Raw genomic sequence first — 576,716 nt, 5'->3', positions numbered from 1 at the left:
GTCAGAAAACTACAGTTAAGATTTAAACCCAGTCCTCTGACCTTTATATCCACTGTTCTTTCTACTCTATCATATTATGAATTGCTTTCTTTTGTGTATGTGTTATGGGAAGGTCATTTTGGTACAAAGAATTGCTAATTTTGTGTCCTTTTCCCACATCATAAACTTTGGTCAAATGTCACTTTAAAAAAAATTACTTGCTTTTTAAAAAATATCAAGAAAAAATTACAATTCTGACTTTGGGATTGTTTTATCACTAATTTCTACTTTCATGAGCTTTTAAATGTTTCCATCTGAATAGTGAGCATGATATTGACACCTTCCAGAGAAGTAGCCAATAGTAACTCAAGTGGCTTAAGAATGCGAGCTTTGACAACGCTGAGTCTGAAAATTTACAAATCTTGGCAGGTGTATGTGACTTTCCCAAGTGAGAAATGGATCCCAGAGGATACTGCCTTGAAGTGTTGCCTCTGATCCTTATACCCTAACTATCCTTTCATCAGGTAAGCTCTGAACATCTTCTAAATAAATATGGTTATTTTTTGCTTCCTGAATTCTTTTTTTAAATTTTAGTTTGGGGAAACCGAAGCTTTGAGAGGTTGTGACCTTTATAATATCACCCCACAAATCACCGTCATTGTTGGGAGAGGTGTCCAGGACTCCTGCCATAGCTCAGTGCACTAAATATTAGTTCATTTGTCTTCCTATTGGAATTGCATAGCTGAATTTTCTTTGAAGAGTTCAAGGCAAAGAGGGTTGAGGTCAAACTTCTTGTGGCTGAGCTGTGCGTTTCAGAAAAAAGTTGAAATCTTCCATGTGGCTATCCTGGACATTCCATCCATGTATACAAATAAAATCTGGAAATCTCTTTTAGTTTTCCTCTGATGTTTTCCAGTATAATTTCAACAAGTCAAAGCTTGTGTTTCCTTAAAGTACTTTAAAAAAACTGAACCTGTGATTTCACTGGTATAAGATGTTTCAATTTATAGTCATAATTATCTATAGCACTGAAAGGTCAAATAATTTGTCTATGGCTATACAGTCAATATGTATTTGAAGTGGGCCCTGAATCCAAGTGATACCAGCTTAGGGCCTCCTCTCAGATTATTATAGATGCAAGCTGTCCCTCTTTCTTTAATTTAATGTAAAATTCACTCTCTTTTTAAGGGCCTTTTTATAGGAAGAATTGTCATGATAAAAAAGGACAGAAAATATGGGAGCCAGAAGGAAGAGATTTATATCAAATTGTCAAAGGATGTAAGATATTGCTTCTATTATAGATGAACATTTTGTTATCTAATAGGAGTAAAAAAGAATTTTTAAAAATATATACTGCCTATATTATGTATATAAAGGAATGCATTTCTCAGATGGGATTTGGACAGTTGGGGAAAAAATGTGGTATAGCTTCAAATCTCCTTGCAAATTATATGGAATAATAATTCTCTTACGTGGAAATAGTTAAGTTATAAAGAGGCAGAGAAAGCACTATGCCAGGCTGCCTGCTTCCTTAAATATAACCACAGCAAATATTTTCTCTCGTTAGTCCAGCCTGGATACTTAGAATTGCTCAGCAGACAGCTGGGCTAAAAAATGAGGAAAAACATCAAATCATACTTTTAAAAAATTTAAGGCTTATATACATATTATCAAGTCAACATTTCTTCCCACCCCAGTCTTTCCTTATATATTCTTATTCCCCTTTTGATACAACTCATCTCACTCCCTTCCTATTTAAGGTTGCCCTTGATGGCTTTTTTTAAAAACCAGATTTCTCTTCTATAAAAAGATTATGAACATATGTGGGGGGGGTTAGAGGTGGAGGAACACAGTGACACAGGATGGTTCTGCCATAGTTTTCCACTATTTGGAGATATATATACATATATATATATATGTAAATTTAAATTTTTTATCATGCCTCTTACAATATGATGAATAAGATTGTTCTAGTTGGATTGCCAAGACTTGACCCTTAAAAATGCTGGAGCAGCAGATTTCACATTGTCCTTGGTAAATAATTTGCCTTCTGTGTAAATAGTTTTGGTGTATATAACAATTCATTAAATTCTTTTAGTAAGTAGAGAAATGAAAAGAATGTCCTTGCATTAATAAATCATTAATTTAAACTCTATAGATATTATCTTAAGAGGCAAACTGGCATTTTGGTTTGTGCTCTTGCCTTTAGAGTCAAGGAAAGTCAGATTCAAATCTTGTCTCCAATAACATTTTGGCTGTGGGTAAGGCATTTCTCAGTGCTCCAAATTACAAATGAAATATAGATTTGTACTGGTAGAGGAAATGAGCACATTGCTAGATCCAACTACAGTAGTCTACTTTCAGGTTCTCAAATAGGACATTCCATTTCCAATTTTGCTCTCTTTGCATTCAATATCCCTTCTCTGGTTCCCCTTGCTTCTTTCAAAAATGAGCTCAATTCAAGGCAATCCCAATAAACTTTGGATAGAAGAAGCCATCTGCATCCAGAAAGAGAATTTGGGGATTGAATGTAAATCAATATATGCTTCTTTTTTTGTTATTTTTTCCTCTTTTATGGTTTTACCCTTTGTTTTGATCTTTATCTCCCAACATGATCCATATAGATCATGGCAAGTAGTCATGGCAAATATTCCAATAAATATTAATTGATTTTTATTTAAAGATCCAATGGAAAGACTTAAGTCAGATTTAGGTTATGAACATAAGAAATATTGCTAACTTTTAGTCTTATAGTAATTTTTTCAATGGAATCAAATGATGTTTTTCAAAGTCCATACTTTTAGTGTATTTTAAAAAGTTAATATACATGTATAATCAGAAAAAAAGCCATTAATAAAATAAAAAATGAGATCAAGTCCCACCTTCTTCCTCAAGGTTTTTCCAGACCTGCTTTGTTACTATTTCCTTCCGCTCTTTGCTTACCCCCTGTCTATTCTCTTTAAATCATATCTATCTATCTACCTACACAATACCTCCTCCTGGGTAATGTAAACTCTTTGAAAGCAGGGGCCATTTTTTGCCTTTTTTTTGTATCCCCAGCTTTGAAGCCCATAGTTAGTATTTGATAAATGCTTGTTGACTGACTTTACTGATGGTAGTTGTCAGAATGGATATAATTATAAAGAGAATTATCTGTGATCAGATATCATCTGGAGAAGGTTAGATTCAGATTCTTTAGGAATTTAAACTTTAAGAAGGGATTAGAAATGGATAAGATGTTGACTTTATTTTCATTGACTAGTTATGCTACTGAAATAAACAAAGTACATTTCATTGACATTGCAAAGGTCACTCTGAATAACGAGGTGTTTATATAAATGGCTTTGGCCATTTATATATGCTTTTAATATGTTTTATGTCTACAAAAATTGTCAGATTTTTCATGATTTTTAAAAAATTTGTAAAATCTAGTTCACATTCATGTTTTTGATCTAACCACTTATTTTTGGTAACACATCATCTGATCTAATTGCCTTGAAAATGATTTATTAATGTTTTTAAGCATTTCACTTTCCCTCACTTTCCAGTGACCTCTTCTCAATCCTTTGTTATAACAAAACACAGTCAAGCAAAGAAAATCAACATAATCTCCATATCTGAGAATATATGCCTTACTCAGCATCTGTTGTCTAAAACATATGTTCTCTTTTCTAATAGTGGACCCTCGGTTCTCTGAGGTGTACTGCTTGTATACAACATCAATAAGACAGATTAAGGTTTATTCTGGGTCACATAATGAGAAAGTACAATTAAATAATGGATTTGACTATTTAGGGAGGTATGAAATCTTGATTCCTAAAGAACTTAGATTTTAGATATATTTTGAGTGGTTTAAACATTTCTATATTTAAAGAATATATTATATCAGCTCAGATGTCTTGTAGAATCAAAAATTCTAATTCTGTCTTTTCAGCACCTTTTTGCAAGCCCCCCAAGGGTAACATATTGTCATAAAAAAGGATGTTGAAATTAAAGAAAGAAACAAGAAAGACAGAGAAGATGGGGCAAGGGGTGGAAAGACAGAGATGGTGAGGAAAGGAGAGAGAGAGGGAGAGAGACAGAGAGACAGACAGAAACAGAGAGAAGAGAGAGAGAAAATGAGAAAATGAAATAAACACATACACACAGAGTTTGAAAAGACACAGAGAGACAGAGACAGAGACAAACGCAGAGAGAGAGAGAGAGAGAGAGAGAGAGAGAGAGAGAGGAGAGAGATTTATTATTCTGCAGACTCAAGAATATGGCTTTAGTGATTTACCCAGGAGATGAAGACTGTTTGGTTCATATTGGAGAATTGCAGAAGAATGCCTGGTAATTCAGGTTGCTAAAGCATTTAATTTGCAATGAGAAATCCAACTGTGATACAGACCAGGCATATATGTATGATAGTTATTACATTCTCTTTTGAGAAGAAAGCTGTTATGAGCCAGAGGGTGGGAAAGAGGACTAGCTAATCATCTACCTTCTTCTTTTCTACTGCAACTTGCTAAAATTTGTTTATGAAGAAACTCTGACATTGAGTAGAGAGCAAATTAAGTAAGGACTTTGAATTTACATCAACTGATACTGAGTGAAATGAGCAAAACCAATAGAACATTATGCACAGAAACAAGATAATATGATGATCAATTGTAATGGACTTGACTCTTTTCAACAATGAGGTGATTTAAATCAGTTCCAATAGATTTGGGATGGAAAGTGTCACCTATATCTAAAAAGAGAACTATGAAAACTGAATGTGGATCAAAGCATAGTATTTTCTCCTTTTTTTGTAGTTGCTTCTTATTTGCTTGTTTTTTTTTCTTTCTCATGTTTTTCCCTTTCAATCTTTTTTTTTCTTGTGCAGAATGATGAATATGGAAATATGCTTAGAAAAACTGCATATGTTTAATCTAAAAAAGTATGGACTTTGAAAAACATCATTTGATTCCATTGAAAAAATTACTGTAAGACTAAAAGTTAGCAATATTTCTTATGTTCATAACTAAATCTGACTTAAGTCTTTCCATTGGATCTTTGAATAAAAATCAATTAATATTTATTGGAATCCTGCTATATTCTTAATGCTATGAGAATTACAAGAAAGGAATATAGGTACCATGAAGAATATATCTTCTTTCTTGGGAAATCAGACAAAAGTATATGAAACAATTGAAAAATGATTATTTGTTGTATTGCCAAACTGTTACTGACTCTTTTTGTAGTGGCAAGGAACTGGAAATTGAGTGGATGTCTATTAGTTGGGAAATGGCTAAATAAGTTATGGTATATGAATGGAATAGAATATTATTATTCTGTAAGAAAGGTTGAGCAGGTTGATTTAAGAAAAGCCTGAAAAGGCTTATATGAACTGATGCTGTGTGAAATGAGCAGAACCAAGAGAACATAAGCACACAGTTACAACAAAATTAAGTGATGATCAACTGTGATAGCCTTGGGTCTTTTCAACAATGAGGTGATCACTTCAATTCCAATAGAGTTGTGATGGAAACTGCCATAACACATCCAGAGAGAGAATTGTGGAGAGTGAATATGGATCCAAGTATTTTCACCTTTTTTTGATGCTGTTATTGGTTTGCTTGTCTTTTTTTTCTCTATTTTATTTTCTTTGTGTGTACAACAAATATGGAAATATATTTAGAAGAATTGCACATGTTTAACCCATGTCAAATTGCTTGTTGTTTTGGGGAAGAGAGAGAGGAAGAAAGGGAGAAAAATTTAGCCCACAAAATTTTGCGAAGATGAATGTTGAAAGTTATCTTTGCATTTATTTGGAAAAAATAAAATACTATTAAAAATAAAATAAAAGGAAAAATAAACTGTTACTAGCTTTAAGGGAGACTTCAAAGACCCCTCAGAAGGGGAAATAAATGGGATCTGCAGTAGTTGTAGATGGTTTCTTGGAGAAGGTTAGAACTTAGTTGGAAGAATCAATAGCATTTGTATAAGCAGATGGCAATAGAAATGACTCCGCAGATGGATTCTTTAATTGAAACATGTCTGTTCAATTCATGCCAACAGGTATTAGATTAACCTAAGTTAGAAAGAAGCTTTTTTTTTTCTTAAAGCCAGATTTATGATAGTAACTAAAAGATGTCTTCAGTAGAACCGATTAATTACATGATAGAATGTAAGTTCCCTATGGACAAGAACTATGAATTATGTTTAAAAAGATAAAATAAAATTCCTAGAATATCTATTATAGTGCTAGGCATATAAAACATGACATAAAATTGATTGTTTGGTAGTTGGCTTATTTATAGAAGGATGCCATCTATTAAAATAATTAGGAGGTATGGATTAGTGGCCTTTCCTTTTTGCTATGTTTCCCCATCCCACCCTACCCCTCCACTTATGTGTATACTTAGGAAAATCTTTTTTAGATTTAGAAAGAATCTTAGTTCAACTGAGTTCCAGAGAGTTTAAGTGACTGATCCAAAGTCACACAACTAGTATACAGTCAGCCCAAGAACCTAATCCAGATCCTTAAATTCCAACCTTTCTTTTCCCTGAACCATATTGTCACTAATTCGAGAATTTTATGTTTAAGGAAGCTACTTCCCATCCTAGATCTCGACACAATTTTTTCTTTTTCAAGAGCTAGAGTGGTGGTTGAGGGTTGAGCTGCCCCATGGGGGACCAGCTGGCTTGATTGTCAATATCAGTAATGACAACTGATAGAATTTCTGGGCTTGATTTACAAGTGATGTCGAATTTGCATTAGTGTGGTAGGTTTAAAATAACAGCCATGCATTAGACGGTATTCAGATTTAATGGAAAAATAATGATGACATTAAATCAGATTTTCTTATTATGGAGTGTTTTAATTTGGTGGCACCACTTTACTTTCGTGATCTGGCTTGTACTGGATTTAGGAAGGTGGGGTCTTCCTGCTGTTATCTGACCTACATTCTGCCTTTTAAACAACAAGTTCACCTTTTCCTTTTTTCCCCCCTCAGAAAGTGCTTTTCACTTTTTAAAACATAATAAATTAATTTAAAAATAATAAAGACAAAAGAGGGCATTGTTCTTCCTTACTTTATGAAACACTACTTCTAATGTGTTCTTTTTAAAAAGAGGAAATGCATCATTAAAGATATTGCATTATTTATCAGAAAGACTAATGAAATCCTAACTACAGTAACAATATACTTACAGCATAGTCCTGCCTATAAAACTCTGGTTAATCACCGAGGGAGAAGTGCCACTTTTTCTCTATTGCTTACAGCCCCAAACATCCTCAACCTTTGTCTAAAAAAGGGTTAGAGCTTTCAAAAATACTACCCATTTATGCTTCTAGGGAATTATGTTGTATTCCTCCAATGAGAGTTGAAGACTTCAGAGAGACATACTGAAAGGTTTCAAAGTGCTACAAAAATTATTTAAGGAAGGAAGGAAATGAGTACTTATTAATAATCTACCATGTACAGGGAATTGTGCTAAATAGTTTGTAAAGTTGTCTTATTTGATCCTTCCAACAACCCTGGGTCCCTATTTTACAGTTGAGAAGATGGTATCTCCAAGGTTAGTGACTTACCTGGGATCACAGAGCTGAAAAGAGTCTGAGGTTGGATCTAAGCTCAGGTCTTCTTGACTCCAGGTTCAAGGCTCTATTAACTGCACCACTTAGCCTCCTCTAAGATGAGTGCCTTGGCTCTTGCCACCAACTATCTTTCTCCTTTTCTAGTCTAGTTTCTTTCTACCTCAAGTTTCAAGCTGTATGGACACTCTTGCCTTCTCCCCATTCTCTATTACTACTATATTTCTTTTTGCTATTCCTTTCTGGGTTATTCCCAAGTATTTCTGAAATAAAACTTAAGAGGAGTAATTAAGGCTTTGTCCTAGGATGTCAAAACCATTAGTAAGCTTCCTGTCCAATTTCACTCTCGATGAGTTGCTTGCTCCCTAGAACCATCCCTTTCTGTTACTCATTCCTCCCTATATTCTCACTACTATCCATGAACCTGATTTGGGCTGCCTTAGGTGCCAACGTTCCCAAGCCAATTTGCTTGTGTTTTTCTCTTGCTTCAGCCTATATACCTTCTCATTTTTTCACACTTAAACCCCAACTTCCTACCAAATCATCTTAGGATTTATGACAGCTAGGAAGCTTGGAGACAATTTTTAAAGTGTATGTTGTACTTGGACTTGTCTTCTCTCCATACTGTCATCTTTTTCTAGCTTTTATACCTTCTTCCCCTTTCCACCTACTTGAAAGCAATACAAGTAACAAAAAGAATAAGCATAACTTATGAAAGAATGAAGGTATATGTGGGCATGTGGGCATGAATGTGGGCATGTGTGTGAAAGACAGACAGAGAGAGAGAGAGAGAGAGAGAGAGACAGGAGAAAGAGAGAGACAGAGAGAGAGAGCAGAAAGAGAGAGAGAGAGAGAGAGAGAGAGAGAGAGAGGAGGTGATAATAGAAGGTAAATAAGGATGGGAGTAAGAGGGATGAAAATATTGGAGAATTACCAGTTCAAGATTATGAACTACACTTAGAATATTAGCTCCTTGAGGGAGGGAACTATTCCATTTTTGTCTTTGTGAACTCAGTGCCTGGTAAATAATAGCTATTTGATAAAAGCTAATTTACTGATGTTAATATGCTATGCTGACGATGATAATGATGAAGACAAGATGATAAGTTGAGCTCCATAATTTTACCAATTTACCAATGAAACAAATACCCAATTCTATCTCTGACTAAAGTTGATGAGACAAATATATTTTAATGGATATGTAAATGTGAAGAAATTCTATCCATAAAAGGAAAATGAAGAGGATTATCTAGGGGATCTAAATCTTCTGGGAATTCTGAGGAATGTTGGCTCATTATTTGTAAGAATCCCATTTTTTACTTCTGTTATGCTTTTCATACAGAGATTGCAAATAATATGATAAATATTAACTAATTAAGGTGCATCATTCCCTAGAGAATAAGAACAGTATAGAATAAGGAATAATAATGGGCAGGGAAAGAATTAAGAAAAAAAAGAGATTTAAATTGAAGATGCAGAAAGAATTCAAGTAAACAGTATTAAATTACTTGTGTTGGACCTGAGCTAGAACATCTGAATCAAAATCCCAGATTTAAGGAAAGTGCTAGAAGATCTTGGTTATGGTGATAAAAATAACCATATAGTAAATCAATGTTGACCTAAAATGTGCCTATGTATGTATGTATATATATATATATATATATATATATATATATATATACGCATACATGTACATATTAAAATTAACTTTCTATTTTTCATATGTCTACTTTTCCTAATTTGCATATTAAATTCTCTATGTTTGTTCTTTGTTCTTAAGATGACTATGACATCAGGGAGGTGATGCTATGACATACAAGTGAATTGGATTTAATGAGGGAGGACTGGGCAAGGTTACCCACCTCACTTTCCCCTCCATAGCTTTCTGGGTCCAGTGACCAGATAGAGAGTAGGAGAAAGGCCTGAAAGCAATGGGAGACCTTGGTCTTTTTAAGCAAAGTTCTTTAACTGATCTCACTTTGACTGAGCCAAACACCCATTCAGTTATTAAAAATAGGTAACAATTGAGGCAAAGAATGGCCTCTTTCGAAGTACACTTTAAGTTGTTGAGAATTATTATCTCCAACCGAGATATCTCTTGCATAGTTTGCCTTCTTTCTTTTTTATACTTTCTAAATGTAGATGGAATTTTCTTCCCCTTCACTCCTGAGTTTTTCTTCTACTCTCTGTCCCAGAACATGCCTATAGATATGAGAATTGTGTCCAAGTTGGGAGACAAGAAAAGCTAGTCTGTTGACAATATTCTCCTCCCCATCCTTCTGTGACTCATTCTATGCTCAGAATGTTCATGTCTTTTGGGGGTCCTGCTTCATTTCACAAAAGTCTCATCACCATCTCAATTCAACTTCCATTGAGACTTTAAAGAATGTTAATTTTTCTGATAAGTAGAAATCACATTGTTTTATGCTAAGATTAAAAATCCCTCCATTTGGGGAAAATTTGAGCTAAATTATTGTACCACTATCATTTATATGTAAAAATAAGAATTAAGGAAGTCTTATTAAGATAATTGCTTATAGGTTAACTGAACCTATAAAATGTTAGTGATTTTTGAGTAGTGTCCAACTCTTTGTGACCCCATTTGGGATTTTCTTGGCAAAGATACTGAAGTAGTTTGCAATTTCTTTCTCCAGCTTATTTTACAGATGAGAAATGGAAGCAAACAGGGTTAAATGACTTGCCCAGGATCACACAGCTTGTTAGTATCCAGGACCATATTTGAACTCAGGAATATGAGTCTTCCTGATTCCAGGCCCAGCACACTATGCATTGGCGCCACTTAGCTGCCAAACCACTAAAGAAATTAGATATTTGTATTAGACACTTACTAAAATGCCAAGCAAATCAAAGGTGATTGATTAATCTTGCTAATGCTGACTGGCTATCCCATTCTCCTGCTCAACAATCTTCAATTGCTCCATATTACCTTTCAGATAAAACACAAACTACTTGGGTTAGAATTTAAAGATTTTCTTAGGCTGGCTCTACCATCCCTGGCAGAATTATTTCACATCACTACTTTTCACTCTCTGTTCCTGATAAGCTAGTCTAGATCTTTTCCTCCTTCAGCCTTAGTAATTCTATTTTCTGCCTCTATTCTTAACATTTCTGCCTCTATTCCCTTCACAACTGCAATAGATTTTCTCTTTATCTTTGATTGTTGAAATTCTTTTGTTCCTTTAAATCAGAAGGAAACCTTCTTTCTGCCATTTGGATATTTATGACATTATATTTGCCATACAAAAATATCAGCTTATAGAACTCAAGCAGTGGGACATTGTTGTACTTAACTTTAGGCTCATCATTGCCGTGGTTGCCTTAGCAAATGATTTCAAGGGTCTTATATGATCCAGAGTCTGACATTCCCATCCCTGCTTTAGAGATTGATTTAAAGTGTCACCTACTCCAGGAAGACTTTCCCATTTCCCTTAATTGTTAGTGCCCTCTCCCTCAACAGATGATTGCTTATCTGTAAGACTGTTGTACATCTCTAGTAGGGCAGGAACCATCTTTTGGTTATTTTTGTTTGCTTGTTTAGTATCCCTACTGCCTAGCATGGTGCATTACATATGGCACATCATTAGTAGCTATTTGTTAAATGAAGGAATGAATGATTATTTTAGACTCACGTGAGTGAAATTTTGCTGCCTCTGTGGATCAAGTGAGCACAAGGTTATAGAAGGAATGGCTTTCTGAAAGAGCAGCTGTTGTGTCAAAACTCAAAGGAGGAAAAGATGGAAAAATGACTCAGGAACTGGAACCAACAGAAAATCATTTATGGTAAGGGGCACACTGGGGTTCAAAATGCGATGAAAGGTGCCAAAATTGCACATTCAGCCTTTTGTCTTCATTGGGTAATCCTTTTGCCTACATTCTCTTGCTTGCCAATGTCTTTACACTCTGTGGCACTTGGTGATAAGATCCAACAAGCAGTGGACCATGACTTTGATTCCAGGAAAAAAAAAAGAACTTAGGGAGAAAATGACAAACCATATTCACAGAATAAGTCAATGTTAAAGGACCATCATCTTGCATAATACATATCAGGAGGGAGTGGTTTAAGTAGCAGAGAGAACATTGGATTTGGAGTCAGGGAACTTGGATTTATAACCTGACTTTACTTACCAGGTATGTGATTTCACCTCTTTGGGCCTCAGTTTCCTCATCTATAAAATAAGGAGTTTGAATTAGATGAACAGTATGGTCTCTTCAAGCTCTGATTCTGATTCCCCTTGCATTCAATCTGGAAGGAAATTATATCAATTCCTTGAGAATGGAGGGTCTCAATGAGGCCTTCTTCTTCCCACTGGAGGTTTGAAAAACCATCTGGTGATGGAATCAGCATCAAATTTCACTTTGGGCCATATTATCCCATCAGTTCTGTTCCTAGGAGAATGTCAATGGTGGAAATTGCATTAACTCTTTTGTCACTAACATAGCAAGTTTAGTGAAGTTATTTGATTAAGAATTAGCTTAGAACCCAATAAACTAGCTTATTCATTATGTACAAAATATAACTAATGTTCTCATGGGTTTGGTAGGTGACAAACTCATGACTGGATAGTAACGTTCCATCTTCCTACTTCTCTTTTTCTGGGCAGTCCTGAATTGTATGAACTCTGCTGATGTGACTGACTTATTATCCATCATGACACAGATTATTGCTTTTTCTGTGGAATTCACGACTTTCTAGATTTTAGGTACAAAACCTTCCAAGGTATCCCATGCTTTTCTTTTCTGATATTTATTCAGTTTATTTTTGAAATTTCTTTTCTTAACTTACCTGAAATGGTTAATGTAACTTCTTAAAGTGTCCCAGGGAGGAACCTCTGCTCTGAGAGAATTCAATTCTATATAAAGCTGCCAAGATGTAAAATTCTCTGATAACTCAAAACAAATGTCCTGTTTCTCATTTTTAATAAAATGAAACTGTCCTAAGAATGCATGACACAATAACCCAAATATATGTATGACCTTTTTACTATGATAGACACATACAATGTATTCTATCCATAATCACAGATGATATTTGATCTTTGGGTCAGAGTCATACTTTATTTGGAAAGTAGGAAAATGAAAATTTAATCTTTACATGCAATTTCCAGGTCTTGCTCTTTCTATAGTGAAGTAATTGATAGATATGTTATATTCCTGGCCCAAACTTACCCCTAAAGGTCCTAATTCTTATTTTATCCAAGACATATCATGCTCTGTGTTAAGACTTCTCACTCTACCTCTCTTACTTACACATCTGTGTAAGTTACATTGCAAATACTCTTGGAATTCACTCACTTCTGTGGATGAAATCCCTTAAATATAACTTCCAGTTTGCTGTAATTTGGCTTTTTGAAACCACTCCCAAACTGAAGTCTTTGTAAAATATGTGGTTTATAAAGAGAGACTTCCCCTGAAATGGAATCACACTTATCCGCATGAAGATGGAGATCATAAAAATCAGAAATGAGAATCTTTTTTCTGGAGGTGAGCTCATGGTATGAGGTCATGCTCTGCTGATCTGAGAGAGCATCAGTGCATACTGGGATAATCAATCAGGAGATAAAGATTTTTTTTGGCAAAAAAAGCTTTTTAGAACTGCAACATGCCAGAACTAGATATAATTTGCAAACAGGAGCATTTAGAGGACTTTATATCAATCACAGATAATCTCCCTTTCCCTAGGATTCGATATTGGATCCCCTTTGGCCCAGTGGTGAATATTTTGATTGAATCTCTGTTCTTTATGACTTTCCCATTGTTTATTATCAAAGGATCATTCAGCAGGATTATTTCTCTTATATCTTCCAAGGAATCCTGAATGATTTTCATATATGGATAGGCTATAACTTGCAAAAAGGGCAGTGAAGCAGCATTTCCTTCTATTGGGTCAAATGCCTCTTTATAATTCAGAAACAGTAAACACAATGGGATCTTACATTCCCCAAATCTTTTAATATTTGTGAAATGGCCTCCAGACTGACTGGAGACCAACCATGTCCATCAACAGAGAATATAGAAAGCTCTGACTTTCTTCTTCACCTTCCATAATTTATCAATAGATACTAAGAAAAGAATCCAGCATCAACTGCTGCCACTGAGGGGAGCCATGGCTTTTCCCCCTTCTCATCTCCCTCATCTGACCCCACTGCCATGTTCCCCATTGCTCCCTGCCCTGCTGCATATTCTCACAAGGTTAAGGATGCCCCTTACCAATTTAATACTGACCCCTAGATCTCTACCATTGCTGGATATATTCCTGGTATCCAATCTATTCCACTCTAACAGTATCTCTTTGGTAGCTCAATATGATCTGTTATTACTTCCTAAGACCCTCTGGGTCTTACCATTTGCTCTCCTACTTTCCCTATCCAAGTACTATTGAACCTTTCCATCTGCCATAAACTAAACATAAATCCTCCTTAATGTGTTTTCTCTCTCCCTCAAAATGTGATCCCTTTGAGAGGAAATTGAAACAGTGACTACTTCAATTTTCTATCTGTAACCTGAGTGCTTAGCACAGTGCTCAACACATAGTATTTAAAACGCATTTTTTCTATTCCATTTCAATTCATGTATAATGACTCTTAAACACTGTATTTATTTGAGGTAGGGTAGGCATATTGGTTCACAGATTCATCAACAACATTTTTTTAAGATTCAAAGGCCTGTGATTATCCTCCCCAACCCCCCATTCTAGATATCTTACCCCCATCTTTTAAATATCTTGTAAATTGCTCCCTCGATGGCTTCACAAGTATATCACCTGCAGAATGAATTTCCTCTCCATATTTTATCTAGTTTGACGGCTATTTCCATCTCTGCTCTCTTTAATGCTATTTCTGCTTCCTCTATAAGCACCTCAGGGACTTTGATGTTATGGTCCAAGTGTGGTGATTCTACTATTCTTGATGTAGAAAACACTCTCTGTACTAATAGTTTTTGCAAATCTTTTCCATTTTTCTTTGGATTGCAGTTCTCTTTCTGTTTTAATCCTTGCATCCTCTGGGATAACTTTGCTTAGTTAGATATTTCGCTCAGTTTGCTTTAGACAGATTTTATCCTCCATTGCTTCTCTGTGCTTTATGAGATGATACTGGTCATCATCCATCATTCTTCATAGTATTTTATAAATGAGTTTGCATTTTAGCCTGATATTGTCTTTGGCAGCCATCTCTGTGTGTTTGGAGAGTAAGTGGAGTGTTTGATCCCTAAAGTGTTTTCTGGGTTCTTTTAGATACCCCATTGTGATAATTAATTTACATTGCTTCAATAATATATTACATTACTTTTGCCTTATGTTCAAATCTAAAGTTTTTTTCTCTCTGCAACTCCTGGTTCTTTCCTTGGGAGTCAAACTGAACAAATCTAATTTCTTTTCCCTCAACAATCCTTCAAGTTAGTTTGAAGATAGTTATCATATTCCTCTACTTAAGTTGTCTCTTATTTTTTTCTAGGTTAAACAAATCCAGCTCCTTTAAAGGGGATTTTTATGAGAATGGGTAGGAAGATTGAAGTAAAGGGGAATGGACAAACATTTTTTAAGCGCCTACTATGCACTGGGAAGCTGTTGTGCCAATTTTTTCATAAATATAATCTCATTTGATTCTCACAGTTACCTAGGGTGGGAGTAGGTGTTATTTTTATCCCCACTTTACTCTTGGGGAAATAGTTATAAAGTTAAGTAATTTGCCCAAGGCCACACAGCTACTAAATGTCAGTTTGGATTTGAATTCAGATCTTCCTGATTCCAGGCCCAATGTTCTAGCCACTGTGTCACCTAACTGCCTCATATGGTATGGTCTTGAGGCTTTTAACAATCATCCTTGTTCTGTGTTCTTCAGCTTATCAATGTTCTTCCTGAGATATGATGTGATGAAGATAAAATACAGGAGGACTGTCACATTGCTAGTCCTGCATGCTATACTTCTCTAGCTATAGTATAAGGTTCATATCAATTTTCTTGGATGTCCTATCACAATGTTGAATCATTTTGAAATTACAGTCCACTGAGAAACCCAGATCTTTTTTAAATGACCTATCTTATACTTAAAATCCCCCCCCCCCCGCCTCTCTCTCTCTCTTTCTCTCTCTCTCTCTCTCTCTCTCTCTCTCTCTCTCTCTCTCTCTCTTTCTCTCTCCACATGACAATTTGTCATTGTCAAGGAAATCTTTGAAATTTTCTCTCCATCCAGCCTGCATTTAACTGCTGCTTCTTATTTTTAAGAAAAGAGGAATATCTTTCCAATAATCATTTTCTTTTTTCAGTAGCTAGGATAAAGCTGCACTGATGATAAACAAGTATGATTAAATCTCTCAGAAAATTCCTCTGCCTGTGACATTTAATGTATTCTTAAGATTTATAGTACAGTACAGTACAGTATTCGTTTCTTTCTAAATAGCACATACTGTGCTATGTACCCCACTGTGCATGGAGAATTAAATAGGATTCTGTAGTCACTAAAAAATGTCATTACTTAATATATACATTTATTTATAATTTATAGGAATAGGGGAAATTAGTTTTATCAACTTGAGATTCCATTCAGTGTTGAAAATTCATAGTTTTATTTCCCATTCAGGAGTTACAAATTCAGTGTGACTCTGGAAAAAGCTTCAGTTCTAAGCTGCTAGAGGGGTGTGTGTGTGTATATATGTGTGTGTGTGTGTGTGTGTGTGTGTGTGTGTATGTGTGTTGAGGAGGGATGGGAATGGATTAAAAAGAAATTCCCAGGCAGTTCCAGAAATGGGAAAAAATCTTAAAACAATGATGTGCTGTCCATGGTGGTGCAGAGCTGCTCTCTGCTACTGGTAGGCTGAGACTAGTGGATGCCTTGAGTTCTAGAGTTTTGAGCTGCGGTAGAGCTAACTTCCTCTCTTAGATCATTGCCTTGACATGGTAGAAGAGATTGCATAGCTCAATGAAAGCATGAGTTATGCCTTGCATTGGTTACTCAAGATGGACAGGTCACAGTACAGAATACTGACAGAAGGTGATCTGTTAGAGAAGGAATTGGCAAACCACTGCAGTATCTTTGCCAGGAAAATCCCCTGGACAGTATTAAAATGATAAAAGACACAACCTTGAAACATGAGCCTATCAGGTCAGAAGGACCTGTTCCACAAAGAGTTGATCATCTCTGAACAACAATAACAAGGACTAACTCACAAAGTCCAGCACTAAGAAAGGGAACCTTGGAGAGCAGAGAGGTGTACTAATCTCCCTATGAGGAACAAAGTAATCAAAGCTGAAAATGAAACAGGTCAAAGTTTCCAGATGATTAGAAGTGGAATCAGACTCATTGGCTATTCACTGCACTTCCAGTATGGGAGAGATTGGGAAACCTTTTCCAAAAGAAAAAAAAGAAAAAGACACAATGCTATAATGTTTGCATTACTAACCTTTAATTAGAAAAACATGGTATTTACATTAAATTATCTTTGAAAAACAAGGGTTTAAATGGAAAAGAAAATATTTTGCAAAACTTGGCAAAGTTTAAGGGAGGTTAAAACTTTATTTTACTGAAAGAGAAAATAGTATCCCAAACCAACCCCCAAACAAATGTCCTACTAGTGGCATATCTACAAAATCTTTCCTAGTTAGGAGACATTGGAATTGTAAAGGAGAACTAAAACTTTCTAAAAATAACCCAACAAACACAAATTCTCCAGGTTTTGTGAAAATGAAAAAAACAGCAGGTTCTTTATCCTCTACTCTGTCCTCTGAATGTTGCAAAAAGGGATTAGGGTAAAAGCTCCAGGTCCATTGTATTCTTTCCCTTGTGTTTGGCCTGAGAAAGAGTTGGTCTTGTTGCTGCTTTGTTTTTTGCCAAAACCTTGATGGAGTCTAATTTGGATTTTCACAAATTCTTGTGGAAGTTTTAAAAGTATATTAGTTTTTGTTTATAATTTCACTTTCTCTTCGACTAGAAAGAGCCAATTTAAACTAGATATCTAATTGTTAGTATTCTCTCCCTCCTCAAATTATCTTTTATTATTTTTGTGTACACATTGGAACCCTTCCCCAATTGTCTTAAGTTCCTTGAGGGCGGGAATTGTTTTCATTAAAAAAAAATTCCTAACATCTAGCAGAGTTCCTTGCACATATTAAGTGCTTATCAAGTGTTTATTTAATTTAATTTCCAGATTCCTATTCATTTTCAAATTTCTCATCTCTCTCTGCTAGAAGATATTTTTGATTGATTCCATTCTCTTTGATGACATAGGAAGGGAGCAGGTAAAATTGGAAGAAATGACTTCAGGTTTTTTTTTGTTTGTTTGTTTGTTTGCACTGGATCTCCTTTTTCTAGTACTATTATCGTGGGCTTTGTTTCCAGGTGTTTATATAGATGGGAGTTTATATCTTGCTTGCTTGTACCCATCCCTACCTAGTACATAGCAATACAGAACAAGCAATGCTAAAGAGTATTAGATCAGATTCTATCTAGTATAATTTATCTGATTCATTCTGAGAACGAACCTGCCTCCTTTTCCACTTCCAGAAGGAGAGTGCCTGTAGGCAAGGAAAGGAGAGAGACAAGGGTATTTGTCAATGTTTTTTTTTTTTTTTCTTTTATTCAATTCTTCTTGTACAAAATGACTAATATGGAAATGTTTTAAACATTTGCACATGTATAATCTATTATATCAATTGGCTTATCCCATCTGAGGATGGGGGTGGGGAAAGGAGAGAGAATCTGGAAATCAAAACTTTAAATAAAAATGTTTTTAAAAATTGAGGAAAAAAGAATACCTGACAAAGTTAGTCAGAAATCCCTGACATGACATAATTATTAACAACAGTTTTTTTTTATGGTGGCAAAGAAATTAATTTTTTTTTTTTTTAGAATTTCATCAATATGTATTTATTTTTTATTTTTTTAATTTAATAGCCTTTTATTTACAGGATATATACATAGGTAACTTTACAGCATTAACAATTGCCAAACCTCTTGTTCCAATTTTTCACCTCTTACCCCCACCCTCCCTAAATGTCAGGATGACAGTAGATGTTAAAATATATTAAAATATAACTTAGATACACAATAAGTATACATGACCAAAACATTATTTTGCTGTACAAAAAGAATCAGACTCTGAATTATTGTACAATTAGCTTGTGAAGGAAATCAAAAATGCAGGTGTGCATAACTATAGGGATTGGGAATTCAATGTAATGGTTTTTAGTCATCTCCCAGAGTTCTTTTTCTGGGTATAGCTAGTTCAGTTCATTACTGCTCCATTAGAAATGATTTGGTTGATCTCGTTGCTGAGGATGGCCTGATCCATCAGAACTGGTCATCATCTAGTATTGTTGTAGAAGTATATAATGATCTCCTGGTCCTGCTCATTTCACTCAGCATCAGTTCGTGTAAGTCTCTCCAGGCCTTTCTGAAATCATCCTGTTGGTCATTTCTTACAGAACAGTAATATTCCATAATTTTCATATACCACAATTTATTCAGCCATTCTCCAACTGATGGACATCCATTCAGTTTCAGTTTCTACCACTACAAAAGGGCTGCCACAAACATTCGTGCACATACAGGTCCCTTTCCCTTCTTTATAATCTCTTTGGGATATAATCCCAGTAGTAACACTGCTGGATCAAAGGGTATGCACAGTTTGATAACTTTTGAGCATAGATCCAAACTACTCTCCAAAATGGTTGGATTCGTTCACAACTCCACCAACAATGCATCAATGTCCCAGTTTTCCCCATCCCCTCCAACAATCATCATTATTTTTTCCTGTCATCTTAGCCAATCTGACAGGTGTGTAGTGGTATCTTAGAGTTGTCTTAATTTGCATTTCTCTGATTAATAATGACTTGGAGCATCTTTTCATATGTCTAGAAATAGTTTCAATTTCTTCATCTGAGAATTGTCTGTTCATATCCTTTGACCATTTTTCAATTGGAGAATGGCTTGATTTTTTATAAATTAGAGTTAATTCTCTATATATTTTGGAAATGAGGCCTTTATCAGAACCTTTGACTGTAAAAATATTTTCCCAGTTTATTGCTTCCCTTCTAATCTTGTCTGCATTAGTTTTGTTTTGTACAAAAACTTTTCAGTTTGGTATAATCAAATTTTCTATTTTGTGATCAGTAATGATCTCTAGTTCTGCTTTGGTCATAAAGACCTTCCCCTTCCACAGGTCTGAGAGGTAAACTATCCTATATTCCTCTAATTTATTAATAATTTCATTCTTTATGCCTAGGTCATGAACCCATTTTGACCTTATCTTGGTGTACGGTGTTAAGTATGGATCAATGCCTAGTTTCTGCCATATTAGTTTCCAATTTTCCCAGCAATTTTTATCAAACAGTAAGTTCTTATCCCAAAAGCTGGGATCTTTGGGTTTGTCAAAGACTAGGTTGCTATATTTGTTGACTGTTTTATCCCTTGAACCTAATCTATTCCACTGATCAACTAATCTATTCCTTAGCCAATACCAAATAGTTTTGGTAACTGCTGCTCTATAATATAATTTTAGATCTGGTACAGCTAAGCCACCATCATTTGATTTTTTTCATTAATTCCCTTGAAATTCTTGACCTTTTGTTTTCCATATGAACTTTGTTGTTATTTTTCTAGGTCATTAAAATAGTTTTTTGGGAGTCTGATTGGTATAGCGCTAAATAAATAGATTAGTTTAGGTAATATTGTCATCTTTATTATATTTGCTCTCCCTATCCAAGAGCATTTAATATTTTCAATTGGTTAGATCAGACTTAATTTGTGTGAAAAGTGGTCTGTAATTTTGCTCATAAAGTTTCTGAATTTCCCTTGGCAGATAGATTCCTAAATATTTTATATTATCAGTAGTTACTTTAAATGGAATTTCTCTTTGTAACTCTGACTGTTGGATTTTGTTAGTGATATATAAGAATGCTGATGACTTATGTGGGTTTATTTTATAACCAGCAACTTTGCTAAAGTTGTGGATTATTTCTAATAACTTTTAGCTAGAATCTCTGGGGTTCTCTAAGTATACCATCATGTCATCGGCAAAGAGTGATAATTTGGCTTCCTCATTGCCTATTCTTATTCCTTTAATCTCTTTCTCAGCTCTTATTGCTATAGCTAGCGTTTCTAATACAATATTAAATAGTAACGGTGAGAGTGAGCAACCTTGTTTCACTCCAGATCTTATTGGGAATGGTTGCAGTTTGTCTCCATTACATATGATGCTTACTGATGGTTTTAAATAGATGCTGCTGATTATTTTAAGGAAAAGTCCATTTATTCCTATACTCTCAAGTGTTTTTAATAGGAATGGATGTTGGATTTTATCAAATGCTTTTCTGCATCTATTGAGATGATCATATGGTTTTTGTTAATTTGGTTATTAACATGGCCAATTATATTGATAGTTTTCCTAATATTGAACCAGCCCTGCATTCCTGGTATAAATCCTACTTGATCATAGTGTATTATCTTGGAGATGATTTTCTGTAGTCTTTTTGCTAATATCTTATTTAAGATTTTAGCATCAATATTCATTAGGGAGATTGGTCTATAATTTTCTTTCTCTGTTTTCAGCCTACCTGGTTTAGGTATCAGTACCATGTCTGTGTCATAGAAGGAATTTGGTAGGACTCCTTCATTCCCTATTTTATCAAATAATTTATATAGCATTAGGGGCCAATTGTTCTTTAAATGTTTGGTAAAATTCACATGTAAATCCATCTGGTCCTGGGGATTTTTCTTAGGGAGTTGTTTAATTGCCTGTTCTATTTCTTTTTCTGAAATGGGACTATTCAACAATTTACTTCTTCCTCTGTTAGTCTAGGAAGTCTGTATTTTTGGAGGTAGTCATCCATTTCACTTAGGTTATCAAATTTATTGGCATAAAGTTGAGCAAAATAATTCCTTATTATTTCTCTAATTTCCTCTTCATTGGTGGAAAGTTCTCCTTTTCATTTTTAAGACTACTAATTTCATTTTCCTCCCTCCTTTTTCTAATCAGATTTACCAAAGGCTTATCTATTTTATTGGCTTTTTCATAGAACCAACTCTTAGTTTATTAATTAGTTCAATAGTTTTTTACTTTCAATATTTTTAATTTCTCCTTTTAATTTTAAATTTCCAATTTAGTATTTGATTGGGGGTTTTTAATTTGGTCTTTTTTAGTTTTTTAGTTGCAAGCCCAATTCATTAATCTTTTCTTTCTCTGTTTTATTCAAGTAAGCCTCTAAGGATATAAAATTCCCTCTTATTACCCTTTGGCTGCATCCCACAAATTTTGGTATGATGTCTCATCATTGTCATTATCTTGAGTGAAATTATTAATTGTATCTATAATTTGCTCTTCACCCAATCATTTTTAAGATGAGATTGTTTAGTTTCAATTACTTTTGGTCTATTTCCCCTAACTTTTTTGTTGAATGTAGTTTTATTTGCATCATGATCTGAAAAGAAAGCATTTACTATTTCTGCTTTCTTGCATTTAATTTTGAGGTCTTTATGTCCTAATATATGGTCAATTTTGAATAGGTTCCATGAACTGCTGAGAAGAAAGTATATTCCTTCTATCTCCATTCAATTTTCTCCAAAGATCCAATATACCTAAATTTTCTAATATTCTATTTACTTCTTTAATTTCTTTCTTATTTGTTTTCTGGTTTGATTTGTCTAATTCTGAGGTGCAAGGTTGAGATCTCCTACTATTACAGTTTTGTTGTCTATTTCTTCTTGCAACTCTCTTAACTTCTCCTTTAGGAAGTTGAGTGCCATACCACTTGGTGCATATATGTTTTAATATTGATATTGCTTCGTTGTTTATGCTACCCTTTAGCAGGATGTAGTTACCTTCCTTATCTCTTTTAATTAGATCAATTTTTACTTTTGCTTGATCTAAGGATGGCTACCCCTGCTTTTTTGACTTCACCTGAAGCATAATAGATTTTGCTCCAGCCTTTTACTTTTACTCTATATGCATCCCCTGCTTTAGATGTGTTTCTTGTAAACAACATATTGTAGGGTTCTGACTTTTGATCCAGTCTGCTATCTGCCTCCTCTTTATGGGGGAGTTCATCCCATTTACATTTACGGTTAGAATTACTAAATCTGTATTTCCTGCCATCCTAATAACCCCAGATTGTGTTTTACTTATTCTTCCCTCCCCCAACCCTCTTTCTCCCTTTTAAACTTATGTACCCCTCTTGTATCACGATACTTATCCTCTTTATAATCCCTCCCTCCCCCCCTTTGGGTCTTTCCCCTTCCTTCCCTAATTACTCTTTTCTTTTCCCTTTTCCTCTCCCCCGTTTTTAATGAGGCGAGAGAGAATTTTCTCTAAAACAAATGTCAATTATTTTTTCTTTGAGCCAACTCTGATGAGAGTAAGATTCACACAATGTTCCTCCCCCTCTCTAAATTCCCTCAGATATGATAAGTTTCCTTAGCCTCTTTGTGGGATGTGGTTTCCCTCTTTTTATCCCTCCTTCCCACCTTATTCTGCCATCATCCCTTTTCCATATCTACTTCTCTTTTTTATGTTATATCAGTACAATCAAATTATACATGTATTCTTTTTGTATATCCACAACAGAAATACAATTCTCAAGAGTTATTTTTACCTTTTCTGCATCTCTTGAGTTCTATTGTTGGAGATCAAATTTTTGGTTTAGTTCTGGTTTTTTCTTCAGAAACAAATGGAATTCATTTGTTTCATTAAATGTCCATCTTCTTCCCTGGAAGAAAATGCTCAGCTTAGCTGGGTAGTTTATTCTTGGCTGCATCTCAAGTTCTTGTGCCTTTCGGAATATCATATTCCAGGCCCTTCTTTCCTTTAATGTAGAGGCAGCCAGATCTTGGGTGATCCTTATTGTGGCACCTCGGTATTTAAATGGTTTTGGCTGCTTGTAAAATTTTTTCCTTAATCTTATAGTTCTGAAATTTTGCCACAATATTCCTTGGGGTTTTTATTTTAGGGTTTCTTTCAGAAGGTGTTCGATGAATTCTTTCAATGCCTATTTTACCTTCTGATTCTATTACATCTGGGCAGTTCTCTTTGATGATTTCTTGTAAAATAGTATCTAGGCTCTTTTTTCATCATAGTTTTCAGAAGTCCAATAATCCTCAGATTATCTCTCCTAGATCTATTTTCCAAGTCTGTCGTTTTGTGAGTAGATAATTCGTGGTTTTTCCAGTTTGTCATTTTTTGTTTTTGTTGACTGATTCTTGCTGTCTCAATGAATCATTAGTTTCAATTTGTTCAGTTCTAATTTTTTAAAGAATTATTTTCTTCAATAGCTTTTTACTTCTTTCTGTATATGTCCAATTGAGTTTTTGAATGTATTGTTTTGGTCTGTGGAATTTTTTTCCATTTCACTAATTTTTTTTTTTAGTGAATTATTTTCTTTTTCAATTCACAGATCCTACTTTCTTTGAGTTCTTTGTCTTTTCAATTCACAAATCCTACTTTCTAGTGAATTCTTTTTTTTCAATTCACAATTCTTACTTTCCTGAGATTTTTACTTTTTCCAATTCGTATTTCAGGAAGTTGTTGCTCTCTTGTAAGGCTTCTCTTTCCTTTCCCCATTTATCTTCTAACTCTCTTTTGAGACTTTTAATGGTCTCTTCTATGAGAGCATTATGTAAAGGAGGACAGTCTGATGCATTTTTGCTGTTTGAGGTCTCTTCAGGTTTGCTGACCTGCTCTTTTTCTGCATAGAAGCTGTCGATTGTTCTTTTCATCTTTTTATTCATGTTTGAAAGCCTTTAGGGTAGGTCTCCTAGGCAAGGGGGTTACCAGCTTCCTCTGCAGAGCAGGGAAAGATGTAAACCGATTTCTGGCTCCGAGGTATGGGAGTGCTCTGGGTGAGTTTTCCTTCCCCAACAGGAAGTGGATTCAGCACTGGCCGAGCTATTAAACTGCTTAGTAGGGCTGAGTGGATTATCGATTGCCCTCGGCTAGAGACTAAGTGGTGAAAGTGTCACCGCCCCAGGCCGGAGCCTCTTTTGGGACTGTGAGTATTAGCAGCTGACTGCAGACTGCCACAAACTCTGCCTAGCGTCTCTGCCTGATGCAAATCGGCCCTGGAAAAGCTCTATGGCCCCAAGCCGAGCTCCCCACTGCGCAGATTGGAGGCTAACCCGGGCTGCGTCCTCCTGCCGTGCAGGATCACAACTGCCCCAAGGAGAAGCCCCGTACTGCGGGTTGGGGCTGCGCGCTTGTGCTGAGATCTGTGCCTTCACCCTCGGTTTGAGACTCTCCTCGGAACCTAATTTCTCTCCCCGTCTGCGCCGATCTCCCCCCTGGCCCCGGAACCAACCTTTTTGGTGAGACTGCAGATTTTCTTCGGCCGGTGAGTTGTTCTACTTCTTATCTTTACGAATTGTAGCAGTCAAGACTATTTTTGAGGCTCGATATAATATTGATAAAGAGGGTAAGAGAAGAGCTTAGAAAGTCGCGTGTGACTTCTCCGCCATCTTGGCTCCACCCCGTGGCAAAGAAATTAAAGGAATATCCATCAATTGGGAATGGCTGAATAAGTTGTGATGCATGAATGTAATAAAATACTATGGTGCTATAAGAAATGATGAGCAGGCAGATTTCAGGAAAACCTAGAAAGCCTATGATATTTAGTCACGCTAACAGAACAAGGAGAACTTTGTACATAATTATATTGTGAGATGATTAACTGAGAATAACTTAATTCTTCTCAGCAGTTTAATGATCCAATACAATTCCAAAAGACTCATGATGGAAAATGGTATCCACATCCAGAGAAAGAACTGATGGAGTCTGAATGTAGATTAAAGCCCTACTATTTTCTCTTTCTTCAGGAGTTTTTTGAGGGGGAATTCTTTCTTTTGTTCTGTTTCTTCTTTCATAACATGACTAATGTGGAAATATGCTTAACATGACTGCACATGTATAACTATAACCTATTTCAGATTACTTGCTGTCTTGGGGAGGGGAAATAAGAGGGAGGGAGAAAAATTTGGAACTCAAAATTTTATAAAAATAATATGGAAAACTATCTCTATATATCATTGGAAAAAGTATTATTTACATTTTTACAAAACCCTTGATCTAGATTTCTTTCTTTCTTTCTTTCTTTCTTTCTTTCTTTCTTTCTTTCTTTCTTAAGGAATAAGATGGATTTTTTTTTGTTTTCCTGAACTTAAAAATTTAAAAACATGCTTAAACAGAATAATTCTTAATTAGAATTATACATTAATTTCTCAAGCAGGTTCCAGCCAGCCTTACCAGATTTACTTCCTAACATTTCCCATCACTTGCTCTATGTTCCAGGAAAATTGGGTGATTTGACTTTCAGTAAACTCAGCCACCTAACTCTGGCCTTCTTATATTTTCAAAGGCCAGCTGGTACCCATACTTAACCTATACTCCTTCTACATCTACATTTTAAAACTTCTTAGCTTTCCTTAGGGCTCAGCTTGATTTTTCCTCCTGTTGCAAGTTTTTCCTGATCCCTCTAGTAACTAGAATTCTCTTATTTGCATTATTTTGAATTTGCTTATCTGTTCATTGGAGCTTTCTTCCAAAAGAAGATAATAATCTCCTTAAGGATGGATCTGTTTTTGTTGTTCTTGGCTCTGTTATTAGTACTTATAAACCCTTACATATAGTCGAATATAAAAATATGTTGAATTAAATTTCCATATTAGATTGAAAGTTGGAAGGTATCTTAGACTTTTCAGGCATAAGACCACCTCATCCAAATCACATTTAACAAATGGAATTTGTTAGGTCAGGAAAGATAAAAGATTTGTTCAGAGTCATTTAGCTAGGCAGCTGGTGGTTTAGTAGGTAGAACATTTGGCCAAGGGACAGAAAATTTTGAGTTCAAATTTAGTCTCAGACAAATTATTAGCTCTGCAACTTGAGGTAAATCATTCTGCCTCTGTTTGCCTCAGTTTCTTCAACTGTAAAATGGGGATAATAATAGTGGAGAGGGAACTCCAAAACTCTGAAAATCCTTAAAGGAGAAAATCTCCTTCAACTCCTCCTCAGTGATGGACTCCACCCCTAAGGACAAACAGTTTCATCTTTGTTATCTGGGTGGGGTCAGCTCAATCCTGAAACCCACTGAATTCAATTCAAATTCCAGCTTAAAGCTGAAACCCAGCCAGGAGCCAACTTGGGACTCTACCCAGGAGCCCCCTTCAGCTTGTAGCCAAAGCCCTCTATTATAAAAGAGCCAAACTAAAACCTTCTCTTTGTAGAGGTTCCAAATATGCCAGCCATACCATGCTTGGCATCCCAAGAAGCTTTGCCCACTGGAATATTCTTTTCCAGTGCCCTCTTCTCTTTACCCTCACCTATTTCCTTAACCAGACTTTAACCTTACTTCCAATCCCCATAATAAGCCTCTTTTATCAATCTAGGTTTTCAGGTCTGTAAATTCTTTTACAGAGAACTATGGCTTGCGCCAAATCCCAAGGGACTGCAGGGGAGACAAACCTCTCCATTTGATTCCCTGAACCTTGAACCCACCACTAGACCTCATTTAACTCCCTGACTACCAAAAGCCCTAATTTTATTTGGGTTCCCCAAATCCAAACCTCATTAATAGCACCTACCTCCTAGGATTGTTGTAGGGATCAAATGACATAATAATTGTAGAGTGTTTAACATAGTAGGTGTTATTTCTTCCTTCCCTACCTCCCCTCCTAAAATTACATAAGTAGTATGGTTAAGAATTGGAACTTTCCTATGCCTTAATGATGTAAGTGTCAAAATAAGTGACAATTCAATTATACCATAAAGAAACCTTTTTCACTTGAATGCAGATGGCTTCGGAAGAATAAAATAAAATTTAGCTCAATGATCCCTATATATTATCATGGGGGCAAAAAAAATGAGCGCATAAATCTTTATCAAATGCTATTCTTTTTAGACAATTCCCAAATTTACATGTTTGCTTATTTTTCTTATTAAAAAAAAATTCTTCCCATCAGTAAATTATTAAGAAGATGGATTCAAGTAATCTTTGTTTGGGCTCCATGACTCTTAGTTCCAGAGTGAGCCTGTTTTCACTTTGTAATTCCATTGCCTCCTTTGCTGGAAGGGACCAGTGTAAGAGCTTGATCCATTATCTCTTGGTGTTTCCATTTGAAATTACATTGTTGTTTAATTTCAAACACATAGTGTTGATCCACAACAATTAAACACAAGATTCATTGGGTGGCCTTTTCTGGCTATACCTCTCAAATCAAGTCAGTGAGCCTTACATAAATAGAAAATATGAATATATGCCTATGAGGACAATATCCCCTATTACCATTCAGGGGTTTAGACTGGAGGAAATCTGTACTAGAGCTCACATCTTTTTATGATTGCTTTTTTATTTGTTTCCTACACTTTCAGACTAAGAACATAGAGCTCTCAGAAAGGCATGATAGGATCAGGCTGTTTTCTGGAGATCTCAGCCTAAATTACAGATGTTTTGGCTCAGTTAATAATAAACTGTTCTTTAGCCTATTTTTAAATTTTAGTTCATGAAGTAATAGGAAAATATAGCAACCTTACAGTACATGCCTTAGTTTCAAACCCTGTTCTCATATTTTACATTTTCTGATTTTGGCTTTGGCTATAAATGGGGTTAGCTGGAAGCTGATTAATGAAAAATCATCTGTGTCTTTCCCTTTTCATAATTTACCTTTGATACTCTCTCTGCTCTGTGCCAAGTCCTGTGGAATTTATGGAAGTTCTCTTCTGTACCCACCCTAAGTTCTCCACTCAGAGACTTTCTCTTTCTAACCTTGAAGTCTCTCATGACCTTCACTGCTGATCACAGCATGGTTCAGTGGAAAGATCATTGTTTTGGAATTACAATAACAATAATCCTAGTTCTTTCCCTAATTACCTATATAATGTTGACAATCTTTTCATGTTTCCAAGCCTCAATTTTCTTTCATCTGTAAAATAAGGTGTTTGGACTAGATGCTTTCTAGAGGATCTTCTAGTTCTAAATCTATGATCCTACATACGCTATTTTCTTGACTGACATTGTATGCTTCCCCCCCCCCCCCCTTCTCTTCCACCCTCCCCAGATACCAAGAGTTTGCCCAAATCATATTCTTCTCAGTTAGTTTTACATTTTCTATTTCTCATTTCTTCAGAGATGTCCAGATCAGAGATTAGCTAAAACTAGTTTCTCCCATTTAATAAAGATACTAAGGCCCAGACATGTACAGTGGTCCATTTAAAAGGTCATCCAAGAAAGAAGTATCAGACCTGGGATTTGAATACAGGTCCTTTGAGTAAAAAATTCCATGGTCTATCTATTTTTTCTTTTTAATAGTTATTTTTTTCAAATACATGTAAAGATAGTTTTCACCATTCATTTTTGTAAAACTTTGTGTTCCAAATTTTTCTCCTTCTGTTTCATATTTCCCCTTTCCTCAAGAGAATAAGCAATATGATATAGATTAAGTTTTTAAAACATATTTCCATATTTATCATGTTGTATGAGAAAAATCAGATCAATCAAAAGGGAAAAAAATAAGAAAAAAAACACAAGCAAACAACAACCACAACAGCAAGAACAAAAGATGAAAATACTATGCTGTGATCCACTTTCAGTCTCAATAATTCTCTCTTTGGATGTAGATGGCATTTTCCATCCCAAGTCTATTAGAAGTGTATTGAACCACCACATTGTTGAAAAGAACCAAGTCCATCATAGTTGTTCATCACATAATCCTATTACTGTATACAATGTTTTCCTGGTTCTGCTCGCTTCACTCAGCATCAATTAATATGTCTTCCAGGCTTTTCTGAAACCAGCATGCATATCATTTCTTACAGAGCAATAATAATCCATTACATTCATATACTATAACTTATTCAACCATTCCCCAACTGATGGACATCCACTCAATTTCATAATATATCCATTAATCCTTATTTCCACATCTGTTTCCTAAAGTTAAAATGAGCCAATTGAACAAACAAAATTCCCTACAATGACAGAGGGTCAAAAGAGAACCATAGAGTCCTTCTTTTCCTCTCAGATAAAATGTGCATTGTAACAAAAACTTTCCAGCAGAGCTGGGACAGGATATTTATGCATCTCAGGCAAGATCTGTGGACTTTACTCTTCCTCACCTTCATATTTGAAAAACTAGACCTCGTATCCATCAGAGTTTTTAAGCTTTCTCTGTAACACCTTTGATGTATCACAAAATAATTATGTGTCACAGAGAAGGATTTCCTATCTTTTAAAATACAGGTATTAATTAGAAACTTATCTCTGCGTAGCTCTCCTATTGTATTGCATCTTTGGTGCCTGTCTGCTTTTTCTTTATTCTTTCCCACCATCTCTTTTCCAATAAATCCTGTTTTCTTATTACATGGCCAAAGCATTTAGGCTTCCACTTTGATATTTAACCTTCCAGTGACTAACCTGAATTAATTTGTTGAAGTATTGACTGATTTGATCTCCTTGCTGTCCAAAAGACTCTCAAAAGTCTTCTCCAGCATTACAATTCTAAAGTATCAATTCTATGGTATTCAGTTTTCCTTATAGTCCAACTCTCACAGTCATACATTGCTACTGGAAAAACCAGAGATTTGATATATTGAACTTTGTTGACAAGGTGATATCTCTGCTTTTTACTATGTTGTCTAGATATTCCATAGATTTTCTTACAAGGAGCAAACATCTTCTAATTTCATGGCTGCAGTTGCCATGTGCAGTGATCTATGAACTCAGGAATATAAGATCTGACACAGCTTTCATTTCCTCTCCTATTTGCTAGGAAGTGATGGGATTAGTGGCCAAGAATTCAGTTTTTTTTTTTTTATGTTAAGCTTCAGGTCAACTTTTACATTTTTTTCTTTCACCCTTATCAAGAGACTTCTTAATTCTTCTTCCCTTTCTGCCATCAGAGTAGTATTGGCTGCATATCTGAGAAAGGGGGAAGGCAAAGAATGAGATGGATCATGGAAGCAACAAACAGGAACTTGGACAGACTTCAAGAGATGGGAAAATCTATTTCTCCTCCTCTCCAAGGCTAAGGTAAAGATACCTGAGATATAATTTGTATTTTTTCCACTTGTAGGGTTTTTCATTCATTATCTCTTCTCTCCCTCCCCCACATTTTCATCTATAATATAGTGAAGTTTATCTGAGAGGAAAACAAGTCTCTAGATAACTTGGAATGAGATACAGCTAAGGTAGATAATTCCAAGAGCACTTGTTAATGTAAGTGGTCTTCTCTCATATATTAAATCTCTCCCCCAGTCTTTTCTCTCTCCTTTCTTTTCCTAGAGAAGTTTTATTTCACTTTATAAAGTGATTACAGGTAGCAATGGTGGATACATGAGAAGAAAAATTTCTGATTCTAAACAAATTTACTTATTTAAGGAACAAAATTAAGAAAGGCTTAAGGAATTTAAAATTCAATTAGAACTCATGGAAAACAGCATTTTGACATCCCACCTAACACTTGAGGTTTCTTCTATATTCCAGTTTGACTTCAAAGACAGAAAAGCTAATGTGAAAGTAAGTGAAGAGAGTTTATAAGAAAGCATTTGGCATTTCTAAGTCTTTGTCCTTTCTCTTTTGTGGCAAGTTTGGTTTTGGGGAGGGATTTTTTTTTCCTGTGGCAGTTTTTACAATCTGTGATTGCTGTAGCTTGAGAGTACTTTGATTTTTCTGATTAAACTGCTTTGCTTACTACAACCTAAAGCCCTCCAAATCTGTCCACAATTAGATTTAAAATCAAAAAGGTTTATGAGGGAAAGAGAAGAGAATAAGTATTTACATAGCTCATACTATGTGCCAGGCACTGTGCTAAAGACTTATAAATATTATCTCAATTGAATCTCATAACAGCCCTGTAAGCTATTATTATTTTCCTCCTTATTTTATAATGGAAGAAATTGAGGTGAATAGATGTTAGGTGACTTGTTCAGGATTATGGAGCTAGCTAACTGACTCCCAACCTAGCACTCTATTCACTAAACCACCTAACTGCTTATTATTAAGTCCCTGAGACCACATGAATGGTCATATCCTGATGACTTACCAACTAGATGTATTTTTGGATGGAGATAGTGGAGCCTCAATCAGAGTAGCTAAGTACACTGTGGCCTTATTGTATATCCTTGCTATCTTTGGTTCAATATCTCACAAGTGCTTCTTTTTGTCCTAACATTACACCTGAACTAAAAAGGTATTGGAGTTAAGGTGGGAGACAGAGCCATACTATTAGAAGGCAGATTTTCAGGAAAGCAAAGTTAAGTACACTGTTGTTCCCCACTTAAAGTCATCCCCCTTTAGTAAAAACAAAACAAAACAAAACAAACTCAAAGACCTAAAAGGAAGCTTAAAGACATCATTTTAATGCATTTTATGTAGAAATAAAAAAGAAAAAATAGATGACAAGGAATTGCAAACACACAGCTGTTTCAGAGAAATGCCATTAGAAATGCCAATACATTGCTGAGGGATAAGCATTTCTCCCCTCCTCACTCTCTCCACCCTTCCCATGTTGTTAAACTTTATTTGGTTATCTTCAGCTCTCAAATTTCCAGCCATTTCTATTAATGCCTCATTTTTTTTTTTTTAATGATGAATGCAACAAAAGTGGAAAGGAAGCATTAAAAAAAACAAAAAAAAAAAAACAAGTTCCACTTGATACACAAACCTGAGTATCATTGGCTTCTTTGTGGTTATGGGAAATTCTTCTAATTCTATCCAGAATCCTATCATGGGAATATGGAAACCATGTTTAGGCAGAACTATTCTACTGAAAAGTCAGATTTTTTTCTCTTCCCTATTTATTTTGTTCCTCCACATATAAGAAGCAGTCTGGTGCAATGGAACACATACTACATTTGGAGTCAGAGGGCTTGGCTTTGTATGCCAAATTGGTCTTTTTTTCTTTTGTCCTGACTGTGGGGGAGTGAACTTACCCCTCAGGATCTTGATTTATTTTTCTGCAAAATGAAAAGATTTGCATCTTCTCTTTCATCTCTAAAATTATGATACTATATGATATATGTGTATGTGTACATGTGTAAGAGAGAAAAAGAGAAAAGGAGAGAAGGAAAGAAAGAAGAGAATGGAGGAAAAAGGAGATGGAGAGAGATATACAGAGAGAGTATGTCAGTCAACAGACATTTACTATGGGCCAGGTATTGTGCTTAGAGGAAGGTAGTGGCTCAATGGATGGAGTGCTGGGTCTGGAATCAGAAAGTCCTGAGTTCAAATGTGGCCTCAGACAGTCATTAGCTGTGTGATCCTGGGAAAGTCATTTAACCCTGTAATCCACTGGAAAAGGAAATGGCAAATCACACCAAAACTTCATGGACAAAATTGGCATGTTATGGTCCAGGTCATAAAGAGCCAGATTGAGCTAAAGGACTGAACCACGATAACCAGGTAGAGTGCTAGGATACAAATGAAAGTGAAAAGAAAACCAGCCCTGTCCTCAAAGAGTTTACATTCTAAAAGGGGAAGACAACTGTAAAAGGCAGATGAGTCAGGAGAGGAAGAAAGCTGGTTCCTCCTCAAAACAGAGGTCTAGGGAGAAACTCACCAGTGGAGAAGGTGGCTAAGAGTTAACAATGGTGGTTTAGTTAAAGCTTTAATGCTCCAAATCTATGCTCTTAGAGAGAAAGAGCATGAAGGGAATAAGCACTTATAGATAACCAATTATGAGCCAGATATTGTGCTAACCACTTTTTACAAACATTATCTTGTCTGATTCTCACAACAATGAAGCTAAATAGGTGCTATTGCTAACCTCATTTTACAATTGGTAACTAGGGGCAACTAGGTGGCACAGTGGGTAGTGCTTCAGAGCCGCAAGTTGTGTGACCTTGGGCAAGTCACTTAATGATATTTGACTCAGTTTCCTCATCAGTAAAATAAGCTGGAGAAAGAGACGGCAAATCATTCCAGTGTTTGCCAAGAAAACTCCAAATGGAGTTATGAGTTATGAAGAATCAGCATGAATGAACAATATAACACAAAGGAAACTAAGGCAATCAGATGATGAGGTCTTGTGTCAGGGATTGCCAAAGAAAGTCTGAAGTACTGATAAGATTACTCCTTGAAGCAAGCAGGGAAGGGCACTGATGGGATCAACTCAACCTTATAGTCTCACCCCTTGTAGGGGTCTTGGATAGCCCCGTTTTACTGTATCTAGTCAGAAAGTCAAGTTATGTCAGACCCCTGAGGTTAATTTTCCCTATGCCATCTTTGCTGAATCCCTTTTGATTAGCCCACCATGGTATTCTGCCTTATAGTGCCTTTCTTTCTATATCCCCCTCCTCCATGCCTCATGATATCTTTATCCTTTCGTAGAGCTAACTGACTCTTTTAGAGTACTAAACTCCTTTATAGATTTAGCCTGTCAGTCAATGATCTACTTCTTCATGAAGCATTTCCTTTCTCCTGGTTCATTGTGAATTCCACTAAGGAACCTGTCTTTCCCCCTGTTAATTGTGAAAAACCCCTTTCCTTGCTAACTTTATGTTTTCCCAAATCTATTTCACATTTAACATTCCTGGTGTCTATTAGATCTCTTCATATTGTCTTTAACTTCTTCTTGTAAATAAACCTACTTTTTGGCAAAGAAAAATGACTGAACCCCAACATTTGGTGCCTTCGCCAATCTCATCATTTAGTGCATTGTTCACATCAATCCCATCAAAGAAGTTAAGTGAATTGATCATACAACTAGTTGTCTGAGACAAAACTTAAATGCTGACTCCAGCCCAGATCTCTATCCACCATACTACTAACTTCCTTGAAGCATACCATGATCCGTTCTCATGATTATGAGTTTTTCTAAGGCCCCTTCCAATTCTGATTCATAAATTTATTTCATATCCATGAATATTATGTCCAAGAAAAGTAACAGATTCCTTTGAATTTCAGAGGAGGGCTTTTCCTTTGATTTTAGGAAATATACTTTTGGAGTTGTTCCTCTGTCACAGAATCTGAATAGTCTTGTGAGTTTCCCTTCCTGACACTTTCAAAAGCTCTCATTTCCCTCTCGTATTTTTGTAAAGTTTTGCAAAGTTCTTGTCACTTAGTGAATCAAACAGCTATAGAGCAACCACAGCTTGAGATGGTTAAGAGCAGGAGATTCTCTGAGCTTTGATTTTTTTCTTTCAGAGAAATTGCTAATAAATTACAGCGTTTGTCAGTACCAGCCCAGTAATAATAATAATTCACATTTAAAGTGTCTTAACTTTTCAAGACTTTTGTTTTCTGATCTATAAATTTTGGGGGATGAATTGTAATAATGGAAAGGGTGTCTTAGCTGAAAATTAGTGTCCTGGAGGCTGTTGTAACCAGGAATAGATTGACGACTCAGAAAGATGTCAAGTTTTTTGTTTTTGAGTAATCTCAGATGTAACCAAGGACTTCAAACTATATAATCTAAACACATCCAGAATACAAATATATATATATATAAATCCTACAATAATACAAACTGTTATAACTTTAGAAGGAATATACCAAGAGCTTAGGGATCAGTCAGGAAAGGTTCACATAGAAATTGTTTCTGGTTGAAACCTGTGAGATTTCTCACAAAGAAGAACCAGGGTCTCCATAGGTAGAACCAAAGACATAGTGCATTCCAGGCATGGGTCCAACATCATGTATGAGGAAGAGGAAAGAGACCAACTTGGCTAGACACAGTGTTCTTGAAGGAGAATGATGTACAATGAGATAGAAGAGGCAGGTTAGGACCTGATTGTGTAGGTGTAGGGCTTAAAGCAGATGAATTTACTTTTGATCCTAGAGATAGTAGGGACATCCTGCAGTTTATTGAGGAGGGGAATGACAAGGTCAGAGCTCTACTCCAGACAAATCACTTCAGCAGTTTTGGGAAGAATGGATTGAGATGGAAGAGATTTGAGACAGAGGAAACAACTTGGAGGCCTTTGGTCATTTGGAGGCAGCTGTGGTCAATGAAATATCTAGCTAGACGAGAATCTTACTTGGCTTTCACATAAAGCTATAATTTAAACCAATAGCATAAACAACATTGTTAACATACTCTAATTTTAGAGGTTTTTGTTTTAATTGTAGGCATTACTCCTCTTTGTTGTTCAGTCCTTTTTAACTCTTTGTGACTCTATCTAGAGTTTTCTTGGCAAAAATATCAGAGTGGTTTGCCTTTTCTCTAGCTCATTTTATTTACAAATGAGGAAAATGAGGCAAAATGAATTAAGTGACTTGCTGAGCTAGTTTGGAAATATCTGAGGCTGGATTTGAACTCAGATGTTCCTGATTCTAAATTCAGTGTTCTGTCATCTAGCTGTCCTATATAAATGTACCTTCTTATTATAATACTAATTATAATTACAATGTAGCTGATGATTCAGTGGATAGAGAACTGGGTCTGAAGTCAAAAAGTAAAAAAAAAAACCCTCAGGCTCAAATCCAGCCTAGGACAATTCCTAGCTATGTGACCCTCAGCAAGTCACTTTACCTCTGATTATCTAACAAAAAGGAGCCACTGGATCCCTGAGAGAAGGAAATAGCAAATCATTGTAGTATCTTTACCAAGAAAACTTTATTGACAATATGGTTCATGGGATCATAAAGAGTCAGACACTACTGAATGAATAACAGCAAAAAATGACAATTACTATTTAAATCTGTTATTTAAATGCTAGCTTGGTTAACTTTGGAGAGGCTCATAATCAGATTATGAAGGTAAAACACAGATTATAAGGACTTTTTCATTTAAAAAAAATCTCTAAAGAATGTTTACTAAGTCATGACAGAGCTGTAATTTACAGGGATGTTGACAGTATTAAAATCACACATTCTTGAAGAAAATATAGATGTGATTAGAACAATTAACATTTATCACAATTTAAAGTTAACAGAGCACTTTATATACATGGTTTCAATCTCATGAGGTTGGGAATATTATTCTTCCTGTTATATAGATACGGAAACTGAGGTTCAGAAAAGTAAAATGAGTAATTGTTGGTCAATTGGCTAATAAGTATCTAAAAGGGATTTTTGAATCCATTTCTTTCCTTACAGATTATAGACCTTTTTTCACATGTTGCTTCAACAATTTGGAAGCAAATGTTGGTTTCCAAGAAGTAAAATGTTCAAGGACCTACATTTGAAGCCAAGATAGATGGTTTTTCTTGTTATTTTCCTAGCTCAGTCTTACCAGTGGACTCAGATGACTGGAGGAGTAAAGCTGATGGCTTTGCACAACCCTGTCTCACTTAAATTCAATCCCCTTGCCAGTCAATACTCCTAAATCATTGGTCCTCTTTGAAAATGCAGGACAAACAATAACAACAATCCCTGGAAAAGATAGTTCTTAACTGGGTCATGGGTGACTTGTCATCTTTAATAGGTCTACTGATTTGTTTTCCTTAATATAAGAGGTTTCTTACAATACTTAACACTTGTTTCAAAGTTAGTTTTTTCATCTCCATGTGCTGTATTACTAATTCCTTAGTTTATCATTCTTTTTTTTTCCCCATCCGTTCTCAGAGAAGTAGTCATTAGCAAAACTCAATTTGAAGTAAAATGGGAAAGCCAGTATGACTTGGTAAAAATATAAATTAGAAAATTAAACAATAACAAAGTTTTATTAATTTATTTACTTTATTACTTTCATGTAAATTATATATAACATTACAAAGTAATAATCAAATGGGACAAATATGTGAAATGAGAAAGTTGATAAAATATTACAATTCACAATGTTTACATTATATAATGAGGATTTGTGAACATTTAGGTCTTAAATTATACAATAATTATCAGAATGAAAAGGTGAAGGTTTCTGGAAGAAATTCTCAATCTCTTCTGTGTTTGATGAGGGCTACTGATTTTAGACTACATTTTCTTAATTTAAAAGTATAATCTGAAAATTCATAGAGGAAAAAAATTCACTTATTACCTGCATGATTTTGAGAAAATAGTAATTTCTCTGGTCCTCAGTTTTTGCATTTGTATATGAGAACAGTTGAATTAGATGACTTCTAAGTTCCCTTATTATTCCAAATTTACAATCCTTTTAAAATTATTTTTCCAATTATATTTGGAATCAATTTTTGACATTCATATACAAATTTTTTGAATCCCAATTCTTTTCCTTCTTCCCTTTCCCTCCTCATTAACAAGACAACTAATTTGATAAAGGTTATATATGTGTAATCATGTAAAGCTTTTATTTCTATATTAGTCATGTTGGGAAAGAAAACACAAACAAAAAAAACAAAAAACAAAAACAAAACCCAAGAAAAACAAAGAAAGTATTTTTTTAAAGTATGCTTTCCAGATTCCATTGGTTCTTTCTTTGGAAGTAAATAGTATTTTTCATCATAACTTATTTGACACTGTCTTAGATTGCTGCATTGCTAAGAAGAGCTTAATCATTCACAGTTGATCATTGTACAATATTGATGTTGCAATATTCTGATGGTTCTGCTCACTTCACTTTGCATCTGTTTATATAAGTTCAGTTTTGCTGAAAGCACCCTGCCCATCATTTCTTATAAGACAATAGAATTCTATTAAAATCATATACCACAAGTTGTTCAACCAATCCTCAATTGATGGGTATCCCCTCAATTTCCAATTCTTTTTCACCATAAAAAGAGCTAGCATAAAATGATCTGTACTTATAGTTCCTTTTCCTTTCCTTTTTAAAAAACCTCCCTGGGATATAGATCTAGTAGTTTTGCTGAAACAAGGGGTATGAAAAATGTTATAACTCTTTGGACATTGTTCCAAATTGCTTTCCAGAACAATTGAATCAGTTTATAACTCCACTAATAATCCATTAATGTTTCAGTATTCCCATCTCTTCTCCAACATTTATTTTTCTTTTTTGTCATATCAACCAATCTAATAGGTATGATAGAGTTGTCTTAATTTGCATTTCTTTAATCAATGGTGATTTAGAGCATATTTTCATATGACTGTAGATAACTTGGATTCTTAATCTGAAAACTGTCTGTTCATTTCCTTTGACTATTTATCAATTGGGGAAGAGTTGTGTGTGTGTTTTTTTTAAACTTATGAATGACCTTTCTGATTTATCACAAATTCTCAAAGAGTAGGGTCAAAATTAAATAGGTCTTTACCCATTATATAAGTGTTTTAGCTTTGGTTTGGACTTCACCCATTCTGAAACTGATTGGAAAGCTTTCCTTAAAGCATCTGTTTTATTATTCATATGCTTTTAATAGCATCTCAGTGATTGTTTTTCAGATGTGCCCTAACTTAAGTTAATGCTGAAGAGATTCCAAGCAGTTCCCCTCTTAAAATTTTAACTAGAGAAAGAGTTGAGAGACACTGCAAGTTTTCTTGGGCAACACTGATATTATGTCAAAATAAAAATGGGTACCATTTCCCATGTTAATTTACAAATTTAATCTAGTCACAAATGTTTTAGATTCTTGCAAAAATATCAGACTTAGTCACTGACTGCAGTAAATTTAAGTAACTCATTTTTTCCTCTTGTCACACTTTGGACTGTGAATACAAGACACTGTAAGAACAAAAGTGAGAGATTCACCATCCTGTACTCTGCTTTTCCAAGCAGAGGGAATTATTGCTTGTTGAGAAACAACAAATTGAAATAAAGATAGTGGGAAATAAAAATACAAATACAATGGACACAGAAGCCAATAAGGTCTAGTGTACTGGTCCCAAATTGTTAATCTTCACTTGGCAGTGGAGAGGCCACAGGATTTGAAATGAAGAAGATGAGTTCAAATCCCATTTCAGACATCTTTCTCACTCTGGGTCCCTCAGATTAACTTTTCGGCACCTCATTTTCCTCATTTACAAAATAAGAAAGCTAAACTTGATGGCCTCTAAGTTTCCTTCCAATTCTAAATTTATGATATTAGAATCTGGATTCAAATTAGTAGGTAGGTAAAAAGTTACAGAATTTTGAGAAAAATAGTGAGATGTGACAGCTGATGGGGAGTAATGAGAAAATGTTAGCCTGCCAATTACTTGAGAACTGGTGACATGATTTGTATGTACGTGTAAAGCAATATGAAAAAATGCTTTTGGTCCATGCTTATTTAACTGACCTAGATGGGCTCCTTAGGAGCATTATTGTTTGATTGAAAGAAACCTGGATTGTACTGAGGACTTGTCCACTGAGTCAGTGAGTGATCTTTGAGAAGTTACTAATTTTTCTGGCCCAAGTTTTTCCATATGTGAAACAGAAATAGAATCACAGATTTTTAGAACTAGAAGGAAATTTAAAGGTCATTTAGTACCTTCAATTCATTTCATAGATGAAGAAATTGAGATTGTGGACAAAGCAATTCTCCTTTGTAAAGCATGGAACCATCCTTCAAGTTCTTATCTTTTCTAGTGTAAATTATGAATCTATTGCTAAGAATGGTTTACATTTTTATAGGAAAGGCCCAGATTTTAATATTTATAGCAAAGCTTAGAGAATGAAACATGGATGTAATGTGATCTTTAAAACTGGTGAGAAAACCTGTCAAAACACAAAACAAAACATCCCTAAAATCTCAATTCCTAGGCGAGGCTAAGGTTGGCAGATTGCCTGAATTTATATGGACTGAGTTGCAATAAGGAGAATTTTTAAAAATTGAAAATAAAAATAAAGCAGACTTTATTTTAAAAATAAATATAATGCTATCGGTTTTGGATAGTAAAGTGGGGCTTAATTATTAATATGTCACTAATGCCATCATATGAAATGGCATTACCAGGGGTAGATACAAGAAGGGTAAATTTTAAATTGAGTGTTTATACTAAGTATGCTGAACCCCCAGGAGTATAGGAAGACACTAATCTAGATCTGGTCAAAGCTTCAATGGCAATTAAACTTTGAGTCAGACAATGGATGGCCACTGCAATTGCAATCTGATTGAAGTACGGAAATCAATGCCAACCCCTCCATCTGAACCCCCTACCAAAAACCCAAAACAAAACAAAAAAGATAGAAATTAAAAAGAGTAGAGTAGAGAAATTTTTGCTATTGTTGTTATTATTATTATTCAGACTGGTGATGTCAAAATGTCATGGGTAGAAGAAAAATCTCAGTGTGGTAACTTTTTCTACTAATACAGAACAGCAACTACATCATATCATTTATAGTTTTAGAAATTGCCTGGAACACTGACTAATTAAATGATTAGTCTCTGGTCACATAGCCAGCATGTGGCTGAGACAGGATTTGAATCCAGGTTTTCCTAGACATCAAATCAAGTTTTAAGTTTTGTATCCCAGATGACCAACCAGCTAGTAACTCAGGTCCTTATCATTTGCCTACTACTATTAACCTGGTCTTCTCTGCCTGGACCAGATGAGAATACTGGTCCTGTGATCTAGACCTCCAGTCTTAGTTGTTCCTGAATCCGTGCCCAACCCTGGAGAAATTGATCTACTCATCTTTGGAGTACCTATCCTAGGACCCAAGCTAGCTGAGTGGTGACTGAGTGTATGCAAACTGACCCAATTAATAGATGATATCTACTGACAAGTCTTAGATGCTAAGTCTTGCTTCAGCTTCCCTTCCCATTTAACCATTCATTTTACTACTTGCCTTCTCCATTGCCTGCACTTCTTCCTATATCACCAGAACAAAGTCCTCTTCTCTGTATGCATTGTTTTCTCCTATTAGAATTGATACTCTTAAGGGTAAAAGCCACTTCTATTTTATCTTTGTATCCCTAATTTAGCACGGTGCCTGGCAGACAGGAAACATTTGAGAAGTGATTTGCCCAGAGTCACTCAATTAGGAAATGTCAAGTGTCTGAGCAGAATTTGAACTCAGGTCCTCCTGACTGTAGGGACAGTGTTAAGAAATGCTTTATTTATTTTTCTGTTTGTCTGTTTTTATTCATTCATTCATTCATTTGTTTGTTTATCTATCTGTCTGTCTGTTTCTGATTCCACAGCTAACCCTCTCTCTATTGTTCTGGGCTTTTTCTCTACAGGGACTTTAAATTGGAAATATTAGTACTTACATTGCCATCCTCAAAAGGTTATTATGAAAAAATATCTCATGGCTTTCATCTAACATTAAATTGTATAATTCATCTATATATTTAAGTTAGCACTGCTTTCTGTTTTTCTTTGAACTGAATTTGTGATTTCATGTATATGAAAAAGTCCTAGGGAGAAAATAACATCTTCCACTGCAGAACAGCAAGAATTCTGCCTAGGGGGTAATAAAGGACTGAATGATTCACCTAAGGTCATGTAGCCAACTTGGGACAGTGTTCTTCAGGTCATTTTGACTCTGAGACTTTTTCTCTAACCACTATAGAAGGCTTCTCCACACATCATCATCGTCATCATCATCATCATCATCATTATCATCATCACCATCATCATCCTTTATCAATAAATATCAATAAATTTATCAATAAATTCCTTTATCAATAAATAATTCCAGCATCTGAGAATCAAGAGAACAAGATTTGCAGATTCCAGATTCAACTTTGACAACTGAGAGATTTTCAGAAAGAAGAAAACAAGAAAAGTTTCTTCAGTGTAGTTATTTATAGACTAACATAGTGATAGATCCTGAGAGCAATATTAAAGAAGTGTAAGACATTGCTGGCTACTAACAACAACAATAACAACAACACATAAAGCACTTTAAGGTTTGCAAAGCATATGATATATACTAACTCAAACCTAAAGAACTGTCAGTCTAGATAGAAAGACAAAACTAAGGAGTTAACATTAAGGATGCATCCAAAGCAAGATATAATTAAATGGTATATATATGGTTGTAAAATTTCAGAGGAGTAAATTCTTAAGGGCTGTAATAGTCAGAGGAAGCTACATTTTGGAATTGAGGCTTAAATTGAAACTTAACATGTCTATATCTATCTTTGAAAATATAAAATAGGGAAACTAATGTCTATCCTATGTCACTGAGTTTCAATGAAGATCAAATGAGATGATTTTTGTGAAAATATGAAGGTGAGTTTTTTGTGTTTTTTGTTTTTGGTACCAGATCTGAGATTTCATTCATTTTTTTGGATCAGACCTATAAGAAAACTCCTTCTACCAATTCAAATTGTCTTTTTTTTAGTATGTATGTGTGTGTGTATATATATTATATATCTGTATATACATACTGATATTTATGCATATGTATTTATATATGTATATATTATATATATATATATATATATATATATATATACCAGTTCCTTCCCAGGGTATGGATAGGATTTTTCATCATAAGTCTTTCAGAGCATTTGTGGATGATTGTACTACTGAAAATAGCAAAGTCATTTACAGTTGGTCATCTCAGAACATTGCTTTTACTTTGTATATAGTACATTTCACCTTTCTTGAGTTCATGAAGAACTTTTCAGGTTTATTCTGAGAGCATCATGCTCATCATTTCCCATAAAACAATAATATTCCCTCATAATCACACACTATAAATTTTAGCCATCCCCCAATTGATGAGCATTCCATCAATTTCCAATTCTCTGCCCTGAAAAGAGAGATGGTATAAATATTTTAGTATTTTTAGTTCTTTTTGTTTTTTTTCAATCTCTTTTGGGATCCATGCCTAATAGTGGTATTGTTACATCAAAGGATATGCATGAATTTATAGCCCTTTGGACATAGATTATATCTTTTAGATCATTTATCAATTGGGGCAAGATTCTTTTTTTAAAAATAAATTTGACTCAGTTTCCTTTGTTTGACAAATGGGCTTTATCAGAGAAATTTGCTTCAAAATTCTTTTTTTTACAATTACTATTGCTAACTGTATTGCCTCCTCATTTATTCTATTCTCTCTCCTTTTACCCTGTCCCTCCTCAAAAGTGTTTTTCTATTGACCACTCCCTCCCTCAATATGCCCTCTCTTTTATCACTCTTCCCCCTTCCAGTATCCCATTCCCCTCCTACTTTCCTGCAAGTTAAGATAGAGTTTTATACCCATATTAAATATGTATGTTATTTCACCTTTGAGACAATTCTTGCTAGAGTAAGATTCAGTCATTCACCCTCTCTCTATCCTCTTCCCCTCCATTTGAAAACCTTTTCCTTGCCTCTTTTCATGGCAGATAATTTATACCATTCTACTTCTCCCTTTCCCTTTCTCCCAGTATTGTTTAGGTGCCAAAATATAATGTTCTGGTTAGCTTTCCGGAGGTCTTGGGACCAGCCTTGGTCTTAGCAGAATAATAACAATGAGAATGGTCAAGAATAGAGTCCAAAGTCTTTATTGTCTTCTTCAGTCCCATCTGAACCAGTCTCTTCCAAAGTGCAGGAGGCAGGAGAACCACCACAAGGTGGATCAAAAATGGAATCTCTGGCTGACTTTGTCCTCAGTTTAAATACCCTATTACAAGTACATCATCATAGGTGTCCATCTTGTAGAATAGGTGTCAACTTATACAACTATACTAAGTACTAAGTGCATGTAAACTAGAAAATCATTATCTTAACTCTACTGAGTTAACACCTTGTTTTAGGATTAAATCAATCATACTGTGCCTTAAGTATATTTCTCCAGAGTCCCTGCCCTTTACACAGTACATTCATCTCTCACCCCTTAATTTAATTTTTAAGATATTATCCCTTCATATTCAATTCATATCTGTGCCTTCTGTCTATATATATTTCTTCTAATTGCTATAATAATGAGAAGGTTCTAATGAGTTACAACTATCATCCTCCCATGTAGGAATGTAAATAGAGAAACCTAAAAGAGAACTTTAGATAGAGGGCAAAGTCCAAATATAAATGAATGAATCACTAAAGTAGAATGTTAATACAGGATAATATTAACAATTAAATCAGCTAAGTGGCCCAATGGATAAAGCAGAAAGATTCATCTTTCTGAGTTCAAATTTAACCTTAGACATTTACTAGCTGTGTGAACCTCAGCAAGTCACTTAACCCTGTTTGCCTCAGTTTCTCATCTGTAAAATGAGGTGGAGAAAGAAATTGTAAATCGCTCCAGTGTCTTTGTGAAGAAAACACCAAATGTATAAAAAAAACTGAACAAAAACAACTAAATAACAACAATTAATAGGGTTTCTTCCCAGAAACTTTCTCAACTCTTTTACATAATGTGGTTAACTGATGTGGCTATATATAAGGCTGTATTTAATCTTGTCTAAATACAGAGAAATTCAACAGGGCCTAATTCCTCCTTGATCAGTATTGGAGTTTTTTTAGGAAAACCTTTGACTTTGCAGTCACTCCAAGCAGTGGTTGTGAATGAGCCTAAGCTGGACATTAGAATGTCTTTTCAAGCAGCAAATGACCAAGTACTCCCCTTGGAGTCAGGAATATCTGGCTAGTTGTGATTCTTGGCTAATTCACCTAATCTCTGACTCAGTTTCTTCATCTGTAAAATGGTGATAATAATAGCATCTACCTCTCAAGATTATTGTAAGGATCAATTGTGATATTTGTAAAACTCTTTGTATACTTTAAAGTGTTATATAAATAGTAACTATTAATAGAAAAATATAGTTTAATACTGTTACAGACTGCTGTCCTATGGATTTTCCATACTTCTGACATATTCGTCAATAAATAAAGTAGGTTATTATGTTGGAATGGAATCTCAGACCAGATTCCTATTCAGGCAGAGTTGGAGTAAACACATATTTTTCAGTCTTTTTTTTTTTTTAATGCTATTAACTGCTTGCTATTAACTAGTCTGGGTGGATTGGCACCTGCTCCCTGCCTGAATGCACACCCCACCACCATCCATTAGCTACAGTGTAGCCTCCCAGAGGGATGGGAAATATATAAATACACTGGGAGGGTTTGGCTGCTTCAACAGAGACCACATCCATCTATTTGGACGGCTTTCTTTCTCAAGTGTAGACTATTTACTAAACCCACAGTTTTCTTCCTCATCTCTTTTCCCTCTTACTTTTTCCTTTATTTTGTGTCAGTGTTGGTCTACGGTAAGTGCTCAGATATTTATAACCACTGTCAAAATAACCCTTCTCTTTGAGACTTTGGAGACTGCTACCATATCTTTAAAAGGAAAGGAAGGGTTCCTTCAAGAGTCCTACTCTAACGCTCTTAAAGATATGTTAACAATCTCTAAAGTCTATGTGAGAGGGCCCAAGATAAAATCACTTATACAAACTGAAAAATCTCAGAATTAATTATTTGAACAGAAGTCTGTTTCTAGTTTTTGTTAGGTCCTAAGGTCAAGAGGACCTGAACAATAATTTGAACAGTCTTGTTGCATGTCTCCTATTTGGCAGTATCCATGTGGGCAATAGTAAGTGTTTAAGTGTGGGTAGAAGGGTCACCATTACTTAAAAGCCTAGTCTGATTAGACATGACCAATTCAGAAAAGCTATTTAAGATTATGTTTAATAATATCTATGTATTGGGGTATTCAAATGATTATTATATGCTATATCCCAGATCTCTCCTTCAATAAACTTTTATTAAGTACCCAAACAGTCACTGATCAATGAAAACATTTCCTGTCCTCAGAGAGCTTACATTCTACAGACAACCACGGTTATAATTATTGCTCACATTAAAGGATTACAAAGAATTTTCCTCATAACAACCTGCTGCAGTCTACAATGCAAGGCTTATGCTCATTTTGAAGTCCATGGCACAAGTATTATACTGTTTTTGCAGATGAAGAAAAGAAGACTCAGCATTCAAATATTCCATGTATTGCTTACCCTACTCTCCTTCATATGTTTACTGTCCAGTTCATTCAAACTGGACTACCCGTCTCCAATTCTTATTCTGTCTTTACTTGTCTTATGTCTACTCATACTATATCCCACAGCTACGATTAATTCCTTCCTAACTTCTCCTTACCCCCCTCCCCATTCAGGAGTATGCTAGAACCAAAGCAGATTGATTTTAATTATTATATTTTTCAATATGAGTAATTATACCTCAGAACTTAGCCAAAATCAGACCTTGATTTATTTTTGTTGTTTTGTCGATTGTTTAGACTTAAGAAAGTGATGGCGAAAATAGCAATAAATGCAAATAAAACTTTAAAATGTGGCATTTGAACATTTCCCCTTGAGAGTCAGTTGTTAAACATTTATCAGTAAACTTTTGTCCCCATTCCTCTATTTCCAACTGGCAAAGTAATTTCCTTCCAAAGTCCAATTCTGTTATAAACTTCTCCATGAAGCCTTTCATAGTAGAAGTATTTTTTCCACATATAATTGTTTTCTCTTACAATCTCTCATATAACTCATAGGCCATCCAGCATCTTGGACATCTTGCCATCTGTTCCACCTCTTGCTCTAGAAACAGCAATCAAATCATTTTTACCATTGCTTCTTGAAAGGGCATAACAATTGAATGCCCTATTGCTCTTTTCATCATCTCTATATGTAGCCATCCCAGATCTAATCTCCTTCCATTGGACCATTCCTTTGTATGTTCTGTCATTCCTTATTAAAATGTAGAGTCCTTGAAGGCAAGAGCTACCTTTGTATTTTTATCCATTTAACCTAGAACAATTCCTGGAATATTGCACTCATTTCAAAAACCATTCAGTTATTTTTTTCCTGTATTTGCATTGAGAATATTCTGATTTGTAACAATTACCTGTGAAACCTGAAGTTGTCCTGAAAATGGCCAAAGTTGTTTTAGGTCAGTCACTACTAAAAACCTTTGTTCATAAACTCCCATGGATGTTACTTTTGCCAGATCAACAAGAAGTTAATTCATAGAAAAAGGTGCTTAAACTGCCTAGCAAAATAATTTTTTTTTTTTACAAATGTGGGTCTTTTCTCCTCCTTTATGATTTTTTAAAAATATATTTTATTATAGCTTTTTATTTACAAGATATATGCATGGGTAATTTTTCAACGTTGACAATTGCAAAACCTTTTGTTCTAATTTTTCCCGTTCCCCCCCATCCTCTCCCCGAGATGGCAATACATGTTAAATATGTTAAAGTACATGTTAAATACAATATATGTATATATGTCCATACAGTTATTTTAGCAAAATAAATTTCAAGTAAAAATCCCTTCATGTTCACAGATTCCTACATTATTGTGGAAAGGAACACACAAGGGAACATACGTGGCCAGAGTGCCAAGTAGGAGAAAGACAAGTCACAAACCAAGGGTAGCATCCCTACACAACCCCTTCTCTGCTTCTAATTGCTGCTTCCGTTAGTGACAAGTTTGGTGATATACCCAAGCTGTAAACTATTGTTCTGCAGGCTGATCAAATGGTTCTCCATGGCCTTCTTCACTACTTTTTTATGTGTCATTCACTCACTTCTGAACATTTTTGTACACATTTTTTATTCCCCCCCTTTAAAAAAAAGATTTCAAAATTCTCAACGACAAGACTTGTATTCATTTGATCTTTGTATTCCCTCTACCTGACTCAGTGCCTTTCACATTATGATATTAATTTAATAAAAGCTTATTGAATTGATTTGGGTTTTGAAATTGTCCAAACAGTGGTAGAACCTGAGAAAATCAGAAAATATGATAAAAAAATAAGGATTTTTATGCCAGGTACTGTGTTTGGTGCTTGATGATGGTTGTCACAACAGTCTCTGACCTCAGAGAAAATAGCTTACCTTATCAAACTACTTGTTTGTAAAAATGAAATATTTCTTTCCTTTTAAATTAATATATGTAGCTCACAAACTACTGGGTTTCCTGAAATTGTTATTAAGGATTTCAGACATACTTGTGGTCATTTTCAGGCATTAAAACTTATGTTAGCAGCAAATTGTCTCACCTTGCTAGGTAGGATCAGAGCTTTAACGTTGGTACATACTAAATAAAGTAATCCCTGTTATATGATTGTGTTCGAATGCCGTCATTCTGTCCTCCTGTGTCCTTCCTCAGCTCTCCACTTGCTGTATTATCTGGAAAATGATTTAGGGTGTGTCTGTTGCCAAGATACTGAATACTCTTCACATAATAATATGCTAAAAGAATAATTGGAACTGGCTCTGGTACTCCGAGGTAAGGATCTGATTAATAGATATGTGGCAAGTGCTCAGGCTATTGAGAAATACGATATAAATATACAGCAAAGTGAGAAATATGAAAAGAGCACTGAGACAAGTTCTGTCAGACAGGGCAAGCTGGCAATTTGGAGCAAAGGACTGAATTTTGTAGAGTCATCGATGGCTGGTCATCAAAACTTAGGTAATCTATTTTCACCAGGGAAAAACAATTGAAGCAGATTCTCTCTATCTCCTCTGTCTCTGTCTCTGTCTCTCTCTCTGTACCTCTCTGTCTCTGTGAATCTCTGTCTCTGTGTCTTTGTCTGTCTGTCTGTCTGTCTCTCTCTCTCTCTTTCTCTTTTTTCCTCTCATGTTCTCTTCATTCTTATACTCAGCCTCTGCTATTGTTAGCTTTATTAGATAATGCTTGACTTTTGATTTCTTCATCAAATGTTGAAAATGCAGCATGTCCCTAAACTAAACACAAAAGAAGGGGCTGGAGAACTGCCGGTGATGCCGGTAATTCTGTCTCACAGATTTCTCAATTGTTTTTCCCAGAAAAGGGACAGTTTGGCGCAAGGTAATGGTAAATGAGGATTGCAATGACAATAATGATTTTGTAATTAGGAGCCTGCCTTGCTTTCTGAGCAAAGAAAGGTCCCTCTAGAAGCTATGGCATGGCTAAACATGTCCCTGGATGTAACCAGAGGGCCCTGAAAGTGTGAATTAGGTGAAAACCGAGGGACACATTAAAAGAAAATTAGTAAACCAGTGAAGTCCTAGAAGATGGTGATTACATTGAAAGACAACATAGTATAATGGTTAGAATCTTGGAGAGAGTAAGGAATCTTGGAAGAGAGAAAGTTCAAATCCCTTTTCTGGCACATATTAATTTCATGATCTGGGCAAGTTACTTAAGCTTCCTGAACCTCAGTTTACTCATTTTTCAAATGATGAGATTGGACTAGATGGATTCTAAAGTTTCCTTCAGTCCTAAGTCTATGATACTATTATCTGATGAGATTCTCTACACTAAAAGTGGGAGATTCTATTGTAAACTAGATTAAATGTTGTTGCTTCCTTCTCAAGACTATCAAGAAATAAAATCACTATTCACCAACTATCCCCTTCAGTTCAATTTAAAAAACCTTGAGTAAGTACCTCCAATGTGCCAGGCATTGTGCCGGATAGTACAGGTACAAAGACAAAAATGAAAATAGTTCCTTTTTTGAGGATGCTCATGAATATCAAGAATTAGAAGCAACAACCTTTTGGTCCAGGCTATAGCAGGATCTCCCACTTCTATGTCTAGAACTCTGAAACTATGAACCTTCTTTGAGCAGAATAAATTTGGAGGCAGAAGGTTTGGATTCAATTTTTATTTCAGTCACTTACAAGTTCTGTGCCCAACAGATCATTAAATCTTCTTGTGACTCAATTTTCTCATCTGAAAAATGTGGAGGTTGAACTTAGTTCAAAAGTAATTTCTAGCTCTAAATCCATAAACTCATGAATACATAGGTAGTAAAATAAATGAAAGTAGAGTTCTTGTCTTCTTGTCCTACATAAATCCTTAATTAATCTGGGTGATAGATTTGGGCTGACTTGAAAATCAAAGTGAAGGCAAATACTTTGTCATGACCTATTGGCCCTTAAACCACAACCAAGAATAAATCCCCATCAAGCATTATTTCATATTGACCAAGCATATAATAAGGCATTGCTGATGATTCAGTGACCTTGTTAGCACATCTTCACAATAACAATTGTGGTTTTTTGAAAAGACACAAACCCCCAAGCTTCATTGTAATATTCAGTAATGCTTGAGACATAGCACTTTTTCTTCTGAGGATTTAAAAACCTTTCACAAGCATTATCTCATGAATCCACAGTGTGATGGCTGTGAGGTAGGTGGCAAATATGAATGACCCCATTTGATATAGAGAGAAATTGGGACACTGTGAATGTGACTGGCCCTGGGCTACATAGAAAGTCACTGGCAGAGCTAGGAATAGCAAACAGGTCTCATTGACTTGTAGGCTGGTCCTCAGGACAAGAAGTCTGTATTCCTAAGAGCTCAGTATTATCTTGTTGATTGGAAGTTTTCTAAGGCATCATGATGCTTAAGCTTTTTTCTCATTTAATAATTTCCTTACTTAACATACATGTAGTGATCCCCTCCCCCAGTACTTTCTTTCTTTCTTCTTCTTCTTCTTCTTTTTTTTTTTTTACATTTACATTTACTTTCAGTAAAATGTAAGTTCATTTAGGGGAGGGGTTGTTTTGTTTTCATTTTTTTATTCCCAGTTTTGCATATTACTTGCTTTTGTGAATTGAAGTGAATCTATCTTATGACTATCAAGGATGACCCATAGACTTAGATCTTAAAGATCCCCTGCTAGACATCATTTAGTTCAATCCCCTCATTTTATAGATAAGAGAGGCAGAGTGACTTGGCTATTTTCTCCCTTAAGAAAATAAGCTCCTCACTAGTAAGGATATATATTTTTTCATTCTTTGTCTTTGTATTCCCCAAAGTCCCACTAGTAGCAAATAGCAGATCCCACCCTTCTGATTCAAAGTCAGGACTTCCAACGCCAAATCCTGTGCTCTTTCCACTGTTTTGTATATCCCTAAAGCCCCTCAGAAATTGAATGAGCAAGATTTCTAGGCTGACAAAAGCAACAAAATTCATAGAAAAAACAATCACTGAAAATCCTAGGGAAATTTTATGGAATTTTAAAAATTATATTCCCAAGAGCTACTATAAAGAAAAGCAAGACATTGATGAATCACCAAAGAACCTTCAGTTAGTGATAAAAATTTTTTAAAAATCTTTTCCCCTCTCTTTTAAGAGTACTCACCTAAGAGGCCTTTTCTGCAAAGATCTAGCATTTTAACCAAATGCATGTAAACTGAAATTGCAAACCAAGATCATTTTTTGTAGTAGCAGTCCTGGCACGAGATATACTGTAGCTCTTAAGCTGTCTCCAAGACCAGTGAAATGTTTGACAGGCAAGTGCACCTTGATGACATTATTTGATCCAGAGACAAAAGAAACTAGACTTGCTTGTGATGCAGACATTGATTGTACTTAAGAATTCAATGTTTTCTACTTCTTTTCTTTGGTGTGGAGGGGGAAAGGATTGAAGAAATGTGATTTATATTTTAAAAGATTGCCTCAGTGAAACAACTTCTTATCAGTCCAAGGAAGAGCCTCAGAATGAGACTAAAATATCCATCTCTATATCATTCACCATGCTTTTATTACCCAATAAATGCTAAAAAATATTGGTTAAAGGAATACTCATTTCAAGTATGGAAGCTCTAAGAACTCAGACCAATACAATGATCAAAAATGTTTCCATAGAATGAATGATGAAATATGATGTCCACTTCCTGCCAAAGAGGTGAAGGACTCAGGTTGCAGAATATGACATTTTTTAAACATAGTCAGTGAAAGAATTTGTTCTATTTTATGAGGCATGTTTTTTTTTTCTCTTTTCCAGTGAGGGTGATGAGTAGGAGGGGAAAAAATAGAGTTCCGTTAAATAAAGCTACATTTAATTTTAAAAGAATGAATACTCATTTTATGCTTCTTTATTTTATCCCGAGAATAATACCACAAGGAACTACATGGGGGATGAGTAACCCAAAAATCTAATTGGTGAGAGCTTTTTGCCTATGAAGTTAAGAGAGGGAACTTGATCCCTAAATTGTTTTAGTAGAGTAGATATGTTCTATGGCCATAAACACCAGCCAGCCATTTTGAAAATGTATGACAAACATTATGTGGTAAAGACATGGCTGAGTCAATACCAATTCATTACAAATTCTATTACAAACCATAAAAATATAAAAAATAAACAATTATCCTACTGACAGTGGTTCTTTAGACATATCTTTGTATATGACTGGTCTATGTACTCTCCTGGGAGGAGCCATTCAATCAGAGGGAGAAGCCAAAGGGTACTTCCAATGTGTGGGAAGGAGCTTCAGGATGAAGGGTTGGGATATGGTAGAAGAAATCAATAATGGAGCCTAGAGAGGATTGAGGCAGAGCAAAATCTAATGAAAGCACAGATTTTGAATGAAATGATACAAAAATGAGGTAGAGGCCATGGAGTCAGCATGGAGACATCTTGGTGTATTTTGCACTGAATGTAAACAGGCAAAGAGTAATCAGATCCTTGGTAGCACATAGAACAACTCAAATTGTTTTTCTACTTTTTCCCCTTAGCTTGCAGGAAAAGGACAAGAGAAAATTTTGTACAAAAGTTTAGAAAAGAAGAGGTTTAGTTCTGAATTATTGGGCATGAATTCCATTTAATAGGCTACACCTGGACTAAATATCATGACCCTAAAACTTTACTATATGAAGAACAATTCTCTACTTAATAAATATCAATTACTTTTACAAAATGACTGCTCTTCTTATCTCAAGTAATGTCAAACTCTACAACCCAGTCTGGTTCAATGTAGCATACAAGGGAATCACAGACAACTCCCATATTCTGAGCTTGAAAGAATAACTAATAAGAAAAGTAGGAAAATAAGGAGGAAAAGTTGGTTTGAAATAGGAGATGATAAACTCAGTTTCAGAGTTCTTGATTTAGAAATGTAAGTGGGACATCCAAAACTGTATCTAAGGAAAATCTAGTTGGGGGGAGTTAGGTTGGTGAGGGCAGAGCCATGCATAGTCTGCATGAGGTACAGTCAAACTGGATGAATCAACCTCCAGGGAATCTAGCCTGGTCTCCCAATGACCTTCAACCCATGGTGGAGATAAAGGATCTAGATGAGGCAGTGACAGATGAGGAGAAAGAGGGGTGGTAGAAAAAGGTAGGCTCCCAGAGGGAGATGCTTAATTGTTAATTAACTTATGGAATTCTTAAATGGGAGCAGATATGCCCAGTTCTTTGGATACTTGCCAGGAAAGACCATGACTTCAGCAGGGAATAAGGTTTCAATCATATTTTAAACAGACTGAATATTACAGGGACAAATGGCCTAGAAAGTACAGATACATATGGAGAAAGGAGGACGCAGAGGTAGATGATATTGAGTCAGGGATGGGATGGTAGAGGAAATCAGACATCATGAGGAAGAGACTGAGAAGGGAAACAAAGTCTCTTATATAACCATGAATTAGAGTTGGGAATAATATGGATCTGGATGGAAAGAGAGGAATACTGAGGAAATGAGTTTGGATTTTCATTTTTACAATGTTTTGCTAGGTGACAGATTGTTATCCCTACCCCATTGGGGTTAGTTCATTAATATATTCGCATCATCTCAAAGTTATCAGCAACATTCAATGCTCTGCTGGTCTTATTGTGATTATCTGGAGCTTATCTGAGGTTTTCAAAGGATGGGCAGTTAGCAAAACCAAAAGACTCTTACAGTAAGAGCTAGCTGACATCTCCTAAGTTAGCAGATAGTCTCAGAATATGATTTTTAGTTAATTTATGATACAGTTTTCAAGTAACTGTTATCTTCTTTGATCTATGGGATAATCTGTAAATGACTTCCAGATTCCCTTTGCAATCTTACTCCGGTTACTGTTATTTTATATTAACAATTTGCAAACTTACTCTAATAGTTAGAAGGGAAAAGGATGGTCGGGGAGACCAGAATAAGATGCAATTTCAATACAGATATTATGGTGATAAGACCTAAGGTGATATTCCAAGTTAGGTGAGAAAATGGATAGGTCATGCACATCATAGAGGTCAGTGAAGAATGATGGGCTAGAATGCCATCTGAATCAGAAGTAAACTGATTTTCAGCATTCTGGGGCAAAATTCCAATTTCTCTACTCAAGTCTGAGTTTTGGGAAGAAACTTTTGGGGTCATCTGACTAAAGAAAATAAACATACAGTTGGAAACATGGGACTAGAGATTGGAATGTTTCCTTTGAGTTATGTCAGGATTTACCAAATCTATGCAAAAGAAAAAAATGTCAAAATAACATGTTAAGGAACTGACTAGTATAAAAATTCAGAGATGAGACTTTGATTTATAGAGACTTTGACTGGTTATTTTAAAAATTTCAAGTGTGCATATTTAAATTAAAAATGAAAACATCCATTTTTCTAAGAGTATGCCAAGTCAAAATTTATTGTTGCTATTATTTGTCAGTCGTGTTTTGATACTAGATTTGTTTTACATATATCTAAATATAATATCCAAAATCAATGAATTGGATCTTTAAGGTAGTTGTTAGAATAAAGCATCACTTAATTCATAAATGTTGCTTATTGAAACTGACGATCCAATAGAACAATAAATGAATTAATGAATAAAAAGATGGATTAAATGGGATTGTAGATTTTTTTAAGTACTTAGCCAAACATTCTTTCTAAAACCATTTGAAATGTTCAATACTTTGCATTTCAGTCTGGTTCTCATACTCTGAATTTAAGTGGTGGGTAATGAAAGGACAAGGAAAAGAAGTCACTGGATCTGAAAAAGCTTAAATAATTATTGTAACCATTTCTTTGAGGTGGTCTCTGAGCTTCAACTTTCTCATCTATAAAATGGGTATGTGTGGACTCTGAAAATACTCCTGGATATTTAATATATAATTGATAGTTTCTTTTACTTTCTGAGGGCTTCATGATACATTGGAAAGAGCATTGAATTTGGAATCAAAGGACATGGGTTCAATATTCAGGTCCAGAATCATAACTAAGGTTTTGCTACAGTTTAGTGAAATTTAAAAAATGCAAAATTTAGTAGGTGCTCTCTTTTAGTGGTATACATGACACAATTGTAACTAATTTCCTTTCCATTCAATTTGACATAATTTGTATTATTTACTCGTATTATTTTCATATCATGGATTACAAATTCTATTTGAATGAATTATTTGTATTATTTATCTCATGTGTCTTTTTGTGTTTCTAGGGCCCAGGGCCAAAAATGCTAGTTCTAGCTATTCTACTTTTTACTTTGCTATGGCCTTGGAAAGCTGGAGAAAGAAATGGAAAATCCCAAATGGGCTTATGAAGAGTTGAACATGATTGAAAAAAAAAAAAAACTGAAACATCAACTGACCTTGTATAAGTCACTCTTTGAGCCTCAGTTTCCTTTCCTCATTTGTAAAATGAGAGGACTAGACTAGATTACCTAGATTATCTGTGACCCTAATAGTTTAAATTTTGCTCCAGAAATATATATTATATCATATCACACCTTATCATCAATTTATCCTATCCTTTCCTTTACTATTCTATCCCATTCTATCCTATCCCATCTCATCCCATTCATGCTATCCCAAATTGTTGTAGATTAGAGATGGAAGGCACCTTAAAGGTCAATTAATGCAACTCTTTCATTTTACAGATGAGGAACTGAATCCTAGCAAGAAGTCCAATGTCTTGTCAAGACATAGAAATAAAAAGTAAAAGAGTTCTAATTAGTGATTTTAGTACTGGGGAGTATAAGCCTAAAAATTAAACCTAGGTTCTCAAGCTTCAGATCCAGCACATTTTGCACTGTATCTTAGTATCTCTAACAATTTTAATGATCTAGAAAGTGGCACCAACAGTAGAGTTAAGAAGGAAATATCCTAAATATCCTTCAGGGATGTCATAGCAGTTGTAGATACTTGAGCCTTATTGTTTTTAAAATTGAGGCATGATTTTATTTTACTTAATTCCACTATCTGGCACTGGATCACCTTCAATAAGTCTAGCAGTCATATGCTTCATTTTAGACAATTAAAAAAATGAAGAAACATTACCTCCTTAGAGAAAACGATTACACCCGTTTTTTAAACTCTATAAATATATTATGTGTGTTCTAAATATATGGGCTTGGTAAAGAAAGGTCTAATGGATGCATTTTATCGTAAACAAAGGAGATTTACATATTCCCTTATTGATAGTGGCATTCTATTAATAATTGAACCACAGTTTCAGCCCAGGATCTTATTCTTCAAATGTGGTCTGTGATGTATTGTGGAATATGCTTTGTGTGGGGAGGTACTATTAGAGATAAACATTATTAGAAATTCACAACTGACCGTTCATTTTAAAACATCATGTATTTTAAAGAATTACTCATTGGAATCACAAGTAATACAAAACTCATGTGAGCCAAAAGAGGGAAAAACTGTTGTTTTTTTTAATAGTAGATGAAAATGCACACTCGCCAGCATGTAACTGTTCAGTTAAACTACCAAAATGACTAACCTGAAGGTATTTTTGATAGCTTCTTATGAAGATAGAAATGATAGGATTAATAGGGGGCATTTGGCATAAATTTCCCATCTTTTTAATAATCACTTGAGCATCCTGGAGGGCCAGTACAGGCAACTCAATTTCATCTAACCCTTAATGTAAATGTTAAAAAGTACAAAAGATTTTTTGCAAATGTTAAAAAAGAATATGCAGGCATTAATTTCTTATCCATCCAAATTCATCTGCTCAGCAAAATGCCTGGCAGATAGTATATAAAAACAAATATTGACTGATTATACAATCAGATAAACAAACACAAAAAAGTATAAAGAAGTAGGTCTTGAATAGAAAAGAAGCAACAAAAGTCTATGTAGTCTTGGAGCACCCTTACAACTCTCTGGGTTCCAGCTCCCTGGAGGGTTGAGTAGAAAGGAAGCAATGAACACCTTTGAATGATGTTTTTCTAATCTTGTAGTCATAATCTTCTAGTCCATATGACTGGAACTGGAAGGAATTTTATAAGTCATCAAGTCCAATCCTTTATTTGACAGATAAGGAAACTGAGGCACAGAGAAGCTAAGTGACTTCTCCAGAATCACACAGCTACTAAATATCTGAGGATTTGAACCTAAGACTTTCTAATTCCAAGTCCACTACACCATATTACTTCAGTCATTTTTTGCCTTTGTAATTTAGAGCAGAGATATCAAACACATATGTGGTTCTACAACTCTTCCCCAGCAAGGCCCAAGCCAGATTAAAATTCAATTGGGAAAATATTTAACAAAGTAAATAAAAATAAAATAAAATAAAGCTGATATTACATTTTAAAACTAAGTTAACAGGAAGCCTAAAGAGGTTCTTATTTATAGTTTAGTGGCCACCATTTCTATGTGAATTTGACACCACAGGATTGGAGGACTGACTCTGCTCCCTTCTTTTCTGTTCTCTCTTGATAGCTATAAAATACAGGGGAAAAGTTAATTTTCCTCCTGAATGAAAGGAAGAATTTGGGTGATGGGAGAAATACAGTATTGAGGAGGTAATAAAAATAGAATATTAGTAATACTTTTTTTTGGACTAAAAAAATCACAAAATAAAACAGATTCTTATCTCATATATTTAGTGTAATACAGTGGAAAGAGCACTAGGTTTGGGGATATAGGACATGGGTTCAGTTTCCCATTTTCCCAAAAACTTATGTAACTGTAGCATTTGTACTCAATGATCCTTAAAGTACTGAACTAAAACAGGTACATTTTAAATGTCTATTAGAATTCAAATCTTCTTCCTGCTGATTCAGAGCTCTATCTATCAGATCATATCACCTTCCCTTTACTGATAAGAAGGTTGTCATTGTCAGTTATGGTGGCGTGCAGATTACTTAAAATAAGCAATAATTTTGATATGGTTTCCCTTGTGACAGCAATGATCATGTGTATATGTTTCTATGAAAACTCAGCTGTTTCAGGATATCTGATCTTGAATAGATGCAAATAATTAATATGGTTTCCCTTACCTTTAGTTCTTTATCAGTTGAATACAGGATTTCATTTCATACAGTTTCCTTGTGTTTTTTTGTTTTTGTTTGTTTGTTTTGTTTTGTTTTTCCCCACTTAATGGTATTTTTTTTCTTCCAATTACATGTAAAAATAGTTCATTCACTTTTATAAGATTTTGATTCCAAAATTTTTTCTCCTTCCCCTCTCCCCAAGGCAAGAAGCGATCTGATATAGATTATATATGTACAATCATATAAAACATTTTCATACTAATCATATTGTGAAAGAAAAGACAATCAAAAAGGTGAAAATAGTAGGCTTTGATTTGCATTTAGCCTCCATAGTTCTTTTTGTGGATATGAATAGCATTTTCCATCATGAATCTTTTGGAATTGTCTAAGATAATTGTATTGTTCAGAAAGTTAAATCTATCAAATCTGATCATTGCTGTTACTATGTACAATGTTCTCCTGGTTCTGCTCACATCACTTAGCATTAGTTCATGTAAAACTTTGCAGGTTTTTCTGAAACCACCATTTCTTATAGAGTAGTATTCCATTACATTCATATACCACAATTTGTTCAGCCATTCCTCAATTGATGAGCATCCCCTCAATTTCCAACTCCTTGCCCACACAAAAAGAGTTGCTATAAATATTTTTGTACATGTGGGTCATTTTTCCCTTTTCATGATCTCTTTGGGATACAGGCAGTAATGGTATTATTGCTGGATCAAAGGGTATGTGCAGTTTTATAACCCTTTGGGCATAGTTCCAAATTACTTTCTACAATGGCTAGATCAGTTCATAGGTCCATCAAAAATGTGTTTGTATTTCAATTTTCCCACATCCTCTTCAACATTTATCATTTTTCTTTTCTGTCATTTGAGCTAACCTGATAGGTGTAAGGTAGTAGCACAAAGTTGTTTTAATTTGTATTTCTCTAATCAATAATGATTTGGCACATTATTTTATATGACTAGAGATAGTTTTAATTTCTTTGTCTGAAAATTGCTTGTTCATACCCTTTGACCATTTATCAACTGGGGATTGTTATGTTTTTAATTTGGGGATTTTTAAAAAAAACAGTGGACAAGCAAATGAGCAAAAGTTGTCTATTTTAAAGAGCACATTTTAATGATTGTTAGATATTCTGTATGCTTTTTAGTGTAAGGAAATAAGATATTTCAAAGATAATTCAAATTCATAATGAAATAGCAAGTTACACTGAAGCTTAAGAATGTGTAGTTAAATAAATACCAAGAACTGACAATGTATTGCTATAAAACATCCTAAACAATCACCTAAAAATTAGCATCATGTTCAGAGGGACCAGGCAGCTGAAGATGTTGTTGATTCCTCTATAAGTATTAAGACAGATAGTAGATAAAGTACTGGACTTAGAGTCACTAGCTATGTGAACTCGGGCAAGTCACAATCTATTGGTCTCAATTCCCTTAACTGTAAAATGGGGATCATAATAGTACCTACCTTACAAAATTATTGAACAGCTGGGTGGCACATTAAATAGAGCATTGGGTTTGGAATCAGAAAGACTCATCTTCATGAATCCAAATCCAATCTCAAAAATGTATTCGTTGTGTGACTCTGGGCTAATCACTTAACCCTGATTACTTCAGTTTCTCATCAGTGAAATGAGAAGGGAATGGCAAACTACTCCAATATTTCTCAATAGAAAACTCCAAATGGGGTCACAAATAGTTGGATACAACTGAAAAATGACAACACAAAGTTGTGAGTATCAAATAAGATAATTTATTTAAAGTATTTAAATACTTTTTTTACTTAGCATAGTGCCACATAGTAAGAATTTAATAAATGCTTTCTCCTGCATCCTTTCCCCCTTCCTTTCTATTATATGATTTAGACTTCTTAAAGTTGGGAGAATGAGAAGGTCATTTTCAAAAAGCTGTGAACTATGTCTATGAAGAAAAAAATGCTTGTCACAAAGTACCAAAGTTTAGGGGAAAGTAATTTTTACTAATCAAACTCAATTTTTAATTCAATAATATATCAAAATCATTATCAGAAGACATCTAGATGAACCTATAAGACCTGGACAACTTCATCAGACAGTCCCTGCTCTTAAGGAGTTTGTCTAATGGAAAAGAAAATGTGAAAACAACTATGGACAACCAAGTTGTATATAGGATAAATTGGAGACAACCAACTGAGAAAAAGTCCTAGGTCCAAGTGGGTTTGAAAAAGGCTTTTTGTGGAAGGTAGAGTTTTACCTGAGGTTTGAAGGTTTGAAGGTTTGCTTCCAGAGAAGCAAAAAAGCTGAGATGAGGAAGAATAGCTTTTCAGGCACTGGGGACAGCCAGTAAAAATGCCAAGAGTTAAGAGATAGACCATTTTGAGGAAGGCATAGCAAGGAAGCTAGTGTCGCTAGATTACACGGTACCACAAGTGAATAAAATGTAAGTAGGTAAGGTAGGAAACGATTAGGTTATAAAGGACTTTAAAAACCTAACTGAAGATTCTACATTTGATCCTGTAGGTGACTGGAAGCTAAAGGAGTTTATTAAAGGGGAAAGAGAGATAAGTCTGTGATTTAAGGTGATCAATATGACAATTGAGTAGAGAATAGAATGTGGAAAACTTGTGGCAGGGAAATTGACCAGTCCAGGTCAGGGCAATGGTCCAGTTGTGAGATGACAAGGCTTTGATAATGAAGGGCAAAGGAAGTATCTGAGGACAAAAAAGAATGCATACAAGAGATATCATGGTGTCATGATGACAAAATGTGTCAAAGTCTTGTGAATAAAGATTAATAGCAAAATAAGCATGTAATATTGCAAATTATTCAATTTTAGAGGTAAAATTTTTATGAGTTATTGTACCTCAATAAATTGCACTATTATACATTGCCCCATAGATTTTGCACACCACTGCAGAAACCTCTTTGTTCAAAAGTACTGGAATACTAAGCAAGGGCTAAGAGGATCTCAATTTCTTTAATCAGTAATGATTTAGAGCATTTTTTTACATGACTATAAATTGTTTTGATTTTGATTTCCTCATCAAAAAATTGCCTGTTCAAATCCTTTGACTATTTATCAATTGGAAAATGATTCACATTTTTCAGATTTGACAAAATTCTTTACATATTTGAGATATGAGACCTTTATTTGAAAAATTATCTATAAAACATTTACCCTATTTTTCTGCTTTCCTTCTGATCTTGGTTACATTTGATTTACATGTATAAAATATTTTTAATGTAAAAAATGTAACAGAAATTATCCATTTTCTACCTCATATGTTCTCTGTCCCTTATTTAGTCATAAATTATTCACCTATCTATATCCATAAGTCTAGGAGGCAATATCTTCTATGTTTTGCAAATTTTCTTGTAACCTCTTTATATCTAGATCACATGTTCATTTTGATTTTGCCTTGGTAAATGGTATAAGATATTGTTCTGTGCCCAATTTTTTTCCAGACTGTTTTTTTCAGTTTTCCCAATAATTTTTACCAAATAATGAATTCTTACCTGTGAGAAGGCTGTATACTGTAACAGCAATACTGTTTTAAGAACAAGTTGGAATGGCTAAGTCATTTTGACTATTATAAAATGTCCAAATTAACTATAAAGGACCTATAAAAAAAGATGCTATCTATATCCAGAGAAAGAACTGACAAATAGAAGTATGTATGTAATGATTTTCCATGTATACATACATACATCTACACACATATATGTATAAATATACACACATATTTGTGTTTAATTATAGCCATTTCTGGGGAATAGGGGAGAAAGAAGAGAAAAAAGGGATAAATAAAACAAATATTTAATGTATTATAATGATAATGTAATTATAACTTTAATATATATTTAAAAGGAATGACAAGTTGTACATAATAGATTTGCAGTTTCATTTATAATCATCTTTTTTTATTCTATTATGTTTGGGAAATGTTTGTTTTATTTAATAAATTTAAAATAAAATAAATAATCATCATCTTTGAAAAGTGCCAAAAGGGTCAGTCCTATTGATAACAACATGAAATCTCTTAGTTCACAGACTTATTTGTTACTAAATCAGGATACACATTGAAGGCATGATAGGATTGTAGTATACAGGGGTAAAACCATAGGGATTAATCAGTCATTTTTGGATGTTTTTGCCTCTGATGCTTTTGTCCCAGCAGATTTATAAAAGTATAGATATTTCTAAAATTTTTGCTTCATTTGTTTATAATTTATTCCCTGCCAGCTTCCAAAATAGAATTGAATAAACAACACATAATCTTGGCAATGTAGAATTACAGTTTTCTTCACAGAATCACAGAATTTTAATGTTGTTAGGGTCCCTGAAAGTCATGTAATCCAATCCACATCTGAGTAAGAATCCCCTCTCTACAATATTAATGAAAGATCTTTGGTTAAAGATTTCTAGTGAGGGGAAATCCACTATATCGCAAGGCAACCTAATTTGTTGTGGTGGTTCAGTCATTTCCGATTCTTCATGGCCCCATTTGGGTTGTTTTTTTTTTTTTTTTTTTGGCAGAGACTGGAGTGTTCTGTCATTTCCTTCTTCAGCTTATTTCACAGATGAAGAAAATGAGGCAAAAAGGGGATAAGTGACTTAACCAGGGTCATACAGCTAGTAAGTGAAGAAGTTTTTAAATTCAGGAGGATGAGTCTTCCTGACTTTAGGCTCAGCAGCTCTATCCACTGTATCATCTAAGTTATCCAAGCTTTAATTATTAGAAAGTATTTCTTTGTATCAAAATTAAATCCACCTCTCAGCAACATCCTTAGTTACTCCTAGTTTTACTTTAAGGGACCAAGGAAAATATGCCTTGCCCCTTTTGCATAAAACAGCTAATCAGATATCGCTATCTTGTCACCTTCCAAATCATTTCTTCTCTGGATTAAATGTTTCCAGATTTTTCATAGCATCATTCTGAGGCTCTTCAACATCCATCCTCTGTAAGTTTTTAGCCATTCAATGTCCTTCTTGTAATATGGTGCCTTCTTGTAATGTGGACACAGTATTCCCAATACAGCTTCTTCAAGTCAAGCTAGAGTGAAATTATCAGTGTCAGTGATATTTGAATGCTAAATCTCATATTTACATATTTAAAAAAATCAACATTACAGGTATAATATAGGGAAACATGGCTAGACAGAAGTTTGGAAAAAATCTGGGAATTTTTAGTAAGCTATAAGCTTATGGTGTGAATCAAGAACGTGATATAGAAATCAAAAATGCTGATAACAATCTTAGGTTTTGGTTTCCAATGCAAATGAAAGAGGGAGAGAAAGCAAGTACAACAAAAAAGGGAACTGAGCTGTGGGGAGACCAGCCTCTGTTTCAATCTTTTGTTTCTTATAATAATAATATATTATATATGGTATATATAATACTGATTATAATTATCACTAGCATTTATAATAATAATGATACTAATAATCACTAGCATTTATATTGTGATTTAAGATTTTAAATCTTAAAAAGTAAAAGCACTTCCCAAGTATTTTATTTTATCCTCATAACAATCTGGATTTGTAGTTACTATTATTAATCCCATTTTATAGCTGAAGAATCCAAGGCAAATAGAAGTATGGCTAGTAAGTTCAGCCAGATTTAAATTCAATTCTTTTTGACTCTAGGTTCAACATGCTATCCATTCTACTACTTAATATGTATGGCCAACAATAACCTTCCTAGATGCTAAGTCACATCAAAAAGTAAGTGATCACTTTTCTTCAGTGTTCCTATGATTTCTACTTCATAAAAAAATTTCACTTGTGATAGAATTGGGTCTGGAATTATTGTTCATCTTATTTTTGCCTTCACCTTTTGAGCAATTGGATTATTATATCCAGTTAAGAAAGTCTGAATTGCTTTGCCCTTGGCAGGGAGAGAACTTCAGCAGATAATGAATCTCCCATCAATACATCATGTTTCTATGCTAGGCTTGTGATCTTTTTCTTGGTTATGTCGCAGGACATAAGAAATCAGCAAATTTTTAAAAATAGCCTCAGAAACTAACCAAAATGCTCGTAATATGGGTAACAACCAAAGGGAAACAGAAATTCTATTGCAAGAAGGCAGATTTGACTGTGTAGATATCACTAAAGTTTAATGGGATGGGACTCACAACTGGGATATGACCCTAGATGGGTATACCTTTTTCAGAATAAATAGGATATGTAAGGAGGAAGATAATATATATTGGGGTGGTGTATGCACATGAAGAAATTCATGAATCAGGGTTAGAGGGATGGAAAACATGCTGGAAAGCATTGTTAATGGAGGTAGAAACAGAAAGAATATTTTCATTGGACTCTTGAGATGTAGAGTATATCACAATGTGTAAGAGTGAATAATATTTGGAACTTGGAATTAGGATCATGAAATGAATCTCCTACTTGTGGATAGATGGAAGCATTTTGCTTCTTTCTTTTCGGTTTATTTTGATTAGTCAGTCAACTAGCACCTACTGAAAATCTATTATGTTCCAAGCATTGACCTAAGCTCTGGACAATCAGAGAAAGGCAAAAAATAGTGTCTGTCCTCAAGGAGCTCACAGACTAATGGATTATTAAATCTGAAAGATTCTGGATAGATTTTTTAAAATAGGATTTTCTATTTTTAAAATTTTTTAATTATAACCTTTTATTTTCAAAATACATGCAAAGATAGTGCAAAATTTTGTATTCCAAATTTAATCTCCTTCCCTTCCCCCTGTCCCCTCCCCTAGACAGACAGTAATCTAATATAAATTAAACATGTGTAATCTTCTAAACATATTTCCACATTTATTATGCTGCACAAGAGAAATCAGATCAAAAAAGCAAAAACTTGAGAAAGAAAAGCATAAAGGTGAAAATCCTATGTTGTGATCCACATTCAAAGCCATAGTCCTCTTTCTGGATGCATATGGCTCTCTCCATCACAGGCCTGAATCACCTCATTGTTGAAAAGAGCCAAGTCCATCACAGGTGATCATCATGTAATTTTGTTGTGTACAATGTTTTCTTGGTTCACTTCACTTAACATCAATTCATGTATGTCACTCCAATGCTCTGTAATCTTCAGTTGGGTGTGGAACTTTTTGTCATGTTAGTGTCACACTGTCTGATAGCTTCATAAAGAACCTTGTAGTCCTGGCTTCTCAACTGAGCTTTGGAAAATGTGCTTCTTGGGTAACAAAATTGAGTTTTGGTTTGTAGCACTGTGGCATGAATAAACATGCTTGGCTTTGTGTATATCACCCCTGGTTTAGCCTAATAAGTGAGCTTGCTCTCCTTCAGGTTTATAACTAGTTCATTATGTTAGACCAACTTTTTTGTCATTTACATGTTTTCTTTCATATATGATCCAAGAGAATATTCCTCACACATGTCATCATCATCATCATCATAAATCACTACCATCAACAAAAATAGATAGAAGGATAGATAGATTGACTCATCGATTGACAGCAAAGCACACACTAAATGACAAATAGGTAATCGAGTTGCTAGGTGGTGCAGTGGATTGAGTACCAGATTTGAAGTCAGAAGACTTGTCTTTACAAATTCATATCCAGCTTCAGACACTTGGTAGCTGTGTAACTTTGGGCAAGATACTTAACTCTGTTTGCCTCAGTTTCCTGTAAAAGGAATTAGGGAAAGAGATGACAAGCCACTCCAGTATCTTTTCCAAGAAAATTCCAAATGGGGTCACAAAGAGTAGAACATATCTGGAAAGATTCAACAGCAATAACAATAAGAACAACAAAATAGGTGCTACAGATTGTAAACAATCCAGGATTTAAAAAGAAGAAAATCATCATCATTTAAGAGCTGGAATACTTGAAAGAAAATTCTCTAAGATGGAGTGGAGTTTGAACTGGGATTAAAAAATAGTTGGTAAGAACTTAATGAGTGAAGAGAAATGAACAATCTAAATTGAGGAACAATACATGAAGTGTTTTTTTAAACAATTGCATCTGGGCATATGGAGCTGACAATATATGCTGTGCTCAGTGGTCAAAGAGAAGACTTGTATAGCTGGAGCATGGGATTTGTGGAGAGGAATAGTAAGTGTGAAGGCTGAATGGATATATTTGTATCAGATTATTGAGGGTCCTGAATGCAAAGTAAAGAATTTGGATTTTATCCTATAAGAAATGGGAAATTGATTAAAAATTTTTGACAGCATCAGGATTATGTATGCAAAATGTGTATATTGTAATATTTTAAGAATAAGTTCTTATTGCAAATACTTCAAGGATCTGTCATTTTGTGTAGGCCCCTTTTTTGTGGATTTCTTCTACCAAATTCAGATTACAACTTCTCCCTAATTTAACAGATGATCTCTTGAATTGATGCTGTCAATAATTAATTGCCTGTAGCCAATTTGATGATAAATCTCTCTGGATTTATTGAAATTGATTTGCAGAGAAGAGATGAACTATCTATCACTGGACCTTTATCCAAAGCCAAAACAGTAATATCAATGATAATAATAATATTAATATTATATGTATGATTTGTGTGTTGGGAGTAAGGTATGATGCTGGTGATGGTGTATTTCCATACACATTATTTAACCTTGCCAATCTCATTAAATATTTATTGTCAGTTGGGTGCATGATGCAATTCAATAAACAATTCTGACAAGATACAGCACTGTTTTCTATTCAACAAACATTTATTAAGTGTTTACAATGTGCAAAATTTCTTCCTTCATGTTTCCAGATCCAGAAAGTCTTTCTATGAGATTTTTGCGTAAATGAAGTTTTAAAAAAAGCCCTGCTAGAATAAAAGAATGAGACAAAGACTTAAGAATATTCTGAGAGTAATATAGGACCACATCTGAGGAACCTCTACCTACATTATACAAGTGGATTGGTAAACAGAAGGATAATATTCTTGATGGCCAAGCTGTTTTTAATATCAGAAATCTGCAGCTAAGTTGGAGAGAAAGCATTGTGTGGTGAATTGGAGGGATGGTCTATGAATTAGGAAGATTTAAGTGTAAGTATAGCCTCTGAAATATTAGCTACATTACCATGGAAAACTCAGTTAAGTTCTGAAGGCCTTAAGCAGATCTTTGAGACATAAAGAAAACGGGAGGAATTTTCTTATCAGGAAATTTCCTATACTTATGGTATCAGACTCAAATAAGGGGCCAGTAATCCATACAGAAGAATCCTAGTGGGCTGCCTTTTGACTTGCTTCTAAAATGTGTTGTTTTCTATGTTTTATTGTATTTTTATTTATTTTGTTAAGCATTTCCCAATTATATTTTTATTTGGTGGTGATTTGGTCTTGTTTTTATTTCCCTTTTTGTTTTCCTTATCTGTATTGTATTGGAGAACATAGCAGAATTTAGTGGAAAATGTTCAGTCAGATCATCTGGGTTGGAATCTTTGTTCTAATACTTAAATAGTATGTATGATATGCAACAAGTCAATTAATTTCTCTGGCCTTCAACTTCTTTACCTACTAAATAAGGGTTATAAACTAGATAATTTCTGAGGTACTTTCTAGTTCTAAATTTTTGATCTTTGAATAGATTTCTGTTTACTTGCTCAGTGTGTACTATAAACCTAATTCAACCAAAAAGCTTAGAAAATGGGAAGATTAGGAGAAACTGAACTTTATTGTAAAATGCAAGTAGTGTTCAAGCAGTCTGTCTGTCATTGATCATCTGTCTGAATGTAGAACACTTTCTGGCTTTAGTAAGGTCAGTCTACTCGACATAATTGATTCTCTCTTTGATAAGTGAGGATCTTGCAGTAATTCAGACTCACAAATTGGAGCATCATTTCTTTGTGTTTGGTGCTAGAGCCATAGAAGATTGGGCTGACCTCAGGATATACCCTAGACATTGATTTGGTGAATTGATTTCTAGTAGAGCTTGTTTTCTTAGCAATTGTCTTTTTCTTTTAAAACTGGAAAATAGGAAAAATAATATAGTCATACTATAGCTCAACAGGAAAAATACTGAGCTAGAGGTAAAAAAAAATTCTAGTTTGGATTCTACTATTAACTAATTGTATAATGGTGTGCAAATCATCACATCTCTCTCAGTCTTAGTTTCTTCATCTGTAAGGCCATCACCTGAACTCAATGATTCAAAAGTCTCTTTGACCTCAATAATTTCAGTTAAAAAAGTGTTGCTGATGATTTTTTTCATACCACACCAGTGCCTATTATTAGTACCTTTCCTCTACTCCTTCAATTTAATCTCCCCCTTGTAACAAAGGAAAACATCAACAAAATTGATAAAAAATAACTACGTTTGACACTATATGCAGCATTGTACACTGGTAGTTCTCCATCTCTCTCTCAAAGGAGGGAAATATATTTCAATATCTCTTCTCTTGGATCAGTCATCACAATCAGACTAAATCTGACTGGATGCCTTCACTGCTATTTATTGTAATTATTTTCTATATATTTTTTAGCTCTGCTTATTTTGCTCTGTATCAATTCATACTAATTTTCCCATACTTCTCTGAATCATTCACATTTGTCATATCTTACAGAACAATAATAGTCCATTATATTTATATATCACAATTAGTTTGGCCATTCTCCAATTGACAGACAGTTACTTTGTTTCCAGTCTTTTGCTATCATGAAAAAAATGCTGGTGTGAATATTCTAGTCTTTAATGATGATTGGAGCCAATTAGTGTGTAAACCTTTTCTCTAGAGCATGCTAATGCTTGCTTCCCAAGTCTTTTGTTGGTTCCTCAAGCATTGGATACATGATACAGATTTAAAAAGATTGGCTTTATTACCATTTTGTTTTTTTCTCCATTGGTGATGGGCAAAAGATTAGTCAGATAACTAACAATTCTGACTTTATGGGCCAGATCACGATGTAGTCTTAGGATCACAATGATCTTCTTAGATTAGTCAAATTTGCTTGATTCCTGTTAAACATCAGATCTAATAATGTAGCAATTTTTTTTTTAAACAAGATCCCTTTAATAGAGCAGTGATTCCAAATCTGTGGGCCTCAGGAGCATGGAAAACTGTGGACCTATTGTAAAAGGTCCTTAAATCCAGATGCGCACCAAACATTGTTTTTGCAATCTTTATTTAACTATAACAACACATGCAGTGTGATTCAGTACAATAAAATAAACATTATAAAGACAGAATAAATAAAATGAATGTTATCCAGATAGGGAGATTTTCAAATACATCTAGCTATTTTGGTAGTTAATAAAATATGAATTCATTTCAAAATGAATTTAAAGTAACTTTTTATCATTATGTATTTTTTTTCTTAGACCAAAGGAGATTTTTCGAGAAGCAAATTGTGAGGGAATTGAGAGAGTGATTCTCAAGCAAGAAATAAGAAAAATCGTGGAGAATTTTTTAGTTCTTTTTTATTTTAAAACTTTTTTTATTTCCAAACATATGCATATATAGTTTTCAACATTCACTCTCACAAAAACTTGTGTTCCAATTTTTTTTTTCTCCTTCCCTTTTGTCCATTCCTTCTCCTAGATGGCAAGTAATCTGTTAAACATGTGGAATTCTTTCATACATATTTCAACAATTATCATGTTGCACAAGAAAAATCAGATCTAAAAAGAAAAAAAAAATTAGAAAGAAAATAAATTGCAAACAAATAACAACAAGAAAGTAAAAATGCTATGTTGGAATCCACCCTCAGTCCCTGCATTCTTTTCTCTGGGTGCAGGTGACTCCATCACAAGACCATTGGAAATACTGAAATGATTATCATTTAATCAGAATTGATTATCACATAATCTTGTTATTGCTGTGTACAATCTTTTCTTTGGTTCAACTCACTTCACTTAGCATCAGTTCATGTCTCTCCAGACTTTCCTGAAATCATCCTGCTGATCATTTCTTATAGAACAATAATATTCCATTACATTCAAATACCATAACTTATTCAGTCAATCTCATGGAGAATATTATTATCAAAAAATTAACTGAGGGAGCATCTGTAACTATTGATCCATGTGCTTATTTTCCCAGTCCATTTAAAATTTCTATGGAAATAATCTCTGGAGGCAGTTTTGTTGGAAATATTAGAGAAGAGCTAGATCTTTGCAAGTGATAATCCACAGTGGAACATATCTTTTTCTTCAGACAATTGACTGAAATATGAGACTGAGATGCCCAGCATTTTATTTGATATGGAAAAATGCTTTATTAAAAACTCTTCTCCAACAAGGTATTCCTCACGCATAGTCCAAACTAATGACTCCTTGTAAAATGTAACAACAGAAACAACTTTGTTCAACAATCCTCCTATGGTTAATATTAGATGAAGCATGAAACAGGGAGATTTAAATTTTCCCAAGGTATTCAACATTACTAAGGAGGAGATTCCTTAGACTTCACTTTGGAGGAGGGATTCCCTATGGAGATCTATTTGATATTCCAAGATGTAAATGACATTTTGATGATTTTTTTTTTTGTCAGAGCCACAGAATACTTAACAACCTTCAAAATTAAAAAAAATCATACTAATAGGTTTAGTTTAATTATCCACATAGGAAAAACCAAAAAGATAAAGTGTCTATTATTCAGACTACAATATATAGCTAGATGGATAACCTATAGATAACTAATACATATATATATATATATATTATATATATCAATGAATAAATAACCTGATCCATTGGTATAAACATCTTGGACTGACACTGTAAATAGATAATAAGTTGAATGCAGGGTGGAGAATGGATAGTCTTTCGAAACTACAAACTTCTCCCCAAAACAAAGATCCATCCTTTTACTGCCAATATTTTCCCACTGTTACTTATTATATAGGTGTGAATCAATTTTTGAAGGACTGAAATTGTTGGTCATCCCTAGAGCAATGGAAAGACAAGTATCTAGTGGGTGGGAACAGGCTACAAAATATTACAGTGAATTGTGAAAGGGAAAGTATGTCTTTCAAGAAATATATATAGTAAAAAAGAAGATGAATTGGTTATGGGGTGAGACCAAGGGATAATTGGTATTTCATTGATATCCTTGCAAGGAGATTAGAACTCAGTGAATGACCTGAGAAGGTTGGATAGATCCACTATGATAAATTTATGGGAGAACATGAGTGAGTATCATATAGGATGAGCATCATTATATGAGATGTGATATACTTCATTTCAGGGACTACCTAAATTGATAACATCCATTTGAATATTTTCTTAATCAAGGGATACCAATAATACAACTAGTATTATTGTTCACATTTTTTTAAACATTTAAAAAGCTATCTCCCATTCAAAAAATTTTGGTTTGTGGAAGACTATAGTCACTAAGACCTAGTTTGTATTTCTTTCTTTTTTTTTTTTTAATTAACTTGAGACCTTTGTATTTGAGCAGATACTTATAGATAATAAAATCATTAGCACAGATCATAAGCCTACCACTTTTTTTGTTTGTTTTTTTGTTTTTTTTTTATTATAATAACTTTTTTATTGACAGAACCCATTCCAGGGTAATTTTTTTACAACATTATCCCTTGAACTCACTTTTGTTCCTATTTTTCCCTCCCACCCTCCACCCCCTCCCCTAAATGGCAAGCAGTCCTATATATGTTGAATATGTCGTAGTATATCCTAGATACAATGTATGTGTGCAGAACCAAACAGTTTTCTTGTTGCACAGGGAGAATTGGATTCAGAAGGTAAAAATAACCCGGAAGAAAAACAAAAGTGCAAACAGTTTACATTCATTTCCCAGTGTTTTTTCTTTGGGTGTAGTTGCTTCTGTCCATCCTTGATCAATTGAAACTGAGTTAGATCTTCTCTTTGTCAAAGACATCCACTTCCATCAGAATACATCTTCATACAGTATCATTGTTGACATATATAATGATCTTTTGGTTCTGCTCATTTCACTTAGCATCAGTTCATGCAAGTCTCTCCAAGCCTCTCTGTATTCATCCTGCTGGTCATTTCTTACAGAACAATAATATTCCATAACATTCATATACCACAATTTACCCAACCATTCTCCAATTGATGGGCATCCATTCATTTTCCAGTTTCTAGCCACTACAAACAGGGCTGCCACAAACATTTTGGCACATACAGGTCCCTTTCCCTTCTTTAGTATCTCCTTGGGATATAAGCCCAGTAGTAGCACTGCTGGGTCAAAGGGTATGCACAGTTTGATAACTTTTTGGGCATAATTCCATCTTGCTCTCCAGAATGGTTGGATTCGTTCACAACTCCACCAACAATGTATCAGTGTCCCAGTTTTCCCACATCCCCTCCAACAATCATCATTATTTTTTCCTGTCATCTTAGCCAGTCTGACAGGTGTGTAGTGGTATCTCAGAGTTGTCTTAATTTGCATTTCTCTGATTAATAATGATTTGGAACACTCTTTCATATGAGTGGTAATAGTTTCAATTTCATCATCTGAAAATTGTTTGTTCATATCCTTTGACCATTTGTCAATTGGAGAATGGTTTGGTTTCTTATAAATTAGAGTCAGTTCTGTATATATTTTGGAAATGAGACCTTTATCAGAACCTTCAACTGTGAAGATGTTTTCCCAGTTTGTTGCTTCTTGTTTGCATTAGTTTTGTTTGTACAGAACTTTTTAATTTGATGTAATCAAAATTTTCTATTTTGTGATAAATAATGGTCTCTAGTTTGTCTTTGGTCCTAGTTTGTATTTCAAGATTTAATGATTAGTGTTTTTAAGAATGAGAGGATTAGTAAATCATTGACCAAGTCTTTCCAAGAGTGTATTTACATGACCATTGTTACTTTTGTGATGAGCGATACTGTTGTTGTTTATCTTTCATTTAAAAAAAAGACTAATGACATCTCAGGGGATATCTTAATTTGCACATGAATTGAGTTTAAGTGAGGCAGAATTGTTCAAAGTCATCAGCCTCATTTTCTCTTCCAGTCACTGAAGTCCAGTGGCAAGACAAAAGTCAAGATTACTGGCAATGGCCAAAGATGCACTGGATGACCATGGCATCTTCAATGTCTAACCAAACTCTAAGAACTCTAAGTTAATGTTATTTTAAAAATTTATTTAAAAAATCACCAAAAACTATTTTTATCTTTTTTATTTCTTTTTTTTTTAATTTTTTTTTCTTTTTTTTTTCTTTTTTTTTCTTTTTTTTCTTTTTTTTTCTTTTTTTTCTTTTTTTTCTTTTTTTTTATTTTTATTTTTTTTTTATCTTTTTTATTTCTATAGAATTTCTCACATATTATTTTATGTTTCCCATAAATGTGAATTGGAAATGGATTTGAACAGACAATTCCTTGGCAAGCAAGAGAAACTATTAGTCTATATCTCTCTCCCTATAATAGCTTATAAATTAATAAAAGTGTTTCTGACAAATGAGCTAAAACTCAAACTGAAGTTTATATTCTTCCAAGATGGTAGAGAGGATTCGCTGCTAATCCTTTTACTTTTTCTATATGAAATAACTTCAGTGAGGTTGTCTACAGTACTATGATGTGTTTGCTAATTTGAAGTTCTAGGAGGGTGGTGTAACTTGTGCTTGTTGCCTTTGATTGAAGTTTCATAGACAATGAAGAAGAGAACCATACTCCAGTGGTTCCCAATGTACATTTTCTCAACTGTTATCTTAATGACAAGAATCACAAAGATGTCTTGTGCTATTTCCTCTGCTGAGTGTTGAGGAATAGGTAGAGGATAGACTAAAAACAAGCTTGAGTAACTCAATGAGTTTACAGAGACTTTGTGTATTTGGTCACATCTGTGTACAAAGCATAGAGATATGTTGAATTCTATATTTCTCAGACATAAATCCAGAGAGCTGCAGGTTCTCTTCATGATTCTTCTATTGCCTCCAGCTTCTGTCACCTCTCAGGCTCCATGATTGAGTTCAAATGTAATAGCAACAGAAGTATGTTGCCTCTTCATCTATCAAAGCTATCCCATGGATCATATGGGGAAGGGAAGGGAATGGAATAAGTATTTATTAAGTGCCTACTGTGTATTGTGCTAAGCACTTTACAAATATTGTCTCATTTGATCCTTTCAACAACCCTGTGAGGTAGGTGCTGTATTATTTCCATTATATGTTTGAGGAAACTGAAGCAAGCAAAGGTTAAATGATTTGCCCAGGATTTGGAATCTAGTAGACTGAGGCTAGATTTGAATTCAAGTTTCCCTGACCCTAGATCCAATCAATATTCTATCCACTGTACTGCCAAGATGCTTCATAGTTCTCTTGGGTCCATGTGAGACCACTAGCCATTATTGTCAATTCTCAGGCCTCATGAGTATGAGCATATATACTACTTCCATATGCCTTTTCCTCTCACTCTCCAAAGCTGCCATTCCCAGCTTCTCCCCACATCTAAGGATTAATCTTTATTACATTTTGGTTCCCTTTTAGACTTTCCTACTTCCTTTTTCTCCAGATAGCTCAAAGAATCATCTTATGTAGAGCCCAATTGCTCTGATCTATGAGAGTCTGAGCCAATTACATCATTCCAAGATGCTGAGATCAAATTATTCCAATATCTTCTTAAAAGAATAAAGACTATATCTATTTATACTCGTAAATGAACCTTTTCACTGTCTGCTTTATGCTTGTGATTATCCATTATAACTTTAATGCTCTTTATTCATTGAATCATAGTATTAAACCTCACAGGTGATTTATTTTATGAATTTTTATGGGAAACTAAGGCCAAGGAAATTATGATTTTCCCACGTTCACACAGCTATTAAGTGACAGGACCAGACTTTGAATCTGAGAGCTTTGTTTCAAAAGTTACTGCTATTTCCAAAGTACTATGCTGTTTCTAATTCAGCTACCATAAGAAGTCTTAAAATTTGGAGGCATAATTTTGAATCATGAATGTTCTCTCACCTGAGAATTTCCTATGCTAATGAAACCTAGGTTCAATTCCTGTCCCTATTCCCCATCTATATCATAATGTTTGGCACATAATAGAAGCTTAAAAATGCTTGTTGATTGGCTAATTAATGAATGCTTTCTGGAGATTGAAGGATGGATCAGATGATTCCTTTCATCATAGCCTTCTTCCTCTTTTCTTCTTCTCTCTTTTTCTATCTCTTCCTTGTCTCCCTCTCTCTTTTATCCTTTTGTCTCTATTTAATAAAACCACTCCCTTCACCTTTATTAGCAAACTGGGATGTGGAAATGTTCTGGGTCTCACTGGAGTCCCATCTTCACTGCAGTAATACTCTGTGTAAACCAGTGATAGATGTATTATTCCTTTCCTGGGTACCCAGAGAACCATAAAATCATTTCAAAGTTGGGACAAAGTTTAGAAGCAATTATATCAAGAAAAGGATTCCTTTTGTAATGTACTTGTTGAGCAGTCTTCCAGATTTTGCTTAAGGACCTCAAGCAAGGTAAAATATACTTCCTTTTCCCACCTGAGCCCCTTCCATTTTTGGTTAGGAAATTCCAATATTAAGAAGTTATTCCTTATATCAAGCTGAAATCTGATTATCAGAAGCTTTCTCCCATCTCTCCCAATTCTGCCTCTTGGAGTCAAAAAGATAAATCCATTCACTCTTTTACAGAATAACTTCAAATATTTAAAGATCATCATTCCATCTTGACAAATTCTCTCTTTTACATGCAAAGTGTGCCTCAAGGAATTCTTGGATATACTCTATATGGAGAGGAATATAGTATTTGGGGTACTAGACTTGCAATCTGGAAACCAAACTCCATCTCAGACACTAATTATGTGACTTTAGTAAAACCACTCAACCTCTCTGTCCCTCAGTTTCCTCACCTATAAAATGAAGGAGTTGGACTTAATGGCTTTTAGTTATAAACCAATCATTCTAAAACTTCTGAGATGTAAATTATACATCAATATCTATTGATGAGACAAGAATTAAAAGCACAAAAATTGAAATGGGAACCTGGATAGTAACTGTTTCTTTGTGGACCTGCTTCCATGTCACTCTTGGAGTGATTTGAAAAAACAGCTTTATGTTAAACAGTGACCTATTATGTGCAGGCAAGAGGAAGTTAAGAAAACTCAGGGGAAAAGATGAAGAGCTTTCAATTGCACTAATGAAACTTATGTCAGAAGGAAGCAGCATGGTACAATAAAAAGAATGCTGAATTTTAAGCCAGGATATCTGAGATCTCTGCCACTTAAAGATTTGGGCAATGCAACCTCTCTACGTCTGCTGTCTCATCCGTAATTTGAGAAAGTCAGACTAGACAACCACTTTATTCTCTTTCTGGACTAAAATCTAAAATCCTACGAGCTTATTTGAACCCTAACACATTTGTCCCTCACGTTCCATCTATCCCCTCTGGCCTCATTAGCTACAATCTTTTTTTTTTTAATAAAGCTTTTTATTTTCAAAACCTATGCATGGATAATTTGATGACATTGACCCTTGCATAGCCTTGTGTTTCAGATTTTCTCCTCCTTCCCTCAGCCCTTCCCCTAGAAGGCAATCAATTCAATATATGTTAAACATATCAAAATATATGTTAAATCCAATATGTATAAACATATTTATACAATTTTATTGCTGTACAAGAGAAATCAGATCAAAAAAAGAAAGTAAATGAATAAGGAAAAATGCAAGCCAAAAACAACAAAAAAAGTGAGAATCTTATGTTGTGATTCACATTCAATTCCTACAGTCCTCTCTATGGGTGTAGATGGCTCTCTTTATCACAAGATCATTGGAACTGACATCAATCATCTCATTGTTGTAAAGAGTCACATTCATCAGAATTGATCATTGTATAATATTGATGTTGTGTACAATGATCTCCTGGTTCTGCTCATTTCACTTAGCATCAGTTCATGTGAGTCTCTCCAAGCCTTTCTAAAATCATCTTCCTGATCATTTCTTATAGAACAATAATATTCCGTAATATTCATATGCCATAACTTATTTAGCCATTCTCCAGCTGATGGGCATCCACTCAGTTTCCAGTTTCTCGCCACTACAAAAAGGGCTGACACAAACATTTTAGCACATCTGGATCCCTTTCTTCCTTTAGGATCTCTTTGGGATATAGGCCCAATAGAAACACTGTTGGGTCAAAGGGTATGCACAATTTGATAACTTTTTGAACATAGTTCCAAATTGCTCTCTAGAATGGCTGGATCTGTTTGCAACTCCACCAACAATACAGTAGTGTCCCAGTTTTCTCTCATCCCCTCCAACATTCATCTAAATCTTTTCCTGTCATCTTAGCTAATCTGAGAGGTGTGTAGTAGTATCTCAGAGTTGACTTAATTTGCATTTCTCTGATCAATAGTGATTTAGAGCACCTTCTCATATAATTAGAAATAGTTTTAACTTCATCTGAAAATTGTCTGTTCATATCCTTTGATCATTTATCAATTGGAGAATGGCTTGGATTCTTATAAATTTGAATCAATTCTCTATTATTTTAGAAATGAGGCCTTTATCAGAACCCTTAAATGCAAAAATGATTTCCCAATTTATTGCTTCCCTTCTGATCTCGTCTGCATTAGCTTTGTTTGTATAAAAACTTTAACTTAATACATCAAAATTAGCTATCTGGCGTTCAATTATGAATTCCAGCTCTTCTTTGAACACAAATTCTTTCCTTCTCTAGTTGTGAGAGGTAAACTATCCTGTGTTCCTCTAATTTATTTATAATATCATTCTTTATGTCTAAATCATGAACCTATTTAGATCTTATTTTGGTATGTGGTATTAGGTGTGGATTGAGCCCTAATTTCTTCCTACTAGTTTCCAATTTCCCCAGCAATTTTTGTCAGATAGTGAGTTCTTATCCCCAAAGCTGGGATCTTTGTGTTTGTAAAACACTAGATTGCTATAATTATTGCCTATTTTGTCCTGTGATCCTAACCTATTCCACTGGTTGACTACTCTACTTCTTAGCCAGTATTAAATGGTTTTGATGACCGCTGCTTTATAATATAGTTTTAGGTCTGGCACAGCTTCATTAGCATTTTTTCATTAATTCCTTTGAAATTCTTGCCCTTTTGTTCTTTCAGATGAACTTTGTTACTATTTTTCTAGATCTGTAAAATAATTTATTGGGAGTTTGATTGGTATGGCACTAAATAAGTAAATTAATTTAGGTAGCATTTTCATTTTTATTATATTAGTTTGGCCTACCTTTGAGTACTTGATATTTTTCCAACTGATTAGGTCTGACTTTATTTGTGTGCAAAATGTTTTGTAGTTGTGTTCGTATAGTTTCTAACTTTCCCTTTGCAGATTGATTCCCAAATATTTTATATTATTGACAGTTATTTTAAATTGAATTTCTTTTTGTATCTCTTGATGCTGAACTTTGTTGGTAATATACAAAAATGCCAATGATTTATGTGGATTTATTTTGTATTTTGCAACTTTGCTAAAGTTGTGAATTGTTTCTAGTAGTTTTTTAGTTGATTCTCTAGGGTTCTCTAAGTATACCATCATATCATCTGCAAAGAGTGATAAGTTGGTTTCCCCATGACCTACTTTAATTTCTTTAATCTCTTTTTCTTCCCTTATTACAAAAGCTAACAGTTCTAATGCAGTATTGAATAGTAATGGTGATATTGGGCAGCCTTGTTTCAACCTAATTTTACTGGGAATGGTTCTAGTTTGTCCCCATTACATATGATGCCTGTTGATGGTTTTAAATAGATACTAGTAGTCATTTAAAGGAAAAATCCATTTATTTCTATATTCTCTAGTGTTTTTAATAGGAATGGTTGCTGGATTTTATCAAATGCATTAGCTACAATCTAAAACAGAATAATGATAACTTTCTTGATCACAAGATGGCAGTCTTACTTCTGCTCCATTACTGAATGTAGGAAATGATGTGAAACAGAGCAGAAACCAAATGGCTTCTGTCTCTCAAAAATATTGACAAATAAACTGTAATCAAGTAGAGGAAAAAAGGGAAAGGAAAATATTAAAAATAAATGCAAGAGATTTGATAAACAAGGATTTTTTTAGATGTCTGGCTCCATTAGTAGTTCTTTTGCACTTGTGCCAGAGCCTTGTGGATTTAAGTCTCACACTAGTATTTAGGATCCAGTCCAGACATGAGGCCATAGTAAAATGGTGCAAAGAAAAGGAGGTAGAACTCCTGCCAAATGTATCTGGATTTATGCACTGGCATGATCTGAGAACTTGGTGGAGATACCTCTTTGTATCAGTCCTAATTCAATTTGACCCATCTCAAACAGCCTTTCTTAAGTAAAAATGATAATAAGAATAATAGCCAGCATTTATTTGAAAGTTTGCAAAGCTCTTTCAAAATATTAACTGATTTAAGCTTTTCAACAACACTGAGAGATAAGTATTATTATTATCTATTTTAAATGTGTGGGAATTGAGGCAAATAGGATTAAGTGATTTGTCCACGATTCCATAGCTACTAAGTCTCTGAAATCAGATTTGAACACAGATCTTCCTGACTTGAAATCTGGTACTCTCTCCATTGTACAACTGGGTACTTAGCTAAGTGGTTCAGAAATGAGTGGTTCAAAGTCCTGGAAAGATGAACTTCATCCTCTTTTTCCCTAATTCTGGTGGCTTGCCATGGAACAACAGGGATAAAATGCTAGGCAAGAAATCAGGTATATCAGAGTTCAGATCTAGCATACTAACTGTATGACCCTGAGTAAGTCATTGTACTAAGTACCCAGGACAGAGAAAATGATGTCTGCCCTCCTTCCAACCCCAGTGAATTTTTATTTTGTTCTAGAAGATATGATATGGAAACAAGTAAGGGGATACAGGATAATTTGAGGAGAAAATGAGCACTGACAACTAAGTAAAATGAAATTAGATAGGGACTCCCATTTAATTTCTGCAGTAGAACTTTCCTGTACCAGACAGTTAAGTGGGTGCTAGAGTTGCTGCTATTTCTCATATACAACTAAAAACTATTCAACCCAATCCTGTTCTTTTTATTTCAGATAGCTAACAGGATGCAAAGATGAAGGGAAGACCTGATCATCAGGGTCACACAAACTTTCTGTAAAACCAACCTCATCCTAATGGGAGATGAGAAGGATTCTGGTGAAAGGGCTGTCCTAATAAACAGCTTTGTTACAGTTTCTAACAAGGTTAATGATCAAATGCAGCCCCAGCTATGTAAAAGTAGTGCACTTCTTGGAACTATAGCCTTAAATGTGCTATTTAAACTTCAATCAAGACAGCAATCTGGCTATAATTCTGGGAATGAGTTGAGATTTAGACCGCTCCTTGTTGGGTTACTGAACAAATTGTCATGATGTCAGATAACTGGGGAAGCCACTCAAATAAGGAAAGAAACATATTAAGTACTTCCTATGTGCCAGGCACTACGCTAAATGCTTTACAAATAAATTATTTGATTCTCACAATAGACCTGAGATAAAGATCCTACAATATCTATTTCCAGTTGAAGAAACTCTGGTGGGGTCAGAGTCAAACAGTGCTTAAGTGACTTACTGAGGGTTACTTGGTTAGTAAGCTAGATTTGAACTCAGGTCTACTTGACTCCATGCCAACATTCTATCTTCATGCCACCTCTTAGGAAGTTAAAGACTTGCACATTGTGAATGTTCCATGACAAGCTACCAGATTAGCAGATTTAGGGCAATAAGAGAAATGATGTTCATCATTCTAGCCCTTTTAAAAAAAAAAAAAAACTGAGTCTAAATTTCAAATAACTGGACATAGTCCTGAAAGCTCTCTCTTGTCCACCAATGTTGACTGGATGTTGTAAGAGCTATTTGTTCATCTGTCAGGGTCCCCTCTAAGTTCATTTCTAGCTTTCAGATTTTAGGAATCCGTGCCTCTTTTTATACGTTAATCAATCCATCAAAACTCATTAAGGAAGCACTTCCTTTAACCAATCATGAGGAGAGCCCAAGAAATACAGGAAGGTAGAACAATTTCTGTCCTCAAGGAACTGACATTCTTATAGGGAGACAGCATATAAATAATTCGATGTATGCAAAATAGAAAAAGAATTGATGGCTTGTGTCAGTGAGTCACTTTAAACACTTGAGGAAATCACTTAAAGTCACTGGATGAGTTTCACCCCTTAAAACTAGAGCAAATATCATGTTGTGCTGGAAAGATTCCTGGGTTTAAAGTCAGAAGAGCAAAGTTCAAATTCTGACTCTGCCAATAGAAAACTGTGACTCCAAGCAAGTCATGGTACCTCTGGCTCTCAGTTTTCTCACCACAAATGGGGGGAGGGGGGAGAGAAAACAGGATAGTGACATTAGATGGTCTGTAAAATACCTTCCAATGATGATGTTTTTATGATCTCTTCTAAATTACATTTATAATGTATCACCTCTGACAGATCTTTCCTGATCCCACCTCAAATGCTAGTTAGTTCCCCATTCCTCATTGTCTGTCTGTCTCTGTCTCTAAGTCTCTATCTCTCTGTCTCTCTGTTTCTGTCTTTAATGTCTCTCTGTCTCTGCCTCTATCCCTGTGTCTGTTTTTAACTTTCCCTGCCTTGTCTCTTGTCTTTCTATGTCTCTCTGTTTCTATCTCTGTGTCTTAAATACATTCATTCTCTTTCTGTAAGTCTCTATCTCAGTCTCTGTCTCTCTGTGTCTGTCTGTCTCTATCTCCCTCTTTCCAGAACAGCTAGATGGCGCCATAGGGTATAAAGTGCTGGACTGGAGACTCATCTTCTTGATTTTAAATCCAGCTTCAGATACTTATTAGCTATGTGACCTTGAGTAAGTCATTTAAACCTGCATGCCTGAGTTTTCTCATCTGTAAAATGAGCTGCAGAAGGAAATGGCAAACCATTTCAGTATCTTGCCAAGAAAACCTCAAATAGGATCACTGTTGGACACAATTGAAAAAGAAATCTTTGTGTATATGTAGATAAATGTATATGTATATATGTATAATAAACACATGTATATATGTATACAAATATATGTACATGCATATGAATATATTTATGTATATGTATATTAATATAGATATATGTACAAATGAATGTGTATATATATTTCCATATCTATATACATACGCATACATACATATAAACAGTAAAATATGTACATATTGCTCCCTAGGAGAATATATGCTCCTTGACGTCAGAGAGTTTATTGTTTTTGTCTCATTTTTGTTTCATTCATTTATTGATATCCCCAGAGCCTAGCAAATTCAGAGCATAATAGGTCTTTAATAAACCCTTGTAGATTGATTATAACATGCCTTCTTCACAATATATCCTTGTGGCTCAGGTGTTACAAATATTATTGTGTCAGTTTTATAGCAAAGGAAAGAAAAAACCAGAAATTAAGTTATGTGTTCAAGATTTCTTAGCTGGTATTTGTCAGAATTAAGATTCAAAAACCCAGGTCTCCTGAATCCCAATTGAATGTGGCTTCCTAACTAAGGCACAAAAGGATTAAATTGATTCATTAAAATCAGTTTCCTCCTTTATTATACTATCTGACTTCTTTTTATAGGTCAGGTGCATTTTTCATCTGAATTCTGAGTCCAAGCAAAGCTTATGGGTTAGAAACATAAACTAAAAAACATAGGAAATTGAAGATGGATGGAGCCCACAGAAATACTTTTCATTCCCTTTTTAAAAGAAGGTGGTGATTTGGAGAGGAAAGAAGAAGATATAAGAAGTCCACAACTTTCCCTGTAGATGGTGATAAAAAGAACAGAAGTCAGTTTTCAGGATTTACGATAATAGAACAATAAAGTCTCAGTAGAGGATAGAGTGAAGGAAGAATCAAGAAGTTGTTCAGCAAGAAATTTGGCAATATAATTAAGTGGGCTTTAACTTAGAATTTAAGGAAGAAAGAGAAAAATGTACATCTAAAACTGTGACACATTATAGAAGAACACAAATTCTTTACTTACTAAAAAAAAAAAATTAAAATAGAAGATGAAATCATCAGTAATTCCCAGTAGGCAAGAGGAGAAGAAAAGTGGTACAATAGAGAGTACTGGGCTTGGGGTAAGGAGAAATCTGAGTTTGAATCTTTCCTTTGACTTTTCAATTCTTTAATTCTGGACAACTGAGGCAACGTCTCAATACAATTGCATTGTAGTGTTTTTTTCACTTATATTATTATAGTTATTCTTCTTGGCATTTTTGTGCTTTCATGTATCCATTTAGTAAAAATCCATTTAGTCAGTTGTTACATAGAAGATGGTCCAAAAGGAGAAAGAGTAACACAGAAGATAGTGCAACAGAAACTCCTGCCAAAAGAAGGTGGCCCCAACTTCAAAGTTTCCATGGGCTAGTTGGAATATAATTCTACAGAAGTCAGCCCAGGTGGGATTAAATGATCTCAGAAACGAAGTTCTGGAGACACAAAGAGAAACAGTTCTAATGAGAAGGAAAATGGGAGGCTGCCCAATGAGATTAACACGGATGTGCATGACATTCATCAACCCACTTGGATATTTTAAAGCAATGTACAGAAAATCCAGGCAAAAGGGAATGAATGCAAAAGTTTGGTGTGGGTCCAGCATAGTATGCATGTATTAAAACTCACTGAACTGGAACAAAGAAAACTAGTTAACAAGAAGAGAATTTTTATCTCAAGTCGGGGAATAGAGGAGGATGAAAAGAGGAATAGGGGTAGATGAGATGATGAGAATTAATAAAGACAAGATGGCAACTGCTTAACTTTTAGTTATCAATCTGTTTTCTTTGTCAAGGAGGATGATTTGGGGGTTAGAAAGGATAGAAAAAATGATGAAGAGGAGTTGATACTCTAGATAATGAAGGGAATAGTGAAAAATCAATCACTCCACAAATTTACTGACAAGATGCTACACCCTGTTTCTTTTATCAGAGCAGAATTTATCTGAATGGAATCATCTCATCAGAGGTGTGAACAAGTGTGAAAGAGGCCTGTTCATCAATCAATCAAAGAACAAAGACATTTCAACTAGGTATGATGGGAAATCTAAATCTAAAAGTTACCTTGAGAGCTTCAGGGCTACTTTAATAAGCATCTACCTGCCATCATTTTGAATCTGTGAAATCTTGGGCTCAGTTAACATCTCTGACATTAAATATTCAAAAAGAGTGATTTTTTTTTAAACAAGTAAATTCATTCTTTCGAATTTTGTTTATAAAATGATACAATATAACTTGCTTTTTTGAAAAAATATTGGTGGTAGGGGAATCACTTTTTACAAAATGGGGGGAATGTAATATCAAGTATATGATTAAGAAACTAGAAATCTTCCTTTTGGATCCAGCCTTTTCAGATACCCAGGGGATCTTGGATAAATCATTGGGGAAAAAAATCCAAACAACTTTCCTCAGTTTCTCACTGGTAAAATGTCATAAAAGTGTAGGTTTAGAGCTGGAAGGAATCTGAAATGCCATTGAGTCTGATCTCACTTTAGAGATGAAGAAACAGAGTCACAGAGAAAGTAAAGTGATTTACATTACTATAACTATTTCATCAGTCATTCAGTTAGGTGAGAACTCAATCTTTTCCCTTTGAGGGATATTCTGAATATTAATAAAATAAAATTCTTGAAGCATTTTGTAGTTCTTAAATATAAATTATTGTATCATTATATATTTCATTATGTAGTAATATATATTATATTATGATTAAGTAATGCTAATATAATTATATACATATCCATGAAAGGAAGTGTGACATAGTGGATAATAAGTTTGCCAGGGACTCAGGAAAACCTGGGTTCAAATCCTGCCTTCATAAGGCAATTTTCTTTCCAAAATTTTATGTTGTATTTGTAAACAAGACTCATGACTAGCACTACTGGCTGTGTGACCAAGCCAGAGAACAATGTAGTACAAATAAAACATTTCTGAGAAAGATACAAGGCAAATCTACTTAACTGCATACAGTTCCGAGCTATTTTTTATGGTTGTATGTTAGAATCCTTCTACCTATCTGTATTGATAAAGAGAGTTTCTTATCTAGAGTATACAAGATAAATCGTAGGTCCATTAAATATTCATAAATGCATACACATACCCCTTGCTCTCTTTGTATACACAAATATACATATACATTTATATGTATATAATGTGTATAATATTGTATAGGTTTGACATGTATAATATGTATTTGTATGAGGATATAATATATATGTATATATACATATATTTCCCTACACTAAAATTCTATTTCCGTGCTTTATCATAAAAAAGGAGATTACCCTGATTTTCTGAAGATTTTATCAACATAGTAGTACCTTTGGATGTGCCTATCAAGCTCATGAACCCAGCATTTTATTGGTATTATTGACTTCCCATGAGGAAACTGATAAAGATTATCGCCTACTCTATAACAAAGCATTGCTTATGGATATTGAAAAATTATGTGATTATCTGGGATCACCATGACTATTTGTTAGAGGCAAAACTTGACCCTAACTCTTTCTAACTCAAAAGTTGGCTTGTTTTCTCCTATGCTAACCTGTTCTCTCATGAGATTTTATGTTGCAGTGGTAGAGTGGCGTGGTAAATCAGATTGTTCAGCTAATTCTATTCATTTCTCTCTATCTCTACCATGGCACCACAGGCTTATGGCTTAAATGTGTTTACTGGAATAAATTCCCTTTTTTTCCTTCTTCAAAATGATGTAAAAAAGATTCATAATTCTCCCATTTTTTTTTTTTTTTTTGAGTTTCCAGTCCCTAGACAGATACAGTCCTCTGGCATAACACACTATGTAAAATCTAGCATTCTTTCTCCTCTAAGGAATCTTCTTCCTCTCCTCCCCCCACTCCTTCCCTACATTTGCTTCTTCCTAACTTCAAATTTATTATTTGTTCCAGGCACTGAAGTAAGCCTTAGAAATAGAAATTAGAAAGAAAAATACAGATCCTGTCTGCCCTCAAGGAGCTTACAAGATAATGAGGGAAGATAATACACAAAAGGAAGCTGAAGAGAGTAAGTCATGGACAATTTTGTTTCTTGGAATCCAAACCAAGCAGAACTCGTGATGAAAGTGAAGAATTATTTAGAAAGTTCTAACAGTTCAAAGACCTCTATAAAGGAAAAGTTTGGAAGAATTTAGTGGGGGAGAATCACGATGGAGTGAGAAACTGTTGAATATAAAAGATCGAGTCAATTAGCATGGTGATATTTACCAGTTCCCAATAAATTCGCCCACACTAGCAAATGTCTATGGGCAACATTGTTTATATTTTATGATGTAGATCGAAGAGAGAAAGTGCAGGTTATTTTTAATCCAGTTGGGACCCATCTCTGATTCCAGACTAGCACAGTAAAATTCAGGTATATTCTGTCTCCTCTCCCCACCATTTCATTTCCCACCTTCATTACCACTTTCAGCACTGCATATCTATCAAGGCAGCATGGCACTCTTGTCATGATCTCATTGTGGTAGGTTAATAACCACACCCCAATTTTTCAGATTTTACCCTTCATAGGCCTCAAGTGATTGATATGTTTGAAGGGAACTTAGAGAATATGATGTGTCAGCTTAATGATCCAAAGTCCACTATCATCTCACTAACTAAGTGCTTGTGTGATAAATATTAAAATAAAAGCAACTACTTTTTAAAATCCTTTTTATGTCTTGTCAGACTTTTGGGGAGGAGAGTGCTTTGTAAACCTTAAAGAGCTCTATAAATTTAAGTTATTGCTGTGATATTATTATTATTCATAGCAGCAACTACTTCAATAATATTTTGCTACTTGGAAACTGAATGTATTCTTTCCACAGACCAGAAAAAGAATATAGTACAAATGCAACATTTTTGAGTTTATGTTGGGGGCAGGGGGAGGGGAAGGGGCGGAACTCAAATCTATCCACCTCTATTACATTTTAGAGGAACATCTGCTTAGGTCCACCAGTAAGTCAAACAATTACTTTTTCTCTTTTAAAAATAATTTTATTGATATCTTTTGTCTTTATAATCATCTCTTCACTCACCTTTCTAGAGAGTCATCCCTTATAATATAGAAGAAAAGGGAAGGGACGTTCAACAAAACTATCCAACATATTAAAAAAGTCTGATGCTTAATGCAGTCTAACATCCATAGTCCCCCATTTCTGCAAAGAAATGGGGAAGGCATCTTCTCATATTTCTTCTTTGGGACCAAGCTTGGTCATTATAATATCAGAGCATTTAATTTCCACTGCTTTTTTGTTTTTTATTTCTTTTTTAAAATTTTTAAAAATTAAAAACAAAATAGAAAAAAAGACAGAAAAGGAAAATAAAAAAAAAACACCTGTCATGTGCTCAACAGAACATCAAGGATTCAAAATATGTAATGATAAATTTCCATTTCAAAAAAGATACATAATAATAGAAAAGATTATGTATTCATGACTGTGTTGTTCTATTGACATTTTTGTATTCATTGTGTATATATTTATGTATATGTATTTGTGTATATGTATTATGACTATGTATATATACTACATGCACATTCACACACATATTTATTCTCCCCACCCCACCCTTATCATCCACTTACTTTACTTGCATCAGTTCCTGTAAATATTTTCATACTTCTCAGTATTCATCATATGCGTTTATTTTTATTTATTAAATGCCTACCATGTAATAGACCTTGTACTAAAATGTAGGAAAAAATACAAAAACATGACAGTTCTTGATTTCAGGAAAAGTGCATTTCACTGTAGGTAGCAAACAAGTTCAACATATATAGAAGAAATACAGGTTGGGTTTGAGGAAGGATGTGGGAATGAATTGATGGCAACTGATGAAATAATCAAGAGAAAAAAATGTAAAGAGGGCATAAGACAAAGTCTTAGGGTATATTCATGCATAGGTGATAGGACATGAAAAAGTAACTAAGAAGGATTAATTAGATCAGTAGGAGGAGAATCATGGCAAAGCAGTGTCACAAAAATGTGGTGCAGTGGCAAAGGAAACTATGACCTGCATTTAAATGTCAGCTTTTCTATTTACTACCCACGTGATTATGGGTGTAAATAGAAAATTTTTCCTCTGGAGGTTCAGTTTTCTCATCTGCTAAATGAAAACGTTTGGTGAATCTTTTCTGTTCCTCTACCCCTAAATTCTAATTCTTTCATAGGGCTATATGTAATAACAATAACTGACATTTAAGAAGGACTTTAGAGTCTGAGAATTGATTTCCACACACTAACTCATTTGAGTCCAGCACCAACCTCTGATATTAGGACCACAGGACAGGTATGATTACTCCCATTTTATCATTGAAGAAACTGAGGCTGAGGGAGATTTCAATGACTTTGCCTAAGGTCACAAAGTTAGTGTCTGCAGGGACATTCCACCGAAGTGCACCCAGATGTGCACTTCTTTTACTAGGGCAAGTGAAGAAAAGACTTTCATAGACTACTTGAAACTACCCAAAGGCCTACCCAGCTGAATAACATTGAATAGCATTTAAATAAACCCTGCGGTTGAATTCACTTTCACTTTTCAGCCCCTTAGCAGGCACTTCTGTGCAAATGCAAAAAGGGGAGGGGGCCTCAGATTGCTTTATTGAAGTTACTTGCGTTTTCCTTTTCCTGTCCGTTTTAAGAAGTAGCTGGCCATCTGTGGAATCCGCTTTGACTCCGAGCCTTTCCGCGTGTCTTCTTTACCTCGAGGCTGAATTACTGGCTAGTGTTAAATGTATTGGTCTTCTGATTTATAACCAAAGTGCAAAGGATGGTTCGGGATTTACCTCAGATCTCTCAATCCAGTCTCACACCCCCCATCACAGCTCCCTACTTTGGGTTTTGCTAAGGCCTGTACGAATTTTGGGACTGGGGGCTGGGAAGAAGACGAATGAGGTGAGCAAGCAAGGGAGTCGCTGAGGGATGCTCACGGCAGCGTAAGGCACCGCTGGGCACGCATCTGGCGCAGGAGCAAACAGACCGCAACCTCTCAGTAGCACCGGAGGTTTGTCCAAGGCAGTGGGCGAGGATTCTCTCCCGCACGAGGGCGCTCCGGTCTTCAGACGTCTCAGGCACTGCGGCGGCTTTTCCTAGCTTCCTTTCAAATTACTGCGGAAAAAATAGACTCCCTCTAAGAGGCACGGATGGAGAGACGTTGCATTCTTAAACATGGCATGCTGATGCCGTCCATTCGTCATGTCCCCGCGCCCTTAAAATGATTATACTTCAATAATTATCAGTAAAGGCAGAGGTTTATTTTTCTCAGTCCGTTTTCCCTGGACGGTTTTCTTTCCCCATTACTGGCAGATAAGGGTTCGATGTGGGAGCGCACGCACCGACCCTCGCACACAAGGGTACGCACACAGAAGGTGCACACATTCGCGGCGGGGGTGGGGAGGGATTAGGCTCAAGAGAGATCTCCTTTGGAAAGATTGGCGTGGCCCTTCCTAATGGCACTGCCTGGGAACGGGCATTTGTTTCCCAAGGAGGACTCCTTTCAGCCTGCCAGTTCAAATAACACAAAATAATCGGGGCTATAGGCCAAAGTTGCCGCAGAGCTCACGGGGAAACCAAGAGATGCCAAGCCAGCTGCGTTTCCTTCTACAGCTTGCTCCTCGAGCCTGGCGATCTCTCTCTTGGGCAATCGGGACGATTCGAAAAGCTCTATTTGTCTAAAGCCCCGAGTTGATTTTAGATATCCTTCCCCCCTCCCCCCACACCCCCCACCTCCACCCGCCTTAGGCTGAAGAGGGAAGGCGCGGATCAGTACACTAGCAGCTTTATATTGAAGTGTTAAACTGGGTTTCTAGTGCACTTTACAGATGAATACACACACACACACACGTTTTTCCACCTTACGACCGCTCTCTCAGTGTCTTAGGTAGAATTGAGAAAGGAAGGACAGAGAGAGGGGCAAAGGGCGGATTTCACATATGAAGAAAAAGAAATAGATGCTACTAAGAGAAAAGGCAGGGTGAACAAGAGATTGGGAAAGAAATATAGCACCAGTATATAGTCTATCATTTTATACGTTTCTATATAATTTATATACAGCGACATACGTATATACTGGATGAATGGTGTGTGTGTGTGTGTGTGTGTGTGTGTGTACGCGGCCGCTCTTGTGTGTGCGTGCGTATGTGTGTGGACTCCCACATGCTTAGCGCTATCTGGATCTGGGCAGTAGCAGCAGTACCTCCCCTACTCTTCCCGCCCCCCCTTCTCCTCCCCCCTTTCTGTTGCTTTTGTCTTGAGGGTGTTGTGGGTTTGTGTGGTTGGGTGTTATTTTTTTTTTTTTTTGGTGGATTTTTTTTTTATTTCAGACTAATTTTCTGGAGTTTCTGCCCCTGCTCTGCGTCAGCCCCCACGTCACTTTGCCAGCAGTAGCAGTGGCGGCAGCGGCGGGGGCTCCTGGAATTGGGCTGGAGCGGGAGCTGGGGCTGCTTCATCCTCGGCTGTGCGAGGAGGAGGACAGAGCCTCCCGCCGGGAGCACTAAGCCAGGCAAGAGGCGCCGCCGCCGCTGCCGCCGGACTCCGTCTGTCTGGGTGAGGAGCTAGCTGGCGCTCGTGGGGCCGCTGCCCGCAACTCGGCTCCTTGCTTGCCCGAAGGGTGACAGCAGGAGGGGCCGGGAAGTGGGAGCAGCCCCGAAGGCTTCCCCAGGTAGGACTGCTGGGCGCAGCCACCTGCCGGGGCGCCGAGGCTGCTCTGCGTGGGGCTCCGCTGCCCTGGCTCCTAGCTCTGGCACTGCGGCCGCTGCGTATTTTGCAGCATCATCTGGGGGAGATTCGTTGCGAAGCCGCCTCCCGAGCTCAGCTCTGCCCCAGAATCGCGTTCTCTCTACCCCGGCATGAAGTCGCTGAGGGGTGTCCCATGTTCTTTAATGTACCTGGTTCTGAGGGCTCCCGGGGATCCAAACGCCTCCCCATGGCCCGCAACAGGGAGGGGGGTGGTGGTGGCGGTGCAGGAACATCCCCCTGCGAGTAGCATTGGGTCTCCTTTCCCCAGGGGTCGGGGCCATGACCCACCCCTAGGGGTGGCACTAAGGGTTGGATGGAGTTGTGGGAGGGAGCATGTCCGTCACAAGCAACGCTGGTCCCCTTCTCCATCTCATCCGTGTTATCTGTTTGCCTCACAGCCTCAAGGTGCTGCGGCCATATCTTCCACTTCACATCTTGCTTCTGCTCAAGACTCAGCCCGGCTGTCTTCATCCCGGATTTGGCACAGGCGTGAGCCCCCAGGAGGGCAACCGAATCCCCACCCACAGAAGGCGCGTGGATATGCAAGAGCGGCAGCATCTCCAGTAGTGCCCCCTGTGAAGAGGCTCAAGATGCCCCAGCTGCTCCCGCCGCTTTAAGCAGTGCACACCGGGACCCGACACACGCACAGAGTGCCGGGAGCAGAATTAAGAACGACCCCGTGGGAACAGGCCGGTTGGGGGCAGCAGGAGGCGCTTGGAGAGGGGGGCGGGGGGCGGGGTGGGGGGTGTGTTTGGGGGCTAGAAAACATTTGAGCTTTGGCTGGCTTCTGTGGTTAGGGATGTTGTCCTGGAAGAAGTGTCATGGACTGGGCATGGCGCGGCTCTTGGGTTTCTGCTTGTTGGTTCTGTTTTTCTGGAGGGGCTCCCAGGCTTGCCCCACGTCCTGCACATGCACTACTACTCGGATCTGGTGCAGCAATCCTTCTCCGGGTATCATGGCCTTTCCAAGACTGGAACCAAACAGTCCCGACCCAGAGAATATCACAGAAATGTAAGTATTTGTTACTTACTATTACTTCCTTAGCCTACACCTTCTTTGCATTATCCATCATCACCTCCCAAACCACAAAGTCTGGCAGGTAACCCTCTATTAAACTACATCCCAAATCTGCATCTGAAGCAGCTGATTATTAGATTTGTCTATCGAAACCCTATCCATTTCTTTAATCAGGGACATAACAGGAAAGCAATAGTTTGTTTTTAAAAGGAGGTTATGGTTTTTTTTTTCTTTTTCATTTACATTTCTATACCATGTAATGTATATTTTCTATTTCAAGGACTTGTATGTTCATTTCATATACAATATGTATCTATGTATGACTTGGGTTTGAATTACTTTTGGGGGTTGTCTATAAGATAGCATGCGTGTTGTGCAAAACAAAGTTAGAACAATTCTCCATAGAAGAGGAGACCCCTGGAAAAGAAAAGAATTACTATCTGAAATCTGTTGAAAGAGATTAGTATCCTTTTTTTGAGTTTTGGAGTTAACCAGTTTTCATATTTCATTTCCATAGATCAAATTTTGCCTGGGAGATTGTGTCTAGGGACAATTTTGAAAATTATCTGTAAGAGGAGAAGTTCTATGTATTGAAATGCACTTGCTCAAAAGGGAAAATGTGATAGTTGGAAGCCTAAAAGCCTGGTCTGATTTAATTTAGACTTGACTTCCCAGAGATATAATTTTGAGACCATTTAGATTATAAATCTTAATTGCCCATTGAACAATTTCCTGGGAATAAGTTGGAGGATAAAACTGTGTTAGTGCTAAGATGAGTGTTGGTATAAGAACACTGACAATAGGAATTTTCTATTTTTTCAGATTCTGTTGGGAAGCCAGATTATTCATTCCCACATCCCCTTCCATGTTGTCCTGTCAGAAGTCACTGCTAGGCTATCTATTACTGATCAATCTCTTCTACCAAGTCCTTGATCACCTCTGTTAGGTGAATAAATTCAAGGTTTCACTAATTCCTTTTGGAATCTGTAATAGGATCTTTACCCCTATCTTTTGATTTTTAGACAAAAAATAGGATCAATTGTAAGTAAGGTTTGAGCAGAGGCCTTCTGGCTGGTAGTATACATGAATATTTCTTGTGGTGGGGGCAGTCATCTTTGCATGTCAGTAAGGGATTCTCCAAATTTTATTTTTCTTAGCTTGGCTGTTGCTTACTTCACTTATTCTGTGCCATCCTTATTCAAAAGACTCCATCAGAAAGAAAGGGAATTTTCAGGCCTAATTTAGCTGAAGTGTTCATTAATGAAGGCCAAATGGGAAAGGTTATTTAATACTTTAAGATCTCCATCTCTTTGACAGGTATAGTGGACCAAAACATAGCTAGAAAAGAAGGATACGAGGTTTAGCTATTTTATTCTATTGCTGATGCAGTGGAGTTTCTTGGTCTCAGTATAACATTCAGTGTAAATGTGTCCTTACCAAAATAGAGTTAAAATTTGATTATTTTCTCCTCAGGAAGAGGAGGAAAAGTATATGCTATTTGAACATATAAGTCTTTTCTTGATTCTGAAGTGTCATTATAAAGTTCATAGAAACATCTTTTCTCTCACATTGAGGAATAAATATGTAACCCAGAGGGGAAAAAGTATCTTGAAGGATTTTGACCTTTAGTTGATTTTCTCAGCTCTTAATTGAAAATAAAAAGCAGGAAAGCTAATAATTAAGTGAAATCTTAGCCTATAGTATTCAGAACTGACCAAAATTCTTTATTGGCATAGAAGCTCCTGAAACAAGTTCATATTTAAAACATTCTATTTCTTTTATCTACAATAGTAGCTTTTTAAAAAAAAATATTAAGAGCTCTTTCTTTTAAACAAAGCTATTATCACTGTTATCCACTCCACAGAGGCATATTGCTGATTGCTTTCTATGATTTTATTTCCCTTTGGATTTGTAAAAGCCTTTGAAATGCAGGGAAGTCCGAGTAAGACAGTAAGGACAGCATAGGGATAAAGATATAGGAAAGGAATTCTTTTGGTTCTATTGGTCAGGTCTGAGGCCTGGAAGTTTTGGAAATTGAGAGTTACATTCTTTGATCTGCTTCCTGATTTTGTATAACCTTGCCTCAATCAGTTAACCTCTTGCTGCCTTAGTTTCTTCTTCTGAATAACAGTTAATGATGCTTCTTTGTAAAGTGAAATGTAGAATCATTTGAAATTTGCTACTCTTTGAAAGTTAAAAAAAAATAGGACTGAAAGAGTTTGTTTGACCTTCAAAACTTAGACCATGTTACTTGATTTTTCTTTTCACTGTTGGACATTTAAATATATTTTTTTTATCCCTCGTGGATACCAGATCTCATTATGAAGTGAGTAACATTTCATTGCCATGTTATTGAGAGTCACTGTTGCATACTCAATATCATTTTGAAAAAAAAAAGTCTCCTCTTCTTTTTAAAGTCTCAATTTGGCTTTTGTTCTTTATGACAGAAATACCAGCCAACAGAATGTGAATAAGACCTTCAAAAGCATAAATAATAACATTGTTTTAAGATTGTAACTATTTTAGCACTTACATATGAAAAGTAAGAGACTAAGTATTATGCAGGCACAATATACACCCTAATTCCCCAGAGTTGTTTAATAGAAGAAAATGAATAACATATACTTGTACACCTACAGATGTTCAGGACATAGGATTTACTTTGATTCTGATGTACAGTTTGTAATCAGTTATTTCTTTTCCATTCAATGATTATGTTTATGGACCTTTAATGCGAACATCTTTGCTATTACCATGTCAACTTTCATACTATTTTCCATTAACACTATGTAAATAACTTATAACACTTTAGAGAATTAAGTTAGGTTTTTTTTTTTTTTTGAGAATGATTACAATTCAAATGGGTTTTCTTTTTTTTTTTTTAAATAAACCAAATATGACCAAAAACTAAAGGTGTACCTCAATTTAAGAAATTCCAACATATGAAAGTTTAATATACACAAAAGAAAATAAAATTCTCCTAGCCAATTTGTTCAAAAATTTTATTCTCAGCCTGTGATTTTTGATATTTTAAATAAAATATTACGATTCACAGGAACATACCATACTGTACCAAAAAAGGCATACCTGGATATCCAAATCTGTTTTAGATAGTTTTATTATACCAGTACTAAATTCAATTTTAGAATATCATTGTAACATGTAGAAATAAAGTAAAAACTTTTGTTTGAACCCTTGAATGAGCTACTTAAGACTTTTTAAAACCAAGAGCCTAAGTATTTTGAAAGAAACAAGTACTATCTGACCAAAGCTTTAAAGACATGGACAAAATGGTTCACAAAATTACAAAGCTATTCCAGGATTTCTTTGGAAAAAACTGCTTCTTTTCTAAACTTTGTTAGCTAGTAATAGCAGATATTTTATTGCAGCTTAAGATTTACAATGTGATTTAGGTATCTTATCTCTTTTACCTCAGAACATTCTCTTGAATTAGGATGGTATAGATATTATTATTCCCATTTTGTAGATGAATAAATTGAGACTTAGAAAAGTTGTAATTTGTCCATATTCAGTTTGTGTTGGAAGCACAATTCAAAGCTAGTTTTTCTTTATTCCAAGTTTAACTCTTTGCACCAAATCAACTTCCCCTTATCATACTGGATCGGTCTAAAATTTTGTCTTGAGACAAAATGTCCATGGTCTCTGCTTTTAAAGTTCTTAACTGTAGTTTATTTTTAACTTAGTTTAGCAGTTTTAACGTTGTATCTCTAATAGAATGGCAAGTGCAACAAATTGTTTTTAGAAGTGTAAAAAATAACCTGCAATAGGGTATAAGATTTTACTTCTCAATAATGCTTTTCAAATCTACTGAAGAGCCTAGAGTGCTGGATTGTGTATGACATACATTTCAAAACCTCAAAGTAAATTTCTAGTGTAGTTGCATAAACTACTCTAGACTTGTTAATAAATAAGGCAAGTTTAATTTCTGTCATAACCGATTTAAGATGACTTATAAGCCTGTTGAAAAACATCTTGTTTCATCAGTAAAAATATTGACAGTATTAAGCAGAATATATCACAGTTTTTGCATGTGTTGTTCTTCTTGTTGTGGCATATGGCTGATCTTGGCAATATGGAGACTTTATTACTTTTTGTGAAAGAGTTGAAAAGACCCCATGACCCTTTTCCTTTCCCCCCATACTTCCAAATCTCCATCATTGGCTATATAGGAAAATGTTTGAGTCTCTTCTGAAAGTGATACTTCCTTGTGGGAGTTGGGGCTATAGAGTAATAGAAGGCCCTGCATTATATATTGTTACAAGAGAGTAATGGAATGTTGAGACAAAGTAGGGACAACTCCCTAGAATTACCAGAGTTCAAGGTTTGTAACTGTTTTCAGCCCTTTCAATATCCAGTTGTAAAAATGTATGGTCAGCTGAAAGTTGCAATCCCTTTTTCCCTTAGGACCTTCTGTAGATTCTGACTACATTTAAGTTAAAGGAGTGTTAAAACTTAAGAGGGTTTATTTTTGGAGAGAGGGGATTAGGATATGTATTTCAGGTGTCCCTGCCCTCTGTCCTTGAGTTTGTGGTGCACATTATAGAAACTACTGAATCTCTTAAGATTCCTCACAGTTTTATCATTTTATATTTTAGGAATCCTAAATGTGATTCCTATTATTTTATTGGTTCCTTTTAATAGAAGACATGCCAGCTCATATTTCAAACTTGTATTCTGCTAATATTTTACCTAAAGTGGCTTGGCCCTGTAATAATGAATCCAATATTATTGGTTAATTATTGGTTACCATTGCTCGCTTCCATACCATTTGGAAAGTGCAACATGCAAGTATTACAGATTAAAAGTAAGAGAATCTAAATAAATAGTCATGTGCAATCTCAATAATGTAAACCACAAAATAATTCAAAAGAGTATATTCTACTGGAAGATAGTAAACTATAATGGAAAGTGATGGATCTGCTTTCAGGATATCTGTGACTTCAATCTGGTCATCAAACTCTCTGAACCTCAGTTCACTCATCTTTAAAGCAGGGATAATATTTGTCCCACGTATATCATGGGACAGTTGAGAATTCAATTTATTAATATATGTCAGTGTATTTTATAAATTGCAAATTACCATGCAAATATAAATTATTGATAAGACATGTGGCTATAGGACTTGAATTTGAGGAGATCTTGATTCAAATCTCACCTCATACAGTACCTAATTAGGGGATCCTAGGCAAGTCAGTTTATCTTTTATTATTTTCCTCACCTGGAAATGAGAGTAATGAATATTTGCATCTCTCTTAAGGAATTATTTTGAGGAACAAATAAGACTTTTGTAAAATGCTTTGCAAAGCATTTACAAGTAAGCTATTGGTAATATTATGTTTCTTTTGAAACAGGCCCTGTTTTGTGAACATTACTATTGTTACATAAAATAAATGATATTCTTTTGGCAAGTCAATTTAAATAAAAAGGAAAAAATGGAATAGGACAAAGGAAAAGTTTAAATAATATGATAATAATAAGAATTGATAATTCTGAGCTCTCATTGGATAAGTTATACAGAACAGTTTCTTTCATTCAGTCATTCCTGTGGTAACCTTGAACTGTTTGAGAGATCAGAGGTACGTCAGGAAACTTTCAGGAAAAATCAGGAAAAATGGGAATGAACTCCAGTTTCTATTGATGGACTGAGATAAGTTTGAGAAGAATAATGTTAATATTTTTGGTTTTCCTATGAGATAGCCACTGCCACAGCCAGTAGTGATTATGTAATAATGCCTTCCTGCTATTCAGTGGAGGAACTCAAAGCACTTGACATTAATTTTCTGGTTAGTATCCATGACAGACAGCTAGAATGCATACAGTGACGCGCCAAGCATGCACGCGCATGGGTGTGTGTGTGTGTGTGTGTTTCTATATCTATATCTATCTACCTAAAATCACTTCTTGCTTCTGGACTTTCCAGTTATTCAACTAAGGTTGCTGACTTAGTTCAGCATTGAACTCAAGAGAACAACTTGAAGATTAAATTTTTTTAAATCAAGAATTATGGTTTACATGGTTCCTATGACTTGTCCCTGGAACTAAGTAATAGTATAATGATGATAGCACTTCTATTCATACACAGCTTCTCTGTTAGATAGCTTCATGTGTTTTACAAATATCTTCTAATTTATACTTAACAAAGAACTTTGTAGTAGTTAGGGAATATAGATAAATGGAATAGAATAATTGATGTAATAAATAGAATAATAGATAATCCTTTATTTACTAGTGGAGAAATAGGAGGTTAAAGTTGCCCAGAGTCATGAGGAATTTCAAGATTTAACTAAGAAGACACTCTAAACCTGATTTCCAACCCAATGTTCTCTCCAGTAGAACAGTATTTATCAAATTGGAAACATTTGTCCTAAAAAAGTCATTAAGAGAGTTTTCAAGCACTAAGGTAATGTTCAGCCATGTCCAAGTCTTTGTGACCTCATATGGGTTTTCTTGCAAAGATACTGGAGTGGTTTGCCATTTCTTTCTCCAGTTCGGATGAGAAAACAGATAGACAGGGTCAAGTGACTTGCCTAGAGTCACACAGGTAGTAGATGTCTGAGGCTAGATGTGAACTTAGGTTATCTTGATGAGTCTCCTGACTTCAGTCCCATCAATTTATGCATTATGACACCACCTAACTGTCCAATATAACTATTTAGTGGTGAACTTTACAAATTAGTTGGACTGGCCTTTTTCAATTTGGTCCTGCTTCCTCAGGTAAAGTAAAATTTCAGGCAATGTATATCAATAATATTAATACCTAATAGTTACCTACTCCTTTAAGGCCTTTTAAAAACACTTTTAGTGATAATCTTCATAAAATGCATTGTATATTTTACTGTATTTTAAAATAAATACCATTTATTCTTTTCTGAATGACTTAGTCATCCTTATAAAATAATTTATTGTATGCCAAAAGATAATGCCAGGCTAATTTTTTTCCTCCCCAGGTTAAATAGTTAGGAAAATTCAAATAACACTATAGATTTAGCATACCCAAATTTCAATCAAGCACTTGACAAAGTTTTTCAAACCATCCTTATGGATAAGATGGAGAAACATGGACTAGATGATAGTACATAGCACAGTAAGTTCAGATCTGTTTAAATGACTCCACCCCCAAAAAATTAGTTAAGAAGTATATGTCAGCTTAGAAGGAATGAGACAAAATGAAAAGTTGGGGAAATCTTAAAATGTTACAAATAATTATGTAGCATTTAAATCAAAATTCAATTAAGTATTTAAAATTTAAGCATGTTAAAAAGTCTTGCTTAAATTCTTGCAAATGCTATTTTGTTGTTGTTGTTGTTGTTGTTATTAATGGAGCGTTCCAAAGATTTACCCTATATTATTTCATATTTTTATCAATAAGTTGGAAGAAAGTATAGATGATATATCTATTAAATCTGCAGATAACACAGAGCTGAGAGGTTTAGATAGCATGTTGAATGATAGGATCCAAAAAGATCTTACTTAGAATGATGGGCCAAGCTTAGTAAGAAAAATTTAATGGGGACACATAAAATGACTTCTGTTGGGTTCAAGGAATAAGCTTTACAGCAACAATGATTATTGAGGCATGGTTAGGCTTCAGTTCTTGCTAAAATAAAAGATAGATAGATAGATAGATAGATAGATAGCAGACTCTTCTACCCTCATTTGATACTTAGTAGTTGTGTGACTCTGGACAAGTCACTTATCTCTGTAAGATATGTATAAAATGATATGAAAAAGGAAATGGAAGATCATTCTATTATCTTTGCCAAGAAAATCCCAAATTGGTTCACAAATCATTGGACATAACTGAAAAAAAAGAGAAACAACACACACTCATATGTACATATGTATATGTATATATACTTATACATATGTACATATACATACATGCACACATACATACATATGAGTTATGGTGATTTGTAGCAGTGGGCTACAAAAGTATTTTGTCTAAAATAAGAAAGGTGATAGTTCCATTGTTCTCTGCCTTGATCAGACTATTTTTGCAATATAGTGTTTACTTCTGATCAGTACATTTTAGGAAAGATGTTGATGAGATGGGAAATGACTAAGATGGAAAAGACCTTTGAGGCCATATGAAAACTGACCAAAGAAAGTGATTAGGAAGGTTTAACTTAGAGATGAGAATACTGGTACAATATTATTTTGCTTGACTTTAGAGTGCAGAGCTAGTTGCAGGGGATGGTAGTTTCTTTTTTTTTTAATTAGAGCCTTTTATTTTCAAAACATATGCATAGATAATTTTCAATATTCACCCTTGCAAAACCTTATGTTCCAATTTGTTTCCACCTTTCTTTTCCCTCCACCTTCCTTTTCCCTCTACCTCCCCTAGAAGGCAAGGAATCCAACATATGTTAATCATGTACAATTCTTCAATACATATTTCCACAATTATCATGCTGTACAAGAAAAATCAGATCAAAAAAGGAAAAAATGAGAAAGGAAATAGAATATAAGCAAAACTACAACAAAAAAGTGAAAATTCTATGTTGTGATCCACACTCAGTCCCTACAGTCCTCTCTTTGGGTGCATATGGCTCTTTTCATCACAAGATCATTAGAACTGGCCCGAATCCAGGTGGTAGGTTCAAAGAAACAAATTAGGGTACATATAAAGAAAATTTCCAATAAATAGAGCTATCCAAAAATTGAATATGCTTGGGAAGTTATGCATTCTTTGCCATTTGAGATTTTCAAGTAGAAACTAGGGATGTAGAGTTGATTTTTATTGAGGCAAAGATTGAAAAGGTTGAATTCTGAACTTGACGTCTGAAGACTTAAATTAACTTCTGATATTTACTAAGCTATTTGCCCTCAGGTTAGTTCACAGAATTATAGATTTGTCAGTTTATAATAGGAAGCAATTATTCAGTCAGCAAATCAACAAGCATTTATTAAGTACCTACTGTGGGCCAGGCATTGTGCTAAGTAGTCCATGTTAATTTTACAGATAAGGACACTTGACATCCCGAGAGATTAAGTTATTTCCTCAAACGCACAAGGTAAAGATCTGGTTTCTAAGGTCCCTTGATTTCCAAATCCAGAACTTTTTCCATTGCCCCAAACTGACCTCTTCACTTCTTTGAGTTCCTGCTTCTTCATTTTGGAATAAGGAATTGGAACAGTGATACTTGCAAGAGCTAATTCACAGGATTGATGAGCAGATCCAATGAGATTGTACTTGTCAAATGCTTTGCAAACCTTAAAACACTATACATATGCCCAGTTATCATAATTACCCTCATTCTGATTTTAAGTTTGATATAATTCATATAAGAATAGTCTTGGGATAAGTTTTTATATTACTATTGTTCATTTGTTTGTTGGTTTGTGAACATGTACAAATGGACTAAAAAAGGTCATTTTTTGGGGGGGAAATTGAATAAAAATTATAGGAAGTAAGCTTATCTTTTGTAGGCTCACTGAAAGCATCCTTGGAATCACACCAATGACATATAAGATGATAGGGATTAATTGTACCTCATGGTTTCCCTATATAATTTTGATTTCTTCTAGGTCTCTATGTTTTGAAAGTTTTTCATTCTTTGTAATTTGGAGATTATGCATACCTGCTAAAATGACATCTATAAAAATACTGTTCTTAACCCTTTATTAATAAATGATATCCAGTGATCACTGGCAACAATTTTTTCATGAAAATGCTTTTTTAAAGGATATTTTGAGGTCTATATTTGTAGTATAGAAATTTATCATTTCTCAATTTATGAAAGATACTGAACTTCTTCTGAAGCATGTTAACTTTTTTTTTTTGGTACTCTCTGAGGTTCCTTCTGGCTGATTCTATTATGTTTTAATTCAGTAAGGACTATTCAAGTACTTAAGATACAGATTCTTGATGTGGGGGGTCTATGAACTTATTTTAAAATATATATTGATAACTATGTCAATAAAATGATTTTCTTTATAATCCTATGTGTTCTATTTTATGAATTTAAAACTATTATTCTGAGAAGGGGTTGATAGATTTTAACCAGGCTGCAAAAGACTTCTGTGATAGAAAAAAAATGTATTATGTTTCCTGAATTCCTCTACTATTTCATCTTCCTATTCTTATGGTGGATAATATATGCCAAATTACTAATGTTTTTTATAGGCAACGAGATTTAAATGACTTGCCAAAGTCACATTAGCTAGTAAGCGTGGCCATATGTGAACTAAGATTGACTTACTTGACTGACTGCAAGGACAATCATCTATCACTGTACTATCTAGCTGTCCTATCAATGACTTATTATTTCTGATTATACCCCCATTGATTTTCACCCAAATTCTCTCTGTCATGCTTCCCTTTTCCCTGGTTCTTGCATTTTGTCACATAAATTTAATTTCTTAATATATGATATATAATGTTCACTTTACCCCACTTCACTTATTTTGCCCATTTTATTTGATTTTTAAAAAAATAAAGCATGTTCTCCTAGGGTCATATTCTGGTCAGGAGTATCAGTCAACTGAAATTCAGAGATACTTAGGAAATCATATTTGTCTTATTGTGTTAGGCTTTTTAGTTCATCTTGTGTACCAACTATATATTTTTTCATTTTTGTATTGGTATAAAAGGCCATGGGATACTGGTACTTCTTAAAGATTTTCTTTTGTCAACTTTTTGGTATCTCACATGCTATTCATTCACTGAAGCTATTCTCTATAGTTGGTGGCAATCCAGTGATGTGCAAAATGGTTAAATTTATTGATTTACACTGTAAAACTTATTTTTATGTCTTAAAAACTTTAAGTATGCAATATATGCTTCTTTCATGGTAATTACTTCTCTGACATGGCTTAGCATCAAATTCATAAGATTTTGTCACATTCTTTCATTCTTTATTGTGAAAGCACATTTTTAGAACAATGGATATTGATTACACAAGTTTTCAGGGCTTTAAATCTGGTGGGTTCTTATGCCATCTTCATCTCTTGGTAAGCTTTTAAACCTTTTATAGCATTGGTGTGATGTCTTGCTGTGCTATTCCATCTCCATCTGGGAATTTCTATAATTCTGGAACAATTCTGCTTCTCATCATGTCAATGTTTCAATGGAGAAAATATTTCTCCCCACTGATTAAAAAAGTAAAGTAAAAGTGAAAATTAAAAAAAAATCTCTAAAATATTTAAAGGGAAGATTAATAACAGTTAACATTTTATAGCTCTTACTGTGTGCCAGGTAATGGGCTAAGCACTTTACAATTATTGTCATTTGACTTTCTGAACAACCCTGGGAGCTATTAATATCCCTATTTTACAGATGGTAAAACCAGAGGTTAAGTGACTTGCTCAGCATCACACAGTTAATAAGTATCTGAGGCTGGATTTCAACATTGGTTTTACTCTTATCTGTTACACCACTTGCTGCCTGAAAACGATGATTAGATCTTGTGGCTAAGGGAAACTTCTGTTTTCAGTTTTGGTAGATAGATTCTTGACTGAGAAAATGAATTTCATAATTATAAAATACCTTTCCTCAAACTTTAATGCTTTAGTTTTTGTATTATTTTGCTCTTGACAAGAGTGTTTTTTCCTTTTCTTTTGATTGGTTGTTCTTGTTATTGGTCTTTACATTATTCTAATTTCAAAATGTTTACACTATACTGAAGAGGAGTCATTAATAACTCTTCTAGTTTCATGAGAATTAATTTAGTCATTTCACAGCACCAGTTTGTTAATTTGTGGTGTTTTTTAAATTTTCAACCATACTTTCATTTATGCTTTGGTATGACTGATTTTGTTTCTTCATTGACTTGAATATCCTTGAAACACTAAGCTTACGCACATCAAAAAATGTGTTATCTCTAACAGTTATTGAAGTGTGCTCTTTTTTTTTTTTTTTTTGCCATTCAAAAATAATTCCTTAGAGTAATACCTATTCTTAAAACTACAGAATTTGAACAACAAGAGAGCAATGCAACACATATGTCTGGAACAGAATTAATCATTCATTTGAAAGAGAACTAAGTAAAGTTATGGGAACTAGTTCCATCTCATTTTACTTGGTGAAGATCAGATTTCTGTCATCCTAATGTCAGAAATAGCACACACACGAGATAATTGCTGTCACCATAAAAAGCACATCAAAATCATTGCTTGTTCCAAGTATTTTACACAGCATATTAAATTAAAAAGTTATATCTCTTCTCTTTTCTTTTCAATTTCTTATGACTAAATCAATTGATCTTTATCCTTTTCCTCATCCTTTTGAACTCTGCATTATTTGATATATTATCTACTTTTTCTCTGATACACTTTCTACTTTTAAATTCTTTGAGACACTATGCCCTTAAGGTTTTCTGTCTTCTTCCTTTTAAACTTCATTGACATATTTTGTTTTTACAGCACCCCCCCATTTTCAAATATGTCCTTCCCTTCTCCTAATCATCAAGCCATCTTTTTTTAACCAATATTTTTTAAAAGGAAAAATAAAAATCAGGTCTATCAAGTTAATCAGGCTATCAACCAACTCTGTTAGCATATGCAGTATGCTAACATTTCTCCAAAGAGACAAGGGAGGTGTATTTCCTTAGCTCTTGTATAGGACCAAACTTGGTCATCATAATTTCATAGCATTAAATTTGGGTATTTTAAAATTTCTATATTGTTGTAGTCATTGTGTATAATGTTTTCTAGTTTTTCTTGGTCCTGCTTAATTCACTCTGCATCAATTTGTATATTTTCTCATTCTTTTCTGAATTCTTCATTGCTGCTTATGGAATAGTAGTGTTTTACTGTATTCATGTACTCAGTTTTTAAAAGTTATGTTCCAATTGATAGACAATTTCAAAGTCCTCACATATTAAACATTTCTTTTGGGAAGAGTGAAACCTTGTGTTGGATGTTAATGGAACAAAGTACAAATAATTTTTCCTTCTTAGTTTTGTGATGAAGTATAAACTTAATAAATGAAAATATGTTTTGGCTTATTCTGGACCCAATAGGAAAGTAAAGCAAAGCAAAATGGACTTTTTATGAATGTATCTTCTTTTCCCACACCCTTTAACTGCATTGATTTTTTGAATTGAAGACTCAGGATTATGACAAGATTTGTAGTTTAAGTTTTATTATTTCTTGACCAGAAATGAATGCTGAATAGAAAATTATTGGTTTCCAAAGGTGTTAAATAGTAGAAAGAACTCTGGATTGATGAGAACTGAGTTTTAATGTTAATTCTGTCCTTGTTTGCCATGTATCTTGTGGATTTATCTTTAAAAACTTATGGATTTATTCCTCTTTGGATTCTTTCATAAATATATATATATATATATATATATATATATATATAGTATTTCTTCATCTTCTTAAGAAAGAAATATTGTGAACAATTTAGCCTCTTAGAGACTCAGAGTCTTCCACATCATGGATATAAATGATGCTGGATATATCAGTTTTAAAATTCTTTAAGCTGAAGGAAAAATAAAAGTATTGCTACTAATGATTTCTCACTCTGGTTATAGGAATCAAATGAGATAATGCTTGCAAAATGCCTGATAACTATAATACCCACTATTTATATAGCATTTAAGGTATATAGAGTTTTATATATGTTAATTCATTGGATTCTCATTATACATCTATGATTAGGTCATGTTATTATCCTTATTTTACATATGGGGAAACTAAGGCACAGAAAAGCTATGATTTGTTGAAGGCCATTCAGTTAGTTTAGGTCTGAGTCACAATTTAAACTTCCATCTTTCTGATTCCAAGTTCTGTGCTCTATTCACTGAATTGCCTAGCTCTATCAATTGTTGCTAACAATAATAAATATTTTTGAGACAAATTGCTTGATCATCTATTCTGTCAAATAATGTTCCTTCCTTTCTTCACTTGAACCCATGTGATGGTGCCCTACTCCAATCTTAAGGAGATAGCTGAAGGGCATTTTAAAGAAACCATTACAGATAGTCCTGTAATTCAGTCTTACAGTTTTCTCAAAAAAGCTGGAAGAAAAACAAAACATATTTAAGATAGCTCAGATCTTTTAATAAAAAATTTGCAAGAGTATCAGATTCTCCTCTCAGATACTTTGTGAACTCTTCCTAACTCCAAGGATATTGAGCTTTTGAGAGAAAGAGAAATGCTTCTTTCAGATGTAATGTCTCTTCTCAACTAAATTATAATGGCCTTGCTGGTACGGTCCATGTTCTTGGAGGTCTGTCCCTCCTTAGTTGTCATTGATGCTGCTCAGAGAGCTGGAAAAATAGAAGTATGCATTAAATGAATTTTTCTATATATACATTTGTGTGTAATGCATCTCTACAATGGGAGGGGAGGAAAAAAGGGAGGGGAAGAAATTTATGTGATAACTTTATTTAAAAGCTATTTAAAATGAATAACAAATTGTATATAATACATTTGCAGTTTCACATGCAATCATCTTTTTAAAATATATATATGTTATTGAAATGCTTGTTTTATTCCATGAAGTAAAAATAAAATATTTTTTAAAAAAAAGAAACAGTTCAAAGCCACATTTTTCCTATGGAAAGCCATTCCTTGATCCTCCTAGTTGTTGATGTTCTATCTCTGGTTCTTCCAGTAATTTGTATTTACATTTCATTTCCTTGTCTATAAACAGGTATCTTATTCATAGTAGAATGCAAACTCTCTGAGGGCAAGGACTATGTCTTTTAGTGCCATCCTGATTTTTTGAGGGAACATGATTTCATCTGTTTAAGGAATCTATTTCAATGAAGATCAGTAATTGGGTGCAACTAAAGAGACTTAAAAGAGTTGTGAGGGAAAGTAAATATGTAATGAGAGATTAAGTAACTTGCTTAGAATAGCACAGCCATAGATGTTAAATGCAAAACTTAAATGCAATTCATTCTAACTCCAGTGCTGATCTTTTTTTCCTAAGGATTCTTTACGTGGGGTCTATGGACTCCCAAGGAGATCTCTGGATAGATTTCAAGGAGTCAGTGAACTTGGATGGGGAAATAAAAAATACACATCTTGATCTTCATTAACTGAAATTTAATAATTTCTTCAATAAGGAATACAAGCAGTAAATATTATTTTGAGATAGAGCCAGCCCATAGATTTCCCCAAATTGCCTAAGTGGTTAACGACAAACAAAAACATTAAAAATCTGCTATTCTGTCCTTTACTTCATGCTGGTGCTTTTACATACACATAATCAGAGCTTAATAAAAGCTTGTTGAGTTGAATAGAATATCCTCTGTTTTGTAATCCCTGAAGTTCCCAGTGACATTAAGATCTCAGTGTAAATCTAGATAGAGATTTGCTAGTTGGTTGTAAAAACTGGTTGATTTGAAGGATATAGTGGAGTCTCAAGAGGCACTACACATGACAGAGCTCCAACCCTGATTAGACAGAGAGTGCACTTAGCTGAGAAAATGAAGAAGGACAGAAGAGAAAACCAAGAGAAGAGCCAGTCTAAAGAGGCAAAAGGAACAGAGAAAGAGATGAGTTCAAAGAGAAATAGAAATTATTGGGACACATGATCTTCAGCAAACAAATAGGTTTAACGAGTAAGATTTCTGTCTTTTCTGCCATGCAGCAGCTAATAATGTAAGTTCCTTTGGATCAATTTCAATTTTCCCTATGACTGAATGTATATTGCCTTACTTAACAAATTCCAATGTGAAATTTCACTTATGATTTATCTTTTTAGTTTTACAGCTACATATTGTTAAATCAGAAAATATCATTGTTGTTTTTTCTTTTATATTTCCTACATTTCTCCTATATCTTTTACCCACTTCCCTTCTTATAATTATTAAAGAGCTATCCCTTATTATGTAAGTTTTTTTTAAAAGAAGAGAAAAAACAGCAAAAACAGTCAACACATTGAAAATATCTGCAATGTTCTACACCCATGGGTCCTCCATATGCAAGGGAGTGGGAGAAGACATTTTCTTATGTTTCTTATTTGGGGCCAAGTTCGGTCTTTATAAATTTGCAACATTAGTTGTGATTATTTTGTAATTGTTGTTCTTTCCATTTATATTGTTATAGTTACTGTATATGTTGTTTTCCTGACTCTTTTTACTTTACTTTGTAACAATTCTAAGTTTTTCCATTGACAATAATATTCTTACTTCTTTCCCTCTACCCTCAGTCCCTTGCTACCACAAGATATGCTCTTGGCATATCTAAGTTCTTTATACTCGTAGCATGTCCTTTTGAGATATAGAATAAGTGGATCAAAGGATATGGACATGTTATTCACTCTTTGAGTAAAAATTTCAAATGTCTATTCTGAATAACTAGACCACTACACTGCTTTATTCACAAAATATTAGTGAGACTTTTTTTTCCCTGAAGTCCCTCCATCAATAATTATTTCCAACTCTTATTATCTTTGTCAGTTTTCTGAATTTGAAGCAAAACTTCAGATGTATTTTGATTTTTCATTTCTCTTATTATTTGTGATTTGGAGTAATCTTTCCTATGATTGCTAGTAATGTGTATTTTTTTTTTTGAGAACCACTTGTTCATATTCTTTAACCACTTAACAATTGGTGAATACCTTTTAGTCTTATGTGTTTGTGTTAGTTCCTTCTCATGATAGTTAGACTTTTTTCAGAGATATAAATATTTTCCCAAATTTACAATTTCCCTTCTTATTCTAACAACATTGTTTTTGTTCATTCAAAAGCTTTTCAATTTTATATAAATGAAGTTATTTTATCTTTTGCAATCACTTCTATTCCTTGATCAATTCTTTCACTTGCCATTGTTTTAAAATGTACTTGATATTTGTCTCTTCTAATTTTTTTGTAGTATGATTTTTTTAAGGTTGCATAACTATTTTGAGATGATAGTGATTTGTTGTGTAAGATATTGGTCTAAATGTGTGTGCGTGTGTTTGTGTGTGTGTGTGTGTGTGTGTACCCTTTTGGCATTCTGGTGAAGCTTGGACCCATTCTCAAAACAATGATTTTAAGTGCAAAAAATACATAAGATAGCCAAGGAAATAAATTATAATGTAATATAGTTATCCCCCCCAAAAGTAGTTTTTCTTTCAAGTTCATAGACCATAGGTTCAAAATAATTTCTGCCAAATTCTTTTCCAGTTTTCCTAGCAATTCTTTTCAAATACAGTTTTTCATCCAAGTACTTTTTATAAATATTTAATAAACAGTTTTACTGAGTTTAAGTATTTCTGATTTCTTGCTTTTCTTATCTGTTTCTCTGATCTACTTTTCTATTTTTAACCAACATCAAATAATTGTGATGATTGCTATTTATAATATAATTTGAAATTTGAAAGTGGTCTTTTCCATTCATCCCTATTTTTGCATCATTTCCCTTAGAGTTTCTATTTTTTCTTCTCTAAATTGATTTTAGTTTGTTTATTCTATAAAACACCTCCTTGACAGTTTGATTGAATCACTAAATCTGTACATCAACTTAGGTAATATCATCATTTATGTTATATTGGTAGGGATGTTCATGATCACGAATATCCCTACAATTTTAAAATCATTCTTTATTTCTTTAAAAAGTCTTTTGTCATTTCATTTTTAAGATCAAGTATATTAATGCATTTTATGGTTATTCTGAATAGAATTTTAAAATTTCTTTTAGGTGTGTATTGTATTATTGTTATATGATTTTTTGAATTTATTTTGCTTTCCAACATAGATACTAATTGTCTCAGTTTCTTTGCTAATTCTTTGAGATTTTCTGAGTAAACTCTCAGGTAACTTGTACAAAGGACTAATTTTGATTCCACTTTGTTAGTGTTTATACTTTCAAGCAATTTATTTCTCTTTTCTTATTGAAATTGCTAGTATTTGAAAAGCTGTCTTAAAGAATAGCTGAGAATAAGGCATATTTACATTAATTTTGTATTTTTTGTGAAAGATTATAATGCTTCTCTTATATTTCATCTTTTAAGATAACATTGATCCATTTAGTAAATATTCCATTTGGAACTTAATATAATAAGACCATATTAATGTTTTACTTACACACATATCAATCTGTCTCTCTATCTAGCCATCTATTTATATATATATATATATATATATATATATATATATATGTATCCATCCATCCATTTATCTATGTATCCATCCATCCATTTACCTATTTATCCATCTATCTATCTATCTATATTTTGTTCAAACCCAACAATTCATTTGTGTGAAGCATTTCTAGCCTGGAAACTTCCTCTACCAACATGGATTGATAACACATCTATAACTCAGTGAGTTTTCTAGGGGATTGAAATTCCTTGCATTTTCCTATAATGATAGAATACCATATACCTTACTGCTCTGTAAACCTGGATATGCTCATTGCCTGATAAAAGCTCTTCTACTTAGGGAATACCTGAAATGCAAGATAGAAATCCATCAGTTAAAGAGTTATAATAATCTTTTCTGTGCTACTATTAGAACTTCAAAAATCCTCTTATGTTAAGTGAGCTTATACTGACTTTCCATGTAATAGAAATCCATAGTTTACACCAGTAGCATATATCCAATGTGTTTGTTGCCATATTGGTTTTTTGTTTTTTTGTTTTTTCACAACAGAGATGGGAAAAATGCAAGAAAAAGTAAATGTGCCAGAGAGAGTTAGTTTGAGAAGGGGCTGCTAAATACCATCTTTTAACCTTGGAGGCACTCCATATTTCTCTTTTACCTTTAAAACTTCCTATAAAAAATTTAACATCTTTTAAAATTCTGACCTGGCTGTTTTCTGCAGAGTCAGTTAACCTTTGCTGATCTTCTCTCTTTGGACTCAGATAGTAAAGAGCAATATCATGCATCTTTTCATTGAAAAAAAGTTGAATCTTTTAACAGTAGTAAACACAATTAAGTTTTTTCTCACCATCATTGTACACATTTTCTTGACTTTATCCTTAGTTTATACACACAAACATCTGTGTGTATATTATGTGTATATACATATATGTATGTATATATACATATGTGTATATATTTATGCATGTATTTTCTTTTAAACATGGTGAGGTAGCCCTTAATAGTAAAGATTTTTCAAGGACTTTGTATAGTTTTTAAAAATTATTTGTCTTTCTCTTTCTGCAAAACTGCTTCTCTTTAGTGGCTATCTTTTACTTACAGTTATGCTCCTCCCTGATAGCTGTCACTCTAGAGGAAAACTAATCCCTAATCTGGAATGCAAGTTTTGATAAAGATTAATTTGGGAGGTCAAATCAGTTTGGTAAAGATTGTCCCCCCCCCATTCTTTACTTCTTTCTCTTTGGAGTCCAACAACCTGTAAATAATAACCCCTAACTGGTATCAGAATAATAAAAGACCTCTTCTGTTTTCTTTTTCACTATTTTCTTTAATATTTTCTCTCTCTCTCTCTCTCTCTCTCTCTCTCTCTCTCTCTCTCTCTCTCTCTTTCTCTCTCTCTCTAGTTTGGTGTTCATCATTTTCTTTGTGCTTTTGTATATCCTGAGATCTGAAGCAAAAATATTAGAACATGAATAACATTTCCTCCTGTGAAATTATTTTGTTCAAATGGAGGCCAAAGGCAATGGAAAGGTTATTTGTAAGTAATTTCTGTTGACCTCCATGGTGATTAAGATTCTTTTAGATTCTTTTCTGAGGCAGATCTGGTTTCAAACAGTGGAAATTCTTAAGTACTAGTTATAAATGGTAAAGTTAATTGAACTGAAGGAAAGGAGAACAAGGAGAATTTGCATGTGGATGTCAACAGTTTTTGAGAAATTAACCTCTTGTTAGTCATTCTTTGAATATTCTCTATAAAAAAGAATATTATTTGAATATTCTCTCAGTAAACAAGAATAAGATCACAATTGGGCTGTTAAAATCTTTCTGTGGTTGCATTGATCTTAGAGGTAGGTCCTTGAAAAGCCTGAGAAGATGAGGGAATGAAAATATAACAAATTTTAATTTGGACTAATCCTTTTTACTTTGTGATCTCTTTGTATCTTTTTACGTGTGCTGTTAATTAACTGTGTGATCTAAGCCAATTAATTTCACTTCCCTCATTGTCCTCTTCGGTAAAATGAATGGATTGGACTAGATTTCAAAAGTCCCTTTTAGTGCTAACATTTTATGAAACTACCATTTCTAATTTCTCCTAAAAATCCAAGGGAAACCTTCTGGTATGAATAATATACTCTAGAATCATACAAAATACAAAAGTGATAGCTAAATCATAGCATCATAGATTTAGAGATGGAAGACACCTTACAGGTGACCAAGTCCAACTCCTTCATTTTATAGTTGAGGAAACTCAGATCCAGATAACTGTGGTGACTTCCTCAGTATGATAAAGATAATAATCAGTAGAAATAAAGTTTTATCTCAGGTACTTGGCTGCAGATCTATTGCTTTTTCTTCTTTATCAGACTGTCTCCCACAGACAGATTATTTCTTTAAAAATCCTTACAAGTAGCATTTATCTAAAACCATCAGCAAGCACCATATGTAATGAGGACAAACTAGAACCATTCCCAATAAGATCAGATATGAAACAAGATTGCCCACAATCACCATTACTATTTAATATTGTATTAGAAATGTTAGCTTTGGCAATAAGAGATGAAAAAGGGATTAAATGAATTAGAGTAGGTAATGAGGAAACCAAATTATCACCCTTTGCAGATGATATGATGATATACTTAGAAAACTCTAGAAAATCAACTAAAAAACTACTAGAAACAATTCACAACTTTAGCAAAGTTGCAGATACAAAATAAATCCACATATATCATCAGCATTTTTATATATTACCAATAAAGTACAGCAGCAGGAGACACAAAGAGAAATTCCATTTAAAATAACTATCAATTATATCAAATTTTGGGGATTATATCTGTCAAGACAAAGTCAGGAACTCTATGAACACAACTACAAAACACTTTCCACACAAATAAAGTCAGACTTAATCAATTGGAAAAATACCAAGTGTTCATGGGTAACACAAAGCCAATATAATAAAAATGACAATTCTACTTAAATTAATCTACTTGTTTAGTGCCATACCAATCAAAGTTCCAAGAAATTATTTCACGGATCTAGAAAAAATGATAACAGAGTTCATCTGGAAAAACAAAATGTCATGAATTTCAAGGGAATTAATTTAAAAAATGCCAATGAAGGTGGCCTAGTGGTGCCAAACCTTAAACTATATTATAAAGTACTGGTCACCAAAACCATTTGGTACTGATTAAGAAATAGAGTAGTCAATCAGTGGAATAGGTTAGGTTCACAGGACAAAATTGTCAATGACTATAGTAATCTGGTGTTTGACACACCCAAAGACCTTAGCTTTTGGGATAAGAACTCGCTATTTGACAAAAATTGTTGGGAAAATTGGAAAATTGTAAGGCAGAAACTAGGCATTGGCCCACACCTAACACTATATAACAAGATAAGGTCGAAATGGATTCATGATTTAGATATGAAGAGTAATATTATAAGCAAATTAGAAGAACATAGGATAGTTTACCTCTCAGAGAATTTGTGATCAAAGAGAACCGGATGAAACTTATTATTGAACACAAAATAGATAATTTTGATTATATTAAGTTTAAACGTTTTTGTACAAACAAAACTAATGCAGACAAGATTAGAAGAGAAACAATAAATTAGAAAAATATTTCAATTCTGATAAAGGCCTCATTTCTATAATATGCAGGAGTCCTCAAACTACGGCCTATGGGCAAGATTTGGCATCTGAGGACATTTTATCCCCCTCACCCAGGGCTATGAAGTTTCTTTATTTAAAGGTCCACAAAACAAAGTTTTTGTTTTTACTATAGTCTGGCCCTCTGTCTGAGAGACAGTGAACTAGCCTCCTATTTAAAAAGTTTGAGGACCCCTGATATAGAGAATTGACTCAAATTTAAAAGAATTCAAGCCATTCTCCAACTGATAAATCATCAAAGGATATGAACAGACAATTTTCAGATGAAGAAATTGAAACTATTTCTAGTCATATGAAAAGGTGCTCTAAATCACTATTGCTCAAAGAAATGCAAAGTACCACTACACACCTCTCAGATTGGCTAAGATGGCAGGGAAAGATAATGACAAATGTTAGAGGGGATGTAGGAAAACTGGAACACTAATGCATTATTGGTGGAGATGTGAAATGATCCAACCAATCTAAAATCGTGAATTAATTTAGCCATTCTGGAAAACAATTTGAACTATGCTCAAGAGGTTATGAAATTGTACATCCTTTTGATTCAGCTGTGTTTCTGCTGGGCTTATATTCCAAAGAGAACTTAAAGGAAGGAAAGGGACCCACATGTGCAAAAATGTTTGTGGCAGCCCTTTTTGTAGTGGCAAGAAACTGGAAATTGAGTGGATGCCCATCAGTTGGAGAATGGCTGAATAAGTTATGGCATATAAATTTATGGAATATTATTGTTCTATAAGAAACAATCATCAGGATGGTTTCAGAGAAGCCTGGAGAGACTTACATGAACTGATGCTGAGTGAAATGAGCAGAACCAGGAGATCATTATACACGGCAACAGCAAGATTATACAATGATTGATTCTGATGGACGTGGCTCTTCTCAACAATGAGATGATTCAGGCCAGTTCCAATGATCTTGTGATGATGAGAGCCATCAACACCCAGAGAGAAGACTGTGGGAACTGAGCTTGGATTACAACATGACATTTTCACTTCTTTTGTTGTTGTTTGCTTGAATTTTTTTGTCTTTCTCATTTTTCTTCCTTTTTGATCTGATTTTTCTTGTGTAGCAAGATAATTGTATAAATATGTATGCATGTATTGGATTTACCTACATTTTTTACCATGTTTAACTCATATTAGATTACTTGTCATCCAAGGGAGAGGGTAGGGGAAAGGAGGAAAATTGGAACACAAAGTTTTGCAAGGGTCAGTGTTGAAAAATTATCCTTTCATATGTTTTGAAAATAAAAACTTTAATAAAAACCCTTAAATAAAGTGGAACTAATTTTCTTTCCCACAAACCTATCCCTTCTCCAAATTTTCCTATTTCTATTGAAGAAGGCATCATTTTTTTCATATCATTTGAGTTAATAATCTCAGTCATCTTTTATTTATCCCTTTCTATTATCTCTTACAGAAGCTCAGTTGCCAAGTCTTATTGATTCCATCTCCACAACATTGCTTGCATCTCTCCTCATCTCTTTGGCTATCCATTATAGTTTAGCTCCTTATTTCTTCTTTGAATTACTATAACAATCTTATAATTATTCACTCTGTTTATATATCCTCCATTTTCCAACTTATCCTTTTCCCAAAATAATCTTTCTGAATATTATCATGGCTTATTATTTCCTCTAGCATGCAGCATACCATAAAATTCTCAGCTTGGCATTTAAAACCCTTTGGCATCTGTTTCTAGTTTATCTTTCTCTTCCTTATTATACTCTCTTCCTGTGCTTTCCCAGTGTGTCCCAGTATGTGTCCCAGTAAGATTGACCAACCTGTTCTCTGAATTCAGCATTCTATCTCTTCCTGCCTTTACAGCTTTTCCTAACTTACTACCCTTTCTTTCTCCCCTTATCTCACCCATATCTCTTAGAATCCTTAATTTCCTACAAGACTCAGTTCATGTGCTTCTTCCTATAGGATGTTTTCTGTTCATTTCCTCAAATTATTTAGCATTTATTTATCTTTTTACACATTGCATCCCAGAATAGATTGTAAGTTCTTTGAAAGTAGGCACTGTTCTTCATTTTTTGTTGTATCATCAGTGCTTAGTGAAGAGTCTTGCATATAATAGGCTCTTGCTATATTCATGAATTGAAATAAAATGACTATGTTTGGTGCTGGGGATTCATAGTCCTTAACCTGCAAAGAACGCATAAGCTACAACAACATATTTACATTCAGAAATGATTCAGGGTAGAATGTGATTAGGGAAAAAGAGCGATCACGTCAAAGTGCTCTAGGAAAATTGGAGGAAGAAAAGAATCCTTTTAGATGGGGCCATCAGCAATTAATTGCTAAATGGAGATGATGGTGCCTGAGTTAGGCCTTGAAAGAAGACATGGATTTCATTTGGTAGAAAGGAGAAGGGACGAAGGGAATTTTAGGCATAGGGGACCACTTGCACATATGCTCTGAGGCAGGAGATGGAAGAATGAGATGAGGAATAAGCTAGTTGTGTGGTTTTATTGGAACATCCAGGAAGTATTTGAAGAGGAATGATGGGAAATAAGCTTGGGATAATGAATTGGAACCAAATTGTGTATGGCCTTAAATACTGCTTTGATCTTAATTTATATTAAAATTTCTACTTAAGGAGAAATTGTAGAAAATTAATAAAATCACAAATAATCCACAAAAGTGGGTAGTTACCATAATAGGTTATTATGTTGCTCTGTAGTTCTGATAACTTAAATGGTAGAAGTACTTCTCATTTACATCTCAAGCCATATCATTTCTTAATAGCAGCCTAGAGAATAGAGCCTACATCTGTTTAGGTCATCCTAGTGAGTGGAAGTACATGTACATTTTTACTCCATGAGACTATGTATTTTATTTGGAAAGCAAGTTTCTCCTTTCTTTTTTATATTCTCCTTATAACATGAAAGATTAATCTTTCTAGTTATAACAATGGCTGACCTTTATTTATCTCTTTAATATTTTTAAAATGCTTTGTATATCTCATATGTGCCTTTAAATGATTTTATGGGATAGTCATGATTATACCCATGTTTCTAATACATGTCTAATCAAATTAAACATATTTCCATATTTGTCATGTTTGAAAGAAGAAATAGAATAAAAGAGAAAAGCCATGAAAAACAAAAAGTAAAAAAAAAATCTGAAAATAGTATGCTTTGATCTGTATTCATATTCCATAATTGTTTCATCAAGAGTCTTAGATTTGTCTTGGATCACTGTATTACAGAGAAGAACTAAGTCAGTCATCGTTGATAATCACCTAATCTTGTTGTTACTATGTACAATGTCCCTCTGATTATTCTCACTTCACTCAACATAAGTTCATGTAAGCCTTTCCAGGTTTTTCTGAAATCTACCTGTTTATCAATTCTTAAAGCACAATAATATTTCATGATATTCATATTCCATAACTTGTTCAGCCATTCCTGAAATGATGGGCATTTTCTCAACTTCTAATTTGTTGCTATCACAAAAGAAGTTGTTATAAATGTTTTAGTACATGTAAGTCCTTTTCAAATGTTTATGATCTCTTTGAGATACAAACCAAGTAGTGATATTGCTGAATCAAAGTGTATGCACAATTTGATTGCCATTTGGGCACAACTCCAAATTGCTCTCCAGAATCGTTAGGTCAATTTACAACTCTACCAAAAATGTATTAGTGTCTCAATTTTTTCACATCTCCTCCAAATTTGTAATTTTTTCTTTTTTGTCACATTAGTTAATATGTTATGTGTGAGGTGGTATATCAGAGTTATTTTAGTTTGTATTTCTCTAATCTATAATGATTTAGAGCATTTTTCTCATTTGACCATAGGTAACTTTAATGTTTATACCCATTTTGCTGATGAGAAAGAAACTAGGACCCAGAGAGGCTAAGTAAAGTTAACATGAATGAATAAAAGAAAAAGCATTTAATAAATGCTTACCATTATGTCCTGCTTTCTAGAACTCCCAAGTTGGGGTAACAAAATGTACTGTTGCTTTCTAGAGTCCCCTCAACAGGGTGATTAAAATATACCATCCTAGTTAGTGGAGAAGTGATAAGGCAGGACTCCTGAGGATGATGGGAAAATGGAATCCATTTATTACAAGGTCTTTTCCCCTTTTATACCCTCATATCTTTAAGTAACAAAAACACTGAGCATGTGCCCAGTATATACTGCACAAGTCGGATCACATAAACAACTTATTATTGTATGTAGTTTGCCACCTAAAATCTTTGCCACCTGGTATCACTCTGCTTCAATCACAGCATGGGTTGGCACCACCCCCTGACTTTTCAGGAAGGCTGAGAGCCCTTAGGGGAGATGGGGAACCGAACCAGACACTGTTAACAGGTTCCCTTTAGGCTGAAGTGTCTTATACCTCACCCGCAGTTTCCCCACTATCTGTGACCCTCTGTATCTTACTATGTGCAAGGTATGATCAGACCACTAGTAAGTGGGAGAGGTGAAATTCATTCCCAAGGCCTTCTTAATTCCAAGCCTTAGTACTTTTGTACAAACTGCTTCAATTTGCCTGTCCTCTTCTCTGCTAATTCTGGTAGGATATCTATGCCAAAGAAACATAGGACAATTTGTGTCTAACATCCACTGAAGAGCTTTCTATTTTTTTCCTTTCCAAGTAACTTAACATAAAATTTTACAACAGAAGGTATAATCTGACTTCGCTCTTTTCACTTTCTGTATGAAGGAACTGAGCCCCAGAGAAATTATGAATTTATAAAGGTCACTAATATAGTTATTTAGAGATAAGCTGTTAACTCTTTATCAACATCTTTTCTATTATAGTACACTTTCCTCCCCATTCTTTTTCTCCTTTTGTTAGTCTTTTTAGCCATAATTGTATTTATAGAGGTCTGTTGTAATTTGGAGAATTCTTACAATGTATGATTTTAGATATATAGAATCACTTATGAAGCTTATACAATCTTTTTTTTTTAGATTTTACTTTTATTGATAGCATTAAAAAGTCCCTCTCATTTCTGAACGTATCCTTCTCCTTTCTGTTACCCAAAGTACAATCCTTTGTAATAAAGATGAAAAAACAAAGAGTGGAAAAAGCAGTTCATTCAAATTAACCAGTATATCAATTCTGTGATAGTTTGTTCAGTATTCCACATCCATAATCTCTTAACTTTGAAAGCAAGAGATGAGAGTAGGGAGAAAGGAAGTATATTTTGTCAATCCTTTTCTGGGACCAAATATCATGATTATAATTAAATAATTGTTTATTTTTTTGCTGTTATTATTGGTCATATCTTTCATCATTGCGTATATAGTTTTCTCTACTCTGCATTGTACTCATATATATCTCCCCATACTTCATAGCATTCTTTATGTGTCTAATTACTTGTAGCATAGTAATATTTCATTACATTAATGTACCATAATTTGTTTAACCATTTCCTAGTCAATAGACATCTACTATGTTTCTAGTTCTTTACTATCACAAAACTGATTATATATGAATAAAAAATATTTTTATTTCTCATAAGACCTAAGGCAGATTTACCACCATATTTAATACCAATACATTTACATACATATCCTTAGATATAAAAATGAGAGTATTCTATTAATGTAACCATTTTGTTTTTTCAAGATCTTATTATTTTTCCGGGTTGATTATGTAGAAATTTAAAAAGTTACTTATTGAAAATAATTCAGTAAATACAGCACAGAAACAAAAAAAAAAGTTAGAAACAATATACATGTAATAGCTACACATTTAATAACATGAGCAAATACCCAATTCTTAAACATATTTTGTAACAAGTCATCCATCTAATTTCAATTCTGGTGGCGTTCATACCTTTTCTGAAGCATAGATTTGGATCTAGCTTGGTAGGAAAATGGCCTGAAGCATTTCATTTGTTAATAATATAATTAGAAAATGCTCATTTATTAATTTTCATAACTATTTCCCAGCATCACAAACTAAAACTGTGCAGCTATGTGTCTGAGAACTCAACTGACATTTATAGGGAGAATATAAACCATTTCTCACACAATAGGAATGCTTTGGCAGTGGCAATCATTATTCTAGATGAAGTGCCTTGTTCTACACTTTGCTTTCTCTCCAGTGGCTGATATTGATACCTTGAGGGTGTTGACAAGGTCCCTCTAGCATTCAATCTGTTCATATAGTCCGAAGCACATTTGCCTGACAAGCATAGACATCAATTAAAGGAATAAAATAGCTACTATTTCTGTTGTAGCAATAAGTTAGATATAGCATCTTGACTTTTTAAAAGAAAACTATATAAAACAGAGTTTTGGGGAAAAGAACACATGAAATTGCCTGATATATTTGTCTTCCTACTCAGTTTTCTTAACTTGGAATCCTTATATTGAGATTCATCTCAATTCACTATGCATTTAAGTACATGCTTGGCACAGTGCTGAACTGGGGAATAAAGACAAAATCAAAATATTTCCTGCCCTCAAGTAGAGTACATTCTAAATTTTTAAACCAAAATTAGTGAAAGGAATATAGAAAGTTGATAAGATTTTGGACAGGTTACCCTCTTTTTGTTGCTGGTAGAGTATTGAATTTTCAATGAGAATTCCTGGGTTTACATCCTGGCTCTGACATTCACAGAATGTACAACAAATCATTTATGCCTTCTCAATTTCCATTCTTCATCTGTAAAATGTTGTTTTTTCAGTTGTTTTACTTATATTGAACTCTTCACGACCCATTTATGATTTTCTTGGCAAGGATATTGGAGTGCTTCCCATTTCCTTTTCCAACTCATTTTATAGATTAGAAAACTGAGGCAAACAGGATTAAATGATTTATCCAGGGTCACACAGTTAGTAAGTGTGTGAAGCCAGATTTATATTTAGGTCTTCCTAACTCCAGGCAAAGACTCTTCTATGTTCTCTCACAGCCCTAGCTATAAAATACAGACTTAATGAGATATCACTTGTTTTTTGATAAGGAAAGCATTCATACAGGAAAATGTTTTACAAAAATGAGTGCATTTTACTGTTATTTCCTTTGATGATATTACCCAATTTTTTTTAGATAATAAAATCAAAATTATAAGAAAAGCTTTGTATTGCTTGTATGTGGAGCTGGATACCGATGGGACAAAGATGCATTGGAAAATAGACTTATTTACTTGGAATTGCAGAATTATTTCATTGGTTTTTAATTAATTGTGATAATATAAAATGTTTCAGTTTTTTTTTTTAATTTTCACTTCCCCCCAAACAAAACAAAGAAGAAAACCAATGATCCTACAAGTTTCTGTTTTAATCTGTGTGAATTTCTTTGTAAAGGACTAACATGGAGAGTCTGCTATAGAAAAGCATTCAGTGGTGTTTAGTAACTTATGACAAAAAAAGTCTTGGCAAATATTGTGATATATTTGATAGACATTACCATACTGCATCAATTCTGTAACTGGTTCTAAGTAGGTACCTTATAATCATAGGCTCAAGGGCTTAGAGACAAAGGAAACTTTAGAGGTCAATCATCATTATAATGTATTTATCCAACAAATGATGCCACTGGTGGACAAGGTGCTTTGCTTTGGGTGTCAACAGGCTTACTTCCTAGAACTGACTTTGTTTAGCTGTGTGACATTTCCTCTTGGTGAACCTTAGTTTCCCTACGTGTAAAGATAAGCATCCTAGATCTCTTTTAAGTCTCTTCCTGCTCCAAGATTCCATGATTCTAAGTATTTTTTTCATATTTACACTCCAGTTCTGTGCATAAGGCTGTGTATAATGGGTATACCTAGAAAGATGCAAAGTATGAAGCTACAGCCATGTGCCCTAGGAGCAGGTGTTTGTCCATATGGCACTCTTGGATTAGCTGGTACAGAAATTATCTAAGCAGATGAAAGCAGAAGCTTATGGAAATTCATTCCAGAGATATTTTAAAGCACAGATGAGAAATTCAGCCTGAGACAGACCTAGACGAAACTTGTCTAGTGGGAGCATAATAGAGGAGATGAACTTTGGAGGCCATTTTGAGCCTTGTATTTCTGTGACTGAAGATTCAGAGAAAATTCAGCAGATATCATGGGATTATGCCTATGCATCATTCATTTAGAGCTGAAGGGCACCTGAAAGATTAGCTAGTCCAACCACACATTATAGGTGAAAAAAATAGGGGAGGGAGTGTAATAAATAATAGAATTAAGCATTTCATTTGATCTTGGCAACAACTTTATGAAATAAGTGCTGTTATTATCCCTGTTTTACAGTTCAGGAAACTGAGGCAGAGAGCAGTTACATGGCTTGTCCAGGATCACACAGCTAGTAAGTGTGTGAGGCTAGATTTACACTTAGGTCTTCCGATTTCAACTAGTGGTGTAGTGGATAGAGCACTGGGCTTGGAATCAGGTACTCATCTTCAAGAATTCAATTCTGACCATACACACTTACTAGCTGTGTAACCCTGGATAAGCCACTTAATCATAACTCCTTGCCTCAGCTCCTCATCTGTAAAATGAAAAAGAAAGAAATGAAAAAAGAAAACGTCAAATGGGGTCATAAAAAATCAGACATAAATGAAATGACTAAATAACCACTTTCTTAATTCAGACCAGCTCTCTATCCAATGGGTCATTTAGCTGCACAGTAACTTCCTCAAAGTCACTCAGCTCTTCAGTGACAGAACTGGGAAATGAACACTTATTTAATAGGACTTTGCAAAGACTAATACGGAAATGTTTTACATGATTGCACATGTAAAATCTCTATCAGATTGTTTACTGTCTCAGGGAGAGAGAAGGGTAGAGAGGGTCAAAAGGAAAGAATATGGAACTCAAAACTTTAAATAAAAATGTTTAAAATTGTTTTAATATTTAACTAGAGAAAAATATTACATATTAAGAAAAAACATTACTTTGCTTTTAACCAGCTTAAAGTTAGTGGGTAGTTTGAATATCTTGTAAACTTTTTTACCTTAAACTGATTCTAGATCTCAATTTATTACCTTTGCTAGTTTCAGAAATGAATTTTGCCTTTTCTGTGATTCTCTATATTGTGTTACTTCCTGGTGATGATCAGCCTCCGTGTTGTAATATATTTTACTTGCTATGTTATTGTCAAATTTTGTTATTTCACATAATCATCCCAAAACTTTTATTTAGGAATTTTGATGAGCCAAGTGCTTGGGGGAAGGGAGCAGAGAGTTATTAGTTCTTTCCAGATTGAAAGTGCCTTAAGAGTAGGAATGATATTGATATTTTTCTTTGTCCTGCAATGCTTATAAGGTTTAATACAACATGGAGTACTCAAATGTTTGGTAATTCCTATTTTATTCTCTGAAAGATGAAGAGAAAAAAGTCCTAATTCCTTTTATCTTTCTTTTGTTTTTCTTTTTTTCCTTCCTTCCTTCTTTTCCTTCTTTCCTTTTCTCCTCCTCCTCCTCCTCTTCTTCTTCAGTGTTGTAAAAATATGGTGAATGAACATTTTTGTCTAAATTTATTAGGGTGACCCTGAATTCAGAATACACATTACTACAAACTTCCCAGAGCACAATAGAGGCTTTGAAGTGTAAGAAAAATCTGTGATAAAAGCATGGGAATCTGGCAAACAGTATTTTTTTTTTTTTGTCCTCTTGAATTATAAGGGATAAAAGGATAACACAGAATTAAGAGTGATCTTAAGTGAATGAAGATGAAAAGGGAAACCCAGTCAGGACAAGGAGAACAGGGAGCTAAGTAATAAGTACCAGTAGGAAGTGTGAACATTTCATTTTTTTTTTTTTCTCATGGAATCATACACTTGGAATTAGAAGTGACTTAGACACTTAGTTCAACCCCTTGTTGTTGTTGTTTGTCTTTCATTCTCAAAGAGGATTATGACATTAGGAAGGTGATTCCAAGTGAATTGGATTTAAGTGAGGGAGGGCTGGGCAAGGTCACCGACCTCACTTTCCCTTTCAGAGCCATTCCAGCTGCAAAATATGGAGATGGTCCTGCATGAACACCTTATAGATGAAGAAATGAAGACCCAGAGACTTGAATGACTTATCCAAACTAGCACAGTTAATAATGTAGCCACGGGTCAAACTCAGCTTCTCCGATTCCAAATATAATGCTTCTTTCTTAGTACTCTTAGCAAAGATTTTATTACTTTTTACAACAGAGATTCTCAACCTGGAATCTTGAATTTGTTAATTCATTTCCTTTGTATTTTATTCAGTTAAAATCATTATTGTAAAAAGCAACCTGCTTCATAAACCAGTTTGTCCAAACATTTCATGTCTCAAAAAGTTGAAGTATCTCTACTTTAAGATATTGATTTCTTTCCTAGTCCTTCACCTTTTCCTTCTTTCTGCCTTTACTCATGCTGTCCCCATATAATCAGAATATACCTCCCTTCATCTCTCAAACTTTTAGCCACCAAAATCCTTCCTAACAAGAAGGAATTTGTGACCAAACAAAAACTAGAATGCATTATTGAATACAAAATAGATAATTAAATTTAAAAATGTTTTGTGCGAACAAAATCAATGCCTACAAGATTGGAAGGGAAGCAATAAATGGGGGGAAAAGTTTTACATTCAGGGGTTCTGATAAAGGCCTCATCTCTAAAATATATAGAGAATTGACTTAAATTTATAAGAATTCAAGCCATTCTTCATTTGATAAATGGTCAAAGGATATGAATAGACAATTTTTCAGATGAAGAAATTGAAACCATTTCTAATCATATGAAAAGGTGCTCCAAATAACCAGAAATGCAAATTAAGACACCTCTGAGGTACCACTACACACTTCTCAAATGGGCTAAGATAACAGGAAAAGATAATGACAAATGTTAGAGGGGATGTGGGAAAATTGGAACACTGATACACTGTTGGTAGAATTGTGAAAACATCCAGCCATTCTCGAGAGCAATGTGGAACTATGCTCAAAGGGTTATCAAATTGTGCATACCCTTTGATCCAGCTTGTTTCTACTGGGCCTATATCCCAAAGAGATCTTAAAGGAGGGAAAGGGACCCACATGTGTAAAAATGTGGCAGCCTTTTTTATTGGCAAGAAAATGGAAACTGAGTGGATGATCATCAGTTGGAGAATAGCTGAATAAGTTATAGTATATGAATGTTGTAGGATATTATTGTTCTGTAAGAAACAATCATCAGGATCATTTCAGAGTCCTGGAGAGATTTACATGAACTGATGCTAAGCAAAATGAGCACAACCAAAAGATCATTGTACATGGCAAACATTAAAGTTAAGCAAAATTAAGCTCAATTATGATGATCAATTTTGATGAAATGATTCAAGCCGGTTCCAATGATCTTGTAATGATGAGATCCATCTAACCCCCAAAGAGAGGATTGTGGAAACTGAGTATACATTTTCACTTCTTTTGTTGTTATTTGCCTGAATCTTATTTTCTTTCTCATTTTTCTTCCTTTTTGATTTGATTTTTCTTGTGCAGCAAGATAATTGTATATATATGTAGGCCTATATTGGATTTACATATATTTTTTTACCATGTTTAACATATTTTGGATTACTTGCTATCTAGGGGTGAGGGTGGGAAGAAAGAGAGAGAAAATTTTGGAACACAAGGTTTTGCAAGGGTGAATGTTGAAAATTATACCTGCATATGTTTTGAATATAAAAAGCTTTAATAATGAAAAAAAATCAAGAATGTACAATCCAAAAAAAATTATCCTTCCTATCCTCTTTGGTCCAGATCAGGTACCTCCTTTTCATGAAGCATTTTTTAAAAAATTGTCAGTCATCTTTCACTGCATTTTTAAATCTCTCCTTTCTACTTATAATCTAATTTGAATTATGCTAATTCTATGTATCAATATTATTTCCCTAACTAAATTGTAAACTCCTTGAGGTGAGAGGTCTTGTTTTAACCCTCTCCTACCCCACATATAACAATAGACTGTAGGTAATTGAGAATTATCTTAAGGGATTAGGAGTTTAACAAGTAGTGAGGAGAAGGATGTTCATTCTAATCATGAGAGAAAGACTATGATCATGGTCACAGGCAGGAGATAATATATTGACTTCGTAACAAAAATATTAGTGTAGTTTAGTTGGAACTTGAAGTGGAGGAAAGGAATGTTTTTCAAAAATTAAATTCCAAGAGTATAACAAAAGAAGATGAAGAATATAATTCTGATTACATGTTGCACAATTGAGCTTGAGGTAAAAGGGAGCCAAGGACTAAATTCTGTCTGGGCTTTTACCATCCATTCAAATTAATTCATTTGGAAAATTAGTAAGACTAGTGACAGCCAAAGATAGGAAGACTGAACATTTCTGTGCTTGTCACTGAATAGTATTTTGGTTTCTTAGAGAAGAGTTATTTTAGAAAAAGTTTCATCAAGAAAGCATGATTTGACATAGGCTTTCTGCCTCAAGAATTATTCAATTTTAGGATTGTGTGTGAGGGATAGGGAAATTTTTTTTTAAAGAATTGCATAAGAAAACCTAGAGAGGAGGTTTTAAGAATTAACTGCTTGACCCAGACTTTATTTTTTTTTCTTTTTTTTTTTTTTTTTTTTTTTTATTTAATAGCCTTTTATTTACAGGATATATACATGGGTAACTTTACAGCATTAACAATTGCCAAACCTCTTGTTCCAATTTTTCACCTCTTACCCCCCCACCCCCTCCCCTAAATGGCAGGATGACCCGTAGATGTTAAATATATTAAAATATAACTTAGATACACAATAAGTATACATGACCAAAACATTATTTTGCTGTACAAAAAGAATCAGACTCTGAATTATTGTACAATTAGCTTGTGAAGGAAATCAAAAATGCAGGTGTGCATAAATATAGGGATTGGGAATTCAATGTAATGGTTTTTAGTCATCTCCCAGAGTTCTTTTTCTGGGTATAGCTAGTTCAGTTCATTACTGCTCCATTAGAAATGATTTGGTTGATCTCGTTGCTGAGGATGGCCTGATCCATCAGAACTGGTCATCATCTAGTATTGTTGTTGAAGTATATAATGATCTCCTGGTCCTGCTCATTTCACTCAGCATCAGTTCGTGTAAGTCTCTCCAGGCCTTTCTGAAATCATCCTGTTGGTCATTTCTTACAGAACAGTAATATTCCATAATTTTCATATACCACAATTTATTCAGCCATTCTCCAACTGATGGACATCCATTCAGTTTCCAGTTTCTAGCCACTACAAAAAGGGCTGCCACAAACATTCGTGCACATACAGGTCCCTTTCCCTTCTTTATAATCTCTTTGGGATATAATCCCAGTAGTAACACTGCTGGATCAAAGGGTATGCACAGTTTGATAACTTTTTGAGCATAGTTCCAAACTACTCTCCAAAATGGTTGGATTCGTTCACAACTCCACCAACAATGCATCAATGTCCCAGTTTTCCCGCATCCCCTCCAACAATCATCATTATTTTTTCCTGTCATCTTAGCCAATCTGACAGGTGTGTAGTGGTATCTTAGAGTTGTCTTAATTTGCATTTCTCTGATTAATAATGACTTGGAGCATCTTTTCATATGACTAGAAATAGTTTCAATTTCTTCATCTGAGAATTGTCTGTTCATATCCTTTGACCATTTTTCAATTGGAGAATGGCTTGATTTTTTATAAATTAGAGTTAATTCTCTATATATTTTGGAAATGAGGCCTTTATCAGAACCTTTGACTGTAAAAATATTTTCCCAGTTTATTGCTTCCCTTCTAATCTTGTCTGCATTAGTTTTGTTTGTACAAAAACTTTTCAGTTTGGTATAATCGAAATTTTCTATTTTGTGATCAGTAATGATCTCTAGTTCTGCTTTGGTCATAAAGACCTTCCCCTTCCACAGGTCTGAGAGGTAAACTATCCTATGTTCCTCTAATTTATTAATAATTTCATTCTTTATGCCTAGGTCATGAACCCATTTTGACCTTATCTTGGTGTACGGCGTTAAGTATGGATCAATGCCTAGTTTCTGCCATATTAGTTTCCAATTTTCCCAGCAATTTTTATCAAACAGTAAGTTCTTATCCCAAAAGCTGGGATCTTTGGGTTTGTCAAAGACTAGGTTGCTATATTTGTTGACTGTTTTATCCCTTGAACCTAATCTATTCCACTGATCAACTAATCTATTCCTTAGCCAATACCAAATAGTTTTGGTAACTGCTGCTCTATAATATAATTTTAGATCTGGTACAGCTAAGCCACCATCATTTGATTTTTTTTTCATTAATTCCCTTGAAATTCTTGACCTTTTGTTTTTCCATATGAACTTTGTTGTTATTTTTTCTAGGTCATTAAAATAGTTTTTTGGGAGTCTGATTGGTATAGCGCTAAATAAATAGATTAGTTTAGGTAATATTGTCATCTTTATTATATTTGCTCGCCCTATCCAAGAGCATTTAATATTTTTCCAATTGGTTAGATCAGACTTAATTTGTGTGAAAAGTGGTCTGTAATTTTGCTCATAAAGTTTCTGATTTTCCCTTGGCAGATAGATTCCTAAATATTTTATATTATCAGTAGTTACTTTAAATGGAATTTCTCTTTGTAATTCTGACTGTTGGCTTTTGTTAGTGATATATAAGAATGCTGATGACTTATGTGGGTTTATTTTATAACCAGCAACTTTGCTAAAGTTGTGGATTATTTCTAATAACTTTTTAGCAGAATCTCTGGGGTTCTCTAAGTATACCATCATGTCATCGGCAAAGAGTGATAATTTGGCTTCCTCATTGCCTATTCTTATTCCTTTAATCTCTTTCTCAGCTCTTATTGCTATAGCTAGCGTTTCTAATACAATATTAAATAGTAACGGTTAAATAGTAACTTGTTTCACTCCAGAACTTATTGGGAATGGTTGCAGTTTGTCTCCATTACATATGATGCTTACTGATGGTTTTAAATAGATGCTGCTGATTATTTTAAGGAAAAGTCCATTTATTCCTATACTCTCAAGTGTTTTTAATAGGAATGGATGTTGGATTTTATCAAATGCTTTTTCTGCATCTATTGAGATGATCATATGGTTTTTGTTAATTTGGTTATTAACATGGCCAATTATATTGATAGTTTTCCTAATATTGAACCAGCCCTGCATTCCTGGTATAAATCCTACTTGATCATAGTGTATTATCTTGGAGATGATTTTCTGTAGTCTTTTTGCTAATATCTTATTTAAGATTTTAGCATCAATATTCATTAGGGAGATTGGTCTATAATTTTCTTTCTCTGTTTTCAGCCTACCTGGTTTAGGTATCAGTACCATGTCTGTTTGACCCAGACTTTAAAAAGTTCTTTTAGATTGGGCCATGTGTACAAACCCTTTGATCCAGCAATAATACTATTAGGGCTATATCCCAAAGTTAAAAAAAAAATAGGAAATAGGACCCATTTGTACATAAATCTTTATAGCAGTTCTTTTTGTGCAGTCAGACAATTAGAAATTGAGAAGATGTACAACAATTGAGGAATGGCTGAAGTAGTTGTGGTATATGAATGTAATGGAATACTAATGACCTATAAGAAATGATAAGCAGACTGATTTCAGAAAAAAAAACAAAAAAAAAAAAACCTGGAAACACTTAAATGAACAGATGCAAAGTGAAATGAACAGAACCAGGAGAACACTGTATACACTAACAGCTAGATTAGCTGTGAATGACTTAGCTATTCTCAACAATACAATGATCTAGGCCAATTCCAAAGGACTCACGATAAAAAATGTTATCCATCTCCAGAGAAAGAATTGAGTCAGTCTGAATGCAGATCAAAGCATACTATGTTCCACATTTTTTTGTTGTTGGTTTTGGTTTGTGTTTTCTTCACAAGATGACTAATGGTGAAAAAAAGAGTGGTTGATACTCTTAAGGTTGCTGTGACTTTAGCCAGATGTGATCAGTAATGGAACAGCATAGTACTGGTTCAAATCAACATGTGTCAAGGAATATGGAAGTCACCATTAGGTGGCAGCCCAGCATTCTATTTTATCTTAGTCTTGTTTCCTTTTAGAGCTTGGGGTCAGTAGAACCAAGGTCAATGGATTATGACAGGAGAGCCAGGCAATTTGAATTTTTGTGTGCCAGAAAATTAGGTAACAAGGTTTGTACTCACCACACTTCCTCACACTTTTACCAAAAAAGTTCAGTATTTTCAATGTGTTTCTTCTTCTTGTTGTTCTTCTTCTTGTTGTTGTTCTCTTCTTCTTCTTTTTCTTCTTCTTCTTCTTCTTCTTCTTCTTCTTCTTCTTCTTCTTCTTCTTGCTGTTCTTGTTCTTGTTCTTGTTCTTCTTGTTCTTGTTCTTCTTGTTCTTGTTCTTCTTGTTCTTGTTCTTGTTCTTGTTCTTCTTGTTCTTGTTCTTGTTCTTCTTCTTCTTCTTCTTCTTCTTCTTCTTCTTCTTCTTCTTCTTCTTGTGTCTGTCTCTATGTCTCTGTCCCTGTCTCTTTGTGAATCTGTCTCTATAATTCTCTCTTTCTGTCTCCCTCTCTGTCTCTGCTTCTTTTTGTCTCTTTCTGCCTTTCTCTGTCTCTGCCTGCTTCTCTCTGTGTCTCTGATTCTTATATGGCTTCATCAACTCAGAAATTAGCAACTAGATGTCCCAGTTCAAAAAGCACATACATGTTCACCTGGGCCACCAGCAGTAATTTACATTATTATAGAATTATTGATCATGAGGCTATAGAACTAGAAGGCAGGCAGGCAGACATCTTAATCAATCCAATAAATATTTATTAAGTAGCTCCACACAATAGAAAACACATTGGTTCTAGATTCAAAAAATGTTGATATATTACTTGCCTCTGATATCTGAATCTCAGGTCATTTAGTACAATTCTGTCATTTTGCAGATGAAGGATGCTTCCCATACAAGTGATACTTAACAACTCACAATCATGGATTACAGATTGGGTCCTAGGGAGTGGGAGTACTATCCAAGGTTCAAAATGCTAAGTGGGGCATAACTCCTACAATCTAACCCTGTAAGTTACAATAGCTAAGAGTAGAGCAGCTTGGCAATGCAGTGAATAGAGCACTGGACTCGGAGTCAGGAAAACCTGAGCTTAAATCTTTCCTGAGACACTTACAAACTTTGTGATTCTGGACAAGTTACTTAATCCTATCTGCCTCAGTTTCCTTAAAAACTCAAAGAAAGAAATGCAAAGCATTCCCGTTTCTTTGTCAAGAAAACCTCAAATGAGGTCATAAAGACTCAGAAATGACTGAACAGTGACAAAGTCATTTACAAGATGGTGTAATAAATTTGTATAATCCTCCTCTCCCACTTCCAACCTGGGGTACACTCTTCTACAAATACACATGACATTGGTGGGAAAAGTAAGCACATACTTAGAAGAGGCAGTACATTTATAAGAACACAGATAGTTAATGAAGTTCACATCTTTAGGACTCCAGAGTCCTGATGTAAAATTCCATGGTTACTATTGAGAGGGGAAAGGAGAAATATAATCTTCCTCCTGGTGCCCTTTGATATAATATAATTTTTAAAAAAGGCAAAGAGTAATCATTTCTCAAGAGTTGAGGTTTTCCCTCATAAACTGGCAGTCCTCTAGGCCAGAGCTTCATTCAACTTGTGATTCTTTTTTGTCCAAGAAATTTTAAAACAAACTTTAGGTATATAAAATAAGTATACAAATCAAACATTTGCTGATAATAAATCGTAATTTCATGATCCCCACATTCAACTGTCAGACCCCACATGGTGTTCTATAGAGGGTCACAGTCAGTGGGGAAACTCTGGGTAAGGTATAAGACCTTTCAGCCCAGAGCAAACCTGCTGACAATGTCTGGTTCAGCTCCCCATCTCCCCTAAGGCTCTCGGCCTTCCTGAGAAGTCAGGGGACAGTAACAACCTGAGTTGAGATTGAGGCAGAGTGATACCAGATGGAAGAGTGATACCATGTGGCAAACTATGTACAATAGGAAGTTGTTTATGTGGTCCCACGTGAACAGTATTGTTTTTGTTCCATTATATAAAGAGGAAAGTTCTTGAAATAAGTGGACTCCATTTTCCCACCATTCTCTGGAGTCTGGCCTCATCACTTCTGCACTAGGAAGGTATATTTTAATCACCCCGGTGTGGGGGCTCTAGAAAGCAATGGTACGTTTTGTCACCCCAACTTGGGGCTCTAGAAAGCAAGACACACAGGGTTCTAAAACATAGTTTAATAACCCAAGTCCTAGACTACCAAGCATCACCCTGAGCTCTCCTGCCTTGACTGTTTCCACAACTGAAAACTTTATTTAAAAAAAAATCTTCTTATGAACTTGTCATGCTAACAAACATGAACATTACCATATGTAAAGAAAAACATAAAATATTATGTATGATTCAAATATTATCTCTATTGTATAAAACTTGTTTTTTAAAAAGTATGTAATCAACATCTTAGTTTCAATGTCTCTTTTTGTTTTCTTCTTTGCTTTAAAAAAAAATTAATTAACCCTTTTCCTCCCTTTTTCCTTATCTTTTTTTCATTGTCTAGGAACATTTATACCATGGGCATTTGTTAGATTCCATTCTTTTTTAATTTTGTGAAGTTTATGTGATTTTGGAATCAATTATTCTTAGAATGTTTAGTAGAATTTGCTTGTAAATCCATCTGGCCTTGGATTTTCTTCTTTTGGGAGCTTGTATGTTAAGACTATTCAATTTATTTTTCTGATATTGCATTACTTGAATTTCTGGGCTATATTAATCTGAGTATTTAATATTTTTGTAAATGTGCATTCATTCCATTAGTTATCATTGGCATATAATTGAGCAATATAGTTTGTCTTAATTCTTTATTTGTTATGACTTCTCCCTTTGCTTTTTTCATAATTGTCAATATGTTTTTTTTCCTTTTTAAACAACAACACTAGCTTATGATTTATACATTTTAATTAGGTTTATTCAAAATACAGACACTAGTTTGGTCAGTTCAGTGATTTCTTTTTTTTTTTTTTTTTTTTTGCTTCTGTTAAACTTTTCTCTGATTTTCATAATTTCTATTTTATGGTTAGTCAGAGCTTTTGATTTTCTGCTGTCTTTTCATTTTTTTTAATTGCGTGGAAAACCATTGATTTGTTCTTTCTTTTGTTGATAAAAGTGTTTATACATAAATGAATATGTACACATATGTGCATATGTTTTTGCATGTATATATAGTCCGCTAAGTATACTGTGACTATTCCAAGACTTTTAGTATGTACTATACTTGTTACAAATTTTCTTTGAAGTAATTATCCTATATTTTTGTGATTTTTTTCTTGGATGTACCAATTCTTAAGGAATATTTGATTTTTGTTTATATTTTTGTGCTTTCTTCAAAATAATAATAATTTTACTGCTTTGTATCAGTGTAAGATGTTTTAATATTTCGGCTTCTTTTTTTGGCCTTAGTGTAAATGTTTCACTTACATGTGAGAAATGTATATAATGCTTTCTAGTCCTATGTGGCAATCACCAGAAACATAGCATTTCTAATTTATTTCAAAATTCAATTCAAGTCTGTAACTTCTTTTTACTAAAATATAATAAATTTTGTTTTAGTTCTTTTATTTAATCAGTCCTTTATCTTTCAAATACATTTCTTGTAAGCAATATGTTGCTGGATTCTGTTTTCTAATCCATTCTGCTATCCTCTTACATTTTATAAATAAGTTCATCCTATTCATGTCCATTGTTATTATTAATTGAGAATTATCCTTCATATTATTCTTTTATAATTTTCCCTTCCTTTGTTCATGTCTCTTCTACAGAGAATTGTTAATGCCTCATTCTTTACAAAGAAAAAGGTGAAAGAATAGTGTGATCATAACTAGTAATCTGTAATTGAAGAGATATACTTCCACTATGCTGCCTCTTTTCTCTTATGCTTGCTCATATCCTGATTAGTTGTTCTTAGCTTTTCTTTTTATTTCCTTTTAATTCTCATTCACAAATTATTTTCCAAAGCTGAAATTTGTTTGTCTTGTGACTATTCTCTCTTTAACTCTATCTTCTTTACCTCTTCCTGTTAAATTTAATGTATTTCTATGCCAAAATATTAAAGGAAACATGTATTCAATCTTTTCTTGAGTAGTTCAGATAAGAATGAGATTTGTGTAATTTCTGCTTCCTTCACCATTCTTCTATGTATAATCCTCTTCTCATTTACTCAGACTATGAGAACTAGCAATTTTCATCTTCTTTCTCCTTCCCTTATATAGTCATCTTTCATTATATGTTTTCTTTCCCCTTTCAAGACCCTTAAAAGAAAAAATCCTTCATCTTAATTCTCTCTCTGGCTCAAGGAAATATTAGTGTTCTTCATAGACAATTGTTTCTTTACCTTCTGTTTGACTCTAAGTTAGCATATAACCCCTTCTTATTGCTTACATATATTTACAACATTGTAGTTTTCCTTGACTCTTAAATGAGAATTTTTAAGTTTCTACTCAATTTTTCTCTTTTCATCAGGTGTTTTTGAGTCTTCTTTGACATTAAAGGTTCTTGTTTATCCCTTATTATTGTACTTAATTTTGTAGGGTAAATTATAGTTGATGGTATACTGAAAGATAGAAGCATATTGTATTCTAACATTTTCTCACATTATAGTAGTAGCTACCAAATTTTATATGATTCTGACTGTACTTCTTTGCTACTTGAACTCTTATTTTTTTTCAGATTACTTGGGCTTTTTTCTTTGACCTGGAAGCCTTAAATTTCAGTGATAATAGTTACTAAGAGTTTCCATCTTTTTTTTTTTTTTTTTTAAGAAAAATTAAACAGTAGAGAATTTTTTTCTTCTCACTTTACCTTCTTGTTCCAATAGATCTAGGGAGTTTCCATTTATTATAGCTTGAAGTAATAACCATTTTGGTTTTATTTTTTGAGGTTTTAAAATGTCATGGCTTTTTTTGTGTAATGGCTTTTAATATCTGATGATTCTTAAGTTATCTTTCCTTGACCGATTTTTCAGGTCAGTTCTTTAAAAAGTGTATATTTTTTTGTTGTGTTCTGATTTCTAGAGCCCCCAAGAAGAGTGACAAAACTTACCATGCTATCTATAGCCCCCTGTGGAGGGGTGATTAAAATATACTGTCCTAGTGGAGAAGTGATGAGGCGGGAGTTCCGAGAATGGTGGAAAAATAGAGTCCATTTATTTCAGGGACTTTCCCCTTTTATATTCTCATACCCTTATGTAACAAAAACACTGGGCATGTGCCCAGTATATACTGTGCATGTAGGACCACATAAACAACTTGCTATTGTATGTAGTTTGCCACCTGGTATCACTCTTCCACTTGGTATTCCTCTGCTTCAATCACAACACAGGTTGTCACCACCCCAACTTTTCAGGAAATCTGAGAGCTCTTAGGGGAGATGGAGAACTGAACCAAACATTGTTAGCAGGTTCCCACTGGGCTGAAAGGTCTCATACCTCACCTAGAGTTCCTCCATTATCTGTGACTCTTTACATCTCACCCTTTCTTTTGTTTTAATTGAAGCAGGTATATATCAGTGGTTAAATCCATCACCATGGGAGGAATCACACAGGCAAGCTGTAATACAAGCAAGAAGTAATATGAATAAACAAAATAGTATAAAATATTTCTACGAGTCCCAGAAGGAAAGTGTAAAAAATAACTATGAATTCACAACCACACATACACTTCCTTCAGAAGCCAAGATATAGTTCAAAACCAATCTATTGACCATCACTTCCTGTGTCAGGGAATCCAGTGATTCCTGCAGATTTTGAAATCCTGCATCAATCTCATTAAGAATTATTTTTGATGTTCATGAGTCAATTGCCTTAACTGCCAGGCTCTTTCAGTGGTGGGCACAGTCAGCAATGGAACCACCCAATGTTTCTTAGGTCTTCTCCTTTGTTTTGAGGGTTTTCTCTTTTTCTGTCTCTCTCCAGTGGACAAGGCAGATACAGCTCATTGGCACCCATTGGGTTCCTTCTTCATCTGTTGAGATACAAGCAAACCCTCTCCCCCAAGCAGTTAACTTATCTGGTCCCTTCCAATCACCCCTCTCCGGATCTCTCCACATCACCTGGCAATTATCTGAAGATACTGGAGCTGCTCACACTGGACACTGCCCTTCTGGCGGATTATGAAACCTGTCTGCCGGAGCCAGTGTATCTCCATCAAAAATCAAAAAATTTATATTTAAGTTTAGAAGTTCTCTAGGGTTACCTGTGGCTCCCCCTCTCTTTTGCTTTTTGGAGGGGCATCTTGATGTCTCTATTCCTTCTATGTCAGACATATAGGTGTTTGCCATAATCTTTGGCTAGTGACAGGGATATTAGCTACATTTTATATTTTCTTTTTATTTTTCAGTCTTTGGATTTTATTCTAAAATTTGTTTGTTCCATTCCAATTTTGAGGGTATCTATTATTCCAATAAAAATTTAAACCTTAAATTCTAAACTATTCATTGTCTTTCCCTGTTATCATGTTTAATCTCTACTTTTTTTCCAGATAATATTGTGACCAAGCCACAATTTCCTCCAAGGCTTTGTTTGTACTTGTTGGGTAGTGACTATTTTCTTCTAAATTTGTCTTTTGGATATCTTTGGATCCATAATCCATAATATTATTTTATATTGTTTGAAGTCTTCCATTTATACATATCTCTAGTAGCCAATTTGTTGGCTACTTTGTGTTAGGGCCACAAACCTTGTACTCTGGTTAGGGTCATCAGACTTGAGTGTCTGATGTGATTACCTTGATTTCCTGGCTTCTTGCTTCCGGCTTTCATTTGCCTTGTTGTGTCTCTGTTCTGAGTTCTGTCAGATTTTAGCTCTTCCTCCACCCCTACTTTTTTTTTAATGTTCAGAACCCTGAGTTTTTTAGTATGTGCTGTAATATCTGAGATTGAATGGTGTGAATGTTCTGAATGTTCTTCCAGTATCCTTGGGGATTTCCAGGTTAAGAGGTCTTGACATCCCACCCTATATCTGTGGATATGTAATCACATTATTTTGGGGTTTGGTAAACCTTGGAACTTCCTTGTGTGAGAACTACAGTATTTCTGCTTCTAGGTATGAGTGCTATGAATTTTAGGAAAGATAAGATGATTAAGTAAAATAGTGGATTTGGAGTTAGATGACCTGGGCTTATATTCTAGTTTTGCCGATTATTACTTGTATGACTGTGGGCAAGTCACTTTCTGCAATGAAGTTTCCTCATTTGTAAAATGAGGAAATTAGATTAGATGACTTCTAAATCTCCTTCCAACTCTACAAAATTTGAAGGTTTTATATTCTAATCCCTCTTAATCCTAGTGCCTTCCCTTTGTTAATTATTTCCAGTTTTTCCTATATTTAGTTTGGTCATACATGGTTGCTTGCATATTCTCTCTCTCTCTCTCATTAGATTGTGAATTTTTTGAGAACAAGGACTATCTTTTACTCTTCTTTATATTTCCAGCACAGTGCCTGGCACATAAGGGGCTTAGTACTAGTACATATTTAAAAGTAGAATTTAATAAATGTTTATTTATTGACATTGACTGACCATCAGTAGGTTCAATGACAATCTCTTGTTTACCCTAGCAAGTTCCTGGCTTATTTGTGAATACTTATGTTGGCTTTTCTCTCAGAAATCCTATAATAGAGCCTTTAGGTTTTTGAAGTTCTGGATTACACAAAGGAATTTAATATAGTTTATATTTAAATTTCTTGATCATTATTTGGTCTGGTGCTTTTTTTGGATATCTTTTTCTAAAGTACATGTGTTAGAACTGTTCTCTTTTGATACCATTCATGTAATCATCTATACTGGAACTCTACATGTTTGCTTTTTAAAGGTCACCAATGCATGGTCACTCTTTGAGAAAGAGGTCCTGACCAATTCTCTTCCCATTTCCCCATTATACAACCATTTGCTACCTTGACTTAGAATCACCTGTGTTAACTCATCCATAGCATAGACATGGGAAGGCTATACTGATCATGTAATGTAAAGAAATGTGGTCTGTAGTATTGTCTGTGTCCAATGTTACTGTTGCATGAAGATATCTATTTCAACAGAGAATCAATAATGATTGGAAGGAATCCCATTTTTGTTAGAACAGTAATTTAAATGAAAAGATAAATTAAGAGGAGAAAGTCACTTTAATTACTTTATTATAAAATACATATTTATTTTTTTTATTTTGAGTTCCAGAGCCTTTTCCTCCTTTCTATCACTCCCTCACCCAATATGAAGGCAAAGAAGATAATAACTATACATGTGAAATCATACAAAGTATATTTCCATGTTAGCCATATCATAAAGTAAAGCAAAAAAATGAAATGGAAAATTATACTTCAGCTTGCACTCACATTTTGCCATTCTCCCTCCAGAGATGTGTAACATTTTTTTTTCTTCATGAATCCTTTGTATTGTAATGGATCATCATATTCACCAGAATAGCAAATTTGTTCATTATTAATTATTACATCATTGTTGTTACTGATTCTTCTCTGGTTCTTTTCACTCCACTTTTTCATTATTTTGCATAAGTTTTTCTATTTTTTTCTGAAACCATCATTATTTATAAAACAATAATTCTCTATCACATTCATATGTCACTACTTGCCCAGCTATTTTCCTACTAATGATCATCTATCCCCTCAATTTCCACTTCTTTGCCACCACAAAAGAAAACTACTATAAATATTTTTGTACATAGAGGTTCTTTCCCCTTTTCTTTGATCTTTTTGGGATGCAGACCTAATAGCTATATTTCTAGATCAAAGGGTATCCACAATTTTATAGCTCTTTAGGGATGTTATTTTACGGGATGGTTGGACTACTTCATAACATCATTGACAGATCATTAATGTACCCATTTTCCTTCATCTCCTTCAGCATTTGTAATTTCTGATAGGTGTGAGGTGGTAGCTCAGTTATTTTAATTTGGTTTTCTCTCATCAACATTGTTTTAGAGCATTATTCATAACACTATAGAGAGATTTGATTTGTTCTTCAGAAAACTATTTGTTTATATCCCTTGATGATTTATCAAATGGGAAATGGCTCTTCGATAAATCTGCCTCACTTCTTAATATATTTGAAAAATGAGGTCTATATCAAAGAAACTTGCTATAAAATTTATTGACATTACTTTATTGTCTATAGTACACTTTAGCAAAGTGTAATTTCCCTAATTATCTCTTTTAATTTTGTCTAGTTTTGCTTTTTTCTTTATCTGAAATCATGGTTGTTACTCTTGCCTTTTTCACTTCAGCTGAAGCATAATACTCATTTTAAACTCTGTGTGTGCCTTTCTGTTTTAAGTGTGTCTTTTGTACATGACATATTATTAGAATGTGGTTTCTGATCCATTCTGCTTTCTGCTTCCATTTTTGTGAATTAGCTCATCTCATTCATATTCACAATTATGATTACTTACTATATATTTACCTCCATCTTACTTTCTTCTGTTTGCCCTTTTATCTTTATTTTTACTCCATATCTCCCCCAAAGTCTAATTTGCTTCTGACCATTGCATTCCTTAATCCATTCTTCTTTTTATTCCTCCTATATATTTTACCCCCTTCCCGTCCTATTTTCTTATTAAGATAGATTACTATTCTCAACTGAGTGTGTGTGTGTGTGTTTGTGTGTGTGTGTGTATCCCTAAGGATGTCTCAGTATCCCTTTTTGTTATCATGTCTAGATATTTAAAATCCTATACCACCTATTTGCCTTGGTGATATTATTTTCATGCATTATAGACCACAGTGCTTATATAGATATCTTTTTGGTTATTTATTACTTCCCATATCGCTATTCTCTTTTGATTTTTTTCCAAAAAATTGCCAAAATGCTCTTACCATACACCCTTGGGAGCTGTTCCTGCCCAACATTACTTAAATGTGTCAAAAATCAGAAAATTGGATGGGAAGAATGTTCCACAAGTAGACAATGACTGCAGAATTCCACAATTGCTTTGTTCAATCTAAATGGACTATATTATCAGCTCTTCAAATTTTTTCCTACACTGAAAAGCTAAATCTAGCTTGGCATTGTAGGAAAATTTCAAGCCTATATAGTAAGTTTTTATATAAAACAAAAGGAAATTGGATCAAGGATTTGTCTGATTGTTCTGGAATTCAGGATGTTAGCACAGCAAGAAAGGAAACTGAAACCATGAAGGTAGAGCCATATTTGTGTCACTAGAGAATTTAGGGGGCTTGCCCAATGTAGGACCACTTGTATTTAGTGTATCTGTAGAGGAGAAGTCAGAGGAACATTACTAGTGGAACAGCTACAATCCCCTTCTGGAATTCTTTTAGAGGTAGGAACAGTCTTAGACAGCACCAATTGGGTATACAGCTTCCTGAAGTTATAAGTTTATCAACTTGGTTTTTCTACTTAAATAGAACCCCAGCAATGCCAGAAGTTCTGGGGCATTAATTTGGCAATAATAGCCTTACTAATTCCTTTCATGATTTGGTGCTTCTTTTTCATTGCCTTGCTATGTTAACATAAGGTAGGATGTTCCAGTCTTTCCCAAGCTGTCCCCTCAACAAAAAATAGAAAAGAACGTAAGGGAAGAGGTTGAAGAAGAATAAACTTTAAAGTTTGCCTCTGTAAACAGACTAACTATAGTTAAGGAGACTATAACCAATAAGCCTTTATTAAGCATTTACTATGTACTAGATATTGTGCTAGACCCTGGAGATACAAATTCAAAGAATGAAACAATGTCTACTTCAAGGAGCTTTACATTCTTATACTTTGTGATATATTTAACACTAATAGAATTTTAATTCAGGAATTTAGAGGGATATCCAGTTGTTTTTCAAATAGAATCTTCTCCAACAAGCATTTATTAAGTACTTACTATGTGTTAGACATTGTTAGGTTTGAGGGATACAATAATGAAAAACTACCCCTGTCTTCAAGGAAATATCTTTTATAAGTGGTAATCACATGTAGGTTGATAGGTATATATTAAAGGGAAAGGTTACTCTAATAACTGGCAGGATCAGGAAAGGTTACATATTGGAGGTGGCACATAAACTGAACCTTGAAGGAAGAGATTCTAAGAGGAAGAGGTGAGGAACAATGGGAAAGGGCATAAAGATGGGAGATGGAACACAAAGCCATTTTGGTTAGATCTGAAAGTAAGTGAAAGGGAGTAATATGTAATGAGACTGGGAAGATATGTTGGTCCAGATTTAGAAGGACAATGCTGAGTTGAGAACTCTGTATTTTATTCTACAGCAACAGAGAGTTGCTGAAGGATTGAACAGAAACATAGTTACACTTGTATACACTTTAAAAATTAAATATCAAGAATCTCCATTCTGCATTGAAAAATAGGTCAATGATAACAATTCAATATGATTCCAAAATGCATGCAAAATCCCATTTTTTGACCTCCTCATTATAATTGCTCATCTCATTGCTCATTTCATATTGTATAAAATGACTTGTATGCATTACAAAATGGATAATATGTTTTTTCATAATAATCCTCTGAAATAAGAAGTATAAATATTTTGTCATTCATCCAAGGTTAAGTTCTGTCTTACATTGAATTCATTATGACTAGATTCTATCTTGGAGATCTCTTTTAAAGTATATCTATTCTTTTGGGATTTCTTCTTGAAACATTTGAATTTGACTTCTGTCTAGATTGCCACATCAAAAGTAAAAAAGATCCTTATTTCCCAATCATTGAAAAAAAGCTAATGAGACATTGAATGTGGAATAGGATTTATTTAATTTTGGGACAGCTAATTGGCATAGTGGAATTCTCTCCCATCTTCATGAATTTAAATCTGGCCTCAGATACTTGCCGTATACCTTGGTCAAATAATTTAACCCCATTTGTCTCAATTTCCTTCTCTGTAAAATGAACTGGAGTAAAAAAAAAAAAAAAAGGAAAACCACTCCAGTATCATTGTCAAGAAAATTCCAACTGAGATAATGAAGAATTGGACACAATAACAATAAATTATTTTAATTTAGCCAAAAAAAAATCCCATACATGATTTACATCTGAAACCATAAGCCATTAGGGATTGAAGGACCTTCCCTAGAGAATAAGGTGACCCGCTAGACTTTGGACTCTCCTCTCCCTCTAAAGGAAAAAAAGAAATTGGTTTTAATAGAGAATTAAGCAAATTACCTTTCCAATGAGTGCTCCATCTTAGGGACTTTTTAATAGTTTTCCAGTCTTTTAGTATCACCCTGGGTGAACCAACCTCCATCCCCTTTACAAAGCAAGAGGATATATTTGGAGTTAAAAGAAATGACTTCTGCTTTCCTATTTTAATAGCAACATCTTCCTTTTTCAAAATAATAAACAGGTCTTAAGAGAGAGTCTAGCTCCAAGAGAGAGCTTAGTTCCAATCCCTATTTAGATAGAAAGTAAACACTTTCATTTAACAAATAAACTAAATAAAATTAATATGCTATTCTTTAATATACAAAGATTATCCTGTTGATCTACCGTAAATAGAGAAGGAATGTGCACAAAACCACAGAATCTCAGAGTTGAAAAAAGACCTCAGAGGCAATGTATTTCCAGACAAGTGGTTATTCATTTTTTGCTTAAAAACCTCCCATGAGGAGGAATCCACTTCCTCTTGAGGCAACCTATTCTACTTTTGGATTGCCCTAATTGTTAGAAAATTCTTCCATACTTCAAGCCTCAATAGGCTTCTTTGCTATTTTTACTCAGTCCTCCAACTTCTGCCCTCTGGGACAGTTTGTATCAATTCAAAACATAGTTGTCTTTCATTGAATATAATGGAATACTATTATGCTCTAAGAAATAATGCAGGAGATGCTTTCATCAAAACTTGGGGGGACTTTTATCAACTGATGTGGAGTGAAGTTAATAAAAACAGAAGACAGTTTATAACACTGTAAAAATGACTGGTTTTGAAAAACGAATCCCTTTTATTTCTAATGGCATACATTTTTATTGAGTAGCAGCAGATAAAGGTCAGAATGGAGAAAGTGGGCAACTAGTAAGGGTGTAAAATGTGTGGTGGGTGCAATGAGGAGTGCTTTTTAGCTTTACTTTTTATAAATGTGCATATTTTATTTATCAGAAAATTTTGTCACATGATCTTCAGGCATTATTTTGTGATGAATCAAGGTATATTTAGGTTGAGGAGAATGGGAATTTTTCAACTCTTGCTTAGGGTGAACATGTACTTTATTCTAATTCAACTGGCTAGAAAAGAAGTTTTAGAAATCAAAGAAGGTCTCAAAAAAGAGGCAAGAAATAGTTAACTTGATAGTCCAACTTGATACACATAGAGTAAAGGTTTTAGGAGGTAGCATTAAGGTTAAGGGCAATTAAGGATATTATTAGTGATTTCAGAGCTTATCAGAAATAAGGTGTAGACTTCTGGTAGAAAAAGGAAAAGGAGAAGCGAATATAAACAAATAAAAACACTTTACAAAATTAATGGATCAACGGGTGCAGTTTTTGTCAGCCATTGAACATTTTTTAAGCATCTACTATGTGTCAAGCATTATGCTAAGTATTGAGACACAAAGAAAATAAAACACAATCCCTGTTCTCAATAAGCTCATACTCTAATTGGGGAGACAACATGAAAAACTTATCTAGAAAAAAGTTATGTACAAGATAAAGTGGAGATAAGTATTAGAGGGGATTATCAATGTGTTTTTAATTTATTTTTAATTTTTAATAATTTTATTTTTTCCAGTTAGATTTAAAACAATTTTTTGCATTTGTTTTTAAAAGTTTGAGTTCCAGATTCTCTCCTTTCCTCTCCATCTCCACCTCCCCATTAATTTGGCATATAGTTAGGAACTATCTAAAACATTTTCATAAAAGTCATGTTGTTAAAGAAAACGTAGATTCCTCCTTCAAAAAAATCCTCAAGAAAAATAAAGTAAAAAAGAGAGTATACTTCAACCTTTCTCTGAGTATGGATAGCACTTTTCTCGATGTGTTTTTAAAAGAAATAAATAATGTAAATAATCCATGCTAGAACTTAGAATATCTTCATATTTTAAGCAGTAATTCAGGAGTCCAACCTGTGGACCTAGTAGCACTTTCTTAGAATTGCAATAACAACAACAACAACAAAAAACGATTAAGTAGGCCTCAGGTTAGAGCTTCTGCTTAGGAGCATAGCTTGTAGCTTTTGTTCCAGATGCTATATATGACAGGTGCAATCTGAAAATTATTTTATCTATTTCCCTTGCAGATCAAGTAAAATGTGGCTTACTAATAAGGGAGGGGAGCATTCCCTGTTAAGATTGGGATATTTCTTAATTAAGTGTGAGTTAAGTTAGGGCATTTCTGAGGAGCAATTATTACATAAAACATTTGTGTGATCTGCTATAGTACTACAGACCTTCAGAGGTCAATCTCTTCACATATCTGTGAACCTATTATATACTTTTGTAGAATGTAAGCCTTTTGAGGACAAGGACTCTTTCACTTATAACTTTGTACCACCTAGTTCTTGACACATTTTTTTATATATGATAGCAGCTCAAATTTTTGCTGAATTTAAGGATCTCTTGTCTTCAGTGACCAGAGTAAGCTTCATGGAGAGTTTCATGGGATTTATAGTTGGTAGAAACCTTAGAGAGAATTAACTCCAACTGCCTTATTTTACGAGTGAGGAAACTGAGACACAGATTAAGATATCTGTCCCACATTGCACATATAATTGTAAGCAGAATAGACTGGGTTTAACATCTCATGGGCCATAATCATTTTGTAATTAAGGAGATGGAAATCCAGATTGATTTATTGAAGGTCAGATAGGCAGTAAAGTCAGAGCTGGAATTGGATCCTCAATTCTTAGCAGACTGCTAGATTATGTTTTCTATATAATTTAAAATTATTTTTCATGTTCAAGTAGTTTATCACTGTTCCTAAAACATTTTAGAGACAAATTTATATTTAGGTATCCTGATGCTGCTTTAAAAATGCTTTATAAAAGTTTGATGATAGTAATTTATTTTAAAAATATTTTTATTAAAGCTTTTTCAAAACATATGCATGGATAATTTTTCAATATTTACCCTTGCAAAACTTTGTGTTCCAATTTTCCCTTTCTTACCCTCACCCCCTCCTCTAGATGGCAGGTAATACAATATGTGGTAAACATAGTAAAAATATGTTAAATCCAATATATGTATACATATTTATACAATTATCTTGCTGCACAAGAAAAATCAGATCAAAAAGGAAAAAAATGAGAAAAAAATAAAATGCAACCAAACAACAAAAAGAGTGAAAATGCTATGTTGCGATCCATACTTAGTTCCCACAGACCTCTCTCTGGGTGTAGATGGCTCTCTTCATCACAAGATCATCGGAACTGGCCTGAATCATCTCATTGTTGAAAAGAGCCATGTCAATCAGAATTGATCAGATGATGGCAATTTATTGGAATAACAATAATGATTTATAAAAATAAGAATAACATTAAAAAATTATCATAATTTTTTTACAAATTCTTTGTATTCAAAAATTAGAGTTGTAGTTCACTTTAATTTAACAAAGCATTTATTAAGTTTTTATTATGTACTCAGAATTATGCTAGGCCCAGTGAGAACACAAATAAAAAGACAACAGTGAATGTACATTCTCTCTCAATTAAGGTAAATAAACAAATAAATAAATGAGGTTAAAATAAATAAATTAAAATAGTGCATCCATTTGGTTACGTTGATATGAGGTCAATATTTTATTAGGAAATAGGGAAAGGAATAAGCACTTAAAAAGACCTACGTGTACTAGGCAATGTACTAAAAGCTCCTTTACAAATATTATCTCATTTAAAGCATTCTTTTAGCTATTGTGATAAGAATGAATAGGTATCTCTGGTTAGCTTTTGAACTATGACTGGTGATTATGTATATACATATAAATATGTGTATGTGTGAGTGCCTGCATGCATGCATACAGTGTCTGTATATATGCAATATATGTTTACAATACAGACATAGAATGATATATTACCTCTACCCAATACACATATATTACATCTATATTACACAATACACATATACATATGTATTCAGTTTCTTATAGCTTCTCAGTACATTAAAAAAAAACTAATATAAACTGCCCTTGTTAAATCTGAGAAGTGATTTCAAAGATTTGAAAAAAAAAACTTCCTGGTAATTGTGTTTCCTTAAAATTTTTCTATGTGATCAATCAGATTCTTATTAATCAATTGTTCACATTATTTCTTTCCTAATTAATTAAAACCATTTTCCAAACATACATTTCCTTCTTCAGATAAATGTAATACATCTGAGTGGCAGTGGTGGAGAGATGAAGATAAATCCCACAAATAAATCTGTGGATTACCCTCAGGGAAATTATAATCTAGCAATTTGGTAGTAGGGTTAGGGCAGAACTCCTGTTCTGGAGTATTTAAAGGAAAACTTGCTTCTTTTACTTCTTGCTTTCTTTTGGTTTGCAGCTCAAGAACTTTGAATGAGTCATTTGAAACGCTAAAATGACTACTAATCTAGAAATTTTTCTCTGCATTTTGTTGCAGTTATATTGCGAAACAGCCAAGGTTAGAGACCATCATTGAAGATGACCTGGAAGGATATGTGGGGCTTAAAAATCTGTGAGTGTTCAAATTCCTGGCTTCTATCTCAGATGTTTTTTGTTTTTGCTTTTATTGTAACTCATGCTCATTGAATACTAATACCTCCTTAATTTGTTTCTGTAGAACGGTAGTGGAATCAGGACTAATAATGGTGGCTCATCAAGCATTTCTGAAAACCCCTAATCTTCAGTACATGTGAGTAAGAGCTAATTCTGTGGTTTTCTGGGATATGATGGATACATCTCTTCTCTAGCCTCTGTTTTTCATGTATTTCTCCCAATCAAGACCTTAAAAAAATTATTTTATTGGGGGTGGGGGAAAGGAAGATTAGCATAGCTGTGATAATGACCTACAAACATCCGATCTTATTTCATTATATTATGGAAAACATACTAGAAGGGCATTAGAAGCAGCCTGTTTATTCTCCTTCTTGAACTTCTGGGTCATTTCCATGTTGTACTGAGCTGAAGCCAATTGGCAGAGTCTCATGCGAAAGCTGTTTCCCAATAGAGACTCCTTGATTCTTTCTCCCTGGAATCTTTATATGTTCCTTGGAAGAAATCAGACTTCTTGCATTGTGGGAGAAATTGACTTGGAGCATTTCCTAATACTAATGGTCTTTTCTCCACATTGGGCTTTTCACAACTACCTTCATTTTCCTAGAACGACCTGTAGTACATTGATAAAAGAGGAGGGGGAGAATCAATCAAGAAGGTTTGTAGGCTCATTAATAAGATAAAGTGCTTTGGCCAAGTCATGTTGATGTGTAGCTGACTGTTGTGAAATATAAATATTATAGAAAATGGAATAGAAACCCTATTAGCAGCGTGTTTACTGCCTTTTCCTGTTAGATGATGGTCTAAAGTCAGTAAGTTATGGTTTTCCCTGTGAAGTTTCCTCAGTAATAACAGAGATTCTCCCTCTATGATCAGACTGAAAATGTCTTTTCCTTTTGGAAAACTTATTATTACCCCATCCTGGTTTTTATAGTAACAGAAGTTGCTTTTAATGATACTTCTTGACTTCCTCATTTCCAATTTTCTCTATTGTTACCCATGTCAAATTATTTTTGGAAGATGAGTTAATATTGGCTAATTTAAGTTTATGCCATGCAGCCTCTTACTTTTATTTTAGTTTTCTTTTTTGCCCAGACCTGTGATTTTATTGGTGTAGGTAGTTATGTCAAACTCAAATAGAAATAGGGGTCACTAAACTATACATAAAGATCCTTGAGGGTTGCGTCTTGGCTAAGAAATCTACATTTTATTGTATTGTATTTTATTTTGTTAAATATTTCCCAATTACATTTTAATCTGTTTTGGGCCCACTCTGGAGTATTTAGGGACATGTGTTTGATAATTCTAGTGTAGGGAACTACACTAGAGTCAAGTGCTCAGGTGACCCTGCTAATATTTATCAAAGGAAAATATTGAACCTAGAGCTTTCTGATTCAGATTCCAGCTTTAAATTATGTTTCATGGAATGAGGCTTAACATGGAGTTATTGAAGGAAGATTGGAGGCTGAATCATTTGCGGAGTAATAATCTCTTTTAGATTACATTGACCAAATGTTTTATAGGCATTTGTTTTTGTATGGCAACATTGATTTTATAAAACCAAATATCACAACTTCATTCATATTTTGTAGGAGTCAGAGAAAACGATGCTTCTTTGAAAATGAAGTTTATAGCATTAATATATAAAATAGAAAGTAAACAGTAAGATAAGACCATAGAACTTTATTAACACATTTCCTCTGAATACTTTTTGGCAGCTGCTCTGCCATCATTTGCCTGTACACATCTAATGTCTGCGTAGGCCTTGATAACATAAACAACAGATTAGCTGGATAGTAAGAAAAGTCAGAATGCTCTAATACAATCACTTAAGTGTAATTAATAGCCTCAATAGTTGGGTTCTGGAATTTTCATTACAACTGACCTTAGACCCAAATTACTCAACAATGCCATTTAACTAGCTGTTTTGCCACACACATCACTTTTTCTAGAGTAGTGATTCATAAGCTGAGATCTATGGCTAACAGTAGTGGGCTTATTCATCCTGCTGACCGGTCAATCCACTTCATCTCACAGGAGCTGGAAGGGACCTTGGAGGTTATTGCACTTAAATTGCAGTTTTTTGCACATAGGGAAAAGAGGCCTTCGCAAGTCACATATTTGTTCTGGGGCTCATTAATATATGAGGCTGAATTCAAATTCTGGTCTTCTTGACTTTAAGCCTGTCTTCCTGATGTTTTTGTTCTTTTGTTAAAATATTGTGATTATTAGTTCTATGCTATATTTTCCCTAGCAATATAAAACAGAATAATTAGAGTAGTAAAATGTATAAAGGGGTCTTTATATGACTAAAATGAATCTAAAAAGATTTTCACAGCCCTTCAAAGAGCTTGCATTTTAAAGTAGAAAATTTAGTAAGACAGACATGTATCAAGTTTCTTAAAGGGCCAGTGTGGGGAGGAATTAATATTTTTTAAAACAATCATGATTATTATTATTATTAAAGATTTGATCTTCCTGTCTCATTCGGGCCTCAAGCACAGTGGTCACTCATAGACCAGATGCTAATAATTGATTGGTGTGGAAGTTTTAACCTGATCTGTTTTTCTGACCTGAACCAATTTGTCTCTTCTCAGGCAGTTTGGTGGCCCTTTGTTCCTAGAGGTTCACTATACTTGTGGTTTATTGATGATACCTCATCAAAATTCTCTAACTCAAAGTTACTCATTAGCTTCAGCCTTTCCTAACAGTAAGGGTTAAAGGTGTGTACCAACATGCTCAGCTAAGGAATTGAATTTACCACAAATTCATTGAATAAACTATATTCTACTAATAATAGTAATTTTTTCCAGTGATATAAGGAAGCAAACAGCAAGATTGTAAAAACAAGAAAAAATAGTGGAAAACATCACATATGTAGATAATGCAAGGTGTTTTTCATTAATAAAAACAACATTCAAAATGAAGCCTATAAGTTTGGGAGAAGAGGAAGATCCACTTAAATTATGAGGGCACAGATCTCAGCAATCTTTGACTCAGATGGGAGAGTAAAACCAAATAAATGGGTTGGCTTCTTTAGAATAGTAGGTACCGCTAAGGGCAGGGACCATTTCTCTCTTTGTCTGTGTGTCTCCAATGTTTAGTGTTGTTGCTGTTTGTACTTTGTTCTCAAAAAGGATCAATGACATCAGGATGTTGATGTCTTGACTTAAAAGTGAATTGAATTTAAGTGAGGCAGGGCTGTGCAAATCAATTAGCCCATGGCTCTCCTCTAGTCAGTAGAGTCCAGTAGCAAGACATCCACCAGGACAACTGGAGATGTCTCCAGGGGATACTTTGGCCTTTTTAAGTTAAGGTCTTCCCCAAGTCTCACTTTGTCTGAAGCCTCAAAGTTTAGTACAATTCTGTGACCTGGGAGGAGTCTAATAAACGCTTGCTCAATTGAATTGGCATCCTTGTGCCACAAATTATACTGCCACCACTGGATAACTTTTTAAGGTGGTATAGGTTGGCACAGTGAGGGACAAATGTGTGATTAAGAAACTTGAATATTTTAACAGAAATTGTTATTGGAATAGTCTCTTCTACTCAAAGGATTTCATTAGCAACTTGAAAATCAATTAAACAATCAGTAAACACTTATTAAGGATTTAATGTGTGCCAGGCACTGTGCTGATGACTGGGGATGCAGAAAGAACTAAAAAAATTCAATATACTTGCCCTCAAGGAGCTTACCATCTAAAGGGAGACAGAACATGCAAACAAACATATACAAAGAAAATTATATAAGGGGTAAATGGGAAATCATTAATGGAGAGAAAGCACCAGAAAGGTTTCCTATAACAGATGTGATTTTGGCTGAGATGTGAACCAGGGAAGCCAGTAGGTGGAGTTGAGGAGGGATAGCATTCTAGAAATGGGGACACCTAGAGAAAATGCCTGGAGCTAAAAATATACACTTAGAACATTTCAATCCAAATTATATCTTGGAGGAATACAAATTGGATTCTCTTCCCCTCCCCACCTTCTGCTCTCATGTTTGGGATATCAAAGTCATTGGCCAGGGTATTTGTAGTTCTTTCAGGATGGGAATATTGCATGTATAGATAATGATACATTCTTTAGGTCACTGGAATCCATGCCAGATCCCCAAAACTCAGTATAATTTCAAGGGTTAGGAATAAAGGTAGTAATCTTGTTTTAGAGAGATCTTTTGGAAGGTGCTAATTAATTACCTCATTAGTGTGTAAGAAGTTGTTTTCTTTCTATGTGTCTCTCTGTCTCTTGTCACTCTGTCTCCTTCCATCCCTTTCTTTGCATCTCTCTCTTTCTGTGTTCCTTATCCCCTCCCCTTTCTCTTTTGCTTTTGGCCAATAATAAGTATAGTTCATAAAAATCGTATCATACTTTGGCCCATAATATTAATCTTCATTGTGCTTTTGGCAACTCTATAGAATGTGCTGTTCTTATTGCCTCTATTATCTAGTAGATTCTCAGCAGATAGGAAGAACTTTAGGGGAAAAAAACCAGCCTTTCTCTCATTCTCTTGCTTTTTAAACACCCTCTCCAGAAGTCTGTTTTTGTAGAGGAAAAACAAATTTTTAATGAAAAATAAAAAATTGTCTCTATCCTATAGATAAAACAAAGCCAGAAAGGCTTTCCAGGTTCATTTGCTCAAAGGAAAGCAATTATTAATTCCTTTAAAAAAAAAAAAGAAATAAAGAAAAGAAAAGAAAATGAAAGAAAAGTTTTACATGGGTCTATTTTGCATTTTTCCATGTGAGTGAATAATTTGCAAATAATTTGGAGAGAGAAAACTACAACCTCACTAGACAATGGTGTGCTTGGTGTGTTGTAAATAGTATTATCATAGAATTAAGTGAAAAATGGACACACCACCGAATTTCACCTGTTCATAAACTTAGCACAAAGTCAGCATCTGAACTTTTTATATTCTTGTCTAATGAAATATTTAAGCTGCCATTTTCTTTATGCTTCACTTGCATAAGTGAACTGGATAGTTAATATCTTAATATTCATAGACATAAGCCACCTATTAGCATCTATGTTTTATTACTTTGTAAGAATTCATTATTCAGACCACCATCATCTAGAGAGCAGTCTAATTTTATCCATAAAATACTAAGTCAGAATCAATGCCAGTGGTGATATTTAGAGTGATGAAAGGCTACAGCTAAGATCTGTTCATAACTGGAAGAGATTGTTTTATGAGGCACAAGATCCAGTTACTTGTCTTTAGAAGGATTCAGGCACAGGCTGGATGCCCACTGGAGTGGATGCCTCACTTAAATCCAATTCACTTTTAAGTCAAGACATCAACCTCCTGATGTTTTGCCTTAGTATGCATGAATAAGTTCTACTGAGTTAGACAAAGCTTCTCAAGTCTCTTCTCCAACAAGGAGAATAATTCTCCACAATTCACCAAGTTTTGATCAAGAAACATGCTAATATTCCAAGAGGTATCCAAGTATAAGAAGGAAAGATGGATGGTTAGATAGCATATGTAGTTATAGAGAGCTGGCCTTACAAAACCTGGCTTCAGGTCCTGACTTTGATCCATACTGACTAGGTGACTCTGGATAAATCAATACCCCAGACAACTTTCTAAGATGAAAAGTTATAAATGTTTATGGTGTAATAGTTTTCAAACTGGTTTAGTAGTCAGCTGTTAAATTATTGGTGGGTATGAGTGAATGCTCATATATTGGAAATCAGCAAATGCTACAAAATAGAAAATTATTTATTCTCTTTCCATTGTCTAGACTTGAGAAAGTGATGGAGAAAGTGTTAATACTGCCTATTAATCCAGAGAGATGATTGTTAAATATATTTACCAGCACACCATTGACATTCCTGTACAATGGTTGAGTTCTTTGTACTTTTAAAGAACAGATCTGATGCCCTCTCCCCATCCAAAACAAAAACAACCCCCCAACTTTGGGACCTCTGGGCTATTTTAGTACAATGTGATTACTGATTTTTAAATAAACATTATTTTCTTACATTTAATTCCCATATATAAGACTAAAGCTCTAAAATTTGGATGTGTTTTATATAAATCAAAATTTCCAATTCACAAAGTAGATTAGCAGTCAAGGCTAGTATTTCAGAATTCATCCCTCTGCCTTCTAAGCCTTAATCATAGGAAATAAGATCTAATAGAATAAAATAACTTTTGAAGAGAATGTCTTCATGGCTTCAATTACTTGCTATTTATTACAAAAAACTCAACTAAATTTTCATTTGATAATGGATGAATACCATTAGGTTCCATTATCAAAAGAGTTTAGGAACAACTCTTGGGCCAAGGACTCACAGATTCACAAATATTAGCGATGATCTGAGTTAGGCCTTTTTAACTTAAAAAATTATTTGGGGGTGGGAGTTATGTGTATATCATGGATTCCTTTGGCATCAGTTCCCTCATTTATAAAATGAAGGGATTAGATCAGATGAATTCTGAGGGTCCTTCCAGATCTCAATCTAAGCTGCTATGATCCCTTTTTCCTTAGGGCATGTGACACATTTAAGTAGGAACTTGGAAAATTCTATGTTCAGAAGGTACTATGTAAGTGTTAAATATAAGTGATGTTCCTTATTGTTGAAATATTTAAATTGAGTTGAGAATGAACATTTTCTTTGGATTGTTCTTTTATTCCTTAAGAATCTTTGCAGATATTTACTAGATCATCTAAAAGATTCCTTTGTCTGTGTAGGGGTAAAAAAGACTTTTGGTATAAAAGAAAAGTTAAGAGTAATAGGGAATGTCAATTTTCCCAAACTAGTGGGATGGGATTAAAAAAGGGGATGGGGATTTTATTTATGTTATTTGCAAATGAAATAAAGATCATGTTTGAGACCAGGAAGCCATTTCATACAGTTAAATAAAATATTCTGAAATATCCTGAGTTTGAAACTTTAACCCTAAGATGCATTTGTGTTTTGATTTCTTTCAGCAATTTTACCAAGAACAAATTGACAAGTTTGTCTAGGAAGCATTTCCGTCATCTCTTCTTGACTGAGCTGTAAGTAATAATGTGTTTTGGAGAAGCTTTTTAAAAGGGAGAGCTACTTACATTTTGTGGGGGAGAAGGGAGGTAGTTTCATATAATTCTTGAACTGCAAGACAACTAAGAAATAATTGAATATTTAACGTGAGGACACTGAGGACTTGAAGGCTACGTGATTTCGTATTGTTAAGCAAACCACAGAATAGACTACTGACCAATCTACTTAATTGTGGGTAGGCCTTTAAGGATATTAGGATCTCAAGCTCTTTATTATCTGCTCCCTTCTTGTAAGCAAATTTTATTTCCCTATACTTCCCCTCCATTATTCCTAGAGATTACTTAAATGAAAAATTGATTAATGGCAATTTTACCTACATGGGTCTTGGTACAAAGGTTTGTACCATGAGAACTGGCTGGGAAATCCCACTTAGTATTAAGCATCTATAGTGAATCCCGAAAAGATGCTAATGTCTTTTTTCAGAGCTTGAAACTCTGGGCATATTTGTCTAAAGAACTTTTACTCTATAGTATCTGGAGATTCAGCTGGTTATTCTTGGTGTTTGGATGGTTTTTTGTGTGTTTGTTGGATGGGAACAAATGCTGTTGTCCTAGGGTAGTGATATTATACCTTGTATATATTATAAAAGTTGAGTCTTTTCACAGACTCTGTTGGGTTATGTTGTCTTTTGAGGACCAGAAAGATTTGCAGCCTGGTTCAACAACTAAATAATGCCACCTATAAATTGAATGCCAGAGATACAAGTTTGCTTGGAGGCAAGTCTGTCTCCAGATTCATGTCTGAGATGATAATGCTCTGAGATCCTAGCCTCACCTACAAAAAGAGATTTGGGGTTATGTGGGACAGTAGTGAACAGAAAAACAATCAGACACTCTCAGAGTAAGAAAAAGCAAAAAGGGGTTTATTACAGTCTCACAAGAAAGGACATTTCCCATCTGACAAGGTGTTTGTCAGTAAAAGGAGCGCAAAGTATGAACTGCAGAACACCAAATTAAATAAAATAGAAGCCCCTCTCCCCCCTTGACCTTTTTTCCCATTGTCTGGGGGAGTCCAGGCTTATATCCTAAATCTGGAAATCTATCCCAGAAACAAAAGAACACAAGTCAATAATAATAAACTTTTAATTTAAATTTCCCTAGAGAAGTGCTATACAAGCAAATATTTTTGGATAAGAGAATTCAAAGCCATCATCTTTAAAAGAAATACTTCATGTGGCATTTGGGGGTCATAATCTCCTCATTCTTACAATATGAATGAATGAGAAAGCATTTATTAGACGTTTACTAAGTATTTGTCATTGTGCTAAATGATGGCTATACAATGATCACTAAACAGCTGATTCCTGTCCTCAAGTATCTTCTATTCTGATGGGGGGAGATAATGTATATAGGAAAAATCCAAGCAAGAGAGTTTTGTTCCAGAGAGGTGGAAAGGGGATTAGGACTCAGATTCATTATGGAGGGTGTTGATCCATATGGGAAGGAGGACATAACTGGGGCACAAAGAGAACTATGTATCCTTGATGGCTGGATGGATAGGAAAAAAAAATTGAATTGTAGACTTTTGTCTGAGCCAGCCAGTAGACAATTTGAGCTAAATGGGTTAACTTGAATATACATAATCACCAAACAAGTTGAACAATCCCAGGGTTGGAACTCCAAAACCATTAGGTTAACTTCCCTAGGAACTAGAGCAGGGACTCAGGAGGACCTTGGGCACAGAGGTCTCAGTATCAAGTCTTGTGTGGAGGGTTCTGGTCCAAGTGGAAAGGAACAGAATGGCACAGCAGACAGATGGTCAGATGACCTTCATGGCTGGTGGTTTGATCAGCTGGGAAGTTGAAGTCGGATCTGCCTTCCAAGATCAGCCAATAGATATAGTGGAGTGAGTAAGCTAGTTTGCTGGCAGGCAGTCATCAGTCAACTGATTCCCCTTCCTTTCCTATCCTGCATATCCTTAATATTTTTATGTCACTTCTCATATGCAAGTTATCGATGGTGACAAAACACAGTTTGTTTCAGCCCATTGTGTGTTTTTGCATTACTCTTTGGGGTTGTTCATAATTGATGTTCTTCTGAGATCACATTATTCAAAAATTGTCCTTGAAAGACATTCCTGTGTCAGTCATCTCTTTCTATTCTGAAATTTATTTGTTTCCTCTTTCTCATGAAGAATTTTGACATGTAAATACAAATTGAAGACTCCATAATGAGCTACCTCTTCAAACAACTTTTTTTCTTCCATGTAGGAATTGACAACTATATACTGAAAAGCATCTGACATTTTTATCTAGGCCATAATATATGGGGAATCTAATCAAGGAAGAAAAAAAGAAAAATCTATAATCTTTTGGGTTTTTTTTAGAATACTTAAGAATCTTCTCAGCCTATTGATAATTCTTTACTGGGGTTGAGGAAGACTGAATTGTTTCCTTATTTGTGCCATTGAATACATAAATGACTTTTCTATATAAAATGAATCCTCTGAAAAATGTTAGTCAAACCATAGAAATATGGTATTGGCTAATGAGATAAAGTTTGAAGGAATCTCAGTTCTTTGAAAGAGAGATAGGAAACAAATACAAAGTATCATCATTATTCCTTGTGGTGTACCTTAAAGATCAGAGATCCAGCAAAGCTGGAATTTGCTCATTTTTCAGATTAGGAAATTGAGACCCAAAAGGGTGAACTGACTTGCCCAATATCATATATTTAATAAGGAAAATGGCTTGCTTATATTGCTTTCAATCTTGTAAAACCTTTCACACGCAGTCTTTCATTTGATTTTTATAACACTTCTATCAAGTAGATGCTTTTTATTTATTTATTTATTTATTTTTACAATTGAGGAAACAGGCTCAGAGAGCTTTTCCTAGGGTCACAGAACTAGGAAGAGGCTGAAGTAGGATTTGAATACAGGTCATCTAAATCCATATAGCCAGTACTCCTGCTCTAGTGTATATAAAATTGTCTTTTGAAAGGAGAGATGGGAGCATCCTCAAAGATCAAATAATTATTTCTAGTGTTTAGCTGTTTAAAACATTATATGATAGGTTGTGTTGAGTGTATAACCTTTCAGGCCACAATAGTGTTTTATTTACTCCTTTTACATTGCTACTGGGGGAAAAGGGAAGTAGCCAAGGGAAAAAAAAATAACAACACAAAACCACAAGAAAAATCTTTAACTGCTTATTTACAATCCTCAGTGGTCTATTTAAAATGAATCCCATTTATGGTAATGTGACTTTAAATGAGGCCATTTTAAACAGTTACTTTGGAGCTGTCTGACATTAACCACAGGGCTACAGATTTGGGTGGAGAATAGGGCTTGGCCTAAGACACTTCATTCACAACAGTGGCTTTTAGACTGGGTAATAAGAAGCTCAGGGCTCCCTAGAGGCAACTTCAGAGTTTTTCTTTGGTTTTTTTCTCTTTCAAGAAAGAGTGATTCTGGTGGTGATATTTCATTTGCATTTGCTAAATCCCCTCCTAGTCTCTCCAACAGTTTGATAGCTATGGTCCCAATTCCTGGTATGAAGATTAATTCAATTCTATTTAACTACCATTGATATAATACTCTAAGTATAATGCATGGCACTTGGGCTTTAAGGATGCAAAGATTCAAATGTAACATCCCCTGATCTCAGGGAGCTAGCTTTCTGCTGCAGCCAATGTAGAAATCTCTCCTCACATCAACTGAAGTTTTTAATTGTCACCTACTTGACAAAGCAATGCAAAGGATTCTTTTGCATTTATGGAGAAATAAAGGAAAAATAGTGAACATAATTGATGGGATTAAGATAAACTAGGATAAAAATGCCCTGAAATGTGCAGTACATGGAGTGGGAGCTGAAATATATAGTGAAAAAAATTCCCCATCCCCTAAAATTGTTCTGCTATTGAACTGCCTTTGATAATTTCCTGAAAATGTTTTTTTAAGTTAAAATGTGACTTTTAATTGTAAAAACTATTTTCTGTAACTAAAGTCATCTCAACCTCCACAAACCATTTGATTCATATCTATCTATACAAGTTTGATATATACGTCATAGAAATTATATGTGCAACAAAACACAACAAATATAAGTACCATTTTCATCTGATCATTGGGGTTAATTCCAAACTTCTTTGGGCCCTTGGAATTACTCCCAATTAAGCATCAGTAGAATTTTCAAACAATATCATTCTGATAGTATTCACCCTAATGAGATTTTCCCAAAATTTAACTGAGCCCCTTACTTTTCATTTATCCTCTTTCAGTTGTTTTGTTGTACTTAAGTGTCTCCCATGATTTTCTCTGTTCACTCTATCACTAATTGATCCTCCTTTATTATTTCCATCTTTTCTGAAGTCTTTGACAATCCTTACTCCTTTCTTCTGAGAATATCTTCTGAATTCTTATAAATTGCTCTTCTGAATCCCTAGAAAGTCTTTTTGTTTCTCTTCCTTTCTGGTGACTCTTTCTTTCTTCTTCTTTTTTTTTTTTTTTTTTTTTTTTTTTGCTGAGGCAATTGGGGTTAAGTGATTTTTCCCAGAGTCATACAGCTAGGGGCTGTTAAATGTCTGGGGCCAAATTTTAACTCAGGTCTTCCTGAGTTCAAGGTGACACTTTCTATATCATTATGATGACTTTTTGCCATGTAGAGAGGTAACCTGTGGTGCAATGGTTAGAGTGCTGGATCTCAAGTCAACAAGACCTGAGTTTAAATTCTGTCTCAGATACTTCCTAGTTGTGTGACCTTTAATTTCCTCTAAAAGACAATAATAATAACCATACCTACCTTTGAAGAATTGAGATGAAGATCAAATGAAATGATATTTGTAAAAGCACTTAGCATGTTGCCTGGGCATACAGTAAGAGCTATATAAAGGCTTATTCTTTCCTCCTTTTTTTTTTTTTTTTTTTTTTGTGAATGTGGGTGTACCTTTGAACTCTAGCTATGCAGTCCTCCATTAACTGGCCCTGCTCTATCACTCCAAATGCATATTCTATAAATCTCCATTAGAAATCTTGTGACCTGGATTTGACTTCAGTGTCCATAAGTCTGAATCCTGGCTCTTTGCTTACCACTAGTGTGACCTTTGGTAAACCACTTAACCTCTCTATAGCTCAGTTTCCCAATCCAGAAAATGAGGAGGTTGAGTTGCATAACTTTGAAAATCCCTTCCTGCTCTAAATCTCTGATACAATCATCTTGCACATTAAGTCATGGTTATCCTTTCTTCCTAGAATTTCTTCTAATTTCTTTGTGTCAATCTTCCCCTTTCTTTGAAAGATCCATTTCAAGACATTTGCCTCAAAATAAACTTCCTTGATTAATTATAACACCCCCTTTGATTACTGAACAGCCCCCTTCTTTATAGTCTGTAGTGCTTACAATCACCGTTGGTGATAAAGGATAATTTAGAAACCACTTTGACCTCTCATTTTATGAAAGAGGAAACTGAATCACAGAGTGGACTTTTCTATAGTCACATATGTGGGGTAGTGACCAGGCTTGGATTAGAACCATAGTTTCCCTTCCTTCTGTATAGATTATAACATTTGATCTATAAGCTGATATTTTTTACATGCAGTTGATTTGTTTCCCAATATAACCAATCAATCAACATTTTAAAATTTAAATCAACACATTAATTATTGTATGCCAAGTGTTGTGCTTAGAACCAAGGTCAGAAAAAGAAACATATACAGTACCTGCTCTCAATTCTAATAGCACATGTATATTTGTAAAGTACTCTAGGAATACTTTAGCATACCTTGTTTAACTTTTTTATAGTAGGTAATTAATAAATATGTATTGATTGAATGAATAAACTCTAGTGATTGCCTTCAATTTTTTCCCATGCTACATTTTTTTCTAACTTCCTTACATGAGGGGATTGTGGGACTACATGTTTTGAAAAACAGGCTAATTGGGTGATTAAAGTTAGACTAACCCTGTATAAATATAATGCAATCCACAAATTATGTCACATTCCAAATTTAGCAAGTCAACAGACATATATAGTCACAGATACGACAGAAACAATTAAGTTAGTGAATCTTACTTAAGTTTCATAGTTTTCTCTTTGACTTTAGTTTCCACATGTGGTTTTTATTTTTATGTTGTTTACAATACTTTTTAGTAGGTAGAAGTGGGATAGATATTTTCACTATACATTATATGTTAATTTCCAACAAGATGGAATGCTTAACACATACTAAAGTTTGATAATTATTGAGTGGAATAATTTATGTTTTTTTTTTAATTTCCTCAATTTAGCTCTCTTTACTTTTAATAATCCAAACTTCCTTTATTTTATATAGATAATACATTGATTTCTAAGAATTACTGACAAGAAACAATAATACATTTTAATAAAGCTCACAATGTTCTTTGAATGCTGGTGCAATTGAAACAAAATTTGATATCATTTCCTCTCTCTTTTTTTTTTAAGAACTTTAGTGGGCAATCCATTGAAGTGCTCTTGTGACATCCTATGGATCAAGACATTCCAAGAGACTAAATCCAATTCAGAGATGCAGGATTTATACTGCACAAATGAAAACAAACAGAAGATTGCTCTGAAAGACCTGAAGATACCCAACTGTGGTAATTAAACTTTCTGTCCAATACTTGTTAAAGTTTCCTTTCATTTGAGCATAGCTGCTTTGGATATGAGAAGGAAGGAAAACAGATTTGATTACTGCAATTAAAAAATGTATAGAGTGTGATATTAATGTCTTTAGAAAATTAGGTGCCATACAGAGAAATCAGATGGCATCAACAAATCCAAGCATTTAATATGGACAAAAAACATTGAGGTTGATGTAAGGTCATGACAAAGGAACACTGGGTGATGGAAGGAATAGCATGGGCAAAGACAATTCAATCCAGCCTGAGCACTCAGATTTCAGAGTTGTTCTTGGTGACTTATGTCTGATTGATTGGATACTGGACCTACATAAACCACCTTTTGTAAGTGTCACTTTTTCCCCCACTTATCTGCCCTTAAATTTTCTATTCCAGACATTTAATTTCTATTTAAGCAACCAGAAAAGAATGCTTTCCTCCTGTTTCTCTTTTCCCACATACAAATAGTTTTGGATTTTAAAATAAGGTCCAATTATACCAATACATGCAGAATCTGAACACACAAGACATACAGACTCACATATGTGTCATTTTATTCTTCTTGAAGAACAGATATTTATTGAGCATTATAGTATGTTATATGGAAATCAGACTCTCCTTTCTTTAAAAACCTCTAAAGAAGGAGAATTTGAAATCTTAAAGTATTTCAGGACATAGCTTAAAAAATCTAACAATAACATAATAAACTATATTTTTACATGTACAAATTTTCCTTGTATGTTTATAAACTTGTATATTTATAAACTCCTGTGGAATGTAGAGTTCATGGAAGACAGTATACCAAGTGACGTATTTATTATATTCTGGTATATTTTTTAACAGGTAGACATATTTAAGAAATTTAAGAGAAGAATTTAAGAAGTAAGCCTTGAGGCAGCTAGGTGGTACAGAAGATGGAGGACCTGAGTTCAAATCCAGCTTTTTCCACTTGACACTTGGCAAATTACTTAAACCTGCTTGCCTTGTCAAAGGGGAAAAATGACTCTTGCCCATGAGGAGCTTACAAAATAAGTTGGGCAAATAAATAGCAAACATTTAATTCTTTGTTTTCATCAAGTTCTAATACAGGGATTTTTAAATCACTTTTTGTATCATGGACTCCTTTGTCAATCTGGTGGAGCCTTTTTTCAAAATAGAGCTTTGAAATAATTGAAAGAAATGTTACATATCAGCTAGAGGTTAGAGAAAATAAACATGTAATTTTTCTTCCTATCAAAGACCCTAGATCTTCTGAAGTCTGTGCACCATGAATCATAATTTAGGAACTCCTATCCTAGAGTTTGGAGGCAAATTTTATTTTAATATGAAGCCAGAATTATATGTTTATGTCCAAGGTTAGTTACTCTCTGAGGTTGTTAAAAAAAAAAAAAAAAAACAGGGGAGGGGTGATGTTTCTCTAACAGGACTTGGAGAACAGAATTAGGAGTTTCCTGTAGTCCTTTCTGCCAGAGGATGAAGACAAAGAGTTGACATATGATAACATGCAGGGGTACCTCCTCCTAATGGAGAGAGTGGGCATTGTTTATCCTGGCAATTTGCCTCAGCTTTCCTTAATTTTTAGCAGCTTATTTCCTGACTCATACCACAGTGGTTGCTCTCTGCTGTGATGTACTGAAGAGAGAAGTTGCCTAAAAGTTTGACAAGTGCAGTGTTGTGTCAGCTGGCTTTTTAGTCAACTGCTCAAATTCCTACCAATTTTTTTTTTTTTTTTGTTATTCACACGACTTAGGGGAAAGAGGAATGGAATTTGAACTCTATTCCCAATTTACTAAGATGTCACAAATTATGGTAATAGATGTACATTTATATAGCAAATCACAGTTAAAAAGAATTTTACAAACATGATCCTCACAATGACCTTAAGAGATTGGGAGTGAAAAGTAGTATTATCCTTTTGGGGCAGATGAGAAAAATCAGGTTCATATTCAGCCCTGCCTTGTCTGACCCCCTTCGCCTTCAAACCCCATGATATCCATTTTACCCCAGATTCACACTATTTGATTTTAGCATTGAAGCTGGTGAAAATGTATGTGTAATTCTCCTCAATGTTTATTATTCAGAGGTCATTTCGTTACAGAGAAGGGAATTGTTAAATATCTCCAACAAATCTTTCTCTTCTGTTTTCAAAAATCTCCAGGGAAGGAAGATGAACTCAAGGGAGAATTCCAGTAAATGCATTTAAAATCCTAGAATATCTCAGGATACTATTTTTAAAAATTAATAATTTAGGGCTGTAGTTCTCAAAATATGATCTGGGGATATGTGTGACTTCTTGAGAGACTTTCAGGGGTCTGTGAGGTCAAAGCTATTTTTATGGTAATATGAAAACATTTTAATTTCAAATAATGGAAAACAGCAATAGATATAACTCATAAAAAGCTCTGGGATGCTCAATAATTTTTAATAATGTAAACAGATCCTGAGATTTAAAAAGTTTATGAGATGCTTATTTAGGACTTTGGTTTAAAAGAAAATATTTCCATTTAATTACTTAGTAAATAACAACACATTGGGGCAGCTAGGTGGCGCAGGGGATAGAGCACCAGCTTTGAAGTCAAAAGGAGTTCAAATGTGATCTCAGATATTTAACGCTTCCTAGCTGTGTGACTCTGGGCAAGTCACTTAACTCTAATTGCCTCAGCAATAAAATAAATAAATAAATAACAACACATCACACAGGTATTCTGTATGTGTAAATAAAATGCTGTCTCTCTTAATGCAGAATTGACACTTCTTGCCCAGTCTCAGTAGGAATATACATTTTGAGTTATTAGTGAGAATGTGATGTTGTTTGAAAGAATGAAGGACTTTGAGTAAAGAAGACCTACTAACCACATGACCCCAGGGTCTGGTGTGGAGCCTTAGTTTCCTCAGCTGTGAAATAGGGACTATTTACCAAATGTGAAATCTACTTTGGAGAGTTTTTGTGAGGCTTAAATGAGATAAAATGCATAGTGTCTCGCAAGCTTTAAAGCACTGTTGAAATGTGAGCTGTTATTATTAGCATCCACATTTATACAGAAGCAATGCCAGTGTTCACAATTGTCAGAGGGAAACTCTATAAAACTTAATGTACTGTGTTATTTGGCAGGCTCTTTTGTCTGCCTAGTGTCTGGGTGTTCTAGGTCTTATTTTGTATTTCTATTCTTCATTTAGCTTTATCAGTTCCAGCTTTGCTACTATAAAAAGAGACCATACAAATTGGACAGTGGTTATTTGTAGTGTGTGGATTTCAATTCTATTTACCAAACTTTTATGCTGAGGAAATTAGACATTAAAATACAGCAGATTTTTAGTTCAATTACAAAGGTAGCTCCCAGAGCAGTTCTATCTAGTTTGGCATTTTGCACATTGTAAATTCTTAAAACTACACCAAGGGTCTATTTTTCAGTATATGGCTTGGTTTCTTAGTTTGTCTTTCTTTCTGTCTTATGGTAGAAACCTTTCTTCTAAAGTCTCATCATGGCAAAGTCAAGCATTTGCCGCTTGTGTATTTGTTCTTACAACTAATTTTTCACAAATATATATACTTTTAAAATTTTCAATTTAAATACTTATTTCTGAGATTAATTTTATTTAATTAATTTTTTTGAGTTTTAATGAGCAATTTAATTTTTAATTAGCAAAAATCAATTTTCTCTCATTCTCCCTATTAAAAAAAAAAGAAGGCCTTGTTACTGATACGCATATTCAACCAAAACAATTTCTCTTATTGGCAATGTCTAACAAATACATATTTGTTCATTGAAAAGATAAAACTAATTTTAACAATAAGCATTTAAATTAGTAATTTAAAAAGTATACTTGTGACAAACAAAGGTGATGGATTCAGGATGTGGAATGAGAACTATGATGAGAAACTTGAGAGTAAACTTTTTCTCATTTCCTTCATTGGGGAAAAAAAATACTTGTAACAAATGTGCATAGTTAAGCAAAACAAATGTCTTCACTAGCTAAAAAACATAGTTCTCATTCTTTAAGTTCATTAGTGCTCTGTCAAGAAGTGGGGTTATATCTTTCATCATCAGTAATCTGGAATCACTGGAGGTCCTTTTATTGATCAGAGTTTTTATGGCTTTCATAGTTATTTCTTTTTATAGCGTTATTATTATTGTATCAGTTTTGATTGAATATGTATATGAATAACAAGGCCTTTTTTTCAATTGGGAGAATGAGAGAAAATTTATTTCTCTGATTGGCAATGTCTAAAAAACACATTTTTGTTCATTGAAAAAATAAAGCTAATTTTTAACAATAATATATCTGGCCACTGGACCCAGAGGCTTTGAAAGGGAAAGTGAGGTAGGTGACCTTGCACAATCCTCCCTAATCCAATTTACTTGCATGTCATTGCATCACCTACCTGATGTCATGGTCCTCTTGGAGAATAAAGGACAACTAATAACAGTTACTCTACTGCTTCTACTCACTTCACACTGTCTCAGTTCATAGTGGTCTTCCAAAGTTTCTCTGAAAACATCTTCTTTATATTTTCTCATGGCATAATAATATTACATTACATTTTTCTACCATAATGTATTCAGACATTCCCTAAATGACAGAAACCCATTTAATTTTCAATTCTTTGCTACTACAAAAAGAGATGTTATAAATATTTGTGTACATATTGTTCCTTTCCTACTTCCTTTGATCTCTTTAGTGTCCAGATTTGCTAATGGTATTGCTGAGTCAAAGGACATGCACAAATTAGTAACCATTTATTGCATAGCTCCAAATTACTTTCCAGAATATGCATACCAATCTATAGCTCTACTAATAGTGTATTAAAATACTGGTTTTCCCATAGCTCCTCTCATATTTTAAATTCTGTGTGTGTGTGTGTGTGTGTGTGTGTGTGTGTGTGTGTGTGTAGGGATTTCAGAGTTACCACAATTTATATTTTTTTAATTATTAGTGATTTGGAACATTTTTATAGCTATTGAAAACTTGGATTTCTTCCTCTGAAAACTTATGATTTATTTCCTTTGATCATTTATCAATTTTGGAATGGCTCCCCTTCTTAGAGATTTGAATAGTTTCCTTATGTCACTTAGAAATGAAACCTTTAGCAGTGAAGGTTGCTGCAAAGATTTTTTTCCTCCATCTCTGCTTCTTTTCTAATTTTTATTGCTTAAAAACTTTTTAATGTTGCATGATCAAAATTGTTCATTTATATTTTGTGATTCTCACTATCCCTTGTTTGATCATGTATTCTTTTCTTAGCCAAAGAGAAAGGTAATTTCTTAGTTGGTCCTTTGACAAAAATTGGCTGTTTGATCCAGGTAAGCCATTTAAACTTTTAGGGTTATAGTTCACTTTGTATGAACATAAGTTATAGGAAGGTGCTGGAATTTCCTCTTTGGAAAGTTCATAATATCAGTGACAGTATAAATTCTTATATTAATCCCCTAGAAAGTGAATATAAAAATGATAATAGCTAACATGTATGTAGTATATACTATGTGGTAAGCATTGTATTAAGTACCTAAAAATAGGTACTATTACCCCCATTTTACAGCTGTGGAAAGTGAGGCAAACAGGGCTTAAGTAACTTGCTTTGAGTAATACAGTTAGGAAGTGTCTGAGGCTGGATTTGAATTTTAATCTTTCTGACTCCAGGATCAGTGACCCATTATTAGCTCATAGAAGGTAGTTTGTGGGGCAGAGAAGCGATTAGGAAAGGTTTCATGTAAAAAATGATACTTGAACTGAATTTTGAAGGAAACAAAGGATTCTGAATCAAACATTCGTATTCTTTCCTCTGAATTATTTAGGAATTTATCATTTTCCCTTTATGTGTTAACTAGTTTTCTATATTTATCATCAATGAATTTTGCTAGTTTATTACAAGTCTCTTCTTTCATTTTTTAATACCCTTTAGAACTGAGGAGAGATTTAAGCAGTGCCATTCCCATCAGTAGCAGTCAGAAACACCTAGAATACTTTAAAACATCTGTCTCCCACAGAGAATATCCCTGAAGAGAAACATGTTGTGATGTGTTTCCCCACAAGATACTTGTGAATCTTAAAAAAAAACTTTATTAATCATAGAGCAACAAAACACATTACTATACAATTTCAATGCCAGTTGAAATAACGGGCAGCTATGAATGCCGATTTCAAAGATTTTTATTCAATCAAGCAAATTTCTTTTTCTTAAAGTGTGAAAAATTATACTTTTTCTATTACTAAATCTGTAGTGAGAGAATAAATAATTACAAATTCATATTGAAATAGAATGGTCCATCTCTGTTTCTTCCTGTTTCTTTAATGGAGATGTTCATTAGATAGTGTATTTGTAAAATGGCTCACTCAGAGTTTCATTTAATTATGTATCAAGGAGCAAATCTTCACATCAAAGAACAATGCTTTATTTTCTTTATACTTTTTGAGACAGCTAGGTGACACTGTGGATAGAATGCTGGAGATAGGAAGACCTCAATTCAAATCTGCCCTTAGACACTGCCTAGTTGAGTGACCCTAGACAAGCCACTTAATCTTTTTCTGCCTTGTCTCTTTCTTTAATTGTAAAATAGGGATCATACATTCCAGGATTGTGGTAAGGATCAGAAGAAGTAGTATTTATAGAGTGCTTAGCTCCAGTGCTGCCACTTAACAAGCACTTAATAAATACTTGTTTTTCCTTCCCTTTCTCCCTCCCTACTTCCTCCCTCCCTATTTCCTTCCTTCCCTCCCTCCCTCCTTTCCTTCCCTCTCTCTCTCCTTTCCTTCCTTCCCTTCTTCCTTCCTTCCCTCCTTCCCTCTTTCCTTCCCTCCTTCTCTTCCTTCCCTCCTTTCCTCCTTCCTTCCCTCCTTCTCTTCCTTCCCTCCTTCCTTCCTTCCTTCCCTCCTTCATTCCTTCCCTCCTTCTCTTCCTTCCTTCCTTCCTTCTTTCCTTCCTTCCTTCCTTCCCTCCTTCCCTCCTTCCTTCCCTCCTTTCCTTCCTTCCTTCCTTCCTTCCTTCCTTCCTTCCTTCCTTCCTTCCTTCCTTCCTTCTTTCCTTCCATGTAGAAGAAGGCTTCATTGGGCAGCATAATGTACAAGATGATATAATTTGAAGTGAAGTTTACAAATATACTTTAGAATGTCATTAATCTTACACATGGAATAACTATTCTGGCATCAAAACATTTTATACTCAGCTGAATTATACCCTATATTATAATAGCTCCACAGTGACTTTAAGGATGTAATTCAGTGGATGGGTGAAGCTTCAACAGTTATTTTTTAAACAGCAAACAGCCTCTTGAGAAAAGTCAGCTATAAATTCATTTCAGCCTCCCTACTATTTATAATACATTCCTTAAAGTTTATAGTGTTTAGGATTTGAGCCTCCACAGACCTTATGTACACATGCAGACATTAATGACAGCAGAACTTGATTCACAGGTGCATAAACAAGAGATAGGTTCCCTTGGGTTACATGCATTTTTCAAACTTAGTTTTAAAGTCTAACTTCTACCATAAACTGTGCTTGACAATACAACTTGATAACTTGATTTTCTGCCTTCTTTTTTCCCTCTTCTTCCTTTCTCTCCCTATCCCTATCTCTCTGTCCCTGTCTCTCTGTCTCTCTCTCTCTCTCTCTCTCTCTCTCTCTCTCATTTCTTTTCCCCATCCTCTTTCTCCCTACTTTTTACCCATCTCTATTCCATCCGTCCTCTCTCTTGTTCTTTCTGTTTTTCTTTTCTTTTCCCTTTTTCTCATCTCTTTTCTCAATCTGATTTTCATCATTATAAAGAACTCTCAGTGTGGAAACTCACCTCATTGATGTGGATCATCAGCATCATAGGCTTAGAACTGGAAGAGACCAATTTACCTTTTAGCTTATGTGTAACTTATGATCTTAGAGATTTGTCTGGGGTCACTGAATGTTTTAAATAATTTATGTAATTTGTTCAGGGTCACACAGCTAATAGGTATCAGGTATGGGACTTGAGCTCATTATCCTGATGATTGCCCTGCCTCTATCCCCTATGCCAGTGGGTTTTATATTTTTAGTCTCAGAACCCCTTTATACTCTTTAAAATTATGAAGGATCCCTACCAAAGTTTTTGTTTATATGGGTTCTATTATCAATATTTACTCTATTAGGAATTAAAACATTAGTAATATTGTGAAAATAGTTTGGATCTTGTGTGTTCTTTGAAAGTGTCATGGGAACCTCAAAAATACTTAGACCATACTTTGTAAAGCACTGCCCTATATCACATTGTTTCTTTCTTTCTGTTTAGCACATTCATGAAAAAGATATCTTTGTTTCGTCTGGTACCAAGGAAATGTAGCTATGGCACTTCCATTCTGTTTGTAGTTATAATAGACTAATAAGAAATATTATTTTGATGACTTCTTTGCATGGAAATCTCATTGGTATAAATAATATTGTTTTCTTAGACTCTTGGGGGGGGGGAATCACTTATGGTTGATACTCAAAGATCATGGTTATAACAGGCAAAAAAAAAGTTGTTTTTTTTTTCTCCCAGAGGCTTTTACATATCATTCCAAAGATGAAACAGAAGCCACAGTTTACACACTAAAAAAGCAAGCAATTCAGGAGTATAGACATTGTTGCTGTATTTTGTTTTTGATGATCATACACCAAATAAAGTACTTTTTTTTTCAGCAAACTCATTTTTAAATTTTCCAGTTCAGAAGGTACTTGACTATTTTTTCTGTCATGAAACTGGCCACAAAAGCTAAGAAAGCTCTCTATAAAACTAACAAATAGAATCAGAAAGACAATTTGCTATTTTATTTCACTTAGTCCAGGAAACACTTAGTCAATCCTTTCTGTAGCCAAGTATTCAGCTGCCAATTCTAAATAGATCAAGTACATTCTGGATTAAGTCCTGGCAGTGGGAAGAACCAGAGTGATAGAGTTCTTTCCTGCAGGTAAATACACAGGAGGAGATACCAAGGTGGCAGAAGATTGATGAAGGAGGTTATGGATTTTTAAAGCTGGGTTTCAGTGAGAATGAAGCAAAAGATCCAAATGGTTATTTGTTTAAGTTCTTTACATCAGCTCCAACATTAGGAAGTCAGGAGATGATACATACTTTAGAAAGCATTGTATAAATTATTTAAGGAATTAAAAAGCAAAGGCATTATCCAACTTTTCTCGATAATATTCACCAGATGGAATGAAGAGCCAGCATAAAGAAAACAATGCCCATTGCTGTTCCAACAAGATGACAAATAAATGCAACTTGAATTTGGCATTAAATAGAGCATTAAGCCTGTGATTTTATTGTTGTAGGCCCTACAGTATAGGGAATTCCCTGATGAGTAAACCCCTTCTTCTAAGTCAAGGTGGCATTTTTTTTTTGAGATATGTGGTCAGAGAGTTGCCTAGAGTACTCAGTGATATAATGTTTGCCCAAGGTAACATGGCCAGTATAGGTCAGAGGATCAGGTCTCCTGGTTTCAAGGCCAGGTCTCTATCCACCATGCCATGCTGCTTCACTTGACATTAAATACTAGGAGAAGAATTAATGTACTATATCAGTAACTAAAATTGTATGGACTATTGTGATCTCAGCTTTCCTGTTAATTAAAAGAAACTACAAATAATAAAAAATTAGAAATTTTTCTCAAGAAATTGAAAGGATAAGAGGTGGGGTTAGGCATAACAACAGAGTTGATATGTAAACCAAAATTTTTAAAAATTATCCAAAATAATTTATAATAATTAAATTATTTTATAATGTAGTATTATAATAAAATACTTTATAATTTGCCTTTCTAAAATGTTTAAATATAGTTCTATAATCTGACTTGACAATTCACTTGACAACAAAATATTAAAGTCACATTCTGAAAAACTGAGAGGAATAGATGTCTGGTCTCCCTAATCTTGGGAGACCTATTCTTGAGTCTAGTTGATTATCTTCCCCAAATCTGCACCCTATCCTGTTCCAATCCATTCTGGGAACTGTTTCCTTCTTAGATTGATGTAGAGGACCAGAATAAATAGAAGTGCCCTTCTGTTTTAAAAAAGATATAATTTACATGAATTTTTTTGTTTTCTCATTGACTAAATTTCACTCCTTCCTTCCTCTCCCAGAGGACCAGTCTTTATACCAAATAATTTTTAAAAGAAATAATAAAAGAGGAAGAAAAGGAAAATAATCAACAAAACCAATTATTACTTGAAAAAAATCTAACAGGATATGCAATATTCCACATCTATGGACCTCCTGTATCCCTACATCTCTCATATATTGAGAACTTTTCCCTTCTACTTTTTTTTAGTAGAAAAATTAGTAGTGGGTGTAGTAGTAGTGGGTAACCAATAACCCACAGAGTATAGTAGAATGGAGAAAAAAGCATGAAACATGTGAGCATGTACATAATCAACATAAAATGAGACAGTATACCACAACAGAGAGAGTTGGCCTTGAGCTCAGTATCACCCAAATTCAAGTTATGCCTCTGACAAAGAGTAGCTGTTTAATCCTGGCCAAGTCACTTAAACTCTGGTGTTCTAGCCTGTTATCTGTACTAAGCACTTTCCAAATGTGATCTCATTTGATCCATTTAATTCTGGGACATTAAACAACAACAGGTTTTTCTGGATGCTGAGTATAAATTTTGGGTATTTTTTTTTTCACCTTAGTCTTACAGATATCCATGTCCTGAATAGTTTTATACTAGCAGAGCCATCCCATTTTTTGTGCCCACTGTCAGCTTTCCCATTCCCAGGCTCTAGTCCTTACTATGGGCAAGGAAAGCTTTTTTCCCCCTCAGTTCTTCAGGTCCTGTTAAGTGTTATTCTAACTATACTCCCTGGTATGATTCATGTTTAAGAGAAAGTACAACTGGTATTTTGTTTCTTAACAGCACCCTGCAAGAATGTTATGGTAAAAGAGGAAAGGAGATATCTAGTTAAGTAGCCCAATTTTAGTGCAAAAACACACCAGGTTAAAAATGTGTTCTGTTCTTCAATTCTGTTACTTCAGTTATCTGGCTGTCTGATTATGGATCCAGGAAAGAGAAAGAAATAGTGAGTGAACCTGTTATTTCACTAGAACAGGGAACTCTGTAGTGGAGAAATTCCCCCATCAATGTAGGTTGACATCATTTCTGAAACTTTGTCTTAGATGCTTGCTTAGAGGATAGATGCCAGATTCTTGGGTGTAGCTCTAGTTAGATGAATGTTTAATTGGGAAATGTGCAACAAAATAAATAAAAATACAACACAACACAATAATTATCATTTGTGGTCTCCTAAGTCAATATGTTGCCTACATGAGATCTGTTTCTATTTTAATTTGACATCACTAGTTAGAGCAGCAATACTTTATTATTATTTTAGCCTATCTTTCCCTGCCCATTTATTGAATATAACTTTTATTCCATTATGGTCTGAAAAAGAAACATTTCCAATTTCTGCCTTTTTGCAGCAACACTTTAAATGACTTATTCAGGATCACCTAGATAGCATATTATCAGAAACCTAATTTATGTGGTAGTCTTCTTGACTTTGATAAATCTCTGTCTGTCTATACCATACTGCCTCTCAAAGGCATGATCTGAATTCCTACTCTAAAGAATCCTTTCTTCTTTATATTTTTTCTTCTCTGCAATTAAGTGCTAGTTCAAAATTTCAAAGATTTACTTGAATTACCATGAAACCAATTCGTATAAAGGTAATCAGGAATGATAGTTGTCAGTTAATAAGGTGGAGGGGACTTTCATGGTCTTGGAGTTCAACTACATTGTTTTCCAGAGGTGGGGACTGATGCCAAGATTGAGTGGCTTGCCCAGGGTTACAAAGCTAATATGTATCAGAAGCAAAATTCTTACTCAAGTGGTCTAGATCTTGAAGCTGGATCTTTATCTATGGCAGTAGGAAAATTGGAATATTAGATAACTACTTCATCTTTCTTCATTTTAGAGATGAAGATTATTATAACAACTTGATAGTAGGATAATAAGTAATGATACGTTACCATTTTTGGATATGGATTTTTGTGTATGCATATTATATTTTGTTGCAGATGAAGTGGACAGTGAAGTATAATGGGAAGGGCACTGGGTTTAGTTCTGACTTTTACATAGGAGCTACATAAAGTTGGGCAATTCTTTGACCCTTGGTCATTTGTAAAAATGAGAGTGATAATACCATGTCCTACTTAGCTCAGAGATTTGTTGTGAGGAAATACTTTGTAGATTATTGAGTGCTACATAAATGTAAATTTTTGTTACAATTGTTTGATAACAGTGAGTTCCAGGATGGCCGGGATTCTTTCAGTCTCTCTTTACATTTCCAGCATTTAATACAGTATCTCACACATAGTATATTTTCAGTAAATATTTGTTGAACTGAAGGCGATCTTAAAAGTAGCATAATCTGTCAGAAAAATCCAGGGCATAAGAAAGAAAACACCAAAGTATCTATCTGTGAGGTTAGTCCACTCATCTCTAGAAGTCCACAGTAAAATTTCGTGGAGTACAGTGGATGAGATCTATGATGCTTATTGTTGGGATCATATTACAGTAAGAGCAGAAAGCTTGGGAAGAATTGCTTGTTCTTCTATTGAGTACTTGTGCCAGTTTCAAATCCTATTAGGCAAGGAAGTGGTGCCTGGCAAATTATTCATTCTGCCTTTTCTTATTAATGCCTCTCAATTCATTTTTATTGAACTAATTAAACTTAGAGTGATATTTCAAGTACAGATTTTTTTTTCATTACTGAATCTTAAGCCAAAACATTAATGTTGAAGATTTAGCGTGAGTCATATGCTTACTCATTTGTGGAAGACTTTTCATTTAAAAAAATCTAGGCTTTGCCAACTTTGCATCAAGTTTCCTTTGGAAACTGTAAGGGCAGGATGGTACAATTTTGCTATGATTAAAAATAAAACAAACAAGCCCAAAGATTACCCTGGCCCCTTCCCATTTCCTCTCTCCCTGCCCCTCCTCCCACCAAAGGAAGCTACAGAAAAAGAAAACAAATTCCTAGATTGTGGGCATGCCATACCATTGCTATGGCAAGCTTGAGACTTGGCCTGGAAAGAAAAAACAAATCTTGCCTAGGGCTTTTAAAAGGATAAGCTCAAGATTGAAGGCAAAACTAATGTTTATGCTTTAGTGTTCCTTAATAAGGATGTTGTATTTATGACTCTTTTCTCACTTTTCCCTAAACTTTGTGATATTGTTTTCAGGGGGATAGATCTCATCCTGCTGACTACAAGTGAATTGTTCACTTTGTAAACAATAACTTGGTATGGACATTTCTTCTTCTTGCTTTAGAATCCATATGCTAACAGATAGATCCATCCCTGCCAGAATATGTTCTGTTATGGCACAGAATCCAATATAGCATTGGCCTATATAGTACACCTGAAAATGTATCTTAGTCTAGTACATTGTCCTGTATTCTTCCTAGAGGAGGAAAAAAATGAGGGAATACAGCAAAATTCTCCATATTTATTGGGAAAAATTGTACCGTAGGCATAGCATTGCTAGTTTAGAACTGTCACCAATTAGTCATAATATATAGCACAGAGTATTTTAGAAGGATATTTAAGTTATGCATAGTGAAAGTGAGCAAGTTAAAACATCTTACAGATAAGGAAATATCCTCGAAAGCTGCTGTAAGAAGGATGATGTTAAAGAATTTTGTGATTAAAAAAATAATGGGATGATCACATAAATAAGAGTGAGGGATAACTGCTGGACAGAAACAAGTATTTGTTAAAGTACCTACTAAGTGCTAGGTAATATGCTAAGCACTTTAAAAATATTACCTCATTTCATCCTCACAAAAACCCTGGGAGCTAGGTGTTATTACTTTCTCCAGTTGAGGAAACTGAAGCAGACAAGTGGAACAAGGTTGCACACTGTCAGATTTGAATTTCAGTTTTCCTGACTTTGGGCCCTGAACTCTATCTGCCCATTGTCACCAAAGTTGCCTGGACACCTCCCAGCTACACTCTCATAATCTAATGTGAAGATAATTCAAGGAAAGCTCTCCTAGAACTCTGAATGGATGATTGCTTGTGGTCAGATTATGGGAGGGCACAGAGGATGAATCAATATGCATGCATGAAATATGTATGCTTAGAGGGAATGCCCAGAGGTAATCCTTTGGAATATTGAAGTATGATGGCTTGACCCCCCAACATCCTCTCAAATATTCTCAGTGAGCTACTTCACAGAAGGCTTTCAGTGTGTAATAATGTAAAATAGAAAAATCTGATAAAACCAAATGAGTATTAATGACAATAAATTAATTTTCCTGGGTCTGTATTATTTATTTTTTATTCTCTGAATCATGTCTTCCTTAACTGTCATATGATAGTATTTTGTGCAATCTGGCAGCCTGGTGAATAATCCACTTCAAAATTGTTTTTATTCTGTGCTCAAGTTGCAGTTTATTTGGCTAGTGCGACTTTGTATACTATTGTTTTTTACTTAATTTTCATTTAAATAACATATAACTTTTTGTAATTTTGAATAACAGAAACTCAATCTGTTCGTAGAATTATTTGTTCATGCTAGTTTACTTTAGTGAGTAGTGTTATTAAAAAAAAGCAAGGTTTGAAATGTAAAAAGTAATGTTTATTTCATTTTCTGCAATTGTAGAAAATTGCTTGCTTTCTTTTTCAAATGAACTTTCTTACTTGAGGTACAAATATCCTAAAAATAACTGTCCTTTTGGGTACTGATGCAACTTTATTCATGATCTAAATATATGGATCAACGAAGTATGAATAGGAAAAAATATTCTTTAAGTTTTTACTGTATTCCAAGTTCATGCTAAAGTTCTTTTTTTATAGAATTTTATTTTTCCAAATACATGCAGAGATAGTTTTCAACATTCACCTTTGCAAAACCTTGTGTTCCAAATGTTTTTTTCTCTCTTCTCTCCCCTTACCTCTTCCCCAAGAAAGCAAAAGCAATTCAATACAAGTTAAATGTGCAATTCTTCTAAAATATTTCCATCATGCTAAATTCTTGAGATATAAACAGAAAAGTGAGAGATAGTCTTTACTCTCGAGGAGCTCACATTCTGATTAGGAGAATTCGTACAGTATGAAGTTTTGATTGTAGGGCAGACAAAAGTAGAAAGGATATAGTTGCAGGACAGGTCATAAGACTCAGGGATATTTAGATTTTAAAGCAGATGATCATGTAGCCTGGCATATGGAAAGACCTGCTGGTTCTTCTCACTGAAGTCTTATGGCTGGCAATTCTCTTCTCATTTAAACAGTATGAATGACCTTTTCTGCCTTGATACTGTTAGGAATAGAGAGTGCACCCAAGGATGGCAGTAGGGCAGAAACTTTGGGATCCCTCCCATAGGGATAGGAATGGAGGGACCTGATTTCAGCCAAGAGGAACAAAAGGGAAGGAAGCATTGGCAAGAAGGTTGGAGAATAAGGTTCCCTGCATATCTGCTCTTCCTAGGTGCTGGAAGGAAAATGTTTAATAGGCCTATTCCTTGTAATATCTGTCCTCATCCTCTTTGAGCTTTCTTTCTGTAATATTTGACATTTCTCATCGTCTGAAAGAATCTCTATCCTGACATTTTTGTGATACTGCATTCTCCAGGTTTTCTTCCTTCTTATCTGACAACTCTGCAGTTTCTTTTTTGAATTACTGTCTGTTGCATCTCCCAATGCTCCTCTAAAATTTTCCATGGACCTTGTTTTTCCTCATTCTCCTCCTCTTCCTCTTCCTTTTTCCTCCTCCTCCTCCTCCTCCTCCTCTTCCTTCTTCTTCTTGTTCTTCTTTTCTTCTTCTCCTTCTTTTTCTTCTTCTTCTCCTCCTTATCCTCCTCCTCCTCCTTTTCCTCCTGCTCCTCCTCCTTTTCATTCTTCTCCTCTTCCTCCTCCTCCTCCTCCTTCCTCCTCCTCCTTCTTCTTCTTGTCCTCCTCCTCCTCCTCTTCCTCCTTCTCCTCCTCCTCCTTCTCCTTCTTTTCCTCCTCCCACTTCTTCTTCTCCTCCTCCTCCTCCTCCTCCTTCTTCTCTTCCTCCTTCTTCTGCTTCTCCTCCTTCTCCTTAATTGTAAGCCCTTTGCAGACAGGCTATTTTGTTTTAGTATTGTGGTCCCAGTGACTTATGAATAACAAATATTTAATAAATGTTTGTTGGATTGGATTAGTCATATGTCATATCAAATCTTTCTCTTTTAGTAGAAAGTGGTGTGGAAATACAAATGAAAAAAATTAGTATATGGTTAATATTTCTGAAAAATATCTTAGAACTAAAAGCTTATTCAGTATTAGTAATCTCCAGTCATTCAAGATTTGAAACTCTAGATGTGGAAGGGTTACTTTTCTTTTTTAATATCAATATAGCACTTTTGAACAATGGATGCCAAATTAACATGGTTATATACAATCTGTAAGTACTGTAAATAGTATTCCCAAATGGCAACAGAGGACTTTTTTCGTGCATAGGCTACAGATTCTTTCACTAGGATTAGAAAGAGAATGTCAGAGATGTCAAGATAGTATCTCATTTCTTGTTGAAGGGAAGCTCTTTGGAAAGCCTCAGTGCAGTGAGTGTATAGAGTGTCATGTCCAAGGGGACATACCTCATCTTGGAGCCAGTCTTGGTGTGATTCTAGGGTATTATTTCCGGTCCCTCAATAGGAAGTATGTTTAACTCTGTACCCGGTTTATCATTGCTCAGCTTTCTTCATAAAGGCACTCACATCTGAGATGACCCTGGGCTTGGAATCACTAGCAATGATTGTCACCATGACAATAGCTGATGGGTTAGCTATGGCATAAAGTTGGTAGACTGAGCTACCATTGTTACTGGGTTAGCAGAATTCCACTTAGTCTTTCTGTGGTGGTTATGGTGCTCTTCTTGGTGCCTATCACAAACTCAATTTTTAATCTCTACTTTTTGACTTATTGCAACTGGTCCCTTTCGATCTTATGTGCTTTAGCACAGGAATAATTGGTGTCAAGTTCATCAATTGAACAATATTAAGTAAGCTTCTCATAGACATTGGGCTATCAAATTTTTTTTTTTGGATAATGTAATTCACATACATCTATTTATTTATCTTCAGCTATTACAATTTCCATAACTTTTCCTGGAGATGATTTGAGCATCTACCATGAGGTTCTGGGGTGATTTTAACCTAATCAGGAGACAAATTCCTGACTTATAGAGGAGGCAACCAGCTCCTTTCCATGTCTCTTTTCCAGTTCTGAAAATTCCTTTAGCTCATTAGACTAGTTTTTCAGTGTCTGGATCATCATGTTCCAAATGCCTGATGTTTCCTTCATCTTCTTCCTCATAACTATCTTCATGTCACTTAAATGGAAAAAAAGCATCATCTCCATAGGTTTTGGACACTAAACCACAGTTTCCCTCTGCTTTGACTCCAATGTCATTGTTCAACTCAGGATCTGCATCCCCATTGTAAACTGCCAGTAACAACAGAACATTCTTCCAGGAATCTCTCTCCAGATGCCCATACTCCCAGATGCTTGTGCTGGGACATTTTTTTGCCTATTTCAAAGGAATGTGTTCTTTCTACAAGAAGTCCAGCAACATCTTCACTTCCTTCTTTTCTGACCTTTTGTCTCTGACCAGGAGCCAATCAAAAAAAAAAGTGAATTCTTTCCTCATCCCAGCCCCACCTTCCCCAAAGTCACTTGTTAAAGAGAATAATAAATAAATATTTTACTCTAAAGCTGGAAGTGATGTAGGAATCATCTAGTCAATTGTTCTTATTTTTCAAATGAAGAAATTGAACTCCAATATGTTCATGATAAAGAATCTAAGGATTTTAATAGTCTTGAAAAAGTATAGGAAAAAAAGAAAAGAGACTTGTAATTTAACCAATATTTTTATTTTTTGGTTCAAAGCATAGCATTTTAAAAAAAATTATTTTTATTATTATATCTTTTTATTTACAAAACATATGCATGGGTAATTTTTTCAACATTGACCCTTGCAAAATCCTCTGTTCCACATTTTCCCCTCCCTTCTCCCCACCCCCTCCCCTAGATGGCAGGTAGTCCAATACATGTTAACTATGTTAAATTATATGTTAAATCCAATATATGTTATACACAATATTTTTTAAATAAAGGAATATTGTGTTTAGGACACTGGGTTAGACATTATGAAAAACACAATTTTAGGCACAGATAAGCAAAATTTATTACTTTGTAATGATTGTTACAAGCTCTTTGTAAAGTTTTATTTCTAAAAGGTATATTCAAAAACTATGATAGGTGTCAATTAGGGAATGGCTGACTGCATTATGGCATATTAATGTAATGTAATATCACTATACTGTAAGAAATCATAAAAAGAACAGATTCTGAAAAACAAGGGGGGACTTTTATAGACTGATGCAGAGTGAAATGAGCAGAACCCAGAGAGAAATTTAAATGACTACAACATTGTAAAGCAAAACAATGTTGGGATCCCTACAACAACCAATTGTGAATCCACAAGACTTATGATTAATCATGCTTCCTATCTCCTAGAAGAGAAGTGATAGAAGTACTGATTAGATGTAGAATAAGACATATTTTCAGATATGGCCAACATGTGGTGGTGTTTTGTGTAAATTGACTTACTTGTTACAAGGAAGACTTTTTTTTTTTTTTTTGAGGGGAATGGTTTTTAGAAGAACGGTGGGGGATGGGTAAATAGGGATAATGATTCTTTAAAAAGTGAAGGAAGAAGTAAAAAAGGATCAATTTAAAAAATGAAACTCAGAAAGGAACACATATAAGCAGGGCAGTATTGGCACAAACTATTTTGCTAAATTTGAAATGTATAAAAGAAATTGTAATAGAAACTCATGCCTTTAGTTGTAGTATTCTTTTTTTTCTGTACTTTGTCTTGGCAAATGTTAGTATTTGTTGATGTTGGTCAAATTCATAATAACAAAAAGGGAAAAATTTTAAATTATGGCAGAGCCTTTTTGTCCATATTAAATGTGTAACACTTGGATTTGGATTCTTTTTATATTTCAATATAAGTATCAGTGACTGATCTCCAAAGATTAGATAATTCAATGTAGTGTTTATTATATTGTTTCTCTTTTTCCATAGAATTTTACTATTTAAGTATGTGAATTTTTTTCCTTCTTGTTCTATAGTTGTGCCATCAGCAAATTTGATCTCACCCAATCTCACAGTTGAGGAAGGGAAGTCCATCACATTGTTTTGTAACACATCAGGACATCCAGCTCCTGATGTATCCTGGGAAGTCGGTAATCTGGTTTCCAAACATATGGTAAGGTTTATGTTCAGCTGTGAAATAAGTCAGACACATGATATTTCTACTTGAGATAGTATTAAACCTGGTGATCATCATTTAATATTTTCCAGAATACAAATAGAAATGGAAAGTGAGTTTTGACTTACATTTATTTTCCATCTGTTTTTAATCAAGAGAGACCAGTGCAGATTGTGTGATACAAGCAATTTGCATTTTAGTTTATGTACACCCCATAGATGGCAAAGTCTATATATCCACAGTGAGGTCATGGTGACAACATAAGCCAGGTGAGTCAAACTCCTTGTAGTCTTTTTCCTTGGAAAAAGGTAAGTAGTAAATAAAGGAACATTTTAGCTATACCACCTGAGAATGTGACATCTGGAAAGGTGAAAGTAACTCTTTTATGCTTTTCTTTATGATTCTGAGCTAGGTGCAGGCAGGGAAGCATTTATGACTTTCTTTTTTCTTGCTTTTGCAAGTTGAGGAAACACAAAATCATTTCACTCTGGGACTTTTACTAACAATTGATTTTTGTCATTGTTGTTCTGTCATTTATTTGTAGAATGAAACAAACAAAGCATCATCGGCCTCTTTAAAGATAACTAACATTTCATCTGATGACAGTGGAAAACAAATCTCGTGTGTGGCAGAAAACATTGTAGGAGAAGCGCAAGATACTGTCAACCTCACGGTGCATTGTACGTAAATAGACGTGCATAAATTTTCAGTAACAGATGATCTTGGCCAAAACTTCCTTTACAATTTTGGCTTTCAGGTTGTTAATCAGCAAAACCTACAAAACATGAGGAGTGTACATAGCTAAGGTTATTGGCTTCCTTTACTTCCAATTACTTCTACTTTCTTGGTTTCTGTTACTTCATAGAACCTTCTTTAAAGTATATTTTGATTCCTTTTCCCCCTTCTTTTAGACTCTTTTACACTTTTGGACTTGTCCTATTGGTTTTTTTTTCCCTTTTCTTTTTAATATATTTTTTGAGTCTGGGATTTTTGTCATATCATTAATATAATCTATGGTTTGAATCCAGATGATCAGATTGCTATAAAAAATATTGAGGTTTTCATTCTATCAAAGGAAGGGTTAATATCTGGGAATATTTTAGGCAATTGTGTGTGTGTGTGTGTGTGTGTGTATTTATGATACAGTAAACACCCATTAATTTGGAATTGGATTGGTTAAGGTATATGTATAGGTCTGGGATGTGCTTAGAGCCAGCTGTATTTGGCTTATGAAAGACTATCATTACATTTTCACTGTGAGCATTTACATTTTGGAAATTTACAAATGTTGCAAATCAAGTGTTCATTTGTTGTTTTGTTGATTGTTTAGGCTTGAGAAAGTTGTAAGAAAATGTTAATAATGCAGATCAACTTAAAAATGTGTCCTGTATACATTTTTTCAGAAAGCTGGTTGTTAAATACTTACCAGCATACCCCTGTCTTGCCCAATAGGAGATTTTTTTTCAAAAGTAATGAAACTTTATTAAAGCATTATCTATTTCATGAATGAAGATACCATTGTCTTAACAGATAAAATAAGGTAAGACATTTTAAAAATAACATTTTTAGTAGTCCTACATAATATGTCATAAATATGAAAGTCCCAAGTTATGTTACCCTGTTTGAACATTTTACTTAGGATGATTACATCTGTTTTGTTCAAATTATTTCAAATTTTGAGTCAGTAGGGGTAGTAATGGTATTTTTATCTACATTTGAATATAGACTATTCATGTACATACAGATTAGTTGTGCATATATACATATGTGTATGTATATTGTCATATTGTATAGATGCTATAAATTGCATTACCATGCTGGATAAAAAATACTAAGTTTTGGTTCTCAGATAACCATCATGTTCAGACACCATGTTCAGCCAGTAAGGAACTCATTGTTTTTCTTTATGAAAGCATTTACCTACATTAGTTGAAATGAATTGAATCTGAATCCAATCTTATCCATGACCCTGTGAAGAGAATTCTTCATCTTTAGTTCTGCTGATCGGATTTCCTAGAAACTGAGCTAAATGTTCAGCCCTCTCTGGGCATGATAGAACTGGTTTGACCTGGAATAAGAGCAAATTTGTGGAAGGTAAAACACTGATCTCAGATCTTCTATGTGAAAGATAGTTATGATAGCCAGTTTGAGGCACTGAATTTTTACAGGTGAATTCTGTATGATAGAATAGATATAGTTCTAAAGTATTGAGGTGAAGTGATTTTTTCAAACAGTAATATTCCTAAAGCTTTTTAAATAAAAATATTTTAAGGAAAGATATGACAATTCCTTCTGTTACCTGAAGGACTACTTTGAAAAAATGAATAATTGTTGTTTAATTGATCTACTTTATAAGGGCACATTCTTGCCAATGAATTTTCTTAAAATAAGATGTACAATTTATGAGTTTAAAACTTTGGTGTACATGGTTAGTTCTGTTAAATGGACTTTTTGCCGGGCTAGAGAAAGTAATTGGCTTCGTTCTTCAATTTTTTTGTGCTGTTAATATTCTGTATAATAATTGCCTGGACTAAAATATGTAGGTAATACTGAAGGATGAGTTCTTCAGTGAGAAATCCATGTTTCAGCAAAAATTCTGTTAGTATCCTTGTGCCTATTATTGTCAAGGATTATGGCAGAAGTTTTTTAGCCTTTTTTTGTTAAATTGAGATCTTTTGGCAGTCTGGTAAAGCTTATGGACCCCTTCTCAGAATAATTTTTTAAAAATGAGTGGCTTAGGATTTAGGAAGAGTAAAAAGAACAAGAAAACTAATTACAGATAACACCTCAATCATTTCAGCATCTCCATGTTAGAAAGATGTATACCATATATAGTTAATCTGTATAGCAAACTTAGGACTTCTTATTATGACTTAAGAAAAATTTAATGTGGGTAGGTATATCTATATGTGTGCACATATTTGCACATGTGTGCAGGAGGACATATTCATAGTCCTATGCACAGATATTTGTGTGTATGTATGTACAGATATAGGTACAGAAGTCAGAATGATGGGTAGCAAGATCACTGGACAGGAAAGCAGATGGTCTGAATGCCAATCCTTGGGTTTGCCATTGGTTGGATGACTTTTAGGTGACTCACTTAAAGTTTTATGGCCTTACTCTTAAATCAGGACAAGAAATTTGAATTTATGGGAGTTATCTGAGAATGTTTGGATTTTTTTTTTTTTGCCATTCCCAACAATACTTTTTTTTTTTTTGGATTTTTTTTAAAAGCACAAATAAGACTAGTTCATTCTCAGACTTGAAATAACCTGTAACCATTTTGCCAATATCTAGAGATGAATATAGACATGTAGAAAAATAAGGTTATTGTCATTTTACTTTTGAGATACCAACACAAATCCACAATTTATACAAATGACATGCTGGCTTTAAATGATCAACCATTTTTGCTAGTATGAAATATTAACTTATTATGCCTAATAATCAAATTAAGCATTAGCAGCAACTCTTTCACCCTGTAATTATTTATATATATAGTCCTATCTTCTCAAAACTTCATAAGAGCTAGAACTATGTTTCATTTATTATGTTATCTCCCACAGTGCTCAGCAAACATCTGTTAAGTTAGTGAATGAATGTCATTGTCCTTTCTAGTGTTCAGTTCAATTAAATAAAAGTTTTTTAGCACCTACTTTGTACTGGGCATTTGGCTAGGATCTCAGCATACAAAAACAGAAAAAAAACAGTCCACTTTAAAAGCTGCTATGTGTATTGCATAATGCCATGCTGTTTCCTGTTACTATACTTATAGAGTTGTGTGTAGAGGGGTGTGTGTGTGTGTGTGTGTGTGTGTGTGTGTGTGTATTGGGGTATATGTATAACAGTCTCCTTAGACTTTATACAGAATTTCCAGTGCTTTCCTTCCTACTTCTGTTCATGGCAAAACTTCCAAGAAATAATTTCTTTCAGTATTTTGGTGCTCACTGTCTTGACTAAATCCAGGTAACACCAAGAAAACTATAAGTCATAAATAAAAAGAAACGTCAACTAAACTTCTCCCAGGTTTTAAATTCCCTTTGCAATCTATCCAGGCTTAGTACTCTATGAATCCAGTGTGAGGGTGGGGGTGGGAGAAGATTGAGGGAGCCAATGTGAGGGTTTGCAAGTAGAGTAAAAAAAAATCTTTCCATGACTTCTTTGAGGAAACCTAACCCAAATTTGATGGTGATGCAATAAAAATCTAGTGGTTTCCAAAGTTGCTGGTAAACGGCATACTCTAATGTAATAATTAATGAGAAAATTCCCCCAGCATGAGCACAAAAGGGGGAGGATATTTCCAAGGCTTTTGGTGCTATTAACTCTCTCTCTTTTAATTTAGTTGCACCAACTATCACATTTCTCGAATCTCCAACCTCAGACCACCACTGGTGCATTCCATTCACTGTGAAAGGAAACCCCAAACCGACGCTGCAGTGGTTCTATCAAGGGGCCATTCTGAATGAGTCTAAGTACATCTGTACTAAAATACATGTTACCAATCACACCGAATACCATGGCTGCCTTCAGCTGGATAATCCTACTCACATGAACAATGGTGTCTACACCTTAATGGCCAAGAATGAGTATGGCAAAGATGAGAAGTGGGTCCAGGCTCACTTCATGGGCCGTCCTGGAATTGATGACGGTGAGTTACAGGGCACCTTTGTGACTGTATACAGATTCAGATCCCTAATAGTCACTGCATTCTGTTGTTGTAAAGATAAAAGGGTAGTTGGATTGGATTAGTAATTTGTGAGTTTTTGCAGCTCCAGGGGAAATTTAATAAAATACATCAATCAGATCAACCTTCTCTGGCAAATTAAAAAATAGGTAGGGTGCATTATCTAGCTTCTTATTTACTCTGGGGAAGCAATTCATTCCTTAAAATGGTTGAGCAGATCTCAGGCTTCAACTGTTTCATTATCAAATAAATCTGGCTTGGCTACCCTAATTGAGAGGAATTTGCTGTATCAGTATCAGGTATAGGTTATAAAATTGAGTAGATTTTGAAAAAGTATTATCTATGATATCTGGCAAACTTTCAGGGTATAACCTGGATCCAGCAGTGGGGTTTCTATTAGAAATAATTCATTGTCTTTGTTCCATTCTGCTTCATGTGGTATCATAGAATGAGGTGCTAAGTCTACAAAGTGAAGCCTTGAGGCATTTGTAAAAATGGAAAAGCATAAGGATGTGGGAAGAGAAGCTTGAGCAAGTAGACTATTTAAGAGCCAACTGGAAGTATCCTTTTAGGCAAAATAAGGCAGAAGCTAATGGGAAAGAAACGTAGATGATAAGAGGCAGCAACTAATGGGACAGTAGTTCCACATAATGTGATATATACAGGTATGGTTTGATATAAGTAAATGTAAATATGAAAATATGAATTTATAAAACAGATAAATCAGAGGGTTATCATTATTATTACAAAATACTTTTTTTGTAATTTGGAGACAGATCTTGGAGGGTCTTGAGTGTCAGTACAGTATAGTTCAATAAATATTTATGAAATTTCTGTTGATTGTGCAGAGCATTGTGCTCCAAGAAGAGATAGATACAATTCAGAGGACATAATTTCTGTCTTCACGAAATGTATGAGCAGAACTTATTCTATATTTAGTGACTTCCCATTGAAGCTTTATGAGAGGGAGTGGTGGTGACATGAACAGAACTGTACTTTAGGGTATTCAATCTGGCAGTAATGTATAAGATGGATTGGAGCTCAGAGGATCAAAAATGACAAGGAGTTATTAATATATCATTCATATGTGAAATAATGAGATGCTGACCTAGGGTGAGATGGTGAGACTCTGGAGGAAGAGAGAGATGCAAAACATTCTTCTGAGTTGGAATCAATGGGACTTAGTGATATAATGGATAAATTGGGAAGTGGAAAGAGGGAGTAGTCAGAGGTATTTCTGAGGTTTTGAGCCTGAGTGCTTTCAGGATGTTAATGCTATTAAATGCTTGTAGAAATGTCACTCTAATGAATCATGTTTTTGAGGGAAAATAAATTTTGTTTTGTACATGTTGGATTTGAGATGTCATTGAGATAGAAATATCTACCTGGAAACTGGAATTATGGATCTGGAGCTCAGGAGAGAAGTCAGAGCTGGAGTCCTCCTGGATATTATAGTTGAAAGTAAAGGAGTGGATATGATGTCAGGGCAAAGAGTATAGCCTAAGAATAAGCTAAGAAAAAAAGCTTCTTAAAATTTAAATGGTAGGAAGAGATAGAAAACTAGAAATGGAGAATGGAAATAGAACAGTCACAGAGGCAGAAAGAAAAACAGAAAAATCCTGTCATGAAATGAACATAGCAAAGAACTATGCTAAGCACCAGCAATTCAAATGAAAAAGCAGAAACTGCCTTCCAAGAGTTCCCATTTTAAGTAAGGGAAATGACATCTATAGGAAGTTTTATTTAGAAAGGTACCATAATAATGCATCATCTCTTCCATCATTTCTAACCATATCTCTTTGTCATATTGTACTGTTTGATGGTGTCAGAAACTTTGGTGACAAGAACTGGTCTTCACTGACTCTGTAGCAACTAGAGAAGCATTTTCTATCTCTTATTTTTACAATGGACACCAGAGGAGAAGAGATTTTCATGAACCAGGAATGTTCAGTCTGTCAGATAGTGTAGAGGGATCAAGGAAGATGAAAATAGGATGTATCCTATTGGATTTAGTGAGTTTTGAGAAACTTGTTTCAGTAGAGTGGAGGATAGAAATCTGGTTGCAAGGGGTTGTAAGAGGAAAGTATCAATTTTTCTAACTAGAGGAGTAGTAAGGCAAAAGAAAGAGGAGAGTAGTTTGATTGGATTGTAGAACTTGAGGAAAGTGTCGAGAGAAGGGTTTATTCCTTACTCCCATTCCTAACCCCATTTAAGGAGACAGCAAATTTTTGAAAATAGAAGAAATAATCAGTGGAGAGGGAAAACAAAGGAATATAGAGAGAAGAGATAAATGATGGAATATGCAATGGAAGATTTAAAGGTCTGGGATGAGACTGATTCTTCTCCTCCTTCCCCTCCTTCTCCTCATTCTCTTCCTATTCTCTCCCTCATCAAATTCCCCCTCCTCCTCCTAACTTGAATTTGTAAGATTTGCAAAGCTCTTCACATATATTATCTCATTTGATAATATTAACACAAGTGAAGAGGAATGCCTTAATAGAGTCATTTTAAATGTCTTGATTTACAGCAGTTCTCTTTACACATAACTTTATTCATCAATTCACTTATTTATTTTTACATAACTTCTCAGGAATACATTTATTGCACAAAGCAAGGTACATCTGTATTTATTTCCCAGATACTGCCGGCAGTTGTCTTTTCCATTAAATCTTCCTCTTAAGTAAGTTTGGCTATATAACTGCTTTTACAATAGTAAATCTCCTGCTGACTATTTTTTCTTCTGTGTTTGGGAGAACACATTTATAACTAAATCCCAGGTTTTTTATTTATAGCCACTTCTTGTTTGAAGATTTGGGGAGTGAAACTTCAGTAAAAGTTAGGGTATTAGGGTTAAAAAAAAAATCCGAAAACACCAGTGCATTTTTTGTAAGATTCTTTTAAGTGAGAGCCAGTAATTAAGATAAAGGCACTACAATTCTCTTCAGAATATAATTTAACTGTTAGTACAAGACCAATGTACAATGAAATAGGAATTTCATAAAGCTGCTTTATAGCATTATTAGTCCATCTAAACCTCAATCAACTAATGATAAAAATTGCTTTTTCTTCTAGAAAATGACTTAGTTTCTCAAATTTCTCTTTAGAAAACAATTTCGATCCCAAATATAACCTCTTCCTTTTTTTTTTTCTTTTTTGCCCTTTTGTTGTTATTATTGTTACTTTGGGGTCCACAGATAATGATGAGGTGGATAAAGAGTATAAGGAGGAGGATAATAATAGCTAGCATTTGTTTAGTTAAAGTTGCTATAGCCCCAACTCTCAGCTATAGTTAATACTATGGTACTATTAGGTAGTGGTATGTTCAAATTCATAGCATGTGACACATGAATTAAAAGCAAATATTTTTAATAAAAAAGTGTGAAGGTCATTTAAATTGGATCGTTTTAAACACTATAAAGATTCATTACCAAATGACTGTCACTTCCAATTGTATCCCTAGAATGCTAGTTGCCTTTCAGTTAACCCTTTTGTCTCCTTGCCATAGTGAGGGCAGGAACATATCTATTCACTTACAGGTGTCGGATTAGTTTCATAATTTCCATTTTAGCACAGATGCAGAAGAGAAAGTTCTAGGTTCTAGCACTGCATTCTTGGCACAGCATCCAAAAGACCACCAGAATCCTAGGCTTATTTATCTCTGTCCTTTTTTCATCCTCTTCCCCTTTCCTATTTCTCATGTTCACTCTTTTTAGATGCTATGTTGTGGTTCTCACCTGTCTTCCAGGTCTATCCCACCTCTCTCTATTAGACAGTCCAAGACTTTTGCTTTCCTGAGCATTGTCCAGTGAGCAGCAGCTCCACCATTGTTGGAACTGTGGGCAAAATAACGTTATGAGGAAAAGCATTGCTTGAAGGCAGTAGAAATTATCATCCCTACTATATAAAGTCTTTGAAATAAAAAAAAAAATCTCTGGAACTTTGTAGGACCTCACCCATCTGTGAGCTCAGTATAATAAATAAAACAAAATAGAAAATAAGCCCAAGGTTATTATTTGCTTAAATACATTAACTACTACTAGGTTACAGCCACAACCTAGAGGTGAATTAGCATTTGAACTCAGTCCCCTTCCAAAGGCCTCTTATGATATAAATTGCTTGTGTGCAGAGGCCATTGACTGATTGATAAAATCTACCTACAAGTTTATATAAGGTTCATATATAAAAGTGATATTATCTTCAAAAATTATTTCTCTTTTGTCCATTCATTCATTCATTTTTATCCCATTTCCTTCTTCCCTCCCTCCCTTCCTTCCTTCCTTCCTTCCTTCCTTCCTTCCTTCCTTCCTTCCTTCCTTTCTCTTATGCAATAATTTCCTGATGTTTTAAAATTAAAACCAAATGCTTCTCCTTACATTTAATTCAGTAGTTCTTGTAAAGTGAAGTTTCATTCTAAATCCCACATAGTGAATAAGGACACATTTCACCCAAGCCCACACCCAGGCTTATGTTTCTTTCTATACATAGCTGGTAGCATTAAACACCAGCTCTCTTATTCTCTGGGATGGGGTATCTACATTCAAGTGGAAACTTCAAAGCTCCTTCCTTATGTTCACCTCTGCTCACGTATCAGAAATAGGAAAAGGAAACAACAACAGCAATAACAACCCCCTCCCCCAATTAACAAACAAACAAAAAAACTAAAACAAACTTGGTATCAAATGAAAGTAGGTTTCTTGTATTAGTCAACAACAAATGTTTATTATCCACAAGAAGAGCTGGAGACACAAAAGAAAGGCAGTGCTTCTGCCCTCATGGAGCTTATAACTGATTCCATATTCAATCATATTCAATTTATTATCAATTGATTCTATATCAAGGCAAATATAATTCTGTATTGTCTTTTATAAGCCTATAGTAGGTCATCAGAAAAGATAGTTGCTCTGTCTCTTATTTGTAAAGAGAGAATTCTAGCTAAAACTGTTGACCTATAGGGTGCCATTCCCAAGGCTAGTAAAAACAAGCACTTGGCATTTGGGTAGGTCTTTTTTAGAGCAAGAGTTTTTATCCCTTTTTGGTGAAATGTACCTCTTTGACTGTTTGGTGAAGGCTGGACTTCTCAGAATAATATTTTTAAATACATAAAACAAAATACATAGGATTACCAAGGAAACCAATTCCACTGAAAATATAAAAATCAAATTCATGGTCTGCAGGTTAAAAACTCCCATTTTGGAGCTTTTTAATGCAAAATCCTAAGTGTTTTAGGCCATGTCATATGTCTTAACCACAGTCCTAATTCTAAAGGACTTAATTCTGCCATTTGAAGCTCTACTGAAAGAACTTAAGATTCTGTGGCATTAGCAGGACCCCAGAGATCAAGTCACTTTCTTCCTTGTCTGGTCTCTGTTGTAAGTCTCGGCTATTAACCAGTAATGGGGAGGAAAAGCTTCTTAGCTCCTGAATTGAACATAGCAGATTCTAAGTTTAGATACTGAACTCTGCTCTTGTGGGCTTTCTGTCTGCACAATTTTCTATCTCAAATGAAAGATGCAAAGAATTGTTGGTTCTCTCTTAGCATTCTGGGATTTTGAAAGACAAGGTAAAATCTCTCACTTGAGTGGTCTGCAGTCCATATTTATCACCCATCCTGAAGTTTGTGCCATAATAAAGAATGAAGATTTTAAAAAAAAACTTGTAGGGAGTGACCAAATAGAAATGGTTAGAAAGCTGAAGAAATAGACTTAGAGTTACTCATTAGCTGTAATTCTAATAATAAATTCGGACACCAGAGTATGTATAGCAAGGAGCCTTGTTGAAGAAGTTTCAAGTTTTTATAAGATGTGTGATAGAAAGAGCACTGGCTATCTGGTTTTGCATTCTAGTACTACCACTTCCTACTTACAAGGCTTTGCACAAGTCATTTTAATCATCATATGTCACAATTTTCTCATCTATAAAATGGTGATCATGATTCCTACCTTACCAACTTCACAAAGATCTCACAAGATCATTGAAAGAAAAACACTTTGCAAACTTAATGTGCTATATAAATGAGAGCTGCTATTATTCAGTTTTCTCAGCAGTGAGTGGGAAGTTGATGTTTTAGACTTGGAACTGTAATATAAATCAAATGCTTATATTAAGAAAAATTAAATTTCTTCCATTCCCTTCAAATGTTTGCCTGGTCAAGAAATTTTTACCCAATATTTTCCATACTTAATCAGTGTCTTGACCAGGTCATATCTGCTACAAATAAAATTTGTAGCTTGAATAAGTATAGCATTAGTGCTGAGGTCAAATTCTGGTGTTTTCTATTTTATTTTGTTTTGTTTCTTTGCTTTTAGGCTGGCCTGTTTCCCCCTACATCCCCACTTCTGGGATCTGTAATGTCCTTGATTGATATCATGATACTGAGTTATGAGCAAATCAACTATTGTGTTGAGAACAAGGTTACTTAAAATAAACTTGGTTCCAGTTTTAATAGTGACTGAAGTGGGGCATTGGAATAGATTTTCTCCTCTTTGAGAACATCAAAGCATTTCAGCTGTTGATAAGTGAGGAGGGGTTATAGTGGCTTGTTAAACAGTGGAAGTAGATATCCTTGATTCTCTAAAGGTAACATCATTAGTAATTTTGATCAATTTAAATCCGATTCTCAGAAACAAAAGGCAAACACAGGAAAGATGATGTATACACACACACACACACACACACACACACATATATATATATATACATATATACATACATACATACACACACATGCACTTTCTCAGGGCAGAGTTGATAACTACAAAAACTAATTAAATTTTGAAGAAGTTTGAGTCCTCTAGATATTATTATTGACAAGCATTCCTTGTTTCCAATTTCTCTTTTTGTTTTAATTTTTATTGATTACTTTTGCTTTTATATCACTTATAGTTCCCAATATGCCTCTCTTTCCCTCTTAGAGGTCTTTCATTCCTTATAACAAAGAATTTTTAATACTTTTTATTTTTCCAAATACATGCAAAAATAATTTTGCATATTCACCTTTGCAAAACCTTGTGTTCCGGATTTTTCTGCTTACCTTCCCCCTCTCCCCTCCCCTACACACCAAGCAATCCAATGTAGGTTAAATATATGCAATTCTTCTAAACATATTTCCAGATTTGTTATACTGCTCAAGAAAAATCAAATGAAAAGGGGAAAAAACTATCAGAAAGAAAAAAAACAAACAAAAAGATCCACATTCAGTCTCCAGAGTTCTCTCTGGATATGGATGGCTCTTTCTATCCCAAGTCTATTGGAATTGCCTTGCATCACCTCAATAAAAAGAATTTTTAAAAGAGGAAAAAAAATCCTTTCATTAAACTAACCAATATATTAACTATGTCTGACATTGCATGTAGTATTCCATACCCATTTTCTTTTAAATTAAAATTTTTCAATTAACAAGTATTTATTTTCTTTCCTACCTACTTCTGCACCACTCCCACCCCCCTCAACTCAATCCCTAATAGCAAATATGCATAGTAAAGTAAAATGAATCCCATATTGGCCAGGTCCAAGAACATATACCTTGTTTTGCACATTGAATTCATTGCCTCTCTGTTAGGAGGCGGGTGGCTCTCTTCATCATCTTGTTCCTCAGTTTACCTCTTGTTGAGTTATGTATAGACTTGACATCAATCTCAGTCTAAGATTATTCCCTGAGCAGTCTCTCATATTGTGAAGGTTTCTTGAAACAAAAGAAAGCTTTTATTTTTGAGATCTTATTTTGCCATTAATCAGGAGTAAAAGTTTCTTTTTTTCTTTTTCTTCTTTGTCTTATGCTATTAAAAAGTTAAAAAAAAAAAAACACCATAGAAAGTAAACATGTCTGTTGGAGAATTTCTCAGCTCCATTCCAAGAGCTGCTGAGTCTACTAAATTTAGAGGTCAAATGAAATAAGTAGCTAAACTGAAATGGAAGGAAGTTTATTAGTCACTAAAAGAAAATGCTTGCTGATAATGGTCCCCTCTTATCCCTTCTTACAAAGATTCACCTTTTCAGACTCTTATTGTACATAGCCAACCAGCAGCATCCTGTGGCAGGTAAGTGAAACTTAAGTAACCAATGGTTGTTAGGTTCCCATATTTAGAAAGATTATTACTGGAATCAACAGCACCTCCCAGATCCGATGATCACAAGGATATTGGAGGAAACCCCCACCCACACATTTTCAAGTTGCAGGTATGGATTTTTTTGAGATGGGTGCCTTGTCATCATGTCAGGCTCATAATAAACATTCTAAATCATATACAACTTTTCTAGCATGGCCCTATCTCCCCCACAATAGCCATTTGGATGCTTTGCCTGGCACCGCTTCCCTGGTCATTTCCTTGGTTTTGTCTCACTAAGAGGATGAGGATGCGTAAGTCTGCCCTAATGCCACTGATTAGGAAGAGAAAGAAGGAGCATCTCCATAGGGGAGGAAGGAGCTAGAATGGATCCTCTGGAGGTTCTACTCCTTCTGCCTAAGCAGCTAACCCAGGGACATAGTCTGGGCTACACAGAATTATTGGAGTTTATCTTGTATGCCTGGTTCTGGTGGCCAGCTCCTTTCTTACCCCAAAAAAGAATAGCCAGAGTTAAAAGAACACAGTTTTTGACTTGTAATTATTTTGCATGCACAAACTTTGAGAATGTGACTATTAATTTTTTGTTTTAATGAGAAAATAACAGAATAGCAATATATTGCAGACCAAGTTTATTGACTTCACAAACCTGTTTCTGCTGATTATTTTTCTCTTTGACTTGATTCATTTTCAAAACTTGTTATAAGCCAATCAAAAGAACATCATTGCCCAAGAGCTGTTCCTTGAGTTTTAAATATATCTGAGAATGTTAAGGGCAGGGAGAGGTGAAATTGGAACAGAAAGTTGAAAGGGAGAGGGTGAAATAAAGAGTAGGAGTAGAAGAGATGGAAAGACAGAGAAAGGGATAAAGAGAGAAAAGAGGAAGAGGGGAGAGAAGGAGAAGAAGAAAAAGAAGAAGAAGAAAGAGAGAGAGAGAGAGAGAGAGAGAATATAAGTAAGAATTAATGTAGATGCATAGGATAAAGGTGCTTTAGACAGGTGGAAGTAAGAATATGTGTTGAATTTCTTCAGCTGAATTCTTCACTTTCTGGATTCTGAGTATATGATAGGTAGAAAATGCAGATGCCGATACAAAAGAACATAAATTATTCAAAGTCTCTTCTAAAGTTGTGATGTATCTTATTTAGCTTACAGGCAAAAAAAAATTTTTTTTTAAAATTGTCCAAGATGAAATTGATCCAAGGTATAGCTACAATGGGAATTTAATCCCACATATGTTAAAAGCACTTTGGTGAACATGAAACGGTGCATGACTACTGACCAGAGAATATTGGTAGTCAGTGAGATTGTTTCTATAGAAATTTCATAGAAATTAATGGAGATGGTAAGCATCAGATTTAGACTTTGTGAGATGGTCAAGAGTTCCATGACAGGATTTTCTGGTCAAATGGTGCTGGCTGTGATGTTTCTTGAAGAGTAAATGTTTCCATAAAAAAATGAATAGAAGGATAATTTACAAGTAAACTTCAGGATGTAAGCCAATCTAAATAGGGTACCCATAGTATTATATTCTTATTTGGGTCATCACATTTTTTAGCCTTTAATAAATCAGAATAAATATCTATCATTTTTACTCAGACAGAATCAAAGGACACAGATTCAACTCTCACTTCAGAAACTTGCTACTTTTGTAACCTTGCACACTTAAGTCACTTAATCTTGCTGCCACTCGGTTCCTTCCTCTGTAAAATGAACTGGAAAAGGAAATACCAAATCATTCTAGTATCTTTGCAAAAAAAAAAAAATATCCCAAATGGGATCACAAAGGGTCTGGCATGACTGAAATAACTGAACAACAACAACATGATCCTTTGAGTAGTACTATAAGAACAAATTACATTAAATGGGAGGTAGTACAACTTTTACTTTCTATTTGTTCCCTAAAAGTAGTTTCTTTTTGGAAACTATATCAGGAAAAGAACACCTTGGAAATATCAAGAAACATTCTTCTATATACTTCCTCTTCTCTATCCCCCCCCCCCCCCCAATGTAGGATTCAAACTTCTTTCTTGAGGACAGGAACTGGCTTTCAGTCTGTCTTTGTATCTCTAAAGTCAAGAAAGTTGCCCATCATATTGCATGAATAATTTTTGAATTAGAGCATATTAGAAGATATTTTATTAAAATAATAATATAGCCCTTTATATAGACCAGTGCTAACTGTAACATTTATATTTGACCTTGAAGAGCAAAATCAGTGTGTAGAATTCTAAGAAGTTAAGTTTATTCATTTAATAGTCATTTTAACAGAAGCTAATTAATTTAATAGTATATGTAAAGTACTTTGCAAACCTCAAAACACTATACAAAATTAGTTATCATTCTTTCCGTCCATAGAGAATTATTCATTATTCCCATTTAGTTTAGTAATAATTTATGATGAGCTTGTTATTGTCAAGACTGTATGGCATCCTGATAGAGAGCCAGAAGATCCTGACTCAATTCAGAGGACTTGAATACCTCTTGGTCTCTGACCCTGGACAACCTCTCTATGTCTTGGGCAACTCATTCAGACTGCATTGCTAGAGGAAGCTTCCTTATTGACAGTTTTCTAGACAAAACAATTGACATAGCTGTTCCAAATATGATCAAATTACTGTGCTGGGTGCTGAAAGCTATTTTTAGTGTAAAATGCTGTAGTGGATAGAGCACTGGAGTTGGAATTAGGAAGACCTGAGTTTAAATCCCATCCCAGACTCTTATTATCTGTACAACACTGGATGTATGACCCTTAAATTCTTTATGCCTCAGATTCCTCATCTATAAAAATGAAGGACTGTATTAATTTGCCTCTAAGGGCCCTTTTAGCACTGAATCTTTGATCCTATGAAATACCAAAGTTAGATTAAGCAGTCCCTACCTTCATAGAGTTTCCATTTGAGTTAACATGTTTTGTATAAATAGACAAGCATAATACCCAATGATTGCCTTAAAGATTTGCAGGAGAAATGGCATGATATCTGAAAGGGTAGTCTTTTTCAATTCTCCCAAATGTTAAAGTTTCCCCAAATATGGGGAATGAGAAAATGTAAAGTTCATCTAAAGCCTCTTTCAGATTTTCTGCTAACTCTTGTTTCATACACCAGAGCAAGATGTGTGTCACAGGAGAAGCAGCCAGTTCAGTCTGCATCTCTGCTTTAAATACCTGAGTGTGTCCTAAAGAGTATGGTTAGGACTTAAAGTTATAATAATTATGATAATTAAGATTTATACTTAAATAGCTTTTTGTTTCCCAGGAGCACTAATGTTAATTAATTATGCTTCAGAAAGCTCCTGTGAAGTTGGCAAAGAGAATGCTATTATTTTATCTGTCTTTTGGAAGAGTCATTTGATGTAGGAAAAGTTAATTGACTTTCCCAGTGCTACAAAGCAAATGGGTGATAGCCCTGTGCACAAAATCTAGGTAGCCTGAATCCCCAGTTCTGGTGTTTAATCTTCTACTAAGAGAAGCTTCTACTGAGGAAGGGAGGAGAGCAGCAGAGTGAAAATGGAGGTCAGCCTCCAAGTCAGGAAGTTCTGCCTCTGAGAGATAATGGCTTTCTAATACTGGGCAAGGTTCTTAATCTCTCGTCCTAGGTAACTTTCTAAGATTCATTTTTGGAGCAGGTGTCACAGAGAGAATGCTTATGTCAGTGAAATCATAGTTTTGCTGTGAAATAGAGATAGAAACAGAACCATGGAGAAAAAGAGAGCAGGAGAGAAAGAGAGAAAGAGAAACACAGACACACAGAGAGACTGAAACAGGCACAGAGAATGAGACACACACACAGAGAGATGCACACAGAGATAGAGACAGAGAGAGATAGATAATAAGGGGGAGGAAGAGAAGGAGGAGAAGGAAAGGCAAAAAAAGTGAGATTATAGGATGGATTTAGAGATGGGAAGGAACCTTAGAAGTCATATAGTTTAACTTCCCAATTTTATAGAGATAGAAAACTTCAGATTTATATCTTAAGGGACATTTTTCAAAGAGCAATGAAGGGATAGCCAAAAAGAACAATTCATTGTTGATTTATTCTGTTGTTTTATCGTATGGATTTCTGAAAAGTTTTTTTTTAACTCTACTAAAAATCTGAATTGAAATGAAAGAGATTTTTTAATGCATTTGCAATAGACTGAGACCATAAAGTAGAAAACAGATGTTTCTTTTAGTTATATGTTGTTTGGCTTTCTTGTTTGGGTTGTTATTTATACCTTGGCAATAGAATGGAAAATACATCCCTGTGTCATGCCATCTCTTTTCCAAAAATATTATTGTTTTTATCCTACAAATGTTTTTCTTTTAAATCCAGGAGTTTTCCGACATACGGTTTATTCATTAGATACAGAAGAAATGAAAGGCCTTGGCTAGCATAATAAAAAGAGCTAAAGTAAATAGTTCTGTGGTTTTCTTAAATTTTCCTATATCATTTATTTAGTTGGGAATTAAGATGATGGTGGCTGGATTTGCTTTATCCCCAGCATTGTAAGTTTGTAAGTTTGTTGCATCCCTTACACACAGTGGCACTTAAATGTTTTTTTTTAATTAAATCAAATTGAATTTAGGACTGAGCTCTTGGTGCCTCAGCTTTAAGGATAGGGATTAGAATTGGAGCTATACGTTCATGGATGTCAGAAGCTACCATTGAGGAAAGTTTTCTACCACTGCAAGTCAGCATCTTCTTTACAATTCCTAGTATTAGAGAAATGGCTAAAGCACGAACATATTAAATGATTTGCTAAGGATCAGACAACCAATATGTGTCATAAATGTGTCAGTAACCTAAATGTCCAGAGGCGATACACAATATAATTAAGGGTGCCCATGGAAGGCATTTATTCTCTCATGTGGAGGTCATCAAGATTGTTATATGTCTGAATTCTGCCTTCTTACTCTATGGCTTTGCCAATGCTAAATATTAGTTTTTTCATCAGAAGGTAAGGAATAAAATTGGAAGCCAGTTATGTCACAGCTAGAACTGAATCATTCTTTTCAGAAAATAGAATTTGACCATGAGAAAAAGTACTTTTTATATTATTCCCTAATATAACACTTCCCTAACACTTCAACAATAAGAATAATTATTTAACAGTTGGTTAGTTTCTACACTTGCACTATATGTGGGCATTGGGACAAACTTGGTCCTGTTTCCTCTTTCCTGACTCTTTGAATGATTTTCATTGTCCCTTCAGTGAGGTAATAGAACTACCAGATTTCCAAATTTCCTTCCAGAGGACCATGATTCAAATCTGCCACTTACAGCAGCAGAACCTCAGTTAAGTCATTTAATCTCTGTGCCTCATCTCTGTCATCTGTAAAATGTGAGAGCTGGACTTTCTAGCTCTAAATCTATCATCTTATTCTTGCATAAATCTTTAAAGTTGGATTACTCATAACTACTATGTATTAATTCAGCTGCCAGAAACTTTAATACTTGAGATGACCTTTTATACTTGAGATGAACAGAAAAAAAATTAAAAAGAGGAGAAAAAACAAGTAAACCAGCAAACAAACAACAGCAAAGGTGAAAATCCTATTCTTTGATCCTCTTCATGCAGATCCTTTCCATCACAGGTCTATTGGAATTGCCTTGAATCACTTCATTGTTGAAAAGAGCTAAGTCCATCACAGTTGATCATCACATAATTTTGATGTTGCTGTGTACAATGTTCTCTTAGTTCTCCTAACATTTAGCATCAGTTCGTGCATCTTTCCAGGATTTTCAGAATTCAACCTGCTGCAGCTGTATTTTTAAAACAAACAGAATTACTAGGAGATGATGAGAGACTTTTTATCTATACAAGCCTCAAAAAGAATGATAGTGATGAAATTATAAGGCTTGCAGAGTAAACATAACTGAAGTTTTCATTTGATTTAGTTCTTGCTACAGTCAAACTACTGAATTTGATAAAAACTAATGGCCTGCTCTAGTCCTAGTGAAACTGTTCTCATAAGTCCATCTCCAGAGATTTTCCCCCAGTGTGATAGATGCCCTAAGACTTAAGAACAGTGACAGTGGATAAGTCTGTGGAGTCTGTCTTTGCCAGACTCAGAAGAGTGAGCATGTTAAGGGATGGGGGTGGGGAGAGTACTATGTTCCTAGACACTTTCTTCTAATTTCATGATTTTGTGCTAACTTTAGATATCATTGCCAAGAAAGTTAAGTGACAATAGTTTTCATGGAGATAGAAAAAGTGAGTTAGAAAATAGAATGCCTCTCAGAAGGTATAGGCTTTGTTATCCTGGCTATATATAGTAAGCAAAACTTGCATTTAGATTCATAGCACTAGAAAAGGACACATTTTGAAAGAAAAATTGATAACAAAAATACAGAAACAGTGAATTATATTTCAAAACTAAAGGCTAATTTGTCTGTTTTAAAGTATATATATATATATATATATATATATATATATATTCCATCTTATTTTCCTTAAATGATTGTTGCTAGAGTAGATTTGCCACTCCTAAGATTTTTCTCTGGGTGCTGTTTGGAAAATATGTTTATTTGGGGTGCTCTCTTAATTCAACAAGACTAAAATAAACTTATATGGTATTTAGCAAGCTAGGTTAAAATTTTGTCTTAAATGATGCCATCCCTTAATCTTCATAGTATTAATATGTAAAAATGGAAGATTTTTCAGAAACCATTAAGTTGTAGAAACTGACTGGTTTCTGACTAAAAATGGATGACACCAACATTGGATAATTTTTTTTCTTAGCAAGTTGAATCAATTCTTATAATTCTAGACCATTGACAGAGAGATGGGGACTTTTCTGAAGGATGTCTTGTAAGCACTGGCAATGTCAGAAATTGACAGTAATAGAGGTGGAGCTAAGAGAAAACATGTATGGGTCCATTCCATATATCCTCCTTTCTTCATATGCTACTAAGGTGAGGAGAGAGAGAGGATTTTAGAATGTTTTTCCTATGACCAGCCAATGTTGACTAAATCTCAGTAGCAATACTTGCAAATCAAATATTTTGTAGACTGCAAAGATACTTCTACCCTAGGAAGTATCTCTACTTATGATGAAATTTTCTTTTTCTAAATCTGTGAATGCATTAAATAAAACTCCTCATTGTAGTCACCATTCTCTGATAAGTAAACTTTTTCTTAAGACAATAAGGATTGTCTCACTTTTATATCACCAGTACTTAGCATAGTATTTGGTAGATAGTAGAGAATTAATAATTATCAACTGATTGGCTGATTTACTGAATGTGGAAAACAATGAAATTTCTTTAAGTCCACAGTAAGTTCCCCAAACAGAACTTCTTGTGTTGTTGAAGATTGGGTAAATATTCTTAGTTTTTTAATTTCTCCATTTAATTTCTCCATTAGAATTATGTTCTAAAAAATTTCCCCTTCCTGAAGAATAAATGGATACAAAGGAAACCTTAATCATACATTGATCGAAAAAGTAGTTATAGTATCTGTCATATTTGAAGAGAGAGTATAATTGATTTCTGAGAATTTAAGATTTATAAGAATTGATTTACAAGCTTTGCTTTTTCAATTTGCTTCAAAAACATTTTCCCATCATTTCCATATTAAACATTTCTACAAAGATTTCCATATAGATCTGGCTGGAGAATAAGTCACAAATGCTCCAATCACCTATTATTATTTGAAAAAAAAATTTTAGTCATATCCCTTCATAATACCTTAAAATGCAATTCTCTAAACCCTGTGATATCTTCAAAAGAGAAACAAAAACAAATTTTAAAAAATCAAGCTAATGATCTCTTATCATTGTGTTAGTATTTTGAAACTCCCTTTTTTAAAAACTTTATTTCTTTATGGGATGTGGATCCTGCATCTGTGATATAGCTGGTAATCCTTCTATACTTTAGTTGGCAGTATACAGGAGTGGTTATGCTTGAAAATATTCACTTCTTGGGGATTACCTGTCTGTGCTTAAGTTGACTAGTTCTCAGACAATGGACACAACATTCATCATAGAACTTGTGATTCCAGCTTGGAAGAATCTATCAGAAACTACCCTCTTGGCATAAACTTGGAACAGCCAGGGTCTCTTCCATGCCAAGTTAGAGCACTTTAATAGAGGAATTCCTTCCTAGAAAATGTTTGTTTACAATCATTTTTTCTACATAAATAATATCAGTAAATATATGTTAATTTCTTAGGTATAATTCTTTTAGTCTCAGGGTTTGACAAATGGAATGCATTCATTTTGGGAAACCGAAATGAAGCTGAAGTGTAAAGTAAATGTGTACTTTTATTATAGTGACAATATTTAAGGCTGCATTGGTAGGTACTAATCATGTACCTATCTATGTAAATAAATAAAATATGGTAAATAAGAACAATAAAACCTCTCAAATGGGGTAAGTAAAAATAAACAGAAAATTATTTTTGTTATCTGAAACAAGAGGGCTAAAATAAATAAAATTACAATTAGAATAACTATGGTATAGAAAGATGATTATTTAATAATTATGCTTTAATTTGCCATTATGTCTGCAGTTCCTTCCCCCCCCTCACCTCAGAAGTAAATGATATCTTTGTTATTTTGGGTGTTACTTTAATGTGAAGCAAAGTTGGCTAATATCAGCATCTCTTGCAAAATAATGTCATTGAATATAGGCTAAGAAGCCTGTTTTGAATGTTAGAGGGCCAGTAAAGACTAGCAACCTTGTAACTCCAGAATGTGTATTTACAAACTTTTCTTTTCTTTTTGTTTTGTTTTGCTGTTTAGGTACAGACCCAAATTACGATATTGACCTTTATGGTGGCTATGGTATTTTCTTTTCTGAATTTTTTTTTTTTGCAAAACATGTATGATTAAAATGAAATCTAAACTAAAAGATGAACTATTACATTCAGTTAAACATACACCCCAATTGCTATATGATTTTAAAGTAATACTTTAATAATATTTAATATTAATGACCCATTTTTAAATACTATTTAATTGCAAGTGTAGAAGCATGCAAAATGGCACTTTCCCCTCCTATTTCTGTTCTTAGAAATTGTAAATTAATGTTGTATGATAGAAAGAAAACATGATGAGGAGTTAGAAGTCCTGGGTTCTAGTTCTTCATTTTAATGCCTGTTCTTTTATTATGATTGTGTGATCTTAAGCAAATCATTATCCTTCTCGTATTCTATTTTCTTTATTAATTAATCAATGAACAAATATTTATTAAGTGCCCCCATGTGCCAAGAATTGTGTTAAGCACTGGGAGTGCAACTATAAAGAATCAGTAAAATGAAGGGGTTGACCCAAATGACCTTTAAGCTTCTTTACAAACTCCAAAATCCTGTGACCCTATAAATTTTTTGGCCATTTGGGACCACCATAGAGCATTAATTAAGTCCTAGCAAGGTCCAGATCCTATATTTTATTATTGTTTTAAAAAAAACAAAGAAAAGTCCATGGCAGAAAATAAGTTTAGGACAAAATAGGGAAGACCTGAACTGTTTTTTGATATTTCAGTTGAAAAAAGGGTTGTATTTTTCCTGAGTGTGAAAGCTCATCTTTACTAGGTTTCCAAACCACCCCTGTATTTTGGGTTGGGATGTAGCTGAATGGGATGGGTTGCTGGGAGAAGTTGATTCATGATTTGACAGTTACCAAAGGTTCTTAAAACATTGCTTTTTTGTACCATACTATATATGTTGCCCAACTGATGCTTTTTTCACTTGGCAATCGTGTTGCCTTGATCTATTTTGAATTTATTCAGGTAGTCATTTTTCCCTTTCTGCTTCCCCTTAAATAGAGGAATCAGAGGTATTATAGGGGTGTTTTGGATGATTTTCTGCACGTGTTACTTTGTGATGTGAATTGTGTGTACATAACATGTAAATTATATATAGTTTTTAAGGTCCTGGAATAGTTTATAGTTGGAATCTCAAAAAAAAATTTAAGGGAGGTAGGGGATTGGGGAAAATGTGCAAATCATGACCTAAATGTTTCTTTTTATATTTCTTTTAAATGAACCATGTTGCTGGTGTCTTTTCCAGGAACTTAAAACTTTTCTTTTTAAAAAATCATCATCTTGGCCCCAGATTGTATTTCTTCAATTGATCTTTGGGTCAAAATGCTATGTTCTAGAAGCTGTTGATTCACTTTTGGCATGCTTTATCCCCATATGCACTGGATCCAGTGAGCTACTGGAAATAATGGGATGGAGTACAACAATACTGGCTCAAATTTGATGAGGAAAATTATTGGGTCTTAAGATCACAAAAATGCCTTGGATGAGAAAAATTCTTTGAATAATTAAATAATTCTTCAAATAAATAAATATGAACTGATTGGACTGTGGTGCAGTGCAGAGACAGGGTAGTGTAGTGGGAAAATCCCTGAATTGAACACTGGGTTCTTGTCCTGCTTCTGACATCATATAGGTAATTTTAGCAAACTGTGTGATCCTTTAAGGCCACAGTCTCCTCATCTGTAAATTGAAGAGATGGGAAGGGATTTGGATAAGAGCTTCTCAAATTTATTTCTAAGATTCTGCATATGATAATTCTAGAATATTCTATATAATTCTGATATCTATGATTCTAGAAATCAGTATTTTCCTTTATGTATTATATTTAAACTCCAAAGACATCTGTGCTAAAACCAAATTATATTCCATAACTCTGGATCTTATGGGGACATTTTAGACAATAAAACCTAGGAATATTTTCATTAAGATTTTGTCAGAGCAGTTTCCTTTGTAATTTGTTCAGTTTTGATCAAAGACACTTATTTACTAAGAAAAAGATATTGGCTAAAACAGAACAAAACAACCTTGAAAAAAATTGTTTAGCTGTCATAGAGTTGCTAAATATTTTCCTTGTTACTTATATTACTGAAGAAGGAAACAGCTACTAGTAGACCAAGGACAAGATGATGCTTTGTCTTGAAAAATGAATTAATAAGCTTGAAATTTAAATTGAAGATGCATTTGAGGTATAAGACAGTTGAATTTTTTTTCAAAATATATTAATATATTGGAACAATTTTCCTTCCCTCGTATTATTCAGAAACCCCCAAATTGACAACTAGACCATTAAAAAATAGAAATCTATCTTTAAGCTAATAACAAATTTTAATGATTTCATTTGGAGTTTTTCTACCCTTCCAATTCTTACTTCTTCAATCCATCTCTCCTCTAACCCCAACTTCCCCCTTCCAAGGCTTAGAGTCAGGAAATGGGTTATATAGTTCAAGCTGCCAATTATTTCTTGTAGGACATTAGTCAAATTACTCCTTGAGCCTCAGTTTCCTCATCCATTAAAATGATCATGAATGACTAGATTAGATGATCATTGAGATCTATGAAAGCATGAAAGTTCAGTTGTCCTATCAATCACTATAGCTTCCTCTTTTGCCTTTATTTTGTGTGATGAGTTAATAGCCAAAGTTATCTTATTATGCACAAGGAAAATAAATCAACTTGAACTTGACCCATTAAAAAACTGATTAAAAAAACATCCTGGGATAAAAATAAAAAACTTTTGGCTTTATGTGATCTCAACATTGCACTGGATTTGTTTAGTAAGCTTAACAATGCCTCTGCTACAAAGGAGAATATTAATTCTCAGAAAATTGTCATGTATTTTAGTTGTGCTTTTTGTTTTACTAAAGGCTTAGAGTTTTGTGGTTACTGGCAGAATAAAGACAAAATCTTTTTTGCTTCTCCCTCCTTCTCACTCTCTTTTTCTCTCTATTTTAAGATTATGAGACCACACCTAATGATATTGGAGATACTACAAATAAAAGTAATCAAATCACTTCAACAGATGTTTCCAACAGAGAGAATGAAGATAGCATCACGGTGAGTATAAATAGAAGTTTCCTGATTTGGGACTATGCAGTGACTGAATAGCATAGTGATGCATTTTTGATGATTGCATCTAGGACAGAAAAGGTTGTTGGTTTTTTCTCTTCTTATACATGATTGCTTATATGCATGTGCCTTAATAATTGAAGGGGAAACAAGTGATTTCAAAAGAAAAAATATAAGTTTAAAGAAAATAAAATGAAGACATTTGTGGTGTCATGGATCAAGTATTAGACAGTATTGGGAAGATTTGGATTCAGATCCTATCTGTGCTTACTAGCTATAAGAACTTGGATAATCTTCCTAAGGTCTCTGTTTCCCAATTTATAAAATGAAAGGTTCCATGGGCTTATTCCTAGTGTCCCTTAGGGCAACCCATATCTGACTAGGAGACATTTACCATGTCTTGTGGTAACAAAGTGCTTTCTCTTATGGCACACTATTTCATTTTGGGCAGCTCTAAGGATCTGGGGATCTAAGGATTTGGACAGCACAGAGTAGTTGGGTGTTTTTGCTTCTTATGCAGCTAATCTGTGCAAAGCATAATGCAAGATATTGGAAATATCAGGATGAAAATCTAAACTGACCCTTGGCCTTTGGAGCTTCCAGATTTGCAATCAGCCTTTCTTCTCATTGTTCCAACTTATGCTTTCCTAGGCCGAGTTGAACAAGCCCAATCTTGCTCCATATGAAGACCCCTCAGATATGTGAAGGGAGTTATTATGTGCCTCATCAAGATTTTTTATCTATCGACTAAACACCTTCAGTTCTTTGAGTACTTTCTTGTCCATTCTACTTGATGTATTCCAACTTGTCAGTGTCCTTTTAACACTCAGCACAGGGCCTGGTACATAACAGGCACCTGATAAATGCTTGTTGATGTTATTTGACTTGACTAAAATGTGGCCTCTGGAATTGAACATAGTACTCCAAATGAGGTCTGACAAAGGCAGAACTCCAATTTGTCACTGATTTCATGATCTTCTTGGAGTGTTTACTAGTTGCATGATCCTGGGCAAGTCATTTCAATTCTCAAAGGCCATTCACTTTATCTTTCAGAACAAATGCTGATAAGCATGAGGAAAGGAAATTTAATCATTGGAGGTTCTCTACACCATTCCAAAGGGGGGAAAGACATTTTATTAATTAGGACTATCCTTTTAAGTTTACTGAGATCATGTTTTTTTCTTTTTAAAATTATTTTTCTAATTATATATACAAACAATTGCTGAGATCTTGTTGATACCAGATTCAGTTATTTAATAGCTATTCTTCTCAACTTCATATAATCTGTCAGCTTGATAAGAGTGACATCTTTCCCTTCATCAAAGTCATGGATAAGGGCCAAGGATCCTTGGGGGCTTCCCACTGGAAATGTTCCCCCAGTTTGATATCTATTTTTGTGGGTTGCTATTTTGGAACTATACCAGAAAGTAGCATACTCTGGACTACACTGATTTCGGTACCATTAGAGATATACATGGGAGGTGCAAAAACAAGATTTTACAAAAAATTTTCAGTAATGTGGATATACTTCAGATTACTGCTGTGTAAATAATACCTCATAATGCAAAATATCTGGGTTAACAGTTTCTGAGCTAGAAAGTCAAAAAAAAAAACAAAACTGGGAAACCCAAGTCAATATTTCCATCCCTTCCCTCCTTTGTTCATTCATTCTCTCCTTTCTTCCTTTTTCCCTTTCTCCTTTCCTCTCTGCCCCATTGAGTGTAGGACTTAGAATCAGCAGTCTTAGTTCAAATTCTACCATATATCATGGAAAAGCTGCTTAATCTTTCAGCTTAGTTTCCCTATTGGTAAAATGGTGACAATAATAGTATCCACCTCACAGGGTTGTTGTGAAGATAAAATGTGATAAGATGCATACAGCACTGTGAAAGCCTTAAAATATATAAATGCTAGTAATTATTATTATTATTATTTATGAAATTCTGTATATAAATGCCAACTTAATTCTCTGTATAGTACATATCAGAATGCTTCAAACGCTAGAAATTATAATCTCATCTCATATATAGGAAGTTGCAATGTATGTGTCTTTTTTTTTTTAAATAGCCTTTTATTTACAGGATATATACATGGGTAACTTTACAGCATTAACAATTGCCAAACCTCTTGTTCCAATTTTTCACCTCTTACCCCCCCACCCCCTCCCCTAGATGGCAGGATGACCAGTAGATGTTAAATATATTAAAATATAAATTAGATACACAATAAGTATACATGACCAAAACGTTATTTTGCTGTACAAAAAGAATCAGACTCTGAAATATTGTACAATTTAGCTTGTGAAGGAAATCAAAAATGCAGGTGTGCATAAATATAGGGATTGGGAATTCAATGTAATGGTTTTTAGTCATCTCCCAGAGTTCTTTTTCTGGGCATAGCTAGTTCAGTTCATTACTGCTCCATTAGAAATGATTTGGTTGATCTCGTTGCTGAGGATGGCCTGATCCATCAGAACTGGTCATCATCTAGTATTGTTGTTGAAGTATATAATGATCTCCTGGTCCTGCTCATTTCACTCAGCATCAGTTCGTGTAAGTCTCTCCAGGCCTTTCTGAAATCATCCTGTTGGTCATTTCTTACAGAACAGTAATATTCCATAATATTCATATACCACAATTTATTCAGCCATTCTCCAACTGATGGACATCCATTCAGTTTCCAGTTTCTAGCCACTACAAAAAGGGCTGCCACAAACATTCGTGCACATACAGGTCCCTTTCCCTTCTTTATAATCTCTTTGGGATATAATCCCAGTAGTAACACTGCTGGATCAAAGGGTATGCACAATTTGATAACTTTTTGAGCATAGTTCCAAACTACTCTCCAAAATGGTTGGATTCGTTCACAACTCCACCAACAATGCATTGTTAATGTATGTGTCTTGATGAATATAGGGGAGAAGTAAACTACTTTCAAACCTGACTTGGAATTAAACTGCACCTGCTAGAAAATATAAATATGTTCTGTTTGAGCTTGATATAAATAAATCTATATAAATAAATATACATTTGCAAATCAAATAGTTAAATTAGAGGATAGTTATTTTGATTGACAGAAAATGCTTAGCTTTATAAATGTTATCTATTGTGAGGTTCCTATAAGAATCTAATTTCTCTTATGCAGTTAAACGTTGTGTGTAGATTATTAATTGCTTGACAAGGCCCAAGCAACCTGGGCTAAATTAGTTGGCTTCTGGCAAGTCTCAAGCCTTGGGCCTCAGTTTCCTCAGAAGTAAACAAAGAGATGAGACTTGATGTTCTCAAGGGTATCTTCTAGATCAGTGTCAAGGACCAAGAAATGGAAAACTAAGACTTTGGGATCCACTGCCTATTGCAAACAATCTGAAAAACAAAATCATTGAAATACAGAGCTCATGTGCAAATGTTATTTGATTAAATAAATGATTAATAATCAGTTTTCTTCCCAAGAACATTTCTTTTTGTACCTTGCACATTTTTAGGATGCCATTTGGGATACAGATTGTGCAGATAAATCTGCATTCATACTGCAGTTTTCATAGGCTTCCTCCCTAGTCATCACAGGCATGGAAATTTAGTTCAGATCTTCTCGTTTGCCTTTTCTGTGCACTCTGGCATGTAGATATTCATTTTTAGTATTCCAGTTCTGATCAAGGAAGTTGGTTATCTTTCCCCTTCACATTGAAACCTTTAAAGATGTCCTTAGAGTGTCTTGATTCCCATTTACCCAGAAGTAATCAGGCTGAAGCTCTTTGAGATTCACTTGTCTGGTCAGTTAGAATGGAAACACACTGTCAAGGGATATTCTGTTTCCAAAACAAAACTAAATCCCCAGTAGTAATAGCTATGACTGGATCTTAGAAAGTTCTGTGATAATAAGTAATGCTAATAATTAAGTACCTGGTGATGAAGTTTACATCCATAGACCACCAGTTCAGTTTGAATTAGCCTGAATTGATGAGTTTCATCACTGAAGTGGCTGCAAGTTTTTTGGAATTTGTGGTAATAATAACAAAAAAAATTATACAAAGATGAGGGCCTTAAGACCATATTACAGAGGGAATCATTTGAAAAACTAGATATATTTAGCTTAAAGAAGAGAATTTTAGTATTTGAAGAGCTTTTCTATGTAAGAAAGATTAAATTTATACTTCTGTCTCAGAGGTCAAAACTAGGAGCATTGGGCTGAAGGTAGTGGTAGTGAAAATTTAAATTCAAATAAGGAAAAGTTTTGTAACTATGAGAACTATTCAATAGCAGAATAAACTGCTTTGGGAGAAGGTAGCATCCCCCTCACTGAATATTTTCATTAAAAAAAATTAAATTATATTTTTCAATGAACAAAAATCTATCTTCTCTCCCTCTCACATTCCCTCCCTCATTGGAAAAAGAAAAACAGTCTTGGTAACAAATAGGCATAGTCAAGCAAAAGGAATTCCCACATTGGTCATGTCCTCAAAATACTTATGTCTCATTTTGCACTTTAAATTTATCACCTCACTGTCAGGAAAGTGGGTAGCATGCTTTTTCCTGTACAATCATGGTTGATCATTGTGTTATCAGAGTACTAAAGTCTTTCCAAATTGTTTGCATTAACAATGTTTTATTTTTAAAAATAAATTTTCATTTATATATTTTGGTTTGTACATTGCTGGAATTTTTCCCAGCACTCCTCTGCACCCTTTTCATAGAGAGCTATTTCATATGACCAATAATATATTTTTAAGAAAGATGAAAAAAGATGAGGAGAAAAAAATCACCAAATCAAACAATACAATGAAAATGTTTGAAAATATATCCAATGTACCATACTTGTGAACTTCTACCTCTACAAAAGAGGAGGGTAAAAGTGTCTTTTCACATCTCTTCCTTGGGGACATACTTGTTCCTTCTAATTTTGTATCCATCTCTCTATTGCTTTGTGGTTGATCTTCCACATTAGGCTGTTGTCTTGCATATACTGTTTTCTTGCCTTTGTTGACTTCCCCTTGACTGGGCTTTTTTCTTCTGGGTTTTGCTCACTTCATACAAGTGTTCTCAAGCTTCTCTGAAACCTCCCTTTTCGTTATTTCTTATAGCACAATAATATTCTATTCCATTCATATATTATAATTTGTTCAGTCATTTCCCAATTGTTGGATATCCATTAGGTTTCAGTTTTTTAGCAACACAAAAAAAGAAAGGTGACATGTTTTTATACATTTAGTTCCTTTTCTTATTTTTGGATCTTGTCCTGCTGGAGATTTTAAAGGATGCCCACACTTTGGATGTGAGCTCCTTGAGAAGAGGAGCTGTCTTTTGCCTTTCTTCATATCTTTAGAACAATAGCTGCTCATAGAAGGTGCTTACTAAATGTCAAGGGGATTCTAATTCATATAGGTGTTGGTCTACATAGTTTTCAACATCCTTTCCAACCCTGGCTTTTGTGATTTTGAGATAACAGATTTTTTATTAATAAGTCATGGCTTCTACTTATTTAATTATCTCTAACAGCCCATGGTTGGGATAGAACTGGAAGGTTTAATGTTTTATTTTTTCCCACATTATATTTTTAAAATATGTCCCCTTTGAAAATTCAATCTGCCCATATTGGTGTAATAGATAGAGAGCTGTCCTCAAAGCTAGGAAAACCTGGGTTCAGGTCCCACTTCTGACACATATTCTCTCTGTGACTCAGAACAATAACTTAATCTCTCAGTGCTATAAGCAACTCTAGACAATTTGCAAGACTACAGTATAAAAACCAGGTATCAGCTAGTATTGATAGTGGAAACTTCTTCTCCTGGGAGTTCCTTATACAATATATTCTTAGGCAATTGGCCTTTTTTTTTTTTTAACAGGCTTTAATTTAGTTGAAGACCAATCAGATTATTCAGACCTTATAAGGTTGTTGTGAGAAATGCATTTTATAAACCATAGAATGTTACAGAAATGTGAGCTAATGTTGATTGTTATGGTCAACTAAACTCTTAACTCTCTCTGGGTTCTTTCTTTCAGGTGTACGTTGTAGTGGGAATTGCAGCATTGGTATGCACTGGTTTGGTGATAATGCTGATTATTCTTAAATTTGGAAGACACTCCAAGTTTGGCATGAAAGGTAAGAAACATTGCATGTTTTCCCCTTTTTGTGTGGATAATATGATTGAGGCTAATTTGTTGTTCAAGACTCAAGATTGCTAAAGTTAAGATGACTAGATTCTAAAACTATTGTGGGAGCCTAGTTATCATCCATGATATAACAAATTATAACCATTATAAAATTTGTTGGATTCCTTGGCATAAACATCTTTTCAAATGAGGACTGATTTACAAGGCAGATATCTTGTCATTTGAGTAATATTCATGATGGTCATAAATGGCCACATAGACAACTGATGCTTTTGAGTCTTCCCTTGTTTCAGAACACAGGTCAAAGAGATGAAGGTAGACATAGAGGGACAGTTCATGAAAGTACTTTCTCTGCACCAGGAAAGATCTTTTTCTTTGCATTGGATGATGAAATCCTTGCATATGACACTGTTTCCCTGTTGTTTCTACAAGGTTCCCAGTTCTTGATATATGGATAGTAGAGTTGGAAAGAAAAAGAAAAACATGCCTTAGTAATTATTTTGGAAATTGTTGGATGAGAATAACTTTTTAGTGAGGAAAAAAATTGATGCTAGGATGGTCAGAGGAGGAACTATTTAATTTTCAATACAATTCAATAAACATTTATTAAACACCAACATAATGCCAGGTACTGTGCTAATGATTACTTGAGAATTGATGGTTGTAGAGATTTCCAAATAGCATCCTAAGCCTTTTGGGACATTATGAATTTTAGAAAAGCCTGGATCAATGTTTGTCTATCACATACATAGTAGAGAATTTTGACCATTTTGGGAATTATGACTCAGGTTTTAAATCTCATATTTATATATTATATACATGGGAAATTTTTTTCTACTTTGTGTATTTTGATAGATAGCCGCTTATGAGGGGCAAATTGATAATTTATGCTAAGCGGTTTAAAAATGGTTTTGATTTATTTATTCTTTTACCCGTGCTTGAATATAGGCCTGAGCAGTTATTTATATATGTTTGTAGTAGCTGGCATGATGCATTAATGTAATTGCTAATATTCTTCTTAATCATTCATATTTTTGAAAAAACTTGGAAGAGAATTTTTAAAATAATAATAACATAAGCCTGTGAAAAGGGTGTCTTTCATATGCTCATCTTTCACATTCTTTGTTTTTTACCACAATCCTGAAATCTCACCAGTTGTGTGTAAAAAAGGGCCTAGAGAAGGCTTCCTACCCCACTGCAAATCTCTTCCTCATGCTTACTAATGTATGGTACTCCCTTTGTGGTGGTGGAGGAGGAAGATTTTATTTTTTTAAATTAGACACAAGTCTTGAAGTGCTAATAACTCTGAGAGAGAATATATTAATATAAATATATTCTAATTGACTGATATATGTTTATTTTCGGTAGTAGATTTTGCCAAGGAAAAAAGCATTTGTTTTTCTAAAGATGAAGAATATAGGAGTGCGGAGTGGGGAGGAAGGCTAGGGTACATAGTATTGCCTTGGATTAAACTGTTTAAGAACTGTTATATAAAGGGCTAGATCACATTTCAGAGATAGGTTTCTATAATATCTTCACGGGTATTTTCAGTTTTCAACTAATAATGTGTTTTCCTTCATATACCTTGATGAAGTCTAGTGTTTCATTTCCTTACACTGATGGCTCCCCAAGGCATAAAAGATTGTACTTAGGACAAACCCTAGCTGGCCACTTCAAACAATTCAGGGCTTTCAATTCAGATGAGATGTGGTCCTGTCTCCTTCCTGATCATGGGATAATGAGTGTAGGTGAGAATGAATGTGATCTTCTTGTGAAGAGAGGTAGATATGGATAAGAGCAAAAGAGGCAAACAAGATAATAGATCATCAGATGGGGCTGGGGAGGGGAGGAAGAAGAAAGAGAAACCTAAATGTTAGTAAATAGTGTCAGCAAACAGTGAGGTTTTTATAAGATGCCTCTTTTATATAATCGTGATCTTAAGGTTAGTTGTTTAGATTCCAGAGAATCCAGAGTTATATGATACCTATTGAAGTGGAGTATTGATGATATAGAACAAGACTGGATTGTAGATTCAAGATGACCACCTTATTCATGTTTAGGTATCTATTCTTGTTCTCCCTCATATATGAGTTGATCTTTTCCCCTGAGTTTTCTATCCAAGGAATCTGGAATGTAAGAAAAATATTAGCATTAACAGGATCAGGAAATTCTTCCTATAGAAATTAATATTTTAGATTATCGTTGAGGAAAACCAGGAAGCAGTGATGAGATTGAGGAGAGAGTTTTGAGCAAGTTTCAAGCCGAGTTGGGAGAACACAAGGCATGATATCCAAGTGACTATGAAATTCCCAATGAATGATAATGCTTTAGCCCAGCCAAGAAGCAGCACCATGGAAATGCAGAAGAAAAGAGTCGAGGTAGTTTTGGGAGCTGGAAGATGGTTGGGATTTTTGTGTTACGTTTTTTACACCCTAAATTCAATATATTAAATGGAAGGGTCAGTATAATCTATCCTTTCTTTGGGTGTGGAACCAGACCCTTACATTTCTGCTGATCCACAAGACTAAAAGCCCATGCAGAGAGGGAAGTTAAGTAATATTCTGCTTCTAATGAGGCAATACAAGTAGAGTTGCGTTTGGGTTCTGGGTCCCTCTCTATGTGCCACCACTGTTTTATTTCTGAGAAGGCAGCCAATATAGTGGGTGGCATGTGTGTGTGTGTGTGTGTGTGTGTGTGAGAGAGAGAGAGAGAGAGAGAGAGAGAGAGAGAGACAGAGAGACAGAGAGACAGAGTGAGACAGAGAGAAAACCATCAGAGAGAAAGAGAGAGACAGAGAGCAAGAGAGTGAAAGAACAAGAGTGAAAGTGAGAGCAAGAGAGAGAATTTGTATATATGTGTATGTTTCCCATTCAGTAGATCTCATGTGTCTGTGATTGAATTGATATGCTAACCTAGATTCTGGACTAGGTTCATGACAGATTGGAATTTGCTTTTTATTTTCAGTGATAATATTGGGAAGAACCAGATATCCTTTATACCCTTTTAAACAAATAAACCAATCTTGATATAATCATCTATTGTACTAGAATTTGTAAATCTTGTCAAATGTTAATTACCTGAAAATATGAGATTAGAAGCTATCAGGAAAAGGATAGGTAGATTCAGCGTCAAAAATATCTGAGTTCAATTTATAAGTCTATTTATGACTCTTGTTGGCTGTGTGATCATAATCAAGCCACTTAACCCTCCATACATTTAAGACTGCATTATAGAAGGGACAAAATCACAAGTTAATGATGGTTTCTGTTCCCATTTGACTAATTCTATAGTTGAGGCACAGAGATGAAAAGATTTATATCATAAATACATCTTAAAATAATCTTCTAATTATTTTGAAATCATTTGCAGCAAAGAATTCATTATTCTCAAAGTTTTAAAGTTAATGGGGCAAAAACTTAGGAGATTTAAATTCCAATCAGGTTAAGTGTGAGCTGGAAGCAGTTTCAGGATCTGGGTTGAAAAGATGTTTGGATCAGATTTGGAAAGGAAGATTTATGTGCCAGAAAACACAGTTGTCTTAAACATCTGTAAGAAACTACTTCTATAATATTTTTAAAGGAACTATAAAACAATGATTTATGAAACAATGTGAACACAGCATTTTTTGAGATCTTTTTGAGACAACTTACACTTCAGAAAGCTTAAAAAAACAAAATTAAGTGAACTTTCAGATAGATGTGTTAGTCATTTTATTTTGTCAACTTTTGATAAGCATAGTAGATTGATGGAAACCTTTATGTAAAGAAAAAATATGGATTTGGGTTTGACTTTTATCTCTGCCAGTTTTTAGTTGTGCTATTAAAAGTTTATAATTTCTTCCAGCCTCGTTTTGTCAGCAGTAAAATGGAGTAGTTATACTTGCCTTTAGCTACTCACCTCATAGGGTTGTTATCCCCCAATCCCAATTTCAGGAATTAAAAAAAACATATAATTAGTGTGAGGATTCTCCCTATCAACATAAATCACCATCTTTCCATGCCTGAGTAGACAATTTCATAAATTGCTTTGGCCAAAAAAAAAAAAAAAAAAAAAAAAGCAATGACATGGGACTAAATTTTTTTTTTAAATTTAATAGCCTTTTATTTACAGGATTTATACATGGGTAACTTTACAGCATTAACAATTGCCAAAACTCTTGTTCCAATTTTTCACCTCTTACCCCCCCCACCCCCTCCCCTAGATGGCAGGATGACCAGTAGATGTTAAATATATTAAAATATAACTTAGATACACAATAAGTATACATGACCAAAACATTATTTTGCTGTACAAAAATAATCAGACTCTGAATTATTGTACAATTAGCTTGTGAAGGAAATCAAAAATGCATGTGTGCATAAATATAGGGATTGGGAATTTAATGTAATGGTTTTTAGTCCTCTCCCAGAGTTATTTTTCTGGGCATAGCTAGCTCAGTTCATTATTGCTCCATTAGAAATGATTTGGTTGATCTCGTTGCTGAGGATGGCCTGATCCATCAGAACTGGTCATCATCTAGTATTGTTGTTGAAGTATATAATGATCTCCTGGTCCTGCTCATTTCACTCAGCATCAGTTCGTGTAAGTCTCTCCAGGCCTTTCTGAAATCATCCTGTTGGTCATTTCTTACAGAACAGTAATATTCCATAATTTTCATATACCACAATTTATTCAGCCATTCTCCAACTGATGGACATCCATTCAGTTTCCAGTTTCTAGCCACTACAAAAAGGGCTGCCACAAACATTCGTGCACATACAGGTCCCTTTCCCTTCTTTATAATCTCTTTGGGATATAATCCCAGTAGTAACACTGCAGGATCAAAGGGTATGCACAGTTTGATAACTTTTTGAGCATAGTTCCAAACTACTCTCCAAAATGGTTGGACCCGTTCACAACTCCACCAACAATGCATCAATGATGGGACTAATTTTTTGACTAATCCTGTCAAATATAGACTGGGCTTGTCCTTGAAGTGTCTTTAGTTTGGTAGACACTGCCAGAGCTTTACCTCAACTGATAGTCAGCATCTATGCTAGTGCATAGTAGGTACTTAATTAATGATTGCTAATTAATTGATGGCTTTTCAGAACTTTGGATCTCCTCTTCCAAAATGAGACACCATAGTCAAGACTTTAGTAGAGGATGCCATTGATAAAATATAGATGTGTGGTAACAGTAAAAAAAATGAGATAGTGTCCATGAAAGTGCATTTTACACTACAGTTTTATGTAGATGTAAGTCATCATGCAACAGTGTGATTTTTAATCTGTCACATGAGCTATAGTCCTACAGTCATGCAATGATGGAAGATATGCCTCATTAAAAACCTATTTGACTGCCATTGTTTCTAGTAGTTTGTTGCTTGGGCAAATCTTTGTACCTTTTAGGCTAAACTGTTGATTGCCTTTCCAATTCTTTCTTCCACAGCTTTCATTTCTCTTCCCATTTTCCTTCTATCACTTGCATTTTGTTTATTACAACAATTTAAAACTTTCTTTTAAACTCTTGCTTCATCTCTTGCAGGACTTCTAGTTGAATTTTTGCTCAAGCCATATTTATTTCTGAGGCTTTGCCTAAAAAAAGCTTTGGAACTTCTCTTTTCTTTTGGGCCTGTGCCTTGAGCTTCTTTGTCATTTGTCATTGTCTCCAAACAGTAGAATGGCCCAAAGATTTAGCTTAAAGTTTATCTTGATACCCTTTGATAGTATGACAGATTGGATCAACAGTTAACTTCATGGTCTCTAGTAGACTACTAGTAAATATTTGTTGAATTAATTCCTTGAAGGTCATGATGGAACAGAGACAGAATGATAACACAGTGTCTGGCATATAGTAAGAATTTAATAAATGGTCATTGACTTAAATCTCTTTGACCAAGATGGAATGTTAAGAATTCAATTTTTATAGATAAATCCCAGTGTGGCCAATGAATACTTTAACCATATACAAGTGGTAAAAATAGAAAATGTAAGGATAAAAAACAAATGAGTTTTTTCTCTCATGTCTTTAGATATGGTAAGAATTTTTTCTCTTTTTGTATTCCTAAACCATACAGGTATGCTTTACAAAGCAAGTATGTTTCCATTGGTAACAGTATTTGGGAGTATAATCTGGGTTGATTTATTTCATTGCAAAACATTGTAAATATGTATCTAACCTTTGAAAACAAACTAAATTACCAAAATCAGAGAGCCAGGAACATATTCAGAATGTTTTTCCTAAGACTTTAAACTGATTTAACATCAATGTTTTAGAAAATGCTTCACCTGCATTTTCCCCCACAAGCCTGTTAAGAAATGGTGAAAAGCTTTGTTGTTTGTGTATAATGTGGTAGATTCATGCTTTTAGCCTAATGGCTTTCACCTGAGTAGCTTCACTCATAGTCACAGGTCTTAGTCACAGCATTTACAGCTGGAAAGGGCATTAGAAGCTGCCTTCTCTAAATCTCTTATTCCATTATTTTATACATGTGGAAGTTTGCCCATGGTTGGGAAAGAGGAAAATGAAGGAGGGGTAGACAGGTCAATAAAAGTAATATATAGAGAGGTGATACACAGAGCGGTAGATATGTGGATAAATTGATAAAGATGGTAGGTAGAGGGTAAATAGAGATGATACATATAAAGATGTCAATGGTTTGATAGAGATAGTAGATAGAGGATAGATGGATAGATAGGTAAAGAATTAACTAAATTCTTACTCCATGCCTGGCACTGTGCAATGCATGGGAATTGAATATGAACAAAAAAAAAAAACATAACATCCCTGCTTATATTTTAATGTAAAAAGACAATATATAAAATGCTGTGAAAATCACAGAAGATGGGAGGAAGTTGAGGCAGGGTGGTGGTGAGAAGAGAAGGTACAAGTAGTCACAACTAGATCCTGATTTGTACTAAATTTGACACAATAAGTCTCAATCAGTCTCAGTCTAACCATAGTCTCCTAAGTCCAGACAGAGGAATCTTTTTACTTAAGCCATCCTGTTTTTCTAGAAGCTGATCAAGGCACAGAGGAGCCTTTAAAGGAATGAATTTTATTTTTACAAATGTCAGCGAGATTTTTTTTCTTCTTGGATAATTTTTACAACGAATACTTTTTCTGATTTCCCTACACATATCATAGACATTTCTTAAAATAATTTTCTAATTAAAAACCACACCCTATTCTTGTCTCTTTCCAAGTTTTTTTCTCCCCATCTTTCCATTATTTTCTTTTACTGGATTTGTTTTCCCACTTTTCTTGTGCCCTCTAATTTTATAATCTTTCTTTCTCTTCCCCTTAGCTTCCCACTCATCCCCAGTGTCTTTTTTTTTCTTTTTGGATGAACTTTTAAAATGTTTTGTACTTTGTTCTGAAAACCAGAAAATGGAGAACATAAGAAGTTAGCTTAAACTCTAACATATGCTTTGGTTTTATCTTACTTTATTTTGGACAAGTAATATTGAATGACTATGGGAAGAAATGTAGCTTTAAATTAGAAATATTGTCCTTTGGCATTATAGCCTGTTTAAATAACTTGCATCATTCAGCAGTGGATAAGCTGTTAACCCTTGTCAGCTGAATCACTCCAGATGTATAAATTGTTAACCCTTGTCTGCTGAATCAATCCAAATGTATAGTAAACCAGGTGGCACAGAGAATAGAGCTCTGGGTCTGGAGTTGGGAAGACCTGAATTCAAAGCTGTGTGTTCCCATAGTTTGTTTTACTTTCTTTATCCATAAAATAGGGATAATAATAGCCCCTACCTGCTATGGTTGTTATGAGGCTCAAATTAGGTGAGATAAGAATTGTAAAGTGCTTACCCTGGCACATAGTAAACACTATATAAATGTTAGCTACTTCTGTTTTTATTATTAATCTGCAATTATATATACATATAATGTGTGTGTGTATGTGTGTGTGTGTAGACCATTTAAAAGTCTGACTTAAAGAGGATTTGTCAAAACATTTAACTTAGTACATACAACCTTAGACCTGGAGTCAGAAAAATCTGAGTTCAAATTCTGTCTCTGACATTCAATGGCTGTATAAATATAGCCAAGTTTTAGGCAGTAAGTGCTTCAGTAGATAGTAACTTGAGGTCCAGAAGGCCAAAATTCAAATCTTGCCTGAGTTGCTTATCTACAGTGTAACCCTAGGCAAATCATTTAATTTCTCTTGACCTCAGTTTTCCCATCTATAAAATGGGGACAATAATGGCACCTACTTTCCAAAGTTATTGTGAGAAATAAAAAAAAAATGACACATGCAAAACACTTTGAAAATCTTAAAAAATTATATAAATACTAGCTCTGATTAACTCAACCAGTATCCTTTAAGATCAAACAGATAAAAATGTATCTATTTCTTTGAGATGTAATGAGGATCTACTGAATTATTGTATGGAAAATGCTTTGAAAACCTCAAACTAGAAACCTAGCCAGTAGCTATATAATTGTTAAATATTATATAAATATTTTAAAGTATTACAATTTATGAACTAAAATGCAATTAGACACATATAAATTAATGAAAATGATAATTCATAATGTTTTAGCCATATCTTACCACAGTGTCAAGAGAAAAAAAAGAAACCTCTCACCTTGCTGGATAGATCTTCTGGAGATGAGTTTAAGGGAGAACTGAGACAAGGGTCCCAAAGGCTGGGCAATAATGGATGAGTAATGTGGTCTACATAGTTGGAAGGAACATTGGAAAAAATGAGATCACCAAATCATGGAGTATTTGAGCAGTTGATACAATTCATGATAGGTATGCAGAATGTCAGAATGCATGATAAACATGAAAGTCTTGATGCACAAAACTGAATTGAAACTTTTTAGATAATAAGAGACACTATCACTAAGTTTGAATTTTTCTAATTCTGAATTTGGGTCTCTATTGGTTATATTTTATTGTTCATGAAATGATGAGGCTGTTCAGGTCAGATTGGGATTTCTGAGACACCTGTCCTATTCATTTAGTTATTTGGTAACTATATACAAGAGCTCTACTAATTTCCTTTGGAAAAGGCTTTATTAAAAGAGAAAAAAAAGAGTTTCCTTATTTCTATATTACCTTGGGCCTAGAAGTTATTGTAATGCTTACTGGGTCTCCTATGCTGATATTTTCTCTTTCCATGCTGAAACTTAGAACTGTGAAAGTTCTTTATTCCCAGTAGAACGGTAGTGGTAGCATTTAGGGTTTGCAAAATGTTTTATAAATATTTTATCTTCACAACTCTGGGAGGTATCATTATCTCCACTTTACAGATAATGAATCAGATATTAGAAGTTGTGACTGGGGTCGCCCAGATAAAATCTAAGGCCAGATTTGAATTTAGGTTTTTCTGACCCCAGGTTCAGGGCTTTCTAGGACCACCTAGATACTAAGTCACATTAATGGGTTTTGTTTATTCATTTGTTTGGCGTGGGAGAAGCAGGAATAAGTAGACTGTTAAAAAAAAAACAACAACAACAACTTAAAAACTGTTCAGGCTGGACCCTGGACTCCTTTGCAATCTTGCTAAGATTCCATAAAAAGCTTTGAATTTTGAAGGAAAGGTAAGGTTTAAAAACAATATCATCCTAGCCCAAATATTTGATGAATGATCATGGTAGAAGAAATAAAATGAGTAAAAAAAGGTAAAAGGCATGAGAGACAGGGTAATGTTTCAATTTTTGGTGATGACAGAAAAACACAGTAATTCTAGTAATGTGACAATTGAGTCTGTTATTCAACTAAGAGAGTCAGTTCCTCACTCTGTTTCCTCCTCTGTTTCCTCTGTAAAATAAAGAAAATGATAGTTAGTTTGAAGAAAGCAGAGGAAGTTTGGTATAATAGGAAAGGGAATGCTGGACTGGGAATCAGAAGAATCAGGTCCCAATACTGGATTCTGCTAGCGAATAACCTCAGTTTTGTCCTGATTAAAATGGGGAAATAATACTTGAATTATTACCTTTACATAGTTGATGTAAAGAAAGTGTATTGCACACTAGTAAGAACCATTTAAGTTTAAATTGTTGTCTTGTTATTGCTTTCATCTGAGAACAAGGACTTGGACCAGATGATCTCAAAATCCTTTCCTTGTAATTCTCATATTGCTGATTCTCCATATAAAACTGTTCTATGTAGTTAAATTTGTTGTGAGGATTTTTTAGTTGTTGTTTGGTCTTTTTGTTTTTGTTTTACTTTTTTGGTCTGAATCTAGTAGTATTATCTGTGTGGAAAGAAGGAAGGAAACAAGCATTTATTTATATATTTATTTATTTGGGGGAACAAGCACTTATTAAGTGCTCACTGTGCACCCAGGTACTAGGCTAAATGCTTTATAATTATTATTTCATTTGATCCTCACAACAACCTGGATTATTATCCCCATTTCAGAACTGAGGAAACTGAGGCAGACAGAGATTAAGTAATAAGTCTTTGAGGACAAATTTAAAGTTATGACTTCTTGACTCCAGGCTTTTTCTGCTGTGCTACCAACTGCCTCTAGACACCTGAGCATTGTGGGGTTGTTATTCTGAATAAGAAATCTCCTTCACACTAGTCTTACATTCATTGTCTAGGAGAAATGAGAGGTTGTGGCTTATTTGTAGTCCCAGAGCTAACATATATCATAGATTGGAACTCAGGATCTCTTGACTGCAAGGCCTTCCTTCTGTCACCTCCATGCTTCTTTCATATTCCTTTTGGTGCCATACCAAAACAACTTCAGTGAATTTTAGGTCTTTAGAAGGGAATGATTGTTTATTTGGGGGGGAAATGTTGAGAATTGAAGTCAAATCTTGATTTTTCTATTGGTGCATTTTAATTTTTGCTTTGTCCCAGACAGGCTTTACTTTCCATTTCATTGGAGAAACTCATTTTCATGGATTCCTTGCCTTATTGACATCCCTATGGAGGTTTTATTCACTCTTGCTTTACATGGAGCTTGTAGACCAGTAGGGAGGTCCTTTGATGCACAAGTCTGCCACAGAGGGCTTTGGAGAGAGATCGCTCTGCTTGAACTGTCTCTTCTCAGCATCAAAGAGTTAAACAGCTGGGCAGTCTCCCAGGTTTTCCTAAATCAGGTTTTCATGATAATTTTATCAAATTGAATTCCTAGAAGAGCAAGCCCATCCATATTCAAAGGCCACATGCTTCAAAGCCAAATATAAATATTTTCTGGATTATCTGTGTGTACTCCCCTCTATTATTGCAGACAATTGAGAGTTGAATTATTTTTAGTAAGCAAATGGTATAAATATTTATCCTCCTCATCTTTTAGGGGTTTTATTTTTGATTCATTAAAATTATTTTGTGGTGATGATCTGATTTCTTTGGGGCCAGATTTAATTCTAATTTATTAATTCTTGGACCTGTCAATTGATGATAAAAGGCATAATATCTACAATCCTTGTAAAGTTTCTTACTCTGGGCGTTGTTTACTTTTCTGACAAAAATGTCTGCACAACTATACTGGGGAGAAGGTAGAAGTGACTTGAAATACATTACTTATAAAGAGAGAGAATGACTGGCAATTCAGTTAGAGATTTGAGCTTCTTTCTCACTGCTTAGACCTTTGCCTTTGTTGAATATTTAAGACAAGCAATGTTATAGAATGATTAGAAAGCTGACATTGAAACAAAGAACAGATATTGGTTGTGTGACTCTGGACAAATTGTTTAACCCTTTATACGCTAGGCAACTCTTTAAGATTTGCAGTTGCAGAGAAAGTGCTTAAATTGCATTGAGAGAAGGAATTTCTTCACATGGGAATTTCCTATGCTAGTGAAGTCATAGGTTCAATTCTCTTTCCCTGAATAAGTTCAAGGAGATTTGTGGTTATGCATGACTTTTAAGTTTTCATATGACTTAGTCTTCTGTTCTGTTTTGCTGGGGAAGGGGAAAGTAAAGGAGAGGTTTTTGTATGAAATTTTTTACTTAGAACTTAAAATAATAGATAACAAAATAATCTTACTTTTTCTATACTTTCTTCTTCTGTCTCTACCTCTTCATCTCTAATCAGTGACTAGTTTCTATGAATACTTCATTGGGGCTGTAGAAAGATAAAGATGAATGGTCTGTGTCAAAATTTTGTAGAGTGTTGCCAAGCAGAGATTGAATCCCCCAAATGTTATAAAGACATACTTCAAGAATATGTATGGTTGGAAGAGGAAAACAGCCCATATGTGTAGCGTTATGCAGATATCTGAGAAATATTGTGATCATACAGCAATTTAAGACATCTTCTAGTGCAAAGTCCTATTTTTACAGATGAAGAACCTTAGAAAGGTTAATTGGCTTGTTCAGGATCATAAAGGTAATAAGTCAGAATTGGGATTTGAACCTTTAGCCCCAAATCCAGCACGTTTTTCACTGTATTATACTGATTGTCTTAAAAGACCCAAAAGAAGGCCTCCAGCATGTGGAGTAGATATTTTTGTAGAGAGTTTATAACATGATATGGCTTAAAAAATCAGACAAGATAAGGAGATTGTGGTCTTCAGTGGTGTGGCAAATACCAAAATATCAGTGGGATCACAGATTTGTAGAAACATCATTCAGGGTACTTTTAGCACTTCAGCACTATAAAATATCTTACAAGTATTAATTGCTTGACAGAATTGACAGAACAATCTAATATAGTTAAGTATGAATAATAGTATATCCTATAAATGATCCCTGACAAAATTTTGTCTTCAACTTTCTTCTCCTCTACTATTTAGCTTCCTTCAGAGTCATTGACTTTATGGGGTGGTCATGTTTTTTTAAAATGCACATATTAGCTTTTAAAAGCCACAGTTAAAAGAGAAATCTGTCATTTACCAGATCACATTAAAAAAAAAATCCACAATTTTGGACCATCATCTCTATTACCCACATGGATAATGGAAAGTCTGCTGCATTGGCCCTCCATCCAATGAGACTCAGGTCTCATTCTGTTGAACATCCTTTTCCTATCACTCATTTACTGAGTTGCTATTAACTTAAAAGGCAGGAAAGATTCATATGAAGCAGAGGAGAATGAGAATCTGGCCCTGTGTGCTGAATCCATGTCTAGAAGTTGTTATAATTTAGAGATCCAGACCTTGAATGATATCAACAGTTGCTTTAGCAGATAAGTTTCACTGCAGATCTTTTATAGCTGCAACATTCATTTGGAATTTTGTTTAAAAGAAACAACACAGACTATCTCTAGGCCAAATCCTCCTCTAGAATTTCTTTCATCCCTGCCCTGAACACTAGTTTTGCTGATCTCTAAAACAGAATTTCTCAGATGCAAAATAGACCCTGTCACAGGGTGACAGTCATTATTCATGATTTGTGTTGACTAGAAGGTATTTCTATGCCTGAGAATCTGAACACCTCTGGATCAACAAATCAATATTGATCAGGTGCCTACTATATGCAGATCACTTTTCTTCAAGCTGTGAAAAAATTTATATATACCTCCATTCTGTATCTCAAAGTTTGAATTCTAACTAAATGATAAAGCATCTGAGATCACTAAAATGACCACATTACATAGAATAACATTGGAAAGTTATGAGGGGAAAATCCCCTATTTGTGTGGGCAGCATATAGCGAAAAAAGCAATACCTTTGGAGACAGAGAATCTGTTTGACCTTCAACTTTGGTATATGACTTTAGGAAATTCACTTAACTTGTGCACTACCACAGATACTTCATGGAGGAGATGGCATTTGATGTCTTTCTTTTTTTTTTTTAATAAATTGATTATTTCTTTTTAAATAATATTTTATTTATCCAAATATTTGCAAAGATAGTTTTCAACATTCATCTTTGCAAAAAAAAAAATCACAAAAATGTGATTAAGAAATCACATTTCTTAATGTGATTTAGTGAATGACAGAGTTCTCTTTTAATTATAGCTTTTTAAAGCTAATATATGCATTTCTTGAAATTTGTGTTCCAAATTTTTCTCCCTCTCTTCTACCATCTTCTCCTAGAGAGAAAGCAATCTGATATAGGTTAAACATATGCAGTTCTTCTAAACATATTCCATATTCATCATAGTGCACAAGAAAAATCAGATCAAAAAGGGGAATGAAACATGAGAAAGAAAAAAAAAAAAAAACAAGCAACCAACCAACCAACAACAATAGCAAAAAATGAAAACACTATCTTTTGATCCACATTCAGTCTCCACAGTTCTCTTTCTGGATGCAGATTGCATCTTCCACCACAAGTCTATTGAAATTGCCTTAAACCAACTCATTGTTGAAGAGTGATTGACTATCTTTCAAGAATGGGTATGGCTTGAGCAAAGGAGGATGAGGAAAGAAGGCATTCCAGGAAGAGGGAAAAAACTTGAGCAAAGGCACATAAATATCTGTTTAATGACTGCTAGTAATGAGGAATAGTAGGCAGATGCCAGAACTGGAGAAGACATAAGGGATCAGTTGATCCAACTGAATCATTGTACAGATAAGGAAACTGAGGATGAAAGAAGTTGGCTAGAAAAATATGAAAAGGTAATAATATGAGAATTATATGCCATTTTACAGTATCTCCTATCCTCTTTTGCATGACTGTTGTTCTAGAGAGTTTGATTATAAAGACCCACTATATATGTCAGTACTAAAGAGTACTATAGAGTTCCTCTATATATGTCTTTATGAAAGAGTTTTATCTCTTAAATAGAATGGATTTTATTTTGTAAGGCTTTGTGGGGTGCTATTCAAAACTTCTAGATATGCTGAAATACGGATCAGTTTACATAAAGTCTTCTGTAAAACCATTGTTAGCATTTTGTACTTTCTAGTGATTTCTAATTATTTATTAGCCAGCTTGGTAGATAGTGCTGGGTCACAAGGTTATTGTGAAGATTAACTGACCCTATGTAATGCTTATTACTGAAATACCCGGGCACTATGATCATCATTCCCTTTCCAAAGACATGGAAATAGCTATACAATAACCTAAATGATTTTCCCCTTGAGACTTCAAAGACGGCTGATTGGATTAGAGCAGTAAAGCTTAGGCTTTCTGCATCATAGATCTGTGCTTACCCTTCCATTTCACCCTCATGCTATAGGAGTGCATATTTAAATCTCTCCCAAGAAGTTTTGACCCTACATACAGCTCAAATGGATGTGCATGTCTGTGTGAATGTATTTAACTCCAGCAGCTGATTTCTTACATAATATTGGAAAAGGCTGCACCACCACTTTTCAAGGTGGCGAGACTCTTAATTCAGCCCTTTCTCTGAACAATAAAGACATCAGGCACCTTCTGAAGTCCTGTCTTGTGCTAACCATTTAGCAATTTTTAATGCCTAAAACCACAATGCTATTAGGTAGAAAAGCTCATTTTGTTGTGACTAGCACACACATTTCAAGATAAATTTCACATGAAGACTCTGCTTACTGTGTGATTTGGAGATTTTTTTCCCCTCTGAGAAGTGAGCAATTAAGGGGAAGAGGTGGGGGCAGCTTCCCTCAAATGGCTTATATAAGTTGCTTCCAGTTTCCCCATTAGCGTTTTTACTGTTAAAGGTGGAACTGACTAATAAAGATCTTTATGATATTATAAAAAGTTTAAAGTTTTTGTTATTTAAAAACTATCCCAACCATTAACTAAAGTGAACTTTATATTTTTATTGGGTCATAAATCCTCAGTTGTCATACTTGTTAATGAATGGTGTGACATAAAGAAAGAAGGTCACTTTACTATTTACTTAGCATTTTAGTCATTGCTCTGGTGTTGCCAAATTATGCTCCTGTGACGTGGCAAATATCTCCCTACTTGTGCCATTGGTTATACCCAATAGCAGATATTAGGACTCACATTTTCCCTTCTTTGTGAAAATGAAAAAGATAAAATAAAAAAAATTTTGCCTATGCAGAATAATGCCTCCTGGGCACTAGTTTGGAAGGCATAAAATTAGAATATGGAATAGTAATGAGATGAACTTTGTCTCTACAGAGGCGACTAGGCAGTGCAGTGGATAGTATACTGGACCTGGATTTAGGAAGACATGAGTTTAAATTTTGCCTCAGATATTTCCTAGTAATATGTGATTTAGTCTCCCTCAGCCTCAGTTTACCCATCTGTAAAATTGCTATTATAATAATATCCTAATGCTCAGAGTTACTTTCAGGATAAACTATTTGTAAAGTACTTTGTAAGACTTAAAGCACTATATAAATGCTAGCTATTAAATTATAATATAGATGTATCACATATATTCTTTATTTGCTATTTTGGCCACATATAGCTATATCTACATATTTACACACATGAATATATGTATGTATGTATGTATTTTTTTTCTCCAGAGAGTCAGAAATCTAGTGGCCAGCGGACATGGAATCAGATGGAAAACTAAAGTAGTATGGTACAGTGGAAGGGGCATTGGCTTTTGAATCTAAGGTCCTGTGTTCAAATTTTACATTTGACTTACGAATAATGTGACATTGAATATGTCCCCCAAGCTCTCTGGGCCTCAGTTTCTTCATCTATTAAATGAAGAAAGTGGAAAAGATGGCCTTTTAGGTCCCTTCTATTGTTGTTTAATCATGGTGGAATCTTTGGATCCTGTTTGGGGTTTTCTTAGCAAAGATAACGGAATAGTATACCATTTCTTAAACCCAAACTTTAGAAGGTGATTGTCACTTGCTTAATCAGAAAGGATTTATTTAGTATTTGCCGAGTACCAAGCACTGGAGAAACAAAAATGATGCAAAGATATGGTTAGTCAAGGAGTTCAGATTCTGATGGGGGAGTCAGCGTGGAAACCCCTATGCTCATACAAGGCACATCTAATGTAAAGGGAGGCTATTCTCAGAGCAAAGGTACTAGTAATGGGGAAACCTGGCAGGGGCTTTTGTGGAAGGTAGACTTTAAGCTGAGTCTCAAAAGTGTAAGCTCAGAGCATTCCAGGTAAGAGAGATAGTCAGACTTGAAAATGGGACATGGAGTGTCATATGGAAGGGACACAATGGGGAGCAGGCCCCTGCTACTGGGTCATAGAATGCACACAGGGGAGTTAAATATAAGAAGCTTTTTGAAGGGTCAAATAGAAGGTTTTATGTTTGTTTGTTTTTTCATAGAAAAATAACTGTATTTGTTTTATTGAAAAGGAATGCATAAGGATGAATTGTTTACATTTTAATAAATAAGAAACAAAAAACCTCAGAATCCTAATGCTATTTTTGTTTTTAAATAGCATTTTATTTTTCCAAATACATGCAAAGATAGTTTTTTAACATTCACTTTTGCAAAACTTTGTGTTCCAAATTTTTCCCCTTTTCCTCCCTCCTCCCCCCAACACAGCAAGCAATCTGATATAAAGTAAACATGAATTTTTTTATTCATTACACTGTATACACACACACACACACACACACACACACACACACACACATACATACACAATCAGATCAAAGGCAGTAAAAATACCAGAAAGGAAAAAAACAAGCAAACGAACAACAACAAAAAAGGTGAAAATATTATGCTTTGATTCACATTCAGTAGGTTTTATGTTTAATATTGGAGGTAACAAGTAGCTATATTAGAATTTGTTGAAGGGGCCCTAATCTGACTTATTCTTTAAGAAAATGATTTTGGACAGCTGAGTGTAAGATGAATTGGAGGGAGGAAAGAACTGAGGAAGTCAGATCCAAGAGAAGTAATGAGGGTTTGCCTCAGGGTGGTAGCTGTGTGAATTGGGAGAGAGGGACTTACATATTCGGAATCAGGTTGTCGTTGAGATTGTGAGCCTTGGTACCTTGAAAAATGATGTTGCTCACCAGAGTAATCAGAAGGTTGGGAAAAGACAAAGATTTGAGGAGAAAGATAATGAGTATTGCTTGTCACTCTTGTTGAATTTGAAAAGTGTGAAGTACATCCAGTGTCCAAAAAGTTCTTTATGATACAACATGAGCTCAGGAAGGATTGATATGTCATTCTGGGATTCATCTGTGTATTGATGATAATTGAACCCATACGAGCTGGTAACATCATTGATACAATTTTGAAAGAGAAAAGAATCTAGAATGGAGTTTTGGTGAACATCTTGGCTTAGTGGGCATGACCTGCATAAAGATCCACCAGAAGGGTATATGAATATTATGGAATATTACTGTTCTGTAAGAAATGACCAACAGGATGATTTCAGAAAGGCCTGGAAAGACTTACACAAACTGATGCTGAGTGAAATGAGCAGGACCAGGAGATCATTATATACTTCAACAACAATACTATATGATGACCAGTTCTGATAGACCTGGCCATCCTCAGCAATGAGATCAACCAAATCATTTCCAATGGAGCAGTAATGAACTGAACCAGCTACGCCCAGAGAAAGAACTCTGGGAGATGACTAAAAACCATTACATTGAATTCTCAATCCCTATATTTATGCCCACCTGCATTTTTGATTTTCTTCACAAGCTAATTGTACAATATTTCAGAATCTGATTCTTTTTATACAGCAAAATAACGTTTTGTTCATGTATACTTATTGTGTATCTAATTTATATTTTAATGTATTTAACATCTACTGGTCATCCTGCCATCTGGGGGAGGGGGTGGGGGGTAAGAGGTGAAAAATTGGAACAAGAGGTTTGGCAATTGTTAATGCTGTAAAGTTACCCATGCATATAACCTGTAAATAAAAGGCTATTAAATTAAAAAAAAAAAAAAAAAAAAAAAAAAAAGATCCACCAGAAGGAGAGAGAATAGTGTCATTAAAACCCATAGAGGAAAGAGGAAATGAGGAATGAAGAATAAGAATTAAGAAATGACCATTACATTTTACAATTAAGAGATTTCTGATAATTTAAGAGAGAGCATTTTCAATTGAATGGTGAAATTATGATGAGAGAAGAAGAGGAGCCATCTATCAAAGATGACTTTTTCAAAAGTTTGGCCAAAAGTGGAGAAAATAGGACTATATCTATGGGAGCTACCTCGATTAATACAGTAGAAAATGTATCTGTCACTTAGTAGATAATACCTAGGGAGTTGTACATAGTAGTTAAGTGAATTGTCAAGTGTCACACACTGAGTGTCAGAGGGTAGGTTTGAACCCTAATCTTCTGGATCCCTAATCTAGCAATTTCCTATAAACTTTGTTTATATACATATGTATATATGCCATATATTCAAATGGCTTAGTTTACATACATGAAGATGATACTTAACAGCCTTCATAGCACCTATTCTTTTTGCACTATTTTATATTTGTTTAATAAAGGACATCAGGGCTGTGAATTATTTATCTATAATCCATTTAAACATTGGACAGATAGTGTGTCTGGGACAGAAAAGTGTTCTGGAACTGGTGTCAGGAAAGTAGTTCAAAATGTTACCTCATAGTCTCTAGTTAGGCAGTCACGGACAGTTCATTTAACTTTTCTGAACATCAGTTTCCTCATCTGTAAAATATGTTGGGTTATTCCTCATAGAAACCATAGATCAAATGAGGTATTATATTTAAAATGCTTTGTAAACTGTAAGTGCTGAATAAATAGGAATTATTGTATCCTTATAATCAGCTCACAGTCTGTGCTTATAGTCAAAGAATGTATTTCACAGAGGAAATGAGGAAAATCTCTACTGCTTTTGAATATAGAAAAGTGTTCAGTAAATATTTGTTGGTTGATTACTTAATTGAACACTACAGATGTTCTCTTTTTCAGAGTTAGGACCTTTGTTATTAATTTGCTACTAGGGTCAACAGTGTTTGAAAGCTATGGGAGGAGTTGAGCCATAGTCCCTGATTTATGCTTTTCTGAAAGCTGCTGAGAAGGCATTTCTATGTGATTTCCAGTTAGAGAATGTTGCTAACAATCTTAAGTAATAAGAGAAATTTTGTGTGGAGGGGGTGGAGGAGAAGCAAGTGTGATGCCGGATAGCATAAATAGTAGGCTAATCCAGGAGAATTGGGAGGTTTTCTCCTTCCCTATTTTTGGAATTTATCTGAGTATGAGAGCTCAGGACTTGGGCATAGATTCCAAAGTTGAAGAGAATTATAGGAAACTTTCAAGAGACCATTTGAATAAATACCATTCAAGAGAGACTGGGAAATACAATTAAATGATTTAAAAATCCAAACATGAATATCTAGAAGAAAAAGGTAAAAGATTCCAAAAGGCAAATTTTATAGGGAAGTAGATTTGGGTTTGATATAAGACAGAATTTCCTAACCATTACCACTCTTCCTCATCCCACCTCTAGCCCTATTAATTAAAGCTAAATTCAAATCCCATTTTTTCAAGAAATCATTCCAGGCCCATGCCACTTAATACCTGTGTGTCTTTGGGCATGCCATTTCATATCTATGGGCCCTAATTTACTCATCTGTAAAATGAGGAATTGAATTAGATGATTTCTGAGTTTTATTTCCACTTTAAATCTCTTTTCTTATGATTCTACAATTGTTCTGCAGTATTTTTCCCTTCGTGTTATGTTCCTAATGTCCAATACAGTATCGTATAATAGGCACTTAATAAAGGTCTGTTAAATTGAATTGAAATATTAAGGGAAGTCTTCATGTGAGGAAATGAGTTCCTTGTCAAGGGAAATGCTGAAGTTCAAAGTGGAAGACCATTTTTTAAGAATACTATAGAGCCATGGTGTCAAAACTTTCAGCAGAAACCAGAGCTACGAATCTATATATGAGTTCATTGTGGACTGCCTATTGACTTAGTTTTAAAATATAATATTTTTATTTATGTTGTTTAGTACTTCCCAATTACATTTCAGAGTGGTTAAGATAGCTGTAAGGAAAGTTGTATAAAGTTTCTTTAAGATTCAATGATTTTATAGTTGTTAAGCTTGGAGAAAAGAAGATTGGCTGACAATTTCAAATGAATCAAGTAGTATTTTGCTGCAGATGATTATTAAATATTCTCTATTTCCACTCAGATTGGGAAGAAATGAGTTTATAACTATGCAGTGGCTTTAGGTTAGTTATAAGAAGGAAGTTCTCAAATCTGAAAGCAATAAAACTTTGAAACACATGGCAAAATAAAGATCTCCTTCTTTAGGAGTCTATGTAAATAAGATAGGTAATTTAAAAACCTGAGATGGTTTGAATTTGGATGTAACTGAAACTTGGATTAATAGACCAAATGATCTCTTGAAATACATTCCAGCCATGTGAATTTGTTACTCTCTCCTGCAAATTATGGGAATACCAAATAAAGCAGCCATTGCTCAGCTCAGCATGTTTCTCAGGTAGAGAAAAGATGTTACGCTTAATCTGATTATTAGAGTTATTTTTAGCAATAGAGCCAAACATTAGTCTGCCATAGACCTGCCCAGAAACATAGCCTTGAATTGCTATAATTAGTGGTAGAATTATAATGAGTTGCAAATTTAGGAGCTAGGATACGATATTTCATTTATTATATCAAGAACCTTGTAGCTCTTCATTACACTAATGAGATACTTACCCATTTTCAAAATGCCTTAGTGGGTATTCTCTGTGGCGATGAAGAATGAATGCATCTATTAGATTCTGTCTAATAGACAGAAATCAGAATTATATTTCTGATAATTCTAATGCAGAAATGCTTCTTTCTTCTTTCCTTTTTCTTCTCTTCCTTTTTCTTCTTTTCCTGCTTCCATTTTTCCTCTATTCTTCCTTCCTTCCTCTCATATTCTTTCCTTCCTTATTTTTGAGCATGGGTCTCCTGAACTTAAACCAGAAACTAGGTCCATGCTGGAAGTGAAAGGATCACTCATCAGCTCAGTCACACTGCTGATCAGTAAATGTGAGTGAGTAATGGTGAAGAATACCTTTTACAAATGGAATGCAGCTTCAGGTTGTTCTTGTTTTTGTTTTTTTAAACATAAGCGCCTCTATAAGCAGGCTAATCTCATCTCTCCCACTTGCCTTTCTTCAGGCTCACTATCTTGGTGCTGGACACCCTAGTGAATTGGCTTGGTGAATTACAATTCAGAACTCCAGAGCTCACAAGATCTATCAGCAGCAGCCTCAGTCACCCCCAGGAGCAGAGATTGTAGGTTTACACCACACCTGGCTGGGGCAAGGGTTCTTAACCTGGAGTAGATGAACTTCCCCCCACACACTTAATGCTTTGATAACTATTTCAGTATAATTATTTTTCTTTGTAATCCTATAGATTTTATTTTCCACATTTAAAAACATTATTCTGAGAAGGAAATATTTTCTAAGATAATGCAAGTTTCAATGTAGACATTGAGCTTGACTAACATAAGTGAACAATCCTCCTACTTCTCTGAATTTAGTCCAGACTGTTCTAATCTTGTCCAATCCCTCTTTGGGGTTAGTTCCCCTCACCCCAGTTGAGAAATATGTTAACCGGACTAAAATATGTTGTCTGTCTGTGAGAGTCATGGAGTAGCTTTCATTTTATTTTTTAATATTTTATTTTTCCAAATACATGCAAAGATAGTTTTCAACATTCACCTTTACAAAGAATTGTGTTGCAGTTTTTTCTCTTCTTCTCTACTTTCCCCCCTTCTCCAAGACAACAAGCAATCTGATTTGGTTCAATATTTGCAATTCTTCTAAACATATGTCCATAGTCATAATGCGAGACAAGAGTTCATTTTAGAGACACAGTTCATCTTAGACACACTTATTCTCTAATAGTCTTCATTTTTATCTGCTGCCTCCAATAAGTCAAGAGCTTATGTTTAAAAAAAACAAAAACAAGAACAACCTGAAGCTGTATTCCATCTGTACAAGGTATTCTTCACCGTTATTCACTCACATTTAGCTTACTAGAAAGGAAACCCTTGACTTAAACATATTTGCATATCTTCTTCAATGCATCTTGGGATATTGACCTAGAGATGCTTCAATTATTTATCAGCTTTTAGAGTGCTTGTCTTGCCAAGGTCTCTGGGCACATGAACAAGAGTAAAAATACCAACAAAAAAAGAAAAAACAAACAAACAAACCCTCTAAACTTAGACACAGATTTCATATGCTTTCATATGAGCCTTCCAGCATTGCTCCAGGGATTTTGATGACTGATTTTGATCTATTTATAAAATGTACCCATTACAGAATGAACCTTAGAATCCATCTTCTTCAGTCCCTCACTTTACACATTAGGAAACTAAGGCTTAGAGAGGTTATGTCATTTACCCAAAGGTAAATAAGGAGTCATGATTCAAATCCAGGTCCTGCAGCTCTATAGAAGAATCTTGTATGTTCTGGTGATTGATAATATCCCATTCCCCTTATCTTTGAACAAAGCAAAAGTGAATCTTAAAGTGGACAATGTTATCAACCAGCTTGAAAATCCAGTTTTAATTATATTAACAATATAGCTACAAGTATAAGGTACCCTAGCATGGAAGGGATCATTTAAAAAAAAAAAAAAAAAAAGATTCTTCTCAAAGAAAGATTCTCCTCTTCTTGAACTGATTTCAATAAGGACCTGATTAAAGCAGATTAAAGAAGATCCCTGCTTTTCCTACTTTGACCTATATAATATTAACGAATAGACCAGTCTGTTTGGTGTAGAGGATTTATACAGAGATGCAGGATATCATCAAGTTAGAAGGGATCTCATATAAAAGAGCATGGCTCATAGATGGGAAGAAGATCCCATAGATGGACTCCTAACTCTTTTTTAGCTAGAAGGATAGACAACAAAATGTTTCTTGACCACCATACTGACTTTATGTAATGCACATTAGTGCTGATTTTCCAGAAGCTGAATGTTGCTAACACAGATAAAATTTACATTACCTTTAGCTTCTAGCACAGCCTTAGGGATCCTTGAGTCCAATTTGACCTGAAGGCTTTTTGAATTGAATTTATACATACATGGATGGTTTGTAGGGTGCTGAGCTCTAACTTTGCTTACTTCTCAGTTTTGCCTCAGGCTAGCCCTAGTTGGGACATCTTAACAATCAATTTTGATGGAAATGGCTGAATTTACAAAGTATGTTCCTTATTTCTACATATGTAACTGCTGACATTTATAGAGAGCTTTAGCATTCACTGTGCTTTGCATATTTTATCTCATTTTACCCACACAACAATTCAATGAATTAAATAAGCAAGTGTTATTATTTCCACTTTAGAGCTGAGGAAACTGAGTCTTCGAGAGCTTCAAGGTCACATAGCTATTAAGTGGGAGAACCCAGACTTTAAATCAGGCTTTTTGCTTCTAAATCTCATGCTCTTTCCATTATACCAGAACCACAGATTTAGTTGAATAGGTATGATCTACCAGGCACCCAATTCCCAAAACTTTACTTTACCTTAGCTTGATTTAGGTTGAATGCTAGATCAAAGCACTCAGATACCTAACCTGGCATAGTTTTAGACTGATGTTTCTGTTACATCAGATGAGATCCTCAGTTCTTTCTGGAATACAATTCCCAATTTTGCTTGGCATGGATACCCAGGTCATCCCTTGTAACCTTGGACTCTCTTGTACCTGCATATTGTACTTCATTTCCCTGTATTATTTGCTTGCAGTATCCTTAGCTTTTGGCTCACATTTGAGCTCTCTGAATGATGAAGTTATTTTTCTATTTGGCTCCAGAAGATAGATGCCTTCTCTGGGCTTTTGGCCATTCTATATTGACTTCATTGTTGATTTTTTTACCCTTTGGAAGAGGTTGCTGTTGCTATAAAAGTCTGTCCCTTACCTTGGCAGTTCTACCTTCACCTCTGACCAATTTTTCTCTAATTTGGTTGGAAGTATATATATATATATATACATATATATATATATATATATATATATATATACAGATTAATTATTAAGGATGTTTCTAATCTTCCTCTATTCTGAGTTAATGATAAGGCTTTGATAGGGAAACTTTCTTAGAATTTACCTTTTCATATCAACTTTTCCTGATTACCAGAAATTCAATTCAATTCAATTTAAAGGAACATCTAATAAATACCTACCACATGACAGATATTAGAGACCCCAAATTGAAATGAACTTATGTTTTACTGGAAATAGACTTATTATTTTCTCCTTTTTTCTTCCCTTCATCTACCTTGAATTTCCTGTATGAAGGGTGGAGTGGCTCCTTGGTTCTCAACTCACTTGAGAGCAAAAATGAGTATCAGTGTAATGAATGTTCAATCACCCTACCACTTTCATACTCAAATGATCAGTCTTGTCCATATTCCCAGATTTTCTTTGATAACTCATTTCACAAAAAAGCCCCAGAGAGTAATTACATAGCATTCTAACCCCACATATTACATAGTAATAACAATTTATACTTCTCACCAAAAGCAAGAAGAGAATCCTTTTTATCCTAACATCTTTGTTTTACATATAAAAAAAAATGAGGGCAATAAAAGTAAAAGATTCACTGAATACTCTAGACCAATCAGTGATAGGACTGGGAATGGACTTTATTGATTTATTGATTCAAAGTTAAGTGGTAGTAAACAAGATTTTTACTGATGGATATTCCCACTTTCTTTTGTACTGAGGCCTATCTATCTCCTTTGCCAACCCAACTTCTGTTTGGTAGTATTTTACTTTTCTTTTCTTTTTTTTTAAATTAAACTTTTTATTTACAAAATATATGCATGGGAAAATTTTCAACACTGACCCTTGCAAAAAACTTCCTGTTCTAAATTTTTCCCTCCCTTCCCTTAGATGGCAGGTAGTCCAATACATCTTAAATATGTTAAAATATATGTTAAATCCAATATATGTATACATATTTATATAGTTTTCTTACTGCACAAGAAAAATTGAATCTAAAAAAAAATCCTGAGAAAGAAAACAAAATGCAAGCAAATATCAACAGAAAGTGTGAAAATGCTATGTTGTGGTCCATACTCGGTTCCTACAGGACTCACTCTCTGGGTGTAGATGGCTTTCTTCATCACAAGATTATTGGAACTGATATAAATCATCTCATTGTTGAAGAGAGCCACGTCCATCAGAATTGATCATCATATAGTCTTCTTGTTACCATGTATAATGATCTCCTGGTTCTGTTCATTTCACTTAGCATCAGTTCATGTAAGTCTCTCCCGGCCTCTCTGAAATCTTCCTGTGGTTGTTTCTTATAGAACAATAATATTCCATAACATTCATAAACCATAATTTATTCAGCCATTCTCCAATTGATGGGCATCCACTCCAGTTTCTAGCCACTACAAAAAGGGCTGCCACATTTTTGCACATGTGGGTCCCTTTCCCTCCTTTAAGATCTTTTTGGGATATAAGTCCAGTAGAAGCATTGCTGGATCAAAAGGTATGCACAGTTTGATAACTTTTTGATCATAGTTCCAAATTGCTCTCCATAAGGGTTGGATCTGTTCACAGTCCACCAACTATTAGAATCCCAGTTTTCCCATATCCCTCCAACATTCATCATTATCTTTTCCTATCATCTTAGCCAATCTGACAGGTAGGTAGTGCTATCTCAGAGTTGTCTTAATTTGCATTTCTCTGATCAAGAGTGGCCACCTTCATTTGCTTTTTTTTATTATTATTATTAATTCCCTTGAAATTCTTGACTTTTTATTCTTCCAGATGGATTTTGTTGTTATTTTTTCTAGGTCAGTAAAATAGTTTCTTACAAGTTTGATTGATATAGCACTAAATAAATAAATTAATTTAGGTAGTATTACTGGGCTTATACCCCAAAGAGATACTAAAGAAGGGAAAGGGACCTGTATGTGCCAAAATGTTTGTTGCAGCCATGTTTGTAGTAGGTAGAAACTGGAAAATGAATGGATGCCCATCAATTGGAGAATTGTTAGGTAAGTTGAGACATATGAATATTATGGAATATTATTGTTCTGTAAGAAATGACCAGTAGGATGAATATACAGAGAGGCTTGGAGAGACTTACATGAACTGATGCTAAGTGAAATGAACAGAACCAGCAGATCATTATATACTTCATTGTTGAAGGATGTATAAGGATGTATTCTGATGGAAGTGGATTTCTTTGACAAAGAGAAGATCTAACTCAGTTTCAACTGATCAATAATGGACAGAAGCAGCTACACCCAAAGAAAGAACACTGGGAAGTGAATGTAAACTGTTTGCATTTTTATTTTTCTTCCCAGGTTATTTTTACCTTCTGAATCCAATTCTTCCTGTTCAACAAGAGAACTGTTTGGTTCTGCACACATAATATTGTATCTAGGATACACTGTGACATATTTAACATGTATAGCACTACTTGCCATCTGGGGGAGAGGGTGGAGGGTGGAAGGGGAAAAGTTGGAACAGAAGTGAGTACAAGGAATAATGTAAAAAAAATTACTGAGGCATGGGCTCTATCAATAAAAAGTTATAATTTAAAAAAAAAGTTTAGGTAGTATTGTCATCTTTATTATATTTGTGTGACCTATCCAAGAGTACTTGATCTTTTCCCAGTTGTTTAGATCTGACTTTATTTGTGTGGAAAGTGTTTTATAGTTTTGTTATATAGTTCCTGACTTTCCTTTAATAGATAAATTCCCAAATATTTTATACTATTGACAGTTATTTTAAATGGATTTTTCTTTGTATGTCTTGCTGTTAAATTTTGTAAGTGATGTATAAAACTGCTGATGATTTATATTGTATCCTGCAACTTTGCTAAAGTTGTGGATTATTTCTAATAGTTTTTAGTTGATTCTCTAGGATTTTCTAAGTATGCCATCATATCATCTGAAAAGAATGATAATTTTGTTTCCTCATTACCTACTCTAATTCCTTTAATCTCTTTGTCTTCTCTTATTGCCAAAGCTAGCATTTCTAATACAATATTGAATAGTAATGATGATTCAAGTGGGCAACTTTGATTCACTCCTGATCTTATTGGGAATGGTTCCAGTTTATCCCTATTACATATGATGCTTCCTGATGGTTTTAAATAGATGCTATTAACTATTTTAAGGAAAATCTGTTTTTAATAGGAATGGATGTTGGATTTTATCAAATGCTTTTTCTGTATCTATTACGATAATCATATGGTTTCTGTTAATTTGGTTATTGACATAGTCAATTATGCTAATAGTTTTCCTAATATTGAACCAGCTCTGCATTCCTGGTATAAATCCTACTTGGTCCTGGTGTATTATCCTGGATTTTCTGTAATCTCTTTGATAATATTTTATTTAAGATTTTTACATCAATATTCATTAGGGAGGTTGATCTATAATTTTCTTTCTCTGTTTTCATCCTACCAAATTTAGGTATCAGTACAATGTCTGTGTCATAAAAGGAGTTTGATAGGAGCCTTCAATCCCTATTTTTTCAAATAGTTTATATAGTACTGGAGTTAATTTTTCTTTAAATGTTTGGTAGAATTCACATGTAAATCCTTCAGGTTCTGGGGATTTTTTTCTTAAGGAGTTGATTAATAGCTTGTTCTATTTTTTTTTTCTAAAATGGGACTATTTAAATAATTTATTTCCTCTTCTGTTAACCTGGGCAATATATATTTTTGTAGGTATTCCTGCATTTCACTTAGGTTATCAAATTTTTTGGCATAAAGTTGGGCAGAGTAACTCCTAATTATTTCCTCTTCTTTCATGGAAAGTTCTCCCTTTTCATTTTTGAGATTGACAATTTGATTTTCTTCTTTCTTTTTTTTAATCAAATTAATTAAAGGTTTATCTATTTTGTTGGTTTTTTCATAAAACCAACTTTTAGGTTTATTTATTAATTCAATAGTTTTTTTTTTTTTTGCTTTCAATTTTATTAATCTCTCCTTTTATTTTTAGAATTTCAGATTTGGTATTTAATTGGGGGGTTTTAATCTGTTCTTTTTCTAGTTTTTTTTAATTGCAAGCCCAATTCATCAATTTTCTCTTTCTCTATTTTATGGAAATAAGTATCTAGAGATATAAAATCTCACCTTATTACTGCTTTGGCTGTATCCCATAAATTTTGGTATGCTGTCTCATTATTGCCATTCTCTTGGATGAAATTATTAATTGTGTCTATGATTTGCTGTTTCACCCATTCATTCTTTAGGATAAGATTATTTAGTTTCCAATTACTTTTTGGTCTATTTTCTCCTGGCCTTATACTGCATATGATTTTTATTACATCATGATCTGAAAAAAAATGCACTTACTATTTCTGCCTTTCTGCATTTGATTTTGAGGTTCTTATGCTCTAAAACATGGTCAATTTTTGTGTAAATTCCATGAATCACTGAGAAAAAAATAAACTCCTTTCTGTCTCCATTTAATTTTCTCCAAAGATCTATCATAGCTAACTTTTCTAACATTTTGTTTACCTCCTTAACTTCTTTTTTATTTATTTTGCGGTTCGATTAATCTAGTTCTGAGAGAGTAAGGTTGAGATCCCCCAGTAGTAGAGTTTTGCTGTCTATTTCTTCTTGCATCTCTCTTAACTTCTCCTACAGGAATTTCCATGCTATATACCACTTGGTGCATATGTTTATTGTTGATATTGTTTCATGACCTATGATACTTTTTAGTAAAATATAGTTTCCTTCCTTATCTCTTTTAATTAGATCTATCTTTACTTTTACTTGATCTGAGATCAGGATTGCTACTTCTGCTTTTTTTCTTCACCTGAAGCATAATATATTCTGCTCCAGCCCTTTACTTTCATTTTGTATGTATCACTATGCTTTAAATCTGTTTCTTGTAAACAACATATTATAGGATTCTGGCTTTTAATCCAGTCTGCTATCCACTTCTGTTCTTGGGGGAGTTCATTCTATTCACATTCACAGATAAAATAAATAATTCTGTATTTCCTGCCATCTTATTTACCCTAGGTTATGCTTTTCTCTTTCCTTTCCTCCTTCCCTCCTCATCAGTATTTTGTTTTTGATGGTTTGTTTTGATGGTTTTGATGACCTTCTAAAACAGTCTTCCCCCTTTAGAGCCCCTCCCCCTTTTTTATACCTTTCCCCTAATTCTTCTGTTTTCCCTTCTATTAGTCATTCCCTTTCTTTTCCCCCTTTCCCTCTTACTTCCCTATAAGGTGAGGCAAGTTTCTTTATGATACCAAATATGTCTGATATTCTCTCTTTGAGCCAAATCTGATGAGAATAAGATTCACACAATACTTATCCCCCTCCCTTCTTTCTCTCAATTACAATAGGTTTTCTTTGCCTCTTTGTGAGATGTAATTTCACTTATTTTACATCCTTTTTCCTCTTCTTTCAGTATGATCCCCTTTCCACCTATTATTATCATAATAAAATCAAATTATACCCACATTCTCCAAGTATACCCATAACAGAAATATAGTTCTCAAGAGTTCTTTTCTCTTTACCTTTTTATGCTTCTCTTGAGTTCTGTGTTTGGAGATCAGAATTTTGTTCAGTTCTGGTCTTTTCATTAGAAATAGGTGAAATTCGCCTATATCATTGAATGTCTATCTTCTCCCTGAAGGATAATGCTCATTTTAGCTGGATAGCTTATTCTTGGCTATAATCCCAGTTCCTTTGCTTTTTGGAATATCAGATTCCAGGCCCTTCAATCCTTTAAGGTGGAAGCTACTAGGTCCTGGGTGATCCTAATTGTGGCTCCTTGATATTTAAATTGTTTCTTTTTGGCTGTTTGCAATATCTTTTTCTTGGTGTGATAGTTCTGAAATGTAGCCACAATATTCCTTGGGGATTTAATTTTGTAGTCTCTTTCAAGAGGTGATCAGTGGATTCTTTTGATGGCTATTTTACCTTCTGATTCTAAAATATCAGGGCAGTTTTCTTTCGTGATTTCATATAAGATAATGTCTAGATTCTTTTTTTTTATCATGGCTTTCAGGAAGCCCAATAATCCTTAGATTGTCTCTCCTAGATCTATTTTCCAGTTCAGTTGTTTTTCTTAGAAGATATTTCATATTTTCTTCTATTTTTTTTCATTCTTTCTTGTTTTTGTTTGACTGATTCTTGAAGTCTTATTGAGTCATTCACTTCCATTTGTTTAATTCTAATTTTTAGTGTATCATTTTCTTCAGTTACCTTTTCTGGCTCCTTTTGCAATTGGCCAATTAAATTTTTTTGTTCATTACATTTTTTCCATTCCTTCTTGCAATGATCTCATTTCATTTTCCATTTTTTTTCTCATTTTTCTTCTAACTCTCTTTTAAGATCTTTTATGCAATCTTCGAAGAAAGCTTTGTGAAATGGGGGCCAGCTCATGTCTCTCTTTGGGGCTTCTTTTGGAGTGGCTTTGCCTTTAGGAACTCAGGATTTGAGGTGTGTTCCTTTCTCTCCATAAAAGCTGTCTATGATGAGAGTGATTTTGTTATTTTTCTTTTCTTTTTTTTTAAGGCTTAAGGTCTGTTCAAAGCAAAGGAGTGACAGCTGCTTTAAATTGTCTTGGGGCAGTTCTGCTGATTGATTTCTGGTGTTGGGTAAAGGCTAGGTCCGGTGTTCTTCCAGAACTCAGTGGCTTACAATTTGCCGTTAGTAGCAAATCTACCAAATCACCTGCTTGCAAACAGGAGAGTAGCCTAAGAGGTTCACCGAAGATTTTCAGGTGTGTGGAACTACAACACTCTGACTTGCTGCCCCAGCTCCTTGTTCTGGCTCCTTGTGCAGCAGTCTGGACTCTACAGACTGTCCCCTTGCCCGATTGAAATAGACCTGTTCTGAAGTTCTTGCAAGGTAGCTTCTAGAAATGTGTTGTACTCCAAATATTTGTGGATTCTTTGACTTCAAAACCAGTTTAGAGGCTTAATCTGCTGTTGGTTTGAGAGAAGATTAGAAGAGGTTACAGAGAGTGTAACCATCTTGGCTCCACCTCCTGGAAGTCAGTCCCAAAAAGACGAGTATTATACTTTTCAAAAGAAAAAATTACAAAATACAAGTTTCTTGAACTGAGGTTGGTAAATGATGAGTTTTGAGATATAGGAAATTTAAATTTACATGGTAAGCTCTTAGAATAGAACTATTTCCTTATAATTCATGTTATTTTATCTCCATTAGAATGCAAATTCCTTGAAGGAAAGAATTGTTTCATTTTTGTTTTTGTATCCGTGTAGTTGCTCAATAAATCATTTTTGAGTTGATCACAGGTTCTTTTTTTGGACAGCCATCTTACATTTGTATATATGTGTGAATGACGGTCAAGTGTGCAGTGCTTTTGTTAGAAACTTACATTTATCTGTGTCAGTGTGGCATAGTGAGCAGAATGCTGGCCTTGAAGCCATGGGTTCAAAACCTGCCTTTGATATTAAATCATTAAATGATTTTTCCAGAGTCAGTGTGTATGTTATATGTGTGTACATACACACTGACTCTGGAAAAGTCATTTAATGTCTTAATACTCTAGGTCAAAGAGTATGGCCATCAACACATCTTCAATACTGGTGGAACCAGATTAAAATACAATTGGGAAACATTCAACAAGATAAACAACAATATGCACCTGCATCTTATGGTTCTGTTCCTATTTGTGTTTGATGCCATTGCTTTAGGCAACTCATAAAGCCTTTACATTTCAGAAAAAATGTCAGTCTACTTTGTTGAGTTTCCACATCTTCAAAACAGTGAAATCCCAAATCCAATCTGTAATCCTGTTTATTCTCTTATGGCCAAAGGTCATACATCTCAGTTTGTCACTTGGGGAATTTAAACACATTCACATATTGTGCTTTACAAGGTAGTCTAACAGCAATAGCTTTCATGGTCTATGTATCCCAAGATATCCCTGTCCTCTCTCCATTCTGCATAACCTTCTTAGAGAAGTTAACTCTTGTTCCTACTTGCCAAGTGTAACCAAACTTCATTGTTCTAAAGTGATTTTATATTCTAGTAAGATCTCACATTTAGCTCTTCTGTATAACCTTACCATCTTGCCTAAGTGTTTTATTTAGCACCAGATGAAGACTGCATCTTCAAAAGAAAATATTCATTTCCAGGCCAATAAAGAAAATAAACACTTCAGCCCTTATGCTGTTGGTCTATTAAGTCAACCAAACATTTTTGGGATACCTACATGTTATTTTTAATGGGAAGAATGCCCCCTGGTGGAAACATTTGCAAATGTTTGCACACATTTTGGAGGTCTTGTTTATTATGATTTTTCAAGATATCCAGGGCAAAATAAGACATATCTAATGGAATGGACACATCTAAAGAAGGAGGTTTCAAAATATTTATATCTCGCTTTAGGGGAATAAATGATAATATATATTCAATTTTCATTCCAGGGTAAATGAAAAACAGATATTCATTTTGCAAATTCATCTAGTTCTTTGAATCATAATTTAGGAAGCTCGGTAGTAGGGTGTTTGTAGAAAATTTCAAGAGAAAATACAATGATTTTGTGAATAAAAACTTTTTATTTATCTAACATCTTAGAGGTTATTGTTTGAATCTTCATATGGAATAAAATTGCTTGAATGAGCACATATATATGTATATATACATGTATATGTATATTTGTGCATCTATATATTTTTGAGGGAGAAGAAAAGATTAAGGATAGAAATAGGGATATCTCACCCGCCAAATTGTTGTTTTATATTGTTTGTTTCTTATTAACTCCAGACAATCCATTATCAAATTCATTAGGGAATATTCAGCAATCTAGAGATGTGTGCTTGCCAAACCTCATGTTTTATATAGAAGGTTCTATTTTGGAAAAGTCCAATCTGCAAGCACTTTCAGTGCTGTTCACAGAAACTTTCTAATGATATCTTTGGGAAACAATTTAGAAGTATAGGAGAAATGTGGAGTAAGGTTAAAATGCCAAGATGGATATAAACTCATAGAGAATAGAATCACAAAGACATGGAAACAGTTGAATTTTCCTGTTTCAAGTTTTTTTTTTCCATTTTATTCAACATGTATGTAGATATAATATATACCCTTATATATAGTTTTTAAAAATATCTATATGTAATTTATGTAAAGAAATTGCAGAAGGTAAAAAAACAAACAAACTTGAAACAAGAGGGCTTCATTGCTTAGGTGCCTTTGTGATTTTATATCTATATCTATCTATCACAGTAAAAAATTCATACATATAGTCCATGTGTGTGTGAACATTTGTATATAGAGAGACAGACAGAAATAGAGAGAGTTTGCATTTATTGTTGTATAACTAGTGTTACTCTAATACTAAACATTTCTGTTTGGTGAATTTTAGGAGCTAACAAGGAAATTGGGGACCATCTTGTAGTGGGGGGATAATGCTCTCTATTCTTAAAGGGGATGAATCACTCTTTCCTTTTCTTAAATCCAATTCCTGTCCATTTAAGCCTTGGAGAGGAAGAGTAAATAGCATTGAATTTGTCATATCACCAAATGCCACATTTTCTGAAAGAGAAATTTCTTATACTCCAGTATTTGTAATGCATGTGCACTATGGAAAATAGTTTGTCAGACTGAAAACAAATAACTTGGCATTATTTGGAAACCTATCTATTTGTTGATGAAGAATTTGGTCCTACATAAAACCTCCCTTTTAAATCATTTTCTGTCTTCAAAGTTTCTTTACCTTAAATGTATGTACTGCTTATTTTGTACCTCGGAAAAGTGGTTTGCCATATACATTCTGCAGAGCTGTGGCTGGTTTACTGAGATGTGATAAAGTAGGTCATATATTTAAAAATAAGATCAGGCCCTCAGTATTGTATTAAAGCTTTTGATATAACTTTAAGTGCTTAGATTTCCTAATTCTTGGATGAGAAACCCACATCTGTCCTTTTACTGGAGTGTGTGTCTGTGTATGTGTGTGTGTGTGTGTGTGTGTGTAGGATAGTGAGAGAGTCATGGAAAGATGGCTCTGAGTTATTACATAAACACAGTAACTGATGGGATTTTAGACATGTTTACTGATGCAGATGTTTATTTAGGACAGTCTTTGATGATTTGAGCCTGATGACTAGCTTCTTTGCCATGACAGTGTTCTAACTTAGCATGCATATCCATTTGAAATAGATTTATCCCACTTGTCAGCATGATCACCCAACTTATTAACCAGAGTTGATATTGAATAGGGGCTTTCTGAAAACCATATCCATATTTACTACCATTAATGAGACTCAGCCTCATGTTCTGAATACCATTCAGTCAATATGTTACCCACATTTCAACATCTACTAAATATAAGGTATTGTTTTAGTTGGTACCATTCCCAAAGAAAAGTTTTAATGTGCTTAACAAAGGCAGTGCCATTGGAATGACTATATAGCCTCCCAAGGAGAAAACTTGCATGGAATGATATTTATTTAGATGTATCATTTCTTCTATATTTGTTAAATAATCAGTCCTGTTACCTTGAATAGATACATATTTTAAAACAAACTAGCAACAATTATATGGTATCTAGTGTTACTTGATAGCTAGTTAATACCAAAGTCCTAGAAACCCCACACCTTGTGGGGTAAACTTTTTTTTTTCAGGGCAATCACAAATTTAAAGGCTCCAGGATAAGGATTAACCTGCTCCAAATGTAAACACCTCAGGGCTAGTTCCACAGAAACACCAAGTGAGGACTCCTCTCCCTAGGTGGGTGTGGCTGAAACTTCCACAGGAACTGGGGATCTCCTGAATTGTTTGTAGAGTTGTGTTTGAGTCCAGGAAGACTGAGTACCTCTGTTGATTGGGCAAGCTGGGCCCAGCTGTGCTGTTGAGACAGACCATGAGGGAGAAGGAACCAATATCCAATGAGTGTAAAAGCAGTGGGGCAGGGACACTGCTGATTGTGGGCACTAGCAGGAGGGTGAGCTCTTGGTTTGGGGTTCCTGGTCAGAGTGGAGAGCTAAAGGGAAGCCTGAGGCATCATCCCCCCCCCCCATCCCACAATAAGAGATGCTAATACTAATACCTCTTATTAAAAAAAAATGAACTTGCAAAGAAGAAAGAACCCCATCACTGAAACGTATTATGAGAACAGGGAAGACTGGAATTCATCTTCAGAGGACACTTTAGAAAAAAAAAAAAAAAAAAAAAAAACTTCTACTCCAAAGAGGAATGTGAAATGTCTCCCTGCAGAGAGAGAATTTATAAAACTCAAAAAAGAATTCAAAAATCAAATGAGGGACACAGAGTAAAAACTAAAGAAAAAAATTAAAACTATTCAAGAAAAACAAGAAGCTTATGGGAAAAAGTTGACCAACTAGAAAAAGTCTCCAAAATGAAAATAATACTTTGAAAATTAGAATTGTGCAAGGGAAAGCTGTTGAAGCTACAAGAGAACAAGAAATAACAAAACAGATTATAAAAAATGAGAAAATAAAACAGAATATATTCTATCTTATAAGAAAAATGACAGATCTGGAAAATGGAGCAAAGGAAAAAAATAAGAATAATTGCACTACCAGAAAGTTCTGATCAAAAAGAGAATCATGACACAATAATGCAGGAAATAATCCAAGAAATTTGTCCTGGAGTAATAGAACATGAGGGGAAAAGTAGAAATAGAAAAAATCCACCTATCATCACTTCAAAGAGATCTTGTATGGAAAGCACATTGGAATATTATTGCCAAATTTCTAAATCCCCAGATCAAAGAGAAAATTTTGCAAGAAACAAGAAAACAAAACAATTCAAATACCCTGGAGCTACAATTAGAATTGTCCTGGAATAATATCTACTGACAATCAAAAGAACTAGGCCTGTGCAAAATTATCTATAATCTTGAATGAGGAAAAAATGGACATTCAATGAATTTGCAGATTTTCAGGACTTTCTATCTACCAGATCTGAACTTAACAGAAAATTTAACATATAAGAGCCAATATGAAAGATCAATTTTAAGAAACTTAACATGGACAAACCGTTTAAAGATGGACAAATTTGTGTGTGTGTGTGTGTGTGTGTGTGTGTGTATAAAAGATTCACATCAACAACAGGATAGCTTAAAAGAAGAATTGTCAGAGTTAAGATAAAAATAACAATCATGTTATACAAAGGAGGTGCAGGGGAAGAATACACAGAAGCATTAGATGGGGGAGGAGGGCTCGTAGTTCTAAAAACCTATTCATATCAGGAATGGATTCAATAAGTAATACTACATATATACCATGAAAGGTTTAGCGCCCTCCAAAATTTTTAAAGAAATAAGGGGGAAGGGATGGATGATGGATGGGGAAGCAAAGGGTGAGAGAAGACGACAAAGGAAGGATCCTTGGGTGGGGGAAGATTAAATAATAAGACAAGTTTAGAGAGAATTTAATTAGAGAAGCAGCAAGGTTAGGAAAGATGTGTGTCTAGGTGGGGTAGGTATGGGTGTGAGTGTGTATATATATCTATATAGCTATATATGTATACATAAATGTATCTTTTCTTAAATGTAACTTGCTTGGGAGTGGTGAGGGAGGTGAAAGGGAGAAAAAAGAATAAAGTAAATAAGGTGAGCAGCAGAGAACCAAAGAATAATTTGCAGGGCAATAAAGAAAAAATGGTCATGACCATTTCTTCTACAAACATATAAACTTTCTTGATTTGGTAATTTGTTGTTATATATTTTGAATCCTCCCTGATCTTCTGCTGGGCACATGACATTGTTCTCTTTTGTTTTGCTTTATATTTCTTTTGTGTATTCCTTTTTATTTTCCTTTTTTCTTAAATAAAAAGGAAAAAATAAAAAAGGTAATTATGAATCCATAAAAATGGAGGACTAATCCATTATCTCTAATAATAATGAATGATTCCTGAGGGGGGAAAAAAACTTCTACCCCTTCCCCTCCTTTGATTCTCTCTACCCTCACTTTAAAAAAAAAATCATTGTTAACATACTTTATTGTTCTTGGACTAAAAGATGAGCAATTCCATTTCTGCAATGTTTAGATTTCTGGAAACCTGAATTGATGTTACCAGAGCCAGTGCAGATTAGAAATGAGTAATCACCAAAGCAAAATGAGCTCATACATAGAGGATTCTGGATACAGTGAACTCAGCAGAGATCTGAGACCCGGGAAAGCCTTGGTCTTGGTGCTTGCCACAGTGCTGACTCAAATTAGTGTAAAATTAGTCACCCATCTTTTTCGTTACCTGTAAAATGGGGATAATAGAAACTTACTTCTCAGCTATTTTGAGTATCAGGTCATGAATAATTGTATAATATTTCTGTATAAATAGAAATGTATGTATAGCTGGTTTTGCCCCAAATTTATTCTGTGCCTTATCTCATCATATCAAATGGGGAACTTTAGTTAATTCTTCATAGTCTTCTAATTATATTTAGGTTATCTTCAGTAATCCAGTGATCCTATGGAAAACTGATGGTTTGGTTTTATTTTGGAGAATGTGTTTATATGGGTGTTTGCAGGTAATGATTTGCTTATAGAATGCATAAGAAGTGTTTATTAAATGTACAGTAAATGTTTATCACTTAGCCCAGTACCCAACATAAAGTAGGCTCTTTATAAATGTTTGTTGACTTAGCAGGTTGAGATAAAGGGAAATTTAAAACTGAATTTCGATGCCTCAATTTCTGTGATGGTTCATTTCCCTATTTTAGTTTACCATTTGTTCTTGTAGTCTTATCTGGTTGATTTTGAATCTGGGAAGTTGCCTTTCCTTCTCTTCTCAGAAATCTTCATTGTCATTTGAACCATCAGTGATGTATATACCCTCAGCATTCCCTGAGTTTAGTCAGTGACTTACAAAGTTCACACTCCCTTTTCTTCTGACATATACTGAAATGACTCTCATTTAGGTCTTTCCCCAATCCCAAAGAAATTCTATGACTTTGGAAAAATCAAAGTAGTTTTTTCACTGGGAATTAAATAATTGGGATTCTATTTGACTTGATCATTATCTTGGAATATACACTTGCAGATTTATAGTTATTTATATGGTTAAAGTGAAAAAATACTGGGAAATACCTTCATAGAATTTTTGATCACAGAAGAAAGTTTATTGTTATGATATGCCTAATAGAAAGCATTCATATTATTAATTATTTTCTCTTTTAAAATACCCTTTGGGTTTTGAAGTGCTTTTAAATGAATACTTTATTCTTTGTTATAAGAGAGGGAATCTATACCAAAAAATTATGTATAGTCATGTGCATGTATGTATATGTGCATGTATATACATATATGTATTTGTTATTCAGTTGTTTTTCAGTTGTGTCCAATTCTTTGTTGATCCTATTTGGGATTTTCTTGGCAAGGATAGAGTGGCTTGTCATTTCTTTCTCCAGCTCATTTTACCAGTGAGGAAACTGAAACAGAGTTAAGTGACTTGCCCAGGGTCACACAGGATAGATTTGAACTCAGGAAGATGAGTCTTCCTGACTCCAGGTCTAGTATTCTATTCATTGTACCACCTTACTGCTTTGCATGTATATATACTCCATACTTATTAAGATTTGTCTGTTGAGTCACAAGTATTTGTCTCTTACTTTATGACTCTTTTTGGAGCAATGATTACGTTTTATTGACTTCAAGAAATTATGCACCCTGAAAAGGGGTTCCTTTTTTTTTTAAAGAGGTATGTTGCCCACTCTGTTTCCGCCACCCTTTTTTTTAATCAACATTTCTGGGACAACATTTTAGGCATTTAGAAGAGTTTAAGGAAAGGAAAGAAGGTAGGATAACTGGGATTTTGAAAAAACGAGGGAAGGAATCATTTTCTGTTTTTAACTGTATTTTATTGTTCTTAGACCAAAAGAGAGATCTTTTCTCTAGCTTCTCTGAAGAGTTTCTCCAGTACCAATCTCCAGTTGCAGGGTCAGCATCTTCACTGAGACTGTTACTTGTAGCACCTCAATCCTGATATGTCTAAAAATTAATTCATTTTTCTCTGTGACCCATACTCACAGCTTCAGAAAGATCTTTATCTCTTCCTTTTCTTTAAACTTTTTCAACCAACCAGTTATCAAGACCTGACAATTTTGCTTTCAGAATATCTCTCACCTGTACTATTCTTTTTCACATACAGTCACATATACTCTTATACACTTTTCTCTAATTTGTGTTGCTACCTCTTTCTTGGATAATTGCAATACCTACTTAATTAGTCTCCTTGATTCCATATTTTTTTCTTTTCAGTCCATCCTTCACACAATTGCTGAAATAGTGTATATGTGTGTATGTGTGTATGTATATATATATCTGAAAATGTCATTCTTTTATTTACAATAGTAAATATAAACTCCAAATCTTGGCATTTAAAACTCTCCATCATCAAGAGCCAACTTGAACTTTTACTTGTTCCAGATGAAGAAAAGTAAACTACCTCTACCCCATCCTGTCCTGATCCTCTCCTATAATGATGCATTTATATGGCAGATTTTACAAGCTTAGAATATATTCCTTTTTACATCTCTGCCTTTTGAACTTTTTTTCTTCCATCAAAGTTCAACTTGAGTAAATGCCATCTCATTCATGGAACTTTCCTTGATTCAGCTGAAAAAGATCTCTTGTTTCTCACATAATTGAGATATAGAAAGGTTGAGAGAACTTTGCTTTGATGTCTCTTTTGTTCTCTTCACCTGGAATATGGCATCATACTTTGTCTACAAGGGACATATATTATCCTCTTTGATTTGAGTGCAAGCTCCTTGAGGAGTTATTTTCATCTGTTTTTACTTTATCCCCAATGCCATTTTTGTAGTTGTCATCATATAAAATTTGAGGGATTAAATTGAATGTTCTATATGCAGATAGGGAGAATGCTCTGGTAATATGAGAATAGGGTATAGTTGGGCTAACAGCTTTACATTTTAAATGGTCCTTTCTTCAGTGCTTTAATTCAAATAACTGACTAATAATGGGTATACTTTGATGATAAAGGGTGGGAGAGATAATTTGTAATAGTATTACTTTTAGGACTCTCTCAAATCATAGTGAGGTCTGTTGCTTTTATATATATTACACATATTGGAGGCCTAGTCCTAGGTAGATCTATCATTCTGAATTCATTAGTTCATTTTTCTTCAGTGATGTTTTTTTTTTTTCCCAGAAGAAGGTTTCTATTTAAAAAAATAAAGAAGAAATTATTTTTTGAGAGATGAGTTTATTTCCTTTTCTCTTTCTCTAGTTTCAAAAGTTCCCAGAAAACCTCACCCTCCAGAAACAAAAGGGGAAAAAAAAAATGATATCTTTCTACTTCATTTATTTATTATATTGTATTGGGTTCCCCTCACTAAGAGGAAGAAAATGCTATACACCTTTTAGATGGTTTCCTCATATTTGTTAGTCAGAAACTGACATTCCCTGTCCAAAAGTGTGTAGGAATGGGAGAATACCCTGGCCGATTAGAGGGCCTGGGGGAGTTGACTAGAAGCACACAAAAAGAGCTCATTAATGATTTAGAGAGATTGGCTTAATTTCTTTACCTCCATAACACAGAAACAAAGCTTGATCAATACTTTCAAGGTCACTATTGATGTTTGCTATGTCAGCTAGTCTCCACCCACCCTTCCCCACCCACTTAAAATTTTAAAATAAATCCCATTCATTTGTGCAAAGTGGGTTAAGATGTAATATACTTAGATAAGACTCAGAAAGTCAGAGAAGATTGAATTGTGGAGGAGGGAGTTGTACTCAGAGAAGATAATTCAGGTAACAGAATTAAAATATGTATAGAAATACCCAGAATTTCTAGTCTTATTTAACAGATTAGGAAAATGAGACCCTAAGAGCTGAAGTGACTTGCTCAGAGTACCCATAGATGTGCCAAGTAAAAAGAGTTGGAATTCATAATCCAAGTCCTCTGACTCCAAATCTATAGTTCTTTCCATGATTTTGTCTTTTATTTGGTTCAAAATCAGTATATACATTCCAAGGACTTTAAAGTACCCACATGTATTTTCTCCTTTCTTGATGCTTCAGCATCTCCTCTGTTATTCAGTCATGTTCTAACTTGTGTTATAGTTATTTTTGTACATATATTAGCTCCTTATTGGACTATAGGCTTCTTGAAGGAAAAGAGTATATTGGTTTTTCATCTTTGGTTCTCTAGTAATTATCAGTGCCTTGCATGTGTTAGATGCTTAATAATTATTGAAATTAACTTGAAAATTGGACTTCAGTAGATAAAAGATATTTGGAAACTTCATAATTGAACTTATTGAATGATTATCAGTCTGCTTAGATAATAATGATGATAATTCCTAAGGTGAACTAAGAATACTAGGAAAATATTTAAAAAAAAATTTTTTTAGAACATGAAACTTGGAATTTTCCTTGTAATTATTCTAGTGTTCTAGTACAGTGTCTATGTGAACTAATCTAAAGAACTCTTTTCTTACACTTTTATTTTTTCAATAAAAGATTTTTGTTGTTGTTTTGATAAGTTAGATTCTATAGCACTAGACCGAACTAAGTTTATACTAGAGTTAAAAATACAAAAAATATCAAACCTCAGAATTTTTTTATGTTATTAAACTAACGGGTTTCTGTTGTATAGGGGTTTATTGACAAAGCAGGAATAATTTGATTGACTAAAAGATCCCACTCTGTATAACGTAGTATAGATATGGAACTTTTGGGGGACAAACTTAACCAAAACCAGTAGTTAGAATACACAGAAATACAAAGGTATTCCAGTACAGTGTTGAAAAATATTTGGAAAAAGTGATCCTCCAGTGAGATGCTTAATTGACTGAGGGGAGAAAGATAGTAATGGAATATCAGAAGACATATATTGTTTCTAATGAAAGTGTCTCAAAAACATTCTTGAGCTAGTATTCCCTCTGTATCCACTGTTGCTTTTAATTAATGATTATTTTTAATTATTTAAATAAGTTACAAGTGGGAAAAGCCTCTTTTTGGATTTGAAATTCCATATGGCCATCATCTGGAAATTACAACATAGTATTTTGGAGGGAATACTGTTTTTAAACATTTATTTCTGAAGTTGAGAGTTGATGTCTAAAATGTATGTCTGAAAAATGTCAGCCCTCCTGTCTTCAGAGATAGCCATCATGCTACATCCAAAAGCCTCCAAAATGGTTAAGAGGAATGGGATCATTATTAAAAGGTTGCCAATCAGTCATCATCATTTATTAAGCACCTACTATGTATAAGGCACTGGTATTGGTTTTGGAATAGACAAAAATAAAACACTTCCTGTTTTCAAAGAGCTTTATTTTCTGAGAGATAGAAGGTGGAGACTGCATATACAATATAAATATGCAAATAACAGTTCATTCCCCCCTCCCAAAATAGTACTGGAGGGATATTTCCCAAATAGAAACTGGAGGAAATCAGATATAGAAGATGTAATTTGAGCTGAGCTTTGAAGAAAAGTAGGGATTCCATTAGAGGTAGAAGTAAGAGAGAAGGAGCTAAATATTGTGTGGACAGAACCTTTGTCCCCACAAATCTTCAGCTTCTGTGAACAGTTGTCTCTATTCCAGTCCCATTAGAATATGTTCAAGAAAATGTTTGCTTACCTGAGGATCACGTGTTTTGAAAAAGTGTAATACTGAAAATTATTCTTTTAGTGGAATGTTATGAAGACATTAAATAAGGTTCAGTCCAATAGAAACCCATCCCTGACAGGGGCCTGGAATCAGTCCAGTCTAGCCCAGACATTGCTAGCTGAGCAAGTCATTTAATATCTATCTGCTTTAATTTCTTCATCTGTAAAATGAGGATATTTGTACCTACTTTCCAGAATTGCTCTGAGATCCCAATGAGGTGACATTTTCAAAGTGCTTTGTTAACTCTAAAGTATTATATAAGTACTATTATTATTGTTATTATTATTATTACCACTAATAAACATGACCCTTTATCTGAAAAAGCCCATAGATAGTTATTTGTATTCCACTGATACTTGATTAATATTTAAAAATAAATGCTTTAGATGCCAAGTAAGAAATTGAACTAGTATTGTGTGTAAAATGTTTATATGTAAAAAAATAAATTAAAATGTATGTATATAAGTGTATTGTATATATGTATAGGTATGTTTATGTGTATTACTTTGTATGTGTGTGTATATATGTATACATATCTAAATATATATATTTGGAGAGAGAGAGATTGTTTCATATATACATATATAAATATATATATATGTATATGTATATGTATATACAGTTTTTTTCCTGAGGTACCAGCATTGTAGTATTAATTGTTTAAAGTTTATAATTATTTCACTCCAGTATTCAACTATGCCATTACCTATACACAGTATATATGGAAAGGCAGTATGGCAAGAATGGTAGAAAGATCCTTGAGGCAGCTGGGTGGTGCCTTTCATAAAGTGCTGGATTTGTAGTTAGGAAAATCTTAGTTTGAATTCTACCTAAGACATTTATTATCTGTGTGACTCTGGACAAGTCACTTAACCTCTCTGTGCTTCAGTTTCCTCATCCATAAAATGTTAATAATAATAATAGCTTCTGCCTCCCAGGGTGGTTGTTAGAATCAAATGAGAAAATATATAGCAAGAGCCATCCAAAAATTAAAGTGCTACATGAGTGTCAGCTGTTGGGTCAGCAGAACTGGATTTGAGGCTGGACTGACACATACTTTCTGAATGACCTTAAGGAAATCATTTAACCCCTCTGACCTTCAGCTTCCTCTCCTATATAGTTAATGAGAAAATCTGCTCTGTGAAAACAATAGATAAATGCAGTACTATTCTTATTAACACCTAGTATGACTAGAATGTAATGAGACTGATTTTTTTTGTGTGTGTGTTAAGGAGATCAGTCTTATAATTTTATAGTGTGTTACTGTGATGTTTCAAAGCAAAAATTGGATGAATCTACTGCCCTGGGAATAGGAGAAGTTATGACAAATCTGCTTAATGGAAAACAGCCCCAAATTCAGCGGGTGAATGAGAAAGGAAGCAAGCTGGCTATGGGGACTGTGTCAGGTTCTGTATTGATTGCTATGGGCATGACCTCAACTGCAGAGTGTGAGTCCGAATAGAAATGTCACTGGTTTTGCACATATACAGCTGGTTTTATGTAATCAGCCATAGACTCAGCTGAGGACTCATTCCCAGCTGAGGCACCGATTGGCTTTGTGTTCACTTCCCTGTGTCCCATGTTACTCAATTTCAAAATATGAAACACATGGGTGATCATTTTTATGAATTATGTGTGCATTTGTACAATATGTATACATATATATGTGATATATACACACATGTATATATACATGTACATATACATATGTGTGTAAGACTCGTGAAACCACTTCCATCATCAAAAAAACTGGTAAATCCCAACTGTGTGTTCTAAGAGGCACTTTACTAAGCACTGGAGTACTTAGATAGACGTGAAGCAGTCCCTGCCCTTGAGGAACTTATCACTGATGCCAGGAAACAACAGATATATATGTAGGTATCTGTAAAGTAGGTATTGTCTTTAGGAAAGACTGGGCATCTGAGAAGAAGACTTCTGTAGTAAGTGGTGTATGAAATGAGGCTCAAAAGAAACTTGAAATCTAAGAGATGGAAGGAAAGAGGGCATGCATATCAGACATGGTGGGGGGAGGGCAGTCAGCAGAGATGAAAGAAATCTCATGTGTGAGAAATGCAAATATTTCATACTTATTTTCAAATGCTAGAGGATTGTTTATTAGATTATTTTTGCCTAATATGATTTTTTTAAAAAAGATAAATATGTTGAGACTCAAGCAATGGATGCAAATTCTGATTCATTCATTTTTGTCTAGTTATATGTTCTTGGGTATATTTCGTAAATGTTCAGTGCCTCAGTTTCTCCATCTGAAAGATGGATAAGATAATGACTTGCCCCCCTTTCATGGATGGAAATTTAATTAGCATAAATAACAGAATCATAGATATAAAGATGAGAGGTACCTTTGAGGTCAGTTAGCCAAATTCTCATTTTAGACATGAAGAAGTTGTAACTCAGAAATATTGAATGATATTCAAATTCAAATAGATAATTAGGAACAGAGAGAATTCTGGTCCTCTGATTTTTCAATTCAGTATTTTTTTTACTGGATTAGGTGTGTGCAAAAAACTCTTTAAACTCCTTTGAAGAAAGTCATTAAAGTATTCTAATATTCCACAAAATAATACAATCCTGCCCATGAACATTAATATCAATAGACATGATATGAACATCTGATAAAGAAAAGGGGACTGAAATTTGCAGCGTCTTAGTTAACCATAGCCTGTTTTATTTATCTGCCATTTCTCCCCACATTATTAATACCTTATGAAATCCCCAAAGGAAGGCAAAGTGATCCAGGCCAATAATCCACAAAGCTGATAATTAGTACAAGAATAATGGAAAGTTGACTGCAGCAAACAGCATTTCCAAGTATAGTGATCTTCACTCCATTATCTAAACAAAAGTGAAGCAATAAGGAGTGTTTAATGATTCTGGTGAGAGCATTGATCTCTCTTTGCTTCAATAAACTTCAATTGGAATCATTACTTTCATCACTGAAGGACTCCAGGCATCAGTTGAGTTACAAAAAACCCAACTTGCAAATGTCCCCAAAACATTGTTGGTTGGTTATCCCTTCCGTATTAGTCCATCACTTTCCTCCCCTACTTGTAAATGCTTTCTATTCTCTTACTTTTGTTTATGGGATAAAATGTTATAGAAAATGTCAGGAAGACACATTAAATTGTACTATGTATTATGTGGTATCAACTTATGTTAAAGATAATTGGAGAAAGATTGAAATCTGATAGGGTTTGGAATTATCTGCAGTTTCTCATTATCCATCCTAGCCCATTTCAGTTTTCCTAAATGACAGTTAACTAATTTTAGTAGATAATAGTTAATGATTATTTTATATTTTTGATATGAGGTCTCAAAAAGCCATAAAAAAAAAGAAATCTTCAACCATTTGGAAGAAAATTTTAAGAGAAACTCAAACTAAGCTTAGGACATTCTGGTGAATCCATATAGTCATAAGCCAACAATTAAATTAATTCTGTTTAATAGCAATCAGAATCCACTACTGTGAATTTCATGATAATTTAAACAAGGGCTGGGCAGAGGTGAATTTTACATTTATACCATCTGTGAAAATGACTTTCTGAATTAATTATGTAAATTGTACTTACCTTTCTGCAAAACATCCTTGTAAGTTAAGCAATGCAAGCAATAAAAGATGCAGGTCTCAAGGTTCAATGTATTCATGGTCACATGCCCAGAAGAGTCAAGCAAAATACCTGCATTTGAATTCCACTACAGATTACTTAGGAGTTTTCTAGATTGGGACAAATTGTTTAACCTTTCTGAGACTTAGTTTTCTGAATAATAATAGAAATTACTGCATAGGGAGGTTATGATACTCAAATGGATAATGGATGAGAAGTGTTTTTGCAACTTTCAAATCATTAGGAAAATGTCAGTTATTATTAAAATGGCAGTAGGACACAAATCTGGGTCTCCTGATTCAATATACAGTGTTTTTGCCACCATACTATACTATTCCATGCCATGCTATGCTGTGGTCTACTTTCCTCTATTATACCATACCATACCATGCTATACTATACTGTACAAGATGGTAGTAAGGTTTTAGAATTATGTATAAATTAAGGATCAAACTTCTTAAGCTCCTTATGATCATTCATTAAGTTATTTATTTTTTTAGATGATACATCTGTCCCCTACTTGCCGAGATATCCTTATTAACCTCTGTTCTGAATATGTGGGGCAAAAAGAACAAAGCTGTTCTTTTTAAACATTTAAATGTTTAAAAAATTATTTTTATTTTGTTAAATATTTCCCAATTACATGTAAAACATTTTGACAATAGTTTTTTTTTTTTAATTTTGAATCTCAAATTCTTCCCTTCTCTTCTGTCCCTTCCCCTCTTCAAAATACAAGCATTTTGATTTCAGTTATTCATGTGTGGTCATACATAACATATTTCCATGTTAGTCACATTGCAAAAGAAAACATAAACAAAATAAAAACATATACAAATATATATTTTTAAACTATATTTCAATCTGCATTTATCAGTTCTCTCTGATGCATTTTTCATCAGGGGTCTGTTGAAATTGTCTTGGATTAGTGTCTTAATCAGAGTAACTAAGTCTTTCACAGTTCAATTTTACTATGTTCAATTGCTACTGTATTCAATGTTCTGGTTCTGCTTACTTCACTTTGAGGAAGTTCATATAAATGTTCCAGGTTTTTCTGAAACCATCCCATTTCTTGTAGAACAATAGTATTCCATCAAAAATCATATGCCATAACTTGTTTAGTTATTTCCCATTTTATGGATATCCCCTTGGTTTTCAATTCTTTGCCACCACAAAAAGAGCTGCTATAAAGATTTTTGTACAAGTAGATATTTTTTCCCTTTTCTTTGATCATTTGGGATACAAACCCATGTAGTTCTGCTGGGTCACATAGAATACTACAGTTCCAAATTTTCCTTCAAAATATTTGAACTACTTGGTAACTCCAACAGTGCATTAGTGTCCCAATTTTTCCACATCTCCTCCAGCTTTTTTTTCATTTTCCTTTTTCTGTCATGTTAGTCAATCTGATAAGGGTGAGGTGGTATTTCAGAGTTGTTTTAATTAGCATTCGTCTAATCAGTAGTGATTTAGAGCATTTTTTCATATGATTTTTGATAGCTTTGATTTCTTCTGAAAACTGCCTATTTATATATTATGATCAGCCATAGGATTATGGCTCCTATTTGTATAAATTTGGCTCAATTCCCTGTCTATTCAAGAAACGAAGTTTTTATCAGAGAAACTTGCAGCAAATGCCCCCTCCCAATGCCCCATTTCCTGTTGTTTTTTTCCCCCGAATTTTGGCTGCATTAGTTCATTTGTGCAAAACTTTTTAATTTCCTGTAATGAAAATTATATATATTTTTTACTTCTTGTAATTCACTCTGTCTCTCTCTTTAGTTATAAATTCTTCCTTTATCCCTCATTTGATAGATACATTTTTCTGTGTTCCCCTAATTTATTTATGATGTCACCTTTTTGTCTAAACTATTTATCTATTTTGACCTTATCTATCTTGGTATATGACGTGAGATGTTGTTCTATATCTAGTTGCTGCCAAACTGCTTTCCAGTTTTCCCAGCAATTTTTGTCAAATATTGAGTTCTTACCCCACAAGCTTAGATCTTTGAGTCTTTAAAGACTAGATTACCATGGTCATTTACTACTGTATATTATGTAGCTAATCTATTATACTGAATATCACTCCATTTCTTAGCCATTACCAAATTCTTTTGTTGATTATTACCACTTTGTTATATAGTTTGAAATCTGTAATTGCTAGACTAATTTTTTCCTAGTTGTATAAAATAATTCCTTAATAGTTTGATTGGTTAGAAGGCACTGAATAAATAAATTAATATAGGTAAATTGTCATTTTTATTATATCGATCCAACCTACCCATAAACAAGTTATATTTCTACAGTTGTTAAATTTAGAAGTTACTCATCAATTAGAAACTGGCTGAACAAGTTGTGGTATGTGATTTTAATAGGATACTATTGTATCATAAGAAATGATGAGTAGGATGATTTCAGAAAAACCTGGAAGGACTTACATGAACTGATGCAGAATGAAGTAAGTAGAACCAGGAGAACAGCAATATTAAATGAACAACTGTCACTAATTTAGCTATTCTTAGGAATACAGTGAGCCAAAATAGTCCCAAAAGTCTCATGATGAAAAATGCTATCCATCTCCAAAGAAAGAACTGGTAGAATCTAAATGAAAATTCAAGTACACTATATTTTTATTTCTTAAAAACAGCGTTCTTTTACATAATGACTAATATAAAAATATGATTTACATGATTACCCATCTATAATCTGTATCAGATTGCTTACTGATCTCAGGAAAGGGAAGGGGAAGCAGGAAGAAAGAAAATTTGGAACTCAAAATTTTAAAAACTGTTAAAATGTCTTAATGTATAATTAGAGAAAGATAAAATAGCATTTTTTAAATGATAAGAATATTTTCCAATTACTATATCTGTCTTTATTTATATGAAAAGTATTTTGTAATTGTATTTATCTAGTTTCCATGGATTTGTCTTGATAGGTAGTTTTCTGTTATCTACAATTAATTTAAATGGAATTTCTCTTTCTATTTTTTTTCTGCTGGGTTTTGTAGGAAGTATATAGAAATGCTAATGAATTATGTGGATTTATTTTATATCTTGAAACTTAGCTGAAGTTAATTGTTCAGCTAGTTTTTTTTTTTTTTTTTTAGCTAATTCCCCAGGGTTTTCTCATAGTTCTACCATATCATCTGAAAAAGATGATAGTTTTGTTTCCTTCTTGCCTATGTTTATTCCTCCAATTTTTTTCATGTCTTTTTGCTATAGCTAGCATTTCTTGCACAATATTCAATAATAGTGATGATAATAAATATCTTTGCTTTACCCCTGTTCTTATTGGGAAGACTTCCAAGTTTATTCCTGTTACAGATAGATACTGCTGTTTTAGATAAATACTATTTATTATTTTAAGAAAGTCTCAACCAACTCCTATGCTTTCTAGTGTTTTTAGTGGAAATGGGTGTTTATTTTGTTAAAGGCTTTTTTTCCTGCATCTATTGATATATTCATATGATTTTTTTTTGTTTTTTTGTTAATATGGTCAGTTATGCTGATAATTTTCCTAATATACATCCCACCTGGTCAAAGTATATGATCTTTGTAAAATATTTCTGAAATCTCCTTGCTAGTATTTATTTAAAATATGATTTCTTTCTCTGTTTCTGCTGGCATTGGTTTAAGTATCAAAACCATATTTGTGTAATAAAAGGATTTTAGTAGGATTTCTTTTTTATGTATTTTTTTCAGATAGTTTATATTGCATTGGGATCAATTGTTCCTTAAATGCTTTGTAGAATTCACTTATAAATCCATCTGTTCCTAGGATTTATTTTTTTCCCTGAGGCAATTGGGGTTAAGCGAGCTAGGAAGTGTTAAGTGTCCAAGGTCAGATTAGAACTCAGGTCCTTCTGACTTCAGGGCTGGTGCTCTATTCTCTGTGCCAGCTCCTCAGAGGATTTTTTTCTTTTAAGAAACTTACTGTTTGCTTATTCAGGTTTTTTTTCCCCTTCTGATAGGCTTATTTAAATACTCTATTTTCTCTTCTGTTAATCTGGGCAGTTTATCTTTTTGTAACTATATTTGTGACTATCCATATTACTTATATTGTCACTATACTGGCATATAGTTGGACAAAAAATGACTTTTAATAATCACTTTAATTGCATCTTTGTTGATAGCATATTTTATTTTTCTCATTTTTGATACTTTGAGATCCTTTACTAGTTTACTTTTGTGATCTATTTCCTCCTTAGTTAACCTTTCCTTTAAAAATTTGGATGCTATGTCATTTGGTACATGTTTCATATTGATATTACTTCATTGTCTATGGTTCCTTTTATCAAGATGTAGTTTCTCTGCTTATCCCATTTGATCAGGTCTATTGTTGCTTTAGCTTTGTCTGAGATCATGATTGCTACTCCTACCTTTTTTACATTAGCTGAAAAATAATAGATTCTTCTCCAGCCCCTTATTTTAACTTTGTATATGTCTTTCTGTTTTAAGTGTATTTCTTGTATACAACATTGTTGGATTCTGGTTTCTCATTCATTCTGCTATCCACTTCTGTTTTATGGATAATTCATTATGCTCACTTTGTGATTTGTAACTGCACTTTCTTCCATCCTATTTTTTTTTTTTTGCTTATCCCCCATTCTCATATTCATATTATTCATATTTTCTCTCTCTCTCTCTCTCTCTCTCTCTCTCTCTCTCTCTCTCTCTTTTACTCTCTCTCTCTCTCTCTCTCTCTCCCTCTCTCTCCTTCCCCTCCCCACAGCCACAGTCCCTCCTCTGAATTGATTTCCTTCTAGTCATTTTCATCTTTTATCATACTCCTCCCCTTTCTCTTACTCCCCTCCCTTTTTATTTCTGTTGGATAAGATAGGTTTGTATTCTCAATTTAATATGTATGTTTTTTCTTATTTGAAAAGAAATTAGATGTGAATGATGTTCAAGTACTGCCTCCTTCATTTATTTTTGCCTCTACTGTAAAAGCTTATTCTTATGATTCTTTTATGTGATAATTCCTTCATTCTTCCTCTGCCTTCTCCCTTCTCCCAGAGCATCCCTCTCTAATAAACACCTATCTATTTCTTTACATCATTCTAACATAATCAATTCAATCTCAAGTCCTTTTTCTATGTGGAATCCTTCTAACTTCCCTAATAATGATAAAGTTCTTGGAAGATACCATGTATCATATTCCCACAAAGAAAGGTAAACAATTTAACCTTATTGAATCCCTTATTTCCTTTTCATGTTTATCTTTTTATACTTCTCTTGAATCTTGTATTTGAAAGTCAAATTTTCCATTCTGATTTGGTCTTTTCAATAGGAATACATGAAAGTCCTCTAATTCATTAAATATCTATTTTTCCCTTAAAGGATTATACTCAGTTTGGTTGGGTAGATTATTCTTAGATTGTAATTCAGATTTTTTGCTTTCTGAAATATCATATTCCAGTTTTTGCACTCCTTTAATATAGAAATTGCTGTATCCTGTGTTAACCTGACTATTTTTTTTTTCTTTCATCTGCAATCTATTATTTGGCTATAATTTTCTTGGGAATTTTCATTTTGGGATCTCTTTATAGTGGTGATCAGTGAATTCTTTCATTTTTTATTCTACCTTCTGTTCTAAGATATTGGCACAGATTTCTTTGATAATTTCTTGAAATATCATGTCTAGGTGCTTTCTTTGAACATGACTTTCAGATAATCCAATAATCCTTAAATTATCTCTCCTTGATTTATTTTCTAGGTCAGTTGTTTTTTCAAGGAAATATTTCACTTTTTTCATTCGTTTGACTTTTTCTTTTGTTGTTTTTTGATGTCTCATGGAATCAGTAGTTTCCACTTGTCCAATTCTAATTTTAAAGGTAGTATTTTCTTCAATGAGCTTTTCCTATTTTTCCATTTAGCCATTTCTGCTTTTTAAGGAATTCCTTTTATTAGTGAATTGTTGTACCTCTTTTTTTCTTTTTGGTGAGTTCTAGTCTTCAAGATGCTATTTTCTTCAGTGTTTTTGTGCCTCTTACTAAGTAATTAATTGTCTTTTCATAATTTTCTTCCTTTACTTTCATTTCTTTACCTAATGTTCTTCTATCATGCTTATTTGATTTTGAAAATCCTTTTTATCTCTTCCAGGAATTTTTGTTGGGCTTGTGTAATTTCACATTTGTTTGTAGCTGTTTTGATGTTGTTATCCTTTTTTGAATTTGTGTCTTGATCTTTTCTGTTACTATGTAGTTTTTAGGACCAGGTTCTTTTTGTTGTTGTTTTTTGATCAATTTTCTACACTATTTCGTGATTTCGAATTTTATATTAAAGTTGGTGTCTATTTCTGGCTTAAGGAGATAATTCAGGTTTGTTTGCACTGCTGTTTTCAAAACTAGTTCTGGTATCCATAGGCATACTCTATAATCTTTTTTTGTCAGGTCCTGTTACCATTTTTGGATTGAGAGCTTCTAAAGCTGTTCCTGCTTCTGTCTTCACCACCTTAGTTCCACCATTAGTTCTTTGTCCATGTGGGCTCCCAGGTTAGCCTTTTCCCCCATGTCACAGATCTCTCTTTCTGACCTCCTGTCAGATTGTATTGGATTGGATTGGATTGGAAGAATGTCTCATTCTGACCTTTGTTGTTTCCACCAATCCAGAATTTGACTTGGAGAATTTATTTTTTAAATTGTTTGGAGGAGGAATGTTGGGAGAGCTCAGCTGAGTATATATTCTATTCTTGTCTGCCCCTGAAAGTTGCATTTGTTTTTAGCAATATTTCAATATTCCCCTAAGTTTTTCATGTCTTTGGATGTACCTTTTTGAATATATTATTTTTATCACTAGAACACATCTCCCATTTTCTGCCTGTTGAAATTCTGCCCTTCTTCAAAGTCCAGTTTAAATATATCCCTTTCAATGAAAACTTCTAAGAATCCCCCAGTTGAAAATGGGTCTTCCTTTAACTGATCTAAGGATAGCTTTTACTCACTATGCTTATGTATTTACAACAATCTAATTTGCATTATATTTATCTTTGCAGAAGTCTTATATCTCTTCATTTGATAATAAGCTCTTTGAGGGCACAGGCAATGCTTCATCATTTTTATTTGTGCAGTGCCTAACATAATGAAAAAGTCCATTAAGATAAATGTACATAAAGATGTACATTTAAGGATGTACATTTGAAAATTCAAGCTGTATTCTACATCTGTAACACAGTCTACCTCCTTTCTGATGTAATGTAGAGGGCATGATTCTTTGAAGCACTGATCAGATAATTTAGATAGATCCTTGACTAGGAATAAGCAGAAAGGCTCATTGGCTTATTTAGAGTCTCTTTGAAAATGGTGAATATTTAGAGGTTCAGTTTTAGAGGTTTTTTTCCTTTCATAGTCTCAAAGCAGTGAGAGTGACCCTAACACAGGTGTTTGTGCACAGAGTTCATTATTTCATGTTATGTAGATGAGAAACCCAACATCTCTAATTTGGGGGATGCAATTTGCCTTGAATAACAAGTTAGCCTTTCTCTTAAAGCTCACTTTCTAATAGTCTCCCTTGGTAAATACAGCAATAAACAGCTAAACCATGGTATTTATTACAGGCTCAAGTCCCTAATTAATTTATTTTATGTTAATTAAGTTCATAATTATATAGTAAAACATTTACTTTCTCCCACAAGAAATTGACTGAATCTTCTGAAGGGGCTTTGTGACTGTAATTTAGATGCAATTAGCCTGTTAAATTTAGTTAGTGTTCAGTTCATTTAGCTACTGCTATAAGACACAACAAGAGATAACTCAGAGTCTGGATGCACTTGAGATAAAGGTACTTTATTATTTGTACTTTCAGATCTTCCATCACCTTTGGGTGGTGAGGGAGCAGTGAAGTCATATATAATTGAAAGCAAAAGTTGGTTAGATAATACTTGCAAAAGTATCACTGTCAGCTTAATTTAGCTTAAGCTGGATAGTTTCCAGGGCAAGAGAATCAGAAGGGTCAAGGCCTTTTATGTTATGCCATATGAAGAGAGATTGAAGGAATTTGGAATGTTTGCTTTGGAGAAGGGAAGACTGGCACATGTAGTGGTGGTGGTGGTGGTATGTGGCATAATGAAGGATAATAGCAGTCTTCAGCCATTTGAAGACTATCACTTGAAAATGAATTAACCTTATTTCACTTGACCTCTGAGGGCAGAAACAAGAGCAATGAGTGAAAGTTTCATAAAGACATATTTAGGCTTACTATAAAGAAGCAATTAGAGCTTTCTAAAAGCTAAATGGACTATCTCAGGTGGTTGTAAACTCTCCTTCACTGGAATCTTTGTATAAGATTTATGTATTGAGTGTATTGCAAAAGTGTTTTTTATTCAGATACAGGTTATACCCAGTGGCTTCTGAGCTTTCTTCCAAATGGATATTCTTTGATTCTGGGATGTTTTGTATCTTGGAAAGGAACAAGATTAGTATGAGGAGAGATGATTTAAGGTACATACTACAAGTAGTTCTGGAATTGGATTGAAGAGGAGAATTTGTCTACCTACAGTTTCCTCTCTCACATTTAAGAGTTAAGGAAAAAACTCTTTGGGTCTAAATGTGCAAATGCGTTTAAAATCCATCAATTACAATATTTACCTTGCAAGCTTGGGGGATGGGGTGTGGGATTTTAGCTTTGATGCAATAAGAAAGGAATTCTGGAAAGTAAATATAGTATAGTTATTCTTATAAGTAGTACAGTATTAACCTATCAGTGACTTAATGTTTTGCTTAATAAGTGATTCATCTATCTATAAAATCCCTTCAGAGCACCAAACATTTGTATAACTTCTTGCTTTTTAAAAGATATATGAGAATTTATCAGTTGCACTAAAATATTTTTTTTTATTTTTGGACCAGAGTTATGATTTCATTGGCATGGAGAATTCTTGGTGAAGAAACGCCATTTACAGATACACATCTGCAACTTTTAGCCTTGGAGAATGCACTGAGTACTGAGAAATTAAGAACTTTGTCTAGAATCACACAACTAATTTGATGTCGGAGGCAGAGCTTAAATATAATGTCTTCCTTGCTGGCTTTCTATCCAGTATTCTATACTGCCTCTTCACTAAATACCATATCCTTTTGCCCTAAAATGCTAGGATGAATTGATTATATATTATTATATTATTATATATATAGGATTTTTCAAGGGACTTTTGGCACTCCATCATCTAGTTAAGTGATTTCTTTTATGGCAGTGTAAGTGTGTATACTCAGACATCAAGATTAACAAGCAAGAGATTTAACCACAAAGTCTTTCTGTGACTCCCTATTTCCATCTATAATGTGAGAATATTAGAACCCTTCCTATCTCCTAGAGTATTATGCAAATGACTGAGACTGCCTGAAGGAGGCTTTGACTCTTATTAGAAATGTAGCCATACTGGTTGATGTGCCTCATTTATGTAGTTACCATGTTTCTGAAAAGTTAATCAGGGATTTTTCTTTCATTAAAAAGTCCCATATATTTTGTGGTCAATTATAACTTTATTCTCGTTACTGGATCCTTGTTTCTCACCAATCATTAATCACTAGTAATTTTTAACATTAGCTTTAATTTTAGTTTGAAATGCCCTCTTTCCCTCTCAATATTCATATGCATGACACTTAAGTTTACAATCTATAAACAAATACTTAGCAGAGCTCAATTATTTATAGCAAGAATGAGAATTTTTTTCTTTTTCTTCTACTGAGAGTCATTAGGCTGCAGGGGGAAAAATATTCAAAGTCAACATAAAAAAATCAACTAAAAAAAATGTAAAATTAACTTCAGGTAACTTAGATATCTATTTAATATATGAAGTTTTCAAATGATAAATACTTCATTTATGTACTATGAATAGTAAAAGAAAAGAGACAGAAAAGGGAATGAAGATACAGAAGTGAAGAAAGAGAAGAGGAGGCAGCAAAACAGAGCCAGAAGAATAGAGAAAAAGAAAGAAATAAGTTAAAATAAGAATTATAATTATAAAGAATAGAGAAGGAAAGATGATAAAAATAGGAAAATGTAGAAAGAAACTGAAACATACATAAAATAAATCAAGCCAGGTCATGTGCAAAGAAAAAGACAGTGTTTTATTCAGTTAACATTCCTATCTTAGGAATTAAGGTACATACTACAAGTAGTTCTGGAATTGGATTGAAGAGGAGAATTTGTCTACCTATAGTTCTCTCTCTCACATTTAAGAGTTAAGGAAAAAACTCTTTGGGTCTAAAAGTTAGGAACTCTTTACACAGTACCAGTAAAGAACTTTAAAGATTGTATATTTACAATTATAGGTTTAAATACCTTTTGACTCATGTTTCATTGGAATTGTTTTAAAAGCTGAATTTAACCTGGATCAAAGATTCAATACCTCTAAGTTACAATAACCTTTTATAAAGCCAAAAATAATTTTAAAGATAATAATTATTTTCATTTGTCCATTCATATGATTTATTATAAAAGATTCTTTGTCTATTTCCTTGTTTATCTAAAAGATAAATGTTGTGAATAACTCTTTGTCATATCACAGTTAAGACAGACCAACATCTGTCCAACTGCAGCTGTAATTTAAATCTTAGGATATTGCACTCATAACTATAGGACAACAAGTGTCTCTGAGTGTGGAGAATAAAAAAAAAAAGAGAATAAGTTTAAACTTCACCAATTTTACTCTATGCATCTGTAATTAGAGGCTGTCCTTTCATTTTCTGTGATTTTCCATTGCCATCATGTAAAACCAACATTTGTCTTATGCACATCTGTCTCAGAGTGTTTTCCTTTCCTTTTCTTGGATATTGATGAGTGTTTTGAATCACAAACAGTAACTGTATTATAAGCCTTTTTTCCCTTATGGCAGTTTTGGCTTGCTTGGAGCTTCCTGTAAACCATTGGAAACATTTTAAAAATCCTATATGATATCATTGAGTTTACATGAGACATTGAGAAGACAGCTCATTGCTGGATTTAGAGTCAAAGAAACATTTCCAGTTCTAAATCTATCATCTGATGATTCAGGAAGATTTCATTTACCAGAGTTGTGGCTCTGATCCATCCTTAGTATAATAACAGTGATTCTCAACAAAGCCAACACCTTGGTATCTGTGGACAAAAATTATAATAAGATGGAAAAAAATAAAGCCTGTGTATATGTAAATGTGTAAAGCACATATAAGTCTTATATGGGCATATATGACCCTTCATGTAATTATCTATTGAACTTAAACTTTCATTGTTTTTTCCTCTGCTCATTACTTGGAAGTAAACAAAAAAAAAAAATTTATGAAGAGGCAGACTTACCAAGCTATAACATGAAGAATCACAGAAAGAAAGAGACTCTTTTGTGTCATTCAGAGAGGGGTGTTGCCATATAAAAACCACTGAGGGGTGGCAAATTTCCAGCTGTGGGAAAATGTTGCTAAGGTGTTAGGACAGAGAGGTAGAAGCTTCACGTAGCAGTATGTTGTTGTTGTTGTTTTTTTTTTTTTTTTAAATTAGCCATTTGAATGAAAAGACTGCTAACCACAACGTTTCTAATCTGTCTGAGTTAATTTAATTTCAGCCATTTCAAGCTTGACTTTGGTCAACCTGGGTTGAATCCAGCTGGGGCACTGATGTTTCTATGAGTCTGTGATCTCACTGATGTGGCTAATTCTTCATCTCACCATGCAATTCACAACATAACCATGACCTGTCAACCTAGACAATTCTTGTGATCCTCAACTATCAGGGGTGTGTGTGTGTGTGTGTGTGTGTATCTGTGTCTGAGAGAGAGAGAGAGAGAGAGAGAGAGAGAGAGAGAGAGAGAGAAAGAAAGAGAGAGAGAAGGGAGAAAGCAGAAAGACAAGATAGACATATGGAGAAAGAAATAGAAACTCTAATTAATGGGAGTTTCTTTTTTAAATGAATCACTTGATGAGAAGATCAGGAAGAGAAAACATGTTGATTGTATACTGTGCCAGGACCGTAATGCATTGTGTGAAAGAACTTTAAGAGAGCTAATCCTGTTTATAGACGCATGACTGAGTAAGGGCTCTTATAAGTTAATGAACTAAGAGGAAATCTTGCAGGGATGAAAAGGCAGCATCTCAGATTTGTGCTTCTACCAAGAGAAGCATTCAGAGATGTCCTAGTTGGCCTGGGTAATGTAGAAGGTCAACCTTGACACCTTTTACTTAGATTTCTTCATGTATCAAAAAAGTAACAAGTGCAGTTGGAGTTAATGTCTATGGCAACTTCAAGACACCTTAGATATACATTGATGATACAGGGAGTGCCTTTGGGAGGAAGAAGAGGATCCTTGTATTCCTTGTGTATGTACTTGTCATCATAATCCTTGCTCGAGTGGTACCTATAACGTGTTCCCTTTCCTAAGCTTCTTGGTGACTTTAGTACCTTTTCAGTTCAGGTCATGTATTACTACTACCTTTCCTGATTCTATCAACTATCAGTCTCACCTTTCATGCTTACTTTGCATTTATTTTTCAAATATCTTGTACTTACTTATCTATGCGTATCTTGTATCCACACTTGCCCTTACCCCCAGGAGAATGTGAGCTTCTTGCCAACAAGAACTGTTTTGTTTGTTTTTTTCTTTTTATCTTCAACATCGGCTTCACATTTCTCAGCTTCTTTACTTCCCTGGACATAAACAGAAATGTGCTTTAAGCCAGCATAGAGGGACATGAGGCTGGTTCTTATTTTTTCCTTCCTCCCTTTTCTCTCCTTCACTCTCCTAGTTAGTCTCTTAGTTTGGCTGAGACAGGGTATGCTTGTCAGTGGGAAGTGACTGGTGATCAGAGAGTCAAGACCTTGTCAAGAGAGTCGTCGTCTTCTCTCCACTTTGCTCTGCATCATCACAAACACACCTGAATACTGAATTGTAGAAGTTGTGTCTGATAGCTTTAGTCTAAATAAGCAGCCTGAGCAGCAGTTCTTAATGTCCTTGACTACTGGCAATCAATAAAAAGTAATGCAAACATAATATCAGCAGGCAAGCCAGGTGAAAAGAGAATGACTTCAGAACAGTCATATGCTGTATTGGAAGATATCAAGTTATCAATTTCCCCTTAGAAAGAAGACATTCTTAAAGAATGCTGATAACAAAATTCTTTGCCTTTGCCTTACAACTCCAAATGTTAGAAAAGACCTGCACCTTTCAAAGTGCCAGTGCAAAAAGAATATGAGACCTGCCCTTTATTTCATGCAAAGGCACTGTCAATTAGATTAAGGTAATTAATGTTCATTCTACACAAGTCAGGGCATTTTTAACCCCACCTATCTGTTTTTGCACTCTGAAATGCCAAGTTCTTGGGTGAGATTTTTATTATCTTTTTGCATCCAACTCATTTTAAATTGAGATTGGATTTACAAGATTTTTTTAAAAAGTATATATAATTGCTTAACCCTTACCCGCTTAATATCTTTGACTTGACGATCAATGGACCAAATCTTTCAACACATTTTGCCTCAATACTGTAGCTGTAAAAGCAGCAGAAATGGTTCATGGTTTCTTTGGAAAGCTTACTTAGGAAAGATCACCAATATGCTATTTTTCAATCTAGATTCCAGGAAACCTTTCTTGGAGTTTCTAAAGAAAGTGTAGCTGTTCAATCGTGTTTAATCTGGGTCTGGTTCAGTTTCTTTCAGAGCCCAACTCAATTTCATGCTAGGATCTGTTTTCTCACTGAAGAAGTCTATTTTCTCTTTTCCACTTATAATTAATAATTTGAGTTATTCTTCTTAGTAACTTGCTTATTAGTATATAGAATCACACCACATCACCAGATAGGATCTTGTCAGTTCCCAGTAACTGACTTTTTGTACTCTGTTTGTCAGGTATATATCATCTGTTCTTTGTAAATGCATGTGTGTGTGTATATACATATATATATATATGTATATGTATATATATATGTTTGTGTGTATATATGTTTTAATCAATTTTATCACCATAGGGAACTCCTAAAAAGGAACTTTTTATATGAAAGCAATTTAGATTCTGGACTTTATAAAGCACATTGAATGTAAATGACTTGACATTCACACTGCCACTATGTATCAGAAATAGGACTTAAATGCAAAGCTTCAAGGCCAAATCTTTATCCACTATGTTGGCTTGCTTTTTGTATTGTGCTGCATTATATAGTGCTGACCAGCCTGGGATCTGTGTTGATCTCCTGATGTTCTTCTAACATTATTTTTAGGCTTTATGATTTCACCTTCTTAGCAATTCTTTGCAAAGCTCTCCATAGCTGGCTCTGTCGTTCTTTTCTGGGTCATTGGCCCTTTTTACTCCACATTTCTTTTTTTCTGACAATATTTCTAGGCTTTACAATTTCACCTTCTTGCCAATATCTTTCAAGTATAGCATCCTAACTTCATAGGTTTAAAAATGAAAGAGACTTTCAGTGCAATCTAGTCCAGAGTCCTTATTTTAAAGATGAGGCCCCACAAGGTTAAATGACCTTCCCAAGATTACATAGATAATATGTGACAAAGGCAGTACTTGAATCTAAATCCAGTGATTTTTTTTTTTCCTGGTAGCTTAATTCATCTCCTTCTTCCTTAGTAATGCATATATAAAGCCTCCCTATTAGTTACTTTGGAAGGTCCCAAGCATTTTTAGGAGGTTACAGTATGTTTGTTTTCAATCTATTTCAAATGTTTATTTATTTTGGAATTCCCAGGCATATATTTCTTTTTTTATGGAACACAGATTTTATGGCAATTTTGACTAGGGTATTTTGGTCAAACATGTATATTTTAAGTTCATATCTCCATTGCCCTTTCAGAATCATTCATATTAGTTTAGGACTATTAATCTAGAGCTGATCAGGATCTCAGCAGTCATCTAATCCAACCCACTCATTTTGCAGATGAATAAACTGAGGTCCATGGAAGGGAATTAAATTGCTTTGACTCTGGAGTTAGTGCTCTTTTCTCTCTGCCATGTTATCTTTTTCATAAATAAGTTATGTTTGCCTTTGTATCACCTGGACACCTTCTATAACATAATGGAGGATCAGAATAATCTTAATCTAGCAAGCAAGAATTTAACATGCTTCCAAGATGCACACACTGGATATTCTTCATATAACCAGTCCTATAATCCTCCAAATATTACTGATTCACTGTCATTTGTAGAGGAAGTTTTTTGGCGACTCAGTTTACCAAATTGCACATAGTAAATTCTGTAATTGCCTTGGTGTTACAGTTGCAAAGCACTTGGGAATTCTTGGAGGACCATCCAGGTAAGACTATCACCATCTTGAACCCAAAAGTTCATTCACTGAATAAATATTTATAGAAAGCATACACTGTCTGAGGTACTATAATAGTCACTGTAGGGAGAGAGTGATGCAAAGATATTTAAGATTTCTCTCTGTCTTCCAGAGATTTCCAGTTTAAAAGAGGAAAAGCTAAAAACTATATAGACAATTAGAAAACAAGTGATGTTAAATGTTAGATGTTAGAAAAAAAAAATGAGAGATGATAAGTACCATGTGATTCATATTGATAATCACCACAAGAATTTAGTAGAGTGAGATATTCTAGATGACATCATTGAACATAATTTCATGGAGAACATGGTACATGAAATAGACCTTAACATATGGAAAGGATTTCAATAGGCTGAGATTGGTCGTTGACAATCCACATCTTCATGTGGACTGGGCCTGGGCAAAAGCATGTAGGTGAGAAAACACAAAATGTAGTTGATGGGTAGGGTTTTTGTTTGTTTGTTTGTTTGTTTTTCCTGAAATAAGATTTAGAGAAGAAAAAAAAAGAAGATCCATTTATGTTCCATTTAAGTTCACAAAGAAGACAGAAATGTCTTGGTTGCTCAAAATGAAATTAGACTACAAGGAATGTGAATTTTTATTTACCCCCTTCAATTTCTTTCTCTACGTTTCTTAGCAAATACCTTATTCTCTTTGGATGCCATTTTTTCCCACATGTAAAATTAGCAGAATAAACAAATTGTCCCATAGAAACATTATAAGGAATTATCCAATGTGTACAGATTACATAAACATTCCTAGTTTGGGTGATACCTGTTCAAACCCAAGGTGTGATTTAAAAAAAAAAAAGAGCTGAATAAAAGTCAAAGTTATAGCCTTGTTCTATGCCTTTAGAAACTAAAAAAAGTTTCTGGAATCTAATTTTTCCCCCTTTTCCTATCTAGCTGTTGTTCCATTAGATTTTATTAGGTCACAGAGCATTAATCTCTTTTAGCCAGTAAACATTTCCAGAAAGCCACATGGAAAGAACTCAGTTTTCTTCTTCATGGAGTTCTGGTGACACTGTGTTTTCCCTGCACTGCAGCTCCCACCAGCATAGCCAAATGGCACCTTGCCAAGGAGGCTCTGAAGCTGGGAATGAGTTATCATTTCATTTAATTTTCTACTTGAAATCCCAAAGTGACAAATTTGATAAGATTTGCCTTTTTAGATAACAGCTGCATCTTTCTTCCCTTTTCTTCCCTGTCCTTTCTACTCAGCAGTTTTCCCTTCCTTCTAGATAAATTGCTGTTAATTTAAATGTGCTGTGGATCCATGTCATTTTATGGTTGATTGCTTCTGAGTAACAGGAGGAAAACGTGTGCAAGTCTGAATGTAAATAAATCTAATGGTTCAGGCACCAACAATACAGAAAGCACCATGCAGGACTGACCTTCAATTTAGGACACAGATCCCACCTGCCATCCTTTCCTTTGTATATACAAAGAGTATGTCACTGGGCTAGAGAGGAATTTGAAGTTTTATTTCCCATTCTTCTTTTTCTCCCAGTCCAATTATGCAATTATTTATTATAAAGCACCTACTAGGTGCTAAATTCTAGGGATACAATAGGAAATAGGAAAGACAGTATGAAAAATAGTCTCCACCTTAATTCTATTGTGAATATAATATTTACATAGATAATAACTACTAGAAAATAAGATGGAGAGACTAAGAATAATCAGGAGAATCAAGAAAGACTTCCTCTCAGAGATGACACCCGAGGACATCCTTGAAGGAAGTGCGCGCTTCTGAAAGGGTAGACTCGAGGATGGAATGCATTCCAAACATAGGGCAATCTTTGCAAAGAAGAGGCAGGAGATGCTATTCAGGGAACAGCAAATGGACTCTTTTAGTAGGATTGGGGAGTGTGTGCAGGGCAGTAATGTGAAATGTTAGGCAAAAGTTGGCTGGAGCTAGACTGTGAAGTAGGTCTCTTACTCCCTTTCTTTATGAACTGGGCAGTTCTCATTTTCCTCAGATGCCTTTTTTTTTCTCACATGAAAAATGGGCACAGCAATACCAAATTGTCTCACAGAAATGTTCCAAGGAAACATCCAGTGGATACAAAATAATTTTACTGTCAAGTTAAAAAAATTATATTTTAATCCTAGAAGCAATTGAAACTTTTGAACAGGAGAGTGAAATGGTGTTTTTGCTTTTGGAAGATTACTTTGGTAGATAAGTGAAGGATGGTTTAGAGAGGTGAGAGTCCTGAAGTATTGAATTCAGTTGGAAGGTTGTTGCAATAATCTAGGTGAGAGGGAATAAAGAGGTCAGTCTAGGGTGTTGGTTCTATGAATATAAAGAGGGTGTAGAAGTAGAATTAACAATATGTAGCAATCTCTTGGATATGGGAAATGAAAGAGACTAAAGATAATGGGTGATTCTAAGGTTATAAACCTACATGACATAATACCTACATAAATCCCTCAACAGAAATGGGGAGTTTGGAGGAGATGTGTTTAGGTGGAAAAGATAATGGTTTCCAGTTCCGTACATGTTGAGTTTGAAAATTACACAGGACAAATAAGTGTAGATTCCCATCAGGCACCTAGTGAGGCAATTTTGGAGCTTGGGAGATAGATGAGACTTTCACTATATGACTTTGGGAGTCATCTGTTGAATTCATATGAAATGGCAAGGGTGGGAGACAAGAGAGCCAGAGAAAGAAGGAGGAGCAGGTCCAAAAATTGTATTTGGGAATCATAGTTCAATCCATGACAACTGTGAAAATGGCAACATGGAAAGAAAAGTGGATCCAGTATAAACCTTGGAAGATACCTATGGTTATCAGGTAGGACAGAGGTGATCACCCAGCAAAGGAAACTGAGAAGGATTTATTAGTAGATAATAAGACCAAGAGAGAGCAGTGTCATAAAAACCAGAGGAGGAGATCAAAATGCAAGAGCTTTATAGGTCAGGAAGGCTGAGGATTGAGGAAAGACCACAAGGTTAGTTGATCATTAGATCCTCTCTCCTCAAACTTTTCTATCAGCCATTTTTGCTTGCTCTTCACATTAGCTAAGGTTAACTGGCATAGTGCTAGGGCAAAACATTATAAAGGATGAAGGATGTGGTTCTGTTATAAATCTTGTGGGATCATGGAAATGCTGCAGATGTTTCTGAGTGTCAGATTGTCAGAATACTGATGTTTCAAGCTCAAAAGCTATACAACTACTTTGGCTGTTAAGACAAGATGTTCAGCAATTTCTCATCTAAAAACTTACTCTTTATCAAGGGAAAGTAATAATAATATGTTATTTTGTGTCATTTATGATCTATTTCTTGGTCCTTATGTAATATTAGGAGTCAGCAATACAAGGGATGAAGCCAGGCAAGTCTGACTCTTTGATTTAAGCTTAGAAATCTAATAGCAATATCTTTGATGTCTTGAAAACACTATTTAAGTCAAATTTTTTTCAATGTGTGCTGAAAGCCCTATGGTGAATTAACAGTATGTCAGGTTCAAGGTTGAATCAGAATGCAGACAGAGGTCTTGCTTCCTTGGTGAAACAGAGAAAATACAAATCGTGGTGTATGTATGAATGGGAAAAAAACCCTAGAGATTTTAATAGTGCCTTTGATTGTTAGCAATCTGATATCCATTCCTCAGTAAAGAAGATAAAGTTACAAATTTCCTCTCAGTACTGTCTTATTTGTTTATAATTATGGTGGATTCCAGTGGATTGGATTTTGGGTGTTAGGCAGAGTTCTGAACTTTATTTCTCTCTAAGGAAATGCATTATGGGGTTTATTTAACAGAGAAAATGCTATAAGAGGGACACAATAGCAATTTAAGTGCAAGGAAACCTAGCCTAGCCTCATATCTGAAAGCTGTTAACAGTGTTTATATAGCCTGATAGATTCATGAAAGATGAGAAGGAAATTATGATGGAAATCAGATGGACCTAATTTATGATACAAGTGCTCAAACAGCTTGGTAAACTTGAAAGTGCTATATAAAATATTGTAATTATTAACATTATAAACTTTACATTCTGTATTCTTTCTAAATATTCTCTTCATATCATCTCTTCTAAATACCCTCAGCTTTCAGGAAGATGGCAGAATGAATTTAATCTCCTTCCCTTCAAAATATCATTTGCCCAATAATTCAGTATTGAATTGATAGCTATTTGGCTTGGAGTGATGTCTCTTATTTTCATGAGTCACTTCTTTCGTCTTTTTATTGGCAAACTTGTCATCCTCAGATTAAGCTGGTGGTTTCAATCGGAAGGAATTGCTAAACCTTTAAGCATCTACCAGCTAAGGTATTTGCCTTTTTATTTGGTCTGCACATCTTACGTGCCATAATACATATACAGAGCTATTTGTTGCCTCAAGGTTAAACATTTAAAAGAAGGAAAGGGGACAAAAAGAAATTAGTCACTCCTACTGATTATTTCCTAAATTCATGGTGGTTTAAACTAGTTAAACTCTAGATAATGTTTGACTTTTACACTGAATCAGACACATCTGGACAAAACTGGTTTAGTTTTCTTCCCAGTCAAGCTGATGGGAGAGAAAAAAATGATCATAAGAATGAAAATTCTCAGACTCTTTTTCTCATTGTTGTTATAAGCTTAACAGGATATTAGTTAATGCAGACTATTGTTCATAATCTCAGATCTGGGAACAAAAGAAAACAAAATTTGACAGATATAACACCATATTAAGAAAAGTGATTGGAATTTTAAAAATATTGTCCAAATCTATACCTAAATGACTTAAGGCTTTCCAATTAGTCAAACTTATTCAGATTCATATATAGTAATACAAAATGCCATATAAATTAAATTAATTAAAATTAATAGTTTTATGGAAAATATTGGGTTTTATCTTTGTTCTTTATAGAATGTCTTCTTGCCTTTCCCCTTCTAGCTAAATGCTGGAGGTACAAAGAAAGGCAGAAGGCAGTCCCTACTTTCAAGGAACTCATAGGCTAATGGTAAAGATAACACAAGCCTATTTATAAACAAGATAAATACAGGATACATTGGAGAGAATCATCAGAGAGAAGGTCCTAACATTAAGGGAGATTGGAAAAGGCTTCGTTTGAATGGTGAGATTTTAAGTAGGGCCAGGGAAACCACGTGGCAGAGATGAGGAGAGGGAGGATTCCAGACATGGAGGCAGCCAGAGATAATACCTGGAACTGAGAGATGGATCATCTTATGGAAGGAAGAGCAAGAAAGGCAGTATCACTATATTTTAAAATTTGGTATTATGTGAAGTCTAGAAAGGTAGGGAGGGGCCAAACTGAAAACCAAATGGAAGATTTTAAATTTGATTCTAAAGATGATGGAAATTACTGAAATGTCTTGATGTGAGGAGGGAAGGAGTATGACATGAGTCAAGACTTGTACTTCAGAAAGACAACTTTGATGAGTAGAGGATGTATTGTATTGGGGAGAGACTGAGAGCAAGGAGACTAACCAGCAGACAATTGCACAATATTAGGACATGAAGTGATGAAGGCTTATATCATAGTGACTAGATTGTTAGAGGAGAACAAGTGGCATATATGAGTAATGTTATATTGGTGAAAATGACAGAACTTGGCAGCAGATAGGATATGAGAAAGTGAGAGAAAGTGGAGAGTACAGGATGACACATAGGTTGCAAGTCTGGATAACTTGACAGTGATAGGAAAATTTCAGAGATAGTTGGTAAAATTAGAAGAAAAAAGTACACAGATTTACAACTAGAAAAAAAAACTTAAAAATCATGGAACCATAGAACTAGAGCTAGAAGAGATCTAGAACTTCAAGGCCAATTTTCCTTATTTTCCATAAGAGAAAAATGGGTCCCAAATAGTGATTTGCCTTAAAAAAGGCACAAATCTAAGTTTTCTGACTCTAAATCTAGCACTCCTCTGTACCAAGATTTAAGAAAATGAAGAAGAAAGGATCCCAAAGGTAAAACCAGAAGCAAGTTTGTTGACAGAAGTCAGTTTTATTTTAATTTTATTTCCATTCCAGTATATCAGATCCCTGAGAAAGATTCTGCCTTGTCTCAAGTTTTTTTTATTTTTTTATTTTTAATTACTTTGGGTAAATTAAAATCAAGTCAAAATGAGATGTGCCATAATTGTATCCAACTACTCTGTGTATAGAAGACTGCTATGTCTTTGGCCATCTTTCATTTCTCAATAAATCCAAGGACAGTATAGAGCTTTCAAATTCCAAATCAAACTACTAATGAGACACACATTTTTCTCATGTAGCATGATTTTTATTTTACATGTTTTTCATGTTTTAAGATGTATTTTATGTTGTTTTATGTTTTTCCTGTTCATTTGTTTCTTTTAAATTGTACATGTGTGTTAATTTTTCTTCAATTTTTGTTTTAAAGCATGACTTATGTTTTATTTTGTGTTTCTTTTAGGTTTTGTTTTGTTTCATAAGATCCCACTGGATGGGTAACTGAAATAAAGAAACAGACAGAAAAAGGGGCTGTTGTGCTTGTTGGTTGGAGCTGTACTCTATGATGGACTCTAGGGAATGGACACTGTTCTTGTCCTGGGAAATACCATTTGTTTGGGATTTTTCTGATAGATGTGGGTGGCATTTAAAGGACTCAAAAATACACACATATTCTGACCTGCTTTGGTAATACCAGAGCAAAACATTCCCCAGGCAGCTAAGAAACTCAAGAAATCATGAGAAATAAATGATCCCACTTTGTTTTTACTATGGGTTCTAACTCGGTATTCAGATGACACTTCTTTTCCATTGTTCTTTCCTTCTGAAAGGACCACACTGGAAAAAACCTAGGGCTTTAGAATTATAGTTTCTTTGTGTTGTTTTTTTTTAAAGGGGGACTGCAAAGTTTGAAAAAAATCCAAATAAAAAAGTGACATTTAAATACAGTTAAAATAAATATTCTCCATCAGGTCCTGCTTTTTCCTAGAAGTTTTGACTTAAGAGGCTTTCACTTAATTTAAGCAGTTTTTTCAGAGGTGCCAAAAGAATGCATAATTCACTTTGGCTTCTTGAATTTGTCATTGAAATTGAAAAGTCATTTTCTATCCTTTGCATTAAAGATCCAAGCTTTTCAGTAAGACCCCCAAGGTCATAGAGGGTCAGCAACTTCCTTGGAGTTAAACAGTTTACCTGGAGAAATTCTGAAGAGTTTTTATTTTTTTAAATCAAATTGGGAGTTGTCTGTCTAGGTCAAAGAACAAAGCAAAATTGTGGAACAGTTAACATAGGAATGTTAGTAAAAGATATCCTTAAGATACAATTATAATGTTACCTTTTTAATAATAATAACTGATATTTATATAGTGTCTTAAGGTATGCAAAGCACTTTGAAAAGATTATTTTGTCCTCACACTAATCCTGGGAGGTGGGTGCTATTATTATTCAATTTTCCAGATGAGGACACCTATAGTGAGACAAGTTAAGTGACTTGGTGTCTGAGGCTGGATGTGAACTATGCCTTCCTGACTCCCAAATCTAATATTCTATCTACAACACCACTTATCTGCTTTTTATTTGCTCTCCTGACTTAACCTGCTTTTGAAAAGGTTTGTGCACTGAGAAGCAACCTTGTTGCTTCCTTTAGAAAAGGTTAGCTTTTTTCAAATCTAAAAATTATAAAAGTAGATTAGTTTGGCTACTGAGAAGAGGGAGACTGTCTTCTAAAGAGAGCTGCTCCTAAGGAATATTTGGGCTCAGTCCTGCTTTAGCTCTCACAGCCACTAAAGCTTTTTACTTCCTTGGAGGTGCAGAAAGATGAACAGACCTCCAGTAATATCTGCTTTCTGTCTTCTGATCTCATTGGTGAGAGGTCAATCAACCTTCTAGCAAGAGACCTTTGATTTTCTCCCTTAGTTTTATTGATGGCTCATTCTATTCCCTTTTCAATTATAGTTATTTTTCCATGTCCAAGAAGTGTCATGTGCCATCATTCAAACCTTACTTGTTGGAGTAAATGAGATGTCAGGGTTACAATATTTGGTTTTAAAAAATACAAACATTTCTAGAAGTTAAATCTAAACCCAGTATCCTGCTGCTAAATGAGCATCTCTCACAGTTTGTTGTTTGTTTTTAATATTTGATCAAGCTTTGCAGTCCAACTTTAAGACATAGTAACAGGGTTTGGATTTTTAACTAGTCCAACATGTGGGAAAACATTGTTTTGAATCCTGTGTAATCAAACCATTAATCTTAATAAACCACAATTGGTTTAGGCAGCACTTGATATAAAGAGAATATCCATGTTGAATATTTTATACTTTATCTTTTACATTAGTCATTAAATATGTTACTGCTTGCTACAAACATTCCCAAGGACCTATGGATTACAGCATTTATTTGATTGCTCAGTGCATATACTTTAAATAGTGGCACTTTTTACAAAGCCAAACAAGACACACACTCTCTCTGTGTCTGTTTCTCTCTTCCTCTTCTTCATTTTCCTTCTCTTCCCTCTTTTCCCCCTTTCTTTCTTTTCCATTCCTTTCCCTCCCCACCCCTGTGTCCTGTCCTCTTCTCTTTTCTCCTCTCCTCTTTTGTCCCCTTCCTCTACCTCTACCTTTGAAATACTTTCTTTCCAACAAGACCCTTAAATATAAAGGCAGCTAAACTTCTTAGTGGGAGACTTCCAATGTATTTTGCATTCCCTTTTTCCCACTTGCTGATAAATGACAGCTCCTGTCACTACTTAGATTTTGATCTTTCCCAAAGGTGTTGATTTACAAAGAATCTAACTAATTGCAGAATTCCTGGCCCTTAAAAAAATGAAATTCAAACTGTGAACCAGTCAGGAACTATCAACATGGCAAAAGTTCTTAAATATCCAGCTTTGGTACAAAAAGCTTTTATGTTATTCCATGGGACCATAAAAAGACTATGAATTGTTTAAAGACCATTTTACAAGTTTCCCAGACCTGAAAGGAAAACAAATGAATATTTGTATTCTTGGGCTAAAAGGACTGCACTGTAGATTTTGTTTTAAAATGGAAATAAGTGGACAGATAAGGCAATTTAATATATCAAAAAGCAACTGACATCTCCTAGGAAACAAGAACAGCAGGCTATTAGAAGATTCCTCTGATTCATATAGTTCCCATTTTTCTTGCTTTCCACATTTTATCCCTAAAGACCAGAATCTGTTACATATCCTCCATTTCCTCTGTTTTAGACTCCCAACTTCCATTCACCCTCTTTTATATCCACTTTCCCAAATTAAAAAAAAAAATTTGGAGGGGTACATAGGATTCATTTCTTTTTAATGCAAAAGATTAACAAAGTTGTTGCCCCTTCCCTGCCTCTCCACCAAATCAGTATTAATATAAAAAGATGGGAGTGATTCCATTCCTTTGATTTTTTTTTTTTGCCTACATTTAAATTCCTTTTTTTTTTTTTAAATTAGATCTCAAGCTTAGGCCTTTAATCATCCTTAAATTTACTATGCATTAGGGATATTCTTATGACTTCCAAATATTTCATTACTCTAGGCTTCTTCCCTCCTGCCACTAATCCATCTTGCCCAGCATCCCTCCCCACTGTCCTTTAATTAGTCTACTTCCACATTGGCCAGAGGCATCCCCATAAACTTTTCCATGCTCTCTTTCTGGAAAAATTATTATATTTCCTCTGTGTTTAGTCTTGATTTTTAGCCGAGGTCATCAGGTACTTTTTAGGTATTTCCAGGCTTTCAGTGAGTCTTTGAAAAATGGGAAGTCAGCACATGATCTTAAAACAGACTGTGGCTTAGTCCCCTATGCAGTCTTTATCCATTCTCAACATCCTAGCCTTTGCCTTAGCGAACTAGACAGTTCTATCAACTTTAGCTGTTTCCATGTGGATAATGTCTGTCCATGACTACATAAAAATAATTCTGTCTATGGGAAGCTGCGTTTTCCAGCAGTGTTTTGTGTGGTAAAAAAGGAATTCTGAGGCATAGTTAGAGCTGGATCAAGGAGCTTTTGTTCTGGCCCCATAATGCTATGGTTGGCTTTATCTCAGGGTTCCTAAGTTGGATGCTCAGAAATAATCAGTGAGAAGATTGGCTGCAGCTTCTTGAAACACAAAGATGCTTGGCTGAAGCTAAATGAGTTGCAGGAAAAACTGGGTGTTGGCTCTTAAACCACCTGAACTATCCCAGTGAATGCTTAGAGGTCTCTGTAGGGATTGAAACCAGGAAACCATCACCACCGCTACCACCATCAAATCATTTTGTTTGGAAATACAAATCCCATTACTTAGTAATAGGAACCAATAATTCCTAAATAATATTCAGACTGAGAGGAAAATAGACAAGGAATGTAGTTGGGTCTGTTCTCTTAATTCACTGGAGATCCTCTTCCCCCATCTTCCTTTAGAAGGCTGATGGACAACAAAATTAGAGTTTCCTCATTCTATGTATGTATAAGACATTGAAATGGAACTGAGGAGAAATGAATGTGATTTAACTTCTTTTCATATAGTACTGTGTATAAATGGTCCTGGCTATGTAGTAATCATAATAATAGCTGGAATTTGTAAAATGTTTTAAAGTTTGCAGTCTCCATTTCAGATGAAGAAAATGAGACTGATAGAGGTTAAGTGATTTGCCTACCATTATATAGTTATGTGTCTGAGACTGGATTTGAATTTAGGGCTTCTTTATTTCAGGACCATAGCTCTATCGTTTATCCTACCTAGCTGCTTCTTCCATAGTATATTTTCCTGTTTTCAAAAATTTTCAAGACAGGCTAAACTATCTTCTTGGGAATCCTGTATTGATAGCCAAGAGTTCCCTCACCCTTCTTTCTTATTCCTACCTTAAATCCCTCTTAATGTAGGTGACAAATCCATTTTCTCTTGAAAATTTGAGTCAAGATGGAGAATGGTTGCATAGTAGAAACTCAAAATGATATGATTGATTTCTGTAAAATATGTAACAGATATGGTCATCCTCTTATGTTTTCTTTTCTCTGGTGGATTACAGCCATATAACTTATATAGAAAAAGGTATATCCAGAGACATTCAGGAAAGAAGAGTCCTTTTCCTGTTTTTATTTGAACCATCATCACATCATGTGATGCTATGTGTACCCATCTTAATTGTGTAGACTGAATTCCTACCACAACAGGTACAATTCTATTTAAAGAAACAGAGCAAATGTCACATATGGCAATTTTCCACTGATGCCTGCTATCCCATTTTCCTGATTTGGCAAGGGCAGAGGCAGCTTCTAGCAATGTAACTTTCATATTGACATAATTTTGAATTAAAAGTTGGGTAAATGTTGAAATAAAAGAAAATTAGTATAAGGATTTATTGGTGAGTTTCCAAAGTACGCTTATCCTATCTCCCTATCTCACGTATTCTGACCTCTTTGATTATATTGAAAGTTTTTGTGCAATAGTTTCGTTTAAGCTTCCTGAAAACAGAAAACATATTTGCTCTTCCCTACCTTAACATTCTGCACACAACAGGTACTTAATAACTGCTTGTTAATTCTAAAGGAAGAAAATGCATGATGTTTAAATTCTTCTTGACTCAGCATTCTTTATCTTAAGTCAATCCATAAGTGTATTATGCATATTTTTAAAAGAATTCCTGAAAAATATGAAGCCCAATGTTTACACCATTTCATTTTCAAATCCATTTGCTGTAATCCATAGGAAACCTATGAATCATCCATATAACCACTTTTCCCCCTTAATGTGCCAGATTTTTCAAGCTGTTCTTTCACCTTTCCTGTAAATAATGGATGATCTTTTTAAAAAAAAATTTTTAAATGCTGTTTTAACAGTGTGGGTAGACCATAAATGTATGTGTTGAATTTATTCATTTTTTTAACAAGCCAATAAAGTTTTATAATTCATTCCCATGTGTCTTTCACTGTAGATATTTGCTCCCTTTCCTCACCCTTCCCTGAATGCCACCCTTTCTCACTCACATATGTATGTCATCTACCATCTTTGGATTTAAAGTTCTTAAAAAAAAATTGGCTATATCACTGCTCATTCCTAAGTTTATCCCAGGAAAGGATACCTACTGTACATTTCAAATCAAAACTATTAAAAAAGAAAGAAAGAAAAAGAAACTTTCAAATTCTTTCTTGGGAAGAATGGGTAGAATATTTTTATGGTTTACTGGTACTTAAGAACAATCCTGCCAAAAGTTAAAAAACTCCCAATGTGTTTAAAGGAATATATATAATCTGTGGACTGTGGGAAAGTCATTTGACATTTTAAATTTTGATCATCATGAAGCCCACAAAGAAGGTACACAATGCTTTTTCCTTCATTCTAAATGTCTTTGTGGTAAAAATGGGAAATGCTATTTGACATTCTTTATGGTAGTGAAAGAAGGGAAATTAATGAATTCTGAAACAAAAGTTTCATGGACTTGATGATATGTATATATCCATAGAGACTCTTCTCTTGGAGCTCTTTACTTTCACCCTCACTACTGTCTCTTACCTTCACACTCAGGTACTTTTAAAAAATAAATAACATACTTTTAAAAATAAATTATTGCCTGAATCTTCAGCCACGTGTGGTAGCAAAACATCAGATGCTTTGGGTTTTTACGATGTCAGTTCCAAATCATTTGAGAGGTACAGCATGGATGCCTTCATTGAGTTCCTGATGCAATTAAATTCAAAATAAAAAATAAAAGATTTATTAAGCACTTGCTAGGAATATGGCACTAACAGGTGCTGACAAAGACAAAAACAATACAAAACAAGTAAACCCAAAGTCCTTGCCTTAAAAAAAGAAAGATTTTTGAATTTTTGTTCGGATGCTTGATTTAGTGGTTTTTGTGGACCAGATTTGCCAAAGCACCCTCTGAAATTACCCATTTGAAACCAGGTTGACCACATGCATTACTTTTATAAGAGTACATTATTAGCTTGAATTCTAGTTGTATATGTTTCAATTCTATATTTGTGCACTCAGATTGCAAATTAATTTGCATCCACTGATTAGTTATAATGCTTTCACATCTGGTATGTACACTCAGTAACTGTGAGTGTGCAAATAATGGGATCTAATTTAAGGGATGCTTCTGAAAGAAAGTTCAGTATTCTGAACCTTATCCAAAGTCATTAACTTTGGTCTTACCTATGGGCCTTCATTTGAAGTTCTCAAATCAGATCTCTTGCCTTTGCTCTTTTTTTCCCTGGAAAAATCTGATATTGTATTTCATATTGTATGAAATGGGGAAAATGTACTTGCTATTTGGATCTCTTAAGAACACAAATACTATTGTGTGAAAGATTTCACAAACTTTAGAAGAATGATGACTTAGGTTTCCTGAATCTACTGCTATTTAGCTTTCTTAAATTGGATTCCTTTAGTGGGGGGTCTGAGCAATTTCATGGATGAAGAAACTCCTGATGTGGAAACAGATAAATAAAATCAAAACTCCTCTGTAACTGATAGTCTTAAAGCCACGAGGAGTTGAGTGACTTATTCAGTCATACAGCCAGAATATGTTAGATGCAGGACTTGGAAAGCAAATCTTCCAAACTATGAGACTACCTGTCTACCTATGTGGTACCACTCTGTCTCTCTAATCTGGGTTGGGAGTGGAGGGGTGGAGGTAAGGAATTATTTGTCTTTGCTTGCTCAGGAACTTTTATGAAGTATACCTTAACATTGTCTATGAATTATTGTTCTTTTTGTGCTGTTGTTATTGTTTCAACAAATAGCTTAGCAAGAATTGATGGTAGATTATTTTAAATTATTCATTTAAGAAGACAGCTTCAAGCTATTTAGAAGCACCTTAAATACCTATAAACAATTAATTTCAAAGAATTACAGATTTTTTTTATTCACCAAAGATTGCCTTGACTAGCTTAGTTAGAGTAATTTTGTCCTTAAATATAATAAAATTTTCTTTCTTTTTTAAAAAAGTAATATGGTTCTTGTTGTTTAGTTCTTTTTTTTCAGTTGTCTGAGTCTTTGTGACCTCAATAGGGTAATCTTTGGTAGAGATATTTGAATGGTTTGCCATTTCCTTCTGCATCTCATTTTATAGATGAGGAAACTGAAGTAAATAGTGTCACGTGACTTGCCCATGACCACAACTCCAAGTATCTCTTGGAAGTGCCTGAAGTCAGATGTAAACTCAGGAAGATGAGTCCTCTTGGATGACTCTAGGCCTAGCACTCTGTCCACCAAACCACACAGACTTATCTCCAATTCAGACTGGCTTTTCCAGTGTCCACTTTTCCCTACCAAATTAACAAGGTTGAATTTTTACTGAATTTTAATTATTAAATTTCATTTACTAAATAATAAAGCTAATAAAATAAATAAATTTAATTTCATTATTTTTACTGTCAAGGCTGCCAAATAATCAAAAGTTGATAGATTTCTGAAAGGTAGACTAGTCAAGTTAACATACAGGAATACATTTATCTTTTTTTGTTTGTTTTTAAAGGACCAGTCCTACAATTTCATTGAAAGAAGGAAATTCTTTAATCAAATTCAGATAGCATCTTCTCAGCAATTCATTGTTTTAAAAATTGACTTGAAGAAACCAAGAGGTTTATTTAACTTTGTCATTTAACTTGCCTAGTGTCACTCTGCCAGAAGGAATGAGAGGGTAGCACTTGAACCCAAATATGCCTAATTCCAAGACTTGCTTTCTATCTCACTATGGCATATGATCTCTCTTAAAGGAATTTTAGAAAGAAAAAAAAATTCTGCATGGATGAATATATATCATAAATAATAAAGGGGTAATTTAATTTTAAAAATTAAGTCCCTGTTATGATAATAATTGACATTTTATAGTACTTTAAAATTCACAGCATATTCTCTGTGTATTATCTCATTTCATCTTCACATTCACAGACTATAGCCATAGTACGCTAACTGGTACAGGTACTTCTCTTGTAATTTCCTCTCAGTAATCTGACATTGTGCTAGGGGAATCAATCCTGTCAGAGCCAGGGAAAGAAAGCATGGAAGGTATTTTCCACACTTCCATCCTTTCATATGAAAAAGACATCTCCACTGGTAAGACTCTTGGGAGTATGTACTTATGGATAGACAAGGCTTTTAGGAGTATCTGCTCATGGATAGGCAAGGTTAGGTAGGTACAAATCCCAAATGATTCCTGAGCCCCAGAGAATTATATTGCTTACAACTTAGCCTTAAAATGGGTCATACTACTGCAATCTAAGAGCCTTCCTGAGTTAGATGAAGATAGTCCTAGAAAAAAGACTGGTATAAAAGGAAAAGATTCCAATGGATTGGCTGTCATTGGACAACTAGGGTCCAGGTCATCTTGAAATCAAAAATAAGCAGGATTTGAAATGCAACTAATCTGAGCTCTGATTAGCTGCATCTCAAACCCTGCTTATTTAGAGCTCAGATTGATGAACATTTCCTGAAGTCATAGTTGAGCAAGGTAACTGGGCAGCAGAACCAGTAAATATCTTTCATACCAGAAAGATATAAATACAAGAGACCTAAACTGATAAGGGGGAGGAGAAAACTCCCAAGGAACAAGATTGTAAAGTTTTCTATGTTCTTCCCATAGAATATAAGCTGCTTGAGGGCAAGGATCCTCTGATTTTCTTTCCACTAGTATTTGTATCCCCAGAGCTTGATACAATAGTATCAATGGACCACAGTAAGTGGTAAAAAATGCTTATTGATTTGATTCTGTATAAGACTGAGAAGCATCAATGATGAATGGATAAATGAAAACATATTTCTTAACTACTTAAGAAAAGAAGGTAAAATCGGCAATTTATGCTTCCTTGGCAGAATTGTGAAGTATGAGTGAGGCAGTTGAATATTTGAAAATGACAGTAGAGGGGGAGAATAAGGGAGGAAGAGAGATAGAAAGACAGAAACAGAGAGACAGAGAGAGATGGAGAGAAAGGGAGAGAAGGAGGGAAGGAGAGACAGAGAGGAAGATGGAGAGATAGAAAGAGAGAGATTGAGAGGGAAGGAAGGACGGACGGAGGGAGAGAGAAACAAAGGCAGAGACAGATTTAGAGAGACAGGAGAAAGACAGAGAGAGAGAGAGACAGAGATTTAGAGAGACAGAAAGACACAGAGACAGACAGAAATAGAGACAGGGACAGAAATAGAGAGATATAGAGACAGAGAGAGAGATATACACAGACAGACACACACAGAGACAGAGAGAAAAAGACAGAAGAGGGGAAGGAAAGGAGGAGGAAGAAAGAGAGAATAAGAGAGGGTTTCAAGCTTCAAATTTTTCTAGGGGAAGGGACAAGAAAGAAAATATGCAAAAAAAAAAAAACTGAAAAACTTTTAGAGAGCTCTATGCATGTATGCACTGAAGTAGGCCACTGAGACATTTACATGTTAAAAAGAAAGCTTCATGTCAGCATTTGCCTAGTACAATGAACAAGGCAGGGCCCAAGGATTTGGAGTCTGAGGACATGATTACAAATCCTGGTTCAGACATTAATTACATCTGTGTGACCTTAAGCAAGTCACTTACCTTCTCTTACATAGTCTCAATTCCCTTATGTGAAATATGAGAGTTAGGATAGAGGACCTCTAAGATCTGTAGAGCTGTGACACTAAGAATAGCCCTGTTGAAGTAGCTAATGAAAGTAATATAATAAAAGTAATATAAAGCCTTGTGCTAGGTGCTGGGGACAGAAGGATAGAAAGATTCCCCCTTAGGGGATTTCCCACCTTAACTTTGGTTTTTATTATGGAGAAAAATAGAGGGAACCAGAGATCTCAGAATTGTTCTTTCCTTGAAATATTGTCTCATTGTAAAAAAAAAGAAAAAAAAAAAAAAAGCCAAGTGAGAGCCATTTTACCTTTGCTCTCTTCATTCAAAGCAAATTCCAGAATGGGCTATTTGGACTTGGATGTAGGGAATAGGTCTGGTGTTCCAAGAACCTTATCTGCATTTAACTCATACTAGCTGTTTTGGCAGGGATTTTCTTTTTAAGAAATAAATTTCATGGCCAAGTAGGGATGTGAGATTACCTGAATCATCATAGCCTTCCCCACCCCCCTGTAATTTCTCAGTCATTTGGGTGATTTGCTCCCAAAGTCTTTGCAAATCTTAACTTGCAAATATGTAGCACAGTAGTAAAAATCAGCACATTTTAGAAATTGGGTAAGAAAGATGTGTCTTAAACAATGTTCTTATTGTTAATTAATGAATGAGAATTCTGAGTGTGACTCATTGGTTAGTCATAACTGAGGGTGGACTGGTTCATTTCAGTTGTTCTAAAGGTGGGTTTGTCCTCTTCAAAAATCAAACATTCAATTTTTTTTCAAAGCATCAATATATGATTATAGATTAAGAATGGGAAGGTAATTTAGAGGTCATCTAGTTCGACCTTTTTGAAGGGAAGATGTGTAATAATAATACCATATAAGCTATTAAAACTGCACCAAAACTTTTGGGAAATCCTGAATAATGCTTTGTTTATAAAGTAACTTTAATAATAATAGCATTTATATAGATTACATATTCATATATTTATCCTGTATTTCCACATAATTCCACATAGATTTTTTATTTATACAGATTATATGTTTATATGTAATATTATATATTACTATGTGCCAGTCAGTGTGCCAAGCACTTTACAATTATTATCTAATTTGGTTCTCACAATCAACACCCTAGGAGGGAGATGCTATTATTATTCCCATTTTACTGATAAGGAAATTTAGGCAGACAGTGGTTAAGAGGGTTGCCCAAGTTTACACAGCTAATGTCTGAGGGTAGATTTGAATTCAGACCTTTTAGATTCCAGGTCCAGTGCTGTATCCATTGTGCCACTTAGATGTTTTATGTGTGTGTGAGTATATAAATATAAATATTTAAGTATTTTTCCTTAGATACATGTTTTATCTGATCCTCATAATAATCCTATGAAGAAGGTGATATTATTATTCACATATTATAAAAGAGGAAACTGAGGTAGGAAGAGGTTAAATTACTTACCAAGGATCATATAATTAGTCATGGGATTGGAAATCAAGCCTTCCTTACTCCAAGTCCAGCACTGTTGGCTGTGTCATCTAGTTTCCCCAAGGTATAATATAATGGAAAATATAACTCTGCCAACTTAAATTATATCTGGGTCTGATGACACCTCTGAAGCTTTTTCCATGTGTGATCTTGGGCATATCATATCCTACCCCTGGCCCTCAGTTTTCTTATCTGTAAAATTGGAGTTTGGGTTAGCTGACTCCTTTACTTGATCTCTGAACTTACAGATGAGATAATCAAGGCCCAGATAAATAAAACAATTTGCCCAATGTTACACAAATAGCAAGTGCAAAGCTGAGATTAGCATACAGGTATTCTGAGTCCCAGTCCATGCTTGGTAAGGTGCCTTATTTTTTTTTTTATCAGTTAGTTCTGTTAGAGTCATTCATGAGGCTGTTCTTTCTAATCCTTAGAATGAACAAACCATCTTTGCAAACTAAATCTGTTTGCATCCTTCCAACATTCCTAAGAAGCTCTTGCTTTGAATACCAAGGCCTGAATAGAAGCTCCCCGAGGGCAGAAAATATTCTTATTCTCATCTTTATATTCTTAGTATCTAGCACAGTAACTAGTATATAATAGACCTTTAATCAGAGCTTGTTGAATTAAATTGAATGTAGATGATACAGAATGTAAGTGATATGAGCAGACCTCACTTGCTTCTGAAATACAAGGGATAAAAGAGGATCAGCACAATTCAATCACCTAGCTGCTTGTGTTCCAGAAACTCCAGCCTGGGAAGTCCCTGACCGAGCCTGAGTGCCAGGGATATATGAGAACTTTCCAGTCATTTTGGTGAAGTCAGTCCCATGCAGTACCCCTAGGCCTATGCTCATTAAACTAAAATCTCTGCCAGACCAGATATCCATCCACAGACTCATGAACAGTAGGCTTCTATTTGATGTGGTTTTTTTCCCCCTCCTATTTTGAAGGTGGAGGAAAAGGTAAAAAACGTATTGCACATTCATTTTTCCTTCTTCCTGTCAAATAACAATCAATCTTGCTAAATCATGGAAAAATGCCCAAGTGCCATTTGCCTAAAGCAAGATAAATCATATTCAGGTAAGTTTCTGCAGCTTAGCTCTAACGGCCTCTGATATTACTTAGAAGGGGGGGAAAGTGGCAGCTGCTGTCATTTTTTTTTAAAATCTGTGTTCTTAGGTGAACTGGAACAACCTTTTTGGTTTTTCTGTCCCCATTGATCCCCCTTAGGTCAGGGTAGTCTCAGAGTTCTTAGGGCCTTCTTAGAGATGACACCCTCATCTCATCACATTTTCCTCTCTGAGTTTATTTAAGGTTGCAGGTTTTTTGGGAATCTGACAGTTTCCCTTTTTCCCCTCCTTCTCTTCACTGTTCCATCCAAATGCAGTTAATGTGCCAAGGGTCTGGAAGAGTTTCAGATGACTGTACATGGGATTTTGTAGTTTTATATTCGCTCGAGGGGGAGGAGATCAGGCATCACTCACTGGGTCCCTTTTTTTCCAATTGAGTTGATAGCGCTCCTGCATTCATAGTGTACTTTTTTTTTTTTTAAGTTGTGGGTGTGGAACAAACCCCAAGTAATGGCAGATCTTCCTTATTATTTTTATCTGCCTAAAATTGTAACTTTGGAAGCCCCCCAAATCAGTTTAAAGTTATATCTGCATGTTTCTCAGACTTTAAGTCTACCTTTTTCAGTATATTATTTTGTTGTTATACAATTTAAAAATATATTTATATATTTAACAAATATATAAAATATATTTAATTTGATAAAATACATTTATCTTGTTTTGAAGAATTCCTTCCATAATATTAAATCTTTGGTAACTCTGTGAGGTACTATTCTATCCAAAAGAGGGATGTCCTTCATGGATACCTTAATGAGAAGATAACACATACATTAATATGTATTAAATCTTCTACAAGATGAAGATTTAATACATATTAATATATATGTTATCTTCTCATTAAAATATAAACTCCTTGAGGCCTGCCATTGGTTTCATGTTTACTTTGAATCACTAGCAATTAGCACAAAAGTGAGCTTTTAATAAGTTGCTTATTCAGGAAAAATAAAATTTCACATCCTTCCACAATTGAAATAATACTTCATTCCATCTCCTTCCACTCTTTAAGATTTGCAAAAGACATTACTTAACATTATCTCATTTAAACCTCAGACTATCACACAGACTAGCACACAGCCTTTAAGACGCCATTCTGTATCATACTGGGAATGGGTAGTATTTTCTTCCCTTTGAGAGAGGGCCAAACCAAACTGGATATAGGACTGGTCTAAATATGGGATTTCTATCCATGAATGGTTTGCCATATACTTCTCCCATGGTCTTAAACATCATTCAAGGTGAGGGGAAATGAATGAGGAAGAATATCATTTTGGTTCTCATTTTAGTTTTAATTCTTATTTCTCATTTCTGAGCTGGTTATTCCAAACTGCTCTTGGTGGCCCTTCTACCTTCACTCCCTACCTACTTCATTTTTTTGTCTTCCCTTTCTTCTTCCCTGTTCTTTACTTCTTTGGGCTTAAAACCCAAAACAAAAGTTGGATGGAAGGTCAATATTGACTGTTGGGAACATAGTGGAGAATCATGTTCAGGATATGTGTATGGGGAGAGGGAGTCATACGATCATAAATTTAGAACTATGGACATCTCAGAGACCATCCACTCCAACTACCCATTTTATAGATGAGAAAATAGAAACTAAAGATTGAGTTACTTGCCAAAGGTCATATTAGTAAGCAGAGCTAAAGATTTGAACTTATGCCCTCTAGCTTCAGACCTAAAAGTTCTTTTCAATAATCAATCACTCAATCAGTAAGCCTTTATTAAGCACTTAATGTACACCAGGCATTATACTAGCTGCTAAGAATACAAAGACAAAAATGAACCAATTGTTAATATTTCTCATGATAATAAGAGTTGCCATTTATTTAGTACTTTAAAATTTATGAAATGCTTTACATTTTTGTCTTATTTGATACTCACAAGACTACAGATTCAATTATGCCCATTTTGCAGATGAGAAAAGTGAGGTGCAAATGTCAAATGACTTCTATTGTCACACATGCCAGCATTCCATACCATCTTTCCACTTATCTTTTTAAAAACAAAGATAACATCAAACAACAACAACAACAACCCCCTCCCCCACAAACAGTTCAAACCATTTCCCTAATTAAAAACACCAAATATAGTTATCTCCAGATAATTTTATATCCTGGGTTACCTCCAAGATCAAATATAAAATCCTTTTATTTGTTTAGCTTTCAAAACCCTTCAAAAGCTGATCCCTTACTAGTGTTTCAATCTTCTTATATCTTACTTCTCTCCGCAAACTCTTCTATCCAAGGACACTGACCTCCTTTCTGTTCCTAGAACATGACATTCCATTTCCAGACTCTGAGCAATTTTTCTGACTGTCCTTCATGCCTGGAACTACCTCCATCATCATCATCTCCTCCTCCAGGTTTCCCTGACTTCCTTCAAGTCTCCACTTGAAACCTTACCCAGGTTTATAAATGTTCACATTATATTTTTCTAATTTATTTTGATTAAGCAATTACCAATGAGAAAATTTACTTTTGATTTTAACTGTCATAGTAATGTTGGATAGAAGGTACATGTGAGCATCTCTGTGTATTTGTGTGTATATATGTGTGTATGGGTGTATGTGCATACATAACGTGCATGTGTGTGTGTACAATTGGCAATTCACTGTTCTTGTTCATTAATTGTCCTTAATAATTCTTTCTACTACATGGCAAACTTTACTTCTCTTGTGCTATCTTTTAAAAGAAATGTAGAAACTACAAGTATTAGTGTTTGGATGGAAAGTTACCAGAGCATCAAACATTTGATGTTGGAATAGTTGAGACTTTGCCTCCTTTTCCAGAGTAAGATTTAAGGGAATGATTATCAAAGAGAGAAAGATATATCAAAAGTATTCAACAACAGTTATTTCTAGAATTTGAGTAAGATTCTTGTGTATAAAGTGGGTGGGGATAGCATATTACCAAGGGTTTCTTTGCTTATGTTCTTGTGATGGAGAATTTCTGTGTAATTAATTTTTTCTTCCTTTATTTTCATATTCTTTTTTCTTCACTGACTCAATAGAACATTAAACATCAACCCCACCCTCCTTTCTTACAAAAATATTTAGGTATGTTTTATTTTCTTTTTAAGCCTTTATTTTACTTTTTAATGCTATTGCTTTCCCGCTTTGATTATTTCCAATTTGCCCTACATATATCTTTTGTTTGTACATAATTGTTTGCATGGCGCCTCTTTCTTTGTACGGTTAGCTTCTTGAGAGCAGGGGCTGCTTTTGCTTCCTTTGTGACTCCAGGCTTAGTCTGGAACATCATCTGCATTTAATAAATGTTGACTGACTGACTTAATTTTCAAATGTACCCATTCCCTTCCTCTCACCTAGGGAGTCTACATCAAAGATAAAAATGAAAGAGAAAGAGACAGGGATAGAGAGAGACAGAGAAAAAGACAAAGTCAGAGACAGAGACAAAGTGAGCAAAATTTGTCAAAATCAACCTATGTGAATCTGATAGCATTTACAATATTCCATTCACAAAGTCCTCTACTGTTGCAAAAAAGGAAGAGTGGGGCATTTTCTTTTTTTTTAAATTATAACTTTTTATTGACAAAACATATGCATGGGTAATTTTTTACAGTATTATCCCTTGCACTCACTTCTTTTCCGACTTTTCCCTTTCCTCCCTAGTGGTGCATTTTCTTATTCCATTTCCAGGGCTATATGTATTCATTAAGGACATCTAGGTGATACAGTTGATAGAGTGCTGGACTTCTAGAATACATCAAGAAGTCTCTCTTCATGAGTTCAAATCCTGTCTCAGACACTTACTAGCTGTGTGACTGGGCAAGTCACTTAATCCTATTTGCCTTAGTTTCCTCATCTGCAAAATGAACTAAAGCAGGAAATGGCAAACCACTCCAGTATCTTTACCCAGAAAATTCCCCAAAGGGCCAAAGGAAACACAACTGAAAAAAGATTAATCAATAGCAACTAGTTCATCATTAGAATTTTTTCTGAACCTTGCTTTTTGTTTTCTGTATGTTAGGTTTTTAAGGATTATGCAAACCTTTATCTAACTCTTTATGATTATTAGGAGACAAAAAATGCAACTATGTGATTCTCCTTTTACAAATGAAAATTATATTTTGTGTGTGTGTATACACACACACACATATACATATATGTGTACACACAAAAAATGAGATTATATATTGAGTGTCAGAGCAAGGATTTGAATCTGTGTCTCTCCTGACTTTAATTCTGGCCCTATGAAATATTTGCAATAATATTAACCCAACAAGTCAGGGAAACAATATAGTATAATGGATAGAAGGCTGACAATCACAATTTTCAATTTTCAGTTTTCAAAAACTGTTAATTGCAAAATACATGCATATCTGGGTTGGTAAAAAGAGGTTTCCTTCCTAGGAATTCCCAACAGTAAAGAAATCCCTTGTGTAGAACTTTGTTTCTGCCAAGGGCCATTTGGATATTTGTAATATCTTTCATAAGTGGTACAAAATAATTGACTGAGAGAACTCAAACAGTGAAAGGTTGTTGTCATTTGTAGTTGCCTTGACAAGGCTAGACCATGCTCCTTACCTCTGCCTTAAAGGAGCAAATTATAAGTTTTTAAATGCTAGAATGGCCTAGTTTACAACATGAAATATTTAAAAGACATCATGATTCAATTTTTGAATTATTGTCATTATTTTATTTATTGGAACATAAAACAACATCTGAAAAAGAGCCCTGGAGTTCTTCTCTGCCTATGCCTACAAACTTATGCCACAGTTGATATCATTTCATCTCATTTTATATTTCTAGTCAAAACACACTTCTAACATGGCAGGAGTATTCTCAGCAGGAGATTCTATTACTGCAGAAAAATAGTGTTTAGAACATTGAAGTATGGTACATTTCTTGAGCCTGAAGAAAGTGATAGAATGGATGAGTAAGTTGATATCTCCTTATTCACTTGTTCCCTCCTGATTATGTGTCACAAAAGAAAATCTTAAATAGTATGACACTTAAATCGTATGACAGTGACTATCATCAATTCCCTCTTTTTCTTAGGTCCTACATTTGGCCACAGATCTATCTATGTGATCCCATAATACATGAAGAGGAGGGTAATCTAAGTAGAAAGTTAATTGAAGAAGACAACCAGGATTTAGAAAGGAGTACTAAGAGCCAGAAATAATCATTTTGTGGGAACATCAGGAAGAATTTTGTGCTTCCAAATTTTCCTAACTACTTTTCATTATCCCATCACCCACATCCAGACAGGTCACTGCCAGTCATTATAAACTTGACTTTGGTGACTTTGGAATCTGACAGTCAAGCTTGACATGGGTGGATATATTATTGCTATATTAGTTTTTCTAAGGTGGTCTTTTGACCTAGTGCTATGGACCTTTCCTTAAGGAAATGGGCCACGAGCTAATTCTTTTTCTTATTTTATTAACTATATGAAACCATTATGCTAGAAAGAGTTCAAAGACTACATGTGTTACTTAGTTGAGTGTTTCAAATACTCAAATAAAGGAAGAATAAGGAAAATCTTCTCAGAGAGCAGATGCAGGAAGCCTAAATTGGGATGTTTACTATACAGGGATCTTGCTTAGTGAGCTCATCTAGTATTAATTTTCACAGAATTAATAATCGGCTCTGTATGGATGTCTCCTTAATGTGTGTGTATGTGTGTGTATATGTGTATATATATGTGTGTTTAACAATGTATCTATTTATCTTTCTATGTATCCACCTGTCACTTTTCTGTAGTTATAGTTTTCTGAGCTCCAATTTAGTTTCACCAACTAGTTGCCTGTTCAGATCTTTGTTTGGATGTTCTAAATCTATAGGCATTCTAAACTCAGAAGGCAATTAGGTGCTACAGTAGTTAGAATCAAGAAATCAACAAGCATTTATTAAAATCCTATTATATTTCTGTTACTCTGCTAAATAGCAGGTAAACAAAGAAATGCAAAAACAAAACACAACAAAATACTACCAGTTCTTTGGAAGTGTATAACTCAGTGGGGAAGAAAACATGCAAACAACAATTTAAAGGATAAATTGGAGATAGTATCAGATGGAAAACACTAACATTAAGGGAGATCAAGACTGTAGAGAGTAAGATTTAAGTTAGAATTCGAAAAATCCCATAGAACCCATAGAAGAAGATGAAGGTAGAGTTAAAGACATAGATGTAAAATCAGTCTATGAACTGATAAGAATTTATTAAATTTATATATAACATACATAAAATTTATATATAATATATAATAAATATATTATTTATAATATTTAACATTATTAAATTTATTAAATGCTGGGTGTCACAAAGACCAAGTGAAATAGTTTCTTTTTCCAGGGAACCACATATATTAAGAAGAGACAACATGTATATATATAAGTATGTACAAAATAGACATAAGACCATTTTTAGAAGAAGTCTCTAGTAGTTTGACTAAATCAACCTTTGAAGGAAAGTAGGGATTTTGAAAGAAGTGAGGAGGGCATAACATTCATTTAGATCCCATTTATCATATTTACTAATTCAATGACCCTAGACCACTAAGATTATAAGACCACTTACCTTCCTTTGGTCTTGATTTCTTTATCTGTGAAATAAGGAGATTGTAATACACACACACACACACACACACACACACACACATATATATATGTATGTATCTCCATCCCATTAGCTCTAGATCTTTGATACAAATCTAAGTTCTGTGAGGCTGTTCTAAATCTAGGGAATAATCTATGCAAGGCATGGAGATAGATGGGATGCTTGAAAGGGAAAAATATATAAGATTAGAACAGTGCAATTGAGCTTAATATGGTTTTAAATGCCAAACAGGCATTTATTTATATTTGATACCATGGATAATAAATAGGGAGCCATTTGAGCTTATTGAATGGTATTTCAATGGTGTTTGACATACAAATACATGCATAATATTGAAGTAGCTTTTGTGGGGAATAAAAAAAAATTGATGAGTCTGGTTATCACTAGCCAGTCTTATGGCATATGTCGTTTAGGGCAAAATTTATTGAGATTCACAGACCAAAAATATCCAAGAAAGTTTCCATTTGTCCTTATTCAATTTAAATCTATTCTCTCTTGTTCTGTTTTCTTGTTGAAAACTGACAATATTGAACTTTCATAATTTATTTAATATGTCTTCAGGTATCAAGATCTTCCTCATCCTTTTATCCAAGCTACTATCTTAGCTTCTTTTACCTTTCTTTAAAATATTTGTTTTTAACAAGAGGGATCCCTGAGCTTGGTCATATTGCTACATTCATTTCTTCTATTGAGATCAGAATTAGAGTGAAGTCACTTGTCTTATGTCAGAAGCAGAGGTTAGCCCTTTCTATTTGTCACTACCATACCAGATTTAACAGCTCCAGTGATGCATTGACTCTAAACCTTAGGTGTGATATTAATTTCTCGCAGAGGGACATGGATTTAATAGATTTTTTAATTAACATTATGTAAAACTGAAGCTGTCATGCTTTGAAGCAGACCGATACAAATGTCTATAATTACCTTCTTGGTGCTACATCTTGAGAATAGTCTAGAAATGTTTGTTTCAACCCATTTATGTGAACTCTGATTTATGGATGACGTGTGTGAGTATGTAAGTGTGTACACATATCTGACAAGTCCAGTTGTCATGACAACACAGAGCATCATTTGTCAAAAAAAAAAAATTTAACTTTGCTCCAGATTAAAAACAAAAATTCATCTTTGTGTTTTATTGTGATGGTAGGGATCTTGTTCATTTTCCACTGTTATGGTTCTCCTTCTCTAATACTGTTTACATGATTAAATATGTTTTGGGAGACATTTGATTTTACATGGATTTGTGTACATTGAACTTTAAGATAAAAGAGGAAAATATCTTTTTAAGATATATAGATGAAGATAATAGAATTTGGAGTTGGAAAGAACTTTATGGATCATCTTGTCTAGTCCCTTTATTTCTACAGATAAGGAAGCTAGTGCCAGATTTGTCCAAGGTTTCATAAGTCAGATTGTATCCATTTTATATAGTGCTTCAAAGATTATAAAACACTTTAAATACATCATCTCATTTGAATTCTATGGCAATCCTGTAAGAGGTATTTTTATCTCATTTTAGATCGAGGAATTACTAAGTTAAATGACCTATCCTTATCCCTGCTATTAAAATCAGATCCAGATTCAAATCCAGAATCTGTGATTGTAAGGTTAGGATTTTTCCTATTATATCACCTTATCTTTTCAAAAATGAAATTAGATAATAAGTTCAGTATATTAATTCTTTAGTATACATTACATTTGGTATCAATGGACTTGATTATTACCCAAGATGAGCTGTGGGCTGCATTATTGGAGAAACTACCTATACCAGTAGGTAACAAATTCATCAAAACATATCCATTCCAGAGAACACAGAAACAACACTCATTGATCCCAAGCATTTTATCAAAGACTCATCTTTTTGAAACTTACCTTTAGAAAATCAACAAGAATTTCTTTCTAATTTGCACTCTGTATTTCTTCTACCACACTAGTTTTTCATCCTGAAGCCTCACTCCAGGTATAGGATTCACATATTGGAAATAAGCTCAATCCACAAAACCTTTCCTCTTATGGGATGGTTCTTCCCAGAATCTCCTTTCAAAGAGGATGTCCAGAATAGCCATGTGCCATTCTTTTCCAAGTTTTTTATTGCACTCTGGGTTTTTTTGTCCTATGCTTCTCTACTAGGTATTTTTGCCTCCCCACTGTCCCAGTTCTCAATCCCTTTTCAGCTTACTTTTATGTGTTGTTGTTAACTTATTAGAATGTATGCTTCTTGAGGGCAGGGATTGTCTTTCTACTTATACTTGTATTCCTAGCATTTAATACAGTGTCTGATACATAATAAGTTCTTAAAAAATGCTTCTTAACTCACATTTATTTGATTTCAGGTGCTGTGCTAAGTGCCAAAGATACAAAATACAAAAATGTGACCATTTTTGCCTTCAAGAAACTTACATTTTCTTGAGGGAACACATTTCTACAGTAGAGTAAATGCAAGACATAAAAAATAAAGACAAAATGAGATTGAGAGGGGAGGCAGTAATGACTGTAAGAATCAAGAGAAGCTTCTTGTAGGAGGTAATATTTGAGCTATAATATTTTCTTTGTTCAATAAAAAGATCTTTTTTTGCAAGTTTTTACTGGTGGATTTGTATTCCAAGTTAAAAACAAATTCAAATGAGTGAGCTAGGCAAAATTTGTCTTCAACAAGTTGGTTCAGTTATGGAAAAACAGGACAACTCCTAAGTTGTTTCACTTCTATGATGCTCAAACACTAGTTATAGTCATTCATTCATATATTAATATATCTATCTACTCATTCATTTATGTATTTATTTAATTTTTAAAGACTGCATTGATCTATACTTGACTATCAAGATCTTTGCAGTATCTGCCTAGTTAAAGAAGACTTGGAGTATAGATTGAACTGGTTACAAATTAGTATTTGGTTTGAGTGGTTGCAGAACAGCTTTTTCCATTCTTGCTGATCATCTCACCTCTTCCATTTGGGCATATTTGTGCTTCACCAGTTATTCTGAACAAGAGGCTCCAGGAATAGGCAGTCCTAACCTATTGCACCATAAGGTTTCTTAGCCCACCCAAGGTTCAAGGCAGTTTATCAAATCCCTCCAGGAGTTATTCATGAATTTATGGTGCTTGCTAAAAAAAATCTCTGATGGATGGAATAGCTTAATCCTTTCTCACCAAGCTCCAGATGTATTTTTCACAAAGGAAATTCCAAGGCAGCTGTTGCTCTGCACAGCAGAGAGGAATGGGGTTCTTTCATGGGGTTCAAGAGTGCCTGCTTTTGTAGCTACCAATAAAAGAAAAAGAAAACTGTGACTTTTAGGGATACATGTTACAACCATAGACATCTGAGTGCAACCCATAATATTATACTATCTACTATTTGGTGGAAAAGAGCACTAGATTTGGACTCAGAAACTTTTTTGTTCAGTAATTTTCAGCTGTGTTCAACTCTTTGCGACCCCATTTGGGGTTATCTTGGCAAAGATAATGGAGGAGTTTGCCATTTCCTTCTCCAAATCATTTTATAGATGAGGAAACTGAGGCAAACAGGGTTAAGTAATTTACCCCAGGTCACAGAGCAATCTGAGGCTGGATTTGAATTCATCTTCCTGATCCCAGGTCTGATATTCTATTCACTGTACCACATACCTTCTCTGTTCTAGTAACTCTCTAACCTTAAGCAAGTAGTTCCTTTCTCTGGTCCTCAATTTCCTCATCAGCTGTATAATCTATGACTAGTCCAGAAAAGTCTTACCATGGGTCAACTGTAAAACACGGAATGTTTTTTGATACTCTCTGGTTTGGTGTTGGAAGGTGTGTTCATCTATTAGGCAAATCATTTCCTTCAATGAGACAGAGAACATGGAGGGGAAAGCATCTATAGAATAGGAGAAATAGGGAGATAATTCTTGCCCTACTGAGCAAGGCATTTTGCAAGTGTCAAAGTGCCAAATAAATGAGAGCTATTATTATTATTATTATTATTATTATTATTATTGTTGTTGTTGTTGATATTTCTGTTAAATGTTATGACTTTTTGATGACTGATGGGATATACAATCCTGTCTAGAGTTAGAATAAGAATGATACTATTTCCCTATCCAGAAACTTCTGGGCCAAAATGTAGAACTTACATGTCTAATTCAGAACATTTGCTTTTCCTTCAATATAATTCTATTACTTTTATGTGATAAAAAAAAGCACACCGAACTTGACAAAATCATACAGACTTTGAAAGTTAGTAGGGATCTCATTGGCTATCTAGTCTAACACATACATAAAAGAATCCTTCTTATACATTCAGTTAATCAGCAGTTGAGCAACAAGCACTTATTAAGTACTTACTATGTGTCAAATACAGTAATAAATACAGGGACTACTTAGGAAAACAAAAACCAACTCTACTCTCAAGGAACTCCACATTCTAATGGGGACGATAAAAAAAAAACCTACTTACATAAAAGATACCAGGCAAATGGTTATTTAGTCACAGCTTGAAGACCTCCAAGGAGAAGGAACTTAACCATCTTTTGAGGCAGCCTACTCCACTTTAAGACAGTTCAAGATTTTTCTTACCCTCAGAGACTAAATTTTTCTCCTTTGAAATTTTTATGCACTACCTTTGGTTCTTCTCTCTTCTGGGTTCTTCCACCTCTTTCACTGGACAGCTCTTCAGATATTTAAAGATAATAGTTTATGATCCCCCAGAGTTTTCTCCTGGAAAATATACCTACTCCTTTTATTCATGCCCTAATAGTATAATGGCTCATTCTAATATAAAGATCATAGATTCATCATAAAAATCCAACCCTCTAATTTCAAAGATAAGAAAAGTGAGGTTCAGAATCACTTGCCTAGGGTCACACTTTTTTTTAAATAGTATTTTATTTTTCCAAATGCATACAAAGATAGTTTTCAACATTCACCTTTGCAAAATCCTATGTTCCATATTTTTCTCCCTTTCTCTTCTCTTCCCCTTTCCTCAAGACAGAAAGCAATCTGATATAGGCTAAATATGTTCACTTCTTCTGAACATACTTTCATATTCATCATTCTGTACAAGAAAAATCAGATCAAAAGGGAAAAAATGAGAAAGAAAAAATAACAAGCAAACAAACAACAACAAAGGTGAAAATACTGTTCTTTGATCCACTTTCAGTCTCCCTGGTTCTCTCTATGGATAACGATGCCACTTTCCATCCAAAAGTCAATTAGAATTGTACAGTCATATTTCTACTAAGCATCAGAAACAAAATTTGTTTCAGTTCCAGCATTCTGTCCATTTTATGATTCTGTGTGACTAATTCAATTCAAGATGTGTTCCAAAGTTCCCAACTCTTCTCTCCACTAAATCAATTTGTTTCTTAAGGTCCTTGTATAATTTTAAAACTTTTAATATTTAACTTGTAATAACATAGGTTCTAGTAATGAGAAAAATAATCAGTAAATAGCACTCTAAGACAAATTGAATTTTCTTCTAATCATTGATATGAGTCTCATTTCTGCCAGCCATAGCAGTTTGCCTTTTCATCACTGAGAGCCATATTTCATTTATCATGGTGTCTGAAGCAAGAATGCATAGGGTTAGAGTCATGTGATGTAGCTACACTAAATTTCAATAAACATACTTTTAAGTGCTATTTATGGCCTAATTTATCCCAGCTAAACCATGAATCAGTTAATTCTAAAAGTGTAAAAAGATTTTGTGGAATTTCTTTCTGGTGCCCATGGATCAAGTTGTGATGTTAAAGGGAAGGAATGATCTGGAACAGGTAGAGGCAGCCTTCATCACTCCATGTTCCCTAATATACTCTACCACTTTTAGCACATGACTATATTTTGGTTTTCTCCTTTCCTTCCTACTTTCTTCAGTTTATCTCTTCATTTTCCACCTTAATTTTATTCATTTATTTTATTCTCATGTTTGTTTTATGCTAACAATGTCAGCCATAGGTCTCAAACACTGGTATAAGTGGCCACAAGCAAGATAGTGTGATATAATGAATAGTGTGCTAGCCTTCGAGTCAGAAAAACCTGGGTTTAAACTGTCATCTTACTATTATCAGCTGTCTGACCATGAGCAAGCCATTTAACTTCTTTGACCTGCATTTCCTCATCCGTAAAACACAGATGGTAATACTATCTATAATATCTCCCTCATAGTGTTATTGTGAGGATCAAATGACTTCCTGTTTATAAAGTGCTTTGCAAAATTCAAATTCTCACATAAATATCAGTTATTATTATTAAGAAGATAATGACTACCAAATCCATGAGTGTTATATTTTAGGGGCTGTCACATACCTTGCATCATTTGAAATATTGAAATCTTTTTATTGGATAGTTAAATTCAAAGCTAACTTTGGTTTAACAATCCTAAATGCAATATGAATCAGTTGTGAAAGGGCAATCAACCTAACCTGCATTCTGAGTCACAGGACCATAGTGAGTGGTTCTCTTTTCCACGCACCCTTCCCCCTATGCCCAGCCAGAAAATGGGACAGATTGTTGGTCATGGAGGTGTTTGAGCTATCTTACATCTTATACTCCTACTCTTCACCTTGGACAACTTCATTCCATGATCTCTTTTCCCTTTCCCTAATACAGAGGCTATTTATAACAAAGACAGTAGTTAAGAACAAGAAAATTGTGTTCTATGAGCAGTGTAAATCCTAGAAAGAGTGGAAGTTTTCACATTCTTGGCCCTATAGATCTCTTTATTTGAAAATAGTCATTTTATATTTTAAACAAGGGCTTGCAAACATATTCTAATAGTGAGATGACACATTTTTAAGCTCCTCTGAATATCATAATAAATTTTTCTAGCTCTGCTTGGTTCAAACCCTCAACTTCCTTTTTTCAGAGCCATAATTATGAATTATTGTTCCTCAGAAAATTTCAGTCAAGGAATGAGTGAATAGTGCTTGAAAATAGTTCATTTGTAAATGTAGTCATGATCTGGAAGAGTGTCTCCCATATGGAAATTAGGGGAGATGACAACCTTCTCTAGGACAGGTAAAACAATATAGCACTAGAGTTCACACACTGGGGATGGTTTCCTTGAGGAGGACAGGCTGGCAGAGAATTGGAGAGGTAAGATTCAGAAAAATTGGTAATGGTTGTTCCTGGGAAGAAGGGTACCCCTCTGGGGAGGAAGCACACCTTTCCCCAGATGTTTGTAGCTCAGGGCAAAGTACCATGTACCCTTTGAGATGTTTGAGTTTCAATTTATCAAACCAGAAAAATATCTAAATTATCTTGAGTTATTCAAGGCTACAAATTTAAGTGTTCATTGGTGAGAGGAATCTAAGAGGAAAGGAAAAATTTGAAGTTATGTATGAGATTTTGCATTTTTCTTTTATTATGATTACAAGAACTTTATATTAGTGTTAAGGAACATGAAATAAATCAAGAACTAAGGCCCATCCACCGGAAGGGTAATAAACAGAGGTAATAAATTGTCAGGGAAGGTGATCACAGGATATAAATAAGTTAAGGCACTTAATAAATTTCTTTTCCCAGTGAAGGGGAGAGGAATCTTAGGTTTATGGCTAAATGCAGGATGGTAGAATAAAATATGTTATTTTTCCCCTAAAAAAAAGAAGATATATTGTGTTTTTTTTTTCATATGAAGATCTTACCCCTTCAGAAAAAGTAAACTTTATGTATTACAATCAAGAGTAGATTGTAATTGACTCCCAAGCACTCAAAACTTGCTATGCATCAGGATGGCTAGCAAATATAATCTTTACTTTGAAATAATAAATTTTATCTTTGTTCCTTCCAACTTTTGACCTTTAAAAAAGGGAATTCCATGTGTTTCTCTTCCTTGTTCTCTCTGTAATTCACTTTTTTAGAAAAAATGTATTAATGATTATTGGCATTTTAACTAGCTGTATGTGAAGATAGTGCAGTAATAAATCAAAGTAAAATGTGTCTTTGAAGAGAAATAATGGAGAAGCTTTTTAAAAAGTCTTATTCCTGCATAAAACAGAGAAACTGTCATTAAATTTAGGGACTAGACTTATGCTTCCAAGCCATTGAAAATGCTTATCATATTCTGTTCTAGCAAGACCTAAATTCTGATAGTGGGGTTGTTCAGGGAGAATCCCTCATAGATTTAGAACTGGAAGAGACTGAGGTCATCTATTTGTATTTCCTCATTTTACAGAAGAGAAACCTGAGGTTACCTGATAAGTTAAATGACTTACCTAATATCATATTGGTGATAAGAAGTGATTAGTCATGATTAAAATTTGCCTTACAAATTTTAAAAAAATTTAAAAATCTGTCTCTCTTTCTTAATTAATAGCACTGATAATGATTTGGATCTCTGTCTTATACAACAAAATATTTCTTAATCTAGGTTTCATTAATATTAGAAATCTTATGTGAGATTCATGAAAACAGGGCCAATGCATTCCTTTATTAGTCTGACTCTAGGGCATAGTTTTGTTTGTTTATATATATATATATATATATATATATATATATATATATATATTTTATATTTTTTATATATTTTTTAAAATCTGACTTATCCTAAAACTGATTGTGAACTATAACTGTGATCATAGGTCCAATGAATGAATGGTATTGAAGATTAAGAGGAGAAAGACATTTAAATTGATTGAAATAAAAAGAACAGTGATTATAAAAGTGAATAAATACATCTTTATTTAAGTGGAATATCAGAAGGACTTTTTTTAGAGGGGGGTTTGTCTCACAAAGATTGTCTGGTAAGTCACAAAGGATTAACATTTTGTATCACTAGAGGTAAGGGCATGTGCTAGAACTAACTTGGAGTCACTTCCCAGAGCCAATTGTTAAATTTTCAGAAGTAGCATTTATTTACATCTCAGGAATTGAAAAATGCTGCAAATCAGGGCTTGATTTCTTGCTTTATTGATTGTCTAGACTTAAGAAAGTGATTAGAAAATTGCTAATGGTGAAGGTTAAACTTAATAATTGGAGATGCACAAATGTTTTTTGAGAGAGAAAGACCAATTGCTAAACATTTACCAGCATATCCCAAAAGCAGCATGGCATAATAGATAGAATGATCAACTTTGAGTCAATAAGACTTGTGTTTGAATTCCATGTCAAATAATAACCAGTGGTGTGACTATGAAGGAAGTCATTCAAACACTCTCTCTGCCTCGGTATCTCCTTGGGTAAAATCAGATTGACAATAATCTTACCTTTCTATTATTCAAAGATAAGATGAAATAACAAATAAGTAATATCCTTTTCAAACGCTAATGTACAGTATTCTTCAAGTCTTATTTATTGTTATTTTTCAATATTGAAATAAATGTTTGAATCTTAAGGCACATTTTAAATCATTTCAGTATAAATATATTTCATCTAGTAATTTTACATAATCATTTTTCAATATATATGTGCATATATATATTTTATGTATTTGGTTTGATTATTGAAGATGGTCATATGGGCAGGCATGAGAGGACAACCTGCTCCTAGAAAATTATGCAAAAATAGGGGATGTGCAGTAAAAGCACTTAGAAAATTATAATTAAATGTCATGGTTATTACACATGACTCATAAGCCTTACTTGCTTCTGCTCCAATTCCACCAATTTTTAAAAAATCAAGTCAACAAACATTTATTAAGTGCCTTTATATGTTCAGTACTATGCTAAGTGCTAAGGACATAAAGAAAAGCAACAAATAAAAAATAAAGTATTGGGTAGGATAACAGTAATTATAATAATAATAAAAAGTATAGTTATACATAACATTTCTCTTGCACTATGTGCTAGGCACTGTGCTAAGCATATATAATTATCACCTCATTTGATCCTTACAACATTGAGAACTAGATGCTGTTATTACCCTGTTTTACAGATGATGAAACAGAAGACTGATTTGTCCAGAGTCACACAGCCAGGAAGTGATGCCAGATTTGAACTTAATTCTTTCTGGCTCTAAGTATAAAGAAACTCTAGTTCTATAGATATTAACAAGGACTAGCATTTTTATAACAAAGTTTAAGGTTTACAAAGCATTTTCCAGTTATTATTTCACTTGATCCTCACAGCAATCTTGCAGAATAGTTGCTATTATTCTCATTTTGCAGATGAAAAAATGAAGGGAGATATTAGTTAAGTGACTTGCTCAGGGTCACACAGCTACCACGTGTTTTAGATTGGATTGGAGGTCAGGTTTTCTTGAGTTCAGTGCTCTATTCACTGTGAAATGGGAAGAGCATAGCCACTTGGAATACCCAATGGTATGACTTGGAGGGCACTTCCAGTCTTGTCTGACTCCATTGTTTCACTGTACTAGGAAGAGGATCCTGGAGATCTGGGAGCTTGTGCCAATGGAAAAAAAGCTCTGGCAGGCTCTGCCCAATGGCAAAGCCTTCAAGTGCAGTCTCAGTAACAGATTGCATGTCTTTCGTCCAGGGATCAGCACAGCTATAAGTTCTGAAGAGGCTTAAAGTTGAGTGTTGATATTTTTTTGGCCACAGCAGTACATGATTACTTCCTGTCAAATTGTAGTAGTCATCCTGGGCCTCTTAGAAGTACTGGTGATTGCAGTGAATCCCAAATTGCTTGAAATACTGCAAAATCATCTTTAAGATGTCTTCTTTGTAAAAAGAAATACTTCAAAGGAATAAAGATGAGTTTTATGGAGTGGAGAAAGTCAGACCCAGAGATAGATAGAGCTTGGGAAGGAACTCAGGAGACCCTTATTCTGTGCTTTAAAAACTTAGGTAGGAATCCAGGGTGTACAGTGGATGTAAAATAGAACCTGCTGTCAGGACAACCTAACTTCAAATCCAGCTGTGGGACTCTGCACAAGTCACTTAACCCTGTTTGCCTCAGTTTCCTCATCTGTAAAATGTGCTGGAGAAGAAAATGGCAAATCCTTCTAGTGTCTTTGCCAAGAAAATCTCAAATAAGATCACCAAGAGTCAGACACTACTGAAACAGCTGAACCAACACAATAACAATCCTCTCAACCATGTATTCTCTGAGGAATTAAGGAGATTCTTGTTAGATTTTATGCATAAAAAATAGGGTTAATTAACATAATAATAATTATTAGCATTTATATAGTGTTTTATGATTTGCAAAGAATTGTATTATACAGTCTCAGTTGATCCTTATAACAGCCTTAGGAATTAGATGTTGTTATTATCCCCATTTTAAATATAGGAAAATTTAAAGATGTTCAATCATGCACTTAGGTCATCCACTACCATCTGAGGCAGAATTTGAACCCAGCTCTTTTTGATTTCAAGTCCAGCAATTTACCCATTGGACTACCTAGCTGCCTCCAATACCTCATAGAGCTGTTGTGAAAAATATTTTGCAAAGCATAATAACTCCTTGAATTGTGCTGAACAGTTTTTGAGAAAATCTTAATGGCTAAAGAATAATGAGTTATAAAATTTATTGAACAATTGAAAATATTCAAAATATACCATAGGAAAGAAACATTTCAACATTCAAACATCAATTCTTTGATGCAAAAAAAGAAAAATTAAATCAGGTACTTATATGAATTTCTAATTATGAGGAAAATTATAATTTTCAAATATAAGACTATTGCAGAATTAGGACTTGAATCCAAGTCTCCATGACTTTTAGGCCAACTCCAATCACTAGACTATGTGCCTCTCATTTTTTATTATGTCTGTCTCTATATCTATGACTATGCATATGTAGATCTATATATATTAAAAACATCTGCTTTAGTTATAGCCTATATTTTAGGGTGACATATATGTATATATATATATATATATATATATATACACACACATACATATATATTAGACAAGAAAGATCGATAAATAATGTTATCAGTGAAATGGTTAAATTTTTTTTAAATGCCCTCTTTATCTGTATATTTTCTGTATGTATTAGGCTTTCAAGCCTGATTTTCTTTACATCTATGTCTTGGAAGTGTGACACATTTGGATCTTATAAGTTTTTTTTTTCAATAAACCAAAAATATAGCACATTTAAGTTATTGCTTCAGCAATCTACCTTTAAAGGGATTATGGAAAAAGCATCTGACTCATTAGGGTTTTAATCTAACTACATGAAAGCATCAAGAAATAAAACAAAATCCACATAGATTAATTTTTCTCCACAATCCTTTTTTAAAAATAAGCTAAAATGTTTTATGGGATTTTTCCATTGGCTCAGATGTTTTTGATGATAAATCATCTAAGGATACCATTATCGCCTTAAAAATAGACCATTCCTTGTATAAAATATAGAAAGTCTTTTTCCAGAAACTGCTTCATTGGTTAAAGATAATTGAAATTCTACAATGGAAGATATAATGAATTTTTCCAGGGTCTTACTCTAAAATTTGAATCCAATTTCTGGGTGCCAAGGCTTGCCAAATTTTCTCTGTAGATCAGTTAAATAAAGACTCAAGAAGATGATAAGTCTGTATCATTGTAATTACTCCATACATTCTTTTTAAATTCTGAACATAATTTGTTATTGTTTGATGCCCACTTCTGGTTTGGAAGTCAAACTAAGTGTTATTGCTCTTTTGAAACATTTAGAAATCATTTTATGTCCCTCCCAACAACTTAAGGATTTCTTACTAAGACAGTCAATATATATGTTCGTGTGTGTGTGTGTGTGTGTGTGTGTGTGTGTGTGTGTGAAAAGAAATTCCAAACAAATAAGTATGTGCTGGAAAAGTCATTCGGTCCCAATTTTTGCTAGATTTTATGATGTCTAATTTACTTTTTGTGCAAATGAAAATAAATGTGCCAGATTCCCTGATATTAATTGTGGTCTTAGAATTATATGTTTGGCATTTTTAGTTCCCTCTGCCATCTCATATTGCAAAACCAGGGGTCTGGATAAGTGCTGAGTTCCCTCTGACATCAGCCAGACCTCTGTGTTCCCATCAGTTCCAGGAGGATGCTGGACAAGGCAAGACTTGGACTGTTATCATTATTTATGGTGATTAGGAGCCAATTCCTTATCCTTTTGCAGGCATATAGTTCCTTGCGACTTGCATGACTGGAGCAGCAAATTTGGCCCCTTAAATTCTTGCACACTTAAAAGGGCCAGGCTCCAACATGCTTGTGGCTTTGCTTTGCTCTATTGCTGGAGAGTTATGCAGTCCTTCCTAATCCCTGGAAACAGGCAGTGTGTGATGCTGCCAACAGACCATTTGTGTCTGTAAAATATAGACAAATTGCTACTCTTTATTAGACATATGGATGAAGAACTGGGCGGTTCTGAAATGAGTGGGTATTGAGTTTCTTGGTTTGTTCCCCACCTCCTAACTGTGCTTTCAGAAGAATGGAGCTATTTAGTGGTGAATTTTGATGCCAAGGTTGTTTTTTTTTTTCTTTTTCTTTTCTTTTCTTTCCTTTCCTCTCCTCTCCTCCCTCCTTCCTTCCTTCCTTCCTTCCTTCTTTCCTTCCTTCCTTCCTTCCTTCCTTCCTTCCTTCCTTCCTTCCTTCCTTCCTTCCTTCTTTCCTTCCTTCCTTCCTTCTTTCCCTCCTTTCCTCCCTCCCTCCCTTTTCCCTCCCTCCCTCCCTCCCTCACTTCCTCCTTCCTCCTTCCCTCCCTTCCTCTCTCCCTCCCTTCCTCCCTCCCTCTCTCCCTTCTTCCTTCCCTCCCTTCCTCCCTCCCTCTCTACCTTCCTCCCTCCCTTCCTCCTTTCCTCTCTCCTTCCTTCCTTCCTTCCTTTCTTCCTCTCTCTCTTTCTTCTTCCTTCTTTCCTTCCTTTCTTCCTTTCTTTTTCTTCTTTTCTTTCTTTCTAAGATTGAGCCTTTCATTAGTTAACTAATATTTTTGGAATGAAAATAAAGCCTTCATAGTCACTTGATCATTTTTAGGAACCATGGACCTACATTATGATTGGGGACCTGACACTGTTACCTATTCATTACATGGCATTAAATGGGAAAAGCAAAAAAATTGAATCAGTTTAGATATTTCTAAATATTTAGCTCTGTGGCATCTTTTGGGCAAAACATACACATTACTAGATGAATTGAATAAAAAAAATTAACCAAAATAATTTATGTTGTGGTCAAATGTGGGTAATTCTGAAATCCCATCCTAAGTTGCCTTATTGCTGAAATGTAAAGGAGATTCAAAGAAGAATTTGAAGAACTGGTCGTTGTTGATAGCAATAAATCCCATTATTTGATACATTGAAAGGAAGGCTTTGTTGAGATTTTCACATATGGAAGTATGGAAAAGAAGGCAAGAAAAACAAAAAAATATATATTGGGACAACATTCAATGAACAAATGGAAAGTCATCTCTAAAATTCAAGTAGCACCCTTGCTTTCCAACTGGGATATTAATTAATAGCTCTTAATTAAGAGAGAAGGTCTTGAAAAAGATAGGGAAATGGTTTCTCTTGTATGGCCCAGAGTTATCTTTAGCCAAAAGCATAAAGAGACAGTCTATGATGGTCCTTTGAGACACACTGTTCCCAAAACTTGCCAATCAATCAGTCAGTAGGTTCTGGGGATATAAAAATGAGAGTCCCTTCCCTTAAGGAGTTTATATTCTATTGAAAGAAATAACAGGCACCTAGGTAAATGTGAGATATATTCCTGCTAAATGCAAAGTAATTAAGGGAAGTCCTCTCCAGCTGCCTATATAAGACCAGGCAAGACAGAATATGAGAGGGCATAGAGTGCTGTATTTGAAGTCAGGAACTGGGGTTCATTTCTCACTCAGGAACTGGGGTTCATTTCTCACCTCAGATATTTACTACCTGTATGATCTTGAATCAATCTGCAAATGAAAGTATCAGATTTAATATTTTAGCAATCCTTTTGGGTCTAGATCCAGAATTATATGATTATGTGATCAATGATTTAGACCAGCTCAGGAATCTTGTAGAAGGTCAAAGGTATTCTAGGGAAGGGCAGAGTCACATTGGCAAATCCAGTTAGGGTCTCATTTCTGATGTGTAATATGCCAAGCAGAAGAGTAGATCAAGAAGTTTCTATCCCTGCTAAATAAAGAAAAGAGAAGGGATGTTAAAAGGGAGAAGGGCATAAGGATGGCGAGAAGTATAGTCAAAAAGACAAGACCTAAAAAATCAGGTTTTCTGGACACAACTTTCCATCTATTCTTTCCATATCTTTCCTCTCCTACTTTTAACAGTGGTAGGTGATATTGTGGTGGCTATCGCATCCTTTCTAGATGCACTAGATGCAGATGGTTGCACAGTGTCTAGAGCATTGGACCTAAAGTCAAGAAGAGCTGAGTTCAAAACCAGCCTTAGATACTCACTAATGGTGTGACAGTGCAAGTCATCTCTCAATTTCCTCAACTGTAAAATGGAAATAAAAACTGTACCTCCTGCAGTGTTATTATGAGGATCAAATGTGATAATATGCATTTAAAAACAGTTAGCATAGTGCCTGGCACATAGTAGATACTATATAAATGATTACTTTCTTCCCTTCTGCTTATTTTTCTTTTTGGTAGCAGCAGTACTGAATCCCTTCTTTTGGTTGTTGTTCAGTCACGTCCAAAATCTTTATGACCCAATTTGGAGTTTTCTTGGCAAAGACACTAGGATGGTTTGCTATTTCCTTCTCCATTTCATTTTACAGATGAGGAAATCAAGGCAAATAGGGTAAAGTGATTTGCCTAGAATCACACAGCTAGTAAGTGTCTGTCCTGTACTCTATCCACTGTGCCATCTAGTTGCTGCTGAAAATTTAATTCGCCACATCCTGTTATAAGAGCTAGCTTATAATCAGCTTAGGAGCAATTTAATGGTCCTCAAGTACACATGGTTTCTTTTGTCTACTATTTTATGGAGTTTATACAGACAGATATTTATTAGCACAGTACATTATTAGCACAGATAATTACTAGCACATTGTGCTAATAATTAGCACAATTATTAGAATATATTTAGTGTTTAATAATTGCTTACTTGAGCTGCCTTTCTCTGCCTATCAGTTTAAAAATCACAGCAGCCTAGAGACCCCAACTCTGAAAATGTATAACATTCAGACAGAGGTTTCACTCTCTCTCCTACTTTAAAATCTTGCATATCTGGCTAACCTGTGACCTCTATGTTTGTGGGAAAATCAGGACATAGGAATTGTTTAGGTAAAAGTGAGCAAAGTGACTTATTACAGTGTCTGTTATTGGACAGGGAAAGGGAAATTGGGGGAAGAATGGTTCTCTTTGGGGAATATCTGTCTCTCCTTGAAGAATTATGTACAGCTCACAGCCTCATTGTGAGTTTTCTGTCCTGAGGGGCTTGCACTACCCAATAACCTGTCTTGATCCCTCTCTTCTCTGATATAGCCCTGCATTAAATGTCTCCTTTTTTATTTTCTTCACATCAACTGTTACCCCTTTGCCAGTGATTTACTTGAACTCAGCAAACAATTATCCCAACTCCAAGTACATTTTGTTAAACCCAACTCAGCTCTTGGCATTTATTATTGTTCTCCCCAGAGCATTGTCATCATCACTGAATATTTATTAATGCCCAATCTGCTGTATAACCCCATTCTCTGTATTTTTCAGTGATGTGGAAAAGAGACACTCTCTTCTCTAAAAGAGCCTTTGTGGTTGAGTTAGTCTGTCTGTTCTAGTCCTTGAACTCTCTGTATTAGCCATTTTTGACCACTTCTTTCTTCTTGGAATTCTCTTCTACCTTAGTTTACCGAATTTGCCTCCTGCCTCAGACACTTAATTGCTTGGGGACTCTGACCAAGTCATTTAGCTGCTTTCAGCCTCAGTTTTACCATCTGTATAATGGGGATAATTATAACAACTCCTTCACAGGATTGTTGTGAGTTTCAGATTAGATAGTATCTTTAAAATGATTTGCATATCTCAAAGTGTTATTTGATATTCCACAGCACTCACTACTTTGGTCTCCTTTCTGTAGTGAGACAATGTCAGAAATGAAAGGTATTTTAGGGATCTGTCATTCAGCTTTATCATTTTGCAAATAAGCAAACCAAGGCCTTAGAGAGATGAAATTACTTACCTGGCTTCACACAGACAGTTGGTGATAGGTCATATTAGCTATGATTACAATTCAGATTTCTTAACTCCTGTTTCATTTTTCTTTTAAAGCTGCTTTTCCTTTCTAGTGGTAGGTCCTGTTTCAATATTTTATTTACTTCTCTGTGCTCTTCACACTGCTCTTAGGTTTCTTTTGCTTTCTACTTTTCCTCCTCTCGCTACTTAAAATGAGAGGATGGACTAGAGTCTTCTTGGATCTAACTTTTATCTTCTGCCTCTGATCAAGTCCATGAACTATCACTAGTCAACCAGTTAATATGCATATATTAAGTGCTTACTATGTACTGGTCATAGTGCTAAGCCATGAGGAGATAGAGAAAGACAAAAGACTTACCTCAGAGAGTTGACAGTCTAATAGGGTAGCTATCAATTATGGCAAATGGCTATGTACAAACAAGTTATACACAGGGTAAATAGGAAATAATGAACAAAAGGAAGTCACTAGAAGGAAGAGGAATCTGGAAAGACTTCTCAGAAAGTAGGATTTTAGCTGTGACTTGAAGGAAGCTAGGTAAGCCAGGACTCACAGATGAGCCAGAGAAATAGTTCTAGGGAGATCAGAAAAGCAACAAGCAGAGATTTCATTTTAATCTGAACATTTCTTCTTTTACCATCAGCTTGTTTTTCATGATCTTTTATTTTTCCCACCTGCATCTTTCACTGAAGTGTTTTAAGGAAAGGTTATTTTATTGCCAAAGTTTTCAGAACCCAGAAACCTATGAGCAATGATAACAAATGGGCCCAATGATATATATATTAAAAGTGATAAATCATTTTCAAGCCTCCCAGATCATTTTATCTTCCTCTGGATTCTTACCTCTTTCTGACTCTTGTGTGGGTATTGATTAATGCCCCTATCTTTTTTGCTACATCTTCATCTCAGTTCTTTGTTTCATTTGCCTGCCAATAATGATACCTGATAAATTAATCAGCCAACCTCAGAGGTCTTGCCACCCAGATAGTAGACGGTGTAAATGTGCCCATCAAAAGCCAGGAGGCTCTCCAGCTTCCATTCCTTCAGTCCCCAAAAGACCACAGTGATTCTCAGCAATTAGAAATGCAAATATTTATTTCTTTTCTTTCTTTCTTTCCTTCTTTCTTTCTTTCTTTCTTTCTTTCTTTCTTTCTTTCTTTCTTTCTTTCTTTCTTTCTTTCTTTCTCTCTTTTTTCTTTCTCTTTCCTGCTTTCTCTCTTTCTCTCTTCTCTCTCTTTGTCTCTTTCTTTCTTTCTCTCATTCTTTATTTTTCTTTCTTCTTTTTTCTTTTCTTTCCTAGCAGTGAGATTTTGAGAATCAGAGTAGGCTAATTAACAAAGGATGGGGCTTCTACTGAATCAGCAAGCTGGATTTCTATGAGTGAAATAAACATAAATAGGCAGCTGCAGCTCTTTTGGAGTTCAATACCTCAACAAAAGCACTAGTCAAATATTTGAATAGTTGGAGGATGTGTCTATTCATTTCCATGGAAATGGCTGAAATCATTTGCTCCCCAATTTCTAGAGGAGTTAAAGTAGTTGCAATACCAAAAAGCCTGTCTAACTGTAAAACATGAATTTGAAGGAGAGAATTCTTTAATTGGGCACAACATTGACATGGTAAAATGTCAGCATAACAAAATGCCCTAGAATACCTTCAAAGACCTATTTACCCAGTTTTCTTCTATTAGCTCTGAAATACTCAACAGTGCAGACAGGGAAGAAAAATAAAAAACAAAAACAATGTGTTTTTCTTCATACATCAGTCCTGCCTAATTGAGAGTTCTTGTTGATGGGATGACAGATAATGGTAAAAATGATAGTTGGCATCTGTTTAATGTTTGAGGTCTTAAAAGTCCTTTACATATATTGTGTCATTGATCCTCAGAGTAATCCTGTGAGATGGTAATGTATGTGTTATTATTCCTGTTTTATAGGTGGTAAAGAAACAGAAGCCTAAGTTAAGTGACTTGATCATTAAGTATCTGAGGTACCAAATTTGAACTCAAGTCTTCATGACTTTCCCTCTAGTATTCTATCCATAGGTTTTAGAAGTTTATAAATTAGCTGTTTGTGGGATGGTAATCAGGGAGAGAACATATGGTTCATCTTATCCCAGCTTTGCAATAAATTTTAAGCTGTACTACCATTGTTCAATTATTTACTCATGTCTGACTCTTTTTGTCCATGAGATTTTCTTGGCAAAGATGTAATGGGCTGAGGTTTGAGTTGATGCACTGAGGTCCCAAGTACCTGAGGCTAAATAGTAATTGGGCTATACTCTATTAATATACATGATTGGATAAAGAATGATCCCTGCCCACTCTCTGTGCAAGTCCTGATATATTGTATAGGAAATGACGATTTTGGTGGGTGGAGGCAGAGGGAGAGACAGGAAGAGAAGCTGGGAGAGATTGGGCCTGGGTCCATTCTCCTGGCTGCTGGTCGTGTGGCTGCTGGTCTAGCTAGCTTCTTGACTCAGTTACACACATTGCTATCGCCGATTCTCTTCCACCTCCGATCCTTCTTCACTGAGAATAAAGACTGACGATTTTCCCCTAACCTGAATTCCTGACTCTGGCTGATTTTAAAATACATGGTCTTCACACAAAGGTATTGGAATAGTTTGCCATTTGTTTCTCTAATGTGGTCCCATTTTACAGATGAGAAAACTAAGGCAAATAAGTTTTAAGTGATTAGCCCAGAGTCACACAGTAAATCTCTAAGACTAGATTTTTCTGAGGAAAATCATTTAATCTCTGAGTTTCTAGCTTCTTTAGCTGAAAGGGTGGGTAGGTATGTGTGAAGCATCATGGGAAAGTGGCAGGGGGGGAGGGGGAAGGGGAAAAAGACGCAAACAGAATCTCCATGAAACTAAATGATATCTAAGGTTCCTTCTAGATCTAATAATCTATGACTAAATCTATGGCTAACTTGGAGCACATTTTCCATAGAAAAATATTATGAATGTTGCTTAGTTTCCCAGGTTAGTCAACAAAAAACTATTTAGTACATAATGTAGCTGGATTGTCACATTTCAAATATATAAAATCAAAATATGTTTTGAGTAATGGCAGCATAACTAAAATAAGTATATAGCTATCTATAGCGACTACTTTGAAGGAATCAAGACTCATTTGAATGCACAAATTTTATTATTTTGCTAAAATATCAGTCACATTATAGCTCCCAGGCACTATCTTGATCCGGTTTTTAGAACAATTATTATAGCTGTCAAATCCTACTGAAGCTTGGAGAATCTCTTACCTAAAGGTGGAATAAGGCATTTCTATATGATATGGAAAGTGTGAAAGTAGGTACTTATATTTGTCATTTGTGCCTTCACTATAACTCATGGGACATGACTTGTCAAAACAAATGGAAGTGACTCCAGAATATTCGTTTCTCTTTCTCCTCGTATGTTTTCTTAATAGGAAAAGTAGCAATAATACAAAACACTTTCCCAAAAAACTTGTCCTTTACCTCCAGCTCCTAGTTCAGCTGAAATTCTCATGCTGTTTTGCTTAAACTTGATACATACACTATTTTCCAGCCTTTTAGAAAATCATAACTAGAAAAGCCTCCTTTTTTCTTATTCCCTGAGAACCTCAGCTATTACTGAGACCTTCCTCTCCCAAACAGGAAATTTGTATCTCTGGGTGCCAAGTTCTTTAGTGCAAGGATCAGGATCTTTTTAGCTACTTAATGCCTTTAGGATTAGTATTTCTGTTTAGATGATGGCCCTGGATTCTTGAAGGCCAATGCCAGGCAAACAAAAACTCTAGTGGGTTCTGTTGACCTAAAAAGGCCTCAAATATGGGTTTAGAGATAAACCGTGTGTTTGTCGTCCAGAGAATGACCCACCTAAAATTATTGAGCTCTCCAGTGGGTTGAGTCAGGTGATTTTTTCCAACCATAACAGCTCATAGAAACTATTTTCTAAGGCAAGACTTCTTAAACTTTTTCCACTGGTGACCCCTTTTTACCTGAGAAATTTTTATATGACCCAGGTATATAGGTATATAAAATAGACATACAAATCAAACATTTATTGTTAAGAAATCATAATTTCATGATCTACACATTTGGTTATGAGACCCCCATATGGAGTTACTACCTATAGTTTAAGAAGCTGGCTTCAAAGATATATAAGGGTATAGAACTTGTATTGATTAAAGGAATGCTCAATATGATGCAATAAAGCATTCCTAAAGGACTGAAGTATACACATACATTCATGCATGTATCTACAAATGCTCAGAGCATTTACATTGAAGCTTTCCTTAGAAGCTATGCCCTGAATTCACCAATGATAAATTTTCATCCAACAGTAAGGAGTTAACATTCATGTAGTTCTTCAAGGTCTGGAAAATGCTTTACATTTATTTTTCTCATTTGATCCTCATAACAACCCTGTGAGGCAGATGCTTTTATTTTCATCATTTTAAAAATGAGGAAGATAAGGCTCAAAACATTTAATTGACTTGCCCAGTTAGTAAGTATTGTGTTTGATAGTTCCAAAACAATGCTCTTGGATGGGCCTGAGAATAGATTTATCTAGCACTAAATCCCTGTTGTTTGAAATAATTCAGGGCAAAGGTCTGAATGCTGGAACTAAATTCCATCTGCATTCCATCTAGTCTATGTTCTGGATCCTTGGTTAACATTACTCTTTTTCAACAGAGGCAGTAGGAATTCTTGAACAAATGGTAGATTCAGTAGGAAAATGCTTAAGAAGAGAGACTTGATACAGAGTATAATTTGTATATCTTAAGGTTATGGAACTCTCCTGGATCAACACCTTTACCATTCCAAGTGATAATAAACAGGTTTGCCTTTAGTTAATCCATTTGATTTGTATTTTAAACAATAGGTTTTCACTCTGTTCTATTTATGATCTTTTAATTCACTTCTTTCTATTCAGCAGGCAGCCATATAATATTGATATAATTCTATTATTCTCTTTTAGGAGTGCTTCTGTTATTCAGTGTAATAGAATTATGTAAACACCATTGGATAGTGTGGTGGTCTTATATTGTTTTTGCACTTGGCTGAATTTAAGATGGTGGAAAGCGGGGGGGTGGGGTGGGGACAGGTAAGACATCAGGACCACTGACACAATAAAATGTGAGGGTCAGTATGTTCCCAGGTGGCAATGGAGAGCTAAACTGCTGCTGAACATCCAGTGTGCACCACAGAGAAAACCATGGAAAGCAGCCTAATGATAGGAAATTCTGAATCTCTGCTCCCTAGGGGAGAAAAATTCTGCCTGTTAATCAAGCAGAAAAAGGGGGGAATTGGGGAAGCACTGCACAGCACTGACTACAACAGAAATGAGGATGTGTAGAGACCAAAGTTTTCTTATAAGTCCTTTGCAACAGCCGTGCCTTTTATATTTTAGGGGGAAAATAATTCAAACACTGAAATGGCTTCCAAACTTAATCAATATGGGAGTTGACCCCCAGGCAAGAAGAAGCTGACAGAGTGGTGACAAGCTTACATGCCCAGCTCTCATTTGGTGATAAGCCCTTGTTGAAGTGTCTAAGCAAGTTTGCTTGGCTTTGAGTCACTGTTTAGGTTTTCCATGGAAACAGTTGTTCAAGGGAGTTTAACCCAATGCTTCTGCCAGAATCTGTGGGAGAACATGGGCCTGTCACTATCTTGAAGGAGCATGAGGGTGACCTCTAAGAAGTTCCCCAGGGAACTGGTTAATCTCATGCCACAGAGCTGGCTTGAAAATTCAATTTTGTTTTGCAGGGGGGAAGAGATTTGGCTGATATCCCCCAACTTGAGTCAACGTTGTTGCTGAAACCATTTTTATAGTCACAAACCAGACATCACCTTAAGTGCAGGGAGTGTGTGATGACTGATATAATAATGCTTGTCAAGTATTCTGAGATCCTGAAAGAATGGTCAAATGGAAAGAATAAAGCTTGGATTATGATTTGGTTAAGATTGCCAGCTCTTAGCTGTTTTCCTCAACTCAAGGTTGGGAAACTAATCCTGGGAGATATTCCATGTTCAAACACTTAACCCTGGAACATGGGACTTTATATTTTCCAGAAATTTTTCTTAATCCAGAATAGATTAAAAAGCTAGCCTTTGGCTAAGTTACAGAGCAGTCAAATTTTCTTTCTGATGATACTCCAAACTTGTAAGACAAAAAGGTAAGCCAGTCAGCAAAATATCTTTCAGGGTTTCTTAACCTCTTTTGTGTCATGAACCCCCTTGGTGATGTGGTACTTCCTTTACTAGTGAATGTTGACACCCTTTTATGACTTAGGAGATGTGGTTTGACAGTTGACATGGCTGAGAAATTGATACCCTATGAAACTCTGAATTTGGCTGGTTTTTATTCAAGACATATAATTGGCTACTGGATCTGTCCCACAAGTCCTTTCCCATTTTACTGGGCCAAAGTTAAAAATTCTAAACAGAGTTTTTGAAGCCATGACAGATCAAAAGAAGGACCAGTGACCCTTATTTTCCCTCTTGTTTGCCTGAATTGTATCATTTTTCTTTCATAGTTTGAAGGACTTCCTAAGGTCATTCAGGCAAGTATTGAATCCCAGGCCAGCTTGATTCAAAATTCAATGTTCTTATTCACTACCAACATTCCTTTCTTCTCTATGGCCATCTTGACCATGCTTTTTATAGTTTTTCCTCTATGGCATATATTTTACAGGTTCAGAATACTGCATCAGATTAGATTTTCAAAATCTATTATCTTAATGATAGAACAATTCTACTACCTGTCATATGTGTTCGTCTACTATTTTTGACTACTTGGTTTTTATACTTTCAAATTTCTTTAATTTTTGATTATTTAATTCTAAGATGTATCCAACTGTTTTGGTTCAAGACCTTCTGAAAAATGGCATCCCATTGTAAAAAAATATTCAGTCTATGGGTGTCTTTGTACAATTCGTTAATATATATGTTGGCAGTATAGCTTGCACATTCCTAAATTGGGTATTTTCCATGCCTAGAATATCTTCAAGGTAAATTTTTCTCATCATCATACTATCTATGTTCATTTTTTTTAAAAAAAAATTCATACTCTTAGTCACTCACTAATATTAATCCTGATTGATCCTTACATAAGAAGTATACAATAGACTGGAGAAAAGAAATTCCCTTTCTTTTCCCCCTCCTCCTGAGTGAGGAAGTGGAGGGGAAAGTGTAGTGGAGGAAAACTTATGTGCCTAAAACTTCACTTAGGATACTGTTGGTCTTTCCAATAGAGTTTTGAGAATGGTTCCACCCTAGTGCAGATGTTGCTTCCTAGAAAGCTAGTGTCTTTATATAGAGCATCCCAAAAGTCTTAATGCAACTTTAAGCTGTTAGAAACTGAATTAAGACTTTTGGGATATCTTGTATAGCTTATAGGAACAATTCAAAGGTAACACTAAATTGAAGAAATAACTTGATTCCTAAGCCTCTGTGTACCTTGAGGAGTTGAAATTCATTTGAAACAACTTATTAATCATCCAGATTCTATGTCAGTACAAAAGAGAATGAGATTGTCAACTAAATGGTCTTTTAATTTTATTTTCTCCCTTCTTCATCGACAAATTAAGTTTCTTTAAATCAATTAAGGAGTGGATTGTTGTCATTGTGTTGGTTTTGTTGTTGTTTTAGTGTCTTATATTGTGTATTCAAGATTGTTTTCCTCCACAGATCAGTCAGTTTGTTAAACATCTACTATGTTCCAAACATGATGCTAAATGCTAGCAAAACAAAGAAAAGCAAAAGACAGTTCTTGCTACTTAATGACAGATACAGATTCTAACAGCTCTTATCTCATTTTGGGGAATAGGTGTGCTTCTAAAGAGTTGTCTGTAAATGTATATATAGCTAATCACAGTTTCCCATTACCTTCCAATATATTTTAAGTAATTCTTTCTCATGATAGCGGAAAATAGCAAAAAATATTTACTAAATTTTACAGAACTATATGAGAATGGAACAAAAAGTAAATCAGATCTTCATTGGGAATGTAATATATTTCTGATACAACATCAACTATAATAATCAGAATAAATCACTGAATACAAAAATTATAATAAAATTTTCAAATGGGAAATGGATTATCAGACATAACATTGGTTCATTAAACATTCTTAAATTCATTTGAGTTGGAGGGGGGTTATATCAACTGGTATGTAGCTTGCTATCCCAAAGATGCAGTGCAGACATTGCTAAAAGAGAGGAGTGGCTAGTTTAGTGGGCATCACCCATTGATTAAATTTCTCAGAATTCCTGGGACTTCCGTTCTGAATAGCCAAGAATCATCTAGTTCATCATTTGATTTTTTCCCCTACTCCCCTGAAAAATTAGTTATGTTGTCAAAGAATAGCAAATAATATTCCAGGCATCTGGGACTAAATTTGTAGTTGAAGGCTTTCTAGGAAATCAGAGAGTATATTGCTCATCCTCTTTTTGTCAGTAGCTCCTTTTTGGTTCATCACAAATTTTTAACCTAGGCTGACTGGGAACTGCACAGTTTTTATACGAGAGAGAATATGGAAAAAAAAGAACACTCGCTTATAATAGGCATGTCCCAGGAGAATGCTTCTATATTAGGGAAATAATCCACCCACATCCTTCTTATAAGTAATCAGAATGGAATGATGGACCCCCAAAATACATTTCAACTTGAAAGATGCCCCCTTTCTATCTCTCTATATAGTTAGATATATTGAAGTTTATGATATTCAATACCTATTCTTTTAAAGGTTCCCTATTTCCCTCGAAAAAAAGCTCATGCCTTTATCTTTGCCACAAGACAAAGTGACATAAAGTGATATAGCTCCTCACAGAATCATCATGATAAATAACAATGAGAAAAATAATTGGGCAAAAATCCAGTGTCCTAAAAGAATAGACCGTCACTAATGAAATCCTAAACTGGGATTATAACTATAACTATATTATAACTTTATAAACTATTATATTATGTATTAATTATTATTAAATATCATTATTAAATATTATTTTAATATATTATATATTATTATAACTATAAACTATAACTCTAGCACTCTTATATGTATTGTCCAAGGTATAAATCAAACGGTTTACAAATCAAAAAAAAAATACAAAATAGTGCTTCCTTCTACAAAGTATTTTATCTTTAATTGTTGAGGAAAAAAGCTTCAAGTAAAAAGAGATCATAAGTTTATTTCCCATACCTGTTAGGGACTTCTCTGGTTTGTGATATTCACGCTGTAATCATGAGAAGTTGTACACAGAGAAGAAAACAAGAGTCCAAGAGGTAGGAAAAATGTCCCTATGACCTTGCTTATTGTAGGCCCTTAATGTACAGGATAGGAATTTTCTTATTTGTGTTTGAGAGCATTCTTATGCTATAGGCAGAGAACATCACCATTTTACCAGAAGGGAAATTAAACCCTTTTGAAACATACTGATTTTCCCAATGTCACTTCAGGAATCAGTAATGCAGTTTGGAATAGAATTGCAAATCCTCCTTCTTGCTTCCTGTATCTCCATTCCTTGCTGAAATAGCAGATCTCTCACAGGATTTTTCCTCCTGAATGGCTGAACTCTAGAAATTTGTTTTCATTTGTACGTTCCTGTATTGCTACAGTTTAGAGCAACTGGTGGTGGTTTGCCAAATACATATATTTGTCATTTCTTAACCTCCTCACACCCCAACCCTATTTCTTTCACTTATCCTGCATGGGTGATCATGCCTTCTAAATGGACTTAATTTTCCTTTTTATCAAGGTAAGAAAAGAAAATATTTTGACAAGATAAGAAAAGAAAATCAAACTGTTTGGATTCAAGTATCTGGAGGATAGAATTATGAGAAGCAGCATGGTATCTTGGAAAGAGTACTGGCTCTTGAGAACATGGGTTCAAATCCTACTTTTGACATTTACTACCTGGGGAGAAAATCCTTTAATCTCTCTGGGTTTCAGTTTCCTCATTTGTAAAATGAAAGGATGAAATTATTGCTTTCTTAAATCCCATCAAGTTTGAAATCCTTGATCCTATTCTTTAAGATTAGGGAGCAATGGATGGAGTGAACAGACCACTGTCTTCACAGTCAGAGGACCAGGGTTCAAAGCTCACATCTGATCCTCAGTACCTGAGATCATAAGCAAATCACTCAGCCTCTCTGAGCCTCAATTTCCTCATCCATTTGCTGACTAACCATGTTGACCACCAGGTGCTGTTTTCTCATGATCTCGTATGAGGAAGGGATAACCATTGTAAGGTATGGTTAAGAGTTCTTTACTCTTCCTTCTTTGGTTAAGTAATTAGATGACCCCATTTAATTAGACACTCTTCAAAAAATTAGTTTGATTTATGCAATACATAAATGATTCATGGGAAGGAACAACTTTAACATCTTGCCAGTATAGAGCATTCATTTTTTTTTCCAGTTGAGCTCTGACAAATTGTTTTGCAATACTGAAATCTGCTCATTTTATTCTACAGCAAAGTGTCAGCAGCTCTCCTGGCCTTGGGCTGAGATGTAATTTAGTCAGTGCATTAAGGAAATGAAATGTAACTTCATGTAAAATAGGTGGTTTGTCAAATAAGCGAGAATGAAAATTAGTTTGAGGTCCAGCTTTCTCACATCCATCAAATGAGGCTGACTAAGTAGATTTCTGAATTAAATCTAGTTCTCCCTCTATATGAAGTAGCATCACAATGAAGGGAAAGCTTGGAGGGGTTTAGATTTAAGTGGACTTAGGAAGTGACTTCTATGACAAGATTATAGGTTGATGCAACTTTTCTCCCTAAGTGGAAATAGTCCTTCCTTCTACTTTGACCTGACTGTTTCAAGACATTTTGCTAAATTCTAAACAAGACTTTGTTTTGAGAAGTTTTTCCTTGTCCACATTCTCTTTCTCCCATTCAGATTCTATAGTAATAATTTGAAAATACAGTTTATGAGATGTCTAGTCTTACCATTAGGACTGATAACTGAATGAAATTATAGAGCCCCTTCAATTTGGTTCCTTTATTTTCATAAGCATAGGTGGTTTGGGGTAAAAACAGAATCCAGTAACTTTTATCTGGCCATTAAAGCATTTAAATGTGATTCCTAGTAATTATTGACTTTCTTCTACAAAATAAGTTCTAGAGTTTTAGACAAAATTGGTAAGCAGATGTCATTTATCTCCATTGCTCCCAGCTATCTTTTATGGTCATCTTTTCTCTCTTTTTTTCCCACACTTAGACTTGTGGTCAGATCCTTTATAGTCCCTAGAAAATATCTTATTTTAGATATTTATATTTCAATTTGAATTTAAAGTGATACCCTACCTTTCTCAAGAGAATTATGAGCCTTATTACTTATAAATGTGAATTTGATTGATTTTGTTGTTATTGACACTTACAGTAGCCCGTAGGAAGTAAAGTTAACAATAAAAGAATTAATAATAATAACAGCTTGTGTTTTTGCAAAGTGCTTTAAAATTTTTTTGTTCTTAAAATCCTTATAACAACCTTGGGAAATGGGTACTAGTATTATCCCCATTGCACAGATGACAAAAAATTAAGGCAAAGAGAGTTTAAGTCACTTGCCTATTATTGCCAGACTAATAAATATCTGAGATAGAATTTCGATTCTGGTATTTTTTTCAGGTTTTCCATTAAATCCAGCATGCTATCTATTGTACCATCTAGCTATTCTCATTGCTGGAGGAAGGGAAACTCCTCAGAATTCCTAAAAATAGACTAAAGAAGGGCAGTCCTGTTTATCAGTTCAGCATCTGAAATTCTTCACTTAGTAAGTTAGCTAAACAAACAAAAAATAAACACATTCCCTAAGAGATGTGCGTGGCTGCATAAACATTTTAAAAATTATAACAAAAACAAAATATTTTTTAAAAAAATTAACATAAAGGAAAAAGATTTATGGAAAATGTCACAGATAAAAACTAGACATTTAAAATATATGAGGAACAGTTTAAAAGTCACAGTTGTAACTCTCAGTTCACAACCAATATATGGTCAAAGGCTACGAATGGGCAATTTTCATATTAAGAAACATGTGTTATTAATAATCACTTGAGAAAACTGTTCAACCTCGTTAAAAAATCAAAGCAATAATCTTAAAGCAACTCTGAGGCATCTCAAACCAATAAAGCAAAAACAAGGAAAGTCGGTGCTAATGGGGTTGTGGAGAAACAGAAAAAAAGTCATTCCTTGCTGGTGTAATTAGAAACAAAATCTTTTTGGAAAGTAACCTGGTATTGTGTAGTACAAGTTTTATATATATATACCATTTGATTTACTAATTCTAGGCTTGAGGATATGTCATGAAAATATCAAAAGCCAGAACTGTCCTTTCAAAGATTCTTACTTTAGGATTACATATAATTGTTAAAAACAAAAAAAAAAAAAAGAAAGAAAGAAAAGAAAAAAAAAAAAAGAAAAAAACCTCAAAGTCCAAAAATAAGTGAATGTGCAAAAAAATTAATGGAATTGAATGCTGTAATGCAATTAAAATTAATATGAAGAATATTAAAAGAACAATGAAAAATTAAAAAAAAAACCTTCAAGGATGGAGTACCCATTGTGACCACAGAAGAAGAAAGTGCATGAAAATTAGCAGAGACATTGGGCCTTGGATTTAGGAAAAGTTGGGTTCAAGTTGCATCTGTGATAGGTGCCTGAATTGTAACTATGTCTAACTTGCCAGGAGTGACATATAACTTAAATTCAAGTGGTCAATTAGATACTAATATGTAATGGTAAATGGGGTTTCCTTAGTGGGAATTCCTTACATCAGTTGAATTATAGTCCTGGAACACGCTCTCCCCCTTCCCATCCAAAAAAATGACCTGAAAGAGAAATAAGCAAGTGAATAAAAAATTATCATGATATATTGTGCTTTGAATTGAATTACTTTAAATATTAATTAATTAGCAACTATATTTATAGGGAGTGGAGCTATGCATTAATTAATATGAGAAACTCCTGAATCAAAAAAAAAAAAACTTCCTTAGAAATGCAGGTCAGTACCTTCTCTGCAATTTAACATTCTTGGAGAGTTGACATGTGTTAAGTAACTTGTCCAGAGTCATATAGAGCAGAGACTGTGTCAGAAGCAGAATTTCGATCCAGGCTTTCTATCCACTAGGACACATTTTCTCTCTACATTTTAAGTAAATTATTTAATTAAAAATTTATCCTGGAGTTGCACTGAAAGGTTCCTTTGTCATTTTACCATAAGTTGACCCAAAGCCATACTGTGCCTCAACTGTAACTGTTAACATTTCTTGGTCTACTTGATGTCAATTGCTTGGGATACTCTGTAATTGGTAATGAATAAAAACAATAACATACTTTATTCTTTTTGGCCCTCCTAGAAGGAAAGTGTGTTCTGGAAAAGGTTGTTATTTACTATTCAGAACAAAAACCTACTTGAATGTACATTTATCTCATCTCCTAGGCATAGATGAGGGCAGAGGTTCCTAAAGTTTTTATTTTTTTCTTGACATTTTTTGCTTTAATTAAGTCTTCTCAGACCCTTTATTCAATACAAAAGGAAATATATTTTAGAGTTTATCATGCCTATGCACATGAGAAATAAAATAAAAACAATTTTTCCTAAAGAAAACTTTATTTAGTATAAAATATATTTTAGTATCATTGTTATTTTTTTCAATCCATATAATTTTTCACCAACTATGACAAATGTTTGGAAATAGAGTTGCTTATCAAATATTCCTTGTATTCCCTGGAACCCTAAGTGCTTGGGTGGGTGGGTTGGGAGAGCTTTCTGACATCACCTCTGCTTTTATAGCTAACCCTTAGAAACTAAACTTATGCTAGATTTAGATGTGGCTTTGAAATGTTGTGCCTAGGACAAGTGCTAAAATAAAAGAGACTTAGTCCTTTGCTGGAGAGATATTAAAATAAAGCCAGACTCTAGTGCTGTTAGATGGAATTTCCATTTATCTGCTAGGATAGCAGCACCATGTAGCTGAAGCTGAGCAAATTTGCACACAGCAGTCTAATTAATGTTTTTATTAATATGTATTAATAAGATTTTTCTCTGGGGTTCTAATAAGTGGTTCTTGAGATATCCTATGGAGTGTGACAGCTCCTTATCCCCCCCACCCCCCGTCTCCCAATGTCTCATATTCTAGTACATGCATGTACACAAGTACACAGAGGCATTCCTTTTGCTATGCACAGCCTACCTGCTGTCAAATTATATAGACATCTATTGTCTGAGCCCTGAGAGCTGTCTTCCCCTCTACAGCTTACTTGCTGGGCTCTGCACTTCATTATATCAAAATGTTCATAGAAAAATGGGCTTAATCCCTGTAACTTTGCCAGCCCTATCCATCTTCCAATATTTGGAACATCAATAATGACAAAAATGGCATTAGAATTAATATTTCACTTGAAAAAATTGCAGAGATTTATGTGTTGCTTAAATTTGTCAACAGAGACTTTCCGGCAAAGTGAAAAGGCCATTTGAAAAATTACCTTTGCTGCTTCATATTGCTTCTGCATTGGGAGGGAAATATTTTTTCCTAACGGTTAGTTCATTTCCCTTATGGACTGCCAAATCAAGGTCAAAGTTTTAATTGTGGTTAGGATGGAGGAGATGAGATTTAGATGGGAGGAGAAGAAGGGATATTCTTAAAGGCTGAACTTTTTAGACTAAGGTTAAACTGCACATCAAATGATTTAATCAGAATTACAAGTGGAATCTTAAAGTTGTTCCCCTCATACAACTACTTCAGATAATAATTAGAAGTTATAGATTTAAAATTAGGAGGGACCTTCCTTTTATTCTTGTAGCTATTTGTATTAATATACACTTATTTACAATTCCCTCCCTAGTTAGTATGTTAGCTTCTTAAAGACTTAAAGACTTGGTGAATGATTTTGTCCTCCTTTGTGTTTCCAGCACTCATCATAATGCTAGCAGATAGTTAAGAATTAATGAATGCTTATTGATCAACAAAGCCCAAAGTCTTATTTTCCAGATGATAGAACTGAGATCCAAAAAGGATAAATGACTTTATCAGAGTCATATAGGTACAAAGTGACAAAGTGAGAATTCTTTATCTAGTATTTTTTTTCCTTCTATGTTAATCCCTAACCCCATCCCCAATCTAATGTTGCTATGATTGATTTCCATTCAATTTAATAGTTATTGAGCATCTTATTCTGTTCAACATAATGCTCTGGGGGGAGGGGGTCCTAGAAGGCTGATAATAGTGATGATTTTACCAGGAGCTGGACTAGTAAAAGATTATTATATAAGAACAAATGGGATGTATGGGTTCTAATAGCTCCAATGGCTCAGATGGGAATTCTGGGAATTTTTTTCTTTCTAAAAGATGTGGATTTTGGAGAATTTTGTGGAAAGTCATAACATCTGTGGAAAGAGTTGAATTGATAATTAGTTTAAGAAATTATGAAAAGGGGGCAGATATACCCAAGTCTTTGGGTGATTGTCAGGAAAGAGCATGATTTATAAATAAGGCTGCCATCATATTTTAATAGCCACAATGGATATGAGAAAAAAATAGCATAGAAAGTGTAGAGACAAGTGGTGAAAGGCAGGGATGTTTCTATAGAGGTAGGCAGCAGTTTTGGGATTGGGAATGGGATGGTGAAGAGAGGTAGGTAGCAGTGGAAAAGGAAGGGGAAAAGGAAAGGCAGAGAGTATCACTCACATAGCCATGGTTTAGAATTGTGAGCACTCGGCCATCAAGGATCATCAGGACAGCGAGGTCTCATTTTCGTGGGGTTTTGAAGAGAAATAGATAACTTTTATCTGTGCCATCCTTGGGTTAGTTCATTAACATATCCAAATCAAATCAAAGGTATTGGTAAAACTTTAAAATCATCTTTCCAAAGTTATCAGCACAATTTTGATATTCTGCTGGTCTGGAATTGTGGAGTTGTAGAATTTGTGTGAAATTTATATATTATAGGATCAAAACTTTGACACCAGTGAGCAAATGGCTTCTGCTGATTTAGCACATATTAACAGCATGTGAATTTCAGTTAACATATTATGCATTTGTAAATTATACTCCTTTGATCTTGGGTATGATTTGTATGTGACTTCCAGAGTTCCCCTTATAATCTTATTTCCTGCTGTTGTCCCTTTTTATTGACTACTTGTAAACTGGATGTGAGGGAGGCCAGAAGATTCAGAACAAATTCAAATTTTAACACCAGGTTGAAGTCTGGAAACTGTCTAAAAATATATAACTTAAACTCTATCTTTCTCAGGAACCTAGTCAGTAGCATAGTTTAATAAGAAAAAAAGAAAGACAATCTAAACTAATAAATGAAACCATTTATTATAACAATTGATGGGAAGATTTTAATAGTAACATGTAGAATTCCCAGAGCAATTGATTTCCAGTTTTCATCTCTGGCTAGAATTCTGGACTCAAACTCTAGGGTATTCTAGGAAGAAATAATTTAACAGTAATGGAAAGGAATCCTCCAAAGAAGATACTTTTCTATTTATCCTGGGTAGGACTCTAATTTCAACTCCCATATACAAGTGAAATGCCACCAAATGGTGATCTTGACTTGGCTTTTGCTCCTCCTCCACTATAGGCTTGTTTTAGGAGGACTAATGTGCAGGACCCACCTGAAGTGTGTCAGTAAAGTCAACTCTAATTCATACTTTTGAGAATAGATTCTCAAAATCAGCTAAAGTGCAGTTGGCAGCTTGTTGTATATTTTATTAAAGATACAAAGAGCCAAGAATAGTTCATTGTTATTGCTGAAAACTGAATGATAGTCCCCAAGTAGGAGGGGGTGAAATCTTAGGAGGATTACTCATTATTGTTGTATCCACTAAAAAAGGATGAATAGATAATTCTTGTTATTTTTACAATTATTCTTCCTTATATATACATAGGTGGGTTGATGATAGGCAGCAAATGGGAGGAGAGATTGGGATCTACACCACTGTTGGGGAAAATTCTTAAGATTCACAGTAAGAAAAGCCATGATCTAGGGTCCAGGAAATGAGAATTCACTCTTTCCCCTCTGTAAAAGAAGCATTGGTCCAAATATATGATTCTATCTGTCCCATCCTTGCTTCCTTCTCCATCATCCTAATCTCTCTCTCTCTCTCTCTCTCTCTCTCTCTCTCTCTCTCTCTCTCTCTTTCTCTCTCTCTCTCTCTCACACACACACACACACACACACACACCTGCTTCCTTTGCTTCAAAAGAACTCCATATCCTTTCAACATGCCTTAGAAACATTTATAATATCTTTCTAGGGAATTCTTGTCTCAGTGCTCCATTATGGATTGCTTGAATCGGACCATTGAGGTCTTCATGATTTAAAAACCTCAAAGTGGTCACTGGCACAAATTCCTTCCTTTCTAATGATCTGTTATCAGTCTGATCTTCCTTTTAAGTTTGAGGTTAGTGGTAAAAAGATCAACTTTATAGACAAAACCAAGTGTAAGATATATGTAGTATATATTCACAAACAACATACAACTATATACAATCTATTCTTATAATATTCACAGAGAGGTAAAAACATACCCCTAAACAAGATAAACATTTTTACCCTATTATTTTAATAAACAAACAGCCAAGTAATGAACCCAAGCAATAGACCACACTTAATGATGAGGATAGGCATGCCATTGGGCTGGTGTTTTGTACCAACACTGCCGTGAGAATGATTTACAAACGATTTCACAAAAAATTACAAACATTTCACACTGCTTATAAAAAATAAAGAGAAACATCATAACATTCCATGGCAACCACTGCCACTACTTATAAAATATAGTTGAACTAGTTTTAGTGCTGCTATCTATAGAATTCTTGATGCTCTGAGTAGTATTTTACATCACTTTTCTCATGGAATTCTTACTAAAACACTGAAGTCAGTAGAATAGTATTAATTTCATATTATAGTCTTCAGATAAGGAAATTGACTCCCCCAAAACAAGTGACTTGTCCAGGGTCACATAGCCAACTGTTGAGACAGAACCGTGATCTCTGCACTACTAGTACAGTACTTTTTTTTCAGTGGAAGAATTAAAGAAGAATGTAAGACCATTACTGAGAGATTTGATTAAAGGGAGATTGGCAAAAAATCCTAGTTAAGGAATGGGGAAAGAACAACATATGGAGTTACAGGGGAATCTTTGTTTCTAACTCTAGGTCCTTCTTCAGTTATCAGCAATGATGATGACTCCGCCAGTCCACTCCATCACATCTCCAATGGAAGTAACACTCCATCTTCTTCAGAAGGAGGCCCTGATGCTGTCATTATTGGAATGACCAAGATTCCTGTCATTGAAAATCCCCAGTACTTTGGAATCACAAACAGTCAACTCAAGCCAGACACATGTAAGTACAGATGTTTATTTTTCTTGGCTGTTTTGCTTCTTCTTTCTATAAACCGATGGCTTTATCAGACTCAGAAAGATGATTGGTATGGAATGAAAAGTCTAAGTGGAGTTGGGGCAGCCAGTCCATGGAATGAATGTCTTTTTTGTTTTCTCATCTATGTAATCCTTAGGATGTGGCACCCTGCTGGCATGAGATATAATCAGACAGACACTGTGTTCTCCTGGAGTGGATTGTCCAAATCCATTAACTAAAAGAATTCAGAGTCAAAGCAGTATTTACCTTAAGAAAACTGAACAAGAAGTATAATTAGTTTGTGTTTGTTCAGTTAGACACAATTGGAAATGTTTGTAATTTTAAATCGGTTCTATTAAGAAATACTTTTTGAAGTAGTAGAAGATGGTTATGTGTGGTATAGAACAAAATCACATAGATACTTTATTCCTATAGTCCTAAATTCTAGCATGTGAGTTTTTTTTTTTTAATGGTACTAAGTGTGAATAAGATCTTCAATACTTAATGGAGATATTATCTGGCTGACTCTTGTTTGTTCAGTATGAACTTATCCTATGGGAGTAATTCGGTTTTATGCCAACAGTATAAAAAGCTTTGGATTATGCCCATAGTTCTCCATACTCATGTGATCCAAATAGTTACTTAGTCTCCAATTTCTATGTTCCTGTAATACATAAAGCAGTGAGAAAAAGCTAGAAACAGCTGTAATCTGGGACAGCCACTTGATTCCATATTTGTCCAAATTTGTGCAGATCAATCAAAAATAGGTCTCTTCTGCCTATTTTCAAATTCTTACACAGTGGTAAGAATAGTGTCCCAGCTACATAGGTTTCTTGTAGTGCTTTTGGTGTAAGGTAAGAAATTTGGTGTTGATAATCTCGTGGCTTTCTGCTATAAATAGTGGAGGTCAAACAATTTTCAGTGTCCTAAAATTGGATCAGCAAATGGAGTTTAAGTAATGAATAACAAAATCTTTTAAATAAGGATCTTCTGTGATTTTGTACTTTTTTCTCATGTTCCTCACATGAATGCTTTACAGGATGGATTAGAGTTTAGTTGACTGGATGCGAAGGGTTTGAAGTTTGTCATGGTGTAAGACTGGAGTTTACTTCTTTTAGATAAATTTTTAAATGCCAGAATAAATAAAATGATATATGAATATGAACAGAGCTTTTAGTTCCTTGGAAAGAAGATGCTATTTGAATGCAAAATATTATTCTTATTCTCATTCTGATGGTGAAATGACAAAGCGATGTTCTTTTACATTTTTCGTAAAGAGATTTCTCTCAGGACAGTGGCATTCATATCATACCATAAAATGATTGTACTTATGTTGGCTTACATTAAAATCATATTATTGAAGTTGATCATGGCAGTGCCCTCCTTGCCAATCAAAATGTTCAGTTTTTATTTGATGATTTTGGGGAGAGAAATATAATATTCAAGCATTTCATCTCTAGTTCACAAAACAAACCAACAAGTAAAAATCCCTGAAAAACAAATAACAAGGGAGATACTATCGAAGGGATTCTTGTATTCTGAGTATCTGGATTAGATCACATTTTCAATCCCTTCTAATGCCAAGATTCCCTGATTCTGTGAATGACTTCCTTATAAAGTTTTACAAAGAATGTTTTCTTAATGGACTTCTGTGGGGATTTTTGCTAGGGCTTCAAGTGAGGTATTTTTATTTTTTTGTTTTTATGTTATGTGCTGAAATATCAACATTTTTAAAAGATGTGGGGTATGATATGTTCCTTCTACTTGGCAAAGAGTAAGAGAAAATTCAGAAACATTATCTTCCCAAGGGTTTGCTTGAAATAAGATCTCTTATCAGTCTTACAAATGGGGTAACAAAATGCTTATTAAGGAATATAATTATTAGCAGCTGACATGGAAAGTAAAGAAAGAATTCTTCAATTTAAATTCTAAAGAAAGACCTCTCTGAAGAAAGCAGAGAAGCCTAATAAGCAATGAGTTGACTTCCCATATTTTGTCTATTTTTCACATCAATGTAAATGATTTATTCTTATTAGAATAACTTCCCAAAAGAAAATAAGAAACTTGCTAACACTTTGATTGAAAACTTAGATTCCCCTATTCAAAAAAATTTCATAAGAAACTTGCTAACACTTTGATTGAAAACTTAGATTCCCCTATTCAAAAAAATTTCAGAAGCTCTCCCTACAACTCTAATTGCTTTAAACTGTTCACTTATAACTTCTGAATCCTCTACTGTTTGACTTTTGTGTCCTATCCCTCATCCCCAATCAAAGAAATCATTTTTGCTCAGATCTATGATGACTTTCATTGTCATAAAGTAAAAACATTTTCCTATATTCATTTTCTATCTTTCTCTTCCCTATTTGGTGTACTTGATTGACTACCAATTATTACTCATTACTCCCTGATTTTGAGCTTTCAAAGTACTGTTTTGCCTCAAAAGTCATCAGTCATTCCTGATCTGTATCCTTTTGCTGGATTCAGTATACTTTACCTTCTTCCATCTGAAGAATTCCTAGCAACTCTGCATTCATTCATGATTCTGCCCTCTTTGAGAATGAAGGATGAACAACTTCTTTCTGCTTCACAATTGGATTAGATCATTAGCTCCCATGAGTTTAATGAATAATTCTGTACATAGAAGACTTGATTTTGTCAGATCACCATACATTCTTCACATTTTTGAACTTTCATATCTCCAAATATATTTCAAACTACCAAGACCTACCAAAATGGCAATCAGTTTCTTCTTCTTCTTCTCCTTCTTCTCCTCTTCCTCCTTTCCTCCTCCTTCTTCCTTCTTCTTCTTCCTCTTCCTCCTTCTTTTCTTCTTCCTCTTCTTCTTCCTCTCTTTTTCTTTTTCTTTCTTCTTCTTGTTCTTCTGTTCCTCTCTTCTTGTTCTTCTTTCTTTTCTTCTTTTTTCTCTTTTCCTCTTCTGCTCCTCTTCCTCCTCTTCCTACTTTTCTTCCTCCTCCTCTTCCTCTTCTTCTTCTCCTTCTCTTCCTTCTTCTTTACCTTTCTAAATTTTCACATCTTATTCTCCACCCTGCAGTGGCTAACAGTACTTCTTAAGCAAATGATTTTCAACTCCTGTTTGTCTTCCTGAAAATCCAAGCTATTACCAACTCTTCATAATCTGTCCTATTTCATGTGATATCTACTGTCTTTTTCAATGACCAGACTTCATTATTTTTTCTGATGTTGCTAACTGCCATTTGCAGAATATTGTACTCGCTGTCTATGTGATCTTGGGCAAACACATCTTTTTTTTTTTTAACTTCTCTAGAGAGTTTCTTTATCTGTAGATTAGGGAAGGTTAACTGGTGGAACAATAAGTGCCCTTCACCCATGACATTCTGTTCTCCTAAATGAGATTGTCTTTCCTAGGTCTCCTGAATGGGCAACTGGGTGGTGTAGTGAATAGAGTGCCAGGCATAGGGTCATGAAGACCACAGTTCAAATTTATCCTTAGATAATTACTAGCTGTGTGATCCTGAGCAAATAATTTAGCCCTCAGTTTACGCATCAGTAAAAGGAGCTGGAGAAGGAAAAGGTAAACCATACCAGTATCTTTGCCCAGAAAACCATGACTAAACAACAAAAAAAGGTTTCCTGAAATAAAGTAAAATTTTCCTTCTTCATTTCATCCTTACGCTCTTTCAGATTTCATTCCTCATGGCAGTAACACATTTTTTCTTTTTATACAATGTGACAGATGTATCATATGCCTGTTATTGGTTTTTTTTTTTTTCTTTCTACATTGTCTAGTTTAGATTGTAAGCTCTTAGAGGGCAGGTTGATGTATAAGTTTTTTGGTGATATCATGTACACATGAGTACTTAATAAATACTCATGATGATGACTATGAGGCCAGACCAATTTGCCTACCAATTATCAATGTTTGATTTTTAGCATCCCTGTAGCAGGTAAAGATGCTTCTTTCTGTCTTTCATTTTTTCAGTTTACCAGATCTAAGGTACATAGGAGTTCATTGATTGGATAAATTTTCCTTCATGGGCCGTGGAAAGCTAATGATCTTCATCATTGGCTGTGAAAAATTAATGATCTTCACTGTGAACATCTTAATTGTAAATATCTAGAAATGTAATCATTTTAGAAATGTTGAGGCCTAATATGAAGATGGGTTCATCATATTCTCCCACAAGATTCTGTACCTTTTATGGGGGGAGGGGAGGCAAAGAAAGAGAGAGCGAATAAAAGAGGGGAGAGAGGCAGGGAGGAAGAGAGAGAGAGAGAGAGAGACAGAGACAGAGACAGAGACAGAGACAGAGACTAGAGAATAGAGATAGAAAATGTTTTGGAATTCTCTTAATGACTTTCTATGGAAAGCACATAAACTTTCTTATAGAATTTATTAAAAGATTATGTCAAGGTTATAATGTATGGAAGTCTCTTTCTGGAAGTAACACTATAGACCAAGAAGTGAAGAGTATGAGAAGTGGGGATAGTTAGAACTGGGAGAGAGGTTTCCTTGACTCTGAGTTTTAGTTCAATGAATAACAGCTAGTACTAAGAAAATTCAGGCTAATTGTGATGATTATATAGGATGTGAATTTTTTCAAATGCTAAAACCAAATTTTATTTAGTAAAGAACTAGGTGGAAAATGAAGGGGAAAATTTTAAGCTTCTGGTGGTCAGTACCATAACAAAAAATCCCCCAATATGCTTGACTTTCTTAGGTTTCTTAAGAGATTCAGATTCTCCACATTAAAAGAATTCTATTTTCCAGGGCTTTAGCGCAGTTTGCACAGACAGGACTTAATTGCTCCAGAGCATGTTTCAATAGAAAGTCTGTCTACTTTATTTCAGGGCCCAGAGGTTCCCCCAAGACCGCCTGATAATAATTTGGTATTTGGAAGCTCCTGTATCACTGCAGGAATTAAAGGAGCCTAAATCCAGGCCTGATGGAGGAGAAGAGTTCTATGGTTTATCTGCAAATTCTGGCCAGACAACATCTTGACGTCACTCCTTAGCTTCTCTAACATAGTCAAGAAAAGAAGTTACCTTCCAAAGACAATACAGTGTGCTCTATTGACCATCCCCAACCAAGTAGTATGCCACTTTAACTGTAGACCAATCTCCTCGATCAATAAGGATTGCAAGATGGTGGGTGATGATATTAGCAACATGAAGTCTGAAGCTTGTCTTCTGTAGTTAATCCAGCTAGTCTGTTTAGGCCTAGCAGCTTCATCTGACAGCATAAGGTGGTTTCCCAGTAGGATTTGACAAATTTGGGTCAGCGAGTGGCCCCATTGCCACTTTCTCCTTGCCTGCTGAGAAGGTCTTTTGCACACAGGGCACAATGGAAGCAGCCTTTCTGGGCTGAAAAGACTTAAGAATGGAGATTTGTCTTACTTTTCCCCTTGAGGGAAGGTGAATGTCTCAGACTCACTGTGCTCCTTCTGAAATTGTGTTGTTGCTTTTTACCCCCTCTTGTCAGTTGAAACTCTAGTGTAGTCATGCAAATTAGCCTGGATTATTTGTCTTTGCTGTATATTAATCATCATTGCAATATATGAATCCATCCTCCTAGAGTATGGTATACATACAACTAGGGGTCAGTAATGCATTATAGAAGATAAATACTCAAACATTTTGGATTTTGTTCATTTTAATTCTATTTTCAGTTATGTGAATATTATTAAATACCTTCATCCTGAGCTCACATTCATCAGATTCTATATTTCATATGTATATGTATATATATATATATATATACACACGTGTTTCCACACAGGCAGCATCTTTATTCTTCATTCTGCAAAGTAATTCAGACTCATAAGACATGATTCAAAATGTGTTATGCTAAGATTAAGAAAATAAAAAGGCTACTGGAAAGTAAGAATTGTAATAAAAGTGGAATTTAACACATAGGAAATTAATCCAGCCCTCTTTAATTTAATTTCACTGTGACAGTGAAAGTGGAAGGAAAGGAGGCAAAATTTTGGTCAATGTGTAGTTTTTTTAAAAAACCCATATGTCATATAGCAACAGGTTAAGGAGATTTTTAAGCTTTTTGTGTGTCAAGGAACCCTTTGGCAGTCTGAAGAAGCCTTTGGACCCTTTCTTAAAATGACGTTTTTAAATACATAAAATAAAATCTATAGGATTACAAATGAAATGAATTATATTGAAATACATTTATCAAAATATATTTTTTAAAAGATCACAGGACCTAGGTTAAGTACCCCTGCTTTAGAATCAACCTAAAGTTATATTTTTTAAAAATATTAGAAATATATGGAACTAAAATTTTCCTCCATGATACAGAGGGAAGGCAGAAATCTCAAGGGTAACTCTTTCCACTATATCCCACTGCTCCTCCTAGAGGTAACAGAGAGACACTGAAACTTCTTGAATAGGGGAGTCATCAAGTCAAAATCAAAGTCTCTCAGAGTGGGAAGACATCTCATACATTAACCAATACATTCCTCTATCACATGATGTTCCTCTCAATGGAAAGGTTCCCTTGTTATGCTATTGTAGAATAAATTTCCAAGGACATTGTGGGAAATTATCAGAAAAATACATAAAACTCTTGTGGGAGGAAAGAGAAGGAAAGCAGCTAAACTCATGCTGCTTGTTTATTTTTTCAAATGTTTTTTATTTTTATTTTTAAAAATTTATTGAAAGGGTTTGTAACCAAGCCAAATGTGAAGATATTTAGGTCAACAAACATTTATTAAATTCATACAGTGCCAAATGCATACTAAATGCTTAATAAATGCTTATTGATTGAGTGCAAGACATCATACTGGTAACTGAGACAAAAATAATTTTTTAAAAAGCAGTTTTTGTCTTCAACCTTCAAAAAAAGGTTATATTTTCATTGTAGAATACAACATTTATAAAGATAAGTACAAGATAATTCAATGAGCACTAATACCTAAGGTTGTCAGGGAAGTCTCCCCATTGGAGATATTCCCTAAATTGAACTTTGAAGGAAACTAAGGATGTAAAAGCCAGAGGTGAGGAACGAGGGCACTTCAGGCAGTCCTGTGAAAAGTACAATGTTAGGAGATTGAATTCTGAGGTTAAGAAATAACAAGTGAGCCATTTTGGCTGGAATATAGAATATATCAAGAGAAATGCCATGAAATAATTCTAGAAAGGTAGACAGGAGCCAAATTGTGAAGGAATGAAAATGAAATGCTAAGCAAAGAAGGCTCAGTGTTATCTTATAAACCACTAAAGTTCACAAAACTTAATATAAAGAAACATTTGTTTCTTATCATTTAGATACAATCATCTTATCCCTGCCTTAATCAAAAAAATCCTTTTTCTAGGGGAAAAAGCCAAAATCAGATCCTGAATCTAATACCTATCATGAACTGGTGCTAGAAAGACATTTATATTAGAATCTGATGATTAGCACTGATGATTTAAGGTCATCTTTAACCACTATAAGAATTATGAAGTGAACACCTATCGGTATTTCAATTCAAATTCTCCAAATCATTGGAAGCATTCTGGAAGAAATTTAATGGGTTCAATGTCCTAATATCTTTCTTCTGAATTTCCCAGGATGCACTCCTTCTGAGAAAGAATTTTTCAAAAGGATTGATATAATTTAACAGGACTTTTTTTTTGGGGGGGGGGTTGGTCACTCTTGCATGTGCTGGCAGGTTGGAAAATAGGATAATCTCAGCAAATTTTGATACTGCAGAGTCATTTCAACTTGTTAAGAAGCTTCTTCCTCTCAGATGCTGGGACATTTGAGTAGTTCCTTTGGTGGGCTGAAACAGCAATATGAGTAGAGATTGTGAAATGAGCCTGAGTTTTTCTTGGATGCAGTATACACTTTGAGTTTCTTATAATAAGACACAGTGTTTGCCCTTGTGAAAATCTTTCTCTACCTTAAGGAATTTTGCTACACTCTAGGATTCTGCTATGATTTCTTTTTCTCTTTTATATACCATAGCCTAATAGTGTTCAGAGTTAAGGACCAAACAGTTGAAGCTACCTATCTAACAACACAGAGCCAGGATTTGAATCTAGGTCTTCTGACTCCGTTACAGAACCTTGAAAATATGACATATGAAGTTGTATTGAAGGAACTAAGGATGTTTAGAGAAGGATGTCTTGATAAAAGACGTTTCAGGGAAGTGGAGAGGAGGGTTATTGTTATTTTCAGTTGTGTCTGATTCTTAGCGATCCTGTTTTGGGTTTTCTTGGCAAAGATATTGGAGGAATTACCATCCCTTCTCCAGTTCACTTTATAGATAAGGAAACTGAGGCAAACAGGATTACATGACTTTCCCACCCACCTAGTGAGTGTCTGAGGCCATATTTGGACTCAAGAAGAAAAGTCTTCCTGACATCAAGTCCACTGCCCTATCCATTGTACCACATAGTGCCCTGGAGGGAAAATAGAAAATTTTAATTACTTAAAAGATTATCTAATAGGAAAAAGGGTTAGATCTGCCCTGTCTGATTACAAAAAGCAGAAACAAGAGCAATGGATAGAATTTGCAAAAAGACAGATTTAGGCCCGATAAAATCTCTAACGATCTATCCAAGAGATTAATGAACTGCTTTGAGATATAGCAGATTCTCTCCTACTGGCAGTCTTGAAGAAAAACTGATGATCGCTTATTAGGTGTCTTGTCTAGGAGATTCTTTTGAGAGTATGGATTGACCTAGTTGGCTGCAGAAGTTTCTTCTCATTCTGAAATTCTGTGATTCTGATTCTGATCCCAAATCCAATGGGCTTTCCATAATACTTTATAATTTCTTATGTTATTGTTGTTTATTGTTCTTTCTTCAGGAGTTATCTTGATGGACAAGTAAGCATGTTTCTCTGTCAAAACCAAAAAAGCTCAAGCTCAAACATCTCAAGGACTTACACATGGGAGATACTAGTCTACTTCCTAGTAGTTAAATTTTAAAGATCCTTAAGACATGTCCTTAGACCCAGAGATGAAAAGGAATCAAGATAGATTTAGTGGAAAGAAATCAGCCAGCCTATTGAATAATGCAATATAGCCTGTCCCTTTGGTTTAGATTTTCATGATAAGATGCCTTGGTGGGAGAACTCTGATTTCTGGGGAGAGTGACTCTTGGGCTGTCTCAGCCATTCAGCATAGAGGAGAACAGTAGAACAAACTGATAAGGGGATATGGATAATGTTGGTCAACATTGGCAGGGCCTAAGAAAATTTCACAGTACAAATGCATTTTAGGAAGGCTTGATGATTCTGGAAATCTGTTCTTGAAGTCATAATGGGGATTGCTCAATCACTTTGAATAACCTTATAATATCCTGTGACATGAAGCGTATTCCTTTGGTGCTTGTAGTGTTCTTTATGTGTGAGGTGCTTTCATATATTTATACTGTGCATGAATTGATGTTGGCCATTGCTAGATAGCTCTACTATAATTTGTTATAATAAAAAAAAAATATCAAGAGATATAATTTACATGCTAATGCAAAATTCACATCTTTTGCTTTTATATGGCAACATAACATCAATGTTGGTATTTTTTTTGTTAAACTTTCTCAAGATTGACAGATTAGAAAAAAATTATTTCAAAATGAAAACATTCTTGGAATTTTTGATCAGTGGAGTGGATAACTGGAATGGAAAAATTCTAAAGAGAAACAATCTGATAGACCACAAGGCTAGTTTATAGATTGTTATCATTTACTTTGAGAGTTACATTACATTAAGACTCATTTAAAGGGAAAAAAAATGCTGTATCATTACTTTCCTTATAGCTCTTACCAAACACAGTAATTTAACTATTATTGACATTCTGGGTTCTTTTTAGAATAGTTCATCTAATACCCCACATTTATTATAATAAATCACATTTTTAAGCTATGGTTAAAAAAGTCTTTTTCATCCAATGAACTTCTGAGGCAGGTTGTGTATGTATTAACATTCCCATTTTATTGATGAAAAAAGGTACATAAGAGGGAAATGTCTTAGAATCATAGAATGTTAGAATTGGAAAGGACCTCAGAGATTATCTACTCCAAACCCTCATTTTACAAGTGAGAAAACTGAAGGTGATGTGATTTATCCAAGTAAAATGTTAGGACTTCTGCACAAGTGTAGTACTCTTTTTTACTATACTATACTGCCTGTCAGTTGGATGATCAAGACCATACCATCCTACTAATGACCTAAGAAAGTTAACAGCATAGTGCAGGCTGCCTAAGGCCCTATAACATCAGATCTAATCAAAATATCTATATGCCTATTGAGGGAACCTGTTCATTAAAGAAAATTTTATGGCATATGTATATGAAGGCAGCTCCTTTCAACCATGAGGTTTTTATACAAAAATGTTGCTAATTATATTATGTTTCAGGGGAAATTGGAGGGAACATTAGAGTTCATATAATGCAACCTCATCATTTTAAAAAAGAAAATTGAGGTTCACAGGGATTTAAATGAAGATTTATCTAAGTAAATCAGCAGCCAGAATTTAATTCCAGGTTTTCTGATGGAAATCAAGTATCTGTTATACTTGACGTTCTTAAATGTTTTTATGTTGTTACTCTTTTGCAATGTGGTGAAGCTTATGGATTCATCTAAAATAACATGTTAGAAGAAATAAAATTTACAGGGTTATAAAGGAAACCAATTATAATGGGATAAGAATATATATTTTTTCCTCTATCCAAGTTCCATGACCCCCTGAAATTTATCCATAAACTCATTGTAGGCGCATAGACCCTAAGTTACATATCCTAGCGCTCAGTTGAATTTTTAATAATTATTTTATTCATCTATCCACACTCTACTTTGTGACCAAAAGAACCTGCTAAAAGTAAGAAAATTACACATAGTAATAGGGCACATCAAATAACAAACTGGACCCTCCCCTGAATTCAGTCCCTAACCTCATTCATAATATTTTAACCAATTAAACTCACCAGCCATAGAATCTCTCATGTGAGTTTGGTAACTGAGCTATGAAAAAAACTTTCCTTTTGCTACACATGATTACTAATCTAAGAATTAATAATATTCATACCTTATTCCACCAATGCCTTGTTCTTAACTTTTAAATTTTACTGATAGGCAATGATTAAACATACATACACACACATATAGGCTCTTGTAGTTTACTTAAATGGATTGATGCTTTTAAAAAATTATCTTGAAGCATTGAAGTAAAGTCAACAAGCATTTATTAATACCTACTATATGCCAGTCACTGTGCTAAGCAGTGGGGATTTAAAAAAAAAAAAAAGAAAGAAAGAAAATAGTCTCTGCCCTTAGGAAAGACATCATATGACCAACTTTGTACAAATAGTATATAGGACAGCTACTTGTATAGTGGGTAGTGTTCCAGGTATAAAGTCAAGAAGACTCCTTTTCCTTAGTTCAAATTTAGCCTCAAATTCTAACTATGAGACCCTGAATAAGTAATTTACTCCTTTTTGCCTTAGTTGCTTCATCTACAAAATGAGCTGGAGAAGAACATGGCAAACTACTCCAGGATCTTTGCCTTTGTCACAAAGAGTCAGACACAACTGAAAAAAAAATACAAAATGACAACTTACAGGATAAATTGGAGCTAGTCTGAGAAAAAAGGCAATAGAATAAAGGGTGTCTGAGAACAGATTCTTGCAGAAGATAAAAATGTTCCAGTTAAACATGAAGGAAGCCAGGGAATCTAAGAGGTAGAAATGAGAATGAAGAGAATTCCAGACAGAGAGTCCCACTGAAAAAAAGCATGGGTTTAGGAGAGGGGATGTCTTGCTTTAAAAAAGTAGTAAGTCACTGCCATTGAATTTTAGAATAGGTGGAAAAGAATAAAGAGTAAAAATACTAGGAAAGTAGGGGAGTCAGGTTAGGAATGGCTTTAAAAGCCTGAGCATTTTGTATTTGATCCTAGTGATAATATTAAACATGCTTGTTTATATTATGCAGTGATAGAAGAGCTTCTTACCCTCTTCTTTCATACATCTTTTTTTTTTTTTCAGGATATGGTGAGAGAAAGAAAGAGTTAAAGAGTTCCTCTAGTCTTATTTCAACTCTTTTAAAATTTCTGTGATTCTTATTTAGATCTCTATCATTTCTGGTCTTGAAAACAGAAATTATTTTGGCTTCATCTGGTCCTTACTATCAATGATGGTTATCTATATGTGGATACCCCTAAACTTACAGCTTAAGGGAGAAAGAATTCACATGCAAAAATGTAAAAAAAATTATCTTCCAATGTACCTATTTCTTATGGAGAGCGGATAAATTCTGTATAATTTCCTAAATGCCATATCGAGTTTTATGTCTGAAGGGTGTCTTGGCCAAATTGAGGTCAGATGCCTGATACTTTGGCACAGACCATAGATTTTGTAGACAGTGATCCAATATATTTATTGCTAGTACAAAAACTCTATATTATCTCCCAAAAAGATCTATGGAAACTAGCATTCCTCACTCCTCTTTGTTTATGTTCTGTCACTCCCTAAATTGAAAAAGTTGACAGGACTTCCCAAAAGGGAAATCATTTGGAAGAAAGGGGAGAGCAAGATGTCCTGAATCCTAATCTAAGAAACAATCTTTTGACATCAATTAAGACTTAAATTCAATATAAAGGTTTTTTTAAGTGAATGTTTATTTTCTTTCTTTTTTTAAAAAAAATATTTTTTCTTACAATTGGTGAGGCTTCATGCCCTTCTTGTTAGTATTTTCAATTGAAGGAAGATCTGTAAAACAAAGATGAACCAAAGGACTTGTGGGATCACAGATCTAGAAGGGATTAGAGAGATCACATAGTCCAATCCTTTATTTTAAATATGAGAAAACTGAAGCCCAGAAATACAGGTATGGTTGAAGGTTTTTGAATCATAAAATGGCATGTGTCTGATAAACTTTTATTTTCTTCCCTGGTATTGGGAATGTCCTTTTCAGTTCTTGCCACTTTTCCTCCAAAATGTTCTCCCCTTCAATTACTTTATTTTACAAAAGGAATTGTTATGGCTAGCCATGTCAAGCTGAAATTTTGTGCTTTATACTCCTCTTTTGGGCAGACTAATCTGGGTTGGAGTGTTCCAACTAATTTACATTTCAACCTAGATCACAATGAAGGTCAGAATGTCCCCTCACAGTAACAAATGGCCTTAATATTTGCAGATGGAAAAATAACTTTTATCAGATCCATTCAACTAAACTGACAGTGAATGGAGATAGTTTTGGCATGTGATTGTGCTATCCTAGCAATCCAGTTATCCATGAAGTCATTAACAGGAACAAAAAGTCTATGTATGGCAGTGATTAGAGAGCTTGTCTTAGACTCAGAAAGACTAAGATTCAAATTCTTTTTCCAACCCATAATTACTAGATGATCTCAGTTAAATCACTGAAGTCCTCAGTTCCCCAGGCAGCTCTCTAAGAGTCTAAGTCCAGAATAGTTGCATCTATACATTTGTAGAGGAAATTTCCTAACCTGCACCTTCCTATTCCAGTGAAATGATGTGTCCTTGTCCACTCCCACCCTGACCCTCATTCCTGCAAACAATAAAGCATATAAACATTAGTTTTTCTTTTGATCTCATTATTAAATGGGAAACCTTCATTACTTATCATAGTGAAGTTTAACAACAACAAAATTTCAGCAACTTTTTCTTATCCTTGTATCATATACCTTCATCTCTTTCTTAAACTTGACTTCAGAATCATGAGACTTTAGAACTGATAAGGATTTTTAGAGGTCATGTAATTCAAATTCACTCTTTCTCTCTCACCATCTATCACCACCACCACCCCATGTTATAGAAACTGAGATTCAAGAAGGAAATTATTTGTATTTATGCCCCTCTATCCCTATTAGTTCCTAAATTCCATGAGAACAGGGATTATTTTAATCTTCATATCTTTTCCTTACTTCCTAACACAAAACTTACATATAATAGGTGATTAATAAATATTTTTAATTAAACAGAAGTGATTTACAAAGAATTCCTCTACCCATGGTTCTGTCATTATTTTAACTTTTTAATTATATCTTTAAATATATATATATATATATATATATATATAAACATTAATAAAATTACTAGGGGAGGGACAAATTAGCAGATAATCTGTCCAAAAGGACTTATTAATGATTTTTTTTTAAAAAGAAAGACTGAATACCAAGTCTTCTCACTTGTCAACTGGGGTTGTTCAAACTGGTGAGATTGCTAAATTTTTATATAATTGCTGATTGCAATTCAAGATTAGAACTATATAACAGTTGTGATTGTACATGGTAATTGATGTAGTTAATATGAATTTCTGATTGATGATCATATGGAAAACAAGAATTCACAATTGGAGATATGTGAAGCAAAACAAAGAAAGCATAAATTTCTTTTCTGAACAATTCTCCACACCTTTGTCATTTTGTTTTAAATACAAAAGCCTGTGTTTCCAAATTGGCAGAAACAAAAAGGGTTGGCTTGCTGATAGGTCTTTTTCTTTTCTTTCTTTCCTCTTTTCCTTACTCCTTTTTTCCCTTCTCCCCTGCCTTCCTCCCGTCTCCCCTTCCTTCCTTCCGTACTTTCCTTCTTCCCATCTTTCCTTCTCTATGTTCCCTCCTTCCCTCCCTTCCTTCCTTCTTCCTTCCTTTTTTTCTTTCAGTGTAAGTCAGTTATTGATAAATATCATTGCTCCTCCTGGGATAATAAAAGCATGGTTTAGAAGAAATATCATCCAAATTTTGGGGCCAAATCTTTGATTTTAGAAGCTACTTCTACAGTTTGTTGAATTGAATTGGATGAAAGACAAAAACCAAGAAAAAGAAAGGAAAACTCACAAACAAAAGCAAAACAAAACTAGTTTTAAGAAGGTTAAGGGCCATTGTTATAGACCTGTCCAAAGTTCTCTAGTAGGATCTTAGATCTAGAGCAGGAAAGAACCCTGAAGGTCACGTAGTCCAACCTCTTCTCAGTGCCACATTTCTCTCTCCCATTTGATAAAGGATACCAAAGCTCTAGAAGGTTAATGGACTTGCCCAAAGTCATGAGATAAATATCAGAAGCAAAATCTGAATTCAGTTCTTTCAGCTCCAGAATCAATGTGCTTTCCACTGTTCTCTGTGAACCTATTCCAAGCCCAGATCCATTTGCTTTCCTATCATATAACTTTGGGCAACTTCTTTTCCATCAGGGAAATTACAAAGTTCAGAAATTTCCATTCAAATATGAAACATCTGATCACACTCTCTCTTTATTGCTCCCTGAGTGCCAGTTTTGCTGTTTAAAGAGTGCACCCCAACCCAAGCAGAGTAGAGCAATTTCTACCTTGCCTAAGCAGCCACTTTTTCCCAAAGCTCTTATCCTCTAATAAATGTTCCTGCCCCCTACTCTAGAAGCAAGCACAACCCTCAGATCTCCCTGATTCTAGGACTCATATTCATCTAGACTGCCGGGGATCTAGCCGAGGACACCTCTTACTCAGTTGTGCTGATTCCCCACAACTTGCTGACTTTCCTTATTTTGAGCATCTCTCGAAACTAGCAAAGACTTTTCCTCTTTTCCTTCATTGAGAAACAGGGACAAGCCTCCTCAAAACTTATTTGTCAGCATCAAAGGTAATGTTAGAACACTCTTGAAATATACATTCCAGAATATTCAGCTGTAAGCCCCATGTGACACCCTCCTCATTTTCTTATATGGTTTGTATTCTAACTTAGGCAGTAAGATGATGGGATGCAACTTTTAGGAGAAATTTAGCAGTAATCCTGGTCCTGCCAAGTTTAGAGAGCACAAGGGTAGAAGATTGTAATTGTTAGAAAAAATTTGATTTGTAGCATTTGTTGAGTCTTCAATATAAATGTTCATACTGAAAATTTAACAATCAGTCTTGGATTCGAGCTAACTCCCAGCAATCTTCTAAATCAGGAAGCTGTGAAGCCAAACCCCACCTCTGACACATCCTGACTGTGTGACCCTGAGTATAATTATTTAATCTCTCAGTGTCCCAGTCACTTTTTTAAGACTATGAATTGTATATAGATGAATGAAATCACAGCCCCAGTTCATAAAGAAACTGACAAAACCAACAAAAAATCCATTTAGCAGAAAGACCTGACTTCTGGTCCTTGGTCTGTCCCTCTGTAACTCTGTATTCCTAGACACTTGGCTTAATGTGTGAATGTCCCAATTTTGCCTCCGTTTCCTAATTTTTAAAATGAGGGAGGTAGACAAAAAGATCTATAAGACAACTTTTAGCTTTCAATTTCAAATGATGATAGTCAAGTTCATAGAGACCTTTGAGGTTACTGAATGGGAACCTGTTCATTTTACTAAAAAGAAAACTGAAGTCCAGAGTATTTATCTATTTACTTGCCCAAGGTCACACCAGTTAAGTCAGTGGTAGAGCTGGAATTTAAACTAGATCCCCTTTTATGAAATCCAGCACTCTTTGTACCCCTACCCCTCCAACAGTGAAATTTGATTTGGAGAGTGAGGGAAGAGGCAGAGGAAGATGAGAACATGGTTTTAGCTTAGGATTTGTCCTACCTTCAATGTCTTGCAGAATGATGGATGTATAATCAACAACTCATGTCATTCTAAGAAGTCAAATGACAGTCATTACAAAATGTTAAAAAGCTTTTGTCATTTGTAGACATTATTAAATGTTTACTGGCAATTTTGTAGACATCTAATGCGTCTTTCATTACAAATTCAATTAAAAGAAATAATCCTAGTGATTTGACTGCCTGGTCTTCTTTAATTCTGTTTCTACTACGGATTTGGAGGTGGGGCTGGGGTGAAAAGCAGAAAACACCTCTTACTACATTAAGTTGCAGGTACAATCTGTAAGAATTTCCAGTGACACGGCAACACAGCAATATTTTTCCTTTTCTTTTTTTTTTATGTGTGTCTTTTGTTTTCACATCACTTTTATTTCTGAATACATCCCCTTGCCTTCAATGAGCCTTCCTTTCAAGATGAAATGCAAAACAAAGAAACAACACACCAAAACAGTTCAGCAAAATTAACTAATGCTTCAAGTAATTGTGTCAATAATACCTTATCATGATTCAAGAAGGTTTTGAAGCTTAAATTCCTTGCCACTCATTTTTCATAATATCCACACTATGATATATCTCTGCAAACCTGTGATGTTAAAACTTACCCATCTCCTCTATTCAGTCTTCTAAAAGTTCTCCAGTTAAGGTTTATACAAATTCAAATTTAGATATGATGAATCTTTCTATTAAGTGAGTCTGGAAGGAGAAAGCCAAGAGAGTAGAAATAGGTAGAGTAAAAGAGGGAGAAGTTTTGGAAGAAATTAAAACAGAATACTGAATGAGCTAATTTAGACTACAAGGAAAAGACATTGAAAGCTAGAGGCCATGAGTGGAAAGGAGTGTGGGATAGATATTGGGGTGGAAGACATTGTGATGAGGACTGATGTATAGGAAATTAAGAAACTAGTGGAGGGAAGTTTCTGGTCAAAGGACTGGGAAGTGAGAACAATCTGATCTAGGTGTCAGGTGGAATTGAAATGAAGTTTCTCCTTGGAATTTAGGGTTGGACCAGTAAGGAAGCATGAATGAAGGATTGAGGTCATAAATCCAAGCTGACCAATCAGGAACAAAACATAGAATGAAATGGAATGGGAAAGCATAGTTTAAGCTCTTCTTGTGAGTCAGGCATTATGTTAAGTGCTAGAGATACAAATTCAAGAAAACAAGAGAATTCCTGGATTCAAAGAGTTTATATTCTAATATGGTAAGACATTACATAAAGAGGCATGGGATCTTGGAGGAAAGATTTTGATAGAGTTGGCAATTATTGTGCTTTAAGGCTACAGTAGAAAAGGATTTAGGTATTTCACATGAAGATGGCAGAGATGGGACCAGGCTACATTTGATGAATACTCATCAATCAGAAGTCATGTATTCCAGGTTTAGAGCTTGGAAGTGGAGTTTGAAGCATAAATGCATGGCAGCATGAAAATGGCTTCTAAAGCCCAAGGGATGACATGTTCCATCATTCTAGACAACTAGATAGGAAGGCAGCAAATTGAATTTGGAATCAGAAAAGCCTGGATTAAAATCCCATGTCAGAAACTTAATTAGCTTTATGATACTGGGCAAAGCACTTAACATCTCTCAGTCGTCAGTTTCCTAACCTATAAATGGGGGATGGGGGGGGAGAAGGGGGATAATGGCTATAATACTGGTATTATAGAATCATTGTAAGGATCAAATAAAATAATTAACACAAAATTTTTGGAAAACTTCAAAGTACAGTATAAGCATTAGTTATTATTGTTGAATAATGGGTTCAAATAATGGGGCAATCTGTCTGTTCTGTATGTAGTTTTTGTTCTTAAGATTACTTTGCACTTGGGGGTTTATATCCAAACAATTAATTGAGCATGGATATGCCAAAGGAGACATTGGAAAAGAGAGATTCTGAAAAAGAAATTAAAGAAAAAGGGCTTATTATTTTGGAGAACTCTCCCTTACTCATTCTGAATTGCTTGGCTGCATAGAACTTTTCTAGAGTAAGGTAACAACCTTTTTGTGCTAAGAACAATTTGGAAGTTTGGCAAAGCTTCTCAGAATAATTTTTTAACACATAAAATGCCAAATGAAATTCATAGGATTACAAGGGAAACCAAGTATATTGAAATTTTGTAATCAAAATATACTTTTTAAAAGTTCCTAGGCTTTAAGCAAATAATTCTTATTCTAGAAAAATGCTTCCACCAGACAACTGTCTCTTTCTTCCACATCTGTATTTCCTGGTTAGCCAGACAGCAATTTGTAGTTACTATCTCCAGTAAGTTTCACTTAGAACTAATACTTACTTGACTCTTCTCCTTAAACTCCTACAGAGATTCTGGTAATTTACTGGCTTATTTCCACAATTTTTGGATACCCTACACTGCTCAGCCCTTAGACATTAATATAATTTTATTTTCTATGGGTTGCTTACCAAGCCTCAAGATTCATGTGTCCTATTTTCCAATCCTAATCTACTTCTCTTTACCCCTTTAGCACTCTGCTTTGTGTGATCTGGAATGTGACAAATTGGCTCCCTTCTTTGATTTCAGCTTTTCAGATGCAGCTTAATTTAATGGAGGTACTTGCCCCTCCTCACCACCGGAGAAGGATTATTGAGATGATCCTGTCAATTTGATCCATTTCATTCTTAATTTTTGCCTGGGTTGAGTGAATTTGTTTGTGTAAACCAATCTATTTGTTCTTCTCAATGTAGATAACTTAAAAAGAACCAACAAGGCTTGTAAAATCACAGGATCGGGGAAATAAAGTGAACATAATCTTCTTGTCAGTCTTTCTTTCTCTCCAAACTCAGTAAACTTATTGACTGGTTGGGACAAGTGCATTTTTCTGGCATATTCTAGTGTATATATGTTAATTCTTCAAAGACCAGTTTTGTCATATATATACCATTGTAGATCATCCCTTTGCTTACATAGATTGGTTTCTTTTCCCTTTGTACAGCTTAGTAACTTGTCTTCAGTTGTTGTTGTGGCCTACCAATTCATCATCAGAAGGTCAACCTGGGGATAAATCTCTTTGAACTTGGCAAGATTGTTCCTTATGAAAGCCCAGATCAGTCTGTCACCAGACTGATCCTTGATGCCTTTCCAGATTGGTAGACCTGCCAGAGCTTGAACTTTACTGGCAGAGCCTTCAAGAGCCCAATGTCACCTTCATGTAATGAGGAAATAACATAATAGGATTGTAATGGGGCATATATGAATGGAGGAATATGTGCTGAAAAAGAATGTTTCCCTATTCTTTTCTTCTACATAGCAAAATAACATAATAATATAATAATTAGAGAAAAGATCTTGGATCTTCTTGTGGGTGAGCTACACAGGGATAAGTTTTGTTTTGAGTATGTCCACTGTTAATTGATATTGAAACTTTCCATATTTAGACAAAGTTATCAATTCTGTATGTTTTCAGGTTGAAGAAATTCTCACTAACTTATTTAGCATATACTTTATCAAATCTCAAGGCCAAATAATCAGTGAGCATTCATTAAGTGCCTACTATTTGCTAGGTACTGAGGACAGAAATTCCAAAGTGAGATAGCCAGATCCCTCAAAGAGCTTACATTCTAGTGGGGAAAGATTACACATGACATTATGTGTTTAGAACTGAAAGGGACTAGAAGACATTGAATCCAACCCTCCTCATTTAATTGATGAGGAAACTGTTGTTGAGAAAGCTAAAACCACCTGCCAGGGATAACATACCTTATAAGTATCTGAAGTAGAATTTAAATTCAGGTTCTCCTGACTCTATACCTAGCACTCTATCCCCACCACCCAGCTGCTGATAGGGGAGTGAGGTTCAAAAAATGTTTGAAGAATTGCCAAGACTGTGAGTGGAGCTTTAGGACAGAAAAAATGTGTTCAGACATTTTGGTGTCAGGACCCCTTTACACTAAAAATTATCAGGATCCTGAAGAGCTCTTGTTTATCTGGATTATATCTATCAACATTTATCAAATTAAAACATATGATGAAAATAGTTTTGACCTTGTACAAGTCTTGGGGACTCCCAGAGTCTCCTGAATCATGCTTTGAGAACTGCTGGAGCAGTAGTCAAATCCTTCCAAAGCAATTATGATATGAATTTGATTCATGTTCTCAATGTAAGAGTAAAAGATGGAAGAGAGGAACACCTGTGAAGTAGCAGGACAGATGGTAAGATATCCATGCCAAGTAGGTCCTGGTTTCTTAGGATAGTTGGATGGGATTTGAAGCATGGTATGGAACAGGCTAAATATAATGGGCTGAGTTTTCTCTCACCCATCTTTGAGGACAGCTTAGTATCAGGATAAAGTACCATAGCTGAGGGACCCAACTATTCCTGACTGGTCAGTGACTCAAGGACAAATAAACAATCCTCATTTATTCACACAGAATCTTTTATTTAAAATATTTTTATTGTTTATCTTCCATTGAAAATAACAGGATGCTGAGAAGGGTAAGTGAAACATTGGTATCTATCTCCTTTTAATTACCCTGGGGAGAGAATTTGAAAGAACTATTTTAATAAAATGATTGGGGTGTTACATAATTTTCAGATCGTCCTAACACACAAGTAACCCTTTCCCCAAAATTTCATGCCATTACCTCAATATTGAAAGAAGAAACTCAAAATGTCATGAAAAAATATATATGTTAAGATGAAACACTTTGTGCCAGGCAAAAGGCTAGGGTAATCTTATTTCTGAAAACTTGCTGCCAGCTTTTATAACTTAAAGAGAGTTGTTCCAGTAGGAAACCAGGTAATTCAGTTATATGAGGACTTAGCCAGCAACATAGGGCTCACAGCAGGCTAAATTAGGCACAATGCTCTTGATAGCTCCATGCTTCCAGAGTCAGACTGTGTGTAGCTCTACAAAGAATTTAACTCAAAAAATCATCTTGGCTAAATCAGTAAAATAGATTTGTGCTTTTTTTCTCAGAAGAAACAAGCTTTGCTAGTGCAAAATAATTGCTGCAGTAACCTTTTGTGTATTAGTGCTCATGGTTTGAAGAATCCTAGAATTTCTTTTAAAATATCTGCCCTTTCCCTACCCCACAAGACATCAAAAATATGGGTAATTTTAAAATCTTCATGTGATATGGACATGATCATAACTCATAAGATCATAGGCTTTAGAGTTGAGTCCAACCCTTTCATTTGCATACAAGAAAACTGAGGTCCAAATTAATGTGTCTGAGGAGGGATTCAAATCGGTATTTATTTATTTTATCTTCTAGCATTTATATAGTTAAGGTTTACAAAGTACTTTATATATGCTGCCTCATTTGATCCTCACAACAACCCTGGGAGGGAGGTGATATTATTATGCCCATTTTACATATGGGGTAACTGGGGCAAAAAGAAGTTAGATGACTTATTATCTGTCACAAAAGTAAGATTTGAACTTTGGTCTCCCTAATTCCATTCCTAGATTCAAGTCTGGCCCTATTTCAATTGTGCCACATGCCTTCCAGACTCCAAGACCAGTGCTCTATTCAATATGGAACATGAAAAGAGCTCCAGGGGCTTAGGGAAAGAAATGATTAAATCACTGTGTTCTGATAAAAATTGTTCAAATTGCATTTCAGCTCCTAATGAATTCTACTGCAACTTACTTTGACATAAATAAGACTGGGCAAGAGAAACCAGAAGTAAATCAAGCAGACCCTATCCAACATAGCTTATAAATGAATACAAATATCAGAGCTGCTTCAATTTATGGCCTACCAATGGCTTCATTCAGACACTGTTGTCTTATTTGGGTAATGAAACTTGCTTTTATAAATGAGGATCCTGACAAACCACTTGGTTAAAAACGAAAACTGGAGGTATATTAAGTAAATGCTAGACAGTGATAGGGAGCCTGGTTGTAACAAATATTTATAGTCCCTGTGAAAAATGGAGCCTCTCAAACCCGCAGTATCCAGGCTCAACTTTTCCTGTCACTATTTCTTCCTAAGATTAGAGGTGTACAAGAATGCCTGTCACGCTGATGATCAGCAGTTATAATTCACATGTTCCTAATTAGGCACACTGACTGATCAACATGAGGAAAATTTAGCATTTTGTCTAGACTGCAGTCTTGTCTGTCCTGGTGCAATATGCCACAACCATTACGGATCTTGCATAAGACATCAATAGCATCTGCAAGGCTATTGTACATAGATTGTCATTTTACAATGAGACTCCCACCCAAATTTGCAAAAAGAAAAAATTCAAATGTTTCTAGATGCTCCATGGAACTGTGGTCCTGTCACAATGTGAGTAGTTTTTTTTTCAATAATGTATGTTTATTCAGCCTAACAAACATTCTTAAGTGCCTACTATTTGCATGAAGGATCAGCTAAGTAGCACAGTGGTTAGAGCTCAGGGCCTGGAGTCAGCAAGACCTGAGTTCAAACCTAGCCTCAGACATAGCTTACTAGTTCTGTGACCCTGGAAAAGTCACTTAATCCTATTTGCTTCAGTTTCCTCATCTGTAAAATGAGCTGGAGAACAAAGACACACTCTTGTCTTTGTTAAGAAAGCCCCAAATGGGTTCATGAAGAGGAGACAGACATGAATGAAAGCAACTGAATATCTATCCATGAGAGGCAAGGTGATATACTGGATAGAAAGGGGACCTGGTAGCCAGGTCCTGCCTCAGAGACTTCCTGTCTGTTTGTCTTGGTCCCTGGACAATTAACCAAAGGTGTCAGACACTTCCCTCTCAGCAGCACTCCTGATTGGGGCCCAAATCAGATTAAAATGCAACCGATAAATATTTTGAAATATTACAGAATTTACATTCTGCTGCTGGGACAGGTCATACAGTCAGTAAGTCCATTGGGAGAGAGATGAGGGAAAGCCATATAAGAAGTAACACCTGAGTTTTGCTTTGAAGCAAGCAAAACTTGCAAGGAGAGAGCATTCCAGACTTGGGGACCACCTGTGCAACAGTATGGAAGTCATGGATGTATATGTATGTGTATATACATGCTACACATATATACATGTGGGTATACACATGCACATATCTACATGTCTATAAATATGTGTGTATAGATGTCAGATTGACTGAGACAGAAAATGTACTGAAGGGGAGTAAGATTAGGGTACCATAAGCCATTAGTTGCAAAGCCTTTCTTTAAAGAATATAGAAAACAACTCTGGCATTCTGTGGAACTCATCATTAATAGTTCACAAGTTATGGATTCAGTGTAACATCATTAAGAAGAATGTTTTTAGTGCATGACTTGGGTTTGCTACTTCAAAGTCACAACTCTCAAAACCTGTCAGTTATCTAGTTTAAGACATAACTATGTATCACTGTATTAGCAGCCATTAAAACTCCCCTAAGTCTCCTGAAACATTACATGATCATAAACTGGAACCTAAAGCTTGTTATAGTGGAAAAATATTGATTTTGCAGGCAGAAGTTCTGGGTTTGATTCCATTTCTGACATTCTCTACTTATGTGACGTTAGGCAAATTATATAACCTTCAATTTTCTCATTTCTTAAAAAAAAAGGCTGGAGTAGATGACTTCCAACTCTAAATCTGTAATCCCTGTATTACTTTGGATGTCAGTTAATTCTCTGGGTTTCTGGGCTTGGTCTCTGAAATGAAGGGGGTAGGACTAGAAAGGCTACAAAATCTCTTCCTGCTCAAAATCTATGATCATCCAAGATGCTCTGATTTGTTTTCTGAGGATTCTGATTCTGATGATTCTTTCTAAATCAATAGCTGAAGAATCAGGCCAGCATAGGTGAATGGAGAGTTAAGAATGGAAGCTTAGACCTCACAGCTTGGCCTTCAGCCATAAATATGTTTTTTGAAGGAGTGGAATGTTTCAGTGATCCCTAGATTTTTCAGTTGTAATATAGGATTTAAATGTAAGCCCTATTTAGTAGTCTTAGCAATTCCAAAAACGTGAAATATTAAATATCATGGCTCAAGGTAGAAATTTTAAAAAGAAAATTAATATTTAATTCTGACTGTATCTTGACTTGAAACAACCCATTCCTTTAGCCTGATCCATTGTGGAGAATGAAACATCTGTACATATGATTTCACATATAGGTAGCATGTTTTCCATGAAATGTCATAAAAAATGCAGCATATATTACCAATAATAAAAAAAGAAAAGAAAAAGAGCCCTTCTATGTTATTTTAGTCAGTGGGTTCATGCACATCTCATTTTAGGTTGTATATTTTCACTAAGATATATGACTACTGTTAAGACTCAATCAAACAATCAACATTTATTTATATAGCACCAAGTACTGTGTTAGATGCTGCAGTTATAACCTTAATGACTTATATAAATGTTAATTATTAATGAGCTGATCTTCTAATGGAGAAGACAAGTACATATAAATATATATGTATATATTTATTTATATTCAGAATAAATATAAATTTAATATACATATATATTATATACACAAAATAGTTAAATACAAAATAGTTTGGGGAAGGGTACTAGCAAAAGGGGGGAGATCAACAAAAGCTTCATGTAAAAGATGGCGTATAAGTTATATATCTTAAAAGAAAAGAGGGACTCTATGAGGCAGAGTTAAGGAAGGGGGTACCTTCTAAATTGATCCCATGTTAGTGAAAATCATATTATGGGAGAATATGCCATGGAAATGTGGAAAGAATATTGGCCTTCAAGTTGAAAGAAGTGGGTTTCAATTTGGCTCTGCCATTAAAGCAAATTATGATTATTTACAGCCGGATTGTTTGATTCCAATTTTTTAGCTGGCAATGGGATGTGTTGTTAAGTTTTCTTTCAATCTTTCCTATACTTAAACTCATTAATAGCTTGTACTTGGGGGATTTGATTTATGTGGTTAGTAGCTGGACTCAGCTATTATTACTACATCTAAGTCTAGCCTTGTATTTTTATAGCAAATTGTGCTGTGCCAAGGTCACCCTTGGGCATTTCTGTGTTCATTCTGTGGAGCATTCAACAAAGTCAAATGAAGGTTTATTTGATTATTATCTTTTTTTCTTAGGGATACTTGATAATGGCAAATGATAGGGAATGTTTGTGTGAAAATACTATTAGATTTCTACATATCTAGAGTTTTTAGCAACATGCAGTGGAAGTTAAAAATTGTTTTCTGGTTTTCATTACCATTTTCTCCCATTACCTATATTCTCATAGTACTGTGCAATCTATACCACCCAAACCCACTACAACTATATCTGATTTCCCATCACTCCCAAGTCAGTCTACCCCCTATTCTCAAATCCATAATTTGCTTAGTTTGTGTTTTCTGGCCCATGAGTAGTTTTCACTGGGTAACATTTTTTAAAGGAGACAAGATTACATCAGAAAGCAGATGTCTCTTGGGTGGTGTGTGTTGCTGAGAGACAGAATTCGAAATCTCTTTTTGTATGAAAGGAACAGTGAATGGGTATAATTAGTAAGGCTGTTGAAGGAGTAAAACCTGGTAAGCAATTTTGCTTGACTAGCTTAATGAAAAGCATCAGCTATCAGTTTCTGTCGCAACTATTTGAGGGTGAAATAAGTGCGGGGTTATTCGTTACAGAATTTGAACAAAAGCTGAAGATGGAGCGTGGGCTTCTGACTCGATTCCTAAGAGGAAGATTTTCTTGAGTGGAATATATATGTGGCTTCTCCAAACTCAGTGGCTTGTGTCCCAGACTCATACCTCATTTAGAAAGAGTTTGAAGTGTAAAGATTTCTGGAAAAGTAGGGCAGTGGCTGGAACAAATGGGAGGAAGGTCAGAGAGAGAAAAGTATGGGGGTTGGGGAGTAGCTGAGAGATCTCGTCAGTTTTTTTTCCAGAATCTCAAAGAAGTAAGGATGACTCTAAGAGGTCTTATAAGTACTGAACCTCAGTGTATCCTGGAATCCTCAGAGTTGATTCTGGGTTTGAAATTTGGAGTGAAGGATCTTTTATATTCTAGGCTAATGGTCCTAGATATCAAGATGGCATGAACTTTAGGCATTTGAATTCCGTACCCTTTAGAGAACTCCTTCCTTCCTTTTCCATCTTTTCCCTCTCTCCTTCCTCCTTTCTCTCTTTTTTCCTTCCCCTTCTTTTCTCTTCCCCACCTCATTCCCTTCTTTTCCTATATTGCCTTATTCCTTCCTTCCTTTCTTCTTCTTCCTTTCTCTCTTCCTTCCTTTCTCCCTCCCTTCTTTCCTTCTTCCCTCCTTCTCTCCTTTGTCCCTCCCTCTCTTCCTTCCTCCCTCCCTATCTTCCTTCCTCCCTCCCTCGCTTCCTTCCTTCCTCCCTTCTTTTCCCCCTTTCATCCCTCCCTCCCACAGTCATCATCTGAGGCAGAATTAAAAACTAGATTTTCTAACTCTGAAGTCCAGAGCTCTTTCTCCTACACTAAGCTGTCTTTATAAGCCAAACAATGTTAAGGCATTGCTCCTGACATCCAGTAAAGGCCAGAGAGTAGGTGTTCCCTGGAGATACATGTGCAATTCAAGTGGGAAAAAAAACAAACAACAAAAAAGCACCAATTTGAAATCATTCCTATTGCCCTACGTCCCACCTCTCAAAGAGCAACATTTGTTTGTGGGTGTGCATGGGTGTGTATGGATTTGACCAGAGACTGTTCTAAGTATTCTTTACACAGCAAGCATATTCATATTAGGTTATTGCCAAGACAATGAGCCAAAAGCCTCGTTTTCATTCTTGATGAGGGCCAAACAGGCAGGGAATTTTTAGGTCATTTAAGTAGAAATCTCAGCAGGGAAACTGCATCAATCCTCCTTTTCATTTGGTCTGTGTAGACAATCTTTCTGGCTCAGAATCCAATGGGGTAAACAAAACAAATCTCTCAATTTTAGACCTAAGAGAACTCCACCTACTTTTAATGGAAAATGTTTTGGATTTAGGTTATTGTTGTTTATATTACAGGGATATGGAAATAATCTTTTCATATTCGGCATAAATCCAAGGAAATGAAAGTATAGCATTTAGTTCCTTGTGTGTCCACTGTCCCAATATATCTAGTTACCTTTGCTGTAGGAAAATATGATATTTTTAAAAGGATGCTCCATTTCTTAACAAACCAAAGAATCACACAGAAAAGAAACAAGTCCAGCCTCATTACATTACATGAAATAGATCGTATGAACATAATTCTTTCTGGATTGAAAAAATGGAGGAGTTCAGGTTCATCTTGGTTGATGATGTAGGTGATGATCTTTTCCCAATGCCTGGCAGGGCAGAAGATTTTCTTCTTGGGAACTCACTCCTGAAGGAGGGGCTCTTTGAATAATTCCAAGTTAATGACCAAAGGATTAAAAGTTAAGAGTTATATATTTATTTAATTGCTTCCACAAGTGGTTGTAACTAGTATTTCTGAGTTATATCTCCCTATTCCTTTTGTTGTTTTTGCCAGAATATGATGAAATTTCCCTAAACAATGAATCTTGAGAGCCTTAAATCTTTTCCTTGGCTTCACTGAGCCACAGTGCTATTCTTGTCAACTCAAATCCATATTTCTACTTATTCAAGAATATTGTGACAATAAGTGCTAATTAGGACAAGTGTATAAGCTTCGGCCAAAGACAAGCATGTGTTCTGGAGAGGGATAGAGTGCTGCTTTTGTAACCAGAAATATTTGGGTTCAAAAGCTATATGATTTTGGGGATGTGACTTAACTCTGAGTCTCACTTTTTTTTTCTTTCATAAAATGGAGTTAATATTAGTATCTATTTTTAAGGTTGTTCTGAGAATCAAATGAGATGATGCATTAAAAGTACTGTACAAATCCTTAACAAAAACAACAATTCAGTACTTTAAGATTTGTAAGCCATTTTATAAATATTATCTCATTTGAAATTTACAACAATCCTGGGAGAGGAGTACTATTATTCTCATTTTATAGATGAGAGAATGGAGATAAAGTTGAAGCAATTTTAGATGGGCAGCAAACTAAAGAATTAAGAAAACCTAAATGAATTGTACAAACATAAGTGACCTACCTACTTCTTAAAATGCATATCTTAAAAAATACTTCTGATGGAAATTTTAGAAATAGTAGAACCTCTTTTAGGCCTAATGAAAGAGAGGAAATATTGTCAGTCTTGGGTCCTTCACAGCTGGAGTCTTTCTCCAACAATAATATGGCATCATCTTTCCTTAACTGCACAGCTGGGTTTCAGGCTGTCACTTGAGGGTATGAGTTAGGAGGAAGCTGAGACCCAAAGGGTTGAGTGTAGGTCCAACCACATTTCTTCCTAAATTCTGGTGCAAGATGAAAGGAGTTAGAGAATTATCTATACTTCTTCCCTTCATTAGATTGGATAGTTGAGAATTTTCTGTAAGAAGTTTCTAAAACAGTAATGATTCTTTAATTAAGTAGTTTTTCTTTCCTTGGCCTTCTCAGTGTTTTCCATGAGAAAATGATCTTCTTATCCAGCTGGGTCTTGTTGAAAGCTTTCTTTTAAAAAAGGTGAAGCCTGATGCCATGACCAGGATTATCGGAAAGTAGATACTGAGCTGTAGGCCATGGTTTTAGTAACAATAATAACAATGATCAGTTTACAAATTTTTTTAAATGTGTGCTATGTGTCAGATGCTATGATAGGTCCTGAGGATAAGAAGATAAACACAATAATAGCTAGCATTTATATATTATTTAAAGATTATAAAGTGCTGCATTTCTGTTGTCTCATTTAATCCTGACTATAATCCTGGGAGATAGTTTCTATATAATCCTCATTTTACAGATGAAGAAACTTAGGCAAATGAGTAAAATGAATTACCTAGAGTCATTGAGCTAGTAAGTGTTTTGAAGCCATATTGGACTTCCAAGTATTCTTCCAGACTCTAGGCCCAGAGCACTACTCATGATTCCTCCTAACTACCTCTAGTATGTAGGGAACTAATATGCACACACATTAATACTTTATACAAAACAGCAACAAAATTGTATAATACTGATAGCACTTATATAGTGCTTTAAGGTTTGCTGACTTTTATAAGTTATCTCATTTGATCCCATTAAAATGGTACTGTGGGGATTATTATCCACATTCTGCAGTGGAAGAAACTGAGGCTCTAAGAGTTTTGAGTGTTTTATCCAGGGTCACAAAGCCCCTAAGGGTTGAAGGCAAAACCTGGACCCAGATCTTCAAGTCCTGTGCTTTTTTCCATCACCATAAGAAGAATTCAATTTTATTTACCTTTTGGTAAAAGGAGTTTCTTCTGAGCATTAATAAGATCACTTAAAAAAAAAATCACTGCAGCACCCTGAAAAATCAAATCGCTAAGCTGTAAGGCACATTTTTCTTTCTGGATTTAACTTTCCCAGCTGCTCAGGGGTCCTGTATGCTTTCCTTCAGATATCAAAGCAAGTCGGAGTGATAGCCCCTAGTTGTTTTGGCCCCTTTGTTCTCTCACACTAGGAACATTTTATGTGGGAGTACATACACTGGACACATTGGATTTTAAAAAGCAAGGAACAATATTTCTTTCTCTAATAGATAAAACCTTTTCTTACCAAATTTTGAAAATGCACAGCTGCTTTTGGGTCTTTAACAACTGAAGTCTTGCTTTGTGGTACTCCAGATTGACATCCATCCTTATATATTAGCACTTCAAACAAGAAGGCTATTCTGTAACATTTTCTTGAGACTAGAACTGTATCATCAGCCTTGGTTTCTTGTTTGAGCTTCCCCATAAGCTTGGAACAGCCTCATTTATTTAATCCTAGATGTGTATGTGTGTGTGTGGTGGACGTGAGCCTCAGCTCGTGGGCCAGGATAGGAGATGGCACACCCATGCCTATGCCCACAAATTCCAGACATAGCTTTGTTTATGACTTGATCTGCCTTTGTGTTTCTTGATCAGAGCCTTTATTCTTGAAATTCAGCCCGATTGTTCCATGAGACAAGGGAGGAAATGGTATGCGTGGAAGCATGTAGAGTAACTGAGGGAAAAGTGGCATCTGTCCCAGGCAGGATGAGAAATCCTTGGCAGCCTGAAAGCAAAAACTGGGTGCCTCTCCTTTCATTTTCAGGATTCGTATAAATGGTAACAACATATACTTTCAATGGGCTCTTTTAAAATTCACTTTTAGAAAAAGCATTTAAGAGAGACACCCATTTTCATATATACATTTTTGGGAAAAAATTAGAAACATGGCAGAGCAGAATGAATATTGGGTTTTAATTGGAGGGCCAATTTCAAATATTCATCAATGGACTAGCTGAGTCCTTAGCCTTAATTTCCCTGGATCTTAGTTTCCTCATCTGTATAAAGTGGGGATTAGACCAGATGACCCCTAAGATCTCTTCTAGTTGTAACTCTAGATTCATTTTAAGACTGTTGTGACAAGGTCTGTTTTACACTGACCAAATGCCAGGAAGCTAGAATAGGTGAGATAAACTCCCCTGGGACTTAGAGCATCCCTAGACCTGCCTTTCATTTGTAAACAATAGAAAAATCTAGCAGGTGGCCCACAATCCCTTGCATGAGTTAAACACCCCACATGTTTTACTAGTCTCCTTACACACAAATATTAATCTAACTAAGAAAGCTGATGAGCAAAGCTTGCTTGAAGCCACTTCAGCTGAGAACTGATTCTGTTTGCTTTGAATCGCACAAGCTTAATTGAATGGGACACAGTTTGTGTAACCAAACCAGCAGCCAATCCTGCTTATCTCTCCCGACAGTTTATTTTATTTAGATTGGTAAATTAATGGGCCATTGGCCATGGAGCTAAGACAAAGTCCAGCAACCTTTTGGCTTACTCTAATTAAATTCAGTCCAACAAACGTTTGTTGAGCTTCTAATATGTGCAAGGCCATTTAACCCTCAAAACTTTCTTTACTACCTGCCCCTTAGATGAGATGGATTTTAATGTACAAAATTAGGAGTTCTGCCCTGCCCTACTCCCATCTGTGGCAAGATGAAATTTTGACATAGATTGGCCAAGAATTTTGAGTCCTTTGGGTTTTGAAATCCTTAAAGTAAGATGACCTTGTATCCCAATCATCATCTAAGTTTGGTCTAAGACATTTCCTCATGAAACAAATATTGCAAAAATACTTAAAAAGAATGGTCACATACACAACTAATCAATAGCATCACATGTTGGACAATAGCAACTGTAATCTTTTATCCCTCTGCACCTCAAGGATGATCTCACAAAAGATACAACAAGCCTGAGTGAGCTATTCATAAACCTCTTCCTCTAATTAGCTTCAGACAAAACTTAGTTGATTGGACAGGCATCAGAAAAGATAAGACATATGCAACTTGGCAGGGCAGCAGCAAAATTGCAGGAAAGTATATGGAACCTTAATTCAAACTTAGCCAAGCAATAGCAAAAAAAATAATAGTAATAGTAATTAGCCCCCCTCGGATAGGTGGCAACCTGAGAGACAGTCTGTGTAACTTGCCCTTGTGGGGACAAAAAGAAGGAAGTAGAGGGTGGGGAGACAGCAGGATATTGACAATAAGAAAGACAAAAGGTCCGGCCCAGTGGTCTTTGTATTTTTTTAATGTCATTTTAATTAAAGACATACTCAACAGCCTACAGCCCTATATTTTAAGCTACTACAAGAGATAAAGAGATTTCTCTTTTTTTTTTCCCCTGATTCCAAGTTGGGGTTTTAGAAGTGAGGATTTGGAACCCTTTACCACTACTTTTGATCCATTCATTACCTGTCTTGTTAACAGCAGCAGGCCTTGATTAAAGGCCTTTTTAATTGCTTCTCCCAGGGATGATTCACTCATGGAAGGAATGCTTCCTTCTCTTCATGTCATCCTGACAACCAGATAATTGAATGTGCTCCTCGAGGAATGAGGGGAATTCTCTCTACATCTTTGCTGTGTCAGGACCCCATGGCCACAATTAAGAATCCGGAGGTCAGGGTGGCAGAGACCTCCATCTTTGTGGGGCTTATGCCGCCTTGAGTATAAGGTCTTTATAGCTTTTAAACTGCTGTCTGTTGTCTCTTTAAATGTCAAAGAGGGAAGTCCCCTTGAACCCCTGATGGCGTTCAATTATGGTCATGATTATAAAATGTCTCAGATCTTTGGGGAGTGTGAGGGAATCAATAGGGTGATGCAGAGGAGAGGAACAAAAAACCCATAAGTGTTGATGTTGCTTTTTTTTTCAAATTCACTTTTTTAATGACAGGATGGCAAGTGGGAGAAGCCTGTGGGAAAAGGGAATTTTATTACCCTGTAGATGGAGTATAGGCCATCATTGCCTAAAAGAGAGAACAACAAATAGTCTGTTTTTACCAAGATCTTCAACCCTGCTGATGTGTGTGTGTGTATGTGTGTGTGTGTGTGTGTGTGTGTGTGTTTTGCTTTTGTGGGATGACTCTTGGGTGGTTTACCTACACAACCCTACGTGAATTTTCATTTATTGCAGTTCTGTAGGATTGGCCACATCTGTTTGGCTAAATCTCTCCAGTTTCATTGTTCTCAGTAAAATGGACTTTATAGGGAACAATAAGACATATTTGGCAAGTGATAACCAGTTTTAGTTTATGCAAATAGGTATCATTTTAAAAAAATAATAAAATCACTCCATCATTTTTTGTTTTTTGTCCTATAGGGGACTTTAAAAAATATCCTTATTGCAGGAATGGAGAAACTAAGGCAGAGAGAAACAGCTTTCCCAGAGTCATATAGCCAGCCATTCCTCAGCATGTCTAGGACCAGATTCCAGAGTTAGGACTTTGCCAAATTTCTAAGATAAAAGAATGTGAGCATTTTTTTCCCCAAACTTTCTTCTCTCTGAAGTGAGGCTAACAGTACAAATATAATTAAAATGCATCTTTGTATTTATAGTCATTTCATATAAATATGAGTTATGTTCTGATTCTTACAAGATTTTTTTCTTCTATGATTTGGGGACTTATTTTACATATATGTCTTTTTTTTTTTTTTTTTTACCATATACTGAAAACATTTCAACAGTTTCTCCTTTTAAAGAAAATTTCCATATTAAATTCAAGAATTAGAAAATGCTAATTTTGAAGCTCTGTAGTCTTATACTACATGGAGTCACTTTGGCAGCCATATTATGTGATTTCTTCTCTTCCATTCTTTAATCCTATGAACTTCTGGCTGCTCACAGATGGCAAATTAAGGACAAGGTCCATGATATTAGAGTATAAATGTGTGGGGATGGGCAGAGGGGGATGGTAAGAAGGGAATGAGCAACAATCTATGGGAATAACATAAAGCCAAAGTTGGCCTCCATCTTTGTTAGATTTTGGAAACTGGTTAGATGTTAGAAGCTTCAGAACCAGCCTTGGAACAAATGCTTTGGAGGTGGAGCAGGAATGTCAAGGGGACTTTCTTTTCCTATAGCTACCTGGATGACACTTCCTCTAGGACCTACTAATGTTTGTGGATGGGATGTCAGGATACTAATTCGATTTTATAACACTCACTTCTTGAAACAGAGTTTCTAAGACACTGGTGTCAAAATCAAATAGAAAGATAGGACCACAAAACTATACCTAAAGCTTCCTGTGGGTTCCATATTGTCTTAGAAAATTACATGTTAATATTATCTATGTTTAATTGTATTTTTATTTATTGTATTAAATGTTTCCCAATATTTTAATCTGGTTCCTTCATATTATAGACTATTGGCAGCTGCACGTTTAACACTTCTCCTTAAGACCTGTAGTATAAGTTCTGGGAGTTTATTGAAACTGTTTCTCCCATTCTTGCTCTAAATCCTTCCTTTCCTCTCCCTCCTTTACCATGACCTTGTGATTGACTCATTATTTGGCCCTTTATGTTTATACCATTGCCAAATGATGTTGAGAAAAAGAACGATTTTCAAGACATTCAAGAGTAGCTTGAAGAAAGAGTAGTTTGAAGAAAGTGTAGCTTGAAAGAAAGGCATTCAAAAGTAGCTATTATATGGCTATTGTCATGCTCTAAGGTCTGAACTAAAATATAGAACTGGGAGCTGAAATTCAGTGCTCCTTTTCCTTTCAGTGACAAACTAGATTCTTTAGGGAAGTAGTTTTTATTCTGGAATTTTCACTCTCTCTGTCAGTCTATACCAAGAGATGAAAATGTATCCCTTTTCTTCCACTATGGAATCTGAAAATCTGAAAACAGAACTAAGCTCTGTGACTAAAGGGTTACAATAATAAAATATTATTATCCTGGGGTCCAGGGCAACTGAAACTTCGCCTTATCTATTAGTATAAAGACGAAGTCATAGTACATGTTTCATGCAATGAATGGCCTGTTATAAAATTAGCTTTTTGGTACTTTCAAGGGAACTATTTATTCAGAGAATAACTTTTGAGGTGAAAGGGAGATTATTGGTCTCATTTAGTGTACTTTATCTTCCTGTGTTTGCCTTTAAGTAGAAAATTGATGAGACAAACCCTACTCTAATAAAGTTACTACAATCTCCTTTTTACTTCCATCAGAATATAATAATTCCAGCATTCAACAGGCCTAGAAGAACCTCAATTGCTTTCTATAGTTTGCTTCAATTCTTAACCCTAATTTGTTTTTATTAAGATGATTGGCACCATAAGCTAATTCTTTCATTCTGAATATTTCTTATCAGTATGTAAAATATCATGTGCTTAAAAATATGAGCATTTATTTGTAAATCACTGCTGTGTGCATTATATGTGTATGTGAATATATAATGTACTTATATATACATACATGGTTTCATAGTAATTGAAAAGTTTATGAGGAAAGGGATTTATGGGACAGGATTTGCAATTTGTTTTCAAATGTAGGTTACTGAGTAATGCCTAGATTCTCTTCATTGATGATTGAATCCACTGTTAAGTTGAGTGCCAAAAATCTCTTGATAAATAGCTTGAGTATATAAATACGTGCATGCATACTCATGCACAAATACACACAAATTGTAGGTGAACATTCTCCAGCCCAGAAACATTAATAACATATCCTTTGACAGAAAAATAATCTCACAGTTTTGTCTCACCATCATAGATGTGACTAAATATGTTCCTTTTAACAGTGAAGCAGGAGGAATGCATAATTTCAATTATTCCTAATGAACTAATACAGTGCAGATTTCTGATTCTTTCCTCTCTCTCTCTCTCTCTCTCTCTCTCTCTCTCTCTCTCTCTCTCTCTGTTTCTCTTCTCTCCCTTTCCCCTTCCTTCATCCTCCTTTCCCATTCTCCTTCTCTCTTTCCCTCTTCCCTCCCTGTCCCACTCTATCCTTTCCCCATCTTCCTTCCTTTAGTCTCCTCTCTTCTCTTTTATTCTTTGTCTTTTTCTATCTCTGTCTGTTACTCTCTCTTCTCTATGATAATTTCAGTTAAATGATTGAACAGGTGGCATAATAAATAGAATATGGGATCAGGATCTAAAATCCAAAATCATACACTTATTACATTTGTGACCCTAGGCAAGTAACTTCTCTGTACCTCAGTTTTCTCATCTGTAAAATAGCACCAAAATAATAGCACCAACCTCTCACAGCTCTTGTGATAATCAAATGAGATAATATTTGTAAAGTGCTTTAGTGCTGGGCATAGATAGATAGATAGATAGATGCTAGCTGCTGTGGCCACGCCTTCTCCTCCTTCTCATATTACTACACACATCAAGACAGAGTTTGGATACTCATTAGTATCACATTATTCAGATGGAACAGATGAATGTGAATCTTTGAGAAGACATTATTTCATGCTCTTCTGTTTTTATTTATTTATATAGGTGTTCTAATTTTATGACAGAGTAGATAGAAAGCACACCTGAAACTCAGAAAAGAAAAAAAAAAACTGGTTTCAAGTCTCACTTCTAACAGCATCCTGACTGTGTGACCCTATTTGATAAGTCATTTCATTTCTATACTTTGATCTCTTTTCCAGAATTCTGGATAAGATACCAACCTCCTTTGGTAGAGGAAATTTTCACCACCGGGAGTTCACCATTTCAGTGAAATCACTAATTCAGTTCCTATTCCCAGTTCATGCAGAGAAGCAGCAAGAGCATCCAGTCAGTAGAGAGTGTAAATGAGGAATGCAGAATGCTGGAGAGCACCTGGGAGGAGTTATAGGGAACTAAAGTTTTCCTTTAGGTTGGTTAGAAATAGGGATTGTGGACAAGGGGAATAGCATGTCAGTCCAGTGAAGGCATGAATGATGTCCAGGATGGAGTGTGGGAGGTTTTGTTTCCTAAAGCTGCCTAAATGCTGCTTTCTGCAGAAGTTAGGAGAATGTGAGTTCAGATCCTGCTTCTGGTACTTCCTAGCTCACTGACTCTTGGCAAGTCACCTCACCATCTTTCTATGGCCCAGGCAATTTTCCCAGGAACCATGTACTGAATTGTCCTCAACTGTACAATGATGTGATCACCTCCACATTTTCCCTTCCCGATTTATATCTGTGATCCTCCAGACATAGACAATTTTGCTCTTCTATTCACATTGGTGGAGTAAGCTCCCAAACAGGATATTCCTTACTCTGAGGAAATCAGAGTTTTTCTAAGGATGGCTATTTTCATTATCTTCTAACATATGTGAGATAGTGAGAGAGGAATTTCTACGTTATTGACTCTGACAATGTTTCTTCCCATCACAGGAAAGTAAGCACTGGTTGGACGGTAGAAGGGCCTGGCCAGTGGTCTTGGGTCCCAGGCTTACTTACTAGCTGTGACTTAGGATACTGAATAATCTCTCTGAGCCTCATTTTCTAAAAATAAATGTCATGCATGCAAGACCTGCTCTACCTATTGTACAGAATTGTTAAGAGGATCACAGAATACACATCTGGAGCTAGAAAGAATCTTAGGGCTCAAATAACCCAATCCACTCATTTATAGATGAGGAAACAGGTCTAGAGAAGTGGACTTAAGTTACAAAGATTATGCAGCTAAGTAGCCAAATTGGAATTTCAACCCATTTTCTCTGACTACCAATCCAGTGTTCTTCTGACAATATGTACATATACATGTATATGTGTGTATATATGTATGTATGTATACACATTATAAGTATGTATATGTATGCACACATATATACAATAAAATATATATATACACACATACACATTGAAAACTGTGAAGGCCTGTATAGATATGATATATTAATTTCTGTTACTGAGATGTTACAAGGTTATAACTTTTTAAAATCTTCTTAATAGTCTGTTTCTATATTAGCCAAGTGAATATTCCACAAAGTGATGATTCCACCACAGAAAAACCCACTTTTTCAAGACTGAGATTATTTTGTGACTCTTGGGGAAAAGAAGCAATCATTTCACAGGCTGTCAAAAGACCACTATAAACATAGTGTGTGTGTGTGTGTGTGTGTGTGTGTGTGTGTGTGTGTGTATGGAGAGAGAGCTTTCCTCTCAACATCCTTATTTTTAAAAATAAAATTTGGAAGTACCATAGAGGCATTTGCCAGACTACAAGGCAATGGCTTATCTGGTGAATTAAGTTATAGAATTTACTGAGTGAGCTGCTTTTCTAGTCAGATGTTGGGCCAATTGCTGAGCAGCTGCTTCAGGCTGTTCAAAATGAATGATTCTAAATTAAAAGTACCTAAAATGCCTATGTGGGGAAGTACAGAGAAAACCCAACTAGCCCTACAATTGTGACTGAAAGATTTCCTTTATCAGTTTTAGGTACCTTTCTTTCTTTTTAATTTTTGGTTTTTGTCTTTGAATCCCTATGGTTTCCAGCAATCTCTAGCTCATAGTGTTTAAAAAATGTTTGTTGAATGGTTATGATATTGGATTTTATACTTTGCACCTTGACTATGATTGAATTAAGGGATCTGAATTGGTTATTTCTGAATTCTAAGCCTAACTATTGCACCAACTTCTTTCTTAGTCCTGGGTAGGACATATGATTAAAACATCTCTCTAAAACGAAAAGGTGCCAACATGTATTGGTATTGGTTGCCTCATCTAAGAGTTCTCTTTATCAGTAAAATTATAGTTCTAAATTTTGAGAATTTACATTTTTTTTAAAAAAGCTACATGATATTGTTTTGGTTTTGTTGTTGTTGCATTTGCTACTGTGATTGTCCTAATTAAGTTTTCTTTGGAAATTCATATTATAGACAAAATCTTAAGGCATAGATGGGATTCTGTGATTCAAAATAAAGTATTTTGATTTGGGCAAAACTGACAGATGATGGTATCTGGCAATTAGCTTCAACCAAGTCTTTTAAAACCGAGGTCATGTTCAAACAGACTTGTGGCCCTGGAAACTTAAGTCTTCTGTAGATGGCAGTTATAACTATCAAACCTTGGTCTAAGAGACCCTGGAACATTAAGTAATTAAGTAAGGATCTTCAGTGAGGTCCAGACTCATTGTTTTATACACTCTATACACCAACAATATCCTATACATCCATCTGTATAGTTGGCTTTGATGTTGTGTCTTTAATATCATGTTTATTATGAATAAGTTCTCAGCCAATCTATTTTATTTAAAGAAAAGAAAGGAAATAAGGCGTGCCTTGTTAGAAGGACCTCACCTATGAAAAATGTAGTTTGGCAGAATAAGCTGCATTGGAATGTCACATCTTATCTCCCCCAATTTCCAGAGCCACAGGGTATTTTAGATCCAAATCTGTGAAACACTTGGAACCCTGTGTGCCCTCTCCATGAAACTCTTTCCAGATGCTTTGTTCATCACCAACAAGGAAAAACAAAACCTGGACCGTGAGCTTTGTTTGCTTTTTACCAAGATGTAGAAGGTTAAATTGATCAAATATTTTTATATCTGCTGCAATAACAACAGTCTTCAAAAGTGTGCCCAGGATGTTGTCTGAAACAAAATTGTAATGTAATATTAAATGGGAAGAGATGAGGGTGATGTATTTATTTATATTGACAAAGGACCAAATGTAGCCTGGGATTTTTTGGATATATGATAAGAATCTTTGGTAGGGGAAGAATTGGAGAACAGAGTAAAAGATTAATACTTGCTCAAATTTTCTCAATTTTTTACTGATATGGACCATCAGATAACTGATGGAAATATAAAGGAATCAGTGAGCTGTGAAGGAATCTAGAGTTCAAAGAAATTATCTCCTTTCCATTTGTCTATTCCTTTACCCATGGGATTATATATGTCCATTATTCCACATTACAGGGCCTGAACTCAGAAGTTTCATAGAAAAATTTAGTTACTATATGGAAAATCTTTTTCCCAGACTAGGGAATATCCCCTGGATACTTTGACAGCAGAGAAAAAAAAAGTGGGGAGGCTCTGCTTTAACTTTACAAAGAATATACCAATTTAAAAAAATAGTTCAGGGCAAAGAAAATCAAAGCTGCTCTGATAGTGATCGACAGAAAAGGGAAAATGTATTAAAATTTGGGAAAAGCCTAGAATATAAATATAGCAAGATTTCTTTAATTGAAATCTCACTATATTGGAATTAATGTTCATTCTGAGAAGTTTTGGAAGAAGTTGAACTTCATGCTTTATTTTTATAAAAGAGATTGCTAAGGAATTAGAACCGTAAACAAAATGTCAGACTAATTAATTTAAAACAATAAATTAAGAAAATACCAAATGATAAATTATTAGCAAATGATTCATCTATTCCTTAGACAGGACCTCTCCTTGGAAATACTTTATAAGTGGCAAGAAACTGGAAATTAAGTGGATGCCCTTCAGTTGGGGAATGACTGAATAAGTTTATGGTATATGAATATAATGGAATATTATTGTTCTATAAGAAAAGATGAGCAGGCTGATTTCAGAAAAGCCTGGAAAGATTTACATGAACTGATGCTAAGTGAAGTGAGCAGAACCAAAAGAACATTGCGCACAGTAAGAATGAGATTATGTGATGACTAACTGTGATGGACTTGGCTCTTTTCAACAATGTGATGATTCAAGGCAATTCCAATAGACTTGGGATGGAAAGTGCCATCCACATCCAGAGAGAGGACAATGAAGAATGAATGTGGGAGGAAGAAAGGGAGAAAAATTTGGAACATAAGGCTTTCTTAAAATGAAAGTTGAAAACCATCTTTGCATGTATCAAGAAAAATAAAATGCCATTAAAAAGAAAATATAAAATAAGAAAATTTAATTGCTCTAAAATTCATATTTTTCACAAACTGTTTTCATAATTATTGACTATGTATATCATTGTATATGAGGGCCTAGTGCCTAGTTAAAAAAAAAAACATTGATCTGGATTAATTAAAATTAAATTAAAATTTATTTACTCTCTAGTCCTCTATATAGTTTACAAAGCCCAATAATGAATCTCATTAATACTGGTTGAGAACATTTAGCTAGATAGAAATTCCTAAGAAAAATAACTGGGCATTTTAGATATTAATTTTTCATGTATGATGTAGCCAAAGTGCATAGAGTATTGGGCCTGCAAGCAGAAATACTCATCTTTCCAAGTTCAGATATGGCCTCAGACACTTACTAGCTATGTGACTTCAGGTAAGTGACTTAATTGTGTTTATCTCAGTTTATTCATTTGTAAAATAAACTGAAAAGGGAAAGGACAAACCATTCCAGAATATTTGCCAAGAAAACCTCAAATGGGGACATGAAAAGTTGGACATAATTGAAATAACTAACAACAATTATAATAAAAAGAAAAAAGTGATCCAGTTTTAGTTTGAGTTTATAGATACATGGTATCTAAAACAGAGGTTCCATCATAAGCCTTTACTGGCCAAGTCATATTTAAAGGATTATGTTTTGTTCTAAACACTGCATTAAAATAATATTTATTAATAACTATTTTTATATCTCTTTCATTGTTGTTTTTCCCCACCAAGTCATCACCTATAATAAAGAATTAATAAAAGAGAAAAAGCAGTTCTGCAAATGTAACCAATATGTCAAATGAATCTAATACTATTTGCAATATTCCTTTCACATAATCCTACAAAAAAAGGAAGAGATGCATTTTCTCATTTCTTATTTCACCAAGCTATACATTATAATTACATAGCATTCATTTTTATTTTTGTTTCCATTGACAATCCTTTAATAATTGTGTCTTGTTTTCCTGATCCTACTCACTTCATTCTGCATGAGGTTAGATGAGTCTTCCTGTGCTTCTCTGAATTCTTCCTTCTCATCTCTTCTGATGTGGATACCACTTTTAGATAAAGTAGAGACTGTCAAGAGGCTAATAGGCACTAAGTGAAATCCTAAACTTAAATAGACTTAAACAGAAATGTCCCTACAAGGTATAAACTAACTTAGAAAAACACAAATTTATATTATCCATGTTGTATTACATTTTTATTATTTTTGTTAAATATTTTCCAGTTAATCTGGTCCAGGCTATCCGGGGTATCTTGAATAGACAGCAGCCTGAATGTTTGACATTTATGAGTTGGTCATGTCATTTAAATAATTGGTGAAATCACTGTAAAAGAGAGGCCTCGGGATAAACAGAAATACTTATTTTCAAGAATTTAGAGGGTTTTATTGTGGATAAGGGAATAATAAGCTTGTTCTGTTACTCTATAAGATAGCATTAAAACTAATAGGTAGGTTTATAAGATCTTAGTTCTGGAGCTAGAAGAGTCTTCAAACATCATTTAGAATATTTTTTCCCATTTTACAGGTACAAATTTACACAGAGATAAATTTCATCCCAATATGAGGAAACTTTCTATTAACTAGAAAAATCCAATAATAAAACAAGCTGTATCTTGAAGAAATGAGTCTTATATAAAGGATGTCCCTTTGATACCATTTTAAACAATTATAGTTTAAAATTTTAATAGCTTGAAATGGCACTAAGATTTCTGGGACAGTCTAAGTAGTATTATTCAGAGGCTAGCTGACCATGTATCCAAAATGTCATCAAAGGGCTTTTTATATTGAGTAGGTGATTAGAAGGATCCCTTCCAACTTTCATTTTTTTCAACTTCTATGATCTCTGTCCATTCTATTTAATACAGCCATAACAAATTCATGTGGGTTCTTCTAAGCATTAGTTACAAGGTTGATACTGTCCATCATAGATTATATAGATTGTTGATGAGGGATAACAAGCTGGGCATGAAATTAGAGAGAAATTAGCTCAAATATATCCTCAAACAATTATTTATTATGTGACTCTGGACAAGTTGCTTATGTAACCTTATTTGTGAGGCAGCCAGGTGATGCATTGGATAGAGCACCAAGCCCAGAGTCAGGAAGCCTGAGTTCAAATCCAGCCTCAGATACTTACTAGCTGTAGCCACTTACCCTATTTTCTTCAGATTCCTCATCTGTAAAATGATGTTAAGAAGATAAAGGCAAACCATTCTGATAGATTTGCCAGTAAACCCAAAATGGAGTCATGAATAATAAGATATAATTGAAAAATGGCTGAGCAGCAATCTTATTTGTAAAACCTTATCTATAAAATAAAATAGAGATATATATTTTTTAATTTAATAGCCTTTTATTTACAGGATATAAACATGGGTAACTTTACAGCATTAACAATTGCCAAACCTCTTGTTCCAATTTTTCACCTCTTACCCCCCACCCCCCCTAGATGGCAGGATGACCAGTAGATGTTAAATATATTAAAATATAAATTAGATACACAATAAGTATACCTGACCAAAACATTATTTTGCTGTAGAAAAAGAATCAGACTCTGAAATATTGTACAATTAGCTTGTGAAGGAAATCAAAAATGCAGGTGTGCATAAATATAGGGATTGGGAATTCAATGTAATGGTTTTTAGTCATCTCTCAGAGTTCTTTTTCTGGGCATAGCTGGTTCAGTTCATTACTGCTCCTTTGGAAATGATTTGGTTGATCTCGTTGCTGAGGATGGCCTGGTCCATCAGAACTGGTCATCATATAGTATTGTTGTTGAAGTATATAATGATCTCCTGGTCCTGCTCATTTCACTCAGCATCAGTTCGTGTAAGTCTCTCCAGGCCTTTCTGAAATTATCCTGTTGGTCATTTCTTACAGAACAGTAATATTCCATAATTTTCATATACCACAATTTATTCAACCATTCTCCAACTGATGGACATCCATTCAGTTTCCAGTTTCTAGCCACTACAAAAAGGGCTGCCACAAACATTCGTGCACATACAGGTCCCTTTCCCTTCTTTATAATCTCTTTGGGATATAATCCCAGTAGTAACACTGCTGGATCAAAGGGTATGCACAGTTTGATAACTTTTGAGCATAGTTCCAAACTACTCTCCAAAATGGTTGGATTCGTTCACAACTCCACCAACAATGCATCAATGTCCCAGTTTTCCGCATCCCTCCAACAATCATCATTATTTTTCCTGTCATCTTAGCCAATCTGACAGGTGTGTAGTGGTATCTTAGAGTTGTCTTAATTTGCATTTCTCTGATTAATAATGACTTGGAGCATCTTTTCATATGACTAGAAATAGTTTCAATTTCTTCATCTGAGAATTGTCTGTTCATATCCTTTGACCATTTTTCAATTGGAGAATGGCTTGATTTTTTATAAATTAGAGTTAATTCTCTATATTTTGAAAATGAGGCCTTTATCAGAACCTTTGACTGTAAAAATATTTTCCCAGTTTATTGCTTCCCTTCTAATCTTGTCTGCATTAGTTTTGTTTGTACAAAAACTTTTCAGTTTGGTATAATCAAAATTTTCTATTTTGTGATCAGTAATGATCTCTAGTTCTGCTTTGGTTATAAAGACCTTCCCCTTCCACAGGTCTGAGAGGTAAACTATCCTATGTTCCTCTAATTTATTAATAATTTCATTCTTTATGCCTAGGTCATGAACCCATTTTGACCTTATCTTGGTGTACGGCGTTAAGTATGGATCAATGCCTAGTTTCTGCCATATTAGTTTCCAATTTTCCCAGCAATTTTTATCAAACAGTAAGTTCTTATCCCAAAAGCTGGGATCTTTGGGTTTGTCAAAGACTAAGTTGCTATATTTGTTGACTGTTTTATCCCTTGAACCTAATCTATTCCACTGATCAACTAATCTATTCCTTAGCCAATACCAAATAGTTTTGGTAACTGCTGCTCTATAATATAATTTTAGATCTGGTTCAGCTAAGCCACCATCATTTGATTTTTTTTTCATTAATTCCCTTGAAATTCTTGACCTTTTGTTTTTCCATATGAACTTTGTTGTTATTTTTTCTAGGTTAAAATAGAGATATTAATGAGATTTGTGGTACCTGCTTCAAAAAGGTTTTGTGAGATTTAGATGAGATCCTAGGATCATAGAACTAGAAAGCACTTCCCAGAACCATCTTGTCCAATTCCCTCCTTTTATAGTTGAGGAAACTAAACTGTAATGAGGTGACTTGCTCAAGATTAAACATTGTCATTAAGCATTAAGCATTGTCAGAGGTTGGATTTGAAGCAGGACCATTATAATTTTACATATATATATATATATACACACACATATATATGTATATATATAATTATATAAAATACATATATGTATATAACTTTAAGATCCTCATTTTGCATAATTTTCTTTAAGTATTGCATGCATTAAGTCTAGGTCAAATTATTTCTTGTGTTCTTTTCCTTATGTTTGTGCTGTTTATGTATGTGTGTGTTTGTGTTCATGTATATTTAAAGGAGGATTAGCATTAACTTATTCATTTACTTAAAGAAATCTTAGTCTTAAAGAAGGATATTAGTTTAATTTGCTTACATTTCATACAGATTTTGCTTACAATACATACAGATGTATTCCCTATTTTCTTATAATATCCAGAACATACAATCTTTTTTTGTAAATGTATACCTCTACTTACATAAAATGCATTCATTGCATGTATTACTTAAGATGGGGACTCCATATGGTATTGTTAATAAACACTAGCTTGTATTGCATATAATGATTATTTCTTTTGTTTGAGTACCAAACTTTGTGCTATCCATTCACCGGGAGCTGTATCTTCTTGCACAGGGCACATCTTTTACATTTATAGTGTTACAGAATCACTCTTTTATGTATTCTATCATTTGCATCAGATCATCCAATTGAAGATTAAATAAGGGATATTAGAAGCCATCCAGACCTATACTCCCATTTTGCAGAAGAAGCCACTGAAGCAAAGGGAAGTGAAAGAATTTGCTCAGTGTCAAACAAGTAGTAAATAAAACCAGGTTCAGATTCAAATCCAAGTCCTCTGATTCCCAAACCAACACATATTTTGCTGTATCATGTACTTTAATCCTTCCATAGCTCTATCTAGTGGCAAACTGCATTCCATGTCATATCAGAAATACCTGCCAAGTTGAATTTACTTTCTTTCATTAATGTCTCTAATTCAATTTGCTTGCTCTTCAGAATTAGTACAATGTAGACAGAAATATGAAATTATGTATTCATACCTATTTTCTTGGATCATGTCTTCTGCATATGTTTCCTCTCTATTGATATTTTTATTCTTAAGATGTAACTTATTCTTTGCATTTTTTGGCAAATGAATAAGATCAGTTTTCTTTTTCTCCCCCTTAATCAGATTTTTAATTTTTTTCAATTCTGTGTAAGTATGTTTATACATGTACATATGTGTGCCTATATACACAGGTATAACATGTATATTTTGCATATATTTATATATTACTTATATGTAGAGATAGATAGTGTGTGTGTATGTGTAAACTTTAATGCCCCTCATTAGACTTATTCTATCCTTAATTAGACTTTTCTATATCTTAAGTCATGGTGTAGAAACTAATTTTTTTTGTGTGATATCCTCTTCTTATCCAACTATTTACTTCCCAAATCTACCTTTCTCTTTTGGGTCATTTTCCTTTGGTCAGCATCAGTGATTAAAAATAGCATATATACTTCATTGAACTTTATATTGTAGATGAATATTGAGACAAAATATTTAGATAAATAAAATGAGAGAAATAGCCCAAATACTGAAGTCTCAGGTTTTCTTGTGAAGATAAACTACAGAATTGCTAAACACATAAATTACTCAGATATATTTGACTGAGGGACTGATGAAGCATGTTATGAAGCCATGATTTTTCAATGACACTATTTGAGAAAAAGTTTATAAAAGGCAAATTTCACTGGGTGTGGGGGAGATATTGAAATTAAGCATAATAGTTATGTTGGTGATTGGCAGGAAAAAACCACATTGAAACTTTCCCTCCTGTAAAGAAACCCGAGAGTTGTATCACTCTATATCCTTGGATCATAAAGATTTCAAGGCAATTGGTCTGAAAGTTGAATTTCAAGAGATGGAGGTAAGAGGTGAAAATGATTTATGGTGACACTTAGTAAGCTTTTATAGAACATAATACATGTGTTCTTGATACCTCCATAAAATTAATTGTTGCTAATTATTCAGGGCTGCCAACTCAGTTTTCCATGTGAGCCTCACACACCTATGATCCTCTCTTGGTCAAGTTAATGAGCTTTTCTTCCAGAATGAGTGAAGATCCTGGATCTTCCATCTTTCCTGGAACATTGAGTCTATGGCCCTTCTCTGTAACACATATACTTTTTATCCCCCTGATCACATATATTCTTGTTAGTGGGGAGGGGGGAAAAGATGGGAAGGAAGGTTATGGAACACATTTTCTATCTGGATATTCATAAGCCACCCCTGGCAGCAGACATGCTAGGTGGGGCAAGTCCATCTTTCACAAAAGTGCCAGACATGGCACAGGTATCATTTCACCAAACATAAATAAAATACTTATTTCTTTCCATATCTAAGAGCATAAGACTCAGTTCTTCTGAGAGAATAAAATTAAACTCTCTCTGACTTCCTCTGCCTCCCTCTCTTTCCATCATCCCTCTTATTCTCTGGGTTTGAGAAGCTGTAACTGAGTTCATTATAGTGTAATGATAAACCAGCTAGCAAACATAAATGCGCTGTTGCAAGGGGCTGTTTGGGCAGCTCCTGGTCCTTAGTGACAGCTACTTGGCACAATACACGGTGATGATCTGCTCCAACAGAGAGGCTTTTAGGTGCTAAAAGCATAATGACATGAGCTGATGTTATTCTGGACTTGCTTTTAGGCTGTGACCTTAAGCCCTATCCACAGTCACAGAAAATCTTTTGTACTGAGCATAGAGCTACAGGGGAGGACGGCTTCTTCCAAAAGATGCACTCTAAGGCAGTGGGCATCCTTTGTTTATTCTGAGGTTGGCACTCTTACCCAATTATGTACATGTTGTAGTTGTTGTTCAGTCATGTCCCAGGTTTCACGATCCCATTTGGGGTTTTATTGGCAAAGATACTGGACTGGTTTGACAATTCCTTCTCCTATTTATTTTACAAATGAAAAAACTGAGGCAAAGAGTTAAGTGACCTACCCAGGATCACACAGCTAGTATCTGAAGCCCAATTTGAACTCAAGAAGATTCATATTCCTGCCTTATATGGATACCTATACATAACATATAAACCTATATACACACACACATTTCATGTGTAAACATACCTATATACATATGAACTAATAATTCATATTCATATACATGAAGAAATACTTCATATTATATGTGTATATGTGAACTAATAATTTATGTCATGTATATGATGAGAAAATAAGGCTGGAAAATGAGTTGTCATGGTGAAGTTTTATATACACACACATATAAAATATATATGTACATATGTTTATATACATTGTGTGAAAAAATAAGGATTCTTTCCCACACACAGTTCTCTTCCCAGGAAAACATACTTACTCATGTGCTTGCTCCACTTGCTCCACTAACAAAACAGCAAGATTGAGAAGAGGCACAAATACAATTTACAGGAACATCTAGATAGGAAGACTTCGACTCAACCGAATTTGCTAATTTGGCTTATTTGACACATATTTCCAAACAAATGAATGTTACATCATTGGTGGGCAAACTGCTGTCAAAACAGTTGTGTTTTGTTTTTAAAGATATACACAGGGAAGTTGAGCAATGCTTCAGGGTGAATGAAAAGCATTATTTCACTTTTGATGACTAAGGGAAAGTCTTTGCACAGTTTTGGGAGAGAGGGAGGAAGAGGGAGAGAGAGAAGAAGAAGGAAACAAGCATTTCTACAGTGCCTCCTATGTGCCAGACATTGTTCCACACACTTTATATATATATATAATCTCATTTGATGTTCACAATTAGCTTTGTTTCCAGAAGTGAAAGCTAAGGATCTCTCCAATTTACAAGAATGTTAAAGATCTACCTACTTTACAAAGGAAGAAATATTTCTACCATTACCTCTTTGTGCCCTCTTATACTTCAGAGTTATCGGTGGACATAAGAAAGAATGAAGAGCCAGGCCTGAGACCCTCTGAACCCTAAGTTAGTCACTTGGCTTTCTATCACATTCTATAATACCATTGGTACAAGCCTGTCACTAAATTTCATCATGCCAGAATTTCCTTATCTATCCCTACCTCCAAAATACCTCTTTCTCAGCTTCTATTTTAATATTGATAGTACCCTCAATCTTGAAATCTAGGTTATTTGATCCCATAATAAATTCAGTTGCTCAGCCATACCCATACTTTTTGTGTGAATCTGCCTCCATCTCTCCAATTCCATTTCTTCCATCCTAGCCCATGCCTACATAATCTCTCATTGTATTTTTGCAGCCTCATAATTGGCTTCCTTGATTCCTGCCTCCTCCCTTTCTAATCCAGCTTTCATTTCTGTTTGATATCCAGGTTTGATCATGTTATTTCCCTTCTCCAAATCTTTTAATGTCTCCCTAATATTAGTGATAAAATGCAATCTTCCTATCCTGGTTCCCCACAATCTTTCTTCAATTTCGTTTTCTAGCCTCATCTCCCATTACTTTGTACCATTCATTTTCCATCCAAAATGAAACTGCATTCTCTCCATATTTCTTCTTTCATGATTGGGATTAGGAAAAGAACCACTGAGCCCCTGCCATCTATCTTGCATATTATTTTCAGGTTATTCTCCCTTAAATGTAGCTTTCTTTATCCAGAGAATCCACTTGTGACTTTCTACTAAAGCTACAATTTCCACTGCCTAATGGACAACCATAATGAATTATCAGATTTAGAGCCAGAAAGAACCTTAGAGACTATCTAGTTGAATCCCATAATTTACACATGAAGTTGCTAAGTATCAGAATGAAGAAGTGATTTTCCTGTAGAAACCTTACCTTTTATTCTACATGCCATATTAAGTTTTGCTCCAAATTAGCCAGTCTTTTCACTTATACATTGGGATCATTCCTTTTTTAACTTTAATTATACTAAGAAGTTGACTAGTCCAAAAGGACTCCTTGGTCAGAAGAGCCTGATGGTCAAATTTTTTTTAATGTTTCCTGGTTTTTATAATTATGGTCAAAGCCTAAATGAACCTTAGTTTTCTTATGGGCGAAATAGTGATAGAAATACCATCAGGCTCTTCTGTGAAGAGAAGAAAGTATACAAGTGCAAGGTAGAAGGGCTTGCATGGAAATAGAGAAATCTGGAGAGTGGATTAAGTCAATAGTCAGGCGATCATGGGTAATGCTTATACTGAAATGGTAGAAATAATGATCTCTTCAGTACCTTCTTCACGGGATTGTCATGAGGCTCAAATGAAATGTTTGAAATCACTTTTAAAAATACTTAAACCTCCATATAAACACCAGCTATCATTATCACCACTACCATCATCATCATCATCATTATCATTAAAAGAGTGATGATGACCTCCATGATGGTATAGTCTAACCTATACTTGAATAAGCATGCTCTTCCAATATTATCATCTCCCTTCTTTCTCTCCATAGGTCTCGCACTTTCTCTTGAGATAGACAAACTGAAGAATAGCTTATTATTAAAGTTTTTATCCCAGACATCAACCTCAGAAATTCTTCTTTATATTATACATGGTTTTGGATTCTGGGTTTTTCAGTCTAAATCTTTGATTGATGTTCATATGGAATGATCTTCAAGACCTTTTGCTCTTTTCTGACATTATCCAACTTATCAATGGATCAATGGCCTCCCTTTAAAGTAGAACCAAAAAAATGAACATTGGACTCCAAAGGGTCCTGACAAGGACAGAATGCTTCCATGTTATCATTTTCTCACATCCATATCATCACTCTGTATCAGATGCCTTTCTAACTGATTCTTAAGCTTTAGAATGCATTATCAGTTTTGGCTGCTATGCCACATTGTGTACTCACTGAGCTTGATATTTTAATTGTACTATACTTAGCTGTCATCCCCTGGCTAATTTCTAGCACTGTGCTAGGTATACTATAGGCACTTAACAAATACTTCTTGAATTAAGCTAATAAAAAGATAACTATAAGGAATTTTTTTGAAATTTGAACACTATATAATTATAGCAGTTATACCTGATAATATGTCTTAGCCCTTTTTTATTTTTAGGAGACTTTTCATCTAGTTTCTCATTTAATTCTAATAACATCTCTCTGAAAGAAGAAGAATTTTTATTTCTACTTTACAGAAGGGGGAAAACACCCAATTTAAGTGATTTGCTAAAATCAGTCAATCATTAAGCTAGGGTTAGAACTCTGGTCCTCTGACTTCTAATCAACTATTTCTTTCCAATAAATTAAAGTCATTTTCACTTAATACATATTCTATTTTTATCTTTAATCTTTAACCTTCCACCTGGCCTATTTGATATACCTTTTCTATTGTGCTTATACATGTTTTTGTTATAGATGGACATGGCCCTCTGAAGGGTTTTGGCGATCCCATTTTTTAACTATTCATCAGATGTCTCAAGTTTTGAGGCCTTAGAGGAAGCACCCTTGATTTTGAAGAAATATACTTAGGTTGATTTAACCTTGAAAAAATAGAATACTTTTGCATCTGTCCTAAAAAAGACAAGTTCTGGAGAAGCTGAACTGTGTTAACTACAGAAGAATTTGGACATTTTCCAGGCAGTAGAAGCACAAAAAGGAAAAAAAAAAATTCTTATCTTAAGGCAGACAGAGGAAGAAGATGAGTACTATAGTTCTCACTTTATAAATCTGCTCTCAGCTCACAAGCTGCCTTCAACTCCTTTTTCTTGTTCACACCCGAAGTTTTGCAGACTGTGAAAGATGGACAGAGCAAATAAGCAAAAGGAAGGACACAGCTGGGTTTCTGTGAAGAAAAGGATGACGGGCTTTCTAGGGACTGACTGCATCAAAAATCCATAGACCCCCCTAGGCAACATATGTCTTCTCAGACCCCTCACCTCTTCCCCACATCCTCAGTTTTTACCTATATCACATGCTTCTCCTCAGCAGGCTGTTTCCATGGCCTCCCAGAGTTCTGGATGGTCACAGAATTAGACTTATCCTGCTGAGTTAGGGGATGGAGGCTCTGCTGGTAGCTGATGGTGATAATGGACATAATTATACCTCGCTCACACCAATTAATTTGCACATGGGATAGTAATCGAAATTGCCATGTTGAAATAATAGCAGTAGCCACTTTATCAAGTGTCTCCTTTTTTAAAGCCTAGAAGCTTTTTACAATCAGCAATTTGTTGAGAAGGAAAGGGGGATAAATTGGATGCTGTGTCTCTATTCTTCCTCCCCCTTCCTTTTTGTTTTTTCTCCCCCTCTCTTTGTCTCAATTTTCCTTACCATTAATAAGGAACACCATACTGTATTAAAAACAAAACTAACAAATTCTGGCTAATGTATCTGAAAGTATAGGAAATGAAACATTTTGGAGGAACAGGGGAGACAATAGGGAATTATTTTCCCCCTGGCTACCATACCCATAGTTTCTTGGATAATATCTAATATATAGACCCTTAAGACAAAAGGAATATGCCTGATCCATACCCCTATTCCCTCAACTCCTAGGTTAATCTCTTGAAAGTGTACAGGCAGATCTTACACAAAACATGAGCAAAAAAAATAATTCAGAAACCCAGTTGGAAGGCAGAAGACCTATAAATTAAGTTTTTTCAGTGGCAGGAGATTTATTTGCTGTAGGGAAGGCATTGACGGGGGTTATGTGAAGGGGCAAAATGATAAAATGGATCCTCTTTTTTGTGCTCATCTTGAAAAGTAGAATAAACTATGAGTCTAGATAGTACAGTGGAAAGACTTTTGACTTTGGAGCTAGACACCCAGATTCTTAAATTATGGCTTCTTAACTGTGGCCCAGCTTTTTAAGCCCCTATGTAGAATCTCATAACTGAATATGGAGGTCACAAACTCATGATTCATTAAAAGTAAATGTTTGATTTGTATAACTACTTTATACCTATATATCCAGATTCATGTAAAATTTTCTCAGGCAAAAAGAGGTCAGAAGTGGAAAATGTTTAAGAATCCCTGTTCCACAGGACCAACTACTAGGATAAAGGTTTAAGTCCTTGCTTTGCTGAAATTAGGAAAGCCATTTCACTTTTCTAGGTTTCCTCATCTCTCCAATGGGAGCAGAGGCTTAGAGTAAATGGCTTCTAAAATCCTTTCTAGTTTTAAGGCTTACAAAGAATTTTACATATAATAAACATTGCATTAGATGCAGACTGCAATCCTCTGAAATGGTTCCTAGCTTATTTTAAAGATGAAAAAACTAAAAATAAAAGCTTAAGTGACTTTGCCATGATCACCCAGCTAAGGTTAGAAGCCTGAGCATTCATAGTCACAGCACAAGTAGTATTTCTTTTTCAGTGTTCCTTATTTAGAGCAACTTATCTTCACTAGCTGGAAACCATTCTTTCTAGATGTTATTGGTAAATAGAGATTCTCTTTAGAAATTTTAGCATTCAACATGACAAATTTGGAAATGTGTTTAACATACTTGCATTTGTGTGACCTATATCAAAGTGTTTGCCATCTTGAGGTAGGGAGAGTAAAGGGAGGGAGTTAGAAAAGTTTTAGAACTCAAAATCTTATAAAAGTGAATGCTGAAAACTGACAAATAAAAATAAAGATGCAAAAAAGAAACTGATTTATGAAAGTTATTGATACTTTTCTCTCTTCAATAGTCTATAAACAAAATTTGAGTCTGTTCTGTACATTCAATGATGTGATTTTAAGGATATGTTTCTCACAATACCACCTATTCATAGAGACAGAGATCACTTAAGGAAGATATTACAAATCAAGTAAATATGAAAGTCTGATAAATCTCCCCAATCTTTACCCAGGATATTTTGCAAAGAAAACAAACAAAAAAGTTAGACACACAAGAAAAAAAATTCAGCTATTTATTACCTAGTCTATTGTAAGGAGAATGCAGAAATTTAATCCATTCCATTCAAGAGATTATCACATGAACATAACAAATATAGAACTTTCCCCAAATACTTAAAAGATAATTCTCAGAGTAACTCTTCTTAGAGCAAATTCTTCTGAATCAGTTTATATACTAAATACAAATAGTTTTGTGCTGAAGATTCTAGCAATTAGTCCAGAATAAAACATTTAATAACAACTAGTTAAGCACATGGGATTATGTTGAAAGCAATTTAACATTTTTGCTTGCTCATCGCATACTCTCATAGTTGAAGGATTTTCATGTCAGAGACAAGTTGAAAATCTTTTGCTGTCCAGCCTACACTTCAAGATGGAGAAAAAAAAAAGGTGTGGGATCAATTATGCACAAAAAATTGTCTCTTTAAAATGATTAGGTCATACTTGACTGTACATTCCTGAACGATGGGCATATTTGTATACTTATGTAGAGTAGGAGGCCTCTCCTGGATCACTGCCTTGTCATGGCAGAGGGGCTTGCATAGCTCATTGAAAATGAGCTATGCTATGCAGGATTACCCAACATGGAGAGGTCATAGTGGAGAGTTCTGACAAAAGGTGATCCTCTGAAGAAGCAAATGGTAAACCACTCTAATATCTTTGCCAAGAAAACCCAATGGACAATATGAAAATGATAAAAGAATGAACATGAACTTGGACAGACTTCTAGGGATAGTGGAGAATAAAGGGGCCTTTTGTGCTACGGTCCATGGGGTTGAGAAGAATCAGAACACAACTCAGTGTCTGAACAACAATAAGTCAAGCGGACATAAAATATGGCCAGAAGGTCAAATCTAGTCTTCTACCTGTTTTGTATGGCCCATACAAGTCCAGGGTTGAATAAATATGGAAGAAAGATTTCTTATATGTGAGGAGGCCATGTATGTATTCTTCTTTTGGGGGCAGTATTTCACTCATCAGATCAAGCCATTGAAAGATTGTTGAGTTTTCTAAATTAAATACATGATACATTAAAAGAATCTAATAATCCAGAAAGGAAAAAAAATGAAGAATATATATTCTAGACAATGATGAGCAGTTGGACAAATATCTCATTGAATTGTTCTATTAGTGCAAATATCTTTGATTCCTCACCATGATTCACTAACCATGAATGATCAGCAAGCTACCGAATTGAAGAGAGAACTAAATTGCATTTGAAAAGCTGAGTAGCGTTTTTGATTTCCCCCAAGCTTCCCCTTGAAAGAAGATCCCATTTTTTTTTTTAACAACAATAGTCTTCCAATGACAGTGAATAATGGAATGCCATTGACCCCCTGAGTAAATGCATGATGGACAAAAATAAATTACATCATATTACTAATAATGAATTACACATAGGAAGAACACCAAAAAGATAATACCAGAGATACATTACAGGAAAACAAGATGGATTATCAGGCAGAGAGATTGCAGGATAAGAGATGAACAGATATTTCATGTGTTAGACTGGATTTCATATATTAAGAGTCCTAGAAGAAAGTTCCCAGCAGATTGGGTAGATTACCTATGGAGGATGTGTAGGAGGATGTGGACAAGAGTTGCATGGGATGAGAATGTGGAAATGAATGTCTCTCCTCCCTCACTTGTGAAATCATCTATCTGCAGAATTATTGAAGAAAGGAAATAACATAGAATAGGAAACCTATATACTCTTAGCCAGATTATTAATCATCACTGCTATGAAGGATTTAATTCAAAGAAACTGATATGTTTTGAATTAAAACTGGACAACCCCAACTAGACCAGATGGAAGGACAAATAGAAATCATTTCAAAGGCTGGGATACAACTTTAGATTGGTAACCACAGTCCTAGTGGATAATTCTCAAATTCCAGGTGCATTTTTTAGAGAGGGGATACCTTACTCTAAACAGAAGCATGCCAACTGCAAGGTGAGCAGAATCTGAAAAAGGGATATAGAGTCATAAATGCAAAGGGATGTTTTCCTTTGTACACAGTATTAGTTGGGTACTAGTCACACATTGGTGTTTTCAAGAATAGTTGGATATGTTAACCACAGCCAGTTCTGCTTGTATATCTCTCTGGGGTGAGAGTTATTCATCCTTTTTTTTTTTTTTTTTTTTTTGGTTATGGTGAGTCCCTTTAACAGTTCAGTGAAGCCTATGGACTTTTCAGTATACCATTAAAAATCATAATAGAATGAAATGAAATCATAATAGAATGAATGAAATAGAATTTCAATTAAGAGATAAGTGGGGAAAAAAAAGATGTAATTTCTTTTCCTACCTAAGTTTAAGAAATCCCTGAAATCTCTCTGCAGATACCTTGAGTATCTATAGACTTGTAGATTAAGAACCCCTTCTGTAAGATCTCTTGAATAAAAGATCCCCCCCAAAAAAACATTTAATTAATAGGGTCCAAATATCCAGTCTTTTTCTGGCTCTTCTAGGAACATGGCACCAAGTTAGCTAGAGAACCGCATTTGCTTAGAATTATGAACTATTTTTAAGTGAAGTGGTATGCATATGAGGAAGTTTTTATTATTTACATATTGTCTTGTCCTAAGGCACAAGCCATGTAATTCATTATGCCTGAAACCATAACAAAACATAATCACCATTTAAAATTCTTTTCAAGGGAAAAGATGCATTTTAATACTTTAAAAGTTAGTATCAGGGGAAGAAGAATAGTAGGGGAGTGTGTGTGTGTGTGTGTGTGTGTGTGTATGATGGTGGAACTAATTATGGTTTACAGACTTTAGTTTTTAGTTTTTCCCCCTCCCCCATCCTTTTTTCTCTTGTTATCACAAAGAAACAATGAAAATCAAATCAAATAGTAAAATATCCATCTTGTTCTGGCTTCAGTGAAGAGTAAATTAAGTGGGAATTTTCTACCTGAAGAACATTTGACAAGCAATGAGCTAAATATTTACTTTAATTAGTTCTTTGTTCTTGCATCATATTAGTTTTTTTTTTAAAAATGTGGTCACTCTTCCCAATGAACACACTTCTTACTTCATTTTATTACCAGGGTTGCTGCTGCAAGAAGAGAGATTTCTATCTGTTCTTGTGCATGTGACTATTCTGCAAATACAATGGCCCCTTTAATTGCTATTCCTCCGAGTTCCCACAGAAACCATGGTCTCTTTCATTGTATTTTCCACTTAATCCACCTCTTGATCTTCATAAAATTCTGTTAAGGACAATCTGCACTTTGCATATTTTCCATAAAGTAGATGTGAAGGGAAAGAACATTAAACACATATTAACTGACACCAACTCTGTGCCCAGGATTATCTTGGGTACTGTGGACCAGAAGGGATCTTTCTTTACAATCTGGATAAAAATGACAATTGAAACAATAGAGTCATCGATTTATGATTCCAGACTTGTGACAAACCTTAGAAATTATCAAGTCCAATCCTCTCATTTTTACAGATGAGGAAATTGAGGACTGGGGAGAATAAGTGACTAGTCTAAGAGCATATAGATGGTAAGAGAAAGAAATAGAATTTGAATTAAGTACCTCCAACTCCATCTCCAGCACTCTTTATTGGGACAAATAGTGTACTTTCAAGTGGCATTATCTTTGAAAATGAAAAACATAGATACATAAAGTGGATGCAATCTAAATATAGAGGAAATATTCTGACTGAGATCCTAAGATCAGTCTAAGAGCCAGAAGAGATCCTAAACTGGAATCCCTTTTCTCCTCCTCCTCCTGATTTCTCTGGCTTTCTTCACCACTCAGCTCAAATTCCACCTTGTTCAAGAGGTCTCTCCCAATTGTCCCTCCCTGCCCCTCTGGTAAAGCCTCACATTTAGGTTGAATACCTCTTGTGAGCTCATAGTTGTTTTCATATTGTTTCCTTTGTTAGAATATAAGCTTCTTGAGGGTAGGGTCTACACTATTGCCTTTCTGTTCCCATTAGTTAGTTAGCACAGCATTAGGCTATTTCCAAAAGGCTAATTGTCTCTCATTCACTGATTCAGTTTCATCTCCTCATTTTGCAAACTGGGGAAATTAGATCAATTCCAACAGGTTTTAAATGTCTTGCTCATGACCACACAAGTCCTAAGCAGCAGATTTGAATGCAGGTCTCCAGATCAAGTTTTCTCTATCTTGCTCTGTAATGTAACATAATATCTATTAAATTATAGGAGTTTCTACCAGGTTTGGAGAAAATGTATCATGATCTCTGGGTAAAACCAAGAAACAAAAATCATGAAGAGATTGAAAGAATAAGACCTTGATTTGGGGGAGGGAAGTGTAATGGATCAACAGAAGAGGGACTCTACCATGGGAGAGTAAACTGAGATTCAAGATTTTTAAGAAAAGTTTCATGGAAAGGAGAGAGGGGAGGACGTTGAATGGGTATTTTCAATGTGGATAGAATTTGGGGAGGGGAGGTGATAGGGATAGTGAAACGTTGTTCTCTCTGGTTGACTGATACTTTCTCTTCTCTCAGTCCAGTATCCAAAAGTTCATTCAAGTCAATTTAACTCTTCAAGGACTAGATGGCTGCTATAGACCAATGCTAGATATTGGCAAAAATAAAACACACCTGACCCTCAAAGAATTAATTTCAGGGAGGGAGGGGAACAAATGCACTCGGATAATTCAGAACAAATAATCACAAAAATAACTTATTGGAGAGAAGCAGTGCTGATGGCAAGAGAGAGAATATAACTCTTGTAGAATCTAGCATTTAAAGGAAATGGGGAAACTAAGAGGGAGAAGAAGGGTGCTTGTGGAGAGCACATGGAATAAAGTCTATGCTTTATCTCTTTCCCACCTTCTGGCAAGGATTGTGACTATGTTCCACACTGCATCCCACTGATACCTTTTTCTAGCAATTCAAAATCATTGCAAAGGTGGACACAGACTGACTCCTCTTGGAGGGGTTGCCTGTAGAGGAGAGTTCCAGGAAATGAAGGGAACATCATGCTTGCCTACTAACAATGGGTACCATTGATTCTCTCAACCCATTACCCACCTCCCTCTGCTTCAGCTCTAATTTTTATTCTGTGTTTGTTTTACAGTTGTTCAGCACATCAAGAGACATAACATCGTTCTGAAAAGAGAACTAGGAGAAGGAGCCTTTGGAAAAGTTTTCCTAGCCGAGTGTTATAACCTCTGCCCTGAACAGGAAAAGATCTTGGTGGCTGTAAAGGTAAGACAATCTCTAATTCCTGACAATTCCCTGTCTAAGAATGACACTTAAAATGATTTTAGCAAGCTTTCAGGGAACAAAGAAGTAATATAGCAAAATGAATAGAGTCCAGAAGATATGCATTCAAATACCACTTTAGTTCAACTTTGATCCAAGTTCAGTTACCCTAGACATTGTCTCAAACTCAAGGCTTCAGTTTGCTTATATGTAGTTTCCTTATATGAGATAATACTAGCACTTACCTTCCTGGATGATTGTGAAGATCAAATAAGATAGTGTATGCAAAGCTCTTTATAAATATCAAAGTGCTATATAAGTGTTAAGTATAATCTCTATATATTGACTAAATTGGCTGCAATCTGCATTGATAGATGGTATCCCCACACTGGGAGTTTCTTTCCCTAGTTAAATCATGAATTCTTTGAGTATGTAAATATTCACAAACAAGCAATCCCTGTTATAGTGAATACCAGTGGTCATATCCACTTTACTAATGAAATAATAAGACATTCTCCCCAGGGTCACCTTTATAGGACTCAGTGGATCATAAAAGTCACCAGGCCAATCATCAGTTTACTGATAAGCAATTAATCAGAGATTTACTCAAGACCATTTAATGTGACAGAATCAGAACTTGAACCGAGATCTCTGGTCTTCATATATAATATCCTTTTCATTGTACTGCTCTTTGTGACCATTTACATGTAGATCTTACTGAATTCTTAATTACTGTTCAGAACCAAGACTAACAGAATTGTGGAAAGAGAGAATTGTAAATCCCATTCAGTCTAGGAACATGATAAAGCCAGCAGGAACCTGCTTGGGAGAGTTGACCATTAAATTGATTGTAAAATTTTCATTGTGAACATTTACTCCATGGAAATCTGCAAAACCTTCAAGTCAGGTCTTAATTGCTTTGTTGATTGTTTAGACTTAAAGAACCATCAATAATGCCAATTAAACCCTAAATTATGTTGGGAACACTTTTTTTTCCTGCAGAGATGATTATTTAATATTTACCAGAAAAGTCATGCTTTAATTTGGCTTTGTCTTACTCTAGCCACCTAGAATCTTAAGCCTAGGATCTACCACATGTCTGGACATGTGGAAATGAGAGCTGGAGCATTTTCTAACCTTTCTTAGTAGGGAGATGTGGATGCTAGAATTACCACCATTTGTTTTGTTTTTTTTTCCTTTTGAAATCCTTCCTGAGTTTCTAGAATTTGGGGAGAGTTCTAAACCCAGAATAGAGTGAAATTAGGAAACATCCCAGCTATACCTTTTTTCCTCTAATTAGGCATAATATATTCTTGTCACAAATGGATTTTATAATGCCTTTCATTAAAATCATGTGATTTGCATAAAGAGAAAATAATTGCTATGTACATAACATTTTTTAATTTGTGAAGCACATTTTGTCTTTTGTTTCATTTGAACCCTACAACAATCCTGTGAGTTAAGTACTATTGGTATTATTATCTCCATTTTATGAATGATAAAACTAAGGCTCAGAATAGTTAAGCTGACTTCTTCACAGTTACCTAGCTCCCAGAGTTAAGGTTCAAACCCATGTCTTCCTACTTCCAAATTGAGCACTCTTTCCACTAAGTCCCAATGTAAATGAAAATTCCAGGAAGAGGTGAAATTTCCCGTGGTTTCTTTTACCCACGAGAAAAATTGATTTAAAAACATTAAAGAATTTTTGTAAAAGTCCCAAGGAATCTTTTATAACAAGATATCACATATAAAAATTGTTTATCAAAGTATTGGGTCACATATAAAATATAAAGTCATGAGTTTCTTTAATGACATGTGTATATAATAAATATGGATGTGACTATCCACAAACTTTATTAAAATGTCATTTTTTTTTTTTTTGTCTTGAATCATTGGTGGATATTCCTTGGGGATAAGGAAGGGAATGGTGTATGTGGAGGAGGATATTAAGAAATGGATACTTTCAATCTGAAATAACTTCTTTTAAAACATGCATGAATAAATCTTAAACATTTAATTTGGATTAAGGATCTTATTATTATCAGGACAACATTTCATTGTTACAAGGGTTTTACGGCCTACTATTGCTGTGGTTAGTGTTCATTAACTAGCATAATGGGCAGCTAATAAAGAAAAAGACTATTTAAAATGTCTAAACTTCTCCACTCTGCAGACTAAACACTTTAAAAGTAGCAGATGGAACTCAGCTTTTTCCAAGGGGAAATATTCTACATGTGTTTTTCTTGTCATAGAAAGGAACTAACTTGGGTGGCAAGAAGTCTCAGGGACTGTCAGCGAATTCCTTATTTTGAGCAAATGAAGGCTATAAGTCTCTAATGATAACCAAGTTCATGTTTATAAAATAAATATAAGCTTAGTGAATGGATAAAGAATGATTCATTTGGATAGGGTTGAGAGGGGAATTAAGGAAGCCTTTGAGAGATCTGGAGTTTAGGAGGTCAAATAGTGGGAGGATGGGGGGTGGGGGGCATTGGTGGAAGCAGTAGGTTTGACCAAGCAGAAGGCTTAAAAAAAGAAGAATCTTTCCTTACTCTCAAAATGTTTAACTCCTCCTGTCTCCCTTACTTTCTTCTTTCATAGACTACCCTGAAAGGGAAGAGGGGGAATTATAAAAAATATCATTTTCAGAATACTATTTCTACATTTCTGTAATTCTTCTAATAGTTTTTATTTCTCTCTTGTATTCTTTATCTAAAGAAAGGATTCTTTAGATAGGAGTAGCACTAATAGGAACATTTCACAATTGTGGGACAGTGAATAAACTGGCCTTGAAGTTAGGTAGAATAGGGTTCAAGCAATAGTTCTGATATATACTCACAAGGTGACTATGGGCCAAGCATTTAATTTCCTCAAACCCCAGGCATTCTCTCTAAAAATGTCAGTTAATAATAAGTTCCACTTCTGCCATTTGCTACTTCCATGGTCTTTGACAAGTCACTTAGATTATTGGGCTTCAGTTTCCTCAACTCTAAAACAAAGGGACTGGATTGGATGAGCTCAAAGATCCTTTCCATTTTGAATTCTGTTAACTTGAGTTCCTTGAGTTATAGATGAGTTGCCAGTCACCATGGTATAGGGCCAAGGTGTCAAACTTGCCACCCAGGAGATAGTTAGCAAAACTCCCAAATGCTAACTGGAACAAATTAAAATATAATTGAGAAATGTTTAACAAAATAAACAAAAATACACTATGACAGATAATATTAATATGTGATTTTCTAAATAATATGTTGCTGCTGGAATCCATTTCTATTTAAGTTTGACCCCATTGCTGTTGAGAATATCCACACATAGATTTCTGTACTTTGATGAAATGGTATTATCAGATGATAAGGGGAGTATAAGAAACAAAACATCTTACTGACACACTGATGAATGTAGGGAAGATTTATTTTACATTCTTGTAAAAATAGTTACACTCCAATTCTGTAGTATGGGAACACAGTCATAGAAGCCAGGTCAAGCTTTTTTAAGGGGTTTAGTTAGTCCTACTTCTTCCTTCTTCTGAATCTTGACTAATCAGGATCCTTTCCAGATTACCATTTTCCCTTATAAGATATGTAATATATCCAATTTTAAGCAAAATATGACCAGAGCAGTTCTTTAAGCTCCTGCTGTTGGTTACTTCTTCACTCTTCCAGTCCTTCCTTGTCCAAGAGGGAAACTCCCTTTTCTTATTTCAGGGAATATTCCTGTTCAAATCTAAACCTAATTACTCTTTGATGTCTTTGTAGGTTTCAGTTTTCTAATTTAAATTTCATTTCTCAAATTTAATTTTTATAACTACAGAAACCAAATAAATGCCTATCCAATTCCCACAAGAGAATCTAACATAGCTGTGCTTCTTGTAATGCACTGAGGAGGAAAGGTATTCACAGGGATTTGAACTCCAAATTCAGAACATCAACATGGGTATTACATTACCCAGGGCTTCAGTGATTTTGTTTGGAAATTCAAGTGCTTGGACCTATTGTTGAAGCAATGGCAAATCTTTAGAGAGATGGCACCTGAGACCAGACTATCCTGCTGAGATTTGAGCAAAGCAGTACATTAAAGGTCTTACCTCCATGATAACTGAATCCTGGCCCTAACTCTATAGCTATATATCTATTCCATACCAGGATTCCCATCCACCCTGAGAAACTGCAGGGTCATAACTGTTAGACTGTTCTTGTACTCTCTGGTTCAAGGTTAAGCACAGGACGGTGGAAAGACTTTTCAACAAGATAATAGCTTTATCCTAAATCCAGGTCTGTTGCAGAAAACATTGAATCCCTAGGTTCAGAATCAAGGCTCTGTGATGTCACCAAAGCTGTTTGATGAGGTTCCAACTTATTGTTTAGTAATACCATTTTAGCTCCTATCATTATAGCTCTGGAAGTCTATAGAAATCAGTAACAAAGGTTTTTACATTAGTGTGTCCAGTGTTTTGTGCTTTAGGAGAGTCTCAGTGTCGAATGAATGAATGAATGACTTGTTGAATTTCTTTTCAATACCCACACCTGTTTATGTGCTTTAAATTAAAATAGTTAATCAATAGCTAATCATGTCCCTAATTTGTATACAATTAATTTAGTGACAAAATGATGGAAAAAAACAGAAGCTCCTTACACCACTTTTTCCAGCACTTTGCTTCTAACAAGATATTCTCCTATTGTCATTTGACCAATACGGCCAGAGCAGACTTTAACATAAATAATTGTGCCCAAATTATGGACTTCCTACTTACCCCATCCCTTCAGGTGGACGTAGCTGCTCATACCACTTAGATGAGCAGGAGAGTCACCAACTGCACTTACTCTGTTAGATAGAAGACAGCTGGCCCTTTCTATCTGGCCTGCCACTCCATGGCCAGGTTTCTGGCCATTTCCATCTGACTTGCCCATGCAATGTGAGAATCCCTGAGCCTTTTCATCCACCTTACCTATAATCTATAACCTGCAGAAGAACATATATATATATCTGTATATATATATGTATATGTATACACACACACACACACACACACACATATATATATATATATATAATTTATCTGCAGAACAGATGGAAGGGTCCAATGTTACTCACTGTTACTCACATGTATATGTGTACATGTGTATTTATATATATATATATGTAAATATATATATACATGTGTATATGTGTAAATATATATGTGCGTGTGCATATATTTCTCCTCCTAGTATGCCCCTCCCTTAATAAAATAAGCACTTCTTGTGAGCAGGAAGTTCTCATGTGTCTTGGTAAGTGCTTATAGTGTTTAATAATATTTTTTCATTCATTCATTCACTTATTCCCATCCCATATGGACTTAAACTAGAAATATGATCTGGCTGTGTTGGGTGAATGGAGAAGGGGGCAAACCTTAATAGAAGAAAGATCTTTGAGAAAATATGTTAAAGAATTTAGGGAAGTCCCTAAATTGTTTTCTCTCTTCCTGACTCTAAATTAATTCTATTCAAATTCAGGGTTTGATTAGCTGTTGGTTAACTAATCCATTCCAAAACAAAAAACTCAACAAATACTGAGCATCTACCATGTGCTAGATGGCAAAGATTTATAGACAAAGGGAAAAGTAGTGTCTGCCTTCAAAGAACTTACACTGTACTGCAAGATTTGAGAACATTGATCCAATTATCCTTCTAGCAACCATCTTGTTCATCAATCAATAACCACAACCCCAGGTGAACTCTATGCCCTAGGACCTGCTGGTTACAGGTTAACATATGAACTACTTTAGTGGGACACTGATGGACACCAAATATCAAAATAAGCAGAGAAAAGTCCCCAGTTCGGGGCGGGGGGTGGATGCATTATGGAGAATTTTTAGAAAAACATAGACAAGAATGAAACAGAATTCATTGACTTATTGAAGACTATTGATTAGTCTTTGAGTTTAGCTATGCTCTTTAAAAAGTCTCAAAAAACATTGAAAAGTTGTGTTGGAATTTTGTTATTATTCACCTTCTTGCATGAATTTAAGCAAAAGTATGACCTCAACCTGAGATGTGAAAGGCTATATAACTGGAATGTGCATGGTATTACTATGAACACAAAATGAGGAGCCTAGATACATCTGTCATTTACTCTCTCTGAGGCTTTAGACAAATTACTCTGGGCCTCAGTTTCCTCATTTGTAATATGAATTACCTCCAAGGTTCTAAATTGGTTGCCTATTATCCCCTATATGTGTATTTTTTCTGAAACTATGATTGGATTTAGGCATTAGGGTTGAAATCACATAAAGACATGAATACTTTTTGATATATTGAACAAATGAATAAAAAGGGATCTGCTCTGTTCCAGGTACTGAGGACATAAATATAAAAGTGAGACTGTCCCTGTCCTCAATGAACTTGCAGTCTCAAAGAGAGAAACACATACAGAGGAGTCTTGACAAAGGAAGGGATTTTTGGTTTGGGGGTATCATGGCAATTGTGAGCAAAGCCATAATAAAGTATCAACTGAAGTAGGGAGAAAGTACCCACAATTAGTTATCAATTGTCACACACTTTCTAGGGCTATTTTTAAAATTATTGCTTCCAAAGGAAAAGGTGAGGTAGCAGAATGGGGAAGCATTGGGGTACATGTAGTAGCAGGGCAGGTGACAAGATGCACTAGATTCCTGCTGATGGATGGATGGAGCATGAAACTTATTCATTTATTTTAGCAACAAAATCTGAGAAAGGCCACCTCACACTCAATCTGGGATCATTTGCCCTGTTCTTGTATGTGATCTATAATTTGAAAAACCCATCCAAAAGACTGCTTCTTTCTCAAACTATAGAAAACAATATTTTTGATTTGTTCACATTTTAAAAGAATTTCCAGTGATGCAAAATCTAGGAGAGTACATTCTAAATGAGACTAAAAAGATACTCTTTTGCCAGCAGTAGTAGGATACCCTCACCAGAAGTATAAAACTAACAAAAAATAAAGGTATAGTTTAGGGAGAAAATAAATTGAGCAAGATTGCCAAGGAATGAGCATCTTCTCACCTATTTGGAATTTCTGTCAGTGCTTCTCTTCATTGATTGGAAGCTCTTTGGGGTCTTTGACATGCCATCTGCTTGTTGCTTAGCAACCCTTGCAGCATTGTGCATGCATGTTAAGAAATAGCTGCTATTGTGCTGTATTCTTCTTTAGGGGGAACTGCCTGGGGTTCAAAATAGAGTGCTTTTCTTTCAGACAGATGGATGCCATTCAAAATCTTGGGGTAGATGTTGAAAATTATTTAAGGGCTGAAGCATGCATAAGAAATCTGGCTTAGGATAAATATAGATATATAGACATACATGAACATATCTGTCCTCCATAAAGTATCTGGGGATTTTTAAGCCATAAAGTTTCTAATTTTCTGGGTTATTTTCATATTACCTTTAGCTTACGGGAGAATAAATTTGCCAGCTGCTTTCTTTCCCTTTTATATATTACCACTGAACATGTAATGAGGACATGGGACAGAGTATCTTTTATCTTTCAAGTAACTGAGTTATAAATGCAAGGAGGGGCTGCATTCTGCATTCTCTGTTTTGCCTATCAACACATTTGCTATTTCAGCCTACATATATACAGCATTCTATAGTTATACTTTCAGTTATATCTCTTCATACTATAAATTTAAAACAATTGAAATAGAAACACATTATAGAATTCAGATTGAAAATCCATATATCTTTTCTCCACTAAGAAAAATCTCCCATGATGCATTGGGCCATAGTATAATGGAATATTGAAGCTCAAAGGGACCTGAGAAATCATATATTCTAACCTTTCCTATATGTCATACATGAAAAATCTGAAACCAGAGAGTGTTTGTGGTTTGACCAATCATATAAATTAAAATGACTATAAATTTAAGTTGATGCAAAAGAAGAGACATTTGTTGTGACAAATGTTAATCTTGAGTTCAACAAGATACTTTGGTCACCCCCCTCTTTAAATCAATGGTGATGATAATGATTTGCCTAATATTTGGGGAGTAACTACAAAAAAATTACCTCAAAAAGCCTACTAGCCATGATATATTATCAACAAGCTAAGTGATCCATCACAAAATAGGTTTTTTTAAAGAATTAGTTATAACACCAGGTATGGGTAATATTCTAGCTCCCTATTACACAATAAAGTGATTTGAAGAAATATGGACCATAAGATCCTAAGGTTAAAACAGGAAATTCAACAAGATGCATAGACTCACTGGGGCTTACTTTTCTCTTCTGTAAAATGACAGGGGATTTAACATATATTTTTACCAAGTTTGATATATTGGATTACTTGCCATCTAGGGGAGGAGGTGGAAGGAAGGAGGGAAAATTGGAACAAAGGTTTTGCAAGGGTTAATGTTAAAAAATTATCTATGCAAATGTTTTGAAAATAAAAAGCTTTAATAAAAAATAAAATAAAATGAGAGGATTGGACTCTAGTCTCTCAAGTCCATTACAGTTCAAAATTTATGGTCCTAAGACTTGCCATGCCTAAAATGGACTTTTCTTCTTCCCAGTCTCCATCACTCACTATACAAAACCCAGAGAATACATTTTCCTCCTTGAAGTTGTCTTTGATTCTTCCTTTCTTTTGAGATTTATCTTCATGAATCTTTCAAGACACTCTCTTTTCTGGGCTTAAGCATTTTCTAATTTGTGTCCTGCCTCTATTAGAATACAAGGTCCTTGAAGACTGACTGAGTTTGGCTTATTATTGTTTATATGTATATCCAGAACTTAGCACAATGCCTGGCAAGTGTCTCCCTTTCCCTTACTCTTACTCTTTTTTCTCCTCCTCACCTCTCCTCTTTTTCTCTCTCTTTTATTTCCCTCCCTTTTTCTCTCCTTTCTTCCCTAGCTTTCTCTTTTTCTCTCCTTTTTCCCTTTCTCTTCTCCCTGCCCACCCATAGATTACCTCCTTTTTGAGGACATTGTATGTTAAACATCATTTTTTCTCTTTTATCCCTAGTATCCAGCACAATACCTTGACAATTGAAGTTACTGAACTGAATTTTGATGGTCTTTTTCTGAATCTTAGCCAGTTTATTAATTTCACACTTCAAAAGATCTGTGATTTCATTGGTTTGGGTACATCTTCCTCTGACACAGTTCATAATACCTCCATGTCTTAGATGACAGTATATGTGACTATTTTCATGAATTGCTATGACCCCAAAATCTATTACCTGGTGGTCAGCCATCTGCTGATGAGTCCTCTGAACAACAGATGCAGAGTTCATTGGCATGCATTTAGTCAAAGCCTTTCCATTTTGAAATAGGACCTGCCAGGTCTTGGGCTTTGTTGGCATGGTCTTTGAGAATCCAGGGTCACCTCTACAGTATCAAGAGCCACAGGAGTGAGACTGTAGCAAGGCAGCTTAACCAGTTTTAATCTTTTAAAAAATTATTGCCCTCCATTGTTTTTATAGCACCACCACTCCCAACTAAATGCATTTCTTTGTAACAAACATTTTTAAAGGTTAAAATTTGTTTTGTTTTAATTAATTAATTAAATATTTTTCTAGTTATATTCAAAACATTTTTTACATTTGTTTTTAAGATTTTTGAGTTCTAGATTCTCTCCCTTACCCCCACCACAATTAAGAAACCATATGTGAAGTTGTGCAAAACATTTCCATAAAATTCAAGTTGTGAAAGAAAATATAGATCTTCCACTCTAATGAAAATAAAACTCTCAAGAAAAATTAAGCTAAAAATAAAGAGAGAGATAGAGTAATAGAGAATACTTCAATCTATATACAGACTCAGTCAGTTCCTTCTCTGAGTATGGATAGTATTTTTTTATCATAAATCCTTCAGAATAAGTGTGAATGATTGTATTACTGAGATTAATAACGTCAAAATCAGGTAGTCATCCTAGAACATTGATATTACTTTGCATATAGTATATTTGACTTTGTTCATGGAGGACTTTCCAGGATTTTTTTTTTCCTGAGAGCATCCTGCTCATCATTTTCCAGCAAAAAATAATATTCCATCAGAGAAATTTGCTTCAAACAATTTTTTAGAATTGCTATTTCTGATTGTATTTCCCTCCCATTTATTCTCTCTCTCCTTTCACCTTATCCCCCCTCAAAAGTGTAGCAAACATTTTTAAAAGAAAGAAATGACAGTTTGGTATCACCCATAAATACATTGCCTGAGTCTAATGATATATACTTACATTTCATAGCCATTGTCTCTGATCTCTGCAAAGAATGGAGAGAGGGGCATTTTCTTAAAACTTCTTCAGAGCCAAACTTCTTTAATCACATCTTTAAAAAAAAATTGCAGACATAAACCAGACTCATCACTCCAAAAAGTACGCAAGTAACATCATAAATAAAGAAAGAACTGATTTCTAACCTCTCTGTTAGTGGAATACATTATAAGTTTTATCAATTGTGGCTTGTGATTTTGTTTTAATAACATCCTCATTGCATCCAGTTTCTGATCCACTAAGACTTTTCCAGAGCTGGAGACAGTTCAAATGGTTCCTGGTAGTTAAAATTTCATTTCTGAACATTAATACTTTGATTATCATTAAATCTACAAATCAGGGCTTAATTTATTGTTATGTTGGTTCCTAAACTTAAGAAAATAATAGATAAAATGTGAATAATGAAAATTAAAATTTAATCAGAGAGCTGGTTGTTAAACCTTTATCAGGCACAACTAAAAAGGCACTGCTGCCTTTTCTTAGCTTACCTTTATCATATTATTTTTGTTCAGTCATATCAGTTATGTCCGACTCATCATAAGCCCATTTGGGGTTTTTCTTGGGAAAGATACTGGAATGGTTTTGCCATTTCCTTCTCCAGCTCAATTTACAGATGAGAAAACTGAGGAAATAGGGTTAAGTGATTTGCCCAGGGTCACACAGCTAATACCTGTCTGAGGTTGAATTTAAATTCAGCTCTTCCTAACACTCTACCCCAAGTGTCACCTAGCTGTCCTAGCTATCATATATTTATATGCTTTTGGTCTTGAAATCTTCTTATCTTAGACTTACTCATCTCAAATGCCATCTTTCTCAATAGACTTCTTTATTCTTCAATGTCACCTTAATTTTTACTCTTCTCTTTCACAGTTAAAATGATAATCCTACTTTATTCTGCTCTAATGAGATTAGGGAGTATTTGGAATGTTGTTAAAGGTCCAAAAGCTACATTATAGGAAGAATGGAGAACAACTGAAATGCATTCAGAGGAGAGTAGCCAGAAGGCTAAGCGCTTTGGAGGCAAGGTCACATAAGGATCAATTAAAAGAGGGTATTGAGGGGTATTAAGCCAGAAGAAAATGTGATTAGGTATTTCAAATATTTGATGAGCCTTTATATAAAAGTGGAACTGGTTCTGTATGGTCCCAAAGTCCAGAAGCAGGAAAAGTGAGTGGGGGTTGTGAAGAGGCCTTTGTGAACCCCAGATTAAGGACAAACATTCTGATAATTAGAGATATTCCCAAAGGGTAATGTGCAACCTTTGGTGGAATCACAAGTCATTTTATCTCTGGAGGTCTTGCAATTCCCATACTTACATATTATAAAGTACATTATTGTTAAGTCCATATCAGTATGGGCATGATGGATTTGGTCTAAGATCCCTAAGGATTGATGTTATATAAAGGTTTTAATAATTTATGATTAAAAGGAAAGCTAGTTGGTGCAGTACATAGAGCACCAGCCCTGAAGTCAGAAGGACCTGAGTTCAAATGTGGCCTTGACACTTAATACTTCCTAGCTGTGAGACCCTGGACAAATCACTTAACCCCAGTTGTCTCAGCAAAATAATAATAATAATTTATGATTAAGGTATTAAAGCTAATCTTCATAAATTAATCTTCTTCATCATGAAATAAGTAATTGATAGAGATTTTACATAAAATCAGAATCAGTGATGCTTCTAAATGCCTACATTTCCCTATTTTGATCCTGAGCTATTCGGCATCAATCTTAAATGAAATCCTTTGATCTCATCTACTTTACACTAACAATGTAGATAAAGATATCAGTAGGCTACAGATTGTCTTAGAAAACTACAAATTAGCATTATCAAATTATTGTTATTTTATATATATATATATATATATATATATATATATATACATACACACATATTATTTTATTGTATTTAAACATTTCCCAATTACATTTTAATCCAGTTGGGCTGCACTCCTCTTATGGAACTTGTGACCAGCAAGTTGGACACTTCTGACCTTGACCTAAATCATACTTATTGACTTTAGACAGGAGAATTACTCATGGGCAAACTAAACTAAAGAATAAAGGCTCTCTGGGGCAGCTAGATGGTGCAGTGCATAGAGCACTGGCCCTAGGACAACCTGAGTTACCTGACTTTAAATCTGGCCTCAGATACTTAATACTTCCTAGTGTGTCACCCTGGGTATATCCCTTAACCCCAATTGCCTCAGCAACAACAACAACAACAACAACAAAGAATAAAGGCTCTCACTGAAATTCAGATATATTGCTTTTTGTACAGAAGTTTAATTTATCCTTGTATTTTGTCATGGATGTGATGGTACGTACCTGAAATATTCCTGAAGGAGGCAGAGACTGATAGATCACTTAAGCTCAGGAGTTCTGAGCTGCAGTAGAGTGAAAGAAAATCAATCAGTGTCTTCACTAAGTCAAGCACCAATATGGGAAGCCCTCAAGATGGTAGGTAGTGGTAGACAGAAAAGACAAAGGATTACAATTGACCTAGCTCAGAAATGGAACAAGTCAAAGATTACCACTGGAACCATGCCATTCCAATTGGAAAAAAGAGAGAGACACTGTCAAAAACAAAAAACAAACAAGAAAACCCCAACAAAATAAAAACCTACAATGACAAGTAAATATTTCCTTTTATTTGTAGAACTTCTAGGGAAGAATTATTTAATCTCATTTCTTAGATTTTCTTCCTACTGGCCCCTTTTTCATGCCCTAAATTTGTTGGAATCTGCATTCTCTAAGTTAATCCCTCATTACTGTACTATTTGTTTCTTCCTTCTTTAATTAGGATTTTTAATTTAATATCTTGTAGTGACCTCTAATAACATTTGTGCCTACTAATTTTCCCTTCAAAGAATTTACTCAGAAAGTATCCTCCTTGGTTTAAGACAAAGCTGTTCTCAGCACATGTTCAAAAAAAGTTTGATGTTTTCTAGCCTTTCCCAAAAGATAAATAGACAAGAAAAGTTACACTTCCAAATCTTAAGCCCAAAGTACTTAGGGCTATTAATGAAAGAAACCCTACCGTATCTTAGGATGACAACATTATAGATTTAGAACTGAAAAGGACCTTAGAAATCCCAAACTCATCATTTTCCAGATGGAGAAATTAAAAGTTAGAAAGGCGGCCATAAATAATAGGATATTAAAATTAAGAGTCACAAGAATGAGTTTCTTAAGTCCACAAGATATTATATAGAGCCAGTATCTAAACCCCACAGCCTTTGATACTACTGAAGGCTTATCTTCCTGAATTTAAATAGGACCTCAGAAACTTACTAGCTGGGTGATCATTGGCAGCTCACTTAAGCCTACTTGCCTCAGTTTCCTCATCTGTAAAATAAGCTGAAGAAGGAAATAGAAAACCACTCTAGTATCTTTGCCGAGAAAACCCCAAATAAGTTTAGATGAGTGTGAACAACTGAACAACAACAATATTTCTCTTCTACTGTATCACATTGCATCCTGGCTTAGAAATTTGTAATAAGTTCTTAAATCTTCCTTTCCTCTTTCCCTTCAGCTCATTTACTTTACTTTTTTGACATCAGTTAACACACCTGTTTTTTTAGGTGGTTAGAGTCTTGAGTTTGAAATAAAGAAGATATGAGTTCAAATGTGACCTCAGATAATTGGTTCGCTCAGTGACCCGGGGTAAATCACTTAACCCTTACTTTTTCTCAGTTTCCTAAATTATTAAATGGGGATTATAAGATCATCTACTTCCTGGTGTTGTGAAGATAAAATTAAATAATATTTATTATGCTTTTCATAGAGTTCCTAGAATATAGTAGATGCTTAATAAATGGTTATTTTCTTTCTTCTTAATATAAAAGATAACCATACACACACACACACACACACACACACACACACACACACACATATACACACATACATATATCTTCACCCTTATAAGCCATGCCCCTTTCAGAGCTTAGTATAATGGTCTATTTACAATATCTCAGTTAGTCCTATTAAGTTATAACTGTCTTTCTTCCTCTACTGCACTGTTTCTCAAAGTATAGTCTAGTTAATCCTGGATAGCTCTGAAACCCTTTCAGAGGATCTACAAATGGTTTCTAATAATATAAATATCTATAAATTTAACTCACACAAACAAAAACTTTTGGACAGGTCCTCAATTTTTAACAATATAAAGATATTAAGAAAAAAAATTTGAGAACCAATGCTTTACCAAGGTGCTGAGTTTCTTCTCCAGACTTCCCTTTCCCCTTCATTGTTGTTCAAGCATTTCAAATAATTAGGAGTTTTCTATTGTGTTTCCTACCTTTCTCCTTTTTAATCATAAGTTTTCAATGCTCTTCTGAAACTTAGCTCACACCCCACTATGCTGCTTAGCTGCAATCAATACATACTTCATGCACTTTTTGACTATTTTGAGCAAGAGGTGAGGAAGCTCCCTTGGGGTTTTCCTTAGAAGTCACGTCAGTTAAGGAGATGTCAAAAAATTCATAAGCAATAAGAAAAAGTAAAGTTCCCAAGTTGACACTTGGAATAAGAAATTCCTGATGTTTGATGATGGGACTAGCATATGTGGCAGAATTATGGTCAGGAAAAGGAAATGCTACCAAGAGCAACTGCAGTGTTATTTCTGCTGGTGAGATGCAATACCAAGAGACTGGATGAACCAGAAAAAGCTTCCATTAATTGAAAGAAATGACAGTAAATCCAGAGTGTCTTCCCATGCTACAAGTGGAATGATTTTTATTAGTAGAGTTTTAGGACAAGGATTTTCTGTCCTGGAAATCAAGTTGTCTAGACTCAGTTTCAATCAAAGACATACCACCCAGGAAGCAGCACCATTCCTATTTAGTTTTTTTATCCCCAAAATATTTGAGGTTTTTTAACTTATCCCCACCTGATCTTCTGAGTTATTGAATACAGAATCAAGTCACCTTTTGGAATAAATACTTAGCTTATGATATGGATCATGACAGATAGGATAAAGTAGGATTACTGGGAAAGGTTCATTAAATAAGGTTTTATTAGTACTTACTTTAAGCAAAGCAGATTTCTGGGTGTTAGGGAAATAAAGACAAAATAAAAAGAGTCCTGCCCTCAAAGAGTGAGCTCCCATTCCATTTGGAGACATACAATGTTTACAGAAAGAAGGTGAGATAAAATATATGTAAATAATGTAGAGGTGGAGAGATACAGAAAAATTGATGCAGAAAGAGTATCTACAAGAAGGCATCTAATATGATACTTTAAGGGAGGTAAAAATTCCAAAGGATGGTGAGGTGGAGACATGGGGCAATTATATGATGCTGTATAGAACACCCTCAGCTAGATTGTGCAGTGGTCTGGAAACTAGAAGCATCAACTCCTTGAGTATTTGTCAAATCTGGTATGAGACACTTAATAACCGTGTGACCCCAGTGAGGTTAAAGAGTTGAACACAACTGAAATGACTAAACAATAGCAAAAATAGAACCCCCCTCTCTAAAAAAAAAAAAAAAAAAATCCAAAAAGCCATGAGTAACCATAATAGCAAAATCACAAATGTCAGGTTGAATGGCAGACAACCCAGCTATTGAAGCTCCTCAGGACACACAGCCATACATGATCCCAGCACAGACATGATTCTGCTCTTCGTCTTGCCATTAAGTACAGAATATGAAGTTATAATATCCGTTTCTTACCTTGTAGAGAAAGAGAAGTAGCATCCCCTATGCTACATATTATCCACTTTTTACAAAGAGTATTGAATAAAGTGCCAGTATTAATGGTAAAGAATAGCTAACATTTGCATTGCAATGGAAAGTTTGTGAAGTGCTTTTCCTATCTGATTTCATTTGAGCCTCACAACTAATCAGAGCTAGGTGAAATTATTACCCCCATTTTACAAATTAGGAAACTGAGATTGTGGATTAAGTAACTTGTCATGTTACTAGTTGGTCTTTGAAATAGGATTCAAACTTGAGCATTTCCAGCTCCAAGTCTAGTACTCTGTGTCCCAGGTACTTTAATTATGGATTGTGACCTCCATATGAGGTCTTGAAACTGAAGGTTGGAGTCTCAGATTTATGATTTACTATCAGTAAAAGTGAGTTGCATGCCTATTTTATATAATCTATATATCAGGGGCATGTAAAAATTTCTGGGAAAAAAAAGGGTCACAAATAGAAAAAGTGTAACAGTTCCTGATCTATGTAACTACATTGTCCCACCTTGCTGCTGCAAGAAACTTTGTTTTCGTTGCCATTTTAAAAAAGAGGAAAGTAAAACTCAGAGACCCAAGGTCCCACAGCTAGCAAACAACCGAAACCAGACTTGAAATCATGTCGAAGGTCCATGGTCAGGGCCCTTTTCACTGCACCATACTTCCTTTCTGTACATGACATTCTGATATTTTCATTCAGTCCTAAATTAGTGGAGGGAAAGCCTAATGCTGATTTACAATAGCAACTATTAGATTTAATCTTAATAATGATAAGTTCTTGTCTCCCTGACACTCCAACTACTCCTTACCTTCAGGTATTATACAGATGACATGATTTGTATAAACACATAAAGAAGATAGACGACAGGTTGCCATTGTAATGGGTTGTTTTTTCTTTAGCAACATGATAATTTTGTTGCTGGACCTTATCCTCTCTTTTTGATTTCAAATCTGGGCTTAGACACTTAACAGCTTTGGGATCCCATATGTTACTTAACTCTGTTTGCCTCAGTTTCCTCATTTGAAAAATGAGCTAGAGAAGACACTCTAGTGTCTTTGTCAAGAAAATATCAAATGGGGTCATGAAGAAGAGAACAAAATTGAACAACTGCAAATTTTTGCAGTCAGGGAGATTTCACCCTGGCCAGGGAAAACTCTTGTTTTCAGAATCCCATTGCCATATCCTGAAGAAGGTTTCCTAAAATACTATTTGAATAAGAAAAGGATTATATATTGTAACATTGGAGGAACCCAAGAATTGAGACTCATTATATGTCATTCCTCTTCAACAAAGACTTAATGGGAGTGAAAGCTATGAGAAAAATATATGTACACAAATAATCAATTATAATTTAAGGTATTATGGTCTCAAAAATTAAAAAGAAAGTTTTTCTTGGTAATCTTTCATGTAAGTTTAATTTCCTACATATTTTGTCATTTCCAGTCACACATAAATGACTATCTTTTTATGCAGAGCCTCATTTTAATTCGCCTGTTTTTAATTTTTAAATTCTTTTGCTCTTCTCTTCCACCTAATCAGACACTGAAAGATGCCAGTGAAAATGCCCGCAAGGACTTCCACCGAGAGGCTGAATTGTTGACCAATCTCCAGCATGAGCATATTGTGAAATTCTACGGTGTCTGTGTTGAAGGGGATCCTCTTATCATGGTCTTTGAATATATGAAGCATGGAGATCTCAACAAATATCTCAGGTATGGTTGCTGAAGCAGTTGGAGGACTGTGTGTCCACCAGAATAAGAAGCCAGGATTGTCTCTGCCTCTTTTGAAACTAGGAATTGAATAGTACTAATAATTCAATTCAAAATCAGCTAAAGAAGCATTAATTAAATATCTTCCATATGTAAAGCAACACATTAATTGAAAGATACACAGAGTTTAAAAAGAAACAGATCCTCCCTTAAAGGAGCTCAAATTAGTAACTCATTATTATGTTAGGACTAATGTGTTTTTTCCCCTTTTTCTACTTCCTCATACAAAAATCAGTCAGTGTGGGAAATCTCTTTTAAGGATTTACCATAGTCAATATCTAATCAGACAGTAAAAGAAATTCTTAGTTTAGGCTAATAACTGATTCCTGCTCATTATGTTTGCTCAGACAGATCTGGGAAAATGTAGATCCTCCCGTTTGTCAAACTGGGGAAATAGAATTGCTGACTCCCTTGGACCAAAATTTAGGTGATCCAAGTCACATACCACAAAACTCTCATTGCAATATAGCCTAGCCTGTCATTGTAATATTCATTTTCTTATTAACTGTGAACCAATTGGAGTTGATTGCCACTCTCAGTAACACCTGCTCTTCCAAGGACATATAAACTATGAGCCCACCATCTTGAGGGGTCTTTGGCCTGGCCAAATAGCCAGATGGCCAAGTGACTATCTTTTTATTAATAAACATGCTGGCCTTATTAATAAAATGATTAAATTACCCAGAAAATGTGTCTCTCAAAACCTTTCAGACATCATGGAGTTTACATCCCATTAGAGCGATAAAGTAGGTATGCCAATATGTAAATAACATAAGTATAATAAAAGTAAGTAGAAGTCTATGTCTTCTAGAGCAACCTTCAGATCTTGCCTGTGTAACCCGCTTTGGATCAGATCTTATACTTCTGAGGTGGGTCAGATTTCCACTGAGAGAAAAGAAATCAACTATCTTAGTACATGGTTCTTTTCTATAATTAACCCAGCATAATGAAACATTCAGCATTTTATTCTGAAAGGAGACAGTCAAGACAAGGAAAAGTAAATTTGTAGTAGGACTAAAGTAAAATCAGAGATAGAAAAGGGTTATTGTTTTGATCACTCACTGTAATAACTACCAGCTATCTAGTCAAGAAGAAAATTATAGTGACCTAAGTTTGATAAAGAGGAAGTTCATGACCAGACTGGTAGAATTTGAATTAAATATTCTTCTTTTACTGTTACTGTGACATTAGTAAGTCATTTTGTCCCCAAAAATCTGTTTCCTGAAATATTCTTACCAGATGATTTAAAAAAATCTATTCCCCCTCCTCTATTTCTACCTTCTGTAAAACCAGGGCATTTATTGCTCATGATCTCTTGTCCTTTGTGAATGGTTCTCTCTTTTTGTCCAGAATAAAGTCATCATGGTATAGTGGATAGAATAGTCGAGTTTGGAACACTTGGGTTTAAATCTTTTTTACCTCTCACATTTATTAGCTATAATCAGAGTATAGGACATGAAGTTTCTAACCCTTTAAAAAAATTCTTCAAGTTAATAGTGCGTTTATAATGTTCTTTCTCCCAGCAACTGAGTATATCAAAAGTCACAATTTGGTACATTCAAGCAAGGAAGGATGCAGGAAATATGTAGTTTAAATAGGGGTAAGGAAAAGACCTGAAATATTATTGGTATAAGAGGAGTCCTAGATATGAACACTGGTTGGCAACCTTCTCTGCAACATAATCTTAGAGAATGGCATGGAGGTAAGTGACTTGCCCACAATCATAAAGTCAGAGTGTCTGAAGCTGGGCTTGGACTCAGGTCTGCCTGGCTCCATTAGCTAAAATAGGACTTCTTCTTAAGGCCAGTTCAGTATTTACTATATCACATTGCACTGCATACAGTGTAACTAAATATCTGAAAGGATGCCAGTAAGGGAGAAGGTTATTGATGTTCTTCAAAACATCACTGTTTGGACTTCTAGACACCTTTTTACAACACTTTTCTTCAACAGATGATTCATTTACGTTAAGTCCCTTTTCCCTCGCCATGCCTTGGGTCAATTATGTATATAGAAATTTAGTTGGAAAAATATGTGGTGAGATTAGCAGTGGTTTGTAGTATAATGAGCCTTCCTTCTAAAGATTCATTTTGTTTTACTTACAATGACTGAAAAAGCAAAAAAAAAAAAAAAAAATCACATGGTTAAATATTCACATACTGTTTTGTCAACCATCATTTCCAAACAACTTGGGAATAAGGGCATGGAGGAGAGGAGGAATCATATTGAACTCTTTCCCTTCCACACAACTGATCACAATTAACTAACCCTGATTTTTGAAGGCTAGATATTCTTTTGTTGCGTCCTAGGCTACCCTCCTTAGCTAAGATAGATATTTTCCTGTATTGCTACCACAATGTAGGGTGTGCTCATATTAGCTATCCGGAGGCAATTCAACACCTTTTTTGCCCTTCTCTTGTTCAGGAACCCTCCCATCAGCTTCCCATCCACATTCAAGAAGGAGCAGGTAGGCACCTGATCTGGTGTCTAAAATAGGGCATGCAGCAGCTAGTAACTTCCTTTGCTTGATTTGAGAATCTGCCCAATTCTTAGGAGTAGTATATTATTTATCACTGCAAAAGAATCAGATTCTCATGCTAGGTAGTATTTGATAAAATCCATTTCATGATATCACATATGATGGAATTCTAACCTTCTGGTTCCCAAAAGAGTGCCCCTGAGATAACATACCATTTCTAGGATGGGCATCTTTTCCTATTTGCTGCCTTCTTTGTGCTCTTAGGTGTTGTCTAAAGATTTTTTTCTAGTGATAAGGGGAAAAAATAAATGGGACTCTTATGAATGGGCCAAGGTTATTTGCAAGTATTCTTGAATCCCAGAGCATTGGCTTGGTATGACCACAGTTCTGACCATACTCTTCCCACTTCAATACTTCCTTGTCTCGCAGAATCAGGTCCTTCAGATGTTAGAGCTAGAAGATGCCTTAGAGATCCTGTCGCCCAACTCCATTTTTCAAAGGAAGAATCAGAATTAGAAACACTCAGGTGACATGACCAAACTCACACTGGTAGGAACAGAGCTAGGTTTTGAAGCCAGAGTTTCTCTTCCAATCAATCTTGTTTTCAAGGTGCCCTTTTTCTATTCCTGAGAAGATAGGTTTACTAAACAAAATTCTAAAATTCCCTTTTCCTGGCAAGCATCACAGAGTAGCCTGAGGGGTCAGCACAAAGCAGTGTGGTGTGGACTTTGTTAAGAATGTGTTTAGATAACTTGTCTTGCTCTTACTGTAAGGAGTTCACTTTCTGGCTTGAATGGCATGCTAGAAGTATTCCTAAGAAAGATGAGACTAAAAATCATTTCAGAAAGAGAGAGGGGGCAAATGACATTAACCAGATGGGAACCTACTGAGATTGATGTCTACTAATGGAGAGAATATATAAGAATCTGCAGGGCTGTGAGCTCTCTAGCGTCCTCAGAAAATGCTACTGTGCCTGAACTTGACATCAAACTAGAGAGTACTGAATCTTTTCTCCCCCAGCCAGATTGACTATTTGTTGTATCCCTTCATTCAAATTTGTGTGTGTCTTATGTTTTTATAACTTTTTATTTTCAAAATACATACAAATATAGTTTTCAACTTACATACAAAGAAAGTTTTCATCCTTATAAAACCTCGTGTTCCAAATTTTTCCCCTCCCTTCTCACTCCCTTCCATAGACATCAAGTAATCCAATATAGGTTAAACATGTGCAGTTCTTCTAAACATATTTCTACATTTATCATGCTATACAAGAAAAACCAAATCAGAAAGGGGAAAAAATGAGAAAGAAAAAAAAAAAAGAAAAAAGCACATAAACAACAACAACAAAAGATAAAAATACTATGTTGTGAACCATATTTAGGCCTGATAGAACTCTTTCTGGATGCATATGACTCTTTCCATCCCAAGTCTATTGGAATTGACCTGAATCATCCCATTGTTGAAAGGAGCCAAGTTCAATACAGTTCATCAACATTCAATCTTGCAAATTTTTGATCATCACATAATCTTCTTATCACTGTGTTCTGTATTCTCTTGGTTCTACTCACTTCACTGAGCATTCAGATTTCAAGCTGAAGTGGGGACTTCATGTATAAATCATCAAGTCTAACCCTCTTGTTTTATTGATGAAACTGAAGCCCAGTTTGGCTAAGGAAGTTTGTTGTTTGTTGTTGTTTAGTCATTTCAGGTCATCTATGATTCTTCGGGGTTTTCTTGGCAAAGACACTGAAGTTGTTTGCCATTTCTTTCCCCAGCTCATTTTACAAATGAGGAAACTGAGACAAACAAGGTTAAGGGACTTGCCCAGAGTCCCAGAGCTAGTGTCTGGGGTCAGGTTTGAACTCAGATAGGCGAGGCTTCCTGACTCCAGGATTGACCCTCTGTTTGTGTTCTGCCTGATCTGGTTACCATGCATGGAATAAGAAGCAAAAAAAGGATTTCAGCCTAGGGCTCTGACCCTAAATCCAGTGTATTTTCTATCATACCAAAGATTTAATGACTTAGGATCACAGATTAATAATTAGATGAGACTCTAGCAGTCATCTAGTCAGTCTCCCTCATTTTAGGAGAAAAAAAATTAAGGCTTAGGGGAATTAAGAGACTTGCTTTATTTAAGTCACTTAAGTAGTAATATTATCAGCATAATGTGAACCCATATGCTCTGATTCTTTCATTATGTTATCTCTATTGGGCTCTACTATCTGGTTCACAGTCTGCCATCTTGTTATGTGTTTCACCATTATGAGCTATTCTATTGTCTCTTTTATCAGGTCAAGTCTGGTATCATTTCATTATCTAATTATCATTAGATGTTCAGAAAAAATTTTTTTAAAGCTGCTATGTTCTTTTCACTGTGTTATGTTGCCTTTCAGTCCTTCTCTTTGAGATTATCTTTAATTTATCCTGTACATATCTTGCCTGTACCTAGATGTTTGTAAGTTCCTTGAGAACAGGGACTAGGTTTTTTGTTTGTTTTCCCTATTTATTCCTTGGGCTTACACAGTGCCTGGCACATAGTAAGCACAATGGTTATTGATTTGAAAGGAGATAATAATCTCTGGGGAGGGAAATAAATTCAAGGTCCACAAGTGGCACGTTTTATTTTGTGAGCTGGATCATCCTTTAGCCTTATTTTTTTTTTTTTCATATGAAAAATGAGGGAGTTGGTCTTGCTGGTGCATAACATCCTTTCCAGCTTTAGATTTGTGCTCCTATGGCTATGCTGACTCACTGTTTTGATTTTCCCAGTTTGGGTCTGCTTTTCCTCCCTTCAGTCTGTTGGCAAGTTTGGTTAAGTGCCTCTCTATTTTACGGTCAGCTTGCAGACCACTGACCCCTTCTAATGGCTGAGAGTTTCCTCTCTCCTCCCCATCCCTCCCTGTTGTGCTGTATAGAGGTTTAGACTTGATTAACTTTTAATGAAGGGGAAAGGTCAGGCCCTTTAGTGTGCTTCAGAGTCCTTTTGCAGGACTATATTCCAGTATATGAGAAAAAAGAAAACCTAGCATTATCTGAGCTTTCATCTCGTCTTCCTTCCTTAACTTTTTTTTAAAAATAGACCTTTGTTCAATAAACCTTTCTCAGTACAATCAAGTTAAGAAGCATTTATTAAACTTGAGCTTTCATCTTCTCTTCCTTCCTTTATTTTTTTTAAATGGACCTTTGTTCAATAAACCTTTTTCTCAGATAGAATAGTGAACCCAACAAGCATTTATTAACCACCTAGGCATTATGACAAGAGCTGGGAAAGATATAAGACAGCCCCTGCTCTCAGGGAGCTCCCAGTTTAGTGGGGAGATGACATGCAAACAGCTGTATCTAGTAAATGAGTAAACTGGAAATAATCTCATAGGAAAAGCACTAGGATTAAATATTGGCAAAAGCTTCTTGTAGAAGATGGGACTTTTAGGGAAACCAGGAAGTGGAGAAAAGGAAGAAGGGAATTCTAGTAAGAGGGAGTGGGAGGAGTGAGGAGAGCCAGTGAAAATGCCTGGAGTCCAGATATGAACTGTGTCGTTCATGGGAGAAACATCTACAAGGCTGTATGTGACTGAATGTAAGGATGATAGTGTCCATGACAGAAATAAGGACATTAGAAAGAGGGACAGAGGGGGCAAAGGATAATGCTTATAGTTGTTGCCTCCATTTCCTTTCCTCCCACTTCTTTACTTTTTGCAGTCTGATTTTTTGACTAAGCTGAAACTACTCTTTCTAATATCATCAATAACATTAAAAATGTACAGAATGATATCAATAAGTACAAATATATCAATAGTCAGAAGGGGCTAGTTATTAGAACACCACTCACATAGGACACATAACCATTTGCTTTTCTCTCCTTCTCAAGGAGAGGATAGAGTAGTGAACAGGACTGGTATTAGGGGCTATCCAAATGTTGGCATTGAAATTTTTGTTAAATGATAGCAAAAAGCTAACAGTGATCTACAATTCAGCTTCTACACTGTGGTTCATGACTCCATATCGGGTCTTGTAACTGAATGGGGGGTTGTGAAATTATGATTTATTATCAGCAAAATTTTATTTGTAAAAATTTCTCAGATGAAAAGGAGAAAAGGAGTCACAAGTACAAAAAGTTTAAGAAGCCCTGATCCATAGTACCTGAAATAATATGAAAACTGTCTGGAATTATAAATTGAAAACAGATTATGGAATACTTTATATGTCCAATTGAAGAGATTATATTTAATTTGAAAGGCAATAGGGAGTACTGAAGCTTCTTGAAGGTGTGTGTGTGTGTGTGTGTGTGTGTGTGTGTGTGTACTTGTCTCTGTGTGGAGGGGGTAAGTGTGGGGTCAAGGAGTGTGCTTTAGGAATATCAATTTGGCAGCTGTATAATGAATGGATTAGAAAGCAAGAGATGGAAGTAGGAAGTAGAAGGTGACAATAATTATCCAAGTTAAAAGTGATGAGAGCTTGAAATAGGGTGATAACTATGTGAGTAGAGAGACACAGAAGGATGTGAGATGATGTGGACGTAGAATACATTTAACTCCAATTCAATTCAACAAGCATTTATATGGCATCTTTTGGGACAGCTAGGTTGTGCAATGCACCGAATGCCCAGCCTGAAATCAGGAAGACTCATCTTCTTCAGTGGACATCTAGCCTCAGACACATACTAGCTGTGTGACTCTAGGCCAGTCACTTCAATCTGTTTGCCTTCATTTCTTCATCTATAAAAAGAACTGAAAAAGGAAATGGCAAACCAGTCCAATATCTTTGCCAAGAAAACCCAAAAGGTATCACAAAGAGTCAGACATGACTGAACAACAGCAGTGTGCTAAGAATTGTAGTTAAAGGGGTTGAAGAAATGATGACACAAGGTTGCAAACTTTGGTGACTCCTCTTGACAAGAATAGAAATGGGGGAGGCCAAGAGGTGAGATGGCGGTGGGGAGAAATGATGTCTATATTCATTCCTTCTACTTCTTTACCAACCTCTAAATTCCTGACCTATTACAATATGGTTTCTGACCCCATTGCTCAACTGATAGCATTCTCTTCAAGTTATCAACAACCACTTAATTCCTAAATCAAATGGCCATCATTCTTGACCTTTCTTTGGCATTGACACTGCTAGTCATTGCCTCTTCCAGCTAGGACACTCTGTCTTCCCCACATTTTCATGACACAACTTTGTCTTGGTTCTCTACCTACTTGTCATATTGTTCCTTTTCATTTTCCTTTGCCAGATCACTATCTATGGCTTGTCCCCGATTTGTGGGTATGCTTGACTCTTTCATCCACATGGATTCTCTCCTGATGATCACATCAGGTCCTAGAGGTCCGTTATCATCTGTAACCAAATGATTTCCAGCTCTTCATAGCCAGTCCTCATCCCTTTCTTTAACTAACTCTTCTGCTGGACATTTCTTCCAATATCATCTAAAGGCATCACAAGCTCATAAACATACATGGTAGAATTCATCTTTCCTCCTATACCCACTACTCTTCCTAACTTCTCCATTTCTGTGAAGAGCACTAACAGCTTTTCAGTCATTCAAATGTACAACCTTGTAGTCATCTTTGAGTCTTCAACCCTGGTTAGTAATTAATTTCTAGGTTTTGTTGGTTCTACTTCCATAACACCTCTCATCTCCATGACATCTCCATACTCATGGCCACTGCCCTTGTCTGGACTATAGCAATAGCCTCCTAGTTAGTCTCCCTACCTCCTGTTGCTTTGTCTCCAATCTTTTCTACAAAGTCAGCAAACTGATATTCCTAAAGCAAAGCTTTGACCAAGTCATCTGCTCAAGAAGTTTCAGTAGCTCCCCATTGACGCTAAGATAAAATACAATTTATTCAATTTGTATTTAAAGCCCTTTGCAATCTGATTTCAGCTTATCTTTCCAATTTTTTCAAAAGCACACTGCACCCCAACCAAACTGGACTGCTTGTTCCTTACAGAAGACATTAATTTCATCTTCCATCTTTGTCTTCTATATTTAGTATGCTCTCCCTCCTTGTCTCTGCCTCTTATAAAGACACATTTCAAGTATTGTCTTCTACATAAGAGGGGAAAAGAAATAAGCATTTATATAGTGCCTTCTGTGTACCTGACACTAGTGGTTTATAAGTATTAATTATCACAACAATCCTGGGAGGAAGGTACTGTTATTGTCCTGATTGTACAGTTGAAGAAACTAATGTAAACAGAGGTTCAATGACTTGCTCAGGATCACACAGCTTTAAGACCTTTCCTAATTCCATCTTCAAATTAATCTATTCCCTCCCCCTTGAATGTGTTTTCTGTTGACTTTCTATAGGTCTTATAACTACTTTTTTGCATATATGACATTCTCTCACAGTAGGATATAAGCTGCTCGGGCACCATACCAATTTTTATTTTTGTCTTCATATGCCTGGCTCCTAATCTAGTCCCAGGAACATAGTATAAACTTAGTAAATGCTTGTTGAATTAAACTGAGTCTGGCCAAATCTCTTTTTGCAGGAAACTGGAGCTGGGAAAGAAGTGATATCTAATTAATTGAAGAGAGGATTAGAACTAGGGTCTCCTGAATTTTAATATAATCTTTCTGCTACACTGAGAATCCGTAGACCCTGCCCCTCTTCCCTTTTTTTTTTTTTTTTTTTTTCTGCCTCTAAGCAGTATTATGATTTAGGGTGATTCACATAACCTTCCTTGACCTTAGCCTCATCTAGCAAAATGAGGGGGTTGGATTAGATGACCTCTGACCCATTTCCTGCTCTGAGATTCTGTCATTATCTTGCCTAGCATGGAATGCAAGTTGTTTTTTGATAAGCTAAATTGAGTGATAGCAGATGGTGAGAAGAGCTTTAGGAATTCAAAGGAGGGAGGGTACCAGCATGGAAAGGAAGACTTCCCTGAGGAGGTGGACTTTGACCTGGCTTCCACAGGGGTGATAATTCTCGGAAATTTGTCTTAAGATCACCCCAGGTCCTTAGTAACTTTTAAGTATGTAAAGGGAAGGGTCCTCCATTTTGAAACCGGATCATCCCCCTATCTGTTTAGCTTGGGCACTTTTAACATGTAGCTGGAGAGAGATCTTCCTGTGTGTTGTGAAGAGCCTTCTCCGGGGAGATGCCCTTATCTCAGCCAGGGCACTGACCTTTCCCACTGACACTGCCGAGTGCTGTTTCTGCAGAGAGTGAGCCCTTTCTGAGGGCTGGGGACAGCGCCTTCATTTCTTGCCCTGTAGTGCCACCCCAGGTCAGTCAGGGAAAGTGAATCTGAGGAGGCAGAGAACCTGCTGGCTCTCTGATATACCATTTCAACATTGAGGGAGCTAGGACTGCAATGCTGAAGATTAGAAGCAGCCCCAGCTCTCTGTTTGGAACTGGGTTTAAAGGCAAGCCGGTTGGCTCCCTCCCTCATCCCCAACTCTGCAATATACACATTGTCCTATACCTTATATTACCAGACAGCTGAAGGTGAGGATTGCCCTGTGATGGGGGACAAAAGCAAAGGAGGCAGACCACTGCATTAAAAAGAAAGAATCTTAAAGAGAATGCTTAAAAAAAAAATCACCTCAAAAAATCCCAGTCAAAGAATTAATTAGCTGAGACTCAAAATAGCTTTTGTGTATGTATGGCTCTTGACAAGTTCATGGGGTGAGATTTGGGAGGGAAAGAGAGAAAAGATTGCCGTTTTTTTTCTTTACAAATGCATCAAGTCCAAGCTACTATGCTTCTGTTGCCCTTGATGTATTTTTTTCTGAAGGACAACAAGGACAGTTTATAAAATCTGCCTGACTATATACAAACAGGTGTCAATAATAGAGTGGGATAAAAACCCTGAGACTCTGGACCTGAGGTTCTTAGCTTTTGTTTTGTCTTGTATTTTTTTTTTCATAGACCCTGGTAAAATCTATCTTAAAATTTTTTTTTAAATACATAGGATTACAAAAGAAATCAATTATATTAAAATAGTTTTTTTTTTTTTAAAAAGAAAATAAGTTCACAGACCCAATGTTAAAGCCAACTATAGACTTTGCTAAAGCTGTGCCTGTGGAAAGAAGACAATCTGCTATCCTTTTCAGTGGTGCTATATGTTTGGTGGGGTGAGGGGTACAGTGGGAAAGGAAGCAGGGTTTGTGTTCCTCTGTGTCTTTGGGAGCAAAAAGAAGAAAAGCAGTGTCTGAATCCTGGATTTCTATTTCCCAGTTCCTGATAATGTCCTCACCATCCCTTTGACTTTATAAGGGTCTCTTGGTAAGCACCCTGAATCCCAGAATAATTTCTTAGCTCCTGGGGCTGCCAGAAGGATTCAAACCCAGATGGTACTTGAAATTCCATGGGCTCCTGGGGAATGTTTGCCATGGAGGAAAATATGGTTAAAACATTTTCATTGTTTTCTCTACATGCTAAGCATCTTTTAGTAAACAGCATTTTGAGTATTTAGTTCTGGTGAGAAGCATCAGAGAGCCCACAGTTTCAAGTCTACAAGTGAAATATGACTCCAGAAATCATTATCTGTATGTCATCCATGCAGGGCCCATGGTCCAGATGCTGTGCTCATGGCAGAAGGCAACCGCCCCACTGAATTGACCCAATCCCAGATGTTGCACATTGCCCAGCAGATTGCAGCTGGCATGGTTTACTTGGCATCCCAGCATTTTGTGCACCGTGATCTTGCCACCCGGAACTGCTTGGTCGGAGAGAACCTACTGGTGAAAATTGGTGACTTTGGGATGTCCCGTGATGTATACAGTACCGACTACTATAGGGTGAGTTGCTGCTTTGAATATTAATTGAAGTTTTTATTATAGTCTTTTCTGTGACTGATTATAGCATAACCTTCATGTTTGGGGGATTTTGCTACTAGATTTCTACATTTGGGGTAGGGAGGGAAAGTTCTTACAAGTGCTTGGAAAGATTTTTGAGAGCCAAGTCCAAGAATTGTTGATCTGAGGATCTTTGATTCTATGAAAATATGGCCACGTTATTATAGAATAATTAATCCTGGCCTTGGAGGACTGAGGTAGGAAACTCAAAGTACGTGATATTTAATAAACTGTTAGAGGTAGTTGATATATCAGTTGATTTTGCCTATATACGGATGTGTTATGTATAACTTGGTTTGTTCATAAAATTGTAATGTTTGGTATATTTTGTCCCCCCCACCCACTTCATTTCAAGAGAAGGATGGGGAAGAGCATATCTGGAAATGAGGATGTAAAACAAAAGGCATAAAAAAGAAAAAAGTTACCACATATATAAAGCACTTTATGAACATTGTGGGACAACTATTATTATTATTAGGAACAAGGAAGCATTATCTGAAATTACAGAAAAATCTATATTTTCCCTATAGAGATGAATATTAGGCTTTGGAAGGTCTCTTCCAGATAGGATTGGTGTTATTGGGAGGTGGCCATATATTCTCATTAATCTGAAAGATTCTGCAAATTACCTCTTATGGCTAGCTAGTGTTTTCTGCTTTAGTTGTTTAAACTGCCTATATCCAAAAAGCTCATCCTGAAATCTACTTATAATTCTTATTCCCTGAGTTACTAATGCAAGCATTCTTTTGTGTCATGGAGTCTGGTGAATTGTGTTATGGAGTCTGGTGAAGTCTATAGATTCTTTTTTTAAATTACTTTATTTTTAATTTATGGAATAAAACAAGCATTTCTATAACCTAGTACAACAACAACAAAAAAAGATAGCCCATGAAACTGCAACTCTATAATGCACAACTTATTTCTTTCAAATATACAACAAAATTGTCACATAAATTTTTTTTTCCTTTTTTTCTTCCCTACCTCTCTTCCCACCCTAGAGATGATGAACATTAGACACAAATATGTGTGTATGTGTATGTATATGTAAAATCCTATACATACATATATTTTTCATTCTTTCTCTGGATGTAGATTGCTCTTCTTTCTTCATGTGTCCTTTGCAGTTAATCTGGGTAATTCGAATAGTCAAAATAATTTACTCAAAGTCATTCTTAAAATGATATTGCTAGTACTGTATACAATGATTCTTTTTCAGAACAGTGGTTTTAAATGCAAAATAAACAAGATCATAAAGGAAAACAAGTATATTGAAATCCAATTATACACATATGTCTATGTGTATATATTCCTATTCCCATATATTTATAAGCTCATAGACTCCAATTTAAGAATCCCTATTCTAATAGGTTTCTACCAAAAAAAATGTGGAGGAGTTATTCATTCAAGTGAGACCACAGTAACCTGGTACCAGCCTTCTGATTTCCATTGGGTCCTAATGATTAGGATCATTAGCACCAATTAGTTATTAGCTACTTTATCTTTTAATAACTGAGAAACAAGATGAAAACTGTAAAATTTTAGGAAATATTGATACTATTAAAAAAACAAACTCTACTCATTACCTTCTTCCAATGCTCTGCCATACCTCATATTTCTTTGGGGGACAGTGGAAAAAAAGGGGGAAAAGGAAGAGAAAGTAGATGTATGCAGTATTTACTTTTAAAAGATTATTTGGCAGATCTAAGTCAGTTTGCTAGTTTAGATGAATTAAAAATGGATATGAATAACTTGATTTGTTCATAAAATTGTCATGAATGATATATTTAGAGATGTAATGGCCTAAGGAAAAATGCAAAACCAAATATTTTTCTTTTTCATTATAGACAGAAATTACGAAGTCCCTTGGGAAAGTGTTTTTCTTCCTAAAGTTTCTGTCCCCATCCCTGCTTTATGTCTTTAGATAAATGAAGAATGAGTATATTTCAGTTGATGAGGAAGAATGGAAAATAGATAAGTGAGAATAACGTACGAATATTGGAGGAGGGCATCAACTTAGGATAACAGAGTTGGGGACCAACATTTGGTCCTAAATTATCCTGGACATGATGCATGGACAAATAATCTCAATCATAGGCAATATGTATATGATCCTCTTCACTCCCCAACACCAGCCATTTTCTCCTCTACCCAAAACCAGGAGTAGCTTCCTTATGTCCCCCTCCTTCCCTCTATTAAAGTAGGCTTTCCAGATAAGAATTACTATATCCATTGAAATTAAGGCATAAATGATTGATAAAGCTTAATGTGCTCTCCATCTCAAGGGAACTTGAATTTTAATAGGAAAAGCTTTGAATCAAAAGTATATATTTCCAATTGTACAATTTCAGGAATCTATGAAGTTAGGAAGGGGAAGTTTTTTGAGAGGGGATGGGTTCAGAAGGGTGGTACTAAGATTCTCTGAAAATAGATTCTGTCTCTGAATCTTATTACCTTGAAATTTGTGGGAAACTGGATGTATGATGGCATTGTCAAAACAGGTAGGAAGAAGGGTGTTTCTCCCATGGTTGGTTTGTTTTAAATAATTGTGATTAGTTCTGAGTAGCATGAGATGAGGTTTATGTCCAGAACTGGGAAAGAGAAGGAAAAGCACATGGCAAACCCAAGATCAAAGTTGAAAGGAGATTGAATTGCAAAAACACCCTGTTTTCTTGGAATTTTTGTAATACCATTATATTTCAATTCCACCTGTCCAGCCATTGCTTTAGTAAGTTCAAGGTCAAAAGAAGTGCTACAAATTCAACATAAGAATAAAGAAAAGAATTTTTCTGTGGATCTTGGCCCATTCCCAGCTTCAGTGAGTACATGGGACCTAGGCAAATGTCTCTTAAGGTTAAATTCAAGAAGAATGTTTCCCCATATTATCTGTTAGTAATCATTTGTAAGGTTTATTGTTTAGATATCTACTATGTGTGGTGCTATCAAAGAGAGTAAGGGTCAGATTGTGTGTGTGTGTGTGTGTGTGTGTGTGTGTGTTCACCTGAAACGTTTATGGGGTCAGTCATGCTTTCAGATGACTGGGGAGAAAGTTCAGATTGAAATATAAAAAGCTTTGTTTTGAGTCTAGTGATATTTTTTGGTTTTGTTTTTTTTTCTCCCAGAAATGTAAGGAAGGATTTTTTTCCTCTTTATAGTCTTTGTTTTACTGCCTGGCAAAATTTTATATCATAGGCATTTTCCAGCATCAACCCTCCTCCTCTATTGTTTGCCTCTGAGATATGTCCATAGGAGTGGCACCTCCTTGGTCAATGTATATGAATAATTTAGTAATATTTCTCATATAATTTCAAAGTGTTTGCTAGAAGAGTTAGACCAAGTCACAGTTCTATCAGCAGTGCATTAATGTAGCTGTTTTTCCAAAGCCCCTCCAACATTTACTGTTTCTGACTTTCATATGTTTTTCCCACCCTTGATAGTTCTGAGATAAAACCTCTGGGTTGTTTCAATTTTCATTTTTTCCAAATATTTCATAGCTTTCATGATGTTGATTACATCCCTGAGATAAATTTGAGCATTAAGTAGACTAGGGAAGGCCCTAACTAAATGAAACGCCATTCTATGTGCTATAACGTGAGAATTAGCCACATGGTCTATTTTATTTTCATATGTTAGAGCTGGGAGGAACTAAGGGAAACCATCCAGTCTAAGTTTCTCCTTTTACAGATATAGAAATTGTGCTCCATGGAGAGAAAATAACTTGCCTACCCAAGGTCAAACATCTAGTCATTGAAAGACCAGTACTTGAACCTAAATAAGTCTTCCACTGTCAAATTTAATACTCTCTCTGCTGTGTCAAGCTTTATTCAGGATCATATCATTACAATCTGTGCACACATGTATAAGTTTATGGGTATGTGTATATACGAACATAAAAAATATATGCAATGTTTCATTGTCATCTGTAGAATCAAAAATTCTTGCTTTGTTACAGGATCATGAAATATTTCTGAATTGTTTTAATTTAAAGAAATACTCCCAGGCACAAAGTGTTCCTCAATCATTTTAATGATCATATATGAAATCATCTTAGTCCCAAAGAAATGAACACGTGGTAGATTTCATATATTTCTTTCCCCCAACCCCTCCAGCCAAAATATCTGACCAGAGCAGCTTTCAAAATGTGCTTTAAGGCTCTCCAGGAGTCTCTGAGACCCTAGCAGGGGATCCACAAGTTGAAAAATATTTACATAATAATACTAAATCATTTTAATTTTCATTATAAGAATTATCAATAGTTAAAACCTACATAAATAAAAATTCTTTGAAGTCCTCAGTGATCTTTAACAGTGTAAAAGGGACCCAAAAAAGTTTAAGGAATACTCTTACTATATTTATGCATAATTGATCCCATAGTATTCCATCTCTTCTCATACTCTAACTTCATTAATGCTTTGGGTTGCTACTGCTCACAACCTAAAATGTTACCTCTTCACCAGTCTTGTTACATGTCATTTTTTTCTGTACTTATCTTGAAACAAGTTTACCTTAACTTGTAATAGTTATTTTAATATCATTCACCCTACTCTATATCACCCTTCAGTCACCATGAGTAGTAAGTCCTTTTTCAGACATGTAAAACATGTGTGTTCTGCATGTGCCTTCATGATCTATAACAATCTATCATTATCAGTTAGTAACTACCATTCTTAATAAAAATAATTTTCATATAATATTATAGATGCATGGTGGGCATTTGGGGGGGTTAATATTTTCAACAACAAATCAAATGTAAAAAGCAGTTTAAAAGATATCATTAAAGAAATTGATGCCTAGAAAAGAAAATGGGGCTAGTCAAGTTGTGAGAACAATTTGTGGAGCAGACATAATTGACAGGAGTCCTAGAGGAAGGCTTCTGGTACGGTAGATAAACTTTCAGTGGAGGATTTGTGGAAGTTCATAGTTAAAAACTACATAAGATAAAAAAAAAAACCCACTAATAAATTATGACTGGCACCATTGAAGGGAACTTTAATGAGATTGAAAAGCCACTGAAATTTTCTGAAAGTACTGTGGGATTCATGTTGTAAGCTATGTCCCTTGCTCTCTCTGGATGGATTCTTTACTAGTGAATATTGTGGTCTATCCATATCTTCTCATCAGGGATCAATGTATGATCATTGAAAGTGCCAGAAATTCTTCCAAATGTAATCTAGCCCATTCTTCTCTTTTTCAGTCCTGAGCCTTGTTTGCCCAAATGCAATCCCTGCCAAAAGATATATGTATTAATGGACTGATTATCTAATAGCTTGTCATAATCAGAATGGCATGAATTATTCATCCACTTGGTTTTCCCTATATGAATTGCTAGACTGATTTCTTTTAAGTGGCCACTTAACTCATTATAGAAACCTCATAGTATTCTGGGACCTGTTGAAATCTGCAAACATTAGGCTGGTGACCATATCCATCATTTGTAAGTATTCCTTTATATTTATATCAAAGTCAAATGACTTTTGTTAGTGATAGTGTGAAAACCCCACTGATACAGATTTTAACCTGCATATGGGAATGTCACTGATGCAGATTATAACCCATCTGTGGGTTATGGCAGTCTTAGAAACCCAAACGCATTAAAGGGCTGAGATACTGTGTGGTTAAGTGATTTGCTCACTTAGTATGTGTAAATACATGATTTGAACTCAGATCTTCTTGACTCTAAGATGAACATTCTATTCATTATGTCTGTCATATCTAGACAAGCATGATAAACTAGCATCCTGGTAATTAGAATGGGAAGTAATTTTTTTTTAACTACCTTTGGCTGGAGCAAGGAGAAGGGGATTTTCACCAGGAAGCTGAACCTCTTACTGTGGGTTGCTGGGGGATGGGGAGGAGGCAGATGGGGAGGAGAACATAGTTTTGTTCTGTTCGGTGTGGAAAAAGTCTGGATGGCAGCTGCTGTCTGTCATAGAGAAGTGGGAAATTGCTGCTGTGAGCCTTCAGCCCTGTTGCAGCTGAACTAATTATACATTCATGATGAAGAGAGAAATCCAAGAAACACATTTGCATTGAAACCAGCCTATAGAACTGACCAAAATTATTCTAGCATTGATGTTTGCTGAATTGTTTTAATTAACAGTTCCATGGTATCAGTCTTCTATTTTGTTGACTGTTTCTTCCTCCTCCCCTCCATGGGCAAAATCTGACCTTTAGAAAATATCCCAAACAGATTTGTCACATTCTACCCTTCAAAACTCTAGCCTTTCGCAATACTTAGTCGTTAGCATGCAAAAGTGGTGCCATTGAAAATATTTTTTAAATGAGTGCACTAGTAGTTGTTGAATATTTGTTTTTCATTATGATGTCATAGTAAGCAGGAGCTAGAAACAAGAACAGGAGCTCAGCCACAGGAAATTATAACCAATGAATGCTTCTCTGCTATAGGAGAAAGTACTAGATTTGTAATCAAAGGCATTGGCTCAGATCTTAGCTCTGTTATTTGCTACCCTTGAGTCCTTAGGACAAGTCATCTTATCTCTTTGGGCCTCAGTTTCCTCATCTCTAAAATAAGAGAATTAAATGATTTCTAAATTCTGTTCTGGTTCTCCATCTATAATGCTGTGATTCTTCCTCAGCCTTCTTCTTCCAGACTAGGGCCTGAGAAGGTTCTTTGACTGGGTTGGTCCATTTTTCAAAGAAAAAAAAAAGAAATGGAGAAATTTGGCTTGTAGAGGAAAATTTAAAGAAATTGATATGTACATGTTAAATGAACAAGGCTATTATCTGAGCCTAAAAGTGTTGGAATGATGCTGCTTCTGGCAAAGGAAAATAATTAACCTTCCAGTACTCAAAAATTTATTGACCACAGAAAGAAATGAAATCCATCACATCACCCCAAAACCTCATTAGTGTTAATAGTATTATCCTCTCACCCCACAACTGATTTAACAAATAGAAGAATGTGCTGATCTGTCTTTCACCTTCTTTCCCATAACCCTGCCTATTTTAACAACAGCACTTATGTTAAGGAAAATAGCCAGACATTAAGTGTTGGGATTGAGGTAGGATGTAAGCCATCTACCAAATGGACAACCCCAGATCACCAACAACTAGGTAGTTATCACATTTCAGAAGGTGATAAGAAAATTACAGAGAACACTGTCATTTAATATCAGAGACCATCTTTGGTTTATTTTTGCTTTTAGTCTCATATATGTGTATGTAAGAGATTTGAATTTACAATGAAAAAAAAGTTGAGTAATCTTTCACAAAGTTTGGTGACATTAAGAATGCTAGTGATAGTAGCCAGCAAGTGGAAGTCAGGAACTGGTTTCTAAAGCTGTGGGGGACAAGGGATGTCAAATATTTCATTTTCAGAAGGAGTCTTGACTTCTTTTTAACAGAAGTTCCTCTCAACTCCTGGGCTTGGAAGAATTCTCACTTGTATTCATTCATTGTAATCATGGAGAAGCTTCCATTGGGGGCACTTGAAACAAGGCACAGTTTAAATCAGAGAGAATATTGCGCAATCTTTCTCTGGGAAAGGAATTGACTGGAGGACAGCAGAAATATTTTATATAATTAAAAAAAAAACAATTCTTACCTTCAATTTGCAATATTTGCACAATAACAATTTGTTTTCTTTCAGAGGTATTATGAATCTGGCTCCTTAGGTTCTGTGTTAAAATGAGTGCAAAAGCATGGCATGGTATTAATTTTGTGAAATCATCTTCAGTGTATCCTTCCTCTAACAACAGGAACATGCTTGCTTCCAGGAATCCAACAATAAGAGATAAATTGATATTAAATGAAAACTAAAACTACATTATCTAGACTTACAAATATGATTTTAATTCCTAAATTTTAATTCATTTGTGTTTTAACATTTTAGATCATAGAACTATTTATCTAGAGTGGGAAGGAGGTGTCAGAATCCCTTTAATCTGCCTCCCTTATTTTACAAATAAGGAAATTCATCTCCAGTTTCCTACAGGGAGGTTAAAGTGACATAGGCAGTAAGCATCAAAGGTGCAATTTGAATCAGGTTCTCTGATAACTAAATCCAATGCTTACTTTTTATTTTTACACATAATAGTGTCTGTTAAATTGAATGATTGATAATGTGTGATGCCTAACATTCTTCAGCTCTTTATTTTAAAATAATGTCATAGTTTTAGATCAGGGTAAGGGATTTTAAATTTTACTTTAAAGATTTTTACATACCCTTCAGGCAGAGGGCAACCATGGGAAGGAATCCCAATGTCAAATTCACTTCACTTGGGGAGTAGGATTATATAAGAATAGAACTGAATTGAACCTTGGAGGTGATCTAGTTTAATTGCTTCATTTCTTTTCATTTTTAATGTTCTTATTATGAACTTAAACATAAGCAAACATTGACAGAACAAGAAAATTCTATCTGAAATCACTAATCTTCACAACATATGCTTTGTTTTAAGTATATGTTAAATTTTATACAGTAGTACCAAACAGTACCAAGCCTGTCCTACTTTTCTGTCTCCTTCTGAATCTTTTTCTGTTCTTATATGTAGTTTTTATATATAATTGATGCTCTTTTCTTTTTTTCTAAAATTGATATCATTCATGCAGTACTTCTTTGCTCATTCTCCAAAATAAAACCTCTCCTTTATAATAAATGAGTCAAGCAAAATAAATCTTCATTTGGGCCAATTCTGAAATTGCATGTCTTATTCTACACTTATAGCCTATCATGTCTCTACCAAGAAGTAGAAAGCATGTTTTATCATATTTCTTCTAATGTCATGACTGCTCATTGCCTTGATTAGACTTTTCAAATCATAAAAAGTTGTTTTCTTGTATAAAACTGAAGTCAATGTATTAATGGTTCTCCTGGTTTGGCTCACTTCCTCTTTCACCAGCTTGTACAAGTCTTCTCAGCTTTCAATGAACCTATTTCCTTTTCTTTTGCTTACAGCGAAATAAGATTGTAATTTAATTAATCATTACTCAGTTGATGAGTGCCCATTTTATTTCCAAATCTTTGCTGCAACAAAAAGTCTTGTTATCACTATTTTAGTTTTACAAAGGGGTCATTTCATTCTTTTATTAGCACATATGTGTAGCTAATAGTATCCCTGTGTCATAAGATATACATAACTAGTGATCTAGGGAATCTAGATTCAAATTGCTTTTCAGAACCAACCTTTTCATTTAATAGATGAATAAATAATTTGACACTTAGAGAAATTAAATGAATTGACCAAGATTACAGATAGAAAGTAGCAGGACTAGATTCAAAAACACCTTTTCCAACTCTAAACCTACTATATCATTCCTCTGTTGACAATTATCACTGCCTGTTTGATTCAGCTGTTTATTCATTACTTAGTCCTGATATAGAGCTAAAGGAAAGGAGCCACAATTGATGGTAATTATTATAGGGTTGACACTGGCAAAATCAGTAGTCAGCCATGTAAAGTCAAAAATAAATAACCAGGACTGCTGGAATATCTCAAAAATCTTTTCCTACTCAATTTAACAAGTGTGTGTGTGTGTGTGTGTGTGTGTGTGTGTGTGTGTGTATAAAGTCTCTACATGTTTTTTGTGTGTTGGGCTTTCCAACCTATACATATATCTACTTATGCACCAAGTTAACACATCAAATTACTATAGCTGTTACATAACTTCTCTTGCTACCTTTGCAAACAGGTAGGTCATAGCAACTAGACAAAACATAACTAGCTCAAGGAAACTTAGATGTCTGTCTATTCTAATAGTGGAATGGAATGGAATGGGATAGAATGCTTTACTAGGATATAGTCAGTCATTCTAAGATGCTTCAGATGACAAGCCAAAGCAGGACCAATGGCAATGTAAATTAGCTAAAACTTCAGAAATGTTTACAGGTTTGCAGGATCCCTTTCTCCTATGCTCTCCTCTATGTTGGGAAGAGAAACAGGTGCTAAGATTTTGCACACTATAACAGAAGCAGCAGCAGATTATTTGGCAGCTGCCATAATCCATGCAGTTACATTTACTGATTTGGTGAAATCTGTTCTCTCTGAGACTTCCACCTACCTGCTTTGATCTGAAGATTATACTTGAGTCTTGTCAAATGAGAGAATGGTCTGAATCAGCCCACATGAATGTCAGGATGGTGGATGGAAGCCCACAGCCTAGCAACGAAACTAGAGAAGGAGATGCTGTAGACAGAGAAGGATTCAGTACTAGCTAACCTCCACACACATCCATTCATTCATTCAAAAGCATGAAATACCTACTATAACAATAGTTGACATTTATATAACACTTTGAAATTATATAACAATTTGAAATTTATAAAGTGTTTTCCATATGTTCTCATTCCCAAAAACCCTGTGTGATCAGTGCTACAAATGCTTTCATTTTTCAGATGAGGGAACTGAGGCCCCAAGAGATAGTGACTTGCCCATGTTCACATAGCTGGGAAATATCAGAGGTGGGTTTGAACACATAGGTCTTCTTGATTCCAGGTTCAACCCTCCACACTTCAGCATCAGTCTAAGCATCCTACATGGTATGTATATAGTCATACAAATGCATGATCTCTGGTCTCCTAAAGCTTATAATCACCAAGTATATGCAAAGTTAAGTGGCTGGTATTTTAGGAGACCTTTTTTCTAGACCTGTTTAAAAATCTCAACAGTAGAAAGGGAAACTTTGGATGGTTTTAAATTTGGTAATGGCCAGATTCACCAATCATTCTATGACTGGGTTTCTAAACTCAAAAGAGATGAACCCAAGATTATGAAGCCTTGTCCTTCCAAATGACCCAATGATTTCCCAATGCGACTCTTCCCTTAAACTTGGAATACTAGCCCATATTTAAATGTGTTTTGTGTTTACAAAGTGCTTTCTCCAAAGCATCCCTGAGAGGTAGGTTAGTAGAAGCAGTGTTAGAGTGAAAATTAGACTGCATCTGGAGACAGAGGACCTCAATCAAATTTGAGTTTTGCTATGTACAATCTTCATGGCCTTAGGCAAATCATTTAATCTGAGTGTCAGAGAGGTAGAAACAGTAGATTTGAAAATAGTAGACATGAGTTCAGATCTCAAATCTGTCACCTTCTTCCTGCATAGTATTAGAAAGCTTATTTCATCTCTCTAGGGCTCAACTACATCTAAGGGCTAGTCAGTCAACTGGCTTCTTTAAGCACCTACTATGTGCATACTAAATCCTGGGGATATGAATTAAAACAATAAAGGGTAATTTCTGTTCCCAAGGAGCTCACAGTCTAACAGAGGAGAAAATTTGCAAATGGCTATGTACAAACAAATATAACTAAGATAAATATGGAGTAGTACCAGAGGGAAAGCACCAAGATTAAGGAGAATTGGGAAAACGTTTCTTGAAGAAGATGGGGATTTTAGCTGAGAATTGAAGAAAGCCAGGAGGAAGAGATAAGGAAGGTAGAAGGACCAGAATTTGATCAGTGAAAATGGCCTGAATCTGGAAATGAAGAATCATGTTTGAGGGACAGCAAGGAGGCCAATGTGACTGTATCAAAAGGTATCTGGAGCATAAGATATAGGAAGAATATAAAGCTAGGAAGGTCCCAGGTTATAAAGGGCTTTAAAAATCAAAGAGAAAGTTTGCCATTTGATGCTGCAGTAATAGCCACAGGAGTATATTGACTATGGGAGGGGATAGTGGTGAGATGAACAGACCTGTGTTCTAGAAAGATCAATTTAAAGCTAAACCCACAAGGTTGTTGTGAGCATCCAATAATTGGCACTTTGGTAAACCATGAACTATGAATCACCATCTAAATGTCAGCTATGAGCTACTGTAGTTGATTATTTCCTGGATCTTCCCTGATCTCAAGAACAGGATTGTAGATTTAGACAAATATTCTTAATTTAGCCAGTCCAAACTCCTTTTCTTATAGATGAGGAAACTGAGGCCCTAAGAGGTAAAGTGACTTTGCCCAAAGTCAAACAGATAGTTAAATGGCAGAGTCAGATTAGAATGTTCTTGACTGATGAGCCACTTTTAGGCATTCACATCCAATCTTCCTAGTATTGCAGTCTAGCTCCATAACAACATGTTATTTTGAGTGGGTCTATGATATTTCTTATGACGAATATGCAAATGAAATGTTATTTTAAGGTAGCCTCAGTTAAATCTCCTGGGAAATGAACTGTCTCTAAAATGTGCCTGTTTGTAAAAGGAGTAAATGAAAGAAATGAGAGAGAGAGAGACTGAGAAAGAGAGAAAAAGAAAGAGACAGAGAGACACACAGAGAAAGGGAGACTAAAAGAGAGGAAGCGATACGGAAGAAGGGAGGGAGAGAGAAAAAGAGATAGAGGAAGGGAAGGAAAGAGAGAAAGAAAGACAGAGAGGTGGGGTGAAAGGAGGGAAGAAGAGAATAGTATGTTTTGTATGATTTGAGCTATTACTGGACAAGCTGGCTTCCAACACATGTTTATTGCAAGGAACAAAACGGCACTGTAGTCAAGACTGGCAATAGAGACAGACACCTGCTGGCCTCCTCTGTCATTGCACAGCTGTATCTCTGTGTGGGTGATTTTGGTGGCGAAATCATATAAGAGAAGGAAAAAAAAAAGGCTTGTGAGGAGGCAAGTAACTTGTCAAAGTATCTTTGTGGGTGTCTATTGAAATGTCATGGTTTGAAAGCTTTTTATTAGCAGCTATTTTAGTATCCAATGTTGAAATGGAATGGTTTCTTCCCTACATGGAATTTCCACCCTGGCCTCCTCCCTCACAGTCCTACAACATTCTCAGGCATCATACACGTAGGTGGAGGACATGACGTAGGACTTCTGTGACGTTAGACTGTCTGCTGTTGGGTCCCAGTGTCTTTACCACCCCAGGAAATCTCTGTGCTCAGGGATATTTCAAGTATGTGTAGGTGGTATTCCACCTTTAATCCCATGCAGGTGAGAGAAGAAGCATGTTCTCTGAATATCTAATAGAGCACATGACTGAAGATTTTTGAGCTGAAATGGACTTTACCAATCATGAATCCAAACTCCTTCTTTTATAGATGATAAAACTGATGTGAGATATCTTGTCCAAATGATTTGTATATAGTTAAGTGGCAAAGTCATAATTGAAACCCACTTGTTTTACTTTATTTCCAGTGCTTTCTCTATCAGATACATTATCATGAAATGAAGCCATCTTAATTTTTCAAAAGGAAGAAATTTTAATAAATCAAAATCATAAAATCCTCATCAATCAATTGAACGTTTTATTTAACCTGATGGAGAATGAATCCCAGAGAAGTTAAATGATTTGCCACAGATCATGTAGCTAGTAATAAATGCAGGACATGAACCCCTATCTTGTGCCTTTTTCTACCACTCCATTAGGTCTTGTGCATGGATCACTTAGAGCTCTTTTTGTTTTTCTTATTTTTTAATTAGTGCTCTGATGAGCTTTATCTAGCTCAAATACTTATAGAAAAAAGCATCATGAAATAGATCAGTATTGTGTTCCTTTCATGTTCTTGTCATTTCTTCCAACTGCTCACTGCATAGCAAGAAGAAAAATGCCCCCTTAAAACTGTAAGCCATATACTACTATGGACAACAAATGGGGATCATAGAGGAAATACCACAGTGGGGTCCTGAGTAATGCTCAGGGAATAACAGGGAAGAGACTTAGTAATATGACTTATGGACTCAGATTTAAATACATCAGTATATAAAGTATGGAAAGTAAAATTGGAAAATTTAATACAACCAAGTAAATATGGTTTCATATAGATCATTGATAGTAGAATAAGATAATGAAACAATACACTTAGGGCCAAACCAAACCTGACAGAAGAGACAGTAGACTAGCTCATAATGGTGAAATACTTTACAAGATGGCAGACTATGACCCAGATAGTAGAAGCCCAATAGAGATACTTGGATTAGAATGAAGAACCAGAGAAATAGATGTGATGTTGCTCTGGGGATATGCCCCAGATCACTCAGGCAGACCATATTTTCCTAATAAAAACTACAAAACTTGCATAGAGATGAGTAAGGCATTATGGTAGACCCAAGCATGCTGTTGGCTCCATTAGTGTATGGAGAGTAGATTAGGGGAAGCTTGGTGGTACAGTAGAGAGGACATTGACCTTCAAGCCAGAAAGATGAATTTGAATTGTACCTGAGATAGTAGCTAGGTGACCCTGAGCAAGTAATTTAACTTTCTCAACCTCCGCTTCTTTATTTATAATGGAAATCATAATTTGACCTGCTATACAGGATAGTCAGGAAGAATACACAAGATGACATATGTAAAGTCCTTTGCAAACTTTAAAATATTATACAAATGTTAGCTGTTGTGATTATTATCTATACCCACAGTTCTCAAACTTTTTGGTCTCAGCATTCTTTTACACTCTTAAAATTATTGAGAATATTTCCCCAAAGAGCTTTGGTGTATGTGGGTTATATCTATTGAGATTTGCCATATTAGATATTAAAACATCTTAGTGTTATTATGAAAGTAGTTTTGACCTTAGAGACCCTCTGAAATGGTTTCAGGGACATATTGTCTTCTATGCTATGCCATACTACAACATGCTAATATTAAACTCTTAGAGGAAAACTATGTGGTGCAGTGCACAACATGTTAGGTCCCAGAGTCAGGAAGACCTAAGGTCAAATCCTGACTCAAATACTTACTAGTTGTGAGACCCCAGGTAACTTCTGTCAAACTCAGTGTCCTTTTCTACAAAAATGGAATGATGATAGTATCACCTAACATAATATAAGAATGATATGAAAACTGAAAGAGATCATGTACATAAAGTATATTATTAAACCTAAAGTGCCATATAAATGCTATTATTATTATAGTACTGTAGTTCAGACTAGCAGAGCATAATAGTGCTTGGGAACTTGTCTTGACACTCACCAGCAGACTTTTCTGATCAAAGCACAGCGACTAATAATATCTTGATGGCATGATGATATCTTTTCTCAGAGGAAGCAGTAAGAACTACTATTTTATGACCAACAAGGAAGAATTTGCTGCTGTAAAATTGATGGAAATCTTGAATAAATGTGGATAGTAAGGCATATGTCCTAGACTTTGTTCATTTTTAATATGAAAGAAACCTATGAATCTATGGACATAAATAAAAGAGGAAGAGGATCAAAAGTAATGGGAGATTTTGACATATGAAATTCTAAGTATAAATGTAAATCATTCCAAATGAAAAAGAAAAGAAGGAAGTATCTAAAGAAGCCCATGTGACTGCTTTCTATAAGTAAACTTTTTTTTTAAAGGGAAACTTGTGAAGGATGGTGAAAAAAATACACAATCAGAGTTGCTGGGTGAAATCCTTCAAAGTTCAGCCCAAATATCACACCTCTCATGAAATCCTTCATTTTCCCCTCCAGACAAGTGATTGTCATCTTCTTTTGACCTTTCAACTCCCTTCTCTTAAGCATCTTCTCCTTTCTATTACTTGTGTCTGTGTCTTAGCTTTCTATTAAACTGTAAGCTTCTTAAAGACAAGGACTATGCCATAGTCATCTTTGTATCCCCTGCTGGGTCTAGTGTGATGTTCCTTCATAATAAATGTGCCCTAAACACTTGTGGAATGAAGGAGGTTGTCAAATGGCATGATGTATTTCGATTTTTAACAAGGTCTCTCGTGTCCCATGAGATCCCTCAGGACTATCAAACAATCAATAAGCATTTATTAAATGACAGTTGTATGCCAAGTATTATACTAAACAAAATTTGGGCTGAATGGTAGAACTCAACAGCAAGTTAAGTAACTCTGCTTTGCAAGGGTTTGTTGATGAATCAATGTCAACTTTTTAGAGAGAGGTCTCTAATGAATTAACATGGGTTTATGTCTTTGACTTTGTCTTGTTTAGTAATCTTATTCATCCACTTGGATGAGGAAAAAGTTCTTCTTTACTAAATTTTTGGATGACACAAAGCTGGAAGAGAGTGCTAATCTGCTAGATGTCAGACAAGATTCAAAAAAAGTTTCATTAGATTGATGATGAGCCAAAGGAAATAAAATGAAATAATCTAAACACAATATAGGAGAGATAAAGCTTAATATTAGTTCATGTAAAATAAAGACCTTGGGGCTTTATTTTTTCATAAACTCAAGAAGCCAACATCATGATTTAGCTGCTTAAAAAGTCAGTGGTATCTTGGGATGTTGTAGTAATAAGAGGACAGATACACACACACACATACACACACACACACACACACACACACATATATATATATATATATATGGAAAGAATTGCTCAAGAGTAGAGACTTCCCTAGTCTATCAAGTAGAATGTTGTGTTCAGCTATAGGTGCTAAATTTTAAGAAAGACATTTATATATCCAGAAGAGGACAAGGACAGTCATATTACATGGAAATCAAGTTATGAGGAATGATTAAAGGAGAAGATTAAAGGAGATTAAAGGATTAAACTAGGAGAAGTTTCTCTTAAAGAGACTTAAGGAGATGTTTGCTGTCTTCCAATATCTACAGAAATAGGCTCAATGTCTGACATGAGGAAGACATATTAAATTTGTTCTATATTATTCTAGAAAGCAAAATGAGTCAATGGTGGGAAGTTACAAGGAGATAGTCTCACACAATAAGAAACTACAATTGAAGATTTTCTACAATAGGAAGGCAGCCTCTCTGTATAGGGAGCTTTCTGTCACTGAAAGTATTCAAGCAGAAATTAAAATACTGAGGAATATATTCTCAAATCAGACAGAAATTTGGACTATATGACTTCTAAAGTACCTTTTAACACAAAGCTTCTAGGATTTCAGGATACTAATTTTGAATCCGTTATTACTAAAAGAGTCTTTCATTTTCAGTTGCCTTAAAAAATCTAACCCAACATACATACACAAAAATGTCTTCTATTGCAAGGATGGCAAATGCTTATAGCTATTGTTACTGAGAAGGCTGAGGCTGGTGAATGTTAAAAAAAATGGTAGTTGGGATGGAGTGTTTTGAGCTTCAGGAGGGCAAAAATCTATTGGGATATATACTAGATCAGTAATGGGTTTGGGACCATGACTGGCCACTGAATTTTCAGCTTCAGAAAAGGGCAAGAGAGCCTCAAAAGAAAGAAAATCCTTAGGGAACAGAGAGGCAACCTGCATCTAACCCTTCACAGCAATTTGAGCTTTTGTGAGTTCCCCATTGGTGTTTGCATGGGTTTCTTTAAGAATCTGAGGCTTGGAGTTTTATAATATCCCTGATATAATTACCTCTTTGGCTAAGGGATCATTTCCAACAAGTTTCTTTTCTTTTTAAAAATTAGATCTTATTGATTTCAACAAAGTTTTAAGTGACAGAAAATAGAGACAATAGGCAAATGTTTATAGCTTTGATGCACCATTGACTGTGAATACGTAAATGGCAGTAGATGATGAAAAATGATAAAATTTAAGAAGGGAGAGAAATGCAAAGCAAACTACTGAAATCCAAAGAATATTTGTTTCAGCTCCTTTGCAGATGTTTTATGAGCTATCCTCCATGTTCTTAGCAAGTTAATGGACTATTTAAAGTCCAACAGCTTTAGGCAGCCCCTTCCAAGGTCTCATCACCATGGCAGCTCTTTCCTTTTCTTCCCTCAGCACTTCCTGGGGCACATGATGAAGTATGGTGAGTTAACCATCCTCTCTCCCAGTACAATCTGCACCCATGGTCTATGGTATCTATGTTAACTATGTTAGGCTGTTTTCTAAGCCACTTCCCCTCTTTCCAATCATTTGACCCAAGTGAAAGAATTCTTAGTCTAAGGCTTCAACATGCGTTTAATACATTGGCAAGAACTGTTTTGAGTGCTGGAATTACAAAGCTTTATGTCACCTGAATCCATTGTTGAGGGCATTTATAATTTATTTCGTAATCCTATCCCTCTCGATGCTTAATGTTTTAAATTATGCTAATTTCATAGATTGGTAAATAAAACAGAAAATTAAAAGAGTTGTCCAGCATCACCCAACACTTGTCCATTGCTCAACCACATTATTAACTCAGTGAGCTTTTTTTTCCAAGGCATTCAACATAAAGGGCCATGATCACTATCCTCCTGGCAGCTATACTTAAAGAAGCCCTACTTTCTCCACTTAGAGCCTGGAGGAGGGAAAAGTCTGAACTGAAAAAAGCAACCCACATTCAGAAAACAACATGACATGGCAGAAAGCATGCTAAATTCAGAGTCGAACATCCTGGGTTCAAATCCCAGTTCTGTCCCTTCCTATCTGTGTTATCTTGAACAGAGGCTATGTCTCAGTTTCCTCAGCTGTGAAAGAAGAGATCTGGACTCTAGGATGATCATGATATTAAAAATAAAGTTTAAGGTTTTCAAAGCACTCTGCATACATCAGCTCATTTGAGCTTCACAACAACCCTGAAAATCAGGTGCTACAGGTATGATTTTCTCTATTTTGCAAATAAGGAAACTGAAATTCAGAGTAAAGTACTCAAGTGCTATATTTTATGATCTTTCTTCTCAATGCATTTTAAGTATTGATGTAAAACAAAATAAATTTTCTCCTGTTTCCTTCATTTTCATGTGACCTGAGAAAATCTTCATGGGCAATGGGAATTTATGTAGATATTTTAGGTATAGTTTCACCTAGAAAAATGACAAGAGTGTGATAAGAGCTCTAGAGTAGAAATGAGGTAAAGATTTCCAATTTCTCTTCCTGTCTCTCCATTTCTGTCTGGTTCAGCTCTTTTCTGAGTGGGGAAACAGAATTTGTCAGTATTTTAAGAGTTAAGATCAGAAGGTCTGGGCATCCCCTCGGTGTGGCGTGTTTCCAGGAAAGAAAACTGCTAAGGGAAAGAACAGTGTGGGAATGAAATCTCCACTTGAATGAGATCAGGATGTTCTGAGCTTTGCCCTGGTCCCAGTTGCAAGCTGTGGCTTGGCAGTTCTCTGGTGACATTCATTGCTACAAGGAGGTTGGGTGCACCTTGTGGGAAGTTGGCATCTTGCTCCAAATGAACACACACAAGTGGACCATGGCAAAGAAAGGCCACCCTGAGGGAGCTCTCAGAGGAAGGGAAGGCTTCCCTTAAGGAGTGGTCAGTTAGACAGCTCTCACCAGAGTCCTCACAAGGATTTGAGGTTGGGGGATGTGTGAGAATAGGGTGTTATGCAAATAACCTATGTCCTTGGAATAAGGAGGATGGGTTGCTAGGCAATTGCTTTTAAATAAGCATCTTTTTTTCTTTTTCTAGCCTTTAAAACAATAGAGACTTTTCAGCAAACGGAACCAAGATGGAGCAAAAGAAATAGTGAGGATTAGAATGGGCTCTCAGATTATTAAATGGATGTTTTATACAAATGGAAAAGAAGGGAGAAAGATGGGGGAGTAGAAGTAGGGGAGGCATTCTGCTAGAAATTTGCAACCTTACATCAAAGAGAGATTGGTTTAGAAGTATCACATCTCTCCCACCATGTGGTTATTGACTAAAATAGGTAGGCATCTATTCTGACCATATGATGGTCCAGAGATTATTTAATCTGAATTCCTGGTCCAAAAACTGATGAGTTGATTGATTGAAAATTGATTGACTTTTAAGATATGAGTATTTTCCATGACCATTGTTAAAGGTCCATGGCCCTTACTTTTATTTTTTGGGGGAAGAGAGAGCCCGGCAGAGACAGAGATTAGAGAATGAGAATTGGGTGATCAAGACCTTTGATTTAATCAGTGTAGGATATCATTAATGTGAAAATTCCCTACACACATGCAGATTTGTAGTTTTTGTATTAACATTATGGTCACTGAGTGTTGCCTGGATCACTGAAAGATTGTGGCTGGACCATGGCCATATAGCTACTATATGTCAAAGGGAGGACTTGAACCCAAATTATTCTGACAGATCCTTTCATCATTGTGCATTGTTGCCTCTCTATCAAGTAAAATAATAACTTGAATTTATTACTGTGCATTTAATAAAACTCCTTTATTCTCAGTGCCTTATAGTGATCGATACATTTTTGGTTGGATCCAACCAACTGGTTGTGCTCTCAGAATATATTATTAATTTTTTAGAATTGGCCAAGTTGTTTGGTTGGGTTTTATACTTTATCTTGATAGACAAGAAAGTATGTATGTATGTGTGTATACATAGGCACATGTATTTTACTTTTTTCATCAGTTGTTAAAAGATTTTATTCTTTTGTTAAGATGTAGGCATGGTTTTTTAGAGAGTTGGAGAGAAATGGTAATTGCTACCAGGCACTAAATATTTCTCATCCAGCTCAGTGCCTCCTAACGTTGGGATTTACAAGCTGAATATCCAAATATTGTTGGGGTTCCTGGCTGGTGTTGCAAGGAGTCTCCAAAGTCGTAGGCTTAGATCTCTCCAGTTCAAGAGGCAAAAATTTTATTATTATGCTGTTAGCAGCAAGGTAGATTCTAAAAGAGAAAGAAGCAAAATAGTGGGGAACAAACATTAAACATTATAATAATTTTTATCATTATTATTTTTTGCTGAGGTAATTGGGGTTAAATAACTTCCCCAGAGTCACACAGCTGGGAAATGTAAAGTGTCTGAGGTCGGATTTGAATTTAGGTCCTCCTGACTTCAGGGCTGATGCTCTATCCACTGCACCACCTAGCTGCCCCAAAACATTGTATTTATAAAGGTTAAAAAATTTCTGGATTTAGGGTTTGTTTAGATTACTAGATTTTTAGGGTACTAATTTCAGGTTTACTTAGTTTCAAAGAAACTTTTGATTTGTTATTTTTATGAAGGCTACTGATATGCTAAAGACTTAGTTCCAAGATTCCACTGATAGATTAATTTTATGACATAGAGGTTAGTTTAGATTTAGAGCTAGTCTTCTTCCTTCCAAAGCCATTATTATCATTAATAGTTAGATCTTTCAGAGTCAGACTTAACTTTTTAACTAGCATTCTTTTGTATTTGAATTAATACAGTATTCTTAAGGCAGACATCTTGGAGTCAAAAAGTATATATTTAAATGATGGAGCCATGGTACTGTATAGCTGAGATAACAGTTACATCATTCTCTTTTCAAACCCTGTCTCTGAGATTACAATAATCACTAATATTATTAACACTTAAAATAATTATTGATTGTGATTATTAATAATTTATTACACTGTCTGGCATTTATGTGGTATTTTAAGGTTTACAAAGCACTTTACAAATATCTCATTAATCCTTACAACAACTCTGAAAGTTAAATTCTGTTTTTATTTACATTTTAAAATGAACAAATCTGAGATCAACACAGTTAAGTGATTTGCCTAGAGTCATATAGCTAGGAAGTATTTTAGCTGAGATTAAGCTAATGTCTTCCTGACTCTTAAATCTTAAATCCAGCCTTCTATCCACTCTGTCATCCAGCTGAAGGTGTTTCCATCTCTCTCAGAAACCTCAGCATAAAATTCCTTACAACAGTGCTGTCAAGGACATGTTTCCAGAGTCCTTGAGTAGTTTTTAATGATTATTTCTGCGATTTGTTATGTACTAACAATACAGAATTGGTCATAAACCTTTGCAGCCTCTCAGACTCTGCTTTCAGACAATTCTGAAAGAGAAGTAATCACATTACTTGCCAACAGAAGGAAATGAATGAAAGAATATTTCAAAAAGAAAGGTTGCAAAAGAGAGTAGAAATCCCTCATTGACACTACCATTGGGAATGAAAATAGATTTCCTCTAAGATATAAATAAAGATGTGGAGAGAGCAGTTCTCTCACCACCACTTCTAGAAGTACTGTTACATCACGTATGTGTGGGTAAGACAGGCTGCATTGCATCGTGGTAGAGTGCAAAAAGTGCAGACTTTGGCATCAGGATGCCCTGGATTCAAGTCTTTCCTCTGACACATACTATGTCACCCTCAGCAAGTCACTTAATGTCTTAGTGTCCCCCTTAATTAAATTGCCAAATTGCAGAACAGTTGTTTATCTACATTGTAGAAGAAATGTTCTTATTAAGAGTTCCATATTTCAATAAAATTTCAGTCCCAATAAACAAAATAATAAAAATTAAATTCCTCTTTATAAAATATATGTGCATAAACATATGCATATTATTATACATACTATGTATATTTAGATACACACATTTTCTGACATCTAATAGGCATTCAATAAAGACTTGTGGAATGAATGAATGAATGATTAACTGGATGGATATATTTGTGGGCAGCTAGGTGGTATAGTGGTTAGAGTGTTAAGCTCAAATCCACCTTCAGACACTGACTAGTTGTATCAACCTGGATAAGTTATGTAACTCTATTTGCCTCAGTTTCCTCATCTGTACATTGACTTGGAAAAAGAAATGGCAAATTATTCCCTTATCCTGAGCTGATAGAGTTTCCACATCTGAGTTCATCACATGAATGAAATTTCATATCCAGCTTCTGTTGTATCTATAGGTAAGGATATGTATGTCCATCAACACATCTACCCATATGTATTATGTATTTTTTCAATTCTCAACTGAACCACCTTTTGCTTCCCTTTTTTCCTCTCTCTTCACTCTTAAATGTTTTTTTCTTTTGTGCATGTGACTTACAATTTAGTCCAATAATAATGGATTCAATACCATTTTGATTAAGTGAAGTGTCAGCATATAGCATAAGAGCAAGGAAACCTCAATATATTCCTTAAATTGTCCATCGTTTGCTTAATTCAATTCTGATTTGACTTTTAATTGTAAATGTAAGGGGGGAAATAACAGTAAGGGTAGGAAAGCTGGTTTTACTTTGAAACTCCATTTTGGATCATCCAAATATGAGTGAGGTACCAATGAGTGGATGACAGACATCTGGTAGTGGGTATTTTGAAGCAGGGAGGATTATGACCTTAGCACCACCCATAAACCAAACCATTGAAAAATGTAAGCTAGGGCATTTTCACCATAAATTTAAAGGCACCATAAACTTAACCACTTCTGGAGTATATTTAAAATAGAATATAAACAAGTCAGTCATAACATTTGTTGTCTCTGTATAATCTGGAAAAAAAAAAAGGAAGTGACTAAAATCCAAGCTTAGTTACTTAGTTAATAGATAGTTACCTACCTATTCAGGTCATTCTGATCTATATTTTGCCACTGGACCCAGATGGCTCTGGAGGAGAAAGTAAAACTGGTGATTTTGCATAGTCTTCTGTTGCTTAAATCCATTCATTTTTTACATTCTCCCTGAAAGTCACTGGCTTCTTTGAGAACAAAGGTCAACCAACAACAACAATTTATTCTATTTATTTCTTGGTTTTTCTTTCCTTCTAATGTGATTAGAATGGAAACTCCTCAAGGGCAGAGACTAAGTCTTATGTAAACTGTGTATCCTCCTCCATGCTTAGCATAGTTTTCTCTCTGTTCTCCTTTGAAGGTTGGTAAACTTCTCTTGTTGTTGCTTAGTATTCTGAAACCATTAAAATGCTGCCTGGTGATGATCATGTGACTTTTTACCTTGGCTACAAATCTGGTCTGTGCACCTACCTTCGTTATAATTTGTGAATCTCTTCATTTTATAACTGCTGCATTGTAACCTCTTTCCCTAAGCTACATTACTTTGTCCTGGAAATCCAAATTGAAATGCAACACAGCTGAACACTGTTGGATGGTTTAAAAAAGCCACCTATACTTAAATAAAGTACCAGTCTGGAGTCAGGAACACCTGAGTGCAATATGACTTCAAATACTTACTAGCCAAGTCATTTAACCCTGTTTGCCTCAGTTTACTCATCTGTAAAATAAGCTGGAGAAAGAAATGGCAAACCACTACAGTATTTTTGCCAAGAAAATCCCAAATGGGGGCACACAGAGTCAGATATACCTAAAATGGCTGAACAAAGACCACATATTAGGATTATTTATATGTATATCATCCCTTCTTAAAATGAAAGACACTGGAGACCAAGGACTGTGTTTTATCTAAACTATGCATTTCTCTCAGCATCTAACACTGTGCTCTGTAAACATTAAGTGCTTAATGAACATTTGTTAAATTGAATTTTCTATCTAGTTAATCAGAATGTGATACCATTATATTATTTAAACTCACATTCCTATATCAAAATGCTTATGCTCGAGTCTTTGAAGTGTTTTTTTTTAAATTTATAAATAAATGACAATTCTAAAGCCAAAAGAAAGAAATCCCAGTAAATGTAGAAACCTTACTTAGAATATGTGCCAAAGGAGATCAATTTAAAATGAATCAGACAGGTCATTTGATAAATGAAGTAAGAGTTGAATTTGTCATTCAGCATTGTGAAGCAGCCTGAGCTGTAAGGCTGTATGTAGCCCAAGAGGAAATTAAACAACAGGAAAATAAATGAAAATGAGTTTAATTTGAACTGTTGGTGACATGGCAACGTCAAAGGTTGGCAGAGCTCAATGACAGTAGAGTAAGGAAATTAAGCATTATTGTAATTGGAGATGGACAGCATTTAATGTTTATCCTGAGCTCCTGGGACAGATACTGTGCTCCCATTTATCCTCACTGATCTTTCTTCATCATCACAGTTGGTCTTTTCAAAGGCTTACCTTCTCTTTCCTTTCTTGACCTATTAGTCCTCCATCAGTGATGCTAATAATGATCCTCTTCTCATGCTAAACCGTATGCCATAGCAAAATCAGAAATTTACATCTAAGTCATAGAAAGAAAGATTATCGAGGTCACATAGCACCTGCTACCTATTGTTGGATGAGTTTATTGTCATTTTAGTTTAAAGGATATCAGTTCTGCCTGGGGATGTGCTGGTAAAATTTTAACAACCAGCTTTCCAAAAAATTGTGTATGATACATTTAAAAATTTAATCTGCATTTTAAACCTTCATTAAATTTCTTAAGTTTAGAAAAATCAATAAAATAAAAATAAAGCCCTTTGCTGATTTCCGAGATGTAAACATTCACATTGAAAATTTAACAATTTGGAGAGCCAGTTTGAGCTCTCCAAACACCCCTGGCTCTATTCTCTGACATGAAAAAAAAAAAATCAATGGAGTTTCTATGTTAGTTTTAGAGTTTTCCCTTTATGATTTAATATAGTCTTTGTAGTTAAGATAGTGACTTCTTTTGAGTAACTGCTCTTTAAGAAGATTTGGGTTCAAGTCTTAAATCATTTGACTGTTCTCAGCCTCAGTTTTCTCATCTTTAAAATGGGAAATTGATAGCACCTACCTCACAGGATAATTGTAAGAATCAAATGAGATAATGTGGACAAAATGATGTGTAAACTTTAAAAAGCTACACATTATACCATCCAACCTTTGAGGAATAAGAGAAAATGTAATGGTGATGTGATATTACTTATGAAAGGAGACAGGGACACAAGCTTCAGATAAATCTGTGGTTGACTAGAAACCAGAATGCATTGACTCATTTGCTTACATAAGTGGTAGCATGTGTGTCTCAGCCAACTCTCTAAGACTAGAAGTTATAGACAGGTTGCCTCTGTATCAGTGAAGGGAGTTTCCAAACTGAGATTTCTTCCCACATGACAAAATTATATGCTTGAAAAAATATCTCTTCTCCTTACCCCTGCAAAAAAGTGGCTATATTTTCTTTGTGTTCACATGTGTTTAGATTCAAGGAGGAGGAAGTAGGACAGAGAAATTAATTTAATAAATAGTCCTAAATTATGTCTTTTAACAGAGAGATCTTTTAATTGATGTGTGATCTAAGGAGGAACTTCCCTATAAGTATCCTTTACTTTTAGAAATCATTACTGGCTTACCTTTTAACACAATTATAGGCAATATTGTTAATCTCTATATTTATAGTCAGCTCTATTCCTGTAATTCTCTGAAAATTTTATATAGGTAAAAAAAAGTCTAGATGAGGTGAAATCTACAACTACTTATACAAATGTCCATCTCTTTCTTTTTGTACAGCAAAATAACAGTTTGGTCATGTATACTTATTGTGTATCTAATTTATATTTTAATATATTTAACATCTGCTGGTTATCCTGCCATCTGGGGGAGGGTGTGGGGGGTAAGAGGTGAAAAATTGGAACAAGAGGTTTGGCAATTGTTAATGCTGTAAAGTTACCCATGCATATAACCTGTAAATAAAAGGTTATTAAAAAAAAAACCCAAATGTCCATCTCTATACTTACCATCAACTAATTCTGGAACTTAACAACAATAATCAGAACCAAGATTCTTGGGAAGAAGCTATCATGGGTGTTCTCTAGTGAGGTAAAAATGATGGCTGAGTATGCAAACCTTTTTAACCATTTCTTTAAAATGTATTTCTCTTAAATAAATAGTGTTTCTAAGAGTTCTCCAGGGAATTCAGGGTCAAACAAAATGCTAAGTAATTCCTCACCTCTTTTGCAATCAACAGATTGGCAGAACTGGAACAGAACTGGAATCTAGGTTTTTCTGACTCTGAGATTAGTCCTTTACTACATCACATTTCCTTTGGTTAATTTTATTTGGTTTCAAGTCAAGAAAAGCTACATTTGAATAATAATTATGTCAACTAGCTCAGATCATCATAGTCTTGAACTTTACAATACTGGTTTAGGATTAGACCTTTTCCCCTGTGTGGAAGAGTCAAAACTGAAAGTCAAACCTAGATTTTTGCAATGAGTAAAACAGATAAAATATTTCCATATGTGAAAATAAACCAGTCTTAGCATCCTAGCTTTAGATGGGACAACAGAGGTTATCTTGTCCATTATTGTGCTGAATGGGCAGACCCTCTCTACAAAAAGGGGCCACCAAGCCTCTACTTAAATAACTATAATCATGCAGAGCTTGCTACTTCATAAGGGAAGCCATTCTGTTTGGGTAGCTCTAACGTTTAAGAATTTTGTCCAGATGTGGAGATGAAACCAGTCTCCTTTTGACTCTTACCAATTGGTTTTTGTTCTGTCATCTGGAGAAGTTCTCTTATGTATATTCCCCAAAGAAAAAGCTGAATAGCCTCTTTTCTATATGACAGCTTTTGAAATATTTGAGGATGGTGATTCATGCTAAGCTTCTTCTTCTATCTTCTTTTCCAAGCTAAATACTATCCTCAGAACTGTCACACATAGAACATTATTTTGAGTCTTGTCATCCTTCTAGATACCTTCTAAGAACTTCAGATGTATCCTGATCAATTCAGTGGTATTAATCATACAATGGTCATTTTCATTTTTGTAAACACTCTCCTTCTACCAGGGCTTCTTAGAGTTGCATCAGTTTCTCCCTAGACAGCCACTCATAAGGTTATCTCATACTGAACTTGGGCTTAATCAAAACCTAAAGACCTTTTCCATATAAAGTCTGGCCATATCTATCTCATCTTGTATTTGTATAATTAACATTTTTAATCAAAGTAGAACTTTATCCCTATTATGTTTCATCTTGTTAGGGTTAACTTATCTTAAACTTATCAAGATTTCTTCTTCCCTCCCTCCCTATCTTTTTCCTTCCTTTCTTCTTTCCTTCTTTCCTTCCTTTCTTCCTTCCTTCCTTCCTTCTCTCCTTCCTTCCTTCCTTCATAGTATTAATCCTCAACTGGGCAAAATGACACTAATAATTAGGCAAAATTTGAGTACATTAGTTTTCTATAGCCAGTTTGTAGCTTTAGAGTTGAAAGAGATCTCAGATGCCATTTTGTATAATCATCTCATTTTATAGGTAAGGAAATTGAGACTGGGAGATGTTAATTGAAGTTTTTATTGTCATCAATGAATAAATGTTAGAATCAGGATTTGAATCCAGATAATTAGTATCTACTTGGTGTGAAGTGATAGACTAAACGCTGAAAATATAAAGACAAAAGAAAAAAGTTATTATTTTCAAGAAGCTTGAATTCTCTTGGCCCAGTATAGTTGAACCAGATAATTTCTTTCACATCTTTTTATTGTACTAGTATTTATTTATAAGTACTTAGAATTCAATTTTATTCAGTAGTGTGGTAATATGTGTGTAAGTCAGAGACAGAGACAAAGAGAGACAAAGGGAGGGAGAAAGAGGAGTAAGAAGGGGAAAAGGAAGGAGAAGGGAAGAATATGAATCCCCATATGCCCCAGGATTCTTTGAATCTTTGATGAGCACTTCTACACACAGCTGTAGTTTTAATTACATAGAAATCCTGTCTCTTCTTTGTACAGCACCAGAGTATCCTCCCAGAGCTTGAGAGGGAACTACAGACTGCTGGGCATAGGCAGGCTAAATTATAGTTATTATCTGACAACTCCTTGAAGACCAAAGATGATTACCCTCTGATGAGAAGCCCCCTAACCCAAAATGAAACAAAAGTTTGCTTTCCATCCCCATATTCCACTAACAGCCACACGATAATTTACTGATTGTATCACTCACTAAATACTTCCTTAGCCCCATTTTTAAAAATATGAAACTTAAAAACTCTCTGCAGAACTACATCTGTGTTCATCCATTCCACTCTTGATAGCTGGGAAGGAAGGGAGGCGCTTATAGTAGCAGACATTGTGGTTAAATCTGAAAAATTGGAAATCAGCTTTCCATTCCACACCACTCCTCTTAGATCCACATTTGCAGTATGGTGTAGTGGAAAGAGCACCAGACTTGAAGGTCAGGGACATAAGTTCTGTGCTTGGGCTTGAATTGTAGTTGCATAAGGGATATGGACTATGGTACTTTTCTTAAAGGAAAAAATTCATTGAGTTTCACTTTTTCATTTTTGAACTTTTGATCTTTTGGGAAGATGCAAGTTAAAAGAACTATTTCACAGGTGCAATAGGAAGAAAGCCCTTCCTTGGCTAAATTAGAAAATAATGATTTCCTTCCCTTATATCAGAATAGTACCCACCCTTCTTTTGCTTTTCTGTTCCTCCCTTTCTTCATTAGCTTACAGCAGTTTAAAATCCATGAAAGTTAGTTTTCCAGGCATCCAAATATTTAGAATAAAACCATTTAAAACTGTTGGTTTAAAAGATATGGTTATGAATCACCAAACTCACTTATCCCTAGGAAACCATGAAAAAATTGCCTTCCTTTGTATAATTTCTACTGGATAGCTGAATGTGCTATTATTTATGTGATACACATAGTATAAAGTTGGAAATATCTTGCCTTACATATACAATTTACAAAATATGCAACTTATATATATATAAAAGATTGGGGAATCTTTAAGCCTTTGTTTTCTGTTTTAGGGGAGGATCTAACACTGAATATTTAATTGATATACATGTTTATTTGATGAGTTGGGGATTTAAAAATCTGCCTAATAAATACTATAATTTTCTTCTTAAATTAGTATTGTGAGATAAATAGAGATATATGTATACATCTCCAAATGTCAGTCAACATATGCTCATTAAAAGCTTGCTATGTATAAGGAACGGTGATGCATACAATGATATGCAGCACTATTAAAGATAAATATAGTATCAAGACTCAGGAAGCTTACCTAGTTAAAGGCATAAGATACATAAACACAAACTATAGCAAATAATGGTTTGGTTTGGTTTTTATAGTAAATACAAGAAATAATCACAAGATTGTTGTTGTTTAATCATTTCAGTCATGTGCAAGGCTTTGTGATCCCACTTGAGATTTTCCTGACAAAGATATTGGAGTGGTTTTGCCATCTCCCTCTAGCTTATTTTACTGGTGAGAAAACTGAGGTAAACAGGGCTAAGTGACTTATACCGAGTCACACAGCTAGTTAAGTATCTGAGGGCAAATCTGAGGGAAGATGACTCTCCCATGGACTCTACCCATTGCATCACCTAGCTGCTACAGAATTAGACTACAGACAAAATTAGATCATCCTCTGGAAAGCCCAGGATTCCTTTCGAATTCCAATCCATGGGACTTAAAGGTCTCTAGGTGTTGGGCTATTTACTTCAGAAGAGAAGTAACATTTCCTCTAAATTTCTTATATTTTACTGTGCCTCGCCTATTGTTCTGCACATAGTAGGTACTGAATAAATACTTGGTGAATTAAATCTGCTGATTGGGCATGGGGATATGGAATTCTGCTACAAAAAAAAAAAAAAATAGAACTGCTTTGGAATAAGACACAGTGAGTTAAAATGTGACCCTTGGGTCTTCACTACAATGCCAGTTTTATGAAAGCTATGTAGCAAGGTTTAGGTGACAAAATTTTAAAATCACTTGAAATCCACAGTAACTTAATAGCGTTATTTCTTGGGTTAAAAGTTGTTACTCATAAGCCTTTTCCTACCTCCTTTTCCTGTTCTTTCAATTGGTTCACTGTGTATAACCTGTTTCCCCCCCTCCAGATCCATCTATGGATTTTCTAGTTCATCCATCCCCACTTGCACATATGCTAAGTTCGTGGTGGTTGTTTTAGCTGTTTGGGGTCTGAAACTGTGATTTCATCAATCCAAACTCTAGTGACACAGATCAACCATCTTTGATAATGGCTTATAGTCATGTAGAATTATCTACGTGCACAGAGAGGTTGTGACTTACCCGGAGTCATGTAGCTGGTATGTGTAAGAAACAGGAATAGAATCTTGGTCTTCCTGACTCCAGGGCCTACCATTTATCAACTACAGTATGCTGCCTCTAATGAGAGATGACATTTAAATGACCAAAATCTGCAAATGCTATTCAACCCTTGACATTTTACATAGACTGTGCTGTTATTGGGCTACAGAATATTATCTTTTTTTTTTTTTTTTTTTTTTTGCAGGAGCTGCTTGAAACCTGTCAAATAACTATAATTTTTACAATCCCATAATAGTGTAACCAGGTATTCAGACTTTTTTCCTGCAGGCCAAGGGAAAGGACTGAAGCCTAACTAGGAATGCTGGGAATTGTGGTCATTCCAATATTAAAATTCCCATTATTCACAGTCAAGTTTCAGACTTCCCTCCTTCCCCCACCCCAGTATTTATGAATATTTTGAATGCTGAGTGGCTGTACCTTCATCAGGTTGTTTTACTCTCTCCCCTGACATAGATTGTACTATATCATATAGCCTGTGATGTGCCAGACATTTTACATTTAAGCATTTTACAAATATTATTTCATGTGCCAGACATTTTACATTTAAGCATTTTACAAATATTATTTCATTTGATCCTTACAAAAACTCTAAGGTAGGAACTATTATGATTCCCTTTTTGGTAGTTGAGGAAACTGAGGCAGACGTTAAATTACTTACTCAGGGTCACACAACTAGTAAGGGTCTGAGGCAAGATTTCAACTCACATTTTCCTAATTACAGGCCCATTGTGCCAGTGAGCTGCTTCTAAGAACCTACCCTTTACCAGGCTAATCCCTCAATGTGAATTTCCCAGACTATCTTTTTCAGAAATTGCCCTAGCATCACTGTTCTTTCTCATATCTTCAGTCTTTTGGCTGGATCCTTTCTTACTTCCCATAAAGATACTCATGTCTCCCCCATCCTTAAAACAAACCTCCCTCCTTCATCCTACCATCCCTGCTAGCTATTGTACTATATTTATCCTCTGTTCAGCTAAATTCCCTTGATAAAGCTGTCTATACTCACTACCTACACTCCATCCCTTTTCATTTGATACAAAACCCTTTACAATCTGGCATCCAGAATCATTATTCAACTTAAAATGCTTTCTCTAAAGTTGCCAGTGATCTCTTAATTGTCAAATTAAATGGTCCTTTCTTAATTCTCATAAATCTTGACTTCTCTGCAACCATTGAGATTGTGGATTGCCCTCACCTCCTTAATCTTAGAGTCTTCTCTATGAGTTTATTTCCAATTTAACCTGCATTCATCTTATTTTTTATAGTTGTTTGTATATTATCTCCCCTATAAGATTGTTAAGGCCTTGAAAGCCAAGACTAATTTTTCCCCCTTTTCTTTGAATCCCTAGCACTGAACATATTACCTGTTATATAGTAGGTAATAAATGTTTATTGATAATTTCTCTTAATATACTCGCTCTTTTTAACACTGCTCTCTCCTGGTTCTCCTCTACTTGTCTGAGTATGCTTTCTTAATCTCCTTTACTAGATCATCATTTAAATCTTACTTTTGTTCTGGGGCTTCCTTTCTTCTTTCTCTATACTATCTTTCTTACAGACCTCAGCAGTTCCCATTAATTTTTAAATCATCTTTATGAATGATTCCTATACCTGTAGATACAGTCCCACCCTCTTTGGGAGGCTATAGTCTCATGTCACTAATGACCTTCAGGTGGGTCTCCATACTTTAAGTCCAATGCAGCTGGACTGACTTTCATATTGCCAGTTTTGCTTTGGAGAACTCCGGTTCACTCTATATTGTTAGGATATATCAGAGTAGGATATTTCCTTTTTTGAAAGTTTTCAGCTACAGGCTGACTGACCACTCATTGAATAACTTGTAGATGAGACTTCTGTTTGGAGTTCTTGGGGGGAAACAGATGGCAATCAACATAACTTCAACTCTGAAATTTAGAAGTTCTAATGCAGAAGCTGTCTGTGAAATGAAGCAAAAATCCTTAGTCCATTTTAAGTTTTATAAATACTGCTTTCAAAATAGTTTGTTTGGTATTTTAAAGCACCTCAACATTAAGTCAGTGATCTGCCTTTTGATGACATCTCATTTCTCCACTGAAAGTCAGTCTTTTCACTCCCCTTTCTCCATCCAAAGTCTTTACTCATATGCACTGTTTAAGATTCCCTAGGTGAACTATAGTAATAACAAATTCTCTGGGTAATAATAAAATGCTAATTATTTTCAAAGTGCTTCTTATGGTTTTGGTGCCTCTGATTCCCTTTTTAGTAGTACAAGATGCTATTTGTATTTTACATAAATGGTAGCAGATTAGAGCGATTTAGAAGACTAGACAGATATCCCCTTAAACGCCAAAGGTTTTGGTGTTGGTTTGGGTTTTTTTGTTTTGTTTTGTTTGTGAAGCTCTCATGCATTTTGGGTTCCTGGGGAGAGTGCCATAGTATGAGTGGTTATGGCATTGCTCTCTGACTTAATTTTGTGATACTCAGTTTGTTGTCCAGTAGCAAGAATCTTTTTTTTGCTTCTTCTGAAAAACAGACATACCCTGTTTTTGTGTCATGACTAGTCTCTGATTCCAAACACCACTTACCTCTGTGGAATATTATTATTTGGCTCTTGAATGAACTCCCAGTCTAAGTCTATTTGTTTGAGTTGTCAAGAGTGCTAGGCACAGATAATAGAGTGGAAACGCTTGTTCAGGTCTTTGAGCAAGGGGCATTGCTAGAGACATAATCAGCTAGTCTTTAGAAATGCTCTGAGCCTATTCCACAGTTTCCCACATTTATTCCTAAAAAGAACATTTAAAAAAAAACAGTTTGATTCTTGGGAACTAAGTACCTCTTTTGACAAAATGTCCTAAAGCTTTTGGGTATCTTTGGGTATTTCAGAATACCCAAATGCCTGATGAAAGGTGCTTCCTTTTAAAAAAAAAAATGAGTATGTGAAATATAACCCTCATAAGAGGAAGGGCACAAGGATGATTGTTTTCAAAAGGGGGGAAGCACCTAAGAGGATACCCAAACACATCCAAAGGTTAGAAGCAAGTACTAATGACATTATTAGTACACTACATTGATACACAGGGAAAATGCTTATGAACTCCTCTGTGGTACTGTTTACTTGGTATTTTCACCAACTCTATTATCTGTGAAAATCAGACATATTAGTAGGTAGCAAGCTGCCCTGGTTCCCAATCCATTGCAGCCAGAGACCAGACAGACTTCTTGAGTAGGTTCATGGATCAAAGGCTGAAAGAGACTCCAGAGACCAGTTAGTCTGATTCCCTCATTTTATACATGAGCCTAGATAGGTTAAGTGACTTGCCTAAGAACACAAAGATAATGCTGAGGAGTTAAGAATCCATAGGTCTTTTATCTCAAATCCCAGGACTATTTCCACTGTTACTTGTCATAATGTACTCACAATTACTTTGAATAAAGATTTTGAATTAATTTGAAGTGTATGTGTGTGTGTGTCAGAAAGAAAGTGTCAGTGTATCTGTGTGTGTGTGTGTGTGTGTGTGTGTGTGAGAGAGAGAGAGAGAGAGAGAGAGAGAGAGAGAGAAGAAAAGAAGAAGAAAAAAAAGAAAAGAAGAAGAAAAGAAGAAGGAGAAGAAGAAGGAAAAGAAGAAGGAGAGAGGGAGAGAGAAACAGAGAGAGACAGAGACAAAGAGAGAAAGAGGGAGAAAGAGGGAAACAGAAAAAGACAGAGAGAGAGAGAGAGAGAGAGAGAGAGAGAGAGAGAGAGAGACATAGAGACAGACAGAGGAACAGAAACAGAGAGAGATAGACAGAGAGACAGACACAGGGGAAAATGAAGTCAGAGAAACAGAAAGAGAGACAGACAGAGAAAGAGATACCGAGAGAGACAGAAAAAGAGAGAGTCTCCAATTTATTTGCTTATGATTTTTTTCCCTTGGGCAATAAAATAATGGCAGAAGAAATCAGTGGGGAAAGATGAAATTCTAACCAGAACATCTGCTCCTTGGTGGGCAGAGGTGTTAGTGCCTAAAGCATCCAGCTTCTCTCAAATTTTCTTTTAATGGATAAATTTAAGGCATTCATTTTATGAAAAGGTCATAGACCTGCAGACTTCAGCCACCCCATCTTTCTGCATCATACTGGACTCCAAGTACACGGGAAAAAATTACTTTAGCTTATTTAAGTGAAGCAGTATACCCCAAGAACCTACTAAATTTCATTTCTGCTGTTCGTGTGTGTGTGTGCTTTTAAAAATATTTTAGCTCTTAAATAAGCTACAAAACAGCCCATTACTGGCCATCTTCCAACCACATCACTTCCCAAACCAACTCCTTCTCCTTCCTAGACCCCACCCCCACCCCTTGTGCCCTTTCTCCAAACAACCAGATCCTTTTAAAATTCACCAGTGGAATTTTCGCTCTCCACGTCTGTATGGTGGCTTTTGCGCATTCAGACAGAGCCTCGGTTTCCATAGCAGCGAGCCTCCTCTGCCAGGAGCAGGCGATTTCGGAAGAGGGGATTGTGGTAGAAGGAGGGGGAGGGAGAGAGAGATGATGAAAAGTCATTAAAGTCTGTCAATTAGTATGCCATGCCAGAGCTGCTTTTCCAAGACCAGTCAGTGCTCTGTAACTCCCCAGCACCACAGAGCTGGAGTGGACAGGGAAAATAGGCTCTCTTGCTTTTGTTTTTTATTTGAAGTTGACAAAATTGCAACTACCCACCTCACCAACATTTTTATTCAGCAACCCAGAAAAAGAATTGTTCAGCACTTGACTGACAACTTCTTCCATGTCCACCTCTTCCTTTCTTTTTCTTTTATCTCCCTCCATCTTTAACTTAAAACCTCAGGGAATAGTAGAGTGGAGAGGGCAGGTGAAATCTATTTTTCACAGCAAATCTCTCCCTTTCCTTGTCTATGTCTGTCTGTCTGTCTGTCTGATTGTCTCTCTCTTTCTCTCTCTCTCTCTCCCTCTCTCCCTCTTTCCCTCTCTGTCCCTCCCTTCCTCCTTCCTTCTCTCTCTCTCTCTCTCTCTCTCTCTCTCTCTCTCTCTCTCTCTCCTTTCTTCTCCTCCCCCTCTCTCTTTCTCTTTCTCTCTTTCTTTCTATTTTTCTTTCCCTACCAGCATCATCATCTGGCTCCATTTTGTCAGAAATAAGAGGGAGAATGGAAGATATTTCAATATATTTACTATTTGAGTAATGGTCAAGGGCATTCTATCTGAGCAATAGAAGATAGAGTGAAAGTATCAAGGAATTATATTATTTGTATATAAAAATGGAATCCTTTTTTGGTGAGTGAGCCACTGCAAAGTAGAGGCTATGACAATACAGTCTCCAAAGTCACACTTGAAGATAGGGCATATGGGGGTTATTCTAAATTTGCTGATGACTTGGCTATGTAGATTCACTGAGGTCAGATTGCTTGTTTATAAAATTAACTTTCTGCTATCAGCTAGGAAAGCTTAGTTTAAAAAATACAGTACCTATAAAATATGTAATGCTTCAATGAAAGGCATGTATTTTGCCTGAATTATGCTCTAAAGTTCTTTAGACTTTGGATGCACTATGACAAAGTACAGTAGGGCTTAATAATACAATCTGTCCCACAAAGGATTTTCAATTTTTGCATCATTTATCTACATTTTTGTTGCTATCAACTAGATGATTAGGGATGATTTCTACTCCCCTTTCCATCCTTGGCATTCAGTACAATTTAACAAGAATTTATTCAGTGCTAGAGATTGGTAATACAAAGAGAAAAAAAAGAAACAATTCCTGTTTTCAAAGGACTTAATATACTACAGATTTTCTTCCTGTGTTCTTCCTTTTATGCCTCCTCCCAGCAATGTTCACTGCAGTCTAACATACATGTGCCAATTTAAACTGCAAGGATCATTTTTACTTTAGAATGGGGGAATCTTGTATCCTTTTATAAGGGGAATCACAGTACTTAATTTAGCATCTCTCAGTTTAAAGCATTTTATGATCTTGTCCAGGTTCTCTTTTCATTCCCAGATAATAGTTCCTTTTATGGACTAGTCTTTTTGATCATAGTGCCCTTACTACTTGTTAATTTACCCTATTTCCAATATTTGGGTTCCATTGGTCAGTTTTTTTGACCCCTGATAGTCATTTCTATCTAGTCCCCTTAGAGTTATTTCAATTGAAAACGGCTCTCTTCAAACCCTCTTGAGCCATGTCTCAGTGCCATCCCTGAGATATACTCACAGAATGGTCCAGAACTAAACCTGCTCAATTCCCCAGATCTCTGTCTATTATCCAAGCAGCTTCATCCCTTTTTATACCACAGATCTTCTCAAAAGCCAATTTTTTTTCTCCTCCACTCTACTGAGAGCTTCCAGCCTCCCATCATGGGTTATGAATCCCCACTCACAGCCACCTCTCAATTCTTGGTCATTTTCTCTTTTTGGACAAATATCAACATATGACATCTGCAATCCAATTGTGCTTCCATTATTCAGAACCCATCCACAAATTTTAACTTACACTTCATAAGATTGGAAGTGGAGTATAGAAAATGTCATTTAGTCAATGTTTCCATGTCTTCATCTAGTCATACAGATTGGCAAGAACATATCAACCTAAGCAAGATCTAACTAAAAATATCCTTAAAGAAAATATTTTAAAATATAATTGAAAATGTGATCTCTATACTGATAGCACTTCTTCTTAGGCAATTGATGCTTCCTGCTCCTCACATGTCCTTACCTTGGTGTCTGTACCTGGGTTATATGCAATTGAAGATCTCTGTCTAAATTCTAGATCAGCTTTCGAGAGGTATCCATGATATCTGGGTACCTTCATATGAGCAATCTTTGCCCTATTCTGTACTCTTCCCAAACTCTGGGGACTACTCATTTGGGAATGACAATGTATAGATAATCATGGAGGACTGAATACATGGGGATTGGATAAGCAATCTCACACATCCCTGTTAAGGGGTGGATGAGTTAAGAAAAGGAAACTGCATTTAAGCTCAGTATACATCATATTATTTTTAATGTTTATTTATTTCCTGTTGACCCCAATCTGGTACAGACCTTAGAGGGCAAGTAGATGGTGTGATGGGTAGAGCACCAGACATGTAATCAGGAAGACCTGAGTTCAAATCCAGATTAAGTGACCGTGTGATCATGGACAAGTCACTTAACCTGAGTTTGCCTCAATTTCCTTATCTGTAAAATGATCTGAAGGAAATGACAAACTGCTCCAGTATCTTTGCCAAAAAAAAAAAAAAAAAACCAAATGGGGTCACAAAGAGTTATATACAACTGAACAACACAACACAAACCTTAGAGTTCATGTTGCCCACACTTTTCTCTTCAGAGAGTGACTTGTCGGAGGTTTCAACAACTGAAACAATTGGAATTAAAGCCCAGCCTATTCATGATTAGTCCAGTGCTCTTTCTAATATACTCTGTTACCAACTGCATTATTTAGACTTATTAAGTACTTTACATATTTTCATCTCAGGATATTAGAACCTTTTTTGGTATTTCTGGGTGCTAAAGCCCTTTTTCATCACTAGGTTCTATCCTGTCATCATGACCCAGTTTGAGACTTTGAAATCCAGGCATTGCTGACAGAATCTGTGTATGCTTTGTTAAAATAAAAGATTAAAAGAGAACAGTTATGTATACACCATCTCAAAATAGTGCTTTATTTAGAAAGAGGTGTTAGTTATTACTGGCAGTTAACATTTGTTAAGTGAACAAAATCTGCTGAGCATTGTGCAGAACATAGAATTAAAGAATCTCTGCCCAATTCATTTCATGGTCTAAATTAGACATGGACAAGCCATAAATGTGGAAAGGATGGGCCTGCAGGTAGTCAAATTCTCAATGTATAAAATAGGTAAGACTGATAGAGATCAATATATTCTGCAAAAAGGAAGAGATGTGGCCATAAATCTATGATGGGTAGAAGGGGTTGTTTTGTTTTTAGAGTTGAAAGCAGCCTTAGAGACCATCCACTCCTACATTCTTAATATTTTTGGGGGGGTCATGAATCCTACTGGCAGACTGGTGAAGCCTATAGACCCTTTCTCAGAATTTTTTTAATTCATGGTGAAAAATAGTATTAAATTTCCTTTAGGTACTATCTTTCCTTCATCCAAGTTCATAGTCCTTGTGAAATCTATACTCAGAACCTTTAGGGGTTAAGAACCCTTAGCTTATATTTCTTCTTTTGGAAACTTCATATAGACCTTAATCTTCTTGTAGATTTGTGTAAAATCCTTATAGATTTCACATTATTTGTTTATTTGAAATAATGAATTATTTACCAAGTAGTTTATATTCTTAGGTTTATTGACCACAAGATAGCCATGTATTCATTTCTAGATCTCATTATCTAATCTATTTTGCTACGTTAGTTTTCTATTTTTTATTCCACTAACAAATTGTTTCATTAATTGCTGAATTTTTATTCATACTATTTTCATTCTTTGCCTTTATATTTTGGCTTTTTATTACTTTATATAAATGTTGCTATTTGTCTCATTTTTTAAAGAATCCACTAAATCTATTAATCTATTGTAATTTTTGCTATATTGATATAGCCCAGCCATGAACAGTGATGGAGGTCTTTTATTTTCATAAATATTGTTTTTAGTGGATTTGTTTTTAAAAAATACTATGAAGGTAACACAGTGAACAAGAATAACAGACCTGAAGTCAGGAAGACTCATCTTCCTGAGTTCAAATATGAATATGAATACTTACTAGCTATATGACCCTAGGCAAGTCACTTAACCTTGTTTGCCTCAATTCCTCATCTGTAAAACGAGCTGGAGAAAGAAATGGAAACCACTTTGGTATCTTTACAAAAAAAATCCCAAATGGGTCATGAAGAATCAAACATGACTGAAAATACTGAGCAACAACAGAAGAATAGCATATATTCTTGGTTGATGCACATCAGTGGTGTGGTTAAATAGTATAAGTGTAGGATGGCAAGGGCATTACTGAAATTCTGACATTACTAGAATTATTTAAGAGATTGGCAAGTAATATCACACTTGGTATTAACAATTTCTTCCCTATATTAACAATTTCTGTCAGTATAAACAACAAAATTGGATACTGTGGGATATTAATAACAGATTGGATATATGAGATGAGTGAAAATGAAAAGTCTAGGATGACACTGGAGTTGCAAGCCTGGGGGACTAAAAGTGGGATAATGCCCTGGTCATGGATAGCAAAGGTGGAGGGAGGAAAAGGTTTGATGGGGAAAGATAATGAGTTCTGGCTGAAGCATAATGGCTTTAACATGTCCAAAAGGAAGTTGGTAATGTGAGACTGGAAGTCAGGAGAAAGGTTAGGACTGGATAAATTGATCTGAAAGTTGTCTCCATAGAGATAATCATTGAACTCATGGGAGCTAATGAGATCACTAAAGGAGATAAGATGAAGCATGTTTTTTTCTTTTTTTCTTTCTTTCTTTTTTTTTTTTTTTTTACAATAATAGCTTTTTATTTTTCCAAATACATGCCAAAATAGTTTTCAACATTCACTCTTGCAAAATCTTGGATTCCAAATTTTTATCCCTCCTTCCTTACCTCCCACTTCCCCTAGACAGCAAGTAATTCAATATAGGTTAAATACATGCTTCTTCTAAACATATTTCCACATTAATATGCTGCACAAGAAAAATCAGATCAAAAAGGGAAAAATGAGAAAGAAAAAAATAAACAAGCAAAAAACAACAGGTGAAAATACTATATTGTTTGGATCACTTGCCATCTTGGGAGGGGGGGCGGAATTGGAACATAAGGTTTTGCAAGGGCTAATGTTGAAAAATTATCCATATATGTGTTTTGAAAACTAAAAAGCTTTAATTTAAAAAAAAAGATTTTTAAAAAATACTGTATTGTGATCCACATTCAGTCCACATAGTCCTCTCTCTAGGTGTAGAGGGCTCCCTCCATCACATGTTTATTGGAATTGATCTGAATCACCTCATTGTTGAAAAGAACCACTTCCATAAGAATTGATCATCACATAATCTTGTTGCTGTATACAATGTTCTCTTGGTTCTACTCGCTTCTCTTAGCATCAGTTCATGTAAATCTCTCTAGGCCTTTCTGAAATCATCCTGCTGATTGTTTCTTATAGAATCATAATACTACATTACATTCCTATACATTATTCAGCCATTCCCTAACTGATGGGCATTGATTCAGTTTCCAATTTCTTGCCACTATAAAAGAGGTGCTATAAATATTTTTTGCACATGTGGGTTCTTTCCCCTCCTTTATGATCTTTTTGGAATATAGGCCCAGTAGAGATACTGCTGGACCAACCAAAGGGTATGCACAGTTTTATAGCCCTTTAGGCATAGCTCCAAATTGCTCTCCAGAATGGTTGGATCAGTTCACAAATCATAGATTTATAAAGATAGAACCTTGTAAATAGTCTAGTCTAATCTGTATTAAAAGCATGACTCAGTTCTGCAGATTCTCTAAATGAATGTCTTCAATGGCCAGTTTTATCAGTAAGAAACACCTCTTGGATGCTGTCTTTGTATACCAATGCCAAACACTCTCTTGAATGGAATGTTTAGTACATACTTGTAAAATAAACTTTTATTGAATTGAACTGTGAATCCATTAAAAGCATGTTGAGTGTTAGCTCTGGTAACCTTACTCTGTGATACTTTTATGGAGAAGACCTTAAAATTTTGTCCCAGATAAAGCAGTCACTCAGGTTATTCAGGCAAAAACTTGATAACTTATCAGAACCATTATAGACCACATTCATACTTTGTGTAGAGGTTGAATTAGATGACTTCTATGGTCACTACATTAAAAGAGGCTCAAAATTGTTATGAGAGTCAGGAAAGAGAGAACCAAAGAAGGGAATTTGTTGGGTTTTATTGCCAAGCAGTGTATAAGGTTGTAGCAAATAAGTGGTTTGTGCCAGTGTCTAGAATGAAGTTCTAAGTTCTTCACCATGAAAGTATCAGAAAGTGAGGTCTAATTACACATCAGAAAGTAGGGTCTATTTGCACAGATATAACCTATATCAGATTACTTGCCATCTTGGGGAAGGAGAAAAATTTGGAACTCAAAAATCTTTCAAAAACTGAATGTTGAAAATTATCTTTACATATACAGTAATTAGAGAAAATGAAATACTATTATTTTTTAAAAGAATACAAGAGGGACAGCTAGGTGGCACAGTGAAAAGAGCCCCAGTCCTGAAGTCAAGAAGACCTGAGTTCAAATCTGGCCTCAGACACTTAGCACTTCCTAGCTATGTGACCTTGGGCAAGTCACTTAACCTCAGTTGCCTCAGGGAAAAAAAAAAGAACAAAAGAAAAGAAAAAAATGAAATAAGTTATAATACTAAATCTAATAATTTCCTTATCATATTAATAGTTCAATTCAATAATATTTCATTCAAAACCACTGAAGATACAAATACTAAATGAAAAACAATTCTTGCCTTCAGTGAACTTACATTCTATTGGAAGTGATACAACATGTACATAGATGAGGATGTATGTGATAATTTGAGGAGAGGGAGAATACTGACAACTCTGGGGATAAGGAAAGATTTCAGTAAGAGGAGGCAACAGGGATGAGCTTTGAAGGAACCTAAGAGGCAGAGATGAAATAGGACAGCATTCCAAACATCAGGGTCACTCTGAGTAAAGTCATGGAAGCAGGAGGTGGAGTGCTGAATTCAGAGAAGAATAAATAGGCCCATCAGAAATGTGAAGTATATGAAAGGGAGCAGTAAGTAATAAGTCCCTGAAGATTGACTAAGTGCCTATGGCATGCCATGAATGATTAAGTACTGGGGTTACAAAGATGGCTACCATACAGGGTTTGTTCTTAACCTACTGGAAGACTGCTAGGAAGAAATAGCTGTGTCCAGATCAAGTAGAGCATGAGAAGACAATGAGATGGTTGGAAGGAGTTGGGATAACAGCATCTAGCTCTCATTATGTTACTTACTGGCTGGGTGACTCTGGGAAAGCCTCTCTGAGGATCAATTATATCATTAGTAAAACCTGCTCTAATCATCTTCCAGAGTTATTGCAAGGAAGTAATGAAATAAGGCATATGAAAGCATTTGGAGGTGAGGAGATATTAAATAATACATACATGCCAGGCATTGTGGGAATATCTTCTTTTTAGGTACAGGCCAAAACTTGGCCAGCCCATCAGCAGACAGATCCCACTGTTCAGTATAAGCCCCCACCTCTAACTAGCCATGCTCCCCATCTACACCAGTATCAGTGAGGTAGAGTGTCCCATTTGCACAAGCACATAACCTGCAGCCCTGAGGGACCTTTGTGTGACTATGTATTGGGGTTGTCAGAGTGAGGGGAGTTTATAGCACCTTTCATGAATCACCTTTTGCATGGCAGAAAATTCAAAGGATCCATATGTGAACCCCAATGAATTCTGTCAAAGGGAAGAGACTACAATTCAGAAGTGGTTCTCCCTGCCCCCATCCACACCTCTGATCTGATCAATGTGGTGAATTCCCCATAAGGAAATTTCATTTAATCAATACTGATCAGCAGTTATAACTTGTGGCCCTAGGAGAATTGTCTATGGCATTGTAAGTTTAAATGGCTTGCTTGGGATGGTAAGCAACATGTATCAGAGATGGGATTTGAACCTAAAATATCTGAGGCAGGATTTGGGTTCTGTCTATTATGCAACACTGCCTCTCCCTCAGATAAGAGGACTGAAATTTAAGTTCCTCCTGAAATCATCTTGGTACCCAAACACTAAAATTCTAGCTCATAAAATTATTTTATAAAACATTATTTGCTTTACAGTAGTTTATTAAAAGTTGTTTTCTTCTGCATTGGTGATTAGGAGCCTTTTGTTATATTATTAAATGAGAAGCTTGTCAAGATGAAAATAATATTTGAATATGCTTAACTGTGAGAGGAATAACACTTGAACATTAAAATACACATGCTGTTATTAGAGAAAAAAAATTTCACTTGCATTCTATACTCTTGCCATTTTTTAACTATTTGAATTTAGCTCAATCTGGTCAGTAGTATTATCTTATTTTTCCCAAAGACCTTGTTAATCTCTTCTTCAACAGATTTAACTTTCTGGTCCTTGGGATTCAAACAAAAAAAAATTCCACTGAGAGAATAGTGTGTTCTTTCTATAATGAAAATTAATTTTATCATTTCAGGATTCTTCCTTTCTCTAAGTCATTCAGCTATTTTCCCATCCTCTCTGTCAATCCCCACTTCCTAGGACCCTTAGTTCCAAACCAGAGTTATTTTCTTCTTCTCTTATGCAAAAGTATCCCTTCTTTCACTCTGTTGATGGTAGATATAGTATTATCTGTCATTATAGTAGTAATGTATACTGCTCAGCCATCTGTCATTCACTTCCTCTATTTGTCTTCATCGAAGGACCTTCTTGCCTTCATTTCTAGAACCTTTCATTGCTGAAGGATAGCTCCAGCCATGTAGTTCTGTGATAAGTTTGGATAATACAACAGATACCAGCAGAGAACTAGCAGGCCCTGTTGTGACCTTTAAATAATAGAGGCTAGGAACACTGGTGTCTTCATAAATCAGGAAACTTCGTCCTAACTACTCAACAATTACCACTGGGACTGAGTTAGCCTATGACCTGGATTGTAGTATTTTAAGGGGGAATTTCTTTTAAGCCTCTATGATAATCCCCCCAAAAGAAAGTTTACTTCATTTTGGACACCACAGAAAACAAATAGCCATTTTTACTATAACCTTCTAGAATTAAGGTTGGAGAGGACAGGAGAAGGAGACTTAGAAATGTCATTCTGTAAGGGCTCAGTAAAATCCAATAATAGGGTTGGTTTCCCTTCAACTTTAGGAAGATCACTTTGACAGCTGAGTAGCGAATCCACCAAAGTGTAAAGAGATTTGATGAAGAGAATCTAATGAATAGACTATTACAATGATTCAGGCATGAGGTAATACTTAGAGTGATAATCGAATAAATAATGGGAACAGGAGTATGAAAAAACATGCTATGAAGATTGAAACAACAAAACTTATCAACAGAGTTTGTTTGTGGGATAAGAAGTATAGTGTGGCACTGAGGTTATAGGGCTCAGGGACCAGGACATTGGTGATACTCTTTGGAATAACAGAAAAGGTGGGAAGAAAGAAAGGTTGGAGGAGAGAGAAGATAATGAGTTCTGTTTTGGACATATCTATGGGACGTCTAATTCAGAATGATATGAGAATAAAACTCAGGAGAAGTTAGTCCTGGATATATAAATCTGAATACTTGAACACATGGAAATGAGAAAAATCTAAGTTCAAATCTAGTCTCAGATGCTTACTAATTTTGTGACCTTGGATAAATCTGCTTCAGTTTTATAATCTGTAAAAGGGATATAATAATCAGTACTTCCCTTCATGGGTTATTTAAGGCTAAAATGAAATAATGTTTGTAAAACACATTAAAGCTTTAAAACACTGTTAAAATGTTATTATTGTTGATTTTTTTCTAATTGAAGTGAGCTGAAAACAAGCACATATAGTAATTCTAAATACTAATTATATATATATATATATATATATATATATATATAATATCTCCTTGTACACAATGGATATTTTATCCCTTTCTTGCAATTGACTTATAGAAGGATTCAGGAGAAAAATGGGCATAGTAAATGGCTAAGGGATTGAAGAATGAGAGGCAGAGTGGATAAAGTAAGGAGGAAGAGAAAAAAATAAAAGGAGCAATTAATAATTTTTGTGGATATTGGAAATCCATAGAATTGTAAAATCCTCTTTATTCACCCATGGTATTCACAATGGTAGCTTTCTTCCTGAGACCTAATCTACTTAGCGTCTTATAAAAGTCACCAGATCCAAGAATCATCTCAACAATGATTTTATCACATAGCCAGTAGAAGATTAGGAAATGTGAGGGGAGGGGAAATAGGTGATGTGAAGCCCCAACCCATTTAACAATGAAGGAAGAAGCCATCAGCATAAATTTTACAGTAGAAAGTGCCTTGGGGGTTGTAATCAAACATCATGGTACCGAGTTGTATGTAAGGAAATGCATCTGTGGTTCTTAGGGGAATAATCACAATAAGAAACCTTTGTCTCCTTTGTCCTCTCCATCATGTACCAGGACATGACTGATGCAGCCAAACTTCCTTAATCTCTACTACATTTGCTAAAGCATAATTTCCTGTGAAATAAAAGCTGGACTGTCCTTATTAATCCCTCTGGAAGTAAGTAGAGATTTTCTGAAATGGACCAATGGAAATTGCATAATGGATCATTTGGTTACATTGAAATCAGTGTCAACTGTGATTGGTTAGTTTATGGAAATTGTGTGTGTGTGTGTGTGTGTGTTAGAGAGAGAGAGAGAGACAGAGACAGAGACAGAAACACAGAGAAATAGAACAGAAAGAATGAACTGGGAGTATCTAGTTTCTATTTCACCTTCAATCATGGACTTTAAATATTTTGATAAACTGCCTTATCCATTTAGACCTCAGATTTCCCACCCATTAAATGATAATAATAAATGTTTTATATCCTTCATGATTTGGAGGAGCATTATAACATTAAATAACTTGAATGAAAATATTCTTTGGATGTCACATACAGTATTAGTATTTCAATATATATACTTTTAGGGAAAAAGATAAGGGAAACAACACAAGCTCTACCAAGAAAAATAATGTTCTTCAGAACAGTAATATAAACTTGGTTAATACAGGCTTCAAAGAAATTGGATTGCAGAATTAGCAACAAATCACCATAAGTATTTTTCCTCTCTTCCTTTTTTAATCTTCTTAAAAGGCTTTGTTGGGGAATGTTATATTTCAACAGATAGAGATGGTTTCTTTTTAGCCTAGTGCAGGACATAGAGTTGGTTGGACTAGGAGAAGAAAAGGATGACCCTGACAAATATGAATTTCCCCAGCAGAAGCAAGTCAGATTCTGTAGGAGAAATGGAATGATGACAAAGACATTGAGTTATGAAAACTTTTGGAGTTTTGGAAGGCTGAACTCTTGACTCTCTGAATACATTTACATATCTTTTCCTGGTCCTTCTGTAATGTCATCAGTATGGATACTCCCTCCACTGGTCAAATCAGCCTTTCTATTCTTTAGAAAACTATGTATAAGGGACCTGGGAGGTCATCCATACTAGTTCTGTTATTATATAAATATGGAAATGATGCTCCAGCAATTTAGCTGGAGTCATGAAAGTAATAAATAGCAGAATCAAGATATGAAGCCAGGTTCTATGAATCTTGCCCTTTCCCCCTTCACTTTAGGTCCACCAACCCTTGCAGTTTTTTCAAATCCCCAACCATCTGCTCTCTCTGTGTCTTTACACTGGTGGACATCCACACCTGGAACACTATTCCATTCATCTCCACCTCTTAGTTCCCCTGGCTTCTTTTAAGACAGCTTAAATCCCACTTCTGGAAGATGTCTTTTCTGATCCTCTACACTGGGGCTTCTTAAACTTGTTCCACTTGTGATCACTTTTTGCAGGAACATTTTTACATGACTCCAGGTATATAGGTATATAAAATAGACATATAAATCAAACATTTACTGATAACAAATCAGAAAGAAATTTGTTAAAATTGTTATTATTAAATTGTTATAATGTCTTTAATAAATAATAACATTATATAATAAATTATATAAAGAATATAAATTATTGTTTATTAAAGACAAGTATATACATTGTTATTATTTAAGACAAATTGTTATCATTATATAACATATAACTTATTATTTATTAAAGACAAAAGCAAATGTATATGCTAATGAAATAGATGTAGTTGTTTATTTTTACATAAAAAATAAATCTTGGAGGAATATTTAATACCTTTGTGTAGGAAGTGACCCTTACCCAAATTAAAATCAGAGACTCTCCAGGTAGAAAAGGCAAAAAGGGATTTATTAACGATCTCAACTCCTAACAAACAAGGTATCAGTAGAATGAAAAGCACAAACTGCAAAACCAAAGATTTATAGACCAGAAGCATCTACCCTTTGACTTTTTCTCCCATTGACTGATCAGTTCTAATTTACCCAGAGACTAAATATTGACCCAGAACATACTTTACCTATTAGGTACTTAAATGCTAATGAAGGGGTGGGGCAGGAGGGAAATATTTGTTTATCTAAAATAATCCAACACCTGCAGCTTTTAGCTATAGCTCGACTTGTTATTGCAAAGTCTGAAGCCACAATTAGAACATATGTCAAGGCCACATTCTTATGAGAGGTCTTCACTCAGTTTATCCTATTCACCTTTTTACTGTTGCCAAATTTTGTGCAACCCTTAGTTGCACAACTAGGGAATCACAACCCATGGTTTAAGAAACTTTACTCTATCCCCCACCCCCAATTCCCTTTCCCACTCAGTCTTCCATCTACTCTATCTATATCTTAGACATAACTAGTTATTGACGTGAAATTACCTTCACTAAGCTTCTTGAAGGAAGGGACTGTCTCCAGTATTTACCAGTGTTTGGAACATTCCAAGAGCCTAATAAGTACTTGTTGACTGACTTTCAACTTCTTTATACTGCTCTGATCTGCCACAGTTTTTTGTTTTGTTTTGTTTTTTTATGTTTTATTAAATAACTTTTTATTGACAGAACCCATGCCAGGGTAATTTTTTACATTATCCCTTGCACTCACTTCTGTTCTGATTTTTCCCCTCCCTCCCTCCACCCTCTCCCTAAGATGGCAAGCAGTCCTATACATGTTAAATAGATTACAGTAGATCTTGGATACAATATATGTGTGCAGAACCGAACAATTTTCTTGTTGCTCAGGGAGAATTGGATTTAGAAGGTATAAATAACCTGGGAAGAAGAACAAAAATGCAAGCAGTTTACATTCATTTCCTAGTGTTCTTTCTTTGGGTGTAGCTGCTTCTGTCCATCCTTGATCAATTGAAACAAAGTTAGATCTTGTCTTTGTTGAAGAAATCCACTTCCATCAGAATACATCCTCATACAGTATCGTTGTTGAGGTATATAATGATTTCCTGGTTCTGCTCATTTCGCTCAGCATCAGTTCGTGGAGGTCTCGCCAATCCTCTCTGTATTCGTCCTGCTGGTCATTTCTTACAGAACAATAATATTCCATAACATTCATATACCACAATTTACCCAACCATTCTCCAATTGATGGGCATCCATTCATTTTCCAGCTTCTGGCCACTACAAACAGGGCTGCCACAAACATTTTCTGCCAGTTTTTGCCTGTGTTTTTTCAAAAAACTTCCTGAAAAGACATATTAGTGTTAAAATGTGGGGGTTTAGAGTCACAGTTTGGAATTCATGAGAATGTGGCAGTTTCCTAAATGTAATTAAGTCCAATCTCTTCCTATTCCTGAATTTGGAGTCTAACTCATTGTCTATCTGTATCTCTTGCTCAAGATATTCCTTCTACTGGACAAAAAACTCAAGAGCTACCCACCCAATTACATTTTACAATTACATTTACAATATCAGTTTTCTATCCACTTGGTTTGTTCAGTGTAAATTGTTAGACTGATTTCTTTTAGGTAACTCTTGTTCTCACTGAAGAAAGTATGTCGTATTCTGTGATTTTTTTAACAGTCAATTCAATGCCATCCATAGAAAAAGCAGCTGAAGAATCTCACCATCTATAAGTAATACTTATCCTAATTAGACTTTGTGAAAGATGCTTTCCTTAACATGGCAAACACCTTTGATAAGGAATAAATTTATGCTTGTAAGAGTAATGGATTTGGGCATCTCTAAATTGAGTTTGCCCACCCAAACACCAATTTAGCAGCAAATTGTCAAAAAACCAGTGACAACAATATGAATACCTATTAAAATTAATGACAAAATAGCTAATTAGCTGGATTTGTATTTTTTCAGGGCTGTTTTAACGTAAATAGGCATAGTCTAGATATAAACAGGTTGAGAGGGTCTTACAAATGTTGTTGATTTTACTATTTGGAAACCATGGGATGGTCTAACATTGTTAGAATTCTTCCTAGCTTTAATGCCTTAATAAACCATTTGGTCAGGGTCCCAACTTTTCAGTGGCAGGAGGTCTGCAGGGGCAACTGATGGTCACATTGGAATTGAAGGATTATGAGCTTTTTGAAAGCCAGGGGCCTTTTTGCCTCTCTTTTTCTCCCCAGTGCTTGGTGCCCTGGCATATAGTAAGTAGGTGCTTAATGAATGTTCGTTTACTGACTGGTTGGCAAGTAGTGATTGTGAGTATGGCTATGGCCAGGGGATGGTAATCACAAGAGGAATAAAGGAAAGGAGTCTGCCTCTTAGCCTTCCTTTTCCCCATTCTTCTCTCCATGTGCTACCTTTAATCCACAACCTGAAACCCTCTTCTCCACTGAGATGTCACTTTAGCTCCTTATTCCTTGCCTTTAGTGGCTCTCCTCTGTAAATTATTCCATATGTTCATTATCCCATGTGCAACATACATCTGTCTCCATGCCTTTATTTACAGTTTAAATTAGAAACGGGTGTCACTAAAACAATAAATTGGCTACTGGCTGTTGTTTTCCATCCCCCACCTTCCCCAGCACTAAGGGAACTGAGTGCTGACAATTTTTTACTGTATTCTATTACTTTCTCAGGGCTGCCTTTTTGGCTGACACCCTTAGCGCCTTTCTCTTTTGGTTTCATGTTCTAGCGTATATATTTCTCTTCATCAAACAAACAACTTCAAATGTTCATTTATTTGGTGTTCTAATGGTGTTTTGCCTTTTTGAAGGATGCTACACTAATTTTACTTTTCTTTGTGAATATAAGGAAGGAAGAAACTAAAAGTCAAGGACCCTCAAACCATTTTACAGATATAGAAAATTAAATGCATAGTAGTAATTTTGGCACCTTAAGGGGCTATGACAAGAAATACTAAATGTCTTCTCAAACTAAATATAAGGAGAATCTCCAGTGCTGTTGTGTGGTAGAAACAGAAAGCTCTGGTACTCCTCAGGCTTCTACTGGGAAGCTATTGAGGGAGGGAGGAACAAATTAAATTAGGAAACTCATTTAATGGAAAATTTTGCTTCTAAATGTCAGCATCCTGGAATAAAGTCTCAGTTGTCTCACTATAGTTAAGGCCCTGAATGATAGGATCATTACTGGTTCCAGATCACATAGCATGTTTGTTCTAGATTTGGAAATTTTAAATCAGTTCATCCCACATTACAAGCCATGTTCACTTCTATCTTAATGCATTTGGATAGCTTCCTGTCACCTGAAATTTCTTCCTTTCCACTCCTACCTGTGCTTTCAGGGCCAGATGAAATCCCACCTTTTCAGATAGCTGGAGTCCAACTCACATTGATTCCTTTTGCTTCTTACAACTTCTGTGACATCATATCATCATAAAGCATAAAATTTTAGAACTAAAAGGGATTTGGGGGAGCATCTTTTTCAACATCCCTGAATTATAAGGGGAGAAGTTAAGAGCTTTAAAAATTCTGCTTATATTTGTACATATAAACCCCCTGCTTTAACCCTGTCCTGTAATTTGTCTTCTGGGGATGTGGCCTAGCTGGTTCAGACTTTTGGAGTTTGTTCATTTATGTGAATTCTAGTTTTCTTTCTAGTGAAGGTTGTTTTAGCCACAAACTAACTCCACTACTTCTATTTTAAAATAAAAAGAAACTTATGATGATAAAAAAAATCCCTAGCTATGTGACAATGGACAAGTAACTTCTTTGAAACTCTGGCAGCTTTCCCAAAGATGGGTTGGCATCTATATTGGTGGAAAAAATCCAACACAGAGGATACTCAGGTCCTTCACATATTGTCTGTTGTTTTTTTTTTCTATGGCTTGGACCTCCCTAACTGGAATACACTTATACAATCCAAATGTTCAGTCAAACCAGTTTGATAATTTGGCCATTTGGCTAAATTGACCAGTTGGTTTAACTGTTTGATCAAACCAGAAACAAGAGTACCAATTAAGAAAAATAACAAAGCAGCTTATTAATTATCCAAATCTTTTGATTTTGTTATTGTGCCTAAAAATTACTTTTTTTTGTAAGTGGTTAAAACCCTTACAAATCAGCACATTATTAAAGGAATTGACCATTTCTCCTACCCTTTCCAAAGCACACATTAAGAAGCTCACTATGTTTAGTTCCAAAAGCAGATATAGCAGAGAAGCCTTTAAGCTAATAATGCATGATAAGAACTGATGAATTAATGAGCAGAACACCTAAATATTTAGTTTCAGTCACAGTTTTACCAGCAGTCTTCCTTGATCCAAATTGATCTCTGATCCTAAATTTACCTTTTCTTTATTAAATGATGAAAGTCAATTCAACATCCTATGAACATATCCCTTCTACCCCTCAGGGAAGAAGTATGTGTTGGGGGAAGCACAGTTGAGCTCAAAATCAGTCTTGAAATCAGTGATACAATAAACAACTGATAATGAAGTAGTGCTTCACCTGCATTGCCCTGGAAAAAGAATCACAACTTAAATTTAAATCAATGTTTTAGTCTGGTCCAAATTCAAAATATGCCAGTTCAAATGGACATTTTTAATATAAAATAATAATATTCTATTATAATAAATTTACCTTTTGCATTTTATTGTGGAAGATCTTATTACTAATGTGACTCAATTTGTTCATTCAGGACAGAAGAATATACAAAAAAAATTGATCATAAAATTCTGCTGGGAAAAAAAGGATCATTTCAAGTACAGGCCAGACAAGTTCTCAGGATGCTAAACCTTTAGAAACAATATCCACAAATAGCAGGCCCCTTGCTGCCTAGAAAAGTTTATTAAGAGTATCTTATCACACAATGATGATTAGATATCCATGGTTTCCTTCAGAGGACTGGCATCTAAAAAAAGGCTAACTTTGGATGCTCTAGGGCCAAGAGGCAGATGGATTTTTGTGTCAAGTGCTTCCAAGCCAAGACCTTTTGCCAAGTTTTTTTTAATATAATTTTATTTTTATGCAAAGGCCAGTTGTGGTACAGGGGATGAGAAGACCAAGCTTTAAGTCCAGCCTCTGTAACATAATGGCTGCATGACTTTGGTCAAGACACTTAATTGCTCTGTGAAAGTCAGAAAAACTGCTAACTTCCCCATGTAGAGGGGGTTGCTTAACCAATCCCTACAAATTAATAAAATCACAGGTCTGATACTTTTTTAAAAAAAAAAAATTTTTTTATGACTTTTTACTGGCTTGGAGGAATAAATCAATGTACTTTCTGGTAGAACAATGAGTGACTCCATTTGAGCCACACAAGTCCTCCATGCCTCAGTTTCTTCTTCTGTATGATTATAAAAGCCTAGGGCAGGAACTAAATGATATCAACAAAGCATTTGAAACTCCATAGGAGAAAATGGTACTTCAATGCAATGTCTTTATCCTTACAATTCACCCAGTCCAAAGGAATTCATTGCCATGGCAGAATAATCTTCCACCGCCTAGAGAAGAAAGGTTCCTGGTGAGTTTTTTAACAATCTGTGGTGTTAACTGCCAGGCTGAGCTTAATAACAATATATAGATACTAACAGAATCTGCAGTGTTAACTACCAAACTGGGGTTAGTAATGGAATATAGATACATGGGACCCAACAGGAAACCCGATCTCTGACTTTATTGGCCACAAGGAACACCAGGGTTTTTATAATGACAGCTGCCCAGAAAGCTGTTAAGTAGAGAGAACTCTAGTACTATGTCAAAGTGATGTTCTTTTCTTTATCTTCCAAAAACAAATTGGAGCAGCCTTCTCCAAAAGGACAATTGCCCATTGAAGATTTGCTATTTAGCAGAGCCAGACCAGTATACAATCACCAGCAATTCAACCCCAGTGAAACAATTCAATGAAGTTTTTATTGTCCATTTTCTGAACCTTTCTTTTTCCTAGCATTGTGACCGCTGTGACTTTTAACCATGAAATGATACAAGGCTTCAGTCATAAGGGCTACAGTGACAGAAGGACCATGCATCCTGTGTAAAAACCTTATTATGTAACTGTCTGCTGTAACCTTAGCAATAGTGAGCACTAAAAGGGGGCAGCTTGATGAAATGTACAGCCTCAAAATTTACAACATAACATTGCTAAATGATGGGTACAACACAGCACTTACACCCCAGGCAGTATATTCTATTAGGACCTTCTGAAGGCTCCATCTTTCCATTGATCCATTCAGGATACTGCCCATTAATGTGGTTGAGTTACATGAGGGCTGAAGGGAGGAAAGAGTTGGAAGGGTCCTTCAATGTCTAATTCTGTTTTGCTCTTAGAATAAAGAATTCTTAGTTGGGGAAACAAACGTGGCTTTTAAACATGGGCAGTTAGAGTTATATTTCAGTGAGAGATTCTTTGTCTATGACTAGAAATGCAAAATAAGGTGAAAAATAGTCATGTCAGAGGTCAAAGATCATCACCTCCTGAAATAGAATACCATAAATAACCACATTACAGTACATTATAGCTAGAACGAGAAACCTGAGAAGCCTAACACAAGCTGACATGAAGGATCATTTAAGAAGTCTGTGCCAGTAAGTTATTCTCCCCTCCCCTCTCTTTCCATTCTGTCATCCCTAGAGAGTGCCAGAGCCCCTGAGCTTCCCCACAGCTACTAACAGGAAGACTTAAATACTGGATATGTTAGCAATCACAGATATTTCTTTTTTTTTTTTTTCAGCTGAATTCTATTCTAAAAGAATATTTTATTTTTTCCAGTTACACGTAAAACAATTTTTAAACTTTTTAAAACTTTGAGCTCTAGATTCTTCCATTCTTCCCCTCCCCTTCTACTGAGAAGGCACATGTGAAGTAATGCAAAAATTTTTATAAAAGTCATGCTGTGAAAGAAAATATAGATTTCTACCCCACAACAAAAGAAAATTAAGAAAGATATAGTTTAAAAATATGTTTCAATTTATATTTATACACAATCAGTTCTTTCTTAGGGTATAGATAGTAATTTTCATCGTAAGTCCTTCAGAGTAGTCCAGGATCACTAACTGCTGAGAATAGCATATTCATTCAGAAATGATCATCCCACAACATTGCTATTACTTTGTACCCAGTACATTACAGTTTACATGAGTTTATGGAGGATTTTCCAGGTTTTTCTTTTTTCTTTTTTTTTTTTTTAATTTAATAGCCTTTTATTTACAGGATACATACATGGGTAACTTTACAGGATTAACAATTGCCAAACCTCTTGTTCCAATTTTTCACCTCTTACCCCCCCCCCTCCCTAGATGGCAGGATGACCAGTAGATGTTAAATATATTAAAATATAACTTAGATACACAATAAGTATACATGACCAAAACATTATTTTGCTGTACAAAAAGAATCAGACTCTGAATTATTGTACAATTAGCTTGTAAAGGAAATCAAAAATGCATGTGTGCATAAATATAGGGATTGGGAATTCAATGTAATGGTTTTTAGTCATCTCCCAGAGTTCTTTTTCTGGGCATAGCTAGTTCAGTTCATTACTGCTCCATTAGAAATGATTTGGTTGATCTCGTTGCTGAGGATGGCCTGATCCATCAGAACTGGTCATCATCTAGTATTGTTGTTGAAGTATATAATGATCTCCTGGTCCTGCTCATTTCGCTCAGCATCAGTTCGTGTAAGTCTCTCCAGGCCTTTGTGAAATCATCCTGTTGGTCATTTCTTACAGAACAGTAATATTCCATAATTTTCATATACCACAATTTATTCAGCCATTCTCCAACTGATGGACATCCATTCAGTTTCCAGTTTCTAGCCACTACAAAAGGGCTGCCACAAACATTCGTGCACATACAGGTCCCTTTCCCTTCTTTATAATCTCTTTGGGATATAATCCCAGTAGTAACACTGCTGGATCAAAGGGTATGCACAGTTTGATAACTTTTTGAGCATAGTTCCAAACTACTCTCCAAAATGGTTGGATTCGTTCACAACTCCACCAACAATGCATCAATGTCCCAGTTTTCCGCATCCCTCCAACAATCATCATTATTTTTCCTGTCATCTTAGCCAATCTGACAGGTGTGTAGTGGTATCTTAGAGTTGTCTTAATTTGCATTTCTCTGATTAATAATGACTTGGAGCATCTTTTCATATGACTAGAAATAGTTTCAATTTCTTCATCTGAGAATTGTCTGTTCATATCCTTTGACCATTTTTCAATTGGAGAATGGCTTGATTTTTATAAATTAGAGTTAATTCTCTATATATTTTGGAAATGAGGCCTTTATCAGAACCTTTGACTGTAAAAATATTTTCCCAGTTTATTGCTTCCCTTCTAATCTTGTCTGCATTAGTTTTGTTTGTGCAAAAACTTTTCAGTTTGGTATAATCGAAATTTTCTATTTTGTGATCAGTAATGATCTCTAGTTCTGCTTTGGTCATAAAGACCTTCCCCTTCCACAGGTCTGAGAGGTAAACTATCCTGTGTTCCTCTAATTTATTTTTTTTATTTAATAGCCTTTAATTTACAGGATATATACATGGGTAACTTTACAGCATTAACAACTGCCAAACCTCTTGTTCCAATTTTTCACCTCTTACCCCCACCCCTCCCTAAATGGCAGGATGACCAGTAGATGTTAAATATATTAAAATATAACTTAGATACACAATAAGTATACATGACCAAAACATTATTTTGCTGTACAAAAAGAATCAGACTCTGAATTATTGTACAATTAGCTTGTGAAGGAAATCAAAGATGCAGGTGTGCATAAATATAGGGACTGGGAATTCAATGTAATGGTTTTAGTCATCTCCCAGAGTTCTTTTCTGGGTATAGCTAGTTCAGTTCATTACTGCTCCATTAGAAATGATTTGGTTGATCTCGTTGCTGAGGATGGCCTGATCCATCAGGACTGGTCATCATCTAGTATTGTTGTTGAAGTATATAATGATCTCCTGGTCCTGCTCATTTCACTTAGCATCAGTTCGTGTAAGTCTCTCCAGGCCTTTCTGAAATCATCCTGTTGGTCATTTCTTACAGAACAGTAATATTCCATAATTTTCATATACCACAATTTATTCAGCCATTCTCCAACTGATGGACATCCATTCAGTTTCCAGTTTCTAGCCACTACAAAAGGGCTGCCACAAACATTCGTGCACATACAGGTCCCTTTCCCTTCTTTATAATCTCTTTGGGATATAATCCCAGTAGTAACACTGCTGGATCAAAGGGTATGCACAGTTTGATAACTTTTGAGCATAGTTCCAAACTACTCTCCAAAATGGTTGGATTCGTTCACAACTCCACCAACAATGAATCAATGTCCCAGTTTTCCCACATCCCTCCAACAATCATCATTATTTTTTCCTGTCATCTTAGCCAATCTGACAGGTGTGTAGTGGTATCTTAGAGTTGTCTTAATTTGCATTTCTCTGATTAATAATGACTTGGAGCATCTTTTCATATGACTAGAAATAGTTTCAATTTCTTCATCTGAGAATTGTCTGTTCATATCCTTTGACCATTTTTCAATTGGAGAATGGCTTGATTTTTATAAATTAGAGTTAATTCTCTATATATTTTGGAAATGAGGCCTTTATCAGAACCTTTGACTGTAAAAATATTTTCCCAGTTTATTGCATTCCTTCTAATCTTGTCTGCATTAGTTTTGTTTGTACAAAAACTTTTCAGTTTGGTATAATCGAAATTTTCTGTTTTGTGATCAGTAATGATCTCTAGTTCTGCTTTGGTCATAAAACCTTCCCTTCCACAGGTCTGAGAGGTAAACTATCCTATGTTCCTCTAATTTATTAATAATTTCATTCTTTATGCCTAGGTCATGAACCCATTTTGACCTTATCTTGGTGTACGGCGTTAAGTATGGATCAATGCCTATTTTCTGCCATATTAGTTTCCAATTTTCCCAGCAATTTTTATCAAACAGTAAGTTCTTATCCCAAAAGCTGGGATCTTTGGGTTTGTCAAAGACTAGGTTGCTATATTTGTTGACTGTTTTATCCCTTGAACCTAATCTATTCCACTGATCAACTAATCTATTCCTTAGCCAATACCAAATAGTTTTGGTAACTGCTGCTCTATAATATAATTTTAGATCTGGTACAGCTAAGCCACCATCATTTGATTTTTTTTCATTAATTCCCTTGAAATTCTTGACCTTTTGTTTTCCATATGAACTTTGTTGTTATTTTTCTAGGTCATTAAAATAGTTTTTGGGAGTCTGATTGGTATAGCGCTAAATAAATAGATTAGTTTAGGTAATATTGTCATCTTTATTATATTTGCTCGCCCTATCCAAGAGCATTTAATATTTTTCCAATTGGTTAGATCAGACTTAATTTGTGTGAAACAGATATTTCTTTAGAGATTAGGTCATAAGTCATGATTTGGGTTCAAAATGGTCTCAGGAACCTAAAAATGGCCAATATAGAAGGCACAAAAAAAGATGAAAAGAGAAAGAAAAATAATAGTCATTTAGGTCATATCTTGAGAAGGTAGAAAGTGAGGCATTTTGGCACAGAGCCAGATGTTGTAATCCCTTTCAGAGCAATATTGTACAAAACAGAGCACCAGTGTGGATGTAGACCACAAGGGTTCCATGGGTAGATTTGGAATTCAACTGGTCTCCAGAGAGAGGAAAAAAGAAAAGGATACTGGATAGAATGACTGTTCTTGTTCTTTAAAACTTACTTCATATCAGATTTATGATTAAATGAAAAAAAAAAAGCACTAAACCAGTCATCAGAAGATTTGGATTTTAATTCTGACTCTTGTGGGTCTTTGATAAAATCCCATCTCTTTTCTGGGACTCAGTTTATCCTTTTATAAAATGGCTACTGTGATGGTTGTCTTGCCTCTCTGATCAGGCAATTTTTATGATAATTAATTTTAAAATACTTTGAAAAATACAAAAAGCTATAAATTCAAGGTATTACTATAGTAGATACTGAAGTTGGAGAGGAAATAAAACATTCTTTTGGAGGGGTTTGGGGGAGTGCTCCCTGCCTTTACTCCGCCATCTTGGCTCCACCTCCTGAAATGGAGCATTCTTTATGGCAATTACATGCTAAGGAGTTTTGCCTTAAAAACAAAAATATTAAATATCTAAGAGTTTATAACTGTGCTACCATTATCATCTCCTTTCCAATTGTTGCTTTAGATTAGACAGAGACATTAGAGGTAATTAAGTCCAATTCCCTCATTCTATAGATGAGAAAACTGAGGTGCAGAGATGCTAAATGATTTGCCTGTGGTCCCATAGATAGAAAATGTCAGAACCAGTACTGAAATCCAGGTCCCTTACTCCAAATTCAATACTCTGCTTAGTAGCATGCCTTCCCATAGCATAGACTAGAGACTTAGAAATAGAAGGGACTAGAGAAGTTTTCTAGTCTAACCTCATTTTACAGGTAAAGAAACTGAAGCCCAGAGAAATAAAATGATATAGAGGGCAAGGGGGAGGTCACAGCCATCTGGTGATAAAACAGGGAAGAGAATCCAGACCCCCAGATTCTCAGTATATATTCTCAAATATAACTCTTATTATTATATGTTGCCAACAATTATTATATATTAATATTAATAATGATAATACATTATAATATATAAATATGTGATATATTAATATGATATATAACAATTAAAATATTAATATTAATTATTGCCAGTTCAATACAGTCAATATTAATTAAATATCTATTGTGTTTAAAGTATTTTTATTAAGTAGTAATAGTAGTATCAGCAGCAACTGTAGCAATAGTAGGAATTATAGTAGTAGTAACAGTAGCAGAGTAGTAGCAGCAGCAATAGCAATAGTAATATTATCAACAGCAAGCAAAATTCAAACTCAGATTTTCCTGATGGCTATTTCAACACATCTACTGCCCCAGTTGGCTAATGATACACAGCTGCTGGTAAAGATATAAAGTTTAGATAAACGACTATCCTAACCTTCATAAAGCTTATAGTCTAATGTGAGATCAGGAGTATTATTTATAAACAAACAATTTTGTTTATTTTTTGTACTATTTGCTCTTTGTTTTGTATCATCAGGGTTAGCATAGTACAAAAAAGCATTTATTAAACTTTTATTGAAGTAAATAATTATAGTACAAATTACAATAAAAAATAAGACAGATCTAAGCAAAATACTAAGTGATGTCTGATGAAAAGAAAAGGTTATTGAAATTTAGAGAATAGTAAGAATTGAATAGAAGTCTGGCAAGAAGGCATATGAAGATGGCAGAGAATAGCCAGCTGTTTAAAGGCTTTAAATGATAAGATAAGAAATTAGCATTTTACTTGGTAGATAATAAGGGAGCTTACATGATCAGATGTTACATGATCAGAACTATGAGTGAAGGAGTATCAGTATGAAGAATTAATTGCAAGGGAGCAGAGGGAGAAAGACAGAGTGATCTATTCAGAGATTACTTCAATTGTCAGGGTGACTTTTAATGAACGCCTTAACCAAGGTGATAGCTAGTGTGGAAATGAGGAGGCCAGGTTAGAGGACACCATATTTTGATTTTGGAATACCTAGAACTTGGCAACTAGTTGGATGTGAGCTATGAGGAAGTAGGAAAAGTATAGACAAAATCCATGATTTCAGATATTGGTGATCCTACTGACAGAGATGATGAAATCTGAGTGAAGGAACATATTTGGGAAGACAGATTTCTAGCTCAGTTTTAGACATGTTAAGCAAGTCCATTGGTGACACATTAGAATGTCAATGTTCCTTAGAAAGCTGTTGTGAAGAGGTGTCTCTGAAAATAAAAAAAGTTTGTAAAGGACCTGGTAGGTCCTCTTAAGAATTTGACCTCCACAGTATCTAGTAGTCGGCTCAATTCTGCCTTTTGTGCTGTGAATACATGGTGGCTGGTTGAAGCTTTTGGGATGGTAGCCACTGGTGAAAACTTGTCTCAGGCTAATGCAGGGCCTGCGATTATGGTCTGAGGATGGTGCCTTAGAACCTGTTCCACTTGTCCCTAGGAGTTAATGAAAGCTCTAGAATATTTAGGTTTTAAAATAGACAAGAGAATAGACAAGAGATAATCAAATCTCTTCTCTATCATAATGCTCCTTTTATTTATTCACTGTCATTTCCTTTTGTCGATGAATGATTCTGAATTTCCTCCCTAAAAAAAGAAAGTAAAGAAAAAGAAAGATCTGTGAAATTCTCTGCCTTCCATAGATTAAGAGCAGCAAAGCTAGAAGCTTCCATAGATCTGCATAAGGCCCTATGTGACTGGTTCAGAAAGAAATCAACCTTTAAGGTTAAGTGATTTCCTAAGTTACATAAGTAGCAAATGTCAGAGATAGGATATGAACCTAGATTCCAATCAGTGTAGTTTCTGAAGAAATTCCCCCATGTTAATCTGAGCCATTCTTGTGCACTGCAATATTTCTTAATAAGGATAGGGACTATACCTATGATTTCATTTCTAGAGAACTCCCAGGTGAGGAAAATCCCTCCACTAATACAAATTGGCACCATGCCTGCCCCTTATAGCCTTAGAGGAAATAAGCTGCTGGCAATACGCTAGACATGGTGTCAGAAAGGCTTGAATTCAAATCTTACCTCAGGCATGTACTAGCTATGTAACCCTGGGCAAGTCATTTTTAAAATGAGAATAATAAAAGTATATCCCTTCCAGAATTGGTATGAGGCTAGAATGAGAGAATATTTATAAAGTACTTTGTAAACCTTAGAGCTTGTGTCAGAAAAAGGCCAGGATCAAGGTCATCTTGGCTTCAAGAATGGCTCTCTATCCATTTGCCACACTGCTTCTCCATCTGTCTGCATAGTAAAATATTATGTATTTATCTTCCTGGGTACTGTCATGAGGCCTCCCACAAACTAACCACAATAGCTCCAGACTAGCAAAGGGAGTGTTTGTAGGGTCAATTGCTATTTTTGAAAAAAACAAAAAAAACCAAAAAAAAAAAAACCTCATATTACAGATGTGACACATGATAAATAAATAAATAAGATTTAGCAATTCTCTAAGTTTACAGCTGTCATTAATTTTTAAGAACAGGTCAGGAAGAATTGCTCAAACAAAGCAATTCTGAATAGTGTGATGAATGGGTCTAAGAGCCCCTTTAATATTTAATGCAACCAAAAGCCTCTTACCACTAATCATTTCTTAATGGGGCTTGCCCTTTGGCCCATGTGTTTCTAAGGGAGTAAAATATTTGGCTCCCAAACAAGTTATCACTCAGTCAGTGAGTAAATACCACAGATTGGAAGTGGTCTCGTAGGCACAGTTGGCCTTTGCCAGCTTGGTTTAACAGGCACAAGGTGAACAGTATTTACCTTCTATCTCTTCATCAAGAATCATTTACCAAGACAAACACTTGCATGTGCTTTTTAACTGGCAGAAACACTCTTGCCCTGTGCAGTTCCCAGTAGAAATAGGCATAAATCTAGAGAGGAAAATGAGGAGACTGCCTCCTTAGAAAGAAAGAAGATCCCTTTCCCCTGAATTGGTGCTCAGTGTATCATCTGGCATCTAGAGGTTCTATTAAAAGACACAATTTGAGACAGGACTTGGAGCAAGTGAGGAAAGTCATAGAGAGGAGATGGGAGATGGAGAATGGCCAGCCTAAAGGTCATTTGAAAATAAGTGAGGGGGAAAAAGATGAAATGATGAATTGGGTTAGTATGTTTAGAAATAAGAACTCTGGCTAAGGAATAAAAATTAGCGTCTAAAGTTTTGGGAAATTTGGAGATAAGGTGGGGAAGAGATCCTGCATGGGGAAGGGGGATGGTATTAAAGAACTCTTAGTGTGAGAACTCTTTCCACCAATGTAGACCAGAAAATTACCTGAAATTTATAATCTTTAAGAATTAGCTGAATCATTAAGATGTTGAGTGATTTGCCTGTGGTCACATAGCCAGTTATGTGTCAGAAGAGTTGAAAAAACTGGGTCTGCTTAGCCTTGGGAAGAAAAGCTCTAGGGGAAACCAGTGGCTGTGTTTAAATTGTTAAAGGGTTATGATGGTTCCAAAGAAGTAATAATCTGCTTGTCAGGAAATGGAACTAGAAGTGTTGAGTGAAAGAAGAAAAAAGAAAATCCTAGATTAATGGATGGAATACCTTTCTAACAATCAGTATTGCCTCAAAGTGGAATGTGCTATCTTGAAAAGGGGTGGGTTGCCCCCCATTGGAGTTACTGAAACAAAGGACATGGATCTGACTTTGGATGCCAATGGTTGTCTCCTCAAAATAATGTTTTAAAGTTTAAAATAAAAGATATAGGATTACAAAAGCAACCAATTACATTAAAATGTTATAAAATGTTTTTGTTTAAAAAAAAAGTTCACAGACCCCAGATTAAGAAGGCCTGGATAAGGCAAAGGAAAAAAAAAATGGAAGAGGGTTAGACAAGGATGGACAGTGATTAAGTCTAACTGGAATAGAGAATACATGGAGGGTGGGGGGATAGGGTGGGAGGATGACAATATTACAGAAGGTTGCCTGGTTGATTGAAGTTAGGAGTGGATAGGACTTTGAGTACCTAGATTAATTTATCATCAAACATTTATTAAGAGATTGTTTGGTGCCAGATACTGATAAAAGATCAGGAAATTATGATTCCAGAATTTTATCTGAACACAGCCTTTTTGTCAGATCATCTCAATATGTATCTATTGAATGCCTAGGATATACCTAGTTGGCACTTTGGAAAGCCTAGAGTAGTTGAGAAGGTTCCCCTTCTAGGAGTCCTCAGATTTTTATGATTTTTATGTTCACATTATCTGGGACTGGATAAATCCTGCAGAAAAACACGGAAGTTCAAACTCCCAGTCTTGATTTAGCTATGAGGACTTCACAGATTATCTAACATGAATGGAAGGACAAGAAGGAAAGTTGACAAATGGAGCAGTGACCAATAAATGCCCCATTATGTTGTAGAGTACATATGCTAAGTGGTGTTGTGAGATCCAAAATAATGGCATGGCAGCAATTAGAAAGGAAATAGCATCAGTAAATTTCATGGTCCTATTTTTTTTTCTTGTGTTTCCTTCTTGTAATATACTGCAAAGAAACATAGGAAAGGCTCAGAGAAACAAATATTCTAAGCAGGTTTGGGGGAAAAAATGTGACCTCTGACTGAACTTTTATTAGATTCTCCTACCCCTCACCGTTTTGACATCAGAACAAGGCAAGTATTATTTATAACAGCATGTGTGAAATCCCAGAAGGGATTCTTGAAAGAATTAAAGTGAAAAATCTGTCCCAATGAGATTTCAAGTATAAAATAAATGATCAGATGGGAAAACATGTATAAATCAAAAATTAAATCTTTTTTAAAAAAAGGTTCAAGCTACTATGAATTTTCTATTTTGCATCTGGATCATGGACAAGTGCAACAAAATGCAGTTTTTATAAATAACTGCTCTAACTAAACGAGTTTGTAGAAATGGGATCCAGGACAAAAGTAGTGGAAGAGATATACACATTGTCTTTTCCCATTAATTTATACACCAAGGGAATGAAAGAAGAGCATTTGAAATAGCAAATTTTAAAAAAAATTCCAAATAAGTAAGGCAAGCATGATATTCCATTAGCTTACCACTTTTCTTTCTCCTTTGCCTTGACCCCAACCTGATAATGATATACATTGTTCTTGTATTTCCATTATGGTCTCTCATTTCCCAGAAAGAAAGCAATTATTACATTTTCATAAAATATTGGGACTAGAAGGATTACTTCTGGTTTAGGCAGTCTCAGCCTATCCCAGATATGTATTTTTCTAACCTGTCTTATTTTAAAATTGGCTGTACCTAAAGAATTATTGCTTTAAATGGTTTCTAGTGTATCCAGTAAGACCCCAAACCCAGTAGTGTATAGAGGAAAGAATGGTCACCAATCTTCTTCATTTTTTTCTCAGAACATATTTCCTTTATCACAAACACCTGACATAAAAGGAAATAATCTCATGTATTCAAATTCATACTATTTGAAATATTAATTATATAATATAAAATATAGTAATTGGTTCTATTATACTTCTAATGGAAAATAAGTATAAATTCAAATAATGCTACCACTTAAGGAGAATTCATTATTGGCCCTAATTTTGTTTTACCTTTATAGCTTAGTAAACTAGGTCTTATGCAACTTTGGGAATACAGCATTTATAGAATCTATCCTGACCAGAGCACATTTTGCCTAGACAAAAATAATATAGGCAATGTGGGAGAAGGCAAAGCTGTGTGGCAAAGGCAGTGGCAACAGTGACAGAGTCCACAGCAGCAGCAGTGGCAGCAAATTCTGTAGATTTCAGTCCATGGACAATAAGGGGAAGTTGAACAACTGGTCAGAAGGAGGTCTCTTTACTAGCAGTGAAAAAGGATTCTGTTGCTTTAGCATAATAAAACTTACATCCACAGTGGGGTGGGGGATCTCCTTACCATTCCAGTGTTGAAAACAGTGCTTGTGGACATTCAAACACCTTCGTCCTTAGATTATAACATCTTAGAATAACTAAAAATTTACAGGTCCCAGAAGGCTCTCTGAAAAAAGCTATACAAAACCCTAAAGCTTGGGACAGTGCACCCACCACTCTGGCAACAGAGTCCTACATTAAGAAAGAGTTAAAAACCAAATAATAGTCTGGGATAGGAAAATGAGCAAACAACAGGAAAAGATTCTGACCATAGAAAGTTACTATGGTGACAAGGGATATCAAAACACACACTCAGAAGGAGATAGCAAAGTCAAAGCTCTTACATCCAAAACCTCCAAGAAAAATAAGAATTGGGTCAGGCCATGAAAGAGGTCAAAAGGGATTTTGAAATCCAAGTAAGAGAGATAGAGGAAAATTGGGAAGAGAAATGAGAGGAATGCAAAAGAAAATACAAAAAGCTAATGAGGAATAGAATGCCTTAAAAAAAAAGTAGCCAATGGGAAAGGAGATATAAAAGCTCACTGAGAAAAATAATTCCTTAAAAATTTTAATTGAGGGGCAGTTAGATGGTAGAATGGATAGAGCACCAGCCCTAAAGTCAGGAGAACCTGAGTTCAAATCTAGTCTCAGACACTTAATACTCCTAGCTGTGTCACCCTGGGCAAGTCACTTAACCCCAATTGCCTCAGCAAAAAATAATAATAATAATAATTGAGCAAATGAAAATTAATGACTTTATGAAATATCAAGAAAGAATGAAACAAAACCAAAAGAATGAAAAAATAGAAAACAATATGAAATATCTCATTGGAAAAACAACTGACCTGGAAAATAGATCCAGGAGAGATAATTTAAAAATTATTTTATTGGTTTTCCTGAAAACCATAATCAAAAAAAGAGCAGAGACATCATCTTTCAAGAAATTATCAAAGAAAACTGTCTGGTACTCTAAAACCAAAGGGTAAAATAGAAGTTGAAAGAATACATCTATCATCTCCTGAAAGAAATCCCAATGTGAAAACTTTTGGAAATATTATAGACAAATTCTGGAACTCTTGGGTCAAAAAGAAAATATTGCAAACATCCATTAAGAAACAATTCAGGTATAGTGGAGCCAGTCAGGATAAAACAAGATTGAGTAATAAAGGGTCAGAGGGCTTAGAATATGATATGGTATTCCAGAGAACAATAGAGCTAATATTACAACCAACAATCATCTACTCAGCAAAACCTTCAGAGGAAAAGGTGGCTATTCAATGAAATAGAGGACTTTCAAGCATTAGTGATGAAAAGATCAGACCTGAATAGAAAATTTGATTTTCAAATTCAGGACTCAGGAGAAGCATACAGAAGTAACCAAGAAAGAGAAATCATAAGAGATTTAATCAGGTTTGCTTATTTACAGTCCTACATGGGAGGATGATACTTATAACTCATAAGAACTTTCTAATTATTATGGTAGTTAGAAGGAATATATATATATATAATATATATATATATATATATATAGACAGAGGGCACAGGTATGAGCTGAATTTGAAGGGATAATAGCTAAAAAAAATAAATAAAATTAAGGGGTTAGAGAGGGATGCACTTGGAGGATAGGAAAGGGAGAAGTAGAATGGTGTAAATTGTCTGCCACAAAAGAGGCAAGAAAAAGCTTTTTTAGTGGGAAGGGGAGAAAGAGGGAGTGAGTCAACCTTCTTATTAGAATTGGCTCAAAGAGGAAATGACATACATGCTTAATATGGGCATAGAAATTTCTCTTATCTTATAGGAAAATGGGAAGGGAAGGGGCTATGAGAATGGGGGAGGTTGATAGAAGAGTAGTAGTAGAAATCAGTAGCAAAACACTTTTGAGGAAGTTACATTGAGAGAGAAAACAGAATAAATGGGAAATACATTTAGCAATAGTATTTTTGAAAAGAATTTTGAAACAATTTTCTTTGAAGAAGGCCTTATTTCTCAAATGTATAGAAAACTGAGTCAAATTTATATTAAAAAATCATACCCCAATTTATAAATAATCAGAAGATATAAACTATGCTCAAAGGGCTATAAAATCATTAATATCCTTTAATGTAACAATACCATTGCTAGGCATGAATTCTAAAAGAGATTTTAAAAAAGGAAAAGGACTTATATATACAAAAATATTTATAGCAGCTCTTTTCTCAGGGCAAAGAATTGTAAATTGAGGGAATGCCCATCAATTAAGGACTGGTTATATAAACTGTGGCATGTGATTATAGTGAAATATTATTGTTGTATGGAAAAGGATGAGTAGGATACTCTTAGAAAAACCTGGAAAGCTTTCCTTGAACCTAAGCAAAGTGAAATTTACTGTGTACAAAGTAATAACAATGTTGTGGGATGATCAACTTTGCTGTTCTCAGCAATACAATCCAAAAATTACTCTGAAGAACTTATGATAAAAAATGTTATCCATACCCAGAGAAAGAACTGATTGTATCTGAATACAGATTAAAGAATTTTACTTGATTTTTCTTGAGAGATTTTTTTATGGGGGAGGAGACCTATGTTTTTGTTTGTACTAGCATGACTTTTATAGAATGTTATACAAAATATTGGGGTAGTGGAAATAGGGAGAAAGAGAAAGAATCTGGAACACAAAGTATTAAAAACAAATGTAAAAAAATACTGGTTTACATGTAACTGTGTAAAACAAAAAAATTAATCAAAAAGAAAGAAACTAAGTTTATATTCTAATGTGGGAAAACAATATATAGGAAATGTGGCCAGGAAGGATAAAATCACAGAGATGATAGTTGATGCCATAGGGTAGTCAATTTCTGCGCCCTTTCCAATAGCAATGCTAACATTCATTTGATTACTGCTTTCAGAGCAAGAGGTAGAAAATAGGTTGGGGATAGTATAATGGTTGCATGGTGAGCAGATGGCATGGTTGGGTGTTTGGAAACTGCTAACTGGAGAGAATTTGCACTAGGTAGCAGCTTGCTTTCTCTCAAAAAGCAGCTTCTACACCAAGGTAGAACAAGAGATCCTAATGAGCAGGTATAATTATTGGAATGACTGAGATTGTCTAGATATGCTGAGGTCTCAACAGCCAACAGTGGTCTCTCTACTCCATTGTATTGTCTTGATTTGGTCAAAACACTTACCATGAGCTAAACACTGGAAATACAAAAGCAAAAGACAATCCTTTCTTTTAAAGGATTCCCAGACTGCTGGAGGAGACAATATACAAACAAGCTATATACAGGATAAATTGGACATTATCAAAAGAAAAAAGATACCAAAATTAAGAATGAATTATAGATAATTAGCAGAGGTATTATTTCTATTATATAGCTTGTTTAATATAATTATCATATTGAATATTAATTAAGTGCTTTATGAGAATTACAGAAAAGGGATGGGCCAAAACCAGTAAAATTAAATGTAAGCTCTTTAAGATTAGGGATTGTGTCTTCTATTTTAGGGGAAAGGAGGAGTTGTTCCATCCTGTCCTTAATGCTTCCAAGTTCAGTTTGGCACATACTGTGGCTAAATGAATGAAAATACCCCAACCTTCTTCAAGATGATTTACAGAGAACAATAGGGGTAATAGAAGACCTGGTGTAACTGAAGAGTTGATGATTTTTGTAAAGGAGCCCTCCCCTCCTTTCTGGCAAGAGGTGGGAAGGGGAGAGTAGATTAGATGTTGATTCTCCTGTGTAAAGAAAGCATTTGACAATGATTCTCTTAAATAACATTGAGGTACTGAGGAATTTATGTATTTAAGATCATTCCTAGCTGTCACAAATCACAATAGGTAGTCAATAACTCTCTACATTTAATCCACAATAACAGTGTCCCAGCAGCTTATTTTTAACTTTTCTTTTTTGTTTTTTCCATATTTAACTCACATTATCATCTCATTTGATACTCAAAACAATCCTGGGAGATATCTATTATTATTATTATTATTATTCCCATTTTACAAATGAGGAAACTGAGGCAAACAGGGTTAAATGACTTGCTCAGGGTCACACAGTTAGTAAGTGTCTGAGGCTGGATTTGAACTCAGGTCTTCCTGATTCCTTTAATGCTCAAATTAGAATCATTTGCAAGAAGCAGGGAGGTTACAGAGCAATAAGGGCTGGACAGTCCTAGAGAATTCCTGGGACAGAGAAATATACTTGCATTTAAATTCTAGTTTTTCTCATTGACATTGATTGGGGACTTCAAAATATAAGTTTTCAGTGCTATATTACTTACCTCCTGACAGAGAGGTGAAAGGTTTAACATAACAAAATGAAACATACATTTTTGGGGATGGCCAATATGGGAATTTGTTGTGCTAGGCTATGAATATTTACTAGGACTTTTCTTTTTTCTTTTTTCCTTCTTTTTTGTTTATTCAATGGGGGGTGGGGAATAAGCAAACAATTTTTAAAATAGCTTTCAGTGCTAAAGTTTCATCTAGTTTTAAGAATGAAGACAATATTATTTCTTCTTTACCAAGAAAGCTGTTGTAGAAGCAATTTTAGTGCCTGGCAGTTTTATTATAATTTTTAATAATAATATTTAACATCTCAAATGTCACATCCTTGTGGTAAACTATTTTTTAATTCAACTTTATTTTTAGTTCAGAATTATTTTCCCCCTTTCCATTGAAAAGTCAAGAAAAACAAATATACAAATATACACAGTTGTACAAAACAAACCCCACATTAATCATGGAAAGAAAGAAATAGGAAGTAAAAGAAGAAAGGGAGGAGAAAGGAAAAATAAAGAAGGAAAAAAGAAAAAAAACTAAATGCTTTAATCTATACTGCATGTCCATCATCTCTCTATCTGTATGTAGGTAGATGTTTCATCATGAATCCTTTGGAACTGTAGTTAAGTCATTATCTTACTCAAACTACTAAATCTTTTCAAATTATTTTTACAATATTGTTGTTATTGTATAAACGGCTCTTCTGATACTAATTACTTCCCTTTGCTTCAGTTTTTACCTGATTATTAATTCAGGGAACTTTTTTTTTTTATGTGGCTATTGATAGCTTGGGTTTCTTCCTCTGAAAATTGTCTGTTTATGTCTTTTAACAATTAATTATGGTATAGCTCTTATTTTTGAAAATTTGAGTCAATTCTCTATATATCTTAGAAGTGAGGTCGTTAGAGAAACTTGCTACAAACAAATTTCCTTGCACTGACATTCTTAATAGATTGTGCTGTGTGTTTATATGTGTGTTTGTGTGTGTGACTGAACATGACACTCTTGGTCAAAAAACTGTTAGAGCATGAACAGATAATAGAACTGGAAGGTACATCTAAGTCCATCTCTCTACTTAATCCCCTTCATATTATAATGAGAAAACCAAAGCCCAAGGTAACACAAATAGCAAGCACTAAAGGTAGGAGGTCATCTAGGCCAAATCTCCTTTTTACTAATGAGAAAACTAAGGCCCAGAGTGGATCATCAACTAGAGTTCTCTGACTCAAAATCAGTTTTCTTCCTGCTGCACCACACTGTCTCCCCTACAGCAGGGACTCTTAAACCTGGATTTATGAATTGTTTTTTTTTTTTTTCTTTTTTAATATCTTGTTAACTACATTTCTTTCCTTCTTTAAGAAAATATTTTAAAATTTAACAGAAATGTTTTCTCTTCCTATCCAATCTCTTTCTCTCCCCCATACCTTCTCAGAGGAAAAAAAAAGAAAAAGAAATATCCTCCCATTGTTAAGCAAAACGAATTCTCTCCTTTGTTCTATCCAAAAATATGTCTCATTCTATACCTCTCTGCTAGGACGTTTCCTTGGAAATCCTGAAATTTTAATGCATTTAAAAACAAGGTCTAGTAAAAGAGTCAGTCCATAGATTTCAACAGACTCTGAAGAAGGTCCATGTACCAAAAGAGGTTAAGATCCCCTAACCTAAAGTGTTGAGATTTCCTTTTAACTTCTCAGTAAAATAAATGCAAGTGCAGTGATCTCACTGATATGATGCATTAAAAATCACCATTATATTTATTTAAGGAAGGTTCAAGAAAGCACATAGTCTTCTTGGGTTATAAAGTAACTCACTGATCAGTAACTGGGGAAGGTGGGGGGGGGGGAAGAACCCAGACCCAAATATGAATAACAATCCCAAAGATTTCTCCTCAAAGCACCTCAAAGGAGTAAGTATTTGTTATTAGGCTGAACTTTTCCAGACAATCCTAGGTTTCTTTGCTACATTGAGGGTTTTTGTATATACTATGTGAAAAGATTTTTTTTTTTGTTTTTTCATTACAGCTTGTAATCGGTTTACATTGATGAAGCTAATGGTTCTACATTGATAAAGAGATCACATTTTGTCTTCCCTGGTAGAATGTCAGTAAGCCTTACATAGACAGAGAATGATTCCCTTTTATCTGTGTATTCCCAGTGCCTGACCGATGATAAGTACTCAATAAGTGCTTGTTAATTTATTGATTGATGGATATTTCCCTTGATCCTATTTTTTCCCCTTGAGGCTGGACCTGCGATTTTATCAGTATAGAAAGGTATTGATGAGAAACTCCTTTAATCAGTGCAAATCAACACTTACTCTGCAAATTCCAGTTTAGGGAGTGGCAGGGAAATTAAGAGGTTAAATGACTTGCCTCAGTTGATCACTTCCACCTCAAAATCTAAGATTTTGAGTCTTTTATTTCAGAGTATTCTTGATTCAGTTTATTCTCTATGAATGGATGTCTTATACTGGTCCCATCAGTTATTTAAAATGGATACATGGAAATAAGAAAGAGAAAATCCTCCATTTTTGCCTCTCCATTGGCAAACTGAAAATCAGATGATATAACTTTGTTTGTTATTGTTGCTTTTTTCTACCAGGTTGGGGGCCATACAATGTTACCCATCCGCTGGATGCCTCCGGAGAGTATCATGTATAGAAAATTTACCACGGAAAGTGATGTCTGGAGCCTGGGGGTTGTCTTATGGGAGATTTTCACCTATGGCAAACAGCCATGGTATCAGCTCTCAAACAACGAGGTGGGTATCCAAGTCTCCCCAGGAAAGCTGACACTGGGATGAGTCGCTTGGTTTTAGATCATTCTCCTTCCCCAAAAGGTTGAATTTTGCCATTCTTAGTCTTCAGTAGAAGTATACCCAAAATGAGTTGACATATCCATGAGCTTCATGAATACTGGCATTTAAATTTTAAAATATTAAAATAAAATAAAATTATTAAAAAATAAAATATTTAAATTTTAAAAATTTAAAATAAAATAATAATTAAAATATTAAAAGTTATGGATCATTCATGGGGTTTTTAAAAACAGGTTTGCAGATAGCATACTGTATATGTAGTCATTAATATTGATATTTCATTTGAATCTCCTCATGGTTGGTTTTACACCAAGATTTAGGGCATTTACCTATCAATGCTAAAGATCTTTAATTCTTCTTAGAAGCTACTAAAATCTAGTGGGTTATCTTTAAGTGTCCTTTAAGACACTAAGCTACCTGCATTTTGTTTTTTCTCAGTTTTTTTTTTCCTTCCTGATCTGATTCTTCTTGTGCAGAAAGATAACAATGTACACATATATTGGATTTATGTACATAACTATGTAGATAAAATATATGTACACATATATTTTAACATATTTGACATGTATTGGACTACCTGCCATCTAGGGGTGGGGATGGGAAGGAAGGGAAAATTTGAAAGAGAAGGTTTTGCAAGGATCAATGCTGAAAAATTACCCATGCGTATGTTTTGTAAATAAAAAAGCTTTAATAAAATTTTCAAAAAGACACTTAGCTACCTTAAGTAGCCTTTAAGAATACATCTTGGATTCCTCCTGGAATCATTTGCAGATTGATATGGTATGATGAGAAGAAATGTGGACTAGTGGCTAAAGATACACACTTATTGTTGCTGTTCATTTTCAATTATGTCCAACTCTTCATGACCCCATTTGAAGTTTTCTTAGCAAAGATATTGGAGTAGTTTGACATTTCCTTCTCCAGCTCATTTTATAGATAAGGAACTAAGGTAACCAGAGTTAAGTGACTTGTCCAGGATCACACAGCTAGTAAGGGTCTGAGGCTAGATTTGAATTCAGGAAGATAAGTCTTGCTGACCTGATGTCCAATATTCTCTCTAGGACCTGCCTACACTGATAAAGAGCAAACATATCAAATATCATGTCAAAATATATATATTTGTTAATATGCAAAAAATTCCAGAAGGAATAAAAATAAATGGGTTTATCAGAATACAAGAAATCCCCTACTTTTCAGTAGTACAACAACTTCTTGAAAGAGTTAAGCTCTTTCTGCCATTAATGGGGAAAAAGCTAAAAAATGCCTGAATGAAATATGTAGTATTAATTAATATTATCCAAAGTAATTAATGCTAATATCAAAGCAACATATACATGTGTACATTTTGCATATGTTCATATTGCTAATTTTGATATATAAGTGGGTTTGTTTTGGTTTTGGCCACAAAATTTAGATTAAATGACTTACCCTGTATCACACAGCTAAAAAGTGTTAAGTGTCTGAGGTACCATTCTGACTCCAGGGCTGGTGCTGTATCCACAGCACCATCTAGCTACCCCTAGAAATGATTTTATATTTAATAAATATATGTACTGTGTATATGTTTATGGCATATATGTACACACATATACATAATGATCACATATAGATTTTGTATTATAAATTATTTTATATTGGAGTAATGGATGTTCCAAATGTATATATATTTATGGCACAAATCTTTTGCTAGGCACCTCAAATTATTATTCAAATATCCTTTTTTCTCCTATTTTTTTATCCAATATGATTATTCCAGTGCCCTGAATATTTTCCAAAACATAAAATTAAGAAAAAAGAAAAAGATATTTATCAAAAAATGGAGTATATGGCAATTTTGTAAAACTGGAATATAGAACTGTAATTTAAAGAATCTCAGGATTCTTCTGAGAACAGTGAAATTTAGAGGGCATTGATAGCACTTAACACAATTCATCTTTATACAAACAAATGACAAAGAGGAACTAGCTAAAATATGTTATGCTTTATATATACATAATGTATTCTATTATAGAAGCCATCGTCTAATGGATGCTTCTTTTCCCCAGGTGCTATAGCAGAACTACAGTAGCCTTGCTCTTTCCCAGAATCTCTGTCTCATACATTCTACTCAGTTGAATTAATCTTTAAAAAAAATTGATTTGAGTGAATTTGTCATACTCTTTTCCCCAGTCCTATTTTGTAATGTTTTCTTGAGTCACACACACACACAAATATTAGTTACAATTCTGTATGTAGGTATGCTGTTTGAGGCTTTACGATATGAAAAATAAATTAATTACATTTCTCAAATGTTTGATGACTTTACCTAGAATAGTTTACAGCATTGTGCATGTGATAAAATATAATTTTTAAAAAATTAAATTAAAAATGTAAAATTTAGGCCACTTGATTTCAATCGTTGTTAATTTCTCATACAGTGGATCACAGTTCTTCCTTTTCTCTGCCATGGGAATAGGCTTCCTATTCCATACAATTCAGCCTGCAAAAAGTCTTTTTTTTTTTCAAAAAATAAATATCATTTTAAGAATAATATCACTTTAAGAATATATTTTAAGTTACCTTCCTCTCCTGTTCTCCTGTTTATTTGGACAAACACCATGTTCTGTGCTTAGTCTTTCTACATTGTTTCTTTATTTTTTCATCTTTTCCTTGATGTGCTAATTTTGTTTTTGGTTTCTTTCTAGGTAATTGAATGCATCACACAGGGCCGAGTCCTGCAGAGGCCTAGAACGTGTCCAAAGGAAGTGTATGACCTGATGCTGGGGTGCTGGCAGCGAGAGCCTCACATGAGGCTTAACATCAAAGATATTCATTCCCTCCTTCTGAACTTGGCCAAGGCATCCCCAGTCTACCTGGATATTCTAGGCTAGGGTCCCCAGCAACCTTCTATTCCCCATTGCACTTCCTCAGACAGGCCAAGTGAACGATTGTGTTCTAGCTGCCGCTGAACTCCATCCAAATGTGTTCTTAACTGACAGTATTAATGACAAAGACATTGAGAAGCTTTCAGAGGGAAGCAGTGTGCACTTCTCCATCTGTAGACACAGTATTGACTTCCTTTTGGCATTATCAAATCTTATCTCTTTTTCTCTTTCTCTTTTTTCCCCCATCTCCTTGGTTTATTTTTCTATTCTTCTCCCTCTTTCCCCCACCCTTACCCTTTCTTTTCAATCAATCTGGCTTCTGCATTATTATTATTATCTCTGCATAGACAAAAGCCTTAAAAAAAACCCAACAACAATCAGATTTGTTTTATCGGCAGATGCCTGAGTTTGTCCCACAAAACTAACAATGCCTTCTTGTACTCCTGCCTTTGCAAAGGATGACAAAAAAGGGAAAACTTGAGTATCTGACTTCAACTTTGTGACTTCTGTTGTACATACATTGGGAGTTTCTATGGATTTGCGTCTATTTATTTATTATTATTATTATTACTATTCTTCTTATCATCATCACTATTATTTGACTGCTTAAGCCCTTGTATGGAACAGGAAAAGCCGTGTTCTATCTGGGAAGCCTATTTCCATGCAGAGAGAAGGAAGACCTGTGGATGCACTGTATGGGAAAGCAACAAAGACTGGAATCAGCTGGCATCAGAGCCCACCTGTGAAACTCCAACTCTGTGTGGGAAGGAAGTATTTGACACATTTCCCTGAGCACCTTCATGGATCACGGAACCCTGTGCTTTGGGGCTACTCTCCCCCTCCCCCCCAGATGACCAGATACAATATATTAAAGTAGAAAGAAAGAAAAAAGTTCCTGAATTTTACAAGGTAGAAGGCAGTATTATAAGTTCAGATGTAACCATGTCTGTAGAATGCCAATGGTTTGTTTGTTTTTTTAAAAGTGTTATCCACCAAGCTTTTGGTAAATTATGCTAAAATTGGATGTATTTTTTGGTACAGTGTTAATTTCAGGGTCAAGATTGGAATCTGAAGGCTTTGATAAGATAGGGCAAGCTGTAAATGCTGAGGCAAAGTTTATCTCCTATCGTGCTTATCAGACAGCATCTTCTACCTTCCCTTTTTCCTCCCTTTCCCCATCTCCTCTTTTCACTGTGCAAGCAAAATCGTGCATGGTCTTTGTCAATTAATACTTTGTGTGCAGGAATTTACTGTGCACCCTGAGAGGCATAGCCGATCCATAAAGGTGTAACATATTTAATTAGAGAAAGCTAATGGAAGTCATTAGAGACGTTGAAACATTTCTGCATTGTTACAGATAATGCTAGACCAAAACAAATTCAGACCCTGAAACATGGAGGTCCTAATGGATTGGACCAAAAGGACTGAGAAGGAAAGGTAGTAATAAATCCCAGAGGCAACTAAAATATGTGGATCTGTGGTGATCCCTTGATATTCAGTATATACAGGTCCTGCCCTTGCTCTGTGCTCTGGCTGGAAGAGTCATTTCATTTAGAGCATTGTTGGCTATTGGATGTATGTGTTGTTGTTGTTTTTAATTCATTGATATTTTTGTTATTGTTTTTAGGCATGGCATGGTTTGCCAAAGGGAGACTGTGCTAGCATTGGAGGCAAGCTCATAGATAAACACTTTCTGAAAAAAAAAAAAAAAAAAAAAAAGGATATAAATTGAAATTTAAAGTTATTATTATTAGTGATACCAAGAAAGAAATCCCTTTTAATCTTTATGCTTCCCTCTATGAGGGGAAGCTTTTGCTGAAAAATTGACCTCTTTATAACATGAGCCAGATTGAAAAGGAGTCATTTTTTATTTATTGTATTTTTTTTTTTATTTTAGAAGTTGAGTGCTTTGTTTCTTATGTGCAATCACTGTGTTGCTGTTCAAGTTCCATACATTATTTATTGAGGTACCTTCTTCTCCGTGAAAGGCATTTAAATCCAGTCCTCAAAAATTCAAATTGTAAACAAAAGACAAAAAACAAATTTTAAAATCTAAAACCAACCATTCTCTATAATTTGCTGGTCAGTGAGTGACAGGATTAAAATGTTTTCATTTGTGAATGATAAGAAAACAATCAAAAATAGACATGCTAATATAATGAAAGCCATATCTATCATTAAGAAATCATATTACTTTTCAATCACTGTGGAAAGCTAGGTTGGAAGGAAGGAATAGAACAGTTTCATACATAGCCATTTCTGCAAAGCCATGGATGCTGACGGGAGCAGGGCAGTACCATAGACCATCGTGGAATAGGCTTGTTTTGTCAGAGCTTTATCAGGTTGAGTTAATCTTATTAGAAAAGTCACTTATTTTTATTTCATAAATTTTCTAATAAGACAATAGCCTACTGGATCAGATTCAAGAAGAACTGTGCAGTTTTAGGGTGAGAGATTATCAGAATTGAATGGAAAGCTGGGACAATGAGATCCAGGTTTATTCTATCACAGAGCAGTTTTGTATCCCTGTAGATGGGAGGAAAAAGAAGAAATGTCCCCTTGCAGTCCATCAGAAAAGCACTTTGAAGTTATGAGATGAAAGGTTCTATGCAAGTGCAAAGTATTATTATTTATTGCTATTTATTATTGTTGTCATTGTTATTATTGCTGCTATTTCTATTCCTATTGTTTGTGTTCATGTGAGAGATCATCTCACCTTCAAAGAAAAGTGGCAGGTTCTCAAAGAAGCTGGATAAGCAGCAAAAACAAACAAAAAATAGCTTGACCTTATTGATCCTCGTCCCTTCATCTCCCCTCAATGCCTCCCCACTCTGTATCAAAAGAGTGTCCTCCTATAAGATACAGAAAATGTCTAGTGGTTTAAGAATATGTATTGTAAATCATAATGCAGGGCAATCTAAAGGACCTAGTGGCCTAATCCAAATCAAGTTATTCCAATGTTCCTAAGAGAACTAGGAAGTCCAAATCTTTCTGGGACCAGCTCCCTTTTTAAGTTGATTTTGAATGTTACTGAAAACCCTTTTCTGGACTGTCCATCCTGAGGTAGGGCTCAGGAAATGTGGCAAACTTCTATGGATATATGTGTACACATATATATATCCTCCACCAAGATACACCTGAGATCAAAACTATAGCCCATGCAAATGAGCAGTGAACAAAAGAAAAATCTGCGTTCCTTAATTCACCCTTGGGGTTTAAAGTTAGCCGAATAAGCAGAAAAGCAAGAGAAGAAAAATAGATAGCCAAGAGGTGAGCTGCTTCTATGCTAATTATGCTCAGTTTTAATGAAGCCCTGACATGCTGAGCAAATATGACAATCAGGCTTATTTAGAAACCTTTCTGGACTATGCTGTAAAGGATCATACAAATAATTCACATTCTAGGTGTGTATATTTACATAAGTTACACATGTGGTATTTACATGTATTTATATATGTTGCATTTGGTTTATACATGTGCAAACATGCACACACAGTGTGCTTACGTGTTTATGTATAAATGTATACCCCCACATTCATAGGAATAGCTGTAATTAGAATAAAGTATTGCTAGATTGAGCTAAACTGATAAATAACCAAATTTTTAGTTTTTAAAAATCATCTTGTAATTAATGTTTCCTTTCTCTAATGTCTCCTACAGTAGTAGGACAAATGGGAGACCCTGCATATTTAGAATGTTGGTATGAGAACCATCACACCCCATTTTGTGCATTCACCAATTTCTTGCGCAGCAGATTGGATTAAGAAAGTAATTCTCAGTGTAAAGTAAAGAGAAATTTTGGTTTTTATTGCTCAGTATCATTATTTTTCTATTGTCCCATTTTGATACTTGTGCCCTCTGGGGATTTTATATTGGTGTACAGAAACCAAGAATTCCAAAGGAAAAACTGGAATGTTTGGGGCACAATGCCTCCCCCTTTCTAAGAGAACAATGGTGAGAAGTCCAAGACCCTGGAATAATAGCAGCAAATGTTAGGCGCTTCCCACATTCTCCCCTTCAACCTCCCTAAATCTGCAGAATACAAACAAGCTGGATGGAATGCAGTCTTTTATGGAAGGATACATGGCCTCCTTGTCATAAATGGACTTCTCTCCACCCTTTAATTTTTTTTAGAACAGCATGGTTTATAGAGATACATGGTCTCTGACTCAATAAATAGCTACATCCCACCTTCCCCCCTCTGTCTTTTTCCTTCTCCTCTCTTCCTTATCTTCCTCTTTCTCCCTCCCCCTTCTCTCCCTCTTTCCCCATCTTTTCTTTTCCCTTCTTTCTCTTTTCCTTTCCTCCTCTCTTTCCCTTTCTTTCTTTCTCCTTCCCTACCTCTCTCCTCTCTTCCCTTCATCTTCATTCTCTCTTTCCTTTTCTTTCTTCCTCCCTCTCTCTCCCTCTTTTTCCCCCCTCTCCTCTCCTCTCTCACCCCTCCACTCCCTCTTTTCTTTTTTCTCTTCTTTTTACCACTCAGAGATTTTTCCTTTTGGACTGTGGCTTGTCTTTGTCTTGCTATTACAAAAGAAATGAAATGAGAAGTATCTCAGGATGCAGCCAATGTTCTAAATCCCCAGATGTCCAGGTCACAAGTTGAGTACATTGGTGATGCATACTAAAACTCACCAAGACTCTCCTCTAAGGCTACCATAGTTTGTAAATGGACATCAAAATGTTATTCTAGTGAATTTGGATTGGGCAAGAGGTCGGGATTTACAGTTAAAGACCCAGGTTTCAATAGCACAGAAAGTTATATGAGTTCTTGTCGTCAGGGCTGGAATGAATCACTACTGCTCCAGTCAAGGGGTCCTTAAAGAACCTGCATTTGGGTTGTTTACTTGCATTTTCCCCAATTTTTTTCTTCCTTCTTTGCTACATTCGTCACAAATACAAAGCAAAAAACAATAACAAAGGTTTGTGCGTTGCAAGCAAAACACTGTGAATTTCACAACAGCAACCAAACTTTTCTTTTGCCATCTAAATATATGTCTCAGGAGAAGTGGGGAAAGATGGGGGGGGTATTATTTTACAGTCTATGCATTCTAGGGCCAGGTCGATGTTTATCAGTTCAGTTTCTGCATCAAAGAAGCCCCAAGCAAAGAGTAACTAGACATACATCTTTTTGAAAAGGAAGTGTATTGGATGAGTATCCTAGAAGCTGTTAGTAGCCAAATAATTGAACAGAAAAGAAAAATGAAGATGAAGTGGAATGGGATGTCTATAGAGGCCTATATCTTGCAGCTTATGTGTATATTTCTGTCGCTTAAAGAAAAAACTATTTGTGTGAAACAACTGAATCTGTTTTAAATAATAAGGTCTTTGAATTAAATGTGGATTTCAATTATGTAACCCTTTAAAAAAAAAAAGACCAAATTTTGATGAAATATTGGTTCCTGCTCTGGTCTACCTATACTTCATGTATCTGTGTAGAGATACAGGAATTATATACATTTGTGTATGTATATAGAGAGATGTTTGTATATATCCAGACAGTATATACATACATTTCAATATCTCTCTATGGATAAACTTTTCACTAATCCATGACCTGGTGTTTGGAGCACTCTTTCTCTCTCATCCCCTTTCTCTCTTTCTCCCTCTGTTCAATTTATTTTCCTTAATTTTCCTTTCATTTTATTTGTTGTGATGTCTCTGTACAGATGCCTAGTGGTTCTCATTTTTGCAGTTTGTTATAGAGGTCCATTGCTTTAAAAAAAAAAAAAAAAAAAAAGGCCCACTTGCATCTTGGCTGATTTCAAAGTGACATCTGAGTATCAGTGTTTAAAAAGCAAGTTTTGTTTGTGAATCATGTGACCAGCTTCTCTCAACCTGACATGGAAAGTCTCTTGTACTACAGTGTATTTAATAAAAATGATGTCTTAAAATAAACAATGTCATACAAAGACTTTAAGTGATGATGGTGATGGTTAATTTAAAAAGTGTACAGAATTTTCAGTTGTGCTTTGCTACATATATATATATATATATATATATATATATATATATATATATATCTTTTAGTAGATAGAACACTAGGTATAGATTCAGTAAAACCTGAGTTCAAAACCCAGCCTCAGACACTCACTAGCTATGTGACCCGGGACAAATCACTTTAGACTGTTTGCCTCAGTTTCCTCATCTTTAAAATGAGCCAGAGAAGGAAATGACAAACTACTCCAATATTTCTGCCAAAAAACAAACAAATAAACAAATGGGGTCACAAAGAATCAGACACAACTGAACAACAAATAGTTTTTACTTCTGTTCCTATTGCCTTCTATGAAGAAAAGTTTCCAAATTGTTCCCAAAATTCCAAATGGAGTTTCTGACTTCACTGTAATTTTTTTCCTTCCTAAGCATTTATGGCCTAAGAGATATTAGGTTACACAATGATATGACCCAATACACAGAAATATTTTCCATCCCCTCTGTTGTCTGAGGTGGGTATAGGCATTCAGAATGAGTCCTTCAGAGTCTGTGTCCTACTGGAGAAAGGAAAGATTGTTCTATGTGAGTAATTAACCTGAAGATGGACATACAGAAGGTACCCAGGCTGAGCTTATTTGCTTTTTGATCAGGAATTCTCTCTTTGATGAAGCATCCAGATAGAAGTTTAAGTACCTCTTGAATTAATTGGTAGGAAGAATGTAGAAAGCTGGGACCTCTTATTCCAGATCCAGTGATTTTTCCCTTCCAAATAACACAACATTTTTTTCTGAACCTGTTTTCATGAATTTAAAGTGATGGAAAAAAGCAGTAATAGGAAGGAGCAGATCCATGCACAACCTGCAGTTAGAAGATCTTGGGTTCAGATATCAAGCATTTACTACCTCCCTGACCATGGGCAACTCAACAGGTCTCTCAAAGGTCTTAATTTTCTTGTTTGTAAAACAGTGATAACCGTGCTTAGAGCTGTCATGAAGAAGTACTGACTTGGAAGTACTGTATGAATGTTATTGTATAGTAGTAGTAGTAGTAGTAGCAGTAGTAGCAATAATAGTAATAGTAATAGCAGTAGTAGCAATAATAGTAGTAGCAGTAGTAGCAATAATAGTAATAGTAATAGTAATAGCAGTAGTAGCAGTAGTAGCAATAATAGTAATAGTAGCAGCAGTAGTAGCAATAATAGTAATAGTAATAGCAGTAGTAGCAATAATAGTAGTAGCAGTAGTAGCAATAATAGTAATAGTAGCAGCAGTAGTAGCAATAATAGTAATAGTAGTAGTAGTAGTAGTAGTAGCAATAATAGTAATAGTAGTAGTAGTAGCAATAATAGTAATAGTAGTAGTAGTAGTAGTAGCAGTAGTAGCAATAATAGTAATAGTAGTAGCAGTAATAATAGTAGTAGTAGTAGCAGTAATAACAATAGTAGTAATAGTAGTAGCAGTAGTAGCAATAATAGTAATAGTAGTAGCAATAGTAATAATAGTAGCAGTAGTTGTAGTAATAGCAGTAGTAGCAATAGTAGTACCAACCAGTGCCTCTGAAGGAGAAGTATGCAGATGTATTAATAGTCTTACATGGGTTCCCTTATTCAAGAGTCCATATAAGACTATTAATTCCTGGATCATCAAACTTTGAGTTATATACAAGGAACAATTAAGGCAGCAGACAAAAATCAGAGAACTGGAAAACTTAAGTGCAAAATAGCCAATGTAATCTTACCTCAGATTTGTATTTCAGGCATTCATTATTAACATTTGTTGTTGCTCAGTAATGTCCAACTCTGTGGCCTCATTTGGGGTTTTCTTAGCAAAGATACCGGAGTGGTTTGGCATTTCTTTCTCCAGCCCATTTACAGATGAAGAAACTGAAGCAAACAAAGTAGAGTGACTTGCACAGGGTCAAATAGCTAGTAAGTGTCTGAAGCCAAATTTGAACTCATGCCTTCATGACTCCAGCCCTGGTGCTCTATTCACTTTGTTGTTCTGGTCATTATTTAGAAGCATTTACTGAGCTAATTAGCTACTTAATTATTGCCATTAGACTGTCTTTATAAAGCTTCTTACAAGTCTTATTTCAAATAATTTAGCTACAAACAACACTTCTATTTTTATTATTCCATAATAGCAGATGTTATCAATTATTACTTTTCAGAGGGTTCTCTCTAGGTCAGACCCACCATCCTCATTCCCTTAAACTTAAGCCCCAATAATCATAATTGACTTCTATGCAGCTCCTTAAAGTATGCAAAGAACTTTATGAGCATTATAACATTTGAGTCTCCTCAAATCCCTGTGAGATAAGTACAAAGGATATTATTGCCCCCATTTCCGAGTTAGGGAAATTGAGAATCCCAGAGTTTAAAGTGAATTGTCCCAGTGTCAGACCCAGGTGTCCTAGAAAAGAAGTCCACTAACCTGTGACAACTATAGGACTGCTCATTTGTTGATGGTTACAAACATTAAAAGTAGGGTCAAATACATTGTTTTCTCTCCTTCCTAAAAAGAAGTAACCTGGTTTTTAAAAGCCAAAAACAATAGAGGAAAAGAAAGGGGTTTTGATTTGAAGGCCTAGTGTTCTAAAAGACAGCCTACTCAAGGTTTGTCCACAGGGCAAGGACATATTTGGCCACAGCAGCTCCTAATGATGAACCTCAATGTCTAAGTCATTTCAGGAACGTATCCATGATGAAATCTGATCTCTTTGAAGCATTGGAGGACCTCCCCTACTGTTTAGCATAGCTGCCTAAATAATAATACTTAATACTTTTACAAAGAATTGTTACTGATTGAAAATATGAATAGAATAGAGACATAATTATTTTTTGTTAGAACCATTGCCTCATTAAAGTGCTAATACTATAAGAAATTATTACATATCTTGTATTCTAGGTAAGAGTGAATGGGGGTCTCTAAGTGAGAGAATTTCTGAAATGTGGTGTTTTCCCCAAAAAAATGCATCTGTTTTTTAACGGTCATGCAAAAATTCCAACAGGTTGTTTCCAACTTGGATGCCAAGATCCTGACAATAGCTACAGGGCTTTCTCCCTTGCTTTGATAATTAGGCTCAGTGTTGGGGAGGAGGGGAAACAGATGAGGTAGAAAAAAATAGACCTATATAAAGGCAGTATAAACACCTCCCTTGTTTGATAAGTGAAGAAATGACTGCCAGATGTCTTCTGTATATATGATCTTCCACTAAGGAAACCACTGCTACTGGGGTACTGGGCTATGATGATGGCACTAACTAGGGGTCCTCAAACTACGGCCCGTGGGCCAGATGGGGCAGCTGAGGACGATTATCCCCCTCACCCAGGGCTATGAAGTTTCTTTAAAGGCCCACAAAACAAAAGTTTTTGTTTTTACTATAGTCCGGCCCTCCAACAGTCTGAGGGACAATGAACTGGCCCCCTATTTAAAAAGTTTGAGGATCCCTGCGTGCAATTTATGATCTTCTAGAAAATTTGATTAAAGTTTCACTGGAGGGACAAGGGACCCCAAATGGAAAGGAATAAATGGCCCTGTAGTAGGGGAAGAAGGGCAGGGCTCTCTCCCTTGCCTTGCCCTGGTCTGGCCATCAAAATGGTGGGTCTTGCCTGAGGAGAGCCATACTTAGGAATTTTTGTACTTAGAGCAAGCACCAGTTATCCTTCCCAGGGACGAGTATGATGGGGAAAGTAACCCAAATGGGGAGTGGGAGTAGACATGGACCTCTAAGATGGTTGAGACCCTAAGCCATCATATTACCACTAGGAAACCCACACAAGCCTAGAGAAGGAAAGTCTGCCATATAATTAACTATGCTTGATAATTAGAATCTATGGTCAGCTGGGGTTTTTTGTTATTGTTTGATTTTTGTTTTGTTTTGTTTTATCCATTTGGCATCTAAGAAATCGAATTACACTGGAGGAAGGATTGATAACCCTTTTAAAAAATAATAGATTCTTTAGGGGAACAAGGCAAAAAAAAAAAAAAAAAAAGCCTAGAGTTTGAAGACAATAGTTTATCCACTAAAAACAAATAACCTCAAGGTGTCATGTTAGAACTAGAAAGCACCTTGGAGATCATCTAGTTCAAATCTTTTGTTTTACAGAGGGGTAAACTGAGGCCCCAGGAAGAGGAAGTGACTTTCCAAAAGATAAGAGGGTAACTTATCCAACTCCAACTCTTCTTGTAATCAAGGCTGGTGGGAGGTAGGGTAACAGGGGACTCCATTTAAATCTCAGGCTATCAGAACTAAAGGGACTTTACTATCCAACTTTCTTATTTTACAAGGAGGAAAGAGGGGCCTAGAATTTGTGTCAGACCCAGACCAGAACTAGATTGTGCCTTTCCCTCAGAGATCCCACCCTAGCTTTTCCTTCACTTAGTAGATATGATGAGCAAGGTCTCTCCCAATGTGATGTCTCCCAATCCCAAATCCATCCTGCCCCATCCTAATTAGCTCTGCTCTGCTTGAAATTTTGAGCAGAGCTTCCTGAGAAAGACAAGTTCTCTGAGACAGAAGGCAGTAATTACCCACTTTGGCCAGATGTGCTAACAGTCTTCAACTAGGTTAATATGGTGTATGTTAAGTTTTAAAGAACTACCACCTCAAGAACATGTGGTTTTCTAGCAGGGTAAAGGACTGTCTCCTGTGCTCCTAGGAAACTAGACTTGGATCAGCATTTCCACTGCCCTAGACCAGGCCAGGCCCTATCCAGAAGGTGGCCCACCACATTTTCAAACCAGGCCTCCTGTCACCCTAACTCTAACTTTTAGTCCCCTTACACACCCCTGAGTCCTTAGCTAGGAAGATTTTCAAAGCTGTGGGCAGCAAAACTTTTAGGGAAAACCAAGGTCCAAGGTCAGGAAGCATAAGCATTCCCAGGAAAGCATGTCTGCCAGCTGGGCTGAGGTGCTATTTTCTTTCCCAAAATTGTTCTACATCTAATCTACCCTGTCTCTATGAATCAATTTGTGTGGGTGAGGGGAAAGATACTCCTTGTTCCCAGCTTCCAACCTTAAGTATGTACCTGCATCTGACCCCTGATCTTTTAGGAAATCTGGAAAAGAGACAGCTATGCTACAAGGCAGACCCTGAAAGGTTGCTAATAGTAATAATCTGTCTCTGAACCAGCTCCCTGGGCCAAGTTTGGTCCTGCCTCCCCGACCTAGGCCAGGCCAGAAATCCAATCTCTGCAGCTGTTCCTGTACCTCCTCACCCCTCTCAAATTCCCAGATGCAAACTATTCCCCCAGCGGGAGTGACTTCCCACTTCCCCCACTTCACTCCCTATTTTCACCATCTTCTTTAGGGGGCCAGCAAAACTGTTGGGGTGTTTTAAATCTACAGTCAACAAATCTTTGGTTCTTCTTTGTACTAGGTACTGAGCTAAGGGCTGGGGATATAAAAAAAAGGTATAATCCCCACTTAGATGGAATTTACATTCTAAGGGGGAAATAGGTGGGTGCTAGGAGATAACAAAGAATGCTACATGTGTATTTATATATATATATATAGTTCAGTTATTTCAGTCACATACAATTTGTGACTTAAAAAGTAGGGGGAGTGCAGGGAAGGAGAGAACGAAGCAGAGGAAGGGAGAGGAGGAGAGAGAAAACAGAGATAAGAGATAGAGGCAAACAAGGAGAGAGAGAGAGAGACAGACACAGAGATATAGAGACAGAGACAGACAAGAGACACATAGAAACAGGAACACACACAGAGATAGAGACAGACAGAGACAGACAAGGAGAACCAGACAGAGAGAGACACAGAGAGACAAAGAGACAGAGATAAACAAGGAGAGAGATAGTCAGACAGACACAGAGAAATAGAGAGGTGTAGAGAGAGACAGAAAGAAAGAGACAGAGACAGGTGCTTATGTTTCTCAAGGAGAGACAGAAAGGGACAGAGAAATAGACAGAGACAGACAAGGAAAGAGACAGACAGACAAGGGGAGAGAGAGAGACAGAGAGAGAGAGAGAGACAGAGAGAAAGAGACAGAGACAGAGACAGATGCACAGAGAGAATTATAGTGTAAAAATGGAGAGGCCTTAGAAGTCATAATTATAAAACTTAGGAAACTAAGATACAGGTGAAATGTTTTTTCCACAAAGCCCAGTTCTTCCAACTTCAAAATCGTTGCCTATCTATTATGTTACCTGGGCTTGGAGAAAATATTCAAGGTTTAAATTCCTCTGACACATCCTGACTGTGTGACCTTAGGCTAGGCAATCTTCCAGTCCTCTAAGACATTCCTGAAGACTATTAATTGCAGAATAGTTGTTGATCAGTGGAGGGCATTTCCTCACCAGGAATATCTTGAACCAATAAAATCTCAAGTCTGGAGCAAAAATAAAACAAAACCAAAACTCCACTCAAAACCAAACTCACCCGGGTTACAGCTTAGTTTTAATTCTCCTTTTGTATACATATTTGGTAGTCTTCTGAAACCGAAATCAAAAATATCATCTTCACCTTGTCATTTTGTTCTTGACAATCACAAGTGTTCCTGTTCCTCGGGAAGAGACACCACTGTTTGGAGAAAGTTTGGAGTGAAAGTTTTGCCATGGATTTAAAGAGCCTAAATCTTTCTCCATTAACAGATGGATCTGAAAAAAAAAATTGAAAAGAATTTCTTGAGGATTGTCAATTTAAAGGAATGCAAGGGCTCTTGGGCTTCCATTCAAATGAATATTTGCTTGCTGTTGAAATAATTTAGCCTCACATAATGATTCAAGTGGAAGGTTGCAGACTGAAGTTGAGGATGCAAAATCTCTACTCTATACACTTTACATTACAACCTGTCATACTGACTTATTTGCTGTTCTTGTACACAACATTCCACATCCTATTACCATGCCTTTTCATTCTATTCCCTCTTGCCTGAAACAAGGTCCCTCCTTACCTCTGCTTCTTAGAATCCCTGGTTTTCTTCAAGATTTAGCCAAAAAGACCATCTGCATTTAGTTTTTCCCAGTGCCCCCAACTACCAGTGCCTTCCCTGCCAAAGAGAGAATCTTTAATCTACTGTGTCTATCTTGTGTATTCCTATGTATATGTGGTCTCCCTCCATTAGGAGGTAAGTTTTTTTTTTTTTTTTTTAAAGCCCTGGTTGTTTTTTCTTCTTTATATTCCCAACACTGAGCACAGGTCCTAAGACACAGTAATAACTTAATACATACTTATCCCTTGAACGGTTGATGCCCTCACAAAGAGTAGATAGTAGACTGCTGGAATCTTTACAAAGTGTTAAACCATTGGAGTTGATTTAATCTTAGAAAGAGTTATTTTGGGCCAGAACTTGAAACAAGGTACTAAGTACAACTGATGGAAACAATGCTTGTGTTCACACCTTTAGAGAGCTCATAAGTATCTAAGAACTCAATGGAGTTCACATGTTTGGGAGATTTCAGAGAGCATGCTGGGAGATATCCCACAATCCCACTCTCAGAGAAGTAGCATAAATACAGTTCCAGTGAGCAACTCAAGAGAGTTTTGGGGGAACGTTGACTGGGGTCAGAGCGGAACACTGGAAGAAAGCCTACAAGCCCTATCTTCGAGGCAAGAGAGATCCATTGCATCTTCCAACTTGGTGCTGGCTGGAGGCTGAAGAAAGCAGAGGCAGAAGCCAAGGACAAAGCTGCAAGATCTCTTGGAGCCAGGCAGAGAGATAGGCCTCAACTAACTGGGCTAATTTGGAAGGAGAAATAAACGTTTGCATTTTTTACCAGCTGGCTGCATTTTGGAGTAATTATTTATTTCAACTGAGACTAAGGCTGCCTCCAGGAAAACCCTCATAGTAGACCTCATTAGGTAACTACTGTACTGTTCAGGGCAGGTAGCCATCTTTGGTTTTTTGGGTTCAACCATCCTCAGTATCTAATGGAGTTGAGAGGCAACTCACTAGCCTAATATACTATTGATTGGGAAGGGAACTTTGCTGCCCTGTGTTTCTGACCTATGCTATTTTGCTTCTCCTTAAGCAAAATAGTGCCTCACTAGCTATTCCCAGGGTCTCACCCTATTGACATTCTACTTGGTGGGGACACCTAATCAGCTTAGATCCTTGCAGTTGAACTCCTGAGCTCAACAACTGGCTTTCTTGGGGAGGGGTAATGGGAGAGATTTGTACATGATGTAATTAAATCTCTATTTTTCACACATTCCCCATCACTTTTTTGAGCCCAAACTAGCCTCAGCCTCTACTGTTAGCTAGGATTATAGGCATGTACCAACATGTCTGGTTTTAGCCAGGATTAAGGAATCCTGGAGTCTGAGTGGAAGGAATTTGGGGAATCTTAGAGTCAGAGGATTTAAGAACTGGAAGGAGCCTAGGAAGTTGTCAAGTTAACAAATAGTGTGAGGACAAAATTAAATATTTTTGAAGGGCTTTTCAAACCATAAATTTCACTACATAAATGCTAGCTATTATTAAAATACATATCTAAAGATTCCCAGAATGAGAAAGAGAATATAGAAATCAACAGATCCACTCCCTCCCTTTTTAACATATAAAAAAACTGAGGACTAAAGTGCTCCTGACTTTTTTAAGGTCTCACAGTTAATAGAACTGAAATAAGAAACAGGATTTTTAATTCTTAGTGCTCTATTCTTTCTGCCACAAAACATTGTCTTCATATTAACAGCAATTTTCCCTCCCTCCCTCTCCCTTTCTTCCTCTCCCTCCCTCCCTCTCCTTCTCTCTCCTTCCCTTCCTCCCCCTCTCCCTCTCCCTCTCTCTCTCCCTACCTCCCTCCCTCCCTCTCTCCCTTCTTCTCTACCTCATTCCCTTTCCCTCCCCTCCCCACTCTCTCTTTCAGAGACTGACTGCATTTTAAGTTCATCACCTCTCTGGCAAGAAATGAGTGATGCCTTTCATCTTCAGTCTCCTAAATTTGCGGTTTATTATTATAGTGATCAGAATTCTAAAGCTTTTCAAAGTTGTTTTTCTCTATAATGGTGCTATTGTATAAATTTTCCCACTATTCTATGCATTATAAGAAAGAAAATCTCAACTGACAAAGATCATTATTCATTTTTATAAAATATCTTAGCATAGTCGAAAGAATATTAGACGAGGAATAAAGAAGAGGTGGACTTATCTCCCCCCTCGATATTGAATAGATCATTGACTGAATTAGTTTTCACATCTGTAAAATAAAGATAATAAACCCGTTGTACTAATCTCAGGGTTATTATGAAGTTCAAAGGAGTTACTGTATCTAAAGTACTTCATGTATTTTAAAGCACTATCAGTTAGGTTAAAAAATTTGGAGATTTTGTTTTTGAGGGGAAATAGGGTATGGATCTATGATTTCATTTGTGTGGGGAACTCTCAGTATATAAACATTTTCTCCCCTGAATGAGATCAGCTACTCACTCCAGTAAGGAGCGCAGGACCCTAGAGAGTTGCCTAGGGCAACTGAGAGTTTAAGAGACTTAAAGTGAACCAGGCTTTGTTAGAGGCAGGATAGAGCCTTTGTTTTCCTGGGTTTGAGAGCAGGGCTCTATCCTTTGTATCTTTACTTGCATGTCCCAGCATTACCTTCCTAATGTTATAGTCCTCTTCAACAATGAAGGACAGACAACAATAACAGCCTTTCCTACCATCCCTTATTATTATTATACTTGTTATTATTAAAGGTATTAAATTTGAACATTGTCCCTTGAGGCTCAAATTCAATTCTTCCATACTATACCATTCATTGATAACACTGGGCTTTAGAAACAAGAATTTATTCCTCTTGGTCTGAGATTCAAGGGTCTTAATCTTAACCTTTAATCTTCTTAATCCTCCCTTTACTTAAATTGGGTCTCCTTTCAAAACAGAGGCCCAAGAACAGAGGCATTAAACAACCTCACAGAAGATTGGAAGGGTCATTGGATTGGTAACCCCAAAGCTGAATGGACTTGGCCCATAAGAGCAATGAGAGTGCCTGCATCCAAACTAGCCAGGACTGGATTTTCAGAAGTGGCCACACATGTTACCATGGCAACACCTGCTTTTGAAAGGATGCTCTTTGCAGAGTGGATAGTTCTTTGAGTGTGACTCCCTCCATATTCTCAAAAGGGACAATTAGAACCAAATAAAAAGGATCTGGGACTCCAAGGAACATTTGGAGTTCTAGCAGTTTTGATCAATTTAGCTTAACCAAGGAATATTTTTTATGGCATATTTTTTCTAAAACATAATCTGTAATATTTAAAGACAGCATGGTATCAAAGAACTAACACAGGGTTCAGAATTGTTTCTGCCCCTCATTAGCTATACAACTTTAGGCAAATTATTTAACCTTTTTGTGCCTCAGTTTCCTCATCTGCAAACTGTCAATGATACTTATCCCAGTTTATCCCCACAAATTATGAGGAAAGCACATTATAAAGTGCCCTAAAAAATCTGAGCTGCTCTGTAAACTATTATTTCCCCCATCTTGGTGATAATCTACATATGAATAGATTGTTAGAATAAATTAGGAAAACCTAAATTCAAATTTAGCTTCTGACACTATTTGACCATAGACAAATCACTTCATCACAATTTGGGGGCAGGTAGGTGACATAATGGGTAAAGCTCTGACCCAGGAGTCAGGAAGTCTTGATTTAAAATCCAGCCTCAGATATTTCCTGGCTAAGTAATCCTAGACAAGCTCCCTGTTTGCCTTAGTTTACTCACTTGTAAAATGAGCATAAAAATAACATCTACCTCTCAGAGTTGTTGTTAGGATCAAATGAGATAATAATTGTAAAGTACTTAGTACAAGACCTGGCACATAATAAAAAACTATATAAATATTAGCTATTATTATTTTATCATTATCACTCTAAGGCTCAGGCCTCTCATCCATAAAACGAGGAGATTGGTCTATATTGCATCTAAAGTAGAAAAGTCCCTGGATCCCCAAAGAATCCATGAATAGATAAAGAGATATTCTGGTAAATGTTTAGCAACCAGCACTCTGAGGGGAGGAGGGGGAGAGAATGTATGCATGACAAGCTTTTAAGTTAAACCTGCCCTTTTCACTTTTTCTTCATCTTTTACTTGAGCCTAGACAATTAACAAATCAATAAACCAAGCCTTGATAGCACTAATTGATTTCCAAAGTATGAATACTCATGGTATAAATTTAACAATTACCTCTCACTAGACAAAGCAAGAAGATTCCAGCATTTTCTCCCCTTCCCCCTCCCCAGGCTGATGTCAGAAGATTCCCTGTCAGGGGGAAAAAATCACATCACTATTTTACTAATTTTTGGTTTCCTTGGTAATCTGATATATTTTATTTTATGCACTTGAAATTCTGAGAAGGGTCCAATAGGCTTCATCAAATTGCTCAAGGGGGCCATGAGACCCACAAAAAATGCAGAACCCTGTTTTGTACTCCCTTATTTTCTACAAACTATGCCCTTATGAGCCCATGCAAAAGAATGAGATGGAAAAGCTTCTCTCCTACTCTTGTCATTTACTGAACTGTAAAGTGTTAGATCTTAAAGGAATTTTAGAGGTCCCATAGTCCAAATCTCCCTTTCAGTCTACCTCTTATTTCAAAGATGAAGAGACTATGGCCCAGAGAGGCAAAGTGAATGGTACAACATTGCACAGCAGGACTAGGATATGAACCCAGATTTCTCAGTTCTAGTCTACAACCCTTTGCATTCTACCTTCCATGTTTTTGTCTTAAGAAGAGTAGGGGACTAACCAAAAATGCAAATGTGTTACTTGTGATTGATAATCCATTATGTTTCGTTAATGCTAAAATCGGTGATTTTGTACAAAAGAGTAATAAATAGTGTGAATGTCTAAGGGCAATTGAGTGATGAAGTAGACTCATCTTTCTAAGTTTTAATTTGGTCTCAGATACTATGTGATGCTAAGCAAGTCCCTTAAATAAATGTAAAATGAGCTGGAGAAGAAAATAACGAAACACTCCAGTATTTTTGCCAAGAAAATTCCAAAAAGGATCATGGAGTTGGACATGAGTGGAAAACAACACAATAACAATAACTTATTATTATTACTATTATTATTAACAATAACTTATTATTATTATTATTACTTAGATAGACAGACAGACAGTTAGACAGATAAGGAAACTTTAAGCAGAGTGTAAGGGGCACATAGTATATAGTTCTCCAGATATTTTTCTATCCATTGTACCACCTAGCTGATAGTTGATAGAAGTGAGGAAGGAGTGATTTCATGTCTTCATGAAGGACAGCCTGGGTAAAAGCAGAGATGGATTATGGTGAATGAGAAGTTAAGAAAGTCATTTTGACTGAATGAATGAAATGAAATAATCAAATCAACTATGTCTCCTATTTTCAAAAATCTTTAGAGACAGAAATTCTTCTATGTATCTCAGCCATTTGACCAACTTGCAGTCCTTAAAATCTAAGTGTTTTCCCTGAGATTCAATCCAAATTTTTCTTACTACCAGCTTCAAAGTGGGGGAGAAGAAAGATGTTGCTAGGTGGGATATAAAGTTTCTGAAGAGCTTTGAGAGCCCTGGTGAGAAGAAAGAGGAGAAAGCTAATGATCATTTCCCAACTAAGCCAAAACAAGAAGGCTGTTTGCTAACCTAAAGATAGCCTTTATTTTATTTTTTCCTAAAGAACATCTGCTCTTAGAATTATTAGGCATCAGCGTTCATTAACACAGGAAGTAGTGTCTGAGCTTTGTGTCACTGAGATTGTTCAAGTACAAAATCAGACAGACACTCGTGGGAGTGATTTGGGAAATTTTTTCACACTATTCAAAGGTTCAACCTAGAGAATATCTAATAAGGAGGAAAGGGACTTGGTTGTCAAGTAGAGAATTTTGTCATCTACAGTAGGGTAGGAGACTGGATGCAGCTCCTTCTGTATCTATGGGGGCGGCAGGGAGAGAGGGGAAGGTTCATAAACCACAGCACTTATGGTTCACATTCTGCTTCTGGAACTTGCTACCTCTGAGACTTGAAGCACTTTATTTGAAGATTGGGTCTAGTTAAACGTCTAAGATCCCTTCAAGATTTAAACATATAATTCCATACCATGTATGAGTTTTTCAGTCATCTTGGGGAAAATATTGTAATTATTTTCAAAAATATTATATATAAGGGCAGCTAGATGGCACAGTGGATAAAGCACCGGCCCTGAAGTCAGGAGGACCTGAGTTCAAATATGGCCTCAGACACTACTAGTTGTGTGACCCTGGGCAAGTCACTTAACCCCAATTGCCTCAGAGAAAAAATACATACATATATATACATACACATATACACACACATATATGTGTATATATATATATGTATGTATGTATGTATCTCACTTGATCTTTACAATTCTAAAGGCAAAGAAGAGTTAAATTATCCCCATTTCACAGATGTGAAAAATGATATCCTGAGTAGTCATCATTGCCAGGAATAGAATCCAAGTTACCTGACTCTTTGTCTTTCTGATTTCTCCAGGAGACTTCCTCTGAAAAATACTATCTCAATTTTTATCTACCTAAAAAAAGCCTAATCCCAAGATGCAATAGTCATCCCTTTGCCAGTTTCACTGGGCAAATGTGGTTTTTAAAAGTGATCTCTCTTGTGGATTTACTTCCCATGTTGGAAACAACATAATTCAAGGAGAAAGATTTGAAGTAGACATTGAGAAGCTTTTACAGTGTTGTCTTGAATACTCTCTGTGCCTCCATTTCCTCACATGTAAAATGAGGGGCTTGGATTAAATAATTTTGAGAATCTTCCAACTCTAAATCTGTGATCTGATCATTTTTTCTCTGACCCCTGCAACCAATGTGATATATTATTGAAGATACCCTAATTCACTATCTAGAGTTTATTCTTCAGAGAGAGAAGTAGGATACAGTTTCAATAAAGAATTTTTCAAAGCACTTGGCTAATTTCAAGATCTCAAAACTGAAGCTAAAATATCCCTGGTCTTGTTGTTTCACTCTTAAAATCAAATCACATTGCTACTGCAACATATTAGCTTCTCTCTCAAGTCTACCAAGATTCTTCTTTTCTTCTATCTTTAAGGTCAGCACCTAATAACAAAAGCATTGGAGATGAAAACATGAAAAAAGCTACTAGTCCTCTCCCTCCATTCTATTCTATTCAAAACATTTCTATTAAAAATGTTGTGCTAGCAGCAAGGCACTCTGTTAAGCACCAAGACTACAAAAACAAGATAGTCCCTGTCTTACTTATGATCCATTCTTGCCCATACACCATATACATGAGTAGATTATAGATAATGGATAGGTATAATATATAAAGTGAGAGAGAAAAGAGACAGAGACAGAGAGAATGAGAGAGAGAATAAAAGATTGAGAGGGAAGCAAGGAGGGAGGAAGAAAAGAAGGAAGGGATGGAGGGAGGGAGGAAGGAAAGAAGAGAGAGAGAGAGAGAGAGAGAGAGAGAGAAGGAAAGAGAAAGGAAAAGAGGGAGGAAGGGAGAGAGAGACACAAAGAGAGAACTAAGTAGGGAGTTCTTAAACTGTTTTTTCAAGGAAATGCTCAGAATTGAGGAAGGAGAAACTTCCCCCTGTGCATAGACACAGAGGTGAAAGAATGTTATGTAGGGAGAACATGAACAGTTTGATTGGATTAGGGAATCTGTGAAGGGGAAGTAATACAACACAACCGGAAAGGTAGGTGCAACTCATATTGTGGAAAGCCATATTTGAATACCAGACAGGGATTTTGTATTTTAAACTAAGGAAAATAGGGAGCCTCTGAAGATGGTTGAGGAGAACAAGGCAATTAGTTCTATGTTTTAGAAATAGTAGTTTGGTGGTTCTGAGGAAGATAGGTTGGAAAAGGGAGAGACCTCAGTTCTTCCCACACCTACTCTCCCTAGCTTTCTCAGGTCTCTTTCCTTTCCTCACCCTCAGTTTTCAGCCTTGATTATATCACCTTTATGACTGTTCAACATGCGAGCATCCCTCTATCACCCTACCTACTTGCTCCACACCCCTTTCACGTCTTTTGAGAGATATTTTGGGAATCAGCACAAACGCACATACATAGACCAATTACTCAATCTCCTAGCAAGTATGGAAATAGTAAAAGTAGAGTCCTTTTGTCTCCTAGCAACAAGAAGGAGGCAGGGGTGGGAGGGAGGGCTGAATCCCTGAGAGCTGAGAGCTGGTTGCCCAGCAATGCTCTGCTGTAGAAAGCACTTCCACAAATGACTTTGGTTGCCTTTGTCATTTCTAAAATGGGGCACAGTGATCATTGGTGCTTTTAAGCACTTAGGTTATTCATTTAAGGGGGCTCTGCTGACATCCTCAGATGTACAATTAGCATTAAAAACCATGACAGCCCGGAAATGCACTATTATCAACCCAAATGGTGGCGCACATGGACCTCACTCTCCATCCCCATGTCATTCTCCTTCTCACCTCTCTGTCTCCTTTTTAAATAATAAGCAAGAACAAGTCCCTTCCAAACCCTGACATATACACATTTGAAAATCTCTCTTTTCTGAATTTCTGAAATAATCAAAATTAGATCAAAGGATTTAGATCTGAGTAACTATAGAAGTTATCTTATCTAATACTTTCATTTTACAGACAAGAAAATCGAGATTCAGAGAAATGAAGTCACTAACCACATCACATAGGTAATTTGTAGTAGAGCTCCAACAAAAATAAAACAGCCTCTGCCTTACTTATGAATCTACTATTGCAACACACCATATACAAGAATATTTCTTCATCTCTAACCTTTAAAATGAGTGCTCATTCCATTGCAAAGGTGACATTGATCACTACATTCTGGGTAGCATTTTAATCTGGGATGATTCCTTGCCTATGGCAAAAATCTATCCTTGCCTTCCCATTACCCAACACTCTCCCCCTTCTCTATCTCCAACTCTATTTTCCCCTTCATCAAAAGTCATTGACTTTATCCATTTTACAAACTGCAATCCAAACTAGAATACAGAAACTGAAATTCAAGTAAATCAAATGAAGCAAATTTTAAAAAAGAGAATTATCCATTAAGATGGTAAGATGTTTCCATTGCCTTCTACAAAGCCTGATAATGAGGAAAGGAATCTGGCACTAGAAGTTTGGGTTCAAATATAATTTCTCTAACTATAGTGTCACTTTCCATCTCTAGTCCTCAGTTTCTTTATCTGTAAAATGGTGAGAGGAGGATTAGTTTAATAATTAAACAAGCATTTATCAAAACTTTCCAACACCAAGGCCCTATACTAGGCATTGGTGATTCAGAGACAAAAGAATGCCCATCATGTGGCTCCTTTCAACAATGAGATGATTCAGGCCAGTTCCAATGACCTTGTGATGATGAGAGCCATTTACACCCACAGAGAGGACTGTGGGAACTGAGGATGGATTACAACATAGCATTTCATTCTTTTTGTTGTGGTTTGCTTGAATTTTATTTTCTTTCTCAATTTTTTTTTTTACTTTTTGATCTGATTTTTCTTGTGCAGCAAGATAATTGTATAAATATGTATGCTTATTTTGGATTTAACATATATTTTTCCCATATTTAACATATATTGGATTACATGCCATCTAGGGGAGAGGGTGGGAGAGAGGGAAAATTGGAATATGAGCTTTTTTCAAGGGTCAATGTTGAAAAAATTATCCTTGCATATGTTTTCAAAATAAAAAACTTCAACAAAAAAAAAGGACGCCCATCCCTACCATGAAGGAATTTACGTTCTATTAGGTGATGTAGTTCTTTCTAGGTAAGATAATACAATATGACTGAAAAGGTAAGTGGAAGTTATACTGCAGAAGGCTTTGAAAGCTTTCAAAATCCCTACCCTATATACTTATTACTTATATAAGTGACTTCAGGCAAATCACAACCTCTCCAAACAAAGGATTAAGTGATCCTTATGGGACCTTTGCTCTATAGATTCTATGATTTATGAACTTCTTTTGCATATCCAAAAATTTAGATATTACACCCTATAAACTCCAACTACAAAGGCCCTGTTCCTTTTAGGAGTCCAACATACAGACTGACAAACTAAGGTAAATCAAGGATGTGAGATAGAGAGAAAAGTACTTGCTTGGCCTCCATCTGGATAAAAGTTAAAGTCAGCACTTCTGACTTTCTGTTCAAAAAAGAGCAAAAATGTTTAGAGCCAGATTGAACTGGCTCAAGAGAGTCGATTATTAGATTTTCATTGGGAACATTTATAGCTCAGAAATCGGGTAAAAGAAATAAAGGCTTGATTTTGTGTTTTGTGCATTATCTAAATGCAAAAAAAAAAGTTATGCAGAAAAGTTTAATAACACAGATTAAACTTAAAAGCATGTTATGCATACTTTCTTTTGGTCAGAGGTTTCATTTGCTGGCACCCTATTAGAGAGGATAAATTTAAAAACAAAAAAATCAATCAGCTCTGTTTGCAAGGGAAAAGACTTTTTTTGTTTGTTTTTCAAGTGAAAAGGAAACAAAGGACAAGAGATAATGCTTTATTTAGGCTCTAGTGGAAACTTAGAAACTAAAAAAAATAAAAACCAAAACAAAACTCTATTGAAGATTTCCATTCAGAATGCTGTGATTCTGTATTTAAGAAAAAAAAAAAAGATTTACAAGCATAATTCCTGATTTGGCCTTCCTAAAAGGAGAGAAGGGAAGCATTGAAGTTGGCTAGATGAACTGTAAAAGTTCCTTCCAGCTATAGCTTCTATGATCCTAAGTTTCTAGACCTAAAGTTTGGTGCCCTACAATAGAACCATAGACTGCTAGAACTTGGAAGGAGAGCTTAGGGATCATCAAATCCAACTACCCCTTTTTACAGATAAAGAAACTAAGGGCCGAAGGGAGGAAATACCATTCCTAATGAGGAGTAGCAGGGCCAGGTCCACCAGAATCATTATCTCTTAATTTTCCTAGCTTCATACTCCCCACTCCATTGAAACTTCTCTCAAAGGAGTTGAGAAATGAGTGGAATCTGAGAAACTGGAGTCAGTAATTGCATCCAGCTTAACTGGCTAGTTTGACTGTGAAAGGAAAGTGAGATATAAGACAATAAAGACCTCACAGAGTTGTTGTGTGCCATTTTGTAAACCTGTTTGGGATAACAGAAAAACCATGGATTTGAAAACAAAGAGTTTCTAAATTCAAAGGCTGACTCTATCCCTCTTTCCTCATGTGGTTTTTGATTAAGTCACCTCATAACTCTGGCCTTTTGAAGTTTTCTTGTATGTCAAATGGCAGTTCACTGGCATGGGAAACACTGGCATGGGTCTCAGGAAGACCTGAATTCAAATCCAGTCACAGATACTCACTAGCTGTGTGATCTTGAACAAGTCACTTACATTCTATTTGCCTCAGTTTCCTCATCTGTAAAATGAGGATAATAATAACACCTACCTTCCAAGGTATTGTGAGGATCAAATGAAATAATAATTGTAAAGTGCCTAGTACACAATAAGCACTTTATAAATATTAGCTATTTTTATTATGAAGATCAAATGAAATAATAATTGTAAATGTACTTAGCACAAAGTACATAATAAATGCTACATAAATGTTAATTATTATTATTATTAAATGAAGGGGTTGGTATAAGAGATCTCTAAGGGTTTCTTTCAGCTCTAAATTTCATGTTAAATCTTAAAATGCCAAATAAATGTGGAGTTTTTTATTCTTACTTGAGGACAAGTTTTACTAGGGAAGGGAAACCAACCCTGATCACAAAGAGACATATGCCTCTTTCCCCTCTCTCCAACCCAGCCCCATTACAGACAAGCCCTTTTCTCTCTTCTCATTTTCCTCCTGCTGCTGAGATTAAGGCTGGTACAAGGCACTTGAAGTCTGGGCCTCTATCCTGGGGCTCAGCTCTGACATAGAGCCTTTGTCAGAGACAGACGAGTTACCATGGCAGTGCTTCGAAAATAGAATAAGTCCAATATGCATCAATACCTGTACAATAAATAGAATAAAGTACTACTTATGATACATTATTCAGCTTCCACTGGGTAGTAATTTGTGCAGAGGGCTGCAAATAACCCCTTTTTTTCCTTTCATTTAATTATGGGAAAGCAATTTCTCAAATCGGAAGTGCGTGATGCTTGGATCAGAGTGAAGCCTGAGTAGCTGAGTGATTAAAAAGACAGAGGCTTTGGTCCAATTTGCTCTAGAAAATAAATGCATTAAAGCCAAAGGGGGTTCAGAATGACGTCTCAAAGAGACACAGTCTTGGTCAAAGCATTATAATAAGCTTGGGTTTTGCTATCAACAAAATTCAAGTGATTCAGAGTTGTAAGAAGCTTCAGGAAATGTCTAGTGCAGGGATTTCATAATCTTTCATAATCATAATCATAAAGGGGGGATCCTTTGGGAGATTTGTGAAGTCTATGGACCTTTTCTTAGAATAATGCTTTCAAAGGCACAAAATAGAATCCATAGGATGTCCAAAGAAGTCAATTATATTCAAACACATTCATAAAAAATAGATTTTTTTAAAGTTCATAGACCTCAGGTAAAGACCCCTTGAATTCTAATCTGATTTTCTTGTTTCACAAAAAAAAAAAAAAAAAAAAAAAAAAAAAAAAAAAAAATGAGACAGGAAGTAATATGGCAACAAAGCCAATTACTGATGTGAGACCCAAATTTAAGGTCTCCTGGTTCTCAATTCAGTGTTTCATTGTGTCTTTAGCTTGAAACTTTAACCCATCAGCTACATATTACCATCTGTCTGAGTCACCTACTTTACTCCCCCCACCTCAGGCACCTACCCACAGAGCCCAGGAGGAAGACACTCATTTTTTCCTGAAATAGATCCATGGTCCACTCTAAGAAAGGAGGCACCTTTCATGTAGATCTGTGACATGGGGGTAGTCAGTCGGTCCTTCCCTGAAACATGGAATTGAGCTACATAAAAAGGTTAGAGAGGCTCCATTCCTAGAAACCCTCAAGAAGAAAATGAATGACACCCAATATTCTAGATAACTATGTAGAAGCAAGAAAGCATAGTAGATAAAGTGTTAGAATTGGTATCAGGAAGCATTCAAATCTCAGTTCTTCCCCTGCTGTATACATAGCAAGAGAGTTATGGGAGATGAGAAGAGGGGATCAATACAAGAGAAAATGGAAGGAGAAGGAATAGGTAAAGAGAGGAAATATTTCTCAACTCCTTCTTATGGTCCACAAATGGATGGCTCCACTAACAAGAAGTCATCCACCAAAGCCTTAGTCAGCCCTTTACATACACTCTCAATCTCCAAAGCCCAAAAAGGAATTCAGTCATGTGTTGGATTTCACTGTTACAATCCATCTCCTTGGGAGGAGCCCTTCAGATGCCTGTTTTGAGAAGTCTAAGCCCTGTAATCTCATCAAGATAATTACATTCTGATCTAAGAAGGTCTAATTGTGGCAAGGAGTACACTTTCTGTTTCATGTCCTTAGGAAATAAATTTACTTGACTTAGAAAAAATAAAGATGAAGATCTTATGAACACATATCTGAAGAGTTTACTGAATCTTATTGAGATGCAAAAAGAAGTGTTTTGGCAAGAAAGTGACAAATCCAAGTCTTCTAATGATTAATTTTGTGTCCTTTCTACTATACATAGTTGCCTTTCTTTATCCTTCTACAATAGAAGGCAGAGTCTAATGGCTACATACTTGGTCCTAGCACTAATATTTAGAGGGTCAAAAGGAGACTATAGTTTAGTAGCAAAGAAATAACTAAGCAAAGAACTGAATTAGCAAGATGAGTTAAAAAAGGAAACTATCAGATGACAGTGTGCTTCAGTCCCTATTCTCTTGTGCTATCCCCAGCAGTTAGCCCCATTTTCAAAAATGGCTAGTTATGATTTGTTTTATCTTGGGAAAGTTTGGTCATCTCTCTTTTCATTCTATTGTCTCAAGTATAAAGTATAAAGTGAACAGCCAAGGTTGTGTTTTCTAAAAACAAATATCTAACATTTAGGATTGCAGTGCAGAGCAGACAAATACTTTCAAGATGTCAGTGAAAACATCAGATTTAACTGATTGAGAATCTAGTGACATATGGTACCTGCCTAGGGCTTCATAACATTTTACTATTAGAAAGTGTATGACAAGTTCCAAACACTTTTATAAGGTAGATGATTTCTTCAGTCTGTGCTCAACCATAAATTTTCCTGGTAGAGTAGGAATAGAGGAGAGTGAGAATCTTCATTATACAATAATAATAGCTTACATTTATTAAGCACCTACTATATGCTATGCTCTGGGTACGCCTAATCAAATATAATGTCATTTGATACTCACCTTAATGTTGGGAGATAAGTGCTACCATTATCCTCATTTGGTAGATGAGGAAATGGAGACAAACATTAAGTGAATTGGTCAGATTATACATCTAATGAATGTCCAATGCTGGATTTCAACTCAGATTCACTAAATCTAGGTCCAGCTCTCCCTATCGCCTCATCTAGCTATCTAGGTATTTCCTATATGTTCCTGAGAGTTTGTAATATTTGGATAAAAATGTTTAAAAAGGCAATTTCCTCCTTTCCTAGAATTATATTCTCTCTCCTGATGGAATTAATCTCTCCAAGGGTAGGATTTGTTTCATTTTTGACTTTACATTATAAGAACCTAGCATATTGCCTAGCCTGTAACAGACATAATAAATTCATTCTTTTTTAAGATAATCGAAGTTACCTAACTTGTCCAGATTCACACAGCTAGTAAGTGTCCAAGGCCAAGGTCCTTCTGACTCCAGGGCTGGTGCTCTATCCACCACAGAACCTAGCTGCTCCTGAATAATTGATTCTTAATACCAATAAAGTTAGCTGTGTATCCTTTTGTGGCACAAAGTTATAATTACTCCAGGCTTGGAATTCTTTTTCTCTGTTGGAGTTCTTATTTAAGAATTAGGACCAAAGATTCCTATAGTGAGAACTTCCACCTAATTACCCTGTGACTTGGACAAACTCTCCTGTTTTTTGATTGACAGAACAAAGAAACTTCTCCTGAAAAGGGCAAAGGCTGTGTCTCTTGAGAGAAAGAGTTTCAACTCAAAGTGATGAATTTTTACTGGGCTAGATTCAGCACTGTGATGATTTGATAAGAGCTAACCTCAGCATCAAGCTCTGTCTCTGGCAAATCCTAGATATGGTGACCCTGGACAAGTCCTGCAAGCTCTCTGAACCTCCTCAACAATTCTCCAAGACTATAAATTGCAGAGCAAGGGCTAATTGTCATTATTTACAGACTTTCTCACAAGGATTTTTATAAACCAATGAAAGAGAAGGAGGAAGAGTAGGAAGAAAAGGAATAGCAGCAGGACCAATAATAGTAATGGTGAGAAGGAAGATTATAATATACAAGACTGATTGATTACAGGGGAGAAAAAAAGAAAAAAAATGTTCTTTTTCTTTATTTGGCAGAAGTCAAAAATAGGGCACAAGAAGGTGATTGAATTCATTAGGGGAAAGAGAAAGAGCCTCGTGATCAAGGAGGGGACAGAATGATTGGGGGGATTTTGATTTATTATTGCTACCAAATTGAAACTGAATAGCATTTGTTGCTTCTCCACTCAGCAAAGTTTAATAATTCCCACTCTTATTCTGTGGGCTGTCACCAGAGCACTTGTCGCTATCCCTCCCTGCGGTTTCCAAGCTCCATATCCCAAGGTTTTCCGATTACCATGAGTCTTTCTCAGGGGAGCTCTTCAGTTGTGCTGTTTTAGGAAACAGGACCCCATAGACTACATGTATACCTGGCTTGTCTCTACACATACCAGGAGGGAGTTGGCTTGTTTGTGCTAAGGCAAACTACACTGATGGCCCTTTTTCCTTTTGCCCGTGGGATTCTGGCTAATTCTTTGTATAATTCTGTGATGGAAGAAATTACTGCAATTTCTCGTATTTCTTGATCATTATTCACTCCGATATGAATTTCAGGTTTTTACTGGAGCAGGTATGGGAAGCTGGCCTATCTGCTTCTGTTTGGAAAGTCATCTTGGTCAGAAGTCCTTTGGAATATATGGTATTATACATGAGATTTATTTAAATCTATTTTTCACCAAATTGATTGCCAGTTTTCTCAAACCAAAAGTCCCTTACCCAGTAGTTTATATTCTTGAATTCAAAGAACACTACACTGTTCAGGTATATTTATTTCTAGATTTTGCTCACTTAGTCTATTTTACTGGCTCATCTTTTTCATTTTTTTATCCATTAACCAAATAGTTTTTCTTTTTGTTATTGTTGCTAAACATGCTAAAGTATATCTTAAATACAATGTATGTATACATATTTATACAGTTCTCTTGTTGCACAAGGAAAAAATCAGATTTAGAAAGGTAAAAATAACCTCATTAACCAAATAGTTTTAATAATTTGTGTTTTCTACTACAATTTTACACCAATGCTAAACCAAACTCTTGTCATTTTTCCTTTGAAATATATCTCTTGGTACGCTTGACCTTTTTATTCTTCCAGATAAATTTTATTTACTCATTCACTCATTTATTCATTTATAGATTTTTCAAGATTCATTTAGCATTAAAGTGTTAGAAGTAAAACCACAAAAAGCTAACATTGTAAGGCACTAATTCTGACAAATATGTGCATTTTTCTTTCTCTGTTGAAAGGGTAATCTGTTCTTAGGAATCTGCATTTATGATACAGCAATGGGTAACAGTTTTTTATTTATCTTAATGATCTTAATCTAATGGGTGAAGTAAACACATAAAAATAGGAATAGCTATATAATATATAAGGTGGAGATATAGGTCTAATATGTTATTACATATGAATCATATATTAGATATATGATGGCTGAAGACATATATCTAATATACTATATATAATATATATAGATAAAGATATATATGTATCTTTACAGTCTAACACTAAATATGTATATTTTTATTTACCCTAATATATGTTATATCTATATCTATATCTAATATCTTCACTGTGTGTATATCTGTCTATCTGTCTGTCTGTATGTGTGTATTTTCATCCACCCTTAGAGTCATGGGTCTTATTTTCAACATATGATTCTTGCTTTTCTGAAACAGTGATTACTTTCATCTCTACTTAATTTCTTACAGATTATGGGCTTTTGAACCTATGCTAATTTATATGTCTGTAATAAGGGGAGGACATAATGTTGAAAATCTGGCCTCAGCATGTTAACTAATACAATATAAACAATGTCATCTTTATTTAGCTGGGAGACTCATCTGAAGCCTGAAAACCCACAAACAGGGAAAAATTGAAAAGAAAGAGAAGAGATTGATGAAAGGTCATGCTGGCCAATAGTGTTGTTTGCTCAGTGTACACAAGATAGACAATAGGACTTTACTAATATAGAATAAAAGTTTGCAGATGGAGCCCAGACCAGGCAGAGTAAAGTTCATACACAAGCTTGGGATGTACATATGAGCAGATAAACCAAATACCTGAAAGTTGAAGATGAGCCTCAATAAGCTGGAGACAACAGTTAATCAAAAGAACTCAGAAAATGAATTACTGACACAAATAAGAATTTCCTTTTTGCAACATGCCTGTCCATGTGGAATTTAGCCAGTGATCCCTTGGCATTAGGTAAATTGCCAAATACAAATAGAAATGGTCTTTAGTCATAAAAAGCTCACATTATAAGGCATTATATTTGACATAGCTATATATTTCTCCTTTTGGGTTGAAGGGAGAAACCTGTTCTTAGAAATCTACCAATGGTGAGAAATTGGAATCTTGGCAATATGGTGAACAAGTAGGGCCCTTACCTCGCATTGTCTTTGAACTTGAAGGTCCAAAAAGGAACAATGTGAAGAAAGTTTTCATTTTTAAAAGCATGGAAGAGAAAGGCATTGTGCTGTGGTGCTAGAGAGTACAAAAGAACAATATATTGAATACTGTTCTTAGGATCAGGAAGACCTATATTTAAATTCCATCTCTGAAACTCTAACCGTGTGGCCAGGTATGATCATTTAACCTCAATGTGCCTTAAATACTTCCATAAAATCTCACACCAGGAGTTCTATTCCCCAAACTTTTGGGGAAATAATTCTGGGGGCAGATTTTCAATATTGTTACAGACATATAAATTAATATATTTGCCTAGAAAGCCCCAAATGGGGATACAAAGAGTTGGACGTGACTGGAAAATGACTAAATAATAATTCAAATTCAGTTCCTGATCAAGGAGAAAATCCTTGATAATGCTTGATTATTAAGGGAAATGACTCTCTGGTCATTCATTTTCTAAACATAAGTCTTCATCTCTGTCCTTACCATGTTAAAAGTGGATCAGGCTCATCCCATTCACCTTAGAGCTCTGTAAATTAAAAGAGCCCATTCACCTCATTGCTACATCCAGAAGAATGGTCCTGTTTCCAACTCAAGGTTTTTTGATGTTGAAGATTAGAGTTGCTTCATTCAGACTAGAAGACATCCTCATCTCTCTTGGAAAGTATTCTTCAACTGTAATATCATAAAGTAAGACCTAGAAAGTACCTGAAAGGCTATCTGGTCCAACTCTCTCATTTTATTTATATGTCAAGACATAACTCTGCGGATGTCATTGGTCCTTTTTGAGAACCAAGGACAAATAACAACAACAGATGAGAAGATTAAGTCTCAGGAAGTTTAAGTGACTTCTCCAAGATCACCTAGGGAGTTAATATCAAAGTTTTGATTTCAACCAAGGACCTTTATTTCCAAATCCACCTCTCTTGTATTTAACTTGCAATTTTGATGTCAGAAAATATTAATGAACTCCAGATTTTAGGATAGACATCAATAAAAAAAATTAAAAAATAATACATTTTCCCTTGGGACATTCTTCAAATTCTGATTTCAACAGGTAAAAGATATAAGTATGCCTTAATCTAAGTTTTAAATTTTCATGAATATACCACAACAGGAAAAGAGCCTCTGTTGTCACATTAATTTCATAGTCTAAGCTGTAGCACTGAAATTCTATATTACTTGTCCCTTCTAGCATACAAAGAACTCCAAGGGAAGGGTTATTCTGGAAAATGGTTTTGTTTACTCCCTTTGTAAAAACGAAATGTTTTATTTGAAAAGCTTATTGAACATTAATAAAATCAACTAAATAGTAACTATTTACATCTAAATTAAATTCAACGTGTCTAATAGCATAACAATTTTTAATCATTCTGTAAGTTCTTTTCAAATTTCTTTGTCGATCATTTCAAGGAACACTATTATTTTGCTTACTGTGGACAAAACACTGGGTCAGGTACTGCAATGGGAAGACAGAAATAATAATAGCTAATATTTATATAATATTTTAGAGTCCACAAGGCAGTTTATAAATATTTTATCTTCATGATAAAACTAGGTGCTATTATCATTTTCCAGATTAGGAAACTGAGGCAGATAGAAACTAAGTGCCTTGCCACATAGCTAGGAAGTATGAGGCAAGATCTAGACTCACATCTAGCTGAGTCTGGAGCCAGGAAGACTCTTCATAATTTCAAATATGGCCTCAGACACTTAGTACAGGAGGATCCTAAGCAAGTCCCTTAACCCTGTTGATCTCAGTTTCCTCATTTGTAAAGTGAACTGGAGAAGGAAATGGCAAACTACTCCAATATCTTTGCCAAGAAAATCCAAATGGAGTCACAGAATTGGACACAATTAAAATAATTGTATAACAACTTTCTGATTCCAGATCCAGCACTTATCCAACTAACTTCCCCTTATATTTTCCTCTTACATATGCTTTAGAGAGAGAAAATATAGAATATGTATTCTATTCTACCTTTGTGGTTAGTTGCTTTGTATTATTTTATAATATTTTCTGCAGATTTCTTTGCATTCCTCATGCTTATTGGTCTTTATTGCATCACAGTATTATTCCATTACTGAAATATTCCACAACTGATTTGGCCACTTCTTTACTAATGGATATTTAGATTTTTCAGTTTTTAGTTTGGGACTTTTTTGCATATAATGCTGCTACAGAAGTCTTTGAGCAGATAACATTTTGTCATTATTGTCCCCTTTGACAGCACTTTCAGAGAACATTGGTTATTTTTTTTAAGTTAGATTTCAAATTTAACAAATACCATCAAAATGCAAGTTGGATGAAAGAAGAACCATGAGGAAATTGGAATAAAGGAACCTTATTGTAACACAGCTTTTTTTTTTTAAAAGAAGAAATAAAAAAAAAAACCAAGATATTCCAAAAAGGATTTTATTTCTGAATTACCAAATAAGACTCTATATATTAAGGTGATGATACTACCTTTTTGGTGGTCCCATAACCTAGACTTGAGAATAATTGAGAATGTCCAGCCAAGACTAAATTTAAGCAAAGAAATATATTCAGGTGCTTTAAAAATCTAACATAGATCTAAAATTTTACTTAATCCCATGTATTGCACAAGATAGGCTCTTAGGAATCATAGGGAACAGGAGTTGAAAGGAATCTCAAATGTAGCTAGATGATAATCCCTTTTCACCCAAGAAATTTTTACATAAGCCTGAATAGATAAATTTATAAAATAATATAAAATAGACATACAAATCAAATATTTACTGATAAGAAATCATAAAAAATCATTTTAGAACAATTCTTTGGTATACATATAATTTTACCATTTATTAAAGATAAAAGCAAATTTGCATATTAATGAGATGGATTGCCTATTTATTTTTACATGAAGAATTAAATCTTGAAGGAATATTTGATGACTTTTTTTGTGGCCAAATTTTTTGTGATCCCTCCCCACATTCAGTTTCATGACCCTACATGGGGTCACGACCCACAGTTTAAGAAGCTTTGGCATAGTAGATAGAGAATCAAAAAGACACAAGTTCAAATCCTGTCTCAAATATTTTGACCTGTTTGGCCCTGGGCAAACACTTCACCTCACTGTGCCTCAATTTCCCCCTCTGGACTAAAGGGAATAAGAATAGTAGCACCTCCCTTAAAGAATACTTGGTAGAAACAAATGAGAATTTAAACCATACTTTCTTTGTAAACCTTAAAGTACTCTATACATGTTAGCCATCATTATCATGAGCAACCTGAAGATAGGATATTCCATAATTTTCCTGAGGTCATCCAGCAAAACCTGGATGAAAAATGAGGTTTCTGATGTCCCTAAGAAATACTCTGTTTACTACCCAGACTACCTCTCTACTTAATAAGCATTTCTTGGATCTTCTATTTAAAGAAAGGAGGTGGGGAGGGAAGAAATGCTTATTTAATGAAGCTTTCCAAATTGCAAAGTACCTAATAATTTGTGGAGCACAAAGCTCCCAAGATAGAAGGGAAAGATTCTCCTCTTATTCTATATAACTACGGTAGTTCTTCTCTCAAGTCTCAGCCTCAAGGGGCTACTTAGTCAACCAAGAAATATTTACTGAGAACTCAATGCATGTGAGTGCTAAGCAGTGAAAAGAATACAAAGAACTATAAGAGACTTGGTCCTTATCCACAAGTCAGAAATACAGAACTTATGGATGCATGGAGGGCAGTGACCCACTGTAGTTAGGAGCCCACTGTCCTATGCAAATTACCTTGGAGATATTCTTAGCAAGACTACAAAGTCAGATTATTGAATCCTAGATGATCAGATCATGGATTTAGAGCAAGAAAACTCTTTACATGACATATATCTACTCCAATCTCCTCATTTTTATAGTTGAGGAAAGTGAGCCCAGAAAATAAAATTACTTTCCCAAAATCAAACAAATAGAGGTCACAGTGGCAGAACTGGTACCAGAGCTTTTAACCACACTCAGATCTCTGTCCTCCCACACATACACAACATAATAAATTACCAGAAGAGCCAATATGGAGCAAATTCTTGATCCAGATGATAAGTTTTACTGGAATTCAGAAGAGGGTGTGATCCATCATATTTAGTTTAAGACTAGGGGGTCTGGGAACAGCTAAGGTTTCCTAGAGGCAATGGAAACTTGAGTTGGCTTGGCAAGTTGGATTGAAATTAGATTATTGGAAAGCAGTAGGGAGGGCTTTCCAGGGGAAAGGAATGGAGTAGGAGGGATAAGCCTGATGTGCTTAGAGAACAACAGTCCGATGGGAGCCAAGGTTCAGCTCTCATGTCTGCAGGATGCATAGTGACAATCTGGCCAAAACTATTTGCCTCATATGAGCAAGTCATTATTGGTCCCAAGGCTCCCTGGCATCCACAATTGAGTTTTTACTGCTGCCTAATAGCTCTTGAATGAAAGTTAACCATCACCAGGCCCTTATTCTTTTCTTCCCATCTGAATAAAAGAGTCCAACTGTTGCACACCAGGAAATAATGTTCATCTCCAGCTGTTCTCTCTTTGCTGGGAGTCTACCTGCATTGTTGCCTAACAGAGCTAATTCTTGCCTAACAATGAAGGTATGGAGGAAAAGAAGGGTTTGTGTGTTCCCTGAGCTACCCAGGGACAACCTGTGTTTACAGGAATTGTTTTGGCATTCATGGATGCTCCCTGGGAGCACAGTGGTAATTTAATTTAATGAGTTGAGAAAGCTTAGCAAGAATCCTTGAGCAGCTCCCAAGCTGGGAGCTTATTTATCTAGTTGCTAAAAATGGAGAAGTCTGTAAATACACGAGCACAAACACATACACACATATGTTGTGGTTCAGTCATTTTTCGGTTGTGTTCAACTCTCTGGGACCCCATTTGGGGTTTTCTTGACAGAGATATTAGAGGGGTTTGCTATTTCCTTCTCCAGCTCATTTTACAGACGAGGAAACTGAGGCAGAGTTAAGTGACTTGCCCAGAGTCACACAGCTAGTGTCTGAGGTCAGATTTGAACTCACATAGATGAGGCTTCCTGACTAGACCCAGCACTATGGCACCACACAGCTACCTCTCCCCAAAGTGCCCAAAGTTTCCAAAGTGCCTATTATTTCAGCTTTGGACACAGAAAGGCAGAGAGGGAGAATGGATTAGAAGTGGAATCTGTGAAGGCTTTTTTTTCCCCTAAGGCAATTAGGGGTAAGTGACTTGCCCAGGGTCACACAGCCAGGAAGTATCTGTCTGAGATCAGATTTGAACTCATGTCCTCCTGACTTGAGGGATAATGCTCCATCCACTGCCCCACCTAGCTGCCTCTGTGAAGGCTTTTTTGAAGCAATTCTTGACTATAATCATAGGATGGTGGAGCTAGAAGCAACCTTATAAGTCATTTCTCCCCACCCTCTTCATCTCATAGGCAGAAATATGTAGATAGGATGCCAGATTTGTAGTCAAGAAAACCTGAGTTCAAATGTCACCTCAAACATTTACTAGCTGTATGACTGGGGAAGTCACATAACTACAGTTTCTTTATCTGTTAAATAAAGATAATAATGGTGTCCATCTCCAAGAGTTTGGTTTTTGGTTATTTGTGTTTGAGGATCAAATGAGATAATAATTGTAAAGTGTCTGGCACATAGTGAACACTATATAAATATTAATCATCATGATGATGATAAAGATGAAGAAACTTAGGTGAAGAAAGAAACTTGCTCAAGATCACATAGTTAGTGGCAGACTACTCCAGATCACACTAATCTTTCCCTCTTAAAATTATGGGAAGTCTGGTCTGTGAGTACAATCTAAAATGTGAGTCCAAATTCCGATTCTGAATCATTCTAGTGAGTTAACCATGGCTGGTACTTGAACTTTGGTTCACACAAATCTCATCCCTCCTACTCCTCATTCTTTTTCCCAGTTATGCCCTTCTTACTGCTTTTCAATAATCTAATTTCAATCCACACCACCAATCCAGTTTAGGTTCCTTCTTCTTCAGGAAATTTTAGCTATTCCCTAATCCACCCCCTCCTCCTCCTCTACTTAATTGCCATTTGCCTCAGGCATCTCCCTTGAGCTGGCAGTTTGTGGTAAAATCATAGGGCATTGGTGAATCCAATAGTCACATATGTATATAATTTGTCTTTCCAATTAGACTATATGGGGCGTGAGAAATATATCCCTCTTCAGAAAGACATTTCTTAGAGGAAGAAAATTTAAGGTAGTTTGACAAAGCAAACACAATTACAGTTATCCCTTCCACATCAAGACTTTCCTCATCATGTTTTCAATATATCACAGGTCATCATAAAAAATTGAATGGGAATTTGGGGGGAGTTTTGGTGGAATCCACAAACACAGGAAGGTCTGCAGACAACACAAGAAAAGTGTAGACATTCAGAAATTCATTAAAAATATGTTTAGTATTGTTTAATGTCAATATATTTTATTTTTAATACCACAGGGATTCAGATTTCTTCTCTAGTATGAAGGGAGGACCAAAAAATTTTACATGGATTTTCCAGATCAAGGAGGAGCTCTGCCCCTATTCCCCACAATGCAGAAGCTATAACTGTATTGAGTCTGACAATATATTCAATGGACACATCAGAGTCTCTTGCCCTTTTTAAAGATTTTTATAACTTTTTTGATATGTTTTCTTTTTATAATATATACATTTACAGATTATTCTTACTTTGAAGAAGTCTTAAAATTAATAATGCTGTGACATTTATATGACATTTACATTGAGAATGTTAAATCTATGATTTAGTTCCTTCAATGATATATACATTATAACAATAGCTAGCAAATAAATAGTGCTTTGAGGTTTACAAAGTGCTTTACAAATATTGTCTTATTTTGTTCTCATGACAATGCTGAAATATTATTATCCCTATTTTCAAGATGAAAAAATTGAGTCCCACAGAGTTTAAGTGACACACTTACACAAGTAGCATCCATCTGAAGTTAAAGTTGAACTGGGGTCTTTCTGTCTCCAAGTATAACAGTATAACATATCTAGCTGTCTCTATTTGTTTTACCCTGAACAAAGATCTCATATCTAGCATACTAACCTGCCAGAGCTCACAATATGCTGCCCAAACCTGATCAACATCATGTCACGATGGAAGTTCCAAGAGTGGTTAACCTACCAGTGCAAAAATTTAGTTAATCTGGTTCCAAAAAAAAAAAAAAAACCCTAGGCACAGTGTGTTAACCTGTAGGATAGAATAGTTGACACAGAACTATAGAAGGTCATATATTGGAAGCATTCCAGCATGATGCCCAGTGAAGTGTCAGAGATCCCTCCAAGAAGGTTTTCACAATAAGGATTTAATAACAGTTTTAGTTTTGCAGAGCGATATTTTTGTGACTGGTGTGAACAGCTGTTCTCCATTTCCACTAATGGCAGTTTACAAAAAAAGGAACTTGAGGCACATTTGAAGAGATTACCCGAGATATTTGGTGGCTAAAACTCTCATGTCACTTGGTAGTAGTGTGGTCAGGCTATGAGTGGACGCTGCATTTTCAGCCTGGGAAATATGAGGTAGACCTATCTCTTCCCCCTTCCTCCCGACCAAAAAAAAAAAAAAAAAAAAGACTGTAAGGAAAAAAAAGAAGTGACATTTAATATTCTTGGTTTTCTTCCTTTTTCTGGGTCAAGGAAACTTTTGCACTGCAAATGACTGAATAAACATTACTAATGGGGAATAAATATAGAAGATAAATGAGGAGATGGTAAGAGAGTACCTGACCCAGATGTACCACATCTTCAGGTTTCTAGGTAAGAGGAGAAAAGGGGTGGAATGTAAGAGGGCCTGGGAAGGCAAGATTTGGCAATGAGTTGGTTATATAGGTGAACTAGTGTAAACTATTAAGTGAAGCATTGAAGAGAATAGAAGAAATAGGGAAGTTTGGAATAAGGCTGGGTTGGGAGAAAGATAATATATACTACTTTTAAAATATTGACTTTGAAATGCTTTTAAAGCTGGAGTTCTTAATTGAATATCTGTGAATTTGAGGGTTTTTTTTTAAACTACATTTCAAAATAATTGGTTTCTTTTGTAATGCTATGTATTTGATTTTATTCATTTAAAGGCAATACTCTCAGGAGTTCACAAGCTTCCCCAGACAGTCAAAAGTGTCATGATACCCACCAAGTTAAGAGCCCTTTTGCTCTAGGACATCCGTTCTGACATGGCCAATAAGCCATTGGTGATGTGAGGCTATGACTAATAGAAAAGACCAGGACTGAATCTTCTACATAAGGGTGATGATAAAACCCATAGAATCCCATAGTTTATCATAGAGAGAGGGAAGAGTGGAGAGCCTAGGATAAACTCTGAAAAAACAGTCATAGTTAGGGGATCATATATAAGGGGTTCATGATATGGGATGAACCAGCAAAGGAGACGAAGAAGAGGTCAGTTGGATATCAAGGAGAATGAGGAGTGTAGTGCTATAAAGTTCTAGAGAGGAAAGAATATCTAAGAAAAGAGGAGATGCTGGTCGACAGCACAAAGTGGAGCCGGTCCAATGTGATTAGGATTGAAAAATGAACATTTGATATGGTAATTAAGAGTAATTGTGGTTGAGTGATGGGGTCATAAATCAGAATGCAAAGCAGTAAAAGATGATTGGGACATAATGAATGTCTGAGTCCTCCTTCCTCTCCAAGGAGTTGGGCTTTGGAAGGGAAGAGGAATCTAGAATGAGAGTTTAAGAAGGTGGTGATGGTGTTGTTCAATTGTGTCCAATTCTTTGTGACCCCCTTTGGGGTTTTTTGACAAAAATACCTCTAGTATTTTTGCAATTTCTTTCTCCAGCTCATTTTATAGTTATGAAAACTGAGCTAAACAGAGCCTGGGTCACACAGCTAGTAAATGTCTGAGGCCAGATTTGAACCCAGGAAGATGAATCTTCCTGATCCCAAGTCAAGTGCTCTATCCATTGGACCACCCAATTGCCCAAGGAGATGGTAGAGTTTTATTGCATATGTTTTTTAAATGGATGAAACTTGGGGATTTTTGAAGGAAAAGAGAGCAGGATTTAGTAACTAGGGAAAAAATGAAAATTAGAGACAGAGATAGGATCAAGGGTACATGTAGAGGAACTGGGCTTGGTAAAAGTGAGAGACCACCTCTATCAGAAACAGGGAGAAAAGGAAGAATTGGAAATGATGTCATGGAGTTCTAGATGAAGAGAAGAGGAGGAGAAGAACCTCATGGTTCTCTTATTCTCTGTTTTTTAAGGATAGAAACAAGATCCGTAGTTTCAAGGGCGTGGAAAGGAGGAGGAGTCATTGGAGGCTTGAAGGAGAAGTTTTGAAATAATTTCTGAGGGGAGTGAGAGAAGGAATCAATTAAGAAGGAATAAAAACATTATCTTGCTGTAATATGGACTCAGTTGAAGTTGGACAACATGAATTTCTAGTGTGCCCAGTCAGCACGATTGCAGGACTCCCTTTAGCTATATTCAGCCATATTCAGCCATATGTGAGGATAGCCAGAGGAAGCAGGTGGAGGTAATCCCAGTCTGGGGTTTGGCAGGTGATAAAAACTAGAGGACAAAGGGGTGAGGAATTTACAAAATGATGGCAATGGAGAATTGAACTAGTTAACAATAGGAAAGGTCAAAAAGCAAAGTCTGAGCAGGTATAACAACCTGAAAAAGTACTAGATAATGAAGGGATCAAAGATCAAGAGAGGCAAAAGGAAAGATGGAATGATAGAAGGTTACAGTCATTTAGACGAATGTCAGGGTTTTTGATTAGGGAAGTAGAACAGCTGTAGGTAATGAAGCGCTAAGGGTGTGACCATCTGTTATGGAGCTGCAATGAAGTGAGGAATATCTAAGGAAGATTGTGGAACTGGGAGATTGTGGGAACATTAATAATATATAACTAAGAGATAAAGACATTGAATTAGATGCTAGACTTCTTTTAAAATAAAAGGAGGGAGAGAGACATGGAGAACTGGAGATGATAGCCTTAAATAAGGTAAAATTTTGCTACTGTAAATTTCAAAGGAATTAAGAAATGTTAGCAAAGAGGAAGTCTGGAAGTGGAGAACAAGCCGAATTTCAAGTTCCTCTTGGAACCAGTGTGTTGATGTTTGTGAGTGAAAGCAGAGACAGTGCTGGGAAGGATGGCTAAGGATAGTTTCTAATAGGGGGAACCACTTCTCAGTGAAGGCAAAAGATGGAAGCAACATGAGGGAAAGAAGTCCAGAATGAAAGGAAGATTGTTTATTAGTGAATTGGAATTCTACAGCGCATAACAGAAGGAGTAGGGAGAGCTTTATATAGAGAAGGAAGAAAGAAAAGTGAGGTTTGGGAATATTTTTGCTCCTAGGTGGTCAGTGAATAAGTATCATGGGGATTGAAAGAAAAATAAGTATTCAATGTGTATTAGCTATCAGGGTAAAAGAGAGGCAGAGAAATAGTAACACTCACAGATTCTAAGATGTTGTTCTGTTGGGCAAGACCAAGAGTTATAGGACCTCATTTACTTCCATCTGAAGCTGGTTGGGGCTGAGGGGAAAGTAAGTGGGCATTAGTAAAGCTGGATGACCACTACTCCCTAGGACATTTTTGGCTTTGTAGTAGCAAAAAAACCAAAAGAATGAAAACAAGATGAGTGTCCATTGATTGGTGAGTGGTTGGACAAATATGAATAAAATGGAATATTTTTCCAGAAGAATAAATAGGAATTTAGAGAAACATTAAAAAATTTCTATGAACTAATACAAAGTGAAATAAGCAAAATTAAAATCTCAATAATATAAACCACCCCAAATGCCAAAAGGGATAAAAATTCAGTCCAATCCTCTGATCAATCTCAATTCTAGAATTTCAGTAGAGAGACCATTAACTAGAGGAAAAGGAAGCTTATGACATCATCCAATATAGATGTATAAGTTTGTTTTGCCAAATTGTATTCCTTTAATAGAAACAAAAGGGATTTCTGGAGGAAAGGTAAGGGAGATAGTATTAAGAAATGAAAATAATGTTAAAAAAGAATTAATAAGATATTTTTAAGAGAAAAATGTTAATGTGAGAATGTTGACTGACACAATGGGTCATTTCCATCAAGTATTAGGTACATCTCTTATCCACAATCCATTCTGAAATATGGGCTAACAGAATAGTCAAGCCCTACTGAAAATAAATATTTGACCTTCCTTGAGCTTAACAGTGCCTGCTGATGATGGCAAAATTTATGTGGAAACCAATTATGGTTTCTAACTTTACTTTTCCTATAAAAGAAATAAACTAGGACTCAAGCTAAGAGTCAGAGGGTGAAGAATAGAAAACGTAAGGAAGAGCCCTCTCTATGCAACAAGATTGGGCCCCACTATATGCAGGTATACTGGGACCCACCTGTGACAAGGGTTATCATTGAGCATGACTCAAAGAGAGATAAATTAGACATCTCTAGCTCCCCCTACGTTTCCATTCTTGGCAATAAGGAGAAGTTACTAAATAAACTTAAGTTCTGGAGTGTGATGTCACCTAGATTTCAGATTTTGAATCTAGCAATATGAGAATATAGATTTTAAATATTTCTTCATTGGATATCCCTAAGTTCTTGATATTTTTTTTCCAGTTTCAGTTCTTCTGCATCATGTTGATGGTTAGAAGTTTACTGTAAAAAGAAGCAGTGAAATCATCTCAGTAGGGCAGCCATGGATTATAGGAAGAAAAGTAAATTCATGACATCATCCAATGTTACTATATCAGTTTATTTTGCCAAATTCTATTTCTCTGATAGAAATGAGGGATTTGGGGAGGGAAGGGAAAGAAGATAATATTAAAAAATGAAAATAATTTTTAAAAATGGATGACACACTGATTCCTCTGAAGTTAGAGGCTGTGACTTCATATGTCTTCTCCCATTTTTCCTAGATCTACAGCCTTAGGCAGTTCACTTTCTCAGCCTCAGTTACCTCATCAGTAGAGTGAGGGAGTTGAGTTAGTTGATCCTAGAGAACTTTTTCTTATTCCTGATTCCTGATTATGGCAATCTTTTCAATTTGCAACGTGTTTTTACTGAGTTTTTTCCCTCCCCTCTATGGAGATTTAGCTGATGAGATGGTACATGGCAGATACCCAAATGTAAATGTCAGCTCACTTTGGTATCAGAATACAGGTTCAGGTCCCAGTTTTACTTCTTACTCTCTGTATGGCCGTGGGAAATTTACTTCATCTCACTAAACTTCAGGTTCCTCTTGTGTAAATAGAAGAATGCATCTTTGGATTAAATGATCCTCAATGACCCTTCTAACTCTGAAGCTTTCTTCCAAATCCTTTTGTCCTGGACAAGTCCAGGTCCTCAATATGTTTGTGCCCTGTCAGCTCCAAGCTTTATTCTGTTTGCAGATGGGAGCTTCTCTTCCTAGTTACTTTGGGTTGGTGGAATTATGATAATTACCTCCAGGCTTTGGAGCATCATTATTGAATACATGTCAACTGAAGGTTTTCTGCGAAATGCAAAAACCTTAATGGATAACTTAAAATTCCTTCTTTGCTCTTGAAATTGTTGCAAAACACCAATCTCTCATGATTTAAAGAGACAACATAATATCTGTTTAAAAAAACAATTGTTCATCTCTGCTTTGTATGAATGTTTTTTAAAAGGTTCAGGGGTGGGGAGCAAAGTGAATCATATTCCTTTTAAAATGTCACTTGTCTTAAGATAAAAAACTGATAAATAGATACATAGTATGATTTTGTGTATATATAAATATATATACAATATATATGTACATGCACATTCATACATATTTATATTTCATGGTAGCAATTTCTAGGGCAACGAAAGGAAGAAAAAAAGGAAATTTTTTGTTATATGTTTAAAAGAAATAGTAAATTGTACATAATAGATTTGCAGTTTCATGTGCAATCATCTTTTTTATTATACTATGTTATAAAAATGCTTCTTTTATTCCATAAATTAAAAATGAAATTTAAATGTCACTTGCATAAATGGGGTCATAAGTCTATTGTGAGTTTGCTAGAGAGCTTCATAAAGAAGTATATTCCATGTAGACTTGCCTTGCTCCCATAATTCACTGGTGCAACATCTGGGATGCATGCCCAAGAAACAGATGTACTTCCATATATAAGGAGAAACACCCAGCAGATCACAAGCAGAAGGAACATAAAGAGAAATGAAATTTCACAGAAGAAATCTATGTATTTCACAAGTCTCCTGCTTGGATCCACAAGCACTAACTGAAAAGGTGAGAAAAAATCAAGGTGATGTGACAATTTAAAAGTTTCTAGAGATAGAATTTTTGGGTAATTTAATCATTTTATTAACATAAGTCCAGAAGATTATTAATAAAGGGATGGTTATTTGTCTGTCTCTTAGACCAAAAACTCCTAATGGTCATGGGTTCACAGTTTACATATCCTTCAAAGAGGAGATGTTCCTGAGGGATAACTAATCAACTCTGCATGGTTAATCAAATGGGAAATGGGATGTCTCCGACTATGTGATTTAGGTAACTCAAATCTTGGTCAAAGAAACATCAATTCTTGTATCATCTGTCTTGATACTAAAGAGAATCAACATTTCTCCTGAAGCTATCTGAGCAAACCCAATGAACAGAAATATATCATTAATCTAAATCTAGAATTTCTTTTACTGTCTGATTAGATCTTGGCCTGGGTAAATCTTTAAGAAAAGTTTTCCACACTGGTTGATTTCTGGATGAGAAAATAGAAAAGGGGGAAAACTTGGTCCTAGTATAATAATTAATGATTAAATATGAGAGAAATATTCATTTCTCACATTTCCCCATTTGATTCTAACAGAGAGAGATGAAGTCTCCTCCATGAATCACTAACTGATATTACAAGCACTTCATCAAGAGTTCTTAACTAGGGTATATGATATGAGGAAGAAAAGAGGAAAAATTATCTATGCAATTGACAAAATCAAAGGGGGACATCCCCTTTAGTAAGTAGACCTTGTAGATAAGAGACACAAAGGAATAAGTAAACAGCAAAATGAAATTCATAGATGTGTCTCTGTCTGTTCCTCTGGAAATAACAGATGCATTCCTGTGATTTGGGTGTGATCTCAGAGTAGTTCTTCTCTGGTTCAGGTCATTTGTAGAAATTATTTTTCTCTAAAAATTTCCTACAAAACTGATCTTAAGACAAATTTAAGTTTATTTTGCCAATAACCATGTCAAATAATGAAAGTTAACTCAAACCTTATGTATCTATTATCAGAAAATGAAATTGGAATCTTCTAGAAGAGGGTTTAGGTTATCCAATTTCATATTAATCTATCTAAGAAACTCAAATAAAAAATGAAAATTAGAACCCAGTTTTTATACTTGACATTATTCATTCCCCTATTGACAGGATGAGATTCCACCAAGGAATTAATAGCAGGCCATTTGTTTTTTGTTTGATGGACTCTAACAAAATGGAATTCATTTGAAAATTGCCAGATTACAATTGTAGTTCTGGAATGGGATACATTGAATACATTGAGTAATCAATTTCAAACCAATGTATATCAAGTATTTAATCTTATAATATAACATTCCCAACTTCTAGCCATGTTTAAATGAAAAACCTCTAAGGAAAGTGAATTGTCTCTTTAAGGCATTTAAGGTAGACCATAAGGCATTCTTCTAGAATAATAATTTTGCTGATATTCCTTTACTTAATACAGAACTAAGACAGTTATGATATTCAATAACTAGCATAATCATATCCTGGTATCACAAATCTTTGTATCACTTGCCTAATTATCTCCATACCATTGTGAGATATTAAATGACCTTAAGTTACACAGAAACATATAGCTAGTAATAGAAGTCAAGGTTAAATACTTTTTCACTTAGTTGCCTAATTGCTCAAATCTTGTACCTGTATGTTATTGTAGTAACTCAGGTGTGCTCCAATATTAGCCTATAAGATAAAGATTTACTATTGCATTGAAACTGATTATCTAACATTATAAAAATCTGCCATAAAAGAAGAATAGGAACATATAAGAAAATGTTCCCTTATTTTCATATCAATTCCAGGCAAAATAGATAGCCAGTTGCATTGAGTCAGGCTTTAAATTGGCCAGGTGGGATATTTTCCATTCAAGAAGTGCCATATTGGGAAAATTGAGACAAGAGAATCCTCCTCTAGCCAATAGTTATTCTACCAAGCTTTTCTCACAAGAATTCCACTTGCAGTTCATGCATATGAAGCTCCAGAGGATTGCTGACAACATAGATTATTGGCCCAATAGTTTTCCTTAATGATTTTACTTGTATTCAGACTCAGAATAATACTAGTGAAAAGTCTCATAAGCTCTTAAATAGCAAGTTTCAGTAATTAGAGCTTCATGTGGATTCAGTTTTCAAATATCACAGGGTGATTCCTGGTGAAGATTCCTGAGGGTCTTCACCTCCCAGATTGATTTTTTTGACTAGATAATAGAAGCCATTCTTTGCTTCATTTCTTACCTATCCTTAAGCACTAATTGGGCATTGATCAGTCACACTGAGACTTGTTGATGACCTTAGCTTTAAAGGGCCAAGCTCTCCCACCTGCATCCAGGGCCATCTCCAGTCATCCTGATCTATCTTGTCACTGGACTCAAATAGATCTAGAGGAAAAAGTGAAATTAGTGTCTTTGCACAGCTCATCCTCATTTAATTTCAACTTACTTGCCTATCAATGCATTACCTTCCTGATGTCATGGTCTTCCTCGAAAATGATGGACAAATAACAACAATCCTAGATAATAAGTGTTGACTAATCTCATATTGCTAACAGAAAGATCTTCACCATAAAAAAGTCACAACTTGATATAATTAGTACAGGTGATAAATAGATGCTTTTTCATCCCTAAGTTGGTTACATAAATGATTTTTCTTTAAGATACTTAATAACAAACAACAAAAAATTTGGGATGTATAAATATAATTATCCCAAATTGAATACAGAGAACAGATTCAATGATGTTTCATATAATAATATATAGTATAATAGCATATAATAAAACATGTTCAGCTATTAAGGATATTCAAATGCACATAAATACAGACAACTGCTTTCAGAATTCCTTTTAACCATGGGACCATCTTTAAGGTGACTCTTGGCATACATTTCCACACATGTTCTACACACATTATACACATTAATCCCAGATTAAATAACAAACATAAATAAAATCAGATTTCCCATTAAGGTAGCAATAGATAGCGCATAAGTTACTATTTCACTAGTATAACTGTCTGTACTGAAACCTATTACTTTTTTATTTTAATAGATTTTTATTTTTTAAAATACATGCAAAAATAGTTTTCACATTCATTCACTTTTTTATTAAAGCTTTTTAGTTTTCAAAAGATATGCATGGATAATTTTTCAACATTAATCCTTGTAAAACCTTGTGTTCCAATTTTTCCCTCTCTTCCTCCTACCCCCTCCTCTACATAGCAAATAATCCAATATATATTAAACATGGGGAAAATATATATGTTAAAATCAATATAGGCATACATATTTATACATTGTTCAGTGATGAAGAGAGCCATCTACACCCAGAGAGAGGACCATGGGAACTAAGTGTGGACCACAACATAACATTCTTACTCTTTCTGTTGTTGTTTGCTTGCATTTTGTTTTCTTTCTCATTTTTTTTCCTTTTTGATTTGATTTTTCTTGTGCAGCAAGATAATTGTACAAATATGTATATATATTTTGGATTTAACATATATTTTAACATATCTTACATGTATTAGACTACCTGCCATCAAGGGTAGGGGATGGGGGAAGAAGGGGATAATTTGGAACAGAAGGCTTTGCAAGGGTCAATGTTGAAAAATTACCCATACATATATTCTGTCAATAAAAATTTTGATAAAAAAATTAAAAACCAATAATATTCATAGCATTCATAAACCATAACTTATTCAACCATTCTCCAACTAATGGGCATCCACTCAGTTTCCAGTTTCTTGCCACTACAAAAAGGGCTGCCACAAACACTTTTGCACATGTAGGTCCCTTTCCCTCCTTTAAGATCTCTTTGGAATATAAATCCTGTAATATTCTTAGTTCAATTTTCTGGAGGTCTTTGGACAGCCTTTCTTTTAGCAGATTAATCACCACGAGAATAGCCAATTGTTAAAGTCCAGTTTACCAGGTTAAAGTGGGAGGTTATTAATTTAACTCTTGCTTAGGCCATGGATTTTGGATTTGGATTAAAACAAGATCTTTCCCATTTGCAGCTTATTACCTTAGTGTTAATTGCCTTAGTATTAATTTTATAACTAATTGATTCAGTATTGTAATAATAAACTTCCACTTTGCCTACCCTAATAATAGAAATACACTTTGAAAGCTAAAAGCAGGAACATGTTTACAACAGCATCAAAATTGGTCCTCCAGGCCTACAGCACTTAAGTAGCCTACCATATGGAACCAGATAGATAAGAGTTCTTATATGGTAATGTCCAACATTTCCCAAGGTAACCTCCCAACCTTATTATCAGAGACAGATATCCACTAGCCTTATATGTCAGATATTGCTTCCATTGAATTGCTCATTGTTGACACTTCTCTTAAAGCACTCATTTAAAGCTGGACTCAACGAGCCTAAGAATGAAAATTCAGAAAGAATATCCCAAAAGTTTTTTCCTAAAACAATAAAGTCTCACTAACCATAGTATGTTTGGACACAAGTGTTATCAATATCAAATTATCACAGTAAATTAGCTTACAAATGAAAATTTAAGAGACATCCTAAAAATCACACAAAAACATTTTAATTAAAAGTATACACAAAATATTTTTACTTAAGCATTTCTTCCTAAAAGTACTTCTCTTTCCTCGAAAAGAGTAATCTCCTTTAGTTTAGTAATTTAGTCTGATGTTAAAAAATAATTACTAAACTTCCATGAAGTTAATTAGTTGGAAACCTCTAAAATATCTCTCATTCAACTTCAAAGCAAAAATAAATCTTTCAAATTGGAATTTTTCAAAACTAAGTTGGTATAAGATGTTTTTAAGCAACATAAATAAATCCCCAAAGTGCCATAAATAAAATAAATTCCTGATCATCACAAATTCCTCAGTATCATCCTCCTCTAGACAAAAATGTGTTTCCGATAGGAAGGAGATTCAATTTTTCTAAGCCAAAAAGAACATGTCCAATTAACATATCAAAGCCAAAAAGAACATACTCATATCCTTGTCACAAAAATAACATTTTTTGTATCTTTAAAAATGTACTCAACATATTTTTCTCCCCTTTGTCTTTAACTATATCACTAGAAATTAAGAAAATAATGACATTCTGGAATTTCACATGGATACTAAATATAAAAATATGTAATACAACATCTAGAGATAAAAGAAACTGCTTTTCTAACAACATGGCTGATACAATTGTTTGCTAAATTATACGATATAAGAAAATGTAGAAACATCAAAATACCATAAACTACATTATGTATTTGAAATTTGAAAACAAACCCAGTATCAATTAAAGTGATTGTGCTTCCAAATTTCCTTATGTAGAAAAATATTCAACTCAACATTGGTATAGTGTATTAATCATGTTTAAAAACGCATTTAAAGTTATCAAATATGAAGCATAACTAAAGAGAAATAAAACCATTGTCCAATGCCAAGCACTTTACAATCATGTTATCCTCACAACAATGCTTGGCAGGTGGGTGATATGATGATTCCTTTACCCAACAGTCAACTTTTTAAATACATGAGGTGAGGATAAGCCTTTCCTCTGTTTCCCAATCCCCGTGCTTCTTTTACTTTCTTGGAGACTTATCAGATAAGGAGCTGCCTTAAATGTTCATCTTCCAACTCCCATCCTAGAAATTTCAAGCTGAATATACGAACAGTTTGAAATCATATCAGTTATCACCAGATTAGCTTAAAATGTGCTGGGCTAAAATATCCCAATATTCTAAGTTGTACTGCTGCTTTATGACTTCAGGCAAAGAGAACTAAGGAATTTGATTTAATGCTTGCAGTTTGCCAGTTTTCCTAGGCAAAAAGCTGGGCTTTCATAGAGTTATTTAAATGATTAAATTACTATAATATAAATTATATTATACTATATAAATTACCATAATAACTGAACAGTACAAGAAAACATTTAAGATTTTACATATAAAACATGAATCATAATAAATAATATCTTTAACATATCCAATATTTATGCAGTGTTAGAGTTAATAAAGCCTTTCTACAGATTTATCCTGAAAAGTTGGTTGATCATAATTAACCAGATGACCTTGAAGAGGGAACCCCAAAACTGAAAATCCTTAAAGGAGAAAACCTCCTTTGACTCTGCCTCAGTGAGGGTACTCCACCCCAAGCACAAACAGTTTCATCTTTGTTACCTGGTTGGGGCCGGCTCAGTCCCGAAACCCAATGAGTTTGGGGGCTTCCTTTTCAACCTAATCTTAATCCTAAACTAAAGTTGGTTACAAGCTAATTTCTAAAAATCTTTTCCTTTGCACTTTCTAGTTTTCAACTGAAGTCAAATACTGCATTTTAAACACATAAGCTAGGGGTTAGATCCTGAAATCTTAAAATAGACACCCTTGTAATGTCAAAAGAAACTGAACAAGACAGAGATTAGAGACCAATTCAATAGTTTATTAAATGGAGAGAAATACTGGGACCAATGGATCCCAGGGCTAGACGAGACTATCATCTGAAAGAGTCTAGCCCCGAGTATCGGGACAGCAAGCCTTTTATGGAACAATGACATAATGCAGAGACCTAGGTGGGGATAGCCTCATAGATGGAGGTTACTGATATTCTAATGACATTTAGGAATGTCTATAACACCTTTATCTCAACCATTTAGAGGGGACGGTCATAACCTTAAGGCAGAATACGAAATAGGACAAATGGAGGAACTGGTCACCCCATTAAAAGTGACCTTTGTCATTACACCCTAACTCAGTTACTAATCTACTATTGATTTCTTATTATTTTCACATTGGTCTTTTAACAATTAAATCCGTAACTCAAAAGAATTAAAGAATTCAAATTTTAACAATATTCCTAATACAATAAATTATCAGATTCATATTAGGCATTATCTGTATGCACATTACAAATCACATAATTGAGTAACTTGGCTTAAAACCACACAATTAACAAGTTTCTTGGTATAATAATAATAAGTAAAAATTTTCACTTAAAATGAGACCAGAATAAATTTAATTGCACCTAAATCTATTTTCCAAATATTATTGTACAGAATCGCAATTTTTAATTTCAAATATTTAGTATTATGTTTTACACAAGAGCTACTTATTCCAAGCATTTCATATTATGGAATTTACTATTTTCCAACTAATCCACTGCAAAAGATTTTGAAAGTGCTAGTATATTCCTTATTTGTCTTCCTCTAGTCTGCCTAACCAACATTGGTTAGTCGAAAAGGGAGAGGAGAAACTTTTTTTCTTGCACTTTTTAAAAGCATTCTAAGTTCTACTTAGAGAAGAGCTAAACTTCCCAGTTTAACTAGGGGTTTTAAATTTTAAGTTTGGGGGTTGGGCTTCTCAGGTTTTTTCTAAATCTCCCTTCCCTTAAAAGAAGGACAGCAACGTTTTTGAAAGCCACTTCACCAGCACAAGGTTTAGATCTATAAATCAAATTTAAAATGCTCATCTTACTAAAATAACCAGTCAAAATAGATTTTTAAAATAGTTTTTCCAGTCTCTACCTAGCCTCATTTCTCAGTTTGAGATTTTACTAAGGCTCCAGTTAACTATTTCCACTCAAATGTATTCAAGGCTATTATTCACTTGCCTCAGCAGGTGCTGGCTTTTTCTTTGTCTTCCTTTTTCTTCTGGGCATGGGGAGGGCGAAGGGGGAATCCCTTTTGTGGCTATTTAGTTTTCTTTAGATGAATTTTAATTTGCTTCACCTGCCCATTTAAAAAAATCAAAAGGTATTTTCTCATCAGTCCCTGTAGACTACAGCTCTGAGCCTCTTTGGCTAAAAATTAGGTCTTATTTTAGGGAAGTGCTCAGAGAGAAAACCTTTTTCCTGACTTATCTCACAAAAACTCACAATTGCCCTTTTTATATATCTTTTTAATTAAAGCTTTTTATTTTCAAAACATATGCATAGATAATTTTCAGCATTCACCCTTGCAAACCCTGTGTTCCAAATTTTTCTCTCCTTTCGCTCAACTCCCTCCCCCAGATGGAAAATAATCCAATATATGTTAAACATGTGCAGTTCTTCTATATATATTTCTATAATTATCATGATGCACAAGAATAATCACATTAAAAAGGAAAAAAATGAGTAAGAAATCAAAATGCAAGAAGACAATAAAAAAAAGTAAAAATACTAAATTGTGATCCATACTTAGTCCCTACTGTTCTCTCTCTGGGTGCAGATGGCTCTCTCCATCACAAAACCATTAGAAGCGGCCTGAATCACCACATTGTTAAAAAGAGTCAGGTCCATCAGAATTGATCATCATATAATTTTGTTGTTGCTTTGTGCAATATTCTCTTGATTCTACTCACTATACTCAGCATCGGTTCATGTAAGTTTCTCCAGGCCTCTCTGAAATCATCCTGCTGATCATTTCTTATAGAACAATAATATTCCATAACATTCATATATCATAACTCATTCAGCCATTCTCCAATTGATGGGCATCCACTCAGTTTCCAGTTTTTAGCCATTACAAAAAGGGCTGCCACAAACATTCTTGCACACGTGGGTCCCTTTCCCTCCTTTAAGATCTCTTTGGAATACAAGCCCAGTAGAAGCACTGCTGGCTCAAAGGGTATGCATGTTTTGATAGCACATTGGGCATGGATCCAGTTTGCTCTCCAGAATGGTTGGCTCAGTTCACTACTCCACCAACAATGTATTAGTGTCCCAATTTTCCCACATCCCCTCCAACAAGCATCATTATCTTTACCTGTCATCTTAACCAATCTGAGAAGTGTGTGGTGGTAACTCAAAGTTATCTTAATTTGAATTTCATTGATCAATAGTGATTTAGAGCATTTTTATATGACTAGAAATGGTTTTAATTTCTTCATCTAAAAATTGTCTGTTCATATCCTTTGATCATTTATCTATTGGAGAATGACTTGTATTCTTATAAATTTGAATCAATTCTCTTAAGTATTTTAGAAAGGAGAACTATGTCAGAACACTTGAATGTAAAAATATTTTCCCAGTTTACTGATTCTTTCTAATCTTGTCTGCATTGGTTTTGTTTGTATAAAATCTTTTTAACTTAATAAAATCAAAACTATCCACTTTACATTCCCTGGTATACTCTAGTATTGGCCACAAATTCCTTTCTTCTCCACAGATCTGAAAGGTAGACTATCCTTTGTTCTTCTAATATTACTCATAATGTCTAAAACATTAACACATTTTTAACCTTATCTTGGCATAGAATGTTAGGTATGGGTCAATGTATAGTTTCTACAATACTAATTTATTATTATTAACCATACCCTTAAATGCTTTCAAACCACAATGTTGCTAAGGAAACTAAAAGGAAAAGAAAAAGTAGATAAATTAGTCATTGTATGAAAGGACTATGTGACTATCAGGTTCAAAGAAAGATTTTTAGCATTTTCAGACAAATTATCTCTCCTCCTAACCAGCCTGATATCATATCACTCCTGCAATTCCATTCCCATCTGTTTCAAGCATATCTGTTCCTAAAATGTCCTGGTCTTCACCAGGCTATGAGCAAATTCTTTGAGGGTATATTGCTAGGTCAGAATGACATGATTTCTGCAGCTGTGCACAGACTAAGCAAGCATAAGTGCTTGGGAAAGCACAGCTTGGGATCTTGCAAACTTATGCACAGACTTAAGCAAGTGTGATTACCTGGGAGGGCACAGGTACACAGTTTGCATGCCTTTCAAAGAGGAGACATTTCCGAAGGATGCCCAATCAACTCTGCTTGACTAATCAAATGAGAAATGGTTTGTCTTATCTGTGACTTAGGTCACTCAAATCTTGGTGAAAGGAGAATCAACATTTCCCCACCACTAAGATCTGTCTGAACAAACAGTGAAAAGGAATACACCCATTAGCCTAAACTGAGAATTTCTTTTACTTTCTGATTAGATCTTGGCCTGGGTAAATCTGAGTAAAAATACTAGTTGATTTCTGGATGATGAAATAGAAAAGAAAAAACTTGGTTCTAATGCAATAATTAGCTATTAAATGTAGGAGAGAAATATTCATTTCTCACAGTGAGGAGGAAAAAACTCACAGACTTTGCCTTAATTCATATGGAAAAAGTGACAAGGCAGAATGGCTCAGTGATGAACCATGTACCAAGGAACAGGAAAGGACAGAATCATGCCATGGAGAAGCAATCTCATAACAAAGCAGAGAAACACATACTGATGAGCAACTGGGATCTCAACCTTTTATAGATCTATAAGTCATATGACTTAGTTTCTAAGGATTTGCTTCCTCAAGAAAGGGAAAAAGGAATTACTTGAGAGTCAATAGGCTCAGATATGCATTATCTAGGGGATATAGTGGATAGAATTGTTTTTCAGTTACATTCAGTCATGTCTGACTCTCCATGACCACATTTGGGGTTTTCTTGGCAAAGAGATCAGAGTGATTTACCATTTCCTTCTTGAATTCATTTTCCAGATGAAGAAACTGAGATAAATAGCATTAAGTTACTTGCCCAGGGTCACACAACTAATAAGTGTCTGAAGTCAGATTTGAACTCAGGAAGAGGCGTCTTCCTGATATCAGCTCTGGCACTCTATCTAATGTATACAATTAATAGAGTACTAGACTTAGAATCAGGAATAATGTTCAAAACCATTCTCAGATACTTACTTGATGCGTGACCCTAGGCAAGTAACTTAATTGCTGCCTCAGTTTTCTGATCTGTAAAATAGAATCTACCTCCCACGAATTTCATGAGGAACAAATGAGATAATATTTATAAATCACTTAACAAAACCTAAGGTGTCATAAAAATATCAGCTAATAACAGTTAATTAATTCATTAAATTAGTTCTATATTTGTCTTGTTGATCTAAATGCTTGCAGGGAAGTGAGGAACTTTTGGGGACAAAGTAAGGGAGGAGATATATATCAATCCAGATTCTAATGTCATCACTTTCCTTGAGATGAGAGATCTCCCTACGATTCTTCCCCTACCTTCCTCATTGTATTCATCATATACCAATCTCAAGACAAATGATACCGGGCTACATAAATATTCAGCAATATCAGCTCCATCAGAGAGAAAGATATTTTCCCTTTAATTAGAAAAGACAGAGAAATTTGAGTATTCTTAGAATAGCATTCAATGGGGAAAATACAAAAAATATCCTTAGTTGAAAAATCAAAGCCTAAGAAACAGAAAAAGCCTTAAATGTCAGAGGTCAGTTTCCTCTTCAGGAAAAGTGTTAGAGAAGAACCCATACCCAGACATATAACCTGAAAAAGTAAAAATAGAAACACAGGTCCAACATCATAATCCTAACAGCATTTTATGGTGGCAAAGACTAGAAACCAGGCAGGTTCCTATATTTGGGATAATAACCAAAAAAACCCATAATGCATCACTAGAAAAGAATGTTCTTTAACAGTAGGAAATGATTATGAGAAATCTAGAAAAATATCGAAATAATTATATTTATTCAAACTGATAATTACATATTATAATTATATGAACAGAAATAAGTAAAATCAAGAGAATGACATCTACAAGGAATGCCTATTCCTTGAATAGTAATGTTATATGGGATAGTAATATAACATGTAAATGAAAAAATTACAAAGAACTCAGGGAAAAACTAAGGAGCACTATAGTATGTATCTACTATACATATGTGCCTATATATGCAGATATATAGTATATATACACACATATGTATATATATATGTATATATCTATATCTATATCTATGTATACAGTTTTCATAAAAAATATACCTGGATCTCAGAACAATATAGCTCTGAAATAGATATAAAATGGCTCTCCTTTCAGACCCTTTTAAAGATTTTAGTTCCTAATTTGTAGAAAAGACTTCAATATATTATGATTTGAGTGATTGAAAAACCAACAAAGGTTCTAAGGAACAAGCAGTATAAGGTGCACCTTTTTCCTGATGACAAAGAGAGATGGAGTTTTACCAGGACAACAAACCCTATATATGGTAGCTATAGCAGATATTGTTTGCCTTCCTTTGTTTTAAGAGAAGGTCCAATCTGGAGACATTGTGGAAAATAATTGTGATGTAAAGACAATCTTTTTTTTGTTGTTGTTGATAGATCAACAATATATTTCTAGAAAAAAAAAAAAGAAATTCAAGCATAACCAGGTATCTCTAAGTTTTCCAGAGGGTTCAAAGGAACTAGGATTATGATGAAGAATAGAAAGTGCTAGACTCAGTGAAGTCAAATTCCACAATGAACAATTCCTTCCACATGAAAATAAAATGATTGCCCAGTTATAAACCAGGTGGGGAGATCGGCCAGGGAAAAAGTCAAAGCACCAGGTCAGATAACAATAGGACATTTTCTAAGTGGATGTAAACTATATTTTCACTTTCTTTTTGTAGAGAATTAGCAAGAGTAGCCTTAAGTTTTCATGAAGTATTTAATGGTAAAGTATCCTGGAAATGAACAGAAGTGATTAGTAGAGGTTGCTGGTAGACAGTCTGTGATTCTGTCACTTATCGTTGTTAAAAAAGAATCTTTTGTCTCATTTGTTGGGAAGAAAGGAAGCAAGGAAATGGCATAATATTTTATACATAGCAACAGTTAGGTTGGCACAATGAATAGAATGGTGAGAATGGACTTAGGAAGATATAAGTTCAAATCTGACCTCAGCTGCTTAGATATATATGACCCCCAGTAAGTCATTTAACCTCAGTTTCCTAAGATTGGGGAAATGATAGTAGCTATCTCCCAGGATAAAAGAATATATTGTGATAAAAGGTAGATCATGTGAGAATAAAAGGACATAATGTTAATGAAATGTTTTGCAAACCTTATCACATTCTATAAATGCTAGTTATTATTATTATGTAGCTGCTCAAAAATTACAGGAGATTGCCTGAAAATATAAGCTTTTCCTATGACTCTATGAAAGAAAAAGACAAAATCCAAACCTGACAATGTTATAAGTGGAATTTTATCTTTTGTAGCCTCTAGAAGCATTTCTGTCATGAATGACCACCTCTAATGACAGCTCCATCACAGCAAGATTGAGTTTCTGTTCCTACAACTTGGAAACTTCTGCCAAAACACAGGCAATAAGGATTTCATTTTTGGTTGATTTCATTTGTCCAAGTAAAAGCTAGGTCACTAGTCACGACTGCATAGAATTATTATGAGCTATTGCTGCTTAGAGGATTGGCTTTAAAGTGACATTTGGCAGCAAAAGAAAATAGCAATGATTAATCATAGATGAAAAGCTTATCTTTTTGGTCCATTATCACCTTCGGGGAGAACTTTTCTATATTTTCCCCAAGCTCTATTTTCAAAGAAAATATATAATTATTTAAAATATTCCTGAAGAAAATGAATGTAAACTGTTTGCATTTTTGTTTTTTTCCCCAGGTTATTTCCACCTTCGGAATCCAATTCGTCCTGTGCAACAAGAGAACTGTTTGCTTCTGCATACATATATTGTATCTAGGACATACTGTGACATATTTAACATGTATAGGACTACTTGCCATATGGGAGAGGGAGTGGAGGGAGGGAGGGAAAGAGTCAGAACAGAAGTGAGAGCAAGGGATAATGTTGTAAAAAATTACCCAGCATGGGTTCTGTCAATAAAAAGCTATAATTATTAAAAAATATATTCCTGAAGATTTGAAAAACCATGTCTAGATAGGCTTTAATTCAGATTTAGCTTAATACTACAAAATACCAGGAACTCTGTGTAGGTCACTAATGTTAAGGGGGAAAAATATAAAAATATACTTGAATCTAAATAAGCAAATGTTCATCATAGAGTTGAATTAGATATAAGATGGGGTCTGTTTGGATCAATCTAAAGGATTTTATTACTAAGATAATACAAAAGACTTCAGGATTTGATGTTTGTTCCAATAATGAAGACTTATCCCAGTGGAATGAATGGGTGACTGAGAATAAGTTGCCATGAAAGCAGCTCATGCAGGCATTGTAGAATGCTTAGAGCTTGGTCAGGCATGGAAAACGCCCACTGCATCCTGGGCCATTGCCAGTCATTCTGACTTTTGTATTGCCTCTGGATTTCAATGACTCTGAAAGAGAGAATGAGACTGAGGACTTTGCACAACTCTGCCTTACACATCACTTGTAATTGTTCTTCTTCAAAAGTGAAGGTCAAACAACAAAAGCTTGTCCTGAATACATTTTCTCCCAAAAGCCAGTTGTTAAATATTTACCAACATCCCCTTGAGATCCTAATAAATGGAGGACCCAGCCCCTAACCATATTGCATTTGGGCCATCTTCTTTTTTTTTTTAATTTCATATTATTTTATTTTTCTAAATACACACAAAGATAGTTTTCAACATTGTGTTCCAAGACACTTCCTCTGCTCCCCACTTCCTCCTCCTAAGACAACAAGTAATCCAGCATAGGTTAAATATGTGCAGTTCTTTAAAACATATTTCCACATTTATCATGTTGCACAAATAAAATCAGATCACAAGGGGGAAAAAACACGAAAAATGAAAAAACAAACAAGCAAACAAACAACAGCAATAAAGGAGAAAATATGATGCTTTGATCCACATTCAGTCTTCATAGTTTTCTCTCAGGATGTGGGTCTATTAGAATTGCCTGAATCACCTCATTGTTGAAAAAAGCCAAGTCCATCACAGTTGATCATCATACAATTTTATTGTTGCTGTGTACAATGTTCTCTTGGTTCACTTCAGTTAGCATCAGTTCATGTAATTTTCTCCAGGTCTTTCTGAAATCATCCTGCTAATCATTTCTTATAGAACAATTATATTCCATTATCTTCATATACCATAACTTATTCAGCCATCCCTCAACTGATGAGTATCCACTCAATTTCCAGATTCTTTCCACTACAAAAAGTGTTCCTACAAACATTTTGCACATCTGGGTTCCTTTCCCTCTTTTATGATCTCTTTGGGAAATAGACCCAGTGTCTCTGCAAATTTTTATTCACATTCTTCTTCCATGGTCCCAATGAGTGCTCCATCCTTTGAACTTTTTTTTTAACTTTGCATTGTTCTTTTCATATTCTTCATATTAGTTTTAATTGCATTGTAGCATTAAATCCCATTAAAATTTTTGTATATTCACTTATTTTCGGACATTTAGTTTGCTTCCAATTTTTATACAACTTTGTGTAATCCTAAAATAAGAATCTTTGAAAAAATACATTGCTTTTCATTAGGACATAGCAATCAACAGTACTATGACTCTATTTACAATCCTGGTGACTTCTCAGACCAAAGCATCCTTTCCTAATGAGTATTTTTCCTTTTATTTTTCCTTATTAGAATGTAATCTCCAGGAGGATAGGTATTATATATTCTTTGTGTTTTTTAATATCATAGATTTTTGAGTTAAAAGACATCTTAGAGATAATTTAATCTAATTTCATTTTTATAAATGAACAAACTGAGGCTCACAGGAGTTAAGTTTGTATCCCTAATGCTCAATAGCAAGTTCTTAATAAAACTTTTCTCATTCATTCTCCATTCATTTCTGTTTTACTTTCTTTTTATTCTTCTTCTAAATACTAAATATACTACCAGCACCTAAAACTCAACTTGTCTAAAAGCCTATTTCTCCTTCTTCCTTTCCTTTCCTAACCTCGTATTTTTCTATACTGGTTAATTTTCTCTTTAAAATATTATGCTTTATATACCCCTTGACTCAGAAATATCACTACTAGTTCCATATCTCAAAAGAGATTAAAAAAAGAAAAGGACCCATATGTAAAAAAGTATTTATAGTAGCTCTTTTGTGGTGACAAAGAATTGGAAATTGACGATTGAACAAGTTGTGATATATGATTGTGATGAAATACTATTTTGCTATAAGAAATGATTAGCAGGATATTCTCAGAAAAATCTGAAAAGACTTACATGAACTGACAAAGTGAAATGAGTAGAACCAGGAGAATATTATACATAATAATAGAAATATTATAAGATGATCATCTGTGAATGATTTGACTATTCTCAACAATACAATGATCCAAGCAGGAAGGATTTATGATGAAAAATACAATTCATTCCCAGAGAAAGAGCTGATGGAGATTGAACATTTTAGATAGATAGATAGATAGATAGATAGATGATAGATAGATAGATACAAGTATGTATGTGTATGTATGTGTGTGTGTGTGTGTGTGTGTGTGTGTAATTATGGTGATTGAAATACCACAGATTCATTATTCCTTGCATTATCTCCAAGGATCTATCCTCAGCCCTCTGTTGTTTTTCAGTGTTATCAACTTAGTGACTTCATACATGCCCTAAACTCCAACTGTCACCTTTATATGGTTTAATAGAATTTCAAAACCTGGGGAAATATAGATGATAAACTCTCTAAAACTTTTTTGGACAACATTTTGGAGCACTTCAATTCATATCTGTATAACATATTTTTTCAGAAGGTACTGGTGACTAGGATAGTAAGGGGACTTGAAACACAAAATACAATGTCATGTAATTCAATTAAATAAGCATTAACCAAGTACCTATTATATATACATCAGAAACAAGGGATATTTATCCTAAAGAAGTAAACATTTTAAGAATAAGTGGTAGCCATATCCAAATATTTAAAAGATAACCATTTGAAAGAAGCATTAGACTTGTTCTACTTAACTGTAGAGCACAAAATTAGAAGCAAAGAATAAAGATTAATGAGATTCAGATTTTAAATTGGTATATGGCAAAATTCCTTAACAAACAGAGCTTTCCAACAAAGAAAAAGATGATCTAAGGGAGAAGTGATTTTTTTTTTTTTTTTTTTTTTTTTTTTTTACCACTGGAGATCTTCAAATAGAGATTACTTAACCCCTCATTAAGAATTTTGAATATGACGTTCCTCTTTCAGGTTGGAAGTATATTAGATAACTCCTGAAGGCCCTGACCATTTTCTAGTTCAATGATTCCTAAATTTTTATCACTAGTCCAGCCCCTTCTTTTGAGCTTCAGGCTCCCATTTCAGCAGTAGCAACAATATCTTTATCACAAATATTCATATAATCTTTTAAGGTTTCCAATGTGCTTTATAAGTAATATCTCATCTTATTCTTACAACTCTGGAAAATGTTATTATAGTCCTCATTTTACAGGTGAGGAAACAAGTTAAGTGACTAGCCTAGAGTCACACAGCTAAGTAATTGTGTGAGGCAAGATTTAAAACTCAGGTCTGTCTGACTCAAGGTTGGGGAGTCTATTCTTATGCCATTTAGATGCCTCAATATCCCACATCTTTATCAAATTTGACTAAATATGTCAAATGTTTAATTCATCACCTTCTCTTTAAAAAGAAAACATTCTTCCTCCTTCCTCCTTTATTCTCAAATACCTTCCATCTCACAGGCAAGATTCTTTTATTTCAAATGTTGTATTTCATGAAATTCTACCAACTAAAGATTCATTTGTCTTGAGAAACATCTGCTCAGAATATGAAAGTACTTCTGGCAGAATTAAGGGGCTAACAATCTTTTACAGTATACTGTGAATTTGTTCAGTCAGATACTGTATAATGGAAAATATAGGTGATATGGAGCAATATGATGTGGGCTAAAAGGACTGCTATGATACTTAATTTTCTTATCTGTAAAATGTTGGATGATGCTATTTGCATTATATACCCCTACCTGGAAGTTGTGAGGACCAAATGAAATAACAGGTGTAAAAGTGCTTTATAAACAGAAAGCACTGTGGAGGTGTTAATTGCTATATTTCTGAAATTAGCTTCATTGAAGGGATGGATAGTTTAAATCGAGGAAATGGGTATGGAAGTGGAAGTAATTTTTTAGTGTGGAGCTCTTTGGAGATATTGGGCAGAACTGAATGGAACACTTCTGGGTCCACAGCAACAGACAGCATACAGTAACAGTAGGAAGGGGTGTGATTGCCATGTCTCACCATGAAAGAATAGGGATTCTATTAGAAGACTGATACAATTTTCTGGTTCAGAATGAAGTAAGCAGAACTAAGAAAACAATCTTCACAATGACTATAACAATGTAAATGAAAAGAACAATAAAAATGAAACTAAATATTGTGATGGGCACTACAATGGTGAAAATCATAGGAAAGGTATAATTATAGTTTGTTACCTAAATACCTCTTAATGTGTTTCAAATCTCTTCTTTCAGCATTTCTCTTTTTTGCTTTAAAAAAATATATTTTGAGAGCTATATTTCAATATAATTGGTTTCCATTGTAATTCTCTGAATTGTGTTTTCTGCATTTAAAGATATTTTTGAGAAGGCTTCACCAGAATGGCAGAAGGGTCTATGGTATAGGTGTGCTGAAAGCAACGTGTCCTAGATAGAGAGCTAGTTATTAAATTTTCAGTATGAGTATTATAAAATCAGGACTTGAAGATTTATTGTTTGTTGATCGTATAGACTTAAGAAAATGGGACTAATGAAGTTTAAACTTCAAAGTATATAATGCATTTGGAGAGCCAGTTAAACATTTACCAATATATTCCTGACCATGACATTAAAAAGGTTACTCTAAAAGAAATTGTTGAAAATTTAACTCTTTATTTTAAATAAAAAGTAAAAAATTTCTGGCTATAAATCTGTAAGATCAAGAATGGGACTTAGATGCATATTATAGAAGATTTTCAGTGGTTATTAATTGGTTAACTCTGCACTAAGTTAAAAGAAAAGGAAAGGGGATGGATAATTCATTTGTCCTATAAGGTGAAATTGTTTAACCTCTCATTGCTTGTATCAACTCTCTATGACTGAGTTATGGAGAAGTGCCACCCAAAATTGGTAATTCCCTGAATCGGTGTGATGATAAGCCTATTCCCCATTCTTATCCCATGATTCAATTTCTTACATCTCAGGCCATGTCATCACTTCACAAGGTACATGTGTCATTAAACTGCTTTTCAATAAAATTGTAATGGCACAGCATGATCACAGTCTATGAGCGCTGAAAAAGACTCCTTTTAAACTTTACAATTACTAAATGTCTAAGTGCTTCCAGGATTGATTTTTATAGAGATTCTTAGAAAAGACCTGCTTTTGGGGAGGTTTTTCAAGTCTAAAAGAGATAGACAGACTATAGATAAAGACAGACACATATACACAAATACATATATGCATGCATATCCACACATACACTTAGGAGATTACCTAGAGCACCAAAGTCACATAGCCAGGATGTATTAGAATTGCTGCACTATGCTAAAGCCAGCTTAAACCAGCTCTGGAGAGCCAGTTGTTAAATTTTCTTTGTGAAAGAATTGGCAACAATTGGCAACCGCTATAAATCAGGGCTTGATTTATTGTTTTATTGATTATTGAGACTTCAAAAATCAATGGAAAAATGTTAGTGCAGAATAAACTTGAATGTGTGCTTTTGTTTATTGTTTTTTTTCTTGGAGAGGTGGTTGTTAAATATTTACCAATACATCCCTGCAAAGAGACCCAGAACTCACTTGGATCAAGGCTTTAAAGCAGGCTCTTTATCTTCAAACCCACCCACACACAATGCTTCTCACAAATACACACTCATATTTATATAAACATCAATAAAACATTTTAAAAATAAAAACAAGATGAGGGGATAATAATAATAGTAGCACACATTTATATAGTGCATTAAGGTACACAGCTCTCATTAGAATAAACCATAAATTGGTACAGATTATCACCCCTACCCACACCGATTTTACAGATGAAAAAAAAAAAAATCAATGCTTGCTTCAGTTAAGTGATTGGTTTCATTAGTATTAGAATTGGGATTTGAAACCAGTCAAGTCCATTGGTTTCAAGTCCAGAATTCCTTCTCCTTTGCATACTTTCTCCCTTTTTCTTGGATTCCTTTTAATTCCAAATCCTCCAAATCTGGAATGCTAAAGGCAGGGGCAAGAACCAGATGACTTCTTATATCCCTTCCTATCTGAGGATCCTGTGAAAGTTTCCCACTGGCCTTGCTCCCACTTCAAATCCCACCAAATCAGAATGTCCTGGGACCTCACTTCCAAACAAGCAGACTCTCTCACAGGCAGTTTCCAGAAACAAATGGGCCCGGTTGCAAATTTCTCTCACACACTTAACTACTTTTACCCTCTCTTTGCCAAACTGACAACTGGCTTCTGAAAACTAATGGTGCCTAATTTTTCACATTTCGCTGATACTGTAAACAGTGCACATTCAGTGCAGAGCCGAGAATGGCAACGGCATTATGAGCATACCCACAGCCAGTCTCACTTTTACCTACTAATTGAGAACACCAAATGATATAAACCAATTGGTGTATTTGTTGGCACAAGGGTTCCTAAGCAACAAAGGACCCGAGGAAAGCATGTGGTTCATTTACTAATGTGAGTGGCTTAATGGGGAAGGAGAGCTGACTGTACACAGAGCGTTTACAGAGCTGTCAATCACTACACAATCCTTCCTTATTCCTTCAGAATGGAAAACTCAAGAGAAATGGCCAACTCGGTGATCACAGGCTCCTTTTAGGCCTATTTGTAAAAAGACATTTTTTTTGAATGCACCAAAGGGGCTCCCTCAAGAAACTCAGAAACTTGGGACTATTTTTTGTTTAGTGTCCTCAACATGGGGGAAAGGCTTTGCTAATTCCTAAAGGCTCATGGAAGGAGTTTTTCAGAAAAAGAGCTTTGTTCCCTATCTTTAGAAACACAATCATGTTTTTCAGTTATTCAGTCAATCAACATGCATTTATTTGTGCTTTAGCCAAGCATTGAGCTAAATTCTGGGGATATAAAAAAGACAAAAATAATCCCTACCCTCAAGGAACTCATATTCTAATGGAGGAGAAACCATGTAAATTATAGGTATATAAGATACATAAACAAAATATAATTATGCAATAAAATATAATAAATCTACAATGCTATAACCACATAATAAATATAACAAAATTATATACAATAAAAGTATATTTTTTAAAAGTCAAAATTTGAGGCAAAGGTAAAAAGACATTATCTGAAGATCAGAGCTTTCTAGGACTGGGTAGAGGAGTGATACAATAAGAAATGTAAGGGATATAAAAATAGAAAATGTAACTGCATTTAGAGAGAGAGAGAGAGAAACAGACAGAAGGAGCGAGACAGAGAGATAGGCAGAGACAGAGACAGAAAGACAGAGAGAAACAGAAAGAGACACAAAGACACAGAGATAGAAAGAGAAAGACAGAGACATAAAGAGAGATAAAGAAAGAGTGAGTTAGAGAGTGATAGAGATACAGACAGACACACACACACACACACACACACACACACACACAGACAAGCTGGACAACTATCTTGTCCCAAACTCTGCGAAGATCAAAGGAGTCAATGGCGGGATGAAAATGGATGGAAACTGATGATTGAGATACCCCAATTGAACTCAGGATCTATCTTTTCCTTTCTAGCTCTCAACTAAATATAGTTAAAAAGACCATAAGAAAGATGAAGAAACGAGAACCATAGGGAACTCAAAAAGTTGTCCAAAGTGCTGCTGAGAAAGTTTGGCTATTTTTTTTTCCCTACATCTGGATCACCAGCTGAAAAAAATGACAAAGTAATTGGTGGTGAATAAAGCACTGGACTTGGAGTCAGGAAGACTTGAGTTCAAATTCTGTGGTAGATACTTAGCAGCTGTGTGTTCCTGAGCAAGTCACTTAATCTCTCTGTGCCTCAGTTTTCTCATCTGGAAAATGAGATCAATGTATGGTCTCTTTCAGCTTTGAATCCAGGATTCTAAGGGGTAATAGAAAAAAAAATATTGCCTGAATAACCTATAGACTGACCTGCATATAACTCCCTTCTATAATTGGGCTTTTTGGGAAGGAAATAACACCGTATTAAAACCAAGTTGCAGATTCCTGGAACAAGGATGATCCAATCCCTGATGAGTTAGGACTGTGTATGCCTTGCCACATGTTTTCTGATCCACTCCATGGTAGCAGAACACCTCTTCTTCTATTTATCTATAATCCAAAATGGACTCCTTATTGTCTACTTAATATGGAAGTATAAGTAGACTGCTCCCATTTTTCTTATCATATCATCAAGGATCCTTTTTGTCATGTCTAAATATGTTTTCTTACTGGTTGTTCACATTGATACAAACACAGGAACACCAGAATCTGACTGTTTAATGTGCTTCAATAGTGCCTGGGAAAGCATTGTGTACACACGGGCACTTAGTGAAAAAATTTGATGAAACTATAGATGCATCTGGAAAGAACATCATTTTTTTAAAAATTGGCTCTGGTAAAGGATTGGGAAGAAAATGATTCTTAGTGCTTGGCCTTTGGCAATAATAAGGTGGGAAACTCCCCAGTTTAACAGATGCATGGAGTATCTTTATGGCTAAAGATGACAGAAGATTGGGAGGAAGATTAATTTATTTCACCTGGCTTGCATTTGGGACTCCTCTGGAGCCAGGCAGCAGTTCTTGGGTGCTCTGAGGTTCCACAAGCCCATTACAGGAAGGGAAGCTCTTTGTTTCTGCAGGAGCTGCCTGGCTGATTGTAGCCAGCTTTGTGAAATGATCACATTTCACCCTTTAAACAGGAGAAGGGACAATGGGAGCTTGGGTACAGCACAGGGGGGAGTAGAAGTAGCTGTCTGCCTTCTTTTGGAAGTCCCCCAGCCACCTGGAAAATAAACTAGAATTGAGCCTCCAGTGAGGTCCAATTTGAAACTGTCCCACACTGCCTCCACTATGACCGGAAAAGTCCCAACAAATTAGAAACTTGCCCTTAATGACCTTTAAAATTCTTTCCACCTCAATATCTATAGTTCTAAGTGGCAGAGCTTTTTCCCTTTCTATGAACCTCTTCTTTTCTCTTCTCTCCTTGGGGATGCTTAATAAGCATTCTCCCCTCCTCAATCCATATTCAGGTTTTCTTTAGTGGAGAAAGGAAAAATCTAACAGCTAAAGAATGTAGCAAATGAAATGGGAATTACTTTGAAAGTAAATAATTCATTAATATAGCCATTTAACAAGCATTTATTAAGGACCTATTTTGACAATGGGACAATGAAAAGCACTGTGAGTACTAAGATGAAATAGTCCATGAATTCAAGGAATTTTCATGTATCCAGGTAAGTCCACAAAAAATAAACACATAATTGAAATACAGATATTTTAAAAATACAAAGTATTGGGGTAATATCACAAATATAGGGGGCAGGCAGAAAAGATCAGAAAGGACCTAAAGTATGAGATAACACTTGCCCTAACTTTCAAAGGAGCAAGGGGTTTTAAGAGTCAGGGGTGAGAAGGAAATCCAGCTCAGACATGGGAAAATAGTTTTATGCTAAAGTGCAAAGGTAGAAAATGGAAGGCCTTGAATAGAGAACAGCAATTAAGTAATTGCACAGGAGTGGAGAGTGAGTAATGTAACTTCCATAGGTTGAAAACCTTTTTTCTTTAAGTATCAAGTAATGAAAGTTTATGTTTTATACTAGAAGTAGTAGGATGGGCTCTTCATTCTGAGTTGATTTTCTTCAGTTTTTAATTTATATCATGCCTTCCCTTCTTCTCCTTCAGGAAACACTTGTAAATCTATATAAATTTGCTTTGACACATTAGCTGAGGAAAAAGGAAGAGAGGATGGTCCCATAGCCAATGAGAAAAATAGGAAAGTAACTTATGGCACTCTGAGATCTACAAAGAACTTTACTAGTCAAAAAAAAAAATAATAATAATAATAATAATAGAAGGGAAGTCCACTGAGAGGAAGAGAGAGGGGGAGTAATGAGAGAGAAAAAGTGGAGAGAGATGGAGAGAGAGAGAGAGGGCAGAGACAAAAGAGATGAGAGAGAGAGATAAAAGAAGGTGGGAGAGAGGGAGTTAGGGAAGAATGAAGGGGAGGGTGGAAGTGATGGAATAAGGAATATAAGGACTACTTAGCAGTTCCAAGAGACCTTGGATTAGCTATCACATATACCTTAGAAGTGGATCTAATGGAGAGCTTTCTGAATGGTGTAGTGAGGAATAGAGATTGTCAGGAGGAAGGGAAGGAGTTGCTACAGTTATCTTGTCCTGGACACAATCACATATTGCTTTAGGCAAAACTATGACTGTTTCAACCCTTTATCTCCCACTATGTCCAAAGTTTCAAACTATCTGCTCAACAGCTAATCCCTACTAAGAGATTATTTTATGTGTGAATATATTGCCTTTCCCAGGGTTGTGAAGATTCAGAAAATCTTGAAAGGAATGAATTTCTAATAGTGGGATAACAGCATGTAATGAGGGATTTGGGAAGAGGATGTGAGGTGAATAAAGTGGAGTATGAGGGACTTTCCAAATTCTTGAATCATTTTACATGGATGTATGCTTATTCACAATATCTGAACCAGGCTTTGATTTCAATCATTTATTTGCATACTATCTGGGGATGGGAAGATGTGATCTGAAAACAAACTTTTTCACTTTGTTTTTGTATCCCTAACACAGATAATAGCATATAGTAGGCCCATAATAAATGCTTGTTGGATTAAATCCCCACCCAATTGAAGAGCTGCTTTGTGGCTTGTCATATGGTCATTCTATCTACTTCTATCTAAAGCAAAATTTAAATCAAGTAAATAAAAAGGTCATGACAGGAGATGGAGGTGGAGGTGGAGGGCAAAGAAATTATATTTTTCTTATTTGTTGTTGTTCAGCCATTTTAAAATCATTTCCAACTCTATGTAACCCTATTTGGGGTTTTCTTGACAGAGATACTGTAGTGGTTTGCCATGTCCATCTCCAGTTCATTTTACAGATGAAGAAACAGGCAAACAGATTTAAGTGACCAGGACAGGGGGCACACAGCTATTAAGAGGAATCTTCCTCACTAAAGGCACAGCACTCTGTCCACTGTGCCACCTAGCTATCCCTCAAGACCAGAGTAACATCAAAGGAGAAATACTTTAGAAAAATAGCTGAGTTCTCTTCCCATATTCTGTTTTAAACCACTACAGGAACACTGGGGAGGATGCACTGTGGAAAGAAAAATGCACTATACATTCAAATTGTCTTTACACCTTTAAATGAGATGAGTATTAAGGAAAACCAATATACTTTTCTCACATATGATGAGCTACTTTCCCTGGAAATCCTAACAATCTGTTCACACCACTCTTTATTTTCCCCAAAATGTCAACAGGCCACATTAAGTGGTCTGATAAATATTTCACCATCCTCACCTTTCTTAGGTTCATCAGACTTTGAGCTAGAAGGCTATCTCTTCATATTAAACAGGAAGGTACTTTATCTGTGGGTAAAGTCAATTTTCACTTTGGATCGATCCAGTAATAAAGAAGCAATATGACTTATCCAAAGTCTCATAGGCAGCAAGCCACAGCGCTATGATTCTTCTTTGTGTTTGTATTGAATTGTTTCCCCCCCTTTGCTGTATCCTTCAGGTCTAGGTTTCTAATGGATAATTGAAAAGAAAGAGAAAAACTCCTAACTGTTAAGGGAAGCAATGATAAAACCTTAGTTTGAAAATTCTTTGGGGAAGCGATGATATAGTCTATATAGAGAAAGGCTCATAAAAATATGTGTCCATTAATGCCTACACATCATATGCAAATCCTTAACAATTTCAACCCCTTGTAAGCAACTCTTGGGGAAAGCTAAGTAGCAATTTCTGTTTTAGAGGGAGAATTTTAAATGAACAAAATAAAAAAAGCAGAGGGATCAACAGAAGACAAAAGAGGAAAAGTGAATGGAGGTGCAAAATTACATTGGCTCCCATGGAAATTAACCATATTAGCTACTGGGCTGATTATGTTTTGACATTACCCTCAGTACATTAGTGAACTGATGGCCATTCAAAGCCTGGGAAAGCTCTCCATTCAAGACACTTAAATTCCAAAGTATCTTAAATATTACCAAGGAAACACTTCCTTTCCTGACTGATGAAGTCCTCTTGGCTCCAACTCCCAAACCATTATGTGGAGCTATTTTGGCTATCATGACAATTCTCTCCGAATACTTTACTTATCAAAAATAAAAGTTTAAACTTTTCTGGGGTGATTAAATTTGAATGAAAGTAGACTGCTAATTCCTACTAAACTGTTCTTGTTATAATGATGCTCAGGGAAGCAGGACTTCTTAACCAAGTTATCAGTTCCATCCAGAGTGGCCAATGCTAAAGCATCATGGGACTAGAAGAGAGTCTGGGGAAACAAAGCTTTTGACCATTCTCAGGGCCTTTGTGTTGGAAGATTAGTCCAGCTAATAGTTCCAGACCTCAAAGAACCTTAGCTTTAGTGCAAGGTTCAGAGGATCAGAGACTTGGGGATGGAAGAGTCCTTAGAGATTTTGTAGCCCAATTCTCTCATTTCACAGATGAGGAAACTGAGTCCCAGGAAGTGGGGGGGGGGGGCCAAGGACAGAATTTTGGGGAAGCATTCACACTTAGATGATGAAAAAAGAAAAATGAATCAGCACATAAAACTAAGAGGCAAATGGCCGAACAAATACGAGTGGAATAGTGATAGAGTTGTATTATAAGGAATAGAAACAAGAAGAAAGGTGTAGAAAATAGTATCCTCATATATTTCTGAAAAGAGCAACAGAGAAGAGGCCATTCAATTAGGTGATTAAGAGTCCCTGGTGAAATTGTAGACAACTTACTGACCTGATCAATCAGAAAATATTCATTCATAAATCAAAAGTGAGTCTTCATTTTATAAAATGATCTTTTATGGAGTTACCTTGCTCCCTTGGTCCAGTTTTAGCCATACTGGTCAGTAACGAAGTTAGGTTTTATGATGGGGGAAAATAGGTGAAATAGTTAGGAAAGGGAAGTAGCATAATTATTTTTTCTCAGAGTTTAGCAATGAAAAGGGAAGAAAATGTAGAACTTCACCTTGAAAGATTGACAAGATAAAGAAAAGGATTTTTTTTTTTTTATGTTGAGACCTGAGCATATTTGGAGGCCAAAGACATGAAGTAGTGGATAAGAAGAAATAAAAGAAGATAAGATAAATATAATCATCATTGTTTCAAGGTCATGACAAAGAGGAGGGATGAGTGGTGTGAGCCCCAGATAGCAAGTTAGCTTTGACCAAGAGAATGAACATTTCATTATCTAAGACTATAAGGAGAGAAAAAAAAAACAAATGAAAATATAAAATAATTTCTCTTATTTTTTTTAACAGTAGCAGAATTAAATAACTCTAGTCCTCCTGTCCTTAAGGATCAAGTGCCTTTATGTCCTAGAGAAGAAATCACAAGCCAAATATCTTCTCTAGCCTATCTTAGAAACTAAAGAAAGAGTTATTTTCTTATTTGTTTGGTTTTGTTTTTAAACTGAATTAAAGATTTTGTATCTTTAAGAGGAGAAATAAAAGCCTAATAGCAGATTGGTTTGTTTTGAAGGCTAAGAAAAGAGATATGGAGGATGTCTTATAGGTATAGATATAGTCAACTTTATGACATAACCTGAGTGACTATATATGAATCAACATTTATTTTTGTAAATAGAATGCAATTTTTCATGAACCAAGGGAGCAAAGTAACTCTATAAAGGATCATTTTATTAAATAAAGAATCCTTTTTGATTTGCGAATGAATCATCTTCTGGTTGATCAGGTCAGTAAGTTTCAAATTCAAGCATCCTGGATAGAAGTATTCTTACATCATAGATTTGGAGCTGGAAGGAACCTTCAAGGTCATCTGGCCCAATCTCATCTTTCTTCAGTTGAGGAACCAAAGGACAATAAAAGTTAAATAACACCCAAGTGGAGAACACCATGGTAGTGTGCTGTTTTCAGTCCAGATTTTCTGATTCCAAAATCCAGGAATCTTTCTACTACAGAAACCTATCTCATTTTCCTAAAGCAAGGCAAGCCTCTCTCTTTCTCTTCTTGCCCCTCAGAAGTATGAAAGTTAATTACTGAAGGGGAAATATTCAGAAAGCTCAAATCTTTGATTAACTTGGCTTTAATTCCCTACTCTGTCCCTCCCCCGGGGAGAAAGTTATAAAATAGATTTCCTCACTCCCGCATTGTAATCCTCAATGGTATCCAACTCATTAAATCCCAACCCAGAACTTGAACTAGAGTACCCTGCCCTGCTCTGCTTAACTGTGCAGTTACTTTCTATGGCCAGAGATTTGCACATTTTCTGGTTTTCAAGCCTGAGTGCTTTATAGTTTAATTTAAATACATGCAAATCTTCCCCTGGTTTTTTTTTTTCAAATAGTGGAGAAAATCTGTTAGTATTTAGAAGCTGGGAGGTGCTTATAGGGGCAGAAATAATGGAAGAGAGAAAAGAAGGGTTTTGTAGAAATTTCCTTTCTTCAAATACTAACATTTACAAACTACATATCTGATGCTTTTATTTCTTCAACTTGATTGTTTCAAAAAAATTACAGAAATGTCATCTTAACCTTATCTATGTCCACATTTTAGTAAATGACTCAATATTTGGAGGGAGGGGGAATGAAGAAAAATCTCCATTTTTATAGAAATGCACATATTTTCCCTAAAGTATAACTGATTTTAGAAAACACAGCAGGAGACTGACATTTTGGGGGATGAGGAGATTGTTATCCAGACATTGCCAATAGAACAACATCTCTTTCCTCAAATGTCTAAAAACATTAGAGAAGGTTTTTTAAAATCTTATATTGGAGCCAAACAAAACTCTATGGTCATATTCAAGTTGCAAAGGGGATTACCTTTGATAAGTATTTGAATGAACTTCACATGGCAAGCTGCTTCATGATCAGAACATAAAGTCTCAATCCTTATCAGGTGAGCCAGCAGAGCAGCTCAGCAGGCCACCTCACTGTGCTAAGGAAGTAAAAGTCAGATATTTAATCTCCATGAAAATGGTTTAGCTCTACTCTGCTCTTTGTCCACTCAGAGAATGTCAAAGTTGAAAGAGGCCTTAGAGACCATCCAGTCCAACTTTCCCAACTTGAAGTATGAAACTGAAGTTCAGAGAAATAAAGTCAGGGCCATAATTAGGTCAGCTGGATAAGGACTTTTCTCCAAGGTACCACCTTCTTTAGGGGAATATGATTCTTCAACACAGAGAATACCATCCTGATGCCTTCATGTTTTGTTCTTCTTTCCTGACTTGATTCTGCTTCTAAACCTAGCCCCACGATGCTATCACAGACTCCCATTTTGCCTCAATGTCAACCCTATCCCAGAGCCTGCCTTCCATCCCAAATGATGCAAAGGCACTTGCTACTCTCTGGGCTCTGGCTAAATCTAAGGTTGAACTGTCCCTTGAGCCATTGATGGATGTATTCCCTCCATCCTGTCAGATTTTCCTCTTTGCCACTGTCCTTCTGTCTACTTCCTCTTAAGTGGGGGGGATGTGCATAATAAGAGTGACCCAAGTCAGAAGAAATTGAATCAAATTAGCCCTCAGACATTTACTAGCTATGGGATATTGAATGGCTAGTCACAATCTCTACAAGTAGAGACTGTAAAAGAGGGATATTAATAGCATATGCCCTACAAGGTTTTTTTGAAGATCAAATAAGATATAATATTTATAAAACACTTAGCACATAGTAGGTATTCAGTAAATGTTTATTGATAGTTGTTTTTTTATTGCAGGTGAAAAATTCTTTACTCTAGGTAAAGTAGTTCAAGACCAAACAAAACACTACTTAGTGCTAAAGCTAAAACTCCAAAGCAGATATCTTAATTTCAGTGGTGTGTGTGTGTGTGTGTGTGTGTGTGTGTGTGTGTGTGTGTTTTCTATTATAATGCACTGCCTTCACAATTACTCATTTTGTAAAAGCATTCCACTGGTCACAAGTTGTATAATTGCCAAATTTAAGTAGCTAAAAGGATGGGATCAAGGCCACCAGTAGAGGACTTGGGCATGGGAAAAGGCCAAAATTTCCCCCAAAGCTGGAGAAAAATGAGTAGAAGGAGAGATGAAATAGTAATGGACAAGGGGGCCCTGCCTTATATGACTTTAATTTTCTCAGTAAAATCAGAGGCAAAGTCTCCTACTGAGAGAAAGAAAAGTAGATAGTTTTGTCATAGTTTTGCTGCAGGGTGTGTGAATGAAAGTCATTGAGGACAGAATAAAAGGATTGCTAAGTAGCAATTAGGGTCTAGTTTAGATAAACTGGTGGATATGTGGTGGGTCCTGTATGCGTGGTTTTGTGATTTCCTCCAAGAACATTTAACAGTATGTTGCAGAGAAGGCAGGAGGTGTCTGTAATCCAGTTTGGAGTTTAGCAAAGCACTAAAGAATAGAAAAACAACTGAGTAAGGTATTCAAGGGTAGAATACAATGGAGAGTTGAACTGGTCAATTCTAGGGTCAAAAATATAGAGAGAATGAAGAGTGTGAGATGACTGAATATTACAGTGAAATGAAGAATAGATTTAAGAGGAGTAATGTAGAGGGAAACATGGAAGAATGGAACATTATAATGAGAAAAAGGAATTCCTGAGTTCAGAATTATAAAGGGAGAAATTATTAAGAGAAATAGGAGTTAAAGGCAGTTAAGCGAATTCAGAACTAGTTGAATTAATGGATAAAAATAGAATTTTAAAAAAAAAAGTTTTATTGATGTGATTTTTAATTTTTAAATTTTTTATTTTATAAATAAATTTTTAAATTTAAAAAAAATTTTATTTATATTTTTAATATTTTTTAAATTATATTTACAGAGTACTGTCACTTCATGAGAGGTATCATAACTAAATGAAGTAGAATTAATAATATAGCAAGCTCATTTAAAAGAACATTTCATATTTGTAGTATGTGTGATATACACACATACATACATATACATCTCTCTCACTTTTTATTGATGGGAATCTATTTTCTCTCCCTCCCACTCCATTTTTCCATGGGAGAAAAAAAGAAAAAGAATAATTTAAACAATAACAACATTGTAAAGACAAACAACTTTAAAAAAATTAAAGACTTGCTCAATGAAGTGATCAACTAAGATTCAAGGACAAGTGATGATACATGCTATTCACCTTTACATTCAGAAGTGATAGACTCAAGATACAGAATGAGGCAAACATTTTTTGGACATGATCAATGCAGGAATCTGTTTTCTTTGACTATGCATATTTATTACAAGAGTTTTCTTTTACTTTTTCCAATGGTGAGGAGAGGAAGTGAGGGAGAAAGAAAATTAGCGCTGCTAATTGAAAAAACAAAAATTAATTTAAAATAAAATATGATTCTTGGGGAAAAGATTGTCAGCTCCATGTTAAAGCAGATCTCTAACCATTCCTTCTGTCCTCACAATTCTATAATTATTACTATTCAGTTCTATGACACATCACTTCTATGGATCCTTTCTATGGAACTCTGCCTAATTTATACTTCAGGAGCAGTATCTGAAGAAAGCTCATTTTCTTATATTGTGAATTAAGTAAATTGTTTCTTTAATTCTAATATTGTGTTAATTATGTCTTTGCTAATAGCATCTTTCTTTTTCCCATTTTAAAATTGAGTTTTAAACATTTTGGAGGGAGATCATTACTTCTCATTTTCCCCTACAAGATGTTGCTTTAAGAGAACATTCTTTTAAAGAGAGAGGGAAGGATGTAAGCATAACATTGAAGGAACAGCTTGCTTATTCATTCCCAAATATTTCTTTTAAGTGAAATCTATTCTTTCTATAGGAGAAATGCCCACCACCACCACCATCATGGATCTCATGTCTGGTTTCAAGTGAGAAGTGAACAAACCATGGAAAATTATTGACATTTACTCCACATGGCATGGCATGCAGAAATCATTATTCTCTGAGCCAATCCTAAGAGACCTGGAGGGAATTCAGCTTGTCAGAACTCAAGATCTAATGAGGTTGGAGGTTTCCCCATTAGGACATGACTGGAAAGAAACATGTTTTCTTAAAAAAAAAAAAAAAAAGATATGTATTCCAAACAAACCCACACATTATAAAGGTACCATGTTGAGTAATCGTTTTAATAATGGAAACTATAACTTCTGGAGGAAAAAGAGTGAGGAGAAAGCCATTGAACATATCTAGGAATAAGATCTTATCCGACTCAGGCTTAATAAAAAAATTTGTAGGAGCTATGAGCCAAAATATAGAAACATTTTAGGAAGCATTAAAACATAACTTGAATCAAAGGGAAAGATATTCTTTAATGGTTTTTAGAGGTCAAAGACTTGGGAAAGAATGCAGTTGAGGGTGATAAAATGCACATTACCATTTTCTCCTTCCATGTCTCTTGAATGGGAAAAGTATAATCTTGCTCCTGAAAGTATATGCCAGTGTTAAAGGGAAGAGAGAAGTATAGGCCATAGAGAATTTGAAACACTGAGTACCTTTCATTCCAAGAACAGCAATTTATTCTTTAATTCTTTATTTCCCTTTTTATTCAAGGGTTCATTTTAGACCTACTTGTGATTTTTTTTCCTATGCAAAGGATTCCCAGTGTGCAAACTGCTTCTACAAAGACAGATTGACAATTTTAAAAAAATAGTTCTCTTGATGTGTTCACCCTAACATGCTAATTCTCCTTCCCCAATGGAAACCTACCTTGTAACCAAGAATTACAGTAAACAAAATAATTGCTTAAATAAACATATTTAAATAAAAATAAAAGCAAAAAAAAATATTGATCATACCTGACATTATATACTTAATTCTACATAAGTAGCACTACCAAGAGAAGGAAGTTATTCTTTACGATTAGTTGTCTTGATCTTGGTTTTGTTCTCATGTCTTGTTAGTGTTTTCTATTATATCATTGTGGTTATTTATTTTGTGCATTCTTTTTCTTGGCTTTTCTTATTTTACTTTGTATCAGTTCATACAAATCATCTCATGGATCTTTCAATCAATTATATTTGTCATTTATGGCACAGAGTTGTTTCATTTTATTCATATGCCACAATGTATTCATCCATTCTCCCAGTCAATGGGCACCCACTTGGCAGAGTATAAACGGTGTTTGGCAGAGTATATACAGTGTTGCACTTGGAGTCAAATTTTGCCTGAGATATTCATAGTATCTGAGTGTCGCTTTCAGATTTAGTTTCCTTATCTATAAAATAGGGATCAAAATAGTACTTACCTTACCAGCTTGTAGTAAAAATGAAATTTAAAAAATATGTCAAGTGCCTCATAAATCTTAAAGTGCTATATAAGGATAAACTATTAATATTTTATTGCCATAAAAATTGAACTTTATTTTTTAAATTAGACTTTTTTCTTTCAATGAACAAGGTTTTTTTTCTTTTTTTCTTTTTTAAACTTTATTCCCCAACACATACCCACACACACTAGAAACAGCAACCTGGAGACAAAAATGTATAATTAAATAAAACAAATTCCTATATTGATTATGATCAGAAATGTATGTCTTATTCTGCACACTTAGTTCATCATCTCTCTATCATGGCTGGTCACTTCACTGGTCAGAATTCTTAAGTTTTTCAAAATTGTTATCTTTTACAATATTGAAGTGATAGTATACATTGTTCTAATTCTACTCACTTCACTCTGCATCAATTCACTGAGCCTTCCCTGGTTTCTCTGAAGCCATATCTTTCTTCTTTCTTACAGTATAACAACATTTCATTGCACCCATATACCATACTTTGTGCAGCCATTCTTCAATTGATGAATTTTGTTTCCAGTACAAAAGGGCTACTATAAATATTTTTGCACAAAGAGTTGCTATAAATAATTTTGCACATGCAGGACCATTTCCTCTTTAGATCTCTTTGGAGCAGAGATCTAGAAATGGTATTCTTGGGTCAAAGACTATGCAGAGTTTGGGTTGCCTTGTGTTTTTAATGATGGTAAATACTGAAACCAGAACTTATGTTACAAGACAGGTGATTTTGTGTCAATTAATTCAATAAGGCATGATGCAGCAAAGGGAAGTTATAGCTTTCTCGAAGGCTGTGCCAGCAGAATACAAACTTTAGTAGATTCTACCAAAGTTTGAAGTTGCCCAGGATATATTGTACATCTACTGTCTAAGAATCAGCCTTACTTAACTGGGAGAGGATGGTGATTGAGTTGGCCACAACAATTTTCAAAGAACACCTAAGAGGTCACAGAAGGGTTGTGATGTACACTGATACATGTGGTATATGCACTGAAAAAATTCTAGATCGTTAAGGTAATATAGTAAGATCCATGAGCTTCTCTATGATAGCAGCCATTCAAATTCACTATATACCAGCTACATGGCCCTGGATTCACCAGGTACCCTGAAATAGTATTTCTAATATCTTAATGAGTAAATCCAAAGGGAACATGAGAAAACGGGTATAACCTTGGCCTCAGAGCCAAGAAAACTTGGATTCAAATTTTGCCTATGATACATACCTCTCAATACTCCAGATAATTCCCCAAAACAAGGTTGTTTCATCCAAGGGCTTTGGAACTTAAAAAAAAAAATTATAACTGTATTTTAACAAAATTGGTCTCTCTAGAATCCTTTGTTTATTAATTTACACATTAAGACATTCTAAAACATTCTAAGAAGTCTGAAGATTTTACCACATTGTCAAATAGGCAAATAACACTTAGACAAAATAGAATAAGAACCCTTTCTCTGAGTTTATTAAAATAAAGCACAGGTACTTGCTCTGCATTAGTAAAGGTTTCTTTTTTATCAGAAGTTGCCTATATCTAAAAAGTACAATTCAGTCCCACCCCTCAGATGGGCAAATCAGAACAAGCAAATGTTCCTTTTGGGTCCAATTAAACGTAGCAGGTTAAGATTTAGCCTTACCTCAGGAAGGCAAGCAGCTCTAAGAGAAGTTCTCATTCCCAGGTTGGCAATAGATGAGTAGGTCACTCAGCATATCAGTTTGCCAGGCCCTACTTTCTTGTTTCAGAGTTCTTTGAAAATAAATGTAGTGAGCAGGGAGGTAGGTCAGGGAAAAAGGAGGAGGTAAAAAGGCCAAGAAGAAATGGGCTATCTCGCATCCAAAAAGAGGACTATGGGAACTGAATGTAGATCACAACATAGTATTTTCATCTTTTTTGTTGCTTGCTTGTTTTTTTTTTCCCCTTCTTGATCTGATTTTTTCTTGTGTACCATGATAAATGTGAAAATATGTTTAGAAGAATGTTTAACCTATATTGGATTACTTGCTGTCTAGGGAAAGGGGGGGAGGGAGAAAGAAGAAAAATTTGAAACACAAGGTTTTACAAGGGTGAATGTTGAAAACTATCTTTGCATGTATTTTGAAAATAAAAAAACCCTGTTATTAAATTTAAAAAAAAAATAAAGAAGCATTTCCCCACCAAAAAAGTGATAATGAAAAATTTAATAACTACAATTAAACCTTAAAAAAATGGGCTAAAGAGAATAACAATAATAAGACAATATGCCAAAATTTATGAGATGCAGCCAAAGTAATTCTTAGGGGAAATTATATATTTCTAGATGTTCACTTGAATAAAATAGTGAAAGAGATCAATGAATTGACCAAACAACTAAAAAAGCTAGAAAAAAGAACAAATTTTAAAAAATTAAATAAATTAAAGAATTAATTGTATAATTACATATATATATATATATATATATATATATATATATATATATATATATATATAAAAGAAGAAATGAGCTAAACTTCCTGAGTCCACAGATCCTACAATAGAAATTACAGTATCACAACATAAACAAATGAATGTTAAATGTCAGCACAAATAAAGCAGACATATGAGCAATTAGAATCCAAAGATTTGTCCTGGATTTACTATTTACTGACTGTGTGACATTGCACCCTTAGTTCCTCTAGGTGTCAGTTTCCTTATCTCTAAGATATCTAAGTATCTCTAAGAGATATCTGCTGAGTCTCCCTTCAGATGTAAAAGTCTAGGATTTTCTAAACTCCAAAGACTAGAACCTGCTTTCAACAAATCATTTTATGAAAATAAATTTATGAAACACATGAGTTAATAAGTTACTTATTTCCTTTACCACAGGATTCCTTCAAATAATATTACATCCAAATATTCTTCAAGTATGATTCTGTTGACACAATTCCATTTTCATGCAGCTTTCAGGAATGCATCTGTTGTATAGAACAAAACACAGTAATAATGCAGACAATAACATGACCTAAATGGGAGCAATGCCTTTATTATATTCATCTCCCAGTTGGTGAATCAGCAATTTGTTGACACAGGTCAGGTCAGAATCTCTATAATCTGATGTACATCTCCTCCTCAGTCTGGTTTGACAGAAGATAGTTCTTAAAGTCTGAAGACCTGGATTCAGATCCGAGTTCCAACTTAATAACTGGGAATTTAGCAAGTCACTTGCCTTAATTTCTCAGCTATAAACATCAAGAGAGATGGGATCAGATAACAGTTAATCTGGAAAGAGGAGAGGATGGAGGAGGAGTGGAGGTAGTATACACAAAGTTAAATGAGTCAATAGTATGAAATGGGAACTAAGGAAGCCTTAATAAGAGCATAGGATTCAGGAAAGAAGAGGTAATATTCCTGGTGTCCTCTGTTCTGGTCACATCTACATCTGGAATAAGGTTTTCAGTTCTGAGTGTCATATTTTAAGAAAGGTAGCAATTGACTGTTATAGAGTATCCAGAGAAGGACAAGAAAGAATCTCTTGCCTAAAATAACTGAAGTCCAGTTGAAGGAACGGGTAATCTGCATACATGGGAATAGGGAAGAAGAGGTTACCGCATGAAAGCTCTCTTTTAAGTATTTCAAGGATTATCTTGTAGATGGGACTTGTTCTATTTGGCTTCAAAGGGCAAAACTAGAAGCAATGAATTGATGTTGTAAAGAAGCAACTCAAGATTGATGTAAAGAAAATGACTTAAATAAAAAAAAAAAAAAGAATTATTTCAGAATGTTATAATTTCCCCCTCATTAGAAATCTTCTAAAGCTTGATAACCATCTATTGGGTACATTATAATGGATCAAATGAGATAATAATTGTAAAATGTTCTGTAAATTTTAAAGTGTTGTGGATGTGCTAGCTATATTATTATTATATGAAGATATATATCATAATATATTCATTAGAATGTTATTGTATTTATTATATATAATACATATTTTTATATAATGCTATATAATATATTATTAATATTGAAAGGGTTTTTTAGATGAATTTACATTTAGGAATGAATCAATTCACAACTGAAGACTTTCCTCTACAATATACCCAATAAATAGTCATCCACCATTTTCTTGAAGACCTCCAGATGACTATTAATGGCCTTTCCAAATCTGAAATTCTGGGATTCTGATCTATGAAACTGATAAACTAATACTATCCACTTTGTAATATTTCTTTAAGGAAAATGAACTTTATAGGGCTACAGAATTGTGAATGATTATTACTTTAGTCCTTATTTTGATCCATGCTAACCAGCTGATAAACTGACTATACAGACAATTCTGAAATGTCTGCTTCATATAATCTTTTGTTTCTATTGAGCCAATTCCATTTTGATGACATAACCCAACGATTGCTATATTTTGTATATTCCAATTCTGTTCTTGGTGAAAACTTAATTGATATATTGATGTGAGGCTCCTTTGACTGATATACTCAATTATATTTGTCCAAAAATTTTAAGCCATTCTTCCCTGTGTTTTCTTCCCACTGAAGTCATGGAAAGAGCATAGTATATGTTGATTTCATTTCTTTTGAAGTTCATTGTGGAAATTCTCTACTTCACTTATAGCAGCTGCTATGTCATACATAATACAATGACCTCTCTGTTGGTCCTTTATGCTTATCAACTCAGTTTAAGCAACACGAGGTGAGATGATTCCACATTAAATGAAAT

General features: G+C 35.0%; 1 protein-coding gene and 1 long non-coding RNA gene across 6 annotated transcripts in view; both read left to right on the top strand.

Annotated features, from left to right (window-relative positions):
* LOC116420462 overlaps positions 1-86,637 on the top strand; it is a 208,410-nt gene extending 121,773 nt beyond the window's left edge. The window contains exons 4-8 of the long non-coding RNA XR_004230791.1: positions 409-503; positions 30,431-30,560; positions 63,794-63,871; positions 83,928-84,027; positions 85,900-86,637. This is a non-coding gene — a long non-coding RNA (uncharacterized LOC116420462). The remainder of the gene's footprint in view (positions 1-408; positions 504-30,430; positions 30,561-63,793; positions 63,872-83,927; positions 84,028-85,899) is intronic.
* Positions 86,638-91,483: 4,846 nt separating this feature from the next.
* On the top strand, positions 91,484-496,812 carry NTRK2 (neurotrophic receptor tyrosine kinase 2). Of its 5 annotated transcripts, XM_031945456.1 has the most exons (17): positions 91,484-91,733; positions 145,862-145,936; positions 146,042-146,113; positions 152,913-152,981; positions 159,426-159,580; positions 178,710-178,846; positions 179,394-179,529; positions 183,195-183,500; positions 200,322-200,363; positions 203,297-203,397; positions 209,406-209,505; positions 332,464-332,652; positions 391,285-391,415; positions 408,881-409,053; positions 420,110-420,344; positions 492,014-492,172; positions 494,914-496,812. In XM_031945456.1, the coding sequence occupies exons 1-17, from the start codon at positions 91,522-91,524 to the stop codon at positions 495,097-495,099; spliced, it is 2,478 nt and encodes an 825-aa protein (XP_031801316.1). In that variant the 5' UTR covers positions 91,484-91,521; the 3' UTR covers positions 495,100-496,812. The 5 variants fall into 5 exon arrangements, with proteins under 5 accessions (XP_031801316.1, XP_031801317.1, XP_031801318.1 ...); XM_031945457.1 differs by lacking the exon at positions 200,322-200,363; XM_031945458.1 differs by lacking the exons at positions 391,285-391,415; positions 408,881-409,053; positions 420,110-420,344; positions 492,014-492,172; positions 494,914-496,812 and adding an exon at positions 337,501-338,351.
* The last annotated feature ends 79,904 nt before the right edge of the window (positions 496,813-576,716 follow it).

Source organism: Sarcophilus harrisii, chromosome 1 (assembly GCF_902635505.1).
Source record: "Sarcophilus harrisii chromosome 1, mSarHar1.11, whole genome shotgun sequence".
Taxonomy (NCBI): domain Eukaryota; kingdom Metazoa; phylum Chordata; class Mammalia; order Dasyuromorphia; family Dasyuridae; genus Sarcophilus; species Sarcophilus harrisii.
The sequence above is the reverse complement of the archived record's forward strand: the minus strand, read 5'-3'. Positions and strand labels throughout refer to the sequence as shown.

Excerpts from the sequence above, each read along its gene's own strand:
- NTRK2 (XM_031945456.1), top strand. The coding sequence starts at position 91,522 with ATGTTGTCCTGGAAGAAGTGTCATGGACTGGGCATGGCGCGGCTCTTG. Across the intron at positions 179,530-183,194 it reads TGTCAACCTCACGGTGCATT|TTGCACCAACTATCACATTT; the intron begins GTACGTAAATAG and ends CTTTTAATTTAG. Across the intron at positions 409,054-420,109 it reads GATCTCAACAAATATCTCAG|GGCCCATGGTCCAGATGCTG; the intron begins GTATGGTTGCTG and ends TCATCCATGCAG.